This window comes from Centroberyx gerrardi, chromosome 18, assembly GCF_048128805.1.
Source record: "Centroberyx gerrardi isolate f3 chromosome 18, fCenGer3.hap1.cur.20231027, whole genome shotgun sequence".
Lineage (NCBI taxonomy): Eukaryota > Metazoa > Chordata > Actinopteri > Beryciformes > Berycidae > Centroberyx > Centroberyx gerrardi.
In genome coordinates, this window is record NC_136014.1 from 22,883,795 (window position 1) to 23,366,445 (window position 482,651).

Genomic DNA, 482,651 nt, shown 5'->3' on the forward strand with positions numbered 1-482,651 from the left:
TCATTTACATACACCTTTATACCTGCTCGATACAAGTGTTGGGAGTATTGCTTTGTCTCTAGACCGGAGGCGGTGCAGGCAGCATCTGTAGCATGTGGTCCAGTCATTCAGCTGGAGGGACTGATGGATGCTGGGAGTGTTAATGATCCCAATATTGTGGGTGACCGGGGCACAGCTGGGAGACTGAGCGCAGTGAGGAGGCTGGCCAAGCACAGGTGACGGCTCCAACACACACCTGCAAGTTCCCCACCTCATTCGGTCTCAGATTATAGCGCGAGCGACCTCCTTCTCTCGGGCCTCTTTTCAAAGTCCCCACCATAAAACAGACCCCGACATGTAATCATTTACATTAGGAGCACCAGCGTATAGAATAACCACAACAACTATGGAAATAGAGCAGGTCAGTTGGCTATTATGCATACCTGAAGAGAGAGAGAAAAAAAACACGTCATGACCCCCTCGGCCAGGAAGTTCACCCAGAGTCGCGGTGTGAGGTAAAGCGGGAGGAATTCTAATATGACATCTTGCGCAGGCCTGCCTTCAAAAGCCAGCGTTTGACCCTCTTGACCCCCCCCCCCACCAGATCACCCACTGGCCCCTGTCACAGCCAGCCGCCGTGATTTATGCAGCATCAAAATAATGTGGAGTGTGACGCCTCTGAGGGCCGGGGCTGAAGTGTGTAACGGATACCCCCCCCCCCCCCTCCTCAGAAGTTTCCCCCGGATCTCAGAGAGGCCATTAGTGTTGTTTTGAACTCTTACCCCAAACATGTTAAGCGATACAGGCTTTCAGGAGGATGGTTCGGCTACGGCGGAGGCAGCGGCAGGACATCCTTCCCCCCGGACGGCCCGGGCTGCGTGTCTGCACTCGCGCACAATCTTGACAGGTGGTGAAAGGAGCAATGGATATCCATTTTTAGTGGTTAAGCGGTACATTCATTTTGTTTGCCTCTGGCTGTTATTGGCTTGTGGACGTGTCAAATCTCCGAAGCTTTCAGTTTTTCGTGACCGTTTCACCTTGCACCTTAGTCCGGGAAAATCACGGGGCGCATTCATGACACATTATTACGATCTATATGGCTGCATGGCTGAGCTTTGGAGATTCACGGCGTGGATGCGGTGCGGGTTTGATATCCTTTAAGTTCCTCGTGCCAAACAATGTGTTGACGAGACACATACAGTGCCTGCTTACTGACGACCGTAAGTACCGAGGACCACAAGTTTTAGAAAACCTCTCAAAACCATGCAAAATTAATGAATAGCCCAGCAGAGATAACAGCGCTACATTTTTAATGCACCTTGTCACCAGTGGGGCTACCGCAGCATTCTCGAGAGACATCGATTAGCAGGAGATGGAGTGACAGATGACACCCCCAGGGAGCGGCGGAAAAAGAGAGAGCGCTGTCGCGGCTGTTGTCCACTGAACACACTCATCGATATGTCATTAAACAATGACAGCGCCTCAGGCTGTTTAATGAAGTGTTTGCAATGTGATTTGATTCTTAATAGCAGAGGCATTAAGGAGTATCAGGTTCTTGCTATAGCTTCTGTATACTAAACAGCAACCCGTGCCAAAGCCTTATAATGCACAATTACCAATACTGTCAGATTGGATGGGGAAGATGCAGCTGGCGAAAGCACTGAGTAGGCAAGGCTGAGTACTGTTCAGTGAGAAAAAGAGGACATTCTGCATAATTGATTCACTTTCAACTCCTGTGATATTAATAAACGTGAGGCAGCATGTATTAGATGCTTGCCTGTTGGAAATAGAGGAAATAAACAATGCAGTGCTCACACACAACAAGGCTTGACTTGGTGCCAAGATTTCAAGGTCCGGGAAAGGGCGCTATGAACAATGGCAAGGGGTTTTTTTTTGGAATGGGGATGTGTCAAGATAATGTTTGTGCTCCAGGAGCTAAAAGATTAGTTAGAAATTAATGTACAAAAAAGCTGGACACTATGTGCCAGGTAAAATAATGGCAAAGCAAAAACAAAGGAGTGGAATAAGGTGTTTCTTTGGAGATAAGAAACTGTTTAGCTAAAACTGCATGCGTGATTTTCTATGTTAATGAATGATGTGTGGTTTTCACGCTCCCTCATTAGCCCTTCTGCATGTGGCAGGAAAGACATTTGAACAATACGTTGGCCCAGATTCATTAAGGTGATGTAACGGAAGGCAAAACCACCATGTCCAATGTTGAAGAGTTTAAAAATAGGTTCAGACCAATATATTGGGCTAATATTGGCTAATATTTATTAAATATTCAATATCAGCCTGTCATCCACTGCAGATATGATGGAGGTTCCTCCCTGAGCACAGCTACATGAAAACCTGTAAAACCTACAATGAAATTCCTATTCTTTGCACATTTTACTTATTCATTTAATTGTTCAATTACATGTTTTGTAAATTAATTCTTCATTTAAGGGCCTAATGTATCCCACAGTTTATCCTACCATTGAATAGGTGCCTTAAAGAGCTGCTAACCCACTAAAAGAATCTCACTTTGAGTGGAGAGTTTTAGTGTCATATGATGATCTATATGCTGTTTCAGAGGCTTTTCCACCCTGACAAGAATAAAATTCTGGGGGAAACACTTGAATATTTGTAATTTTTGGCATTAAATGGTCAAATTTAAAGATATTGATTATCAATGCAAAATATCAGGTATCAGTGACCTCATTGGATCTCTGTGGATTTTCTGTTGGAACGTGAATTGAGATGACAATATAATGCTTATCTCCGGTTGAGGACACGCATGGCACGATCATACTTACTGTAAGCTGTATATTGGTTCATGTCACTAGAGATTGCAAGGCAGGCAGACGGACTGTGAACATGCCACTTGGTGTATGATTAACTGGGGTTTCATTTTTGAGCGCTTCATCAAGACATGGATGCAGTTCATCAATTTCTGTAGGAAGAAGCTGACAGCGTAATTAACCGCTTCCTCTTGCTCTGCAAATAAACAATCATTACTCATGTGTACGTCTGGATGTACACACAGTGTGCTTTGGCAAAAAAAAAGAAATAAAAAGAGAAAGTTTTATTTAAACTTAACTCCCTCTTGAAATTCACTGTTCACATGATACCAGAACTGTCCAAACCTACTAAGTCCGGCTTAGTAATTGGTGCCAGCGTGGAAAAGGTCTGCTTGTTTTCACTCCAGCCACACAATTGTGCAACCGCCTTGCCTTCTGCCAAGTTACACAAAAGGAAAACCTTAAGTAAGCATATTCTGTCTGGGTTGCCTGCATTCATTTTTTCCTGCGATAACTACACATGTTATCATCTGCAGTAGTAGCCGGGCATTTCTTTATAAAGCCCTTGTCTCTATTAGCAAACACTGACATGCTGCTCAACTCCGCGGCTCACCAACTGAATTATGTGGTTTTTCTCAGTTTAATGATATTTGAGACCTCGGTGTCATAAATTACAACAAAAGAGACACTTTGTTATGCCAAGGTGTGAAGAATGAAACACCTCCTGGGGATTTTTTCACATGCACAATATAGACACATAATATACTGTATGCAGCAGCCATATATATACAGTAAATGTCGCTAGTGGTGGAGCCTGTAGAAACGACAGAGGCATTAAGTTAAAAGCTGTCACCCAGTTGCTCCCATAACATTGTCCAGTACCCACCCACTTAAACACATGTGAGCGTGGAGTGGCTGATAAATTTAGTACAATCCCGACTGTGTGGTTTTATCTGGGTTCTCTGAAACCTCAAACTCGCATTTCCAAAGCAGTATGAGTTTGTGTAATGTAATTACGGCAGCTATTGGTTTAATGTAATGTGGCATTTGGTATAACAGACAGGAAATGGCCAGTACCACAAGACGAATAAAGGGATAATGGGAAAAAAGTATTATGAAAGCGTCCTACTGCAATTACAACGCATGCAAAAAATGTGATGGGAAATACAAGATGTTACTATTATGTACAGTGTTGTTTCTGATGTGCCGCTCTCAGTAGAGCAGACTGAGAATCATTTTTTTTATTCTTCAGGGTTCTAGATAGTTAAATTAAATTGTAACTTATTGTAAGTTTTGAAATAAATTAATTGGTTTCATCCTAAAGTATAAATAATTGTGTCTGTGTGATTAGGGTGTTGTGAAATGAAAATGTGAATAAGTGCTTCTTCCTCTGTTGGCTCTTTTGATTGGCTGTCATGCCCATTTGAACACATAAAAACATCTAGAGAGGCACTTTGATTAAACAGAGAGATTTTTTTTTTTTTGATCAGACAATATTTATGAAGCTGTTTGAATATTTTGAGTAGATTTTAGAGGCTATAGTTAACTGCTTACAGGAGGGAAGTTCAATTTGCATACCGTAAGAAATTAACTCAGTCTCTCCCCGTCTCCCTAACCTGAAAACTCATGTCTTCAAACAATCCTTCATGTCCCCCTCTTCACCATGATTGATATTCATTCACAAAAACTCTCCTTTTGTTTCTTTCTTGAGTAAAAAAAAAAAGTGACATCTATTTTCAGGATGCTGTGGTTCCGACTGGGACTGGGGGTAAAAAATGGCCCTGGACTTTAAACCTGCTGATACTCCTCCCCACAATATCGACATATGCAGGACAAAGTAAAGATATAGCCAACCCTAATAGAATCTGGGGTAATAAAATCTGGGGTAGAATCTAATAGAATCTGTAGTAGAATCTGTAATAAACAGAGATGGGATGATGCTGCCCTCAAGCGCTCTTCGTAAATTCCTATTTGTGAGTTTGGAAGTCGTAAAAAACAACTTGTCACACATTGAAGAGCTGTTGGTTGGAAATAATAACAAAATTAACTCATGTATGTAAGGCATGTAAGGCATGTAATCAATGTTTTAAGGAATTCACTAGCCAAGTTATTGTACAGTATATTCGTGGCAACTACAATTAATTATTGAGAATATAAACACAGAATGCCAAACAATAACATAAAAAATTAAAATACACCACTTTTACCATCAATTGTATTAACGTCTTCCATTCTCCAGGCCTCTTTTCTCTCAAGACAACTCGGATATCACAGAAAATAACTTTCCCAGTAGTATTTATCAGTTTATTGGGTCATTCGTGCGCACTAAACCAGTTATTACAGTATTTCCGACAGAACTTGAAGGCAGCACAATAGCTAACTGGACAGTGATGTTAGCATAACCGACACTTGTTATCTTATTAGCTCTCATGCTAGTAATAGTTAGTTCCCCATCCCCTCCATAGAGCCAGCTGGTATACTGGACTAGCCGAACAGCCAAGGATTTATTTTTTTTGTATCTTTTTTGTATCTTTTTGTATCAGTCTTGCTTGGCTCGCTGCCCGCCCACAGTCTCCTGGCCCGCTGGGAAAACTCCTGGTAGTCCAGATGGCCAATTCTGCCTATGGCTCTGACCTTTGCACTCCTTACTACTGGATGCTTGTAATGTAGAAATCTAGGAATTGAATCTTATTCTACTGTTACACCAATTAAGTCGCTCTGGATAAAAGTGTCCGCTAAATGCTTCAAATGTCAATATAGTATGGTATGAGTAGGAATGTGTAATTTCTCCTTTTTCTGAACACACCACATGCATGATTAAATGATATTTGAGACAGCCTTTGAAGGGCACTATCCATTTTCCAATATCCATTGCATCGAGCAGAGTACATCTGTTTGCTTTCAGCTACCACAAATTCCTGTTAAATCCCCATTTTTGGTTTGAGTTGAGAGGGTGTTCTTTTAATCTGTGCCAGTGTTTGACATGGAGCAAAATAAAAGGGTCTTTTCAGATGGTCCATCACTCATGACTCACTCATGACTCTCTTCTCTACAAAATATTTTGTAGAGAACTGTTTATTTTTGGAAATCGAAAGAGACATGTGTGGATGTTGTATGACTTAAATCGCCTCCTTTGAATAGTCAGTCTTCTATTCAGTCTTCCTCTTAGACAGACATGACCAAAGGCTCATCAGCCGGCACATTCATATCCTTCATGTCCTTTGACAAATAGCACTGATCACACTGCAAAAGGTCTCATTTGGCAATTTTGAGAATCTGGGTGATTGATTATAATGAGAGAGAAATTGCAAAACAAAGTTGCTACTCTTGATTGCAATCTCCCACACGCAATGAATTTTGATATAACCTTTGTACCAAATATAACTCGTGCCTTCCTTAGAGGTTGCCCATGGGAAAATAACACACGCAAATAAATAAAAAAAATCCTTTCACAAATGTTTTTCCAACTCCAGAGCCTTTCAAATGAAGTGAATGAATGCACTGTGCTGGCTACAGTGTATAGCATGGCAACAACATTTGGTGAATGCATCTCAGCTGAGTCAGTGTTTTCCATTAACAACTCTTAAGAGAAGAGCAGAAGTTTGGGGGATTCAGTCCGGGTCACTGGCTTTGCGTGCATTGTCTTCCATGCAGTTCGGCATAACATCGCTGATTGTTCGGAGTATCCTGACCAGTAACGCCTGCCTTCATTTTTTATAAGACTAATGGACTCCTACGCCGCCTCTCCCCTTGTCAATACTACCTTCCGTGCTTCCTGTCTTATTTATAGGCATGTATTGCCTGTGGTAATGCCCATTGTCTTCTCAGGAGAAGCACGCAAACAACATCACGTGAAAGTCAGCTCCAGGCCAATTACACTCCTCTGTTCTCTGCAGCACTGATTCAGCTTTTCCACAGCGGGCAGCAGATCCCAGCCAGCCCAGTCACAGCCGCACGGCTCTTGGCTCTTCCCAGCAAAAACACCCACATGTGACCCAAAATGTCACAGGCCTGGCTTTTCACCATGGCTGACCATATAAAAGCACATTCAAGACTTGTAGGCTGACCTCAGCGAAGCTTTTAAAACACATGCAATGCAGATTTGGCATTGTATTTTTACTCGCACTGGTCCAATACAAGCTGGTGGGTTTCACAGTTGTTTTTTGTACATTTGTATGTGTTTTTTTTATCAGCATTTTCTAAAACGAGCATGTTTTCCATCCATTTCAATCCAATTAATTTTTAGCAAGGAATATTCCTCACTGTCTTTACTTATGGGTATTGATTCTTTTCTTGATTTATTTTGTTTTTGACTATTACTTCAGAGTGTGTCTATGGACCAGCCAAGCAGTCTCCATTCTTCTTTTAAGCACTGTATGAAAGGCCTCGCCTATTTTCCACAACAAACAGCGGAAATGTTAATGCAGCTTTCTTTTCATTTCTTCTCCCTTGCCTTCTGTCAGCCTCCTACTTCCTCTCTTCCTTTTAAACCATCCTCGAAGATTTCCTTGGACATTATCGCTCTTTTTGCTGCCATCTATCTCATGGGCTGTTTTGATATATGTTTCTCTATTCTCCTCCCAGAACCTGAGTGGGCCGAGGCTGTCTGCAGCCTTCTCGGACCAGCCTTGGTCTTCCTTTGTACCGGCTCCATACCCCGCTCCTCCTCATCAGGCATTCTCTGTGCGTCCGGGCCTGCCCTTGCTCTCCCTCGTTCCTTTAACCCTTCTAGCTCAGGTTCAGCAGCTATAAAGGAGGCGCACTTCAGCATCGATCCGTATCACACAGGACGCGCTGCTCTCTCTCACTCAGCAGCGAGGGCTTTTAAAACAGTTTGTGTTGGGGAGCCGAACGCAGCAAGGTCATCAAAGCAGAATTGTCTAGGAAGGAGGCATGATATCTTGATTGTTGGGCGTAGCTGTATGCAGCTGTGTGCGTCTGTGTGTGTGCACGTGCATGTGTGCGAGTGTGTGCATGTGTGTCTGCCAATGCAAGAATGCCCACATGCGTGTTTTCGTGTGTATGTGCACGGTTAAGAGAAGAGGTGGGGGCAATCAATGCTCATGTTTTACAGCCTGGAAATGAGCATGATGTCTTAAAATGTAAACAAGGAGCTCCATGCATGAAAAGTGAGAGGGATACGTTTACCCACAGTGAGAGAGTAACATGGAGGAGACAAGACCAGAAACAGGCAGGAGTTTGACAAGTGAAAAGTGCTGTAAGGGTGAGGAGGTTTGGGAGGTCAGTGGGTGGATGGACGTGCATTTACCTTTCCAGAGTCATGCCAAGAAGTTTTCTGCTGTGAGTGAAGTTTGCATTTTCAGCTGAAGTCCAATTTTTTCCACAGTCACATAATCCTTTGCTGGTGGAGGAGCGTAATCTTCAAATTATTAACAACAACAACAACAACAGGTAATCTGTTTTTCAGACTTTGTGTGCATTCCACAAAATTTAGTGACGCTGTGTTGTGTTTTTACCAAACTGTGATTCTGATCGTCTCTCCCCTATTCTTTATGAGTGCCATGAACTCTAGTTCACCTTTGTCAGCGCAACTTTTAGTGCGATTCAAAGACGTGGGGATTGAGGACGCGGGGAAAATTGCTTTCCCCTTTATAGCAGCTGTTGCATGAGATACACATACAGTAGGTACAACAAGGAGAGGCGGCACTTAAAGACAACTATAAAACACGCCGCTCAATTCCAGACTCATTTTAACCAAATGGATTGACATGCATTGTTCAGAATTGTCCACATAGTTCAAAGAAACGGCGTTTGGCTTGCAAGTTCAATATCACTCTTGGCGAGCGAAGAAAAATAGGCCGGCACCTATAAGTGCCGCACGCTGTAGCGCCTATAGCTTTTGAGGGTGTAGCAATGTTGCACTTCCTGCAACATCTGCTAAATCCCATATTTTTTCTTGAGCCTGTGCAAAGTAATGACAGGGTTCTACCCAAGGTGAAGGACATACTAATTCACTCTGGCGTTGCATTGTTTTGATGTAGAGATACCGGCAGCCAGAGGTGAGTGATGGAGCTGTCCGTTGGGAATGAGAGGAGGCCGGGCCCTCTGTCACAGCGGGACAGACAGATGGGGCATCATGGGAAACATGCCTGAGATCATAAAGGACTCTACAGGGCATAATGAGAGACTTTAGGGGGGTGGCGAGGGGATTCACAGGAAGGCATCATTTAACGGCTGTTTAAAACACTCCCAGTGAGTGAGTGATTTGGTGACTTCACTCTATCTGTGATCTCTCTATCTGTTACCCTGTTGCTCACTTCATAGGTTTCTGACAGACGTGCACTCGCAAAGACCTTCAGGCTTTTTGTCTTTGATTTGGGTAAATGACATCTTTACGAGGTTGCATCACAGACGGATGGTCCAGCATGGCACATCCATCACCGCGAGAGCAAAGGGGGGATTGAGTTTCCAGACTTTCACAGCATGTCTTGCTCTCTATCTGTAACACCCCTTTATGAGTCACCTTGTCAAAGTCTCTGAAGCCAGACAACCTTATTTTACTGTATGGACATGTCTTTGTTTTCCGTACTCACTGGAGAGGAAGATTTTCAAGGTCTAAGGTGAAAAAAGATAACACCGTCGAAAAAAGCCGATGTCTGGCGTTCCAAGTCAGCGGAAAAGCAGAAAAAAGGCAAAACTAGACTGTATTTTTCTACAACAAAGTGTCATAATCTGACACATATAATGTGGCTCGCATGGGCTCTTATCTTGAATACACTTTTGACATTTTCATATAGACGTCCAGCATTTATCAAGATTAACACAGCATCCACTCCGAAGTCCCGCAGAGAAGCTTAACTTCTCCTCACCATTCAGATTCCCATCTAGCTCGGCTGCTCCAAACGATAGACCTTTTCAAAGAATTTTACTGCAGACTGGATTTCAGTGACAGGGCTCGCTGTCACATATTGATGTGATCATTATCAAATTAAGCACATCTCTCGTGATGTATTAAAAAGCCATTGGAAAGTCACACCGCCCTAACAGGAGCAGAAGCCACAGGGCATTGCTCACCGCCTTCTGAACCCCTATCATTCTCTCTTCCATCTGCCTTTCGCATTACTGCCTCTCATGCTGAAGACTGGAAAGGTCATCCATGAAATGCTTAGTGTAGGATTATTCAGCCCGCCGTGCCCTCGGCCGAAATTGGAATTTACAGTACTCAGTCACCGCTCCTCAGTAGAAAATAGAATACAGTATTGTGTTGTGAATTTTACAATCAAGACTTGCCATTTGTCTTTTGCGATTCAGCTACTGACACACAAGACGTTGCAGAAACCTTGTTTGGATGATATGCAGAGGGGTTGAAGAGTGTGAACATGTCACTGGGGTTATCAAGCGGGCACCTCACCTTACACAACACATTCTGAAAGTAAGGGGGAGCATGTACTGCTACAAGGCACTGTGTCACATTTTTACATTTTGCGTTTTAGATATTTAGAATAAGCTTAAATTCCTTGAAAGTAAACATGTCGTCCCCCATGAATGATGCAGGCATCTTTTGGGCCAATCAGTAACAAGATGCATCATCCTTCCAAGTCTGATCAACCAGTGTTGAAGTAGTTATGGTCTTTCAAACTCAAATATTATGTGTAAAGCCTGACATCTAATGGTAAAAAGCATGCTACTGAAATTGCCATCTGCTATTGGCTGATCTTTGGTGGCAGGTGATGTCGCCTTCTATAGAGTAAAACAGATCGTTTTTTAGTTTAATTATATACTATGAAAGGATTGCTGGATGCGTGGAGCAAGTTTCGTATCAATCAGACTTATGGTGTAGGAATTAAGGCCTTTCAAAGTTTAAAATTTTGAACGCCAGGTCAATTAGTGTAATTTTTGTAAACACTAAAACAGAGCCAACATGCTTCCTCTCTCCAAGTTTTGTCAATATTGAACCTGTGCTGTCTGCGATATCACATTTACATTTAAAATGTTGACCTTTAATTATAGTGCCCTCTTCGAGCCAATCAGTGTAATTCTTTAAACACCAGAACACTGTGCCAAAAAGCATTATCCCATCAAGTTTCATCGAAATCAGACCAGTAGTGTCTGAGATATTTTAAATTTTTGCATGCATTATTCCTCCAAGTTTCATCAAAAGCCAACCAGCAGTGTTTTAAATATCACCTGAGAGATATCACTGTTTGATAGACAGACGGACACGATTCGATCCACACAACCTCCACCCACCACCACCCATTTCATTGCATGGGCAACAACATGGCACCAGTAGCAAAGGGTGCAAGGGTCAGAGCTCTAATGCCATGACAATATTCCTGTTTCTCTAGAGTGAGAAGTGCTAGAAAAAGAGATAAGGGAATTGCGAGTGAAGGAGCGAGGTATACACAAGAAAGGTTTTCCTTACTTCAAGATAAGAGCGTACGAGTGAGTAGAGGTGGAAGGTATGGGAGAGGTGATATGATTCAGAGGGGAGAGGGTGATAAAAGCCGCCGGAGCAGTCTTAGGGGTCCGGTGCCTTGCCCAGGTGCACGCTGGGAAAGTTGTCATCATCACGGCAGCGATCGGGAACTGTTACGGCATCTCGTCTCGGTGATCACGGGGCATGCACTGCAAAAACTGACAAACTTGTTAAGTCATTTTATCTTGTATCCAGACTTTTTTTTTTTTTTTTGTGAAATCATCTTACTGCACTGGCAGATAACAAATTTGACCTTTTTTTTTCAAGATAACTTGTTTCAGGAAGTTAAATTGTCTTGGAGAAAGTTTCTTGTTTCAAGATTTTCTTCATTGTTTTATGATGATTTCTTGAAAGAAGTCATATTGGCATGAATCAAGTGAAATTTATTGAAACCAGCAAGATTATCTGCCAGTGCAGTGAGATAATTTGACTAAAAATATCATGAAATAAGCTTGATAGGTCTGGAAACAAAATAAAATCACTGGACAGCTTTCCATTTTTTGCAGTATGTCTCTGAAATACAACATTTTCCCCTCAGCGAATCCGGCAAACAGTTCATCAAAATGCCATGCCGCATCTTGCCACTTACCACTGTTGGACTCACTCGTCTCTGTGCAGGAGCTCGCTGCAGCTACAGGAGGCGTGACAAGGCTAATCTTTCATAAGTATTGATTCACTCTCAAAAATGCACTGTACTTGTGACACAGTGTATGCAAGATACTAAAGGGGGATCTTTATCCAATGAACAGCACTTTATTATTCCATAAAAAGTGAGATGTTGGCCTACCTGGCAGGGATGTTGTCAAGTCCACCGAGTCCAATTTAATTCCAAGAACAGGTCTAAAGGTATTCAAGACCAAGCCAAGACCGAAAATAGAGCAAATCAAGACCTATTAAAGGCCAAGACTTTCTAAAGGATCAACACAGATGTCGATATATCTGCAAATCCACTCTGTACTATTCCTTCAACATCCACCAATTGACTAATCAATGCACAGAAGTTAGAGGCTCATTACATACTCACATACATTCATTAGATACAAGTTTCTACAGGTGAAATCCCTTAAATCGTCCGGAGTGCTGCAGAGAAAAGAAACTAAACATCAATAAAATTACACATTTTTACCCTTTTTTTTTTTACATGGGGAAAGAAAAAATTGAGTCGACAACCATAAATGGCCGAGATCAAGAACGTCTGAGTCAAAATAGGAACGAGACCAAGACAAGGGCAAGACAATTTCACAAGTGTTGCAGTAGTTTCAGCGTCATTCTGGATTGATGTTTAACTGTTAAGCCATTGTCTCCACTGAAAAAGCACTTAATAAAGTAAAGTGAAGCAGCGAGACGAGAAGGGGCGTTCTCACGTGAAACAGCACAGTATCGCGTGCCGGAGTAATTACCGCCAAAGTGGGCACTCTACCTTCCAAGTGCAACACATTACCTCGCCTGTAAATGATTTATAAATATGCAACCCATTCGCCCCCCGTGATTACAGCACAATGATGAAAAAAGAAAAAAAAAAAACAGAAAAGTCGAGGTAGAAACGCACACCTCTCCGGCTTCTGCTTGTGTATTTTTCTGCCAAATGGAGTGAGATGGACATGTTTAGCTCTCCATCTTGACAGGTAGGATACAAGGCTGAACTCGGGGCTGTAAATGTACAAGAGAAGTCTGCACTGCAGGGATTTCTGCGATGATGGAGTAAGTGGCTTCTCTTGGCGGTAAAGCATACAGATCAGCCGTCCCTTAGACAATACTACCAGCTCTTGAGTGGAAAAGTTTTTGTTTTTTTCACTCCCTCCCTCCCTCCCCCCCACCACCACCCTCACCCCGACCCCCACGCCAGCCCTCCTCTCCGGATAAAAACCCGATAAAAATAGCCGCGTTTTACTCTTATTCATCCTAACAGGAGTGGGTTTTTTTTTTCTCTAACAACAACGAGGCCATTTCCCGCTACGGAATAATGCATTTCCTCTATATATTATTCTCGAAAATCTAAATGGGCGTAAATGACTTTCAACAAAACACATTTTTGTTTTAAACTTTAAATCATCCATTCCTTTTCCTTTTCCATACCACATACTGTATGGCTGCAAATTTAATACAGCACCTCTCTCGGTAATGGAGGCTTGAGGAAGAATGTAATGCTCCATAGTTCATCTGTCTGACTCAATATACAATATTTCACTCCCCACAGTGACAGAATATTTTAGTGTGTTTATAATAACATCAAACTATACAAGAAATCCATCTCTATAGTGGAGATCAGGCAAAATAAATGATGTGGATAAACATGGTGCTTTATGGGGAACGATGAATAGGGCTATAACTTGTTTCAGTGTATATATGGGTCACAATTTACTTCAGATATGTATCTACTGTATGTGACAGAGCCAATATCTATCTGCTATGACAATGAAGCACAGTAAGTGAGTAATCTCCTCTTGAGTGCCATAAATTACTGTTATTATTACGTTCAATTCAAACACTATTAAAAAATGATTTGAAACACAAACTGTGGTGGTAAATTAGCTGCAACAGAAGAGATACAAATCTTGAGTTACACACTGTATTGTAAACAGACAATACAGAATGTACTTGAACAGATTGTACATTTAGGCACTCAACATACAAACATTTTTAATTTTTATTTTTAATGTTATATTTGAGAACAACAAACAGAATACTTTAGAAAAATACTCCAGAAATCCATAACTCTTATATAAAATGTTGATATGTGCACACTAAATGGTGATTCAATTGAATCACCATTCAAATTCCAAATTGAATAGAAAAGTACTTTTTTTTATAGGCTATAGTTTTTTGGTTTTTTTTATGTTGTATCATGTTATTTTGATGATTGCTGGAGCAAATGTGTTGCAAGACAAATTTCTGTGAAAATTGACAATGAAGTATTACCTTATCTTATCTTATCTTATCTTATCTTATCTTATCTTAATACTGGATGCACACTTTCTTGTTCTCTCTTAAAGATTTGCAGTTGAGACAGTTTATTTGAGCACTAGGAGTTCAGATTTTTCAGAATCCGCTGTAGATGCCTCATGACCTGATCACATTCACTTTTAATACAAAGTAATCACAAGTCCCCCTATCTTTCCTCATTATTATGCATCTAATATAGCAATCCAGTGCAGAGCAAAGGCAAAATGACCCTGTCTGGAGCCCAAGAGGGTTAAACCAGAGGCCGCTGGATCGGTTTCATTTCAGTTTGCTTGGTTATGTGTCTGCCACATGTAAATCGCTCCACTGAACACCGCTCTCAGTCCTCGTTCCTCTCCCATCATCCTGGTAATGAAGACCCTGACTGCGCTCTCATAGGCCACCGCGTCTTTACCGAGCCTTTATCGAACAGCCTGACGCGGGGGACTGTGTTTGGTCCGAGCCGTGGCTGCGCTGCCCCCAGGAAAACCTGCGTGTCCTTGTTTCGCTGCACAAAAGAGCAACCTTGATACAATCGGGTTAAGGTGAAGAATGAGGACATGCAGGATCTCCTTTCCTGTCCAGGCACTCAGGTGCGGCCCGGCGATTTGTTTTTGCCTTCACGGTCATTGTCCATCCATCTGTGAAAGCTGGCTGCAGCCGAGTCTGCGGAGCGAAACAAGCCTTAGACCACTCAGCGAGGCCGCAACACACTCTCTGTCAGCCCGAGGCCTTTTCCAGCCACTTGTCTGGGAATGCCATCAAAACAATGGAAGGATTCCTGATTCCTAACCGGTGTGGAGAGAGCTATTTGACGAAACATTTGTGGAATTTTTTTTTTTTCTTCTTCAGGCATTTTTCCACATGTTTTTTCTTTCCCCAGGTGGATCAGGCACCAATAATGTCCAAGCCAACACCATAAAGACAGACAAATGCATATAGTCAGACTACATTTATTCTGAAATGCTAACAGTGTGGCACTTTCTGAACATTTGTACTGGAGGTTTTACCTCAAGGCCCAGAGAGAGCCCAGCTATCTGACATGTTATGTGTTCTTATTTCCACTATCTCACAAGAAACTGGCCGACCCAGGCAGGATCAACCCAGATTGTAGGACAGGCAGGGGGAATGAAGCAGAATTGACAGCAGAGACCCCGTTTTTACCTCTTGCAGAGAGAGCCGTATTGATTGGCAGCACTGCTCACGATAGTACATTTGGAGAAGCTTTTCTATCACAGCGCAGATGGGGAAAAAAAAAAAAAAAAGATAATCCTAACAGCAGCCTCACAAGCTGTGCTGAACACATCCTTCTTAAACCTGCAGGAGCTGCCCCCTTTAGTTCCAGTGGCAGCGCTGGGAGAATGGTAAAGTGCACCAGAATGTGACAGCCACTCACAATCGGACACGCTTAAGGACAGGTGCAATGCCGGCGACAAGGTTATCAACATCTCGCGCAGATTGCCGCCAGCACTTTGCCTCCCTAAAAGGCCGCCTCGCTGACCTTGCGCTGACCACAATCCGAGGGGGTTTTTACGCGATCAGAAACGAGGAAGCAGGCTAATGGGCGCTGCACAGTGGTGAGATGTCTCCCTGTCACACTTCATCTAGACTGATGCGTCAGGATTGTTTCACCGCTCAGGCCGGGCAATTACTGTCCAATTCCAATCTACTCCTCAGCGCCACTGTAATGAAAAATAATTAAGAGGCTGAAAATGAGTTTTCTCATGAAATGGTTTCGGTGGTTGGACACAATCGCACTTGGCAGATGGCTACGCGAGTGTGTTTTAATACAGCAAAGATAGTTAATCATGTACAAGGTGCATTCAGCAACAAACTTTTAATGCCACTCCTGTCAGCGAGAGAGAAAGCAAACAGTGGATGTATTGTTAGCCTGAATGTTTAATCGGCAAGCGTCCGTCTGTAATGCCGCGGTAAGAAAAGGCTAAGTCAGGATGCTGTCAAGTCAAGTCGGGTTTATTTATAGAGCGTTTTTAACAAGCGGGTTTGTCACAAAGTGCTTTACAGAAAACAAGGAGCCACAAAAACGGACAGACACAAGGCTGATAAAAACAAGACTCTTAACAAGTACAACACAAACTCAAAGAAATGGGGCCAGAACTTGTGTGTGTGTGTGTGTGTATGTGTGTGTAATATTTTTTCCATATTTCCATATTCATGTTCCCAGTCCTCACTTCTTTAATGGGCTTTTTCAGGGTTACGACTTGAGTTTAGGGTAAGATTAGAATTAGGACTAGGTTTAGGGTGAGGGTTAAAGTGATCGACATAAACAATAGTGAAACCATCATCCCTTCTCATCTTGGAGTGCTTTTCACCTTGGAAAGGCGACGCCGATGTTCTAGTTTTGGAGACGGTCGCTTTCCTTTTTAGCACGCTTGCCTTCCTCTGAGCGATTAATCTCTTTCTCCTTGGATTTGCTGTTGATGCAGTTTGAGTTTCTGTAGGTGGCGCTCTTTTCTTTGTCTGTTCAGCCATGGTGGCTATCATTGCTCATGCTCACTACCCAGTTCTTCTTCTGTTTATTCCAAGAGGTAAACGTAAGCGCTTTCATGAACTGGGTATAGGGCGAATCACTATTGTATGGTATTAATCAGCAGGAGAAAGAAGCAAAATGGACATTTATTTGTATGAAAAGTTGCATCTTATTCCTTTAATGTTAAGGTTGGTTTAGTGTTAGGACTTGGGTATAGGGTTATGATTAGATTAGGATTAGATACATGTAGTGGTGAGGGTTAAGGTTAGGGATAGAGGTGAGGGAGTGAATGTACTCAATGGAAGTTCCTCACAAGTATAGCAAGACCAATGTGTATGTGTGTGTGTGTGTGTGGGTGGGTGTGATTGTGCACGTCTTTCATAGAGTATCACCAATCACAGGCAGCTGTCATGTCATACACAGGGATGAAAGCCAAGGGAATTTCACAAAATCCTGTTTTAGCCGCCAGAGTGAAAAAAAAAAAAAAAATTTCATTGGCATGACTGATGGCTTAATGTGATTTTTTTGCCGTCATCATGGTTCAAATGTGTCATTATGATTTTCTGCACATTTGTTGGGGAGAATAAATTTGACTTTTGGGGCCGCATTTGCTGTACTTCATTTGTTGCGCGGTGATAAAACACAGAGGTAAAGTAATAAAACACAGTGATAAAAACCGAATGATGAAACAAAATGTGCAGGTGAGATTAACCAAAAAACAGGGGGGTTGTAAAAGGCATCTCACTTCGAAACAAACAAATCACTAACCACAAAAATTGCCCATATACATCTTTTTTTTTATCACTTTTAATGCTGTGAGACCGCATTACCTTTACTTTGCTATAAGTGATAGAAAGAGTTAAAGACTTAGATCTTTTGGCTGTACTGACAACCTTGCTAATAAGAAAGACACCAGACCCAGTGCCACAAAAAATACATCAATCAATAATAGTAATTATTTCATAGCTACAATTATGGACAATTATAGACAATTATTCAAAAGACTAAACTGAAAGGGAAGGAATTATTTGTGTTCCAACCACTGCAAGCACTTTGACTCACAATTTAATTATACAATGCAGCTGAATGGAGGCTCAAGCTATTGGGAAGACAGGCATGTTGACTGAAATATTTCCACTCAGTCTTACCGTCTAATCGCTGACAGACACTTCAGTGCTAAATCTGTAAGACCTGCAATGAAGGTTTTGATTCTTTGCATGTTTTAAACCTAAAAGAAGCTAAAATAATGTGGTTTCAGCTCACAGTTGCTGTTTCAGAGACTTCAGAGGGATAACTTTGGGTTTAAAGAAATTGCACTGGTCCTATTCATGGGATAGGCTCCATTATCATGAAGTATTCATCAAGTGTAAGCGTTGAGTCTGTAGTTCGTCTGGTTCCTTTCGCATCAAAAGGCCAGGTCAGAGGTTTCGATATCAAGTTTTCATGAAGTCTGAGGCTGTTTTGATTCCGATGGTCCTTCAAGTTTTTGACTTTGAAATAATACAATGCAAAACCAGACAGTCCATAATAAGTGTTGACTTCTGGTCATCATCCCACATCCACAGCTTTTCTCCTTAAACTTGGTCTACCAGAAACAACCTACAAGTGTCATTATTTTGTTCATAAGTCAGAGGTTTAACACAGAATTGAAAATAACTCACATTTCAGGTCTCAGGCATTTAGCTGCTGCAGTTACTCAGAGCGACTTACAATGAGTGCCATAGCAGAATAATCATCTCAGACAACCATCAAAGAAATAAAGATAAGAGTTAAGGAGAGCAGTAGAAGGCTTTTGTTAATGAGAGCAAAGAAGAGCGACTAAAAGAGACAAATGTGGGAATCGTACTTCTTGTAGAGATGAGTTTTCAGCCTACAAAGGAAGACAGAGAGTGTGCTGTTCTGACATCTGGGTAGGGCAGATGTGCGAGTTTCATTCTCACCTGTAGAATGATGTATTATGGGTATTTAAAGCTAGTACGGAATCTCAAAATTAGTTAATAGCTTTTCCAGCCATTCATTAAGAGATCTAGTTTTGTGTAGGCTAAATAGGCCATAGACTGAAGAAGACCTAATTGAGAAATTTCATCATTTTCGATCTAATGGCTTGACTCTGTCCCCATCCATCTTAATCTATCATGTATATCGGGGCACTGCAGCATTCCAGCGATACCCTTGCAAATGGCGAAGTGTAAGTACATGAGCCGTTCTATCGCAAAGAAAACAGTGGAAATCTGCATGTTCATCAATTACCATAAAACTGCAGCTTGGCAGCCTTTCAGAAAATGTTCAGACCTACTTCTTTGGAACATAAACACGTCTGAATAATGCCTCTGTTTTATGCTTTGGACACCAGAGCGAGAATGGATGAAGCTGCTGCTGCTCGCTGTATTAAAAGGGAATAAGACCAGTGAATTTGTAATATGTTCTAGGACAGTTCGGACCACATTAGGAAGTGTTCATCTCTGTCCCCGATCGCTAAAAACAAGAGCGAGGATTTGTCCTTTAATCGGTTATGTCACACAGATGGGCAGCTCCGTAGAGAACAAATTGGAAAGGATGGTAAAGGTGACTGGGACGTTACCAACGATAACTTTCCAAGGATACGAGTCATTTTGTGTTTTTTGAAAAATCAGTCTCCTATTCATGTCAGTGGAGCAGTTCCAAGCTGTGCATTAGTTCTGTATGAAATCACAGATTAAAGTCTTGCTTCTCTGGTTTCAGCCTTTTGGAGCGAGCTGTTCATGGTCATAAATATTGGCTGAGCTGTCCTGTGCCATAAGAAAAACATATGTGAACACTCAATTTGAACGGTATTCCCCCTGAAGTACACAGTGAGGGGATATGTTTTTGGCTGTAATTAAATATGGAGTCTTGTGCAAACACAAACAAAAATTTACTTATTTTCTATCTAGAGCATATGTGCTGGTTGGGAGAAGCATTTCATTTCATTTCTTTTTTCATCCGGTTTGGAGAGGCATTTCGTGTTTTTTTTATTTCATATCATCTGCTTTTTGCAGATCTGAGTTTTAGTTGCACAAATATTTCTTGGAATTAGAGTGGCTCTGGAGGCAGAAACAATCTCATTGGTTGAGTTTAATCTCAATGGGCGGAGCCAAAGAACCACAGTTTTTCAGAGCACAAGTTACTGGAAAATTTGAATAGCAAAGAAGGAACTCAAAATATAAATCAAAAATCAAAATAGGTCAAAAGTCAAAAATAAAATATTTTTCATTAATTTATGACCATGGCATTCATGATGTTGGAAGGTCAGCAGCTAGCTAACTATCTTACCTAGATAGCTATAGTCTAGTATGGCTAGTTTGAACTTGGAAGGTCAGCTAGGCTAACTGGACTAGATATGCTAGATTGCATTTTTTCAGTAAGTAGTGAGAGCGTAGTCTTCATAGTATCAGCTGTCTCTGACCCCTCGCCTTTTCCCCTGCGCTTTAGTATTGCCAACTATCTTCCAAGGAAAGTAGCTATTGGTTGCACAAAAAGTCACTAGGCGTTGCCAGATTATGCTAATTTGCATATGAATTAATTTGCATTGTGTATGGGAAGTGATGTGATCATTAATTAAGCAAGTGGCGCAAAAAAATGTAGCTAAATTTGTCGCTTTTGGGGTCTGAAAAGTCACCAATAGGGCTGAGCTTCTGTCTAACGTTACTTAGCCAGAAACACTGCTCTGCCCATCAAGGTTTAACTCAATAAGATTATTCTGCTTCCACAGCAGCTCTGCCTCTGAGAAATGCTTGTACAACTAAAATTCCAATCTGATTTATCTTTTGGTGTTTCAGTATTTGTGCTGGTTTCATAGCAATCAAATAATATTTAACCTCCTTTCTGGACAGTGAGAGGATTCATTCAGAATTACCTCTAACCAGTGAGCCTAAACTATCAATACAATTCAATCTTAAGGGGAATCAGTGTTGTGAATCATTTCCTCTATCTTTGTCTCTTAATCATTCTCTGTGCCAGAATGAGAACAAATAATGTTTGCTGTTGATATTTATGGGAAATAACATCAGTTAGTTGCATGTAAGATAAAAGCTGAATTTTCATCCAGTTAGTTGACTTCTTCTAATGATGTAAATAGCTTTCCTTGGTAATGAGAGTTTACCCTGATACAGCATTAGGGACGAGATGCTGCACTCTGAGCATCAGTAAGTGCTGATTGCTGATGTTGATTTTTGAAAAAAATAACTTGGCTTTATTGGCTCTGCAATGAAGTCTAAATTGCCTTTGAACTAATAACATTGGGCTTGAGTACCTCGTTCACACGCAGAAACTCACAAAAAAAGGCGGACACAAGCGCTGCGGGCAGAGCGATTAGTCTGCCGGCTGACTGGGCATCAGGCAAAGGAAATATTACGTCTTCTCCCCATCTGTCACCCCCTCGACATCTCTCCTTGAGATAAATGGACACCTCAACCTGAGAGAGAGTAAGTCGTCCGCGGCTCTCAGCGGACGGCGACCACGAGAGAAACAGGAAGCAGTCTGCTGACAGACAACGACAGCCCCATCACTTCTCATCCCCGCTCTCTCCCCGCTGCCCACAGGTGAAGATGTAATGGCCCCTTCCTTGAAATGGCACACAATAACCCGCCATTGAGGGAGCGAGCCTGTTTGTTGTAGCCACTTGCGGGACAGCCAGTGTTTGAAGTATTTTGTCATTTCATTGGCTCCGCGGCGGCTCGGCATGCCAGACGTAAATACTGTATCGGCCGAGAATTCAAGATAATGCTGTCTCCAAAACAGTTAAGCGGCAAAGAATGTGTGCCTTTATATGATACAAATCCGCACCATATGTGTTTACGTTTGAGAGAAAGGTTGGTCTGCTTTACTTCGGAAAGCAGTAATCAGTCAGGAAGCCGCGCTCGGCACAGAGAAGAAAATCCATCCCCGAGCTGCTGGGTCAATGTTTCCTCTGCTTCCACCAAATCAGCAGAATAGTGCTCGATGCCTCATTCTGGACATAATGCGGAGAGGTCAAGGTTCACCCAAACCTGTGTGTGGCCGCCTATCTGCTGTCTGGCCAGGAATTAACCCCGGTTGACTCTAACATACAAAACCTCCTGCTCCTCGTCAGGCTTTGTGCATTGACACGGTAGTCTAGTGCAGGGGTGTAGTGTAGCCAGAAGTTTTGAGGGGGCACACAAGTTCCCACAAACACACAAACACAATGCAAATCAGTAGAGAACATAGATATTAACACACAGATATTAACAAGTCCGTCTTAACAAGTCTCATTTCAGCCTTCCGATTTTATTTTTCTTAAACCAAGAGAAACATTCTGCCAGTGAGGTGAGATAACTCCACTTGTTTCCAATGCAGTTTCACTTCTTTCAGGTATTTTCTAGAAATGAGTCAGAATAAGGCAGATCATTGCTCTACTATCAGGAAAACTTGATTCTACAAAATTCTTGAAACGAGTTGATTTGTATTGGGAACAAGTGAACTTATCTAACCCTATTCGCAGATATGTTAACTTATTTTAAGAAAATTCAGATTTTAGGACCCAATAATTAGACTAAATGACGTGTTAAGATGAAGGTTTTTTGCAGTGAGTAGTTATCACCAGCTTGATAATCAATCTTGAGGAAAGGGAGGGGGGTATAAGCTATGATTTATGTATTTATTTTATGTCTGAGTGATGTACATAGATAACGGTATCAGATATCTCTAGGCAGAACATGCCACCTCCAGTTTGAATTTGCAGTCACCACAGCTCCACAGTCATTACTTTCGGTCTTATTAATTTGTCTGATTTCATTTGATGGATTTATTATGCAATGTAATTGAATGTAATGCCACTTGGGACAGTTGACCTAAAGCGGATGCATATCCACAGCACACATCAAGCTTGATTTGAATCATTTTAATTGAAAACACACCCGTCTCTTCTATTCTTTCCAACCTGAGTCACCACACACAGGTTGTACAACAGCATGTTGCTACATGTGAACTTAGTGGTGGATTCATGCTTCCCAGAAGGACAGATGTGATATTTCCATTTGTGTTACAGCAAGCGTTGTACTTCAAAGAGCTCACAAAGGGAAATTACTTTGACATTAGTTAGTTGTTTCCTTGTTTTATTGTCGGGTATTGTATTTATCCATCTGGAAAAAGGTTTCCTATGTGATTTCACAGCAAAATGAGCCAGCGTTCAACACATTTTTTGCTGCTGTTGTTTTACTTTGTGTTGTTGCTTCACAGTACAGATATTTCATAGAAGTCTACCTGTACTTAAACCACTGACTGTTCATTTTCAGTGTTGCAAATGTCCTAGTAGGAGCAATAAAGTCATAGCTGTTGCTCAATTCATTAATCGCGCCAACAGTGATTTTTAATTGATCACTGCAGGTGAAGATTTTAGAGCCACAGAGAAAAGCTCTTTGTATGATTTTGTTGTACAGATATCTCATCTCACGCTCACTAAGCCTTCAAATTGCTTGGGAGAGGATTGATCATTTGCAATGATGGACGCGTATAGTGTGCGCGGCACATGGAAATATGTCTTTAAACTTCCGTGGTATTTCATCATAACTAAAGTGCATTTTATAACTGTTATTCTCCCTCCTCTGCAGGGAGCGGGTTCTGCTTCATTAATTATTAAGCTAAAATTCCGTGCAGCTACAAGTCAAGCCACTATTTCTGCCTGGCTGAAGCCCACCTGCCCTGTAATTAATAAAGACCTGCCATTTAGTACAGCACTCCATCTTGATCTTTGATTTCCCTGTCAGAAACTATTAAAGCGCCCCCTGGTCTTCGCCACAGACTCGGCATGGGGCCGCGTCTGAATTGAATCAACCAGATTTCATTGGCATATTAAAAAGAAACCCAACGCGCGGCTCAGAACAATGGAGGAGACTGATGGAATTTTGAAGGCTTGGACAACCTCATGCAGCGCTCTAGTTCTTAAACATCAAGCTCAATTTTTCTCTCCCGATAAATATTATACAGTTAGACATATTTCATCCTGATAAGTTGAACCACTTCATTTCAATATTTGGCCGTCTGAAGGCAATGTTGAAATCCAGACAAAGAAACCTTGTACAATAGCTCCCCATTAGTAAATCCTGGGCATAAATTGATTTACTTTCATAGTAAAACAAAGTGCTGAACAAAGAAATTCTGAATCCATCCTATTGAAAGCCATTACTTTTCCAACTACCCATAATTCATTTATGCTATGATGAAAGGGTTGACTCTAAGTTATTGGCACCATAAGTGCATGTAATTAAAAAGCAACATGTAATACCGCTCTATACAGAACATCATTTAGAATATTGATTATATTATATAAATTATGTATACCGAACCGAACTATAAACGCAACATGCAACAATTTCAAAGATTTTACTTAGTTACAGTTCATTTAAGAAAATCGTTCCATTGAAAGAAATGCTTGGCAAATGAGAAATACTCACTAACAGGGATGTGTGCACAAGATTTGAGAGAAATAAGCTTTTCGTGGATGGGATTTTTTATTTTAGCTAATGAAACATGGGACCAAAACTTTTATTTTTTGGTTCAGTATAAATTTTCAGCCCATACTTATTATATCTTCAAATGATTTGGGAAGAAAATAACACTGATACAGCCTTGGCAGTGGATAATTCATGAATATCACAGCCCATGGCCCACCTGAAGTCAATTGGCATGCCATAAAGAATGCCTGTCCATCAGAAAATACCTGCCGATTTAGCACTAAAAGCTCCTCATGGGGTCTTTGTTGTTGACTTAGAGTGCATTTCAAAGCCGGCCTCCATACATCAATATTTTGCACCGTATATTTTGCTCTCCAGTGTGTGTGTGTGCTCGCTGGCGATTGGATGGATGACATCATTACCGCTGGCCTTCGGTGCCGCGCCGCAGCCTCTCCCCGCGTGTTTACCTTCACATCTTCACACCGACGGCCATCGCATTTCTCCTGCCTCTGATCCGCTAGCCAAGAGCCCTCACTTTGTTGCTACTCAAGTCTTTTTTCCTGCTTCTTTTTTTTCAGAGCAGTTACCGACTCTTTTGTTGGCCATTTTGATATGTTTATTTACTGTGCGGATGGCTTTGATCCACGCCGGGGCATGGAGAGTGCTGTCGGGGGGGGGAAATGTCCCCCTGGAGGAAAATGCTTGTGAACAGGCTGCCATGTCCACTAAGGGTGAGGAGAGACAGCTGAGGGGGCCGGGGCTGATGCAGAGCAGGTTGCGTCTCTCTCCGGGGCCGAACAGTGTGCCGCTGTAACACACTGAGGCTAAACCCTTGTCACCTACACACTGACTGACCACATCAGAGGCGGCTGTGTGAGGTCCAGGCTGCAGTGTTTACCCGCACCGAGCCTATATAGAAAAAACAGTCAAAATGCTGCAGTTAAAGTGATTCAGAATTTCTAGGGTTGGACTTTTTTTGGGGGGCTTTTATTAAATCTCGGCTGTTGTCCAGTAAATGTCGTCCACCTCCGATATGATGGAGGTTCCTCCGTGACCACAGGTACAAAACAACAGTCTGTAAAGCCTGCAATGAAACTTTATTTTCTTTGCACATTTTATTTTTTCATTTAATTGTTCATTTATGTTTGTTGTAAATGTTTTTAATTCTTCTTTTAAAGGCCCAATGTATCAGAGTTTTCCCCTACCATTGAACAGCTGCCTTAACTGCTAACCCTAAAATCATTTCATTATAGTCTGGGTTTCAGTGCAAAGTTTTAGTGTCCAGTGATGGTCTAAATGCTGATTCAGAGGCTTTTCCACCCTGACAAGAATATAATTCTGGCAGAAACACTGAGTACTTGTAATTCTTGGGCAGAAACATGATCAAATTTAAAGATACTGAGTATCGTCTCACAAAATCTCGCCTTCAAAAACACATATTGCTCAAATGATACAAATAATATTCATGAAGGGCAAAACAATATAGTGTTTATAGGGTTTGCAAGAGGACAGTGGTAACACATCCTTTCCCTGTATTCAACTTTTTTTAATTTGCTCTGGTGCACTTCCCAGAGATCACCTGTCAATCAAACTGTGTGGGCGGGACTGTGACGTCTTCTTCCTTGGATTTTCTGTTGATGCAGTTTGAGTTTCTGTACGTGGCGCTCTTTTCTTTGCCTGTTCAGCCATGGCGGCTATCACTGCTCATGCTAACTACCCAGTTCTTCTTCTATTCGTTCTAAACAAACCGCTGGAAATGTAAAGCGCATCACTTCCTATGCGGCGAGAAAGAAGTACCCATCACCAGGTGTTTAGAATGGCAAATGTAAAAGCTTTTATGAACTGTTTATGGGTTGAATCGCCATAGCGGAATATCAATCGGCAATAGAGCGTAGCAAAATGGACATTTATTTATTTGAAAATGTCACACATTATCACTTTAATTGCATTTGATTGGTAGAACAGTAATGATTCAGTGCAGGTTTTTGCAACACTGGCAGTCTGCGTGTTTGTTATTACTCTCACTAATGGCCTAATCTGGTTTATTTCAACAAAAGAGCTTCTGCACAGTGCAGCACAATACACGCACGCCGGTGCATTGCCTGTCCTGCCCTCATAGTAAACACATGTATACTGAGGAGGTGTTTAATGAATTTTTCATCCCAATCAGATGCTAATCTGTAAAGCTCTGCTGAACTGCTGAGACAAGCTTTGCCTTTATCAGTGATACACGCAGCATTCAGGCCGGTATATAAAAAAAACCCCTGATGGCATGTTGACCTGGAGGGAAACATGACACGCATCGACATGCAGTTGGTTAGCGACTGAGTCCAGCAATCAACTATGTGGCTTTGTAATTGCTATTGATTGAAGACCTGTGCACACACACACACACACATATATATACAGACATACACACACATGGCTTTGTGAGTCTGCCTCCGCCAATTAAGAGGTCATGGGAGGAAGCCGTAGTACAGAAGCCACTTTTATCAGTTAGTGGACCTTCTCTAAGTGCACATTCTAATCTTCAAAGTCTGCTCTAATGGGACGATCCTGAGCTTGGCTAATGTTAGGCAATACTTCATCAATTTCCAAAAGCTGTCTGACCAGTGCCTCCAGAGCTCAACTTTGATCATAAAAAATGCATATAAATCACACAGATTTCTCTTTTCATTTTTATTATCACAGCACAAGTTGTACGCTGACACCAATTCCAGATTAATCATCTTAAAAACTCATTTTCATCCAGGCTTTAATCCAAACAAATAAAAGCAGAACCAAGGGGATGATTTATTTCAAAAGATGCAGGAGGGGGGGGGAGGTGGGGGTGTTTGTTGAATTTAAAGTGTATTTCACACAATTATCAGGCCCAATACATAATACAATAGTTTCTGCAAACATAAAAGCTCATGTCTTGCTAAAAAGAAGTGGACATGGCAACATGGGTGCATGACGCAGGTTCTGAGAGAAACTCGGTTGCAATAAGGTTAGGCCGGGTTTTACACAGCGCCAGAGCCCAGATCAAAGGCAACTTGTATCATAAATAATAACAGTCAAACGCTGGTCCTGCCGCCTGGCTCGGTGATAAGCGTGTATACAAACTGAACCATCTTGTTAAAGCAGATTGCCTTTGGATGTTCCACAGCCCTATGTCTCCATCCCAGCAGACACAAAGGGCTAAACAGGGAGATAACACACTGAATAACACCATAGTCTGACTTCCGCTGTGCACAATATCATGCTGCTCTCCAGACAGTCTAGGTAGGACTCTTTAGTAGTCTGTTCAAAAGCCCCTTTACCACTCGAGTTCAACACACACGTTTCAGAACCACCTAATAATATCTTCATCATAGTTTGAGGCAGGGAGCTCAGTGTATTTTTCCTGTTGAAGAGGGTTTTTTTTTTTTTTCATTTATAACACTCCACAGCCAATCAGCCCGTTTCCTCTCTTGTGCGTTGAAATCACAAAGCTTCAGTGGATCACGCATCCTTTGACATTTACGTAACAATTTAGCGGATTCTTGTTATGCATTTATTCATCAATTCATTCATTTAACTGCTCATGAATACAAATGCGATGGGTGACCCGTCATATCAGACCTTAGTCCTTTATGGGTAATTTTGCCACTGAGGTTGATGCAACGCTTCCTCATGCATATACATCGCTCCGAGTAAGAAAATAAGAAGGAGGGACGCCACGGGAAAGCGGCGCCGTGGAATTAAAGAGACAGCTTTCTTCCACTTGTTAGGATTCAGACTGCAATGTCCAGTGTTTAGTGGCAGTTTAGGAGGTGGGCATGCCGCTGAGAGAAGGTGGATGTACTGTGACACCATCTTCCTGTGTAGTTCAGTGTTAATTAGGCTGATGGGTGGGTAGTGGGTGTAGTCTGAGTGGTCACAGAAAAAAAGGTGGATATACTTCTTAGCAGCGCCACACTTCTGCATCACAGGATGAACCAGTTCCTAAGCCGGCAGTGGTATTTAAAGCAACAATCCATGACATTTTTATATAAATGAATTTCAATTTTGCTGCTCTCTATCGCCCGTTTATATGGGGAATATCAGGACTTCTCCTTTAATATTTATTCATCCAGAGAAGAGGTTTTGCTGAGCTTGCATATTCTTTTCTGCTGGGCAGAAACGTTTAGCTGTGTTTCCACTGTTAGGTATGTTTCCAGCCAACTCCCAAGCTAATTTTTAAGTAATAATCAGTGACATTTTCATATAAATGAATGTCCATTTTGCTACCATTCATCGGCGATTGATATAACACTGATTCAACCTATAGCCTATATATATTGATTCGATGGATGGATGATTAAATGTGGTGGCATTTAGCCCCTGTATGGACATTGCCTGGCTTGTGTATAATCGGCTAGTGTTGCCAACTGCAGCTTTCCTCATCATCACCCCTGCTCTGCTTTTGTAGCATTAGTTTGAACAGTGTTTGCTTATACTGGCAGAGGAAGCCAAACACGACCCACTTGAGGCCTTTATATAGTTGCAAAGCATAAACAATTCATCCTCTTTTTGCTCAGCGGAGACACATATGTGGGGGATGCAAAGTTTTTAGGAAACTCATTTCATGCCTATTGTTTACCTAATCAGAAATTCGAATTGCTTAGGGGGGTAATTAATTTATGTAAAAGTAACGGGAGTATTGTGTACCCCATGCTGTTTGTATACCCCCATGAAATATTCATACTATGACAAGGCAGTTTGGCAACTACTACTTTGCTTGTTATGAATTTGTTTGGTCTCAAGTCTCTCGACGCTGTCACCATCAATTACCCAGACATGGAACGTGAAATAACGTCAAAGGCGCACGTCAACCTCTGCTAAACAACCCAGAGAGTTCATGCAACAGGAGACTCGTAGGAAATGCGGTGCTGAACTTTGATATAAACAAATGAGCGAGACAGACGGAACATCCTCCAGCCGCCTCCAGTGAGAGACTCTCTGTGCCACGTGGCAAACAGTCATATTCACCATATGCACAGTTTTATTCCAAGATGAGGCATTACCCTTTTGAAAAAATACGTGGAATTCTCTTCCAAAAGATTGCTGGCACTAAAGTAAACCACATTATGGGTTGCCAGTGAAATCATGAGTTATCTTAAGACATTTCCTCACAAAATAGTTTCATTTTGCAGGTAGAATTATCTGCATTTTTAAAGTTTTTACTTTAAGGTATCATTTTTTTCCCCCCACAATAGATATATAGCATTTTGGAACAAACTCATTATTTTCATTCACAGTTTATTCAGTTGTGGTAAATTGCTAAAATTGCCTTGTCCTTATCAAGAAGCTACAACCTCCATGTAAAATTTGCAGCCATTCAAGTTTCGTCAGCAATAAATTGGAATCAGATTAGAATAATGTAGTAGATTATACTGTTAATAAACATTCTATAATAAAGTAGCTACTTTCACTGATGTCATTATTTCAGTTGTATGTGAAACATGTTTTTCTTAGTGACTTCAGTTCCTGCAACAGTGCAGTTGCTTGTGTTTTGAGATATTATTCAAGGTTTTTGTTCAGCTCTAAAAGTTAAATTTGAATACTTTATGGGTACAGATAGTTATAATTCTCTGTTCAGTTTTTAACCCTGGATAAAGGCTGTAATTTCTCTGCGGGCATTACAATGATCTCTGGCAGCCAGCACTTACTGCATACAAAAGTTTCCATGAGTAACTAAATGGAAGGGAAAAAAGTAGATAATAAAAAGACAAAATAGGAATTAAATGGCAAAGTTAATCTTTTCCTAGTATCATAGTTGTTTGGGATAGGATGGTCGCTGTCCAGATGTGACCTCCCCGGACCCCCTGGCATCCTCCGACATGCGAGCCTCCCAGCAGGTGTGTGTTTTGCTTTGTGGCGTCATCGCCGCCGCTGACCAGCCTCCTCTATAAATAAAACCCGTCGAACCTCAGACCAAAGTGCCACGGCACCCGGAGCATGTGATCGCTGTTGTCGTCCGTCCCCCCCCCCATCCCGCAGGTCCAGTTTTCCACGTACCGTCCTCCTCCCTCCCTCCTCCTTTTCAGGCTATAAAACAAGGTACAGTTGAGAGCGCTATGCAAAAGATCTTTATTAATATGAAAATTAAATCTGTGATGACATTGCGTGTGACTTTAAATTCAACTCACAGCGCCTAGAGGAAGGGCAACGTTCTGCAGACTCAGGGAGATGAACCAAAAAAAAAAAAAGGTCATATAAATAATGGTAGAATCACACAGTGAAATGGGTATTATGCAAAACTGTCATGATTCATGCAACACATACGACTTAAAACACGGAATCCTCGCAGTCAGTTTTTGTTTTCAAGTCCTGATAAGACAAAATACCCTCTGAGCGAACTTAAAGCACCCATGCATTTGCTCTTGGGGTGTTTACTCACTTCCTATTTGAAGCCCGTCCCTCGTTGTTGGGAGACAAATGTCACCTCCCTCCCTCCTTGCCTGCAACGCTGTCTAGTTGCTGACAGATGTCTCGTATTCATGAATATTCTGTGCACCGCCAGGCCCGACGCTGCCGACGCAGCTTTGATCTTCATTTCAAAAGGAAGTTCTGTCTGTGCCACTGCCAGAGACTTTGTGTGACTCGCAGTGCATTTGCTGTTGTAACCTGTTTGTTTGAGAGCGGTAATAGAACAGCGGCTCGCGGCTCGTCAGGGTTGACAGTCCGAGGCGTTAAGGGCCGGTCTCCAAATCAGGACACGGTGAGAGGGACTTATTTGCCGATTACGATCCATTTAGCACGGCTGGCGGCGTCTCCCCAGATAAACACCGTGTCTTTGATTTCCAAAGGCGTCACTGCTGTATCAAGGATTCTGCTCAGGTGTAATCACGATATTGCATTTATGCAGCATACTAGGGTTTGACCTGTATGGGTTTTTGAAGGCCAATACCAATACTGATACAGTATTTTTAGACTAAAGTCACTGAAAGGCAATATTTTGTACTAATATTCAATATCCTTAAATTTGACCACTATTCAGTATCTTTAAATTTGACCTTGTTCATGCAAAAATCCTGTGGAAAATGCTCTGAAACAGCATTTAGATCATCACTGGACACTAAAACTCTCCACTGAAACCCATGCTGATGAAATTATTTTAGGGTTAGCAGCTCTTTAAGGCTGTAAATGAAGAATTAAAAACATTTACATCAAACATGACTGAACAATTAGATGAATAAATAAAATGTGCAAAGAAAATACAATTTCACTATGGGTTTTACAGACTTTTTTATATAGCTGTGGTCAGGAAGGAACCTCCATCATACCTGAGGTGGACGACACTGACTGGCCAATATTGGATCAAATATTTGATATTACATACTGGGCCAAAATCGGCCCGATATGTCAGCAAACCAATGTATCATCTGACCCTGGTGCATACTTTTCTGTATGCAGTGGTTCTTCATACAGTCGCATTTCATTGCTTAAAATCGAAAATATACTCAGCGTCCTCACTGCTGCGTTGTTCACTGGCATGCATAACACTACCGTGAGATACGATTTACTGTGAGAAAATAAGGATTGTAAGTACACTAGCCTCAAACAAGGCTCTCCACAGCAAGGTATTCATGCAGGTGAACGGTTGCCGTGAAGAAGAAAAAAAGAACCCTCATTCACACAATGTTATGAGAGTCTGGCTAAAACAAAGAGACGCCACCATCTGCAGTCTGCCAGCGTAGTTACAGCGCTGCCCCTCTTGACCTCGGTGAAAACCCATCGGGCTCCATTCACTGCCTGGCCTTTTCAGCGCCCATGCTCTTGCATTGCCAGTAATGATATTGGTTTCTCTCAACACGCCTTTTGAGTGGTGGCCGGGTCTCAGGACTCTTTTGTTGCATGGCCTGGATGGAGAAGTATCTCTTTTCCAGTCTCCAGCCATACAGAGAGAGAGAGAGCGAGAGAGAGAGAGAGAGAGCAGAGCCCCCTGTAGACTCGACCGTTCTCTTTATAGCCCACTGCAGCTCCTGTTCCTCCAGAGACGGGCGCAGTGGGCTTGCTCTTTCTACCAGATGATTAATCTTCTCATTATCTGACATCACACTTAAAGCAGCACTCTACTACCAAACAGGATGCTGCTGCTGCTGCTGCTGCTGCTGTGCTAAAAATCACGGATATCTGAGTGGAAGGAGCATCTGGGAATTTTGCGAACATGAACGTGTTTTGCTTAACTAAGCCCCAGTTGATTTAGAGAGCATTGTATTTCATCCATCCGCATATAATGGAAAAAAATAAATAATGAAAATCATATGCAGCCTTTCAGCACCAAGCAGGCAACGCTGAAATAAGATTTCTCCGCTCTTTCATTTGCTGCTGATATCCTATTGAGCGGTGCTGAGGTGTCATTTGACACAGATGCAAAATGGGAAGACATAACTGACAGAGGGCTTGTCTTAAACAGTTTTTTTTTTCTATTATCAGCTTTTACAGTATAGGGATTCCTTGGTCAAGTAGCCAGCAGATGTCCAAGTGGATTCAACGGATGTCTAAGCTGATGCTTCTTATCCCTTCCTCTGACTGGCAACCAGGAGTTTGGCTCAGCCTGTGTAAAGTGTGAGAGTACAGCGGTTCAGAAAGCACTGGAGAGAACTATGGACCGCCGTCTCCATGATCCAAATGTTGTTTTATGCATGGTTTATGTATTTATAGTTTAGTTTAAAATAAAACTGGTTAGCTTTTATGGTGTTGTGGTTGACTTTTGGCTTGATTTTGAGCCAGTCATGACACAATATTCAAACCTCCATCTACTTTTGCTGTACTCCAGGTACATGCACACACACACAGATTCTACAGTGTGTTTAGTGATTTTTTAATAACATTTTTTGTATAATATAACTTAATTGAAATAAGCAGGATATTCATGGTAAAAGTACCATGCTTCAGAAACGACAACCTGCCACCTAGCAACTGATAATTTAATCACTACTGGATTAGAAATGCAATAAAATGTGTTAATGCAATAAATTATGAGATAATCTAATAACATTGCATTATTACATGGACCAGCAATTTTTAGTCCCCTACAGTATGAGGGGACTTCATAACATGAAGCATGTAACATATTTTTAACTGGTGATGTAATCAATGTAATAATTTGCGTTGTTCTTGTTATTCTTTGTTACACTGTCAGTCAATATTATTTATTACATCATCAGATAAAAATATGTTACGCCCCTTATGAAGTCACCAGTTATTGTAATGATGTTATTCTATTACATTATCCAGAACAGGATGTAATGTAATAAATCTATTTATTACATGAACAGGTTTTATTAGCTCTTTAACCCATTTAGAGGGACATTTTATTACATTTTGACAAGTTATTACCTTATCTGACAGGTATGACATTATAAGTCGCTGCATGCCATATATCTTCTTGCATGCAACACCATAGAAAGGGAAACGGTCTGTGTCCACCATTCACATTCTTTCACTGTTAAATACCACATGTATGAGGTGTTGATAATGTGCAGACATTTGCTGGGAAGAACAGGAATTTTGGTTTGGAAGGTTTGGGTATGCTACTTAGTTTAAGAATTCACAATTCTTAATCCAGAGGAACAAAGATAGACCAAACAGTTTTCAGCTAGTGAACTTTTTTCATCATCATTTTTGGTTTATACAATTAGAAACCAGAATTTTGGTCTTCATATGAATACTGAATATAGATGCAAGAATAGAAAAAACAAATTTGCTAACTCTGAAGCCTAGTTCCAGAATTTAACCCTGTCTTCCACCCAGTGTATGCAGCGATAGGCTTCAGCCTTCTGTGACAACTGAAAAGAAATAAGCAGCTATAGAAAATTAATAGAGAGAATTTACAGAATCTGATGTCAGCATGGTTAACTGACATTCACTGGAATTTCAACAAGTCAGATTCAAATCAAGCTGTCATCCTTTTCATGTTTTCCCAATTGATTTTCTATGGAGCCGTCCGTGCAATAGCCCATATAGGAAGAACTGGGGCAAACTCCTCCCCCTTGTTCCTGGCAATGGGAGACAATGTTGGCAAATACAGACCAAACTGTCCTACGGCAAAAGAATAGCATATCTAAACACTGGAATTCAGTGGTACACCCATTTAATGAAATGCATATTATGCAGGTGATGTATATATAGAGATATACAGTATATAGAGAGAGAGTAAATGTATACATCCTCGGAGACAGAGAGAGCAAGAGAGAGAGAGAGAGAGAGAGAGAGAAAAAAAAAGAGCCTCCAGCCATCCTGCTGAGTTTGGATTAGAAAGATGTTTTCAGAGAATTGCAGCACCCGAGGGTAGATCAAGTGCTTTTAGCTAAAGAGATCCCCTCAACTTCTGTGTTTTAGAGAAGGCTATTTGTAAATCTCTACAAAAGTTTGTTTTTCAGAATATGACAATGTGTGATGCACATTGCCAGTTTATCTGCGACAGTGAACGCACAAAGAAACAGGCAGCAGGATCCAAGGCGTTCAGTCAACCTGTAGCTATTGTGCAAAGAGTGTGAGAAAGCTGCCTTTCTGAGGTGAAAGCCCTAAACACTGTGGTTTTCCACTGTTGTGTCATGTTTGAATTAATGGGTCGTAATTCTCTGGCTGTGCCGTGTCATTCACTGGCTCACGAGACGCACTCTGGGTCCAGCAGTCAGTGTTCTCACTTGGGAGCGACAGATTTTACCTCCTAAACCCAAACCTCACAGAATAAATCTCTACCAATAAAAAAGCATAAACCATTCTGTAAATATAGCAGCTTTATTTCCAATGCATAAACATGAGAATGTGGGTGAGGCGCACTAACAACCGGGTCCATAGAGTTCAAACACAGGAGCAAGAAGGAGGGGTGAATGGCAAAGAGGGAGGGCATTCCCATTAATGAAGCCAACTGCAGGAATATGGAAGAACCAGCTAAATTCCACACGGGAAACGCTGGACCGCATGAGCTAATACTAGAATTAAAGTTGAGTTATGAAGACTGATTATTGCATATGTTTTTAATAAAGGCCACGTCTTAAAGTTCATGATGAAAGTTCAGGAGGAGAGATTCTCTTATTCTATTAATCTACTTAGCTCACAGCGGAGCAAACTTTTATGCACAGCTCTCCAAACCACTTTTTCTCCACAGGAGGAATGTTGGTCACATCCAATCATCCACTTATCCAATCATTGTGCTTCCTGTTTGGGTACATCACCAACTGCGCACCTCTCCACCTCAGTTTGCTCGCTTTTCGCATCCCGCCACCTCCCCATTTTCCTCCCAAGGCACATCAATATCAGTCCCACTTTCTTCTCCAGGAATATAAACTCCAGTGGGTGTTTCAGCACAACCTTGAACCACATTCGAAGGCTGACTTCACTGTGCTGTGTCAGCATTACATTTCACAATACCTTACTGCCAGGGGTGGAAACAGTATGAAAATATCCTTCTCAAGTACTGTTACTTGGCTGTAATTTTTCTTAGGTAGACGTAAAAGGTAATGTCGTTTTACTTAAGTAGAAGAAAAATGACTGGTGTACTTTAATTACTTAATTACTATAATTACTTAAAGGGGAATGCCGCCCATTGTCAGGAGCAAAACATGGCTTCCTCCACGCTTTGGGGAGTACTGTGATCAAAGGCAACAAGTTTGAATCAGTTTTAGAGCCAGAATTTCCAGGCACTGCTGGGTCACATGACCAGCTTACATACTTCAGATGCTAATTTGGCACGCCACCTTTACAGTACAATACAATGTCAATGAGAGTACGGATCTAAGACCTGAATCCAGCAATCTGAAAGCAAAGTGAGAGCTTGAGTGTCTCCATATTCACTGTTTCTTTTGCTACTAGCTATATAGCCAACTAGCTAGCAACAACCACACAAACCAATAATACTGTAGCTGGATGGATGTTAACTAGTACGCCTATCATTAAATTTGAGCATTTAATGTTACAGTTAGTTAACTTAATGTTTCCTCCAAATACTTGTGCAGCCTTTATGTAACATTAGATGTAATTTACAATTGTCCTGTTTCTGGTGCAATGCGTATGGAGACTTCAAAAATGTGTACTTTGTAATGGTTGCCATTTAAAATGTAGTGCAAGTACAGTACCATGCTTAAGTCAAAATATCTTTTGTGTCTTTTGTGATTGTAATGATATGTTGAATGTATGTATCTTTGTGTCCTGTCTTAATTTTTGTCTTTTCTGTGATGTTGCAAATGGAGATACTGTGATGCAAGAAAAATTTCAGACTGGATCTGACAATAAAGTATTATCATCATCATCATATACTTAAGTAAAAGTTGTAGACTTAAAAAAAATACTCAGAAGAGTATAAGCACACAAACAGCTACTCAATTACAGTAACATGAATAAATGTAATTCATTACTTCCTCCCTTGCTTGCTGCATGTTGTTCTCACACTTACTCCAGTCGTTAACATGAGAATCTTGAACTAGATAATTGGAAGTTAAAAATGGATCAGTAATATTATAGGTGTCACTCATGCTAGCAGGCCTACAGTGTAGCTTAATATCGGGGTGTGTCTCCAGTCTGAAGCCCACAGGCTCTGTGTCTGCCAGCATGACAGACAGCCATGCCATGATCAAACCAATTCATAAGAGTGCTTGAATCAGACGGAGGATGGTGCTTCCTTCTTTCTACCAGAGTGTGTTCAACCGACTTCTTAAACTCTGTTACATAAGCGTTATCTATAAGCTGTCGTCTTGTAAGAGGGTGACAGGCAGGCACTTACATTTGCAGCTTGGGCATTTAGCTGATGCTTTTGCTCAGAGTGACTTACAATGAGTGCAGCAGTAAAATAACCTTGAATTACACCATGGACCATGAACCTGCCTAAATGTCAGCCATGTTTGTTCACTGGTGGAAAAAAAAACGTTAAAACGACACATCACATAATGAGGAATAATAGGAAGAAATTGGTGTACAGTTTGCTTGACCCTTCACCCTGTATTTAATAGCAGGCTATATGCAGTTTCCTCCCTGAAAGCATGATGAAATTGTTCCCAGAGTAAAGTACAAAAAAAGGACAAGCTCTTGGACATAAGCTTCAAATATGAAGCATTATATAATTAGGCTTGGCAGAACCCCAGCCGTCAGAGCGAAGGATGATGCTGACTAATTGAGCAGACAGATTAGCAGTGGTCTGACATGGCCAAAGAGAACTGAAGAAGGAATGAGGTGCCACCCGTTGGAAGACAGCTGCCTGGCAGAGACCATTAAAGGAAAAATCCACTCTGGGACACTATTACACTGTTGTATCATCAATCCGTGATGTCCATTGCATGCAGGAGTTATTTTGTGATGAAGTGTTGTAATTTACTTTTTTTTTTGGTGTACCCACTCTCCCTCAAACTGCCTGTTCATTGCCTTTCATGTCTGATGAAGAGCATGATGGCTTGAAACGTCACAATATAGCCGGTAATTGGTAAATACATGTGCAAATGGGAGTAGTACAGTGGGCGGACTCTACTTTTTATTTTTTATATTCTATAGGGAGCCATTGATTCCTATGGTTTCACTGTGTAGGCGGGATTTCCACCCATGTAGCCACATTTGAAGACAGGTAGGCTTCTTTACATATCACAAGAACAGATTTGGTGCTTTGAATATATTCCTTGTTTTCAATCCACTTTCCCGGGAAAATCTCTGTACATGAAACAATCCAACGCTTCCCCCGGAAATATTTTATTCAGCGAGTTCACATACCTGCACAGGACAGATCGCTTCCCTAAAACAATTTAAAAGCGGCAATTTCAGAAGCAGGGACTGCATGAATAATCGAGAATATGCTAATGTTGTGCCAGGGAATGAGGGGGGTTATGTTGTTTTTTATTCACACTGGTTTCCTTCGCTGTTGAAGTGCTTGTGCGACTGCTGCTGGCTGTTTGTGCTTTGCCAGAGGGGCTCGGCTTTGAAACTCCTAATGAAGATCTTCTACTGACAGGATGACTGGAAGAGCGACATCTGTTGCGCAGCACACATGACCATATTCATAGGCGTGTTAAAGGGAATACATTATGCAGCTTGCATGTCTAGGTTAGGGCCCCTTTACGAAATCCACCGTGACTCCCGCTCCCGCTCTCCTGTTCCTACTCATTAATCTAATGAATAGCAAGCAGCTACAATCAATGATGTGGTCGTTAGGGATGAGGAGAACAGGCATAGGCGCGCTGTGATATATCAACACCGAGACCTGATTGACAGCAGCACGGCCATCAATATCATGGGTAATAATGTTGATCGGCTCTTAATGAAGATATCCAGGGTGAGAAGAGCGCTTAATGCTGTGCAGCAGAGTCTTTTCAGACAGAATTACTAATATTGGAACAACTGGGGGGATTTATGATCTTTGTTCATGGATAAATAATTTGTCATGTAGGCCCATACTGTATGTGTTGGTAAGTCTCAAAATCACATTGGTCACACTCCGAGCATTTTCCATTTTCACCATCTATTATTAACCATTTTTCTGAATTGCTTTTCAAGTCCTGATTTACAGGCAGACAGTGTGAAAATAAATATCTGGGGCAATAAATATCTTAGGCATTTTTTTTTCTTCGCTTTCATCCCGGTGCACCCAGATGCCCCTATATAATGGTTTCAATGCAACACATTAAGGTAGTGAAGTTAGATCAGCCCACTTAGATGCCACATCACGTTCTGAATCATTTATAGATGAGCTGTTTGTCTCATCACAGACAGCAAACCATTTCAGTATGCCAGGATCTGCTGGGAGGAGAAATGTTTTGCAACAGAAAAGAATGACAGTTACACTATCGGAATATTTGAAGAGTTTCAATCCAAAAGGACATATCCTCCATTTAAAAAAACAAAACAAAAAAACATGAAGCCAACTCTGACAAAATAATTGCTGGCATCAAAGTAAAGCACATTATGAGTTACAGTTTAAGTTATTAGTCATCTTAAGACAAAATAGTTCTGCTTTTGATGATGTAATCTGTAGTTTTGAAATAGTTTGGAAAGATTTCAGGTAGCACATGTTTCCAAAGTGGATATGTAGCATTATGGAATTAAACCCTTCATTCATAGAGTTGAATGCTAATTTCAGACATGCAGTGTTAAGAGTTGATTTACAGTAGTTTCATTGATTCCTTTTACCTTTGAGATTGCCTGTAAAACTGAAAAAAGCTGAAACACAGCAGCAAGGCTGGTTTGTTCCTCCTCTCCTGTGAGATCATTTCACTTATTCCATTACAAATTAAATTGATTCAATAATTTTCTTGAATCGTGACATTTTCTTGATGGATTGGCTGAGTTGGTTTAGCTAAACTGTATTGGAAACTAGTGGATTTATGCCAGCCCACTGGCAGAATGTTTCACTTGGTTAAGATTTTAAGACTTAATATGAGACTAAATGACTTTCATTTCAGCCATTTAGCTGAAATGTAAGTAAATATTAAGATGGACCTTTTTTGCAGCTTTTTGTAGCTTTTTCTAATAATCTCTATTTAAGAATGAGAGTGTTTTGACAGTCCATGATTGTGTTGTGGTCTTTTAAGAAATAGCCCAGACTGAGCATTACACTTCATATTTTAAGTTTTACTTTGCTACAGCACATTAGGTACTGCTAAATTAGTTCTTTCACAAAAATCTATTTATACCAGAAATTCATCACTCTATATATATATATCTATATCTATATATAGATATAGATATATATTGTTCCCAAATGACTTCCAATAACCTGAATGGGTTTTAGTAAATTGCATGTTTTACAATTGATGGATATTTCATAGTGGATCTTAACTCTCCAACATGAAAAGAATGCCTCTGCATGGTGCCAGGCTGAGTGCTTATATACAGTGATTGTTAACATGCCTTATGCATAACATTTCACATTAATTAGGTCTGCTTTTGAAAGCCATAAACAAAGGAATATTTATCCACTGAACCGGCTGAATTCCCTTTCATAAAACCCTAATGGTACTTGTAGAGTATTATTACTTCACACCTATAGACTCTTACCACTCATACATGCAGAAAAATCCCTTATGCCTGTCCCTTACATATTCTCAGAAAATTATGTGCAGATGAAAACATTTCTTTATCTTATTAGAGCTGTCTGCATCATTCAAATTCAAAATCATTCCTGCATTAATTCATCAGGAATGTGGAGCCATCACTGAACCTGAGTGAGGATGAGGAATAGCAGTGGTTTAGTAATGAATAGAGCAATTGTGAGGATTTTAATGGCTGTCATGGCTTATGCAACTCATATTGAGGACAGGGGTGAGGAAAAGGTCAGACCTACTGAGTTGCCCAGGTGATCCAAAAATCTGTGCAGTGCAGATATGCCGTCTCCAGGTAATTATGAAGTCAGATGGAGCGAAAAATGGGAAACTTTTTTTTTTTTTTTTTTTTTCGTGGTGAAATATTTTTGAGCGTTTTTTTTTTGTTTTTTTTTTCTCGCGGCATGTTCCACCACAACAAGCATTCAGATAGTGTGGTTATCCAAAACCAGGTTGCAGGGTTGTCACTGGGATGGGAGGTGGAAAGACAGGAGCTACCTCTTATCCTGCACTTCTCTGCAGTCGGAGCTACCAGAGAGGCTTAATAATATCCCAGAGGCACAGATGAAACACTTTCTCCACAGTGGCTGTTTACTGAAGAGTGTGTTTGAAGTTGAGCTCAAGATGTCTTCATTTCTCTACCAGAGGAATGTTCCAAGGGGAAAAATTGTAATTCAGATAGGGAGCGAGGAGAAGAAAAAAAAAAAAAGGAGGGGGAACACAGACAAGACAGAATCCAAGCGGTGTTTTCTGCTCGTGTGCTACATATAATTCAAGACAGGATACTGCAAGTAGGCTCATCTGCCGCTTCAAAGTTGCTCTTTCATATTTTCATGGTGAGATATCTTAAAAATCTACTGAACTGCATTGAACATGGGCTTAGAAACTCTTCAAATTAAGAAATGCCTGCTGTTGGCACCAGCAGGACCATTATTTATTCATATCACTCAGCCTGCTCTTGCAGGACCGCAGTACAAAAATCCTACATTTTGGAAGTGAAATGAATGTCCAGTCCATTCTAGCAGTCTCTCTAGATGTTTGCTGTTGATGCCAAACAACAAAAGGATTATTGATCTGTGTTTGCACAGAAAGATACCATTTCAACTTTTCAGTTTCAAAAAAACGGAATAAAAACTGACGTGTGAACTAATCTCCCTGATCCTCTTTGGAAAACACACACCGACTGAAAAGTTTCAAGATAAAAACTAGGAAAACAATGCGTTCCTGAAGACTGTTTTTTATTGAATGTAACAGATCAAAAAGCGATGCTACACTATGTGAGCATCCGCACCTCATGCAGCTCCATCCTTTCATCTAGACATCATGTTTGTCTGTCTGAGCCACAGAAGGAGGTCATCTATAGGGGAAGTAGAGCTATATTCTAGGCAGCAAAATGTTGCTATGTAATACACATAATATGGACTGACCATTGGTGGACTGACCGCACCCACCGCCCCACTTCTCACAATACAGACACATGTATCACAAAGTGAGACATAGCCTGTTTTTTTAGAATCTTTAAAATGAAGTTGGCGTTTTATACGTGTGGTGATGCATATTAGTTGAAAATATCACTTTTACCATCAGTTGTTGACAAGGTTCCCATGCTCTCTATTCATAAACGTCACATCTCGGCAACTTGGGGATCACATAAGATCCCGACTTGTTTATATCGTTCATGCACGCTCAATTCGTAATTAATTCTGATGTTTCCGACAGTACTTGAAGGCAGCATAATGGCGAGAATACCAGCTATGCGGCAACATTACGCTGCTGCGTTGACGTTAGCAGAACTGACGCGTGTCGTACTGTCAGTTCTAGTGCGAACAAATAAATTAATCAGTTTGTGGCATTTGGCCACATCTGCCCCAAGTGACTGGTTTCACTTCGATTTTCAGCTCCACTTTTGCATTTCGGCTCTGCTGCTTTTCCATGCTCATTTGTGAGGTGGAGTCAGTCGCAATTTATGCACAACACAATCGGCCTGTCACTGTCAGCTCAGCGGATGAAAGGTAGAATGTATTAAAGTAAAGGCGGGGGAAAACGATGCACTCGTGAGATGTGATGAACTTATGACCCCCCCCGCCCCCACACACACACACACGCATACACACCTACATTCACACCTCTATGTAGCCAGCGGGCCGCTCTACAGCAGGACCACCAAACAGACTTTTGTATCTTGTTGTATCGGTGTTGCTGGACTGGCGGCCGACCCGCAGGTCGACCGGCCCACCGGGAAACCTCCCACCGCTCCAGATGGCCGGTCCGCCCCTGGGCCTGACTAATTACAGTATCTGTTGTTTGCACATACTTAAAAAGGGCATTGATTTTCATGGTAATCTATTACTGCTGGACATTCTGAACAGTTCAATTGAAATTACGCTGAGATGTTAAGGATGACGACATTGGCAAAATTAGAACCCTAAAATGTGCAACGGAGCATATTTTTATTCAAATCCTGGGCCAGATAGTAATTTGATTCATTTTAAAATAAATACTAGTTAGTAAAATATGCTATTTAATACAAGCAATTACCATGTTTATCATTAGGCCTTTAAGGTTTTTAGGAACATAATTTACAAAACAAGTATTTGACCAAATTTCAATTTTCAAGATTCTTTTCAAAAATAAGCTTTTGATTTAATAAATCGCTCCGTTGATTGATTATAAGTTTTCACTCAAATAACCATTAATTAAGATGGGCATCAAAGCGACAAAGCATGCTGCACTTGCTATCTCGCAAGGTATTGAATTTGATCAGGATTGTGCTGCAGCGAAGGGTGTTTTGTCAGCGTGTTGAGCGTTGTTAGCCATGTGGTGCTAACAAGCTCCGGGGCTGCGAGCGCTGAATAAAAGCCTGTGGTTTTTTAGTGAGGGGATGAGACAGAGGTCACTGCCAAGGATGCCCTCTGTACGGCTGCCGGGAGCGCGAGCCGTCCTGGCAGCCTCTCCAGCAGGACTGAGGGGCCTCTGATTAAAGACAACAAGAGAGGCTGGATACAGAAGGGGATGAAAGAAGCAGTCAAACTGTCAACCTGGTCGTAAAATAGCTCCCGCAATGGCAAAGGACACCACTCACTCCGGCTGACAGCTCTCTCTGTCTTTCTCCCCTTGAAGTGAGGTGAAGGAAGGCAGTGTCCTCCTCGCGACGCTTTGTTGTCGACGCCGACACACGCTAAATATTCCAGATTCTCATCTATTTCATCTCCTGGCTAAGCTTTCCATTTTCTGCTTTCCACTCCTCAAACAAAAAGAGCATCCCCTACGCCCCCTTTCTCATTCGGAGCGTTGTTTGTATGTATCTCCTGTCTGAAGCGGCAACGCTGTCATGCTAATGCTACTCTGTATGTTTCTGCTAACGCTGTGAAGCCTTTTTTATGCCTCCGCCGGCTCAGTAACCTGCAGCGTGCAACTGCTAAATCACACGTGAAGGATCAGATTGACAGCATTAGGTCATGCTACTGAAAGAGTACGCGAAGGCACGCATTAGAATGATGTCAAGAAAGAAGGAATAAAACCTCTTATGGCTCCTCTTGCGGCTTTGAAGCGGTTTTATCACACTCTGCAGTCCGCGCCCATTCTGCGGCCATAGACATGTTTTTCACTTTTGACAGCATCCGTTAAACCTCAGCAGCACCGGCATCTTTGCATTCTTTCTATATTCTGGTATATAAGGGATGCAAAAAACAGCAGAAACAGCCTTCCTACTTCCAGCGCCCTTTCCTCTAATTTCCTTATCTTATTCCCATCCAATTCATATATTCACACAATATCGTTTCTGAAAAGGAGAGGTGGGGTTTTCATGCAGGTTGAAGCTTTTGTCCATCACGGACGGGCACAAAATAGACGGTGAATTAGACATTTCACCATCAGGCTTTTTTTTTTGTTCTTTTAATATAAACCATGGCTCCACAGCAAGCTTTCTAATCATTATTATTAAATACAAACATCTGATATCCCTCTGCAGTAATGAGAGGCTGTCATATTGTTACAGCACGGATTGATCTTGAAACCGTTCCACGACACTTTCATCATTCATCTCACACCCTCCTCCTCCAGAAAGCTATCTCCAGCTATAGCAAGCACCTTAAAATCAACACGGCGCGCCTCTTCGATTACACAAGATATTATTTAATTACGAAAACGCAGATCTAAACTTTTAATTCTGTTCGAGTTGAGCCAGAAGTTTTCAAAGTGCCCCAGTTGCCGGATCCATTTTCTTCTAACAGCTTAATGTCATTCGATCTTAGGGGATTTATCGGCACTCCTCGCCTTTTGTTCTAAGACACGTCCCTTCAATACATATAGAGGGACTCAAGAAAGAGAATAGCTCCTTTTGAGCCTTAGCCAGTGTTAGATGAGATGATTGATGGATGCAGGTCTGTGCTGGGAATAAGAATGACAGGTTTTGATTCCCGCTCCCTTTGGGAAATAGGGGACTTTGGCTTTCATGACAGAGGACTTACAGAGGGAGCTCCGGGAAAAAAAAAGAGAGAGGGAAGGGATGGAGGATGTGTCCCTCGGTACAGCTCGCAGATGATAGCAGCTCAGCTTGCTGAACGAAGAGGAAAACTAAGAGATTGTGGCCAGACCCGAGGCCACACAGCGCACTGTATATACACACTGCAAAAATCTCCATCTTAACAAGCCATTTCGTCTATTATTCAGTCCTAAAATCATAATTTTCTTAAAACAAGTGAAGAAAACTGCCGATACGGTGAGGTAATTTCACTTGTTTCCAATGCAAATCAACTTGTTTCAAGAGTTTTGGAGAATCAAGTGTCATTTTCTTGATAGTAGTGCAGTGATTTTGCCTTATTCTGACTTGTTTCAAGATACTGACACTCATTTCTGGAAAATTCCTGGAACAAGTGAAACTGCATCGGAAGCAAGTGGAGTTATCTCATCTCATTGGCAGAATTCTTCTCTTGGTTTAAGAAAAATAAGATTTGAAGGCTGAATATGAGACTAAATGACTTGCTAAGATGGATGTTTTTCACAAGCGAGGACTCATGGTAGAAACGGTGTACACAATACAACTTCTTCCCAATAAAAAAACAGAGTATTGGTTAAATGCCTTGTGTGTCCTTTGTCCTTGCCGGCTATGGAGCCACACGCCAGTAGTATTGTGCGCTCTCCAAGAAATATTGAAGAGCGGACAGACATTTTCACACTGGTTCAATGCCTTGATAATTGACTCACGGACACACAAGGTGACAGCTATGTGTGCAAACACGTGTGTGTTACGTCCCTGTAAAACCATCGCCGGTGTCACGCTACGAGACGGAGCCCCACTTTCATCAGCGTCTCCCACAGTCTTTGTAATCACCAGCCTGCGAAAGGGGAAAAGAGAAAATATGATGGTCTGCTTCCCGCTCTGCCCACACTGCAAAAAATATCCATCTTAACAAGTCATTTTGTCTATTATTGAGTCCTAAAATCAGAATTTTCTTAAAATAAGTGAAAAAATCTGGCAATGGCGTTAGATAATTGCACTTGTTTCCAATGCAAATCAATTTGTTTCAACAATTTTGTAGAATCAACTATAATTTTCTTGATAGTAGTGCAGTGATCTGCCTTATTCTGACTTGCTTCAACATACTGACTCTCATTTCCAGAAAATTCCTGAAACAAGTGAAACTGCACTGGAAACAAGTGGAGTTATCTCACCCCATTGGCAGAATTTTTCTCTTGGTTTAAGAAAAAATAAGATTTGAAGGTTGAATATGAGACTAAATGACTTGTTGAGATGGACATTTTTTGCAGTGCAGCAAGGCCAGTGGAGAGACTTACGGGGCCAGTCAATACTGTGTAAAGGCTCCATTTAGCACTGACGTGCCTGTGAGACGGAGCCTCCAGAGTGGGGGAGGAGGGGTGGAGGCGGGGGGGGGGCTTGGTAGAGGAGGGGGTCCTGAGATGCATGCCTCTGACAGAGATGGATGGTCTAAGGCTCCACAGCCAGCAAGGACAAAGGGACACCCAGCCAGTTGGCCTCCTCCGTCCGCCCGCCCAGAACAACCAGCACTTCACTCACGGGGATCCTGGGCGGAGGTGAGAATGAAATTACTGCAGAGGGGAAGGCTGGTGGAGGAGGAGGAGGAGGAGGAGGGAAGGAGGAGGAGGGAAGGAGGAGGGGCGCGAAAGGAGCCGGAGCATTTTGCTGATGAAGTCGTGTCTGGTTTTCTGACACCGCGCGTTTTGTCACCACATTGGACGAGCTGAATAATTCATCGCGGGAGATCCAGCAGAGCAACTCTAGAGCTGTCCATTACACACACGTTATTCCCAATGGCTGATGAAAGTTACTGCTGAGGAACTGCTGAGTGACAGTACCCGCTTTCTTTGATCTCTAACCTATGGGAGGTTTCGCTATCAGGGAAGGAGGTGCGCCGGCAATTACACAACTCCATTCTTATGTAACACGCCTTATTCATCTTTATATAAGGAATAACCGCATGAAGAGTGTTATTCGAAGGTGTTATAGATCCATTTTGGAGGAAAAACAACATCACCTGATCATCATTCAATACCTTTTAAGTGCAGATGATCCTGTTTGTAAAAGTGCTATCATTTGATGAAATTAACCTCAATTCTTTAAAGTTTTGCAATCATTAATATTATAATATTTCATTTTGGAGTTAAACTGTTCACATATTGATGTAAGTTGAGACAGTTTGTTCTTCGTCTGAAGTGTCCTCCTTTAGCAGATTCTACTTTTTTCTGACACAAACTTGAGTCTCTTGGTACTGTACTCAACTTTTCCTTTGGAGACCCAGATTTGTAAGACTATGTAGGTTGGCTCTGGCTAATAATCACCATCACCTCCCACAAAAGTTGTGGCATGTTTCAAACTCCCAGTTTAAAGCACACAAACAACAATTTTTCAGAGGGAGGCAAACAACAGATTGGCACATTTTGGTTCACAGCATCCTACCAGTGTTAGATGGAGTAAATGTCATCAGACTTTTGCAAAGAAATCAGTTGTCTTCTCAAAGAAAGAATGCCAAGGCACTCCTCCTTTTCTTCTTGCAGTATGAGCAACACCAAAATGTCTTTATTGTCTTAATATAACAATGTGAGTATTTTAAAGACGTGCCACATTTATGTGTTGTTTTTGGTGTCATGGTTAACAGCCTTTTGAAGGCTTTTTAGCCAAAACACACAAGTGTGCTCTGTTTTGAAATATCCGCTTTGATATGCCACCTTAATAAAGGCATTTTAATGTATTATAAATTATGAAGAGCAGGTTGTTTTTTTTTTCATTATTATTTTCATTCTGTAGCCTCTAATGAGCGCCATCTAATTGCTTTTTACTCGTCTGGTCTCAAGCAGCACTACAGTCCAATTTCACAAATTAGTCTTTATTCTGTGAAATAATTCTTTACAGCTCCTGTATGCACATGATTGTCATAATGTAAACAGAATATTTTATTGGCATGAAGAATATAAGGTCACAAGTGTTCTCTAGGCCTGGGGCAAAACCTGAAGTTATGAGAATTACAGCAGCATTGAGTCCCAGCCACATTCCTCCATGTTCAGGATCTGGTCCAAACATCCTGCTTATCTCCCTTTGAGCATTGTCTTTTGTTTATAAACCCTGTTACATTTTCAGCGCTGGACCCACCTAGAATAAATGTAGCCTTATTAAAAAATACTGGTAGTCCTGTCATCTGGGGACACAAAAGGCTTGTGACCCCTTTTGCATCCGCACCCCATTGTTTTAGAAATGCTGCTCCATGGATTTCTTAATTAGCGGCTCTGGTTTGCCTTTAGAAAATATTACCGTGGTCCATATTCCTTAACTTGGGTACTATGATTCTCTCTAGTTTTTACACTTTGAAAGACAATTTTCCACATGGGTCTTGATGTAGTCTTGTAGTCTTCTGTATGAGGTCTTTATTTTGTAAAAGAGCGCAAGTAAAATAAGGCGAAAAAAAAAGCAGTGAAGTAATTTTAATGACCGCTCATGATTTAGTGTATTCACCTTTGAGAAAGCGTAATTTAAGCAAGCTTACATATCTGCTGTCTCAATTAAGGTGAAACAGAGCTCATATTTTCCAATGAGCACCCGATAATATATTTTACCGTGCCCGGCATATAATGGCTTCGAGAAAGAAAGTGAAGACTTGGCCTGGAAAGCAGAGCAGACATGGACTTTTATATCACCCTCCCATAATTTGGGAACGAGCGCACCCATAAAATTGTGAATAATGTGAGATGTGATTTTCCTCACTATTAGACATTTCACATTGCACGGCCTGTTAAAGCCAATGGCTTGTGGAGGAGTAAATGTACTGTACTCCACCATGTGTCATCAGTCTCCTCCAGGCTTTTGCAAGTTTGTATGCCAGCTGTCCACAAATCTACCCATATCACACTCCATCATTTGTCATTTCGCCCCACTAAAGGAAGTTGAATGGCATCACACAACCCACAATGTCAGCTGAGAACACACTGAATGAAGTGTCGCTGTTCACGTCGGGTCACCCACTGGAGGCATCTCATTTCCCGGCGGCGCGTTTCCGAGTTACGTGCGCGATGCCCGGCGTGGTTCTCCATCACCGGGAGCCATTTCACAGGGGGCAGACGGCGTGACCTCAAGGTGGACGGCTGGGCGTTTTGATAAAGCCCGCAGGGGATGAGAATCTTCCCCCCACGCCTCCGTTGTGGATATGGGTTTTGCCGAATGCTTTCCTCTCCCCGAGGCGAGTGCATTTCTCCTGCAGGTCACATGAGTGATCAAAGACACAGCGGGGCGGCCCAGAGCCACCGGTGTCTCCTGACTGCAGGCTGGGTGATGGAAAGCAGAGCCAACAGGTGGGCACCAGACAGAGCACGGATAAAAGGAGCTTTGTATGAAAAACAAGATGGAGGCACGCAAAGGGGCTCGAGGGAAAATAGAGAGAAAGAGAGGAAAGGAAAGGCGAGAGGCGGGGTGGAGAGAGAGAGAGAGAGAGAGAGAGAGGCAAATTTTTGAAGGTAAAGAAGCTCCAGAAATAGAGGGCTTTTATTGAGGAAAAGCACTTAGATGAAGAGCGTGCATCTTTGTAAATGATACAGTAAACAGCTGTGGAAGAGACATATGGCTAGAAAAAAAAAAAGATGAGAAAAGCCTTGACTGCCTTCTCTATCACAACAAAGCCGGTCCAAAAAGGGCAACTGTTAGTTCCCGGTAGAGCTTAGAGACCGAAACAAAACCCAGGTATTTCATGTTGAGAAATTCCATTGTGGGGAAAATTGGATAAGTAGGATAACAAGTTTAAATCGCCATACGTCTGTTGCATATCAGGAGGTTGGCGGAGACGGAAGTAGCCCATCAAAGAGTATGATGAGAATAATTTTGCTGCGATGCAAAGGTGAAATTATTTTATCTAATTGATCATATGGAAGAGATTAGCGTTTGCCTTTGATAACGGCTGCAGCGGCCCCTGAAGTGACGCATAGAGTAAAAACATTGAGACACAAAGAAGAAACGCTTCGCACAAATTATTCCAATTTTCCCCATTTGAGAAGTGTCGGCCGAGATTAAAGCAGAGTGCAGAAGGTGCCGAGGAAATCTAAATGAAAATTACACGTGTGAAGTTTGAGGCTTCTTGCGTGAATCTCTTTTCTTCGGCGTCGTGTTTTAAGAACTGATGAATCTATTTCCCCTAAGAGCCTACTGTTCTCCACAGCAGCGAATCAAGGGCGAGTAATGAAGAAGAAGAGTAAGACCTCGCTGATTATGACAAACCTGAAAATAAATCAGTCTGACGGTGAAGGGGAAAAAGGAGGACGTTTGAGCTCGCCGGAGTCAAAAATCATATGACTCCATTGCTCCGGCAGAGTTAAGGGGCAATTTATCTCTTTGTATTCATTATTTCTAAGGTCCCAGCACTGACAGTGACCCGGCAGATAAGGCCTGGTATTTGCTCTAAAATCAGTTACATTTTTCATTTATTTTGTTTGACATTTACTTAATTGAGGAGTCCCGTCGAGATTAACATTCGCCTTAACTTAAATGATACTGGAGAAATATTTAGAAGGGGGAATTTGCAGTCACATCGTATGCGGTCTCTCTATTTTTGATAGAAAAGTGCAGAATTATCCAAATGATATCCAAACACATGAAATCATTTATTTATATTATACTTTATACATGGTTATACATGGGCATGTTATATATGATAATTACATGGTACAGCTAACTCAAGTCTGTTTCCTGGTCTGCATTACAAAGTCTCTAATTCCATTTTGGAGTTTGTTGACAGCAGAGACCAAATATGTAAAAACCGACATGGCCAAAACCATGACAAACTAAAAAAAAAAGCAGAATAGATGTTGGTTCAACAATGATCTTTAAATGTACAATCTGGATGGGAATCTACCAGCAGGGAACTATAGTGCGCATTCCACTTTTTTTCCCATTTATTCTTGTCTCTCCGTGTGTATTTATATGTGACCCAAGATGTTTTTGTAAATTGATTATCGATCTGTGCACTCAGAGGTTTAAAATGGAACTACTGGGGTCAATAAAATCAAAAGGTGCACTTTGATCAATCGTTTTCTGATGTCAGATGGATCTCCTGTAGAGTTAAATGAGCCGGGGTTCATGTTGCTTGGTCACATACCTGGATGCAGGGTGAAGCACACCCAACACCCCTCACTGTGTGTTAGAGAGCCAGGCCTTTCAGTGCTGTATGGTACCTTCCCCAGTGCTCAGCCATGGAAACGAAGAGCTGGCTCCAGTTGTTGAGAGGGAAAAAAGGTCAGCCTTCCACGTGATTAATGGCTTATATCTGAGCAATCAATAAATGTAAATCAAACGTGTAAAACTCCCGCAGGGTGTCAGATTGTTCACCGCCCTGGTAGTGTAGGTATGCCACCGGCTCGACCTGGACAGACTGCCAGCCCTAATATATCCATTTCTATTTAGAGCTGAATAAAGCTGCTGTTGGGCGGGAGGAGTGGAGAGGAAGTACAACACTGCCTTTCATTAAAGCGCTGAAGTTATTGGACAGCTAAGGAGGCCTGCTTGCTGGAGCCGCTGCGTTAAAAAGCAAGGCAAGGGCTCACTGTTGTTGGGCAACAAAGTCTAAAATATTTTCATAACTGTTTAGAAAGATAAATAATTGAAATTGTAAAACAGATCGGTTTGCACAATTGTGTTCCAAATCATTATCTTGTTGGAAGTCATTAAAATCTTTAAAATCGGTAAATTGCTTTGTTTTTGCGCCAGCTGGAGTAGCGCGGCTCCATCTGACTGATGGCATTGCTAGAATTGAGAGGGACAATAGCCATGAAGAGACTAATGAACATCTCTGCACTCTCATCTCTTCAGTTCCCATTCCAGATTCCAGCAAAGTGATACTGCATAGCTCAATGTGTACAGCATGGCACTCACACCGTCAGGGTTAGGGGTTGAGTCCCTCTGGTCTAGGGCCATTGATACAGAAAAAAAAGGGATGCACTCATGGTACCATAACAAATCCTGTGTAACAGAAAAACACCCACTTGTCATAAATTATGTTGTATGTTAAAAAACGACCATAAGCCACTCAGGAGGGGACGTTCAGGCATGATATCTGCAGGCGACAAATGGATCACGAGGCTGTTGTGAGGCACATGCTGCTGAACGGGCGGGGTGTTGATGGATGGAGAGTCAGGTCTCTATGACACTGGCCCTGCTGGGGATCCTGAGCTCAGGGCATCTGCCGTGGCAAAAAGCAAGGCTGGCACGCAGCACTCGCCCCCCTCCGGCTCTCCGGGGGAGAGAGAGGGAAGAGGGAAGAGCCAGACTCTGCGTGGCTCATGATGAATGTGAGCCGCGGCTGAGCGGCGGAGTCAAACTGCATCTGCCCCCGAGTCGCGCTCTTCTTCAACCATCACAACAATACACCCACCTCCTCGCACTGCAGTCCTACGGGCTACAGTCTACAGTACAGGATGCTACTACTGGCAACCCCCTCCACACACACACACACACACACACACACACACCAAACTCTTTCAGCAAGCAAAACTCCTTCACCCAAAGTCGATTCCTCAAACTACCAGGATGATCACTGTTGATTTTTCTACTTAAAGAATTCCAGTTGGAATGTCCATTCAGTCTCATTAATACAGGTAAGATTAGGCTTCTCTGTATCTCATTTCACTGTTCATTACTAGAATATTCAGAAATACCCCCTCTTCGGCCCATTCATATCTATAGCAGGCACTTAAAATGGCTCATAAGATGCATTTGATTCATGAGAAGGCTCATGAGCTATAATGACTGTCTGATTGATCTATAATTGATGCTTCAAAACAACAAGAAAAGCTTTGTTCTTGGTTGAAATGAAAATCCATACTTTTGCTGGAAGCTTGATGCAGAAGACGTTGCTTTACAGGCTACTTCCATTTCATCGAGAGAGAGAGAGAGAGAGAGAGAGAGAGAGAGAGAGAGAGGTGGTGAACGGGCTTGAAAAAGACCCACAAGGAACATGTCGGGTGAGTTGATTTGTTCCCCGCATCTTCAAAACGACGCTGCTATAGATTCACCTCGCATGTACCGTGTTTTTTCCCCGAGCAACAGCTGTGTGTGGGAGTCAACCCTGTCCTATTTGCATTGTTTAGCTGTTCCTCCGGAGCGCCAAGGTCTACTATGTTGTCTCCTTAGCAACAACGCAAAGTGCAAAACAAAATCTATTGAATTCCTTCCAATGTAAGACAGATGGGGGGAGGGGGGTGGGGGGTGGGGGGGGGGCGGGTGTCCAAAGTGCATGGAACATGAAATCAATATTCTACTTGGCAGAGAACTTTAGACGCTGTGTTGTTTGCCCGTGGCTCATCGGTCGCGGGGTCAACTCTTTGAGCATCCATCACGGGCGTCCGCGTCCAGCCGTGAGCCAAGCCGTGCCCAAGACAAGCTCCAGCCGAGAGGGTCGGCCCGGGGAGATGGCGGTGGGGGGGGGGGCGGCGGCGGCGGCAAATGAGCTCACCGGAGGGATGGGTCGCCTATGTTAAATAATCACTCTTCTTCTGCTCAGCTGGGTGGGAGGAAAACTGTTTGAACGCCGTGTATCAAAGGCATCATTTCCATTCCAGTTGCAGAGGCATGGTTGTGTCATTTTTTTCATCCTCCCTCCTCGGGCCTCCGCTCTGAGCTCTAATTGCCTGGTCCTAAACATACACCTTTTGTTGTGCGCCGATGAAATTACCGCTCTCCATACAAATTGGCTGTAGGAGCAGTAACAACGCACTCCAAACCATCCTATTAATTGCCTCGTTCTTTAATGGACGTAATTGTTGTACGCAACAAACCCTTGGACATACATTAGATAATGAATTGTGTTATAATTCATTAATGGAAGGGAGGATAAGGGATAAGGAGGCTAACTTCATTAACGTTGTACTAACAGTGTACAGAATAATTTACCAAATCGGTTTCATTATGTATAGCTAATTGTGTCTTTCTCATAAACACAGCAACAATCAAAAAGGCAACAGAAGAAACAGCAGTGATAAGTGGCGCAAGTGTCTGCAAATGCTGCTGCTTCTGATGTCAGCGTCTTGCCACGCTCTCTCCCTTTCAAGCACTTGGGGTATTTTCTTCAAAATGGCATGGTATTGTGCAGCAATGTCAGAAGTGAGTGGGCTGAGAGTTAATCATTTAGAGATTGTGCGGAGATTGCTCTGAGGCTAATTTCTTTCTTTGCAGTTGGTGATTAATGCCTGGTCCGTGAGGTCATTGGAGATAAGGCCCGGCCGCTCCGTTGGCTCCCAGTGAAGATAATGCAGAGCAGACTTATCAAGGGCACGGAGGCAAGGAGAGCATGGAATACTGGGGGGACTCTCCATGCATATGGCCATAACGAGATATTATCGCCCATCAGCAGCACAATCAATTACCTCATCCCTGCAGGACTCCTCATGGTCGGAGCGGGACGACAGAGGGCATGATATGTCATAGGAAATCTTTCAGAATTTTCTCGTGCCGATGACCTGGTTTTCCTACCGGGCGTTTTTTGCACAAAGTCAGTAAATCAGCAAAACAACAACACGCGCTCTCCCCCGGCAAGGAATGCCTCGAACACCTCGTAGATGTATAATGAAGACGAATACTTAAATGAAGACGGATTGACACGACAGAAAAGCAACTCACTGACACATAATGTTTTGTCTTCCCTGTTTCTAGCTGTAAAAAATGACATCATTCCCGGCAAGCTCCGGGGTAGCGAATCGGCTGCGAGTGAAGTACCCTCTATTGAGTGCTGTAATGCCCCCCGAGCCCCTGCTTTCCCCACACACAAGGCACTGCCACACAATGCCTCTTTCTCTCTGTGCAGCCTGCCAGCTAGATGCTGACATCTGATGGTTAAATGGGGTAAATTAATTTACTAGGGCTCTCCTTACACAAATGCTATGGACTGATGCAGGGCCTCTCATTGAGTGGAGAAGAGAGCAATCAGTCCCTGTGCTCGGCTCTTTCAGGGTGAGCGATTGCCGCGGAGGAGGACACCCACCCCCCACCCAAAAACACTGAGGCGGAGGTTGTTTCAAGCCGGCGCACAGTTCAAGATAAGGCTTCCAGTGGCTGAAACAAAACATTGAGCTCCTCTGCAAATTCTTTCGCGCGTTGCATCTTAAAAGTATCGCACTATATTCAGAAAGAAAATTCAAGTTCATAAGATCATTTGGGATTTTTAACCATATCTTCTGCTTAAATTCCACATAACACATTCGAGTTCTGCAATCACGCCTGAGGTTAGCTGTTTGACGATGAAGTAATTCACAATGTTGTCAAAAAATCTTAGGAAATCTTGTGGATTTTACATCGCACAACCCCCGTCTTCCTATTTTCTTTATTATGACATCCAGAATGATTTGTGCATTTTCAGAAGCATGGGGCGGTAAGGAGGGCAGAGTGTTTGTGTTTTCTTTGGGGAATAGAGAATTGTCTTGCCCCAAAAAACATAACAAGAACTCCTGAGCATTATTGTTTCTCACAGTATGCACATGATTTAAAACACACTCCTCTCGAAATGATAAAGCTGCTCCAGCACATCATGCAAATTAGTTTTGATTGCGGCTGTAGATTTGCCATGGGGATGTCTCTAGCAAGCGTATATCATCGGAATCAAACTGGTGTTTGATATTTGTTAGAAACCGTCAGGAATTAAAGTGGCACCATATGAAGCAATTTTAATTACTTTACCCAAACACAAGGGCAACGGGACTCCCACAAACTCTTTGAATGGCAGCGCAGGCTGGAGATGATTTCAGGCCCACAGCACATCAAATTAATAACAATTATGAAGGATCTTGTGGTCTGCGCTTACACATCATGTCAGTGTCTCCTGGCTCTCTGAATGACCTGTGTGTGTGTGTGTGCGTGTGTTTGCTTATGTGTATATGACCGGAATGCACGGCAAGTCCCTTCAAGTATCTCCTAATTAGACCCAGCACGCCCTGCCCACTCTCACGCAGCGTACTGTTTCACTCCACACCCAATTATTTTAATCCTCTGATTGCTGGGAGAGCGCCCGGCCCGAGCGTCTACAGAGACAGATAATGCTGGGGAGATGACTGTGTCTGGAAATGTGGACGCATCAGCCGCCACTGGGGCCTCATCACCAGGCCCTCTGCCCCCAGGGCTCTGCAGCTCTGGCCTGCTGCGAGCTCCGCTGGGGTTACACCGCCTAAAATAAGATGTCAAGGGATTTTCTATGCTCTTGTCAGCATTCCTACCCGCCCGCCAGACTCCTTACTTGGACTCCTTGGTGGATTAGAAGAACAAGCTATCATCTATTTACCAAGACAGTCTGCTTTAAGTGTGGCAAACTTGAACACGAAACTGTGTGAAAATAAAGCCACCGCCGAAGTCAGATAAAAGGCCTTAATGAATTCTAATAGGAAAAACAAGTATTTCCTGATATTGTATGGCAATTACATCACCCGCTCATCAGGATATGCCTGTATAATGAAATACAATGGATAATTCCCCTTTGGTCAATTATCATGACTACACTGTATAATGTAGCAGGGGGAGCCACTTTAAAGGGCGAGTTTTGGGAATCTGATCCCTGTTTGAAGCTGTATATAGACACAATGAAAGACGTTTCACTTCTTCACTGTCACTCAACAGCCGGTCGGACTGGGCACGGCTGAAGTGTCTGTCCGCATTCCTTTGTTATTGTTTCTGGTGTGGACGTCTGCACAATGGCAACCATTTTTTTGCCGTCACATCGCGAAGGATAGTGTGTCATTTCCCACTGCTTTAAGTCTAAGTGTGAGTAATGTGATAGAGCATTGTTTTTTTCACAAATGTGACCAGAGTCTGTGGGATGCACGTAACGCGGATTTAAAATGCCCACAGCGGCTCATCTAATTGACATAATATAGCATTATGCCCTGAGGTTAAAAATCCATCTGCAATTGCAGTATAGGTTTCGCTATGTGTTTCTTCCTATATTCATCCAGACTTAGGGGGCCGCAGCCGCTACAAAATGTGTCATCATTGGTAGAGAAAAGCTGAAAATGAAATTACAGTTCATTATCATCAAACTTTCGCTCAGTTTCACCCAAGCCAAAAAGAATCACCCAGTCTATGTTTAGGATTAGCACTTCTGGCACCATAAAATATCCGAATAAGAACAGTTTTAGTCAGACGCTTGCATTAGAATCAAATACACTGTTACGAAAACATCAAAGGAAAACACTATTTCTGTTCACCCAAAAAGCCTCCAGAGCAAAGTGCTGTGGGTGAGTGTGTATAGTATGTTAACAGTAGAACATTGCAGTGAATGAGATGGAAACCATGTTGTCCATTATACCCTTTTAGAGACGTAATTATCCCCCGCTGATTTCTATCTGGTCGGTGTGCTATTGGCAGCATGTAATCTTTTCCCAGTGAAAAATACTGGCGTTTCTTTCACATATTTTTTTCATATAATCCTCAATGCCCCAGTAGTATCCAATCCCGGCGAAGCCTCTTAGAACAAAGCCGGTGACACAAATGGCACCCTTGACACGCACAAACTGAGCGTTGTCAATAAGGAAAGCTCTGGCACAATTGATCACTGGCTACACTGTAACTGTTTCAGGAGAGAAGGTGAGACAAATGAAAGATTTTTTTCTTAACCTCCCAGACAGAGTGAATAATGAGAGCGAGGGATTAAGGAGTTGTGAGAGTGAAGCCGGGCGGCTGCTCTCCGTCTGCACACACAGGGAATGCTCTGCTATTCCTCAAATATTATTACCCCTCTCTGTGGCTAAGCCATCACCAACAAATACAATGGAGATTATGCGATTATAAACAGCATCTTGACGGCAGCGGAGAGCGTTGCCAGGGTGTTCTGCCTCTCGCGGGGATAGTCACATTAATCTTAAAGTTTCAACAGTACGTGTGAATTCATGTGAGATCCCATTTCCCCATGGGAGATTGACTAAAGAAAAAAAAGGAAAGAGGGGGGGGCCGACAGCCCATCTGAATCACCTGGCCTCCTTTGTCTTACCTTATGTCAGATGAAGGGAAAAAAAACACCCGATCACGCAGTGCTGATTAGATCTGAATTGCTTTGCCGCATCTGATAACGTGTTGCTATGATTATCAGAGACATCTTGCCATCTTGTTGATTGAAAGAATAAGGGTGACCTTGAGCATCTTGCATCCTATGGAAGCACTCAAACAACTCTACTAGTAAATATTTCTGTGCTGAAGCTATCAAGTTCTGCTCATCACTTCAGAACTTGTAGTATATAGAGTTTTCTTAACGCCCTACGATTCGCCTCCGAGTGAATTTACGCACAACCTTTGATAAAGCCATTTTCATTTGCAAATTGAGGCAGCTTTTGGATTGAGAAGGCAATTCACGCAGCCTCTGTATCTGGTTCCAGCCATTTGTTTTACAAATTAAAACATTCTAATCCCTTAAGCTATTTGCCACTTCTCACAGACTAAATTTGTTTAGAATTATATTAATTTCAAAGGTTTTAAACCACTCAGCAAAATCATCCCACTGGCCTTGAGTGGAAGGGTAAGGAAGCTGTCAACATGGCATGTCTAATTGTCCTCTCTCTCTCTCTGTCTCTCTGTCTCTCTCTCTCTCTCTCTCTTACACCTTTCCAGCCCAAGGTAAAACTACTCTCAAAAGAAAAAAAATCACATCAAAGCAGCACAATATGTCTGTGCCTTTGAAGAGAGTGTAATGTTTTGTTTTGGTTTTTTTCCAGCAGACTGTGAAGTGTGCCTATGGGCCCTTGCTGGTAGAGTGGTGATTGCGGAGCAGGTAGCCACAGCCAGTCCCACTCAATAATTTAGTGTCAGTGCAGAGGACCGGGGCCCCTCACCGCTCTCCCTCCCCCCGGTGATGCGACCTTGCTTTGACTCAGGGGCCCGGGCCGACATCGGCTGATAAGCACCCAAGGTGGTGTCTGACCTCGTGGCACCGAGGATGTGGGGAGTCAAATAGCTGGGAACTCTCAGAAATAAGGTCCGAGAGCGCACAACCGACACAAAAAAAAACACACACACCCATGGCAGTCTATCATTATGAGCCTACAACAGCAGGAGTCTCAGTGGGAGCCAGAGGTTCCGGGGCATTTCTGTGTGAACGGACTCTTATTTGACCCCGGTGTCATGAACATTACCATTAAGGTGTTGCCTATGTGAACCTGAAATCATATAGGTGCAGCAGAGAGGGAGAGCTGTTTTCATAATGTGAACCGCTCTATGTTTATATGAATACATGAAATGCGGTAAAGCCATCAGACTGCGGAAATTATGCGCTGTATAGTGAGCGCAAATCTTTACAAATCGAGATTAAGAATGACTGACATCCAAAGATGTACAATCTTCCAAGTAGAGTGATAGGATTTCCCTTCAACAATATCCCAGAAATCCATTAGCTCACTTAACAAAATAATCAGCTTATCCGTGGAGAGCAATGAAATCCTGAGTTCGAAAATATGATAATGTGATGTTCAAGTGTGTGTGTGTGTGTGTGTGTGTGTGTGCCCACAGACAGGCATGTGTTCAGGCGTGTGTATGAGTACATGTAGTACGTGCACGTTTGAGCGTGTGTGTGTGTGTGTGTGTATGTGTGTGCACAGTATGAGGAAGAAGTAGTCCCACACTGCAAAAAATCTCCATCTTAATAAGTCATTTGGTCTCATTGGGTTTTAAAATCTTAAAACGAGTTAAAAATGCTGCCAATGGGGTGAAATAATTTCACTTGCTTCCAATGAATTTCAACAGTTGAAGGAATTGTTTTGCAGAATAAGGCAGATCACTCCTCTAGTACCGAGAAAATACACTTGATTCAAAAAAATTCTTGGAATAAGTTGAAGTTGCATTGGAAACAAGGGAAACTATTTCACCCCAATGACTCGTTTTAAGGAAAAATACGATTTTAAGATGCAATATTAGCATAAATAACATGTTAATATGGATATTTTGTGCAGTGTATTCACAGTTATAGGCGCTCTGTCTGGGCATAATCCCACCATTCTCATGTAGCGAGTGTAATTACCTCACGAGATAGGAGTGTGTAAAATCGTGATAGGCACCTTGGGGGAAATAAACGTGCTGACCTGAGGATTTAAGGTGACCCACGCCTGGGCAGATGATCCCACCTCCCCCTCCACACCCCCCACAGGCTTGGCTATTTCCCCTTAAGGTCATAAACTATACATTAGCTGGTGCCCCATAAGTTCAAACCCCAACGGGAACATAAAAGCAGAGATGCTATAGATTCCTCTCCAAAAAAAAACACTCTCTATGTATCAATACTGTCGAGGCAGAAATGGTATGTATTGAAGGTACACTGCTTATGAACTGGGTGTATTGTTTTGTTTGGTTTTATTTCATTTGGATTGGTTTTTGATCCAAACCAGGGGGGAGCGCCGCTATGGGAAAACACTGTTTGTTTCCCCGGCTGAGGCGAGACACTGCGGCAGCATCTGAAGAATCAGCCGTTAGGCACCAGATGGGGTCTGGATGTACAGCGTATTCACCGAGAGGGAGTGGGAGGAGGTGGTTCTGGGGAGTGTTCGGCGCACAGATAACCTGCGAGTGCAAGTGAAAGTTGATGGCTTATTTCCTCTCTATCCCCCTCGCCCAGCAGGCTTCTGAATGCAACGGCCTGTGCTCTCTCTCTCCCCCCCGTGAACATCTGTCTTTGGGGCTCGCCGCAGAAATCATCTCCCGGAGCCCCCGACATCAGGCCGCTTCCAAACTTTACATGTCGGTGATTTTTCCCTCAGCCGGTCGGTTTGTGTCAAAGGCAAGAAAATGATGGCCTTCAAGGGGGTGAGGATTAGTCCGGGGTGAACTGAATTCTGTAGTGAGTCTTAGCAATATATCAGTGAGTGCACCTGGCAGACACATGTAGCCTCGAGTTTTCCCTCCCTCTATTTAAAGTGAATGCCACGTCCCTGTTGAGTCTATTTTATCAACGTCTGTCCGTAAAGACTGTGTACACGGCGCAGAATTTGGATTTCACCAAAGGAGCCTCTGAGGACTGCGTTAACCAAATTGTTTGTAGTCCTGTGAACCTTATAAGACACGCCGGTATCCGAGACAATTAGGCCAATTTTCATAATCATTATTCACTGGTCCTCGGGGAGAGGTTAGATGCAGTAATCTTATGGCAGCAGCAGCAGTATAATGTGATTTGTCTGGGGTTCAGTAGGTGATTCTTCTATTTACAGATATAGCTTTGAGGATCATTAGGCTGCGAAAATCTCTCTTCATCGGGAACCCATCTACACCATGTCATTTCTTACTGTAAAATTAAAGCCGAAGTCCGGTTCAGTCTAATGTCCCGGCCACTTAAATGTCCATTATATTCTCTTAGTGTCATTACTTTTAGCGAGCTGGCTCTGAAATAGTAGTTCGAAAAACATACGGGACTTCATATACGGCTTTTCCCTGCTCAGATGTGAAAAGCAAATCTCTTATTAGGCAGTAGGCATAGTATATGGTATAGATTTCTTGTGTCCCGTATCTCACAACTTCCGTATTATTCAGACTAAAGCAATATCGGACTTCAATAGAACACTTTCACTTTCCAGAACACATTTCCATATGAGGTCATGATTAGAAAGGCAGCCAGCATCAGCAGGGCCAGATATTCAAAATCCCCACTGTCCTTCAGGTATTTTTCTATCCCCCATCTATTGATAATTGCACACAGGCCAAATTACTTTTAGGAAAACAAAGTACAAAGAGACAGAAAAAAGAAAAAGAAAAATATACATGGAGTGGGAGCGAGATCCTCCACACAACCTACTACATACACATATACAGTACGTACGCACACACACACACACACAAAACACACACACACACCACCTCGCCTCAGCACAAAGCCAAAAAATTTGAATTAGCATGTAGCCTACAGTCTTGGATGTTAGCTAGGTGGCTATAATGAAGTATTGAAAGGTGAAAACTGGAGCTGCTGAACCAATCATGACACAGCCACAAGACAAGTTTAAAAAAAAAAGCAATTATTTTAATATCTATTTTTAATTTATGTTTTTCTATGCACGTTTAAGGTTTGTTTTTTGTTTGTTTTTTAAGATAAATTTCAGCTGAGCAGTAGACAGGCTTGTAGCATGTAAGCTAGCCCGAAAGCTCTAGTGTAGATACCAACTTATCTTCAATTAAGAAGTCGAAAACGTCACAAAAACAGAATAAAAACGTTCATGATGACACGTATTTGTCTTAAGCTAACTTCTCCTCTTGTTCGTTTCTTTCCAAACTGCATATCTTTGACTTATTATGATGCTGTGAAGGCTTATCTGCAATACAATCTGTCTTTCTGTGTTGCGGTGTGTTTACTAGCGACCGCACATCCACCTATAAGTGGCACTCAAAGGGTCAAAGGGTCACATCCCAAAACTAAGTTCCATTTGCTTTATTGATTCACACATTTTTCCCTGCTTTTCATTAAAATTCACAGTTTTTCCACAATTGTTTCACTGCCCCATTCTTCCCTCGTCTGCTGTGTGTGTGTGTGTGTGTGTGTGTGTGTGTGACTGTGAGTTGTGGGGAGCAGAGTGTGTTCAGTTCAGCTCTCTTCACGGCAGCAGCAGTTTCCCTGTAGCTGAAGCGTACAGCAACACAGCGAGCATGGCAAATGGTGGAACGAAGACAGCGAAAGTGTGGCTACACTTTGATGAAGAGTCTAGTTTGTACTCCTCGTCGCTATGCTGCTGCTACACGCTGCAGCTACGAGGAAACTGCTGCCATCAGGAGAACTGACCATATGTGACTCTCTGAGCATCACCAGGTCATGTCACAACCTCACAGTCACACACACACACACACACACACACACACACTGTACAGTCGTGTCATACAGTTTTGAAGTCAACCGTACTGACTCCAAAACTCCACTAATATAACAGTATGGTATGAACACTTAATCATTTTTTTATTCATTCTAATTTGGGATTGATAACACAATTTCAATTAATTCAGGGGCAAACTATTTTTTGAGGAAGGAACCAATAAGAGAATCCTTAAGGAATCAGATTGTTAAGAAGGACTTATTAAGGAATTGACATTGATTAAATCTTATCAATTCATAACCCTAGTAACAACACTGTTATATAATGCTGCCTCTGTGCAAATTGAGCAATTTGCAGTTGTATTACCTTGCGTGGGGGGGGGCTTTAGTTGTGTTAAACTGTCAGTCCGCCTCTCCCCACCCCTTGATTGAGCTGTTGTGGGCAAAAAGATTGAGAGGTGGGGCAGTGCTGCTGAAGCCAATATAGACTATACAACACAGTCCCATAACATTTTGTGAAATTACACCATGAAAGGATTATGTGACAATAGCACGAATTTCGTTTGTCACATGAAAAGGTTTGCTAACAGTTAAGTTTAGGCTAGTCAAACAACTTTGGTTAAGGACAGAGTTAAGGTTAGGGTTAGGCAAATAAAACAATATTATTAAGGTTAAGGTAAGCTTTTGGTCGTGGTTCAATAAGAAAAAACTGGGGCGTCCTGGTGGCTCAGTGGTCTAATGCGTGTACCATGTACAAAAATGTGACCTTTGTTACATGTCATCCCCCTCTCTCTCTCTCTTTCTCCCAACATGCCCTGTCTCTCTCAACTTTAAATTATCTAATAAAGGCAAAAATGCCCCAAAAAATCTAGAAAGGAGTTGAGAATTGAACCTGGGGCGTTGGAGATGAAGGTGAATGTTTACACCCTTCCACCACCATGACCTCCACACCCTTACTTTCCACTGCACTATTTTAATATCAAACTAATGCCTGTTGCTAGTCATGTCTCCTTCACATAATCCTTTCATGGTGGGAAAACGTATATCTCTCACTTTTCATTACATATTTGCATTTTACGACATCGTGCTCATTTCATAAAATTCTTGGCTCAGCTATAGGATTATAGTTGAGGTCATGGGAGCTTATTTGAGGGAAAAAAGTTCCATGTTGCCGTTGGCTACAGAGCGCCCGAGGCGGCTGCCTATGTCGCCTATGCAACTGTCACTGATGTCACTGCAGCAGGTACAGTATATGCGTTTGAAGTAGGATTTCCAGACTAGGTCTTTCAAGTGGATGTTGTCAGTGGTTGACGAGTCAGCAAATCACATGAATAAATGATAAAAAAGTTAAAATACTCACCAAATACTAGAGCAAACTTTGCTTTATGTTTAAAATGTCATCGACTTAGGGATGCAAAATGCAAATGAATGCCAACAAAAGTGTAAAAGTCTCTCTAAAAACACAAAAGTGAAGTGTAAGCTGCCAAAAAATAGCAACGGGTAACACATAACAATCGGACTGACAAATGCACAAGCCTCTGCTAAAGGATAGGTCAAGAGGTCCAGCGCTCCAATTCACACAGGCTACAGTTGCTCTTGCTATTTTCTGAGATTTGACCTACAAGATGTGATGTTAAGAGACCACATCTCCTGGCATCCACACTCTGGTGTGTCTCCTGCAGTTTTTGACATCAGAGACTGCGTTATTTTTTACCATCCCTCCTCTCTTCCTATTTACACTGCTTACATGTGCATTGTGCCCAGACTACGTTATGTCCCAGTCACAATGTAAACCTGACTATTCTGAGATGCAATCTGGCTCATCGGATTACAATGTAAGCAAATGCCAAATAAATTCTTTGGAGCATCCAGACCTGCCAGTGTGTCCTGGAATGATCAAATGATAAAACTCACATTAAAACAACTAGTGTAACCATCGCCACAGAGTTGTCTCAAAACTCTGCAGCTTTGATTGCATTCAACTCATTAATGGTAAAAAAAAAAATAATTGTATGAAATATGCATCAAAGGAAAAACACATAGTTGGTTCAAAAGTTCAGTCCTGTCAGAATGTATTGCATTTTGCAACAGGATTCTGTTTGACAGTATAAATGCTGAAGTCCTATAACATTCAGATTGAAATCAAACACTGTTTTTGTATAATCCAAAACTCTCTAAGACTCTGCATTAATCTTAAAGGAATCTGGCAATCTTATTGGGCTGTCCAAATAGGATCCTAAAGCATCATTTCCAAAATATATATATATGCAATATATTTTGCATTGCATTCTATTGTAATTTGGAACATATCCTATGGAAATTGTCCTATTGGATTTCTGAAGGACACTGACTGGAGCGTGTCAAAATGTTCCCCTTTTACAAAGACGGTAAGAAATGTGGCTGGCAGTCAGTCAGCGGCTTCAGTGCATTATCTCAAATTCTCTGGTCCAACGCCCCTCTTGAAGGGTATTGATGTGACGCCGGAGTGTTATCTCACACTAAAGAGCCTCTATGTGTGTGTTTTACACTGGCAGCTGATAGAGGATGTGTGCAGAGCTGGCGGCTAAAAAAAAAAGGTCAAGTAATGAAAGATATTAGTTCAAAAATGCAACACTCAAAATCATAGGGACAAATTAATCTATTTTTGAATCCAGATAGCAAACAGCACAGCCTGGTGTTGCTAAAAAAATATGGTAATGACTTGTACCAGGGAAGAAAAGGAACACAATGCGTAGTCCAATGAAATCATTCACCGTAAACCTCCTAATAGTGTAAACACATACTGCTGCTTAGATCCTTTCACATGGGGAGAATGAGATTAAAATCATGCATCATAAAGGCCATATTGGCTTTAGATGGTGCAATGTGGCACAAACAACATTTTTTGGCCAGTGAGGACCTGCTTTGCACAAAATAACTAGACTGTAACAGCTTGCACACGCAAACAAGCATGCAAATTTCCCACACGCACACCACGCCCGCATACACACATGCACTCACATGCATGCACACGGAGTTAAAATCTGCGTAAGCACTCGCTGGGGCAGGTGCATTCTGGTGAGGCTCCCGTGTTGTCTCGAGGAAGCGTCGGCCCTCGTAGATGCCAGGCCAGAATTTATTGCTGCGCATGTTACCTTAAACGGATGGAGCTCTCTGCGCTTTCACTGGTGAGGAGCGAAATGAAAAGAGAAAAGCTGAAAGACCCACAGAGAGGCTGAATAAATTAGTCTCCGGTTCTAAATGAACAGGAGAGGCGAGGAGGAAGGAAACATGATTTAGTGTCTTTTCCCTCACCTCTTAGGGGCGGAGAAGCTGGTCGTAGCTATTACACTCTCTATCATGCCGAGTCCCTTTGGACAATGCGGGATGAGCTGCAGAGAGCTCCAGCGCTCCTGTAACTGATCATCAAGGTGTCGCGTCAGAGCTGCTCATGTATCAGAATTGGATAGCAATGATACAATCAGTTATCATTATTGTAGTACAAGCTTCAATGATCCTCTTCAATTATACTTTGTGAGGGAGGGAGCGGGAGCTGCACATGCAACCGTGGTTGAGCTATTTGTTTACATGCCTCTGTAAATTAAACTTAACACCTATATAATCACACAATCATGTCATGGAATCCATTTCATTTGTAACAGGGGTTTTTCGCAGCGGTAAAATACGGTAATCTATTGTTTCCAGCTGCCATGTGGCCTCGCTGTTGCCACATGAGATTTTTGTTGTCAAGCTCATGATGTTGTGCAAATTAAATGCCAAAACATGTGCACACATTCAGAAAACGTGTGCGCAATATACATCTTTCTTTCTGTCTACTTGCCAGAGATTTCATGATTTCATTAGCTACGCACTCATAGCTCATGGTCGCGGAGCGTGCGTGAGCGCTGCAGCAACATTCTGTGTATAGTTAAACGTAATGATTATAGGCTATCACTCATATTTATCACGTACTTCTGCAGCAAATCAACCTCAACATGAGTAGCCTGATCTGTCAAAATGACAGCCCATGACGACAGTGAATTAAAAATAAAGAAGGGAAAATAGAAGTTGAGTTTGTTTGCAGCAGACTCGGTGTGAAGTGTAGAAGAGGACAAAAGCACGCATCAGCTTTGATGGTTGTGAAACCCTCCTGGCAGCCATGACACAGAATTTGAAATTCTTCAATTGCTTGTGACTACTGTGACATGGTTATGTGAGAGCGCTGCAAGCCTATCTGGCAAATAGTCGGTTCAGGTCCAGTGGAATAAAATAAGTTGGCTTTTTTTTTTTTTTTTGCTTTTCACCAGTTAGGGGTACGGGGTTATGGGCGGATGCAGTCTACTGTATGATTTCCACTTTACTTCCCACAGAAACAGCGCAATGCTATTGCACATGACAGCGGAAAGAAATGTCAGAAGAGGTGACAGAACTGACCGCAACATCATTAGTGCCCGAGAATTTACTTTTCTTTTCACTCGTACATATTTACACTTTTTACTACATTGTTTTTTTTCTCTTCCAGGGAGGCTGCAAGCCTTCAGTGAGGATGAAAGCTACTGTATACAGTTTGTGCTGGTAAAGTTTGAGGTGGAGGGGGGCTGTCAGTTTGCTCTTCCCCGCAGTCTGCCCTCCAGATGTGAGATAGCATGTCACATTTCTGTCATCCAATCCCTCAGAGTTGATAAAGAGATCAATAGGAGCCCCAGTTGAAATGTGCTCCTGAATCTGGATCCAGGAATCTTTTATGGCAGACAGCTGTTTTTCACTCCACTATAGGAAGGAAAGGTACTTCAGGAGACCAAACAGGGGTTCTTTGGCTCTTAAAGATACGGGGCTTCTTTCGGTGGACCTCTTTTTAAGCCAGGGATTCAATAGCAGCTGATGTTTTAAGTGTTACATCTCACCAGAGTGTTTAAAAATCCATTCTAAAACACTTTAACAATGTTAAAAACCGCTATTAGTCACATTTCTGGGTCCATTTTGTTGTTTTGGTGGTATATTTTTCTCATTCCTGCGGATAACTGGTCAAACGTTGACAGCGTGACATCATGTCAAGATGTTTCCATCAGCTGCAATGGAGTTGGATGTCAGAAAATGTTTCAACGATCTAAAACATCAGCGGTAAGCGTCAGGTTTTGGTGTCAGTCCCTCAGAATCAAAGAGCGAGGGCTTCTTTCTAGAGCCGCCATTTTGCACCAAGAGACGTTCAACAATCATACAGGGAGAAATCCATCAGAGAAGAGGCAGAGAGACCTATTTCTCCATTGACAGTAGCATCAATAGACCAGAATTCAATGCAGCCACAGACATGCAGCCGACTGGAAAAACTCTAAAAACTCTAAAAACTATCGCTATTGCTCTCTCCACCTACACATACAGTATAACCCACAGCTGAATGCAAGAAGTTCACCTCCAGTCTCTGGGGGGTTGTCGAAAGTCATTCTGGGAAAGTGGCTACACCAAAAAAATAAATTACAACACTTCATCACAAAATGACTCCTTTTGAATATGTTGAACATCATAAATTGATGATATCTAACGGTGTGAAAGCATCTGAAGGTGGATTTTTTCTTTTAAACTTCAAGACTCCTCTTTTACAAAAAAAGGATCCAAAGGGATAAAATGTTCCACGCAGCATCATCTACCTACGAGAACCCTTTGGAACCCGTATTGTTTGTGTGAACTTACTTCAATTTGATCTGACGAATCAATTGCCGCTGACCCCGTTCACCTCAAAGCTATAGCGGACTACTTTACCTTGCTGCCCGGAGGGTTACAAACATGATGGAGCCGCTAAATTATTCATCGCAATCATTAAATATCTACGCACATCACATATTGGCTTCATGAAATCTTTATGTGAGGAACCTTGACACTGTTTTTCAAGCCCCCCTGCCATTGAAAGCAACACTACAAAAGCGACAGTATGTGTTGTTCTGCGGTTTCTGTGCGCCCCTCTTTTCTGTGCACCTGCTTACTAAAACATGAAAAACCCCGTATTCTGTCCACATTACAGCTCTAATCAATAAATGTGCTGGAGGTGTGACTTGCGCTAATCATAGGGTTGCGGAGGCGTGGGGCCGGAGCCGCAGCTGATTACCCCTAGGTTGAATGCGGCGGGGCTCGCACACTGCCAAAGACATGAGAGGTGCACCACTAATATCTCATTATCATGGATCTGCTGATTACTTTACCAGAGTCCCACCCTGCACCGGCCTTTCCTCCTCATTTGAATACATTTAAATACGGCGAGTGCAGGTTGAGGAAGGCAAAGTGCTAATTTGATAGCCGAGGAGACGGGTTAGAGATGCTCCCGCGAATCCTAGCACTTTTTTTTTTTTTTATGACATCGGGCTCTCACTTATTTCCTGGTTCAGTAAAAAGGGATGAGGTGTGACCTATCACACAGCCTAAGCCCCATCAGCCACTGCTGCTTTAATCTGCAATGTCATCTCTCCAATCAGTTCGCACACCAGAGTCTTCACCCGCACTGATGTTTTGCAAATTATCGAGCAAATATTTCCCCCATGGCATAAACTTTGGTTGTGCAGAGGAATAATTGATTACTGATTACAGCTGACCCGTTTTTTGCGGATGTAAGCTTTTTTTTGGTGTGCTGTTTTGCTTATGATCTAGTGTTCCTCTGTTTACATCGGCAGTGAAAAGACGGGCAACGTAGCACAGATGGTGCTTTATGCAGGATGATTCCTCAACAGACGTTATTTGAATGGTTATTCAATGTTAAATGCGATAAGTGCTTTGGGGGGGGAGCGCGTTAGAGGCGGAGAAAAGCAGGAGTTTGTTTCTGCTACATGTGCTTTGCATACTAATCGAGGAAAAGAGCGGCGTGGATGTCGCACACGTGCAGACACGCATAAGCACGCACGTACACACACTTGCACATAAGTATGCGCAAATATATACATACATACTGTACATATACACATAGGTATAGACACACACGCTCACATGCACCTACACGCACACATACCCACGCAAACACGCACAACCACCACACGCACACACGCACACAGGTGCAATAACATGCATGTAGAAAATGAAATGGTCAAGGGTGTTCTGATCGGGTTAGTGTCTGTTTTGTTCTTGTAAACGTGGCGAGGGATCTGAGCGTTCTTTCTTTGGCTGAGTGAGCAACCGCATTTAGCTTTATTAAATCTGTCCATGCCTCCGGAGAATGCCTAAATTAGATTGTATGTGCTAATACACCATATGATACAGCGGGCCACTAGGAGGGAGCCGTGTTATAGGTCACTGTGGCGCAGGCTGGCTGTGTTTTCTACAAGATGTGTACAGAAAAGGCTCTCTTTGAGGAGTCGTACGACCTTGGAAATGGGGCATTTTCATTCCGTATGCAACAATATTCTGCTCTAATACTCTGGGCGTTTTCTACTGTCATTATGGCTGCGTTGGTGATGCAATAGGTATAAGGTGCAGCTGAGGACAACTGGGAACTCCAAAGAGTAATCACAGATTACACTCATCAGTATTATGACTTTTATATAGTTTTTACAGTTATACCTACAGTTATACCTTTATACACATTTCTCCATAAACGTGCTTTTACTAGATTTTATTGATTTTATTTTGCTTCTTTTATTGTTCTTACAGTTGTCATTGCCTCTATTTACTGTTGTTTTATTGCCACTGTATCTTTCTGTCTTGTTTGATTTTATGCTGGTCTGTAAAGCGCTTTGTAAACCATTTTTAGAAAATTGCTTTATAAATATAAAGTTATTATTATTATTTGTACAGTTACCAATGCATGTGTACTCACTGAAAAGGAAAAAACAATTAAGTTTGCTAACTAGCTCCATGGCTATCCAATAAACCATGGGTAGCCATGCTATAGCGGGATTATGGTTGGAATTTGTCTTTAACAAATCAAATTGCTTGGTTGTATAATATAGACATTTAACACAGAAAATTCATAAGTATATTTAATTTGCTTTGGTTCTTGTGTGTTGGAACATGATGGAAACTCAAAGACTTAGACACAAAGTACTTAAATAAAATGCCAGTTATTCACTTTATTCAGTTTCTAAATAGCAAGTAAAAAGCTGAAGAAAGTGATATTTTTATTAAACTCATCTAGGAGGGTCCTGTGGTCTTGTCATGGTGAATCAGCCCATTGCCATGGCTCACCTTACTCCCCAAGCTTAACCGATTTGCATTTGGATTGGAGCATTTGCATGCCTATCATTATCCATTAACCCCACTCAAAACAGAGTTAAATATCACGCTTTATTGTGAGATGCTTATGAAATGTTTAATTGTGTCTGTTCTAATTTCAAGCTCGCACAAAACGTGATATGACAAGGATGCAAAAAATGATTATGCTAACTAAAAGACCATTTCATCCCTCATAAACAAACTAAATACCATAACCGGTAAACAACAAAACAACAAAAAAAAACTACCTTGTTGTTGACAGTTTCAGTTACAGAAATTAGTATGAATGATGTCAGTAATATCTGTCAGGGCTGTATTGGGTAGGCAGCAATTTTTTTATTTTATGAAAGAGCTTACTAATAAAGCTCTTTGGATTCACATTTATCCTATAAAGGATAAAATCCTGTTAATTAACATAAGAAATGTCACGCCGATCTGAAGAAGACAATGACTTTCTGTTTCTGTCAGCCTTCCTGTGTTTTAAAAAGTATATATATAAATGTATAATTGCTCCGTAAACAAAGACATGAATGTGATATTATTACTAAACAAAAAATAAGTACTACTTCACTTATTCTATATGAATAAGTTACAATTCTAAGTCATTCTTACATCTTTTAAGTATTCCTGTGTTCATTTTCTTGTATCTTGTTTTTGCTCCTCTTAATGAAACTCAGCAACGGAAATTCATGGTGGGCAATTCAAAGATGTTGCATCCCTTCACAGATGTTAAAACACCAGAAAGCACACGGATTCGCAACAGGAGTCTGTAGCATGATCATAGTTGTCACTCACAGATATTTGTTGCAACTGTGTCCCAACAGATTCCATGTTGTGTACCCAGGATGTTCCATTGGATGCCTCTTAGATGTTTCAAAAAGTGACATTTGTTTGTGATTTAGATCAAGAGGCGCCACTGGGATTGGTGAAATTATTTTCCTCTGAAAGCTGTGATGTTGTTCTCATCAGCGTATGTTGTATGCATGATGATGTATGATCATTTTGAAGTGGATGGCAAATAAGCTAATACATGGCCCCATTCAAAATGCATTGCGTGTCAAAGGGTAAAATTGGCTCAATAAGAGACATAGTATGTGTTTGAACTCTCTGAGGAATTCAAGCTCTCAGAGTTGAGACGTATAACATGTAGCACTATATGTGGCATAGGTAATTGACCACACCGACTACCATGATATCAATCATTTTGCATGCAGGAACACTAACCGTACAAATAACTGTGCCATGGGCATTCCCCACAGCGTTCAAGACACTCACCGGTTCACTTTCCCTGTGGTTCTAATCTGAGAATCAATCAAATGTCTGCAAGTCATAATGTTTGCAGTCAATTCAAATGGCAGGTGCTTGTATGCAAACAGAAACCAGGAGGACCTCACAGTTTCACATTCCTCCTAAGTCTCCTCTAGAGACGGAGGTTCAAAGAGTTTTTATGAACACTTCAGAGCAGAGAACAAAGAGCAGCGCAGTCAGAACAGGAGCAGGCATCTGCTGAATACTAATGTCTTACAGCGGTTTGTTGATACTGTATATAATGACATATTTCTAACTACATCCAATGTGCTGTAGATTTTGCCAATAACTTTGTTTTGTACACTTGCAAGATTTTTGCCTTTGGACATTCATATTAATAATGCATTGATGCAAGGGCTTGAACTGTGAATTTAAGCATTGGTTTTATAAATAGAAAAAAAAAATGTTGTTCAAGAATGATAAGAGCACCTTCCCATGCTGAAGGAACTGATCTCTGATGATGGCACTGGTCTTTCCCTTCGTCTCTAATTATCCATTTTCTGAGCCAATCATTTTAATGTAATAATTCTACTCACGCATAGAAGTGAGCCATGTCCTCTTTTCTAATGAATATTTATAGCGCAATGCAAAGCAGTCTACTCCCTTCTCCCTCCAGGCCAGACAATTTGGACTTCATCAATATGTATTTCCAAGGACTTCTGGAAAAGGCACTTCAAAGGAACTTCATCAAGGATTCCTTTTGTCTTTTCTGCTGGTCTCATAACTGAGCCCATATACCCCCTTCTCTCTCTTGGTTTGACGTATATCAATAAATTATTCCTCTCAGGGTTAGCATGATGTCTCACTCAAACAGTTTCCTCGCTCTGCCCTGGGAGAGACTGGCACCATGACAACCACAGCATTTCCGTATCAGTATATATGCATAAAGGTGTACAGATTCGTGAAAAAGAAAATGTGATGAAAACTGACCCAGAATATTTGAGCCCTACTCAAATAAAAAAACAATTTGTCTATTGTGAGGGATTCTAAGTAAAACGACTGATACATTTACTAACTTTACTAACTCAAGCTCTTGCAACAGCAACTTTTCTTAAACCCAGGAGGCGATGTGATGGGGGATGTAAGAGGACGGTATCTCATTGTTTGCACAAAAAATTCAATGCTTACCCATGTAAACAAAAAATTTTAGGGCAAAATATCGAGTCAAACCAACAATTTATCTCCCTATTGTCCCCCTTGTAATGTAAACAAATAATCCGCCAAATATCTGTAGAGCGAAGGTCTTGGAATCAGTATGAAGCTGGCTTGCTAGCTCCTTCGTGCTAGCAAATGCATCTAACCCACAGATACTTTTACTGGTTTTTTTATGACAGCAGTGGCCAGTTGCTGTTAAAAATCGAAAACCCTTCTCTCGAATATCATTGCAGTGGTTTCATTGAGGAATGCTAACAAAGCAGGGCTAGGAAAGGTTTGTGCTAATCGTCAAGGTTCCCCTCTCCTTTACATTATGCCTGCTTTGTCTGCACCCATTCAGCGTACTTGGAGATATCAGGACTCATTTTCCTTCAGAAGAAGCCATTTGCTGCCATTCATTCTTGTACAGTGTGAAGAACAACTTCCACAGACTTGAAAACTACCTGAGTTAAATAATCCATCACAGTAAACACAAAGCCTTAATTTGGGTTTGTCAAAGTTTCTGTTTTATCCTTATTTCACTGATCCCAAGTTGAGTGTTTTTACACACACATTATGTTATGTTCTGCTTGCTGTCAATCACCTGTCACCCACAGGAAGAAAATAAACACTCAAAAACAAACTTTGTCACATCCATGTCTTCTTATTTAGGGTGTCTTTGTTAGCTGGGACGGCAGTTAATTTCAAGCTAGGTTTGACACCATAAAGTTTGTATTTTAAAACAACAAAATACGAGTAAATGTTAAAAAATCGAAATAAAGATCGAACCAACACTGGCTACACCCCAATCAGTGATGTCAAAGCAGCTGGTATTTTGCCTTTGACAGCTGATGCAAAACACCTGCTTTGACATCACTGATTGGGGGCGTGGCCAGAAGTGCAACATGCTTTAAACATTCAACCCATAAAGAGCAGTGCAGCAGCAATTTTCTGCCTTATATGATTTACTGTTGATTTGCTCTTTAAATACAGCATGCATTGCAAAATGATTGGGGGAAATGTAAACTAGATGTAGACAGTAAATGGGCTATGACACCGGTGTTCTCCTTTAAACTGGATAACTTCACACATTGGCAGCCCCAAATGGCGAGAGGTAACAGTTTGACTTTTGAGGCTTCAGTACCCACAAATCATGTAACGTGACTTCAGAAGACTGCACACTCCTCAGACCTACATTTCTTCTTCTTTTCTTCAGAGTGGAGGCGGTGAAGATGGGTCAGCAATCATTGGTACATCCAGCTTTCTCGCTCACTGCTGTTAGTTTTGTATTTCACTTTAAGTTTCAATTCAACACTCCCTGTGCGTGGAGAATATTGCCCACCAGTGGCCACACCTGAGACCAGAGAGGGAGAATCTGCAATGTCTCAATTAGAGAGGATGAGACTCTCTTCTTCTGTATTGCAGCCCCAGCTCATCATTTAGGCTGATAAGACGGGTGTAATTTTACATAAAAATCTTGCCTAGTGCAACTTTAAGGTTTATATTCAAGAGACAGTTTCAGATAGAGCAATTTTTATAATTACTTCAATTTAATTTAATTACTTTACCCTTTGGGTTGATGAGTTATTAAAAAAACAAAATAAAGATCAGACCAAAAAAAAACTTTACTTTGAGTTTCATGTATTTGAGTTTTCTTTGAAGGCTTTTTTTTTGTGTGCTGCTATTTTATAGCAAAAACAGCCATGCAGACTTGAGAAGCGAGGGATGGCAGGATGCACGGAAGGTCATCTAACTTTACAGTACCCTGGAAACTTAATAATGCATCAGCCAGCGAAATGTCTGATTGATTACATAGCGAACTGGGAAGCTCTCCCACCCGGTATCTCCCTGGGCCGAAGCCTGAGGGAAGCTTCCCAACAGCACCTGCAACTCTGCCCTGGGCTGAGCAGGAGATGCATAATACAGTCATCTTTTTTTATTCTCTGCCATGGAACAGGAAGCTTGCTAGTCTACCTCCAAAGGCCATGGAGGGAACGTCGGGGTTTGCCACCGTCTTTCTATCTGGAGCACGACTCCAATAACCGCGACAACTCTGCTGTGGCTGTGTGGCGACATAAAGGCAAAGTCCATTACATTTTGCAGATGAGAAGGCAAGGACGGGCTTTTGTACTGCATGTGCTGTGTTGGATTGAAATATGTCCCTGAACGAGAATGTAACTTTGCAGCTGGCCACATGCTGACCAGATTGCTGATGTATGTCCCCCCCCCCAAAAAAAAGAAAAAATCATTCCAAGGTTATTTTTATTCAGTGGAGAGCATCAGAGCCATTTGACTGATGTCATTTGATGAGAGACTACAACCCCACACAGCAAACAGATAGGGAGTTAAGTAAGGTGATTTGACGTCTGGCTGAATAGATGAAAGATGTTGTTAGCTATGTAGACAGAAGCCTTTTTTTTTTCCAATTTCCCCACCACTGTGTCAGGCACATTACAACGTATTGCTTTCATTCCAACAATATATTAAAGTAAACAAACTGGTTCAAAACAAATGTTTATCGGCAGTGTGTTTCGCAGTGCAATGAAAAATGGTCAACTGAGGCGGATTGCATCTAGTTCTCAATACTATTTACTTTAGTGAAACAACATAAAATATATATATAAAAAATAAAAAAATGCACGTGTCATGGCATTATTTTGTCACTGACCTAAAATCCTTATAATATTTGACATATTACCTGTATCAGGGCCTCTTATGCTGCAGAATGGATGAATGTGGGATTTATGTGCATCAAAGCTCTCTGGTCATTAAGTCCAACAAAAGAGTCTCTGTTCCCCAAAAAAACAGTAATATACTCATTCATCATATATCGTAACATATGTTAACTATTAGTGAACAATTACTAAATAATTGGTAATCACAACATTATAATTAAACGTTGAATAATTAATTTGGTAGGTCTATTTATTACTGAAACTTGTTATAAAGTGTAAAGTGAAAACCTCAGGAACGGCTTGAAAAGCAGCACTAAGCCTTTGGACATACAGTATTTTTTTTCTTTATCATTCATCCATTCAAGGTGATGAAAAGCATACAGTTCGCCCATTGTATTTTTGAACTGACTTGAAGACGGATTACACCCCTGCTCTTATCAGTCCTGAAAGCCAAAGCATTCTTGATGTCAGAGCAAGTTTGACAAATGAGTAAGAGGCGCTCTCTTACAGCCTGTTTGTCATCACGACTGTGACAAGTACGGCTCCGATCTGAATAGAAGCAATCTGCCTTCTCTTTCGCCTTTCTCCCTACGAGGAGCGGCGCTTTCCTACAGTACATGTTCACGCTTCCTAAATCTGCCGATAAAATATCCACAGGAAAACTGCGAAAAAGCTTCTCACATCCCTAAACATTTCATTAGTAGCCTCGTTACGGCTCCGCACATCTGTACATTTTTTTTGTGATACCATCGGTTTCACTGCGCCGCCACAGTCATAAACACTCGGGTGGGAAAAAAAATCGATGCGGAGTACAGAACCAGAAACTTTTGTACTGCAGAGTCACATGTATCACAGCCAGTGAGTAAGAAGAGAGGCCTCGCTTGACAGAGAGCTGCGATTCTCCACCCAGTGGGAGCCGTTGTGTGGAACCCAACTGCTGGTACCGGCAAAGAGAGGCTCTGATCCCACAGAGTTTCCTGTAATGGCACGGAAGGAAATACTCTGGCCCTGAAGTGGGTCATTGAAAATGACATGCACAGATGTTCATGAGGCTCTGTTGCAGGAAACCAATATAATAGGCTGCCATCAATGAACCTGTCGCACCGTACATTCCCCACCAATTTTCCTGGCCAGATGATGCCGGACTCGGTCCCCGGTGAACGGAGAAGGCTCCCAGAAGCTCTATTACTCTTTAAGTTCCTCTCAAGAAGACACATGAGGACCGCGCCAGAAACGTGTTTGCCATCTTGCTGGCAAGAGCGTCTCTTTATGGATGTCCCATCAGCCCAGGTAATAAAAGTCCGAGCCATTAGAGGGCCGAGGGGAGGAGAGAGGCCTGGATTACACCACATGAAACACAGGGTGGAGAGTGTTTTCAAAGGGATGGGAGAGGCTCTACGATGGTAAGCAGTATTAATGAAAATCACACGCTGCTTTCTGATCTATTTCCCATTTGAAGGAAGGCTTTGTTTGAGGGATCAGCGGAATCCGGTAACCTACACATTATCCTTCATCACAACAATTTTTCAGACTTCCATCCAACTCCTATGTCATATATATGTCTTATATCCTATATTCAACTCCTCAGAGATTCTTTCCCTCCAGTTTGGGCTAACACAAATCAGTATTAAAAACACTGGCAAACGCATTAACCAAAAGGCGTAATTTTCATTCAGAAATTGCTTATTACAGCGAATGCTTTATTGAATCAAATCTGTGCAATAGTTCAGCGAGGTCTTGAGTATGTCATAACACATTTAGGGATATCGCTGACAGCTGTCATGAAAATGTGACTATTAATTGAAAGAACAATGGTGTTCAACTGGCTTGAAACACTTAAAAGCCAAGATAATACTGTGTGGATGTATTAGAGTGATAGTGTCCACACTTGACACTAATGGTGTGTAATTGCTGCCTCAAAACAAAGAAAGTTGTTATATATATTGGATACAGTTTATTTGGAAGAGAACATTCAGATGATTGCTCAGAGCAGCTTAGTTTCAACCATTGTTCGTTTTTTTTTCAAAGAGGCATCCTTTTTTTTACATTACACAATAGCTGCTGTCTGGAATTAAGTGATTCCCTGAACAAGTCCAGACCCACACAGGCGCCACGAGTACTTAAAGGCAATTGAAAAGGCGTAAGAGATAGGTTGAATCAATAGCCTGTTTTTTCACTTCCCTGTCAACTCCCATTGTTGATATCTCCAGAATACACACAAAAGGCTGGCAGGCTGCGGCATAAAAATAGCTGGCACCCTGTATGGCAAGTGGAGCATCCTGGGAATAATTGAGAGAAGTGGCAGTAGAAGTGACGCGAAGATTAAACGATTAACGTCCTCGAGCCGGCAGCCCAGAGCCCCGGCTTAAATAGGATAGGTGCCTGCAGAATATAGTGAATTATACACTCAGCGCAGTATTGTTTAGGTTTTCAGCTCGCCTGTTCAAACTCAAGTAAGACTTTCCTTTCTGAAGACGGCAGTGTGGGCATTGGGGCTGAGGGTGGAGATGGTGAAGCATAGAAACTCTTAGGAGCTGACGCAATCCCTTTCGTGTTTCTGCCCTGAGTGCTGCATTCACACTTCGACCTGAATCAATGAAATTTTGAAACCAGGCTATGTCTCGACTGGGGGTCCCTGGTGTGAGTGTGTGTGTGTGTGTAAGTGTGTGTGTGTGTGTGATTATTTACGGTGGTCATTGCTGCAGGGGCAGAATGAAGCTATCATCCAGGGGAGCGCTCGGTTCAAAAGTGCATCTTTTTAACAAAACCTTTAAAACTTCTGCACTCACTTGACTCACAAACAGCAGTTTGGACTCTTCCAATATAATATAATCTGGTTCTCAATATGTTAACTTTCCTTCTCTGTTCGCAGGAACCAAATGAAATGTGAGACGCAATTTAAGAATAAACCGAATAATCTATATAGGCGTGAAGTGTCACCGGGCTTTAGGCTCACAGGGCACATATATCTAAAAATTACCGTGACATATGCACACGCAAAGTAGGTAATGAATTCAAATTAAAATTGAGAATCTTACAGTATACTGATGCATGATTCTCAATGAGAGCCTGTCTCGGAGGAGTGTTGCTTTCACCGGTCCACGGTGGTGCGCCCAAGGCCATTACGTATGAATTATGACTGCAGAGCTTAGCAGCACAACAGAGCCACCGGGAGAAGCCTTCCGTGACGGCCCACCTGCAGTACTTCCCTGCACACCGCGGCCTTGTTAAACATTTAACACAAAGGCCGCTTAATTATACATCAAAGTAATTGTTCATCAGCAAACAGCGCATATACGGTATACTGTACATTGCGAAGAAAAAGGAACGTGAACTGTAAGCCCTGGACTTCAACTTCCTCTGCAACCTCCCAGGATGCCTTTTATCCCGCAGACTTCCAACAAGCAAATTTGAGCTGTAACACCTCTTTTTGTCACCTTTTTTCCTCAAGTGTTAGGAGATGCCCCACGGCTAGCTATTGAGCTGACACACAGAGTGGAGGTGGTTCCTAGTTGGTGGGTTATGCTGTTTTTACTGTATGATTTTTGGTGATGACAGAATTCTGTGCAGCTATGCAGGATGAAAACGAGCTGAAATGATACTGTGTGATGAAAAGCACATCAGTATATTTACTGACATACTGCTCATATGCCCTATGTACTATTATCTCTTTACTGTGTTTCCATTCACTTAATCATCTCTCCCTCCACCTGCTGCTATAGAGTTGTTACTGCTGCGTTCTGACATTTTCTAACACCTTTACAGTCCAGCAGTCCATATAATATCATAATCCCATACTGCAAATAATAGTTATGTTTCAAAATGGCCAGACATTTTTACATTCATTCAAAATTATATTTAGTACATATTCTGAAGCCTATTTTGTATTTTCATTTATCATAATCATCACATCACATTAGACACTTCAGATGCAGGTAAATGGATTCTTTGTTTTGACAGTGTTGGTTTAAAATCTTTCCTGCATTATTTCATGTTCAGGGCTTTCATACCAGCACCTTCAGATAAGGGTCTTCTAGAGAGATAGGATGAATTATGCTTGGTAATACCCAAGAGCAGGTGTAGTCCCAAAAACACACAGAGATTGTGTTAAGCAGGGAAGCGGTGTTACAAGCAACACGGTACAGAATTTCAGCACAGTCCTGAGCTGCTCTATGTGCTGATAGTGGATACATTCAGTAGTGCAGCATAGCCTCTGTAGTGAATTCACAATACAACGATAAATCCTCTTACCCACAAACCTGTCTTTGGTAACACTGAGTTCTTATTTTTCTCAACAGTTGAGGGCTTTCAGGTGATGTAACACACCCTCTGGCGGCCATATTGGATGTCCGCAGCTCTGGGGCAACAGTGGCTGAGAACAACCGATTGGGTTTCTAAACGTATGACGTGATCGTCTCAGCAGAATTCAGTGGACATGGTTAATTTCTGGGCTGTAATCATCACCGTCTTATAAACGCATCTGATTTGCGCACTAGCTAACAAATAAGCCAGCATTAGTAGCGGCTATTTTAACGGTTGCTTTGCTAATTTAGCTTGCTAGCTAGCTAGCTAACAAAGCCAAAAACCAGCCATTTGTTTGGATTAACTGAACTGACTCTTCTCAACCTACAAGTCATAGCGCTTTGAAGTAGAGTTTAAATTTAGAAACAAATCTACCTTATCAGACTATTCACTTTTACTCATAACATTACTGAATCGACCTACCACCACAACATGACCATCTTTTACGGGCATGTCTTTTTTTCTGTAGAGCCCTTATTTGCTCACAGCCAGTTCTCCGGCGGACCTCCGCGATGGCGCCAGCCGCGGTTGCTAGGAGACATGCGGCGCGACTGCAAAAAGCCTCTATAGGAAGTCTCCGGTCCTCTGCTCCTATATGCGGAGTTGCGGTGCCATGGAGGGGGTGGGCAGCGGGCTGGAGAGGAGCAGTTCTGCAGATGGCCGGAGCAGTGGGGCTCCTGGCAGCTGCCCCGTAAAAAAGTGCCCACAGCAGCTGCCTCGTCAACTATTCACACAATAAAAAGGGCAGCCTTCTGGAGGATTAACACTGTAAACTCTCATCTAATGAAACAGTCAGACGCTGTGATGAATGTGCTCCGCCTGATTTTTTCCAACGATTGCTCTGGATAATCATTTGCCAACCAACAGGTCCACGTCGCCATGCTGGTTCCCTAACAGATATCAACAGCCTGCTATTTCCACGATGGCTTTTACTCTGTGATTGTGCTGCGTTTATGTGTGGACCCCTGGAAGAATCGCTGTTACTTCCGTGCCAGCTAAAATTAAATAAGGAAGTAATTTTAACTTGATTTGCATGTTTGAATCGCAGCAATTGCTAGTAATATGGTAATGACTGCAGTGAAAATCAATGAGCTCATGCTATTTCTCTGACAGAATATTGTTTCCACTCATGTCGTGTCATTTTTTTAAAAGTTAAATAAAGATAAGATTCCGGGATCTGGATGTAAACGCATAAAATAAATGTCATTTTCTTTGAATTTCCTTTTTTGCACACTGATCCCTCTGAGAATTGTTAGTAATTTAGTTAATTGAAAGTCTAATATTGTGTGATATTTCTGTGTCGCAAAAACAATATCGTTTCCACTCATACTGTTTTGAAAGTTATCTAATCACATCACAGTAGTCCAGATTCTGTATTTAAATGCATAAAATGTGTCACAGATTTTATATAATTAAATTTGCACCTCTAGGAGATGCACACTGGTCCCACTGAGAATACTTCCTTACCACAATGTTTTATAAAAATCAATTTCCATTCACAGTTTCTCTCAATGTAATGAATAGAGAAAAAAAAAAAGCTGTTTGTAGATCATCAGTCATCACTATCCACCAGGAGAGAAGCAAAATATTGAAAGGAACACATGCTAATTAGAAACAAACACATTATGCCTTTTACTCTATTTCATCATAAACAAAACCGCCTGAAGATACGGGGGAAACAAGCATGGCGGCGCAGCTGGAAAATCAAACCGCTGCGTTATGACTGATCAGAGCTTTCCTCAGCCTAGGTGAGACAAAACGCCGGTGCTTTAAGATGCGTTTTCCCCTTGCTTTCGGTCCAGCGTTTGCGAGTCGAAGGAGCAGCGGCGTCTTTGAAGATGTTTCACAGGGAGCTATTCTCCAGCCCCGAGGGAGGAGGAGAAAGTGTTTCTGATCTCTTGTTACACTTCATTTGAGTCTTTGAATGCATTCAGTGGATATGTAATTGTTCTGAGGCTGAGGAATAATGGGATCACTTAGAAATGGAATACAATGGTAATTTAATATACCTGTGCGTGTGTGTGTGTGTGTGTGTGTGGGCTGCCTTGCATCAAGTTACGTCTTTAAAAGATCCTCCAGTTTCTCCAGGCTCGGTATTGATTTGTACGTCGATCCTCTTGCCTCCAGTCCTCTCAGCCTTTGCACACTGATGTACCGGCTGTTTGTCAATCAGGTCATTTGTTATTTTCCTTACTGACATGTTTGTCCAAAAGAATAGTGTCTGGGGGGCCATTATTATAAAAGAGCTACTGTTACACTCTGGGACGGGCGGCATTTAGCGTCAAAAATTACCCCCATCTGGAGAAAATCACCAACTCGATTGAAGCCTGGAAAATGAGCTTCTTCAGAGTGCTTTCTTGACTTATTTTGAACGAGGGGCAAAGGGCAAGCAAACAAGCATGGCTATCAATACTGATTTTTAGGGAGGTGAGTAATGACTAGAGAATATCGGTGGCATGTCTGCAAATGCAGAGATGGTAATGATGACTGACGATGACAATAATCGTGACGGCAACGTCAACGATGATCAAAATGAAAATTATGACAATGATGATGATGGAAATGGTAATAATGACTTCAGAAACGACAGCAATGACTGCAAAGACACCAATGGCAATGATGACAAAGGCAAAAAAAAAAAAAAAATAGCCTCTGTTGTAACAATCAAAAGCAGCTTTTGGCAGACATGGGACACCGTTGGAAGTATCAGTGACAGTCCTGACCACCAGCAGTTATTGTCTATCCAATGTAATCTCTCAATCGAATACTTTAGCCTTGGGACAGGAATCGAGGCCTAAACAGCCTAATCCAGCTATCAGTAGTCTCTGGATGGCAGATAATTCCTATCCACCGCAGAAATGGCTGGATAAAAATAAAGGATGAAAACTCAAAGAGTCGGTGTTGAGCCGGTCAAGTGGAACTCGGTCGACCGCGCTGTTTGGGATCTGTTATCCTGAGGTGTTTTCAGTCTGGCCTGTGCTGGCATTAGGAGCTGACAGGGGGAGACCTCCTCGGCAGACTGGAAGCCCACACAAACAAGAGAATTACAGGGGAGCTGTCTCCACCGCAAGCCGTGTCACTGCTCCTTAACATGCTAAGTGATTGGCTGCTCGCTGAACTGAAAACACGAACTCGGAGCTTTGAGGGTAAAAGTGTGGAAACTTAATGCCGCTCCTCTCAATGTTTTATGATGAATTTCAAACAAAGAAAGCTCTTAACTCCCTCCACAGCCACCACATACTAGGCATGATCTCCCAACATGCCTGCAGGTCTCCCAAAACTTTGTGTAATGGGCACGATATCTTAAAATGCAAATATGTATGAAATGCTCCATGCACGACAAGTGAGAGGAATATTTTACGACCACGAAAAGGAGACACAGCTAGAAACAGGCAGCAGTCTGACACTGAAATAGTTGAAACTATAGGTGTTGGATTGTGGATGGGAATACAGTATATTTGCCACCAACTCCAACGACCCGGGTTCAAATCCTGTCTCCTGACTATTTAACCATGACTAACATCTTACTCTAACTTGCCTAACGTTATAAGCAAAGGTTTTGTTGCCTAAACCTAGCTAAACCCTAACCTTAGCCAAAGTTGTTTTACTCACCTAAACTTAATCGTTAGTAATCTTTTCACGTGACAAACAGGTGAAAATGGTGTGTCCAGTTCTTTATAGAGGAACTTAATCTTCACATTATTAATCTCCGCAACACATATTCTGTTGTTTATGCTTGTAGTTTGCGCTCATGTCATAAAAATGTACGGGTGTGCTGTCCCAACACAAGATATTTCAATGAAAACAATATCATTGTGAGCATTACACTACGCACAATGGTCTGGTTCCTCTAAACCAGTGCATTTGTTTGTGAAACAGATGCCTATTTCCAGAGCAACTTATCTTTGATATTAGCATATGGCACTCATTAAACATGAAATGTTTTCACAGAGATCTTCTCGCACAGAACAACTCGTGTCTGTGTTTAGAGATTTTCTTCCCAGCTTGTTGTGCATCCTACGCATATATCCTACAGCAAAGCTGATTGTATCACAGCTTAGCTGACTTTTTCAACTTTCTGGCAACTCTGCTTCAGATAGGGGAAATTTGCATTAATTAGACAGGCTCTTTGAGTAGCAAGAATATGCTGCAGGATGAATATATTAAAAGGAATTTTGAGACATGCTATAAATACTAAACAACATTGTTTTTCACAGCTTGAGATAGACATATAGAGAAGGGGATGTGATGCTTGAGCTGTGGAGATTCTTACCCATCATGCTCATGTTTAAAAAAACGGCGACTCAGTGTGCAGTGAGTTCAAATAAAACGCCACACATACACAAGGAGCGGCTCTCTTTTTACATGAACGTACCTGTTGGAGCTGCGTCACTCTCACTGGCTGTTGTTCCCTCTCAGTTTCTAATACATTTAATTATGTATGTGCCTCCTGGCTCTAAGAGAACATACCTCCCAGCTACAAATTACACATGGCCGAAACAATTAGCTAGTTGACAGGCTGTTGAAGCACTTAATTACACATTTAGCATCTTACAGTGCTACAGTGGAGTCTGTTTTGGTTAAATATTCATTTTTCAATCTCTCATTGGTGTATCCCAGTCATCAGGCTGTTCATTTGGCACGAGCAACATTATGTGAATGGTAGTATCCTTTCTGAAAAATACTGTTTTCTTCTAATATCAGGAGCCTAAACTCAGGAATGCCATCGAATAAAGATAATAAATAGATAGTTACGGAGATAGATAGAGAGAGAGAAAGAGAGAGAATTCTAAAACCTTGAGGCTAGACTGAGACTTTTGAAGTCATTGATGTGAGGGTTATGGGATAATAATGATATAAGTGAGATGATAATGACTGCTATTATAGGCATGTAGCAACATTTCACAAAAAATATGTGTGAGACTTTACTGTATCTGAAAAATATTTCTACCGTAGGGCAATATATAGGGGTCATCGTAACATGTGTCATTAGAAAATTACAAGATCATTATCATTTGTCAATCTTGGATATTCATCGAGTCCTTGAATCGTGGCCGAACCGTTTGATATATTGCCCGCTGGCACAGTGTGTACTGTCCTTTGCCAGATTTTATGACCAAGCATTTTTCACAAGAGCCAACATCAGCAAACTAAAAGTATATGCAACACATTTAACATGCTTTTCCTGCAAAAGTCAATTTCTATCCGTCCCTCCAGCAAATCATGCAGTGTTACTACTGGGAATTAAATCTGGGCAGTTTTATGATTATTATATAGCCAGGTGTCATAAAAAGAGAATTCGCTTTCAATTGGTGATATAAACCCCTTAATTACATATGCTGTTTACAATGAAGCAATGCATCATAATACACACTTCAATGCTGCGGATGTTTGAGCTCAAACTTACTTTGAAAGCAGTTGAACACCTTAACGCAGAAGCTGTCCGAGGCGCATTAGCATCACACTGCCATGTGAATAGAAGTTAGAGCTATTCTCGGCTTTTGATGAGTCAGTGAGGTCACCCCACAATTACAATACACCTGAGACAAACAGCTGTGTTGGTGCTGGCAGGCCCTTTCTGCACCATGGAGCAAACAGCACAATTTGAAAAGAAAAGCCTCACTTTAATTATGCATGTGTTCAAATGAAGGGCTTGCAACGCTGGCTCCTTTGCTTGCATATGCATAGATGGCAAATTGTTTTGCGACACAATACATTTGCAAAGACCTTTCTGAAGTTCTCCCTTCACTTCACATTGAGGTAGACATGAAGATGATACTTCATCTTCACACTGGAAGCTGTTTTATTGTGTATTATGAGGGGCAGCAGTAGTCTAGTCTAGTGTTAGAGACGCAGGTTTATAGACTGTAAGGTCACCAGTTTGAATCCTGGATCGGCTTGAAAACTATTCCAGTTTGTCAAAGAATTGACTTTAAAATACTGTTGATCGTATACAAATCGCTCCATGATTTAGGACCTAAATACATCTCTGACTTACTCTTACCATATGAAACCTCTAGACCAGGGGTCTCAAACTCAATTTACCTGGGGGCCGCTGGAGGCAGAGTCTGGGTGAGGCTGGGCCGCATTAGGTATTCCACAAGAAAAGCTTTGTTAAAAAAAATCCAATCTTCTCAAATGTCTTTATTTTTATTTTTTAACACAAAATAAGATTTAAACGTCTTTATTAACAGTTCTTTAACCTCAATGGGTTCTTCTGAATATGAATTGTCCTGAACATGAATGGAACATTGAAGAACATGAACTGTTCTTCTGAACATGGCTTTTCCGCTTTTTGAACGTCATTTCCGCTTCTTTTTCCTGTGACAGCAGCACGGCGGACGGCGGATAATAGCCCGGTAGCAGTCTCCTTTGTTTTTGCGCTCGATGTTCATGTCTTTCATGATGACATGAACACCATGGCATTTGTAGATGGTAGAAAGTACCGGGATAGCGAGCACAAAAAGGCGACTGCTCCCGGAGTGTTATCCGCCGTGCTGTTGTTACAGGAAAAAGAAGCGGAAATGACACCGTGCTGTTGTTGTTGTTGTAAACGTAGTCATAGAAACAAAAAAAACAAATGACATCATATAGAAATATATGTAGTGTTCATCGTGTGAGGCAATGCAAATAGCGCGATGCAAATAAAAAATAATGACCCACAAATAACGGTGCGACCCTATAATTGGTCCAGGTTACCGGGGACTGTTATCGCCGACGGACAGGTGTCGCTATGTGACTGCAGACTACATTAGGCTACATTGAGTTCCTTACTTTTCTTTTATCCCGCCGCGTACGCATCACTTTGATTTATTTTGTCAAAGAGAGACATATATACGTATAATGTCCCGCTGGGCAGCAACTTAAAAAACTTTTTTTTGGAAGTGTTGTGAACGCAGCGCGCTGGGACGAATGTCCACGTGTGCCCAATAGAAACGAGGCAGCCAGTCAGGCACGAAAGAAAACTCTCCATGGCAACGCTGCTGTAACTTTCACTCATTGAGAAATGTTTCTCTGCTTGCATCAAGCCCGGTCGATGTCCCACCCCCGAGAGCCATATATCCCACCGTGATTGGTAGGTTCGTTCAGCTCCGCACACAATACTGTAAAGTGCCATCCATATAAAACTCGCGGGCTGCACTAACATTAAACTTTCATATTAAGGTGGGGGCCACAAAATATCGTCTCGCGGGCCGCAATTGGCCCGCGGGCCGCGAGTTTGAGACCCATGCTCTAGACCCCTTAGGTCACCTGGGACCGGTCTGCTAACGATTCCAGAGTTAAAACTAAGCCTGGTGAGGTAGCGTTTAGTTATTCAGCTACACAGAGCTGGAACAAACCTCTAGAATATCTCAGAATCGCCCCAACATTAACTGATTTAAAACTAGGCTCAAAACCTTTTTTTTTGTTCTGCACTGCCTATGCAACTTGATCTATATTCTCTTTTTATGCATTTTAATTCTTTATTTATTCTCTCTTCTTATACGCTTTATCTCTTTTTATTTGTTTTTTATTCATCTTATCCTGTATTTTTTTATCTAGTGTCTTATATACCTTGTGTAAAGCACTTTGAATCGCCTTTGTGTATGAAATGGGTTATATAAATAAACTTGCCTTGCCATCATCACCATCTACTGTCCAGGTGCCCTTGAGCACCCTCCCACCACCCCCCTCTACCCCCCCTACCCCCCTGTTGCAACTGGGCCAACATTAAAAGATTGTAGTTGCACTGTGCAGCTCCAAGGTGTGAATTTGGGTAAAGAACATACTGTATGTGCTTGAGTTTGAAAAAAAAGGTCTGAGAAAGTAAGGCACTTGGTTCAGCCCCAGAGGTCATGTCTTGTGTAAACACACCCGCAGTGTCCCTCAGCTCTTTATTTGACGATTGCCAGACATTTGATGTTAAAGTCACTCATGCTTGCTCACAGATATAGTCTGGAACTATGAAGTGAGTGCATCTTGACAGCCTCATAATATATCTCTCTGTTCTGTTCGGCAGCGACGATCAACAATAAACATGCCTGGGTGCCTGCTGTAAGCTATTTTACAGCTCTTGATTTCACTAATACATTTTCGAAGGAAAGACACTGCTTGCATGATGTTCAACACTTTGCAGTTCAGCAAGTCAAAATTGGACTATGTTAATGTTCCTTGGCTCGTCCTTTGCCGCGACCTTGCTGCGGCGGAGAGGCTTGTGTGTCTCAAGGATCCTGAGAGCGACGGTGTGGCAGCGGGGTGAAATCCCCCGACAGGCCGCTTTCAAGACAAGTCTAGACTAATGTAATAACTCCAGTTGTTACACTGTTAGCCAATAGTATTACATCATCAGTAAAAAATGTGTTACACCCCTAATAAAATAATAGTCACCGGTTGATGTAATAATGTAATGTTATTACATTTCCCAGCAATTTATTACATTAACAGGTTTTATTACAACCCATTTATAGGGACATTTTATTACATTTTGACAAGTTATTACACAGTTGCATGATTGACCTGATGCATGAAGAGAAGACTTGACTTGACTTGGGTTCTGGTGACTTGGGACTTGACTCTGTACTTTGATGACTTGAAAAGGTTTCTAAAGTCTTGACTTGAGATCTTGTGTTTGTGTAAATGACTTAGATTGAAAGTGATGAGATTTGTTCCAGCAGACGACTGAATTTAAATTCTGTTTTCTGAATTTGTATGGAATGATTGAATTTATTGAAGTTGAAACTGATTATAGAAATCAAACTCATGATGCTCTTACTAAGTTTTTATCCTATTAAAACAATATTGCATTGAGAAGTCCTAGATATTTAGTTTTCTTTAAGATAGAAACTGGACTCTTGATTTGTTCTGACTTGACTTGCTGTTCTACATTTATACTTGGGACTTGACATTAATGACATGGACTTGACTTGGACTTGACTTGGTAATCTACATTTAGATTTGGGACTTCACTTGAGACTTGTGGCTTAAGACTTGAGACTGACTTGGGACCTGAACAAAGTTGACTTGGTCACACCTCTGAAAGCGTTATGTGCCACTTGGTATGATGAGGGTGAAGTAAGTAGGTCGCTTGCATCCTAAATCATAGCTTATGAATTCTAATTTCAATTTCACCTAAGTAAGAACTCAAAAATGTCCTTTCTTTTGCCAAAGTTTGTCTGCAGGTAATGACAGAGCATTGAGTGTCAGCAGCGTCCTCTGCAACTAAAAATGATGAAATTTTAATTAATTATGTAATTTTATACCACGTTCACACAATGCATGATGAATCACTCTCCCCACAAGCGTGTCTGATGGTGTGGCACGAATCAGAGCCAAACTTAATTTCTGAAATCATATATTCATAGTAGGTTGCTGCTTGCCCTATTTTGACATGCAAAATTTCAGACCAGCTGGATTTGCATGCATCTGCGTGATGTGTGTGTCTGCATAAGTGTGTGTGTGTGTCTGTGTCTGTGTCTGTGTGTGCAGTGTCAAGGTTTCCCTTCCAATAAACCATCTGACATTGCTTGCAACTTTCAACTGTTGCAGATTTACACGGTCCCAAGGGAGGTCGAGAGGAAAAACGAAGAACCCAGATTATGATGCCATAAATCTGCTAAGTGCCTTTTTTTTTCCCAGGCAGCGAAAGGGTTGATTTATGCTGACATAATTGCCAACAGCGTAAACTACTTGAAGAACTTGAAGAACACTAAATCTTGCATGCATCCATTAACCATCTCTCACCATTCATGCCTCAGAACTAATTCTGCTTCTTAGTAACAGTAGATAAGAGGAACATGAGACTGCCTGCCGTTATTAGCTTTCAAACCCGGGGAGCTCCAGACACGAACCATGCACTCATCGTTCCATTCTATCATTAGGGTTTAAAATAAAGCACCTGGCCTTGGCTGTTGGCTTTGGATACAGTTCGAGACCCCTGAACATCATCATTAGCGATGGGAAAGCATTGCCAAGTCCAAATCTCTCTCTCTCCACTCCTCTGGTGAAATAAAAACCAGGGGATGAAGCAACTGACCTGCTTTCCAATTCAAAACAGTGAGTCAGTGCTTAAAGCTCTCCGCTGCAACTATTTATTGCACGTATGAGTGAGTTTCTCCTCTATCGCTCTTTAAGCTTCTAAGCCATTTAATTTTCCATGTGTCAGTGTTTGTCAATGTGCGCATACTATAAAAACGCCGTCGAATTAACGATGCCATTCAGCGCAAGTCGATCATACACTCTCCCATACAGCGGAGGGGAAGAGTACAGCGGCTCACAGCTTGATCAGCACCGGGGAAACACTAGGTTAGAGGCACCGTGCTGTAATCAAAAGGTCACGCGTTTGATCACTGTGTCAGCCTCTTCAGCAGAGGCGCGTCCTGCTGAAGTGCCCTTGAGCAAGACACCGAACCCCTACCTGCTCACTCGCTGAAAGTCACGGGGGGATAAGAGCGTCGGCTCGATGCTTGAAATGCAAATGACTTAGCGGCGGCAGATAAAGATCACTCATTTTCTAAAAAGCTATTAATTCTTTCACACAGTTATCACAAAATGAAGCTGAGCGTCGACTTCTTTCAAAATACCAATCAAACCGCTTCATTTGTTTCAAAGTCAGGAGTCTTTTTGGTGTATTCATGGCAATAAAAAGTTAAACAACTTCAAAAAATACTCGTAAAAAAGGTAGGGTACCTTGACATTCAGTCTCTTGGCACTTGTCATATAACGGGGGAAAGGTTTCTGTATTTGCCTCTAAGCTACCCTAAAAGCAGATTGTTAACATTGTTTGTATGCCTTATTCAGTAGGCAGACAAACTAGCTCGCGGCTAGCAGCAGCAGCCATGATAAACTGAAGTGCCACAGAAACATTTTCCCCACATTGTGACAAAAGCGAAGAAAACTAACAGGGAAAAAAAAAAAATTAAACATGTCAAGGTATCACTTTTGCAGAACAAACCCTTTGAGGAAACCTGATTCATCGTGCATCTAAAGCAGGCCAGCGCGTCTGCTTGCGCCTCCTCCCTCTGCAGCGGTAGACCTCTTTACGGGGAAGGCCACGTCGGGAGGCTGCTCTCAGCTCGCTGCTGCTCCGTAAATGTGGATCAGTGAGCTAAATATTTGGCTGATTGCTTTTATTTGGGGAAATAGGCCTGAAAACGGAGTGGTGTGCTTTTGCTCCTAGCACTTTACCTCCTACTTAAATCATGCCCATCCATTCCCATCTGCGAGACTCATATTATAGGACAACCTGTGTGACTGCTCCACATGGGTATTTATATACACAAGAGAGAACTGATGGATGAATTTCAGATGTGCTTCCCGGGAGTCTGTGGGGATGTTTCCATTTCTAGACTGGGGAAAAATGCTCCACGTCGCCCCTGGGAATACAGTATCTTAGGTGCCTGTGCTGCTGTTTTCCATTCGATTACCTCACCTCAAACTGGTGCTGTTATTTCAACAGCCTTCTGTTCGCATTTTGCATGAAACAGAGCAAATGCATTAAGATTATGCATAATATATACAAGTGAGTGCATGTTTAAAAACATACATGAGGGAGAGGCCTCATGCGATGAAAACAGCTGCGGACAATTATTTTCATATCACATGGGCAGACTGTAAAGTGCACTGCGGCCCCGGTCCAAAGAAGTAGGGGAAGAAATAGAGTGTGTGGTGTTTCAGCCACTTTGTTCTCCTTCTCCTTGATTTATCCATACAATATTGACTTTGATTTATCTCAGAGTCCTGTGCACTTTTACAGGGAAAAAGTGGACCTGAAAGGCTTTATCTGGTATTCCAACAGCAATATCATTTCACAACACAATTTATTCTGGATTTCGCTTCATCCTGCAAGCCTCTGTTCCAGTAATTTCCCAAATGGTCTCATTTTTAACTATGGGTTGCCAGAAATACATTATACATACGTAACGCATTCCCAGTCAAGAGAAATCACACAGCATGGCCATCTCTTGCTATATTGCCTGGAAGCCCAAGGGATATCAAATCTATAACGTGATCATCTACAAATGGACTATTAAAGGTGCAATCAAATTCCTGAAATTAATGCATTTCTGGCCGTGGAGCAGAGTATTCTTGGTTTATGTGCACTGCATTCTATAACTGTAATTGGAATGTTAATCCACTTGCATTATCTGTGTATCTTGGCTTGGCTGCATTCCCTGTTATTTTATCTAGGGAAAAAAAAAGACTCCATGTTAGTGTAATGAAAAAGAAGTTGAAATACAACATAAAACTAGCAAATAAACTGTGACCTTGGCTCACAGACAGTCACATTTTCCTCTTGTTTTGATAATGTTAGAGGCGTGGGCAGAGGTAGTAAGCAAAACATATAATTAGTCCACTGTGTCCTGTCCTCATTTTGTTCTACTAACCTGTCGGGACAGAGGGAGTAAGCACACAGGCTGCAATGAGAATGATATCAGTCCACATGTTTTCCACACATAACAGATTCACTAAAGGAGAGATAGATAGATAGATAGATAGATAGATAGATAGATAGATAGATAGATAGATAGATAGATAGAACGTACAGATCATACAGAGCAAAGTGCATTTACAATAAACACATTACCCCAATAATGACAGGGAAAAAAAGAGGTTGAGGACGACTCAGAGTTATGAGACACAGGCTAAAAATAAATACACATAAAAATACTACAAAGTATATATAAAGGACCAAAATGACCAAATCAGAATGCCTGGTTATAACTATACGCAATGAGTGAAAATGAGTGAAAAGTGAAAAGAGTGAAAAGTGAAAAGCAACAATCTCATTATTTTGCCCACATAATACTGAACTGTAGGTGAGGTCATGCAAATAGAGATTGCATGCAACATACCCGTAGTGAATCTGGACACTAGTCTTTGCAGTGATGTGCATGATCTGTAGGACAAAAGACCGAGCAGGGTGAGCAGTTCATCGGATGGATAAAGAGTAAATAGATGGATGCGTGGTGCGGTGTGGGCCGACCTGACACCACGGCTGTAAACAACAGCACCTCTCCTGTGCAGAGGAGTGATTTTCTGTGTCACACTCGGCTGAAGGGGACGTGAGCACCCTTCGCTGTCCGGATAATCAATTAGGTTCATTATCGGCTCCATTGACACACTCGTCTGTGCTGAACAATAATTGTGGCAGAGCTAAGCTTCAGTAGTGACAAATCACTTTTGAGTTGTTTCAGTGTTACCGATGGTCCTGATGCTCATCTTCCTTATTTGATATAAAAAGACACTTGTAAAAACTGCTAACCAGTAAATTACGGCCTATAACTTGCACTGGTAAAATGTGAAAATATAAGACGTAGAATATATTATTCTTATATAAAAACAACTCTCATGATTGACCATGCTGTGAAATTTTTGGGGCAGCAGTTTGTCAGACTGACCCTCAGTCTCATTACAAAGTATTTCCAGTTTTGCTACTTTGTTATGAATGCTGATTCAGATTAGCGTATTAATTGAATTACTTGTTCAGTGTCAGAATCCATTTGTCTCTTTCTCTACATCTAATCAAATTGTATTAGACAACCATTGCTTAGTCGCAGCCCTGTGTAATCGCATTACTGCAACTGACTGCTGGAGAGAAAGGTGCACTGCATAGAGATATGCTGATCTTATAGTTTAAGCCTCTGCGGCTACTTTTTTCTCGTACTTGTACTTTATACTTGTACTTTATATTCATGCAGTCTTTGACTTTCATTACAGACTGTACTTCAAGTTGAGAGTAAGTGCTGGTTCATGCTTTCCACACGTTCCATATGACCACAGATTTGCTATCTGGTTTGACATTCATGTTTCTCATACTTCTTATGACAAGTGCACACCTAAAAACTGAATCTCTCTATGTTCCCCAACAAGAAAAAAAACAATAACAAGCAAACACCGGAATAGGTCATTTCATTCAGTCAATCCATGATGAAGCGAGTTTATGTAACTGCGGCACATTATGCATTTTTTAAAATTTCCGGTGGCGCCCAACCTCATCTGCGACTCCCAAATGCCGCCAACGCACGCAGTCATTTTGGCCACAATTATGTCATTTTGATCATGTCATTATGTCATTTTGATTATGTCATTTTGATCGCAATTATGTCATTTTGATCATGTCATTATGTCATTTTGATTATGTCATTTTGATCGCAATTATGTCATTTTGATCATGTCATTATTTCATTTTGATGATGTCATTTTGATCGCAATTATGTCATTTTGATCATGTCATTATTTCATTTTGATTAGGTCATTTTTATCGCAATTATGTCATTTTGATCATGCAGCATGAAGCATGAATCCGCTATAAGTCAACTAAGTCGCGACTTCAAGAAGTTAGCATGAGAAAATACTGTTCACCTATACATTTCATACTGTAGATTCACAGCAGCTGCAGAAAATACAACTCACTAAGCTCATTCTCCAATATTCATCAATTTATTGCTCATCTAATCTCCCGGTAAATGAGATGAATGTCAATAATGCCCTTACAACATGAGTCCTCATCTGCGTCTTACTCTGCCTTTGCCTGGTTACACGATCTAAGAGCTTAGGAGCATCACTTTGCTGTCCATGGGTGATTACCTCTGCACGCTGACCAGCAGCAGCCTCACAGTGACAGGGCCAAGCACTCCAGTGAGGAGAGAAGGGGATAAGGGCTTGGAGGGAGGCTGCAATGCCCATAGCCTACAGTAATCCTGGATCACAGAGTTAGCTCCGTTAGCTTCTCCCACTCACTGCGGGGATTAGAGACACTGAGCCGACCGCTCTGATGAAACACTTGCAATATCTGGGGACTAAAAGAGACCTGGCGGGAGGATGGGTCACTCAGGAGGTGTGGGGGAGAGGGAGAGGGGGGGAGGGACCTGACAGCATCAACTTTCAGTGCTGTCAGCGCGGCTTTACAAATGGCATCACTGATGAAGACACCCGCTCTCAAATTCTAGGTGAAGCCGTTCGGAGGCGAGAGATCATGCCAGCCTGATTGCCATTATTTCCATGCATATCCATCATGTTGACATTACAGCCTTCTGTTGGAAATAGCATTCCCGCTGAGATTTTTGTTGTTGTTGTTTGTTTGGTTTTGTGATATTCAGAACGCTGAACTGAATGTGTCATCAGGACCATTCAAGGAGACTGTTTTCTGGACTTAATTGTGTTTACTGTGGAAGTGCATGCAAAGTATTTTCAGGGGAAGTGGATCGGCTCCAACTATTCATGCAACCAATAAACACTTTATGCTGATTAAAACATGAGCAAGTCTGTAATTTAGACTGCAATTTGCTGCTGTCAGTTCCTAAGTGCCACTCATTCCAGTTGTCTCCGTTACCTCTCTCAACTTGGCCAGCTGGTTGTGATTATGGACCAAGGGCCAGTCATATCATCCTCTATTCTTCTGTGAGACAATACATCTTGAGCTGAAAAGAAGGGAATAGATTAAAAAAATCAAGTGAATGTGAAAAAAGGTTATGAAAAAGGTTCATAACACCTTAAAATAGTCACACACCTGTTGTAATGCAAAATGTCATGTTCTGACTTTCATGTTCCGACTATAACACACCGATAATTTTGCTCAAGGTGCCTTCTAATGCCTTACAAGCAACATTTCAGGTAAAGTCTGGCCCAGGGTTTGTTCATTTGTTTATTTGTTTTACTTGAGTTGCATTGTTTTAGCATATATGCAGAATATGAGCATACAAGTCTTTAATTGTAAAGTTAGATAACAGCTGTTAGTCACAAAATCTGGCAGATGGAGGACAGCAGCCACCTTCTACAGTACATTGTAGGTACAGTAGGAGAGGGAATAGGCACTTATGGAAGCATAATATACACAATATACACATTTCAGCTGCAGTTAGACTCTACAACAAGCCTTTGAGAAATCAAATACACTGTTAAACGCCTATAACAGTATGGGGGTTCTCTTTGATTCAAGACTTTTAGGGTTTTTAGTATTTTTATTCCTTGTTTTTCTCTCTATGTCTCTTTTTTTTGTGTTTTAACACTTTTTTAATGTGGATGCTGCTGTCACCCAAATATGCCTCTTTGGGATAATAAAGAAAGACTTGAATTGACTTGAAATTACAATCGAGCCATAACAGCTCCGTATTTTAGATCTTAATTCCTCAGTGACCCTTCCTGGAGTCCTTTTTAAAAAACGCCCTCTCTGCGGACCTCATACACCACAATGCCACTGAGCCAAGCAATGGAGAATGCCAATGGCTTCTGAATGAGTTATGTCAGCACCGTTCTGTCACCGCCATGTCACTCTTGATAGGCCTCTTTGCTGGCCCAGCCAAAGATGCAAATATCTGTCACAGTGTTGACAACATGCAAAACTGCAGAAAGTGTCAGGAAGCAAATTCAATTTATGCATTTAGAGTTATCATTATGCATAAAGAGAGTTGCCGCCTTGGCTCGCTAAGAGCTTATGCAGCACTGAAACCAATTCAAGCAGGAAAAAGAGCAGCAAAGTTCCCGTACTGCTGCTGCATGACAACTATATCCCTTTAGGCAATATTCATATACGTTAACATGTCATCGCGAAGCGCTGCTGGGACGACACAGTTGGAAAGGTATACATATTTGATGCCCTCCAAGTGGGAGTTCAATAACCATAATGGACGATCAAAGTAAACAGATGGGATTTGCAAAACATTAAGGGAGGAAATATTGAAATACAGATGAGGTAACAGCTCTATGCTTAGTTTTAGTTTGGGCATATTTCATGAATATTTCTTAAAGTGAAATTGCTTTTGGATTTTCTTCAGCGCAACAAATATAGCAGTCAGTGGTTAAAAAAATAATACTCTTTTTGTTGTTTAGATTTGACAGTGCACTTTCCTGAGCCTCGGGGCCATCATGGTGTTATGACTGTTGCAAATACATTTGACATTTCCGCCAGTGCAATAAAAGTGTGTGAAGGATGAAGAGAACTACTGACATTTATGGTAATAAAAAGAGTGGTGGCAATGCACTGTATGTGTTTGACCTCATCTCAGGCAGTGAGTTGACTATGCATTGCTTTTTGAAGTGGTCAGATAAATGAAAGGCAACGGGTAAAATAATAAGGTAGAGAGGTGCTGTCAGACTTGGCAGCCTGTGTTTGAGGTTGGGGGGGGGGGGGGAAGAATGACATTCTGCTAGTCGTAAAGAAAAAAGACATTTGGTAATCCCTGCTATCACCAACAGGATGAAAAAGTATATCAGCGACCACGCATGACCTGCTTCACAAGGTGGAAGGCTTATACCATGTCCTTCAAGACTTCAAGGCACAAAAAGCCAAGCCGCTCATTTCAGCTCATTCGGATTTAGCAATGTCTTACATAGACACTGAGGAAAACTTGAATCCAGATACCAACAACAACATCACCCTGACTTCATCCTAGGATCACATTAAAAAATAAAAATTTTATCTGGGTAATATAAGTTCCTAATGAATGGGTTCGGTACATTTTTCTTGTAAAAATGTGTCATTTGCTTCAAAAAGATAAACAGATAAAATCATCAAAGCTTAAGCTTTCCGAGTCTCCTTGTGAATATTTGAGTATGAGCGGCTATTTATATTGTTTTGATGCACTAACATTTAGTATGCTGAAAGAATCGACTGATACTTCTTTCAGTGTTGTCACAGTATTGTCTAAGAAGACGGGAAGAAACGGCCAAAGCTGCAGAATTTACCTGTTGACTTTGAAGGTGAGCTGGCATAAAATGGGAATGAAGAGCCTGTTTGTTGTTCAGAAAAGGGGGCTCGTGTTGGCAAAGCTTCAAACTGATTTGAAATTACCTTCTTCTTCGCATTTGTAAACATTCACATGGCCCTTTCTTCTCCGTCAGTGGATGTAATTCAAAAGCCTAGTCGACAGCAACATCTAGCAAGAGATGGTAGACTACTGTCTGTCTCTGAACAATGTGCAGTAATAGGCAGGATTCTGCTCTAATCTTCAGCTCCATTAAAAAAAAATGTGTGTGGGTGGTGAAGCCCTGAAGTAATCTTTCATTTTTCTTTTTGTATTTAGACTAGAGCTCTCTCAGCTGCATCTTATATTAAAAAAATGCACTCAGGCCAAAAAAGTTGTGTTAGTGCACCAGCCGCTACTCAAGGTCCTTAAGGAGACATTGTTATTGCTATACGCACTATGGAATCATCTGATAGACTAGATAAAGAGTGATTTATCCCGTGGGCCCTCCCTCTTTTCCTTTGACTCCAGCAGAACAATCACAGTAATTCTTCTGGATGTCCAGACTGTCACTTCCGTAATCAGGGCCTGCCATGCTCCGCAGTGAGGAGCCCGCTCTTTTGGAACATTCCACATTCAAGGTCCATTAGCTCCAACCAGCGCCCCACTCCGCTCTGGTAAAACATGTCCTTGAAACAAAAAAAGGCTGGAGAACCGTGAAATGTTGGTCACATATTGGGAGTTCCAGATTCGGCCCTCCTTGAGACAGAGGTAGTTGTTACTGCATTATGACTGATGCCATTAATCTCGCCGAGCCCTGAAATGTGATACGCGGCCCTCATGAACGTTGAAGTGAAACATTCATTTGCTGTTTGAGTGGTAACTAGGTTAAATGGGCCCGGTGCCCGTTAATGGAGCCATCACCGCAGCAGCGAGGCATAACTGGGAGCTCTTGCAGCAATTATCTGCAAACCCTTGAAATAAAATGTGGTCTCTGGAGAACATGGTGAATCTCCACTTGTTGAAAAAAAAGTTAGGTCCAGGTGAGTGCCCATATGCATTACTGAATCTGAGGTTAAAGGGAAAAAAAATCCACCCTCAGATACTCTTACACTGGTAGATACCATCAATTTGTGATGTTCAGTGTGTTCCAGGAGTGTTATAATTTACCCTCAGCCGGCCTTGTCTACTTCTACTTCAAGTAGTGATTTCCTACATTTCCCAGAATGCATTTCAATGACCCCCAAAGAAAGAGGTTCTCTCTGCTGTATATGTGTAGGTGGAGAGAGAGATAACACTAGTGTAGCAAGTTTTTCCAGGCAAGAAAAAAGTGCGGAGAGTAGAGAGAGAACAATGCTGTGGTGTGCCATGCCCGGTAGCCAAAGTTAGATTTTACACGCTACCAGTGACAGATACGCAAAGGTGCAAGCTATGGCTGCATTGCATTCTGGTCTATTGATGCTACTGTCGGTGGAGAAATTGTATCTATGTATCTCTGCCTCTTCTACAATGCAAAATGGTGAGTCTAAAAAGAAGCCCTCATTCAAAATGGGCCCTGAAATGCAAGCCACACCAATATCTGTCCTGTAACAGTGTTGTAAAAGTGTTTTAGTGTGGATTTTTTTATTTAAAGTCACAATGAAATGGCATCTTGAGAGCATCTTGCTTCCCTAATTTGATGAATTTCCGAAACAGGATGTTCGGGCAGGACAAAACACAGGGAGGGATCATTCAAAAGTGACCAACGATGTAAACCAATGGAATGTCTGTTAGGGAGAGAAAGGCAGTTTTATTTGATGGGAGGGGCGGAGGGGCAGGATTGTTCAAAAATGTGTGATGATTTTATTGGTTGGGATTTTTATGTACGCCTCCTGGTACATGATGAAGTCTCTGCTAACAATACACTGGAAGTAAAAGTAATGAGATTTTGATATGAATGCTGAGAATTTATTTCCATGCATTTCATTGCACTCAGCATAGCAACAGTATTTCATGCTCCACTGTGCTGTTGGAGTCTCTCTGTCTCTCTATACAGCAGCAACCTTGTATGCCATATGCGAGTGCTGCACCCTGTATTTCAGCATGTGCTTCCTTGTTAGTTGTCCATATATCTCTGGACCAATGTCACCCAGACAAATTCCTGTGTTCATTTTATTGTTCCTGATTCTAAATGATTCTTATGATTCTTGAAAATGATTATTTTTCTTAATACTGATCCTGGTGGATTTTCATTTTATTTTACGTTGTCTTTATACACACTTACATATATACATACTAACAGTCTTGATTGCTTACTAAAATATGGACTACTAGGTATGAAATATGTTCTGTATATATAAATATAAGGAATATATGCGTATATATACATACACAAATATATGAATGAAATATGTTCTGTATATATAAATATAAGGAATATATGCATATATATACATACACATTTATATATACGCATATATTCCTTATATTTATATATACAGAACATATTTCATACCTAGTAATCCATATTTTAGTAAGCAATCAAGACTGTGAGAAACATCTGTAAGGAACTACTGTAAGAAAAATCCTTACATATAGCATGTTCTTTCCCATTTCCCATCTTTCCCATTCTTTCCCACTCTTACATGTGTTGAAATTGTCAGCAGCATGTGTTACCCCTCAGATCAACCCATATTTGTTAATATTTTATTGTATTGCTTTTATTGTTTTATCTATCTACTTTTATTATTCATTTTAAATTTTATTTGTGTGCGTATATTCTGTTTTCTTTTTCCCTGCTGAATCCTGTGCACCGCTGCTGCTGCTGCTGCAAAGACCTAATTTATACACTGGGATCAATGAAGTTTCAACATCATCATCATCATCAAGAATAAATGGAAAATGCATACATAGTCAAGGGAACAGTGGCATCCTTGCTAATTTGGTACTTTGGTATTAGAAAAACATTTGATCATTATAAGACTATGAGCCAAAACAAAATAACACAAAAAAAGTTACATCACTTTTGTTATTTGAGCAACAGAAAAATGATCAAATATATAGTATATTCATGTTGTACTTCCCAATGCTTCAGTACAGTACAAAATATACAGTTGATTAAATTCCTTGCATGCAGTCCAGGTAATATTAGAGATAGATCCCAAGAAAGTCTTTCCAGATAAAATCACAGCCATCTTCAATTCAATAGAGAATTTTCAGTAATACACACTCAACTAGGGCATTGCTATAGCATATTTAAAAGATTTGAAAAAAAAATTGAAATACGGCCGTATTCCGCTTTAAATAACACATAACTCAAGTATCATTCCACATTGAATTTTAAAATAAGGCATGCTGCTGTTCTTTCTGTAACAGTAGCTGTCACTTTTTTTTCAAGCGGTGTACATCTAGTTTCGGAACACAACTCGGTTTCTCCTCTGTAAGCCGGCGCTGCTCTTCTGCAGGAGAAAATCACTGACCACGTTAGAAGCCCCACAGCAAGTTGGGAGATACATTGCTTGGCTGGATTGGCCTGCTATACTGCACAGTGGCTGCAAGGTCGAGGTGAAAAGGGCAGGATTGTACTCAGGTCATGGATGAAGGGATGCCGGAGCCCAAAAGCCTGTGGTGTCTATAGTCCCATGACTGAGGAGATTGTGTATGTGAACCATGGGTAAAATTTGCCCTAAGCCTCCTCACATAAAAAACTGTATCTATTGTTCACACTTGACGCCTGGAAGTGAAACAAGTGATTCTGTGTCCAGCATCTAGACAGGGGGAAAAGATCTACAATAAGATAAATCATAAGACAAACCAATAACCCTATTTTCACCCACATGAAGGCGTACTGGAATGTGTTATAATGTGATGTATGAGTTGAGAAAGCGTCTCTCTTTGTCTGCTGCCTGTAGTCTATCATTTTGATGTGTGGTCAAATGCAGTTTATAGTTGATGTGAACAACAGTATATTGTGTCAATAACTGAGAAAGCACTGTGCTTTTCCCCATTAATCATCAACATTACCCATATAGTGAGTAGTCAGGTTTTGTGTAGAGCCCTTCCCTCGGGGGATTAGCAATCCAAGACATGATATCTATTTCTCAGGCAAACTCCGCTGAGCTTTGTCCCTTTTATGGCAACAGGAAAATGGAACGACCCAACAAACAGGAAGCGTGGAGTATGAATTATCTTGTCTCTAATGCGACTAAGTTTGCATCATTTATGGAATAATGTAATCACCTGCAAATACTCAACTGCAATAACGCCCTTCAAGTCCCGCCTCGCAAAACACCGCACTCATGAAGAGAGCAGCAAAGGTAGGCTAATCCAATTTAAATGTGTCACGGGGATGACTCAGCCTCCAGTTCTGCTGGTCAGGGGAAAACTTGTTCTCCTTGGCTCACTCCCTTGTGTTTGTTACTTTTGGAGCTTTGGCAACAGGGTGTGATCACACCTACGGTTTGTTTTCTTTGGTCCGGACTATAATGGAAAAGTTAACTTTGGTTCATTTTTGTATTTGGTTCGTTTAGGTTTGTACTGCCCAATTACAAATGATGTCACATGGACTCACAAGTAGCTCTTTTATTGGATAGAGGATTGTCCTTCTATCTTAAGCTAAGCATGATGGACTTACTCTTTGCCATTATTGGCCTTCTCTGGTGTTCATACCAGTTAAGAACACATGAAGTCGAGACAGCAGGTCGCCCTCGGTTCATTTTATTATGCTAGGCTTTCCAAGCTAGCAAGTAACTGCTAGCTTTCAGATGTCAAGTTCTATCTCCTTATACCCTTAAAACCTTGCATTTTGGAGTTGATTCCTGTAGTTGGTTCGGATTACGTTCTCACTCCTAACGAACCACACTGCACTTCGCTTGGAAGAGGACCGAGACTTGTATTTTCAGCCGTCTTGGTGCAGTTATTTGGTGCAACCCGAGTTTGTACGACATTGTTCTCACCTGCCGAAAAGAACCGAAAAAAACTACAGGAGTAAACTCTCCAGAGTTCGAATAAACCGCTCCGAAGCTTTGTGTGAACGCGCCCTCAGAGCTCTGTCTGTGCCAGGTGCAGGCGCCATCTCCACCCTCATCTTAAGCTCATAGCTGGGGAATATCCCCCTCATGCTAAACTTGGCTTTTGCAAGATGAGGTGAGGAATGACTCAGTGCAATCAAATCTCCCGTTGATCAGAGTGTGCGGAGTGAACGCCCTGACAGTCTTGTTGTGGCTGGTCTACTGCAGTAATGCTCAGGAGGTTCTTGCTGTGAGTTTGTTCCGCATGCTGACCCAACTCCCAGAAAGAAGATACCTCTCCTGTGGCACCATGTGGCCAGACAGAACACACTCGTCCTCTCTGACATTCTTGTGTGCCTGCAGCCTGGGGAGAGAGCTTTTCATGCTCCACTGTTTCCACAGAAGGCAGTGCCACTTCAACTCCCAACCACTGGGAAGCTGGGACCTTTTCTCTGTTACTGTATGGCAGAGAATACAGCCTGCTTTAACCTGTGTGAATTTGGTTAGGAAGAAAGATGAAGCAAAAAGACCGGGATCCATATGCATTAAAGGTCTTATTAATGGAAAATATTACTTTGGTCACATGAAATAAAGATTTTCCCATGACTTAAGAGGAAAAAATGTTCTGAAGTCAGCATTTGCATTCTATAATAAGATATTTTATAGAGGCTTTGCAGTTGCACCACAAATCTCCTAGGAACCACAGTTGGTGCCATCATGGAGGTCCATTGGAGAATTGGCTTTGCGCAAATAATGGCTATGTGACACCCAGGCTGGAAAAAGAGATGTGTGAAAAAGATTGTAATGTGGGTGAGGTCAATTCAGAAATGTAAAAAGTGACAGAGAAAAGTCTCTAGTCTCACAGCTGCTTTAGTCACTATTCCAACGCACCACGAGTTGTAGTTTGAAAAGTGTCAACTCGGTAACCTAAATAAATAGTTTGTTAGTTGGGTTTTGGCATATTTAGCAAAGCAACTGATGTTATATTAACATGCAAGTAACACTAGCTAGTACTAGATGTGTAGCACAGATTTTTGAAAGTCTATGGTGCAGATGTGTTAACAACAGAACAATATCCATCAGATTTATGAGTGGTGAAATGATCAGTTCCCAGTCAAAAGCAGAACAGAAATTAACTGTCCTTTCAATTCTGTTATGTTTAGAAATGCAAGAAGCTCTTATAGCCACTGTAGAGCTGAGGACCTCCAGATGTCTGCCACAGGGTGTGGATCATGTAAAACCTCCTTGTGTGTTACATCATGTGAAAACCCTCTATGCATATGGTCTATTAGGTATTTGTCTTTATAGTAGTCTTCATCAACTTTGCTCTTTAACATAATGTACCTGATTGGAAGAGGGTTTACTGTCGATGAATTTCATATTGTGCCTCTGTAGCACACACACTGAAACACTCATATAGTCTGAATCATGAGTGACAGTATTGTGGCTTAGAGTTGTATCCTCAGAAATAAAACATATTGGGAATTCATCCATCATTCTCGCTGTAATGATGTCATGCAAAATTATTGTTAAGTCTCAGTTTTTTCCACATTCAAGCCCTCAAATACAGCCTACTTTGCGGCTCCATATAGCAAATATATGGGACTAGCAGGAGCCTAAGCCTGCTTCCTCTATCCTGATCAAAGCTCGGAGCTTCGGGCCACCAGGGAGCGCGATGACTCAGGAGCTCATTCCTCGTGCTTAAATGCAGTGATCTCAGAAAACAAGTTAAAGTGGGAAAGGGTGAGAACTGAAAAGAAACTAGGAATATGTTGAGTTTTCTTACCAACTTGGACCTTGTCATTCAAGCGTAATTGCCATGAAATGAAGAGTTTCATTCCAAAATGAGATATCTGACATTTGAAAAAAAACATGTGTCATGTACTCTGAGAAAAAGATTGCTGGCATGAAATTAGAACTCATAATCGAATATTATTGATTTTTTTAAGACCTTTACCTATATAGCAGTTACATTTTAGATGACATAATCATCTTTGGTTGTATGAACATCAGGTAACAATGTTTTATCCAACATGGAGATGTAGCTTTTTGGAACAACATCTCATAAGAAGTCATGAAATGAGCACGATCTCTGAAACGCAGACTTACATGCTGTGGACACAAATTATGTGAAAATGACGTTCCTCCACCACAAATTGGATTCTGTGACAAAAACACAGATAGGATTCTGTGGCAACAGCATGAATTGGACATGTTATTTTCAGCTAACAGTTAAGTTTAGACAAGTAAAACAACTTTGGTTAAGGTTTGGGTTAAGGTTACGGTTAAAGGATAAAGCTGGTGTTTTTTAATGTATTTCTTACCCTCAACAAATCCTATGAAAATAACAAAATCAGCAATGAATTTGTTTTGCTAACAAGTCTCGTCCATGTAGCCGGTGCCCAGTAAAGCCATGTCCCAGCAGCCATAGAACTCCATTGTATTAAAAAAATGATTAAAAACACGTCACAGAGCCATGCCGTTGCTCTGGGCGACATATTTCATCATCACGATGCACCGGGCCAGCCGACTTTTTCCTCAAACAACTTAATAAGCCGACCGTAAACACGTTTGCGATCTCAGGAAAGTAGTTCCGTAGCACCGAAAATAGTCCCCGGCGTAATGAAGAATTTGTTCCCATTTGAATTTGATTTGGTAATAACTACAATAGCCTGACTTTTCGTGGTAACAGTTAGCGATTTTTAAAATTGAAACTATGTCTTTGTGAGCTGTATTTAAATGTTTTTAGCTTACAATTGGAGCCAATGACTTCCGGGTTGATGGCTAAAAACGGTACGTGGGAAGTCGGAAAGTAACGGGAGTAGAGCAAATGCATTGTTGATTTTGTTATTTTCATAGGATTTGTTGACGATAAGAAATGTATTTAAAAACACCAGCTGAATCCTTTAAGCAACTAAAACAACTTAGTTAAGTTTTGGGAAAGGGTTTGGTCATGGTTAACTAAGAAAAACTTTCGCTAAAAAGTTTAATTTGATTCCCAGTAGAAATTTCCTTCACACAAGCTGGGAATTGAACTCCGGTCGCCGGCATTGAAAGCAAACACATTCACCCATCCACCACCCTGACCACATCACCCTCACTTTCCACTGGGCTACTTCAATGTGGCACTACTTACTGTTTGTAGTCGTGTCTATTTCATGTAACCGTTTAATGCTAGGAACGCAGAATTTTAACACTTTACGTGCCACCAACATGTAATTTGGTGTTCATGTATTGGTGTGAGATCAGGTTGTTTTGGAATTAAACTCTCCGAATAGGCTATAGAGAGCATCGCATTATCAATAATACTTTAAATGCTATGGACAGGGGCTTAGCCACAGTCTGAAGCATGGCGTGATTTCAATAAAGTTTACTCACTGTAAACTACACTGGTGGTCCTCAACCTTTTCTGGCTTGCAACCCCTGCAAAGAGAGGGATGCTGCTTACTCATGAGTCACGACTTACTCACTGCCACCCCCCAATGCTTTCTCACAACTCCTCCAACGTGGGTGAAGACCGCTGAACTGTGACACCAAACAGTGATTTTTATTTTCCATTTTCAGGCTATTTAACTTGATTAATTATTCTAGGAAGCCTAGGGGTTCCAAATATTCAGAATTATATAGGGCGAAAACATTTATCAGAGAGACATTAAGATATGTAAATGTGTAATATATATCTATTCACTTTGCTTAAATAAGCTTACAATCTCCCAAAATCTTTGTGCCTGAGGTTGAGAACCGCTGCACTGCATCAACTTTATATATTGAAAGTCCATGCTTGAATTGAAAACCGTTGGAAAGAAAATGATAATTTGTTCAAATACAATCTGCTTTTGTCTTCTCCCAGTCTTTTATCTGCATGACATTTCAAATCAACAATTTGTCGCCTGTAACATTATTCGATTGACATGTTGCATTATGCTATATTTTAGCTGCAAAACATTTTGACAGAAACCAGATAAAGACTTGTCAGCTGGTACAGCCATATTGTTTTCTCACCTTGCTCATCGGGAACCATTTCCCCCCCAGACAAAAATGTTTTTGTGATTGAGCGAAACGAAGAAATAAGCCCTCTGTCTCAAATGCCACTTGTCAAATGGATTTGACTGACAGAGATTGCAGAGGATAAGGTTTCAGACCACAAATTTCCAGGCTGACATACTTGGCAAATCTGGCTTACCAGTGAGGCATAAAGAACTGTCGTGTTCCCTCGCAGGGGTTTACTTTGGAGAAAACTTTGTCTTTCAGACCTTTTGACAGCCTCTCCAACTCAGCTTCCTGCTAATTTGTGACCCTGAATGCGAACCATTGTTAGAACCTCTGGTCTGCAGTCTTTTAGTGGTAAATAAACTGTAGTCAAAATCAACAGCGCCGTGATAGAAGTCCTCTATTATCAATCTGTCCTGCATCTGCCCAGCATTAGTCCTGCAGAATCCATCTTTTTCTTTTTAAGATGTATTCAAGTAGAAATAAACCAACATTTTCTTGCCAGAAGACCCAAAAATTACCTGAAAAGTACACAGAAATTGAATTCCAGATTATTTCTCAACAACAAAAAAGCAATAGCGAGGCAAGCACTTGCCGTACTGCTGCAGGTTTGCAGTAAAAATTGCTGCTTTCAAAATGGCTAGAGTACATCTGTATTTCCAGACTGCCTCCTGGTTATAGGATTCAGCTGCTATTCTATGATTCCATCTGAGGGCCTTTATTTTGCAGACTGTCACTATAGAGCCTCAGGTAATTGTGCAATAGATCTCTGCCAGATGGTGACCCTCCGCCAGTGATGCAGTAATGGGGACTGGACTCGCGCAGGTTAATTTTCTCTGGCTCAGCAAGAGATTTTCCAGGAGTCCCCTGCTCTTTGATACAGTTTAAGATCCACATCCTCCGCCCTCGGGTCTGGACTGCTGCTTTTCCTGCCGTTCAGTCCGACCAATTTCGAGACTCAAAGGCTTCGCGGGATTTGTCATCCATTTTTGCCGTACGTGGTTTTCGAGCCGCGCTCAAATGATGACAAACTATCATTACAGAGAGATCCCACAAGCGTTTACTACCTCATCTATATTCTACAGCCTCATATCCTTCCTATATTTACAGCTCGTACCCCCACTTCCCCTCCCACCTCGCCCGTCGTTATCACCGTCATCACCGCAAAAAAAAAGGGCAGCAATTCCGACTTCCATATTGCAAGCAGAACATTCACATCTTCTCGGTATAAAGTATGGCAATTTTGTCGGGGGAAATATTTCACCTGAGATGTGTTTTTTTCCCGCAGCGCCGCAGCACATCTGCCGAGCGCCGTCCCTCCTCCTGAAGGAGTTAATAACATCTGTGTACTTTTCCGGTCAAGGTGAAGGTCAGCGCTGACATGATTTCAGTGCTGCTCTATTTCAAGTTATCTCTAATAAAGGGCAACAGCCGCGGCCGCTCACACTCTGCTGTCGGAGTGACACACCTGATCAGCCCCTCTGTTCTTCCGAGGGTCGCGTTTGTTCAACCCGCAAGGTTACATGTCTTCCACTCTGTCACAAGCCCACTGGAAAGGAAAATTGGTCATATCTAGGATGGATGACACGGCTACACCGCATGTTGTGCACAAATATTGTTTGCCTGCATGTAAAGCCCGGAGCGTGGTTTGTGACGCTTGACGTGTAATTGTGTCAAATAAAAACACTCGAACCACCCTGACGTGCTCCCTTCACGAGGCTGAAATATAAAATAAAATGCTCGGAGATTTCCTGGACATTTGACAAAATAAACAGGTTTTTTTCTGTTTTATCTGAAATGTACATATGCCTTTAAAGTTCCCACACGCTGCGGCTCCGGTGCCGAGGTTCCTTGACAAGGTAATCAGTAGCTGGCTCGGCCTCAAATAAGCCCAGTCCTGACTGAGCTGTATTAATAAAGTAGGAGATATGTTCAAGGTTATTACTCCTGATATAGACGGCGCGCTACTTTCTGCGACTGAGAGGGGAAAGTCAGTATAATATGTTGAGGGAGAGAAATATGAGATTCGCATATTACTTCTCTCTCATCACCCTCTGCTTAACCCAACAGTGTGATATCATGAAGCCGCGTGACACTAGAGCCGAATCTCTAAGTCTGAGGAATTCAAATTGAGGTTTCATCTATTGTGATTTATCGTAGGCTGTTATGGTTCGTTTTTTCACTCATTTTGTATGTGCACGTTAGAAAATAAATAAACAAATTTGATACATTTGAGATCGACCAAATGAATAGATCTAGTGTTGACAACATCATGCATCAACATCATCTTCTCATCAACACACTGTCCTAAATGGATGTATTTCAAAACCACAACATTGTGAGCTTTAATCTCATCAAACGGGAGTGTGTGTGAAATTTCAAACTCATATAGGTTACATATTTGATTCTCCATAATTATGCTGCAGCACATCAACCAAGGGGCCACAATGCATAACCTCACTTAAGCTAGTTATTGCTGGCTAGTGGCTATAATTGACCTGGATGGCTTTTCAAGGCATGAGATATACATGAATTAAGAGGTAGTTAATTGCATCATTCAAAACCTAGAACTGTAGCCTAGGGCTCTCTGCTCTCTTTTATAAGTCTCATCAAGAGTCTTATATAGCACTACGTATTCATCGCAAATCCCACTGTTTCTTTTCATGTACTAATCAACTTTGAAAGTTTATTTTACAGGAAATATGCAACGTCATCACTGCATAGGCTGGATACCAACATACTGCATCCATTAAATCCTCATACATTTTTTAACAAGCACCTTTCCCAAACAGTGTATTCTTGCGGATCCAAACAAAATACACCTTTCACCACAGATGTTGAGTGACTCCTGATATTAAGACTTTAATTAGTCGCCAGTTTGCTGAGAGCTTAGAAAAAGCTGAGCTGTGATGTGTTAAGCAGTATCCCCACTTTCCTCTCGCTAGGTCACTTACGGTATGTTTCAAAGAACATTTGCAATCCCTAGGGGCTGATATTGGTTTTCTTTTAAATTAGCCTAAGTTCTATTATCAATGTTTCCCCATCTCCAGCCCAGTGAAAAAAGCTGGTGTTGCAATAGGAGAATGCATGGATGTGCTAGCCAGACAGTCGGCTCCTGCTGGTGCTTCTGCGGATTAGCCTTAAGAGACGCTAGCTGCCTCCCTAAACAATGCTGCCCCTTGAGCCCTGAGTGGATTATAATGAAGACACAATATCCACATGGCCATGATCTGCTGCCCCTTTCTCTCATCAAGCCTTCTGGGTGATGTTCCAGCCTTCCAAAACACAGCCAGCTTGGAGGCTGTCCTAATCACCCTCTGTAGAGGGGCCACAGAAAGGTGAGAATGGGATTCGAAAGTCATTTTTTTTTTGTTGTTGTTTTTTCCACCGAGGTGCCGTGACACTGACAGCAGCGATGGTTATCCCTGCAGCTGGCTCCTCTCACGGACAGAACAGGAAAAACACAATACGTTAACGGATGGCTCCACTTGCGGTGATTCATGTTCCGAGCGAGAGGTTTTCCAAGGCTTCGGCAGTTAACCGGAGGTCATGCTTACCATTTGTGGTAGAGCGACATGCAGATGAGGTACGACACACACACACCCTTCTTGGGGGCTAATGCTCTGGACAGACTGTCGTGACCTCGCTGGGTTCAGCCATTTCTGTCAAGTTTGTGTTGGTGGCCACGTTCCAGGCCAGCGGAGGTGAACTGCTCTCCTCACTCAGTCACTCTTCCTGTGTTAACAAGCAGCCATTTAGAGGCAAAGGTTGCCAAAAAAGTTGCTCAACTACCCACTCAGGCGAACGCACAGTTGCACTCGTGCATCTGGGATTCGTGTGGGTGGAAACGAATATCTGTTGGATTAATTTTCTCCAACTTAGCGAAGTTAGAAAGAATGTCTAAATGAAACTACTTTGACCTTTAGGTAACGTGAAATACCACTGGCCTCATTATTCTGAAAGATAGTAAGAGGCAGGAGGTATATATAACCTGTTATGTTGGTCACTCTTTATAGAACACTGCACAGAGCTATTAGGCTTATGTGACATGCCTTTATCATGACACACACCATACGACTTCTATAAACCTTAAATGGCGAGATGCAGTGGGCTTTGCAAATGTATTCCTGGTATTAGCGGGCGGGTATGGAGTCATTCCAAGAACGTGGATGGATATGAAATAATGCAACCTCTTAAATCCCAGGTGCCATTTCATAATTTATGTTTTGAGGATTCAGAGCAAATATTACAGAGGACTTCTCCCATAGTAGGGCAGCCTGACATGTAAAATCAATTGAATGGCACCCGTACTGCGATCGCCTGGTCACCTTGGTCTACAAATATGTGATCCGGGTGGATTTTTCAATGACTTTCGCATTACAGTGACAGGATTAGCCTTTAATAAAAAAAAAATAATAATAATATGCAAGACAAAGAAAAGGAATGCTGCAGCTTTAACTTTGGTACAGGCACCGGAGCTGAGACAGCCAGCAGCGATTTGACAAAGATTTTCCTGTTATTATTCACCGGCATAAATATTCATTGACTACACACACAGGGGGCAGACGCATGGATCTACCATGGATGAGGTCATGTTATTGAAATAGGAAGATGTAGGACAGTATTGGGAAGCAAACAGTAGGGGGGCATTGGTTGGAAGTTGGGAGTTCCCAGTCTTCTGGCTGCAATATCTCCTCAGGGTGAAAGCGAATACTTTCACTCTGGGCCACTAGCCAGGAAGAAGGACCTTTGCAACAAAGTACAGGCAGACAAAACAAGACAGATGTGCTCCGATTATTCATGGCTGCAATGGCAGATTATTATCAATCATATCCCCTTGCAGATTTCAGCCTGTTGTGGTGAATAGCAACAGCATCAGCAGCTGGAGGGAAAAAAATGGCTTAGAAAAAAATGGCTTCGAAAAAAATTGACACGATTTCATTTAAGTCACGTTACCACAATTCCCTGCCAATTAATAAATTTTATAGAGAAATTATCTAAAGAAAAATGGGGACTATATGCACCTGAGATGTAGTGCATTCCATCACCGCACTGAATGGTAATGATGTATTTAAATGGATGAATTATGCCTATGAGTATTATAATGTAGCTGCATTACTGATTAATGCTTGCTCTGAAGTGCAATATTATTTTAGTAAAAAGCTCTGCGGCTCTTCATCACTGCTTTAGCTAATTGTGCTCCCCTTGTAACATGATTTCCTACAAATGAGAGTGTAAGGAAGAGTGGGGTTATGTGCCAGAAGATGCATTGTCTTCCTTTAAATGCCCCATTAGGCCTGAGCTAAAGGATTATGAGAGTCCTCATTAGTTAGCCTATTCCTCACCCTGACATGCCATCTCTTATGGGTATCCCTGCCGTCAAGGCTCTCCGAACTGTGTTTAAACAAGGGCCTTGTAAGGGCGAAAAAATGGAATTATGAATGATGTCTGAAAACTGTCTGGAACAGTTCAATGAACAAGTGCTACAGAATTTTGCAGGATGTCAAATACGTCCCTCGTCAAGCTGTACGCCTACCTGACTCATTTTTCTCTATTAATGCAAACCGGTTTTTGCGTCTGGATTTGTGACGTCATTTCTTTGCTGCGCCCAAAGCGGCTAAGTCTCTGTCTAAGAAGCTGACAGGGGATAGGATTTAAAAATGTGAATGAGTAATGCGCTCCAAGTAAAATAGATGCGTCTGCTTCTATTTTTACCCTCTTAATTGGAAACTGATTTGCACAATGGCAGTTTTCATGAAGATGTGCAAAAGAGGATTAGCTTTCAAACGGTACCAAAGGTCGTATGAGCTTAGCGGGATTCCATAAGTCATCCAGAGTGTGAACTTGTCGTCATCACACGCCGCCAAAATGTTTGGCTCAGACCGGCCAGGGGTTGGACAAGGTGGGAGCGGTAAAAGGGGCATTGTGGCTTCACTGTCCAAAGGGAAGGAGAGGCTAAAACGGTGCGCATTAGCTTACCGTCAAGGTTGAATAATTGGTACTTAGACCATGCTCTTTTACTTGAACATCAAAAGTGTGTCCCCGTAAAATAGCAGAACCAGCTCCGTTTTTTTATGACTTTATGAACCATTGCCACATATAATTTCCTGGCCAAAGACACACTGAATCTCCATTCCACCCTTCACAAGACTGACCCTATATTCTCCATTCACTGCGCTCACATTTATACACGGAAGAAATGTTTATCCTCATCTTTTCCAATCATCTTTTTGCACTGAGTTTTGGGGGAAAGTTGAAATGAGCAGTGTCTCTATTACACCTGTGTAATCTCTGCAACGACAGACATTGATCACTGTCTTTGAAGGAATCCAAGTAAATCAATCAGCCAGGCAGACTATAGATAGCATAGACCCCCTAGATCATCCTCTCATCAATAAAGGAGCAGAGCGATCGATGGGCCGAGGCCAAACTGCTGCTAACTACACTGTGGTGGCAACTTTGCCCGTGGAAGACTGGATACATAGGATGATGACTGCTGGTTTCTGTCTTTGGGGAAGCGCTGCTGCAATCAGTGAAGCAGCAATACTTAATGATATGGGATCGCTTTGACCCGACAGTATGTATTCCATCACTTTTTTTGTTTTTGGAAAGATGCAGTGTGATAAGTACCACAACCCCTCACCACATTTCATCTCCATTCATTCTTCAACATAGGCTGCAACTGCAAATCAGTATTAACTCTCATGAAAATAATTTAAAGAAGCCACATCTGCAGTACAGTATTTGTTTTCAACATTTAAACTGTGTAACTTTTGTCATAAATTTTGCTAGAAATTGACGGGTACTTATGAATATCAATTTAAAATCTTTGTAAATTCTTTAAAAATTTAAGTCAAATGTCAAGAGTCAGATGTTATTATCAACACTCACCTGAAGGACAAAGGTAATAGGATTAACAATGGTTAATGATGGGAAAGGATTGAAATAATCAGTTCTTCATAATAATCTATGTTGTTTTATCATGATGCGAAAAGTTTCTTATTACTCTGATTTGTAGATTGTAAACTAGTAATAACCTAGTAATATCAGGAAATAGACAGCAATCAATTAAAGTCATTTTATTCAATATAATGTTAATTCAAGTAAGCGGTATTCCCCATTTCAGTGAATTCACATGAACACACGCTATCTGTAAGGAAATCAATGGGGCGGCCATGACAGCGTGCCCTCCTGTCTGTGGGCCATGTAAAAGTTCAAACTCTATTGAAACCGGCCCATTCAAGCCCATCCGCTGCATTAAGCCACTGCATTCTTCTCATTATGATCATACTTGGAAACCAATTAATGGAAGTGATTAAAGTGTTTCCTAACTAGAGTGAAGTTAAGAAGATTGAGGTCAAATAGTGTTAATTTATTTTTGTGAATCTTCTACTGGTGCCCCTTCATACACAAATTATCAAAAGTACCCTGCTGCTCATACACTGATTAATTCCCAACCTTAATTGTTGTGTTTGGAATTGCTCGGGGTGGACGGACGAGGATATCTTTTTCTTCTCTCGAGTGTGTTGAAACGCCGCTGCTCTTAGTGGAACAATGTGACGAGAAAGGATCCCTCCGAGCAGAGATGAGATTGAGTCAAAGGCAGATGAGATTTCACATGCTAAATCAGATGTTAGCTTGGGAAAACCATGTGGTGCAGTATTGTCTTAACACGCAGCACTGGGCAGCAAGAAGGCCTGGGTTCAATCCCCCTTTTAAGCAAGCATCCGCCCTGCCGAAGGGTCCTTGAGCAAAACATTGAATGCTGCAGGGACGCTGTTTTGGAGCTTATAGCAAATGGAAGAACTGCTGGATAATGTAATAACTTGTGTAATAATGTGATAAAATGTCCCTCTAAACGGCTCAAAAACATAATAAAACCTGTTAATCTAATACATTCCTGGATAATGTAATAAATAATGTAATAACATCACATTATTACATTATTTGGCCATTATTTCTTCATAAGGAGAGTTACCTATTTTCGACTGATGATGCCATAATAATAGTGACAACAGTGTAATTAACTTGAGTTATTACATTCTTCTTATTCTAATGAGCTGTTACATCAGTAGTCAATGTTATTGTTACATCATCAGTTTGAAAATATGTTACACCACTTGTTACATAATAATGGCTGGTTAATGTAACAATGTGATGTTAACATCTGGGAATTAATTACATTCACATTTTAGACCCATATTGTTTTTACATTTTGACAAGTTCTTGCATAATGCGGCAGTTATTATATTATCAGTTATTACATGGCTGACCCTGTGTTTTGACTTCCATGTGGGGGAGCAAAGCAGAAAGAGAATTTCCCCCCTCTGGGATTAATAGGCTATCACAAAAAAAAAAATGTCTGACTGCAAGGCCAAGGCATAAACAGCTTGTCGAACACGGAGTGTGTTTGTTACTTGACAGTACATTCCCTTATCCACCACAACACTTGCATACATGAAAAACAACACTTTCCATGAACCCTGAGTGCTAATTATAACATAGCAAGGATTTTCTTTATTTGTTTTGCTCCTTTTGCTACCACACTTTTTGGCTGGTGTATAAGCTTCATTATCCCAATGCTTATGGAGTGGTTTTGGAATTGGGTTAGTTGTCAGGCAGCTCTGAAAATCCCCAGCTTTTGGCTGCTCTTGACACTCGAGTTGAACCCGTCCTATTAATGCTGGATTACTGTGGAGGGGCCATGTTTTCTTGACAAGGGAATAGAGCAGAACATTTGAGCGGGGATGATTTCATCTCCCAGTTTTTAATTGCTCTAGTATCTATTCATGCACTTTCAAGATGCGCCAAGCAGCTTTTTAGATTCCCAGGGAAAAGTCGGGTTCAGCATAAATTGCTGATACCAAACACTGCAGGTTTACAACTGCAACATGAAAGTTTTATGGTCTCAGAATCAATGAAACCCATTCCCACCATGAAAAGATGTTTTCTAAAAACCTCTACCTCTCTCACCGTTTCAAGGGGGCTTTTGTTGTCTCTGTACTCACTAAGGTTCAGCATGAGCATAACAGAATTTAATGCTGTAACTAAATTAGCTTTTGGAAAAGCATTGTGATCACTGAGCTGGAAGAATACAGTAAACATTAGCATCGCTGCTGGTGGCAACTTATGGAAAAAACCAGTAGTTAGACTTTCCAGACATTTCCTGCTAACAAGACTGCTTTCTTGGTGTGAAAATATTATTCATGACATGAGATCCCATGCTGAATCAGTAGCATGTATAGCAGTTGACATACAGAATCCCTATGTGTGTGTGTGTGTCTGTGTGTGCATCCATGCATTCTGTGGTACACGTGTGTGTGTGTGTGTGTGTGTGTGTGTGTGTGTGTGTATGTGGCGATGCAGAGTGATAATTCACCCCTCACACACTGAGTGACAGAAAATAAGCAGTACATTTTGTGAAATGCAAATTTTCCAATTTTCCTGTCTGAACTAATAACACAATCGTTAAGATTAATGGCCCACCAATGGGGATAACCACTACCGCGCCACAGATTGATTATAGCATATTGGCAATAACAATAATGACATCAAGTAGATACAAATAGGCTCCTCCTGATTTATTGGGAACTTAATGGTAAAGCCTGGTTTGAATACATAAAAATACACGCCGCTATCAATTATGACACTCCATGATTTACCTCTGACGATTGGCCAAACGATCATTTCAGTTCTGTTCTGCTGAACCCCATGCCAGCAATAATTGATATGAGCCTTGTTGACTCTTGTGTCCTCAGAGCAGCAATGATTATCTGATGTTTGTTTGCTCAGTCACGTTGTGTAATCGTGTATTCAATAATTTACCTTTTTATATCCCCAGGTGAGAGCTCCCTTTGCTTGTTAGCCCACCAGACAGAGGCATGCATCTTTTATTTCGTGCTTCACTCTCCTGCTATGACATTGCTGCAGTGCTTCACCTTTTTTTTTTTTAATCCTTATTGAGTGTTCCATGAAGCACAGAAGTCTGTCTGGTGGCTTCACGTACATCTGAGGACTCTGTGGTATTTTCTTTTTTCTTTTTTTTCTCCAGAAAGAGCCCCATATTCTGTATCATCTTAATTTAAAACAAAGTCCCTGTTTGCTGGAAGCGGGGAGCGGGAGTCACCCCTGGAGAGGTGAGGCTGAGAGCAGGCGAGCTATTTGTCATTCGACACCAGATATAGTGCAACCTTGGCAAAGTGCAGTACATGAGTTACAAGGTAGATCATCACGACTGGAGTGCTCAACTACAAATAAAGTTTCGCTGAATTCAGTGACATTGACCAGCGCTTTCGGCTGAGGTGTTCATTGAAGTGGAATGATGAGACAGTTTAGTCAAATAAGTGTTTTGTGCACCTAGACCGTGTAAACAGCGGTTGGACAAAAAGAATATTTTGATAAGGATGTATATGCTGATCGTGGGTTTCCGTGGCCTTGGGTGTGATATTTCAAAGCTGTGTTTATCACAGTGTTATGTTAGATTCCCTTTCTTGAGCGGTGTAACAAATTACTTTGGTACCACTGTGCCACAGTTCCCATGGTATTTTCAAAAGATTTTTTCTGATCAGTAAGGCACAACGCTTCACAAAAAAACATGACACAATATTAACACACCTGATTAACATTCATGCATAAAAATAAGGCAGAATGCCTACTGAACGAGACCTGAAAAGAGAAGCCTCTGGGAGAATTAAACGGGTATTAGAGATCGATAAAAGTCATCAATTACTTCATCAGCGACCAAGGAATTGCAACAACATTGACAGATCTAGCACAGCCTACGGTGGCCTGTAACTGACAGAAATAATAAAGTCTCCTTTCCACAATAGAGACGGTCAAGCTAGCTAATTAGAGCAGAGAATTAACCGACATGTCTAGTGAAAAGGTAATATATCAAGATGCAAAATACTGTAGTAACTAGAAGGCATTTGGAGAGCGCAACCTCCGCCAACGCTGAGCAGTTCTCCTACTTGCTGTTACACCCACAGACATCACTCCTATCACTTAGATTTTAAGATAAATTGATTTCTTGACTCAGCAAACATACAGTACCTTCAGGCTTCGGGGTTCTTTTTCCGTGAATCAATGGCGCACATGCAGAGCAAAGCGCAGTTAATGGGCGTGGGCGTGGCATCTGATGTTTGATCTTTCCGTGGCCAGAGGCGTGCAGCACACCTGCGGCGCAGTTTGAAACGAGGTGGGATTAGGAGGAATACATTAATACATGACCAATCAAATCACCTCTTTTCTTCCCCTTTAAAAGAAGTGCACACTCTGTGCATTTTGGATCCGCCACAAAAAGCTTCTCCTAAGAGGAAACTGTCCTTGTGTGGGAGGTCCAGAATTGCCACAAGCAAATATACGGCACCTTAATTTGAATTAGCTTGGGAGGAGAAAACACATTTGGTTACCGTGTTGCTCTGGTCCTCGGAGAACCGTTGCCCAGTGGAGGAAGCGGTTCAATGATATTAGGCCAAGAGCCAAAGAGAAGTTGGTGGAGAACTGCAAGGACAGTTTGGCTACAGGAGGAGTCCATCCACCAGCCAGCACATGACATCTATAGAGGATGTTCCACCTCCACAATCCCCACTCTGTGTGTCATGCCGCATGATGACAGTCATTCACACCACAGCCACAGGTGTATTAGTTAGTTACAATGAAAAATGTTATATGTTATTTTATCCAGATCTCCACCAAAATCGAATATATTTGTCCTTGGCCCAAGACCTGTCTGTCCACCAATTATTAAATTCTGGTCATTCTACGCTATAAAGGGACAGTAAAAATTGTGCTTAATTCACTTTTAATTAAAGCAGTTTGTTGATATAACAGTCCTGACATCAGCCTGGTTCTCACACACTGGAAACCAAACATAAGAGTCAACTAAAGGGTAAATTCCTGCTGACCGATGGATATTTAGGCTTACAGGCTACTTTGTGAAAACCTCCCACGTTTCACCACTCCCTTTGAAGAAACCCGTCCCAAGCTGAATAACAATGTAAAAGCCAGGTTCCTCTGCACTGGACCACAAACACCTTCACCAAAGCAAAACGTTCACTCAGGCCGCAAGAAATATTTCAGCTTACAAGATTCCAGACGGATATTTTCCGCTGCATCTATGCATACTAATAACACCGTAGATAAAATAGGATTTATTATAACCAAAGTGAGCAGGGAGTGCATGGCTCCGGCTGATTGGCACACCGTTATTGAACAACAGCTCAGCCGGCGATGCCGCCTGCCTGACACAGTATTGTCATCCTATGGGTGAAAAGTAAAGCAGCCGGCAGAGCACACAGTATCCCAGCTCTCCATGCTCTGACTGACAGCAAACAGTCTCCGTCCACTTCCTTGACACATTGACAGATGCTAACATTTAATGATTGTTTCATGTACTATAAACCATAATCCCCTAATCTCTGTTTGTCATATCTATGATCTCCTACTGGTCTTTGCAGAAGGGAGAGAGGCCACCTTCAGCTCAGAAACTATGGTAATCCGCTTACAATGAAATCTGAAATAGAAGAAACTGCCTTTTTTTTGTTGCAAAACGGACGGCATCGCGGGGAACTAAATGGAATGGCAGCAGGTCATTTTTGTTTATGAATCACACAGATTTTTCTAAATAGGCTTCATAGTGAAATTGATTTAGCAGCAAAAAGGAAGAGCTTAATTTGACTAAAGATTAATTTACTCGGGGCGTCCTGGAGGGCCAGCGGGTGCCGCGTCCTTCCAGCGTTGTGTGGGTTGGACTCCCATCTCACAACCTCTGGCACATGTCATCACTTCTCTCTCTCTTTCTCTCTCTTTCTCTCTCTCTCTCTCTCTCTCCCATCATTCCTGTCTCTCTCCACTGCATTCCAGCTAATATTGCAGAAATGGCATGAAAATGAAAAAAAAGATCATTCGTTCACTCAACAGTTTTCCCTTTGAAACGATTAGCGGTGTCTCTCTCAGTATTAGTGGAGAGATTTTAAGAAATGTAATAAGAATTGAAATTCCCAACTGGGTCCTGCAACTTCCCTTATGCTGCACTTATGATTATATGAAATGATCTGGATGGTTGATTATTTTTTATTAACTTTATTGGATGTCTGAGTGTCACACGCTCACAGTGGTGCAGCTGAATAAAATGTGCAATGACACAGTGTTTGAATCAAACAGTTGCGTGATCACACAGCTGGGGCAGAGCCAGGAAGTGAGACACACACACGCATGCACACACATTCACACACAACACACACACACACACACACACACACTCGGTCAGGGTCAAGGTCATCTCTTCTGCCTCACAAAGAGGAAATAGATGTGCAGCCAGACATAAACCGAATCATGCAAAACATATGGCATCAATATGATATACATGAATACAAATGCATTCAAATGCATGCATCACAAAATGCATAAAAAACAGAATAAATGTAAAGTGTGGAGGCGTTGAATAAGAAATGCCATTCCACTTCAAAGACAAAACCAGCTATTCAGGTTCTGAATCCAACAAAGAGATTACTATGAATACTTAGATTTATACCATATACTATTTCATTTCCATATTTGTAGATGAAAAAAAGTTATTATCTGCAATGTTTTATCATTGTAATCATTGTAATGAAATAGTTCTACTGAAGATGTAGTAGTCAGGGAGAGATCAGAGGAGTTAGGAGAGACGGCAACCACCTTAAAGTGAGGCGGACTCTATTGAAACAATGGTTTACATATTTATAGTAGATTTTTTGTATTCAATCTGCAGTTTATCATTTCAGCTTTGGGTTTAATTACTATCAGAATGTGACAGCTAACATGAGATTTTTTATGTATTTCGACACTGTAAAGTAAAATTTAGCAGCAGACATGTATTTTGAGTCATGATGGACTAGGAAAGTTGAAGAAAAGTTGATTTTCCATTTACAGGTTAAGATCTTCAAGAACATACCCAAATGTGTAAAGTGAATATGCCCAAAATTCATATAAATTCCAGATTTTATCTTTGGGGGGGGGAAATGAGGTAAAGAGATTGAAAAAGAAAAAATCTTTGCATACCGTCTAAGCTTGCAAATACAAATGTAATAGAAATTGGAAGTAATAAACCAATTTTAATAGATAACCAAGTACTGCATGGTGTCTGAAGACCCTCTAGAAATTCTATAAGCTGTACTTACAAGCTGTACTTATAAGCTGTACATTAGAGTCAATTAAGAACACATTTAGTACAATCCTGACAAACAGTATAGTAAAAACAAAGCAAAGAAGACATAAAACATTATGGACAAACAGAATCAGTCAGGATCTATAAAAGGGGAGGCAGGTGTAAAAAACATGCATGTCAGCCTGCAAGCAGCATCAGAATAGAAGAAAGCGTCCAGCTGAACAACCTGAGTCCCTCGGGTCAGATAATTAGAAGGCCATATTTCACAACTTGTGTATTGTTTTTTGTAATGGATGTGTTTTTGTAAGAGTCTCAGATCTCAGAGTTGTAGCCATGAACTCAGATTTCATCGCTGCTCGTTCCTGCCGCCGCGTTCCAATATATTTTGTTTTATGCTAATGATCAGATCTAATTGTTCACATAGGGGTTAGTGGACGTGACTTTGACACCGAGCTGACCTTTCAGTTAGCCAATAAGCCATTTCGCTCCACCGTATTAATATCCAAGATTTATATTCTCATAATAGAGGGCCTCCACAGTGGTATTACTCACAGTGATTAGTGACTAATGAATGACTGCCAACCTGTGTTGTGGTAATGCATTCGTCTGACTGATTGTGGTCAAACCCTGTTTGGGAAGGCAGCCAAAGAGAAAAGTTTATTAGTAAAGCCATATTAATTAACAAGTTACAGGAAATTAATCTGGGAAGGGAGTACATTACACTCCTTAGCATGATCTCATTTTTATCATATCAACTGCGATGACAAAAAGCAATATTGCACCGGGCCAGTTGTTGGATGTTTTACAACTACATGTGAGGGATTTTCAGATCCCCAAACAGATATTGCTCTAAAATGACATTGGTGAGCTATGGTGGGTTTGTAGAGTAAGTATGTGAGGTAGGAAGTTTCAGCTGGGGGGAGGAGGAAGTGGCTGTAACCGGTTTCTTCTCTCCCCTCGGACCGGCAGATATTATTACCTTTTTTTTCCGGGTGGATACGGTGAATGCGGGAGCTCTCAGGATGAAGGAAGTCTTCAATTTTGAAGAATAATTGCATGTCCACCTTGGTTTGAAGAAACCAGCCGGTCAGACATTGGACACTTGTAGATAGAGAGAGAGATCCCAGGTCAAGGGAAGCTGAGGATTATGTTTGTGAAAGCGCTGTAGGCCATCGCTTAACTAGGAGTGAATCTAGATGTTACCCTATCCAGACTAAAGGAGAACTGGAGGCTTACAGTAGGGTTTATATTAGGCTTTCTGCAGCCAGATGGATTTGTGTTACCTTCGCGTTAATAAAAATGTTCGTTCCTGGGGAGAGAAACATTAAGCATCTCTAGGCCACAGATGCTTCTGTCTCGTCTGTGACACTGTGTCCTCTGACTTGCCGTGTGTGTGAATCTGTCAGCCCCGGCTTTATAAACCTGACGCTACTCTGCTTTGTATAAATAATACAAACGCAGAGAGAGAGAGAGAGAAAAGATTTTGGAGCAGTCATAAGGCAGCGAATGACAAGTTACAAAGTCAGTGTGAAGACTTGTTCAGCCAACAGTAGGGACAATTTGCTCTGTCAGCCTGTTAAAAAATTGCTCTAATCATGACTTCCAGTACTTAAAGGGGCAATAAGGATGGTCTTTACTGTCCCATAGCACAGAATGACCATAATATATCTGTGGGGGGTTGATAGGGTTATAGATTAAAACCAATGACTCAACGATTACTTTGCCAGGTGCTGAGATTTCTGGCTTTGAAAACTCACTTTCCATCCCGTACTCTGTTTTGGAACAAAAACTCCCCATCCATTGCAATTTCGAGACGCCCCCGACCACCACAAGCAACAACTGCTTAACATGGAGGATGGTGCTGTGTTCTCAAGGCAAAAAAGCAAATGGAGAAGCAGTATTATTTCACACATGTCCCTCTTAACAAGTCAAAAGTCTCATATTCAGCCTTCTAATCTTAATTTTCTTAAAACAAGAGAACAATTCTGCCAATGGGGTGAGATAACTCCATCCTGCTTCTAATGCAGGTTCGCTTGTTTCAGGAATTTTCTAGAAATGAGTGTCAATATCTTGAAACAAGACAGAATAAGGCAGATCACTGCACTACTATCAAGAAAATGACACTTGATTCTACAAAATTCTTGAAACGAGTTGATTTGCATTGGAAACAAGTGAAATTATGTCACCACATTGGCAGTTTTCTTCACTTGTATTAAGAAAATTATGATTTTAGGACTGAATAATAGACTAAATGACTTAAGATGGAGATTTTTGTAGTGCAGTATGTTTTGCATGGTGATATACTGTATTACCTCTTCACTAGACATTTCTGTTGAATCTCTGATTTAATTAGCGTAATCATTTCTATTGTAAAAATGTGACTTTGTTGTCTCTATTGGGTGGGGGGAATTGGCTTGTGTAGGAGAATGTAGTTCTATCGATGTTGTTCCAATTCCTACTGGTTGCCAATAGAGATCGATAACGGTCACAGATTACTTAATGCCCCTTTAATGTTACCACATAATGTGCAGCAGTGAAACCCAATGCCAAATGTCAAAACAGAGCATTTTGGAGACAAAACAGCTTTCTTGAGAAACTTTCTCGGAACAGCTCTCCGGTTCAGTCCCAGGCATTATGCCACAGCAGGAAACAGGCCCTCTTGTCAACTTATTGACAGCTAATTTAATAAAGTGAGACAATAAAGACCTGGGCAGACACTGCATCAGCCGGAGCCATCCTATCCAAATGCATGAACGGTGTCCTCTCAAGGACAGAGGTGCTGCCTGTCAAGATGGCCGGCGCACTGTCAAAGTCTGCAAACTTTACTCTTGTTGAAAACCGCTCTGTCTCAGCAGCCTCCACACCCTGTCAGGGAGGAGACGCGGCTCCATTAGCACCTCAGGGAACCTCCGATTCTCACACAAAAACAACATCATTTGTGAGCTTTGGCTTCCAAATGTTCTGGTCCCACTCATGGCCCTCTAAACTGACGGGGACATGCCCTCCCACATATCTGATATCTGAGGGATGTAACAGTTATGATGAGTGGAAAAGTCTCACAGATTATACCAGTAAACAACTCTCCCCCTTCCTCAATGTTTTTAGCTCCTTGTGCTGGGAAGTCCCGATCATATGTGGCATTATTTATCTGTATTCTGCAGTGACTTGCATTGTGGACGTGTTTGTATCAATTTGTGCCCCCTCAAAAATTTTGGCTGCCCTACGCCCCTGTCAGCAACACTTTGTTGTGATGTGTTGGTTCATAGATCTCATACATCATCCTAGTCGCCAACAACCACAACAGTCTGTGTGTATGTCTGTGAATAAGTATGTGTGTGTGTGTGTGTGTGTGTGTGTCAGATTGGAGTTTTAGTTATACAACATTTCTTGGAAGCAGAGCTGCTCTGGAGGCAGAAATAATTTTATTAGGTGAGTTAAACCTCCGTGGCCGGAGCCAAAGAGACTGTTTTTCAGAGCGCAAATTAGCTAACTGGCAAACCTGAATGGCAAAGAAGGAACTCTGGTCAAAATATAAATAAAAAAATGTCTATAGCTTACCTAGATAGCTATAGGCTAGTATGGCTAGTTTGAACTTGGAGGTCAGCTAGGCTAATTAGCTAACCTAGATAATTTATGGCTAGATTGTGTTTTTCACGGTTAGTAGCAAGAACATTAGACCTCATAATATTAGCTTCCTCCTCTCTTACCTCTTGCCTTTCACTGGGCTTCAGTCTAATGTTACTCAGTCAGAAAAACCGTTTATTTGGCTCCGTGCACTAAAGTTTAACTCAACCAATGAGATTATTTCTGCCTCCGGAGCAGCTCTGTGTCTGAGAAATGTCTATATAACTAAAACTTCAATCTGCATAGAAGACCAGGTTGCTTCTTGGTTCTGTGTTTGTGAAATCCACAAGTGTCTGTCATCTTGTAAATTAGGTTTTACAAACTTATTCTGAATCATATCGTAATTAAACTTGGAAGCAGTGAAGCAAATTGAGAGCAGCCACCCCACTCACACACACACACACACACACACACACACTCCACCCCACCCTTTCCCCATAAGCCACAATTGTCTCTGCTGTTGACGGCATGTTGATTTGAGGTACACCTCCTCTGTCATCCAAATAAGCTCTGAGTGGACGGCCGATCGATAATCTCGCCCTAATACCTTTCTGAAAAGTACCTGTTTACCACAAGGACGGTCCAAATGAAAAGCTGTCAGTCCGTCACACTGATGGAAGATAAGGTTGTATTGTGTGTGTGCGCGTGTGTGTGGGTGCATGTGTGTGTAGGAGTGGAGGGGTTGAGGGGAAGGGGTGGATGTTCTCAGTTCCAGGTTTTATTGTTTTTTGATTGTTCACTGTAATATGAAGAGAGGAGAGAGCAGATGCTCTTGTAAACGATGACGGGCAATAACATACAGATTATTAGAAATGGCTAAGGTCGGCTTCTTCTTCCTTGTAGCATACCAACCATGTTGTTGGCCCGGTGACTCTATCGGCCCCGAGGAAAACAAACAGCCCAACGGAGAGGGCATGTCTATTTCCCGTCTTCTCCCCTGAGCTGCCTTTAATTTGCTCTGTGGCACTGCACCCACATCGAGGGCCAAGGGCCGGGACCCGCTCATTTACTAGAGTGGGAAATGTCAATATATACTCACAACAAAAGGTATGCCACCGCACGTCCGACTCTGCTGGGCGCACTTATTTGAACCTGAAGCCCTCGCTGCCCCAAACACATGGACGGCCCAAAGATTCACATTACCGCCACCAAATGTCCACTTATTCTGGGGTGAAAAGATAAAAAGCCTGCAAAGCCACAAGGTCCAGTATGCTGTTCATGTTGGATTACTCTCGTCCTGGTTCCTCTGCTAGTGTTCCAGAGGGATGACTTAATGATAAAAATATAGTAGGGTTTATTAAAGGAAAATGAATAGCCTGAAGCAGATTTTCTTTCACTACCTCTGCCAAGCATGTTAATCTCCCATAAAAATGGCAATTGATAATTGGTGATAATTTTAGCTGAGGGGTCACATTGTCTGTCCCTCGAGTCACAAAAGGTACCAATTAGCCATCGCAAGGAGAGACAACACTACCTGCGATTGCCTCTTTTAAATCCTGTATTGTTAATGTATTAGAGGCTTTATAGTATTTTAGTAGGGAAAGGTAGCGCGTAATCAGGCAATGCTCAAAGCCACGCTGGCAGCAAAGGTTGCGGCCATTAAGTGAACCGACTCGTGTGACGGCGATTGAAAATGAAAGTCAAAATAGAGGGTGTTTGAGAGCTGCTTTTATCTGTATGCAAAGTGCACCGTCATTCTATTTATTCATGCACACAGAGCGATGTTAAGTTCCCTATCCCCTTTGATGTTACTGGGTTGGCAAGGCACTATACCTCTTTTATGATTACTGCAATGGATCTGATTTAGTAATCTCTTCTGGGATTCTCCTCCAAACCTCTCCAAGCTAATAGGTTTGCCATGTTTAATGATGCACAAAATTTTCCTGAGTGGAAGTTATTTATCTTTATCAGCGTCGTCGGGAAGTGGTCCGTCAGTCGGCGGGCCATCGTGTCTGTCACAGAGGCGGTCGTCTATTACAGAAAGGTTTCCGCCAAGCGATTTGTTGTTAAATCATAATAAAATGTTGATTGCGGTGCAGATCTTCCAGTGGTCGTTCCGATGAGAGGCATGTCATCACTGCAATATACAGTGTTTTCAAATAATTTTTCTTTTTCCTCAGGCAATAATGCCATGGTACACCATGAGAGATGAAATAGTGACTCAACCCAAGCAACAGAATGAGAAATAACAGTCTTTTACTGGCTGAATGGCTGGATGGATGCCTTAGTAACACTGCAAAAAAAATGTTAAACGTCTAATCTTAAACATATTTATTTTTTTTCATAAAACAAGCGGGGGGGGGAAAAGATGATTTAAGTCTTTTTCTTTCACTCATTTCAAGAATTTCCTATTAAAAAATGTGAATATCTTAAAACAGAAAGCATGTTTTTTTCTTAGGGAGATTAAAAGATTTAAACTGAATGCAAGATGAAATGATGTTTTTGCACTGAAGGCACCAAAAAGCTTTGGAAATTTGAAGTAGCTGTCTGAAAAATGGCACTATTTCTATGCTGCGAGACAGACCACCCAGTAAGATGAGACGCTGGACTTCTAGCTGTTTATCATTTTATTAAACCACTATAGAATGAATGGCAAGATCCCCCCCAAACAAACTTCACTTTGAACCCAGGAACAAAAAGACTTGTTTTGCTTAAGTTGGCGCTAATATTGCCTTGAAGGAACATGGATACCAACAGAGGAAGTTATGTGGCAGGATGATACCAGAAGTTGTTCCAAGTTTTGGATTTGAACTTCGAACCTTGTTTTGCAGCCGGACTGTGAATCCCCCACAGCGTGAGGGTGTTTTGGATTATCCTCAAAACAAGGGAACTCATCAGAACAATACCAGCATGCAGGGGGAATATCAACTGTTCACATATTGTCTTCAACAAAACACCGGCAGTGAGCACAGGCTTGGGGGCCAGAGGGAGCAATCATCCATTTTCTATTTTGTTCAGCTAGAGCCCCCTTTTCTAATGCATGTCCAGGTTTTTTTTTCCAGGGCATCATTTGGTTATGGCGAGAGTTTCTCAGTCAAAATCTGAACTGTAAAATGTTACAGATGCAATAGAAAGTAACTAAAAATGTATATGTGGGAGCTTTTTTGTTTTCTTCCCAAAAAAACCTCCACTGCACATCACCATAATACACTGCCAGACCAGACTAGACCACTGTCTGTCACACACAGCGTAAATTATACAGGGGAAAAACTGTGAGACGCATTGTACATCGGAGATTACATCATGCCACTAACCAAAAAACAGTAAACTGCATGTTGTGATTGCTTGTGAAAAACAAAATCCGGGGGTTCCTCTGTGTGGTGGGATGTGATCCAATTGCATGACTAGATGGAGACAGTGAAAGCACTCCAGTGAATCTCTATAACTTTATGCTGGAGCTCTAAACTCTCCCCGGCCTTTCTTGTCTTTTTTGGAAGTGTTGCACCAGTGGCTGTGTCAGACAATATTTAAAAGTGAAGTCCAATTTGCCAATCATACGGTTCACTGCAGCTCAGAGTCCTTGTAGTGATGGGTACTGAGGAGGAAACGGCCGTTTGTACAGCATTTGAATCTTTGAAGATCAGCCTGCTTAACACATAGATGAGTGAGCCGACCGCGCTCTGTGAAGCGCGGACGAGGAGCCGCTCTAATTACGCTCAAGATACATGTGAAATGTCTTCAGAGCGCACGGTTTCATCCCATTTCTCCTCCTTTGTCCTACAGCTGAGCAACACGTATGGAACTGCGTTGCCTGCCCTTATAGCTCCAATGTTCAGTCTTTCAGAGTGTGAAGGAATGTAAAAAGCGTGTTACACGGCAGCGGGAACTTCTCCTGCTGGGTCATCCTCACACCCGCTTTATAACAAGTTGTTGGAGAAGGTGCTGTTGTTCACACTTGACGGAGCAGCGCGCACACTCAACCGACGAATTCCTCAGACTGCAGCTGCGTGCGGAAAAAAAAAAAAAGCCCACTTTCCTCCCCGTTCCCCCTGCAGCCCGTCGACACACTAGAAGAAATCGTATTCTTAGACGTTTATCTAGCATGTGTTACACGGGGAGACACATTGAGCTGCGGCTAAATATTCATTGTTCATCCTTCAGAATTCACGTCTGACTCTCAAATGAAACCTAGATATGCCATGAAGTTCTCATTTGTCACGCAAAAGATGTCATCTGTTGGAGGGAGGCGAGTCTGCAAGAGAAGACGGCTGTGTGATTAAAATTCTCGCACGCTCTCGCGGTCTAAAATACTTTGGGGCAGACGGCTTATTATGGCATTCCCTTTCATGTCTCTGGAATAAACTTATCACAGTAATACTCTTCCCCAGATCTCACATTGATTCACATCCCCTTCGGCATGTCAGGAAACTTCAGATGGAGATGAAACGAGAAGGAGAATAAATAGTCTTTCAGATATGCAAGTCTCTCTAATCAGCTGTAGACAAACAGCCAGAGTTCAGAGAAAGGTCGACCATCATCACAGCTGTTTTCGGAGACTTCTAGGCGATGTTTGTGAAGCCGCTTAACAGCAAAGGTGTTCATGAGATTATCCACTGTAGATCTTTGAACCTGGCTCGCATGCTTTGTGCGCTTCATATGCAAAAACGACATAAGTTCCCCTCATCCCTGGAAAGAGTGTAGGCCTATAATGGGAAGCGACAGGGGAAGGGTGATAAAAAGAATTCATCCATCACCTCCTTGGAAAAGTGCATTTGAATAGCTGGTGTCCATTTACTTGTCAGCATGCGGTTGGTTTCATGGTAAGAGCAGGTTTCTGTGAAGTCAAGTCTCCCACATAAGAGGCTGAGCATCAACCTCATACTTTGATCTATTTACCTGCTGTGTATATTTGATCTCATCCTTTCTTTGTTGGAGTCAAACTGCTGTCTGGCTCACAACACGGCAAACAATGGCTTCATGCTGAAATTAACATCAAGGATGATTGACATGGAAAACAGGATTTCCACACATTATCCAGGGTTTTCCGTCCACGCATCGTAACGTCATAAAGCGGAAGAATTCCAGCGTTAAGGCGATCTCTTGTGGGGCGTCGCGCACGTCTGATAGTTCCTGTTCTGGCACATCAAGGCCCAGAGCTGCCAATTCCCTCCCATACGGCTGGGGCTGGAATGCTAATTCCAGGTGAGAAACAGCATAGCGTTCCCATTAATCCTCACAATGGGGCTCACAGTGGTCTGCGAGGCCTCTAGTCGCCCCCTGATCAGCTCCTGACGCTGCATCAAGTCACCTCCACAGGCGCAGCTATGCTCCGGTTACCTCAGGACTGGGAATTAACAGGAACACCAACGCGTCCGGGGAAAAAAATGGGCCCAATTAGTCAACTGAGCCACCTCCACAATGTGAAAGAGAAGGTCTCTGTACTGGAGCAAGACACCGCACAAAAAAGTACACAGAAGTATGGCAACGACTCTGCAGAGCAGAAGTATAATCAAGGGCAGGTATACAGAGTATCCCCCAGCTCTTCTTTTGGGGTATCACTAAATATGAGTCAGCCTAATTACCGTTGGGGTCACTGTGCACGCACCACTCCTCGGCAGTAATGTTGCATTCCAGGCATGTCAGAAAGTTGGAAACTCTGGCTGCCTGCTAGGAAAAATGCAGCAGAACGGCCCTTCAAATTGGAATTCAGGCAAGATTTCTCGGCCCTGAGGTTTCTGGGATACAGTTGTCTGGCATCACGTCAACATGGCAGCAAACACTGTAAACGCTACCCAGCATCAGCTTTTAACATGTTTATAATCCTCAAAATTGCTCGATTTTCAGTATTGCATGACCTTAAACTTGGTAAAAACACCTGTATGGTAAACATTTGAAAGTTGCACTTACAGTTGCAAACATTCCCTGCTAACTAGATGGCTAATGTTACAAAGTGTCATTGACATACCATTAGCTGTTGCATGGGGAACAGTATTTTATGTTGCAAAATGAAGTCTAATGGATGGATATTCACCAACCAGCTGTGAATATCTGACTTCTGACTTCTGGCATTCATTGCGTGATATCTAGAATGAAAGTGTCCTTGAGGATTTAGGAGGGCTTATGCATGTGTACATTACAGGCTGTCGATGAAAACCTAACGGCGTTCGCAGACACAGAAAAGCCATATTATATTACGATAGATGAAATAGTGACTCAACCCAAGGAGTAGAATAAGAAATAACTGTTTTACTCGCCTTTTATGTAAAAAAATACACTGAACAACCAATTTATCTACTCTTGAATCTCTATGTTTAGATAACAGCAGTAGTCATGTTAAGTAGTAATTCTTTTAATATGACTTCTTCACCCCTAAGAATTCCGGCCAGAGGCAAATCAATGTTCCCGGCTTGTAAATTCAGCTGAAAATAAGGCGATCTGGTGCTTAGCGCTTGCTGGATTTATTCGTTCTCGTCAAATTCAGGGTTGAGGGCCGGTTTTGTCAGAAAAGCAATATTTACCTGCAAAGGAATGATTGTTTTCCATAATGGTCATCAATTTTAAGGGTTAGGTTAAAGTTTTAGACACATTTGTCTTAGTGATATTATTAATTTGTAGCTCAGGGCGAAGTCATGTCTAGAAAATCAATACAGCACACACAGGTTACAATTAGGTGGAAATTAATCAGAGCCACGGGCCTGTTCACCCGGTAAATAATCACGGGACAAATCCTGCTACCGCCTGGAAACCTGGAAACCAAACAGGGGTAAAATACCCAAGTCTGGCGCAATTCAAGGATCAATCAAAAGGCTTTTATGGAAATGGTTGGAAAAGGGAAAGATTCTGAAATCGACCTGTGATGAATACACTGGTGTAGGAGAGTGTGCTGAAATCAATAGCAGATGATTCATTTCTGGCATCGTAATGGCAGCAAGCTGAGTCCCCCAGGAAGTATAAGCCATTTGCAAGCAGTCATGTGTGTGTGTGTGTGTGTGTATGTATGTGTGTGTGTGTGTGGGTGTGTGTGTCGGTGTCCGAGTGGGTGAGAAGGAGGTGTGTACCTGCCTTTTTGCATGTACATGTGTATTCTGTGGGTGTTTGTGTGTGTATTTTGTGTATTTATGCATGTGTGTGCTTATGTGTGTGCATTTTTTAATCTCCCCCCACCCCCGCCCCCCCCCCCCCCTCCTTCCCGACAGTGACACGAAATGCATCCCGAAAACCGCCAAAGTCACCAATGTTGCCCAAAAAAATCCTTTTTTACTCGCTTTTATTTAATCAATAAGTTCAAAAGGTAAAGATATTATTCTAAAGTAAAAAAAAAAACAACATAAACAAAAAAACCTTTTCCCTTTCCAGGGAAACTGCTACATCATAGCTGAGGCGGGCGATGAGAGGTAATCTTTAGGTCAGGCTGCGGACCGGAGGGTTTCATAGGGGCAAAGACAAATAGAGGGGGGGGGGAATAGTAGATCTGTTCATTCTGGTGAGATTCATTGCTGCTGCCATGCCATAATTATCTCCACTCTGGGGCTTGTCGGCCTACCGTTCTGCAAAGCACTCATTATACACTGTATATTGTGGACGCTCTTTGTCTCTGTCGCTTTCTCTTTCACCCTTCCCGCTCTCTGTCTTGTCTCCGTTTCTGTCTCTCTCTCTCTCTCTCTCTCTCTCTCCCTCCTCCTCCCCCTCTCCCTCATCTCTGCGGGCTGTGTGAGTGTCGGATGCGGTGTCACTTCTCTCCTGGTGGGCCGGCGCTCCCCTGCAGCTCCGTCACTCCCAGGCCACGTAATTGAACGGCTCTGCTTCCCGACTCCATTTTATTCAAAGTGAAATGAGGCCGGCCTCCCGGGATATCTTCAAAAAAAAAGGAACAGGGGTGGGGATTGTGAAGGCCCGCTACAGTAGGGGTGCGGAGTGCTGTCGGAGCAGGAGGGCCGCGTTGCTAAAAAAAAAAAAAATCAGGTGAAATGCCCGTTGGGATTCTGTCTTTGAATTGCTTCTTTTTTTTTTTTTATCAAATACAGGCAAGTTTCTCCACCTCAGGGTGTTAGGTGTGAGCGTGGTTTGAGTTCACTCTCCTTTTTTTTCCTTTTTGAGCCTCTGCTTATAAAAATATTAGCCCTGAATAGGTGAGGCGGACTATTCACAAGCTAGTTCCCACAGGATCATTTCTAAAACATTTTCAAAAAGCAGAATTTCAAGAATGCAGATCAGTGATGGGAAGATTGCCCCTCTCGTCGCCTGTCATTCCCAGCAAAAGCTTCTGGATTCAGACGCAAGAGACGCGGCAGAAAAACCATTCTGCCATTCTCTGTTTTGTAATATCGCTGCGTTGAAATCTCATTCACTGTGCCAGATGCCTTCTGCCCTTGTTTGGGAGCGCTGAAATTGGAGTTTAAATGGCTTTCTGCGCCCAAGGAGGTCCGATGGAATTCTATATCCTGACAAAACATTTGTCCTTTCTCCACTGCCGAAGCTGATCTATTGGGCTTTACCGTAGCTCTCTGAACACCTGAGCTGGGGCCCCGTGAATACAAATACATCACTACACCTCGTCTGTTTCATCCCGGTTTAGCCTGTCTGCAAGCCGCACTATCCGCTTAATCTGGGGCGCCTGGAATCGTAAATTCAATAAAGTAACCTCTCCTCAAAATTCTTACGGCTGCCTGGTGTTATTATGAAATTTATACCTTGAATATCTGGCAGAGTCGGGGGAGGAAAAAAAAAAGTCGGCTTTTCTCGAAACTTTTTCAGCGAGAATTTGATTAGTCCAAAAAACAGAAGAATGAGCGCTGCCCTTCTTGTGTCTATAGAGTAAAAGCACAGTATGAATTCTGTGTAAGTATTGAATTTCGGCTCATTCAATTTGTACTCCATTTTCTCCCTTTGTCAAAAGGCAACCATGAGGATCCTGTTTTTGCTCTCCAGCCGTTTTCTGGCTCAATATCGTTCCTCCTTCATCTGGGTAATAACTGAAGCAGTAACTGTAAGATTACAACTGAGCGGAGCGTGTATATTTCTATTGCTTAATTCCCCGGTCTTTGGCGTCAAACCTCTGCTTAGCATTTGTCGCCGGCGTCTAGATTTGCAATCGGTATGAATGAGCGGGGGGGGAGCCTGGTGGCCATCGCTGGTGAGGTGAGGGCTTCTCTGCTGCCCCGCTCCCCCGCGGCTGCTCCCGGCTAGCAGCTTGTCCCCCCAAGCCACGTTTCAACAGCAGGAGGAGACCCGTCCCCGTCGAGGACACACGTTGCCACGAGCGACGGAGTGACAGCAGGTTCCCGTAGAGGTACAGCACCGGCAGCTTTGTTGAGCCGCTGAATCGCAATCCCTTGAAGTTTGGCTCGATTGGCGCGTCGCCACGAGCGAACACAGAGCGAGCGCAGATTCGTAAACCAGACAGATATTGTAGGAACAAAGCGGCGATGCGTTTGAGAGAGATGTTTACTCCGCACGCGTGAGCCGAGGGGGTTTATCTGGTGCCGGGGCAGGCTAATTGTGGAGGCAACACTTAAATCTGTGATAATTACAAGTGATCTGGGGTGAAATATAATAACTAGGAATCGTGCCCTGGAGGAAAATGGATGAAGCTGTATTTCAAAGCCAAACCCAATGTGGCTGTCAGCCGGGCCGCAGCAGCCCAGCATCACAACGGTGATCTTAATAAGGGAGCATTAAGCAAATTACCTGTGAAAATGGACAGTCATTTCCCGGCCCCAGGCAGCCCTTTTTTCATCTGATTAGATCATTGCAGTCATTAATCCGTACGGAGGCGATTCTTCACCGGCCAGAGAGATCAGTGTGGGTTCCTAGGAATTAGACTGTTTATTCATAATGTCATGTCGTAGAGTAACGGGGTTATGAGCCCGGGTCGGACCCACATGTATATCATAATCGACCTCAAGTGGCTCAGCGCTCCCCTCTATACCTCCCACCCACCTTTCAATAACACACACACACACACACACAAACATGCAAATGTCTATACATGCACAAATACTTATACACATATGAAAAAAAAAATGCACTGTACAAACAAACCTGCATGCACCCACACATACAGTACACACAGATGAATATAGACACAGACACACTCTCGCTCTCACACACAAATACACACATATGCACACACACACACACACACATGCAAGTGGACATATAAAAACACACATATATACTGTACAAACAAACCTGCACTCACTCATACATACAGTAGGCACATATACATAGATATATATACTGTATAAACACACACACACACACACACACACACACACACACACACACACACACACAGGTAAACACACACACACACACACACATGCAAATGGCCTGTGTAGACACACATATGTACTACATACTGTATATAAATGCAGCTATACTGTACAAACAAACCTGCGCTCATACATATATACATATACACATTAAGGTACGCACACAGGTATAACACACACACACACACACACACACGTGCAATTGCCTATACATGCACACATGACATATATACAGTACACACACATCCACAGATGTATACACCCACACAAGCACAGAGAGCACACACATATACACCCACATGAAGACAAGGACACGCACAGACAGAAACACACGCACACACACACACACAGAGGCTTCTCACACACACAAACAAACCAGCGCTGTCTCCCTCTGCTATAACAGAGCGCCATCATTAGCAGGTGCCCTTGCCATTCATTTGATCGGCTCTGACAAATCATTTAATGGTATGCGGCCCGGTCACGGACCCACAGACTGATACCTGCTACTTACTGTCAGCGCCACACACTCCACAGCTCCGCCCACAAATATAAATCAAAGACAGAGGTGAGTCTGAATAAACGGGAGCAGCGGGGGGGGGGGGGGGTGAGGTGAGCTGGATCTGTACGTAGTCCTCTTTCATCTTTCAGCTCTACTGTTTACTCTCCTCGTCTCTCTTGTTCACATTGTGCCCCCCATAGGGAAGCAACTGTACTGCACTTGTTCAATAATTCAGAATTCTATCATCATATTAAGATGAGGATGAAGGCTTATGATAAAGGTGTGAGGTATATCAAGAGACTGCACTGGAGGGGTTTTATATGTATTAAGGGTTTTATTCCAAAATGTTACATACCCACTTTGGTTAAAAAAAAAATGTGTGTTATTTTTCAATTCCAGATAATTCTAGCATCTAAACTCATTTTAACTTGAGATCACTAATTACTTAATATTTGACAGTGAGTGTCATGCCATCAATCATTTTCTCAGAGCAGGTATCACTTTTTTCTCATTATGGAATTAAAAACCTCATATATAGTACATGGTCATCAGTTTGAAATTAATGAGGCTTCTCTTGCTGTAATTCATGAAAAGTTGACTGAAGAAACAAGGCAGCAATGATTTCTTCAGGTTAAAAATACAGCGACAAGATGATAACTCTGTCTGATGAGGCTCCATTAAATTACCTGAGGGACAATTACTGGAAAAAAAAAAAAAAAAGTTTAAGCAGTAACCACACAATTGGTGCCAGAATATAAGTTTCACAACATAATACTATGGAAATTTGTACCTTTTTTCTACCAGTGTCTGAATAAAACATTTTTTGCATTAATCTCAGCATATGGGCTGGTTTATTGAGACTATTTTCCCCTGATTACATGGTGTGTGGGTTGTTTTACCTTAGTAGTCACATAATGATTTTATGAGCCAGTACCAATGCATGAATAAACCGCACACAAAATCCAGTTTCAGATTTTTGCGCGGGTGTCTTTTTGAATGAAAACTGAGGAGCTCTGCAGTCCCACTATAACTACAGAACTGCAAAGAATTTCTGCTTAGCTAGCAAGGACCGGCACCGTTGACAATATAATTCCTTTATTCATTATTTATTTATTTACCTTTTTGCCACGGTGGAAATAACGAGACATGCCCCGAGAGAAATGTCCCAGCTCTCCCCGGTGTAATTGGTGCTGCCTTCATTTTGATCTGTCAGTCACCCACTGCAGTGGATCTACATCTTCATCTGGTGCGGGTGAAACCCTGTAAGAGTCACTTCCCCTGACACCAGCCTCTGTTTCAGTACAGAACAGAGCTTCCTCCACTGTTCGATGAACTCGTCTCCGGAGCTGTTATCCGGCTGATTGTGTCAGCATGGCGGTTTGCACAGTTATGGAATGAAATCGTCAATAATTATCTAAATTGCAACCTATTAACCTGCTATGGCTGGCTGGACAACTGTATTTCCAGACTGTCATCAGATCAACGCTGTGAGCAGAATACTTAGATTTACAATGAAATGAAAGATGACTTTTTTTTTGTTTTACCTTGTTAGCTAATTCTGCATATCATAATATATACACCTATTTAAATATGAGTGTTTTTCCAACTAGCATCCTCCATATATACTGTCGGTGTACCTCTACATATTACTCTGCTGAGTTTATTGTGTTTATGGGTCATAGTGATTACACTTCTCATGCTCTCTATGCTCTCTACTAGCTGTTGGATCAGGACTTTTTAATATTACACCTTTTTTAGAATTTAGAGGTGCATCTAAATAGTTCGACACTTACCCTCTTCTTTTTTCCTCTTAATATGCCATGACATTATGACGGTTTTACTAACCTGATGTTTTCGTCATGTTATATTCCAGTGGTGCAGATTGTACTTGACAGGATATCGATATAATTGTGTCATTTATTGTCCAATTTACAATTGTTGGATTTGCTGGGTAACTTTTTGTGTATTGCTTTCTTTTTGTGCACTGCTTTTTCCTGCCATTTATATCTTGTGTGTATTGTCTTTGCACTGCTTGGGATTTGACATGAATTTCACTTTAGGTCTCTATCTTCCTATAGTATAAGGTGACAGGTGACCCCTTCTAATAGGTATTTGTAAGGTATCTGTATGCGTTCATATCTGAAGAAGAGCACAAAACGCTCAAAACGTCACATAATACCAATAAATGCCATGGGAGCCATCTCTAGTGTGCAGACTTTTAATATTCACCTATTTCAAAATAAATGCCACAAAATTTACTCATTTTTATATCAAAATCGCATCCCTTCCTGGAAAATTGGTGACCTCATGGTGACCTCATAGTGTACCAGTAGGGCTATATAGAAATTCCAACCAATAGCACAACGCTGTCCTGAGTGTTTTTCCGCACCACTCTCCCACATCCATACAGTTTAAAGCGTTCCCACCTTACAGCTGCCAGACACAACCACCTTGCTCTGCTGCTGACCGCTGGAACACTTTGAGGATTAAGTGCCTTGCTTGGAGGCACATTCACTTCCCCACCCAGATTTTCCTAGACAGGATTTGAATCGGCAACCTTCCAGTCACACACCCACCTCTCTAACCGCTAGCCCGCCGCCGCCCCATAGACTCCTCATGGAAGATTTTCTCCACGGTCTTTAGTTCGAGAGATTACTCACTTTATAAAGTGTATGAAACAAGTTGAAAACTCTGCGGGGCTTTAGGCCAGTGTATAAAATAGTATCAGTCTGTGAGCCGCTTGAAGCGCTAAGTGTCCTCCAGATGGCATCACTGTTACTGTGGGACAAATTCAAACTCATTAGATGTTGTCGTGTCGGATTACGTGCGTGAAAAACCAGCTTTGTTTTTTTGGGTGAAGTGCCTCGGTAACACGGCGTAACATAAGCAGTGGGAGTGGAAAAAGGAGAAATTTGATTGGAGAAATGATAAGTGATTAAACTACACTGTGAAAAATCTCCATCTTAACAAGTCATTCCGTCTATTATTGAGTCCTAAAATCTTAATTTTCTTCAAACAAGTGAAAAATTCTGCCAATGGGGTTAGATCATTTCACTTGTTTCCGATGCAGCTTCACTTGTTTCAGGAATTTTCTAGAAATTAGTGTAAATATCTTGAAACAAGTCAGAATAAGGCAGATCACTGCACTGCTATCAGGAAAATGACACTTGATTTTACAAAATTATTGAAACAAGTTGATTTGCATTGGAAACAAGTGAAATTATCTAACTCAGATAAGTAGATAAGTGCAGATTTTTTCACTTATTTTAAGAAAACGACGATTTTAGGACTCGATATAGACTAAATGACACGTTAAGATGGTGATTTTTTGCAGTGTAGAACAAATTAAAACTCATTAGATGTGTCAGATTACGTGCAGCAAAAACCAGCTTTGTTTTTAGGCGAAGTGCCTTGGTAACACAGCAGTGGAGTGTAAAAACGAGAAAGTTGATTGGATAAATGACAAGTGATAAAACTACTTTGAGGAGCCTCACTCTGAGCTTCTAACACAGTAAAGCCAATTCTACTTTTCGAGTGCATTCCTCTCAGAAAATTTGCCCATACGTGTTCGCAGAGAATAGCTAGCTCTCCTCAGTAATAGATACTCTGCTTCTTTGACCATATCTGTATGATGAAAAGCATCTGCAGGCCCTCTCCACCGCTGAACCCATCATTTAGTCCATTTAAACATACATGAGTTCGCAGAGAGTGTCCGCTGTCACACAGTGAGCCCGCAAAGTAAAAGAATACCCCCAGCATGACAGAAGCCTATGGTTTCACAAAGTAATAACTGTGGAGTGTATTGTGCAGGGAACATCCCAAATATTATACAATATAATGTCTTTTGGTGCTCCCAAAGTACTGCGGATTAAATTGAGTTCAGCAGCTTAAGGATCCTTGGCTGAGGCTCTTTGTTGTTCAGATAAAATAGGTAATATTATATATATAAGAGTAAATGCCACTACACAAGTTTCTCTCCCTTTTTTCTTTTTTTTTTCTTTTTTTTTTTTAGGAATAATCGCTTTTGTCAATTTCAGTTTCTGGGCGGCTAGTGCGCCCCGTGCAGTCGAGATTCCCCTTTCAATTATTTCCAGTGCAGAGAAACTACGGTTTGAATATCCTGAACTGTGCACAATAGAAGCAGCAGGCTCTCCAGTAATCTGGCTTCCAAATGAGAGCCACTTGTCAAGGTCACACTGCAATCCGTTATTAATTTGTCCCCCGACAACAACTTCCCGCGGTCCTCCCAGCCATCGTTCATTGGAACAACTCAATCTCTGGCCCTACGTGTTTACAGAAATCAGCAGCATCAGTCGCCCGCAGACAGCCAATTGAATCTTTCGCCCCCCCTGCATCTTTTCAAATGACCATGTAATGCCACTGCTGTTGCTTAGATCTGATCAGGCAGATATTTCTTAGAGACAGTTAATGGGGACGACACTGCCTGCGGATTAGATTACCTCATCACATTTTGTCCTGTACTCTGCAATACTTTGTATTAAGGAAAGGCCCGCAGAAGCTTTGCTGTCAGCGAGTGTGTGACGATACTGCCGAGCATAAAATGAAAGTGCGAAAATGTTTACTGTACAAGATGAGTGGATGTAAAAAGGGGGAAAGGGAGAGCTATGTCACAGGAATTGGAAGGGGAAGATGTACACTGCAAAAAATAGAAAGCTGTCCAGTGATTTTATCTTGTTTCCAGACCTATCGAGCTTATTTCATGATATTTTTAGTCAAATTATCTCACTGCACTGGCAGATAATCTTGCTGGTTTCAATACATTTCACTTGATACATGCCAAATCATCATAAAACAATGAAGAAAATCTTGAAACAAGAAACTTCCTCCAAGACAATTTCATTTTTACTAAGTGTAAATGTTCCAAAACAAGTTACATTATTCCTGGAAAAAAGTCAAATTTGTTGAAATTATCTGCCAGTGCAGTAAGATGATTTCAATAAAACATCCCAAATAAGTCCTTGATAAGTCTGAATACGAGATAAAATAACTTAACAAGTTTGCCAATTTCTGCAGGGAAACCCCCTCCATGTGTCTGAATATCTCTAGTAGTTTCGACATGGGACAAAAGGGGAAGAAGCATGCAGGATACAGCTGTGATTACTATGTGATAATCCTCATTTCTGTACAAGGACTGAAAGTAAACTTATGTAAGCTCTTGATTTTCCCAAATAAAGAACGAATTACAAAAAAAAACAGAAAATGTGTACTGCTTCTTTCAGTCTTTTCTATAAGACAACGCTGTGAAAAAACAAAAAGGCTGTGGGATTCAACCAAACCGCTGTGGCTGTCAACAAAACACACAAGGCTATCCTGCAGTCATTAGCGACATCATGATTTTGTCCTCCATTTGCGCGCTCCCCTTACAAACCCTGTACGAATCCCTGCTGTCTGTCACAACCGATACTGGCACTTTGCACATTTATGCGGCTTGACATCCTGGCGAACCCCACCATGAAATACTGAGGTCCAGCTTTGGCTGCTGGAGTACAGCCAGAGGCAAGAAGCGAGAGAGAGAGAGAGAGAGAGAGAGAGAGAGAGAGAGAGAGAGAGAGAGAGAGAGAGAGAGAGAGAGAGAGAGAGAGAGAGAGAGAGAGAGAGAGAGAGAGAGAGAGAGAGAGAGTGGTGGGAAGAGAAAGGGGGAAGTAGAAGTTCTTGTGTGTGTGTGTGTGTGTGTGTGTGTGAGATTTTCCCTTCACTTCAGAGAAGGCATATAAAGCTCTTTTGGGAAGCGAGTAAAGCCGCGGTGGGTTTGGGGATAAGAGGGTGGGGGACGGGGAGTTCATAAACTCGACGTAGCTCAGTTGTGATGTGAATTATGCAGGTAGCGCACAGGCATTAGGGCTGAAATATTCACCCTGGTCAAGGTAACACAGGAGACCCGCAGCAGACCAGCAGCAGACAGTCAAGGACAAAGGAGAGAGTGTTTTTCCTCCTCTCCTACAGAAGACTCATCTGATGGGAGATTGCTGAGTAGCTCCTTTTGTACGAATGTCTGTTTTGAGGTCTGACAGGTTGCCTATACTCAGAGGTGGAAAGTAACTAAGTACATTTACTCGAATACTGTACTTAAGTACAATTTTGAGGTACTTGTACTTGAGTATTACCATTTTATGCTACTTTATACTTCTACTCCACTACATTTCAGAGGGAAATATTGTACTTTTTACTCCACTACCTTTATTTGATAACTTAAGTCACTAGTTACTTTGCAGATTCAGATTATGAATACAAAATATAATCAACTAATAAATTGTGATGTATTATTATCGATTACTGTAAGCAGTATATAAAGTAGTGGAAATCAGCCCCACCTTTTCCAGCTGCAACATTAAAGTGATGTTTACACATTAATGCATCAGTAATTATAATTCAATAATATAATATATACTGTATTATTCTGAAATGGGCCATTCTGCATAATGAGTACTTTTACTTTTGTTGCTTTAAGTACATTTTGATGCTAATACTTTTGTACTTTTACTTAAGTAACAATTTGAAAGCAGGACTTTTACTTGTAACAGAGTATTTTTATACTGTGGTATTTCTACTTTTACTTAAGTAAAAGATCTGAGTACTTCTTCCACCACTGCCTATACTACTTCTAACCCTCGTATGAAGCGGCTCTCTCTGATGTCCAGAACCAGGAAATAACATTTTTCACCCACTAGTGAAGCTGCAATTGTTTTGTGTTTAAATCTGTAATGCTGGCCCAGACTAGTTCAGTTCTTCAGTTCTAGATGCAGCAATCATTTCAAATATTATGACCTTGTTTACTGTATGTGTTGCAGTAATAAGAAAAGTTTTAAACCATTGTTTTTGCTAAAATATGTTGATTGCTGTACAGAAGTGCCCCTTCATGCATCTGTCCTGCAGACAGTTTCGGAAAGGCCAATGCAGAGAAGGCCAACACGCTGTCAGCTGAAGGCGGTAAATATAATTAAAACTAATATTTCCTGCTGTGACTGTGAAAGTCTAACAGCACTGGTTTGGACAGAAAGATGGTTTGAGGAACAGCCGTGGAGGGACAGTTTGAAAGCTGCATGGGACATGAAACTCAAAACAGCAGTCAATTGACAGCTTGGCCTTTCTGTTGTCAATGTTAATCAGCAGAAATAAATTCATATATCGTTACGTAAAACTCAAGTCTGTCTCTCAACCTGCTACTTACCAGGCCATGGAATGTCCGATGGCTGCTGACCAGACAGCAAAACTTGATTTTTCCAAGTTTTCACTTTTAGAAATGGCACAAAAGCGTAGTAGTTCAGCAAGCACGCAGTAAAAAGTGGAACCTCTACACTCATTACATCTGTATATTACTGTACTTACACCAACATCTACTGTACTAATGGTTCAATAGCTGACAACACTTAACAATGGCTTTATTCCAGTGTATTGGCCTGTGTATGTTGGCGGCTTCAAATGGCAGCAAGCAATAACTGAAATATTTGAACTTCAGCAGTAAGACAGGTGTATTTTTACATAATAATCTCGCCTAGTGCAGCTTTAACCTGTGGAAAAATATTTTAAGTACATTGCAGTAACACGTTAGCACTTGAAATCTCCCTAATACATGATGTAATACATGATAACTGCATGCACATGTACAGCTTGCATGTACATTGTGTTGTTACACCTTTAAGTACATTTTCATTAAGTACTCACCCAGTGTTTTTGTGTGCTTACCAATACAGTGCAATAGTTTTCCATAAATTGTAATGAGTCCATTGGATTATAAAGTTTTGACATTCATTTTCATAACAGGCTGTTCTCGATAAAGAGACAAATAGAGTTTTAACTTTGAGAACTTTGAGGCAGTTAATTAATCTTAATAAATTGATCAGTGTTCCTGAAATGTACTATTGAAAGATTCACCCAGACGAGTGGGCAGTGTAAACACCAGTTCGTTTTGTTCATTGATTACCATTTGGACCCTCCAGCTGGAACCAACCTGATACAAATCTGCCACTTTGTTTGTCTCCTCCAATGTTTGCCTGTGCAAAATAAGACATTGCAACAGTGTCGAGGTGGCACCGAGCTAAATATCTGGATTCGTCCGTGTGTGTGATCACATGTCCCTGTTCTGTCACACACACACATAAAAAACTTGCTTTTTACTTCTTTTTTTTTAATGAGATGCAAATGTAATGGCTTTGTATTCATAGCAGCTGGGGGAAAATCATTGTGATTCAGCTGACAATGGAGAGGGAATGAAAGAGGAGCACAGCCAGAAAGTGACAACAAGAGTTTGAAATTAAAATTCAACATAGGCCTTGAATTAGGGTTTTAGGGAACATACTGTTGATGGATTAAAAAGATTAAACATCATAATACATCCTAAATAAAATCATAATACATGTCAACTGATCAATAGCATCCATAATCAGTATCAACTGTTTTTAGATTTTCAGTTTTCAGTGTCTGGGCATAGTTATCAGGTGAAGTGTGATCATTAAAGACACACAAGAGGAATTTGAGCTGATGAGTGCAACAGAGAAAACATACTTTCTCTTGTTACCTTGGGACCGGCCCTTGAATTGCTAACCACTTTTAAAATTAAAGCAAAGCAAAATGTAACTTCAGAAGGAGTTTCAGTTCATTTTATTTCAAACCCTGTATTCTGACAGCGTGACACAATGAGAGCAGGCTCTCTTTTACAGGAACGCACTGTTTGACAAGGGCAGATTAAAAGACAGATAAAGCGAACAGATACAGAACGAAAGATACAGAACAGTTGGAAATTAAACTTGGATTCGACAGGACGATACAAGAAGAACAACTGTACAAGAGGAGAAAAATGAGATGTATCAGATGGATATTTATGAATTGTGGTAATAAAAAGAGCTAGCTTCATTTCTTGGAATGTACTGTATTTAAAAGTTGCAAAAAAACTAAAAGGAGGATTTCTCAAATGTATTGTACTGTACTACTGTACTATACTGTATTACCAAATGACGTTTCATGTTATCCTTTCACACTGCAGCTGAAACTGTCCCAATTCTGTTTTTTTTTCCCTCACATGTGACACAGATCTGATGTTTTCTAATCAGTGTGAAGAACAAAAACCTGAATGGAGTTGTGGTTTTTCAATTCTGATCCGGACTACATGGATATGTGCTACAAAATCAGATTCCAAGGAATGCAACCTACATGCCACTTGTATTTGAACGCTCAATACGATAAGTAAGACAAGTAAATCTCGTCATTCACCTGAGACAATTTTCATAATTTTGGCACCATGGCAACTTGGCCCAAGCCAGCGTTAGCATGAAGGACACACTGATGGAAAGAAAGACAAACAGATGATTGATTGGTATTTGGGGAGGCGCCTCAGTTCAGTCAAAACTCGAAGGCGCATACCGTAACCGGAATGTGTGACGTCTACCGAACCAATCAACATGTATCCTGCTTGCCTCTTGATAGCTGTAGTGGTCCAACAGGTTCTCTGCAGCATATGGTACGATGCTGTTTGATTTCCAGCAGCTGGTAAAGCCTGTGGTGAGAAGATTTCCGCAGCGGCTGCAGACGTGAGAAATTCTTGGATGTTTCGCTTAAAAACTGTAGATATTTGTGACATTTTTCTTTTGGCAATAGGTGAGTGTTGTTGGCCAGACATGTTGGGAAGAAACCACTTCAGCAATTGACAAGATGCACTGAGAGATTGACTTGACAGTTAAATCCCCCCCTGTTATCATTGGAAATTTTACAAGTCGGCTAAAGTATGCTATCTTGACAAGTAAACAAAATACTTGAGATGACGAGGATTGCCGTTTGAAAAATTTGACTGACGTTTCTTTTCAGGCGCTTATCAACGGCTCGTAACCTGTGTCTGCAAAGAATGCCACAGTGAGAATGCCACATCATGTTGTCATCATTGTTCAATTCCTCACCAATCTGCAAACGCATAGAAATGAAAGCGCAGTTAGCTTTGTTATGATCCCTGCCACGTCTTCTTTGGAAGCCTCACATTTTACAGAGCATATTAAAGTCCAATCCATATATAAAGACCTGACAGTGGTAAAACTGCCCTCCAGAGAGAGACGCACTGCAGTGGTTGATGGCTCATTCTCTGCATAAGGCACTCCTTTTATTGGAGGTGACTACTGAATGACAGCCTGTCTTTTTCACAAGATGCAGAAAACTCAGTCTTACTGTCAGCAGGCGCTACAGGCTCTGCCTGCCCTTCTTACCAGCAACCTCCAATGCATTAGAACTCCAGTGAATTAATAGGCTCCCTGGCCAGACAAATGCATGTCCTATACGGATGTAGTTTAGTGATAAAACATAGAGGCGAAATGATAACGACACAACAATAAAACACAACGATAAAAGCACAAAAAGAGGAGAAACAAATACATTTGTGGAGGCGTGATAACATGTCCCAAGGGGCTTGTAAGAAACATCTCAACTCAAAACAAACAAAAGGAAGAAGCAGTCAAGTGAATATGATCGCACTTCTCTATGTATTATCTATCACTGTACTGAGCGGGGCATTGTTGGAAATACATTGAAATTTGGGTCACAGTTTGTTTGAATAGTCCAACGCTGATACTCAACTTCTTATCAAGTGACTGTAAAGTGTCATTGAAACGTTTTAGTTTCAGGTGATATTCACAAAACAGCAAAAAGTAGTCGATAGACATTCAGTGTGTGGGTTTGGGTTAATCTTAGGGTTAGGGTTAGGTTCACATAGGGTTAGGTTAGGCTAAGGCCAGGGTTAGCAGAGGGGTCGAGCCCATTCATTTCCAGAGTGTGGACTTTTTGGGATATAAAATGTAACTTTTCATTCTCCTAGTTTACAAGGTCAAAATGTAATTTAAAATTGAATGAGTGAAACACATATTAGGACGGGAACTGTTTCTGCATCATACCTCTGTAAACCAGCCTCCCCCCTTTCACAGTGTAGTTGGTTCCTTCCAAAATTAACGAGAGGAAACATGCTAGCTGGGCAAGTCGGCAAGTCAAGTAACCTGCTGCGACACACAGATGTTGCTTTGCTGAGGAGAAGAGGCTGGTGATGCCAAATGAGAGAAATTCAGTTTTTGAAAATCAGTATTTACTAAGCTGTTTGGCAGTATTAAGATCACCAGATCGCTTGCTACAAACTTATTATTTGTAGCTAAAAACTTTCTTACATTACCTAGCTGGTTGATGACTAGCTTAGGGGACAAACTTTACCACTTTTATAAAAACAGCAGTGATGAGCGCTGAGCAGCCCTTGATGTAACTTAGTGAAATTGCTCATTCCCTTACTGCTCTCAGTGCTCAATTATACAAACTGTTTCCTACAAGCACCACAGCCTGTACAGTACGATGCTGAAATACATCTGATGTTTCAGGTCATGATGCAAAAAAAAGGATTTCATCTTTTTTCTGCAAAAAGACCAATAGCAGTAGACCCCCCCCCCCTCCCCCCCCTTCCTAATAATCTGTAGAGATGCAGCAAATAGGCAAATGACACTTTGTCGAACATCTACCTTTTGTCACCTGATAGTTCATTGAGCATCAACATTGGGCAATCCAAATAAAGTGTTACCAAAATTTGTATCGCCCCCCTAATCACAGCATGATGTTAATTGAAGTTCTTAAGCCTGATAAGGAATTCATGTAAAAGCCAATATGGCATTAATGGGACCGGTGTTGCTCTTATTGGGTTTTGGTCTAATAAGGGAGTTGTGATGGTGATTGAGGTCATTTTCCTCATGTGCTTTTTCCCCCCAATGCTGTCTAACATCTGCGCTGATGAGACTCGCTGCACTTCCACATGCTTCCCGCTGACATCTTAATTTGCTTCTCCTGGGCAGGTTTACTCCTTTGCAATCCTTTTTGAGAGGATTATATGCCTACTTTATTCACCTTCGTTGGGGAGTTGGAATAGAAATATTCTAGCTCGTGGCAGGACAAAAAAAAAAAAGAAAAAGAAATCGTATTTGATTCAGTTTACCTGCTCTGTAAGGCTGTGTGCTCTTCCAAGAAAACAGTGCAACACCTACAGGTGAAAGTTGCTTGATAATTGCTATTCAGAGCTTCCACGCTCATTTTTTTCTCCCATATTTACACGCGGGGCCGCTGAAAACAGAAAAGCCTAAAGTTATTACACAGGGGTCACAGCCGCTGACTTTGAACCATGACAACACTCTGCCTCATCATTCCTTTTATACAGCTGCATGCGGTTCGGCCTTTCTGCAGACTCACTCAGGCGGCAAGTGACTGCTGCAGCCGCGCATTCATAGGGCGAAGTACCTGACTGCTTTCCCAGGAGTGGGCATGATTGAGCAACTTTCTGAGTTATACAGAAACAACAGCACTCTGCCACGGGAGCGTGGAGGGGCTGGACTCCTCTCCTGTCTAATCACAAAGAGAGGCTGCTCCTAAAGTGATGAGCGAGCATTCCTTTCCTCATTATTTTTTCAGCTAGACACAGGTTGTCACTTTGGCTCTGCAGAGTCAAAAATAAAATTCCAGACTTTTCCTCTAGACTCCCATAGTTTGGGCTCTCAGTAGACATCTTTATTACCTTGCCAGTGGATTGCTTTGCCGCACACAGTGTTCCTGTTTTTGACAGTAGAAAGACACTTTGTTCACAGAGTTCTTCCATGGATTTGAAATACAGAAGAGGAGGAATGAAACAGCCGGTAATCAGTGCCACTGCAAGTATTAAAATGAACAATTAGCTGCAGACTACACTTCATTACTCATTCTGCAACAGACTCCTATCTCGGGTCACGCTGTCCCTCTGTGTCTAAGCTCATCAGTGTCATTGCATTTCCCCTTTTATACATAAAGCCTGCTATTATCGGCTCAGGCTGTGGCAAAGCGCTGTTCAAGCTTCTGCATGTGACTCTTTTAATGTTTATCTCGTGGAATTAATGCTTTAGCAGGTGAGGAAGCTGAGGGAGGGTCTGCAGCAGCTCCCTTGACAGAAGTGAAATTTTAATTAGCATTGCTTGCAGTTTGGGTCACCAACATAGACATCCATCTGAGACTGTTCAATATTTAATTAAATGGCTCTTGCTTTACACCTTTGTTCACCTCAGAACACAATTCCCAGCAACACCTTTTATTCAGCATCCCAATTAATCAGTGCAAAACACTTAATGAGAAACAGCTGTCAAAGCAAATTCCCAATAAGTCCCAAGTGTATCACTTTGCTCCCTTCTTAAGTGATATCAGCCATCTGAAGCGTTACGTACAGGCTGTAGGAACAACATTAGCGATTTTAATCATGTAAAACAGAAGCGGTACCGTTGCCGAAAATAGCTGAAAATTACTTCGGCAATTTAGCGCAGAAGTTCAAACGGGGTGAAACTCCTCCCTACCACCCACACACTCATTGACTTCCACTTTCACCGAAGCGATTTGGCTTCCTTGGTCTACAAAAGAGATGCCAATTGTATCGCTTTCATTTTGCCCATCGATCCCGCGTTCATTCATGTGGGAAGAAGCAGAGGAACGGGGTGAGATCTCATTCCTAGAACTTGGAAGCATTTTTTACTTTATTTTTTATTATTAATTTATTTAAAAGGGACCTTGCGCAAAGCAGTAGTTGTGCCAGAGTTAGCTAGATGGCTAATTTACACCTGTGGTCCCTGGGCAGGAAAACATGAAAACAATACAATTAACAAATTGATCAACAATACATCACGTAGAATTATACAGGGAGAAATCTGTCGTAGGAGAGGCAGAGATACCAATTTACCAGAATGCAATGCGGCCACAAGACGTGTTGTGTTCACATGTTGAACTCGTGGGAACGGCCACGTTCAAAATAGTTTTTATTTCTGAATTTAAAATCAACCGTAAACGAGCTGGAGCAGATGTTGTTTGCTTTACGTAAGTGAAATAGACTGTATTAGAGTGAATAAAGCAGATTATATTTATTTTTATTACCTTAGACTGCCGACATCGATGGATTCACTGTGGTGTTTGTGGGAGATATTGGAGTCCGCAAAAAAAATCCCACATGTCCTACCTGTAGTTGCCACTAGGAGGCTGACTGAATGTTTTTTCCCAGTCGGCAGTTCGTATTTACGGCAAATCCGACGTGAAATGAACGCGGCATTAGCTGACGCTCTCCTCCAGAGCGAAAGTTCAGTGTCACATGACTGTCGACGGACATTCTTGGTGGATCAAATGTGTGACTTTTCCATTACGGGACAGAACCACTGTGACACATTGCTTTTCTGAATCAGAGCTGAAACAACCACTGTCAAAAACCGTCGGATGATGTGTGTCTAGACATCAGAATTTTTTGTGTTTGCCCCCTTTGTTTAGTGTGACTCTCTAGTGTGTCCTTTCTCCTGTTTGATCACAGGGATTATTTGGAGGTTTACTCTTTTAAGTCCTATTTCGTTTTCCCATCTAACTTGTTAGCATTTAAATGACTTTTTGTAATTGCCTAGGCGAATCTTGAAATAACACGAGGCGAATGGCTTTTTCGCTCCTTCTCTGCACTCCCCCGTGTTGTTAACCTCCCCATTCAGTCTCCGTAACAAACAAACACAAAATCCTCCAGAACCCCGTCAGGAATTTGGTTCACTTCAAAATGTTTCACGTTGCCGCTGGTAGTCTGGCTTTGATGCTTGTCTTTGCGACGCAGAACACTTGAAGTTTTGCTAGCCCCCTACATCGAGAAAATATTCACCAATTATTCGCACGACCCCCGGGAACGGGCCATGAGAGACACCAAGCGTTAGCATGCTGCTCATGAGCCCACAGAGCGCTTGCAAGTGCTTGTTTGAATGTGTGTGTGTTGTGTTGTGTGTGTGTGTGTGTGTGAGGACAGGAAGGATGCCACAGATGTCCTGCAGTCGAGGTCCTTATCTTGTATTTACACATAAGGACTTTGGCCAGAGCATGACTTCATATTTAATCTTTAAGCCTCCCCTCCAATACGATTTAAAGCTCAAATGGGAACCTATAGACGTTAAGTGTGGCCAGAACATCCAGCAGCACTAAACCCCGGCTGGCCATAGCTGCAGTACAGCCAGTGAAGACATCAAGAGTTAGTAATCAAAGCTAAAGGATGTTGCTTTTAATTGATGGTGAGTTTGATAGTCTAAGGAAAAATCCACCCTAAAATACATGAAAAGTGTTTTAAAAAGCAGCTATTGGCGATGTATCTTGCATTTGTGGGTCCATTTTGTTATTTGGTGATGCATTTTTTATTTCCATGGATAACTGGCCAAACGTAGACGATGTAACATCACGTTGAGAGCAGCTACGATGGAGTTTGATAGCAGAAAATGTTTCAGCGATCTAAAACATCAGCGGTAAACGTCAGGTTTTGGTGTCATTCCCTCAGAATCAAAGAGCGAGGGCTTCTTTCTAGAGCCGCCATTTTGCACCAAGAGACGTTCAACAATCATACAGGGAGAAATCCATCGTAGAAGAGGAGAGAGACCAATTTCTGCACCCAGAGTGGCAGGAAATAGACCAGAATGCAATGCAGCCATAAGACATTTAGGCGTTTTGAGAAAAGAGCAACTCTCACTTTTTCTCAGCTGGAAAAGTTCTCTTGTTGTTACTGTGCTATCAGCATCGCTATCGCTCTCTCCACCTACATGTGCTGAATGTAACAAGTTCAGGTCCGTTGTTGAAAGGCATTCTGGGAAATAGGAAATCACTAACTGAAGTAGAAGTAGCCTAGATGAGGCAGCTTGAGGAAAAGTGGATACACCAAAAAGTAAATTTATCACAAAATAATTCCTGGAATGCACTGAACATCACAGATGATATATAACAGTGTAATGGTTTCTGAGGGTGGATTTTCCCTTTAAAATATTTACACTCTTTAATTTTATCTATTATTTTTCAAAAGACCATTACAGTGTTATTTTAAAAAATAACGCATGTGCTGTAATACAGCATAAATCATACCCACATCTGAAGTATCACTGAATACAATAGGCAGCAGAAATAACTGGGACTTAAGACTTTTACATGCCCTCTGGGCACACTTTACCTTAAATAGGAACTTCCAGTTCAACACGAAAGATATTTTTATTACAATGTCCCACAGTCAAGATAAGCCAGTGGATTAATGTGGCATCAAGCACTTTTAAAAATTTGTCTGCATTCCAGTGATAAGCAGGCAGTGTATAAATAAAGTTAATATCAGGAATTTGGCGTACAGCAGCAGAGGGAAACAGAGCTTTGTGACGAAAATTATAAAACTGGGAGTGTGAGGAACTCTGACCTAACATCTGACTCAGACATGAAGAGACAGATTACATGGGATGGGATCTGTAATCTGATTACAATACTGCAGTTTGGTACAGCTGCTGTGAGAAAGAAAGTAATCGGATTACTGATGCTGTTGAAAAGACAGGTGAATACTTTTAGGATTGCTCAAGAACACGTTTCGACATGAAAACATAAGATGACGATAAGATGAAACTTTATTGATCCCTGTGGGGAAATTAGGTCGCTGCAGCAGCAGAAGTAATAACGGCAAAGAAAAGGAAATGAAAATAAGCACGCAACTTGAATATTAAAGTAACCAATAAAAACAGTAGAAATAATAAAACAATAAAAGCAATAAGTAATGATTTGGACTGTGCGAAAGCAAAGGAAATCTGTAATGGATTGGGAGGAGTCCAGGAGGTTTCAGCCTTCAGTATTCAGTGTCTTATTGTTTACTGGGGGTTTCAACACAATCAACAATGATTTTTGTCTAAAACATCTTTGTGTAATAAGGGAGAGATTCAAATACTTATGGCATACAATGATCTTAGTTCATTATCATCATCTGTACTGTGAGAGTTAATAAAAATGTGAGTCTCGCTGGTATCCATCAATCCAATGGCTACACCTTGTACAACTATTACCATCAAATTACTCCACCCTGTCCTCATTTGCTGATTCCCCCAGTGATTCATCGTCGCTTCACTGTGATGTTGGCTGTCTACAGTATTGTCTGTGTCTCCCACCGCCTTCCTTGTTCTCCCCGGCAGTTCACTCACTTCCCCGTGAATTAAATTGTTTCAAATGAAGAGCTGCCAACAGCTATTCACTGTGAGTGCCTCCTCCTCCCTTTTGAAAACCTCTCACAAAACACAAAGGTGACCTCAGAGACTTGTGTGTACCTCCACACAAAAAGAGCTGCAAGAAACAAAAACTGTCAAGGACTTCCTCAGATGTTTCAAGTGTCACGTGTTTGGCTAAAAAAAAAAAAAAACTTAGATGTATGCCGTGCTTTTTCTCTCTGGCTTTTTCTGATTCAATATCAGTGTGAGGAGTTGACTGTTCAATGCATATAAACTATGGTATATAGATATATACGTATATACATACATATATTTCTTATATATATGTAGATATATACAGTATATATATGGTATATATGGGTTTTGGAAGGCCAATATTTACCAATGCTTACGTTTTTAGGCAGTCTGCAATAGCCAATATTGATTATTTTTCTTTAAATTGGACCATTTCCATGCCAAAAATACAAGTTTTCAGTGTTTCCCCCTGAAATGTATGCTTGTCAGAGTGGAAAAGCCTCTGAAACAGCATTTACACCATCAGATAACCACTGCAGCTGCACACACGTACACTGTAACACCGGGCGAGCGAGCAGCGCTCAATATCAGGTGAGAGAGCGCCATTTCCTTAGCACCGGGCAAACTTAATAAATTCCACATCTATAATGCAAAACTGCTTTGCTATAGCTCAAGCTAGTTGTAAATGAAATAATCGCTGGAGAAATATATATTTTTTGGTCACACATACATTTGCCACTGCAGCTGCAAAGCTTACAGACCGCAGCACCGGGCGAGCGAGCATCACTCAATACAAGGTGAGAGAGCACCATTTGACTGACTGATTGACTGACTGACCTGAATTTGACTCCTGATGAACAGGTCTTGCTCCGTGGGAAAAGCAACTGGCATCCTTACACAAGTTTATTCCAGTCCCAGTTTGACAGTTTCACATCACCTCTTCTGTATACCTAACTGTATGTCCTCTCTCTGCAGAGGGGGGGTGGGGGTGGGTGGATTGGGGTCTTTGTGAGAGTGATATAAAGCACTACCATTAAGAGACTAGGGGGCGCCAAAGTCATCAAGTTTCAAATTCTACTGGTAGTAGCATTAAAGCCCCCATGAAATGAACTCCCATTACTTTTATTCCCTGGAAAACAGTGTATCTTTAATGGTGACTTCACGCTGCACCAGTAGGCGTAAATAAAAATTCCAACCGATAAACCCATCACAGATTTTTGAACAATCCCGCCCCTCCCATCAAATAAAACTGCCTTTCTCTCCCTGACTGATATTCCATTGGTTTAGACTTCTGAACGATCCCTCGCTGCGTTATGTCCCGCCCCAACATCCTGTCTCGACGGGAAATACATCAAATCAAGGAAGTAAAGATGCTGTTTCATGGGGTTTTTAAATAAAAGGGCAGCACTGGCTCGATATATCAACAAACCGATATACCAGTCTAATGCTAATGTCAAAATGCATCCATTTACAGAGAAGTGAGAGTTGAAAGTAGGCAGACAGCGCACCAGTCTGCTCTACAGTCTGCTGCGGAGGTCAAGTTTTGAGTGATGCAGCTGGACACGGAGGAGGGACAGGGCCCTTCAGCACGCGCCCCGGCTCTCTCTCCTGCCATGACGTGCTTTCAATATTCAGCCCGCGCCACCCGGGCCGAGCTGGATGGCGCTAGGTAGGGCAATAAGGAGTGACAGCGACAAGGAGAGGAGTGCCGTCGCCTCGTGCTCAATCACTGTGAATTCATTTGGGGGAGATGGAGGAAGTCTAATCAGTCTCGCAGGATCACCCGTGGATCCTGTTCTATTCACAACAGCAGCATCTGCTCCAGCTGCATGAAGCATGGCACTCTCTGCGGCGGCGCTCCCGCTCTCGCGGCGGAACGAGGAACGCTATCTGTGCCCTCTTTCCCTCTCGTTCCTGTCAAAACACTATGTAATTATGTTGAAAGTTCCAATTTGAGAGAAGAGGCCGATGTTTGTTTCTGTCTTTCAAGCCCCAGCTGCTCTCCTAATGCCTTGTAAAACTTCTGAATTGCCACCATAAATAATCCTTCAAATGATACTTATGTACACAAGACCAGACCTTAGAAAATAGTTGAATGTTTCACTCAAGTCCATTCTCCGTCTCGGATCTCAAGTCGACATTTTTAATTTGCACGTAATCTGTCTCGGCTTCAGTCCTTTCCAGTTTGCTTTGCTTCTCTTTTCGTGTTAGATCTCGTATTTCTTTGATGTCTGACACAATGTCAAAAAATGATGTGAAAAGCAAGCATTCTCTTCATTTTTTCTCTCTGGATAATATGATATATTCTGCAGAAAAGCACCACTGTGTAGCATTACCAAAGCAATTTTTGAAATATTTGCCCCCACATGTGGATTCTGGTCTTGCTCATGACCTGGACTTGACCCCGCTTTGTTCATGATTTAGTCTCGGACTCAAATAGGCCCGGTTGCCTTGGCTACAACTTCGGTCACAGTGTGGGCATTTTAACAAGGCTCCGTGATTTATAGGCAACTTGATGAAATAAATCTACGCACTCGACTGATATAAAAAGCTTTCCTTCTCTAGGTTTTGTACCGTAGCAGTGTAGCGTTCCCTCCGACTGTCTCTAGCATTTTTCTCATCTGAAACATCTTATTTTTTTTGCAGTTGTCTGTTGGAAAATGGATCGGCCAGAAACATTGTCAGTCTGTCAGTACCACCCGAGTTGGGTGAGTAGATTTCCACCAGAAAAAAAAAAGTGGGCAATCATCTGGTGTGTGTGCCCATGTTATTTTTCACAGAGATAGTGTTTTGATTGCCTGGGGGAGGAAATGGTATTATTTACTCCAAAATTGCTTGGCTTGATCCGCATTGGGTGAACAAGCAAGCTGAGCCTAAATATTTCTCCTCTCTTCTGCGTCTCATATCCTCGACACTGCATTCAACGCAGGCTCCCATTTCCTCCACACTGCAGCGCTCAGGAGTGGAGCGGCGGTCTTCACAGCTGAAGAACTGGAAGTCTACCACCTCTCAGCCAGATGGTTATGTCAAAGAGCTTAGTGGGAATACTCAAACACAGCAGGGGTTTAACAACATGTCTCCTCAAATGAGCTCTTCATATCGGGATGAACTGGATTTCGGTGGTTCAAGGCCTCTTAAGACTGACCACCGGCGAGGGGGGGAAAAAAAAAAAAAAGCGGAAAAGGAGGAACAAAATCTGTCTAGTGGAAAACCGGGCTTTGCTTTCATGTGTGTTATCGCTTCTCGTTCCTGTCCGTCAGAGGAACTTCTCCGGTCATCGCTGGCAGAAACGAGCGTCTACATCGCTGATTGCTCTTGGCGTGGGAGAGTGTGAAAGCGGCTCGGGTTTGATAGCAGGTGCGAGATGAATCACGCCGGCTTGCGAAGGCATTGAGGGACGATCGAAATTAACGTTTCACACGTTTCCTGGAATACATACTCGTGCATATGCATCAGTTTGGATGAATACCCGAACGCGGCGTAGGATCAGAAAAGAGCTTGAGGCGCTTTCTCGCATGTGCGGAGCAAACTCGTGATCGCGGCAAGCCGTGGCAAAAGCATCCCGAGAGCGGATTTGATGGTTTGCAAAACCTTCAAAATGAAATGCAAAGTGCCTCAAAACTAAACACGCCATATTGTGTTTGCATTTCAACTGCCGTTCGTTCTCAATTAGCTGAAATGTCAGGGATATTGAGCATTGCGGCGCAGTCTGGGAAAAATCACTATAATGAAACGGCAAAACATGCTCAGTAAAACCATGGAGTCAGAGGTTGAGCCATCTCCATCAGCTAAATCACTTTGGCAAATCAATGTCAATAAGCTGGGGGCATTATGGGAACATCCCTCCTTCTTAACATTCTACCCTTACACATCAAATAGCAATTAATTCCTAATATGTGCTAGAAATTGCCTAATTACCACATATGCCCACTACTCTCCGTCGCCATTTGGTTTTAACATGGGATGAGTGAGCTGTTAATGATGCTCAGTACAGTGCAGCACACTGCCACAATTTGGCGCGACCCAGACACTGTTCCTTAATTAAAACCCCTACATACTGTACGCCATCATCATTACTGCTGGGAGAGTGAGGACTTGTCTGCTCCCACTGCAGGCTGTGCGATCATCAGCGCCGGTTTGCCCTTCTGTCACTTTCAAAAGCCTATTTCAGGCATTTCAAGGAACAGAGGAAATCATCTGTCTTGCACCTAATTATTGCAATCCACTCTTTTAAATGTGTGTCATATTTGAAGAATGTCTCTACTGACCACTAAATGTAATGTATTATTCCATATGATAGGTTCATGCATGCATCATATGGATACATACATGTGGATACATGTAAATGATGTATCAGATAAATGATCGCCCTTGCCGCCATATTTGCCTTATCCTTTATTCCTTCATTGTTTGCTGAAGCCTATTACTGCTAAAGTAAAAATCCGCAATATTGTGATATAAATATCACAGATTGATACAACACAACAGTAATTCAACCTATAGGCAGGTCATGAAAGCTTTTACATTTGCTGCTCTAAACACCTGTGTCAGGTAGGTTTGGAATAAATAGAAGAAATAGAAAACCCCAATCGAAAAAGACGTCACAGTACCGCCCACATTGCTTGATTGACAGGTGACCTCTGGGTTTAGCACTGACAAGGTCACCAAAATTAACACAAAAAAACCACAAGAATATCATAGATTACCACTTTAAGATATCCCGGGATTCAATGTCAGGATCCAGAACCTCTTTATGAAATATTGTCCATCATCTAAGAATACAATATCAGTGACAATGGGCACTGATAAGAACTAAGACTGATATTATTCATGAGGATTTGCTGCCCTCTTAAATCATTTTCACTCATATCATTTATGAGTGAAAAGAGATGCTCGTTCTTGATGGCCCTCTACAATACATGAAAAGTCCTCAAGGAAGATTATCCTAGGAAAGGTTTCCATTGGAAGGCCTTAGAGCTGTCACTCACTGGTATTCTCATTAAGATTAAAATGGATTTCGAGCATGACATTGTGCGCAGGTCGCATCTTAGGGCTGTTCAAAGTGAATGTAAGGTCATGTTGTGCTCCTTTCATTTCCTGATACCAGAGGCCTGGGCAGGACACACCGGCTCCATCTCTGCTGCTCCCCTTTCAGTTCCCTTTGTAGCTGCATAATGAAAAGTCTCTTCACACTGTGAAATTTGAGACGTTACAAACAAAGTCGCTCGGTCTCCTTTCTTGGTGCCGTTTCTGCGAGTTGAAAAGGGAAAACAAAGGACGGATTACCTTTTTTTACGACAATTTAAACAGCAGTGCTCTCGGTCATATTTTATCTAATCCTGCATTTGAGTTTCAGTCTCAGCCACAGAAAGCGGTTTCTTTCATACAGAACAGAAGATGCTCAGATTTTTATCTCACCTCCTCGCTCATCTCTGTTGCCGCTAATGCATTCTCTCCTGCTCAAAAGCTGGTTAGGCTTGTCAGCGGTGTTTTTGATAGAATGTCAGACATGGTTAAAATCATAATAATAGCATATGTCATTTTGTGGCCGTTTTTTATTCAAAGCACCTCACAGCTACCGCGAGTGCTTACATTTTTAGTATGGGTGGCTTCAGTGACAATCAATTCCCCGAGCCGGGCGGCGTTTGTTCCACGCTCCGCGCGTTTAGCCACGCAGGACCACACAGTTAAACACAATTTGAATACATGGGAAATCACAAGGAGAGGCTTGATGTAGCTTAACTTGCAAGTGATGCATTCCCGGTCTGAAGCTGTTTAACTGTCTGGCAAGATAAATGAAGTGAATCTCGAGTTCAAAGATGTTGCCCGGGTTTGCGGCATGCAACACTAGCAGTAGGAGATCTCTGCTCCCGGTTATCAGTGAAGGAATCACAATTTCTTTCCAGTGATATGGTATTTATTTACAGCCATATACACAGCAGAGATACGAGTGACTCTTGGCGTAGCGCGTTTTCGCACAGAGATAAGCACTCGTTGGTCATACCCATCTGCACTCATGATCATGTTATCAAGCAAACGCACACGCACAGATTATATACTAACTTACATTCTTGGCAGTGGCAGCAGACAGGCCCATTGAGACCCTGTGTTTGCATCTTGAGAGGTGTCACTTTAATAGACAAATGGAGAGCCTCCGCGCACAGAGGAAATACATGCAGCGAGGCAACTGCACGTCAGCGTACACATATGTGGCGTTCAGGAAATTGCCAAGCGCTGATTTATGTGGTCTGCATTTCTCCACGTGGGCCCAGGAATAATTAGAGGAAATATTTCCTGTGCACGCCCACGCTGCGAGCCTGTTGTGTGTCTCCAGCCCAGTGACAGTGGAGAGCGGTCTATAGAAACACAAGCGGCCTGAGAGGGTGCTGTTTGCCTGCTGCACCCTGCAAACGCACAAGAGGGAATAATTGGACCCAGCTAGCTGTGAATTGGGCTCCAGCATATTATTTTGTGCAAATGTGTTGAATTTTGAGTGTCTGGTGATTGATAGCTATATGCCTTGGGCCCTTGAATATATTCTATAGCGTATGTTGGGCTCCAGTAGCTATGGATTCATGACAATATATAGAGATGTCATCCTGGAAACCCATATGCTGCTCCAGTCTCTGTCATCTTGCGTATAAAGGGAAATTTACATTGAGAGTCAGCAGTCATCACATCAATCACAACTGATGACTCTAGCTAACATTACTTTTCCTTCGTTTTTGTTGAAAATTATAGTTTTAACCTACAGTGAACCCGATTTTAACGCCTTCATGCCAGGAGTTGAAAACACACGCCGGGGGTGATGTTGGATGCTAACTGCTTCCCAAATTAGACCAAATGTTGCTCCAAAGTGAAGTGTCACCTTCACAAAGGCTTCACAAACTGAAATTTAGCATTTAAAGGGGTGATAACATCAGCTCAGATGTGGCATAATTAAAATTTCCAAGCGCCAGACAAATTGAGGAAGATAGAACTTGTAAAAGCATGCTACCAATCTCTTTGAGCCGTATCTCTGCATTTTTCATAGCGATAATTCAAATTATATTGTGAAGTAAAGATGACTGGGACAAAGAAGTCATGCTTTTGTCAGGGGTAGAAGTGAGAAGTGGCATCGCTGAAACGTTTCTGTTTGGGAGAGGTTCAGCACCATCATGTTCACAATGCAGAACAGGACATTTTGGTGTAGCATTCAGTGTCGGTCTAGTATAAAATCCCTGGGGGACAAAGCAACTTGACACTTGACGTCAATCACAAATGGCAGTCACAAATCCGAGTCTGCAGTGTGTCATGATGCATGGTTCACTAGGAAACTTAGCTCTGCAAACCCTGTTGTTCCAAATTAAATGAATGGCTCTAATAATACAGTAAATCAGCTTTTTGGGCAAGGTGCTCATAGCTCTTCTTCTGAAAACAACAAGTGAGGATTTCCTTGAGTTGCTGCAGTCGGCTGGCCATGCTCTCCAGATCAATTCAAAGTTGCCTACCAGCTTCAGTAATGTGATTGAATCTGATGAAATGAAAAATTCGATTAAACTTGTGCTGAATTCAGGAAAAGGGAGTGAAAAGTAAGGCAAAAGTTTTCATTTCGTTTCTCATATTACAGCAGGACATGCAGGAAATGAACAAGGAGAATGAAAATGCTGACTTTGACATCGGAGGGAAAATACAAAGGGAAAATGTAACTCGGTTATGTTCTTTCTGTGGAGTATAAAATATACATTTATTTTGGATAAAGAAGAGCTACATGTCAAATCCATGTAATCATGTGGGATTTATTGTGGCATCGAACTGAGAAGAGGAAATTAAGCGTTTTTCAGCTCATCAGGAAGGGAAGGATGCAGTGTCAGTGTTGGGAAATTACTCTAAAACTTCAGTTTACCAAACTACTAATAGTTAGTTAAAGTTAAATTGCATTTTAACTACTCTAAAATGAATATAGTTTGTCAAACTAACCCTGCTTTGAAAAGGTAATTCAGCTGCATCCAAAGTGCATTGCGTAAAAGTGTTGTTAATCAATTTGGTAGTGTGAGTGTTTAATATTCCCATGTCTTTATGCTTTATGTTTAGTGTGTTTTTATGTTTATTATGTTTGATTTTGTCATGATCTCCTGTAAGCCCCATACCTCATAGCCAAGGCTATTTGAATTTGCATAATCAGAAAAAATAAGTCAAATTTCTTCTCAATTGTATATAGCTGTGACTAGACAGCGCTGAAATAACTCCAACTTCAACTGAAAGTGATAAACAATGAGTGAAAAGAAAACAGCACACAGTAAATGTCCATTTAAAAAAAAGCTACGGCTATACAGCCAATAAATTACATATATGGATACTAGCCTATAATTTAACTGGAGAAACTGTAGCAAGTGTTGCTGCAGAGATGGGAAGAAAAATACAAAGTGCACCGCTTAGTTAATTTTAAAGGAAAAATGCTGTTTGTAGTTTACTGCTTCAAGACAGATCAAAATATAGTCTGTGGTTGAACTCTATTATGTCCCAACACTGGATTTTGGTAAAAAAAAAAAAAAAACAACATATTTCATCTTGCACAGCAAATTGATGTTTGATTGATGTCCTCTTTGCACTCTCACAGAGATGTTTCTATGTTTTGGCTGCAGCATATCAGCTCTTTCACAAAAACCCACAAGAGCAAACTCTGACAAGCTCTCTTAAAGCTGCTGATCTATTGCTTTTACATAGGAATAGATGTCTGCTCCTGGCCACAGAGAATACTACATCCTGTTGGAGTTGGAAAATAAGCAATTTTCTACTTGGCTTAGGGCCTCCTCCATAGGAAGCATGGATATATGTGACCTCTGCTTGACAGTTTTGCTGATGTGCCTGCTGAGGCTGGCATGTATAAATGAATCTCAATTTCCTTTATTAATTTCAAACGTCACTATAAATTTGCTTCTAAGTGGACCTGACCCAACATTTCAGCTTGCTACCGTACAAGAGGAGGTGACTCCATCTGATTTACTCTCACAACATTTTGTAGATGATACTGAAAGTACGGACTTTACCTTTGACTCCTGTTTACAATGGGTAAACACATGCAGATTGAACTGTACAGATAATGCTGCTGTCATATGCTGATTCTCTAAAATGCAGCTCAGAAACATAAAAATGTACTTATTTCCATAACACTTTAGAACACATAGCACTTACACACAGAAAAATAAAGGTGCGAACTGGAACCGAAAATGGTTCTTCGGAGTGATGCCATTTCTGGTTCCGCACACAGATGCCTGCAATGTGTTTTTGTTTATCTGCCCTTGTATAGCCTCATTTGCAATTGCACAATATATACTATGGAGGGGTTTGGTTATTTTCCACATTTATGCCATCACCCGCCATCCAATAACTAAGAATTTGGAAGAATAACTAAGAAAGGTTCTTTGTGGTTCTTCTATGGCACATATGTCAAACTCAAGGCCCGCGGGCCAGATCAGGCCCGTGGCACAATGCTATCCGGCCCGGGAGATGATTTTGATTTTCTATTAATATTGGCCCGTTTCTGTAATTCAAACGCTACACTCCAATCCCCAACATGCACTCCTCCTACTGACACATTTATTTTTTTTTATCAAATGCATGGCAACTCCCGACTTCCCAAAAAATAACTAACTACAACTCCTTCCCATGTGTGCACTTTGCCGACAAAACTGAGCACACTTCACACAGAGTTTACAAGACGATTTGCAGACTGAGGTTCAGAAATTCAATTTCGAACTGTTCAGTAATCCGTTTGCAGCTGATGTGGACAGCGCCCCAATGAACATGCAAATGGAGTTGATCGAACTCCAGTGTAACAGCACACTCAGGGCCAAGTACAATTCTGTCAGGGTAAGCGAGTTCCCCCGTTTTATCCCAGAAACAATGCCCGAACTCCGCCTGCATGCCGCCCGTACGCTGTGTATGTTTGGTAGCACGTACCTGTGTGAGCAGCTATTTTCTGTCATGAAGATAAATTGTTTGAGTTTTGAAATGGCCAGGCATATTTTGATGCAATTATTCATGTGGTTTAAGAAGTGTTAAGATAAATAAATATGGCTCTTATCTGGCCCGCGAATTTGTCATGAGTTTTCAATATGGCCCATTCATGGACTGAGTTTGACACCCCTGTTCTATGGCATCACTCCGAAGAACCATTTTCAGTTCCGGTTCGCACCTTTATTTTTCTGTATGTACATAACACAAAGTAAAGAAAAAAATAATAAAACCAAGGCATAATAGACGTAAATATTGATCAAGTGAAATAAATAAGGGATTTAAAGAGAAGGGCATAAAACATACATAAAGAGAAGTCGGCTTGGTGGAGGTGGAGGAGGATTTGAATCTCTGGACCGGCTGGGTGGAGAAAGGTAAAGAGTGACTTTCCCATTGACTACTGCCAGGACGCCCTTGAGCAAGGCACTCATGACCTAACTGCTCGGTGGCCAACAGGTGAAAACATTACAAGGCAAATATGTAAAAGTCTGTTTCAACAAGTTATTTAAAAAAAAAATAAGACTGACTTCTCCAGCTCAAGTTCCTCAGGCAGGTTGTTCTGCAGTCTGGGGCCCTGATGGCAAAAGCCTCCTCACCAAGGCTACACATCCACCAGTTATCTGTCTCTCTGTCTCTTTACACCACCGGCTTTGTCATTATTTTCAATGAAAAGCTATTGCAAATTCCCAACAGTGCCGGAAACTTGGCATTTTCTGCGCTCAGAATGCCAAAAGCTACATGTTAAACTGTATTTCAACTTCTGGCAAAACAGCGCTGCTCCTCAAATGGGTTTTCATTTGTCAGTTAGCAACATCAGTAGCCACAGCTACTGCCTCTCCAAGCATCTCAAGAGGTTCGACACAGGGGTTCAGACTGGAGTCTAGACCGCTGAACAACCTGGAGGGCTTGAGGATCCAGCTGATAGAGGATTCAAATGTCTGCAATGTAGCATGGAGCCAGAGCCAGCCAGCGATGGAAAGGTGATCAGTAAATTCTAAAATAGTTAATACTGGATGTGCTGTCTAACACAGCGGATTCTGTCAACTCTCTTGCTGCCTTCAGGCGCTCTTTGTAAGCTCCTGTTTCCGAGATCAGAACTCATAAATGCGACTCGCCACACATTCAAGTGCTTTTTGTTGGAAATAATAACAAAATGGACCCCATAACAAAAGCAGTTTTTCTGGTGGCAGATGTTTTACTTTGGGAATCAAGCAACACAGTGTTACTTTGTGCTGCAGTGTCAGAATGCAGAGGAGAAAATCCATGTCAGGCATGTAATTGATGTCTTAATTAATGTATTAAATATGAAAATGCACGACAATTACAAGTTAAACAAAGAGTGAAAATAGAAGCATACAACAATACTAGTTATTGGCATGAGATGCCAAACAATAACATATAGTAAATCATCGTTATCAGCTGTTATTTGCTCCCTAAACATCTCAGCAACTCAGGTCTTATAGGAAATTCAAACTTTCCCAGTCATGTTTACCACTTTGTTGGGAGGCTCAACTTGTAATTACGGTATTTCCAACAGCACCAGAAGGCAGAGACTGGACTCAGAAATGGAGCCTGCAAGCTTGGAGTCAATATTAGACTCGGAGTCTAATATTGCATGGCTGAAGCGCCTTTAAACCAGTGAAAAATGTGGCTTTTCAAATAGAGCTCCAAAGAAGGCTCCGGCCAAGACAGATTTCTATTGTTGTCTAAACCGGCAGAATCTGGCTTTGAATCTAGCTTTGGCCTGTTTCATCCACAGGCAGCTGGCCAAAGCTAGATTCGAAGCCAGATTCGATGTGTTTCTATGAAGCTAGATGTGTGGAGCCACATTTTTCACCTATGTAGGCAGGGCCAAGACATTCGCTCCCCCCCCCACCTGTTTACAAAACAAACAGAAAGTGATCTCAGAATAACCGGCCATGTGACAGCCACCGGCACAGTCAGCCTGCCAGAGCTGGTATGCCCCGGCGGAGCAGGGGAATAACTTTATCTGAAATATGATGGCATCTGTCTCTCAGGCAACAGACTCCTCATTACAGGCAGTTTCTTTGACTGGTTGTTCAGACATCAGCTGTCACAGTTCATCAGCCATGCCAAGGTAGGGGCAAAATAAGCAGCTGCCATAAGTCTCCTCAGCTGCAAAGGAGCCGTGTGGAGATAAATGCCGGGCCACAGTATTCTGGAAACACTCCAAACCCTCGGCTTCTCTGACGTCTGTGCACTGTAACCCCATATTTAAATTGAATTCAAGTCAACAAATTATATTCTAATTATTATTTGGGAGGTTCAGAGAGAACTGTTGTACATAAAGTGTTGTGTGTTAATATACAAATGGGCCGTTCTTATATTACCATTCGTACCCGTAACGTATAATTTGGGTAATGATTAAAAGCTGAGCCTTATTACAATGTGTCCTCTCAGAGAGAACTGCATTCTGAGGCTGGGAATGTGGCCCTTGTGAAACAGTTAAAGGGTTAGTTTGTATTTAGAGGCGCTGACTAAATCAAATAAGAGAATAGTTGCAGTTATAGCAATTCAAACTTCTCTCCTTTTATATACATATACACTCCCAGTCAAAAGTTTGGACACACCACATTTTTCTTTATTTTTACTATTTTCTCCATTGTAGAATAATAGTAAAGACATCAAAACTATGAAATAACACTAATGGAATTATGCAGTGACCAAAAAAACTAAAATAATATCAAAACTATCTTAGGGGCTTTGGAAAAGAAATTCATACATAGACATCAACTTCACTATTTATATTTGTCTAAGAAACAAATTTCAGGCATTTAAGCATAAGCCTTTAGATCAAAATACCTTTAATGAAAAACATAGTACATTACAGTACACAGTACATACAGATGTGACCAAACTTTTGACTGGTAGTGTACGATTAAAGATATTCAATGAAGGCATTGTTGGAATTTGACTGTTTCGGACTCACTCCAGTCAACACATCCCAACTGGACATGGACTTTATTGGCTCCCCTCACTAAAAAATGACTACAATCCTTGCTAATCAGGCAAGTTTACAGCATTTGAACTGGAAAGCCTCCAGTCAGCAGGTTTACCTCATGTGAATTAGAGGAGCTGCTGCTGCTGATTTAAAACGAAAATCATGAAAACTGAGTAACGTGGCACCTCTAACAGATCATCATGCTCCAGCCCGTCTTTGCCAGACTTCAGCCGGTGTGCGGCAGCCCCTGCAGGCCTCGTCACCATCTCCTCTAACATGGTGGGCTTTCTCCAGCCATACCTGCCCCATGAATGCTCCCCAGTGATCCCCGCAGCATATTCCAGGAGCAGTGAGAGGAAAAGCCGGGGCTTTGCACAGATGCTGGAGTGAAAGTCAGTGGTCAGGCAGAGAGACGGTGCTAAGGGGTGGTCATAATCCCCCTAAATCCCTGGAAGGTTGTACACCTGACCCAATGGCACTGAAAAGAAATTAGTTCCCTGCACTGTAACGATTTCTTATGGGGCTCCCAACTTGAGAGGGAGCGGCTCTAAGACTCCGGCTACTTTTTCTTGCTGTTTCTTATCACCTCCAAAAGGAGTCCTGCAGATACTAGGAGGAATAATCACAAATAACAAGAACGCCCTTGATCCCTGTCTGACCCCCCTCTGGAGACTGCCACACTCTGCTCCTCTGTATTCTCGCCTTGATACTGTCCGCCTGCTCAAGGGTATGGACATTACCTTATCCCACTCCTCCAGGCGTTTTGATGCACAACACAGAGGCGCTGCTGCATTGGTGAGTTCCTTGGCAAAGGCTCTGTCTTTATCACCGCTACAGCCTTTTGACTGACTGAGCGGTCAGGGTGCCAAAGGGGGGGGATGCCAGGAGGAACTGATTGTATTAATCAGTTTCTGATGTGGCATACAGCAGATCATGTGTGTAAAGTCTGAAAAACCTCAAAAATGCAAAAAAAAACCCTTATCTCTCAACACGCCCTCTTGGACGCACTGTCGAGGACGCGGACAGGTAAAATAGGTTTGATAAATGACTCTTTATCAGGAACTCTGTGGGAGCGGTCTTGACTTCATTTCAAGACTCGGCTACCAAAAGTTCTTTGAGATGATGTCACGGGCTATATGAGCCCTATGATAACCTCTTGTGTTTCCAATAAAAACATCAAGCTTTTAAAACGAGTGTAGACCACTTCAGTTTTGAACCAGTGTATACCAGTGATTTGTTTCCATAATAATATACTCTAAAGCCAAAACAAATCCGCAGACAGGCCTGTCAGGCGGGTGGCTCCGGATGAAATGTGGTGTTTACCAAGATGGATCCCATGGGAGCTTTTCAGAAAACTAATCTACAACTCTTGATACTATCCAAGAGTTTGGAATCAGTTTAAATATGATTGATTCCCCTGGAAAACATATACTGGGGCACTGAACTAAATGCAGGAAATAAGGAAGAAAACAAACAAAGTCTGTCATGGAAGAAATTGGCTGATAACGGTTATGCCCAGTCTGGTCACATATGGGGTTTTGTAGATGTTTAACAGACTATTCAAAGCCTTTCAAAGCTACATTCCTGTAACACTGCAACTAGTTTACTCGCATAAAAAAAAAAAGCTAAATGAAAAGACTCCCTTGATCTCTTGGGGAAGATAAAATCTCAACCAACTCAGAAATGCTGCAGCATTTAAAAAAAACAAAAAACAAACATGAAATATTACTTCCTACACCTGTGACACCTCAAATGAGAGCAACTTGCGTCAAGGCATTGAACTTTTTTTATTAAGTAAATTCCAAAGTAGAAAATAATGAATGTGGAGGGCAGCGGAGAGAGCATATTTTTACCTCATTAAACATGTATAAGCCCAACTTGTCAAAGGATAAACAACAAGCCAGCTGCCTTGCACCCCCACCCACCCAGCCCTTGAATCCTCACCCCCACCTGCTACCCGCCACCCGCCACCCCACCCACCCTCTTCGTGCAAAAAAAAAAAAAAAAAAAAAAAATTCTCCAAAAAAGGCAGTATTCGTGTTAAAAATGAAAAGGTCAACCACTCCCCTCAGTTATACCCTGTTTAGCCCTGAGTGGATAAATTATCCCAGATGAGAGACAATAGAGGCCTTATCACAGAGACCTGTGGGGGGGAAAGGAGAGGGGGGAGGATGGAGGGAGGGGGAGGGGGGGGGGGGGGGAGGGTTGCTGTGTGGGATGGCAGCGTGATGTGGAGGAGGGCTGCTGTGCGCCGGCCTCTGCGCTCTCACTCTCAGAGCCACTTATCAAGTCTGATGTATCCAAGCCTGCGTGGAACAATGCAGAAAGGTCACTCTCAGCTGGTCCCCCCCCCTACCCAGCAGTCAGCCGGTGCGCCGGAGCAGCAGCCACCAACTGTGCCGGGCTGGAGTAGCTTTGTCACCTGGTGGCCGGGGGGGTGGGAGGGTGGTGGTGGTGGTGGGGGGGGGGGGGGCGCAATCTGATTCAAATCAGCTCTGCAAGTCAGAACAGAGAGCAGGCAAAATAATGCATTCGATTCTACCTTTCTACCTGGGCTTTGAACATGGCTTTCTTTAATAGTCCCATTGCTGCAGACTTCAAGGAGTCCTCTACGGAGTTTAAGGCTCTCTTTTAGGCGTAGCTCTTTGATTCGCACTGCTATTCTATTGGGTGTTCAGCCGCTGCAAGCTGCAGAAAACAGTCCTCAGACTAATACTAATTAGCCTATGGGATTATATTTCAGGTGATGTATTTCATCTGTCAAATAAATTCAGCATAAGTGAATGGAGCATTTAGATAAAGTTAAAATGATTTAGCAAAATGACTGCGCAGCGGTCCCCAGTGTCTACAGTGTTTACTTGTCAGGGTGCAGCAGTGGGAGTTGCTCCACTTATAGAAAATGATTCGGGTGAATATTTGCAAACAGTGGTCTTTTTTTCCTCCACTCTAATTAAACAATGTAAGTCTTATCGGGGACAGAGATATCCATAATGCCAACCTGGAGAGCTTGTGGCACTTAAAAGCCATAAACACAAGACAAATGTTCATCAGCTGCACAAGTGCTCTATAATCAATCATATGACTTAGTGGAGGAAACAGATTATTTCCCGTGTAAGAGAGTGCTGATGCTGACATAAGAATATTAATGCAGGCATTCTAATTGTGAGAAATCTCTGCATATAGTGGCACACAAACAGCTGAAATATATACTGCTCTTATATAACTGTAGAAAAAGAGGTAACTGTGACAGATCACTATCAGACTGATCCAAGAGGGAAGCCTCCTGTGGGAAGAACAACAGCAGCACCCTGTGGCTGCATAAACACATAACACACCGACTCTCACAGTGCATCAGACATCAGACCAGCAGGATTTACAGTATAGTCCTTGTGCACCCATGTCAGGAGCCTCCAGACAGCATTGATGACAGCTGTATTTCGTCCCCTCAGAGGTCACATTACATTGTGTCCCCAGCTGGAAAATGACACTTTGGTATTGCAGGATATTGTTCAACTTCATCACTTCCATCAGGTGAATGCATGCTGCATGATGATGCCACATGGCTGCAAGGACACCGCTTTGCATGCAATGAAAGTCACCTGTACAGAAGGAGAGCGGTTTATCAGTGGTGACTCTTCAAAGATTTAGGCAGCTGAGAGTAAACAAACATGCAACCTCCTGTTGACCACAAGTCCCCAACCATATGCCAGAGCAGGTAGTCCCCAAAAAAAACAAAAAACTGCCAGGTGAGAGCATTTTAATCACCTTTGAAATGAGTGATTAGAATAATTATTTCAGGGGAGAGGGATGGCTTTTGCTATTAACAGCCCTCTGTTCAATATCACAACAAATTAGTTCATGCTCATTAGTATGAGTTGTGCTTGCCCGGTGGTTCGGAAAGCATCCATTGGGAACCTGCTTTATTACTCCCTATGAGCAGAGCATGTAATTAGCATTCATCAAATGCTGTGTTTATGTAACATCCCTCCTCAGAAATATAATTTTAACATTACATAAGTGTTACATGCCTGATTCTTATCAAGGAGGGTCTTGCTTTTGCAAGGCTAAGTTGTTTCATCAAAGGTCAGCACAACTTCCCCTGAATTGAGAAATCTATTGAGAAAGAAGGTAAAGAAGAAGCTCCAAACCAATATTTAGACAACGCAATCACAAACCTCAATGCTTGTGTGTGTGTGTGTGTGTGTGTGTGTGTGTGTGTGTGTGTGTGTGTGTGTGTGTGTCAGCCATAGCTGTTTAGCCAAGTCCAAAATAAAAGAAAACAAAACAAAGGAAAAGAAAAGATTAATGACAATTGTTAACTTTTTTTAATAATAATATTAGGGGTAGAGTGGGCTTTCTAACCCATGGTCGTAGGTCCCCTGTCTAAATTCCAAGAAAACTAGGAGTGAGAGTGGCGAAGGAAAAGTTGCTTTTACACTCATACAATATACATCAACAGTGTCATGAAAACAGCAGTTTAATATTTTGGGGTAAAAACCCCTTTTCCAATAGAGTTTGGAAAGCCCTGAGGTAGTGCAGAGGGACAGAATTGCAGTGAGCACACACTTCCTGATGGAGCTGCTCCTGCGAAGAATAAAAATACACACCTAGCAAGCTAGCTAGACGAGTTGTCAAAAAGTTATGTCTGTCTGTCAAGTGGGTAGAGAAAGACTCGTTTGGATAATGGACGTTGTTTTTAAATTTTCTGTACATGAATAGTAGAAAGTTGCTCCATGTCCAGAGAGCCGGCGCTGGTGATCAGTCAACTGCGAAGGGTTGGATTGATGAAGCTAGTAAGTCTCGGCTAGCTGACGTTAGCAACCAGGCCAGCCAGCTAACGTAAGCTGGCTAGCTACGTTAATATATTCTAGGCCTCGAGTAGATTTTTATTTGCGTTCGTGATATGGTAACGTTAGACTGCTTTAGAGTGTGGCCAATGCTGGTCCACAATGATGCTGTGTAACTTAGCTCGACTTATGTCACAAGCTAACTTTTAGCAGACATGTTTTTCTGTGACAAGCGCAACAACAGTAGCTACAGTTAGCTTAGCTACGCGGTTAGCCAGTTAGCTAACTTCACCATATCAGCTGAGTGAAGGCTATGCTAGCTTCTACGGTAGTTTGACAGTTCGTGACAAAATGGCACAACTAACCATACTGCTACGTTTTCAAAGTATTCGCATGTTGGTTAGCTATGTCATTGAGTAACGATAGTTGTGTGATTGTGCCACTAACTTACTTTAATGCAAGTCTTTACTAGCAAGTGGTGGTCTGCGCCTTGTTGTGCTAGCTGTGATTTGACGTGTCTGTTCTTTTTTTCGTCTGTACTTTAAATGTTTGCCTTTAGTAAGTTACTAGCTGACGTTAGCTAGTAATGTCTCTAACGTTACCATCCGCCGATATGCTCGAAACACCTCCTGGATATCCCTTTGAAGAAATCGATTATGTGGACATTGAAGTTGAGGAGGTAAGTTGTTTGTTATTGTACTCTCTCCATATCCTCAGACATTGACAGAAATCAGCAAATGATCTACAATCCATTACTTTTCAAAAGGTAAAAAGTTGTTGCAGTGTTGGGGGATGAAAGTCTTATATCTACAATCAACTTTAATGTTAACTTTTAATTTTCAGGTGGTGGGGAGAGGAGCTTTTGGGGTTGTTTGCAAAGCCAAATGGAAAGGCAAAGATGTTGCAATCAAGACCATTGAGAGTGAATCAGAAAGGAAAGCCTTCATTGTTGAGGTATTGTTGTTATTGTTGTCCTTAGAATGGGGCCAGTTAGTTGTTGCTACAAAATGTTTAGTTGGACATAGAAAATACCTTGTGTCACAGTTCTACATGTTTGTTTCATTCACATTAGTGCCATCTTCTCATTAGTAGTGCAAAGTATCTTGACTGAAGGAATTGTTCTTAATGTATCTTCTCTGTCTTTAGCTGCGGCAGCTTTCACGAGTGAATCACCCCAACATTGTGAAGTTGTATGGCTCTTGCAATAATCCAGTAAGTTAACAGCGCTGATATTATTGTGGCTGTTTGCCTAAACAATTCTGGTAATAGGTTGTTCTCTCTAACTACACTCTGCTACATTGATGATCTGATTTAGCAGTGATGATGTTTTATCTATTTGTTGCATCCTTTGGAAAGACTTTCTTCTTAATGTTTTTCTCCCCCCTCAGGTCTGCCTGGTGATGGAATATGCTGAAGGCGGTTCATTGTACAATGGTGGGTCTACATGTTGTTGTACCAAAGAACATGACTGTTGTACAGCATTTGTGCCTACAAAGCCATTTGTGAAACAAAAAACATAATCTTGCACAGACATGAGAATCAGCCCTGTTCAGTTGACTTTCCCCTGTTTGCATGTTCCTTCTTTTGTCCAATTCCTTTATTATCCTTGCACAGTGACATGCAGTAAAGCCTTGCTTGTCCCTGCCTTAGACATACAAATGGAACTGGTTACTCATGGGGTGTAATGAACAACAACAGCTCTGCAAAAATCTCATTTTATTAAAGATATGCACCAACTTTTTGGCAAAAACTCTCTTTGATCAGTTAACATTTGTGCAAGGAGAAGATTGGTATCAGTTTCACTTTTGCGTGTCTGGTAATTATCAATTTGCCATGATGCAACACTGTAGCACATTGTGTATATTTGGTGGATAGTACAAGCTAGTGTAGCATCATCCCAAAACTGTTATCATATGTACAGTAGCCTAAGTAGTGGATACACAGGTGAAAGTGATAAGTTTATCCAAGTTGAGCACAATTGCCACAAAGTTGGCATATTTATGGTTCGCAGTCCTTTAAATTTAGATTAAGTTGGCACTTAATCGTTCGCAGTGCTTTAAATTTTTTTGTTTATGCATGCAATTAGAGGCATTCCAACTGTAAATGAAGCCATGCAGGTAATTTTGGAGTATGTGTGTTTCATACTTTGAAGAGGCCTTGCATTGATATTTAAATATATCTCAGTTTTCTGAACACTTCGCTGGTTCAAACATCCTCTATTCCCACCCTGTTTGGATTGGCAAGTTTTTGCTGTACCTGCACATCATCCCAGAATAAGGAACATTGTGCTTTAGACTTCACAATTACCTTTTCTCCTTCCTTACTGAATCTCTATCAAAGTTACTCATGGGAGCTATGTTACCATGACTTTGATGTTATTCAGTTCAGCTGTGAATACTATTCTTGAACAATGTATTCTGAGATTGCCCCTAGAATTTATCTTGTTAAAGAATAGATAGCGAGAATGTAGTCAAAAGTAGATTTGTGTATGTGGGTGTTTTTGCGTGTACGTGTGACAGTAAAACACTACAGGGCCTAGGTTTCTGTTTGGTTCCTTTTGGAAGTTTGTAATTGTTGTGTGTTTCTGGCGATGTCTGTGGTTGTGGTCGTGACTGTGCTCTCTTGTCCACAGTGCTGCATGGTGCTGAACCCCTCCCCTATTACACTGCCTCCCATGCCATGAGCTGGTGTTTACAGTGTTCCCAGGGCGTGGCCTATCTCCATGGCATGAAACCAAAGGCTCTCATTCACAGGGACCTCAAGCCACCCAAGTATGCTCCTCCTCACCTCTCACTCTGTTGTCTCCTGTTCGACTGTGCCGACAAAGTGCCTTGTGCTGCCCTTTTTAATTTGTTTAAGTTGCCAATATGTGATTTAGCTTGTTGCACAGCACGTAACATACTTTTGATTTGGTCAGGCTATGTAATGTTGTGAACCAATACTGCACAGTTTTCTCTTGAGTCACACAGCAATCCTTTGGAGCGTGGTTTCTAGTCTACTGTGCCTCCTGTTCCATTTCTGTATGTTCCATGTTGACAAGTGAGGAAGGCTGTTTTACATAGTGGTACTGATGGATTCAGACCCCAGAGGTTGTTTATTGGGCTCTGGTGGAAAGAAAGCCCCTGGCAAGACTCTCTGTGAATAACCAGCTGGTCCATTTCCTAGGGAACTGTCGTGGAGTTTCTAGGAATAACCAGGTCATGCAATGTGACAAGTTGTCAGCTCTGGATTATTGTACTTATATTTTTTTGTATATTTGATTTTTTTTCTTTCCCAGAGTTGTTTTTCTAGCCTATGCTTTCACTACCATTGCTTGTGATGATATCCAATTTAAAGGCTGATACATAATGCTACTTGAGGTACATAGATACCATGAAATTTTAAGATTAAGTTAGATACCATGAAATTACAAGATTAAGTAAATATAGTCAATCAGAGAAGCTAATTAGGTTCCTATTCCTTTTCACATAAACTACAATTGCTAGTGGCTGAGGTTGGTGAGGGTTTGGGTATGCAAGATACATAAAGTCTACTTGTTAAATATGACAGTTGTGATAGTTTCCATAGCATAAAAAGAAAGGATAATCCTGGTGTCACTGGAGAACCCAAGGAAGGGCTTTTGTTTTGGGGTTTTTTTGTTTACTTGACATCAAAATTGTAGTATCAATTGCAAAGCTTCCAGTACATTTCTGTAAATTCATATTAAGTTCAAAGGTTTTGAAACATCAGCTTTTGTTTCTGGGATATCACTTAAACTTCAAACACACTAAAGTGATATGGAAGCCTATACCATGTACTTGTAGTTGTTAGCATAGTACTGTGTTTTTATTCCACAAGCAAGTCAGGGAGGTGCTATTGTTTTATTCACCCTTTCAAGTTCAAAGAGTTGTCAGCCTATAATGGGATTTATTTTTTTGCTTTCTTTGTTTCAGCCTACTTCTAGTGGCAGGCGGCACCGTGCTGAAGATATGTGACTTTGGAACAGCATGCGACATTCAGACCCACATGACCAACAACAAAGGAAGTGCAGCATGGATGGCCCCAGAGGTATTTGAAGGCAAGTATGAGTGGCATCTCAAGTATTTGCAATGCTTCGGTACCTGTCCCTGTCAGTTTTTATTTATTTATTAAACTGAAAAGCCAATATATGCATCCTATTATTGTTTCATTTACAGTAATTTTCATAGAACCACCTCAACCAATAAAACTTCTCACCCATATGTGCTCTTTCTAACACCCAACTTTGCTTTGTCACCTTTCACCTTAATTGCAGCTTAGCTCTCCCAGCATTGAGACATTAATTCTTGATTCATCATCCACCTTACTCTCCTGCCTTATTGATGGTACTCTCCCAAGCCTAGTGAGAAGATGAATGGAGTGATGCTAGTGGCTTTATTTCCCTCGAGAGACCACAGTGTTGAATTTGTGTTCTCATTCAGCCAGTAGCCTAATGTATTTATACATTATGAGACATGTTCTTGGCGAGGGGGATCAGGAGGAAACATGAATTAAGCGGTAGTCATTATCTTGTTTTTGGAGGGGAGTTACAAGACTCCTGTGCAATTAAACAACTCACATTTGCCCCTGCAATGAGCTCCTTACAACTAATTTGCATCAGTGTGAAATGCTATCAGAATGCCTCAGCGCAGCAACTTTAAAATAGATGTGTGATGTGCACTTTAATTTTGCAATAATAGGCACAGTAATTAAGCAACTCAGGAGCCGTTCCTTGGTAAAATTGCTCCCTTATTTTCATCCTCCTCCCCTCTGAAAGTGTAGATGAGATAAAAGCTCCTGTGCTTTCCCAGGCACATCCCCGCTCTCATCTTAAACGCGCTACAGAGAATTACTTTCATCAGTCAATCAGCTATGTCAAACTGAGCCTTTTTTTCTCTGTTTGAAAGGACCTAAGTGTTGCTATGGGTTCCTCTGTACTTCCAGGCAGCAATTACAGTGAGAAGTGTGATGTGTTCAGCTGGGGGATCATTCTCTGGGAGGTGATCACTCGCAGGAAGCCCTTTGATGAAATTGGAGGACCGGCCTTTCGCATTATGTGGGCTGTGCACAACGGTGAGTCTGGGACGGTGGGTGGTGGGGGGGCAAGGAGCAGAAGATTGGGTGGTGGGGACACGAATCCCGTGTCTATATGTCAATCACTATGGACCTTCAAAGCTGGCTGCCCAGCCAGGCCTGCTGGGAGACTAAATGAGTTAAGAGCCTGGAAGAAGAGAGCAACTAAAAGACATGTTCACCTGTGTAGCGCTCCCTGCAGTTTCTTCCAATACAGAGACGGATGGAGGAGAATACTAATGGGACACTAATAATACCTGGGGATATAGGTTTAATATGCTGCACTACTGAATCTGTCTCCCTGACTCATTACTGGTTCTAGCACCAGGAGACCTGGGATTTAGCATACATTAGCAATACTTTATTTCCTTGCAAGTCTGATGTGATGCCCAAAGTTATCAGTTCCACTTGCTGTGATTGTGCGTCATCGCTTGTGTGTTTATTTGTGCTAATGTTCAGGCACAAGACCACCTTTAATCAAAAACCTGCCCAAGCCCATTGAGAGCCTGATGACGCGCTGCTGGTCTAAAGACCCTTCTCAGCGGCCTTCCATGGAGGAGATAGTGAAGATCATGACTCATCTAATGAGGGTAATCCTTCCTCACACACACCATCTACCCTCTCAATAAGGGGTTCATTAAAATGGGGTGAATAAATAAAGCGGGCCAAATTGTTAAAGCCCAGAGAGTAAAATGTAAAGTGAATTGGAACTGAATGAAATCAGGAAAACGATAAAAGTCATAGTCATGTTTTAATGCAACATCATATAGTGATATTACCCTTAGAGTTGGGAACCAAGAACCAATTTGAATTTATAGGATTGATAAACATGATAGACTTATGATTCTGCTTATCAATACCTACTCAATGCGCTCATCATATAGCTGCTTTGAGCAGCATAAAGCCGGGTGCACACTTCACGACTTCAGCTGTCCCAGACAAGATTCTTTTTGAGGTCTGAGACAAAATCCCTGTGTCGGATTTAATTTGGTGCATGCGGCCGTCACCAAAGCTCATTAAGTTTGAGGTTAAAAGAGGCAGTCTGACCCAGTCTTTGAGCTGTCTTAGACATCCAGAGGTTTTGAAACACGTTTGATTTGTCTCCAATACTCTTCTAGTATGGGTTATGTAAAGACAATTTTTGAGTACGGTGAGCAGCTATAGCCAATGAGATCTTGTTCGGAAACCAGGACTTTATTATCTGGGTTTTATAATTTACCTCCAACTCTCTGCAGAACAGACAACCCATGCTGCCCACATCTCCCCAACCATTCTTTCCTCCAAATTTGGCATCTAGACCTCTTACTTTTTTCTTTTTGTACACACATAATGAGTGCTGTGAGCTGCTCTTCCTTCTCAAACTCCATTACAGCACAATCAGGTGGAAAACAAAGTCACCTTTTGCATTTGTTTTCACGAGGCAGCGGGGTATCGAGATCGCTCACAACAAAATCCTAGTGAAGAATCTTACTGTGTGACCCCCGTCTGTGCACACATTGTTTAGTGTGCCACCACTACATCAGTGAGACACGAAACTACAGGAAAGAAGCTCAATTAATGTGAGCAGTACAGAGATCATGTAGTATGTGCCCGGCTTAATGTAGCTCTCTAGGACTGTTTGATGAACTTGACTTGCATCGTTCGTTACACTGTGTTACAACTGATGATGATATAGCCTAGCTCCACCTTGCTCTACTTTACAAAGCTAGATGAAGGCATGGCTGACTGCAAATTAACTAATAAGCACTTAATTAAGCCAAGTTTGGCTTGGCTTAATGAGGGTGGAAGGTGACATTTTTCAGTGCACAAAATTGCTAGTTAAATATAATTTACTAATTAAAGTAATTATAATATTAATTCTAATGCTAATACAAACATGCTTGTTTTTTGTAGCAACATTTTATTTCTCACTATTTATTCCTGAACATTTTTTTTCCTTACAAAAATTACCATGATGAGAATTATTAAGGAATGAAAAGGATCAGCAAATTGGAAGTGGGGCTGATAAAATCCAAACACTTCCCAACCATACTTACCTTTCCTTTCAATCTGTTTTTCCAGTATTTCCCAGGATCTGATGAACCCTTGCAATATCCATACCAGTATTCAGATGAGGGACAGAGCAACTCTGCAACTAGTACAGGTACAGTGGTCTACTCTGAAATCTTGGGATGCACTGGTACTCATACCTGATATTGGACCAATACCAGGAAGGTTAGGGTATTGGCATCCGAGATCAGATGTCAAAGTAAAGTGACTATCAACACATAGAAGAATGTTAGAGCTCTCAAATTGAGAAAAATGCATTATATCTCAAATCCTTTTGTCCAGTGACCACATACTGGTACTAAAGCCCTGAGTCTAGTGACTGGTGTTTATTACCTCAGGACCCCAGGAATTTTATCCTGTCTGGAAACATGTCAATGATTTTCTCTGGCTGAAAGTATCTATGGTATTTTGACGCAGACGTCCTTATGCAGTTTTAATCCCACTGGGATCAACATCTGGTGTTTCACACAGTTACCGTCTTGTGCACCTGGCATCTGTATTACAAGACCCATATAACCAGTGGTGGGGCTTTACAACAATATGGAGCCACTTGAAGAGAGTTTTGCTGTACTGTGGCTGACACTGTGACACATTCGCACGGGTGTGTCTCTGAATTGCCACGGTCGGCCAGTAAATTATTTTACTGTCCAGATGACGGACTGAAATTACTGCTGTGTATGGGCAAAAATCAAATATATTACCTCTCCTGGTAATACTAATGCCGTCCAGAGAGGATATAAGTCTATATTGTTGAGTAAAAGTAAAGGTTTGGCACTGTACAGTATGAGCCAGTACTCTCTGAACCTGTATCAGGAGTGAAAAAGTGCTATCAGTGCATCCCCAATTTGAAGAGCATCTGTCGCTTTAATTATTTTCAGTGTGTTTTTCAAATATGTAACAGTTGTTGAGATAAACTGGAAAACTTGTCTCCCGGTCTCTCTCTCTTTTGGGGAATAACAGGTTCATATGTGGACTACACTTGCACCAGCACAAGCAACAAAAGCGACGCAAACATGGAGCACAGTGACTCTCAAGGGAGCAACGACACTATCAAGATAACGCCTCAGTTTGCACCGCACTTCAAGCCAAAGGCAAAACCACACTCCTACCTCCCCTCATTTCTGTCATTTTTTTTGTTGTAATAATAGAAACACTACCAGTCAAAAGTTTCGACACACCACATTCTTCTGTATTTTTACTATTTTCCACATTTTAGAATAATAGTAAAGACATCAAAACTACAAAATAACACAAATGGAATTATGCAGTGACCAAAAAAATGTTAAACAAATCAAAACTATCTTATATTTTAGATTCTTTAAAGTAGCCTTGATGCCTTGATGGAAAGGCAAAGGCTTTGGAAAGAAATTCATACACAGGCATCAACTTCACTATTTATATTTGTCTAAAAAACAAATTTCTAGCATTTAAGCATAAGCCTTTAGATCAAAATGGCTTTAAGATGATGAAAAACATAGTACATTCAATCAGGTATGTCCAAACTTTTGACTGATAATTTATAGATTAAGTTATGTGTAAAATCATAGATGCATTTATCAGAAAGAGTTGTGGTAGTGACAGATTTGGTTGTGTTTCTTGTGTTTGCTCTTGCAGGGAGACCCGTTGAGGACTCTGCCTCTCTCCAGAGGGGGCAGCGTTGAGAGCCTGTCTGCACGAACGCAGTGCCTGGCGTCCTCTGACAGCAAAAGAATGAGTGCTGACCTGTCAGAGTTGGAGCCCAAGATGCCATTTGCACCTGCAGGTAATGTCAGAAACTACACAGCACCAAGCCAAACGTGGAACCCGGCGAGATGAGCTTATCAAGGCACACTGGCATGACCTTTTGATTTTAAACCGTATGAATTCCCTGTTTTACATGAAACGTTACTTAGGAAAGGCATGTAGTAGCATCGTTTCAGTTAACGAGGTGGGTCTCGTTTGAATGAGGCCTTTCCAAGTCCACAAGAAGCTGCTCTCCTGGCTTCCCAAGTCAAGTTCCGTTTCATCTGCTTTCATCACATTGAGGTGAAGATTAATTTCTCATACAAACGCATCCATATGCCCCTGAGCGCTGAGGCCCCGTCAAACCCGGCTGTCAGTCATCTCCCCTCCGTCAAAGGCTCAAACAGAATGCAGCATACTCACCGGCCCTGTCATGTCTAAATTAAACCTTAGAAGCTCTCCACATACCGTTTTTGATTTGAAGAGCGAGTGTATGTCAGGGTTTTATCCTTGTTTGCTATGTTACACTACGTGGACTCCCTTTTATTTCTTCAAACTTTAATGAATAGAGTCATTCCAAAGGTTCATCCATCCTGAGTTCCTGTAATGTGAGCATCAATACCCCTGGGAGTTATGTCCTTAGTTTGCCTTGTTGAGGTTTTTGTCCAAACAGCATTCGAGCTGAATGGCCGCTACTGTCTGTGCTGAGAAATTCAATGCAGTGCCTGCCAGCAGCTGCCCTGCTCCACGGTGCCCCTCCACAGCCTCTGGAATGGACAGGGTGCATGCTGCCCTTGCATGTACAATGTACGCTCTGCATGTGTGTGTTGGCCCAGAGGGACACAAGGAAGTGACCCTTGGTACATTTCCAGTCCAGCTCTGGGCACCCGTCTTGTCTTAGTCTGCATGCTTGTGTACGCAGCTGTGTGTGTGTGTATGTGTATTTTTGCAGCACGCCCCCAGTATAAACGAGGCCACCGTAAAACGGCATCATTCGGCACCATTCTGGATGTCCCCAAGATCGTCGTCACAGGTATCAGTGGACCGCTGGGCCTCCTGGTGCCCGGGTGGCGCTGGCTTGGCTGAACCCACGGGTTGCTCTGCTCTGACATGGCCCTCTCCTGTTTGTCACTCCATGGGATACTCCACACAGTATAGCCCCGCTGAAGCACTTTTCAAATCAGTCCTCATTCCCATTAAGCTTGTTATTTTTCAAAAGTCTCAGGCCAATTTCCTGTCTGATCAACAAAATCCATAATTGAAAATTTAATTGAAATGAAATACACTGGAGTAATGATTATAATAACTGTGCTCGTCCTGGAGTAACACACATCAGAGTGTTCGTCTTATTTCTCTCTGTCTTTTGTATTTTGTTTGGACAGAAGCGGAACATGAGTTAACATGGGAGCTTTCTCATCTGCGGTCCCCTCTTACACCCAAAATGCTGGTCCCAAATATTCAGAAGGCATAGCTAAGCTTCCCCAGAGATTCATAAAGACTTTCTGTCACCAGTGTCAAAAAACAACAAACTGTTTGTCGGACTTCAGGAAATCCAATCAGCATATTGCATCAGATTGGGTGACACAGATGAGATAAGATTCATAACTCATGGCCCCGTTCTCTCAGTCATCTTTCTGGCTTGGCTGCAGATCACGGGAGCGGGAGTAAATCAGCACCCCAGCACTCTGCATTTGAGCTTGTCCTTGCCTTTCATGCATAGAGGACATTGTGAAAGCTTGGCTAATTTTTTTTTATTTTTTTGCCCCTCTCGCTCTCTTTACATCCATTAACTTTGAAAAAGTCATTTTGATTAATTTCTCTCACATTGAGGGTCAGAGCTATTATTACAAGCAGAGATAGGGATGAAAGAAATGGGGACAGTACTGGATGTCAAAAAAGGCTTCTATTTTGGAGCCGTGTGAGACATGTTGAATGAGTGGCTAATTAAATCCAGTGACTAAGGGAGTCAGCTGATGCACGTTGTTATTAAAGGTAGGACACTGTTATCACTGCATGTGCACACCTGTACGTCAGTCATTTCCCCCAGCACATGAATCCCCAGGCTCCATGCAGTTATGATTTAGAATTAATGGCTGGAAGTTCTGATTTGGCATTCAAATCGCATAATAGTTTTATGTAACAGTAGACTGACTTTATTCCAAGTGTGTGTGTGTGGGACAGCTACCAAAAATCTGTTTGTGACAAATGCTTGTTTTTAATAGTACCAATTGAAATTTAATTCAATACAGAAAATGACGTCAGTGTTACATGAGAAACAAATGATGGATGCAGCGTAGTGTTTCACTTGACAGATGCGGAGAGTGGAAATCCAACACTTGTTTGGTGATTTGTTTTGGAGTGCTTATTGTTTGCTTACATGTCCTTGTGTGTTGCCTCTCCATTGTGCCATGGATAGAGCCTGTAGTCAGCCTGCAGTTAGCTAGTATCAAGCAAAACCAGGGTTCCTTCTTTGGTTTAAAGTCTGAACAAGTGTGATAAATTAACTTGATCTATCCCAGGCCTTGCAAAGTTTGGGAATTGCACAAACAGTCTGGAATAGTGTGGAAAAACGTTGTGCAGTATATATGACTTCATGATGAACTCACTGTTATTTTGCATAATTGCACATCACTGCTGTCTTATGAAAGCATAGTAACTCCAATTTTAGTGATTTTCATGTTTTTGCTTTAATTGGTCTTCTATGGCTTGAAAAAAGTCTGCCATCCTTGGGCTTATAAAACCCTAAATGCGTGGTGGTCAAGCTGAAAACATGGCTGCTTTTCTTAGCTCCTGAACAGTGAATGTGTTGGAGATACCAGGTTTTCACCCGACAGCAGTGATAGGCCGTATGATTGCCACCATCAGTGAAGATCAAATTGAACACTGACCACAATCTAATCTTCAAACCCTGTAAAGAAATCAGGTTCTTGAAAACGTACAAAATTTTGAAATGTAAATTTTTGGAACCCAGTAAACTACATTGCTTTACGTTGAACCTGCTTGGAATATAATGGAGAGAAATCCTCATTCACTACCACTTTAGTTACACGCATTCATATGCTTTGGTGGTGGTCCGTGAAATAGACAGTAATAACTGTGTGGCAGTTATGAGGACCACAATGCTGTCATATCTGGATAATTCACAACAGCTGTCACGACTTTGTATTTGGATAGCAAGATGTGACCGCGAAGACACTGCTGCAGTTCTTTCAAAGGAGATAGAACTGGTAATATCTTTTGACTGCAGGATAGCTGGAATATATGCAGTTATTCCGCGGACGCCGGCGAGGCTAGCTTCACCTCGTGTTTACCTCCGCGGGAGATGATTGAGCGACGGCTAGGGAGGGTAGCGCCTGCCGCCGCCGCCGCCAGCGACCCCCTGCCCACCGGCCTTGTCTGAGGCCTTGCCCTGCGCTGCGTGAACCCTTAAATAGTTCCCAGCATCGCCACCTGCCCCCCCCCAACCCAAACAAGCCAGTCTGCGCAAACACATGTCACACAAGCAGGCTCAGCTATTCATGTGGTAGGACTGGTCTGCGGTGCTGTGTTTGTGTGTGTGTGTGTGAGGTTGTTGTGCAGTGTTAATGGGGTGGGAGTGGGAGGTGTTTGTGCTATGGTCACGTTACAACCGTGCCAGAGCGCATGTTGACAGGCCAGGGCGCAGGGGGTTAAATCTGTGCAGCTGTCCCTGTGTGGCTCTGCGGATCTGGATCTCCCTCGAGCCACAAGCAGACACAGACGCGACTCCCTCCCTCCCTCCCCCCCCCTCCCTGCAACCTCTTATGGGTCTCATGCTTTCTCCTCTCTTGTTTCTTGGTCTGTCTTTCTCCCTCCATCCCATCCACAGCCACCTGTGAGCCTCAGAGACGTCGATCTGTGCAGGACCTGCCAGGGATCGGCACAGAGTCCAGCCAGGTAAGACACAGTCACAGACAGAAGTAGTCGACAGCAGAAGTTTTGGTGAGCTTGATCTTGTTGAAGCTTAGAGTGAGTATTGGGACAGGGAGCTGAAATCGGTCTGTTTTGCTGGTATTATTGTTTCAACATCTTTAAACATGGAGGCTAATAAATACTTCCACTACCAGTCAAAAGTTTGGACACACGCATTTTTCTGTGTTTTTACTATTTTTCACATTTTAGAATAATAGTAAAGACATCAAAACTATGAAATAACACAAATGCAGTGACCAAAAAAGTGTTAAACAAATCAAAACTATCTTATATTTTAGATTCTTTAAAGTAGCCGCCCTTTGCCTTGATGGAAAGGCAAAGGCTTTGGAAAGAAATTCATACATAGGCATCAACTTCACTATTTATATTTGTCTAAGAAACAAATTTCTAGCATTTAAGCATAAGCCTTTACATCAGAATGGCTTTAAGATAATGAAAAACATAGTACATTCAATCAGATGTGTTCAAACTTTTGACTGGTAGTGTACATACTAAAAACCAAGCTAAAGGGAACTTGAATGTTATTGTCTGTCTGCCACTGATTCACACACACAGACACTAAATATTCTTAAAAGTCATATTACTCCAAACTTTTGACTAGTAGTGTATAATCTAAAGCTGACAGTCTATTTTGTATTTTCATGATAGATCCTTAAGGCACAGTTGATTAGTTTCCTCTCCCAATACCTACAATACTGTTTTAGATCATTGCTTAGCTTTCACTTTTATCTTTTAAAACTCACACAAAGAAGCAGGTTTTTTTTTCTTCTCTCTTAATGTATGCCGCTATCATCATCCATCTCCTTCTGTGAAGTGTTTTGGATGTTTTTACTGATGGCGTCTCTCAAAGGATTCGATGCCTTTGTCAAGAGAAAGAATTCCCTCGGGAGTATGAGATGCGTTTGATATGTCAACTCGAGGAAGATGAAGACATTATACGTGTAGGGACAGCTCCGCGTCATATGCAGCCTTCAAATAATCCCCTTGGCTAAGCGCTTTCCCGCCTGCCTTTCCGAAACATCGGTCTCTATATTTGTCTCACCTCAGCTCTGCGCAGTTAAAAGGTCACTCAGAGTTCACGAAAAAACTTGACTCTTTGTACAAAAATATTGTTGCTGAAGAAGATAGTTCGTTCTGTGCTGCCTGTGGGATCAACTTCCCACTCAAAGCGGCGTCACGGTGCAATTGATCATTTATTTTTGTTTCACACTAAGGATGTGCATTTCCTCTATTGGACTATTTTGATTGTACGCCCCCTACTGTATTTGATCTAGAGAGACACTCTGAAACATTACAAGTTGATAAAATTAGATTCGAGTCAGATTGATGTAATGTGTGTGTTGTGATGCCGTAGCCTACAAAATAATCCTGTTGCGTTTGGGATTACTTTTATTAGTTTTGACTCGCAATTTAATTCAACTTGAATCATTATTTTCATTTTAATTGCATTAAGATTTGGCCAGATCGAATTCATTATAAAGCATTGTAACTAATAGAGCCAATTAAATCCATCCTAGGTTGAAACAGATGTAAAATAACAGTTCTGCCACAACTTTGCAGATGCAGAAGGAAGGAAGGCAGAAGTGCATATATGCGTTAAATGGGAGTGTGTTATCTTTGACACCTAATCCATAGGTTATTCTGTGTATTTTCACCAGCTATCCCACTGCTTCCTGTGAGATTCTCCAGCTGTAGAAAGCTGTTCACGATAGAAAGTTTTGTTTATTAATTGAAATGGTTCGGGACCAGGTTGGCACTTTGAAAACCACATTAGACTTTGGTCCAAGCTTTTCATTTTTCAGTACACTTTTCTGGTGTGACACTGTTAGCTATCGATCTCCAACATTAAGATCAACATCCCTTTGAGTGTCTTCATCACTGGCATGTAGGCATTCTTTCCAACTCTCTGTTGATAATTACAAATGAGCAAAATAAAAAAAATTAAAATGAAAGGTCAGTAAGACTCATTTAGTGTATATATATGTCAGAATAAGCATGATTTACTTAACTGCTGCAGAACATGTATGAGGACATAAGTACATGTTATACAATATCACAAGGAGACTTAGAGATGTATATTTTGTTTTTTGTTTTTTTTCCATTTCAGTCGGACACTTTTTCTGCTTTCCCTGTATTATTTCCTGCGTTTTGTGTCCTCCTGACCACATGCTTGTAACTCCAAAACTCAGCAGCTCTGATTGGCTTCCCAGATGATTGACAGTGTTGCCGTCCACTTGCAGGGGAGCAGGAACAGCAGCAGGTCCTCCAGTCCCAGCGTGAGGATGATGCCGCCCGATAAGACGAGCAGCAGAGGGTACTTCTCCCCAGATGACCCCACAGGTAGACAGCCGCTTCACTCACATCACCGTCTTCGATAAATTCGACCATTACGACAAAATCACACTAGAGAGAATGTGGCGAGAAAACATAAAAATTGCACTTAAAGAATAATATTTTACCCACATTTCCGTAAAACTTGAAATGCATTAGTGGCAGATGTCTGCAATCAGCTTTTTCCCTCTTCCTCTTCATAAAATATTTAAATATGAAATTTGAATATGATTATGAAAACGGAGACAGACACAGAACCAAGAGGATATTCTAGAATGACTCATGGATTCACTTTTAATTTTACCATCTGTTGTTTGTTTTTTAGTACACCATTAAATCCATTTATTTGTTGTTTATTAGCATACACGTTGTTGGCTCTGTTTGCAAAGTGCTGCTAACAAGCTCCATGTCTTCCTCGGTCGAGAGGAAGGAAAAAGTGAAGGTTGAATTTTACAACTGGATTGATTGATTGAAATCGGCCTCTCCAATCAATTTTGTCACCCTTTTACCACTGTGGCTGTAATGGCAGCGGTGTCATTGTGCACGGTTGTGTAAATCTGTCAAGCAGCACTGCAGACATTACGTAATCCTGATCAGTGATTTAAGGCACCGGTCTGTGGTCAACCCAAGCTGACGAGGAGGAGGAGGAGGAGGAGGAGGGACGGGGGGGGGGGGCTATTTCTGATGAAAGACTTGTGGTTGCTATTGATAACTGCGGCCTGTGGACATAGCTCACACTGTTCCTGTGCAATCAGGGGGAAAAAAAACCAAACACAGCTCTTGCTCTCTCTCCTGCCCAGACACCAACGGCTCAGACAACTCCATTCCCATGGCGTATCTCACCCTGGATCACCAGCTGCAGGTAGGCGATCCATCCAGCTTCCAGTGCCCCCTCTCTCTCTCATGGTGGTGTTCCTACTGTTCCAGCCAGCCGTCCATATCTATCAATCAGAAGAGAATGCACAGCCCAGAAAAATAGGTTTCAATCGGTGCTGGTGTGAAGGAAATCAGCTTGAGGGGAAAAAAAGAAAAATGTATACCGCACACAATATAATGCAACTCCCGTGTTTTTTTTACCTTTACACTCTGCATAACAAGTCTGTACCTCGATTCAACTGTTGGTGTAGCAAACCAAGCACCATAACATGTTTGTGTGTTTCATTAAAAACATTTTCAGATATAAGCTGCACTGAATCAGTAAATAAGTATGTTTTGATTGTGTTGTAGCACATCGCTTTCCTCTCAAAGATGAATTGAAGGACGTTGTAAATTGCTAGTATCAACTCAATTATGTAGGGATTATCTCTCTACTCAGACTGAAAAAAAATGATGCCATCTAAAAAGTGGAATGTCAGTATAAATACACATAGGCCGCAGCAGTGAGATATTCGGTGTATTATTATCTGCTCAAACTACGCTTATGATTGATATAAATACATTTTGCAGCGAGGCCTGACTGGATGGCTTCTAAATCAATTAATGGCAACATGCATGGTTATTTCCAGCCCCTCGCTCCTTGTCCCAACTCCAAAGAGTCCATGGCTGTGTTTGAGCAGCACTGCAAAATGGCCCAGGAGTACCTGAAAGTGCAAACGGAGATCGCCTTGCTGATCCAGAGAAAGTAAGTCTGGCTGAACTTCTCACCTCCTACGCAGCACATGTGATGAAACAGACGTCCGACTAGTTGGACCGGTCTTCACCTCCTGTAGTTGGGCACTTTGTGCTTGGAAAAAAAGGTTTGGCTTGTGTGTGTGGAGCTAATTCAATATGCTTTAAAGCACACTGCGACCAAGGAAATGTTTCTCATTATGCATGTGCTGTCGTAAGGCCAGCAGAATAAACAGGGCCATACCGAGCCAACATCAGATGATAAATGTATTTTAATGTGGGCATGTGAGTGTGCAGAAAGCCACCCAAAGGCAATTACCAAATTTAGCAGACAAATCCAAGGCAACAGCCATTCTAAGCTGTAGAAGAAGAGCATGTTGGAACAACTGTGTTTGACTAAAGAGCTCATCTCATATTTATAGACCATGGGGAATCTACCACACAGAATCAGCATTTTCTCTCAAGCTATCCAGTGTTTACTTTTGCAGTGCCTTTTTTCTATATCAGGCTAATCTGGTCAAGTAGTGCTTGCTGTTCTAACATCCTATGAAAATGGCTTTTGAAAGACTATTTCCTTATTCATAATTAGGTGGGAAAATGTTAAATGGACACCCATTGAACCCATGGAGAAATTGGTATCTAAAACTGCTTGCAATGTTGTTTTCCCAATTCAAACAGGTTGAAATCTGTACAAAATAGCCCATTAGTTTGGTCCAGAGAAAATAAAATGTCATAGCTACTGTAACCTTATAATGGTAATTTTGGTTCAAATCACTGAGCTGCTGCGGTTTTGCATGCGTGCAGGAAGGAGCTCATCGCCGAACTGGACCAAGACGAGAAGGACCAGCAGAACACGTCCCGTCTGGTGCAGGAGCACAAAAAGCTGCTGGAGGAGAACAAGAGCCTGTCCACATACTACCAGAAGTGCAAAAAACAGCTGGAGCTGATCCGGGTCCAGCAACAGAAGAGACAGGGAACCTCGTGATCGGGCAAACACCTCTCCATCCCCCTCCAGAGTGCGTCGTCGTTCAGAGACTTATGAACCGGTCCCATGTCCTCTGTCCCGCTCCCGCCCCCCCTCCCCGCTGCCCCAGGTTAACTGTAGTAAGACTTCAAACCCCTCCACAGACACGACACTACCCCGCTCTCATGCTCTGACGCTCTCATGCACAGACGTATTGTTGTTTCCCGGTGCCCTGCGTTGTAAAGAGACCTGCATTATACTGTGTTCCTGCATGTTGCGTTGTAGACCCCTTCTGTTGATCAACGGGATAAAAGGACGGCGGGAGATGTGCGCTCAATCAGGCAACGATAGCAAGTCCCCCTCCTCCTCCTCCTCCTCCTCCTCCTCTTCTTCCTCCTCCTCTCCTGTACATACATTTGCACATCTTCACAGTATATTCTGTGATAGCAGACCAAACAATCACTGCATCCCATCCTTTTAGCCCCAAACTATGCTGGTGTGCTTTGTACCCTCACAGGGCAAAGGGATGGACTGTTTTTTTTTTTTTAATGTTTTATGTTTTTTTTTGCTGTCGGTGGACTCCTTGGGTCGGGACGTCTCTTGAGCTGTGAGGAACTGCTGTGGCCCGACGGCAGGCCAGTGAGGGAGGGTCGTGTGTTTTTACCTTTTTTGCTCTCAGGGCCTCTGGGCTGCCTGGTCAGTGTGTGTGTGTGTGTCCGCTCCTCACTGTCCTCCAGCGGATCGATCGGACCTTTTTAACGTGGCCGAGGGGTCACGAAAACGTCCTCGAGAATGTGAAAACCGAGATGGCTTTTTCGACAAAAAAAAAAAAGTGTGACTTATATGCAGAATTTGGTGTTTTTAAGAGTTCTGAGGGAGATTTTTTTTTTGTTTAAATCCATTCTACAGTATGCGCATTTTATCCCTTTTATGCAAAATACCCCTCCTTAAGTCAATGTATGTAGTTATCTCTAACCCTCTCCCTTTTCTAATCATGCGCATGAGACTTGACAGAGACCACCGTACCTGTTGACCTGTCTCGAGGTATTTGATGTACGCTTTATTCAGTTCAGTGAGGGATGTATGTCAGAGAACACCTTGAACATCGATTACGTGCAAAAAAGGAATGACTTGGGGTTTGTGTGCTGCAGGTACCTCTATAACAAAACAAAAAAACCACAAAAAAAACTTGGTTAGGCTTCAAAAACAGGGATGCAGTGTTAACGATTTGCTCTTAATGTTCTAAAAATGAGAACTAGTTTGCTTTTACTCGCAAAACCAGAGCAAATGAAGGGAACGGGTGATTTACTGAAAGTTAAAACGTTTTTATTATGACTTCAGTATTGTTTTGCGTGTTGATGTTTTTGTCTTTTCTATTCAGTAGTTCACTTGTAGTTCACCATGATAGCTATGGTGTCATTTTTGCATTAGAAAATATTCTTTTATCTGGTATGGGAAAGACAGAGCAGCCTGTACCTCCCTATACAGTATATTGTTTGTTTTTAGTTCACATGTTGCCTTAGAATTTGCCTGCATTTTAAGTGCTTGACTTGTTTTCTGCTATATATATATATAGGGGGGCGGGGTAAAAGTTAAAAAAAGGTTCGCCTTTTTTAACTTAATGGACACTTAATTGAAATGGGTCTTTCCGGAAGGGACATCACTGATCTCATGTATGTCCCAGTGAGAAGGATGTATGGTCAAATGAATTATGTCAATAAGCTGCAGAGGCGACCATGTAAATGTCTCCCAGTAGCTTTACATCCAAAAGATGAGATGTACTCAAAAGAAGGCTTGGATGTGATCTTACTCGTTTTCTTATATCCGTCAGATACTTTGCACAATCATTTTTTTGGTTTTCTGGTCATGTACAAACACTTACCATTATAATTGTCATTTAAGCAATTCTCTTTTAAAAGTGCAAGACTTGACGAGTCTTACTTTTAGAAACATGTTACTGTACAGGAGTGAATCTTACCTGTTTTCCCCTCATGAATTTTATGTTCACTAAGAATTCATTTACCATATGCTGTTTCTAAGTGTTTCCTAAGTTATTGGGAAATTAGGTATATGACAGTGAGCAAGGCATTAGAAAATAAACTGAATGATGAAAAGATGCAACAGGTTTCCATGCGTGAATGTTTGTGTTGGGTTTGTGTGCTGTATGCTCACTCCGATTTCCATTTCTACTTATTCAAATGGGTTATCAATGTTTTGTAATTTATCACAGTGCCAAGTCTAACAGCTCCTTGTAGCGCTGCATGTGACGATGAAAGAGGATGTCAGCTGCTGAGGTTTTGCTTAAACACAGGGCAAGGAAATGCTGACTTGCATGCCGTGCTCTACAGAAATGAGTAATATAAGATTCCAGCAGACACCGAGCAGTTGTGTAATAAGGCATTCTGCCATACACAGCAACAATACTGTGAAGCATTGAACTCGGCATTCTCCCGAAACATTGGTAATTACAAGCCGAAAACACAGTTAACGATTCATTACATGTTCTGGTTACTGCATGTTCTGTCCCATGAAAAAAAGGTTTCAAAAGGCTCAGAAAAACATTTTGGTTTTTCAAAATGCTATAATGTTTTGACAACTTTATTTTCAATATAGTATGATAAACATATTGGCAAAGCTAATTAAAGCCTTTAACTGTTCATTTGAATTCAATATAACGTCTTATTAAAGTCATGATAGTGGCACAATACCATCGAGTTTAACCACTAGCCTCACACTGTTCAGATATGAATCAAATTTATTTGCTGTGGTACAGTGCAGGCTTCCCTGTTGAGTCAGTAATGTGTTCAGTTGGTGGGGGAACATAAAGCTATAATTGGAACCATTGTGGGTTGTTTTTTATTATTATTGTTAATTATAAAGCACTTTTCAAAACAAAGTTTTGAAATGCTATTACTTTACTTACTTACTATTGGGAAACAAATCAAAACTTCAACAATACCAAAAAAAAAAGCCAAGATTACTCAAACTGATAAATTCCAAATGTATAGGTTCGGTCTAAAATTAATAATTAAGTAGAATATTATGATAATGAAGTTGGTTTATTTTAGACTTGGGGTTTCTCCCGCCTGTTTTTCTGCTGTCCCCTAGAGAGAGTCGGGACTGTAATGCATCATCTGTATCTTAATACACAGTGGCAATAAGCCAGATGGCTGCATGCAGTGTCTTCAGTATCAGGTAAGCAAGGTGGGAGTGGGAGTGTGTCGGGTTTTTTGCTGCCTGAGAACCGCAAAACATCGACATTTCAGGTTCATCTCAACCGTGTATTCTACACTTAAAGATGTTGGAAATAATTACGCTGCTTTCAAATGATATACGAGGTGCTGTATGTGTTCAAGAGGTTCTTCTAAATGCTCAACAGAACATCTAAAAGGAACATATCACATCTTATGATCAATATGGGTCATATTTAAATTGCTTATATTGAACATTCATGAAATTTAGGATTAAAGGTGGGTTTGGGTGTCATGGTTCCAATAATTATAACAACTGTCTTTCTTAAAATAAAAGAAGTAAATATTTTAAATAATTTCCTTTGAATAAAGAATTGAATAAAGATATCATTTCAACATTTTCTTTGCATAAAATATAGCTCATTACTTAACATTGACCTCTTGGGCTTATGAAAACCTTTCAAAATCAAATGGGATATGTTGGAGAATTTTCTCAAGTTGAAGTGAAAAACTGAAAATCATCAAAATCGGAGTTATAAAGTTTCCACATGACAACAGCGATGCATTTTTGACCCCAATGTGAATCAAATCACTAAACCTGACATTGTTACTGCCATGCTCTACCTGTTAAACTACACACAGCTATACTAAGCGTGTCAGTAAACGTGGATCTGGAGGATACTGTACAGTAGAGACGATAACTGGGTCTCTACTATAGTGTCCATATTCATCCAGGAGGTGGCGTAAAAGATCCAGTCATCGTGAGCGATAAGGAGCTGCCAGGCTGTTTTTTCCCCAGACAAAGAACCATAGATCTCCCAGTATATCACTGGTCGGGATCAAACCCGATCCTTATTATGTCATGCTGCAAGGCCCAGGCCGACCTACTTTATTGATCGTGTGAACGGCCGCTCTTTTGAATCGAACTGCTGATTTATCTAATGCAGAAATAGATTCAGTTACACAAACCCAGTCTGGTCAGCGCTGCCTTTGATACTGAGGGCTCAGACAGCGATCCGCTTCTCTTTTTAGCAGTAGAACAGCCCCATCTTATGGTTTACATTTCACGTTGAAATGATATGACCGTTCTGCTGACAAAGGACTCAGTCTTTGTTTTGTTTTTTTAGCCCCCACAATAGACGTTATCTGGTTGGTCTGTGTGTTTGAAGTTGACAGCTAAATGGGAACAATGAGTCATTTCATTGTGGAGAAATGATGTCATCTTCCTTCTCCAGCCAGGTATTGTGTGTGTGTGCTCCGGCTTGCCCTCGCTGAACTGGTGAGCACCGGTGGAAATAAGGAGCACAGCGTATTGTTGCCAGCTCTGTCCTGCGCTCTTTTGTTCTCAGAAGGACATTCTCATTTAGGGTTTGGCCTACTGTAGCGGGGAGGAAACAGAGGGTGATGGTGTGTGTGTGTGTGTGTGTGTGTGACCGAGGAAGGAAGACTACTGTCGTCTTGGCCTTGGTGACCTTATATGTGTGTGTGTGTGGTGGTTTGATGGTGTGTGTCAGGTTTTATTTTCACATGGACAGATGCAACCACAGTGCCATTTTGCAAGGATCAGCCTGTATCGCAGCGTCTAACGTTTTTCTAGTTTGCAGTAGGTGTGTGTAGAGCAGGCTGGTGCACGTGTATCCGGAGGTTAAGTGTGTTTGCTCAAAGGCGCTTCAGCAGCACCGGAGGATCAAACCTGCAACCCTTTAGCACGGCGGCTTCTGTAAAAATATCTCCTCGGCCGAAAGTCGTTGCCATGGTAGATTCGTAGATTCCCTGTGCTTTATTCCCTTTCTAGATGATCAGAAAAATGTGAATATGTGATGTTTTTCCTTTTTAATCTTCATGCAAATATTGAGATGTTGCACAGTAATATCCCCCTTTGTAGCTGCTGCATCTGTTGTCACTGCTAATAGGAGGAGATGACTGCCCGTGCTGAAGTACATTAACGACTGTAAGGCAATAGTGTCATCCCTCTTCTCTCCTTTGCAAGGGAAAGTTGATGCTGCACTTGAAACGTGTGCTTTAGATTTTATCTATGGCATGGTAGCCATGGCAACTGGATGACATAAATAGGCTAGCAATGGTAGAGAGATGTTGCAGTTTTTAATAATGGACAGAATTTGGGTCATAATATCTTGCATGTTGGTCTATAAATTGCACTGTGCCAGTTAGGATTCCATTAATCTGCATGAATCCCTGGTCGGCCTTCAAAGTGGCTGCAGGCTATTATTTAAGAACTTGATGAGTTCTCCTCTACAGAGTCAAAGATGTTAGGAGGAAAAAGCCTCACGTTCCAGCATGAAATTCTTTGTTTACTCTATACCCACTTCATGCATTATGTAATTACACATTGCATTTTAGCTACAGTAAGACCATAAGGATGCTAATTGGGATCATGAATTAATTTGTTTTTTGGAGTAGCACTCAACTCCGTTACTCCCCATTCATAATTCCAGCGTGGGCCTGTTCAGACGGGTGCTAATGAGGCAGCTGCTCCTTTTGGTAGCAACCGGTCTGACAAATGTAATTTTTTCCCTCCGAATGTTTTCATTTTTATTGACTTGGCATATCAATCCAGCGCTTATGATCAGTTAATTCTATGAGTCATGGTTATTTTCATGCTCTCACCAGTTGACAGTGACGCCGGCGAAAAAAAGGTCAAAGCTCTCTGCCGCAAGAGGCCAGGTACGATTCAACGATTCAATTTCCACTCCACACTGTGGAGAGTGACAAGTGGCGACCGCCCACCGAGAGAGAGGCACCGACTCGTAAAACCAGCTCTCCTAAGTGTTTGTCACATACCAGCAGTATGAATAGGAGCAGAATTCCCGGAAAAATGGCTTATATTTATATCTGCTTCTGATGTATTTGAATGGCAAACAGCTGAGTGACCCCATCAGAACAGCATGCCGCTGCGCTATGTTGTAAAGCGCGGCGTGAGTCAGAGGTGAGGCATCTCCCGCTTTGCATTACGGTAAATCGAGCATCTTCTGCCCAGATGCCATCAGGTTCAGGAGAGAGGGAGTGGGAGGGTGATGAGAGCAGGGCTGTAAAAGAAAACAAAATTTACACAATATCGACAAGTTCCTTAACACCTCTTTGTACCTACATTTTCCCTCAGAAGCTGTCATAGAAATCGAGGTTCAAGTGGTAAACAGTGGGGTTGGTAGGCTTTTGTAGGCTACTGGAGCTCCCAATAACCAATATTTTGCACTAATATTCAATATCTTAAAATCTGACCATTTTTATGCCCCAAAAATGACAAGTATTCAATGTGTCTCCGTGGTATTTTATTCTTGTCAGGGTGAAAAAGCGTCTGAAACAGCATTTAGAGCATCATGTGACTCTAAAACTCTGCATATGAAACCAGTACTAATGAAATCCTTTCAGGGTTAACAGCTCTTTAAGGCAGAGTGATCCACAGCATCTATTCAGCAGTAGGTGAATGTGGGGGCGGTGAGCCGGGGAGTTACAGAGTTCAAACTGATGGCAAGCCAATTTCTTGCCACATAAACACAAGCCTGAATCACCCTCGCAGTTTTCCACAAGCAAAGGCTTCGGGGAACCAGAACTCCAACAGCCGAATGTCAAGAGGGCTTTGTTTACCGGCCGGTTTGGCTACCAGGCTGCAGGTTTGGCAAGTGTAAATCTGAGTTTGAAACTTACGTAACAGTTTGAAATTTAGGATGGAATGTGATCATAATAATACAAATAATAATAACTATAACAATTAGCTATAAATGTGGATTATGTCACAACTAAGGTTCAACTGAAATGGGTTTTTGAAGGCTGATACGGACAAACTGAAGTCACAGATAGACGATATTTGGATATTTGGATATTCACCATCTTTAAATTTGACCATTTTCATACCAAAAAATTATAAATATTCACTGTTTCATCACAGAATTTTACTCTTATCAGGGTGGAAAAGCCTCTGAAACAGCATTTAGACCATCATGGGACACTAAAACTCAATAGTAGGTGAAACTCACTTACTGCCTTTTAAATGAAGAAGCAATGTACAAAAACATAACTGATAAAAAATAAATGAAAAAATAAAATGTGCAAAGAAAAAATAAAATTTCCATCATACCGGCAGTGGATGATATTCCTTGGCCAATATCTGATATTTACTAAATACACAAGACCGCAATATATCGATACATCAGTCTAAGTTCCCCTAGTAATCAGATTCATGATGTGCACAGTGGGCCTATTTGTGTACACGCTGTACTTGTGAGTGTGTGTGTGTGTGTGAGACAGAGCGAGAGCGAGAGAGAGAGAGAGAGAGAGAGAGAGAGGGTGAGCTGGAGAGTGCTGGCGAGTGAGTTTTGAGTGGGACAGTGCGACAGCCTGTTATTACCGGCCCATGTGACTGACAGCGTGTGGGCGAAAGGTAATTGCTGAAGTATGCCTGTGGTGACGAGGGCCTTCAGGGGAGCGGATGTTCAGCAGACTGAGGCACACACAGAGAGAGAGAGAGAGAGAGAGAGAGAGAGAGAGAGAGAGAGGGGCAGATCCAGCCCAGAAGTGATGACTCATCTCTCACACCCCATTCACTCATGTTTGTTTACTCCACTCATCGCTAGAGCCAGACCGGTGACAGGGAGCCGTCACCCACTGATGGGGCCGTCTTAAAGGATTTCACCTGTTTAGACTCAGGACAAGCAGCTTAGTTAGATCCAGGTCCACTTCCCATGTAAACAGCCTATACTGTTGGCAGACTGTAAGCCAAAGCTTCTGTTTACTGTGATGAAGACACAGGTCTAAATTTACAAACTGCACTCCTCAAGACTTGGACTTTATTAAATATATTCATTTAATTGTGTTCAGTTAAGTTTTTTTGCAAATGAATTATTCATTTAAAGGCTTAAATATATCCCAGAGTGCTTTAAGGATTCATTTCATTTTATTTTCTTTGCACATTTATTTTTTTTCATTTATTTGTTCAGTTATGCTTTTTGTAAATTGATTCTTCATTTAAAAGGCAGTTAGTCAGTTTCACCTACCACTGAATAGGTGTGGTGGGTCACCCTGCCTTAAGGAGCTACTAACACTAAAAGAATGTCATTAGTCTGGGTTTCAGTGGAGAGTTTTAGTGTCCCATGATGCTCTAAATGCTGTTTCAGAGGCTTTTCCACCCTGATAAGAGTAACATTCTAGGAGGAAATACTGATTACTTGTAATTTTTTTGGCAGGAAAATGATCAAATTTGAAGATATTGAATATCAGCACAAAATATCAGCTTTCGGAGACTTCCGTCTAAAAATATCAGTATCGGTACTGGCCTTCAAAACCCCATATCAGTTGAACCCCTAGTGCTATAATCCACACCTATAGCTATTATTTGCTCAGATTCCATCCTAAGGTCCGGGCTCAAGTTTACAATATCAGTTGCCAAACCTGCAGCCCGGTAGCCAAACCGGCCAGTAAACAAAGCCCTCTTGTCATCCGGCTGTTGTAGTTCTGGTTTCCCGAAGCCTTTGCTTGTGGAAAACTGTGTGGGTGATTCAGGCTTGTGTTTATGTGGCAAGAAATTTGGCTTGCCGTCGGTTTGAACTCTGCAACTCCCTGGCTCACCGCCCCCCCCAACACACACACACACACACATGACAAACATACAATAACAACTTGTCATCTGTGGATGTTCCGGCGTTTATCTTTCAATCTCGGAGGTATGGGGAGAGAGAGAGAGAGAGAGAGAGAGAGAGAGAGAGAGAGGTAGAATAGCTAAATCTGCCAGACAAGTCTTGTGCTAAGCCGGAGGCAGGGATTGACCTGAAGTTACTTCCAGTCACCCAGCCAAACAGTAGTTCTTTAGAGAGCAAACACAAGAAGGTGGGTTTCTGCACCTGTGCTGCTCTGCAACACTACACTTCTGGGTGTCAGCGAAACTATTTCCTGTCTGTTTGGTGTATACCTGACCGTCTGACTGCGTGAGCGTATGTGTATTTGTGTATTTTGGTTGGGAAATGGCACGTGTGGGTTTGAAACTGCTCAGCCTGTGTGTGTGTGTGTGTGTGTGTGTGTGTGTGTGTGTGTGTTTTCTTTTATGTATGACAATGTGTCTGTTTGCATCTTTTCCAAGGGAAGGAATGACGACCTGTCCCGAAGGTAACCCGAGCCGGATAGGTTCGTCTGTGGCAGGCATTGTTATGAATGGCGGTTAGATCGGTCCCCGAGGCACCGTCGAGCTGCAGTAATTGATGTAATCAAAGGCATTTGGCTTCGGGTCCCACGCCGGCTGCTGGCTGACAACGGAGCTGCATTTACGTCTTTGTGCCTCTGCCTGGGCTTGCCGCTCTCCTTAGCCAGCAAATTCGTGGAAGTTTTTTTGGCTCGGAGTCCTATCTCAGCCACCGCAAACCCGATGAATCACTTGGAAATGAGTCATCCTCGCTCTCGCGGCGGTGACTCTTTGACCGACGTGCCTCTCGTTTTGCGCAGGGCTTTTGCTTTTGGATTTGCTTTGAACACTTTTGGTGTGAGTCATCTATTTGAGCAGATGCAAGATTATACATGTGTCTGTTTTTGCTCATCCGGGCATACTGAGCTGCTCTGGATATAAACTGTGAGCTATATCACTGTTATTGGATGAAAACACTCATTAAACCCCCCCAAATAGTCACAAATAAAGAAAAACAACCTTATTTTCAGCTTTTCATACATTTTTGAAGATATACATTGGGTTGCAAATGGGCCCTATGCTCATGAGACTTGCTCTCTGCACACAGGGCCATGAAAAAGACAGAAATGACTAAAACTAGAGCAAGATTTCCACCCTCAACATAGTGTGTGTGTGTGTGTGTGTGTGTGTGTTTGTGTGCAAATGAATTTGAAGATGATGTTACAGAGATCATGTTTCATCTAATCTCACCTAAACACCAGCGTCAGTGTTCAGCGATCTGGCTCTTGTCAGTTGCTTGATGCCATGGGGTTTCCATCAAAGAGGAGAATATGTCAGCAGATTTAATGATACAGTAAATCCACATGTATCGGTGTAGACTGACTGCTGCTCGTCGGTAATGGATGCATGACAGAGTGCCTTTTTTTTTTTTTCTCCCGTGGCTATCAACCAACAAAAACACACAATAACATTCCACATCTGTTACGCAATCCACGCTATTGCCTTGTCCTCAAGCTGAGAGGTCAGAGTTTCACAGGCTCTTCCCTGTGCGGTGTGTTTACTCAGACCGAGCCTCGCGCCGCTTCCTCTTTCTGTCATGGAGGCATCGCAGACATTTCACATGCTGGTTTTATTAACCCTAATTAGACTTCCTGACATAAAACGCAGTGTTTGTCCGCAGTGTGGGCGGGAAGGCGAGGCCATGCCATCCCACCGTAGACTCCTTCGCCCCCCCCCCCCCCGCCCCCGGCCCCTCCTCCCCCTCCCCCTCCCCCTCCCCGCCACCCAGCCTCTCAGCCAGCCGCCTTTTTCAAAAAGGCCTCAGGGAGAGGTCATCGAGTCCAGGAATGCCACTGCACTGCTGTGTGTCTATGCGTGTGAGCGTGCGTGTGTGTGTGCGTGTGCGTGCTCTACACTCTGTAATTAAATTCTCCTCATGCGTTTAGTGCGTTCGGAGCATGAGCAAGACGTCGACGGCGTAAAGTGCGGCGCTGAGACAAAGGAGCCAGGCTCGTCTCCCGGGCCTTTCAGATGCGGGCATGCGCTCCTGCCGAAGGCCCCCGGCCCAGCTTTGGAGCCCCGCTACTTAGGTTTGGTATTAAAAAGCCTCAGATGTCCCGAAGGTTTCTGCGTGGATGAATATGAATATGAATACCTCCACTAATCTGGAGGATTAGCCGTGGATTGTCAAACTGTGTCTCTGGACCCCAAAAATCACCCCTTGACGGATTGCATTTCTCCTTTTACTGCTTTACTTTTTCATTTGGCATTTAGCTCCTTATTTCAAGGGACCTCAGATTTTTTTTTTTTTTTTTTGCTGTCACATTTGACTTTTAAATTATGAGTAATGCATATTAATTTTAAGTTATGAGCAGGCTGCACTGAAGTCAGAGCTGGAAGAAATCTGCGCCTGTCATCTGCCAGTTCTTAGAAGTAAGCTGACTTTGCACATAAAAAGTACCATTTGGATTAAAGCACTGGTATCACTGTCTCCTATAAAACATGTTTACAAAGCCTGTCAAGAAGCAGCATGTTTAAAATCAATACCTTCTTTCCATGAGGATACTCTATATGCGCGCTGTGCTATACAATGGTAATGAAACCGTTTCATGTTTCTTCAGGAATAGTTCTTGGCAGATAATGGGTTTCCTTCTTTGTGGCACTGTGCAGCTGGAAAGATTTTACATTTAGGGTTTACATAAGGTTGATTTTTAATCACCGGTGCATATTTAGATATCAGGAAATATTGTGTGTTGAATATAGTTTTCCCATTATATTCATATTTACAGATAAGGATGTAGGTTTCTTTTTCATTTTTTACATTTCATGGGGCAGATTTCAAATGTTGCAGTGTTCATCATCATAAAATAGCTCTCATGTCATCATCATCCTCTTTGCATAATGCACAACTCTCTCTCTCTCTCTCTCTCTCTCTCTCTCTCTCTCTCTCCTTGGCTGCTCAAATCTAGCTCACTTTGATGCTTTCTTATTGCATAAACAAATGCCTGTTGGTGACTGTGTTTTGATGTCAGCAACAGCACCATCTCAAATCACCGGTTAATACATGCAGCAGCAGAGGGAGCCGCTCTTTGAATGCCACTCATGGAAGATCCAGTGAGGAGTGAATGCTGGTATGAAGAAGAGGCCGTCTGCTGTAGTATGATAATTCATAATTACATGCAAACTCCCTGAGGGGGGAGAGTTTTACATTAGAAATTAAAACGTCTCCAATGAGGGTTCCCTTGTCCAAATGTGATGTGAGCTGATCCAGAACAAAAAGCCGCCTCCCTCACACGGCTCTCCCTCCTCCAGCTCTACCTCTTCCTCCACCGCCTCACTCCGCTCCGCAGCATCACGCATTTGCATTTTGATTTGTTTGCTTTGGTTTGGTTTGACTCATGGAAGTTGACAGTTAAAAAATAACCCTTTAACTTTGATCCTTCAGCCGCTGTATGTCTCATCAGGTAGGCTAGGCAGCTTAGGCCTAAAGTCTGAGCCTCCATACTGCAGGTTTAGGTTTATAATACATATTAATATGTAATATAGGGGCCTAGTCTATCTGTGGTACTTAGTACTGAGTTTATTGTGACTTTTGTCATATGCTATCACAATAATTTCTCATTCTTACAGGGACATAAAGTTTTGATCTGATATTTATATTGTATCCTTCCTAAATTTATTGTAGGCCAACTGAAGAATTACTCTATACTTTTTTCATTAATGAAACTTTATCAAGGTTCTCATTGTCAGAAGGTTAATTCTTTGAGTATATCTAAAGACATGTCAAAGATATAAAAGTTTTGCATTATTGGTAGGCCCTCTATATCCTTCTTAACAAGTCCTTTAGCATGGTACTGAGTCTTAATAAGAAGTGACCCCAGTGCCAGTGGGGTGAGAATTTCTGTTGCAAAATGCAAATCAACTTAACGTTACATTATTTGTGACTTCTAGTGGCCCGCCTTATTTCAAGATAACTTGTTTCAAGAGATTTCTCAAACTGCAGTGGAAACTGGTAAAAAAAAATATCCGAGCCGAGTTTTTCACGTTTTTTAACGCAAACATGATTTAAAGATCTTGGAGACTGGACACCTGACTCAATGGCTTCTTAAGATGGACAGATTTGCTTCGCACGGCTCTATCCTGGCTCCTGGAAATGCCTTGTGTCATCCTCCACAGTCATAACACCGCTATGTGCAGCGGCAGCGGGGTTAGGCCGCCGTACAGCGAGCAAAAAAAAAAAAAAAAAAAAAAGGGAGGGATATGAGCGAGCAAGTAGTGCGATTCTCCAAGCTCCGCTGCGCACGTTTTGGTGAGTACGCGCGCGCTGCCCGAGGGCGCCAACGCAAAGCCGCACCGCGTAAACGATGTTGTGAATGAGGGGATAGAGTGACGTCAGCGGCCGAATGTCAACAATGTAGCGACTAGTAGGCGTTCCAGTCGAGTGTAACAAACAGCGGAGACGGAGCGGCACGCCGCGCTGGATCATCACACGCACACACACACACGCATACACACACTGACAACAACAGACCGTAATCACAGACCGTTGTGTGTATTTTTTTTTTAGTGAGAGATAACCGAGTTGCAGTGACGGAAAAAGAAAAAAAAAGTCATCTCCCATCTGCAGCCGGGAGGCTTTGAGGAAACGACAAAGCGAGTCATCATGTGAAAGAACTTATTTGGGAAACGGACAAAAGGGCTGGAATACGAGCGGAATAGAAAGTAAAAGGTGAGCCTGCATGCATGTTGCCTGGCGTGTTTTCTCTCTCTGTCTCCGTCGAGTGACTTGATGTGTTGATTTGATTTATTCTATTTTTTTTTATTTCGTGTTTGTCAAATCCCTGCCCATTGTTGCTCTCATAACCGAGTGGAGTTGCAAACTTGCATAAGTGGTGCAGCGGTGGCCAGGACTCCACAGATATGGAAAAAAAACTCACTTAACACAAACCGCATGCATAAATCTTGAAAGCTTGGCGGTGTGTGAATATTGAAGGCTGTAATGCTTTGGGGTGTGAACTCGGGTTTAGGAGTGAAACACAACGCTACCACATCCTGTTATGCTTTGACTCAGTGTAAAGACTAAGCTCCGTGCGCTCCCTTTTCTCTGCCTTTTTTTTTTTTTTTTTTTTTTTTTTGCTAAAGTAGAAGCGGTGTGATCCCCGAGGAGGGTCAGGCATGCCGCTGCTTTCTTCTGGGAGGAAAAATGCTCAGATAAAAGAAGCTGTCACTTGCAGCGTCATTTGACCGGTTAAAGAGGCTTTTCTGGACGGAAAGACCCCCCATCCACTGCATGCACTTTGAGGAAATGGATTTGGATCTAAAGAGCTTCATAATTAGGCTTAGCATGCAATATAGGATACAGAGTATTATAAATAATCAACTAACACTGTATTATTATTATTATTATTGTTATCTTCCATTCTATTGTACTATTCCATTCCATTCTATTCTACATTCATTGTTGTAAAATATCACATTCTACGTGCATTACAACCAGCATTTCGATTCTGCTTTTCGTCGACCTGTAAATTAGACTTTGCATATTGCAACTTCATTAATCCACATAAAATCAGCAAAATATTTGCTGTGTAAGGACGAGCCTTATTTGGTGCGACAGCCAATGGAATCATCTCTACCGCTCGACGGTGCCGTTAAAGAACCAAAACGCATTTTTTTTTTCGTCGTTAACCCCTCATATTACATCGGAACGAGCAAGTTCGATCACTACCCCCTCTATAAATACCAATATTGCTGATTTATAATCAATAGAGTGTTGACTGTATCTGCTCGCAGCGAAACAAACAGCTGCGCCTTTACGCACGGTCCTGCATTGTCATGTGAATGGATGCTGCAGCAGTGGCTTAGTCAGTCCCTGTCAGTCTTATTATGGAGGAGTCAGTGATGTAGTGGCAAATAAAAGGTGGGTGCAAGTCGATGATCATCATGAGGTGTCACAGCCCCGATATAAACAAAAATCAATTACATTTGAAGGGATAAAAATAAGAATCTTTCATCAATATTTGTTAAAACCTCTATCCTCTTTTAATTTACACCGATTTGAAACCACCTACTATGATGTATAATATCAATTTACATCATTACATTTACATCAATTTGCTATCAGGTTAACTGAACTGACTTTAAGTGGGTTTATGTGTGTTTACCCTGCTCTACACCCCTGATAGTAGCCTATACTGATCGATTTATTTTACTATTATTCACTAATGCGCCGTTTTTGACCAGGTTTGTGTGAATGTACAACAGTGGGAAAGATTTGGTTGAAACAGCTGTACTCTTCCTCCAGTGTGTAGCGTGTAGAAAGGCGTCCACGTTGTGCTTTGCTCAGTCTCGTGGAATAAGAAGCATGTGTCCGAGCGATGAACTCATCCTGCATTTATCCTGCTTTGCGTTATTTCTTGGATAGAAGCGCATGTATTTATTTATTAATTTGTTTTTTTTATTTTGGCAACCCGTCAGTTGTTTGTCCGCCACGTGTTTGACTCGGTGATGAAATGCCTGCAATCATAAAGCGTCGATCCGAGTGATGCTGCCATTAATGCAGTGATACAGCATTTTGTGGAGCGGTGACATCCACGGCATCACAGCCCTTTGTCTAGTGCTGATGCAACGCGATGGCACCGGGGATCGCACCGCATCTCCACACCACCACCCTCCTCTCTTAATATCTCATGTTCTCTCACGATAACTCACATTTCTGCACGTTTTTTAAAAGTAATATTCCTGAATGATTGAAAGGGAATGATAAGGGAATTGCTGAAATTCACGCATCGATGTTGCAGATGTATTCAAGTAAAGGATGAGGACAGAATGTGCTTTGCGCCATAGTAAATCCTATTCAGTGTTATTTTGAAGGTATCCGAAACAAAAACACCTTTTCTTTCTGCTGCAAGCCTTAACACTGACATCAGCCTGGTTTCACAACACGTGCATAGCGGCAGCGCAGCACTCATGCGCAGTTTTACGCACGGAGCCTTTTGTTCTGTACAGTAGCGCGCTGCCGCCTCTCTTCCCATGGCAATCCCCTGCTTATTGTGAGGGGGGGTCCAAAACTGTAAAGCCACAGCGACTCAACCAGGCTTAAATGCCACTTCCAGATGAAACGGCTCATTCAATCTGTCATACAAATTGTATACTTCCTGCATATATGATATTGCATAACGTGTCATCTGAAACATCAAATGAGGTTATGCATGAAACGTGTATGCATCACTATTCATTATTGTCTTTGACCATCAGTTTAATTCATGTAATAAGAATGAAATGACATGAAATTTTCACCTTATCTAATTCCCCATGTCATAACACACTACTTAACAATAAATGCCCAAAAAAATACTACATTCAAATTTTCTCATATTTTTATATCTAAATCCCATCAGTTTTAAAAAACAATGTATAGTAGGTATTTGTAAATATACATTAAGATCCAGTCAAAACCAGTATAGATCCCAGGAAAACTAGATAGGCCATGACATGTTTGTGCAATGTTTTTCATTTATTCTTGTCATGTGAAATAAAGGCATTTTAATATCTGCAATGAGACAGAGAGCCTTGGACGTTTAGTTTGCTGCTGGGAACTGCTGGTTTTGACTGGATCTTAATGTATATTTAATTGCATGCATCGGCCTGTTCTGACTCAGCTGTTACCAACATGCAGAGAGCACCTGTCCATTCTACACTAAGGCCTCAATGCAGCGCTCTTTCCCCTCAGTTTTTGCCTCCCATTAGTTTTACTTCCTGGTAATTGGTGTATCTTTAGTGGTGACTTCATCTTGTGCCAGTAAACGCCCCCCCCCCCCCGCCCCCACCCCCCCACCCCCCCTCCCACCTCACCCCTCGCCCTTCCCATCATATAAAACCTCTAACTTTGTAACTTTCAAGTGACATGAGTGGTGACACGGTGTTTCTTTGTGTTCACCTCTGAGAAGTTTCATTTTCCTAACACACCGTGGTTGGGTCTTGGTGGCTGGCATTTATTTATTTTGAAGAATCTGAGATTTGTGACAGCTCAATATTATGCACAAAACATTTTTGAACTTTTGAGCCGTCCCTCCCCACGTTACGACCCGCCCCAACATCCTGTTTCACCCAGAAATACATCAAAATATGGAAGCAAGACACCATCGAAATGCTGTTTCCTTGTGACTTTAGAATGTCATCTTGGAGTTTAAAATAGAAAAACAAAACCATTATTTTTATTAGGTTTGGAGGCCTACATCTCCTCCATGTTGTGCTTGGCTTGGGAAGATTTCTCAGTTTGACCCAAGCTGTTTTGGGGACCCGCGCATAATGAGTCCCTGAGGGTTCCCATGCAGCCACAGCTGAAATCCCACACGGCAACAGGATCCCTTCATGTGACACTGCTTGTCCCCCCTGCAGGCTTTCCATTCTGAACTATACAGCAGCTAACCTCCGACGCTCCGCCGTGTTTCCATTGCACTGCTGCAGCCGGCGTGTCGAGCCCGTAGTCGTCGTGTTTTATGTTGCCGAAGTTAGCCGAGTGCCTATCAACATAATTAAAATGATGATCACAGAAGGAGCTTGTTGTCTCAAAAGTAACCGAGCACTTATGGGTTAATGATTCATGAAATCGCAGTTGCCAATCCTCTTGTTTGAGGAATAGGATGTGAGAGAATTATCACCACCGCTTGCTGTGATCGTAGTTGAATATCTCCCGAAGACAATCATAGCAATCCCTTAAGGCGCTAAAATTGCGATATTTTTGATTTGTACCGCACATAACAGAGCTGTCGGTTAGAAGATAAATGAGTGTTTTATGAAGTAATGAAAGAAAGGCTGCGATCTAACCAATGGTGTGCCACTTCTCTCGAGTCAAATTTTTTTTCTGCACCATTAAAGGATCGTTTGCATCACTGAGGACGTTTGAGTAACCCCCACCAGCACAGCTCAACATCTCAAGTCAGTGCCTTGGCTAGAAAAAAAACATGTTCCCATAGCTCTCCCACGTCAGCACAAAGGCATGTTTGACTGGGCTGCTGCCAGTGTGAGGCGTAGATGGAACAGCACTGCTGGGAGAAATCTAAGATCCTGCAGTTTAGACCAAGGGCTTTTGTTTTCTTCTCTCTGTCGCGATCCCCCTCTCTCTCTCTCTCTCTCTCTCTCTCTCTCTCTCTCTCTCTTCTTCTCTGTCATGGCTGTTCATTCTTCTCCCGCCGTTCACGGCAGTGATGCGCGCTGGCGTTATCACTCACCACGTGAAGTCAGATTGCATTATTGTGCCAGACCCGGCTCCGTCTGCGGTTGCAAAAGTCGTCCGTGAAAGAGCAATGCCTCTCAGTGTGTTTGCTGCTGAGCGGCGAGACTGCCAAGAAGCTATCAAACATAAAGCACCACAGGCAGATTTCTGATTGTTCTGTTTTGGTTTGATTTTTTATGTTGCCTGTAAGAGATTATCAAGACTCGTAAATCAACCCAGTAGTTGCGTCAGAGCCATTTGATGATCTCCTGAGCCTCCCCTACGCCTCGAGAGGGGCATCACCTTGTGAACTCTGGGACGGCCCGGAGAGTTAAAACTCGGCGAGTTAATACTCATTAGTAACCCATCCTGTGGTCATCTATTAGTTTTTAACCGTGCAAAACATATGAAGCAAATTAAATTACTCGCATCTGGTCCTAATAGGTTTGGAATTAAAACAACAGTGGATGGGGGGAAGGGGGAGAAGGGGGGGATTTAGTAGTTATTGAGGCAGTTTGGAAGAATGAGCCTTGTGTAAAGTGGCGTTCAGTGAATGAACAGAGAACATTTAGCGCGTTATAATGACCTGTTTTTATTGGATTAGTGCTGTACCACCACTACTACTGCTGGCAAGGGACGGCGAAGCATTGCCGAGGTCCGCTCAAACCTGCGGAACAGTTCCAACTGATGCACTTCGCTGTTGTTTTCCTTGTCTTGTGGCCGTTCAGCCGGAGTGGGCACTGCGCTGTGGAGGCGCCGTTACATTCAGTTCCCTTATATTCTCTCTGTGAAGCAGGAACTGGAGGTGCACACGGTTAAAGCCGGCACAGCTGCTATTTTGACACGGTTTAGCTCCTCTCTCTCAAAAGAATCCAGTCTAGGAGCACTCTGCAGGGAGAGGCGAACGGCTCGAAATGCTCTCCACTCCAAGGGCCGCTTTCAAGACACTCAGGAGTTTGTTCTTATCAAAGAGCCAATTCGCTGGGTTTTTGTGTGTGCGTTTGTGTGTGTTTTTTGGCCGCTCCGCGTGGAATACCGGCAATTCATACGTCTAATCGGCTGTTTTGTCACGTTATACTTAGTGACAGGATGACCCTCAGCACAATGAACAGAGAACCTTTTTCTGCTTTCAGTTGGATGACAGACATGGGCAGAGAGGCACGTAGCTTGATAGTAATAGCTATGAAACTTTAGCATGCGTTATGCTTGTTTTACAGCATGCTGTACATACAAGCGGTATCACGTGAAAGCACACGCCTCCAAATATAAACCGGTTCTTCTACGAAGCCTTTGCATTTTGTTTTTTAAATTCCAAAGCCTTGTGTGTGGTCTTTTTCTCCCGAGTGTCAGAGAGGACGTGAGTGACGTGTGTGTTGCAATTTTTTTTTTTTTTCTCCCTACTGAACCCACTGGGAAAATGGCGGCCAAAGTACCACATGAAGTGTTTTAGCAGCCTTGTCGTCTAGATATTGGACTGAGTAGCAGCAGCGTTCTCAGACGTCAGGCAGCCGTTATCACTGCATCAGTCAACTGGCTGCTGCTGACTCCATAAATTCATGTTGGATTTCGTAAGGGTTGCATAGGTTATTCATGGTAAAACAGTTGTGTTGCAAGCCTTGTCTGTGTGGTCCCTAGAGCTCCCCCCCCCCCCCCCACACCTCTCTCACCATAGCAATGATATGCATGCCATATCAAATTAGACCTGTTTGGCTGTGAAAATGAGGCGGAGTAAACAGAATATGTCTCTAGGGTTAGGCCTACTGTGTGTGTGTGTGTGTGTGTGTGTGTGTGTTTGTGTTTGCAGCTCCTCTGTGTGTCCTCCCAGGGAACACCGAAGCACATAGTAGGAGTCTGTCTACTACAGTTTAAATTTAGAGTCATCCTCTTGTCTGTCAGCAGTTTTGCCTCTGCAGCTGCTGAGTCACATGTGGAGTTGAGTCAAAAGCCCCCGCTGACCACCGACTGTCCGCTGTTGCGCAACTCCTTCGGACCGTCCACCTTCAACTCTGAATTTAAGCTGCATTCCTGTCTGTGCTCTCTTACTATTGTTGTATTACCAGTCCTTATGCTTACAGTGTCTGTTTTAAGTCTTAGCCTTTTGGTTTATACTTTGTGATCTACAATTCTTCCAGTCTTCTGTTTTCTGTCACATTAGAAGGCGGAGTAGTATGCAAAGACCAGATTGCAGTTTTAGTTATGTGAACATTTCTCAGAGGAAGAGCTGCTCTGGAGACAGGAGTCACCCTATTGGTTGAGTTAAATCCTCAGTGGGCGGAGCCAAAGAGGCAGTTTTGCAAGAGTGCAAGTTAGCTAATTAGCAAACTTGAATGTCAAAGAAGGAGCTTTGGTCAAAATATAAATAAAATATTATAATATTATAAAGTAATTCTTTTTCATTCATTCATGACCATGGCATTCACGATGTTGGAAGGTCAAGTTAGCTTACCTAGATAGCTAAAGGCTAGTATGGCTAGTTTGAACTTGGAAGGTCAGCTAGGCTAACTAGCTAACCTAGATAACTTAATATGACTAAATTGCATATTTTCAGTTCGGAGCAAGAGCACTTGGCTTAGTATTAGCTAAGTATACGCTTAATATTAGCTTCCTCCATTCTTACCTCTTGCTTTTTTCACTGGATTTCAGTCTAACGTTACTTAACTCTTTACTCTAAACTGATTCTTTGGCTCCGCCCATTGAGGTTAATCTCAACCAATGAGATGATTTCTGCCTCCAGAGCAGCTCTGCTCCTCAGAGAAATGTTTTAACTAAACTCCACTGTGCATGCAGCGAAGGCAGGAGGCTGTTGTGTTGTCTTCCTCTGTAGTCTGAGGTCATATCCTTATATGAGACTCTCTTTTGTTCTGCTCACTGACACTGCAGCGCACAATGAAACGCTAAGAGTGAAAAGCTAGTGTTGCTGTTGTCATAACTGTGTTTTCCCCTTCTCGCCGAGTTATTAATATAAAGCTCACTCCGCAGTCTGAATGTGAGAGTCACCAGCGTACGGTGCTGTTTATAGGCTGCCGGCCTGGCAAACTTTATAGAACAGAGAAGTCTTTGAGTGTTTATGGTTTCTGTTTTGTACCAATAACCCAGACAGACCTAATCCTGCATGTCAGTGTGCTGCTCACTGTCTGTTCATAACCTGCTCAGTCAGCAGGAGCAATAAAGGCTGGGTGGAAAAGACTCTACTGGGGTGAAAAGGATATCAAATTACATATGGAACAGGCCATTTGTCAGCTTGGGGTCCATAGATTATTCATATTATTGAAGTGATACACTGCTGTCAGGTGAAGGGAATCTGTGTTTTAATTTGATATCCTGTCCTGGGATCTCAAGTTCAACAGGTGCACTGTTAATATCTTTACAATCTCTGTTCTTCCAGGAACACAGATTAAGAGTACAGGTATTTTCTTTGCACTTTCTTTCTTCTTTTTTTTTTTTTTGCACCTTCAGCATCATGCCATCATCAGATTCCTCACCCCCCCCCCCCCACTGCCAAGAATAATTCTCTAACAGAAATGTGGATTTTTTTTCCCCCCTCCGTGTGTTTTTTCCGATGAGTCTGATTGAATTACAAGGGCTTTGTAATTTAAAACATTAAGTTGTAAGGTCTGAATGAAGCGAGTTCCCATCTTGCTAGTGGGCTTGACGTTTCCTGCCAAGGTCGTTTTGTTTTTCCCTCTCTCTCTCTCTCTCTCTCTCTCTCTCTCTCTCTCTCTCTCTCTCTCTCTCTCTCCTGGCTTTCCTTCCCAGCCGATGGGGGAAAAAGAAAAAGGAGCAGCGGTCAGTCAAGCATATGAGGGTGGAAGGTATTTAAAACAATCAGCGCATTCCTGGTACGGGGGAGTGAGATCATTGTTTTAGAGGGAGGGAGGGAGGGAGGGAGGGAGTGACGGAGCCGGGACGACCCTCGCGGCGGGACAGAGCCGTGAACTCTGAGGTAACGCGGCCACAACCCCTCCTGGACGCATGCATTTGCACTGCGTTGCACATCAGAGACGCTCGACTAAAACAAAACGCTCCCATTGTGTACGTGAGGCGTGTTAACATGGAGCCCTGACATCTGCGGCTGATGAACGGTGTATAAATAGAAATGACAAAATAACGAGCGCCTCTCCGGAGGGTCACAGTAAACAGAGTGTCTGGGAATAACTATTGATCATTAATTATCTACTTTACACAGCCATTTAGCTTTTTTTGTTTGTTTTCTGAGCTCATGTAATCAGAGTTGACCATGAGAAACGCTTTCGGTTCAAGTACATGATTATGAACTCGGTGATTACGCAGCGAACTGCACAATTCCCCTCTTTTAATTGCGTCACGAATTTTGCGAGGCAATTTCCAGTAAGCGCCCAAATAATATATTCATTCACGTATTATTGTCACCGTCGAAAGCAGCGGAGTGTAAAAGAACAAGGCATGTTCATGTGTGCGGTTTGGCGAAGTGCAGCTGTAAAGGAGTTTTGTGTTGGGGAAGAGGGGGGGGGGGGGGGGGCGGGGGTGGGGGTGGGCGGCATCCTGTGAGACCAGCACAGGTGGTTGGGAGGGGGAGGGGGCGGGGGGTGGGTGGCGGTGGAAGCGCAGGGGCGTAATGTGCCCACTTCCTGCACCGAGCACCCGTGATGTACTGTAAACCAGTGAGCTTACAACCAGATCAGCAGGATTTGCTGGCGGTGGCTTCTCGCCATCTCACAGCAGGCTGCCATTGGTGGAGAGATCCTGTGTGTGGCGTCGCGGCGGCCCATTATGCCTCCTTACTTTTCTTTATGTCTTTTTTTTATTTATTTATTTATTTATTTTAGCACGGTACAGAAAAGGAGTGAGGAAAGGAAGATTAATGCCACGGCATGAAAAAGCTGTGAAACTGAAAGGATAAAATATGAAAGCGTGAGGTTTTACAGCCATGGGTTTTCCATTTGTTGCACACACACACAGCGGTGGAACGGAAAACATGAATGTGTATGTGTGCGGTTAGATCCACGTTTGACACTGAAATACAGCTCTTCCTGTGGGGAGTAATGCTAACGTGGATACTTGTCAGCCAGGTTTTGTACTGACTTCATCCTGTAATTTAAACTGAATGAGCCCATAAAAACCCAGTGCTCAGAAGTCCTCTTTAGGGTGCGTTCACAACAAGCGTGTTTGGAGCGGTTTAATCAAACTCTGTGTTTACTCCTTTCGTCTGGGCAGGTCAGAACAATGTCATTGGAACTCGGGCGGTACCAAATGACCCACCTGAAAATGCGAGTCTTGGTCCTCTTCCAAGCGAACCGCAGAGTGAGAACGCAATCCGAACCAACAGACAGGAAACGACCCCAAAACGCAAGGTTTTATGGGTATAAGCAGAGGGATGTTGACATCTGATAGCCAGCTTGGAAAGCCTAGCTTAACAAAACGAAGCAAGGGCAAACCGCAGTCTGGACTGATGCTCATATTCAGCTATTTCTTCATGTGTTCTATAGAAAAGGAAAAAAAAAGCCATCTTGCTTAGTTAAAGTTACAGGGACTGGAGTCAGATTTGTTTTGAGAAACTTTTCATCTGTGGTTTGGACCAAAGAAAACAAACCGTAGCTGTGATCGTACCCTCCTCTCCTCTCTGGGTCAAGTGTCCAGTTGACGGTTCAGTTCAGTTCAGTTGGGTCTCGCTCAGTCGGTCTCAGCAGCGGTCTTCAGTAAGGTGCTGACCTCCCACCTGGCTGGAGTGGGGAGGCAGACCCGTGTCATGTACCTGCGGCGGTCACATGCCGTCCCGGTGTCATTAAGGACAGATGGTGAAAGGTCAACAAGGCAGAGTTGTGGACAGTCTACTGTTGATACTGCAGCCTGAGTCACAAGATCTCCGTCAGCCAAGCATGTCAAAACAGCACCGGCGTCAGCAGGAGACCTGCTACCTGGCTGGGACTTTTACAACATGGTGTTTCCCCTCAAGGTTTCATGTTTGATTTTAAAGGCGCCCTATTATAAGAATTCAACTTTTCATCAAATATGTTTAATGTCATTGCCTTTTTGTTTGAGTGGTTAAATTTAAAGTTATTTCATTTTCAAAAATCCATCCTTTTTTTCAAGCAGTTACAGACGAACTCCAGTCAACGCATCACAGCTAGACTTGGTCCTGATTGGTCCTCACTAAATAATTGCTAAACTCCCTCCAGTAAGGCAGGTTTACCTAATTTAAATTAGAGGAGCTGGTATTGTCGGCCAATCAGGATCCAGTATTAGATCAAATTAGTCAAATTCATTCAATAAATACCTTTTTCAACTAAACTAAACATTATTCTTATTCTTATTATTATTAAATTTGACAACAGAATCATGCAAACTGAATAATAAAACTGAATAATATGGGGTCTTTAAAAGGTACGAAATGCCAAAACTCACATTTCTTCATTTTTGCCAAATAAAGACAACACAGATGAACAAGAGCGTGACTTTTAGGTCTCTGGGGGAAAATGTTTTACATGTTTTATATAACAGTAAAGTCCAGTTGGGGAAGCTTTCCTATAAGAGAGAGAGAGAGAGAGAGAGAGAGAGAGAGAGAGAGAGAGAGAGAGAGAGAGAAGGAAAGAGTGACAGAGAGAAAAAAAGATTAAGAAACAAAGACATAAAGACAGATTGAGAGAGAGAGAGAGAGAGTACAGATCAATAGTAACGCCTGCATGAAAGGCCGCAGTGGCTGGCCATTTAGATGGATTACAGTAGCTGCATGCCTTTCATCTCACTCAGGGATTGTGTCTGGAGGGAAGGAAGCAAATTGGCTCTCATCATGCTTCGCAAGTGCTGCTCAGTCTGCGTGATTTTCATAGTTCATAGTCTGTTTGAACACCATAATGTATATTCCTTCAGGATGATATACAGTACAAAAGGAACATTTACGCCACGCTTTAACAGCATCTCCCTCAAAGCCCGGGATCGCAGCTATTCAGTTATCTTCCTCAGTTGCATTTTCGAGCCGATACCGGAAACATCATTTCAATTCTACAATGTAATCTGTCTTTCTTTGCGCTGTAGCTTTTCCAAAATGTGATTCATCAACGGATTCCTATCAACATAATGATATCCGAGCCCGAGAAAACTACGTCACATTTGCAGCTGTATGCGCATTTTTGGGTTGAGCGGTTTGATTATTATCAGTAGACACCGATGGCAGAATACGGAGGAGATTTCACAGCTGATTTTTATCTCGGAGAGTAAATGTCTTCTCTTTACCACAAGCGCACAAAGGAAGCTAGCGGCTTGGGATTCAACTTGTGTTTAATAGAGAAATGTTGTTTGCTGTCAGAGATGAATGATGGTTTAACAGAACACTCAGGACTAAATCATCTTAGACAAGTCATGGATTTGAATTGCTTTTGTTATATGGTGAGAATCCTTCGTTAGTCATTAGTCTATATCTGAGATGAAACAGATAATAACTGTAAGGTGAATTGATATGAAAGTGATATGTTTGGTTAAGTGAATGGCTGTAAATTAAGAGGAGAAAGTTGTGTTGCCAGGTTCCTACAGGTGGGAAAGTCTGGAAAAGAAGAAATTGAAAAATCAATTTGATAATTTTCAGCTCTTGACTTTGGGAATCATAAAAATGTATGGAAAATGTGTTCCTATGGCTGCAAATTAGGAGAGACTTGTGTTGCCAGTGATAAACAGGGTTCTGGAAAAGCATGAAAAATGAATTCGATCATTTTTAGGTCTTGAAAAGTTTGCGAATCATACAGTAAGTCTGGAAAAGTATGGAAGATATTATTGTCCCTATGCATATATGACTACCCTACAAACATGTCTATCTTAGCAAGTTATTTAATGTTGCATTGAGCCTTAAAATCACATTTTTCTTGAAACAAATGAAAAACAAATCTGCCAACTGGGTGAGATAATTCACTTGTTTCCAATGCAAATCATCTTGCTTTAACAATTTTCTTCAATCAAGTGTCAGTTTCTTGATAGTAGTGCAGTGATCTGCCTTATTCTTTAAGGATATCGACATTTGTTTCTAGAAAATTCCTGAAACAAGTGAAGCTGCATTGGAAACAAGTGAAATGATCTCACTCCTTTGGCAGAATCTTTCAATTGTTTTAGTAAAAATAAGATTTTAAGCCTGAATCTCAGACTAAATCACTTGTTAAGACGGACATTTTTTGCAGTGGGTGGACACATTTAATGTAGTCGTATTTCATATATTGTAATATTTGTGTTGTGAGGAATAATTTTCAGTTATAGAGTGATAGGGACTATATAACATATTATATCATCATAAACACCCACAAAAATCTTCACATCTAGTTAAAAAATAAGCATTTTAAATCTTGAAATGGGAAATATCCGACTGAGATAAGGTGCTATATAAATAAGGTTTATTATTATTATTATGTATTTAGCTTTACTGTAATAATAGGTGATTAACCCTGGATTTAGGAGGGTCTTGCAGCGCACCAGGGAAGCCCTCACAACGCACCACCAACCTGTCAATCATCTGTCTGACCTAGCATCTTTATTACTGGCAGTGATGTACAGTAGCTCTGTCAGAGAGTCACCGCTGCTCGAGGATTAATGATCACTCATCACAGTCAGAAGATGAAGGACAAGTCTGTAAGTACTGGACCCTCTTCACCTTCGGTTTTTCTGTCATTTGTTTAGATTTTTTCTAAATATCACGTATGTTGCCGGGGAGGCTGTTTTTATTTGTGTTTCTTCCTGTGGGTACAGTGTGTGAAACGAAAGCAAACTTTTGTGACACACACACACACTTCACAAATTCAAATGATGCAATTGTCGGATTCTTTTAATCCACGTGTATTATTGTGTAGTCAAGATATTATCACACAACACCATAGACACATTTTTCATTTTGCTGGAAATATATGGATATATATGGATTCTTTATTCTCGTAAAGCTGAAAGGAAAAATCTCAGTCTAGCAACAAAGATCCTTTATTAACGGTGATGATTTCACACTCTGGAAAAATGTTAATGTCGTTCGTACAATGTTTTCAAACAACAACAAGAAAAAGCCACACTGTTCGAAACTAATAACCTCTCGACAAAGTGTGCATTTCCATTTATAACAAGCTGTTGCGTAGGAAACAAAGCTTCCTTCTCTGACTTCCTCTGCAGGTGCTAGAACAGCGGCTGTAGTGGCCTTAATACTCAATAATAATAATTAATACAACCGTTTCTTTCTCTTCCATCCCATGCTGGAAGTGTAAATCTTTACTAAGGGCCGAAGCTGTTAACAACTCTTACTTTTAGGGGAAAAAAAAGTTGGGTTTTTTCCAACTACTCCCTTCAAATAATGTTTAAATCCAGACATAATATCCTGTTGAATGTATATTTTGCAAAATTATGACTCTCTAATGGGACATGCAGCTCCCAAATCTCTTTATGACGGCTCTCACATGCGTTGCGTATGTATGTATATATACATGTAAAGTCAAGACTCATATCCCCCCCCCGTTTATTAGCACACTATTAGCAGCACAATGGCGTCCTCTGTCCTGGTGCTGTTAGTCTCATAGTCGAGGTTTGTGGCTTAAGGTTAACACTGGAGTTAAAACCATCATAGTAGGAGTACGGGTGCTAAGAGTGCTTAGCCTGGACCACGTGGAGCGCTGGCATCTGTGTGCCACGCCTTAAGACCAGCTCAGAGTAAAGGCTGTTTCCTTCACTCCGCTGGCCTTGCAACAAGTCACCGAGTCTTGAGTATTGAGCCTTAAAATCATTGTTTTCCCTAAAATAAGTGTAAAAAAAAATGTGCAAACGGGATGAGGTCATTTCACTTTTTTCCCAATGTAGTCTCAGCTGTTTTGAGAAATTTCTTGAAACAAGTTCTTGAAATAAGGCAGATCACTCTCACGCTATGTAAAAATGTAAAAATGTAAAAAAAAAAAAAAAAGCAATCCATTCTTGAAACCGGTTTATTTGCATTGGAAACAAGTGAAATGATCCCGTCCCATTTGCACATTTTCTTCGCTTATTTAAATGTCAGCAGTTGTTAAGATGGATATTTTTTTTGCAGTGTTTTGTGTTGAGGCGTTCATGAACTGCCTGCCCTCATTTACTCAAATCAAAATTTTTTTTTTTTTTTTTCAGTGATGTCTGTTGTGCAAAAAGCAACTGTTCTGGAGGAATTGAAGCACATAATTCACATATGGCAGACGCCTGTAAGTTAAAGTGCCATTGCTTGTTGCCCGGGTTTGTTTGAGGCTCTCTGAAGTATCCACACGCACTGTACGAGCCTGTCTGCCTGTCTGGTTCCCATGATGCACCTCCCCATCTCCAGCCTGGGGAACGCAGTGAAAGAGGCCATTGTTCCTGTCACTCTGAGGCATGTTGCATGCACTTATGACACAGAGTGGGAGAAATTATGCCCATTATACCTCTGGAATGTCTTTGAATCAATCAATTCGATGTGAATACGCGCGGCTCTTTTGCCGACTTTAATTTACAGAGTATTTCAGTCACAAATGCATGCCTGTTAACATGTTTATATGTTAATGCTTGGCTTCAAAATCAGAAAATATAACTCAAACTATATTGTGGTACACCAATACCATGAATGGCTGTGAAGAAAGCATACATTTTTTTTTTGAGCAAGGAAAAATCACACGGCTCTTTAATAAATTTAAAGTAATGGAAACACTCCGTTCCCATTTAAAATCAAAAGCGAGACCTTATTATTTTTGAATTTCCTCACGCACCGAAGAAAATGGTGCAACCTGACTTGGAGCTCCCTGTTTATTGGAGAGTGAACCTGGAGAATAGGCCGCCTCCAGAGCCTGATTCAGATGTCTGATCCGCTGAATCAAGTGGTCTGTTAACACTTTGCAAGAAAACAAGTGGCTTTCAGGACTTCTCTCCCCCCTTAATTCTTTTCTTTTCTCTGCAAAGAGCTTTGATTGATGCGCAGTAAACCCCAGTTGGAAAGCTGCAGTTCTCTCATGGATTTTTCCGGCGTGATGTAATGTTTTGATGATCCTCAACATGGTATGCCGTGTGCAGTGACATCAAAACAAAAGAAATCTCCCCCCCCTGAAAAGGTGGACTCCTCTGTCTTCTCAGGCAGATCATTTATGCCTCACATACCATGAGACCCTTTGAATCCCAAAACAGGATGTTCTTTGGTTTGACGTGCGTGAGAAGGTTTGACTCTTTCTGTTCTCAAGTTCCGGGCCCATCAAATCCTAACAGAAGTAAAGCTCCGCGATTATGATTCTGATCGTATTTATCTTTCTGCCGCCGCAGTAACGGCTCTCTTTTATTTTTACCCCGAGTCGTAGGAGTCTTAGCCAGCGTGTAAACTAAGAGCGCCGTGCGGACGTCATAAAGCGCTGCCCTCTCTGTCAGCGGTAGGTCTATTTTTAACCCTGCTGTATCACATATCGCCTCTTGCCATTTTGTTCTTTTGTTCGGCGGGCAGGATATTTCGGGACACTCTCGGGTAGCCTGAGAGGCGAGCTGAGGTGGATCCTCTCCCCGACAATTGATCTTCCTTCTATTTAATGTGTGTGTGTGTTTGTGTGTGCGTGTGTGTGTGTGAGGTAAAGCCCACGCCTGGGACTGACCTGTTGCAGGGGTTGAAAATGTGCTCTTCCTATTCATTAGGCTGGGCGGCCTGCGCTGCTACCAGCGCTTTCACTACATCTGCATTTGTGGTCCCAGATAGGATCCAGATGGCAGTCTGGAACACCCGTGCAGACCTCGTACGAGCTAAACATATGGTAAACAGTAAAGAAATATTTAAAGGAGCCTCGCACCCACCAGGGTCACTGTGTAAACCAAGCTGAGGGGATGATGGGCCGTGTGCATTTGTAGTGTTTTCAGTTCAAGTCGTTAGAAATCTGCGGGGAATTTGGATCGTAGACAGGATGTAAGGGGAGGAAAACGCATAAAAAGCTGTCAAATTTTTATTCCGTGCACGCAAACATCAAGGAAGCGCTAGCTGATAGGTTGTGTCGGTGGCCGGGACAGGATTTCATCTCCTTCAGGGAAAGTCTGCGTGCTCGTCTGCTGGCGTGTTTGTTTGGGTCGGGTTATGATCCCTCCATCCAGTCTGCTGCTCTGTTTTGCTCCGATTTTGCTCCTATGAATGTGGAGGGGGGGGGGGGGGGAATGTGCGTGGGGCGGGGTAATGAGAGGGGTGGGGGGGGGAGCACAGGAATTCCCACTCACTTGGCTCATCTCGTATTCGCTCTACTCCTTCGCCTGAACCCCCTTCCCCTCCCCTCCCCTCCCTCCTCCCTCCTCCTCCTCTCCACATGGAGAAAGGGGCCGTTTTGTTTGTGAGATGTGGCGCTCTCCGGGACCGTGCGCGCGGGCATCCGAACACCGCCGGTTGTTTTTCCAGCGCCCGGGACCCGGGCGACGCTGCGTGATGTGGCGGCCGGTTAGCCGAGAGGACCGCTGGTGTTCATTCATCCGCCTGTCACGGGCCCCTTTTTCTTTTATTTTTAGCCAAAATCCGTCAGGCCTGACAGGCGGGTAATTTGAGCCGAGCCGAGGGGCAGAGCTCCAGGTCCCGTCCACAAAGTCATTCTTCTCCTCCCTCCTGGGAAAAGCTCCGGACAGCCTACTCCAGGCCCGGGGTTTTGTTGAGTCATGTGAGATCATGTACACAGAAACACCGAGATGAGGGAGGGGGGGGGGGGCGGGAAGTCTGTGTGGGGGAAGGGGGGCTGTGGGGTAAATGAGGCGGGTGGGGTTGAGGCCGGGGGCAGCAGGGGAGCTAAAATCTGCTCATAGGCCAGGAGACAGTGGAATGCGCTGGTGGTAGCCTTGTATAAGGTAATGTCTAGTGAGCATGCTGGGGTGGGACGTGTGCACAGATTTATTTTAATACACTGCCGGTCTTGCCAGTGGGGGGAGGGACGTCAAGCCCGCCAGCTCGTCCCAGGACCTACAGTCACACTTCGGACAAGACAGGACTTTTTAATAGACAAAACCACCACAGGCGAAAAAAAACACTCTAAAGAGGCAAGTTTCGGTCACAGTTTGACCTTTTAATCTGCATGATCAGATTGGATTGCTTTTACATCCCCTGAATGGAGTTTGCATTCTTTTTTTTTTTTTTTCCTATCCTGTCTTCATAAGGCTCGACTCGCTCTTCTGACACAAGCATGTTTTGAGTTCACTGCCCTGCAGGGAGATCTGGATTTGGCATGTCAGTCTGGTATTTAGCATTGGAGTGATACAATATGAGTAGCTGCCTTAAGATAGTATTGCTGTACTGAGGCGGTAGTGTGCTGCAGCCGCGAGGAATATTTCTTTATTGAACGCCGATGCTATGGAATTGCTTCTGTGATCAGGCATTAGATTGCAAAAAAAAAATTCAAATCAAATGTTAGTTGTAAAGTTGTTTGATGATCTAAAATTTGTCAAATAAAATGTTCTTACCCACCGAATTATATAATTAAACAGCTGCATCACTTACAAATGAATAAAACCAATCTGGTCCACTTCAGGATAAATACTAAAATGAATTGCAAGTGGGTGAGAAACATGCAGTACAACTCCAGTGATATGAGGTCCCAGCCCCAACTTTACCCCTGTGAGTGATCCTGTAGTATTTACACTGTTTTTGATGCAGACTGCAGTGCATCAAAGCATCTTCATTTTGGCCGTTGTTCTCAAATTTCCAAATTTAAAGAAAATGACATTTTACTTGGAGTTTGGATATTTGCATTCAGCATCAGCATAGAGAAAAGTGGTCAACAGGGGAAGCAGGTATGGTTTTGCAGTCCCAGTGTCATTTTATTGCAATGGAAGAGATAGAGAGAACTTGCCTATCAACTTTCAATAATTGAATCTTGATGTCAGACTTTCATTGGATGCTATTATCAGGATTTCTACTGTATCCTTCTCCTCCGACGCACCTGGTTGCATACGGTGGTGCAAAGATTACCTTTTTGTTGTGCAGCTTAGATGTAAAATTCACTCTCAGGAAAGAAAAATGAACAGCCTCATTCCAAAACACCATGCATCCATTTTGGATAAACACCCTTCTTTCACACCAATATTAGTTTTGTAGGAGTAGGTGTCGGTTTTTTCACATCTCATTTGCAGTGAAACTAATTTGTACTCGAGGACGTTCAGCGGGTCAGTAATTTTCATAGTCCATAAAAAGCCTGCGCCGCTCTCACAGGTCACAAATCACAGCAGTCCGGGTGTTTTCAGTATCAGCGTGTTCAAAACAAGAGGTGCGGCAGCGACCCCGTCCACCCCACCTTGAGCGATGAAGGTCACACAAGAGGAGAGTTAATGACCGAGCACCCAGGGCAACTTTAATGAGCCCTGCACAAGTGTTATTTAGATTCCATTATAGCCCGTCTTCCTGTCAAGAGGCTGTAGATCCTCCATCTGTGTGACTTTTGTCTCTGGGTGCTGAGTGCCTCTGTGCTGCAGTGGGGGGTGGGGGGGGGGATGAGATGCTCCATGTGAAGACTTCCAAGACACTTAGGGCTGGGCGATATATCGTATAATATCGATATCATGATATGAGTCTAAAAACTGTGTTACAGACAATTTTCTGAACTTATCAGCTTGTTCTGGCTGAGTAAAATGAACGACTGGCTTTACCTGCTCATCATATTACTTATTACTGATTACACATTACTGATTGCTAATGATCATTACTGATTTTCGAAATTTTCTTTTGTGTAAATATCTTATGAAAGCATGAATACTCATCCCTAAAATATCGTCACATTATCGATATCGAGGTATTCGGTTTAAAATATCGTGATATTTGATTTTGTCAGTATTGCCCAGCCCTATTATATATCCATTTTGGGGAAAAAATCATTACCCGAAGTTCATGATTCAATAGCTGTATTACATAGAGGATACCAACCCTTGTCAACCAAGGCAACTTCACACATTGGTGGCTTCAAATGGCAGTGAGACGTAACCGTTTGAAAAATATGAACTTTACTACCCATAAATCCTGTACTGCACACAGCACGCTTCTGTTTACCAAGCCGGCCGGTCTGTGATGCTTTATACCAAAGAAAACCAAAGAGACGAGAGAGGAAAAAGATCTAACATTGGTGAGTCCAGCTTTCTCTGGACGGAGCGCTGCTCACTGCTGTGTAGGAGACAGTTTGCGTTTCTCTTTTGAATTTATCCTGTGGTTAGAGAAGCGTCCATGCCCGACCCCGGAATTTCATTTGTCCGTCTCGACTAGGAGGGATGGGGCGCTCTTCTCTGTTGTAGCCTCACTTTGAGACTGATAAGATGGGTGTAATTTTGCATAAAAATCTTGCCTAGTACGGTTTTAAGACATACCTTTAATATGTTTTAATTTTGTGCCATTGGTCATTTTATAAGAGTAGGTGTCACTTTTTTTCAAATGGTGGATATCTCATTTCGGAACCAAATTCTTCATATATGGTTGACAAACATTGTTCGGACAGACAGTCTAGATTTGACTAGATTTATTCTCATCACAGTATTTCATGTTTTGTAGCATCTACCCCTTGTTGCCTGTGACCAGGGGTCTGTAATCCCTAAACGGGATGTCACCAAGCTGTCAGCATTGGTCAGAGAGCCTCTTGACAGTCCTGGTCCCAGGCAGGCATGGCCCGAGTGGCGTGGGTGCTAAAGCTATGCCTGTGGTCAACATGGCTCACCCAGCTCACCCATGTCGCACTCTTTCAGTGTGACATTATACACTCCAGCTTGCTGGGCAGCCAGCAGCCTCCAGCTATGTCGCTTTTCTCAAAAGACTGGAATTCTTTCCCTTCCTTTGTTCTCTTTCTCTTTCAGTGCATTGTGGATTGTTCCATTTAATGTTAATGAATTGTGAAAAATTCCAAAAAAAAAAATTGCTCCAAGGATTATTGATGAAATCAGCTTCGTAAACAGCTAGAATGAAGCCATGTACAAAGTGTGCTGCTTCTAATCAATGATGTAAAATTCCACCGATTTTACTCTTTTGGAAACGGTACAGACGTCGAAATGAAAAGAGACAACCAATTCCAAAGGGATGTGGTTCTCCGGACTTGTGGATTCTGTTAAGGATTTTGTTTTCTTATAAGCTATTGATGCATGCAAATTCCTACTGTGTTGTCAAGACCATAGGCTGAAAGGATGCCCTTGGAAAAAAGCTTTAGGAACTTTGGGGCTGTAGCCATGGACCATGGGAACAGGAGAGATGGAAATGGAACACGGACAAAAGCGGATTTTCTTTTCTGTAAATCAGAGTTTACTTACCTTCTGACACAGAACGGAAAAAGGAGCTCGCTGAAAAATGTTCCGTAACGTGGTGGAAGTTGGGGTCATTGTTCTGCCGGTTCATTTCTGTACAGCAGCCCTGGATCCTAGGACCCATCTCCATGGAAACCATTATGTGGGGCAATTGGCGGCGGAGCACTTTAGAAATCTCCTCGGAATATATTAGTAGCTGCAAAGGCCCCACTCTCCTCACCTTCAACCTCTCGCCATTGTCTTGGAGCTAGTTTACTTCAGGCGCTGTTCTCAGGATTTCAGGCCTTAGCTCAGGAATGTGCGACCTATCGCCTCGTCTCCTCGCCGTGAAGTAAAAACAACCCAGCTGCCGTCGGGCTGAGATTTTAAATCCCAAATAAACAGGCTGGAAAACCTCAAACCTGCCAAAATCACAGCTCCGGCGCCTCTTCGTTCTCACTATCGCCACCTCTACCTCTGTTTTTTTAATGCAGAAAGATTCAAATTAAGCTTGCGGGAGGCCCTTAATGGCAGCGAGGCAGCTTTCACCATTTACCTGAGCACTTCAATTTAGAGCTTCATCAGAGAAGTGAAACGGTTTGCGCAGCAGAGCTAAATAACCGCACGCCTTTTTCGCCTGATGTGGCAGAAACCCAAATAAGATGAGGACTTCATTCAGAACAGATGTGCTGATACTCACATTTCAGCGTGGAAGTGCTGCTGATTCAGAATGCCCACTCAGTGAATTGTCAAAGCAGCTTGTGTGTGTGTGTGTGCGTGTGCGTCTGTGCATGCATGTGTGTGTGTGGCCATTAACTCAGCCTTACCTACTGAACGGACTCTGAATATATATATAGATATTTCTTCTCTTTTTTTCTGTGGTGAAATTACATTGTTGCCCTTCACAGACATTTCCCTCTGGTATTTGCTCTGCAGTCGGTTCTCAAACCTGAAAGACTCAGCAATCTTACCGTCCGTCACCTGGGATGGCTCAAAGGCAGCGGGTATAATACCACTTTTTTTCCGTTTTAGATACAAAGCGTTGCCAATTTTCTGTCCGACGGCCCGTTTTTATTGTGCAGGAAAACGCGCTTCCTCAAAGATCTGCTAACCCATCTGGCTGAGGTGATTAGCAAAAGCCGAGGCAGATGGTGCCACGGCCAGATTCTGCATTGCTTCAGGGGCGTATTAATCTGCATACGCAACTGACAGCCATATTTGGCTCCGAGAAATATTTTCGTGTGGTACATGACTAACCGTGACTGAATGGGAAATTTCTGTTGAGTGTTAAAGGCGGTCTTTTCCAGCGGGGGGGGGGGGGGGTTAGGGTTTCTGGTGGGACCGTCCAACATGCGCACAGGGCTCGTTTTGCTGCGGCGAGCCGTTCCTGACCGGGACCCTCAGGATGTTTTTGTTAGGGACGAGGCGGAGGGCGGGAGGGAGGGCGGGAGGGAGGGCGGGCGGTATGTGGCCTTCCTCTCCTCTCAAGCCCCCTTTTTCGCTGGCGGCGGAGTCTGGAAATGTTGACACACCAGCGGAGAGCAGCCCCAGAAACCCCAGGAATCCCCCCGAGAAGAGGCAGGGCGGGAGGGTGAGGTGGAGCCTTGGAATGCACTCCGAGCAGTCAGTCACTTATTTACTAGCTGAACTCGGTGAACCCTGCCTGAGTCAGCCGCTTCCCAACCGGCCCGTCTGTCCCACCCCTCCCGCTCTCCCTCGCGCTCTTGTCTTTCTCATGTTTTTTTTTTTTTTACCTTCTATTGACAGAGACTCAAGTTCTCGGTCGCTCATTGGCTCGCCTCTTCGCCCATTTCCTAAACGACCCCATCTGACCCCATCCAACCCCCCCCCCTCTTGCCCTCTAGTCCCAATGTTGGGGTCAAGGGGAACGCACGTTCATGATGAGTGGTGAAATAAATGTCAGTGTGTACGTCCAGAGTGAAGGAAGTGCCAACAATCAGCTGACCACACACATTTTAACCTCTATAATAAATACTTTTATTTGTGCAGTTTGTGCAGTGAAAATGGCCTGACCCCCCCTCCCCCAAGCCCAGTTTAAACAGGTTAATCTGGTAGTTGACCTTTTCAGCTAAAACATCTCATTCCATATACTAAATCCTGTGTTTGTAATAAGATGCTGCACCTCCCAGCCTCATAATGTTTTGGAGCTTACACTGAAAACGTTTCTTGGGCTGAATGTTGTGCAATTGAATGTTTACACACTGAATGTACAAAATATTAGGGACACTTATTAGGTAAAAGCCATTATCCTTTATTGATTTTCCTTATTAAATCTATAGCAATCACAAAAGAGGAGATTGCGAGAAAGAGAACCAGACAAGTTAGAGAAGGATTTTTAAGCTTTGAGAGAATTGAGATGTGAATCGTGCAAAAGGGGCTGCAGCTCAATATCAGGAAGATGTCCCTAATGTTTTGTACATTCAGTGTAACACACCAAGTGCATTGCACAATGTATAAACAAATCTTTCCCATAAGATATTCTTGCTGCAGTTCACACAAGGTCTCACCCTGGACAGCCCTCGTGAATATGGCGCAGCTCGTTCGTGTTCAAATCTAGATAGGATCATGTGCGTTCTTCCTTTGTTTGCAGGAAGTAAGTTACTCCTCAGCCGGAGAGATAAGCAACGTGAGAACGGTGTAATGATTAATTGCTCTGTCTCTCCTTCTCTCTCTGACCGCCGATCTGATGGGAGAACAATAATCCATGACTCTGCAGGAATCTTAACGCTCTCCTGTCAGCGATGCTCTCTGAATGTCAATTACCTTCGCTGGGAAATGTCAGTGGGCTTCATCTGACTGCGGCACAGACACTTAAGCACTGCAAAAAAAAAAAATCATTTAGTCTAGTATTGAATCATAAAATCCTATTTTTCTTAACAAAAGTGGAAAAAAAATCTGTCAATAAATAGAAAATATGACTGGTTTCCAATGCGAATGAACTAATTTCAACAATTTCCTTGAATTAAATGGTCAAATCAAGTCCAGTTATCCAACTCAGAAGTACAAGATAAAAAGAAAAATCTCAAAACTGGTAAAACTGCTTTTGGAAATAAAAAATGTTTTCTGTCATATTTTAAGAAAAGACATTGTTTGCAGTGTGGGTGAAAGAGTCATGCAGTTTGCTCCGGCACATTATTTTGTGCTTTAGCAATTCTATTACAGTCTGTGTCAAAACATTTTTTCAAGGAGACTTTGGAGAAATTGAAACCACATTTTCGTTCACATTTTTTTTTTTTCTCCAGATTTTTCTTAAACGATGCTATTGGCCTGCTTTGTGTGCTCTAATGCTCTTGTGTGTGTGTGTGTGTGTGTGTGTGTGTGTGTGTGTGTGTGTGTGTGTGTGTGTGTGTGTGTGTGTGTGTGTGTGTGTGTGTGTGTGGTCTGTGGGAGGCTGACGTGACCGGGGATATTGAATGAACTGTCAGAAGACACTGGGGGACAAGCTGTTCTCACGCCGGCAGGAGGCAACGTAGATGTGTTCGGCAAACCAAACAGGCTTTGGGTGCCACTTCTGCTCCGTCCCGTCACCTTCGTCTGGCTGGCCGGTCTGATCCGCGTCTCTCCGGTCCCGGACCTTTATAGCGGGGGGTTTCTGTGGGGTTCCTCTCGGTCTGTCTGTGTTTTCCTTGGCTTGCTTGTCTAGACCCCGCTCGGTTGTTTACACACTGTATTATTTCCAGCTTGTGTAACAGTTTAGCCTCGTCTGTTCAACCCGACCGGGGCTAGACGTGGTTTGGTCTGCGATGGTTTGGCTTTTGTTTTCATTTTGTTTGTCATTGATGAGCCAGCTAGCCAAAGAACAGCTGCTTTTGAAAATAGCGAGCGTCTTGTACTCCCCTTGAACTGGCATTTAGGTTCAGCCAAAAAACAAACAGCAAACACCATACAGTTCAAATTGTTGTTCTTCTTGCAGTTGCTTATTTTATTCAACAGATTTACTGCTTGCGGTAATCTGCAACAGCTTCATTTTGGGGATTTTGGTGACATCTTTGGTGCTCAGCGCTCATCGCTGTGGTGTTTCTGCACTGCACTTCCCAGAGATCACCTGTCAATCAAACAGCGTGGGCGGGGACTGTGACGTCTTCTTCCTTGGGATTTTCTGTCGATGCAGTTTGAGTTTCCGTAGGTGGCGCTCTTTTCTTCGTCCGTTCAGCCATGGCGGCCATCGCTGCTCATGCTAACTACCCAGTTCTTCTTCTGTTGATTCCAAACAAACCGCTGTTGCTGCTGCAGGAAACGTAAAAACGCATCACTTCCTGTGTGCCAGCCAGAAGATTTTTTCCAAGGAAAGACCAGAGCAGCGAATGCAAAAGCTTTCATGAACTGGGTACAGGTTGTGAATCACGGTTGTGTTGTATCAGTCAGTGACAGAGCGTAGCAAAACGGACATTTATTTATATGAAAATGTTGTAGATTATGACTTTAGTTCTTTAGTTCTTTATGTCCAGCTGCCCAGGTGTGCCCAGGTTGTGTTCGTGGTCCAACCAGGTTTAGTTTAGGTCCAGGTCTTTGAGTCCGACGGGCCACAACGTCGCTAAACTCTGGCCGGCGGAGGATAGGTGCCAGTCTAAACAACCTGAGGCAGAGCCAGGGGCTGATGGGAACACACCAACACACACCGACACACACCGATACTCTCTGCTTACTGGACCTTTGCTCTAATTCTCAGATAAATAAAACAGGCAGAGCATCGATCTAGGCTTAAATTAGCTTGTTTGCTGCGAAGTTTCCTGATAAGATATAATAGAATGTGAATTTTTAATACGAATCACACTTTGCTTTATGTCTGAATCCTAATCTATGCCTAAATGGACACTGTGGCTGTGTCTTTACTGTTGTCTCGCTGTCTATCTAGCTTCATATGTATAAAAATACAGATGATGGGAAGCAGTTGCGCTTGGAAGCTGGAGCGAAGCCAGTTCCCACATCTTAAATTATCATTAGTGACCCGTTAAATCAAAAGTGCTCCATACATTGCTCTGTGTTCCTAATATTTTGACAATTTGTCATAATCGGAACTATTTTGGAAATATATAAGCATGCTTCTGTTTCACTTGTATGCTCAGAGGTGTTGCTGTTTGCGTTGGCTCAACGAGATTCACATATTTGCACAGTATTTCCACTACATTTTCCTTGAATCGCCTGTTCACTTGAACTTGAGTCTGTTTTATTTGCCCGTGGAGAACGAGCAGCTAGGAAAGACTGATGCCGTCCAAACAGAAATCCCTACAGCCGTCTTTCCGAATCGAGCGGCGAGTGAGGGGAATGTGTGGCTGTTGTCTTTTGTGTTTTTTTTTTTTTGTTTTGACTCTCCACATCCCCGGCAGAAAGTAGGTCACAGGCTGACCGAGGTAAAGTATGAGGCAGCAGTTTGCCGGCTAGGCCCCGCCGCCGAGGCAGATTGTGTCTCCAGGAAGCTCGTTGCAGAGGAGACGTTAAACACAGAGTTCCTGTTTGACATCTGTTTCCAGCGAGCCTCGCAGGCCGGCCTTTAGTTTTCCCCTGCCACTCAGACGGGGCCTTGTTGTGCGTCTCTCACCTAGCCGCTCGATCTGCCAGGTTTGTCGGTTTAACTGCTCTGTGACCCCTTCCTCCCCTCCCCTGCTGGAAACCAAAAAAATTTCTGATGACGTTCCTATCGCTTGACTCCGTGCCCAGAATAACGAAACCTTGAGAGATAAAATCAGGCAAGACAGGTTCTTACGCAGGCAGCTACCCTGGTAGACTGCAGACCCTCAGGGCTGTGAATAATTAACCAGGTGTATATTTAAGGAGACAAGGCACCGCAGTGTGTGTGTGTGTGGAGTACATCTGCTTGATGTACGCATCGTGCCATTTTACAGTTCAACACAGCCCTCCTCTGATGATTAAAGTCATAATCTGAAAGGTGCTGGCGAGAACTTCTCCAAGTGAGCTATCAGGCTTCTCTCTCAACGTGAGAGGTGTACTGGCAGACTTTCGGGGTTTGCTGTTTCCCCGGGCCACTCGGAGATGGATCTTATTTGTTTTTCCGTCATCAATAAACCCGCTGTAAACCTCTGCCTCGCACACACGGGCTTCCCTCCGCGCACACATGAACGAGGACACACGAGGGGTGTATTTTTAGCCACCGGCGATAGTGTGACCCGCCAGACATCAGAGGACCAATTATCCACGTACTACACCTTGCTTTACGTGAAACCCTAGATAGGGCGAGCTCGAGGTAGAGAGCGGCCCGGCCCCGCAGGCAGTAATGATGTCAGTGCCGGGGCTGAAAGGCAACACGAGTGAGTGACACAGTCCAGGCAGAGGGCCAGCCGGGCGGGGGAAGAGTCGGGGCATAATGTTCCCATGTCACACAGCGAAAGGTGTCACCGGCCGTCCCACCTGCACTCTGCGCCGTACACAAATAAAATGCGTCCAAAGAAACTACTTTTCTGGGACGCGGCCATGAGCAACGTGGAGGGTAATGCTTGTTTTACACGTTATTCCCGGTTGTGCAATGTTTGCTGCACTGCAAAAAATCTCAATCTTAACAGTCTGTTTTATCTGTTGTTGAATCTTAAAATCTTGTTTTTCTCAAAACAAGCAGGTACAGAGTGGTAAAATCATATTTATGTTTATTCAAATAAGTGAAGAATCTGCCAAAGGGGTGAGGTAATTTCACGTGTTTCCAATGCAAATGAGGTAATATTATCTTCATACCGGTTGAGTGATCTGCCTTATTTTATAAGATAATGTCTCTGTAAAGATCCTGAAACAAGTGAAACTGCACTGGAAACAAGTGAAATTATCTCACCGCATTGACATTTTTTACTTGTTTTGAGGAAAGCAAGATTTTACTGAATATGAGATGAAATGTCTCTTGTTTAATTGGACACTTTTTGCAGTGTGGAGCACTGAATTGAATCTCAATGTTTTCACAGCGCCACAGAGGCTTCTAATGCACTAATAGATGCATTTGTTAAATGCCAGGCAGTTACTCATCATCCATTAGATCAAATTGATGTTTTACCCACTTTCCTCGTCAGTGGAGGCAGATATCCTGCAGTGATATTATAGTCTGATTTTATGAATATGTTAAAAACCCTGTACATTTTTCCTGTGTGGAAACAATGAGGGGTAGGCACAGCCTACATTTCCACTGATTTTTGGGTTCAGTAAATGTTACAGTTAGTGATTCAGATTTTCCACTTACTGTAAAGCACTTGGCAGCTGAGCTCTTTGTCAGTGAGTAATTTGTTAGCAGCATGATGTGACAGCATCTTAGAGGTTGTTCTGCACCTACAGCCAACACAGTTTGCATCTAGGTAACAATTCATTATCACATCTGACACTTTTACTATAACATCTTACTGAAGTCAGCCCTGCTGTTATATAGTACTGGGTATATTTTGCTGAAATAGATTTCTTCTTGAACAGTTTGCCCTTGTTCAGTGACTGAATCATGCAGGCAATGCCATGTAGAATAAAAGCAACTGTGTTATGAATACAGAACTGTGTCCTCTTAATGACTGTTTTAGTGCAAACCAATTTAGCCATGAGGGATTAAAAGCTTCTTACTACTACTGCTCATTGTGTGTGAATGTGCAGTACCTCAGCAGTATTGACTTGCTCCTGATCGATAAACCATGAATTGAGGCACAGGAGATTCAGGAGGAGGATGGAAAAAAAAAAAAAAGGCTTGGTTTCTCACCAAGTATGTGGGAGTCAGTGGGATGGAGACAGGGGAAAAGCGAGAGAGTGCAAAAGAGAGAGAGCTCTGTCTGTTGTTGCTCCACAGTGCTCCAGGCTGAGATCAGCCTAATCAATAGCAGGGATAATGTGGAGATGAGTAGTATGACATCAATATTAGGCGCAGAGGCCCAGAAGCTCCATTGTGCCTCCCCCCCACCCGCCCTGTGCTGAGTAAACAGTGGCTCCCCAGGGAGAAAGGAGCTCATTGATGGGTGCCGCCGGTCCCTTCGGGCTCCCTGCCTCTGTGCATTGTTAGGCCTTTGAATACACAGTGACCTCATCGGCGGGGAGCCCTACCTGTCCCTCGCCGCTCGCGGGCCGACGGCGGACGAGGAAACGATCTGAGAGTCGATCGGCAGTTAAATATGACGACGGCTGGAGGTTTGCGACATTGACAGACCGCCCCGCGCCTCTCGGTGCCGAGCGCTTTTATTGAATTGTGAAATAAATCACTTAGGCTCTGTTGGGACAATTCAGGGGGCGATTGAGTGGCCTGATGATTTCACAATATCTTGTATTTTCCTCAGTGGGAGTGTGTGAAAGGGTTTGGCTCCAAAATGAGATATCCACCATTTGAAGAAAAAAAAAAAAAAGTGACACCTACACTTACAAACTGACTCACAGAACCAAATGAAAAGGAATTATTGTACTCTTTTAAAGATTGTAGGTGACTCAGATTAACAAAATGAAACCACATTTACATACTGGAATTTTACAAATATCAAGTCAGCAACAGGTAATGATTTTTCCCCTAAATGGATATATAGCATTTTATATAGGCTAACTGCATTTTCACTATTAGAAAACTGTGGCATTTATTGATGAAAAGGGATATTATGTAAGAAAAACAGAGCCAAATAAATGCCCTTTAAATTTAATTATATGTTGCAAGGTTTATGAAGGATCTTTAAGGAATTATAAGATTAGTACAATGTTTTTCTGACACACCTTGGCAAATATTGGGAATAGAGAAAACAGATGAGACATCGATCCTGCACCAGACCTCAGAAGACCCCGACATCTGGCTTTAAAAGCAGAGAAACCTATTCCAGCTATGCATTTGGTGTTTGGTTTGGATTATTTCAGGAATACCTGCCGTGTGAAGATGTATGCGAACGCCGAAGATCCCGCCTGTTTCCAAATAGCTGCTATCAAATCCCTGATACGTGGCCATACAAGGCCGACGGGCTTCCTCGACACAAAAGCCCCTTTTTGCTTCTCTCGGTATTATTCTTATTTTTCCCTGCGCTCCTCAGTCGGCCGTGGCTGAATAGCATGACTAAGTTGGCTGCACTTCAAACAGCGGCGCTTTTCTAGGAGCTGACCGGAGGTTTGATGAATGGGCGCAGTTCCCCCATGGCTAACGCAGCGGCAGAAAACATATAAATGACAGGAATCCTCATCTTTCTCTCTGCGAGGCGTGTGGTGAGGAAGGCCAGTGTCGGTCTTTCCCTGGTCGTCCCTTTAGAGCAGCGGCTCTCAAACAGGGGGGTCGCGAGATGATTTATGGGATAGGAAAAAAAACATATTCCTATAGACAAATGTGTTATTGTGTAATTTTTCAGGTTTTTCTCAGATTTTTTCTTTTTTTCTTGTGAAACACTGAATAGGTTTCAGCCTCTAGGTTTCCTCTGATAATCAAATGAAACAACCTGAAAAGGGGAATTTTTTTGGGGTCAACTTTTCACCATGACTGATTGACTCTCTCCTGTCTTATCACTTGGTGGTTTCTTGATGTTTATTTGGCTGGCATATGATGTGGTAATTTGTTATGCGTCGTCTGATAGTGGTAGTATCTGTTTACACCATGCACACATGCATATTATATACAGAGAATACTTACTTCTTTATCTGTGCATTTACAGTATAGCCCTCTATCTATATAGTTTTAGTTATACAAACATTTCTCAGAGGCAGAAATAATCTCATTGGTTGAGTTAAACCTCAGTGGGCGGAGCCAAAACCACATTTTAACGTTTTTTTCTGGCTAAGTAACTTTAGACTGCAGCCCAGTGAAAAAGGCAAGAGGTAAGAGGAGAAAGCTAATATTATGAAGCCTAGCACCCTTGATACCAATAGAAAAAAAATAAGTCTAGTCATGCTAAGTTATCTAGGTTAGCTAGTTAGCCTAGCTGACCGTCCAAGTTCAAACTAGTCATAGTAGCCTATAGCTATCTAAGCTAGCTGCTGACCTTCCAACATCATGAATGCCATGGTCATGAATTCATGAAAAAAAGAATTTCATTGCCATTCATATTTTTCATTTACACTTTGACCAGAGTTTAAAGTTTGACAGTTAGCTAACTTGCGCACCAAAGAAGCACAGGTGGAAAGATTGAGCAGAAAACTAGGTGTTAATTGTGTTATGCTTACTCTGATTATGACCTTACTCCAATAAAGACAATCAGATAAAGGTGTTTACATGGCAGTTTCTATAGTCTGAGTATTGCCTTAATCCGGTTAAAATGGAATTATTAGTGTGCATGTAAACATACTCATCACTGTGGCTGGCGGTTCTTTCCTGGCTTGATTTCTCATGATGTAAAGGTGGAAATCTCCTTCAGCGTGGCCCACCATTAGTGACAGTGGGATGGACAGACGGTCTTTTGACAGCTATCTGAAGAAGCTTGAATTGATAATTACACAGGATCCTCCACAGCCACGCCCCTCCTCCCCCCTCCTCATCTTGAGCCCGGCTCCTCTCAATGGAGAGGGGGGATACCCGACCTAATTGGAGGAGCTTTGATGTGATGCTGGTTCGCTAAGCCTCTCAATTCAGCACTTAGCACTTAACAATACATGTTTCTTTCATCTGCAAAGCCAATTAATTTGTGGCGTGGAGTAGAATTTCAAAGAGGGGGCAAGAAAAGGCGTATTTTTCAGATTTTTCTGTGGAGAATGGTGGTGCTGTATTACCATAGTACATACATTTGCTTAGTATTTGAAGTTTTGCACTAATGAATTACTTAGTCATCAGAGATGGCCACAGGCAGGGAAGCCAATTCATGCCTCAGTTTTATTTTTTCCCTCTATATATTGCTAGATCATTGTTTATCCATAGATGTTTATTGCAGAGAGGAAATACTAATACCATCAGATAAAAAGCACAGTCTTTTTATTGAAGTTATTTATTGTGATAAGAGAAAAAATAGTCCCTGAGAGTCATTCATGCAGTACTGAGAATGTACTATTAGACTTGTGGAACATTTTCTGACTCATTCCTGGCTTCCTCCTTCATATTATGACTCAGAGGCAGAGGGTGAAGAAAAGAAAAAAACAGTTTCAGACTTCAGAGCATTCTTGTGTGTGTGTGTGTGTGTGTGTGTGTGTGTGTGTGAGAGAGAGAGAGAGAGAGAGAGAGAGAGAGAGAGAGATCGCATGTAAGCAGTCTTTGGGAGTAACTGTATTTCTTGGATTATGTAATCGGATTACAAAGGTAAAGTAACTGGAATCGCCCCAAGATACATTTCTAAAAGTAGGTGATCCCATTACTGTTGCTGTTCCAAGAAATGTAGTTTATATGTACATCAGGTTTACTTTATGAATTATTCATTTGAACATTTAGAACTTGTAGATTTGTTTATGGATTTATATTAAGCCATACTCTTTTGAAAGTGTAAATCCTGTCACCAGCTCCTACTCGGCCTTTCGGGCTTCTACTGACACTTTTAGATGGGACTAAATAAGTGTAAAATGTATATAAATTCAAGAAGCCCATGACTGTATTTCACCTCTTTCATCTTTCACACCTGATGGGCATCTTTTCCGCACATTTTTGAATTCTTCTAAAAAGTATGTAAATGTCTATCTAAACTACCACTTAACCATTTCCATGTGGCATATAGATAACCCTTCGCCACAAACACCTTTCTTATGGTAATCTAATCAGCAATTGATTACTTTTCCATGACAGATTCCGTTTTTTGTAATCCGCCCAACACCATATGAGCATTTACATGAGTGAATGAACGTGTGTGGCCCTGTTGTGTTCTATTTTTGTGGAAATGGGGAAGTGAAATACAGTCCTATGCCCCCCCCCACCCCCCCCACCCCCACTCCCCACTCCCACCACACACACACACACGCGCACACCCACACACACCCACTCTCACCCACTCTGCACTGTGTGTGTGTGTGTGTTTATGGAAGAATGAGAGGGGATGCATGTCCTGCGGCTACCCCAGCGCTTTGCGAGCTGTTTACGAGTCTCCTTTAGCCTTGCCTACCGTCCCCAACACCCCCCCACCCCCACCCCTCACCCCATGCCCCCCTCGTCACTCCCTCCCCCCTCGCAAGTTTGTTGTGACGGGTCCGACAAGCTGCTCGAGACAAGATGACGACAGTGTTACAGGATGTGAAACGGCTCAGAATAAGTCATCGAATCATATTCAGACATTTACATGCACATGACTTAAAACGGAGTGGCTTAGAATGACTGTGATTGTAGGATAAGCTTGAATTCCTACATCGCCGACATGGCAAGGAAAAGAGGACTAAAAAGTCAAGGAAGAAAGTGTTTTCATAGCGAGTAGAGGAGGAAGATATGGCAGAAGGGAATTCGATTCAGGGGAGAGAGAGAGGGGGGGGGGACATGATGCATTTTTGGTGAAGATATGAGTTCTGAGGTGAAATCGCAGCAGTGTGGTTGACGTCAGCCCTTTCCCTCAAATAACCTTCAGTCGGTGGAGACTTGATGAATGTACCATGACTCATTCTTGGCTAGTGCCCTGACAGGTGAAGTCTGGGCTGGGCTTTTTTTACAAGTTCTCTGTGCTGCAGAGGTGAGAAAAGTTCACCAAATGAGGTGAGGGAGAGAGAGAGAGAGAGGGAGAGGGAGAGGGCCGAGGCGCTGCTGAGCCACACTACTGTTACTGTGCTGATGCCGAAGCTTGTGAGCAGATGTTGAGATACTGTCACACAACATGGTTTAGGTAGTATACGGAGTTGTGACAATAACCGAAATATCAAGACTGAAGAAAGACAGAAAAAGCCTAAATTTGATGTTGAATTTTATAAACATTCAATACTTTAACCCAATGTGTTCTGCAAGCTGAAATAGCATTTCAACGTCACCTCCCGAGGGCGTAAACATGCAGATTGGAACGGTTAAAAGAAGAAGTAGAAAACGAAGAGGATTGGAATAGACAGGGCCGCAGTCTGGCTCTTGACAGTGAACTGCAGCAGTCAGCACAAAATTCAACCAAGTCAAACAGCAGAAAATATGGCAACAACAGCGCAAATTTCAACCAAGTCAAACAACACAAAATATAGCAAAAACAGTGCAAAATTCAACCAAGTCAAACAACAGAAAATATGACAACCAAGTCACCGCCAGTCCACCGCGTCTTGAACTGAATCCCAGTCCACCTAAAACTGGTTGACCAAACTGGTGCCAGGAGCCAAATATGGAACTATTTCGCTTGCAGAGCCGACAAAAACAAACACCCAATCCGACATATCAAAACCCACAAATCAAAAAAAGTGTGGGGACATATTGCTTGATGATTTTTCCTGTTTGCCCTGATATCATACTAGTATATAATCAGAATTTTTAGATATTAAACTTAGCCGTAGTTTCAAAGTCATAATTCTGGTATCGTGACAACACTATGTAGGCCTATTTTCAGGCACAGGATTCTCACGGATCAGCCGTATAAATGTGAAGATCAATGCTGCTGTTGTGATTGGATTTAGAAAAAATTACATTCTCCACACAGGGGTTAAATATTAGACCGCTGGCAGCTGAGGCATGTGTGTCCACCGCCAGTCACGGAGCAAGTTATCGAGCCCATATAAGCTGCTGATCGATGACTGGCTTTACATTAGATCTGAGTACAGAACATATTGAGCACACAGAGAGAGCCGGGGCTGACTGAACCGTGCAGAGGGGAACTGGGGCATCAGCGGGGCTTCAGCACGGACAGAGAGCAGAGAGTACAGCTGGCTCAGGCCGGCTACCTGCTCCTGACATGTGGAACAGGACCCATTCATCAACCCCGAGCAAATAAATCACCTGCTCTCGTGTCATTTCCGAACGCGTGCTCTTATCTGGTTGTAGTGTGGAGAGTGTAGATACGCTCTGCATCAGGAGAAGATCTCTTTCCCTACTGCCTGTTCTTCTGCTGCAGGCCACTTGTCTGCTTGTTTACCTACTAGGACTTGGCATTTATTGTTGGTGTAGTACGGGGTCCAGCTCGAATCTAGTTTCACCTCATGTTAAAGCATAATTTCCCATCTATTTTCCCATCTTTTTCCATCATACTCTCCAATACAGTCCTAAAGGGCCAGTGGACACTTCAAAAATCAACCATAAAAGCACCTAAAGCATGTCTTTTTCAACACATTGATTGCTCCCTCTGTAATGAGACATGTTGGTATAAAGATGTCATTTTAAATTATCTCAAGTCAGGCCTTTCTCATACAGTTTTGATGCCACCTTGGCCACTGCTTTAGCATTTCCTTGCTTACTCTTTGCCGGCCGGCTGCCTGTCTACATGCTTTTCTGTGTCAAGTAGTGCAACATAAATAGTCAAAATTGTCAGGTCATGTTTCATTACAGAGTGAGTGTCAATATGTTGAAAAAGACATGCTTTTGGGGTTGTAGGACGGTGTTGGAGAGCTGCACTCGGGCAAGCAAGACATAAGCTGCTCTATAGTGAAGCAACTGACGAGATTTTGGTCAGAATCGATCAGCTTGATGGAACATGATGAGAGAATAGGGTCCAGGTCAAAAATGGCATGAGTTATGCTTTAAGGGCTTTAGGAGGCCGGGCAGAGCCACATTATGTTCATGTCTTCAGACCCAAGGCTCGATAGATTCATGCGTGGAGGGAGGAAGACGATTAGAACAGTTTGTTCCTAATAAAAGCCTGAGGAGGGAGTGCATGTAGTCTGTGTGTGGTCATCGTTATCCCCCCGCCCCAATAGAGAGACAGCAGATTAGCTGCATCATTAATGTTTAGTGGAGCAGAATGTCCAGGGTCTGGGGCACAACTACAGCAGTTATGAAAGAAATTAATCAGAGGCTCTCCACGAAAAACCTGTTGTTTTTTTACACTTGCTGCTGAAATCCCCCTCCTAGTTCTGATTCATCACACATAATCATCGTGGTAGCTGTCCCAGAAGTGGTCTCATGTTCGATAATAAGGCTGACAGAGTGTGTATATATAACATTGTTCATAAAAGCTGCATGGTGCAGGGCAGGCACCCAGGGGTCTTTTTGATGGAGGATATTTAAGTAACACAAATAATGACAGATCAGACAAAAACCCAGTATACTTTAACATGAACCTTTTTATGTTCAGTTTTTTTCATCTGTGAAGTCTGGGCCATTATAAATCCATTGAAGGATTAGGCAGCTAAAAATAGCCTCTTACGATGGGGGACTTAGTGCACAGCCTAAACCATAAACAAACAAATGGCAATTTCTCTGTGGCCCTGTCTGCCTGCGTTTCAGGGAGTAATTTGTGGTGTGCAAGAGGTTGACCTCGGTCAGGAAACAGCGGCAGGATAAAGAAGGGCCATTTAGCCCTGTTTGGAGCTTAAAGAGTGGCCTTCTCGCAGGCCGTGTCCACTGTGTGGCAGCTGTACGGCCACAGACATGGCTAAAACGCTTAGGATGCATGAGCATGGCTCAACCAGAAATGTGCATCAATCATGCCTTCCAAGAACTGTGTGCCACTAGAAAAGCAAATGTCCTCCGCAGACCATCATCCAACGTGTCATTTCAGCCAACGCTGTCTCTCGTCTGCAAATAGCAACAGCTTGCGTCTGCGTTTTTTTCCCCAGAGGTTCCTCGGGGCTGATCCAGGAGGAAGGCCGGCCTGCTCCATCAGTCATTGTAATGTTTGCTCTGCACTTGACTTCAAACAGCGCGAGAGCTGAAAAGGAGAGAGTGACCTTTGAGAAGCATGCCACTGCAGCAGGCGTTTCTGCTACCTGTTTGAAGAATTGAAAGTAATAACCCGCAATATTTTCATATAAATAAATGCCTATTTTTGCTACTCTCTCAGTTGATATAACACAGCTTTTACATCTGCTGTTCTGAACACCCGGTGTCTGGTAGGTCTTTCCTGGGAAAAAGAAAGAAAGAAAGAAGCGATGTGTTTTGGCAGCAGCAACATCAGTTTATTTGGAATAAGCAGAAGAAGAACTGGATAGTTAGCATGAGCAGTGATAGCCACCATGGCTGAACAGACAAAGAAAAGAGCGAAGAAGAAGAAGACGTCATTGATTGTCAAGTGATCTCTGGGAAGTGCGGTGCAACAGAAGGAGGAGAAGAAACAACTGCCTCTGACTTTCACCCTGACTGATGGGGAAATTGGTTTAAATTCTTAACCTCCACTAGCCGCCACCAGTCTGCCACACATAAAATACACGATTTGCATATGAGTAAGATTAATTCCCCTATGGTTGAATAGTGAATAAAACGGTGCTTAAAAAATTCCCTCACTCTCGCTTTTTCACGTTTGCTTTGAAAGGGAAATTCATGTGCAGGAAAGGGCATGCAACAGTTGAAAAATAAATGGCTGATGTCACAGCAAGATATTCTCCTTTGATGTATGTTTGTATATATGTCTTGATAAGGAGATGGATAGATATAGATATAGATGTGAATGTAGGAGCATTTAGTTATAAGGAATCCTGTTATCAGCCATAATGACAGTAATGAATGGGAGGTCACTGGTTTATCTGCATTCACTGAGCTGCAGAGTCATTGAAAAGATAATGAATGATGAATGAATGAATATTTTCAGATGCTTTCACAGGCTTTAATATACAGTATTTATACTGCATGTTAATATACAGTATTTATGCCGTATATTAAAGATTAAGCATTTAACAAATAAAGAAGTAATATCTTCACTGTTTGTGTTTTATTCTCTGCCAGGAGTATTTCCTTGATTCGAAGCTCCTTTTTTCAGTGTGAGGGGAAAAAAAAAAATCACATCACAAGCACAGAAGATCAATACGTGAAAACAAATTTTCCAGGCCTCTAACTTGCTGTGTGTTGCCTATAGATATGGTGCTTTCAACTGATTATTGGATTAGTCATTTCCAGCCATGATGGAAAAATCATTCCCTGCCACCACACACACACACACACACACAGAAAAATGTCACCCACCTATACCATCAGTATCTGTCCTGTACTGTACACATAGTTTATGGTATTGGTGTATCGGTATTGGCTCAGTTTTCCACTCCCGTTACTCGTCCAAAGACCTGGCCTGCGCTCAGTGCACTCTCTCCTTGAACTTGTTAAGATTCAGTGTTTTAATCAAGAAGAAATCAATAGCCCTAGAGATAAATATTGATCTCTCAGGAGCCAAGACTGTAACAGAGTTATTTGACCTGCTTCTATAGCCGCACAAGCCGACACGATGGCTGTTTTGAAATACAGCAGTGAGGGAAGGCTTTGGGTATTCATGCTGTCAGTGTATTTCCTCTGTGTGTTGTAATTTTCTGTGTTGTTCTGTGTGTATGTGCAGGGATGCTCCAATGAGGCTTTCCGGGGACGATTCCGCCAATTGAAATTATGCATTTCACCCAAACTTCCTACTAATAACGGCAGATCATGTACAGCAAACATAAATTCCACCAAGGCACTGTGTTTAACAGATTGTTCATGACATAGCTCTCCTATCCATGTGGAAATAAATCACAGGTTTTATCCAAACACAGTAATTACATGTTAGTGTGTGCTTGATGACCGAGGGCTCTGCCTTCCTTCCAATGCATCGTACTGGTTCTAATCTGTGATCATAGGCTGTGAAATCCAAAAAGCAACGTCAGAAATCAAGAGTCAAATGTTCTGCTGACTCACTTTCCTGATCCGGCATTTGAAACTTTCTGCTTTTTTGATCAGGTAGTTTAAACAGTGATACAGTGATCAACTAACCACCGATGACCTGTTTAGAACGTTTATCAGCCAATTATGATTGGTGTCCGATTGATCGGTGCACACCTATGCAAGCGTGCTAATCGCATTTACCTTCAGCCTGTGGCACCACATATCATATATCACATATTGACAGTAAGAAGGCATCCTATTTGTCCGTATCTCCATATCTCAAGCATGATATCAGCAAAAAAAAATTAACAAATGATTTCTAAAAGGGTGGTGATAGCCGCGTGACGCTCTCTGTGGTGTCGGAGTTACGAAAACGGGATAAAAACAATACTTATCAAGCAATTTTCCAACACTGACGCTGACATTATATATTTGACCTTGCTAATTATTCGTAATGCGGTTCCCCCGTGAATATTTCCACTGTGACTTGTGTTGCTTTGGCGTGCAAAGAGGCCTAATCAATAAGCATGGCTTTCTCTTCTCGGGTTGAGTCATCAAGAGTGCCGCCCTAAGCCACTAACCGCACTCTGTGTCACATCTGCGCACACTTGAAACCATAACCTTTCATTGTGTGCCCTTGCTCTTTATTTCTGACACTTTAAGGCTTGTACTGACGCAGTTTTATCTCTGACCCCGACTATGTGGGCCTGACAGGACTGGAAGGACCCGGGGTGGCTGACCTGTGTGACGAGTTTCCCCGCAGTGATCCAGTTCACCTTTACACAGGCCATATTGTGAATTGTGCCTATATTCTGAAACAGCGTTGAATGACGTTGCATTCATTCATGACAGAATGCTGTTTGTTCACTGTTTATTCCCCCTCCTCTCTGGTTGAAGGTATGCAAACCATACTCTCGGACCTCTGGCATATGATTCAGACGGCCTCGTCTCACGAAATCCTGTGAAATGAGCATGTCTAAAAATGCAAATATTGTTCAGAAAGTGAGAGAAATACGTTCCCCCCCACTACGAAAGCATTGCATGAGGGAGACACGACTAGAAACAGGGAGTAGTGCGATATTAAAATAGTGTGGTGGAAAGTAAGGGTGTGGAGATCGGGGCGGTGGAAGCCCTAACACGAGCATTTACTTTCAACACCTGGGTTCAATTCCCGACTCACGAAGAAGTTTTCTACTTTGAGTGAAGTTTTCATTGTCAGCAAAAGTTTTCCTTATTTAACCACGATGAAAACTATACTCTATAACTTTAACCAAATTGTTTTAGCTGCCTAACCTTAACCGTTAGCTAACCTTTTATGTGACGAACATGTGAAAATACCCGGTCCAATCTGTACTCTTGTCACATAATCCTTTCATGGTGGAAGAGCGTAATCTTCACATAATTTGTGTCCCTGTGTTGGATTCGGGACTATTGATTTGCCGGATTTCCGTTAATGTTGCAACATGGATGCAGCCGTACTCCTCTCTGTAATTGTCAGTGTATCTCTGTAGTACACTAACGCGGTCCAGTCCCCTCCCCCTTCACACACACATTTGTGTGTGTACATATATTTTCACCCTCACATCAGCTCCCAAATTAGCTCCCTCACACTCTGTCAGTGCCGCTGCCAGTGGGTCATCTAACCTGCTATGGCCATTCTCTGGCTGGGTAATGTGAGCAAGCTTAGCTCAGCCCGGGACGCCTGGTGTGTTGGAATGTGTGAACGTGTTGCAACCTCCCCTCCTCCCAGGGCTGCGCGGCAGCCGGAATAAACTGACAGCAGCGGGTGTTCAGTGCATCCCTAGACACGCTCTCCCTGAATGACATATATTTATGTGACCTGTCCAATTACCTCAGAGTAGTAGAGCCGGCGAGGCGCAAGTCGGCGAGATAGCGGCGCTCTGACAACTCCGGACACACAGAAACATTTCCCTTATCTTCTGGGCCTCCGAAGGGCCTCATCAACCGAGTGACACGCGTTCCCTAAATTAGACTTTGAAGAGGAAACGCTGGTGTCAATGTCAAACATATGAATGAGAGCTGTATGAATAGTCACAATTGTCGACTTTGTGGTCGGCGAAAACGAGAACTGCAAAGTGCGTCGATGAATGAGAGGAGTAAGCTCGTCTGTGCTTTATGAATGGTTGAAAGGACGATTCGGGAGGAACTGTCGGCTTTTCTGGTCTCGCGTGCGGTTTTTTTCCCGCCGCCGGAACCGTCGGACGAGGCGTGACGACCATATATACACAAATAAATAGGCAGGAATTTTCACCGGCTTGGTGTGAGATGTAAAAAGGCGTCCCCATGGCGTCCAGCTCGAGCCCTGATTTCTCAGAGGTGCTGCACGTTTCTTTGTGTTTGTCAAGGGTGCATTACAATCAGTCATATCAGTAGATGGTGTCTTTCATCTTTTCTCGCAGCCTGGCTCCGCAGCTCCTTTGATCTCTGCTGGATATTTAGAACATTGCTCCGGTTTGCACATTTAAGCGTGTTGCTACAACAGCAAGGGCACTCGTATGTATTCTTACAGCTCGAGATGTCGCACATGCAAGAGTGATGCGTGAAAAACTGCTTTTCTGCCATATCAACAGACTTGTACCCTCCAGCCCACACACACAGACACAAACACACACATGCTATCTCTCAGCGTTGCACACACACGCCCACACACACACACACACACACACACGTATACATACAGACGTGGCTTTTGAAGGTTTGACGTGGGCGATGCCTCAGTGTCAACTCTTTCCTGTGGGGAGACTTTCCATTTGCCTTTTTTCCATGAGTCGTTAGAAGCTTGATCTTTTTGTCAGAAAATTACCATCGATTTTTTTCGTACAGTTTGTGCAGCAAATTTATGTTATTGTTTTGAATAACGGCTTCCATCCTCGCGGTTCCTCCTCCACCCTGCCCCCACCCTTCCAGCCGCTTCCACTGGGCCCCATTAATAATGCAGCACATAATCCGGTCTTGGGCACACTCATCCTCGCAGCCCCTTGGCCTGCCAATCACTGGCCTAATTAGCACAAGATCTGCTGTTTCTCCGGCTCTGGTGGCGCTGCTGGAAAAAAACCTCCAGATATCTAAATCCAATTCCTCAAAGGCCACGATCCCCTTTTGGCAGTGATGGTTTTGGGTGTTTCACTTCTATAGAGAGTCGGTTTTTCTGTGGTCGCCGCCTATAATCGAGGTGTCTGCAGCTAAACATCGAACTTGTTTCCTTGTTGATTCAGTCAATCACACAGGAAGAGGTTTAGACAAACAGTTGAAGATTGAAAATAAATCTGCTTGTGCGTGCAGGTGTGCCTTGTCATTGTCAATACGAATGTCAAGCTTAAGGTAAGAAATGCACGAAGCATCTGGTTTTTTCTTTTTTCGGTTGTGTTAAAATGTCAGACGTAGGCCTGTGCTTTGTCATCTTTCCTCCGCGGCGACCTGTGTGCATGTTGTGCAATAATGTATGGTGTGTGATTGTGGTGTTTACACTCAAGCTGAAGCTGTGTCATGACTAAAACCGAAATGGGTCCGAGTCAGGATGATCAGAATAAGCCGTGACTCCGTTTGAAACCACGCAGACTGTTCAAAAACTGCAATGGAAATCAGATTAAGCAAAAAAAATATCCGAGACGAGACTAAGCAAAAAAGACAAATTGCTGACAAAATAGAGTCTGAAGAGCGAGACAGAGCTCAGACAGTGCAGCCCTGCCTCAGACATTTGGAACAGCAAGCCCAGTCTATAGATAACCTAGTGTTTCTATCACATGTGCAGTGTGTTACCATATAAGACAGCAATATGACTCACCCTGCTCACTGACCTACTATGTGGGAAGTCATGATTCATGCAAGCTGCATTTAAGCAGGCAGGGCCCAAAAATACTCTGGCATGCCGTCACACAAACACATACACAACCGACACACACACACACACACACACACACACACACTCATGCACACCTCACTTGCTCAGTCATACTCACCCACCCACAGACGCTGATAGGCTCAGATGCTCTCGGTAACATACAGTGAGAGACATTAGAAAGTTGCTACAGCAAAGACTGGATGATAACAAGATGACTGGATCTATTCTGATGCCTTTTTGAGGTAATGCCAATGTAAGCTAGCGACTAACTTTTTTTTACTCTTACTCTTTTACTCTTAGAATTACACTTAGAATTTGTTTGGTAAAGAAAAGTAAAGTATGCTACGGTGTTATGCAACAGGTAGTTTTACGCTAAACGATCTGATTGGTCAGAGATGCATTTCAACTATGCTGATAATTCCCCCGAAAGCGTGACTAGCCATTCTTTAGTGAGAGTCGAAGTTGTTGCTCTGCTAACCAGGGAGCCAGTTGGTGCTTTTTCTTGCTTTCTCTTGTTTTTGGTAATAGGGGGGGATTTCAAGAAGGATTAGTCAGCTAGATAACTCTAAAAATAAACATAAAATAGCTTCTCGGTGTTGCTTGTAGTGAGAAATCTTTGATAGGTATGGATGGAAGACATCCACAAGAACCAAGATCCAAGTTTAATTTCCACAAAGTGTTCAGAACTTTAAGAAATATCTGGCCAACTGGGTGAAGCCTCTTCTTGAGACAGACATCCTGCACTTTAGATTTTTTTTGCTCTTTATGTTGATCAAGTGAGGCGCTGATTTGGTGGATTTAACAAGCTTTTCACTTTCCTTGACGTGACATTTTCCCGTCTAAGGTATATAAGCCTTAATGCATTTGTAATAGAGATGGCGGCTGCACTGATAATGAGTTTCTTAGTATGTAATCCGGCTGTCTTTGATGGTTTCCATACAAACTGTGCTTCTCGCTAATTGTTTCTCTTAAAAGGTGGATCTCAGTGGTGGTTTGAGTATTGATCCACGTGGTTAAGGTTATGGCCCGCGCCCTTTCCATCGCTAAGAGATGAAGTAGCTCCGGTGTTAATTAGGGGGATTGCTGATATGCGGATGCAGTTTGAGCGGGAGTCTAAAGTGCTCTCTGGGCCGTGCGGACGAGAGCTCGGTCTCTCAAGCGGTCCCATTCATCACTGTCAGCGGCAGGAGCGCTACGGGCCGGTCCGCAGCTCGGCAGCACCCATGGGACTCATCCCAGCCCGGGCGTCTGTATCCCAGATCGCCTTGACCGTACCGGACCCGAGGGTTTGCTCAGGACACGCAGCTCAGACTCTACAGCGGGTTCCTCTATTCGTCTCCAGGTCACACATTTTAATTAGGACCGTGACACATTCCTGGAGCCCGGCGGAATCGTGTGTATGAATATCTCAGGTCTGGTCGGCCTTCTGTCGGTCAGAAATTGATGCGATGTTGTTTATGCTCAAGACCAGCGATCGAAACGCAGGGAGACAGTATTGATTTCCATCCGGGGCGAAAGGCACTCAATCCATTCGTAGATGGACTTGAGCTTAATGACTCCCGCTGTAGCCTGATTTGACTCGGTGTCTTCCATGTCAGGTTTTTACCTTTAACTTACATCCCCATCCATCTTCGTGGTTTACTCTTGCAAACACTCACTATGAAAGACTAGGATCCAGTCTTTTTGCATCACTACTTACAGTCATAAAATAGTCTTTTGTTGGAAAGTCATGATTTAAATGAACTTGAAATAGTCATGTATAATGGTGATGTGATGCATTATTTTCATGACAGTGGAATTGATGTCTAAGTGGTGTAGATATGCTGTAGTTGATCTTGTATTTCAGGAGAGAGCCTTCAGTGATTTTGAAGTAATTTCACATGAAACGTTATTGAAACGTTATTGAAACGTTATTGGCGGTGGGATCAAACGTGCCGATGAATTCGCCTCGCTGTGCTTGCACATTTCTCAGAAGAAGTCAGCAGAGCCTGGCAAGGATCAGTGGCACGTCTCAGTCTTGCATATATTATCTCAGAATCAATATCAGCAACCCAGTGACCTTATGAAAGTCTGCTTACCTTATCAGCCGCTTGGAGAGTAGGAGTCTCTCTGCCACTGATGTTACCGAACTCTCTGTGGTCAGAGTGGAAAGCCCCATACTGCAAAAAAAAATGTTCATGTAACAGCAGCTTTATTAATCTTGTGTTGCAATCATATCTTTTCATTAAAACAAGCGAAGGAATTTACCTAAGCAGTGACGTAATGTCGCTTGGTTTGATGCAAGTTAACATTTTTTTTTTTTCATACAAATGCTGTGAAATACGTCAGTTTATTCTTTTTTCAAGGTGTCAGATGTGTCAAGAAACTTCAAGTGAAGTGAACTCACCCCAGTGGCAGATTTCTTTCAAGCCACATCAGATTTTAACAGTGAATGCATTATTCAATTACTTAAGTGACACAGTTTTTGTTTTTGGTTGTTGCTTTTTTTGCAGTGCGCTGAACTGACAAGTCAGCCTTCCTTCCTCTTACTGGCGACGGCTTCTCTTCTCCTGCACAACTCATTCATTTGTCACGTAGTTGCTAGTTTACATGTCGGCAGGCTGGAAGAAATGTTTATGCTGACAGCTGGATTTATGGATTTAAGTGCATGTTAGAGCCTGACCAGCATGGTTTTTGCACCTGATACCAACATTTGGAGAAGAAAATCTAATATTTTGTCACTGTCGATTGAAAACCTGGTATTTCCAAAATGTCAATTTTTCAGGAACTAAGAAAAATTGTTTTTTTTAAGCTTGATGACAATGCATTTTTGACGTTATCCAATGGGTTTTGAAAGGGTTTCATAAGACAGAGGCCAGAGAATTTTCTCAACCCATAGATGAGCATGTAATCGTTCGATTGAAGTTAAAACATCAAAATAACCCAAATTGTTTCAGGTTTTTCCCATGATAGCAATGATATATGCCAATAATTATTTATTTCTGGATAGATTAATTCATTACAAGCATTGTAACCCTCTCTAGACCAACTCTAGACCACAGTTCTAAAATACTGTTATGTGTTGCCATTTTGTCAAAAATATCAATATAAAATATGTATTTTCCTTTAAAACTAAAAAGTCCTAACTGCTATCATTTGACAGCTTTGAATTTAAACATTTAAATATCTCAGCTTTCAAAATGTCCCTCCATGACTTTTCTTAGACCCAATTTCTGTACAACCCAGTGTTGTTCGATTTCCAAAATCAGACAAGGAAGCAGTAGTTATAATTATATTTACCGCCTTCAGTTGACAGCTTGTTGGCCTTCACTTAGACCCCCAAAATCCATTGGCCTTTGTAGTATTAAAGATCTAGTGTCAATTAAAAGAAAGAAAGGGGGAGGGAGACAGAGTGTTTGTATAACAGCTAGGGAGACATTTAAAGTGAGTTAGTAGCCATGGTTCTTAGTCCATCCTCATTAACATTTTCTATTACACCACAGATAGAGTGATCCCTGTTTAATCAATTCCTCTTCTCTGAGATCCCCATCTGATACTCTGTAATGAACCATTAACACGTTTCTGATGATCTGTGCAGTTTGTCCCAGAGAACCGTCGTCCTGGGTGTGATTAGCACCGCTTTTTGATAAATATTAAAACGGCTGCCTGTGGTCCGTCTACTGTATGATGTACATTTAGATATGCATACGTTTCAAGATCCCGCTGCCGTCTTGAGGGTGAAATGAAGCGATTTTCAAACACTGCGATAGGAAAGTTTCATTAATTTCAAATGTAGTGTCGGCACGTAACATATTCATCCACTTTATGGCAAGTAGAAACAACTCTGTGGAAATGATCGCTATTGGTGTCAAATCTAAAGATGCAGTTTAAAAAACATATTCTAGTATGATAATATTGGGATGAGGATATTGCTACATTAGAATGACAATAGAAAGAAAACCCAGAGAACATTTTCCATATCACATTCTTAGACAGCTACACTTAAAAAGCCTGATTACAGCTTAACTTGAGTTTTAAATGTATTTTGTGGTTGAAAACGTTCCTTTTGCTTTGAGATGAAGCAGTATCTGCATGTGATTTTTATCGAAACTTTATACTGGGGCTTAAATTTTGCGCTACATTTTGTGAGACTGACATCATCACCATGTATGTTGGCATTTGCCGCCTTGTACAACTCCGAGGGCATTTGTTGCTGTGGCCTAATTTGATAATTCCAATTAAAACCATGTTCATCCTTGGTGTAATTACAGTCATCTGGCTGGAGTCCTCCCTCCTAATTGTGCACAGTGACACAGTGTTCATGTTTGTCTCCCATTGACTGTACTGGCTCAGCGGATAATGTTATTAGACTGTAGCAGCAGCAGCAGTTGAGGCTAACCTTGTTTACTACGAGGAGCCACAGGGTGTGTTTCTATTTTTTCACGGCCCCGCTGTCTGGATGTTCCTCGGGATAGAAACATCCCAGCACCACAAGTTATTTTGAATGTTTTGGTTCCATAGAAAGCCATGTTTTAATATTCCAGTTGGTGACTTCCACCTTTTCCTGCGACAATGATCACTTGTGGCAGGTGCTCGTAAATGTTGGCTGAGCCCCGTGGGCCTCGTTCTGCTCCACAGCTCTTCGTTGTCTCCCTGTTTGATGCTCAGTTCTGTCAGTAAATGCTGAAGAGCATTATCTGATGTGTGGGGGGGAATTAATGAATGATGCTAGGAATGAAAATGCTAGAGGGAAAGCCTTGTGTCGAGTCGCTGGCAAAGCCTGGGAAAATGCGATCTGACCGTTAAAACAGCAGGATTTGTTAGAGACTTTACCTTAGACCCTGTGTGGAGCATAGGTCAGCCACAAAAGTTCACCACCTCACATGCCTCTGGACCAGTTTCTAGTGTCTGTTAGTGTTTCAGTGTGCGAGTGTCCTTCTCCTCCAGGTGATTCTGGGCATCCCCCCCACTTCCTCCTCTGTTCCTCCATGCTCTCCAGGATATAGGGCATTAATGAATGATGGTAGGAATGCAAATGCTTGAGGAAACTGCCTTGAAACCGCTCACTGGATCTGCCTCTGAAGTTGTCATCTGACCAGTGAGTCAGTAGAACAACAGGATTTGTCATCGTGATTAATGTCCAACTGGAGCTCGAGTGCAGCGAGCCTTTGAATCTGATTCTGTGTCAGTTGCAGTTGAAGGGAATGTTTTTCTGCGTGCCAGGCTGGCATTCCCAGCCAATCAAAGGAGCCCGTTATATTGTGAGAAATGCATATGGAAAATGCTCTGTGTTTGCATAGGACTTCAAAACATAGATGCCTGAAGCGCGAGGAAAGCAGCGAGCCTCGCATAGCTTTCAACGTCAGTTTCCCTCTGAAGGGAAAGTGAGCAATGTGAAAATGTTTCACATTCCTTTGTTTCGCCCACCTATGTGCTGCTGCGGATCATCTATTTACATGGAAAAGTGTAGAAAGGCATGTCTGAGGAATGTGTTGTCATGGCGGCCAGGATGTGTAGAGGGCGGGAGGGGGGTGGGGGTGGGTGGGGGGGCTTACTGCATGGCGGATGATGCCCTGTTTATGATACGAGCCATGTGACCTCACCCCTGTCATGAGTGTGGCACTCGGGGCTTTGTTCAGCCCCAGAAGTCGCCCTCCCCTCCCCTCCCCTCCCTCAGCCCCACTCTCCCTCCTTTCCATTTCATTCCATCACGACCCAGTTCCACCCCCACCTTCTCCCCCGCCACCACCCCCTCCCTCCTCCCCTCCACCCTCTCCACAGTCCCTGCACACATTACTCTGGCGAGACCCAGAGAGATAGGACACACATTACAGACACATCATGACGCTGTCACCCCCCACCCCCCCACCCCCACTTCTTAAAGCCTCCAGACCAAGACCTACGTCATACAGTTCAGTCAAGCCAAGGGTGACTCAAACAAGCTGCTGCTTGTCTTGTTGAAGCCACAGACTGATTATTGCCTTCGATAATTGTGAAACATCTGGTTGACTTTTCCATCCAAGCCCCTGTCCCCTTGTAAATGGTGACGTGTGGCTGTATAACACTAAGGGTGCGTTCACACCAAGCATTGTTTGGAGCAGTTTATTTAAACTCCTTCAGTTCAGTTTGTTTGGGCAGGTGAGAACAATGCCCTTCGACCTCCAAATGACACCAAATAACCGTTCGTTAGGATTGATAACATCATCCAAACCAACTACAGGAAACCACCCCAAAACAACTTTCTCAACTGTCTAGTGGATTTTTTTTCCCCCTTTTAAAATGTTTATTAGTCTATGCTTCTGTTCCCGTATCTGTCCCGTATTGTAGTATTGCAATCTGTGTGAAACTACTTGTTTTTATCTGTGCTGCTGCCAATCCTGGCCAGGTCTCCCTCGAAAAAGAGGTTATTAATCTCAGTGGGACTTCCTCGTTAAATAAAGGTTAAATAAAAAAATGCAAGAACTAACAATTTAGACACGGTCACAGTCTTTAAGTCTTTTAAAAAGTAATTGGGGAGTGTGAAGCTGAACAAACCACATACAAAAATGCAACAAAGTCAACTTTTCCACTATGGACCAAGAAAACAAGCTGTAAGTGTGATCCCACCCTAAGACCTTCCAGCAGGTGTGCTACAGCGGTCAAGCCATGAGCCAGTAAGTTAATTAATTCGACCAAGGAGAAGCAATTTTACTACACAGTCAGCAGCAGGTAGAGTCAATACACCTCCAGAGCCTCCATTCAGACATGAAGGCCACGCAATCGTAGGTGAATGCAATGAAAGCATTTATATAGAGCGCTACCTGCAGCTCCATTGCATGCAGCCACTGTACTACAGCGGTGTGAGGGCTGCTGTGCACAGATGCGTTAAAAAGATCTGACTTCCGTATCGTGACGTATTTCCGAGTGAAACAGGAAAGACAGGCGGGACATAACGTTGGGAGGAATTTGATTTGAACGTTGAAAAGTGGGCGTGTCATAACACCCGAAGACACACCGAAGTACCATGCTGTTGCTAGCTAGCTAACTAATGAATCTTAGCCTCTTAGCTCTGTGCGCTAAAAGTTGAAGATTGATTGATGGGTGGATGTCATGATATTATTGGTTGAAATTAGTTACGGGCATGCTTACGTAAGCACACGGCATATTTTGTTTTACAGGAAGAAAACATGATTGAATTTTGATATAAGAATACAATGAAATTGATTTTTGGTATTTTTTTGGGCATATATTGTTAAATAGGTGCACAGTATGACCGGGGATGTGATCTAAAAGGGTTAAAAAGGCATTTTTCATTTCATCTCGTCTTTAAAGCAGCGCACCATGGCTACTACAGCAGCATTATAATTGCTGTAACGGGGAGCGCAGAGCTAACCGATCTCCAGCCGCATTAGTCTCCATCAGCGTCCCCGTCACGTCAGCAGGCTCTCTCCAGGAGGAGCCGGAGGTGGGCAGCGCTGCAGCCGCTCTGTCCGCCGCCGGAGGAAGCTTATCATCACCCACACTGCGCTTTTTGATCAGCGCGGGAATGTTAGTCACAGAGCAGGTTAGCTGCATCGACGCTAGTGTGCCAGAGAGAGAAAACTGCCCCTGGAAAATGGAGAAAAAAAATCAGTTTTGCATCCATCAGCAGTTCTAATCAGAATGCAGCCGTAACCTGCTATTTTGTGGTGTGTGAGTCCGCATATGTGTCTGTTTGTATGACTGTCTGTCTGAGTGTGTGTGTGTGTATGTGTGTCTGTGTTTGTATCTGTGCACATGGATACGTGTGTGTGTGTGTGTGTGTGTGTGTGTGTGTGTGCCTTGTGTTTGTGTCATCCTTGCATTTTCCTTCCACTGCAACAAACCGTCTGAAGTCCAAGCGAAGCGAATGCACATTCCAGGGTAGAAATAGCATGTTTTGATTGCTATGAACCTTGCAGCCGCATCTGGAAACATTATTCTTGGAAGACAGGTCATTATCCCAGGAAGCCAACTGAGAAATGTTTGGTGGAAATAAGCAAACTATACAACAATTGGACCGGCCACTCAGACAACCACTGGAGATGTCTGGACAGGCGGAGCGGGTCCAAATCGGCCCCCGCACCAGACTGTGCACTGTAGCAGTCGGTCTGCAGTGATGACTGCTGCAGTGAGAGTCTCACTAACACTCAGGTGAAGAGTTGAGCCTATAGAGAGTGTCCAAAACAATAGTGCGAATGGGCTAATATTGAGTCTTTAACCCAGTCCATGTCTCAGCTGATTCAAGGCTTCAAAAATTCCCCTTCGTCGAGTCTCCTCCCCTTCATTTACATTTCCCCTTCACAATTTAGGTGGATTTAATTGGTGAAATCAATAATGGACAGGCCATTTCATTTTGTACACTCAAATGTACACTACCAGTCAAAAGTTTGGACACACCTGATTGAATGTTTTTCATCATCTTAAAGCCATTTTAATCTAAAGGCTTATGCTTAAATGCTTGAAATGTGTTTTCTTAGACAAATATAAATGAGTGAAGTTGATGCCTATGTATGAATTTCTTTCCAAAGCCTTTGCCTTTCCATCGAGGCAAAGGGCGGCTACTTTTAAAGAGTCTAAAATATAAGATAGTTTTGTTTAACACTTTTTTGGTCACTGCATAATTCCTTTTGTGTTATTTCATAGTTTCGATGTCTTTACTGTTATTCTAAAATGGGGAAAATAGTAAAAAATAAAGAAAAATGTGGTGTGTCCAAACTTTTGACTGGTAGTCTAGATTGTCAAGAAGAATCAAGACATTGAGGAAATGGTCCTGGATGAAATGTCCTCCCCAGTCCCTTAGCGCTTGTACAGCAGTCTGTTCTCATGGTGACCACCGATCTGACCCCGTCCATTTCCATTTACACGGAGAGGGGTTTCTATTTTCAAGATATATTTCCATTTGCGAGGAAGAAGAAGCCCCTCAGTCTCCATTTTCACGCTGGGAGTGGTAGCGACACCCGCACACACACACACACACACACCCCCCACCTCCCCTGAGGCCTTATGTGTGCGGATACAAGATCCACTGACTCTGAGTATCTTGGATGATGGAAAACTCATCTCAGAACTGGCACGGAGTCAGAAGTCACCGAAAGGGCAACACTATCACAAGGGAATGTTTTCTGTGCATGCTCTTTTTCAGCAACACTCGTCTTATTGCTGGAAACGTTTCACTGATTAAAGTAGTAATCTGTAATATCTTCGTTTTGGGGGATTTCGGTGTCGACTTTGCGGTTGAGCGCTCATTGCTGTGGTGTTTCTGCACTGCGCTTCCCAGAGTTCACCTGTCAATCAAGCAGTGTGGGCGGGACTGTGACGTGTTTTTCCTTGGATTTAAAACTGTAAAAGCAAATAAAACCATACAAACGAAGATAAAACACAGGTAAAGGAAGAATAAATCAATAAAACTATGAGAAGACCTTCGTATAAAAGTGAGTTTTAAGAAGTGATTTAAAGGAGGATACTGCCCAGGACAGCCAGTCATCTTCTGTTGCAACTCCATCAAAATTAGGAATTAATTGCCATGCTCCAGGATGCTTTGACAGTTGGGAGGGGAGACGGTTTCTTCCTCAATCTCCCACCTAGGATTCAAATTAGCGACCACAAGCCCACTTCTCTGGCCTCTAGGCTATTACCATCCCCCAGTGTTTAATATGAAGAGGAGGGAGTAAACGTATGGCAGAGACGTCTACAAGCGACATCTTTGGCATGGAGTAAGATCTAATATAAAGGCTCTTTGAGTGAGTGGTGTGTGCGGTGTTTTCTCCACCGGCTCCTCCGAGGGAAGATAGCTCTGCGTCTGTCATCACAGGCCCAGCAGAATGGAAAGCTTGGCAGGAGAATGGCGGGCACGTGCTGTTATTTCCCAGAGCCGCGGCTTCTTCTTGGGTATGTGTTTTGATGGAAGTGTGGAGTTACTTACTGAGAAACACGCCCGCGAATCTGAAAACTCACCCGGCCCGGGGGGAACAAAGCAGGGGCAGAAAGAGGTCACAGCGCTGTTTCGTTTCATTATATTTACACTGAGCAAAAATGTAAACGCATCATGCAGCAATTTTCAAGATTGTGGGTTACAGTTCATTTAAGAAAATCATTTCGGATGAATTGTGGGCAAAGGAGAAATGTTCGCTGACAGGGAGGTAAACACAGTTGTGCACAAGATTAGAGAGAAATAAGCCTTTCATGGAAGATTAATGGGATATTTTAACTCATGGGACCAAAACTTTGCATTCATATTTTTGTTCAGTATATTTTTGGATTACTTACAATTTCTTTGAACTTCTGAAATGGGGTTTCACATTGAATACAATGGTAGTTGTTCAGAGACTAAATTGAACAACAAGATTAACTTCACCTTAAGAACATTTTCTGAAATGATGCGTTCACTGTAAGGTTCAACCGATACGGGTTTTTGAAAGCGAATACTGAAACCGATGTTTTTGTTTCGAAGCTGCGGATAGCCGATATTTTGTGCTAATATTCTACGTCTTTAAGTTTTTTTCCATTTTCATGCGTGAAAATTACAGTTTCTACTGTCCATAGGGTAAGAAGCTGTTCTTGTACTTAAATTCTCAACCCGCCTCGGCCGATGTTACTCTTGCTGAGTGTGTCCAAGCCGCTCAGCATACCTTTACAGTGAGTCCCTCTTAGATTACAAACACATGTGGACTTCCTTTCCAGAGCAAAAGTACAGCACGCTTCACACTGGGCCCAGTTGAGTCCCTTATATCTCAGTCGGTGATGCAATTGTGTGTTTTTTTGCACGTGATTTGCTGTACAGTGTGCATACGTGTCTGCAACAACCGAAGTGGGAATGTGGTGAACGCTTGCAAGCTCTCATACATGCACACACTCATACATGTACACGTGTGCGTGCTCCGACGCATGTACGTACGTGTGTATATGCGTGTATATGTCTCTTCACTCGGCGTGGGGTGTGCACTGCATCACGGTTACTGGATTTTTTTTACAAGGGGAAAGGGGAAGTGAGCACGTGAAGTGGAGAGAGGAGGCAGCCGGCCAGTCAGGCTTGTATGTGTTGAATCATGGGGCTGGTGGGGCTGACTGGGGCTGATGTCAGCCCTGCGGTATGCGTTCGCCGGGCTCCGCTGTAAGCTGACCCCCCTCTGTTGTGCTTCTATTTCCAGGGCGTGAGCGGAATGTCCGTGGATGAGAAGCCTGAAGCCCCCATGTATGTGTATGAGTCGACGGTTCATTGTACCAATATCCTCCTCTGCCTCAACGACCAGCGGAAGCAGGATATCCTGTGCGATGTGACCGTCCTGGCGGAGGGCAAGGAGTTCCGCGGGCACAGGGCCGTGCTGGCTGCCTGCAGCGAGTATTTCCTCCAGGCGCTGGTGGGCCAGGCGGAGAATGGCTTGGTCGTTAGCCTTCCCGAAGAGGTACGTACAATCAATTTCCTGGGGATTTTGGTCTCGGTGGGGTGGAAATGCCATACTGAAACAGCTTTTTAGACAATGTAACACTAAAACGCCGCCGAAATACAAAAGAGAGAGAGGTCTTCTAGCCACTCCCCCCCCCCCCCCCCCCGTCCGGTGGGAGGGGGAAACATCGAGGGCCACACACCGTTTCCAACAATGTCACCTTCCTCTGCCCGTTTCTTGTTGTTTTATCACTTTTCCTCTTTGTTCACGATTGACTTTTTGATTATTTTTAGAGTCATTTTTGTTTTCTTTTCCATCAGCCATGTGATTTTCTTTTCTTTTTTTGCGTGAGAGAGGATGTAAGCAAAACAGTGTTTTAATTTGATCTGTTAAGCTGATCGCTGGAGGATAAAGACTCAGCGAAAGGTGCTAGAAAGTGCATTATTGAGACGGCAGGGCTGTGATTACCAATTAGCACCTGTCAACTGCTGTCGGCAGAAGGTAGCACTTCGCTGTGAGATTAACGCCATCTCAGGCTTCTCCTTACCAGGTTCAGCAACACTCTGCTCCTGCTCACCTCAGCTCCCGTGTGTCTTTAAACCGAGCCCCCTCCGAGCTGCTCCGCCGACGACTTGATGAAAGTTACCCCTCTGACGTATTGATGTCACACTCCCACACTCGTACTCACACACGCATGCATACATGTACTCCCGAAAACTGGGGCATACGCCGCGTGTGCCGCGCCGTCGAGGCTCCTCGCTGGGGCCGGCGCGCATTAATAAAGTAACGCCTGTCAAACGACTCTGTCACCGCGCTCATTGAAAACGAAGTCATCGTCACGTCGTCGTCTCATGTAAAATGAGCATTATGGGCTTTTTTTCCTCCTTAACTCAAAGAATGACTGCGGGGAACGGCTCCCGGATGTTCAAAGCCGAATACCTTTCATTCACTCGTTCTGCGCATGAATAATGCATGAGCCGCTGTGCATTTCAGGTGTGAGAGGGAGTGTGGAGAGTAACATCTTTCAGTGACTGTTTCTTTAATGTGGCAGGGAGAAAGTTACTCCTGTTGGTTTCAACCAAGCCTGCTTCCCTTTGTCCATTACTGTGAAATCTGACAACATTTCACAAAGCTGTATCGTTTAGTATAAAAACAGCATATAACGAATATCGCCTTTATTCTCGCACAAAGGGAAACTGCATATGGCCAAATCCTATTCTATAACACCCTGATAATATAAACGATACATAACAATGTAGAAATATAGTCTATCTATATTATAATAATTATTATAACGACAAAATGGACCCAGAAATGCAAAGTACATCGCCAGTAGCTGTTTTTTTAACAGTATTAATGTGTTTTTAGGGTGGATTTTCCCTTTAAATACCATTCTTCTGCCCTGTTTGGCAGGTAGTAGGTCTCTCTCTCTCTCTCTCTCTCTCTCTCTCTCTCTCTCTGACTGTCTAGACAAGTCGCTGTCACATCATTGAGGAATGTCATTTCCTTGATGTGGCCCGTCAACTTTTAAGGTCCCCTGTCGCCCTGCGCTTTACGGTCAGTGACTCAAGCGTGCTGACACATCTCTGCTTGTGTGTGTGTCTCTGTGGCGCTGTGCCACTCCGAAGACAGTCTCCCATCTGATGACGGGGGGGGGGGGGGGGGGGGGGTCAGGTCTGCTAGGCCCCCGCTGGTCCGTGTCAGCTCAGAGCAGCGGCCTGTAGGTCTGCTGGGTCTGCACACTTCACTGACACTAATGTGTCTGGCTGCAGCTACTGAAGACTGCCACCTATGTGTAACAAAGGCCAAGCTGGAAGGGCCTCGGTTGCCACTGGGGAGAGGAGGGGGGGCATCCAGTGTGGATGAAACATGAAACAAAGACCTCCTCCCCCCACCGCCACCCTCATCACTCGTCTCTGATGACCTTGCTGCCCCTGGAGTAGCCGGGGCCGCCGCGGGTGAGTGACATCATCTATATCTAATGTGATTGCGGGCTTGCAGAAGGAGGGGGAGCCGGTTTTTATCGAGGCTTTGTTGGGCATCAGATCATGGGAACAAAAACAATCCCGCTTTGTCTCGTTGCAGCGACGCCGTTCCCCCGGCCGGCCGGCAGGGGGAAGGAGCGGAGGAACGCTCGGGTTCGCGTCGGACACTCGCAGCGTTTCTCCACATCACATTTCTTGTGAGCTTCAGAACAAAGAGGGATTCATAAGAATCGGCGTGCCGTACATATGAGCGAGTGAGAGGGGGTTTCAAAGAGAGCCCTCCGCTGGAGAGGAGCAGTCATCACGACACTGGTGACAGACAGAGACGGCCCACTCCCAGCTGCTCTCTCTCTCTCTCTCTCTCTCTCTCTCTCTCTCTCTCTCTCTCTCTCTCTCTCTCTCTCACCTCCATATCATGAAACTGCGTGTAAATGTGCAGTGTGATTTAATCCCAGCTCCCATGATCACAGCAGACTGCTGTCACCTAGTTAGTAATTAGCATGTGGCCTTAGTCCTCCTATACGAGAGTCTGGCTCATGGGTTATCCCCATACCCACTACTGTACATTGGAATCTTATTCCTAAATTGCAGCGGAAATCTAATTTACCGAATAAATTAGATCAGTGAATTATTTAGCGGAACAAATGGAATCAAATAACCATTCACAGAGTCGTTCCAATGATCGGCTCCTGCGCTCTCCACTTGTTTGCACGTCTCACTTCAACCCCAGCTTGGGAATGCTCTGGCCGGCTGGAATGATTGATTCCAGACCACTAGAGGGGACGGCGAAGGACGCCAGAGGGCGGCGGACGTTCCCGGTAGCCATTTCTGTCCTCTCTGGTTTTCACTCGGGGGGAAACCGGAGAGGCCAGCGCTGTGATTCAGCAGAGAGGTCGGTTCACAGACCTCAAACCACCTCCTGTTTGTCAGCGCTTCCCTTAGTCATGGGCCAGGGAACGCTGCGCATTTTTCATCTCCGATGGAAAACACACATTTCCAAGCACGCAGGCGTATGCACCTGCACTGGCACACATGATTCGCTGTGATTTATCACAATGAAAAAGGCCTAAGCTTGCTGCACAGAGAGAGTTTGAGATAGTCCAGAGACGGGCAAACCTAATGCGCTTGTGGAGGTTTAGGGGGGTTGATGAGTGACGTTCCTGCACCCTTTGCAGACCAAACGCTCGACCTGCCTGACGCCGGCTAATCTGAGGGGCCTCACGCGGGCCGGCCCACACCTAGCGCCCAGCCAGGAGGAGACTATCGCACATATACAGCTTATTAGACAGATGGTGGGAGCCAGGAGCCAGGCACATAGCTCTGCCTCCTCTAAAGATGGGGGTTGGGTGGAAGAAGAAGAGGAGGGGGGGGGAGAAGAGCGATACGTTGCGGTGGGATTGCTGGCACTAATACCCGGGCCCCCCCTGGTCCAGTAGGGGGTCTCTCTTTTTCTGCCAGCACAAGGACACGTCTCATCCCATAAGCTGACAGGGGAGATGCGGGGTCTTTGTCTGAGTGTGAGCGGCTGGTTAGAGAAGCACCTTGAGCAGCCGGCCTGCCGGGCGACAGCCTGCAGAGTGATCCCCGTGTTTGTGCTCTTTGTATTTAACCTCCAGACCCCGGACAATTAAGCAGCGAACATCCTCCTTAATGAAAAGAATACGCAGACTTCGATCAGCCCGACTTATCGTGGATAAAATAAATGCTGGACACGGAGCTGAAAGCATCAATTTCCTTGCTGAATATGAGAAAGAAATTAAATCAAAGAAATTATTTGGTTTGGTGAATCTGGAACTCAATTTTCTTTGATTTTTTTCTACAAATAATCTGTTATTTCTACAGTAAATGTGTTTGTGTTCAGTCCTACATGGCACCAATCCTTTAGGACAACTCCCGGTACATGCAAATATACTACGCAAAATAAAAATACTGCGATACTAAGCTTCGATTTGGTGGGGAAACGACGGGTTAACGGTCTAAAGGCTTCACGTTCTCCTAATATACGCGTAGTCTTAAACAGTGAAGAGGTGGGGTCATGTCCTCCCCAGTGTCTGGCCATGTACTGTAAGCTGCACTAGCAGAGGATTAGGAAGTACACTATCTGATTTAATCCACTGTCAGGGGGGAGGTTTACTTACCGACAGCTCGTCTGAGCTTCTTCTGCTGTCACTGAGGAAGACACTTTCTTTCCCCTCTGCATTCTCTCCCTGTCACTATCAAACTGCACGTATTTGTTTTCGGAGCTAGCGGAAGCTCAATGCCTCTTTTTCACTGCCGACACTGAGCGCCGATCCATTACTTTTCCTCAGCCGCTGGGCTATAACCGTTAGTTTGAGATCATTGCACAAGAGATATAATAATTGTTTCTCCATTACAGATCCTTTCATGTATGAAGAAGGGGCAATTTCATGTCACGTTACTTTGATTTCCCGTATGTTACAAGCGGCTCTTCTTATCGGATTTTTGTTCTTCAGCACAATACCTTATTTCCGCCCGGTATCGGCCCGCTATTCCATCCATTTACCAGTATAATACAGCCTTAATGCAAGCTGTAGGACTAATGGAAGCTCTCTGTTGCGTTAATAACTTGAATGCCTGCCTCAATATTCTTACTAAATGGATTTAAAGTGGCTTTTCTCTTCTGCAGAAAGTCATTGTTCCTGTGCGCTTCCTGCCGTCTCCTCCAACACACCAGCTTATAGGCCACAATGGCGTCATGACAGCATACAGTATAGGGGCCTATTTAATTTCCATTAGCATGTGACTCAGGCTCCTTATTGTTTGTCTGTGAACGCAGAGGTTAATGTCAGGTTACTCAGCAGATCTGATGTTAAAGCGTCGGCCCTGCTCTCTCTCTCTCTCTCTCTCTCTCTCTCTCCAGTGGAGATGGAGTGTTTTTCTTGCGTGGGGAAGCACTCCATTGTCATCCATGCCATGTCCTCATTAGGATGCATGACATGCAGGAATTCGCTGGAGCACATTTGCATAAATTAGCCCTCTCTTCCACAGAGGCGAAAGGCCGATGTAAGAGAAGAGGGAGACGGAGGGAGGGAGGGAGGGAGGGAGGGAGGGCGGGCGGTATAGTATTGCTCAGCCTGTTTATGAAAGGATATTTGGCAGGGCTCCTAAAAATGTCATGTGAATTGTCCGGGTCTGTGATACGGCACTGCCTATAATTTCCTGCCCTGTAATGGTATCGCCTTGTCCAGCCCAGACGCAGTGCAGGGGCCACATTAGCCTAAAATGGCCCCAATCTGTCATGTTGATTAATACGTCTCTTTGTCTTAACTCATGCAATAAGCGCTACTAACAGCTGAAATGCTTCATACGTCATAGCCAGTCCGCTAACGACCAGGAAACACTGCTCATATCCTCCCCTCTCCTCCTCTTCCCTTTTCATTTTGTCTCCTCTTTGACTGCCTTCATATACTGGGACCGTCTTCCCTTCCTCATTTAGCTCAATCTCTCCTTCCCAGGTCTTTACCCCCCCCCCCACCCTTCATCTTCTGTCGCTCCCTTTACGCTTGCCTTCATTAGGCTGCTGTGCCGGTTGTAACAGTGGAGTAATCACATATGGTGCAGGGCACACATAAAGATGCGCTCCCGCAGGCAGCAGCTGCTGATACTAGCTGAAAATAGATCCCTGGTACGCTCAGCACTTTTCCTCCAGCAGCTTTACTGTTTATCAGCAGCCCTGGATGCAGCAGGCCCGGCCGCCCAGCCTCATTTAAGCTAGACCAGTTTCACCTTTACAGACGGCATGGCTGGATCTGCCGCTGTGTGTGTGTGTGTGTGTGTGTGTGTGTGTGTGTGTGTGTCTGCGTTGATGCGGCCTGAGCAATGCTGCAGCCGGAGTATAGTAGATGTGCTGTGCTCATCAGTAGAGCGGATAGTCCAGTCAAAGCCTCTCCCCTCCCCCAATCCGTCACACTCAGACACACACATACTCCCACCCACCCACTCACTCTGTGCACAGCCGCGCACACACACACACACACACACACCCCATCCCCCCGCATGGATATGGAGTCAGCAGCTTCCTCCTAACAATGACTGATAGGCGCGGTGCTGCTGGACTGTCTGTTGCCCAGAGCTCGCTGCAAGGTGCTTCAGGCCAGAGGCATGCTGGGAGGCTGCGGCCTGCTGGTTCACTGGGTAAACAGAGCAAGAACAGAGATTCATCAGCCAGGCCCACTCAGAGCGCACCTTCTAGATTAATCCACAGGACATATCCTATATAAAGTGTTTGTAGCAGTCATGTGTTTGTATGCAAACAGATGTGTATTTAGCATACCACACATCTGTGTAGACTGGCGGAGGTATGATGTTTTAGATCATAACAAACACTGAACATATGCCCCCCATGTGCCTGTCTCTAATGATATTGCAGCAACAAAGCAATTCATTTACATTTTTGCGGTTGGGTAGTTGAAATTCAAGTCTTAGGAATTCAGCCCAAAATTAGATATACCCAGAGGAAAAAATCCTAGTCACCAATGCTGGTGTAACTTTATTGCTTTTTGTAGCACTGTTGATTAAATGTGGTTACCACAGCAATAACAATATACTGTAGGTAATAAGGCCATAAGTTATAATTTTCAAGCCCAAATGGGAAGGTTTCTGCCAGCTTGTTGAAATGTTGAAAGGGCCAGATTGGACAGCTGTTGCTGTGAAGTGGTAGCACTTCATTTCACAGTGCTGCAATTATGAAATAAGAAACTGTAGCTTATCAAGAAAAGCTACCAGGTAATAGTGACTTAAGTATAGGCTGCATATAAATATATATAGTCCCAGTAAAATGAAACAATAAAAATCATTAATTTCAAAGGCAAAGAATGTGCACTGGTTGCTAATGGTGATGCAGTCATGATTCGGGGTAGTTAAAGAACAAATACCCAGTTTGAGCATTGTTTCCTAAAGCTAACTTTCACTATAATGGCTAGACGTTTAGAAGCAGAATACACAGTCACTTACTCACTCTGTGTTTCCATACAAATAAAAATAGGTCTCTCTACTCAGCAGCAACATGGATAAAATAAAACCCACACAAGGAAATTAAGGCAAGTCTACATAACCCACTCAAATGATCTTCCAGTCAATGAATCATAAGTTGTGGGAGTTAAAGGGTGGACAGCATACTATAATCATAATCAGTCACAATGTGAAACCAACATTAATATTATATAATACAGTTAATAAACAATAAGCTTTCGAAAGGACAAATACTCTACCACAGCATAGATCCAAAGATTCAGCTCCAAGCAGAGTAATGTTGCAGATCTGGTAGTTTTGCTGAGAATCCAGTTGGGTGGTTCACCATTAAAAACTTCCATTCTCAAATCTGACCTTTCGTTCTATTACTTCCATCTGCATTTAGGGGTCATATTGCATCCAAATTAGTGCGGTCACATCCTCTATTGGGTTGTAAAGCTTTGTGCCTCTAGCATGTAGCATCTAAATTTCACAAGCAACTTCTGAAAGAAAAACACACTAGGAAGAGGACAGTATGGTTTCGGGCTCTACAGGGTTTAAACCTCTAAAAGAAAAAAGAAAAGCGACAACTTAATGCAAATCTTTATCATTCTTCTAGAAGGATAAAAAAGCCCCTTCAATTCATTCTGAGACTTATTCAGATGACCTCAAGCTATTTTTTCCCTCACATATTTGTGTTTCCTCGTGCATACTGCTGGGTTGTTTTTCCAAACGGAAAAATCCGCAGAGCAAATTCTGTGGTTTTGGAAGCTTGATTATTTAGGAGGGAAAATCCTGTTTTACTAGTAGGGTGTCTGGCAGAGAGCGTTGGACCACTGGAAGCTGCTGCGGCGCTCGCACAGCGGATACCGTTCCACCTAGGGTAATTCATCTTGTGTTGTTTCCCCCCCAACAAAAGAAGCAAAACAATCAGTAAACAGTGGGCTCATTAAAACCACATTGTGCCGCTCGTTCCCTACATCTGCGAGCCTCTGTTAAGTCTTGTAAGGAAGACTTTACATCACTCAGCCGCTGAAAAGGTGCTTTGTGGAGCAAACAATGCCGTCTCCCAGATTCAAAGTGAATCCATTGTAATTGCGTTTGTGAGCGCACCTTTTCTCCGTGTGTGGTTTTGATCACATTCCCCGAGTGCCTAACAGGAAAGCATTTGTCACCGGAGAATGAGCCAGGATAAAGCAGCGGGATTGGGTGCTAGAGCTGTACGCCTGAGTAAGTGATGAACACAACCCAGTGTGAACTTCACGCTGATCTCCAAACAGCAGACGAGCCTGGTATTAAGCCAGCTCCTCTGGCTCCTTTCTCTCGTCTGTCTATTCAGTAACAACAGTAGCAGAGGGCGGCCCCGGACTTCTGCAGGCTCAGGAGTTTACCTAATTATCGAGCATTAAGTCTAAATGGAAGGCTTCCCTCTATCATCCCACACCACATGGCTACAATGAGGATAAGCCACGGTCTTACAAACCATTAGGCTTTACAGGCACTTGACCTGAGGACGCAGGCCACTAACACAGAAAGTGAGGCTGAGGCGCCGTGACCTGCTTGGTGCAGTTACAGTACACAGCACTACTAGACACGTGCACGTCAACGTAGAGAGGGAACTCCAAACGGTGAGCGCAGCATTTTGCTGATCTGAAAATCACAGATATATAAATCACTGAACCAATGAGGAAAAACAAGCTCTCTGCTTTCTTAAGAATTACAATCAAGTTGCCTTTCAGCAAGGCATTTAAAGCAGCTTCTCCAGTAGATATATAACGAGTGTGAAGCAGTGCTTAAAACGAGCGTTCGTGCTTAGACGACCTACCCCAGGTAAGTAAGGATTTACAAATACAAGGCAGTGATTGGAGCGGGTGTAGGAGAAGCCAATAATACAGTATGACATAGAGCAGACAGTGGCGGGCTGCTGGAATGTCACAAAGGTTGTTGTTATGAACGTGAGGCGGGACACACAACCTGCCAGCGGCCCACAGCACCAGTTTTTATTTACCGCTGTATAGAATGTTCAGTGCTGACCCGATAAAAGATTAACTGGTACTTTACAGTGTTTGTTTATGGTCATTAGAGCTGTCGGGTTGTCTCACCACACTCCAAGGGCTCTGAACAATGGCTGTGCTGATGGTAATGCTGGCAATTTCCCTGTTTTTTTGCAGGTCACTGCCAGGGGATTCGCCCCATTGTTGCAGTTTGCCTACACTGCTAAGCTGTTACTCAGCAGAGAAAACATCCAGGAGGTCATCCGCTGTGCCGAATTCCTGCGCATGCACAACCTGGAGGACTCATGCTTTCGCTTCCTGGAAGCCCAGCTGCGCAGCGAGGAGGACGGCCTGCTGCTCTGCCGCAAGGTGGCAGCGGAGCCGAACAACTCGGAGGACGAGAACATGCAGTCAGAGGTGGTGAGGCCCACTTCCCCCAGGGCGCGGCGGCGTGCTGATGCCCTCACCTCCTTGCGGCGCCCTGATGATGACCGGCTAGCCATGGCTATGTCCAGTAACTTCACGGATGGCCGGCTGGACTTTGACCGGCACGGAGCGTCAGACCTGCCCCGATGCCCCAAATACAGGAAATACCAGCGGGCTTGCAACAAGCACAATAACGACACCTCCTCACACACCAGTACCTCAGGTTTTCCAAGCACATTAACGGAGAGCAGCGTTAGCGAGGCAGTGCCGGGCCAGGGCAGGCTGCCAGTGGCCCAGATCAAAGTGGAACCACGGGCGGAGGAAGAGGCCATCTCATTGTGCCTGTCAGGGGACGAGCAGGATGCCAGGGATAAGGACAGTGTGACAGCCATGGAGATGGACAACCCCATGTCTGTGGAAAGAACCAAGAGAACCAACTCCCCTTCCTGCCTCCGAGCCTTCTTCAAGAAAGGGGTGGACCTCCCCAGTCTGCCCAATACATCACAGCAGCTATTCGCCAACAGACTCGTCTGCCCCCAGGACAAAGGAACCTCTCAGGGAGATCATAAAAAAGACTTCAGGCCTTTCACTGGGGAGCTGGGCCTGTCTGTTACATCCCCAAAGGACATGGACGGTTTCCCTGCAGGGTTGTCCCTCAAGTCCGCCTCCTGCGATGGGGTCTGCAAACAGGAAGTTGAGCTAGACCGCCGTAGTGTCATATTTTCCTCAGGGGCCTGCGACCGTCTGGGAACCCCGGCGCATTCCTACCCTGGTGGGAACTCTTTGGAGATGGAGCTCTCTGAGCACACGCCAAAGGGCCTGTGGGCCGGAGCCAGCCAGTCCCTCCCCACCTCCCAGACCTACTCTCCCAGCACCACCTCCACTGAGCCCCCACTCCTGGGCCGCTCACGGCCCAACACCAGCTGCCCAGTGCCAATCAAAGTGTGCCCACGCTCGCCGCCTTGTGAGACACGCACCAGGACTTCCAGCTCCTGCTCCTCCTACTCCTACGCGGAGGACGGCAGCGGCGGCTCCCCCTGCAGCCTGCCCCAGTTTGAGTTCTCCTCCTCACCATGCTCCACTGTGGCACGTTGCCTCAATGTGGACCAGCAGGAGCAAAGTGTGGGAGGGGATGCCCTTTTCAGCCAGGTGCGGCCCAAGATCAAATGTGAGCAGTCCTACGGCACCAACTCCAGCGACGAGTCAGGCTCCTTCTCCGAGGGAGACAGCGAGTCCTGCCATGTGCAGGAGCAGGGGCCAGAGGTGGGTGTAAAACATTGTCTTTTACGTGTAACACACAATGTAGCCATCACACTCAATTCCACCCAGGCTAATTATATCGCAGTGGCCTGCTCTCCAGGTCTGCATTAGCAGTCATTAAATCATCATGTAATTGAAGCAGGAGTGTTCAGTACAAGATTTACAGCACCACCAAAGGGCACAGATGTGCTTTGATATTATTAATCTGCTTTATGCACTGCTGGATATCTGTGTAATGAGTCTGAATATGAGAGTCCAAATGCACCAGATCAATCTGAGTGCAGGAGGAGGTGGTAGTGTTTTGAGGACTGTGATTGGTGGATTTTATGTGTTGTGTGTGTGCATGTGTGTCTGTGTCTGTGTGCATGTGTGTGTGTGTGAGAAACTGTAGGCGATTGAAGGGTCAGGATTCTCTTAGGGCACGACTGCCCTCTGAAGTGATTCCCTGTGGCTGGATCTGTCTCCCTGCCAATGCTAACTAGCCTAACTAGCTCATTTCATCCCCGCAGAAACACTGACATCTATAATCCGCCTCCATAAATATGCATATGCTAATTCTCTGGGTAGCTAGCAGAGATCTGACATTTCTGGTCTATCACCAATTAGCTGCGATGCTGTGCTGTGGTGAAGGTGTGTGGTGTGTGACAAAGGGAGTACAACCCATATATTACAGGAGTGATGTGCTGTGGCCATAAAGATTTAATGGGCGGTGGATGCAGTGAGTTGAATGTGAGTGGGTGGGAAGTTCAGCCTGGTCTCATGAAGGGGCTGCAGCGTGGCCCGACAGTGCTGACAAGGATGGATAGCCAATCCTCTAATCATCATCCCATAATCCACCTGGGCAGACGTCCTCCAGGCTGCAGACTAGACGACTGTTGTTGTTTACCGGGTAAAGATCAGTAAGGGAGCGTGTAAGTAGTGAATGGAGAACAGCTCTGGTTTAATAACGGCAGAATGAGCAGATTTGCAACCTGAGGGAAAATGAAAGACAATAAATTCAATTCACGAGAATAGCTCTGATGCATTCAATCACGTTCACAGTGAAATTTGCATTTACCTTTCAGGCCTTTAGCTGATGCTCATATTGTCGCTGTTAGATGAAAACCTTGTATCTCCAAAATGTCAGTTTTTCAGGAGCTAGCCTTGTTCTTAGCTTGACAACTATATACTTTGTAGTATTTTTATGTGCATTTATTTTTAGCCTGTGTCTCATAACTCTAAGTGAGTGGTCCTCAACCCCTTTTTTACCTGTCCTTAGTGGGGTAATGTGTTTATTGTAAACGCACTTTACTCTGTATGATCTGTACGCTGAGGGGTGACACATACATAAAAATTGTCTACAATTATCTTATCTACCATGCATTTTTTAGTTTATTCAATGGGGTTTGAAATGGTTTTATAAGCCAGAGGATGGTAGAATTTTCTCAACCCATAGAAGACCGCGTTGGGGTCTTCTATGGGTTAGGGTTAGGGTTAGGGTTAGGGTTTAGACCAGTTGAAGTGAAAAAATGTAAAACCGTTATAAAGAGTGAGCAGGCAGGAGTGCTGCCTTGCTCAAGCAGACTGTGACATCATACACTGGCTGTTGTGGAGTTCGAACCTGCGACCTTTTGGCTCCAGCAGGGTCTCTCTCTCTCTCTCTCTCTCTCTCTCTCTCTCTCTCTCTCTCTCTCTCTCCACCGGGCCTCCTTGACACTCATGATCACATCCAGTCAGTGATGTTTGTTTTAGGTGTAGGCAGAATTATTTTTGATGAGCTTGGTGGAGAGGGCTGGACTGAGTGTACAGAGGGAGCAGAGAGAGAGAGAGAGAGAGAAACTGGTGCGTTGCCATGGTGATCAGATTCACAGAGCAAGTCCGTGTTTCGCAAGGGTTGGAGCTACATGACAGGATTGTGCTTTCGGTGGAAAGAATTCAGTTCCGCTGCAAGATAAAGAGGCTCAGCAGTAATGTGTAATTATTACCTTCGTAGCATGGCACCCAACACCCACTGCCATCAGATTTATGGACCTTTGAAGGGCCTGCTGCTGAATGTGCTGCTGTAAATTATGTAGGATTGATTTACGGCGCTGAGCTGTCAACCAGGAGAGCAGCCCAAAAAATGACTCGGAGACATTGCAGTTCCCTTTGTCATTCCTTTGTGTGGGTACGAACCTGTGCGTGTGTGTGTGTGTGTGTGTGCGTGTGTGTGTCAGCCGTTGCAGGCACTCCATTACCACGCACAATATCCTCTGTCAAATCTCTATTGACTCACGCAGCGTTATCTGCCAGCTTTCCACTCGCTATCGCAGGCTGTTGATAAGATTTATTATGAATGAATGTTTCCCAGGTCTCCTTGCTCTACAGTTTATTGCACCGGCCTTATTGTGGAGGTCAAGGCGAGGTACTTACAAAATGAAGCCCAGTGTTAGGTTACACCCCCTTGGCCTTTCTCTGGTGAAAGAAATGCTACCTCATGCTTCCTGGGCCGCTCTTTTTCCTACCCCGCCGCCGCCACCCCTCACTGTAATTCGGGCTGTCCAAACAAGCGCAGCGTCCGGGGAGAAGGCTCGCCCTCGCTGTGTTTGCAGAGCAAACGGCAAGGCAGGGCCCGGCGAGAGAGGGCAGAGCGGCTCTGGTAAAAATAGCTGCAGCCCAGAACTGCGGACTGGACACAAAGAATCCCGATGAGGAAGGAAGTTGTTAAAGCGCAGGCTAGTCTGGCCGAGGCGGTAGTCATTCAAGGTAGCCCGTGTCACTTGAGGTCTCTGGGCAGCTCCCGCTCTGTGGTTATGGGCTGTTGCGTTCATATGAGCCACATCTGTGTTACACCAGCAACACCTTCACACAGCTGACAGCCCCGCTCCAGGGCTAACTTTTAATGGCCTTGATTTTACAACTTGGGCTCTGTTTGACCGGCTTCCCGGCGGTGCCACGTGACAGGTTTTAAAGTCAATGAGGTCAAGAGAGCAGAGCCTTCAATCGCTCGGGTCAGTGTCTCCACAAAGACCCAGTCAGTGCTTTGTATACCGCCGCAGCCCCACAGGGATTTCACAGCGCTAAAGGAGAATCTGAGCGCCGAGACCTTGTCATCGCAAAAGCACCAGCAACTCAACTCAGGATCCATTACGCGTTTCTACACAACACCCATTTATATCTCCCTCCGTCTCCGTCTCTTGTCTTTGTGCCTCTCGGTCTCTCTTCTCGCTGCTGCTCCTGCTGCAGTGTAGGCGTCAAGCGCGTTCTAGCGTATCGTCTGGCCACAGCGCTGCAAATATTGATCTCAGAGCGAGTGGGAGGAATGAGGAAGTAGTCCTGATACATCAGCACATTGTTCTTTATCGGGCGAAACGTGAAATAGAATGAACGTGTGACAGGAAGCGCACAGACCTTAATATCAGTTCCGCTACCCTTGTGCAGTGCCAGAGAACCTTTGCTCTACTCTTGAAATGATGTGGCTGTGGTCTGAGTCCGATTTGCCATTCATAACATTAGCAGTGTAGTGGCTGGTTACTTGTTTTAGTAATATGTGCTAGTAATAATAATGTAGGCATACGTTTGTTAGATGAAATCCTCGTATAACTCAGCCCAGTTTTGGTGTTTTTTCATTGTTCTGCTTGAACTGAAAGTTGCTGAGGACGTTTTGTCACCCCGGCAGCCATGAAACCCAACAAAAACACATTGGGTAGTTTATAAAACCTACATGAATACGACAGTGTCAACTGGAAAATAAGTACTCTTTGGAGATTTGAATCTGATGCAGTGATATATGACAATATATATCTTTAAGTTGATGAGAAGTGTTACAGCTGAACGGCTCATTTTGAGTGTAAACATAAAAGATGCAGTACTACTAATGACAAAAAATCCCCAGCAGAGATAACAAAGCCAGATATCGTCTGTGTTTTTCTTTCTCATCTGCAGAGGGAGTGTGTAGCTGGTATGATGAGCGGAGGGTGGCTTATTCAAATTTAATATGAGGAGCAGTGTTTGCTCATGCATTTTACTCTTAAATCTATATTTAACAAGGGCGCTGCATGTAAAAATTTGCTTCAACTAGGTAACAGAGAGTCTTATTTTGTAGCCTGCAGACTGAGCGGAGGGAGACTTGTTCAAATTTAACAGGAGGAGCGGTGTTTGCCCAAGCATTTTACTTTTAAATCTATATTTACCAAGGGTGATGCATGTAAAAAAAAAAAAGTAGTAACAAGGTAATGAGATACCGTCCCTCTTCATTACCCCTCAAATCGCCCCTGGAGTATATGCTGCACCGCTGTAGAGTGCTGAGCGGAGCGGGACAAATATAGAGCCCAAACACAGACAGATTTTCTGCGGCGTTATTTGTCATGTCTGCAGGAAAGAGGCGAGTGTGTAGTGTGTGATGAGGCTGTGGTGGAGCTGCCCGGTGGGGAGAAGGATGCCATGATGCCAGCTGAGTTCCTGCAAACTATACGTCAGGCCTCAGGGCCAGCTGGGGCGCAGAGACAACTCTGCTCCCCCCCCCCCCCCAGGACCTTCCATACTGTGGCAGCACTGAATGCACAGACACATCCAGTATCCAGCCTTCACCTGTCAATCAAACAGTGTGGGCGGGACTGTGGCGTCTTTTTCGTTGGATTTTCTGTCGATGAAGTTTGAGTTTCTGTAGGTGCCGTCTGTTCAGCCATGGCGGCTATCGCTGCTCATGCTAACTACCCAGTTCTTCTTCTGTTTATTCCAAACAAACCGCTGTTGCTGCTGCTGGAAATGTAAAACGCATCACTTCCTGCGCGCCATGGAAACCAGGTGTTTAAAACCAGGTGTCACAAACCTGGTATGTGTTATACCAATCGGTGATAGAGAGTAGCTTAATGGAAATATATTTATGTAAAAATGTTGCGGATTATTATTACTTTAACCCGCAGGATAGAGCAGTAATGAACTTCTGATGAACATTATCTTCATCAAGATCTGAGTCATGATGAATAATTGTGATGCTGCTTTATAATCCCATTTGGAAGCATGTGAGCTTTATCACAGGGTTAATTACAGAACTAGCATGCACAATAAACACAAATACGCCGAATTCCGGATCCTACACTACAAGATAAGGTCTCCTTTAAGATTGGATTAGATAAGGGAGTTGCGCAAGTGTTACAGAGTGTAAGTCAGAGACCTGGGCAATGGGTTGCAGCAGGGGGGGGGGGGACCATTTTAGAAAATTGCCTCACCTGTAAAAGCAAGCTGCCAGAGAAAAATTGGAGTGCTGATCGCCCCAGGGCTTTGTGTGAAGTGCTGCGAATGGAGAAAGTGCATTTGTGGGAATGAGGTGAGTGTTGAGGGTTCAGCGCAGGTCGACAGACTGCAGGTGAGCGCAGAGCCGGGTGACCCCGTCCCAGTCCGGGTCATCCGTCCAGCCGGCCCGCCCCGCCGCGGCCCGCCCCGGGTCTCCACCCGCTGCAGGCTGCCAGCTGCCCAGCCAGGCACACTGCAAAAATATACAACTTAACAAGATGTTAAATCTACTGTTGAGCCTTGAAATCTTATTTTAAATGGAAAAGTGAAAGAAATCTGCAAATGGCGTAAGATCATTTTAGTTGGTTGCACTTCAAATCAGCATGTTTCAAGAATTTTCTTGCATTATGTGTAGGGCTGGGCGATATATCGTATAATATCGATATCGTCTGGGATTTTGTTTATCGTAATATTGTGAAATAACTTCTCACTTCTTAACTTGATTTTCTGAACGCATTAGCCTGTTCTGGCTGAGTAAAGTGAACAATGATTGGCTTTACCTGCATCATTTCCATATTACTTATTACTGATTACACATTACTGATTACTAATGATCATCACTCATTTTCAAAATTTTCTTGTGTGTAAATATCTTATGAAAGCATGAATATTCATCCCCAAAATATTGTCACAATATCAATATCAAGGTATTCGGTCTAAAATATTGTGATATTTGATCTTATCAATATCTCCCAGCCCTAATTATGTGTCATTTTCATGATACTAGTGGAGTAATATTATTCTGCCTGGTTTTAAGATATTGAAACAGAAAATTCCTCAAGCAAGTGAAACCACTTTGACGGAATTGTTCACTTGTCCTACAAATGTATGATTTTAAGACTGAATATGAGAAAAAAAATGACATGTTAAGATGAACATTTTATACAGTGCACACTGTCAGAAAAGAGGCCCAGCACAGCGCTGGTCCTGGTAACAGATGAGCCCTACTTTTCACTCTGTACCCCATTTGCAGCATAATGACCCAGAGAAAGAGAATGAGTGAGCGAGGGAAGGAGGAATGGAGGAATAAAGCGAATAAAAAAGAGGGAGTGTAAATCCAGAACAGTTGGGTGTGAATTTATGACCACCGCTGAAGCGTACTCTGTCATCCCAGCCTTGTTGCTGAACTGGTTCTCCTGGTGGAGCGGCTAAATATAGCCATCCCCTGCGTACGACTGACTAGTGAATGAGGGGGAGAAAGAAACCATCACAAGGTCGCTGCGGAGAAGTGGCTGTCCCCCGTCTCCTGCCCCCCTTTTTTCCCAGCCCGGCTTGGTCAAAGAGCGCATCGCGGTACCTGCCTGGAAAGCCCGCACTTCTCTAACCGCCGTGCATTATGTGGCTCTCAGAGCAGCAATTTAATCACAAACAGAGTCATCTTCTCCGCTGCTTTAGATGAAGCTGGCAGCTCGTAGGGGTGTTTTATAGCTTCCCCGCGCCTCTCTTTGAGGCTTTGAGTTGTCATGCCCTGGCAAGTAGCGAGAGCCGAGCGTGGCCTTGAAAGCTCTGGCCATTATTTATTCATGTGTCTGCATGCAGATGTCGAGCTGAGATGAGAAATAGGGCTCCTAGCGGCTCAGAGGGCTGAGCTTCTAATGAGGAAACTCAAGCCATTTTCTCTCTCCGGGATAGATTGACATCTAGATTTGCTCTTCAGCCGAGAGTAATTTCGATTCTGTCATGAGTAGGCACCTTGCTCTATCCCCCCGAGTGCGGCGCTTACACCGGGTGACGCCTCAGCCGCCACTGTATACTGTCTGGTCGGAGAGAGAGAGCGTCTCCTGTGCTGTATTGTCCTCTACCGCAGCTGTGTTACTCGGGCTCTGCCTGCAGTCAGCTGAGGGGTTAGGAGTCTCCGGGGAGCATCTGGCCCTGCTTGAGCAGCCAGGTACGGGGGGAACGCGGAGCCGTATCGCTCGCTCGCCCTTTCTCCTCTCTCCTCTCTCTTTCCTCCTTCGTTTGACTTTGTTCTTCCTGCGCTCCGGAGAGGCAGCCACAGGGAGGGAAAGGGAAAGGGAGAGGAGAAAGGGAGAGCAGCAGCTCCTCTCATCTCTGCCAAGCTCTCCGGCTGTCTTCCTCTGGCTCTTTGTTATGCCTCCACTCTGCTATCCTGTTTCCCTCCCTGCCTAAAGCTACAGCTCCCTGGTGCATGCAGATACCGCTGGGGTGGATCTGCCTATGATGTGCTTATCAGAAGGTTTGCCATCACCTGAGGGAAAAGAGGCCAAGCTATTGTTGCTCTCCCAACTGAGAAAAAGAGAATCAACACATACAACCTTGATACTGTCATATCGGCTGAGAAATATCACATGGAAATGTCTATTTTGATTTTGTGTTTCAATAGGTTTGCACTGCCAGCGTTCCTGTGCCAAGTCAGTGTTGCATTTATTCCAGTAATTCTTTTGTTCTGCAGCCCTGAAGACTCTCGGTAGTTGCCGGTGCAGATATTCATGCCCCCAGAAATCACCTGACACTGATTTGGATCAGGTTGACAAGTCACTGCCCCCCTCAATCTGTCATGTTGGCCCCTTGCCAGGCGGTAAGGGACAGATGGAGAGGGACTCTTTTCTTGGATCACCTTTTCCCCTCTGCTTGAGAATGTGCTACATGTTAAATATGAGGTTGAGAGAGCTAAAAGCTCACTAAGTGTGTATGTGAGTCATACTCTCTCTGGCATAGGGGAGTGGTGCTCTTCTGCCATCTTGTGGTGAAATACAGGAACTGTCTTACAGCAAGAAGGGATCATTGATGTACAGTACAAGTACACTGGATGTACAAAATATTAGGGATGTTTACTCCTTTCATGAAGTACACTGATGAGGTGAATCCAGGTAAAAGCCATTATCCCTTATTGATTTCCCTTATTACAAAGGAGGAGATTGGGATAAAGAGAAGCAAATGAGTTAGAGAAGGATTTTTAAGCTTTGAGACAAATGAGATTGTGCAAAAAGGGCTGCAGCTCAATATGAGGAAGATGCTTCAGTTCACCTCAATTGATATTAACTGTTTCATTGACTGTTGTTTTTTTTCTTTTATAGGTAAAGCTCCCTTTCCCTGTAGATCAAATCACAAATCTTCCACGGAACGACTTCCAAATGATGGTAAAAATGCACAAACTGACCTCAGAGCAGCTTGAGTTCATCCACGACGTGAGGCGGCGAAGCAAGAATCGCATCGCAGCACAGCGCTGCCGCAAGAGGAAGCTTGACTGCATCCTGAACTTGGAGTGCGAGATAAGAAAACTGGTGAGTCGACCCGGACAAGAAGACCGCTTACACCGGCGGGCTGTCACCGACCGTCAACCACTGTTGCTCTCTCCCTCTTCGTTAGACGCACACTCAACACTTAACACGCAACACCTGCCGAGAACACAGCTCCTTCACAAACAAGGGGAGCGGTGTTGTAATTAAGTATTACCTCTCAAACGGAGTGACACTGTTTAAACTTTAGAGCAACACCATTCTGTCAGCATTTTTCACACCAGCCGAATGCCCTCTAGCTGACAATGTGTGGACTGGTGGGTGGAGGCAGGAGCTGTGTTCGAATCCACAGGCAGCTGTCAGGCTTTTTCTATGTTGGGGGGGGTGGGGGTGGGGGGGGGGGGGGGGGGGGGGGGGGAGCTGCAAGTCTTTGATTTGTTGTGTCAGCCTCACACAGCGGTCCGCTAGATGTTCCCTGGATATGATATCATCCTGTTAAACAGTTTTTACATTGCCCTAAAAGTGGAAAAGGGCAGCTATGATGCCTGAGATAGATGATAACCATGAGAGACGATATTAAAGGGGCACTATGAGCTTTGTCGACCTCTATTGGCGACGAGTAGGAATTGCACCAACATTGATAGAACTTATCTCCTCCCATCCCCGGTGGCTTGTAATTGACACAAATAATAAAGTACAATTTTTACATTTTTACAATAAAGCGTAAGCTAGCTAATTAGAGCAGAGATCCAACAGAAACATCTCATGAAGAGGTAATATGTCACGATGCAATATACTGTAATAATGATACTGCTTTATCACTTGCTTGAGAATGAGACGAGATGTTTTAGCCTTCGTAGCTGAAATGGAAATCAGGCACGTGAGGGACGAGATTGGCTTTAAACTCCAGTGGGTGGGGAGTTTTTGTTCCAGAACAGAGAGTACGGGCCAGAAAGTAGTAAAGATAAACCTGATGAAAGTCCTAGCACGGAAACGATGCTCTCAATAAATATGCTCTAATTGCAAAGTTCAGTAGCCAGTGTGCGGGAGCTTTTTCTTTCTTTAATTGTCAGCCTCCGGTCAAAAGCTCTACAGCTTGTTGTGCTATGGGACAATAAAAGTCTTATTTATTGCACCTTTAAGGCCAATCTTCCTTTGTGTGTGTGTGTGTGTGTGTGCACCTGCAGGTCTGTGAGAAGGAGAAGTTGCTGACGGAGAGAAACCAGCTGAAGGCTTGTATGGGCGAGCTGTGGGAGAACTTCTCCTGCCTGTCCCAGGAGGTGTGCCGGGACGTCCAGCTGAGCCCCGAGCAGGTCCAGTCTCTACACCACTACTGCCCCGTGCTGCGGCCCGCCAACTCCACTGCCAGCAACAACGCCGCCCCCGAGCCCGGCCTCCACCCCAACTCCAACCCCCGCCCCAACCCCAAGCCCATCCCCGCCACCACCACCACCACCAGCATCGACCTCACCACCCGCTCGGGCTCGGCCACCCCGGAGCCCGGCTTCCTCAGGTCGCCCGGCCCCTCGGAGAGCGAGCCCGACTCGGCCGTCAGGAACGGGGCGGACGGGCCGGTCAAAGATTTGGACGGCCAGGAAGCCGGCTTGTACATGGAGTCGGGGCTTTCCTTGGAAAAATCCAACCAGACAGTAACGGTCGATTTTTGCCAGGAGATGACTGACAAATGTACAACTGACGAGCAGCCAAGGAAGGACTGTACTAAGTAATGGTGGTTCTCTGTGTTGTTGTTCTTTTTGATGTTTTTTTTTTTTATTATTATTATTTAATTTGAGTTTTACTCTTCTGACAAACCCTTTCTTGGGGTTGTTGAGATGGTCAGCCTCTGCCAGTGTTCATTGAAAACAAGCTTTGTTTGTATTTATGTCTTTTTGTGCTGTCTTTTTTTAAAAAGGTTGACACTAAAGTTGTCTTAACAGCAGCAATACTGTTCTCCAGGTATTCTCCTCTTCCCATGACAGAGTGGGAGCTTCTCACCAAACCCTTACGATGGTGCTATACTCGCCCCGGCAGCAACCTCTACAGTGGAGACACTGTTCCTCATGTATGACAGTCTACTCACAACAGGGATGGGCAAAGATCACAACTCAAAGTCAAACCTCATCGGACCTAACAGCAGCTCTCTTTGTCTCTCTGTGTCTACCAATGGTATATAATCTCTTGTTTCTGCCTTTCTCTTCCACATTCTCTCATTTTCTCTTCTTTTTTCCCACTCTGTCTCTGTCTATCAAATCTTTTCTACCTCTTCCTCTCTCTCTCTCTCTCTCTCTCTCTCTGTCTTTCTCTTTCTCTCTGTGGTTTATCTCGCTATTTCTCAGTGGCCCTTGTCACAGCAATTCAAACTCAGGAAAATCTTCTGAATGTTCAACCTAATTCATGAAAATGAGAATACAGCTTCTGTACATGAGAAATTTTATGATGCAGCAAGACTGTAAAATGTTCATATGCAAAAATGTCTTCAGCGTCTCACATTTGTATTTCTGTACAGGAGAACTTTGTACAGGCTGTACCTAAACATTCCTCCTTTGCCTTCCTCAGCACTGAATTGAAAGTGAAAAAGAATGATTTTTTGCAGGCGGTTAAATGGCTATTTTCCCACTCATCAGCAATACCATTGTATTTGGATGTTGTAACGGTGACTTTCAAGTGCTTGTTTGGCAGAACGTAAAATGTATATAGTATGGAGCATGATGACTGTAACAGTGATATTGTACAGGTAGAGGCTTAGATGTTTCTTTTTCACCGGGGTTATGTCAAGCACCTTTTTGCTAAGGGAAAATATTTGCTTTGCTGTTTCCTGTCCTGCCTAACGGAATATTCCCCATCATGGTGGGTGTTCTTATACTCAGGAAATCAGCTCGATACACACGTAGACACACGCACACACATACAGACACACGCCTCAACATGTAAATGCACGCACATTCGGTAAAACACCTAAACATGATTTTTGAGCCCCATGCATGTAAAAAAAAAAAAAAAAAAGAAGAAATTTGACATTCATGAAGAGGACGTGTTTTTACCGTGCGGCTCCAGCCGCCGCCTCGCCACCTTTGACTCCTCTTTAAATGTGAAAAGAGTTCCGCCTTGTTGTTTTAGAGGAAATCTTATTTCTTATCAGTATTTAAAGATGCTAGTGTGTACACTCTCACAGACACGCTTTGAATTTCTTCAGTGTTGCTGTTTGATGTTCTTTTGACGTCTCATCGGAAAGCGTGGCCAACACCTCAAACCTGAGTGATAGATACTCCTGACTTTTTCAGATTCATCCTGAAAACAAAATCTATTGACAGAAAGATTTTAAGCAAATATTTGACCAGAATTTGAGCTTAATTCAGGCACTTTGTTTCTGGCTGCAGGCACCCAGAGCCAGTTAGCACTTCATCGAGGGTCTTCTTCTTAGTTTCAGAACCCTTAAAATCTGAGACTGGAGCACTTAATTTGGCACTACAGAAGAAAACATATTGTTGATGTAATTATATTGATAAACAGTAAAAAAAATATCTCTATGAAGAGCTTGTATCTGAAACATAAACAGGTCTTTTAACACAAAAAGGAAGCTAATGTTTTCGTATGAGAGTGTTCACATCTTATATTTGTATTTCTTTAGGAATTGAATAAGCTAATTCAGAATTCATTTGACGTGAAAGCAGTGTATGTGTTGTCAACATGATTGAGTAACAATCATATAAGATAGTAACATGTTTGCCCTAATTGTACATTTGTTTGGAACATCCTATTTTGTGATGTGCATGCATGCTGCCTATAGCTATAAGCCTAGTTAGTTTGTCTAGCTTATGTTTGCCTCGTAAGTTCTCTCTGGAACAGTCTGCTTTTAAAATGATATTTTAAATTTTCTATGTAAAAACAAATTGAATTATCTCCACCTTGATAGAGACGTGCTTCAGAGTACAAGCATATACGATAGAGAGCCATAATCAATGACAGAGTGAATTCAATTGGAATGTGAAGCTTTATTCATAGCTCTTTAAAGCCCCAATCCATAATTGTAGTCTGGCGCCCCCTGCTGAAACACTGTCACCTGGACACATTAGACTGAAGACTGGCTAACTGTGAGCTTTTGATACAGCGGTGACAGCTACACATAAGGGAATTTGTTCATACATTAATTTAAAACAAACATGAAAAAGTTTACCATGTACTTTAGAATTGTAAACCATGTATGTTGGATTGATAATGCTTGTAAAAATTGAGGTAAACAGACCTGTATTTTGACTTCTGATGAGTTCCACAAGCTTATTTTTACCCTCCTTTAAATCAGATTCCTGAAAAAATTATTTGAATATGTCTAAATTGTTTATGGCCAAATAAACCCTGGATTGGGGCTTTAAGGTTTGGATAAAATTGTGAAAAAAAACAACAACAACAACAGAAAACCCCATTGGATTTCCTCTTCCCCCCGATTGTTATCATTGTAAATTTTAGATCTAGTCCAAATGATGATCCGACATGTACAACTGTGTCTGTTATGAAGCTTAACACAGTAAGTTTAAGTGTATTTGATAATCCTGTCTTTAAAGTTTCTAAAGACTAGTCCCTCTTTCGTAGAACCTTACATAGTCTCACACACAAACCCAGACACCACACACACACACACACACACACACACACACACACACACACAAGTATACACACAGTGCATACCTTTTGGCACGGCCTGAGTACGGAGCAGTTGTGATTCTTTGTTAACTGGTGTGATTTCTTGTGTTTGTGAGGCCCTTTTTTTTCCCCCTATTTGCGCTCTTTTCATCCCTTGTATGCATTTTCACTTTCAAGTGGAGCAGTATTCACCGTTGTAGAGATTCGACCAGGTTCAAGCCAGGAAATTAAAGTGGAATGGTCTACATTACAGAAGTCTTTTTTTTTTTTTTTTTCTGCAAACATTATGCAACTCATAATCTATTGATGTACTTTTTTCTTATTTGCTTTGAAGTCAAATTTGGCAAGTCTGATGTTCCAGACTTATTAGGCTTTATTTTATCAAAGATTTTTTTGTCTGTTCAGTGGTTTGGGGGAAATATATGTGAATTCATTATGATCCCTGGGTATCTCTTTATCTCTTTTATCCCCTAATAATGCTACAATGATCGCAATCCAAGCTGTTCTCTGGATAGCGATGAGTGCATAGAATCATTTGTTTTGTGGGCCTACTGTATGCAACATTTTGTAATTATTCAACATTGTTAGTTCCACTTAACGAGCCCGTAGCTTCTTGTAAAGGCAAGACGAACAGATGAAGTGATGAAGCATATACCCTCCAGTCAAAACAAGCTTCTGTCCACACCTCTTAACCCTTCAACTCTCGCTGACTGTCGGGTCAGAGTCCAGTAACGGGCGTCCTCAGCAGCACCGGTCAGACGATTTCACGCCGTCTTCATCTCAATCACACCTAGAAAAAGTCTGGTTTACACCATGGAGACTATCATTTCCACACTCGTTCTCGTTCAACGTCTCAGGGTGCCAAGCATTTTACATTGCTCTCCATATCAGAGTCGGAAGCAGGTTTTTGTACACGTTGCTAGTTTGTTTGCTTACTAGTAAACTGTTTTTTTTTCTTGACTTGATTTGTTTGAGAGTCTGAAAAAAAGGTCACATAGACAACGATTTGTTAACATGGCTTACCTAAAAATCCTTGAACTGATAAACCAGTGATTATAAGCATTGAAAGCTCCTAAAATGAATTTGATTGATTTAATTGATCTTAGCATATGAGGAATCCTCCAGGTTACTTTGTTTTGTATAAGCCAAACACTTAAAAAGAAGGCCATATATTGGATTTTTGGTTATGGCCATTACAATGGATTGGTTTCAGTGAACAATTTTTGCTGTTGCTGTAACTCTGTGTAATTGAATGCTCTTACCTTTTTGCTGTGCATTTGTCTTGTTTAGTTTGACTGTTTTCTTTTTTGTTGCTGCTTCTCTGAAACAAACACTGGCTCTTCAACTCCAAAGGTTGTTCTAAAAGAATATGAACAAAACTTGCCTTTTTCACAGATTGCTCAACTTTATACTAATCTGGTATCCTGGTTGAATACGCAGGCTGAGATCATTGAGTAAAAGAATATGTTTACAAAAAGGTGTCATGTCGTGTTTGATCAATTTGCCATGTAAAATCGCTAGGTTCAATTGGACTGGTTATTGGTGTTTTGTAAAGAGACAAACGATGAGTTTCCTCACCTTGTCTTTAATCCAACTGTTGGGATGGTTCAGCATTACATGGATACAAGTGCACCTCCGATATTTGCCTTAGAACTTGCAGAGGCCATAGTTCACATTCAAGTGAAGTGAGTGTATGCAGGGGCCTGGCCCCCATCCCCGAGTCACCAGTGCGGACTTTCTCACACTTATCTACCTGTGAAATCCTTCATACCTCTCATAACTGGTCAATGACTGTATCAACAAACTGCATCAGGTGTTTTTCTACATGCTTTTTACACAGATTATATGGATTATTGTATTAGTAGATTTTGGTGCATCATTTTTAATGTAATAGCTCTTAAGCTTGTAGTCAAAGTTGTTTTTTTCTCTCATTTTTCTAGATGACTGTTTTGTGTTAATATTGTCAATTTGAAATAGCTGTTATTTGCTTATTCTCTACTAAGACTTCTTACCTTTATAATTTTTAAATGCTACATGACCCTAATGAATTAAAATGACTTAATAACCATTGTAAATACGGTATTGTGCAAACCCCATTTTCATTCATTTCAATTGCTAGTGTTATGTAAATGACTTTTTTGTCTAGACACCATTTCTGTTTATGAAATAAAGAAACATATCATGCATATCATGTTGTCATTTTGTGTGTTTTATGCAAAAATAATATCTCCTCTCATGACAAGATACTGATCATGAGTTTCCAGTTATAAAAACACAACTTTGTGCTTCATTAGTGTCAGTCCAGAATAAAACGTTGCCATATCTACTCAGTATATTCAAACAAAACAGTTCAGTCCCACTGAAGAGGGAAAAAAGTGTTTAATAGAAAAAGAAAAAACCTTCACATTCACAACAAAGCTAAAAATCTTCAAAGATATTCATAAACAGTGTCACTCTCAATGAAAAAAATAAACTTGAATTTAAAGAGCCCTTTTTTCTCCAGCTCGTTCTGTGATAAACTATCATCATTTGTCTAGAGAGCGCTCTGATCTTTTTTGTGGTTGCCCAGCCCACATTTTTTAATTATCATTTTTTTCTGTTAAATATCTTTTGCAACAGGCTTTTGGTCTCATTTTATGAGCAGTCCGACACGCTTTGAGCCGAATGGAATTTTGATTTATGTTCATTAACCCAACAACAACCCCTAACCCTATCCGGCAAGTAGCTTGCACACATTTAATATAAAAATAATTTGATGCTGCAGTTATTCTTTGAACAGAACATTAATAAAATTATAAAGAGCTTTTTGTGTCTGGATTTCACATCAACATAATTGTACTGAAGCTCTTCCTGCTTATGCCCAATACATTTGTCACTGTGAAAACAAACAATCGAGAGACAGGATGAAATTCGCTTTGCAATCAGGATCCCTGGGTCCCTTTACATTTCCCATAGCCTGCGGGTGTTTTCACACTTGGTCCGTTTCAGCCTCTCAAGTGGACCCAGTCCAATGACTCAGCAAGTTTTTGTGCATATGTGAACACCAATGAACTCAGACCCTCGTTTGTGGTCCGGTTTGTGGTCCGATTGATTCCCATTGAAAAGAGAGCCGAGTCCTCTTGTAAGTCCACATTATTGTGACCACAAAGAGGACTGAGTCAGCGAACAGTAAGCGAACCTGAAGAAGCAACAAGCGTAACGTGTTGTTCGCTCCTTTTCTAAACCTATTTTGCAAATGCTATGAGAAAAATAAAGATGTGAGTATATTGTCAGCAAAGTCTAACAGTGTGAGGTTGGATCATTTCTTTGCAAAGAGGACTGAGTTCATATGCAGCTGGTTCAATTTTGGTTCACTTAAAAAGGACTGAGCTGGGTTCCTTTAAAAAGAACTATATGTGAAAACACCCTATCTCTCTAGCTTGGTCCCAAAACTTTAGGTTTACTTTTTCATGATTGAAGACAGCTCCAGAATCATGCTCTGAAAGAGAGAAGAACGCAAAGCATCATGGTTACTGATCAAATCTTAAGACGCAAAGATATGATTCAAACGTGTCATTTTATGGGCCTGTTGCCCGTTCTCACCATGGACACTCTCCTCCCGCTGGCTGGAGGGGGCGGGGTCACGGGCGGGCTCTCCCCTTGGGCGAGCCGCTGGGCTTCGATGTCTAGTCCGCTCTGAGAACCGTCGCTGTCGGACAGACTGGCCAGCCTGCTCTCGGACAGCCCCCGGGACATGAAACTGGACTTTCTGGCTGTGGGATAGTGGCCACTCTCAGCAGAATCGCTCATGTCACTGAGCTCCTTACAGCCGCTGACTCTGCTCTGTTTCCTCTGCGGGTTCCTCAGGGCCGCCGGTAGCTCCGTGTGGCCGGTCATTAGCGGCGGCCGTGGCTGCGCCCCGCCGTACCGCGGCTGGCCGGAGCCGTGAGGGGCGTTGGACTCGTCGCTGCTGCATGAGTGCTTTCTGTTGTCCAGAGTGTAGCGCCGCTCCGCAGCCCCCAGCTGCGGCAGACCCGGCATGTCGCCTTGGCTCGGCAGGTACGTCTGCCTGGGCTGCTGCTCCGAGTTGTTGGGAGCATTGTTCTGATTCTGAGGGGCCGCCGGGGTCAAAGGGTACGCGTCCCCATGGCCGTCAGTCTGAGCTGAGCAGGCCACCTGTGTGAGCTGCATCATCCTCTGTGGCGATGAGTTGGTGAGCACACAAACCTGCTGCACCATCGAATTTTTCTTGGACCTGCACACGCTGTCGTCGTCTCCGTATATGTATCCGTACAAACTCTGCTTGATTTTCCTCACCCCCAGGTGGAATATCTCGAGGAGATTGAGGAACAAAGAAACCCCGGCGATAACCAGCATGAAAACCATGAAAATGTTCTTCTCCGTCGGCCTCGACACAAAGCAGTCGACACTGTTGGGGCACGGCAGCCTCTCACATTTGTACAAAGGAGACAGTCCAATGCCGTACAGAGCACACTGACCAATAATGAAACCCACCTCCACCACCGATCTGGTCAAGATATGGAACACATATGTACGCAGCAAGGAGCCTCTGAGCGGAGCTTTCCTTACCCGCCTCTGCTCATCTAGTTTCCTGAGCTCCCTCTCGATTCTCTTATGGTCCTCTTGGACGGGGTCGGTCCCCTCCAGCTCGGCTTTCAAAAAGGCTTTCTTCCGGTGCCTCTCCTTCTCGAGGGCCCTCAAACGGTACAACGCATGTCCCATATACACCAGAGACGGAGAAGACACGAAGATGATCTGTAAGACCCAGTAGCGGATGAGGGAGATGGGGAAAGCCTGGTCGTAGCAGACGTTCTTGCACCCAGGCTGCTCCGTGTTGCAAACGAACTCGCTCTGCTCGTCGTCCCACACGTCCTCCGCTGCCACGCCGAGAACAAGCATCCGGAAAATGAAGAGGATGGTGAGCCAGATCTTCCCCACGATGGTTGAATGAATGTGTACCTCTTCTAAGATACTCCCTAATAAATTCCAATCCCCCATCTTCTGTCACATAATTATTTGCTGTAAAATGAGAAGGAAAAACATGAGTAGTCAGTCATATCAGTTTGAAAAACAACAATGTGGTTGCTTTGATCAATGAGAAAGTCAAACATGCAGTAAAAAACAATCATTATTTGTCAAATACTTACATTTTTTCAGGATCTTTGTTCCTCTCGCCTCAGCTTAAAGCCATTATAAAAGAGCAGATTCACTTGTGGTGACATAGGGGCTCATTTGTCATCCATTACAGACAGATGAGACCCCAGTCTGTGCATTGCAACAGACACTATTTCAATGCTGCTGCAAACTAGGACTCAGAATGAACTGATTGATCTGTCACATGACACCACAATGCCCCGAGGTCAGTTTTACCCTGCAATTTTTAACAGGACACCACACTGGAAATGTTACCAATAGAGCCAACTGAGATGTCAATACACAGCCATGCACAATGTTTTGAACTTGCAAGTATTATTGCTTACAATATATTCTCCCCATGTTATCTCATGACAAACTTACACCGCAGATCTTCATGTGGAAGAACTGTGATTTTGTTGCTATGCCAATGACTGACAATTTAATCAAGTATCCATACTCTATTGCATGGTTATCTGAGTGTTGGGTGATCTTGGGCAGTGTATTTAATCTCTGACAATGAAATACCAGACATCCACCCCAAATCTGGTTCAGACTACACTCTTGTAACGCCTACAAGTTTGGTTTTGTCCTCCACCTCGTGTTGCAGAATGAAGGTCTGCTAGTTACAAATGTCACCCCTAGGCAGTGGCCTCAATTTCCATACTTTGTGCCCCACTTTATGAATATTTGTGTCATGGTGAATACAGTACACTGTACCACCTAACAAATGATCTTCCAGGGACAATTTGTACAGATATTATTTTGGGGCCCCGTCGTATCAAGTTTGTATTATACAAAACAACATTCAATAATCTTGCTACATTGTGAGTAATCAAGGATTAAGAACTAACACCAGAATAAATAAATAAAACTTTATTTTCAGTAAAGAAATATGTACAATATTCACAATGTTGAATTATTGCATTGCATTCTGTTTATAACCAGTGGGATAAGTAAACAGTCAAAAAAGGTGCCATTTAGGCCCGCAGATAAAATGTTTAATTTCTATTAACATATAGACATAAATGTATTATACATGAATTGGACATGTAAACATGTGGACACCACAACCTTCAAACACATCAGACCCCCCCTCCCCCCCAAGCCCCAACCCACCAGTAAAAAAAAAAGATCCAAATTATAGATTTCTCATAAAATGGTCAGTTTGTTATCTAGTCATAACTGTCAGTCCCACAGCTTTTACACTGCAAAAATGTCCCTCTAAACCAGTGATTCTCAACCTTTTTCATATCCAGGATCCTTAATTTAGTACACATATGAGCCGTGGACCCCCAGTTGATGAGATTTGGTCTCTCGAACCCAAATCTGAGAATATTTTTATTGTCAGATATGATTTTGTCCAGAATTCCATGACTGTCTGTATTGTAGGTAGAGAGATAACAGAGAAACTATGATCAAAATAGTCGTTCTTCTACATTCTCTAATTGTGCTAACTTCTTGTAAATGAAATTATGGTGTTTAACAAAGTTTAACAATTCGTCAATTTGCTGGGGACCCCCTCAAGGACCCCTGGTGGTCCCCGGACCCCACGTTGAGAACCACTGCTCTAAACAACTCATTTTGTCTTTCAGTCTTAAAATTGTTTTTTTTCTTAAAACAACAAACAATTCAGCAAATGGGGTGAAATACTTCAACTTGTTTCCAATGCAATGTTATTTTAGGAGATTTCTAGAAGCAAGTGTCAATATGTTAAAGCAAGGCAGAAAAAGGCACATCATTCCACTATCAAAAAAAAAAGTCACGTGCTTCATGGAAATTCTTGAAACAATGACAATTTTAAGACTAGATATAAAATTAAATGACTTGTTAAGATGGTCATATTTGCAGTGCATCATATTTGCGAAGGCCAAGAAAGGAAAACACGTACAGATTTTGCACAGAGAACAAGGACTTATGCATCATATGTGCAAAACAGCTGAAGACACAAATCCCCAGAAACTATACTGAATTTGTGATTGCAACAGTAATACTGATCTTGTATTAAAAAAAACACAAGTGCATCAAACATACACAACAATACTGGTAGGTGTTGATATGCTGTGTTGGATGTCGTTTTGCTTGTATTATTTAAAACTGTATTTAAAACACAAAGCCTTATGCAAATCATTAGCCCTTGGTGTGAGGTGAGTTCACCGCCCCATTACAACATAGTTCTGATCACAATTCACACATCATATTTGCTAAAAGCTAATGCATACTCCCAAAAAAAAAAAAAAATCAAAGTTTTTAGGGGGGAGGGGATAAGACCATTTGCAATTTCCGTCGAAGCAGTTTACTGTGTTGTTATCGTGGTGTGCTGCACACACACTTTTGTAATTTGTTTGCCTTCCTCCGGGCGAACACAACACCCATTACTTCTAGTAATTGGACATTTCACACCAACCATTCACATCCATGTCAGCCTGTCCTGTCAGCAGTGTTATGGGAGATCACTATTCTTGAAGTACGGCCATCTCAGTTGACTTTACAAATGTGTGACTGTTCAAACGGTACAAACAGAAGAACAGAATGACTATTTTTATTCTTCTGACAGATGACTTTCCTTAGAAGCACGAACCTTGCCTAAACCTGCTGTCCATCAGAAAAACATTTTCGCTGATGTCGGCAAGGGTTCAGTATCTTGCTGAAGGACACGTGGATCTCGATGGACACATTTGGCCATTGTGGGGGATCAAACCTGTCACTTTCTGTTTCTCTCTAATCACTAGGCCACCCTGCATCCAGATCTTCTTGCACCACCGAATGAATCACAGCCTACATACCTGTGTTGGTGCGATCTGTGTTTAAATGGCCTAATACAAGAACGCTAGCAGCAGCAGGGTCAGCTGTCCATCTTCTCCTGCTTCTTAAAAAGCTTCATGAGCTGGGTAAATCTGTCAGCAATCTGAAAAATGTGAAAATGGTTAATCGTCATTGTAAGCATATAACGCCCTGCCTGCCTGCATAGTCGGTAAGTAGTCTAATGCAAATCATGAGACAACAAAAACAAAAAGGTGATAGACATACCTGCGTTGATGGCTTGTTAAGCTTTTCTGACAAGGCAGAGAAAGTCTCACGCGAGGCACCTTTTGTTTTCAGGAAAAGAAGAATAGCTCGATCTTCATCTCTGAAAGAAGAAGCACAAAATAATCAATGATATGTTTCAGGGACCCCTTTTTTCCCCCATTTATTATTATACAATTGGCATTTGCACAGTCTTGTACTACTTACAATGTCTCGTTGTATTATTATCCTTTATCCTCTACAAATATGTACTTGAACCCGAGGCATTGAAACAGTGTGCATGTGTGTTGTAAATACTGGAATGTGAACTACTGACCTGGTCCATGCCATCACCACTTCGCCCTTTTTCCTGACGACATTCTTCGCAGACAGGCTGTTGGGGGACAGAGGTGCCACCGGGGATTTGGCTTTACTTTTCTCTTTCTTTGAGCTTCTTGTCCCTCTATCTTTAGGACTTTTTGAGACCGTCTCTTCCTTGCGTTTTTCTTCCTCCTTTCTGGACCGCTTTGTTTTGGATTTCTCTTGGTGCTTCTTCCGTTTTCTGCCCATCTTAGAATCCTTTTTGTTTTTCTCTGGTGTGCTGCTTACTTCCTCTGCAATGGTAAGACTTCTGTCAGATGCCGACAACTCCAGTTCATCTCCCGATGAGTCTGAAAGATGAGGCAACGGCACTTCACCGCTTTTCTTTGTTTCAGAGCTTTCAGCAAGGTTATGCAGACTGGTCTCTGAAGGAGGAGTTTTTGATGGACTGGTTTTTGAGGGACTGGTTATTTTCTGCGACTCGGAGATTTTCTGTGATGCATCAGACAAAAAAGGCTTTGAGGGACTTTCCCGGGATGACGCATCTTCTTCTCTGTGGCACTGGTCTTCTTCTGTTAGTGTTCGACTTAAGCTCTCATCAGCCGTGAGAGTGACATCTGCGCTGCTGGCTGCCTGGCGGATCTTCAGAATGAAATGATCATTGGACTTCTCCATCACCACTGCCTGCATGGGCAAGTGAGGCTTAAACTGAAATAACGGTGCGGCCGCTGCTTCCATGGTCACACTGCTGCTGGACCCACAGCTGGAGTTGTCGGTGTCGAGGGCGAGGTGAATGTCCTGCTCTGAAGCATCTTCCCCGTCTAGTAAAGCATCCTCACTGAAATGAGCACTAATGACACTGTCTGGAGTGGACATTATATCCATACTATGTGGCTGTAGGAAGCTGAGGTGACTGTCAGACTTGAGGGGTGACGGAATTGTGAGAGAAACAGCCAGATCCTCGGCAAGAATGGAATAGGATCTCTGTGAAACCAAACCGGACTGCAGCATTGTCCTAGTCTCAGATGGCACTTCTAATAAGCAACTTTCATCAAACAAGGCTGGATTCAGCGGGACCTGAACTTTGGACTGTGGAGAGGACATCTTGCGGGGTGAAATGCTAGACCATGTTGCGATAAGTTTTGAGGGAGAAGCAAATTTAGTTGGAGAAATAAATTTAGCCGGAGAAATAAATTTACTAGGAGTGGTAATGCTAATCAGACTTTCTCCAGTGAGAGCGTCCTTCCTTGGCGTGCTGATGGACCAGCCAGTGTTGTCTCCAGCAGTGGCACTGGTGTCTAGTAAGTCGGACCCTTGTAAGAGACACTTAAATATTTCTCCCATTTGGGAGTCTCTCACTAGGTTGAATGTTAAACTGGAAGCTTGCTGTTCTGTGAGTATTTCATAGTCAGCTCTGTCTTGAAATGAACCACCTTGAGAGAGAACCAAAGAAGCCTTATTACTTTTTTCTGGAGTTGATGGAATATTGTTGGGAGGAAAGACTTCGACCACAGTTTGTGTAATTGGGCAAACTGGTGGATTTGGCTCCAGATTCCCATCTTTTTCCATGTGGGTCATTCTGATATCTTTGCCTCTACTGCCAAGGCCCGTTTTGCAGGGAGCAACAAGACGAGGCTTGATTCTCTTCTGGCTGGTTTTAACAGGTTGCTTGTTCTTCTGTCGACACTGCAGCTTTGGGGAAATACTTATAGGAAGTGGCCTAGGTAATTTCTCATTTCCACTAGACATCTTGTCCCTAGCCTCTGTTCCTGCTAGTTTGCAAAAGCTTGTTAGCGTTGACTGAATGTCCTTGAACAAGAAGTCAAGTTGAACACCTACAAACTCCCACAATTTCTGCTTCAGATCAACTGCTTGCTGTTCAAAGATGCGGTTCACAATACCATTATTTGATACTTTGCTAAATACAGATTTTATCATTTTCTTGAGCTTGGCTTTCAGCTCTTCTATCTGATTGCATATTTGACCAAAACCAGCACCATCCACAAATGCCAAAAAAGACTCCTGGAAATTGTCCATCATGCCATAGAAGCTCTTCTTGGGGAAGCTTTTATGAAGCTTCATGTACTTTTTTCGGATCTGAGCGCGAACTGTGTTGAACGTTTCCATTACTTCTTCCATGGTGGAGAAAGAAGCTTTGGATGCTGTGGGGCAAACGGTTTTAAAACGATGTTTATTTGATGGACTTCCTGTAGATACAGCCACTGCTTCATTCATCTCTTTTGAAGCAACACACCTCTCTTCGGATATTCTTTTGGAAAACCTTGACGCCGACTTAGGACTTGGCTGATTTCTGACTGGTCTTGCTAATTTAGCCCTCTTGGCTGAAGGAATTGGAGAAACCGCGGTTGCTTCCTCACTTTCACTAAGAATTTCCCCTTCCTCCAGCTCATTGTCAGAGAGGCTTGAAGGAAGATCTGATGCCGTGTCCCCCATGTTTTGTGATTCATGTTTTACGGGAGAACCCGGATATTTGTTCTCTTTGTTCACATCCAACTTCATTGAATTGGCATCAACAGCTGTGCTGGAGAAATCTGCAAAGGGAGAGAATGTGTAATTTGAATAATAAATAAATAGTTTGGTGGCACACTTGAAATTGTACTGCTGAATTAATTTCATAATCCTTCAGCTGATTCAGTGAAGATATGGTAAGAAAAACATCTGTATAATATGCAAGATAAACATGACATAACGTAAATAGCTGGTACACCTTACCTTTTCGAAGGCTTTTGACATGAGTTGGCTTGTCATGACAATGCAGATGATTTCTCTTGATTAGCCGTATTGGGCTCCTAAGAGGGCTTATGGCATCAGGGATACTCTTCAGACTGCTCAGTGTGCGCATCATGGAGTCTTCATCATGAAGCAATGGCATGGAACTGGAAGGCTCAATATTACCCTCCTCTTTCTCTGTGTAGCACTTTCCAGGACTGAAGTTCTTCTTTGGTGTGAAAGAAAGAACACTTCTGTACTTGTCTGGCAGTGTCATTTCTTCTGTTGTACTGCTGACTTTGGACACCCCAATACAGCCAGTGGAAGAACTCGGCTCAGTTGCAACGCTGTTGACACCACTGACGTCTTCATTTGTCTGTGTTAAAACATAAATAGCTTCAGGCAAACTCAACCCTTCTTGTGGGAAAGCCTCCAGGCTTATTGTACTAGACACAGCTTCTGCATCTTTGGGACCATCTTGCATATTACAAGCATCTTTCTCGTGGGTGGAATCTGATGAAGCAGATGGACACAGCTGCTTCTGACAGCCCTCAGGTAGGTTGGAGGGTGAGATCTGCTGACTTTCTGGTTTGGCCTCTCCGGTAACATCTTCAGCAACAGGATTTCCCTGTGAAGCAACTGCATCTTCTTTGACTGCATCCACAGGGAGGCTTGTACGTACTGCAGTTCTAGGAGTTTCTACGCTTGAATCTAGCACACTGGGTTCAGGAATGGAAATAGATTCTTCAGTTTGATTTTCAGGGTTTGCTTTTTGTAAAGAATTTGAAGTGTCATTTTTTGAGATGCTTCCAGGCATGCCAGAGAGACAAGCTGTAGCCTCCAGATCTCCAGACTCAACTATTTTGCCGTCTGTATTGTCCACAGTATGTTTTGAAATGTCACTATCTGTTGCTGTGAGAAGAATACTCTCCGGTGATTTTGGTGTTAGATGCACAGTTACTTGATCATCTGTAGCCTCTGGGAGCTGACTACTTGCTGAGGTAGTTTGGACAGAATTGCCTTCAAGTTGCTCATCAGCCACAGTGGTTTCAGTATGGGTTTTGTCCTTTTCCTGGGCAACTTTTTCATCATCACATTTCCCATCTACAATTTCAGGACTTGGAGTTTTGGGGATATCAGAAGAGCACTTTACAACTTTGTCATCTGCAACATCATCCAACCTTATTTCTGATTGACTGCTGTCTATTTCATCTATGACGCACATATCTTCCATATCAGGCTGCTCACTGTCATCATTTGGTCCATTTTCAACTACCTTGTCCACTGGTGTGGATTCTTGTTGGCTAGCATCTATGGGCAACAGTGGCTTCTTAACTGGTGAAAGGGTCAGATTCAGTGTTTCCATGAAACACAGTTTCCTGTTTGGACTATTTTCCTCCACAGAGCTTTTCCCAGTAATATTTGGTTCTTCAGAGGATCTCTTTGAGGTCTCAATTGTCTTTTTCTCTCCATCTTTACTACTGACTTCCATTTTACCCTGGTTCCTTTCTTTTGATCTGTTTTTCTCACTTTCTCTGCTTCTGTCTGATGCGGTGCTTCCTTTATCTCCTCTCCTGGTCTCATCTTCACGTCTTCTCTCTTCTTTCCTCCGATGATCCCTTGAAGGACTACCCCCTCCCTTCCTTTTTGAGGACTCACTAGACTGCTCACTACGTTGATTTGAACAGGATTGTTTCCGGTCCTTTGAGTCCAAACTTTTTCTACAGTGTCCATCTCCAGTCTTGATTTTTCCAAGCTCTCGAGTTGTTTCTGAACTGTCTTTAGATGACTCTCTGGAGCCACGAACAGAAGTTGTACTATGTACAGAGTCCACTGCTGCAATTTTAGCTTTATCTTGCCTCCGCTCTCGACTTCTACCTTTTGTGTCATCAGAGAATCCTTTAGCACCACTACCAGAGGAAGCTGCACTATGTAAAAGCTCTGGTGGTGGGCTTTTAGCCCTCTCTGATCTGTGGTGCACCTCAACATTTGTGTAGTTTCTGCTTTTACATGACTTGTAGTCATATTTTCTTCCTGCTTCTTTCTCCGCTTTGTGAGACCTGTTTTTCTCAGACATTCCTTTCTCGTGATATTCTTTGTTGGGATCTGAACCAGATTTGTGTCTTCTATCTGTTGATTCAGATAGTTTTTGATATTTTTCGTCTCTGTGCTTGGATTGTTTGCATTTGTCCAACTCACTGTGTCCAGATGATGAATTGCTGCTGGATTTGATAACACATTTTGGGCGGACATTGGAGGTTGGTTTTGAAGCTTTTGTCTCAACACAAGAAGCATTGGGTTGATGGGTGGCACTATCGCTTTCTCTCCTGGAGGGCTGACGGGGATTCCTTTGAAGACGGTCCTCCCTGGGTGTTGAAGGCGGTAGAGGTTGTGCTGGAGAAGATGATGGTGGAGGAGGAGGAGGATCGGTTGGTGGTGGCGGTGGCGGAGGTGGCTTACTCGTGGAGCTACTTGAGGAGGTCCGCCTGGTTGAATCTGGATTCCGCAGACCATTTATCTGAGATCGATAATGAGGGTGACCTCTCCCTGACCTGAGGAGAACCATTTTAACAAGTGATTAATTAGTTAACATACACACAATCAGTACATGCAAGTCACTTTTCTACAGGTCACAGTAGCAAAGAAATCCCCAAATTAACTAGCCACTTATTAACCAGCTTTTTTCGAATACCTTCTTAAATTTTTTAGATTACCTGCCAATGTAGCTTGGAGAGACTCATTAGATGTAGCAAAAACTGGTTTTAAATTCACTCCCTGGATACAATTATTAACACAATGCAGATAAAAGTGCTGAAGATATAAGAGAAATGTCTTTCTGTTGCCATTATTAATCATGTACATGATTCTTTTTTTAAAACATTTCTACAACAAAATCTTACCCTTGGTTCAACCTCTGAATCTCCTCATCTTTGCGTATCACCTCCTGTCTAGCAGTTCTTAGAAGTGCAGAGATGTTCTTTTTGAGGCACTTGTTCTCAGTGTTCAACCCTGTGTTCTATAAAAGGAGAACAAACCATGTCAGTGTTTCCTGTAGAATTTTTGGTAGATGTGGGTTTGAGGGTAATTTTTGTTCTGATACCCAGGTTGGCTCCTTGGCCCATTCCAGGACCAGTTTCAGAGGGTGTCGCAGTTTAAGAGGTGTGTGAGTGCTTTATAGATGCTCAGGTGGAGGGGCAGAGTGAGCTATGTTGATGTTAAAAACTCCACCTTTTAACACCAATGTGCTGTGTTAACACAGTGTTACTGTAACAGAGAATCGCTGAACAAAATATTTAATTTATACCTATATTAACTTCGCCACTACAGTTAGGAAATCACCATCCTAGTTCCTGGTATGTGAATGTACCACGCACCAATGTAAAGCTGGCTTGTGAGACTACCGTACTGCCTGGTGTATGAGTGCACCCAGTATTTTCCTTATGCAGGGCTCTTAGGGCTCTGCATGGCTTAAAGAGCACATAGTGTAATTCCCCTAAGCACCACATTGCATAAAGTGTTATGCATGAACAAACAGATTAATAAACCAAAGAACACACAGAGCCTGGCCCTTATTAGGATATTTATATCATGGTATATGGACAATTGTGCTGTAATTGCAATTCTAATAGCTATTTTTTGGGTTGGCCGAGCCATAAGGCCAAACGAATGAAATTTCATTATATTTATATTTTTCTACCTGTGGGGGTCCACTGCAGCTAAATGAATCTGAAGGAAACATTGCATATAAAATCATGTCAATACTACATGGAGACAGAAATGATCTGCTTTCTCTGGTACTAAAAAAATTTCCCTAAGAGATTCTCAGAAAATATCAAACAAGTGCCAAAGGTCAACAAGTATTACAGTTAGATTAATTTCTAATGTGATTACAAATTCTGTTATTTTTAAGACACAGTTCCTACTCATTTTCCATTTCAACATTCTATACATTTTCCAGATCTTCATTTTTTGACCCAATTATTAGATTTTGGTTGTTAATTGCTGGCCAATATGACAATATGTCAGCTAAACGATATCACGCTACAGCTGAAGATAATTCCTCACAAAATAAACACGGGAAATGACAGTGGGTGTACAACTACTTAAAATGGGTCATCAGATGTGCATAAGGAGTGAAATACAATATATTTTCTGACTATTGTGCAATCCCCAACATTTCAAGACCTAGAAATGATCAACTTTATTTTCAATCCTTTTCCGGACCAGTGTAGAAACCCTATACATACCCTAGTTTAAATAAAATAAGCAAACCTGCGTCTCCATCTGCTGCAGTCTTCTGCGCAACTCTTCAATCTGATTTTGAGCTGCATGGAATCTTGTCTTCAACTGCAAACAAACAAAAAGAAAAAAAGGGAACGTGAGATTGACGTTGACGATTTTGGCAAAAGCCTCCATCAGATCATCTTGATTTGTGTATTATTAGTGTGAGGCAATTCACAGAGAAAGGAAGCACAGAGGACGTGACGACTGACCTCATTATAAGATGAATCTCTACTCTGCTGTTCCTCTGTGACAATTTCTTCATATAGATCCATTGATTCCGTGAGCCGAGGAGAAAGAAGGGCAGAGGGCTTCTCTACAATAAAACAAAATAAGACAATCAATAGAGATATGCTGATGACGGTGTCAGATATAAGGCCGAAAGAGGGAACACAATATGAAGAGCCCTGTGTAACATGTAAGAAATCAAAGCAGAGGGACTTCATCTTCTGCCCTTTTTCACACATAGAAAGAACTTAGAGCTCTATAATGGAGATAAACGGATTATCTCTGACATTTCATGTTCATGTTTTGTAAGTGGGATTTGAATTCTGAATTTATTAAAAGGACTTTTACCTGCAACATGGCTGGGACTGGTATCCAGCCCGGAATAGATATCCACAGAATCTTCATCGACAACAGGTGTCAACACTGTGGAAAGGCATATTAAAAATGTTAGACCTATATCATAACAACCTATATAGCCATAATCAACTTTTTCTTTACATTGTAAGAAAAGTTTAATTCTAAAATTATATATCCATTTTTAGAAGAAAATGAAATTATTCGTTCAGTACTTTATAAATATAATGATTCGAACCTCGAAAATGTCAGTAATTGGTAGGCAAATGTCTCCTCTTCAAATTTAATAATTTCAATGTTTTCAATGTTTAGTTTCATGTCAGCAGTCATTTTCTGAGAGTGGGAGATGTTTTTCCCCCGAATGATTCTCATTTTGGAATGAAACATTTCCTATAATCTTTCCTTGAAAACCATCACCACAGGAGTCATTGAAAGAGACATATACACTAAATATTAGACTGTATAATAGATTTATTACAAACCATAACAATTCCTTATGGGCCCACAAATAACACTAAACAAATGTAAATATAATAGCCTTATACTTACGACCATGAACATCATTGGTGTCATTGAACATCGTCTCCATTCTTCCAAATCTGTCTGTGGCTCAGGTTCTTTACAATGAGTACCTGATAACAACACCAAGAGCAAGTCGATAGTTATTGCCAGTCTATATATATATTTATAAACCAGATAATTTTTTACATGGGCTAAAGACTATCTTGAGGAAAAATACTTAGCTGACAGCTAGAAGGAAAACAAAATGACAGCTTAACCACATGATCACAATCAATCCTACAGTTAACAATCTATCTCTAAAAACTAGGTCAACATCAGAAACCAGCTGATATAATTAAGGTTGGTACAGCTAAGTGTTATTCTTTTTAGCAGGCAAACTGAAGCTAATCACTGCATTACACACCAAGGTTAATGTTGAGTGCCAGCTGGATTTTCCCCATTGTGATTCCCAAACAAAGAAGAAAGCAAAGAACAAAGCCATCAAGCAAAAGCAGAAAGAAAATGAAGCAGAAATGAAATGAAGCAGAAAGGAAAAAAAAAATCTTAAGTACATTGTTGTGTACTGTTGAATTTGAGTTTAATATTTCTGGCTGAATATTAGTTAAAATTGGAGTGAGTAGTAGTCCTTGCCCTATTATTTAACATGTATTTAACATTTACTGTGCTGACGTCCTATCCTACACTCTGTGGACCCTCACAGCTTTACTTTCTCCTAAAATGTGCACTTTAATCAAATGTTACCAAGGACATAGTGGAGGGTAAAACCAAATAAAGTCTGTTTACCCACATTTTTCAGGCGGACACACTCTATGGTGCAAATAGACAGATATACATCGCAGTAAGTAGTATCAAAATGACTTGAACTACAGAAGGATATGTTTTTTAAGGAGAAGAACATAAATAGATGTTTTTCTTAAAGTGTACTTGTTTCTACTTGCATTGGTGGTTGTCTGCCTTGATATAATCAGCTACCCGAGGTCATATTTACCCACCGTTATATTTGCCAGCAGCCTGTATCATGAAGCTAACCCAAGCCGAAAGAAAAGCTCGGGAAATTGGGATAAAAGCGTGATCTCTACGCATCGGTTAGCCGTCATTCATAAAAAGAAATTAGAGTTCACTTACCATCTGTTACTTGTTGTTTGTCCTCTCCTGGTGTTTACAACAGTAATGTCGCGCCAAGTCTTCATTGTACAGGAAGTAACGACATTTTCCCGCGGTCTGTCAGTGAAGAAAGCGTTGCAGCTGCCTGGTTTCCAAAAAAAAAAATACTCTTAAAAACAGTGCCAGAACCTAAAGGGAGTCAACAATCCCACGACTGGCTGACTTCTTCAACCCCTACTATTCACAAAAAATCTACTGACAACAACGAATGCGTGAAAAGCAGCAGTGTTTTAGTTTGCGAGAGCTAAAGTTGCTTCTTTCTCGGAGCGGTGCACTGTGCCACTGTCGCTGTTCGTTTGCGTCATCAGCGCGACGTCGGGAATCCAACCGACCCGGAAGGATTTGTGCTTTACTCACATGTGGACAGGATTTTAACACTACTGACGGGAACGTGCTTATGTGTTGTGATACAAACCAGACAGACAAGCAAGTGATGAACCCCACAATTTGGTTAACGAGCAGCAGATCATCATATTACTTTGCAGACCGCTCGAGCTTATTTTCGTGGTAGATCGCTCCTCCAGAAACGACAAATGATACGATGGAAAATTTAGAATTGAGCCTGTCATCATTGGGCACCATATCCAGACATATTGACAAAAGTCACAACGAACTAAGCCAATATTTGGCCAAACAGGTAAGATATATTTCTTTCTGACTTGTTAGGAACAGAATATTGTGTTTAGAGTTGTTTCTTTTCACACTGTGAATCAAACCGCGTCCTGTACTGAGTATGCAAATTCCTCCTCCTCAAATACTGATATTGTCTATATAGAAATTTAACTATAGAAGTATGCTAATGCATATTGTCTCATTAAATGCATATCGCAGTGTTGCTAACCTCTAGGGCGGGAATATTGTGAAGAAATTGCTTTGATTTATGTCTGGCTTCTATGTGAATCAATCAATATTTCAATTGGGACCTGTTTGACATGTGATCTCTCCTCAGATATGGAGCCAGCAGGACAGGCAGTGTATTCTGGGATGTTTAGCTCAGCTACTGTTGGAGAAGGATTATACTTTGTTGATTGCCCGACACCTCCGACCCCTCGTTCTGGACCTGCTGGAGAGGAATGCAGAGAGGGTCAAATCCGCTGCCAGGATCAACCATGATCTCCATGAGCGCTTGTGTGTGGCGCTCAGCAAACTGCTGGGCATCAGTCCTGATGCACAGGCGTAAGTGGACCCTCTCCTCCTCACACTGAACATGTGAAACACCCCTCCACTCTGCCCTGACCAATCTGACACTCCTCTCCTCTCCCTTCAGGTTTGCTGCGAGGTACTTCAACGATGCCCCGCCGGTGTTCCAGAGGCTCTTCTTCACCAGTGAAGAGTCCTCTTCAGTCCAGTACGGACCCAGGAGGATGAAGCTGCGCGACCTCATGGGTGCCACCCTGCGCTTCCTCCAGAGTGACTGTGCCAAGTTTCGGGTGCTGTGGGACTGGAGTCCCTGCGTGTCACAGCTGCTCACCAGTGACGTCATGGTTCGAGGGTGCGTATCTGCTTCCTGTTTAGAGCTGTAGAGGCGCTGCAGTCGTGCCACAAATCTCCTAGAAACCACATCATGGAGGTCCACTGGAGGACGGGCTGTGTGCAGTATAATCACTAAATATATAACAACCAAGCAAGAAAAAGAGATTTTTGATTGTAGTAGGTATAGATCAATTCAGTAGTTTTATAAGTTAAAGTGAACAGTCTCATAATGTGGATTTGTCTCTAAATTTCTAATTTGTCTTCTGGTCCTAGTTTTACTCCAAAGTTCGACTTTGACTTTTGAGAAGAATCAGCTCAGCTAACCTAAACAAACAGTTGGTTTTTAGTTTTGGTAGCTAGCTAACTAGCCAGCAGGCTAAATTTAGCAAAGCAACTTATATTAATGTTAACATGCGTCAACTAGCCACTAATAACATTAGCTTCTACTAGATATGTTAGCTAGTGCGCAAATCAGATGTGTTAACTACAACACAGTGATGTTAGCTAACCAGATACTATGGTTAGCTAGCTAACAAGCTGACATTATCTAAACACTAAATCAATCAGATGTATCAGTGGGGAAATGATCTTGGTGAGATTACACTGAGTTATTCATTTTGCTGTTACAACAGTGTAATTACTATTGTGTATCTTTGCTACAGCTTGTTATAAAAATAAGGGCTTGTGCTTTCTGCTTGTGCGGTCAACAGATGAAAACATTCTCCCACTGTGTCCAACAGGTACACTGCCCACTGCTTAGCGATGGTCTCTCACATGACTGATAATCAGAAAACCATCTTTCTGAGAAAGGTGCTGACAAGTGATGAGATCCTGCACATGAAAATAAAGTATGTATTCTTTTGATTATGCATTGTCATAGTTAGGGCTGAGTATTGTGGAAAATGTTCAATACCAATGCCACTTTCGACACTTGAGAGTCAACAATGGCTCTAAAACAATACTTTTTTCAGTACTGTTGTTTGTTTAATGAATGCACATTTCACTATGTGATTGAGTGCCTTTTTTGTTTGATATTTCTCAATGCCATCTTCTTTTTTTGAATCCATTTGGAGCATTGGATAACACTCAATTCATTTACTCAATTCCCATAAACTAGAAGATAATTGGAGTCCTCATTGTGGGAAAACAACATTTTGAAGACTTGTGATACCTTTTGATATATTTTGATACTTCCCAGGTTGCATGTCGTGACTTTTGCTTTGATGTGCATTCAGGGCTTTGGAAGAAACCCAGCAGCTGGAGGTAGAGAAGGCCCTGGTCTTAGCCAATCAGGGCTCTGTGATGTGGCGCCAGGAGAAAGCGAACAAGTTTACCAGGGGCCAGGTAGTTTCGGAGGACCTGTCCCAGAATGTGGTGGCAGTCTGCGGCGTGGTACTACCCAGGATAGTACCCAGACAGGCAGAACAGGTAAATACAGTTTCATTTGTCACATTGAATGGTGAATTGGACAGTCCCAGCATGATACAGATCTCCGCTTTTGTTTCTGATTTTTAGGTGTGGTCCTAACGTTGTATTTTCTCTGTAGGTGAACCAAAAGGATCTGGTGCTGGTGGACTCGACCTGCCGCAATCTGAGGAGACTGGCGCTGGCTGTGGCTTCCCAGAAGGCCGTTCTCATCGAGGGGCCAATTGGATGCGGCAAAACTGCCCTGGTTGAGTTCATGGCTGCTGTCACCGGACATACGAAAGCTACAGAGATTCTCAAGATCCAGCTTGGGGATCAAACTGACAGCAAGGTGAGAGAGCTTTGAATCAATCTGAACTACAGTATGTTAATGCAGACCGAATCAAGGGATGAAGATAAGATAACTAAGATGCAATGAATTCACTGATAATTTGTGATTTCACAGATGCTGCTAGGAATGTACCGCTGTACAGATATACCGGGGAAGTTTGTGTGGCAGCCAGGAACGCTGACACAAGCTGTTTCTACAGGCCAGTGGATCCTCTTGGAAGACATTGACCATGCACCTCTGGATGTGGTCAGTATTTACATTGTTGAATCAGTGTATTTCAGTCTCTTTACTATGTATAAACCCTAACCTGGACCTGTTCCATTAGAAACTTTGAATGGACTTTCACTAAACAATGTCATCTAATCTATAAATAAAACTAGGACTATCTCAATGTTAGACCTACTTCTTGTTATTACATTATTGCCACAACTAGATGAGTGTGTTCTTGTTTTTTTAGATTTCTGTACTCCTGCCTTTGATGGAGAATAAAAAGTTGATGATTCCAGGACGGGAGGATTGCATTGATGTCGCTCCTGGATTTCAGTTCTTTGCAACAAGAAGGTAAGAATATCATTAGACTCTGAATGTATCTCTGCCTGTATGTGTGTGTGTGTGTGTGTGACTGCAGCATGGCTTCCTCAGTTCTACACTGACAGTAAGTCATGTTTGTGTGTTGCAGGATGTACTACAGTGGTGGCAGCTGGTACAGGCCACAGAGCTCTCATGCCGCTCTGTTGGACAAATACTGGACCAAGCTGCAAATGGGCAACATGACACGAGAAGAGCTGAAGAAGGTGAGCGAGGAGGAATCGAAATGTGAAAACTTTTCCTGTTTAAATTTGGTCATGTTTGTGTTTTGTGACCTTATTTCTCTCTTGTTTTTTGAGCCTGGTCTTGCATATTGACCTGTCATGCATGAGTGTATGGGAAGGATGTGAGTGTATGGCGCTTAAAGTATGTATTTTTAGAAGTTCTCATATTCTTCCCCTTTGTTTTATATTGCATACACATTGATATTTTTTATAATGTCCTCTTATTTCATACTGCACGTATTCCACATTTGTGTTTTGTCCCAGTAAGTTCCACTCGTACTACTCCTGCTGTTTTGCACACCCTCTTGATACTTTCATCCACACTTTTTTCATACTTTCATCCACACTTTTATTCTATTTTTACTGTTTGCTGCTTCAGCGGTCCAATTTCCCCACAGGAATCATTAAAGGTTTATCTTATTATGTTGCTGCTGTAGCGTTTACATGCAGTGCACCCTTGCTGTTCTGCTAGCTGACCTTGTCCGTCTCCGTGTGTGCAGGTGCTGATCAGCAGGTATCCTAACCTGGCCGTGGTGGCAGATCGTCTCCTGGATATCTACTGCCAGCTGACGGGGGAGAGGCACCCCGACCAGGACACGAGCTGCCTGAAATCTGCTGACGAGACGCAGCAGCAGTCTGAAGACAAGACCTCATCGCTGGAGGGGAGAGCGCTGTCGCTGAGGTCAGGCTCGGTGCAACGCTTTTTACTTCCCTTCGCAAAGTGTTTTTAATGAGAGTTTCATTTCATTTGCTGTTTACATTGAGAACATCACAGGTTTTTTTTTTTTTTACACACAGTACGAAGTGGGGTCTTATCCTGAAAATGAGATTGTCTGTCCGTGTTCTCTGCTGAATTATGACACCGGCTGTCTTTCGGTTAGGGTTCGACTGATATGGGCTTTTAAACGCCGATACTGATATTTTTTAAACTGAAGCTGCTGATATGCCAATATTTTATTCCAATATTCAACATCTTCAAATTTGACCATTTTCATGCCTAAAATTACAAGTGTTTGCCTCTGAATTTTATTCTTGGTAAGATGGAAAAGCCTCATGTGTCAAGATATTGACATATCTTTCTGTTTTTGATGAAAAAAAGTTGCACAAATATAAAAGTGATTTGATTGAGGGTCACAAAATGCTAACAGCACAGAAATCGCCATTAGCCTTGATTAGCCAGTTAGCATTTTGTGGCCCTCGATCAAATCACTTTTTTTTGTTATAGTGGTGCAGTCGTTACATGCTATATCGAAACACAAAATAAGTGATCGCAGACAGAGTCGGAGGTGACAGAAAGTTCGCTTTTTAACATTGCGGGCGATGGTGAGAACTGATCCGTACTGTACAGCGATGAAGCGGAAGTACGTCAGCCATGTTTGTGAAAAGGGCCACACACCATTTACATGAACTTGATATGACAGCCCTACTTAAATGATTAACCCTCCAGACTTTCTGCCCCACAACGGCCTCACAGCAGCGCCTCGTCCGCACGGTCATCGTCAATAGAGGCAAACACAGAAAGTTAGACCTGCTGGCCCCGCATCTGTCAGATTTCCCCCCAGTGAAACTACCACCCAGTCTGGAGAGCCAGCCTCCATGACTTTAATTAGCTTTCCACTGGGCGCTGCTGCGTTCGATGGATCATTGATCGGACTGTCCTCTGGACGATGGGCCACACTCTCAACCACACACTCTACCCGTCACGCCGGGGTGTCCTCGTTAGATAACAACTTTATAATCACACTCTCACTTTGGAGACGCACGCCATTGCATATCAGCCCCGGCACCTTTTGAATCATCCGTATGCCTTCGCAAGTGTGATCCATAGAAGGCATCGGGTGTGTGGGGTGAGGATTCAGCCGCGGGATCGATGCGTCGGTAGTTTTCCATGCTCCCCGCTTCAATAGTGTATATGCTTTTCATGGATCAATGTAATTAACTTAGATGCTGTATTCGTTCTCTCTGAAGTATATAGCGTGGACCGCAATGTTCATATGTGCTGTAGGTCATTAGGGTTTGTGCTGTTGTTGATACATGCGAGATACATTTGATCTAGTTCCACATTCAGGCTTATTTATGTTTCGTTCTCGCATAAAAGCAACAAATTTTGGTTTCTGGCATTGAAAATTGCCCAATTGTCCCGCAAATTACATAAGCCTATATTAAGGATATGGATATTACCCACCGTCCCCACAGGGATCATTAAAGTTTCATCTGTTCTAACTATGGAGGGTCCATTTCTCATGCGTTCCTTCATGCAGAGCTTTTGTTTGATCGTTTCCAAACAAGTTTCCTTGAGATGTAATCTTCCTTACCGCTCTGCAGGGACTTACTGAAATGGTGTGAGAGGATCAGCAGCAACTTCGACAGCGCCTCCTCAGCCACAGCACAACATGTCTTCCAAGAGGTCAGTGACTGTCAATACAGTCTTATCAGTTTACCTGCCAGTAGCCATTGTTATTGGACTCTCACTAGTGTTGATCTGATTTATGAAAAAAGCAATTGAACAAAAAAACGGTCATGTTTAAGTTAAGGGTAGATTCAGGTTTGTACACTCTGGAAAGTCCTGTTGTTTAAATTTCACATAGATTTTTGAAGAAACAAGTATATTGAAAATAAACTTTTTACAGCTTTTACAACCCAACATACAGGCCTGTTAAACTTCCTTTCCAAACTGCCAATGTGAATAAAAGTGTTATATCATTCAAATACAACTCTCTCTCTCATGTTAAGCTATCAGATCTTGTATCAAAAGCTCAGTTAATCAATTTGAGAGTGAACATTTGTTTTTGATTCAAGCTTTACATACTGCACATACACAAAGCCAGTAGTGGGGTGATAGTGGCTCAACAGGCGACTGCAATTACAGATTAGGGCTGAAGTCTCAAGTGTATTATTATTATTATTATTATTATTATTAACTGAATGCCTTTTCTGTCATTTTACCTTGTCAGGCACTTGACTGCTTCACAGCAATGCTGTCTCGTCCTGAAAGTCGACTACGAATGGCTGAGGTCATTGGAAGCAAGCTCAACATCTCCAAAGAAAAGGTCATTTAATAATATATAGTAGACGGGCGTCTTGGCATGACGTTGTTAGGGCCAGACGAAACATTACATTTGTGGAAACTACATCCTCTGCAGAATTTATTTACAGCATATTAAAAAATATAATAGTAATTTGGACAAAAATGTGACGCTCATACTTAAGAGTTGCACTATTTGAATGCAATGAAAGTCTTTTTTCTAATGTGCCTCTTAACTTATAGGCCAGTGATTCTGCTGTACACTAAATACCTTATTTAAGAGGTGATCTAGAAATGATTTTCCCTTTTGATTAACATAAAAAAATGACAAAAGCATCTGCAGTTTGGATATTAATATTGAGATTATTTCCCCCCACTGATTATTGTGAAAACATGCATTTTATACAGCTAACTGCTTTATGATTTTAGTAGTGTTTACTGACTGCTGTTTGCCTCCAGGCGCAGCACTTCTGCCAGATGTACCAGCCTGGCATCTCTGTGACGGAGCTGGAGGCCTCGGTGGGCAGAGCGTCTCTGGGTCGAAAGCAGAGCGAAGTGGTGCGGCTGACTGTGTAAGTGGGACATCCCGCCCAGCCGCCCCCTTTCACCTCTCTTCACACAGTATATGCATCAGGCGGCTGCTGTGCCAACACTTGCCCTCTGATAGAGCCAAATAGACCCCCTGCTGGTAAATTGAATAAACATTGAATTGATTTTTAACTGCATTATGGTAAACAAAGCCATCTAATGGTTCGGCCATCAGCACATGCTCAAAAATACACATCGATTTGTTCCCAAAGCCAAACTGTGCGGGTGTCAAAACTTTGGACAGATGACAAAACGAGGGTGACATTTTGTGCTAGCATGCAAAAACTGACATGAATGTGTCACGTCAGCTGTTGAGAAGGGCATTGAAAGTAACCTGAAAGCCTAATATAAACACATATAAATAAACACATATAACACATATAAACACATATAAACACATAACACATACACATACAGATAAATCTATAAAAGAGACACTAAGATGCTAAATGACTAGCACATTTATTAAAGCTGCAATATGCAACTTTTCACCTAACACTGGTCAGTCATACAACACTCACAGCAAATGTTATACACCCCAAAACATCTTGAACATCTTTGAAAAGCCAATTTCAGGCAAACGGGGTCACAGACTGATAATGTATCATATATGCTATTTATTTATTGTTATTTTAATGTCAAAAAATGTGGCTTTCAGTTAGGCATACAACCCTATGTATAATCACAACAATGTATGTTTCATTCCCATGATTAGGGAAAACCAGACCTTTGCTGCTACACGTCCCTCTGCTGTGCTGCTGGAACAGCTGGCAGTGTGCATGACCAAAGGGGAGCCTGTTCTTCTGGTGGGAGAGACGGGAACGGGGAAGACCTCCACTGTGCAGTACCTGGCTGGACTCACAGGTGAGCTGAAGCTGGTTCCCGAAGAGACAGGGATGAGGTCTGGCCAGTCCCACCCACCTTCTAGTATTTGTGTTTATTCAGTTGGAAAGTACAGAGGAAGACGGAGTAGAGACAGAAGAAAAAAACACTGGTGGGAATTCAACCGGTTCCTTTAAATATCCCCAATTCTCTGTTCTTTCCAGGACACAGGTTGCGGGTTGTGAACATGAACCAGCAGAGCGACACTGCCGACCTGCTAGGAGGGTGAGTCCAACACAGTCAATTCAAAATAGAAACAGGAACTGCAATATATTAACTAATGACAGAGGGTTCATTCTAGGGCCGCAACTAACGATTATTTTCATTGTCGATTAATCTTTCGATTATTTTCTCGATGAATCGATTAGTTGTTTGGTCTATAAAATGTCAGAAAATGGTGAAAAATGTCGATCAGTGTTTCCCAAAGCCCAAGATGACGTCCTCAAATGTCTTGTTTTGTCCACAACCCAAAGATGTTCAGTTTACTGTCACAGAGGAGTAAAGAAACCAGAAAATATTCACATTTAAGAAGCTGGAATCAGAGAATTTTGACTTATTTTTCTTAAAAAATTACTCAAACCGATTAATCGATTATCAAATTGGTTGGCGATTAATTTAATAGTTGACAACTAATCGATTAATCGTTGCAGCTCTAGTTCATTCTCAGTCGATTTGCGTTTGATATGACAGCTTTACTGTGCCAAAAGTTCATCAAGTGATTCCTCTCAGTCTGTTCACTGTTTATCTGTCACACGTAATATCTCAGACACCAGTGATCTGATTTTGACGAACCTTGTGGAAATGATGCATCTCACCGCTGAATTCTAGCATTTTCAAAATCATTAAAAACAAGGTGACATATTTGTTACTGATTGGAGGTCTGCATTGGTGATGGGCAACATGTTTGATTTGTTTTGGAATGAAACTCCAGTTTGAAACTCCAGTTTGAAACCATTGTTATTCGCCGTCTTCTGCAGGTACAAACCGGTCGACCACAAGCTGATCTTGTTGCCTCTGCGGGAGGCCTTCGAGGACCTGTTCTCCCAGACGTACTCCAGGAAGCAGAACCTGACCTTCCTGGGCCACGTGCAGACCTGCTTCAGGGGGAAACGCTGGCAGGATCTGCTCAAACTCATGGACCACGTCTGCAAGTCTGCACTCACCAAGGAGCTGCAGGAGAAGTCCAACGGTATTGTAGCAGGAAAAAGTTGGTTCAGCAGTTGTAGGCCTCTACAGTACGACAGTTGCCCTTGCTTGTAGAGAAAATGAGATATTGAATGAATATTATTTTTTCTCCTAATACACCAACAGATATAGAGCTAATAGAAGAGAATAGGGATGGACATGAAACTGTAACCAAAATTGTTACTAAGGTTTTTTGCGAGGACGAGGACAACAATTACAATATTGGCTACTGAAGCCCATAATAGGACCATGTTTTTCTTTGTGTGTGTGTGTGTGTGTGTGTGTGTGTGTGTGTGTGTGTGTGTGTGTGTGTGTGTGTGTGTGTGTGTGTGTGTGTGTGTGTGTGTGTAGCTGCCTTGCTACAGGAGCAGTGGGAGGCGTTGGCCGTGAGACTGAGTCAGACCCAGCAGCAAATCAGAGCATGCGAGACGGCCATGGTCTTCGCCTTCGTGGAGGTAACGATTCCTAGAAATGTTTTCTTAAGCCCACTAACACACACACACACACACACACACAGTCACACACACACATTCACACCGACCCTTACCTCAACCATTAAATGATGAATCTCCCGTAATGTTAAAACAACATCTTTTCAAAGTACAGACCGACAACGCAGCCTCATTTTCGGAGGCTTCCCCTCATCTTCCTCTCCTGCTCTAACCCCCGTCTGCTCCTCTCCAGGGTACGTTAGCCCAGGCGGTGAAGAAAGGCGAGTGGATCCTGCTGGATGAGATCAACCTGGCGGCGGCAGAGACCCTGGAGTGTCTGAGCGGACTGCTGGAGGGCAGCGCCGGCTCCCTGGTGCTGCTGGACCGAGGAGACACCGGTAAGGACCGCTGTCTGCTGCAGTATCTCGGAAACAGCTAGCTTTTGACCGAACTATAGATAATAATTTGACGTGCCAAATCTTGGAATTTAAAAGATAACACTGATTGGACTACAGCAATCAACTGAAAACTTTAATCAACATATCTTCTGTCTCGGTTGAGCTTGGTTAAGTCGTCAAAATTTTCATCCCAGTGGATTAGTGAAGTTTTTCTCTCTCAACATTTTAATTTGCGACATTGGTCAGGTAATATTGTAATTACCTTTAATATCTATAGTGAGTCTATATCAATGTGAGTCTATATATAGGTCTATATGAGGATTACTTAATCATTTGTGCTACCAAGAGGTTGATTCAGCCTAATTGTATTAAATTACCATGTAATTTTTTGCCTCTTTTTCTTTTTCTTTTTTTTTTTTTTGGATTGTTGCTTATATTTTTATGCATTTCTCTGTGTAGAGCCCCTGGTTCGCCACCCAGACTTCCGCCTCTTTGCCTGCATGAATCCAGCTACTGATGTTGGGAAGAGGAATCTGCCTCTGGGCATCAGGAACAGGTGAGACGGTGGAGAGGTAGCAGCGTAGTGTTCGACTGAGAAGGCTTTGCATCACGTCAGACCGATATTTGGTAATGCTGTGTTAAAAAATGTCCAAATAGTTAGTTTACCTAGTGCAACAAACAATTACAGAAACACAGAGCACATTAAGAATGCAGGAGATGGGAAGAAATCCATAAACACAATAGTAATAAAACTATAATTCAAAATATGGCTGCTACAGTAACCCGTAACCCATAAACGAAAGCATAAATTTACTTGTCAAGGATATTGTTTGTAGCGGTGATATCTCTTAGTAATCACTTTAACGGTTATAAGCTGCCGTAGTTAATCTGACAGCGTTATGAGAAGAAAGAAATCCTACGTTCTCCATGTTTAAAGTGCTGTGTCTGCGTCTCTCCCAGGTTTACCGAGCTGTATGTGGAGGAGCTGGAGAACGAGGGAGACCTTCGGATTCTGGTTTCAGACTACCTCAGAGGCTTGAATCCACACAGAGGTGTCATCAGTGGCATCATAAGGTTAGTCACTGCACAACATTTCACCAGGTAGGGCCGGACGATACGGTTGAAATCAATATCACGATAATTTTCACATAATATTCCTATCATACTTTTCATACATTTTGTTTGAGTTTCTAAATAAAATTAGCTTGTTCTCATCAGTTCAGACAGCAGAATTGTGCGTCTCGATATCCCAAAATCACCATATCATCACAATATAATCCCACTGAAAGACGATAAACGATAATATTGAATTATCGTCCAGCCCTATCACCAGGTAAAGTGTTCAAAGTAACGCACAGCTCGAAGTTTCAAAGGGTGTAGTGTTTTTAATTCTTTGTAAGAAAATGCATTGAGAGAGCTTTTGATTTTGGAGGTCCAGCTGTTCTGTAGCAAATCCTTTAGAGGTCTTATTCTGCTCTAAAAATCTACTTGGCTCATAAAATAATTGAAGTGACTGGTGGACTTTGGGATTTTCCTTCCACTGTTGCCTATAGACAAATAAGAGGGTTTCCTTCTTTGACTGTAACCTCACTTTGTCCTGTTGTAGAAGTCATCCCTGTAGATTCAGAGGTATAATAAGTAAAGATTTTTTCTGCTTATTTGTGTCTATTGTGAAAATGTGACTTTTTTTTATTTATGTCAATTACAGGCCACCGTAAGCTGTGCCAGGAACTGTCAATGTTACATTTCCTTGGTGGATAAAAGTCTTAAATTACTTAAAGTCGAGATGAAACGGCTTTTCGAGAGTATCTAACTTCCGTATCGTGACGTATTTCCGAGTGAAACAGGAAAGACAGGCGGGACGTAACGTTGGGAGGAATTTGATTTGAACGTTGAAAAGTGGGCGTGTCATAACACCCGAAGACACACCGAAGTACCATGCTGTTGCTAGCTAGCTAACTAATGAATCTTAGCCTCTTAGCTCTGTGCGCTAAAAGTTGAAGATTGATTGATGGGTGGATGTCATGATATTATTGGTTGAAATTAGTTACGGGCATGCTTACGTAAGCACACGGCATATTTTGTTTTACAGGAAGAAAACATGATTGAATTTTGATATAAGAATACAATGAAATTGATTTTTGGTATTTTTTTTGGCATATATTGTTAAATAGGTGCACAGTATGACCGGGGATGTGATCTAAAAGGGTTAAAAAGGCATTTTTCATTTCATCTCGACTTTAACGCTTTCATGATTGTGTTTGTGTGCAGTTTTTACCTGGCGGTACGAAAGGAGGCCAACTCTCACCTGGTGGACGGGACGGGACACAGGCCGCATTACAGCCTGCGCACCCTCTGCAGGGCGCTGAAGTACGTGGCTGCGAACCCCTGCCACAGCGTGCAGCGCTCGCTCTATGAGGTAGGAAGTGTTACGCCGCTGGTCTAAGGGAGACCAGGACACAACACGTTCAGTGCCCCCCCCCCCCCCCCCCGTCTTCCCACTCCCAAGAATAGTCAGCCGCACCATAACCAGAGTTCACAATGTAGCGGTTTTATTTTTAAGGCTTCAGAGCTGAGCAGTGCCCAAAATAACAAACAAAACAATTCTAATTCCAAACCCTAAACTTCCCTAACAAAAGAAATAAAGTTGAAAGTAATAAATAAAGTTGAAGGCTTTAACCTAAAAACAGGAGAAAAATGATTTACAAAAAGAAAGGGCTTCTCCCTCCTACTAACTGCTACTTTAGTGCAGAATATTCACAGTGCATAGTAAATACAGATCTACAGGTTTACAAACTATATAAAAAAAAACTCTTTAAACCTTATCGGCTGAAGATGAGTTAAGGCCACAATGCACAGGCGACATATTGAATTTACTTGGTGCATTACAATATTGCCAAATTAATTTCTTTGTTTACATCTTCTGATAAAATATGGCTAACACAAAAGAACAAAAACAACACTAGTCAATTATTTGAAGGACTTCCCATTTTTCTTGTGGATTTTTTTTTTTTTGATGTTCAGGAAGACGATTTATTCACTTCAACCCAGCTGATGGAAACGCACCTAATTTGCATTTTATTTCTTGCGACATTTCACAGTTTGCTTGACAGACGGATGGATAAACAGCTATAGACTCAGCAGAGCCAGCTCACATAATGCCTGGCAGTCGTTCTGCTGTGTGTGTGTGTGTGTCAGCAGAAAAATCACAGTGCAGACAGAGGTGAAACGCTGCGGCCTTCACACTGAAAAGAACAGGAGAATAACTTAACACTAAACCCCTCTGGAATACAGGGCATGGTGACAAAAATTAAAAAAAACAAGGCAAGGCTTCAGCTCGGCTATAGCTTATTTTGATTGATGACCGAATCAGTGGTCAAGTCTTGCCTTCTTTACTTTCTTTCTTTCTTTTTTCTTTTTTTTTTTTTGGAGAGCTGCCATTCCCAAGATGGATTAGTTGTAAATGAGTCTGTAATTCTTGGTGAAACACTCAGCCAGAAGGTTTTACAAATCACACATATCAAGGTTTTGGTGTGAAAGTGACATTTTGGCCAAAAAATTTGTATTATACGTATCATTGGAAAGCTCTTGTTGAGCTCTGTCGATGGTCAAAAGAACACATTCGTGATCATAAACAAAAGTAAAATCAAGGGGAAAATTCAAAAGACTCAAGTGAAAACCCTAGATTAAATTTGATGCAGAAAGGGTATAACTGAACTAAATAGCTTTTTATGGAATATCAATTTTCTGAATCTTTATCTCTGTGAAAGTATGAATAGTTTACAAAATTAAGAAAATGTCACCCACAGCACTGCTTTAAACCCTTGATATTCTTCACAAAAAGTGGAGGATATTTGTCCCTGCCCAGTTTTAAATTCTAACCCTTTTTCATTCATCACTCTCCATCCCTGTTGATGACAATATTAAGTTGCTTACATCCCATTGCCTGTATAAATTCTGATTTCTCTTCCTGCTTCATGTCTTCAGGGCTTCTGCCTGAGCTTCCTGACCCAGCTGGACAGAAGCTCCCACCCTCTGGTGCAGAAACTGGTGTGTCAGCACATCCTGGGAGGGAACACCAAGTGTCTCAAACAGGTGAGACAGCAGCAGACAGAGCTTCGTCTTCTTCTTCATCTTCTTCAGAACGAGTTTCTGAAAGCTGGTTCATTTCAGATGGAGCGCTATCATGGTTTTTTATAATAAATGTGACACTGGATGTGTTTAAACGCACACCAGTGTTGCGTTATCCCCCAGGTTATTTTATGTTTGAGTTGCATATAAAAACATATCACTTTTTTACAATAATTCATAAGCCAGCTAGGATATACCGATAATACCGATACCGATAAGCCAGGATACTGAAGCATGTATACATGCTATCATATTTATTATTAGTTATGTTTTATGCGCAAGTCCTTTACCAACAGTTTTATTGATTGATTTTATTCATTGCTGCCAATACCTGATATTGTGTGCTGATATTCACTATCTTTAAATTTTAACATTTTCATGCCAAAAATACATACAAGTATTCAGTACTTTAATAATTTCCACTTGTCAGGGTGGAAAAGCCTCTGAAACAGCATTCAGACCATCATGGGACACTAAAACTCTCCAGTGAAACCCACATTAATGAAATTATTTCAGGGCTCGCAGCTCCTCAATTGCAGGGAAACTCTGGGATGCATTAAAACCTTTTTAAATGAAGAATCAATTCACAGAAAGCATTATGGAACAATTAAATGAATATGTAAAATGTGGCAAGAAAATAAAATTCCATTGCAGGTTTTTTAGACTTTTTATGTAGCTGTGGTCAGGGAGGAACCTCCATCATATGGCAGTGGACAATATGACTGTCCAATATTTAATGAAAGGCCAATATCGGCCCAATATATCACCAAACCATAGTAATATTCTCATCATTTATGTGTACAAGGATATTTGTGAACAGGTTATGAAGACATTTAAAAAACGACTTATCCTGAAGATCTCTAAAATGAGTGTTTAAATGTAAGTCGATGTAAGTACTTCATTCTCCCTCGTGTCCTGCAGTCCATCCCGGCGCCCTCGGGCCGGGCCTGCGTGGAGACGGAGGGCTACTGGGTGTCCCAGGGCGAGATGGAGCCGGCTCTAGACCCCAGCTACATCCTCACCGCCTCGGTCAAACTCAACCTCCGTGACCTAGCCAGAGTGGTGTCTGCCGGGTAGGAAAATGATTTGCTGGCCTGACCTCCGCCCACGATTTCCTCCAAAATCAATCAGTTTGTCTATAAATGTCCAGCCAGTGATTTTTGCCAGAGCCAATTCTGGCCCTTTGGGAAAGAATGCATCAGGGAAAAAAAATGTGGTTGGACTAAATTTGGCTGTAGTCAGGGGCCGGATGTTGGGGGGGGCAGCGTTCAGCTTTTATTCCCCCTGCCTTTGTTTGGTGCAGCCTACCAGCCAGTCTCCAAAATACTAATTCATTAGGGAGTTTTAACAGAAAACTATATATATACTACTATATAAACTGTATATAACTATATTTACTACTAGATATGGTTTAAAAAACATATTCAAAAGCAGCAGTAAAACGGTGTCTTTAAAGTTTTTATGTTACTTTTAATGTTCTTGAGTCCCTGTTTAATGTTGATTATCTTGTTTCTGTTATTGGCTTTGTTTTTCATAAACCATGTTTGTAAAGCACTTTGTATGAAATGTGCTTTATAAATAACATTTGATTTCATGTTATTGGAGGGAGGGTGATGGGGGTTGGATTGCTATTGATTTTTTTTTTCCCTAAGCATGAGTTTTTCAATTTAATTCTGTTGTCAACAATAGATTTTAGGCACAAACATGAAATGTGAACAGTTTACTTGCCCACTTTGGCCAATTTGAAGAGAGCTCCCTCCCACTGCCTGTCACATATCAGTGATGATGATACGGAGTAATAGCTGTCATGGTTTCATTATTGCGGACGGCGCCCCCGCTGCATGGGTCAGCGGCCCCTGCTAACCGCTCAATAGCCGTCCCTTTATGAGGTTAATCTGGTGCGCTCGGGACGCACAGCCGCTCCGTGTTGAGCTGATGAAAAATCAATCGCCCGCTCTCACAACAATCCAAACCGCGCATTTATCCGAGAATGTACAAATTCACCATCAACGCTTTGGCCTCGCAGGACCCATCCCGTGCTGATCCAGGGCGAGACGTCGGTGGGAAAGACCAGCCTGATCCGCTGGCTGGCGGCGGCGACAGGAAACCAGTGCGTGAGGATCAACAACCACGAGCACACCGACATCCAGGAGTACATCGGCTGCTACTCCTCCGACGACAGGGGCAAGCTGGTGTTCCAAGAGGGTGAGACCTTGAGGAACTTGTTGATAGATGCTTTCGTGGAATTGGGAAGGAGTGATATTGTGAAAAAGAAGTTCCACACACTTCGATCCATGCAGTTTACGTTTCTTATGACGAGGCTTCGGTGTAGAAGACCTTCAACAGAACATACATACCCAGTTGATGAGATTTTGTCTCTCGGACCTAAATCTGAGATTATTTTTATTGTTAAATATGATTTTGTCCAGAATTCCATGACTATCTGTATTGTAGGTAGAGAGATAACAGTCAAACTATGATCAAAATAGTAATTCTTCTGCATTCGACAAAATTCAATGTCGCGGGGGCTGTTAGACTCTTTGTCTTGTTTTAGATATCGATCTATATCACAGTAAGGCTCACATATGCAAAATCACATGTTAAATAATCAAATGAATGTTCATCCCACTGAATAGAATGGTAATATTAGGTGTGATGTCAAGCAAAGCTGAAATTTTCAAATAATATTTCTACCATATCGCATTTTGTCAGAGTTTTTAAATAAAATTTGCTTGTTATCATCGGTTTAGACAGCAGAATTGTGCGTCAAGATATCCCAAAATCACCATATGATCACGATAAGATTCCACTGAAAGATGATAAACGATAATATTGAATTATCGCCCAGCCCAAAAGTCTCAGTCTCTCACGCTGTTTGTTTGCAGGCGTTCTGATCGACGCCATGAGGAAAGGCTACTGGATCATCCTGGACGAGCTGAACCTCGCCCCGACCGACGTCCTGGAGGCCCTCAACCGGCTGCTGGATGACAACAGGGAGCTCTTCGTGGCCGAGACGCAGGAAGTTATCAAGGCTCACCCCAGATTCATGCTGTTCGCTACCCAGAATCCCCCGGGGCTCTACGGCGGTAGAAAGGTATGTGTTTGATGTCTAATGGCTTCCAGTTACTTGGGGCATTACTGTTTTTTTTAGATATTAGGCATTCAGCTGATGCTCTTGTCCAGAGCGACTTGTGAGTGTGCAACAGTAGAATAAGCTTGTGAATAAATCATTACCACATTCATTTTGGGCCATGAATGTAAACCAATGAAACTAATGAAAAGTGAGAGAGAAAACACGTGCACACAAGTAGCAAAAAAAAAAAAAAGAACCAAAAGGGTTTATGGGACATGGGTTATTAATCTTTAGGAACACTAGCACTAACAATACCACTGGTGTGAGATACAGGCTACCAGTCAAAGTGACCATGGTCTCATTTGCTTATGGTATTTATAGCCAAGTATTAAAGCAAAGTATCAAAATGAAACCCTAACCCTTTAAATTCTTAGATAACCAACATGGCTGCACCGGCTACGGTTCACACCTCATTTTGGTTTTGATACTGACTCTCATCCTTTCACTTCATCCCCTCTCTTCCTTTCAGCTTCCCTGTCTTTCTTCTCTTTCATTTGTCTCTCTCTCTCTGCTGTTCACTGTCAAACAGAGCAGAAAAGCATAACAGGTAATCTTTAAAAATTGATCTCCCTCCAATCCCCAGGTTCTGTCCAGGGCTTTCAGGAACCGCTTTGTGGAGCTGCACTTTGATGAGCTGCCCAGTGGGGAGCTGGAGACCATCCTGCACCAGAGGTGCAGCCTGCCGCCGTCCTACTGCACCAAGCTGGTCAAGGTCATGCAGGATCTTCAGGTAAATCACCATTGTTGCATGTTGTTCGTCTGAAACTTTTGTGTGTATTTTGATGTTGCTTTCATGCCCAGGTCTCCGCTGGAAAAATAGATTTGTACTCTTAATGGGGCCAACCTGGTTAAATAATTGTTATCCTGTTTTCCTCTCAATATTTCCGACCTTTGTGTTATCCTGACTGCATCCATGGACTGTGTGTGTTGGTTCCTCCAGTCTCTGCGCAGGGGATCTTCTGTGTTTGCTGGGAAACACGGCTTCATCACCCTCAGAGATCTGTTCCGCTGGGCAGACCGCTACAGGCTGGAGGAGCAGACGGAGGCCTCTCAGGACTGGCTGCAGCATTTAGCTGACGATGGTGAGGCTTGTTAGACCTTTCTGTTTTATCTGGATCATTGCTTAGTCTATCCTCCTCAGAACAGATTTACTCTGCTTCAGTCACTATATATGCCTTTCACTCTCTTTCTCTCTTTCAGTGCTTTCTTAAACAAGAAATGTATATAGTGTATAATCAAATCAATCACAATCATTTATACAGCAATTCAATGCAATACAATGCACTTCACAATAAAAGCAAAATTAAAATGAGACATTAATAAAATCAAGAGATACAAGTGAAAGAGGCATAACAATGTAACAACAATGAAAACAAGCATTCGGTCTTGATTGCCCCGCCTGGTTAAATAAACCGGTTGTCCCGTTCCTCAGGGTACATGCTGCTGGCGGGACGCGTGAGGAAACCGGAGGAAGTGTCTACCATCCAGTCTGTCCTGGAGAAACACTTCAAGAGGACGGTGAACCCAGAGAACCTGTTCTCCCAGACGCAGGTCACCAGCCAGTTCAGTGAGTACAGCAGAGCAACAGGGACACATACTGACCCGGGCCGGCCTTCTTCTTTCAACAGCTGGTGTACCACTGAAACATGTTATTGAATATTTCTCCAGATAGGGCTGCATGGTTTAAAAAAAAAAAAAAAATGAAATCATAATATTGACAGCTGCAGTTCCCAAATCCCCCTGGAGGCCGCAACTTTCCATCAGGGGCAAAGATGTTCGAGTCAAGGTGTTCGGGTGCTGTGCTTGAATCCCTGAACTGCAAATCAAGTTGCACACAAGTGAAAATGTTCAAATTGAGTTCATCCTAACAACGAACATCTCACGTTTTCCCCTGTGCATTTTTTTCAAGTGCTGGAAAAGAACTTACGACAAGATAGCCATGCCGACGTTATAATTCCTATCACAATCACAATATTAGCTTTTTGTATGGAGATTCCCTTTATTGTTGGTCTCTGTCTTTGCTTTACAGGATTCAATATAACCTTTACAAAAATATTTACAGCTTTAGAATTTAATACTGCATATATTAAGCTTACTGTAGGTAGTCTGTGGTTATTAGGTAGCCTGTTTGTTACTACATGCTCTTTTTGTTAGTTAGAGACTTTATTCAAGGTCCCCACAGGTCCTTGAAATCCTTGAAAGTTTGTGAATTTGAGAAAAACAAATCAAGGCCTTGAAAGTTTTTGAAAATAGACATAAATAGACATGGGTCATTGGAAGTGCTTGAATTTATATATTTTGTGCAAGAATAGAAATTGAAGTTCTTTTTAATTGTTGTCTGTGAGCTTCTGTAAAGCCTGCTAGTTCTCATTAGAAAAATTCTCAGTGTTGTAACAGTAATTAACCGTGATCCGTGTCTCAAACTATGCCGTGTTGGGTCCTTGAATTTGAGGGAATTGGGCCTGGAAAGTCCTTGAAAAGTCCTTGAATTTGATGTTTAAGAAGGTGTGGGAACCCTGTTTATTATTCATGAATGGGAATTTTTCCTGTGCAACTCAGCATAGAGAGACATAATAAGACAAACAACATAATAATCATTTAAAAACAGTAAAAAAACACAGTTAGAAAATGAAAAGTGAGTAGACCGTTGAACCTCTCTAATCAACACGGCGTCGTTCTGGTGTGATGCTCTGGTTGGCAGGTCCCTTCATTGACAGCATCGCGGGGGTTCCCGAGGAGTTTCGTCACGTGGTGTGGACTGACGGGATGAGGAGGCTGGCTGTGCTGGTGGGACGGGCGCTGCGGTTCGGCGAGTCGGTCCTGCTTGTCGGAGACACCGGGTAAGATTCAGATCCCAGCGGTAAAGCCGTTCCATCTTAAAGGGGAATCAAAGAAGAAAACTGGGTGGGGTAAAAAAAAAACTTCTGGACATCGTTTCTGTTATTTTCTTGTTCTAATTCTATATTTTTTAAATAAAGTTACAATGTTTTCTTTCCAATTCAATTGATGCCACTTAACGCTAGGGATGCACCGATGCCACTTTTTCAATGCCGATACCGATTACGAGTATGAAAGTTTAAGTATCGGCCGATACAGAGTACCGATCCGATCCATTACTTTTACTGAACAGTGCAGGCTTACTTCCTTAGTTTGGGGTCAATGGACAAAATTATTGAGATAAAATCCTTGTTTTTCCCACTGTTTGAGAAATACAGGCTTCTATGTGCCACAAATGCATAAAATCAAGACAGTTTGCTTTTATTTCTTACATGTTACTCATGGCTTTCGGTATCACATTTAGTCTTGGGTAAAATCTCCGATACCGATATTTCATTTTAGCCTGGTATCGGCACCGATACCGATACCAGTATCGGTGCATCCCTACTTAATGCTATCATAGATTAGCATTTTCCTTGATTGAAACTTGTAAAAAAAAGCCAAGGAAATTTTAGTAATATGTCTCCGCTAAGCCGAATAATAGCTTATGGGTCAAATTTGATGGAATTCCCTTTGTTTATTCAATTCAATCCCACATATTTTACAGATATTTTATAGATATTTGTTCCTGCAGTTTACTTTCAGGGTTTGAAGGACTGTTTATTACGTGTATATGTGTCTGGGTTTTTATCTTATTGCATGTGCAGTTATGCTAGCAAGTTAACATTTTTTTTCTGTTCCCTGACCAGATGTGGAAAGACAACCATCTGCCAGCTGTTTGCCGCTTTGGCCGGACAGAAGTTCTTCTCCCTGAACTGTCACCTTCACATGGAGACGTCCGACTTCCTGGGAGGCCTGCGGCCCGTCAGACACACACACCAGGTACTGACTGTCATATCTATAGCCAGGCCACTCAAAACAGGGACAGATTTGGTCTTCTGCAGCATTTTTACCCCTCCAAAGGTTTCCAGAGAGTGCAAAGCTATTGTATTTGGTCTATTTGGATGCAATTTAATGAGGAATGATTTTGAGGTATCTTGCTAATTGGATAAACACACATGCAGATGACATAAGACCCAAGAGGCTTAATGCCTAAAGGATACATGGTCATATATTTTGTTGCCCTAGTTTCCATTTTCCATTTTGATGCTCTCACTCCTTGTCTATACTATGATAAACTTTATTTATGTAGAACTTTTCCAAACTGTTACAAGTCCCTTTTACAATTAATAACACAAAGGGCCAAACCGAGAAAGCGGAATGTAGAATACAAAAGAATAATGTGAAAATTGTGCGATTATAACGAGAAGTCATTAAGGAAAAGCAAGCAAAATGACTCAAAAGAAGATACTGATTTTGATCTTCTAAGACCAGCTGTTCCAAAAACATTTTTATAATTCTCGTAGATTATAGTGTAGCATCGTGTAGTGAAAACTGACCCTGTCCTTGCTTGGTGTGGCTGCAGGGGGACGCGGAGGACGGCAGGCTGTTCCAGTGGCACGACGGCCCCTTGGTGCTGGCCATGAAGGAGGGAGGGGTGTTCCTCATGGACGAGATCTCCTTAGCGGACGACTCTGTACTGGAGAGACTCAACAGGTAGACACACACACACACACACACACACACCAGAGTTTTCCATACCACTGAATAGGTGGGATGGGTCACTCTGCCTTAAAGAGCTGCTAACCCACCTAAAAGAATTTCATGGGTGTGGATTTCAATGGCGAGTTTTAGTGTCCCATGATGGTCTAAATACTGTTTCAGAGGCTTTTCTACCCTGCTAAGAATAACAATCTGGGGGAAACACTGATACACACACACACACACACACACACACACACACAGTCTTACTTAAGTCACTTTTGGGGTATTTACATAGACTTACATTCATTTCCTGGAGACTTACCCTAACCCTAACCATAACCACTACTTGCCTAAACCTAACCCTTACCCTAACCTTAACCACTGACCCAAAAATCAGCTTTTTACCAATTGGGGACACGGCTTTTGTCCCCAATTGCACAAGCCGTCCCCAATCAACTGGTCTTAAGTCTGGTGTGTGTCCCTGAAAGTGACTTAAGTCATACCCACACACACACACACACACACAGGTGGTCAACTAATTAAGAACGGCCATTAACCCTTGACCCCCGTCTTGTCTTTGTCTCCAGTGTCCTGGAGACGGAGAAGTCCCTCGTTCTTGCAGAAAAGGGCAGCGGGGACAACGACGACGTGGAGCTGATCACAGCGGCAGCCACTTTCCGTCTGGTGGCCACCATGAACCCCGGTGGAGACTTTGGCAAGAAGGAGGTAAATAAAAAATGTTCTTGGATCCACAGTGTTGTCTTTAGAGCTTTGAGCCCCTTCCTGATTACTCATTGTAAGCTGCTGGGTGACAGTGTTAGGTAAATTCCCGAAAAGTAAAATGTAAATGCAAAAAAAACAGGGGAACAAAGGAAGGAAAGAGCTTTTGAAAGCACAACGTTGTATTCTCCTGGGACTGATTTTGAAAGGAAGTCATTTGTACCAGAGATTGAACAGGCCTCTCTTTTGAAGTTGTCTTTATGATGGGAATTTTAGAATAAAATGGGACAATTCGTTTTACATATCAGAATGACTTTTGTGCTCGTTTGTGTGTCTGGACAGCTCTCGCCCGCGCTCAGGAACCGCTTCACAGAGATCTGGTGTCCTCAGAGCAACAGCCGCAGTGACCTGGTGCAGATCGTCCAGCACAACCTGCGCTCCGGCCTCTCGCTGGACGGTAATTTGTTTTCAGATCAGAAGTGACGTATAGACCGAGGTCTCGTCCGCGCTGGCCAGGGTTTAGCCGAGCCGCGGCCCGTCCGGCTCAAAGCCGCCCCGGCCTGGACCACAAGCCGAGACGGGAACGTTTCACAAACTGGCCACAAGCTGCAAGGGATTCATGATTTTTAATTCTAAAAAAAAAAAAGACATTTCTTGTGAATCAGGGAAAGGTTTTGTGCAGAATAGATTTGGATCATTTGTAGTAAATGATTGGGAACCACAAGGAATCTGTCAACTGTTAGCCGGGCTTCACAGAGGCAGTGAAGATCAGGCAAGAGTCAAAAGTTTTTAAGTATTGGGGCAGTTAGTTCTTTTGTCCCATGCTCATCTGTAGATTTCAAATACATATGAGTAGGGCTGGACGATATGGTTGAAGTCAATATCATGATAATCATAAGGATTGTTCTCGATATCAATATATATCACGATATGGTTCATGTCTGCAAAATCACGTTAAATAATCAAATTAATGTTCATCTCATTGAACCGAATGGTGATGTTAGGTGTGATGTCAAACAAAACTGAAATTTTCAAATAATATTCCTACCATACCTCATTTTATCAGAGTTTTTAAGTAAAATTTGCTTGTCATCATCAATTTAGACAGCAGAAATGTGTGTCACGATATTAAAATATCGTCATATCATCACGATATGATTCCACTGAAAGACGATAAACGGTAATATTGAATTATCGTCCAGCCCTACATATGAGGCTTTAGATTAAACAACAGAAAAAAAGAAAACATTTTGCTCACTGTTCCAGTTCTTACACTTTTGACAATATGTACAAAATAATCATCTGAATCCTACATTTGTTATTGATATGATTTCTTAAGAATATAGTAATAATTTGATCCCCCATCGCAGGCGGAGACGTCGCGGAGCTGATGCTGGACTTCATCGACTGGCTGACGCAGCAGGACTTCGGCCGGCGCTGCATCCTGAGCGTCCGGGACATCCTGTCCTGGGTCAACTTCCTGAACGCCGTGTGCGAGCGCGACGAGGATGGCTTCATGACCATGGGAGCCATGGAGGACGAGGAGGAGGCGGAGTGGGACCTCCGACTGGACACGGTCACTGCCTTCATCCACGCCGCCTGCTTGGTCTACATCGACGGCATCGGCTCAGGTGAGCGGACGGGTTTCACCGGCGCTGTTTTGTGTTCCCAATTGAATTAAATCAAACAATTAACCAGGAGGGACTCAAATTGGCCACCCAGGGGCTCTGTGATATCACGTGAAAGCAATTTGTAGGTCTTCTAAAAGATGTATTTGTTGGAAAAAGTGTATCACATAGGGCTGCAACTAACGATTATTTTCATTGTCGATTAATCTGTCGATTATTTTCTCGATTAATCGATTAGTTGTTCGGTCTATAAAATGTCAGAAAATGTCGATCAGTGTTTCCCAAAGCCCAAGATGACGTCCTCAAATGTCTTGTTTTGTCGACAACCCAAAGATATTCAGTTTACTGTCACAGAGGAGTAAAGAAACCAGAAAATATTCACATTTAAGAAGCTGGAATCAGAGAATTTTGACTTATTTTTCTTAAAAAATTACTCAAACCGATTAATCGATTATCAAAATAGTTGGCGATTAATTTAATAGTTGACAACTAATCGATTAATCGTTGCAGCTCTAGTATCACAGCATTAGCAGAATGTCATGTAACATTTCCAGATTTATAATTTGCCATACAAAGCAGGGCAGTTTTTGCTGCTGGATGGAATTACTCACTCGGTTTTTGGAGTTTTTGGAGAGTACGATCTGATGAAGTGTCCCTCTCTCGCAGGAACCACTGTGTCCTGTGCAGACAACGCTCTCCTGGCTCGCCGGTTATGCCTGGGCTTCCTGCAGCAGCGGCTGAGCAAGATGACCAAGCTGGATCAGGAGATGCTGGACGCCCTGCGGGTCTACGACACCGGCCTGCCCAGGGAGCCGCAGTGGGGCGACGACTTCTTCGGCATCGACCCCTTCTACATCGCCTTAGGTTTGGACTCCGATACTTAGAAATGTCAATTCTTAATATTGTTGATAATGCACGTCACGTAACCCGTATCCAATACCGATATGAACTGACAGAAATGTCGAAAAGACACGTATACCTATGCTTCTCTCGCTTGTTTCAAACACGTTTTGGTTGTGTTCAAAGCAAGGTCCCCACGGGTCCTTGAAATCCTTGAAAGTTTGTGAATTTGAGAAAAAAAAACCAAGGCCTTGAAAGTTTTTGAAAATAGACATAAATAGACATGGGTCATTGAAAGTGCTTGAATTTATATATTTTGTGCAAGAATAGAAATTGAAGTTCTTTTAATTGTTGTCTGTGAGCTTCTGTAAAGCCTGCTAGTTCTCATTATAAAAATTCTCAGTGTTGTAACAGTAATTAACCGTGATCCGTGTCTCAAACTATGCCGTGTTGGGTCCTTGAATTTGAGGGAATTGGGCCTGGAAAGTCCTTGAAAAGTCCTTGAATTTGATGTTTAAGAAGGTGTGGGAACCCTGTCAAAGAATAAAAAAAAAAAAGGAAATCCACACTCTCAAAAAGATATCTTTATTGATTTATTTTACATGTTTCAAATAAGAAATATGCAGCTTGGCAAACTGACAATAAAAGACCTGAAAAGAAACAAACATGATGGAAAGGGTTGTGTTGGGTTTTATTCTCAGTTATCATACCTTTTCTTAGTAGTGTTTTCATAACGTTTTCCCTTCTTGCGCCTGAAGCAAATGCTGATATAATGGTGTATAATCGTGTGTATAAGTGGTGTATAATGCAGTATCACGATTTATTTATTTATCACGATTATTCTCTTTATTTCCCTCCAGGGCCTCAGAGTGAGAGCCGCAGCCTGTCGGACTACGCCATCGCGGCGGGCACCACAGCGGTGAACGCCCAGAGGCTTCTGCGGGCGTTGAAGCTGCAGAGGCCGGTGCTGCTGGAGGGCTCGCCCGGCGTGGGCAAGACCAGCCTGGTCGCCGCGCTGGCAAAGGCTTCTGGGAACCACCTGGTCCGAATCAACCTTTCAGAGCAAACGGTGAGCCGGCTCTTTTGATTACGCTGCGGACTGAGCTCCAAGGAAAAGGAAAGTTGGGAAAAGTTGGAAAGTTTTACTGAAAATAAGTTTACTCCCTGGCAGGATGTGACGGACTTGTTCGGGACAGACCTGCCGGTGGAGGGAGGGAAGGGGGGAGAGTTTGCGTGGCGCGATGGCCCCCTTTTGGCTGCTTTGAAGGCGGGACACTGGATCGTCCTAGATGAGGTATGGACCACTGTTACCATATATGATGTTTTGACGTTTTTGTACACCAGTTTTTAGGGCTTTGAACTAGGGCTGAACAATTAATCGAAATTTTATCGAAATCGCAATATGGCCTACTGCAATTTTCAAATCGCAGGAGGTGCAATATTTGTTAAAGGCGAAATGTGTCAAAATACCATTTTAAATGAAATATTGTCGTGCTGCAGAGATGTCCTGGCCTACACATCATATTCTACAGACTTAAGAAAACATCTTTGTTTGGTACAGATCCCCGCAAAAATCACACCATAATCATTTTAATACGTTTTTCAATGAAAATGAGAATAATGATGTAAAAATTATCATTCCCTCTAATATCGCAAATCATATCGCAATTGCAATATCAGTCAAAATAATCACAATTAGATATTTTTTCAGAATCGTCCAGCCCTACTTTGAACCTTGTTCTTTTTTAGTGCGCAACCCCTAAAACCCCCTAAAACAAAACGCCCAGATCACAAACCGACTCATGCCTGTGTTTCTCGCGCCGACAGCTGAACCTGGCCTCCCAGTCGGTCCTGGAGGGCCTGAACGCCTGCTTCGACCACCGAGCGGAGATCTACATCCCGGAGCTCGGCATGAGCTTCCAGGTTCAGCACGAGAAGACCAAGATCTTCGGCTGCCAGAACCCCTTCACACAAGGCGGCGGGCGCAAGGGGCTGCCCAAATCCTTCCTCAACAGATTCACTCAGGTCAATAACAGTCAGATGTTATATAAAAAAAGAAAAAAAAACCTGCTTGAGATTTTTGTGAAAAAGATGTATGTTTATTCTAAAAAAATGAAAAAAATATGTATGTTTTTTGTAGTTTTATTATGTGCCTATTTATTTATTTCCCTGCTTACTTGCTTATTTATTTACTCACTTAATTATGTATTCATTTATTTGGTTCATCGATCTCTCAGGTTTGGTGAAATCTAATTTGCCCCCTCTGTGCTTCCAGGTTTTCGTGGACCAGCTCACCAGGAAAGACTTGGAGTTCATCGGAGACTCCATCTTCCCCAACATCGATAAGGAAATCATCGCTAAAATGGTGGAGTTTAGTAATAAGGTGCGTTCCTCTTCCCCCTCTGTTTCAGTGTCCCGAGCTTCTCTGTGGGACTGTGCGCTGGACTGGAGTGTTTATGTTGAACTGGAAACTGACTCTGCTGTGCCAACTAACAACAATGCCCACTGGCAAGTTCAGCAGCTGGCAGTGTTACACACATTTAAAGCCATTAGTGAGTGCACAAGAGACCTAATGCACTGTTCGTTTTATTAAGGTTATATACTGTAGGTCATAGTTTTGATGTTTTTGCAGGGCCTCTGCATGTCTAGAGTCCTGAAAAGAAATATATATTCTATACAAGTATTGACAGAACTCTTTAGTTGTCATATGGCAATGACCAGACATTTTGTATAGATGTATCATTGCTGTCATTTCACATTTTGTGGTATCTGTTGTTAAGAATAATCTTCAGCTAAAGTGTTGAAAATGTTCAAATCCAGTCAAGAAATTAGAAAATGTCCTAGAAAAAGAATGGGATTTGGAAATGGAAAACATGGGAATCATCTTGGAATCAGTAATGTTTCATCTTCTCCACCTCAGATTTATTGCTAGTTCTAGTTTCCCCACAATGTGTTTCATACTGTTAACTTCCATTGTTACCTTCCTTTCAGTCTTAGATTTATCTCAGCTCATTTTTGAGTTTTTTGTCTTCACATCCTGCCCCCCTCTGTCAGCTTGTCCATGAGGTGTCTGTGGAGAGGCGGTGGGGTCAGAGGGGAAGCCCCTGGGAGTTCAACCTGCGCGACATGTTCCGCTGGTGTCAGCTGATGCAGGCCGACCAGTCGCCAGGGTTCTTCAACCCAGGCCAGCATGTGGCCTTGGTGTATGCTGACAGGATGAGGACAGAGGCAGACAAGGCCCAGGTGTGCTGTTTTAACCCTTTGCTTTCTCTTGAGTGTCCCATCTGCAGCACGTTTTGCGGTGGCGATTTTGCATCCCTCATACTCTGCATTCTGTTGAATTTTGGAACACAAAATGGCACAAGTGAAACCCAGAAAATAAGCAGTGATACTTATGAATCCATCAGATAATCAATGATACTAATGAAGCCAAATGATAATCATTGATATTAGGGCTGAAAGATATTGACAACAAATCTAATTGCAATGTCGTCCTCTCTCTATTAAGCAATTAATTGCAGCCTCTGCGATTTGGAAATTACAGTAGTTCATGTTGCGATTTCGATTTTTTTGTTTTTATTTTTGCGATTTTTTAAAGATGTTTTTGTTCAGCTCTAATTGATCGTAATATAGCGTAATTTGTGCCACTTCTCACCACTGAGCGTGTGTCAAAATTGCTACTGTAAACACAAAGGGTGACCAATGACACAGATTAACTCATAGGATAATCAATATAATATTGGAATAAAATATAATTTGCACCACTTCTCACTAGAGGATTTGTTGACTTCTCTGTCCTGTCCCACAGGTGTTGTCAGTGTTCAGGAAGGTGTTTGGAGAGGACTTCGAGCCGTACACAGGCTCAAGACAGTTCCACATCACTCCGCTCAATCTGCAGGTTCGTCGAAATCCCCGAAACTTCATCTCGTTCTTCAGCGGCAAATGTTTTGACTCTGCAGGACCCGTCCTCAGCCTCGTTTGCCTCTTGTTTGTCCTCCCAGGTGGGCTTCTCAGTGCTCCAGCGCAGCGGCGGGGCCCCCGTGGCTCTGGACCCTCCGCTGTCCATCACACACCAGGCCCTGCGGCCGCTGGAGTCCCTGATGAAGTGCGTGGAGATGGGCTGGATGTCCATCCTGGTCGGCCCCACGGCCAGCGGGAAGACGAGCCTGGTGAGGCTGCTGGCTCTGCTGACGGGCCACCGCCTCAGGGTCATGGCCATGAACAGTGCCATGGACACCACCGAGCTGCTGGGAGGCTTCGAACAGGTAAACACAGAGGTTTTTGAATTTTAGTCCGTTGTTTTCTCTTGCCAGGCACTTGTCACACTGTCACCTCTTTTAAAAAGCAGGCTAAAAACATTCCTTTTCTCTGTGGCCTTTTGCTAAATCATCTGTATGTAGATGTAACAGGTGTCATTATTATCCTTAACTATTTTATTTTTACTCCTCTCTTGTATGGAGGTTTGCTAGCTTGTTAGTATTTTGAGACTTCCAGATAATTAAATTATAATGATCATGCAGTTGTTTGAAAAGGTTATGGGCAAATAGCAACACCATATACATTTCACATAAATTAACACAGAAAAAACACTGAAGAGAATTTATCCTATTTATCCTATTTATCCTATTTATCCTATCCTTTATCCTATCCTATCCTAGCTTCATTTTTCACAGAAATGTATAAAAAAAAGTGTTGTTTTGAATTTAAAGCATTGGAACGTCTCTTAAACATCACGCCGCGCTCTCTCTCACCTCTCCTCCAGGTGGACATCATGCGGCCCTGGCAGCAAGTGCTGGAGAGCGTGGACTACATCGTCGCCATGGTAACGCGGCGCGGCCTGATGTCGCTGGACGTCGGCGTCCAGGACACGGAGTTCCTGCTGAAGACGTGGGGCCTGTTCTGCCGCTGGCTGAAGGAGGAAGGGCTGGAACGGACCGGGGGGACGGTGAACTCCGAAGCCCTGAACAAACTGGAGGTCATCATCCTCCTGCTGCAGAAACTCAACACCAAGCTGAAGGTGTTCACAGGTAAGGTCCGATAAAAGAGGAGATACTTTAAAAAAAAAATCAATTAAGAGCTGGAATTAAGATGAAATGAAATAAGATGAAACTTTAATCGTCCCCGTGAGGAAATTGGCCTTTTTGTTTTCCTCTTAAATGTGGAAAAATATTTGTCATATTCTTTTTTTTTTTCATACTTTTATTGCAATTAATTCATAAATCAATACAACCACAAAATGTCTAGTATATTTTCATGTCCTTGCAATTTTTTATTTTTTCCATTTTTTGTATTTTATACACCCGGTGATACACACAGAAGAAAAGAAAGAGGAGAAAAAAAAATCAAAATAAAAAAAGGAAAGAGAAAAAAAAAAAACCCAAAAAACAAGAGTAATTACATATTCATCCATATATACACATACATACCTATACACACGTGTGCACACAAATATTTATATGTACATAAATAGCTTCATACATGCATACGGATATATCTACACTCACATATATAAATTAACTAAAAAAAGTTGTTAATTATACTAACTAAAAATAACCAGGACAAACAAACGAGAAGAAAAAGGTATATGTGTGTATGTATCTACTCCTCCTCTAAGATGTGTTCACTGAGTATGTCTATGATTATTTGTTTTCCCAAGATCTGCCTCTGTCATATTCTTGATATTTTTAATTTGTCAGTCGATATATAGCGAGGGGAATGACAGATTGTCTCATAGTTTAGTTAGTTTAGTTTAGAGTTTTTACTTACACAACACATACACACACCCAAGCTTATCTCATATCTTAAAATTGCCGTTCTTTCTTGTTTTCATTTGTATTTGTCTCCTTTTTGTTCTGTAAAGCACTGGGTTCTTAAATAAAATGTATTTTACCTACTGTCTGTCTATCATTTTTTTTTTGGTAAGCATAACAATCTCATTCCAGTACTGTAATTTGTGTTTGTCCCGCAGACATGTCCAAGCTGCAGATGGACTTCACGCTGCTGAAGGAGCGCCTGGCCCAGCTGGAGGACGGCTGGACCAACGGGGGCTTCGAGTGGCTGGACGGGATGCTGGTCCAGGCCCTGCAGGCTGGAGACTGGCTGCTCATGGACAACGTCAACTTCTGCAGGTGAGGAAAAGGCAGTGCTTGTTACCTATTTATTTGTCTGCCTTGTTGATCTGTCTGTAAAAACTATTTTCCTTGGGATTTAGTAGGAATTGGATGGTAAACATCACTGTTCGGTTGGGTTTCACAAGGGGATAATAGTTTGAAAGCCACTCAGATCTACTCAGAAATCTACTTAATCTGCTCAGAAATCTACTTAATCTGCTCAGAAATCTTAAGGAAGGAAAGGAAAAGGGTGTGAAATATCTTGAATATTAGAAACTGCCTTAAGCTGGTCAGAGAAGGAATTACAAGGTTCCTGACTGTGCAGTTCTGGAAAATGTATGGAAAATGTATTTAATAATTTCCAGGTCTAGAAAAGTTTGGAATTGCATGAAGTCTGGAAAAGTATGAAAAAGCTGTTGTTCAGTCCTAATACACCTATGAGTACACATATGGGAAATTATGGTCTGGAAACTGTTTTAGAATTGGATTTTGAAATGGAAAATGTCAGGAACCCTTTATAGATAGACCTCAAGAGATAAGTAAGCAAAGACAAGCCTGGAAAACTACTTTGGCGCTTTTTTGGGGGGTTTGAAGTAATCAAGTGTTGTATGCTCGTGTTCAGCGCCTCTGTACTGGATCGCCTAAACGCCCTGCTGGAGCCCGGCGGATGTCTGACCATCAACGAACGCGGCGTCATCGACGGAACGACCCCCAAAATCAACCCACATCCCAACTTCAGGTACTATGCAAAATCATAGAGCTCACTTTTTGCGCATCAGGCCATGGAAAGCGGTCCAGGCTCAACCGCTGTGTGTGTGACTCTGCAGGTTGTTCCTGACCATGGACCCTCTGCACGGAGAGATCTCCAGAGCCATGAGGAACAGAGGGGTGGAGGTTTACATCCCAGGGGAACACGAGGGGGTCTGCTGGGACGCGCTGGACCTGAAGACGGTGCTTCACACTGCGGGGGTGACCGGGGATTGCGTGTGTGATCTGCTGATCGAAATACATAAAAGCATCAAATCCGCTATCTGGGGTAAGCACAGAGATGTTTGTGTCTGTAGAGAATGTTTCTTAAGTGTTATTTGTCTCTTATTGTTACCAGACCAGTGGCATTATATGCTATGCTCAGATAGGCAGTTTTTTCACATATCTGATACAAGTCGCATGTTTTTGCTCAATCTGAACAGCAAAAACCACATGGAGTCGCATCGTTTCTGATCAGATTTAAACCAAGTTCTTTGGGAGCAATTCAAACCACATCTCTGAAAATATGACTCACTCTGACCACTCAGATCAGATTTCAAGTTTTTTTATTCCGTCACTTCCCACACGACACATATTTGACATCACATGTTGCGAAAATAAGAGCAGAGAACAACAAACAATAGGATACCGCTGCCTGGGCAAATGAAGAGGTTTCCTGCCTCCTCTTATTGCAACTTAACAAGAAAATGTCATCATAAAAACAGTCAGAATAGGCAATGGTAATGCTTCTATCTTACTAGGTAAAAAAAAAACAACCCACGCCCTTAGTCAGCCTGTTGGAGTGACAGCAAATGATGATACTGTCTAAACACACAAATGCAATTTCCTCACTTGTAAATTACAACATGGACTCTCCACCTTTTATAGATCAGATTTGGAAAAATATATCGGATTGACCTTCTGTCTGAACATAGCTGTAGTGCGTCTGTTCGATCAGTCTGCAGAGCCAGTAAAATCCTCCTCCTCCTCCTCCTCCTCCTCCTCCTCCTCCTGTGTCTCAGACTCCCCTGCCTCCTCTGTGGCCTCCCTGCTCCACGCTGCCGCCCTGCTGTCCTGTCAGCTGCAGAGAGGCGTGGACCTGCCCAGCGCCCTGCAGCATGCCTGTGGAGAGGCTTACTCCCTCTGCCAGCGCACCACCGCCAGCCAGAGGGTAACGACACCCCCCTTAACACTGTTTCCCCTTCTGTTCTGCTTGTCTTCTCTCCACTGTCAACTTAACACACCATAGTGCCTGAACAATAAACATCTTAAAGGTGCTACATCTAGCATTTGTACACATCAGTATTATCGTCAAATTAATTGTGATACCTTGGTATAATTACTGTAAACAAATGAAGCAATGGTCAAGAGGATTGGTAGCCTTGATCTCACACCAGTGGTCTTGTCAGTGCAAGTTTTCTCAAATTTGAGGCTACATTTCCCACAAACCCTGTTACTTCTTGTCACAAACAGGATGTTGTTACTTGTCTATGTAGCGCAGTGTGCTTTTGCTTTCTCTTTTGGCTTCACTGAAGAATGTTTGAAGTGATTTTTCCATCGGCCTTTCCCTCATTCCACCATCTGCCGTTGCCAGAAACTCTGAAAGCTTTAGCTCTGTTTGCTCTGGGGGAACAGCGCCCTCTTCCTGTTTTGTGCCATAAAGCAATCCAGCAGATTTCCTGCCATATCTGACCAGGTGGTACACAATGTAAAATGCGGCGTAGAGGTTGCCAATGTTCTCGATTGTTATGGATATTATACTAATGTCTCAAAATGAATGTGGTGATGATTTATTGATTTTAGGATAGGTATTAATAAATACTGCATTCTGTCCCTCCAGCAAGCCCAGCAGGTGATTGAGCAGCACTTGGCCATCCTGGACACGGAGGACTGGGGCAGCGGGCTGCTGTGCGCCGGAGTCTGGCCCGACGGCTTCCCCTCCGCCCTGCTCTCCACAGAGGACTCCTGCTTCTCCTCAGTCCTGCGGGACGGGCAGGTCCTCTCCTTCTGCCTCAACACCCTCAGCCTGCAGGGCAAAAGGTCAGACTGCAGTATAGTGGTTAAGATACAGTAGCATACCATGTAGCATCTGTGGACAAGTCTGACTCACGCCTGTGTCGTATTTCACTCCCTCTCTCTGTCACTCATCTCTGCTGTCACTCTTGACTGAATAGTGTCTAATAAAGCAGAAAATTTCATTGAAGACGTCCCGGGAAAGGCCTGCCCACACTTATATGAAATGGTCACAAATCATTATTTTAAGGCATTATAGATAAATAACATTGATTGTGTTCGCACAGGAATCGCCCCCTCAGTCTGAGTGACCTGCAGAGGGCGTTGCAGAGCAGCGGTGTGCATGAAGGCTTGCTGTTCTCTGGAGGAGTGGTGGATCTGGAGGACGGAGACGCTCTGCGGCTGATCCCCACGGCGGTCCGACTGCTCACAGAGAGAGCCACTCACGGAGACTGGATCCTCCGCAGCAACTGGCTCTCTCACCTGGGGAAGAGCTACAAATACGCCCCCGGTTGGTTAATTTATTAAAGACTATTGACATACCACTTTGTTTATTGAAATGAATGAGTCTGGATTTATGGCTGCACTATAAACAGAAAAAATATAAAAATTGCAATACTGACACCTGCCATTTTTTCCAAATTACAAAATACCCAAACATTTTAGAATTAGAAACGTTTTTTCAGACTGCCTCCTAAACAAGGTATTCTTGTTTCTGGCCTACAAATCAAGTTGTATGAAATCAGTGAAAATCTTGCCTTTTAGTCAAACTTGCCCTACTCCCGTAACCACATTTTGTACATTTTTTTTTTTTTTTTTGGATAGGAATATCATATCAATATGTATATAAATATGTTGTAAGATTTCACTTTGTATGTATATTCAGTGCTTAGGAATTTAGTGCATATCAATATATATATAAGTGTATATAAAGAAGAATATGTATAGTAATATGTTTGTGAGAAAGGATATTGTTGGTTATATTTTCTGATTTTAATATCATTTGGTTGTTTTGTCTGTAAGTGTCTTATCTGTTGTCATGCTTTTATGTTTTGTGTGGACCCCAGGAAGAGTAGCTGATGTTCTGCATTAGCTAATGGGGATCCTAATAAAATCCTAAATCCTAAACTGGTAAAATCCTACACATTCCAACCTCCAAAGCTGTCCACATGTATTGCAGTTTATATCGCAATCGCATTAGACAGCAAAAATAGCAGTGGAACTTTTTTAGTCGATATTGTGCTGCCCTATCCAGAACTACTACTGCGTTTTGACCCTAAAACAAGGTGACTCTGCACTCTTTCAGATCCAGCGCTGGTCCAGGTGGAGGCAGGAAACCGCGCCCTGAAGGCCGTGTTCAGCAGCAAACTGGCTGTTAAGGGCAAATCCCTCACAGAGCTGCTCCAGCCACACAGCACAGGTAAACTAGCTTTGGTTTCCTTGTTCTGCCATAAGAAATTTCCCTCTTTTTGTATGCATGAGTTTTTATTGCATAGTTGATGATATTGCTAGTTGTGAGGAATACGCAGGGGGAAGTATCTCCATAGTGAGTCATTAGGGCTGCAACTAATGATTATTTTCATTGTCAATTAATCTCTCAATTATTTTTTGTATTAATCATTTAGTCTATAAAATGTCAAAAATAATGACAAATGCCCATCACAAGTTCAAATGTCTTACTTAGTCTGACCAGCAGACAAAAACAACAATAAGTGTTCATTTTATAATGATATGAAACTGAGAAAAGCAGCAAATCTTAGAATTTGTGAAGCTGTAACCAGCAAATGTTTGGTATTTAAAATGACTAAAACGATTAATCAATTCTCAATATTATATCGACTAATTGATTCATCAACCAATCGTTTCAGCCCTATGAGTCACCTCACTCATGTTACTGGAGAATCAGGGTTACAGTCATACATTTCCACAGAAGGAGAGATTGAAGTTGTGCACACAGTAACATTATAATAATAATCATACAGTAGAGGGCCCGATTTGCTGAAAAAACACATATATGCTCTGGATAAATGTTAAAAGATGTTCAGGATTCCACCTCTAGTTAATAGCCATCCTCTGTTCTGTTGTCAGATGAATACAGGATTCTGGTGGACATGCGCTGGAACAAGCAGTACCTGGATATTCTAGCCAACAAGTGCAACTTTGAGGATGAGGAAAGATACATGGAGTTTCTGGAGGCACTGAACGCCGTCGCCAACAGGTAGGAGGACGACTGTTAACTTTACGTTAGTGTTTGTTACTCAAACGCTTGCAAGTAGACTAGAGTCAAATGCAAGAGACAGTATGATGGAAAGATCTGGAATTTCTGGAAGATATGGAAAATTATCTTGATTATTTCCAGTTTTTGAAAGGTTGGTAATTGAACAAATACTCTGGAAAAGTTTAGAGAACTGTTAAGTTAACTGCACATTTTATGTAGCTGTAGATGCACTGTCATTTCAACAATTATGATATTTGTTGGGAAGAATTGTCTAACTGTAGAGTGATGTAGTTTGAGTGATCTTGTTTACAGACATTCAAATCCAGTTAAAAAATGATGGTGTGTAAAGGTATGCAATTTTGAAATGGAAAATGTTTATGAACCGTATTGAAAAAGATGGAGGATTTCTTTCAACCGTCAGCCAGCTAAAACCAGTTCCCTTTATGTGTAGATTGATAATGATTTGTTTGTTTCTCAGGATTGTTCTGATGATGGACAGAGAGGAGAGATCTGTCATCTGCACCTGTGCCATCAATCTGTCTGCACAAAACTGTGCCCTGAGACTAGCCACCGCCTTCAGCAAAGGTATGCAGAGACACAAGTAGAAACATTATACTTAAAGATAGGAGAAATCTGACTCAATGTTGATTAGTTGAGATTTTGTGCTTTTTTTTGGCCTGGATCCAACCCTCTAAATGTCTAGTTAGTTAGTAATGCCTACTTTTTTGAGCGCATACATTTTGAGCATGGGTGGCTAAAGTGGTATTGTATAATTCAGAATGAGTATGAGGCAGCTTGTTTCCTCCTCCCTCGCAGGCACTGTGGACATCGGCCACCTGCCCCACCCGGTGCTGATGCACCTCCGGACCTTCTTCGACCTGTGGGACTCGTTCACCCTGCAGGCGGTGCAGAGCGGACAGCCGTACATCTCAGACCACATCATGTTCGAGGTGAGCGCTCGGCCCTTCTCAGGGAGTCACTTCACATGCAGGCTTTTCTTTCTCTGGGTCATCCTTTAGGGAAATACTACTACTTACTGCTTACTTAGTTCTAGTACCACTATAACTACTGCCTCTATTACTAACACTATTGCTAATACTAATACCTGATATACTGATTCCTCCAATGTACTACTACTAATTTTTTATTTTTTATTTTTTTTATTAGTAATTTAAAAGCACAACAACTCAAAGGAGTATCATGACACAATCCCAGAGGATAGCACTTAAAAGCATTACTAAAAATACTTATTTCCAAAGTGGTCCTCGATGGAAACAAACAAACACAATACATGGAAACAAACAATTTGATGGAAACAAACAAAATTACAGGATAAACCTACTAGCCCCCCTTGCAACCCCTACTACTACACTACTACTTATAGTAATTTTATTACAGTACTGAAACTAATACTGTTATATCAATACTACCTCTAATACTAGTAGTAGTAGTACAAGGTGTTTTACACTGAAAAAAATAGAACCACCTAGTCAATACAGAGAGAGGAGAATGAAATCAAATGAAAGAAAATAATGCAACAACAAAAATATGTTTGGGTAAAATAACTAGAAAATCATTAAGATGAAGCAAATCCTTAGAAGTATTAATAGGATCTTACAAAACAATACTGAGTTGCCACTTGCCGTGATCTCCTCACTCATGTTTCCTCTGTGTGTGTGTGTGTGTGTGTGTGTGTGTGTGTGTCTGCAGATCCTGCAGCTGCTACAGTGGCGGGATCGTTTCTGGGACGTTTGCAACACGCTGCCGGCCGACTCCCAGGGCGTCTCTGTCCTCTCGCTGCACTGGCAGTGGGTCCAGAAACACCTCATCCTCCGGCTGCCGCAGCTCCTCCTGGGAGACGCCGCCGCCACCTTCGAGTAAAGACTTCTCCCTCAACTACATAATTGTTATATTCTAATGAAGTTAGGCAATTTAACATTAAATTTTAAATGTTAACTCTGCCAGCCACTTTGGCAGGTAAACAGCCATCAAGTGGAGGTTCCTTTATATTCTAAAAATTAGCTAGGATGCCAAAATATTGATGGTGGCTGCTGAATTTCAGAATCAACCACTCACTGTGGCTAGTAGACCAAAATGTTGATTTCCTGGCCTTGTTTACAACATTAACAATTACAAATATAACATTGCAGGTGTAGTATGCGACCGTAATTATGACTACAGTATAGTATTTTCATTTTACAACTACTTTTACCATCAGTATTGGTATTTAGTATGTCAACTATTTTATTTTACGATGTCTACCACTCTAAAAATATCATTGCTGTGATATCACTGTACTCCAGAGGACAGCAGGAGCTCCAGACGGTGTCTGCAGCGATCCAGACTGTACTGTCCACCCCGGTCTCTGTGGCCACGGCTCTGAAAGGCATCCAGAAAACCCTGGGAAAAGCTCTCCCATTCAAGGTGGGCAGAAACTTGATCAGTTCCACTATTTGCAGGTACTCGTTTTTAGTGTTAATAAAAGTGTCTGTCTATTGGTCTTATCTAAAATAGTCAAGTCAATTTAATATACATGTCTGGGGTTGACAGCTTACCTGACAATATCTTCATTGCTCTTATGCCGTAAACCCTGTCCATCTGGTACATTAAGCAGGTTAAAAAAACGTTGAAAAAATATTTGCACCAGGTCTGAGTACTATGAAATAAGTACTATGAAACATCTGTGATTGGATTTACCCACTTGAAAACCCTTATAGTTTACCTACAGTCACTCCTTTCCCTTTAACACCTGAACATGGTTTATAAGTAAGCTCTTATGCGTGGCTATAGCAGAAAGGATTTCCTGAAAACTGAAAATTGTGTTGCTCATTAACACCATTCCTCCCGTCGCTCTTCTCCAGTTGGAGTCAGTTGCTGAGTGTGCTTCTCGGCTGAGGGTGCTGAGCAAAGCGCTGGACGTCAGCGACCTGCGGCTGGACAGCGGCACCGGCCCGTGGAGGCAGGAGCTCGTCCGCCTGCAGGGCGCCGGACTGGGCCTGGACACCAAGGAAAGCCTCCTGGAAGCCTGGGGCCTCGTTCTGCTAGCAAACAACCAGCTGGATCCCCAGAAGTCTGGTAAGCTCGTGCCACAGAGAGATCATTTGACCGGTTTTATTCCTTTTAGGAGGAGATCAGATCTATCCAATGTTTTTGTGATTCCTACTGGTCACAGATAGTGGTCAATAAAGATCATAGATTACTTAAAGAGTAACTGAACACCAAACCCAATTCTGTGTAAAGCCTGCCATCTAATGGTAAAAATCATGCTTCCGGTTACAGGACTGTCTCTCTCTATTAACCAGGTTAGGGTTAGCCTGCCGCCTCAATACATTCCTCATTGCCGTTTTACATTTTCTCTCCACCTCAGGAGTCTTGGAGAGGTTGGTGTCGTGCGTGGAGCAGCAGCAGAGTCAGATGACGTCCAGCGGGATGCTGGAGGTGCGCGCCATGTCCGGGCAGGAGGAGCCGGGAGACGGCATCCACCTGGCCAGGGAGGAGCTGCAGCAGCTCAGCCGCCGGGCCCAGCTGTGGCCCCTGATGGAGGAACTGGCTGTACTCAACCAGCTCCGGCTCAGCACAGACCTGCTGCAGCTGGCCCTCACACAGGGGTAAAGCCTAAAGTCCCAGCGAAACTGCATTTTGAGAGCGTCAGGCTTCCTTAATTTGATGTTGAAAGAGGATATGGGGGCGGGACATAACGCGAGGTGGGATCATTCAAAAGTGTAAACCAATGGGATATCAGTAGAGAGGCTTTTTTATTTGATGGAAGGGGTGGGCATGTTAAAAAATCTGTGATGGTTCTATTGGTTGAAATTTTTATTTACGCCTACTGGTACGGCATGAGGTCACCATTAATGATACACTGTTTTTCAGCAAGTAAAAGTAATGGTATTTTGATAGTAAATAAAAATAGTGTATTTTTGGGGGCATTTATTGTTAAATAGGTGTATATTATGGCATGGAAAATTGGTTAACAAGGTGAAAAAGTCATTTATTGTGACTTTAAAAACAGCAGGGAACATACTTTTTTTTCTTGTGTGTGTTTAGCTCCTTATCCATCTACCCATCAATCTATTGATCTTTCTACCTGTCTATCTAATGTAATCAACTATTTCTATATATTTCTATTTATATATTTCTACTATTTCTATGTTCTTATTTTTCTGAATACAATCCCATTCATGCAACAAACAAAACTGCATACAACTGAAATCCTTCCCTCACTAACCCACCTCTTGCCACCCCCCCGCCCCCACACCTCTCAAACAACATTTGAACACATTTTTGGAGCCCTATCTGAAACATCTGACATCAATAGACCGTTTTGTGAACTATTCCTGTTACTCCACAGCGACCAGGAGGCCGAGGACAGCCTGCGTCGGGAGCTGTCCAGACATCTCCGCTTCTGCCTTCAGTCCACACCGATGAACGTCAGTCAGCTGCAGCCGCTCTGGTTCCTGCTCAGCAGTGAGAGGGTCAGTAGGGACAGTCTTGGATTTCCTGCACTGTTTGGGTTTGATAGTATGCGATATGTCATGAAATATAAGATCTTGTTTTGTCATGTACTAATAATAATAATAATAACAGTCTCTATTTCAGCCCCACCTCACGATTTAGGCTAATAAGACAGGTGTATCTTGGGTTGAAAGTAATTCTTTAAAACCACAAATGTACTAAGTGATGCCTTTCCTCTCCTAGCCAACGGAGGAGCTGCAGTTTGTGTGGTGTGAGCTGGTGTCGGAGGCCCTGGCTGCCCTGTGGACCAGCAGCGTGACCTCTGACCCCGACCGCTGGCTGAAGTGGGACCCCCTGTGTCCTGAAACCCAAATGGCTTCCAAGTCGCACCACGGAGCAGATAACATGGTATAGGCCATAAATATATCTTATTTTAAATAAGATTAGCCTAGGATTCGCTGTGTATGAAATTTTATGCCATTTTTACTTTGCAAGTAATACAAAATTTTATTTCAGTTAGCTTACCTCCTTAGCACATATTGGCTGTTATGCAGTCTTTTTATTGGGTCTTATTCTTCTTCTTGCTCTTCCAAACAAGTAGTAACATTCTCTTTGAGACAGGAAGCAAAATGCTATATGTAGCATCTTTTACTTAGGATTATTGACAGTCTGCAGAGGATTTGATGTGTATCCTTTTGATGTCACTGTATTATAAAGAAAAAAGATTTTTTGCACGCCTAAAAGTCTTTGAGTGACAAGTGCGTTGGACAAAAACCAAAAAGGTAGATACTGAGAAAGATACTGATACTGAGAAAGAAATATAATCCTGCACACCATCTACAGTTGCATTCATCAGGTTTCTCCTATGACCGAAACGTCGCAATAAAGTGTCATGCAAGTGTAGACAGTGTGCGGGATTATATTTCTTTCTCTGATGTCACTGTATTGAAGTCAGTCCCCTGATTCTCCCCCCTTGAGACACACAACCAAGTTCCTGGCGATTTTAATAAATTGTGAACGAAGACCTGTGAACACTGTCCACGTCCTCTTCAGGGTCCCGCCTTGCTGAGTAAAGCAGTGTGGTCGCGGTGCATGCTGGGAGTGCTGAGCAGCGGTGACACCGGAGGTCGATGGGATCCCTCGGGGACGGCGCTCCTCTCCTCCTCCCATGTCACCCTGGGGGAGTGGAGGGAGAGGATACAGCAGCTGCAGGACATTACTGCGGTGCTGTGGGACAATATGGCCATCCCTGCCCTGGCTGAATTCAGGTAGATTACAAAGAGGAAGTCATACTCCCCTAGTTTAGCAGCCAGAGATCTTTAGACTATAGCAGGACTCCTACAGAAGTCTGGAAAGTCTGAAACAAGTGTGGAGTAGTTCAGTCCAAATACACGTCTACACATTTTATGTAACTGCACACCGTAATTTCAAATATTTTATATATTCTTCAACTTGAAAATGTGCTGAGCTGTTCGTCATATTGCTCAGGCACTATTCAGCTTTCAACATAATATTCAAATTTAGGCCTTTTTTTTTTAAATCCATTAATAAATCTATAGTCATTTATTAAATGCAGACCTGAGTGGAATTCTATTGGCAGTCATCCTAGTGTTTCAGAAGAAGTATTTCATAGCCACATCAGAATTATGTATAGGAGAGGTATAGGAAATATGAATATAGGAAATAGGAAATATGAACAGACCTTCTGATCAAGGCATATTGATTGATTGATTGATTGTTTACCTTAATAATTGGCTGTTTTGAAATTCAATTCAGTTACAGAAAAGTACACTAAATTTACTTTCAAATACTTCCTGTGATTCTCAAAACGTTCTGCTACTCTTGCTAATTTTGGATTTGAATCTCCCCATGTCTTCCATCCTCGGCCTCTCAGGGGGACAGACTTCCGGCTCCAGGGCATGGTGCTGCGCAGGCAGCTTCAGAGCATGGCCGACCTGCTGCCTCCCAGCCTGCAGGAGGGCTACATGGAGAGCTGCGAGAGCCTGGTGGAGGACCAGGACCCTCTGATAGCTGCCCAGGAGATCCAGACGGCCCTCAGAGACTTCCTGCCTCCCAACCTGCTCCCCGAGGGCCTCGTGGAGGCCTGCGTCACCTGCCTGCAGCAGTACGTCCAGAACAAGGTCCAGGGCGCCAACCAGCTGGCCCGCTCCGGAGTGTTTTGGGTCAACATGGGCTTGCTGCAGATCAAAGTGTGGACACCGCAGACTATCTTTGACCCGGCTGTGAAGAGGGCCTACAAGCTCAACTACGCTCAGGAGGAGGTGAGCAGCTCTTTTTGCTGTTTTTTTCCCCACTGTGCTGTTGTAAAAATTTTATCTTAACTATCAATCTTCACACTATAGGTGCCATTTTTCACACAACTTGCACAATCCCTTTCTCGTATTCAGAAAGAACTATGTCTAACGTCTACCACTCTTCTGAGGAAAAATCTCCTTTGTTTTTTATTTTATTTAATTTTTTTTATGTATATTGGCAAAGCATATCTAGCAGAAGGTAGTACATTTGGTCTTAATTCACAACTTTGACTGACATGGATATTGGCTGATATCTTATAACATCTGTCATTTAACCAGGCAGGTTTGCAGGATGTAACTTGAGAGAAATGTGCAACAAATCTCCCTCTCTGTCTCTTCCCAGCTGGCTTTGCTGCAGGAGGAGTGGCGAGGACGCAGCCTGTCGTCTCAGCTGATGACCGGAGCGGCGCTGGAGGAGAGCAGCACCACTGATGGCTTCCAGCACCCTCGAATCAGGTGACAACCGGCCGCCAAGAAACCCATTTGACCGAGCCTCAGTTGAGAGCCATTGGCACCATGTAATTCAAAAATGACCTGAAGTCCTCTCTGGACAGAATTAGTATGACCAGAGGAGGTCGGTAATTTGATTTTGCCCTTGCACATTAGTAATCAAGTAATTCAGTCAGTCAGCCAGACATCCAGAAGCTAAAATAGTTTCCTTGGCGACGGCGGTAATCCAGGAACACACCCATGCGAATGTGTCACACAATGTCACCCACAGTACAGCAAAAAGTGGTGTTGCTTTACCCCAACACTGCTTCACCTTTGATGCTATAACTGTTACTTTCCATTGTTTGTGATTGTTATTTTCATCTTAATAGACCTAATCATTCTTATTCTTACTTGTTACACTGTTATTGACCTTAGGAATGTGTTTTGGCAGTACTGTACTTTATATGATCATGCCAGTAAAGCCTCATTGAATTGAAAAAAATTGAATTAAAATTCCTGTGGTCCTGAGCTAATGATTACCAATCACCAGACCTCCCCTGGTAATACTGATTCTGTCTGGAGACATTGCTGTTGATGTTGTTGTTCAGCTGACCGGATGAGTGTCTTCAACTCTTGTCTGCGTTGTGGCTGCAGGTACCTCTGGATCCGTATGCAGCAGGTGAAGGAGCAGATAGCCGAGCTCTCCAGGAAGCAAGCCTGTCGCCCCCATGAGCCCCAGTACGGCCGGCTGTTCCAGGAGCTGCAGCACTACCTGTGCAGCATCGGCCAGGCGTCCGCCGTGGAAGACCTGCTGTCCCACCTGCTGAAGGCCCTGCAGGGGTCCTCCTCCAAATCACGCTCTGCGATCCAGGGCCTGCTGAAGGAGGAGGCCGTGTGGCAGACCTCGCAGCACCGCTTCTCCCTGAGGCTCCTGGACGATTACCCCTTGTACCCGGACGTGGTCGGGCCGCTGCGGACCGGCATCCTGCAGCTCCGGCACGGCATGCGGCTGGTGGCGTCCCAGGTGGCGGCCTCGCTCGCGCCCGTGCCCGGCCTGCCCGAGCTGGTGTCCTGCCTGCTGGCCTTCCCCTCCCTGACGCCCAGCCTGCCCTCCTACCTGGCCCGCGCCGACTTCTTGTGCTCCAGGACGTGCATGGACGTCCTGCGGGGCCTGGTGAAGCTGCTGCCCCAGCAGGATCCTGAGCACGTCGTCCCGCAGTCTTCCACTCTGCTCCTGAACGCTCTGCTCTATGTGCAGTGCCATTCTCTGTCCACAGGCGAGTTCAGCGAGGAGACACGCAACCTCTTCAGGCACATCTGTCAGGTAAGAGGTTTTGTTTAGTTTAGTTTAGTTTAGTTTATTGAGTTTATTTAAATCAGGGACCATGTACAAAATACATTAATCTCAAACAAAGAGAGAAGATGCTTTGTACCAGATTTAGCTGCTAGCTAATTTCCATCTGTAGTCCCTGGGCAGGTGAACAGAAACAATAAACCTATCATCTCCACTACAAATGGACTAACAACCTATTGACATCCACACAGGCATATGCGCACACACACACACACACACACACACACACACACACACACAATAGCACATTTCATAGGAAAAAATACAAAGCAGAATACAAATATCAAAATATTACATGCATATATCCAAAGATATAAAAACAGGTCGTCAAAATGTCAAATTAATGCTGACAAGGCTGGTTACTTAAAATCCATTTTTTAACTTCACAGGAGAAAATATGGAAATTGTTAACAGCTAGAGTAATGGATTTATGTGACAGATGTGTGACATCTTGCTGATTTACCATTATCTACCCCCAATGTCATTTTGTGTGTCCCGTTTTATTGTGTTTATGCAGTACAATAATAATAATAATATAACTTTATTTATAGAGCACTTTTAACACAGTTACAAAGTGCTTTACAATTAAAAGAACACAAGAATAAAATTAATTGATAAACGCATACAAGGTAAGACAACAGTAGGGTAAGATACGTTTAAGATTCTTCAAGATACAATCTGAAAATGAGTATAATAGAACAATAGATTTTCCAAAGTGAATGAATGAATGAATGTTGCTGTGTCTGACTGTACTGTGATGCCTTGTTCAGGCTCTGGTGAACGAGTGGGACGAGCAGGAGAGGCGTAGGAGAGAGAAAGAGCAGCTGGAGGCCAGTCTGTACCGCAACCGCAGCCGGCTGCACGGGTCCGGCCTGACCGAGGACGAGGAGGAGGAGAGGGACTTCAGACGCCACTTCCCTCAGTTCAACAAGGTATGAAGTCCCAAGTCCTTATTGTCGAACCAGGGGAAATTTGGTTGCAGCCAGGAGAAACATACAAGAATCATTATAAATACTTTTTTTTCTCTTTTCTTTTTTTTGAGGTATTCAACTAGAGCTATAAGATAAGATAAGATAACTATGGATTGGGCTGTGTCCCTCCATCCGTCAAACATGATATTTCTGGTGATATCTCAGACACCACCAGTCTGATTTTGGCGAAACTTGGGGGGGATTATGCATCTTGGCACTGGGTTCCAGTGTTTAAAAAAAACTGCACTGATCAGCCTAATAAAGGCGCTATAATTAAAGGTCAAAATTTGTAACTCAAATGTGATACTGTATCTCAGACACCACCAGTCCAATTTTGACAAAACTTGTAGGGATGATGCATTTTGGCACCAAACTCCCCAACGCCACAATTTTTAACATTGGAAGCTGGGAAGGATTCTAGCTTCCTATCTGTTTTCCTTAATTTAGTTTTGTTTATTTGCACACAAATTAAATGCTAAAAAATACTAAAATTAAAAAGTTATTAAAATCCAATGATTAAAAAAAAAACAGAGAAAGAAGAGAAAAAATTACACATTTTTGCAGATGAGACAAAAAAAACATTACAAGGGGCTTCTAAAATCTTCTCACCTCACCTTGCATTTACTTTTTCTCCACGCAGGACTTTGCAGACATCACCTCCCAGCCGAGCCTGGAGGGCCCGGCAGACGCAGAGCTGGAGGAGGAGGAGCTGCACGAGGAGTCCAGTGAGAGCAGCTTCCTGTCCGCAGCCGGCATGAACACGGTGGTCCAGGTCCATCAGCTCCTCTGTCTGGGATACGCCCAGTCCCTCTGGTACCAAAGCACAGCTCCGGCCAATCACAGCAAAGAGCACATCAAAGCCCTGGTCTCCTCCTATCAGATCGCCGCCCCTGTGATGTCACGCTTCTATCACCTGATGGGTCAGTATCGTTGTGCTTTCACCTATTTATTTACATAAGATGCAAAAGTGACCAAAAAAGTGCAAAAACTAAAAAAGTGTTTCCGTCAGTAGATCAAATGTAATAGAATGGAAATTTGTCTCGGAGGGACAGGTAACATAATGATGATAATAAACATTCATATGAGATTCTTCCAAAATAAATGTTTGCAAAGGTTTTAATTAACTCTACGCTTGCATCAGAAAAATAGAACACAAGTGACATAGTTTCTCACTTCAACAGAAAATGCTATTTATTGCCAGAGATCAGCTGTCAATCAAACAATGTGGGCGGAGCTTGGATTTTCTGTTGATGAACTTTGAGTTTCTGTAGGTGGCGCTCTTTTCTTTGTTAACTACCCAGTTCTACTATTTATTACAAATAAATCGCTGTTGGCCAGAGGATTTTACGCAGAAAAGGAAAGACCTGCCTGACACCGGGTGTTTAGAACAGCGAATGTAAAGCTTCCATGAACTGGGTATAGCTTGTACCAGCTTGTACTGTATTGTATCAATTGGTGATAGAGAGTAGCAAAACAGACAATGCATTATTGCTTTAAAATGTAGATGGAAGGTGGATTTATTCCTTTGAAAAATTAGGCATTGTATGGTGATATTTAATCAACACCAACTGCTCTTCCATCCCTCCCTCAGATTCAGACCTGGACCAGCAGCTCACCGGCTGCCAGCTGCTCCTCGCTGCCCTCCTGCAGAACACCGTCCAGGGGTCGGCCGGTCCGGACGGCCTGGCTGTCCGGGCAGAAGGGCCTTACGACTTCTACCAGCAGCACAACATGAGCGAGGCCCGGCTCTGTCTTCCTGTCCTGGAGCAGCTGAGTGTAGCGGTCAAGCAGAGGCTGGACGAGTGGCCAGAGCACCCAGCTCTAGTACAGGTGAATTATTTTTTTTTATATATATATTTTAGCAGCGTTTCCACGTTTGCGGATTTGAGAAAAATAAAACCGGGCACTTTTAAGAATAGGTGCCCTGATTACATCTATTCCCATCCTGAGCAGTGAGTACTGTTGAAATTGGGTTATGAAATTTTGGGCTTTTACCTGAGAAGAGGACGTTTAACATGTGTTGCTGCAATCTGAAATCTCTGCTTGTTCTTTCCCAGCTGACTGTGGTGATGGAGAGGATCATGGCCTTCAGTCTGGCCAGCCCACTGGCCAAGTTCCTTAACGGCATGGAGATCCTGCTCAGTAAAGCTCAGGTGAGGTCTACTGCAAGATGCAACATGTGCCATGCATGATGACAGCAGTGTATTTCACATCTGCATGTTACTGACAAAGAGACATTATGATTTTTATTGTTTGTTTTGTTTTCCAGCTATTGCATTAATTGCGTTACATGTGGATACAACATTTTGTACCTAATTTAGTAAATGTTATGGGGTTGAGGATGCTAATGTTTAGAATTTACTCAGTTTGAATAATAGGAAACTGTTTCTCTGAATGTCAACTGGATTTGTAGGAATCTCACCCTCCAAAATTGATGTGGTTTTTTTTTTCAATTAACTATGCAGCCTTGGTTTATATGTGTTTTATGTCCTTAGTGTTTCCTGTTAGAATATTTATTACAAGGCTTTGCAAGGCAACAAACAATTCCCGCAGAGATTGGGAATATATTGTTTACCAGAAAGTTTTGTTCTAGTTAATCAAAACTGAATCACTGGAGGCCTAGAGAGAAAGTCTCAGTCCTCTCAATGCAGCATCATTTTAGACACAAATCTATTGGTGTTAACCCTCCTCCTCCTCTGCTCTGGTCAGGACTGGGAGAATAACGCCAGCCGCTCAGTCTCTCTGCGGAAGGAACTGGAACCAGTCACCCAGCTCATTATCCAATGGCGCAAACTGGAGCTCAGGTAAGAAACAGTGGAGCTTAAAATCCAGCCGGTATCGTATATTGCCTTTTTAAGATACTTTAAAAGATATTGAACATAGGACAGTCATCCTATCATTGAGTTGTGCTGTCTGCACAAGCTCAGTTTCCATGATAATAATCAAAATGTTCTTTTTGTGCATGTATGCAGGAATATCTGCTTGATGTAAAGATGCATAGTAAACTTATTGTGAAGACCTTAACCTTAACCCTAACCAGGATATGAGCTATTACCTGTTCCTCTGTGTGTAATGTAAATGCTGTGTTTCTCTCCTGTTTGTATGGTAGCTGTTGGTCCAGCAGTCTGGACAACGCCATGAAGCGGCACACTGAGAAATCAACCAAACACTGGTTCTCTGTCTACCAGCTGATTGAGAGATATCTGGAGGAACACAGGATGGACGCCAATGCGGGTAACTACCTTAGTGCTAGTTAATGTTACCTACTATGCTAACATTACATCCTCAACAAAGGAATAAGCCCGCTTACAGCCAAGAAGTGCAACAAACAATATGCATAACCTAAATCCAACAATTTAATGTTGTAAAATGACATGGCTTACCTTATTAGGAACTTGAAATCAATCTTTTACTAGTTAGCTAAACACTTCCGTTGGTATTTTGAATTGTAGATAAATGTGAAATGGGAAAAGCAAGGGCACGTTTAAACTTAATCCGCACAATTAAACGAGTGTCTGACAAAACAAAACTCAAAACGTCCAGGATCGCCCCTTTAACCCCGCCTCCCTGTTGCTGTTTTGCACGTGTTCCCCAGACGAGGAGGAGGGGGAGCGCCTCTCCCTGTCCTCGGTGTCCTCCACCCTGCAGGCCTTCATGGAGGGCTCCACCCTGGGAGAGTTCCACACCCGGCTGGCCATGCTGCTCAGCTTCCACTGCCACCTCCTGCTGGTCCCCAGCCAGCCGGGACAAGGTCTGCCTTCACCCTCCTCATTTAACCCATTTTACATCAGGAAAAGTTTGATCAAAATGCACTTTTTAAGTCAAGAATGAATAATTCATACAACATCATTTACTGATCCCTTTTATGCAATATGCCATTTTAAAGTTCTGATTATTAATCTTGGTAAAACAAAACAAAAATCCCATAATATGCATGTTTTCCCATGTTGGGTCACATTTACATTTACATTTTAGGCATTTAGCTGATATTCTTATCCTTGCAGTGATTAGTAAGGATGGCAAGCATCAGACTCACAGCATCCTAACAATAGATGTTACAAAATAATCCTGTGACTCCAGAATGATTTTGTATAATAGATAATAAAAGTTGCCAAGAGCCTGTTAAAGCAAGTAGAGGAGGAAGATGGCAAGCGAGGGATGTGATTCAGGGGGAAGAGCGGGACGTAAAGTATTTCGTAAAGATGTGCTTTACGATGGAAAACAGGGACGACGCTAGTATGTTCTACAAAGCTCAAGTTCTAAAGTGTTAATAAATGTACATACTATAATTACAGGTCAAAACAAGGTGACATTTGTTATTTATTGGCCATGAGGGGCGCTGCATCCTCCTCCTTAGGACTTTGCGTAAATCTCCTGGTGGAATGATGTCAGTTTCTGGTCTATCAAACGTTTTCAGTTATGTTGTTTTCATAATGAAGCCGTTTTAGCCTCGACTTGCATCATTCATGCGGGGGATAACATGCTCACTGTTGTCTCTTTTTTTACAGAGCCTTTGTCCAGTCTCCTGTGGAACCTGCACACATACTACACCCAGTTCTCTGAATGCATCCAGACCAAAGTCAGTCAGCTCAGAAAGCCCATTGAGAAGGAGCTCAAGGTGAATAAGCAGTTTTTTTTTTTAATCCTCCTTTTTCAATACATTCCACTAGTTATTCCAATGCTTATTCATAAATTCTACTGTAATGTGAATTGGTGCGATGCTTCTGCTCCTCCTTCAGGACTTTGTGAAGATCTCCAGGTGGAACGATGTCAGTTTCTGGTCCATCAAACAGTCGGTGGAGAAGACGCATCGGTAAGATATAAAGGATCGTGTCTGCGAAAGCCTGTAGCAGCGTTATACCTTACATTTTACGTTTACCCTGTTGGCTTTTAGCTGATGTTAATAAAAAAAAAATTCTGCCTATGTTTTTCTCGTAGGACTCTGTTCAAGTTTGTGAGGAAGTTTGAGGCGGCGCTGAGCGGTCCCAGTGCGCCCGCTCTGGTGGAGCAGGGCAGTGCCGCCAACCTGGACAGCGTGGACGCCAACCCAGAGGAAACCCCCATCCACCGGGTCCACCAGGCTCTGAAGAACACCCTGCCTGGGAAGGGCAGAGATTTACAGGTACAACTACTATGAAACACACAAAAATCACACAGCACAGAGCAGTGAAAAAAGGAAAAGATCTGTGTGCATGATGTCATTTTCTTGATTTTTTGTTGTTGTTTTGTTTGTTTTTTTACATTTGCGAAGTGTTTTCTAAGCCTCTTGGTGTTTATCTCACCTACACAAATCTCCTCTTTCTGGGTTTTTATCACCATATGTGATCGCTTCTTCTCTATGTTTTATCATGGTGCAAATAAACTAAACTAAATTGTGTATTTTCAGACTGAGGTCCCCGAGGAGGACACTGAGGCTTCATCTCTTCAGGGTCGCCTGCCTGTTCTGACCAGGAAGATGAAGAAAATGTGTGTCCAGCTGGTGAAGAAAAACCCCGTGCCCGAGCTGGCCGAAGACCTGGACATCTTCACCGGTAAGAAAGCTGACCAGTAAAGTAAAAAACATTCAAATACAACTAAATATATGCCCTTTGACTTTGCTCTAAGAGCTTAATGGACTGATTTTTGAGTAAACATGAAAAACTGGTAGATTAGGGCTGTGCGTTTAGTAAAAAAAAAAACAATGTGTTTTCAGGTGAGATCATCAGCAACCTGCGGGACCTGCAGAGCCTCACCATCGACATGTCGGCGGAGAAGGAGAAGCAGAAGGCCGAGGTCAAACACATCCTGCAGCAGAAGCAGAGAGCCCTGTCTGACCTGTTCAAGATGCTCACAGAGATCGGTGAGTATTTGGAGTGCCAGTGGTTTAAAAGGACATGCCGTCGTTTTCAAGTTACAAGAAATGGAAAGAATATTATTATAGTTATTGATCTATCTATCTATCTGTCTGTTTGTTATTAAAATCCCTTCAGGTCTGTCGTACCGTAAAGGCCTGGCGTGGAACAGGACGGCGGACCCGGAGACGACCCTCTGCATGCAGCCGCTGGAGATGACCACCGCCCTCTCTGCCGTCGGGACCCAGGAGAAGGCCGAGAACACGTAAATACAACCACAAATAGGAGTTGATCAGGGCCTAAAGAATGCCCGTTTTGTAGAATAAACGACTTTTCTGATACGCTACAGAAGCTGCACTCGGTAACTTTACACGTCGGCAGGCCCCAAATGGCAGCGAGAGGCAACCGTTTGAATTTGGCAGATTTCAAAAGCAGTCATGTAGCGTGACGTCAGTAAACTGCACACAGCACACTCATGTTTCCCAACCCAGCCGGTCTGTGATTGTTTCTACCAAAGGAAACCAAAGGGACAAGAAAGCCAAAATATCTAACGTTGTTGAGTCCGGCTTTCTTTGGACGCCGCACTGCTCACTGCTGTTTGGGAGACAATTTAAATTTGTCACTTCCTGTGGGTGCAGCAGATTTCCTGCCAGGGAGCAAAGCTGACACTAAAAATTCATTTGGGCAAACATGAATGTACAGTGTCTCAGTTAAGGGAGATGAGATGCTCTCCTCTCTACTGGAGCCCCTCTTTGTAATTTAGGCTGATAAGAGTGTATTTTTACATAAAACTCTTGCCTAGTGCAACTTTAAGGTACAAAAGAAGAGATTTAAAATCATGAGATACCATATTGCATTTCATTTGATGATTGATTTTGCCTGACAAATCGGATTCTGCCAGGCAAATTATTAGTAACGGACGCCCTAGAGTGCGTATTCTATATGATTTTGCACTGAAACACAATTTTTTCCGGTATTCTTTATTCTAGGTTGTTTACGGAGTTGATGACAGCATGGGACGGGTGTCAGAAGTACTTCTACCGCTCGTGGGCCCGGAGAACCGCCTTGCAGACCGCTCTCCAGAGCGCTGCCAAGGTGAGACACACACACTGTCTGTCTGGTGAATAATATAAAGGGGACAAACCTTGACAGCTCTGTGTGTAAAGGTTATGATACAGACAGACTGACTGGGGACTGACCAGCGGGACAAGACTGGATAACAAAATAGACAACAAAGAATGGACATATCATAAAAATGTTGTTTACAAATACTATTACTGTTGGAAGAAATGTCAACAAGAGTGTCATATGTGCGGTTTAGGATAAACACCTACATAGAAACATGGCATTGTTTTTAGAGGGAGTGGGTGGGAAGGGTGGGTTTATCATTGGGGTTATTAAGTGGCATTGCTCACTGTTTGTGTGTGTGTGTGTGTGTGTGTGTGTGTGTGTTCTGTAGGAGCTGGGTCTGGGCAACATTGAGCGCTGCAGAGGTTTCTCCTCTCACCTCTTCAAGCTGCTCCTCAGACAGAGGCGGCGGCTGGCCAGGCTCACCGAACAGTGGGTCCACCTCAGGTCAGTCTGCTGTTTCCAACGCTGTGACTTTCTGAACAGCGTGATAACAGGAGAAATGCTTCTGCTGTCTTCATTACATCCAATAGTAAAAAGTAGGGAGGGATGATACGCTTATCTCACAATACGATTTGATACGCGATATGAAGCTCACGATTTGATACAGCCACGATACGATGTAATAAATAAAAGTTCAATGACAACAAAGTCTGACTGTGCAGAATTATGTTTATTTCTGAGCCATAAATCTTTCTAGTAATGGCATTGTCTTGCTAGAAAGGGTGTGTAAACAACAATTTAAAAATGTAATTATAAAGTGCAAATAATGTAATTTCAATGTGAAATTGTGATGGCCGATTCATTTTCTGCCCCACGATATGTATTGTCACATTTTTATATTGTGATATGTTGTGATGTATCGTCCCATCCCTAGTAAATAGTAATGCGATACTTTATTGATCCCCTTATGGAAATTCTCTTTACACCACCCTGTTTCCCTAATAATAACGCTAATACTTATAAAACCTTTTGTCTTTTCTACTCTCATCACCACATCCAGGAGGCTCACAGTCACTGTCCAGGGTGTGAAGGCCCACCTCCAAAGCCAGAGTGAGGACCCAGGCAGCACCCTGCCGCCCCAGGCCTCTCTCCAGGTCTGGGTGAGCCGGGGCCAGGCGCTGGCCGCCCAGTGCGCCACCCTCCTCCAGCAGCTGTCCTGGCTGCTGCGGTGCTGCCCCGAGGACCTGCGGCAGAACGAGGAGCCGGGCGGCCGCAGGCAGCACACCCTGAGGTGCCCGTCCCCGCTGGCGGTGCAGCGGCAGCCCCCCGGGTGTCTGATGCGGAGGGGAGACGCCGCCTGGTGCGAGCTGAACCGCCGCGTGGACGACATGATGGGGCGGAGCCGGAGCCTGAAGGCAGAGCTGGACGCTGTGGCGCGGCAGGCCTCACAGGGGGCGCTGCACACATGGTAACACCCTGAAAACAATCGATAAGAAACACTGTACTCATGGAAAGAGATTAATGCCACCAGATTGATTTGAATCACATAAATTTGAATTTGTCATGCTCATATTGAACTGTGGAATTAAAAAAAAGAGTGATTTGTAAGGCACAATTAGAGTTGAATGCAATGGCTTGAAATGTGATTATTATTGAATTTAACTATAAAAATTCAGTTTTTTCAATTCAAATTGACTTTCCTGATACACAAATGCAAGGATTTAGGAAATGTAAACATGTTTTTGTCCTTGTTTCTGCACTTTCACCAGCTACCTTTCAGTCTTTTCTTTGTGCCACAAAACCAGAAACCACGTCAGAGAGCGTATGTCTGGAAATGGCTACAGTGGCGAGTGAAAACTGGTAGTAGTAGTGACAAAAGACAAAGCCAGTGCCAACTACACTGTGTGTTTTCTCCACAGGAACCACTTCACCATGTGCTGCTCTGGCTTCGACCAGCTGGGTGCCGTGGCGGCGCAGATGCCCGGCGTGGAGCAGCTCTTCAGCCCGGCGCTGTGCGTCGGCGGTGCGGACAGCCAGCCGGCCATCAAGCAGAGCCTGCAGTACGTCAGAGGAGAGGTGGAGGCAAACGTCACCGAATTCACCACCTGGAAGACCCAGCTGCTCTCCCTGGGACACCAGCACACAGGTAACAGCAGAGACTAGTTAAAAAGCAGTTAAAAAATATACAGAATAAGAGCAGATGCATACAGAAAACTAAAGATCATAAGGTACATATACTGGCTACATGCATGCTTACAGAACCACATGAGCCTACCAACACACACATACGAAGTACAAGCACAGATAAGCTCTAAACACCAGATTTATACATTTAACAACTAGAAGGTTTTGGAATCAAGTCTCTTTCTCTGTTAGTTTCATAGTTACGGCTAAACCATAATTGTCAAATGGTAGAAATCTCAGATCTACCACCAAAATGTAACCAATTGTTCCTTGGTCCAAGTCATTTTATAAGCTTTTGAGATATCCTGCTGACAGACAAACAGACAAACTGACAAACTAAGAGGGGTGAAAACGTAATGTCCTTGGCAGAGGTAAAAAAAAAAAAAAAAAAAAGCAGCACTTGGGCTGCTTATCAAGACAGAAACACATAAAGAATACATGGTTCTATAGTTTGCCATCTCCTCGTTTTCCTAACAGGCCGCCAGCAAGCCTTCTGCTCAGAGTTTTCTGCTGAGCTGGAGAAAACCATCAACACAGTGCTGTGTGCCGTCCAGACGCTCGTGAAGAGAAGGGAGCAAGAGCATCGACGAGACCAGCATGGAGACGCCAAGAGAGGTGAGAACCCGCGATGAAAATGTACGGCAACTTCTTGAAGCAATGAAGGCGGGTGATGCAGCACGGAATAGAAAATGGAGAGAAAATGGATAGAAAGTCAAGCTCCAGCTAGATCCAGCTAGTTTTACTTCAAATTGAAATGTTTGTTCATTCCCATGGAGAAAATGACAAGTAGTCCAACTTGAAGAAAGTGTTTCATGACTCTGAGACCCAGTCAAAACATTTATAATTCATCATAGATTGTCCAAAATGCATTGGGCATCCACAGCAAAGTCACCCAGCTTTTATAACTTCCTGAAAGGCTGACATTCGGACAATGACAGGTTTTTGTAGGACTCTGACAATGTGCAGTATTGATGGCTGTCTTTCATTCCAGAGAGTGATGAAGAGGAGGAGGACGAAGAGGAGGAGGAGCCTGTGGAGGACCTGCTGAAGCCCGGTCACCTGAGCCGCCTGCTGGAGGAGGAGCTGGAGGCCGAGGTGGAGAGTCTGTGTCTGGGTGAGGTGAGCGCTGAGCTGGAGAGGCTGCTGGGCCGCCTGGGGAGCCACAGAGACGCCTGTCCGCCACAGCAGCTCCAGGTACGGACAGCTGCACCTTCTGAAGTATATAGCTTAGAATTGATTTGATTCATTAATTTTAAAGGGGCAATAAGTAAGATTTTTACTGATCCATAGCTCAATATAATGACCATAATATATCTGCAGTTTGATAGGGTTTTTGATCAAAACTCACAAAAATTCTCCATCCACTGGAATTTAAGACACTCAATTTGTCAATTTGTTTGTGGGAGTTCAGAATAGTTTCTGTATTTTTTTGAGTATTAATGAACATTCATTTGGCATTAATGAACTATACGTGTAAATGGAGTCAGCGGTACAACGCTTTTTCTCATTGTTGATTGTTGATATTTTGTTTTGCTTGTTTTATTGTACAGCACTGTGAGAAAAAGTGCTATATTATTTTGTAAAATGTATTTTTTTATTATTATAGCTGTTAATGTGTTATTGTAACTCAAAGGCTACTGCAGCACAGTAATAATAATATACATTCAATATACAATATGCATATGCACTAAATAGTAAACTCAAGTTTTCTACATTGTTATTGTTAATACATATGACTAATTCAGCATATTCCAGACCTGTGACAAGTGGGCTTTTCCTTCCTGGTTTTGTCCTAATGCTTTGTTTCAAAATCTGTCCATATTTCATTGTGGCTGTGACATCATGTTTCTCCCCTGGGTGCTCAGGAGCTGAGCGAGGCCTGCAGGATGCTGGTGCGTCTGGAGCCCATGCTGGGAGTTTACTCCGACCTGGTGCGCTACTACCTGTCTGTGTCCCTGGGAGCCCACAGGAGCACTGGGAAGCTGCTGTCTGTCCTGGCCAGCATCTTCACCGAGCTCGCTCAGAAGGTACTGCGACATAACCGGGCCAAGAAATGTGCATCCCAAAATTCACCATCCATTTTACCAACCAGTTTGATTTTTAGGATGGAATAGGACGTCCAAATGATGCTTGTTTACATGCCAAAGCAACTGGTAGAGAAGTGAAACTAGAAAAACTACTAGTGGCACACTCCTTACATTTACTTTGACATGCACTTTGCGCACCAACATTTCAGCTATAGAACTTTAATCAGGGTGTGTTCTTTTATAGGAAAAGATCTAGTGCGACTATTTTTCCATAGTTTATAATTGCCAATTGTCTGCACCTCTTTTATTGTGGGTTCTACTATTTTTTGACAGAGAAAAGAAACTTATCAGCCACAGCAATTTACCATAATTCATCTGCTGGCTGATGTTCATTTCCCACCCTCTTCTTGTATTCTAAAGCAAAAACACAACAAAAAAACAACTCAAATGGGGCAGTTTGATTGCTAAAGGGCTTTATCATGTGTTTAAAATGTTGTGGATTTGAACCTGGCTCTCACATGTCATATCCTGTCACTCTGTCTACCATCTATGCTATCATTCTCCATTATATACTAGTTTACTAAAATTTCCAAATGCAGACATGTCTTACAAATAATTGAAATGCCTTTTAGAATGATTTTGAATACTTAAAAAATGTCTGTCTTTCTCCTCAGGGTTTCTGCCTGCCACAGGAGCTGATGGCCGGTGGAGACGGGGAAGGAGCCACAGAGTTTCACGACTACGAGGGCGGAGGCATAGGAGAGGGAGAGGGCACCAAAGACGTCAGTGACAAGATAGAGAATGAAGATCAGGTGATGAATCAACTTGAATTTTACCGATAACTTCTTTCTGCTCATTGTGCTGTATCATTATCGTTGAATCGATTGTAAATATCACAGAGGAAGAACGTTGCCTCGGCTTCAGATGTCTTTTATTTTATATTTTTCCAAAAGAGAGTGCCTTGGATTTCTTTCCAATTTGAACGAGTCCTGCTGATAGGCTAACGGAGTCAGCATATCAAGAGTGTAAGATATTTGAACAGCATTTGTCATGAAGGTTTCCCGGCTGTCTTCCTGTAGGTGGAGGACACCTTCCAGGAGGGCCAGGAGAAGGAGGAGCAGCAGGAGAAGGGGGACATCAAGGCGGAAGAAAACGCCGTCGAGATGTCAGAGGACTTTGACGGCCAGATGCATGATGGGGATGAGCAGGAGCCAGGTGGGTTGAACTGGGGGGTGGGGGGGGGGGGTGGCGGGGGACGTATCCATGACGTATTGCATGTTCTCTCTGTGTTTGCGTGGGTTTCCTCCGGGTGCTCCGGTTTCCTCCCACAGTCCAAAGACATGCTGTGTTTGTGTAGTATCGTATATAATGTATATAATCTAGTAAAATGATGTGTAGTATGTATATGAAGTATGTAACCTATATGATGTGTGTAGATATATATATATATATATATATGATGTAGTATGTATATGACATATACTGTATATGATGCTATGTAAAGCCCTTTGAGACATGCTTGTGATAAGGGGCTATACAAATGAACAAGACTAAACATCAGCTACAGTAAAAGCCTAAAACATGATATAAATTTAACTAGAAACCACTCCTGGGATTACTCATCAAAGCAGTTGATTTTTCCTTCCTTCATCATTTGTAGGTGACGATGATGAGTCGGATAAGGAGGATGAGGAGGAGCTGGATAAGAAGATGGGCGACCTGGGCGAAGGCCAGACGGACACTCTGGATGAGAGAATGTGGGGAGACGATGAGGATGATGATGACCAGGAAGGAAGCGACAAGGAGGAGGAGTCCGGCCAGGGCATGGACCAGGTACAGACAGGGTTCCTGTGTGGGTCTGGAAACGTGTGGAAAAGGCTTTGGTCATTTCCAGGTCTTAAAAGATTGGGGAATTGCGCAAAAAGTCTGGAAAACCCTGGAAAAAAGATAGCTTTTTCATTGCAATTTATATGACTACATATGTTATATAATTGTAAACCCACTGTCGTTTCATATATTGTGATATTAGTTACTTTAAAGAATAATCTTTAGCCATACAGCCTGGTAGATAGTCATATTTCCTTGCCACCATCAGTATAACTAAAAAAAAAAGTCAAAAAACACCTTACATCTTTATAAATCTGCCCATCAAATATTTCTTGTTTGCTGCTTTAAAGATCATCACTGTTTAGACCTGTCATTGGTTTAAATGTGCCTTTAATTTCCTGTTCTCTTAGGGTGAATCTGAATTGGTTGCCAAAGATGACAACTTGGACGCTGCAGACCCGAATAAAGATGACAAGAAAAATCAAGACAAAGACGAACAAATGGATGATGAGGAGAAAGAAAAGATCCATGAACAAGGGGATGAGGTAATTTTTTACTTTGGGGGGAAAAAAATCACAGATATCGTTACCTCCGTCCATCCATCCTTCTTTTCTTCCTTTACATTTTTACTTTCTTTCAAATTTCTAAATGTCGTTGAGCAGGAGTATCAGGGAACAGATTTATTTTATGGCTTTGCCGTGTCTGAACCGCGCTAATTCCTGTTTCCCAGAGGGAGTTTGATGAGAATGAAGTGGACCCCTACCACGGGAAGCAGGAGCAGAGAGCCGAGCCCGAGGCCATGGAGCTTCCTGAGGATCTCAACCTGGACCAGGAGGAGGACCAGGCTGGAGACGAAGGGGAGGGAGACGACGGTGAGAGCCGGAGCTGAAAGCACAGGGCCGCCGCAAGGGCTGCACAATACTGACAAACATGTTATCGGTATTTTTGTTTGTGGAATATCGTGATTAGAGTGTAAATTGTGCTAAATGTGGGCACAGCTTTTACCGTCCTTTTCAACACTTATCCAAAAATAAAGTGTAAGAAATCTCTGATATGCTGCTTGATTTGTCGAGCAGGGAGTGTGAATATACAGTATTTCTTTATCTTGCGAGTTTAAAATCTCTTGTTGCGTTTTTTCCCCCTCTTCAGAAGAGAATCCATTCGACATAGATGAGAAGCCCATGGCCCTGGATGAGAAGGAGGGTGGAGAGAAAGACGGAGAGGAGGAGGAGGGAGCGGAGGGGATGGAGGAGGACCAACCCGACCAACCGGGAGAGGAGAACGGCCTGGAGCCCAAGACTGAAGAGGAAGAGGAGGAGGAGGGAGGAGGAGAGAAAGCAGAGGGAGACGAGGAGTCTGCCGAGAAAGATGAGGGGGAGGAAGAGGAGGAGGAGGAGAAGGAGGATAGAGGACAAGAGGCAGGAAAAGAGGAGGATCTGGTTATTCCAAACGATAAAGGCCAGAAACCCAAGGTATGGAAGTGTTCGTCAATACAGAGTAACGATCCAGTTCATTGTTTTCACTTATCAAACAATTAGTGACTTTTGGATCTAATCATTTTTCTCCGTACCTAAATTGTTCAAACTGTTTTTGTTCTTTGCGTGTTGTTTCACTCTTGTGATGTCCCGTGCTTCCAGGAGGAGGAGGAGGAGGAGGAAGGGGCGGGTGAGGATGAGGAGCAGCCGGAGTCAGCGGAGAGGAAGGAGCACAACACCGACGGTCAGACCGGAGAGGAGAACGTCCAGAGCGACACCGCTGTCGAGCTGGCAGGGGAAGCGTCAGAGAGAGACCAGGCTAAAGAGGTATCAGCTCCACCAGCAGAGCTTCTTTCTGCCCCCAAAAAATGCCAAAAAATCCTGTGTTATTAATATTTTATCATTAGAAAATTATGTGCAACTTTCGATGAGTTTGGGCTCACGAAAAGTGCCACCTCAAGGACTTGGTTTGGATTTAGACAGATATTTTGGGGAGGTTTGGTTAGCTTCATGTTTCTAATTCTACTCCACATTCACACTCTCTGTCATATGTACACATTCACACACACATTCACACACACGTTCACAGTGCAATTAGTTCAAATTCAGCAAGGATGATGGGAGATACTGTTACTGTCTCTGCACTGTTCTCATTTAAAGTGGCTTAGAACCAAAGGGATTCTTTATGTTTCCATTTTCGTTCTGTGTCATCCACCCCCAAATTGCCCCCTAAACACAGAGAAATTCTAATATCTTCCCATTTTTTCTGCCAGGAGCATGGGAGCGGAGCAGCTGACGCCAGCCAGTCAGAGGGCCACCAGTCGAAGCTGATGGCAAGAATGGCTTCGCAGAAACAGACTCAGAGCAAGACTCAGGTGCGTTTGGCCTCTTTGGGATGAGCGCTGAAAATAATACATTCATGATTTATTTCCAGTCCTGGTGCCTTATCGTTTTTTCTCAGGTTTGAATCTAAACGTATCGCTTTGTTCGTCCTTTTTTTCCCCAGAGCTTCAAGAGGAAACCTGGTCAAGCGGACAATGAGCGTTCGACGGGCGACTACAACGAACGCATCAACAAGCGTCTGCGTACGGTCGAGAGCAGCAGGGATCAGACGCCGGACAGCAGGCAGAGCGACGGCCAGCAGGAGGCGGACCTGTACGAACACATCAAACAGGGAGAGGCGGCCTACGACGCGCAGACTTACGGTCAGTGAACGCACCGTGGGAATTCGGCTGTTTCGTTTTGAATGATGATTCTAAAGCGAGATTTGAGATTATACACACGAGCAGCTTCTCCTCTTCTCCAGTTCCCTCTTATAAGGCCCAGAAAACTGACCTGATTTCAGGATTCAATGGATTTGTTTCCGTTTTTAAAAATGGATTGAATACATTTTTGGTGCTAAGCGCTCGTTTCTGTGGCGTTTCTGCACTGCGCTTCCTAGAGATCACCTGTCAATCAAACAGTGCGGGTGTTCAGAACGGCAAATGAAAACGTATATAAAATGATAGAGAGCAGCGAAAGAGACATTTATTTATATCAAAATTATTACTTGAACTTTTGTATTCTAACTGCATTGCTATTCACAGATTCATTGAAGCAGTGCTGTAATTGAGCTTTTAGATGGATGGATGGATGTGATATTTACCGGTCTTGCTGTTTTACAGATGTTGCCAGTGCAGACCAGCAGAAACCAGCGGGGCCTCAACAGGACCAGGACCAAGACGATGAGGATGTTGCCATGGAAACAGAAGACCAGGAAGAGGACCTCCAGGCCGTGGAGGGCCAGGAGCTGAAGCCAGAGCAGCTGGACTCGACTAAGGCCTCCCACAAAGGTGTGCCCTTATGAATGAAAACTGTTTCCAGAGTATCCACAGATCGTTAAACCTTGAAAAAAATAAAGTAAAATAGCCAAATTTAAGTGAAATAGCCAAATAGTCATAAATGTGGCTTTCTGAAGCCTGCAGACACGCTGACTTGTTATCCCGGTGCAGGTCTGGACAGTGGAGAGATGGAGGCCCAGAGGCAGGGAGAGGAGGAGGAGGAGGAGAGGTCGAAGGACCGGCAGCGTCCCAAAGATGAAGAGCGACCGGAGAGAAGCACGGAGTCCACGGTTCACACTGTTCCAGAGCTGCTGCTGAACACACTGCAGGTACACAACCACTAACAACACTACCAACAAACAGAGAGACAGAATAAAGACCATTATTTCCGTAGTGCTTCTCTGTCTTACACAATAGGGCTGAACAATTAATCGAAATTTTATCGAAATCGCAATATGGCCTACTGCAATTTTCAAATCGCAGGAGGCGCAATATTTGTTAAAGGCGAAATGTGTGTCAAAATACCATTTTAAATTAAATATTGTCGTGCTGCAGAGATGTCCTGGCCTACACATCATATTCTACAGACTTAAGAAAACATCTTTGTTTGGTACAGATCCCCGCAAAAATCACACCATAATCATTTTAATACGTTTTTCAATGAAAATGAAAATAATGATGTAAAAATTATCATTCCCTCTAATATCGCAAATCATATCGCAATTGCAATATCAGTCAAAATAATCGCAATTAGATATTTTTTCAAAATCGTTCAGCCCTATTACACAGTCATTCTTGGGTCACAGGAATATTAAGTTACAGCTACTGGCAGGAACTGTGGCTCTGACTCTTATACTCAGTTTAGTATAGTTTAGGTTGCTTGTATTGTTGGAAATCCAAGACTTCAGGCTCATTCTACTGTTGTAATGTTACTGTTGTAGTTTGGCCTACGTAAGAGTGCCAGCTAAATGTCTATAATGTAAATAAATCTGAACCTGATGTGCAGAAAACAGCATGCATACTGCAGTCAGGGCGGCAATACTCAGACAATTATTTGAGGCTTTGTAAATCTGTAATTTGTGATTCATTTTTATCCCCTAAGATTTTTGTTACTCATGTTGCATTTTGTTATCCACACCGGTTTTGTCCCAGTTGCTAAACCTTATCCCTGCTGTAGACAGTACTAACATGTGTGTGTGTGTGTGTGTGTGTGTGTGTGTGTGTGTGTGTGTCTGCAGAAACCAGTGCAGGACCCAGAGGAGATCAGAAGGGAGATGGAGCTCCAGCTGGAAGCCTGGCAGAAACAGGCTCCAGGGGCTAAAGAGGAGGTGAGGCTGCTGATCCGTGCAGATCTGTGAATCCACATGAGTTAAAGGGTTATATATATATATATATATATATATATATATATATATATATATATATATATATATATATATATATATATATATATTATATATAAGATGAGTTTTGTTCCATCATTTGGGAAAAGTGACATCTACTCTAACAAAATGATTTCTGGCATGAATGCAAAACTCATTAAAGAAACATATTTACTAGCTACTTCTTTGCCAGCAAAATATTAACATTTTTGAGTAGGCAGTTTTAGGCGATATTGTTGAAATATTCAGTGATTTATTTATGGAAATGGATATATAGCATTTTGGAATGAAGCCCATTGTGTCTTGTGAAATATAGGTCCTCATCCAGAATTACATCAAATAAGTGTTTTCTAAAATCTTCCACTTCCCTTTCAGTTTACTTTGTGGATGTGTAACTTGTGTTTGTGGTCTTGCCCGCGCTGCAGGAGAGTGCAGCAGCAGCCATGTGGCTCCAGTACCAGACCCTGACCTCGGCTCTGTCCCAGCAGCTGTGTGAGCAGCTCCGCCTCATCCTGGAGCCGACTCAGGCCGCCAAACTCAAGTCAGTACCGCCTCACTGTAAAACCCGATAGCCGCTGTGAAGTGTGCTGTGTGAGGTCGGAAGCTGTGTATCGTACAATCTGATCGGTCAAAAGATGTTCGAGTCACACTGATAATTCCCGTAAAGCGGGGATAGCTGGGATTTATTGGTTGCTATGCGGAGTGGGAGCGAATTTGTGATCCTTCCTGCTTTCTCCTGTTTTTGTTTTGTTTGTTTGTTTGTTCACTCATTTGTTTATCCGTCCCTTTGTTCGTTCATTCGTCTGTTTGTCCGCTGATCAGATTTCGGCCAAATTTGTGAAAATTTTGCATCTCACTTCTCCAGTCTCGTGTTTTCAAAATTACACAGATTAGACCAAGGTGCTACATTGTTTGTTCATTTGTCCATTTATACAGAAATTATACGCACAATATCGACAAAACCTGGGAAGATTATTTATCAGACAACTCTGTTCTGGCATTTTCAAAATTACACCGATTTGCCCAAGGGTGGCGCTATAATTACAGGTCGAAACAAGATGACATTTTTGTTTCTGATTGGCCCAGAGTGGGATTTAGGGCTGAACGATTTTGAAAAAATATCTAATTGCGATTATTTTGACTGATATTGCAATTGCGATATGATTTGCGATATTAGAGGGAATGATCATTTTTACATCATTATTCTCATTTTCATTGAAAAACGTGTTAAAATGATTATGGTGTGATTTTTGCGGGGATCTGTACCAAACAAAGATGTTTTCTTAAGTCTGTAGAATATGATGTGTAGGCCAGGACATCTCTGCAGCACGACAATATTTCATTTAAAATGCTATTTTGACACACATTTCGCCTTTAACAAATATTGCACCTCCTGCGATTTGAAAATTGCAGTAGGCCATATTACGATTTCGATAAAATTTCGATTAATTGTTCAGCCCTAGTGGGATTGCATCATTAGTGGGGGATGCCATGTTTACAGTTGCCTTGCCTATTCTTATGTATGTGCACTACTTAGGAGAAAGCTGTACACATTTCATCGTAACTGTTGTGTAAAAGGAATATTGCCTTTTAGGATGTTCTTTACTGTGATTATTGTTATTTCAGTATTGCCAGTTGCACTCAGCTGTACCTCATACTTGCCGTACACATAATCACAGTAAAGAACCTCCAGGATTCTACTGCTGTACTGTAACACAGTCAGCATCAGAAGATAAATGAGTTACATTAGTGGTTAATTGAGCTTGTGATTTGTGACCTTCCCCCGCTCCACAGAGGTGATTACCGCACAGGGAAGCGTCTCAACATGAGGAAGGTCATCCCATACATCGCCAGCCAGTTCCGCAAAGACAAGATCTGGCTGAGGAGAACCAAGCCCAGCAAGAGAGACTACCAGATCTGTCTGGCCGTCGATGACTCCTCCAGCATGGTGGACAACCACTCCAAACAGGTCAGTTAGCCTCGTCTGAACCGGGATGTCCCGTAGACCCGGAGCTTATGTCCCGTTTCTGTTAGATGAAGTGCCACAGGCCAGAGTTTCCCAGCCTTTTTGTGCAGGTCAGAGAATTCCCATGACCCCAATAATTGAAATAGATGGAGATCATGTGTTCACATTGTCCGTATGTGTAAGGTAGTGTTTATAGAGTCAGTACAATGATTCATTTCTCAGGAAGACAGAAATCAAGTTGCTTTTCTAAGCTGGCAAGTGAACAAATTGGCAAGCGGCACGGCTCTTTCTGTGGCTTGACTACAGTCCAGAAACAGTTGGCTGCAGTTTCTTTCTTTCCAAATAAGAATCAAATGGTGTTATTGTCATTTTAGTTATGAATTCCTTCGAGGGAGCCATTAAGCATGACTTACACATGAGGTTTTGTATTTCCACACTCCAGGATGTATAATGGTGATCGAGGCAGAAAACTATGATTTCAGTCAGGCTGGTAAACACAAAACCAGCATCTTCCACTATTTTACCTGCTAACTAGATTTATGAATGGAATAGAATATCCAAATGATGGTTGGTTGTAGAAGTTATCCAAAGTGGCTGGTGGAGTGGATATTTTTGCTAGCCATAGTCAAATTTTGGGTGGTGGGTTTAATTTCCCACATCGGTGCAAATGGGGAGATGTTGATGCTGCTTGCAGAGAGGAACTCCATAATAAAAACTTGAATATATACAAACCAGGGTTCAGTGAATGTCTCACTAATGAAGTCATTGTGTCTCCTGTGTGGTGCAGCTGGCGTTTGAGTCCCTGTCTGTTATCGTCAACGCTCTCACTCTGCTGGAGGTCGGCCAGGTGTCTGTGTGCAGGTAAGACCATTCACTGACAGAAAAACTATGCTTTTACACTAGACCATGCTTTTTTGATAAAGCACAGATGCAATAACAATGCAAAGAAGGGATAAAATGCAGATTTAAACAGAAAGACGAGAGAAACAAATTAAAATGTAAGAAGAGAGATAAGAAGGACCCAAGGAGCTGGTAAAAAAATCTCACATTAAAACAAAAAGAAACTAACTAAAAACAAGCTGACAAGCAAAGACAACAGAATTTGATAACAGAAATTAAATGACAACAAAGCACAAGCTGATAGACAACGGTATGCAAACAACAAACTGCATACATACGAAGTAAGGGGAAAAAAAGTGAAAATAGCCCGGTGTGTGTGTGTCTTTGCAAATGTGCATTTGCATCTACTGTTGTACTATCTGTATAACATGTCCTTGATGAAAAGCTAACATGTATGTAACATCTGGTCACTTCATCAGTTTCGGCGAGACGGTGCAGCTGCTCCACCCCTTCCAGCAGCAGTTCAACGACGAGTCGGGCGCCCGGATCCTGAGGCTCTGCCAGTTCCAGCAGAAGAAGACCAGAATAGCACAGGTGGGAATCCTCATCCTACAGAACTCTGCTTTCCACTGCTCCTCCATCCAAAGTCCAAAACTACTCCCTTTGTCCGCTGTCCTTCACTTTCACCTGATGCCCCAGCTCCCATCTGTGGCCGTAATGCAGTTAACATTGAGCTGAAACTTCGGGTTCCAGAAATAAATTTCCCATTCATTTTTTCCATCCGTTTTAATGATGTAAGGTAGACTTTCCATAAGCTATCAGATTGTGATCGCTGCTGAAAATGAGGGAAAGGTATTGATGTCATCACTCGCAATGCTGTATGGAATGAGTTCCCTCTTAAAAATGTTGTATGCTTTCTTGTATAAGCTCATGATTCAACTGGTTGCAGGTTGATTTGTTTCAAAGCTTTAAAGTTTTATATCAAGAGTCTGCTGGGAAAATGAATGGGAAATTTTCTTCCGGGACCCAGGCCTCTGAAAGAGGGGGGCGGGTACGTTTCCACTCCACTTTGCTTCTTGTCTAGTAACCGCTCAGTTCAGTTCAGCTGGAGCTGCAGCATGGCCGAGTTACAGTGCACCTGTTCTTGTCGGAGGCTGACGCTCCCGTTTTGCTTCTCTCCTGCAGTTCTTGGAAACGTCGGCCAAAATGTTTGTAGCGGCGCGACAGCAGATGCCAGGATCCACAAACTCAGGTAAAGTGTCACGCTGCACGATGTGTTCTGCTCACACACTGCTGTACCTGTCCACCGGCCACTGGGGGAAAAAGATTGGAACATGGCCACAAAATCAGCATCTTTTTAAGAGATTTGGAGATTGTCCGTAAAATAGAATAGGTGTTCATCACCTTTGCTACTATGCAAATTTTTGGTTTGGGCAACGTAGTTCTGCAAAGGCTCTGAAAACAACACTGCATGTCACAAACTCTGCATTAACGCCTCCTTACATGTTACACCACCCCTGAAACACTAAATCCACCACACCACAACATTAACTAAGTGCTGCCAAGACACACACACACACACACACACACACACACACAAGTGCTAAAAAACATGGCTTCTTTGGATAATACATATTCCTACATGGTTGCCTCCAGTTTCTGTTGGAGAGATTCCAACAGAAACTGACAAGGAGACAATAAACTGGCCTAAAGTCAAATGGCATTTTTTCCCACTTATTCTATATATTACACTTAAACACACATATGGTGGCATCATACTGTCAGCTGCAGGACAGGCACCAGTGGCGCTCATTAGGCTGAAATACGCTGTGTCACCTGTCAGATGCACACGCCTTGAACAAGTCAGTGAATACAGCAGAGACAGGGTGGGAAATTCAGAGTGCTGGTGAGTTTTGTCTGTAGCTGGTAGGATTGTCTACCAGACACTCTGGCAGATATCCACCCAGCGTCTGGAGGGCCTCTTTTACTCTAAACATCTAGCAGGCTGGTAAAATGGTGAAAGCAGCTGGTGGGTTTTGGGACTCGCCAGCCACTGTGGCCGCTTGAAAAATAAAGTTAGCTCCCACTTTGGCGACAGATGCTTTCGTGAATGCCTGCTGATTGCATTCACCTCTGTGCCATTGAGTAAATGGAGTCCATGCCCAGATTGTATCTGATGTCCAACAAACAAGCCTTTAGTGTGGCACCAGGAGACTAGGGAGTCCCAGGATCAGAGCCAAGGCTTCTGAGTCTAAAGCAAGTCATTGTCACGGCTGCAAAGCCCCGGGTGCAGCTAACATTTCCTCTTCACGGAGCCGGGATACAAAGCCTCCCTCTGAGGCTGCTGAGCCACCGGGCTGCCTGTAAACACTGACCCAGAAGCACTGGAGCAGCCCAGTGGAGGCTGATCTCCGCACAGATTTAAAGGTGAAGTGATAAGATGGAAAACTACCGCCTCAGTTAATGGAAGCGCTTGCTAGTATTGATCAGATGGGAACTTCTGGTCCATTCAGTAGTGAGTTGTGAGAGTGCCAGACATCCAGTAAACATGGAAACATTCATATTGGAATTCTTTTAGCTTGTGGATGCTTTTCAACACTGAAAACAAGCCTGCTGGAACCATATAACCGGTTTCATGTTATCGTAACTTCCCGCTCATACCAGTATTAACCTCCACTCCTTCCTCCCTGACCTCTGACCTCTGACCTCTTCCCTCCACAGAGACGGCCCAGCTGCTGCTCATCGTGTCCGACGGCCGGGGGCTCTTCCTGGAGGGGAAGGAGAGGGTGACGGCAGCCGTGCAGGCGGCCCGCACTGCCAACGTGTTCGTCATCTTCGTGGTGCTAGACAACCCCAACTCACGGGTAAGGGAAGACAAAAATCTGACCATTTTTTCCAATTTCTGCTACGGCAAAAATCTCACTGAGCTTGTCGACCCGCCGCAGGACTCCATCCTGGACATCAAGGTGCCCATATTCAAAGGGCCCGGGGAGCTGCCGGAGATCCGCTCGTACATGGAGGAGTTCCCCTTCCCCTTCTACGTCATCCTGCGGGACGTCAACGCCTTGCCGGAGACCCTGAGCGACGCCCTGAGGCAGTGGTTTGAACTTGTCACGGCAGCCGACCAGTAGACCAATGAGAAGCCATTTTTTAAAAAATAAAAGGGAGGAGGGAGGGGCAGCAACCAACTGCACAACGCCACTCTGCTGCTAGCCTCTCAGCCAGGACTCAAATAAAAAAAAAAAACATGGACTCAAAAAAGACGGATTTGCCGCTGTACATGTGCCTTTATTTTCTTATTTTTACTCTAATTTTAGTAGACTCTGTAGAGTTTGATAGCAACCTTTGCTGTTTTGTCTTTGTCATCAGGGGAATTCTCGAAGTTTCTTTTGTAATGTAACAAGGATTGCTTTAACTTGCACGTCTCTGAGAAATGATAGAAACAAAAATGTGATTCCCTTGCGTGTGAAACACCTCAGTGAAGAGTCAGTAAATACCTCTTGTCCCCCTTGTACTATAACCCCCCTCTCACGTTTGTGTGGATGTTTTAGTCAGTGTTACGAAGATCATCAAATCATCCATCTTCAATGTGAACACAACAACCGATGTACGGAGCTGGCGGGACAGAGTTGTGGCATTGTGTTTGTGTAAAAGAACCCTTCATAATGTCACGGCATAACAGTAGCATGTTGGTATGGTCTTGATCGACATTTAGAGGAACTCAAAAAAAATGTGCCTTGGAGAGGAAAACGGTATTGCATCTCACTTCACACCTAAATCAGCCGTTGCGATGAGCGGTTAGAGGCGCGGTCCCAGCTCTGTAAAGGTCAGGATTTTTAGAAATTCAGTTCTTATGCACTTTGAAGCACAGGGACTACGGATTCCAATTTTGATATATGCTCCAATAACCAATTTTTGTGGTTTAAAGACACATATCTGCTGTGTTCATTTTACAACCATACTGTGTGTGACTTACACATCTGCAGAAAGAGAGCTAGGAGCTCATCACTGTGTCCGTTAGGAGTAGACTCAAGGTGTTTATGATTGTGCATTGAAATGTTAATCACCTATGTGTTTTGTAATGTGGACATAAATGTAAGCAGGCATCGGTTATATTTAAGAGGTTGTTTCTTCATGCCACCCATCTATTAAACCATACCATGACACGAATGATCCTGACAATAAACAGTTTCAAAGGTCTTCCTCTGTTTGTGCAGAAATGATATAAGCTGGTTGTGGTCATTGTCCTCCAGTCCACCAGGGGGCGGAAAATACTCAATATTTACCATGGTATTTACCCGGTGTTGTCAGCTGGCAACAAGCTTCCATCACAACATCCGCTTTGGAAGTTGTGTCAGTCAGAATGATGGCAATTTCAAGGTTACCACCGGGAGCATTTTCCTTAAAACAGGTAAATATATCGCTGGATAAGGCGAACAATGGGAGGAAAACAGTCTGCCGGTTACAGGTGACAGTTGCTGGAATCGCTCTTGTAGTGAACATTAATGTAGCTGCAACTGTGTAGCATTAGCTATGTATGCTAATTTAACCAATAAGCCACGAGGGGTTTTATAAGCACGTCAAGTGGCTTATTGCCGTTGTAAAACGGCGGTAACACCAATGTATTCAAAACGAAAGACCATAAATTATAGATATTTTATTGTCAGTCGATGATTTTAATAATTTTTAATCCCTATTTTTCCGCCAAGCGATACAGTTCTTGTTAACCAAAGCGGTTGCTATGCGACACATAATGTAATAGTGGTATGAGTGGTGATTTTCGGTTAGCGTATTAATTCAGCAGTGATGCGGTCATCGCTGGGTCATCGACGTGTGATTATCGGTGTTTTTTACAACGACTTCGAACTTGTCTCAGCCAATCAGAATTGAGGACCAGGACTAGCTGTCTGTTTTAGATTTTGAAATCATCCACCGTCAGAAATGCAGTCTGTCCCTAGCTTCACAGTGCAGCCCATTCAGGTATACAAGGATTGAGGTTACATCGTTGGTAACTAGTTGACTGAACTAGAATGGGGTTAGCTTTCTTAGCTAACCTCCATCCTAAGCTGTCACAACTATTTAGCTATGTCTAGGGCAAAGATGGCTGCAGAGCTGTCATGTTATCAAGCCATTTATCCAGAATATGATCTGTAGCTAGCTAGGTAAAAGTGTGATGGAGATGAGTGAGTTCTAGCTAACTGTAGTATTATAACTTGAGAATTTCAGTTCAATTTCAGGTCACTTCAAACCCTTTTGGGGGAATATTCTACAAATTCAGTGTCTTCTTACATGTTTACCCACTGTGTCATGAGATAACACATTTGTGACTTCAAATATTCTGTGAGCCTTCAGCACACAAACTATTTCTCATTTAAATTTTTTGAAAATTGAGTTTTCGGCTGTCAGTGGATCTACAAAGCTCGCCTCCCCCCTTGCTGCTACATTGCCATGACATACTGTATATCTTCAGTCTGACTTGCTGATTTTCTTCATCAGTTCCTACAGAGGCAGAGGGTTTTGGGAATTTACAGAAATATGCTGAGGGCCATTCGACAGGTACCAGAGGAGGGAGACAGGAAGTACCTCAGGGACTGGGCAAGGGACGAGTTCAAGAGGAATAAGAACGCCACAGACCAGGTAAATATTGTATATTAATATGTGTGTTTCCCTCCCCATTGAATAGCCAGTGGGTGGCCCTGCTCACCTAGAACTGCCCCTCATCAATATTAATTCCAATGAAGAGTTTTTGTTTAACACAGTAGAAACTGAGTTTACAAGGTCTTTCCTTGCTCAGAGTTCCTACCCAGGTCTGGAAAGTCTTAAAGTAAAGTTTGGAAAATAAACTTGATCATTTCCAGGTCTTGAAAAAGTTGGGAATCGCTTAAAAAGTGTGGAGAAATAGTTTGTTGTTGTTGTTGTAATGACTAATCTTAATTCATATTGCCCAGCCACAATCAGCATATTGAAAACTTCACAAAATCTTGCATGTGGAATTTTGTGTAGGGAATTTGTCTATAGACCCTGTTTGCAATTTCAGTGACTGTGTATTTTCCCAGCATCCTTTCTGCTCACTACTGACATTTACTCTCAACTATCCCCCAGGATGCCATCCGCATGATGATCACACAAGCAAACAACCATCTGGAGGAGCTTCAGAAGTCTCTCGCATTGGCCAAGAGTTAAAGCCTCTCAGCTGCTGGGAGTCAGGAGGACTGTGTGATCTTACATTGACTTTACACTGCTAACAGCCTGTGGATTGTTCTGGATTGCTTCCCAGTGAGGACTTCACATGGCTGCTGGACGGGGCTTGTGCTTTATAAAGACCTCTTAAGGTAGTAATGTGCATGGCAATTTTTTGGGGAAACATTGAAGAGCAATACACCCGGCAACAAAGTGTCATAAATGTATTGTTTGCTGCCTGGCCATGAGATGTGCCTGTGTGATTCTGTGTGAACTCTTATGCTTAACTCGGAACGCCCACATCCAAATTCATTCTTATTTATGACTTTAAAATCAACAGATAAAACTAACTGCAGCAGATACTGCTCGCTTTTCGTAAGCAGAGTTCACTGTATTAGTGTGAATATAACTGATAATTTAGATTTTTTTAGTATCTTCAACTGCCAATATCGGATGATTTGCTGCCTGTGTTGACACATTTCTACAATTCGTGACACCAAGTTTGAGATATCAGAGTCGACAAAAAATTCACACGTCCTACTTTCCTACTACGACTAGGAGGCTAATGTAAACGGGTTTCTCTGTCATCAGCTGGTATTTACGGTAAATCTGACATGATGTGAACGTGGCATTAGGGCAGGGCTTCCCAAACATTTTCATGTCAAGGACCCCAAATCGATTCACTTTAGACCACAGACCATTTGATAAATGTTTGTCCAAAGGAGCCCCATCTGAGATGTTTTTTGATGTTTATCGACAGTGTAAGTGTTGAATTAACTGTGGAGAGAGGGAAACCTCTGATCAAAATAGTTCTTATACATTCACTCATTGTGCTAATTTCTAGTTAATGAAGTAATGGTGCAGTTGAATTAGTCCTCATTTGGCTGGGGACCCTGAGGCTTTCACAACACGTCTTGATCCCATTTCATTATAATGGAAAACTGTGCTGTTCTATGAATAAATTACTGCGTCAACTTAATTGTGAGGGTAAATGTGCCCATTTGCCACTAACAATTGTTTGTATATTAATTTATCTATTAAATGCGAAGTAATGATTACAAAACACAGACATGTTTAGGATCTTTTTTTTTTTTTTTTTACAAAATACATTGTCTGGCATCATTACACAGAGTGCATTATTCATATCAACAGAGTCATCCATACACAACTAACCTCCAACATGAACAGAGCAGGCAGTCGCTACATAACATGTACACTGGATAGTAATACTGCGACACACAGCTCTGCCTTTTCTTCATGCAAAATGTCTTGACAGTTGATTTTTCTGACTTGGGAACAGGCGTCACGATTGTCTTCCCACAGCTGAAGTGAAGAAGATGGTGGCGGGGGAGAGGGGGGGAATTCTGGGAAACTAGATTATTTGTCAAATGACCTTAAAATAATCATGGAATGGCTCGTTTAGTGTTTGTTTGTAGTGAAAGATCATCACTTTAGACGCACATCAAGACGTATATAGAGGGAATCTGTTTCAGTTATCTGTTTGGAAAGTATGGAATATAAAATTGCTTATTTCCATGTCTTGAAGAATTTCAGAATTGGAAAAAAATGCGATTTAGACCCAGTACACAGACACATTTTACATAGTTACAGACCCCACTGTCATTACACATATTGTGATATTCGCACTTGATGCAAATAATGTTCAGCTATTAAGTGATATGGTTTAAATAGACGGTTGTCTGGGCCGTATCGCCCTGCCACTGTCAGCACACACACACACACTGAACGTCAAATCCGGTTAAGTCATTAAGGTCTCATTACCTGGCTAACTGGGTAATGCTGCTTCTTGAAGTGTGCACATGCTTAACATTATAGAATTTGTTTATTTTTGACTTTTTCTGTCAAAAGCCCAATCTATAAGCAGAGTGGAGTTGCCTTTTACTGCCGTTTATTTCAGTGGAATGTTAACATTTTATTCCACTCACATTTACCAACAATACACAGGAGCTGATGTAACTATCCACTGGGATATTAAACTACTGTTAGCACCTGTAGAAAACCTGGCTTGGATGTCAGAGGAAGGATGGATGGGTGAGATCAGATGAGCTCTTGATGTAACTGTGACTGAAAAATATGACAGCGGAATTAAAAATGTATTCTGAGGCTGTGAAGGGATTTGCTTGCGCTTGTATTATTGATTCCTACCCTCCGAGGAAAATAAAAAATTGATACACAAAAAAAAAAAACATCAATATGGGGGCTTAAATACAGTGTCAGTTTGGCCACATTCACATAAGGTTGCCCTTTTAAGTCACAAGGCTGAATTCCAGCATGCAGATAACAATAAAAAAGCTTATTATGCTGTTATATTCTCCAACATGGCTGACTTCAAAATATTTTTTTTGCAGTTACTGTGCCCGATATATGTAAATGTTTCACATGGAAGTTTCTGTGTTCATTCTTGGTAGCACATAAAATGCACATTGAGAGATTACATAACGCATATATCCATATTTAGAGTATGGTTGGGTGAATTTGTGTGTGTGTATCTTGGTATTTGTATGTGTACACCAGTGTTAATGCCCTTTCCTGTGACATACTGCTCCTATCCTACTGTAAATGGCACAATAGATCCATTTTAAACATCTAGCTTTACATCTACTGGTTTATTTACAACACAGTGCACAAGAGCTGCCCTTACCACTATTGTATTTACACATCTAGAATTAACATGCCAGTGCTAACATGACGATTAACAGGTCAGTGATTTATTACTCATGTCAGAGATAAGTTTTTAATGTTGAGCTTAGCTGAAAAGGTGGATTTCTTTTTGTTAAGTGTCGATCAGAAAAGCCGGGTTTTAAGCAGCTGTAATAATGGAATACCTACAGTTTTGTGCATGATTCAGTAGATCCAAGGCCTATAGGACTGAAAATAATGAATTCAGTAGCCTATATGTATGAATGCATTCACCTAAGAAGAAGAAAATCTGACGTTTACACCTTTATGGCACAGATCCAGATGTTCTCATGGCTGTTTAAAGAGGGTAAAATCAAGTTCTGTGTGGATTCTGGCTGTTCATCCAGTCTAGGTCTGAAACTACGACTATGGCGTGTGACCGAGTGTTAGCAGTGATCGTGTCTGCTAGTCCTCAGCATGCGTAGCTCGTCCTCCAGGTAGGTGATCCTCTCCATCAGGGCGGCCCGGTCTGCCTGGGCCCTCTGGTCGGCCTGCCAGCGAGCCTCCTGGATCTTCCTCTCGTACCAGCGCTCCATCTGCGTCGACACCGCCTCGAAGAAATACTGGGTCACCTCCAGAGCGTGCATGTTGTCCCTCTCCTGCGCGAAGGAGGGCTCGTTGGGCTGGTCCCCGAACACCTCCAGAGTCTGAGTCCTACCCCCCGCCTGCCCCGCGGCCCCTGCGGCCCCTCTGGACTTAGTCCTGCCCTGGGAGTGCCTCTTGTGGTGCTTCCCCCTGTCCCGGCCGCGCTCTCGCTCTCGGTCCCGGTCCCTGTGATCGTTCCTGCTGCTGCAGCGGCGCTCGGTCGCAGGGGAGAGGCTGCTGGCCCTGTGGCATCCGCTCCTGCTCGGCCCGCACTCTATGATGTCCATGTCCGGCAGTTCCAGGTTCTTCCTCCGGGTGTCGGTAGAGATCAGCGAGCGCTCCTTGGGCCGCACCACTTGGGTAGACGATAAGGGGCACTTGGCTATAGCCGGAGATGTGATTTCTGCGTTATGAGGCTTATCACCATCTGTTGAATGTGCAAGAGGGATTTATTGAGCACATATAATTACACAGTAATCACTAAACAGAAGAGCTCACACTTAATTATTCTCGATTATTCAAGCCACCCTGCTAATTGATATGCAATATAAACTCTGCAATCATGAATAATAGAAAGCACACCGCAGGCAACTTGTGTAAACATTTCACTGATAATGTTTGGCTCCGGCAGTCTGTTATTTACTTCCTAAAAGGTCACGACAGAAGCATAATATACTTAAGATTATGCAATGTTTAGTTACATAAGCCTGTATATGCCCAGAATGAGTCCATTCTCGCTGTGAGCGTGTGTCTGGCTGTGCGTGAGGAGCGTCTGAAATGTAGATCCCTGCCGGTTTACTGAGCCGTTTCTCATACCCGGAGAGCTTTCAACATGAACCACGAAGTAGTGGTTGGCGGAGCCGCCCTCTGCCGGGCCGGGCTCCGCCTGGGCGCGGTCCGGCGGAGCGGGGCTGTCGCGGAGCTCCAGGCACCGGGAGCCGCCCCCCTCGCCGGCGGGCAGCGCGGCGAGCCCGGCCTCGTCGGCTTCGTCCAGCCCCTCCGTCGCCGAGGACGAGCGCTGCAGCTTGGCGCCGCGCGGCTCCCCCGCGAAGCGAACCTCGATGTTCTGCAGCTTGGCCAGGCACCAGCTCTTCAGCTCGTTGACCATGGACGCCTGCTTAAAGGACAGGAAAACACAGAGGGGTTTAGTGCCATGAGAAAAGTTAATGGAACTGCCCCATTATCTGTTCTTTGTTTATTAGTATCTGTTAGTTAAATGAGTTCATGTCACATTTATTGTGCATCCACAATCAGTGACTAAACTTAAAGGGATACCTTGACATTTTGAATTTATTTGCCTATTTTTCTTCAAACTTCACACAATATGGTAAAAAAGTTTGCATATTTCTCATGGCATTTTTCTCTAAAATGTCTCGTTAGTATTCCTCACATAAAACAATGAACTGAGCTGTAACCCTGCAGTGTGAAAAAGTTTGGTGAAGAAAAACTTCCAAGTTAAATTTATGTCAGGACATGTTTTCAAAGGTGCAATAAATAAGATTTGTACTGTCCCATAGCACAAAATGACCAGAGGTTGATAGGGTTGTTGATCAATACCAATAATACCAATGAGTGACTCAACTATTACTTTAGTTTAGTTTAGTTTATTAAGATCCCCATTAGCTACAACATTGCAGCAGCTATTCTTCCTGGGGTCCACAAAACAGACTTTATATAGTGACAATGCAACCATTACACTTACATCATAACACATAACATTACAAAATAGACAGGACAAAGACTAAAACACACACACAGACAAGACAAGCTCCTGACAATCAGAATATATGAAATAGTCCGTTTCACTCCAGTGTCCCCAACACATTTCAACTCATAATACGGTCCATTTCACACTAGTATTCAATACAACAATCAATATACATGAAATTAGTCCGTTTCACTCCAGTTTCCCTTTGCCAGACGCTGAGATTTCTGGCTTATGAAAATAACCATTTCCAGGCTCAGTCTCTGTCTTGGAACAAACCTTAATGCGTGTCAAATGTTCAAATCCCTGAGCCTTTTCTAAACCGGGTTAAGTGCACCTCACCTGGTGTGGAGCCTGGTGCAGAGTTAGTATTACCTGTCTCTTCTCCCCTTCCAGTCGCTCCTGCACGGCCCGCTGGTCGATCCTGTGCAGACACTCGGTCCTCTCCGCCGAAACTCTCTCCACTGTCATCTTGTCAAGAGCCCGGATCTGACGGCAGAACCACAAGTCGGTTCAACAGTAACCAAAGAAGCTCAGTTTTATTTTGCTGTTTACTGCAACATTTCCTACAATTTCATTTTATTATTATTATGTATATTTATACACACTCAATTGAAGGGTTTCTCATTTTCTCATCCGTTATGCAACTAGATGCAAGAGGAGCTCACACTCACCGAAGGAAGAAAAAAACTCTTCAACCTGCATTATTGGAATACAAAAATGTTTGTTCCAACAGCTGTTTGTATTGATGTTATATGCAGCTTTATGATAGTATTTGTATGTGTGTGTATGTAAATATTTGTGTGTAGCACAATCACATCTATTTTCAGGTCTCCTATAATGCTTTATAAGCATTCTGCTGTGAAGCCGAGCATGTTCAGTCTGTGTAGTGAGGATTCAGAAGTGTTCTCTAATATTACAGCTAACACCCCCGATGTTGTTGTTGTCAATGAAAATCTTAGAGAGGTGTTCGTTCTAGAGGTCGGCTGTACTTTTGACTACAGCCTAGAGGAAGCCTTTCTAACTAAGATGCTGAAATATCAACAGCTGGAGCAGACCATTTCACAGCTAGGCTACAAGTGTAAACTTTTAGTTTTCATATTTGGCAGCCTGGGTCATGTGCACAAGCTAGTTGTGAGGGGCCTTCAGATGGCTGGTCTCCCTAAGAGAAGGGCCAAGCAGTTAGCGAGGTATTGTTCAGTATCTGCTATCATTGGTAGCCGCTCAATATGGAGAAGGCGTTGCTTTTTATACCCTTGAAGTGGATTCTGTCTATTATCCCTCGACCTGCCACTGTTTTCATCCTGTGTGTCTGCAACAATGTGGCTGCCAATCAGGCACTTATGTAACTGACTGACTCAATATCTGACTGCATTAATAGTGTTTATGTCCTTTGTATGCTTGTATTTATGTGGACATAAATAAATATTTTAAATGTGTGTATGTATGTATATATGTGTAGACAGATTTAAAAGGCTGCTCATCCATGCATGGTTATTTGATTATCCATGTCTTACAGTGATTGTCTACAGTTGTTGTGACCTATCTGACGTCTCTGTTCTCTATATATAGGTGCAAGTCTTTATAATGGGTCTTTTGCACTGATGATGGAGTAACTGGAAAACACGTTTTGCACGTTTTTCACTGTTTTCACCCCAGCACATCACATGGCATTTTGTTGTTCGGATGTAGAATAAACGTGATCTTTTTGTATTCTGATGTCTCGGATTGAAGAGTTTTTTTTCCTCCACCGGTGAGTATGAGCTCCTCTTGCATTTAGCTGCTGTTGGACTCTTTTGGGCTTGCGCACCCCCCGTTTCTGTATGTCCTGCAGGTGTGGGAGGCCCAGATTCAGTTTGCGCTGTTTTGATCTCATCGATTACGCATTCATGCCCATATCCAGCGTTCCATCTTCCCAGGCGGGGAGTAATACATCAGAGTGTCTGCGTGAACGTGTGCGTGCAATCTGATAAGACGCTTTTACCCAAAGCGCCTTACAGTACCATGAGCGCATGTATTATTCATGCGGGGTGGCTCCAGTGGGAGTGGAACCCAAAGCCTAGGCGCTGCTGGTGTAACGCTCCACCCACTGAACTACACAGAGACTAGAACCCCTAACCTCTGCTGTTGTGTTAGAGCCTCTGCTGTTGTGTTAGAGCCTCTGCTGCTGTGTTAGAGCCTCTGCTGCTGTGTTAGAGCCTCTGCTGCTGTGTTAGAGCCGTGTTGTTCCCACTCGGCTACACAGCGCCACAATGAGAAGGCTTTTGTGGACGCCGTCTGCACTTGATGTGAGGCTCAGAGATTAAGGGTGCGTTCACAGCGAGCATGTTTGGAGCGGTTTAATCAAACTCTGGAGAATTTACTCCTTCAGTTTGGTTTGCTTGGCCGGGTGAGAACGATTCAAGTCTAGTCTCACAAGTGAACTGCAGTATGGGTCGTTAGGAGTGAGAACATAATCCAAACCAGCTACAGGAAACGACTGCAAAATGCAAGGCATTATGGGTATAAGGAGACGGATGTTGACATCTGATAGCCAGCAGCCTAGCATAACAAACTGAACCGAGGGCAAACCGCAGTCTGGACTGATGCTCATATTCAGCTATTTCTCCATGTGTTCTTAAATGGTATGAACACCAGAGAAGGTGGATTATGTGAAAAAAGCGCAGTCAAGTCCTTCATGCTTGGCTGAAGTTAGAGGGACTGGAATCAGATTTGTTTCAACTCCTTCTTGCCGCCAAAATCTCCAACCTGGCAGGATGACAGGTCACCAAAACTCTGTCCAATAAACAAGCTACTTGTGAGTCCATGTGACTTTTGTTTACAAGCCCTGGTTCATTTGTAATTGAGCTGTGTGAACGAACAAACGCAAGAATGCAACAAAGCAAACTGTTCCACTACGGTTGGGATCAAAGAAACCAAACTGTAGATGTGATCGCAGTCCAAGATGCTCAACTGAGCTTGTATCTGTGTGTGTGTGTGTGTGTGTGTGTGTGTGTGGTACCTGATGTTTGTTCTTGCGGTCCAGCTGGCCCATCTTGTTGTTCATCAGGTCTTGGACAGTGTGGATCTCGGTCTTCATCTCCTCCTTGGTGGCCTCCAGCTGGTTCTCCAGTTTGCTGATGAGCGGCTCACAGCGGCAGCCGTTCAGAGGAGCCTGCAGCGCCGACAGGAAAGACGGCAAAGATCAACTCACGATCGGGTCAAACTGGAACTTCAGGTACAGTTTGTTTTTTTTCTAGTACTGTGCTGCAGCCATAAGGGGCATCCAACAGGTATGGGACAGTATCCACACCTTGCAGTGACAGTGAATGTAAAGCAATTTGTCTTGGTGACACTGGTTGAGGAACATAATCATAATAACATAGTAACACAGTGTATACTGACACACCTGATTCAGGACCTCGCATTCAGTGTAAGATATACAATAGACAATAGACTATATGTATGTTAGGGTTTGACTGATATTTTTGGACTGTAGTTGCCGATAGACGATATTTTGTGCCAATATTTTGTGCTGATATTCTGAACTGATATTCAATATCTTAAAATTTGACCATTTTCTTCCATTGCACCTTTTCAACTGTAGGGGAAACTCTGGGATACATCAGGCCTTTACATGAAGAATTAATTTACAAAAAACAGAATTGAACACCTAAATGAATAAATAAAACAGGCAAAGAAAAATTAAATTCTGTCGCAGGTTTTACAGATTTTTATATCGCTGTAGTCGGGGAGGAACCCGCGTCATATCGGCAGTGGACGACACTTGACTCCAACATGCTGTTTTCCTTTAGCTGGTCTGAAACAATACTGACTCAGGCGGGCTGCCTAACAGTCTCACACGCAGGAAAACCCCTGGCCCAACAGGCAGCCAGCGAGCGCACCCACCTGCATGATCTTCCCATCCTTGCCGCGGTACAGCGTGTAGAGCTGGTAGGCTTTGTAGTTGTGCGGAGGGATGGGCTTGTGAGGGGAGGAGCCTCGCAGTTTGCCTTTCCTCTTGTGAGCCGCTTCGCTGTGCTTGGTCTCTCTGCGGCGAAGGGGGTCGGACAAAGACGGCTGCAACAGCAAGACCAGATCTCTTTTGTACTATACATGTGACTGTTCAGTACTTTTTTTTAACCTTATTTATCTAGAGAATGTTTGCTGAGCACATATGTTTTGGAAATTTTATATATATACACATTCACAACTGAACTGCAGAGTAGCTCCTTTTGAGCAGCTTTGGGGCTTAAGTGCCTTGCTCAAAGACACCTCAATAATAGTTATAGGTGGAGGGACTGTCACTTACTCCCTTCTCCTGTACCAGATCTTCAGCCACCTCCCTTCTCTCTCCTTAAGTTAACGCCCAGCCCTACAGTATGTTGTTGTAAGCGAGGCGGACTTCAGGAACTTACCTTTTCCTTCTGCTTCCGGTTCTTTCCCCTCCTGGTGTTCGACTCGGTCAGCTCCGTGTGTTTGCAGGCGACTCGGTCACTGCTGTGGGTGTCATCCGCAGCGGACGCACTGTCCTGCAGGAAAGGAAGAGGAGAGGACAGAGCGGTCAGCCCACAGAGCTCAATATTCAAACTTTTGTCAAAAGAGCACCACGCTACAAGCAGGTTTTCAAGTCGCTTAGCAACAACAGAAGCCACGTCTTACGCTTCCCACAAACATCTATTTAGTGCTGCTGGCTGAAAAGAGGAGTCCGGTGGACACAGGGGCTATTGTGGCTTATTTCTAAAGGTTTCCAATAGCCACTCAGATACCAGTAGACATGTCCAACATGCTTCTACTCTTTTATACATTCAGATTTACGCACAGTTTAATGATTCCTGTTGGACTCAAAGGCAGTAGGCAGTGTATTGCACGGGAATAGATGAAAATGGGGAATTATGAATCTTAAAACTAATGTGCTGTTTTGATTTTTTTTTGAAGTTCAAATAAAACAAAAGATGCCTTTGAATAAATCAAAGGATCAAGGAAAATTCCATTAGAACAATCAAAACCAAAGTAAAGAAATGATACAAAAATGACAAGCAAAACAAACGACTGAAAACTATTTCTGCTTCAGCGTCTCTAACTGGATCAAAGATGCCAAGAACTTAACCCATTATTATCTCCTGCTATACATCTGGTAGGAGTTCACATGGTCACTACGTGCTGCCATCACTCAAACTATTTACACTATTATTGACAGTATCATCAGAACAAAAGAGAAGTGTCTGTAACGGGTTTCTGCAGTCGTCCAGTCCTGTACCTTACAGGGCAGCATCTCATCCCTGGGCACCGACTGCGCTCTGCCCTCCGCCTTCAGCTTGTCTCTTCTCTTCCTCACACTCCGGCCACGCGAGAAGCTCTGCACCTAAATATTCAAAAAATAATAATACTATTCAAACATTCAGACAAAGAAACAGATCAAACAGGAAAACTACAATCGGGATACACGATTCCGTTAAATTAGACCGCAGATTATTGATCCCCGAAGTTAAATTCAGTTCATGTATGCAGCACAAAAACAGGTCGCAGTCAATGCAAATGCACGCCGACTGCACACACACATGCACATACACACACACAATACAGACATATACTGTTTGTATATGCACATGTACACATGGAACTGACTTCCTTCTCTTACCTTACCAATATAACACTGCCTTGCACCTGCATAGCTGACATGCAAAACACCTGAAGTACCAGCCTGAGCATTTGAGATGACAAAACTCACACGTTTGGCGTCCATTTTCACTCCAGGAATAAAGCAAAACTAAGCCGGTAACTTTTAATCAACCCCCACCCCAAGAATTTGGACAAAATACCGGGACGTCCTGGTGTTAGCCATGATTTTATGAGTTCATATCATCTACCTTCTACCATAAAACCTCTAATAATAACAACCTCCTTGTCTCAAATAGTAACCTGTTTTCTTATTGTAGCCTGGGAGATCTTTACACTTCAATAAATAAATGCTTGTGTCTAATAAAAAAATCTCTTCATTATACAGCCAATCTAATTTTACTGAACCCTGCTTTCTGTTACCAAAGGTTTCTAGGTCTTAACGTTGAAACATGTGACTTTGCCCAGATATAAATACAACCTTCTACCATATGTTTGTGAATTTAACGTGTAGATAAATGAAAAGCCCGTGTCCTGTAACGACCTGTCTGTGACCGCCTCCCCGTTCCCACAAGTATTTATTCTGGGAAATCCATTACATGTTCTGTTACTGTCCTATGATTGTAGTTAGCATTCCCGCTACTTGTTTGTTATGTATTATGCACTAGTGTGCTGTGACATTTCATTAAAAATGAGTTATAAGTCAGTTTAATTTGATTTAAAGTGCGGCCTTTACTTTCCCTTCCCATTCTCAAGTGTCTACTTCTTGGAAGAGCTTTCTGTCTGTACTTGTTCTATTCTAGTAAAGCAGCAGAAACACTTTTACTGCCAGACTAAAGGAATGATGTCAGATTAGCATTGTGATGATCGCTTGATCTTTAGATCAAGCGATCATCACAACCTCTTTAGATTAGAGGTATAAAAGACAGTCTGTCCCTGTAGTGTAATGTAGAGTTATGTAACCGGGTGAATGAGGTGGTCAAATTTTAAACAGGATTTATGATTTATAATTTACATTTTAGGAATTTATCATTTAGCTGAGTTTCTTACAATAAATACAATAAAAAAACATAAATCAACATTTGAGTTTGAGTTCTGTTCCAAAACACTATGCATGTTTTCTGAAGCAAAAAAATTACCTGATCATCCAATATCTTTGAAATATAGATAACAGAAATGTGATCATTTCGCCAATCAATTACTTGAATTACCTGCAGTTCTTTAAAAAATACCATAATTTGTTTTAAAATGTTTGCTATCAATCATTTGGCAAGACTGGGTGTTCACTTTTTTTTTATGGCATGTATCTCAATTTGGAACAAAACTATTCAATGACATTTTAGATATTTTAGCGTAACTAGAGCTACTTAGAATAAACGCAACACAGGAATAAATCAACATTTGCAAATCCCATTATCACAAGCAGCCTTGTAACTATCAAGTGCAACACAACGCTATGAGCTACAGTATAAGAACTGTATATAGTTCAGTGCTGCCTGTTCTGGTCAGGCTGGGGGTTTCTGGTCTCACCTGGGGGGCTTTGGTCAGGAGCAGAGCCACATCTGGGTTGTTGTGATCTCTGGCCTGGTCCAACGCTGTCTGGCCTGCCTGCAGAGACAGACAGACAGACAGGCGGTCAGACAGACAGACAGACAGACAGACGGACAGACAGGCGGTCAGACAGACAGACAGGCGGTCAGACAGACAGACAGGCGGTCAGACAGACAGACAGGCGGTCAGACAGACAGACAGGCGGTCAGACAGACAGACAGACAGACAGACAGACAGGCGGTCAGACAGACAGACAGACAGACAGACAGACAGGCGGTCAGACAGACAGACAGACAGACAGGCAGACAGGCGGTCAGACAGACAGATAGTCACTCAGACAGACAGACAGACAGACAGACAGGCAGACAGGCGGTCAGACAGACAGATAGTCACTCAGACAGACAGACAGACAGACAGACAGGCGGTCAGACAGACAGATAGTCACTCAGACAGACAGACAAAGAGATTAAAGCTGCGCTAGGCAAGATTTTTATGTAAAAATGCAGCCATCCTATCTGTCACTGTCCCACCCTCTTAATTGAGTGTCCCACCCCCTTAATTGAGACACTTGAGATTTGTCTTTCCTCTTCGGCGCTGTCCTACTACGTCATACGGTTCGTTGATCTGATTGGTTGAAGTTAGCCCGTGACAGACGGTGATAGACAGATGGTTCATCCAATCACCTGCCAAGTATGTTTTGAAAGTGCCTGCCCTTTTCCAAACAGTTTCCAAGGACGACTTCCCAGATGGTTCTGTGTAACAAACCATCTGGCGCGTCAGGTTATCAGGTATGGACACTGGCGGGAAATCTTCAGGACGTTTCAATGAATTGAAACTTAAGAGCGAAATACAAATTGTCTCCTAAACAGCAGCGAGTTTAGACATTAGATCTTTTCCTCTCTCATCTCTTTAGTCTCCTTTAGTGTAAAGCATCGCAAGACCGGCCAGGTCGCTAAACATGAGCTTGCTGTGTGCAGTTTACTGACATCACGTTGCATCATTTCTGGTATTGAAGTTCAATTTTCAACCAGTTACCTCTTGCTGCCATTTGGAGCCTAGTGCAGCTTTAAACAGAGAGAAGAAAGTAGGGATGGTATGTTGTTATGAAAATCCCCGGAGAGGAGATTGGTCACAGAACAGAAAATGTGTGCCGACTTTGTGATGAAGAGGAGCTGCGGGAGCGCACGACCGCTCCTGAGCATTAATGATGTAGAAAGAAGCCCGGGGCGCTCACATTGTTGCAGATGCGGCTGTCTGCCCCCGCCTCCAGCAGCAGACGCACTGTTTTCTTGTGATTCAGAGCGGCTGCCACATGTAGCGGTGTGTCTCCAGCCTGGCCGAGACGCGGGAGGAACAGGAGAGGGAGATGGAGATGGAGAGAGAGAAAGAGGGCGGTGAGAGCGGACTCCGAACGCCCTCCAAAGTCCGAGACGGTGTTGTGCTTGTACGAACATTTCCGTTCTATGTGTTTAGCGGATGCTCTAATAATGCAGACTGAGTTACTGCAAAAGTAATGCCAAAACAAACACAAATGAATTATAGATAGTTGATATTAATAAAATATACATCATGAAAACACAAGAGCCAACAAAACAAATTAGAGCCGTGTAAAAACATGACCCTTTGGATAAGATGTGTCACATTTACAATTGAAATTTTACATCAATATGTGTCAATTATATCCATTGGCTGATGGATTCCAAAAATTCACATGTCTCTTTAACCATTTTACTAGCCAGATATGATATTTTAACATTGACAAGAACTTCCAGATGATGGCCCATCACATGCCAGAGTCGCTCTAGTAGCCACAGACAGACATCCAGTATGCGGCGCGTGTCCAGAGACTCACCAGGTTCTTCTCCGACACGGAGCAGAAGGCTCCCAGCAGCGTGCGGATCATAGCCACATGGTTGTAGCGGGCCGCCACATGCAGACACGTGTCCCCTACCTGGAAACAACATTATATTCAACATTCTACATACAAAATGAGGCATTCACCATTTTAAACATGTGACACCTAAACTTAGAAAATGCCCGACAGCACAAAATGAAAACAAATGACGGTACTTTTTAAAAGATAGGAGGAAACTTAAATCACTGGCTAACAAACAGTTTTACAGGCTGGATATTTTATATGCTACTGAATGAGGAATGATTTTTTTCCAAAATGAACTCATGGTAAAATGGTGAAAAACTCAACATTTCAATGAAAATTTAAACCCAACACCTAAATAAAGAATTACATTTTAGGCATTTAGCTGATGCTCTTACAGTATCTAGCGCACTGAGAGCATTATTCACTACGGGATTTCAGCCTGAAATCGCCCCGAAGTCTCAAATACCCCGGCTGGTGCAAACAGCTGTGAAGGCGAAGGGTGTGAGGCGTCACCCTACAGTCTTCAAAACAGAGCATCATATTAAACAGGCTTGGAAAATAATCTCAGACTGCTCTCATGCACTCTGCTCCCTTCAGGAAGATGCTGCAGAATTCCACAATGTAAATTAAACCGTTATGAAAACTCACTTTCTTCCCCTATCAGTGAAACTCTTGAATCTCTTGATCTCTTGAACTCTTGACTCTTGTTTTGTCTATTGCCGTCTCTTTATGTAGCAGCTATGCATGTCAAAGGCCCTTGGGGACAATAAAGTTTATCTTGATCTTGATCTAACAGTAAATGAGCGGTTGGGGTTTCAGTGTCTTGCTCAAGGACACAAGACACACGGCTGTTGACAGACAAATTGGCTGCTGCAGACAACTAATCTGTAAACTGCTGGTTACAGGACAGTGCCTCTAACCAGTGATCTTCCTGCCACACCTATCGTCACACTCAAATAGTGAAGGGTCCTCGGTGAGAGCCAGTACATGGGCGAAGCACCTGACACTCAAAGTTCATTCGAGGACAGCGGCGACCTCCTGCTGCGTTTGTGCTGTGCTGAGTAACAACAGTTTCCCTATGAGAGTAGAGATTATCTTTGAAGTGCAGATGTAGCATGCAGTGTTTCATAATTAAGCGACTCCTTCACCATGTAAACAGCGCTGTAGCAGCATTACACTGCAGACAGGAGGCTGTCATCCCGGATTTCAAAGCCGCCGGATAATGGCAGCCAGGTGAGTGTGTGAGTGTGTGTGGATGAGCAGGAAGAGAAGTTTGTTTGTTTGTTTTCAAAGTGCATTTTACATGAAGTTATGGCAACTTTCAGAAGGTACAAAGGCAAAGAAAATAATAAAAGCAAAGAAAAATACGACATGAAATATTAAAAAAATGAAAAAATCTGCAAAGGCCTTAGGTTTTAGTTTGAAAAATAACTATCTATAGAAAAATATGCTTGACAAGTGATATAAATTATTAAATATATCCAGGAGGAGCCATCACCACTTCAAAAAAATGTCCAATTTAACAAATAATTTAGTCTCATGTTCTGTCATGAGATTCTGCCAGTGCAATTTCACTTGTTATTTTCTAGAAATACGTGTTAATATCTTGAAACAAGGCAGAATAAGGCAGATCACTCTACTAGGATCCAGAAAATGTCAAGACAAGAGAATTTATTGGAAGCCAGTCTCACCCCACTGGGCATTTTTTCACTTGTTTTAAGAAAAATACAACTTTAAAACTGAATACTGAGACGATTGCGGCCTCTACTCTGCATTTTACATTGTGTGAGGGGTCGGATTTTGCGGGAAATCTGCTGGATCGCTTTACGGCACAAAACAGGAAGAGGTCTGTTCTTCCAGAGCAAACAGAGCTAAAGCTTTCAGAGTTTTTTTTCGCAACGGTTGATGGTGGAAGGAGGGAAAGGACGATGGAAAAATGACTTCCAGCATGTTGATCCTTTCTTCAGAAAAGCAAAAGAGAAAACAAACATGAACGGAGCGACGCCAGGGAGGGGGAGGGGGAGGGGGAGGGGGAGGGGGAGGGGGACAAACAGCAGCATCCTCTTTGGAAGCAACTGGGTTTATGGGAAATGTACAATTAATTTGACAAGGATATATTGATGTTTAAAGCTGCAATAAGCGAAATTTTCGGACCACTAGCGGGTGACAGAAACCACAACACATTCGTAAATAAAGCACAGCAAAGCCGCTGCACTACGGCGGCCTACTAAGGACAAACCTAGGAAAGCATTGTGCATAAAGGCTAATAGCTAAGTAAACGCACCTACAGAGAAGTGTCGCCGGTTACTAGTCTTGCTTTGACATATTTTTCTCCTGCTGAAGGTTACATGTCCCACAATGACAAGTGAAGAGGCAGGTAGCAAGTTTACTACTGTACTAGTTTACTGAGTTTACTCGCTCGCTTCATCGAGGAGCCAAGCTAGTTTTAAAAGAATGAAAAGCTACTGAATGGAGCGGGAGGAGTTTCATTCAGGAGCAGAATTTGACAACAAGCTTTAGAAAAGAGGTGAAGACAGCAACACAGCTGCTGCTGTGTGGATATTGGTTTATATCATTATGTCTCAATGAAATCTCCACATAGCACACATTAGTTTCAGGGTTGGTTATAAGGTCTGATATCGCTTACTGCAGGTTTAAAAAATGCCACACGAGGCACCTTTAAGACCATCAAGAAAAAAAATATGTGTTGTGTCTGCATTTAAAAAAAAAAAAACTGCACTGTGTCTGCGTCCATCTGATGAGTTCTGGCCCTGTTGGAGACTTACATGGTTCTTGCTGTCGGGCCTGGAGCCTCCCAGCAGCAAAACCTTGGAGCTCTGAGCGTGACCGTTCTGACACGCAAGGTGGAGGGCCGTGTTCCCTGCCTAGAGAGAGAGAGAGAGAGAGAGAGAGAGAGAGAGAGAGAGAGAGAGAGAGAGAGAGAGAGAGAGAGAGAGAGAGAGAGAGAGAGAGAGAGAGAGAGAGAGAGAGAGAGGGAGGGAGAGAGAGAGAGAGAGGGAGAGGGAGAGAGAGAGAGAGAGGGAGAGAGGGAGGGCGAGAGAGAGAGAGAGAGGTGAGAGAGAGAGAGAGAGGGGGGAGAGGGAGAGAGAGGGAGAGGGGAGAGAGAGAGAGGGAGGGAGGGAGAGAGAGTCATCTCATTTAATGTTGTTTATGAGGATTCATGTTTTTTTGTTTTGAGAGAGAGAGAGAGGGAGGGAGAAAGAGAGAGAGAGGGAGGGAGAGAGAGAGAGAGGGAGAGGGAGGGAGAGAGAGAGAGAGAGAGAGAGAGGGAGGGAGAGAGAAAGAGAGAGGGAGAGACAGAGAGAGGGGGAGGGAGGGAGAGAGAGAGAGAGAGAGAGGGGGGAGAGAGAGGGGGAGAGACAGAGAGAGAGAGAGAGAGACCTCATTTAATGTTGTTTATGAGGATTCATGTTTTTTTACTGTTAGATGTTTACTGTTATGTAGTTATTTGTATTATTTTATTCAATTATATTTAGATGCTTTGACAACACTGTTCCTCTGACATTCATGCCAATAAAGCAAATTGAATTAAATAGAGAGACAGAGCAGAGGGAGAAGGGAGAGAGACAAGAAGACAAAAGAGAGAGAGAGAGAGAGAGAGAGAGAGAGAGAGAGAGAGAGAAGGGACAGAGACAGAGATAAGAAGAAAGAGATGAGAGAGATGAGTGAGACATAAAAAGAAACAAAGGAGAGAGACAAAAAGGGGTGAGATGGGAGAGAAAAGAACAAGAAGGAAGGAAGAGAGACAAGGACAGAGAGAGGAGACGAGGAGAGAGAGAGAGAGAGAGTGTCATCTCATTTAATTTTGTTTGAGGATTCTTGTTTTTTTACTGTTAGATATTGTTATGTACTTGTTATTTGTATTATTTTATTCAATTATATTTAGATGCTTTGAGCTTTGACAACACTGTTCCTCTGACATTCATGCCAATAAAGCAAATTGAATTGAATAGAGAGAGAGAGCAGAGGGAGAAGTTAGAGAGACAAGACGAGAGAGAGAGAGAGAGAGAGAAGGGACAAAGAGAAGACAGAGATAAGAAGAAAGAGATAAGAGAGATGAGAGAGACATAAAAAGAAAGAAAGGAGAGAGACAAAAAGGGGTGAGATGGGAGAGAAAAGAACAAGAAAGAAGGAAGAGAGACAAGGACAGAGAGAGAAGGAGACGAGGAGAGAGATACAAGAAGAGAGAGAAAGCAGAGAGACGAGGAGGAGGGAACTGAATTTAAAAACTCCTTTAACCTCTTCAGCTAACAAATCCATTCAGAAACCAGTAAATAAATCAGGATAACTGGCCAATTAGTTTCCACCGCCTCCACCCATGAACAGAAAACAAAAAAACAAACACAAAACCAAAGAAGAGAGACAAAACGAAGAGAGGAGAGAGGCAAGCAGAAGAGAGCGAAGGGAGAGAGACACAAAAAAGGGAGAGAGGGAGAAGAAAGATCGAGGGAGACAGGACTGAGAGAGAAGAAGAGAGAAAAGAGACAGACATAAAGAAGACAGAAGGAGAATGAGAGGGAGCGAGAAAGAAAAAGGGGAACAGAGAGAGAGAGAGAGAGTAGGATAGCTGCTCTCTCTCTCATAATGCTGCTGCTGACACATAAACCATTTGATTTATTACTTTTCGAACTGAAGATGGCGTCTTGAATGTGCTCAACACTTTGGAAGGGTCAGAAATACCTTACTTTCTCAAAACAACTGGGAAAAACAAAAGAGATAATTTAACTTGTTTCCAATGCAAATCAGCATGTTTCAAGCATTTTCTCCCATCAAGATTCCTAATGGAGTGATCACCTTATTTCAAAAGTATTAAAAGTATTACTACATTTCAAGAAAATTCATGAAACAAGTGAAACTGTTATTATCTCACCCTAAGGGCTGATTTTTTCCACTTGTTTTAAGGAAAGCAACATTTTACGACTCAATATCGTACTTAATGATCTGTTAATATGGATATTTCTTGCTGTGCAGTACAGTTGTCTGGTTTCTGATTAATTGCTCCTACTGGGACGGGAGACACAAACAAACAGGCTGAATGAGACCTTAGAGGCTGCTACCCAGAATGCAGCGTACACGCAGGAGCAAACACGCTAATTGAATCACCGCTGCAGTACAAAGTCGTGCACAAAGCTGCAGAATTACCTTGTTTTTGGCATGAACGTTGGCGCCGGCCTTCACCAGCAGCTTGACGGACTGGCTGAAGCCGTGCCAGGACACCTCATGGAGAGCAGTGTTGCCGTCCTGGGACGACAAACAACAACATCAACACTAACATCGACCGCAACTGATCGGCTGGACTTTCTGCCACCGCAAAAAACTTAAAAATAATTAAAAAACTAAAAATATGCTGTTTTCCAGGAAGTAAAAGTAATGGGATTTTGATATAAAAATACAAGAAAATTATTAAATTAAATTATTGTTAAATATATGTATATTATGGCATGGAAAACTAGCTAACAAGGTAAAAAAAAAGAGAGAATTTTTCATTTCACTGTGACTTTAAAAACACACTACTCCATTTTTCCTGTGGAATGAGGCTAAGCAGATTAGAGCCGCATTGTTTTCCCTGCTGATCGTCAAATGGCTTTAATGCAGGCTGCCGTTATGATGGCTTTGAAATTCACTCTGCTCCTGTGATTGACTGTAACAGAGCTGCCATTAGCCTGTGTGTGTGTGTGTGTGTGTGTGTGTGTGAGGATGTGTGTGTGAATGTAATGGAACTGTTGCTGTTAGGCTCTGTGTACATGCGTGCTTGTGTGTGTCTCTGTGTGTGTATGTGTGTGTGTGATTGCATGTGTGACTGCAGGTGTGTGTCTATGTGTTTTAATGTGTGTGTTTTCATGTCTTTTGATACACACCTTGTCCTGTCTGTCCAGTGCACACCCTTCCTGGATGAGAGCGGCGATAACGTCACCGTTTCCCACCACAGCGGCCCGCTGCAGCGCCGTCTGCTCGCCCTGCCAACAGCAACACACACACACACACACAGAAAACACTGATCATACTATACACAACCACAACCACTCTTCAACAGGACGAGACACGGATGGCACCAAAGTTTAAATCAACAACAATCCATAACATCAATTCTGTCGCGGGAAAATCTTGGAACCCCAAATTTGGTGTTTTTCATAATTTTTGTACTGAGATTGAAAATTTTCTTGCCCTTCCTGGTTAATTTTTATGACCTTAGAGTCCATGAAACACATTCAACACCCACTGTATAATTTCCAAAATACATGGGCAAGGAAAGGCAAACTTTATTTATATAGCACATTTCACACATGAGGCAAATTCAATGTGCTTAAATACAGTGTCACTAGTCAGAAAAAACTTCATCTCAATTCTTGAAAAGTTGCTATGGAGATGCAAGATTTTCACCCAACGTTAGCAGCAAAATGGAAACGACAAAACAGACTTAAATGTTGACAGTCAAGGTTTTAGTAAGCTCTTTTTTTTTTGTTAAGCACAGCGCGCATCCCAACGCTCAAGGTTATTACTGACTCAAGTGGCAATAATGTTATTGTGGGAACTCAACGTAGCAGTTAAATGAACCACAGCAGTCGAAACCCAAATGGCTTTTTCTCTACTATCAAGAGTCCGCTGTGGTTTTTATAAAGGGTGCAAAGCAGTGAGCATACATTCCCAGGCAACAAGGCACTCAGTCCAGCTCACATTTATGCTCGGCCATAAATGGAATTCCTGCGGACAGATTAGACAGCAGATTAGTGGTGAGTGACATTTAGCAGGCCAGGTCGGACATGAGAACGCTAGAAGAAAGAGTAACGAGCGGCGATTTCCACGAGCGAACTGAGAGAGAGGAGAAGCAGGAGGAGGAGGAGGAGGAGAGGAGAGGTCATTCCATGCTAGATAAGAGTTTCGCCGAGGCAGGAGGAGTGGGAGTTTGGTCGGGGGAAGGAAGATGAGAAGGAAGGAAGGAAGGATGGAAGGAGAAGGGGGGTTGGGGGCGTTTCCACCGGCTCAGTAGGAGCAGGGTTTCTCTAACCTCCTTCACTCTCCCTGATCCTCCAGGCTTTTTCCCAGCCCTCCTCTTCCTCTGTCTTCTCCCCTCCTCCTCCTCCTCCTCCTCCTCCTCCTCCTCCTCCTCCTCCTCCTGCCTCAGTCTGCACCTCCCGCTCCCCCCGGTCGCGGAGGACGCACCGCAGCCTGCTATGGAGCTCACTGACCACAGCGAGTCAATTTGGGAGCGCCAGAGATCCGGGCCACTATCTGTCGGGGACTCGCACCCCGAGGGCGAGCCCACTAGCTGGCAGTCAAAAGAGTCCCACTCGAGCCCACTGGAAGTCATTATATTACTTTTTTTTTGTGGACAGAAACTCAGGAAAATACAAAAACTCCTCGAGCAAATGTCCCGCTGCTGTGTGTAAAACAAAGAAGAAAGCTGAAGTCTAATGTTGCGGGCTTGAAAAATGACTCCAATGAAACGGGAACGAAGGCAAAAAGAGCAGCGGTCGACTCACAACTGCAGAAGCTGGAAGAAGAAGAAAAGGTTGACGCAGCTGACAGAGGGATGAGTCTACTCACGTCATCTTGGATGTCCAGGTCGCAGCCGGCTTTGAGCAGGATGCGCACCACCTCAATGTGGCCCTTGTAGGCGGCCAAGTGCAGGGGGCTTCTGCCATACTGCGGACAAACAAAAACACACACACACACTCAACCGGCCGAACGAGGCGGATCAACCCCCGGAGTCCCCCAAAAGTGAAACCCACCTCCGCTGTAGCACAACAGACAGAATCACGACGTTCGAGCGAGTCAGACACACAAGTCCCGGTCTGCATCGCTCGCCGCGGCACGACCGAGCGCAATCTGGCCCGGGCGTACAATCCATCTCGATAATGAGTCGGCCGTAAACAAACAAACTCTTAATCTGTGATTTAAAAGAATGTCACGCAGCTGTTCGCGTCAGCCGGGGCGGAGGATAAACTCCGCAGCCTCCGGGTCTCAAGCTGACACATGGATCAGCGGGGCGGGCCAAAGAGCAAAACCTTAAAGGGATGTTGAACTTTGGTAGTTCCTTGGGTTGTGCAGCTTCCTGGTCATGATGTGATAAAACCCCAAAATAGGTGACTCTCTGTTTTCTGTTGCTCCGGTAGAGGAGATTGGAGAATTGTGTTGTTTTCCTCTTTCCATTCACTGCCATTGTGTGGAGGAACAGGTCTGAAAATCACACTTGTAGCACATGAACAAACCTGAACAAAGCAAATTCTGACAATATATAAAAAAACGAATCATTCTGTTGATTTTTTTTTAAGTGAATCGCTTTCTTTTTGTTATTAAACCAACAAGTGTAACACCAAAATCCAGTTGGAAGAATTTCAATGTTACACTCCAGCTCAAACTGAAAGCTTTAATAACATAAAGAAAGCAGAATGATTACTTTTTTTTATGTATTGTCAGAATCTGCTTTGTTCCCATTCGTTTACGTGCTAGAAGTGTGATTTTCAGATCTGTATGGCAGTGAATGGAGACAGAAAAAAAACACAATTCTCCAATCTCCTCTAGCGGAGCAACAGATAACAGAGAATTGCTGATTTTGGGGTTTTATCATGGAGGAAGCTACACAACCCAAGGCACTACCAAAGCTCACTTAACTTTGGCAAAGTTTAGTCTCCTGTAGTGATGGAAAGTAAGGGTGAAAAAACGATGATGAATGTAAACAACGGGACATTCCTTCTTCCAGCAACCAGGAGAAATTAGAATAGTTGTTGACAGGATCTGGTGAAGTGCTCTCAACACATCCTGACATCCTGAACATTATATCCAACATAATGAACTCCGCTTAACTAAATAAAGGAGGAACGACAAAACCAGGATGTCGGCGTGAACACGATCATCACGACTTCAAACAGAAAGTTCTCGCCCGGCAATCTCTGTTAATCTGTAATTATACTGTGTAAATACAGTTTAATTACAGATCAAGTGTGTATTCCCACACAGCAGCGCAAGCCGCATTACACCCGGGGTATTATCTCGACGAGGGGGGCGTTCGGTCTTCGTTTTGGGCGCGGCTCCGCTCCGCTCGGCATTCATGCGGGCCGCGGGTTGGGTTACACAGGACCCGGCGGCTTGGAGGGACGCCACCAGCCAGGCTCAGGTAAACAGCAGCCAGCCGGGACAGTCTGTTGTCTGGCGAGGGAGGGGGGGGGCTAGGGGAGGGACTTGATACCTGATGCATAGCAGCTTTTTCAGTGTTAAGTGGTAAATCTGATAAGTGATAAGTGTTGATTTTTCAGTGGCAGTTATCTTGAGTCGACAAGTGTTGATTGAAGAGTTGTTTGTCCACTCAGAGAGCTGATATGGCTCTGAGGCGGCTGCTCAAAACTATCTGAAAGTGTTGAATTCACTTTGATGGATGAATGAACTCGTCAATTCCAATTCAGCTGAGGAATTGGAATTAGAATTTGAAAAAACCAACAGCAAACAGAATTGGACCTGAATTGGAATTTCAGGAAGTTGAAATTAATTCAATGAAATTCTGTGAAATTCTATGTTTTTTTTGTTCTTTCTTACCAAAAATCAAAATGTTAAAGGTTCCTTTCAGGTGGTATTTGATGCATAACATGTAATCGTAATACATACATTATGAGTGAATGTATTTGATTTGTTTAACTGTCTTTTATTGGATTCATAATATTTGATTTATAATATTACGCACAGGAGGAGCATCAAACTGCCTTGATGCATCGCTCTGAACTTGGTTACATTTTGGGAGCATCAAAAGAAGAGCAACACGGCTGTGTTGTGGTTTCAGGAGCCGCAGTGCAAAAGGAAAAAGGTAAAATAATGATTTTTTTCCCCCATGAGGCATTATTCTTGTCTCTGTAAATATCTATGTCTGTGTTATGATGCATGTTTTTTGATTATTTTCTAATTTGCAGACATATACTATTACTTTTTGTATTTCGTTAATTAGTACCCTTAGGCAGCTAGTTGTAAAGTTTTATAGACTAGAGAGACTACAGTATACAGCTGGTTATAGAATTTATGTCACAGTAAAATATATTAGCAGTGCCTTGATGTTGACACTTAACATCTCCCGCCTGCAGAGCCGTACAAGCATCAAACAAGGTCTTGAATTGTCTTGAAACTCCTGTGGGCAGGGAGTTTTTGTTCCAAACTTATCAACCCCAAGCAGATTATGATAATTTTGTGCTATGGGGCAGTAAAATCTTTCTTATTGCCCCTTTAATCATTATTAAATGTCTCAATATATGATAAGTTTTGTATCTGACCTCTCCTCCTCCTCTTCAGTTCTCTCCCTCATCTTCCTCCCACTCTAGTCTTTATTACAAACCCCATCTTCCCCCCTCCCCACCCACCTTTATCTTTATTGCTCTTTTTTCCTCTCTCTCAGCCTCAACCCATTCAACACTTGACCCTTTCATATTAGCCTTCCAAAAAACTATCCAAAGCAGAGGAATTTCTCTTCTGATCCTGGATTATTAAACTTTCACGGTGGCAAAAAAATACAACCGGAAACAAAATCATCACAGCGAACAGCAGCAGATGTAATATTGCTCTAGCTGTTACAATATGATACCATATGTATTATTGTCCCTGCGGAAAAACCCGGAGCACATCACACGCAACAGTGAGTAACATATAAGGCATTCACCCGTTAACTGCATTCAGCATTGGCATTCGCATTTCACATACCTGACTCAGAGTGACATATTTCAAAAACAATATGCCAATGTTTTCGTACACAGCTGGGAATTTAGCTTCCTGAACATCAAAGGTTAAACGAATTCCCCTAACCCCATAAAGCACGCGGCACAAAGGTCTCTTGTTATTGCGTTAGGGAAAATAAATTCACGACGGACAGAGAAAAATGCCAATAACTCATCGGTACGCTTCATATCGCCGCCCGTAAAGATAAACAATGTGAAGATCTGCGGGCTTGACCTACATTCTGCCACGATTACCTCAGGTTCATCTTCACTAGAGCGACCGCTTTCACACAGAAGCAGAGGCAGGCTGTTCACACACAGCTGCTGCAGCACATGACTGAGCTGTGAGGGTCTCCCAACACACACACCTCTGACAGAGCAGATACAGTATCATGACATCACACCTGTCCCGTTGTAACGCTGCCTTGGCAATTAGTCCAAACAGGTAAGCGTATTGGTTGAACTCTAAATTTACTTTTTTCTTACTTCCCAACCTCAAAAAATGCAGGAAAAAGTTCGAAGCACCCAATGTGGAAAATAGAAACACAGATCAATAGTAATCATTTATAACTTTTGACTTCCATTAATTTTTCAACCCTGTTGCCACCCTCGCCTGTTATTTTATTCCATTTGTTGTTGGATCTGTTTACCTTACCTTTTTGTTTTTTAGTGTTTTATTTTTTATTATTATATATTTTTTATTACTTTTACCTCACTGATCTATTGTTCTGTCCTTTGTTCTTTTATCTCTCTTGATAGTGAAGCAGTTTGTAACTTTATTTTGTTTGTGAAGCGCTTTGTAACTTTGTTTTGAAAAGTGCATGACGTGACGATGATGATAATGATGATGATTATTATAACATATAATATTATAACATATAATGATAAAATAAATCATAATTTGTTGACACAGCTTCCATGCTCTCTGCCCTCTGAAAGTCAAATCTTAGCAATTGGCATTTGCAACTAAATTGATCGCACTTTAGCTCCCTGCTGACTCTTTTCACACTGCTGGACTGTATGTTGTGACATTTGGCTTTCAATTCATTCTCAGTTCAATCAATTTAGGCAGCACATTCTCCTAAAAAATCGAAACACACTTTTCAGTATGAAAATGTCATATCAAACCTATGAAGAATTAGCTGAGAATGAATGAAAGTTGCATTTGATTCAACTGAGTGTGAATTAAACCAATCATTTCAGCTTTGTGCTGTGTGTAGCCCTGAACAGAAGCTGGCACAGCGTGGTGTGTGCGTGTGTGTGTGTGTGTGTGTGTGTGTGTGTGTACCCAGATGTTTAACAGTATCACAGCTGAGCCAGATGGATCGCACTGACAGAGCTTTCTCTCCAAGAGCCACACACACACACACACACACACACATCCACACACACACGGTCAGAGTGGCCCGCAGAGTCCCTGGTGGCCTCGCTTTAGCCCTTTCCGTCCGCTCTCACATCTCCCACAAACACACCGAGGCTGAAAGGTCAGTCGCCAATACACAGGATGTGATGTAACGCTGCCTTGTGCTATTTAGGCTGAGCGCTCATGTAGAACCGTGACTTGATGTTAGAGGAGGACGGGTGAGAATAGGGATGGGACAATAACCGGTATTAACAGTTATGACACCGCCCTGAATTTTTATTACCGTGACGACCGCGATCACCGGGAACTTGTTGGGAGGCTGAATAACAAACGCAAAAAGTCTCTATTTTACATAAATATTTTACATAAGTTCTAGAGTCTTACATTAAAACATGTTTTAGAGAAATGTCTTGCGATTGATGTGATAACTTAGCTTTTAAGTAACTTGAAGCATATTACAGTACTAGTTTTAATCGTATTAATAAGTATTGGGATAATATTGTATATCGAGATAATTTTGGCCAAGATAATCGTACTATGACATTTTCATATCGGCATATCATATAGGTGAGAACAGACACTACGAGTCGATTAAACACTTTTTGTCTATTTGTCACGTAAGTATTCTGATTTCCTTTATTAGGTGAAATGAGGCAGGCCAAATTGTATGACATCTGACGTGAAACGAACGCCAAACAATAACATATAATGCTAAAATAAATCATCATTTGTCGACACAGCTGAACATGTCCTCTGCCCCCTGAAAATCAAATCTTAGCAACTCGCATTTGCAACTAAATTGATCGCACTTTCTGACGTGAAATCAGCCACCGAGGAATTGCAGCAACATCGACAGTGGCAGGAACGAGTAAGCCAGCTAATTACAGCAGCCATCCAGCAGAAACGTCTAGTGAAGAGGTAAAAATACTGAAAAAACATTCAAGAATATATTTCACCAAAGGGATCAGAGCCTGGAGCAGGTAGAGGGATAAATACATTGGCTGTGATTTACTCCTCTGACTGGAGCTTTGTTGGAATTGTTTCCCATGATATAGTTTTGAAACATGCTGGGAATTATGTTCAGCTCCCTTTGATGCTCTGTTTTCTGTCTAATCTGTGTATGAGATGCAGATGGTTCAGTGTTAGCCGACTCTCTTATCCAGATCAATTTCCAGTGACTAAACAGGTTCAGCGTCTTGCTCAAGAACACTTCAGCAGGACAAAAACGGCCTCCTGGGGATCAAACCCGTGACGCTGCGGTTAAAGGATGGTCTCTCTGGCCAGCAGGCCATTCTGCCGCCTGAACAAACACAAACTGAAGGCTAACTGTCCCTGTTGTTTTCATCAGACCACATCCATGAGTCACGCAGACCAGTGACACAATGGAAGTAAAACGACACCGACAACACAGACACGAAACAAGAGAACATACTATAATCCAGGCCAGAGCCGGGGGAAAATAAAGCCTGTGAGCCGAATTGGGCCAAGCAGTTGGTTCTGGCTCTGCGTTCTCACTGTGAGCAACACCATCAACGAGGTACAGGAAGTCCATTCATCTCCTATAGAGCTGATCGACCAGGAAACTTGACCAACATGTGGACGCTCAACAAGCTTGTCAGCAGAACTTTTCTCGATCATCGGCTGTCAATAGTCAATCAGATTTCCGCGCTTCTTCCGCTTTTGTTTCATGAATATCTCCACCTAACGAGTACAAAATGGACGAGAAGTCGATTCCAGCCATTCAAAGCTTCCCAGTTCTCTTAATTTGAAATAAACGTCTCAAAAACGGTACTTGGACAACAGTTGCGTCTATCAACGGTAAGCGCTGAAGTAATTTTTCTGTTTATTTTGGATTAATGCTACCTAATTAGTGCTTGCGAGTTGCAGTTATCAAAATGATGTAACGTTATGAGAGGTAACACCAAAGCAGCAAAAATGTGACTGTTCAAAACTTTGTAGCTGCAGACCACAACAGGTCAGAATAGAGCGACCCATCAACCAAGTGGTTCATAGTGAGAAAACATGACAGGCAACATTTCCAGCTTCCAGATACTCAAAACAAAAGTGCTGTATGAATTGTCAATAGATAGAAATGCTGATAGAAATGCTTTCAGAGAGAATTTCTTTGATTGCTTTGATAAGTGATTATAAATTATATATACAGTGATAAAGATCATTTGACTACACAGCAGAAAGATTCAGAAAAATGCAGACCAAACACAAACGTAACTATTGACATCACCTCTCAGCGACTACAGGCCTGACGGTTTCACTCACCTTGGTGACGGCTACTTTGGCGCCCTTGTTGATCAGCTGGACCACATTGTCGGCCTGGCCCTTGTGCGCGGCTATGAGCAGGCGCTCGGAGAGTGCGAGGACCGCAGCCGCATCCTGCTGGCTCATGAAGCAGGGCGAGTGATGCTGCCGTCTCCAGACACGGTGCTCCAGGTGGTGGAGGGGTGGGGGGGGGGGGAGGGGAAGGGCAGCTGTGGGGGGTGGGGGGTCTCCGATGCCCACTAACTCATGGTGAGCTGTGCTGCGGACGGAGGGGCCTGGCAGGAGCGAGAGGGGCTGCTGCTGCTGCTGCTTCTGCTGCTGCAAACTCCGTTAACTGCCAGGATTCCTGCCCTTCATCCTCTCAGCTGCCGGGAAGAGAACAGGAAACACATGGAAGGATAACAAGTCAGCACGTGCTCTGCTCATAGTAGCCTGGCAAACAGGAAAACAGCAGGGGGACGGGCAGTGTGTGGACTGACATTTCAATAGCGATTGCATCAGCACCACACCACTAGTGTCCAGCCCCGCTAAATCCATGTACAGTCCTCTTGGGATCATGTGAACTGTACAGAAATAATCTGCGATGAGAGCCGGGGAGAGGTCAAGTTTGGTCAGAGATTGACAGCCTGCCGCACAACGGAGTGTACCGCTCGCACACGGTGAAACATAAATACCTCGTGGGCCCAGTCATAAACCACCAGGTACAACAGACACACTTCTGCGGTTTGACGACAGAGGCGAGGTGTAACCGCAGGGCAGGAGAGTGAGTAACAGGAAAAGGCTGCCACACCGCAAGAGTCTCATCTGATTCCTCATCATCATTAAAATCCAACAGCACACGTCAAGCTGTCGTATATATCTCAGTGTTTCTACAAGCTCAGTGGAACACATTCCTTCCCAATTATACATGTTGTCCGTCTCCTGCAGGGACCCCAAATCTCACATTTTGCTTTTTTTTGTACCGTAAATGACTGCTGGCATTGTCTCCAAACTTCACAAAATGACCCGGGGCCCAAGCCAAACCACTGAAAATGTGTTACAACGTTCAGTGGGAAAAATCAACCAGCTTTTTATTTTTTTTTGCTCTCTTCATGAAAAGGCTTTATGCAAATATGAGGTTTCCATGGGACGATCTGGTCTCCATTTCACTTACATTCTTGGCATTTAGCTCAAGACACTCTCATCTAGAGAGACTTCCAAAGAGTGCAACAGTAGTATTGTTTGATGCTTCTGTGTCAAAACCAAGGCTGTTTATCAAGCCAGTGCAATATCGATCACTAGTGCCAAAAAATGATGTGAGGAGAATCCTAATGTTGTGCCTGATGGCCAGCTGAGGCTAACTTTACAGACAAATTCTCCATTCTTCCATCAGTTTTAGACTAGCTTGATATAACTTTACAAACTAGCCAACTTGACGAGCTGCCAAAGGGTGCAAATTAACAAAATCCCCAAAAACCCAGGAGCTGCAAATTAGAAATTTATCAAAATCACCATCTGGAAAAATGCCATTATTTAACATTTTTCCTTTTGCACTGAGTCTCCAGAAACCTTATGAAAACCAACCATGCTGGTCCTCTGATGATGCTCCCAAAATCGGACCAAGTTCAGGAAAGATGCGTCAAGGCATTTGACACTAAACTGGAGTGGCCAAACTGGTGTGTGTTTGGCCATTGAAAACAAAAGATATACTGTATAATGTTAGCATACAGAGCACCAGAGTGAATTATTATATTATTCTGGTGTCTATGTTCTCATCACTTAGCAGAGAAGTTAACCAGCGGGCAAATCTCCCAAAAACTTGGTGTATTCCTTTAATGCAGTACAGTATCAGGTTGGAATTGTGTTCACTTGCATAGATAAAGTTAGGTGTTGGGTGACAGTTAAGAGACAAAGTAGCTCGGCAGGTTAAGGTGCAGATTGTCAACTCATGATGTAATCCACCTTTGTAAATCATCCCCCATCTCTGCTATATTTCATGTCACTCTACTCTACTGTATACTGTCTAAAAAAGCAGAAATGCCTTAAACAATCTAAAAAATGAAACCCTCTCTCCTCAAGTTTCAAACATCTATAAAAACAGAGTGTAACAGCTGATAATGTGACCGGGCAGGTGGAGGAGGGTGTCAACTATGCAATATCATAAATATTTTCAGTCTGAGTAGGTAGGCTTCTTTCTCATCCGATTTTTTTTTTATCACCGGTATCAACTCAGAGGCATATGATGAGCAGTTTATGATTTGTGGGTGAAAACAGACGCTCCAAGCAAGTCTTGACACGAGTTACTACCTGATTAAAGAGGCTCCATTACATGTTATTTGTGCTGTCAGTATACTCCATTACACTGGCACATAGGGGTAAACTATGTATACTGCTAGAAAATTACATTTTATGATCCATGAAGTGTTTATTGGCTGTTAAGTCTAAGCCACCTCTAGGATAATCCTGCACACTAAGCTCCGCACAGGCAAAACACGGCCTTCAGTACACAGCAGAACAAAGTGAGTCTCTTCAAAATTGTTGAGTTAGGGGTTAAGCTTTCTGACTCGCCTATCATCATATACAGAGCGTCCTGGTTCTTTGAAGAGCCGAATATACACCAAAACAGCCAGGGCCTATCCAGCAGCTACAGATCAAAAGTCTGCTGATAAGACTTCAAAACATCTGTTTCATCGGGGATATACTCCGCATACCTACATAATTCCCCTCATGGCTGTACAGGGAGCAGGCTGGTGCTGTCTGCATAAATTTGGCGTCATAACGGGGCGGTTCTCCGGATCCTGGGAGGGGGAAAGAAATGGGCGACTGCTGGCACTCAAGGGGCTGCAAAGATATTTTCAGCTGGTGGTTAAAAAGCAACTAGAGGGGAGGCTCTGTTCTCTGCTCAGCGGAGGCTTACGGGGCCACGGGGCCTTTCATCACGGCTAGTAGCGGGGGGGAAAGCAAACTCCCCCTCTCTCTCTCTCTCTCCCCCAGTGTAGCTTTAATCAAGGTTCTCACAGCCTCCCGCATATGCAATAGTTGGCCCCAATTAACTGGATTAATGTTGGTGTATAATGCCAGGCTCAGATTATTAAGAGATCCCTGCAGGTGCCTCTAATCCTGAGGCCATCTGATCCACTCTGAACCTGGCTGGATCACCTAATCTCTCAACCAAAACTGAAGGCAGTAACTTAACCTCTTCACTGTCAACTCCCCTCTGCACTTTTAACAATTAAGGAAGTTTGCATGGCAAGTGATGCTAATACTGTATAAGCAGTATGACCCGTGAAAAGGATTAGCACGTTGTGAATGTGGTTATTCTCTTGTATAGGGACATTACGAAGCCAAATGTACAAACTGGTAACCTGAGACAAAGGGAGGATGTGAGAAACAGTGAAAACAGTTTTTTCGACTGAAGAGGAAGAGGCATGTCCGATCTGATCCCTCGAGGCTAATCTATGATGACAGCGACTCTAATGACTGTGTGTTTCATTTCTGGAAATACAGCAGAGACCAGAGAGAGGGGGAGAGACAGAATGAGATAATATACAGATGAGAGAATGAGAGGATGAGATAATAATATACAGATGATATCAACAGGACAGATTCACAGTGCCGCAGGCCTACATTACTAACTCCAGATAGAGAAATGGATTTTTTCAAGACATTAACCTTTTAACTCAAGCTGAAATAAGCTACAAATGAATCATGGCAACACTGTATTTTCAGTAGTTCAATGAAGTGCTTCATATCAATGATACAATACAATTTCTCAGCCAAATCCTTTTCACTGAACACAAGAAGTGTTAGTTTACATTTCAAAATAAAGGACTTATCACACCTATAACACTCACTTCCATCAAAACATTGACATCTATTCTAACTTTTGTGTTACTGATCACCACAACATAAGTCAATATCAACAAATTATTGACACAAACTATGTTTGTTGCATGGAAAAGTATCCCAAATGTGTGACTGAAAAAGCCAAGCGCTCCCTCATTTCTTTGGTGAAATCAACAGATAAAGATGGCCCGAAGTGGAGGAGAGAAAAGCAGAGTGTTGTATTCATGCAATCTGCAGAAGGCCATCGCAAAAGCATAGGAGAAGTTGACTGGACGGTTTGCAACAGACAAGCTGAACAGTCCTAGAAATAAAAAAAAATGAGACCACACAAATTGAAGAAGAATGTGCTAGAAACCGCGCAGGCTTTATGTCCTTGAGGTCATTTCACTTGAGCTGAAAAGGGTGCTAATGCACTATGGTAACATTTGAATGACTCCCTCCTGCCGGCTGAAAATTGAATAAGATTAAGCGGGAGGGGGAGGGGGAGTGGGGAGGAAGGGGGTGGGGGGGTGGGGGGGGATTCTCTCTCCCCCGCTGCATTCCTGTTGAATCTCCAGAAGAGTCCTGTTCAGTCGGAGACACAGACCCGCAGCTAGGCAACGGGGCTTTTGTGCGAACCTTCGGGAACTCAGGACTCGGTTCAAAAACAAGAAATGCCAAGCCCTCGCTGTTTTCACATGGCTCAGAGAGGAGGAGGCCTCAGGGACGGACTTATTAACGAGCCCGGCGCTGGAAAACAGCTCGCTTCTCATGCAAGCGCACGGGTTCATATCTGTGTTATTTCCTACCTGGCACTATCTGAGAGTGTGTGAGTGTGTGTGTGTGTGTGTGTGTGTGTGTGTGGCGGAGGGGGGAGATACCTCTTGATATGAGTTACACTGTACAAATAACTGTAAAAAATAACAGATGATATGTCAATTTTCTTACTTTTTTCCTCCCCCCAATTATAAAACTGCATTACAATTACAGTTATTATCCATTATTTTTTCATAGATCATATAATTTGTTGAAAAATACTGATATTCTCTGTTTTGAAAAGGATAACAGTACTACTTTTACATGTAGAACTGTAATTTTACTCGTACATGTCAATACAAACACAACCAACATTACAACTCAGATCTTTTTCCTGTCATTTTACGAATTGTTTATTATTAAAAAGTACAGATAAAATGTTTTTGTAGGGGTCGTTCCACTGTAACAAAACCCGCAAAAACAGTCAAATATGTAGCATGACATGTACCATTACTTCTCCAGTAAGATCTATGTAATATAGATCTTTATGGAGAACTGAGGACATCCAATATTTTACCACACCACCATCCTCCATGAAAAATCTGAATAAGTCACTCCCAGTAGGAATGTATGGTTTCTCTGTGTAGTTTTACTGTTGCCTGAGCTGAGCTTGGACTGGCATCGGGACGTCCACTAAAGCCTTGAGGGGTAACCAGGTGTCACAGGGAGTTTACACACAAGTATAGTAGGATGGGATGGCTCGACCACACCCAGGTCCTTATGTCTCCCTTCACCCCCCCCCCTGGAGGAAGAGGCCCGGGTCAGACTGGGGTCAGCAGCCTGGACAGACAGGTCCGACCTCACTGGAATGCATCCACACACTCGCTGTTGTTTATTCCTTCGGCTTTTTTCAAATCACATCAGCTCTTTATTACATTTCGTTCTGTATTGGATCTTGAAAAAGAACATCATAGCCTTTCAGACCCACTATAAGAAGTGACATCACTACTTAAAAATATGAAACTGCTATTCCAGACTCTCAATTTTGGCTCATTTGTAAAACTAAACTAAACTAAACTAAACATATTCCAGATTCTCAATTCCCATTTATGGGGAACCTGAATAAGATACCAGGATTATACGGATATTAGCAAAGACAGAGAAGTCAGTATGCATCCTATCTATTTTACTGGTTGTTTTGTCTGTCTGCCTAAACTCGGTTTCCATGGTAATATCCAGAATATTTCGTTTCTTCATGCATAAAAACCAGTTTATTCTGCGGCCCGGATGCAATGTCCTGATGTAGAGCCTACTGGAGGTGTCATCAGCCAAACTCAACCTAATATCTGTGATTGGAAATGCCCAATTGATACCCGCAATGATGTACCTGCTCTCACCCACACTCCCGCCACCCCACTTCCCTCTCACAACCAGGCCACATTTCTGCACAGCCACTCACCCTAGTTTAAGAGCATAAGAAGCGGCAATCATATCATGTCCATAATAATGTTACATAATGCATACTGTATGCATGTAAGCTCATTCATTTGTTCAGATGTTGGTATGGTGCCAGGGCTTCAGTGACACTGGGAAATATGCAGCTAATGCTCCCTCACGTTTGGGTCAGAGCAATCTCTCTAACAGCCGACATGTTTCATCTTGCTGTGGAGCCTACAGGTGTGATGGGCTTAATTCAGAAAAACATCTGTGATGGGAGGCGCTCACTTGATGACCCTGATGACATACTACTGTGACCCCCAAACACTTTACACTCACATCCAAGCAGATTGGAGTTTTAGGATACAAACAGTTCTCAGAGGCAGAGCTGCTCTGGAGGCAGAAATAATCTCATTGGTTAAGTTAAACCTCACTGGGCGGAGCCAAAGAATAGCAGTTTCTCAAAGCGCAACGCAGCTAACTGACAAACTTGAATTAAAAAAGGAACTCTGGTCAAAATATGAGTGAAAAATATGAATGGCAATGACTTTTCTTCATTAATTCATGATGTTGGAAGATCAGCAGCTAGCTAACTAGCTTACCTAGATAGATATAGGGTAGTATGGCTAGTTTGAACTGAAGGTCAGCTAGGCTAATTAGCTAACCGACAAAAGTTAATATGGCTAGATTGCATTTTTCAGTTAGTAGGCTTCTTAATCTACCTTCTCTCGTACCTTTACCTTTTTAACGGGGCTAGAAAAACTGTGGCTATTTGGCTCCACCCATTTAACTCAACCAATGAGATTATTTCTGCCTCAAAAGCAGTTCTGCCTCTGAGAAAAGTTTGTATAACTAAAACTACGACACATGTAAACCAGGTTTCTACGTAGGTGTTCACTTTAATTTCATAGCACATGGGATAGTTAAGCTACATCAGAATCTGTGTATTGGTAAACTTTATTACAAGTACAACTACTTTAATATTTGATGCGTCCCTAAGCCTGCAGTATATAATCACACGCACGCAAAGCCGTACCTCAACAGAGATGATGAGGTATCTATCCATTTTAACCCACCAAATGACCCCACTCTAAATCCTGGTATTACCAATACTGCAACAATAAACCCTTGCATGTGCCTATGCATACCAATTCTGTATTAACGTTATTGCACATTATGTATGATCAGGCCTAATACTAGCACACCATTAGACACTCTCACTCTCTGGTAAGATGAAGTTTCAACAGAGGGGATTTTCCATAGCGAATGTGCCAGCTAAGCAGAACTACCATAAGACTAAGATAGCCATGAATTACTCCTTTCAAAACACTATTTAAGTGATGCGTAATATATCTTGAGCAGATGCTGAGTCGATGACACACAGAAAGTGTTCTGTTCAACACTTTCACAATGTAGTGCTGAGGTCAGTGTCGCTCGGTAGCTGTCGAGCCCGTCGCCATGACTGATAAGTGAGGAGACAACTGCACATCTTTTAAGACACCACACAACACTTGATATCCAAAGTATGCCAGGAATTTAGCCGCCAGTGCCCCCCCCCCTGTCAATATATACCACAGAGGCCCATTCAAGAATCCAGCCAGCAAAGACTTCATTAAAGTGTTTGTGGGTGTGAGAATTTCAGATCTGAAAAAGAGGGAAGTGATGTGGCCCCATTCACTGACCCCAAAAAATACCCCAAAAAGTGTAGAAAATGGATGTCAGGAATGGAATGCTGTCGACTCAGTTGCCTTTTTTTGGCGGTGGGGGGGGAGTTACACCCAAAAAATCTGGCCCGTGACGACAAGTTTTCACTTATTAACCCAGTCTAATAATGATTAGTTGTGGAACAGAGGAGAGTGTGGGAAATTAACATCTGCCACCAGCCAAATGCTGTCAAAGTTTGACTCTACCACCCACTTTGGCAGGTTAACCAGCCAGGGAGGTTCTATTCTGTTTTAAAAAAAAACCTAGTTGGCTGGTAAAATAGAAAGTATGAAAGTAGCTGGTGACTTTTGGGGACAGAAAGTTAGTTTCCTGATCTGATAGGATACTTAAGCACCCCCCGCCTAGGGTTGCTAAAGTATCTATTCATTCAGAAATACTATGCATGGAGCTGAATAATACACCTTGATTTACGTTAAGACTTGTAACTTCTCCCCCTCCCGGAAACGAAATTTCACATCTTATATTGCGTCATATGTTTTCCCCTAATCGTGAAAAATAAAGCCCTGTGCACACTTGCACACTTCAAAAGGTAGCTTTGAAATAGTCCTTATTTACACAAATGAAAAAATTCCCCCCGAGGAGGTCATTAAATGCGTTCAGACACCTGGCAGCACAGACTGTGTGTGAAGCCGACTGAAACTGCGAGAGGTCACACAGCCTGCGTATCCAGCTTCATAGAGCAACTTCCACAGCAATGCTCACCTCCACCTGAGACTAACATGCAGGATGGAGGCATTAAAAACAAAACCTACAGCATTACCTCTGTGCAACGAGGCAGGACATGAATGCGCTAAAATTAACTTGAGTGCTCTGAGCTACAACGCTGCCTGCTGTACATTCCCTATTATGTGGGTCATCCTTTCCCTCTGTTTGTATGAGCCTGTCTTACTATACAGTACCATGCTGCTCTGGGGCTTTTAACACACAAGTAACTTCCTCTGGTCCACCCGCAACTCTAGAGGAGAGCTCATACCTTATATATGAAGCTTTAGATACAGGCAATGCATTACATAAGACCCCAGCTATGTTAAATGAAAAATCCAACCTAAAACACTAACTTTGCATTTCTGGGTCAATTTTGTTGCATGGTGGTGTTGGTGTTGTGTTGTGTAACTGGCCAAACCTAAACAACGTGACGTCACGCTGAGATAATTCTCAGCTACAATGGAGTTTAATAGCAGAAAATGTTTCAGCGATCTAAAGCATCAAAGGTAAACGTCAGGTTTTGGTATCAGTCCCTCAGAGTTATTTTTCCTCATTAACACAGCAGTGAAGAGATCATCTGGGCTGGTAGTTATCAAGCATCTTAGAGTAGGAGTGCTGATCTAGGGTCAGTTTATCTTTCAAGATAATACTGAATAGTGATCAGTGGTTTCAGATCAGTACACACACTTTAAGAGGCTTTGTAACTACGGGCCCGGGGCCACAAAGAGTTAAAAATCAGATTTTCTGTTCTTGCGCAAATCCAGCCTTACAATAGAGTACCATGCTGTTTGGAGTCTGTTGCTGCTGGGCCTGCAGTATTGTTTTCTCTAATCAAATTACCAAAAACAAAACTGATTCTGACCCCAGAGGGACCAGCAGCACAGACAAGACGTACGAACAGCAGCTTTGACCCGACTTCTCCTAACAATGTGGCCATCTTCCCTGCAGGAGGGCTCTTCCCCTGTCCGCTTGGTGTGGGATCAGTGATGCGACTGGATGATGTGTGACACAAGCGGTTAGGACAGAGGGGATTGCCCCCCCCATCCCTCCCTCCAACCCGGGATTTCACTCAAACTCAGCCATCTGTCTTTCCCTTCACCAGCTCCGTCAGGGAGCGAGAGCCAAAACCAGATTAAAACAATACTTTGACCCACTCACTAATCCCAAGATCTGTTTCAGCGCTAGCTAGCTAGCTCACTGCAGCAGCATATCTGATGCAGACTGAAGCAGAAAAGATCCACTTAACTGTTGACAAACCTGGCTGTAAATATACTGGAAACAATGTCATACAAGCATTTACTACAGTATAATCAGCTGTTTTCAACAATCACTATCAAGCATCTGTGTATTCTGGACAAAGATGCAGAAGTTTGACAAGCTGTTGGCTAATCCTGAGGGTGAATGCAGGTAATGAATATTTTCTGTGGTCCATGTAATGGATGAACCAGATGTGAAAAAGGGTAATACAGAGGTCATGCTAAGGATATAAGTAACCATAACAGCCTTTCAGTATAACTTTCAGTATAACAAGGAAAACAGGAAAACAGATTTCAGCAAACCAACCACAAAAGAAGAAAAAAATTCCTGCACACTGTCCTACTTGCACAGGATACTTGATTAATAAAACCTTTGTCAGGTTATTTAACAAAAGGAGAGACCATCATAAATAGACACACCATCACCACAACTTCCAGTCAGGTTGGGACACACCCCAGTTATCAATTAGGCACACTTTAGGTCAATATACTACATCATATAACACTCAGGTCTTAAGGCAAATTACATAACACAGTATAAGAATTACTATAATATCAAAATTACTATAATAACATGTAAACCTACCCGGTTTGTTAATAATGCTGCCATACCAAGACTAAAAAATATATAATAATTCCAAAAAGTTGGTAGGAGAATAATTGTTTTTAACAAACCAAATATAAAATCTAAAATGAATAATAAGTGAAAAATGGACTTTGGTGAACTCTTGCCAGGATATGGCAACATATTTTCCCCTGAAAGTTCAGGATAACCTAACCATGCTGCTGCTTATCAGTGAAGCAATGCTTTGTGAACCGCATCATCAGTCAGGCAGCAGAGCCTCCATGTCGAGGCTGAGCTTTCAAGAGATACAGTATGTTTTACAACTTATTCCTCTCACAGGTGGCATGCGTGTTTACTTGGGATTGTAAATCTCCTGTGTGCTATCAGAGAGGCCTGGCTGTAGGTCTGGCTCTCTTATCAATGTCTGTAAAAGGACTACACCAACTTTTTGGGAGTTTGACCCATTGCTCACCTAACCTAATATGGGACCAGAGGATTGACACCAAAATCATCTCTGTGCCTCCAGTACATAGCTCTGTCCGGTGCGCATGCTAACACGTTAGCATACAGTGTGTTAAGTAATCTTAAGTGTAAGTGTTATCTTAAAAGTATGAAGATAGACCTTTTAGTAATGCAAAATTGGTATTGTTGACCTGTAGATTCACAACTTCTGAAAACAAAATCTCAATCTTCATCATTAATTAAGTCTGTTATGAATCAACAGCGCAAAAAACATTGCTCACTTTGCTAAACAAAAGTTGCGCTCAAAGTCTCGCGAAAAAAGAGATCTTCTGCCACTGAATTTCTTGTCTATTTTACCAATCCACTGAACAAGCCTGGCAGGTTTAGATGTGGCATTAAAATTAACTAATCATCAAGATTTAGAGCTGCTACAAGTTCTCATTTTCTCACTTTTAGGATAACGCTAGTCGCCTACTTAACATGCTGTATGCTAAAGCGTTAGCATGCACACTGGACAGAGCTTTCTATCAGAGACACAGAGATGATTTTGGTGTCAATCCTTGTGTCACATACTAGGCAAGGTCACCAACGGGCCAAACTCCCAAAAAGTAGTCCTTTAATACTCTAAAACACCGGCTTCCTGGTGGCTATAAGGTACCGGTTTGAAACTCACTCACAACTTCTGTCACAAGTAATCCTCTTTCCCTGTCCTGTCTCTTGTGTCACTCTTGATTGTATACTATCTAAAGTAGAAACGCTGTAAAATAGCCTTGTATAAAATGTTCCCAGGACCACCTGCAGTATATTGTGGTTCAGAGTCTCATGGTCAGGGTGATGATGTCTGACGTCTGGAGGACAAATGGTGTTTAGGTACATGATGAGAACGTCTTATCACATGTTATACCAGCCATAAAACAGACAGAGCCGAGCCACAGCTGCCAGAGAGGACTTGGTAAAGATGATGTGAGTATGTATGTCTTACATCTTTCTATTTTCTATTTCATCTCTTTCCTATCTTCTCTGCTACCCTCTGTCTTTCTTGAGTCGACTCTCGCAGGTTGTATTTTTGAGTCTCACATTGTAGGTATACCACCTGAATCCAGAAATTTCAGAACAAAGCCACATACTATGAATAACCTAACTGGGGTTGTGACACCTTCTTTGCTTACACTGCAAAAAAATACCAGTCTTAACAAGTTATTTTCAAAGCATAACTCTGTCCATTTTTGACCTGGACCCTAAATTTCCCATCATTTTCCATCATACTAAGTCATTCTGACCAAAATCTCATCAATTGCTTCATAAGATTTTGGTCAGAATCGATCGGTATGATGAAAAAAACATGGGAAAATAGGTTGACTAGGTTGAAAATTGCTGAGTTATGCTTCTTCTCTATCATCTTGATACGAGAGGAATGATCTTTCTTTGGTATTTCAAGATTGCGGCACTTGAAACTCATCAAAGTGCATTGAAGACAAAAATATCTCAACCCATTCGCAGATTTTTTCGCAAGTTAATATTTTAAGTCTCAGTAAATCACTTGTTCAAATGGCCATTTTTCACAGTGAAAAGTTAGTCTCAGTCTATTATGTGAATACTTATTATTTTTTAGTTTTTACCATGATGTGTGACCTTTTAAACTAAATACCATTGTGATGCTCACGTATTTCAGATGACTTGTCAGCTGCCATGTGAACTTAAACTTAAGAGAATCCAGCTGTACAGCGAAGGAGGAGACCCTCCTCAATGCTGCTGCGTTTGAAGACCTTCGCCAAACTAGTAATCATAATCATCTGCCCGGTCCGGGTTCATTGTCCAGGAGCGCTGGGCAGAAAAGGCTCCTTGTGTTCCTCAAAGAGAGGCCTACCCTTTTAGTGCTGTCTCACAATGAGCTTCACCACCCGTGGGCTGTGTTAAGCACACACTCACATTCAGCCAGTCGTAGGCATACAACCTTTTCAGAGTGCACTCACCATAATACCACATGCGGTTATTAAATAAAGTGTACAAACTCACACATTTCCTCTCACTTTTCTGACACACATCCAGTGGTATTTGTGGTCAGACAGAGACGCAGGTGGGCAGGTAGACAGTTATTCTTAGCAGTCTCTTTCTGTGTTTGTCTCCCACACACAGCAATAATGCAAATGAATTCACCTAAAACGCACATACACACACTTGGGAATGTATACAGAGCACATACACACACACACACACAGACGCACTAAAATTAGAGCAAGGAGGAGGGGAAGCTGCTTGTCTTGCCACAGTCTCCAGCTGGAGAGGACTAACCAAGTGAGAGTGTCAGCTGAGGGGCAGAGCATCCTGCCCCGCCCCCCCCCTCCCCCCCCGCCACACACACACACACACACACACACACACACTGTAGCCCCCTTTGTCTCTTTTCACATTGCCCCTGAAAGAAACAACCAAACACCAATATTTTTCCCACTTCTTTAATCCTTCGAGAAAACTTAATGATAGCAGATGCAGTCTCTGTGAAAGAGCGAGGGGCCGCGCACCACCACAAGAGTTCATTGTTTCAAGCTACCAATAAAGGGGTTTCAGAGCCCCCGCAAGGCAAAAGACTAAAGAAAGCTCCTTTTCTTATGCCACCAAGCCATTCACTTGCACCTCCAATGCCTCACTAGGCTTCAACACTATGACAAATAGCCCACTAATCCATGGATTTGTCCAATTATATCGCCTCCCGAGGCTGGTTTTAAAATTTAAATGTGCAAATCTGATTCCAAAGTGATATCATCTCTTGAAAATTCGTCGGAGCATTAATATCATAGATTTAATACATGCTAAAGTGGCACATAGCACCGTAATAGCTTTAACAGCATTGATTTTGACTCACAGAGCATCCTGGGAATTAGCCATTATCAGCATCTGTACTTGCACCTGACTGCTAACGCTCATAATGGGAACCATCTCACCATCTGACAGACTAATCTAATAATCAGTTTTCCTACAGTGTCTAGTTTCCGGAGCCTTTAAAACGGGCCCCCGCTGCCCCGGAGCCCATTAAGGCTCATTATGTGCCCATTATACACCTGGTGACCTCTGACCTCGGCAGCATAGTGCTCCGCTAATCAGCTCCCCAGGGACCGCAGCAGAAGGACAGACGGGCGAGCTTGGCGTTCGTACAGAAATCGCATGGATGCATTCATCAGCCTCACACAGAGCACAGAGTCCAGATTACATGTGGTGAGATTAGGAATTAGGAAAAATGGTTATTCCCAGACAGCAAACTGACACTGAATCAACCCAGAATCAACTGAATCAACATTGAAATCTGACATGTTTCAAGTTTCAATTAAAATTCAATCAATGAATGACACCTTGATAAATGGGTGGTAATCTGTCAGTTACTGGAAAAAAAAAACACACTTGTCACATCATGTCAAACATGTTTAAAAGACAAAAAATTGTATCCTCATTCTGAGATTAATGCTAAAAATATTTCACATGGATTTAAATAACAGCACTGTTCAAATTGCAGTTTCTAAAATGGAATAAACTGTCATTTTAATTTATCTTTACTGCACTTCTGGCCAATTCTATCTTTTGAAGTTAAAGTAATAAAGTAACTAATCAAATAGCATGCTATGGTACAATCTTAACCAGGTTATCAATGATCTGTAACAGATTACTTTGGAGAAAGTGAAACCTCTGATCAAAATATTCAAATTCTAGTGAATGAAGTAACAGTGAAATTAAACTAATCCTCATTTAGCTGGGGGACCCCTGGGGGCCCCTGGACCCCAGTTTGGGAACCACTGGATTACAGTCTAACTTTCTCAATCCCAAAGAATCTGCCTGCTGTTTTATAAACAATTTTTTTACCAAGGCTAGTAGTTCATACCCAAACAAGTTCCTTCTGCATGGCTGTTGCTATATTGTGGTGATGTATTATCATTATAACACATTACTGTCCTGCCTGTATTGCTATTAATTAACTCACACTTTCTCACCAGTCTTAACAGAGTTAAATAGCCTCGATTTGAACCCTTGTAGTCTTAAATATTTAGGTTAAGCCTTAGGGTAAGCTGCATGCTGCTGAGAGGATTTCACTTAGGCTTGCTTTATTTCCATTTCCTTAGTATTTTTGAGTATCTGTACCCTAATTTGCATCAGATATAAGGCCAATTTGCACCGGATTTCCGATTTGCATTTTCCTTAGAGTTCCTTTAATGTTTCTGGTTTTCAGGATTATGTGCCAACATCTCTCACATTCACTAAGGTGGTTACAGAAACTTTTCTGGGAGCAGGTCAAGAGGTCAGCCGTTAAAAACATAAATAGTAATCCTATAATACATTTTAGGAGACTATTATGCTCATATCACAGCTGTAAGTCCTTATAGGAATATTATCATGCTAAGGTCACAGTGAACTCACTATTGACCACCACAGACATACTATAAGTTTCTACAGGAATATTCTAGAAATATTACAGTGATGTATTATTTGGGAGAGGCACTTCAACTAAATAGAAACACAGGTTTAGTTTGGGTTCAAAAAAATACCTAAAAGTACAATAAAATCATTATAAAACACACTATTGAGCACCAAAGGCACACTATAACACTGTAGTGATTTTCTATTAGGGAAATCAGAGATACCAACATATCAAAAAGTATGATAAGATCACTTATTCACTATTGAGTACCACAGACACATTATAGGAATACTAAGGGAATTTTATAGTGATTTTTCATTAAGGAGATCAAAGAGAGAGACACTTCAGCTAGATAGGCAGTTTTAGTGTTAAAAAATAAATAAATACCAACAAGTAGGCTATGATAAAATCACAATAACCTCACAGCTGAGTGGCACAGACACACTAGAGAAATACTACAGTGATTTTTCATTAGGGAGGTCAGAGAGAAAGGCATTTCAACTGAAAAGAAACACAGTTTTAGTGATTAAAAATAGCCAAAATAGCCAAAAATCACTATTTAACTCGCTATTAAGTATCATAGACACACTATAAGTCGCTATGGTAATACTATAGGAATATTATAGTGATTTATTTCCATTAGGGAGAACAGACTGAGTCACTTCAACTCAATAGAAACCCAGATTTAGTGCACATGCTTTGCGTTTTACACAGACCTCGTCGCCTCCAATACGCAGTAAAGAAACCGACCGTGTAGACCCAGCTGTATTCCAGAAAACCAACCAAAGAAACAGAATTTTAAAAAACTGACAAACCTCGAAGAGAAACGGCCACAAGTGTCGACTCCAGACGAAAGGAGGTGTTTAGTCCGAGTTAGGTCCCATGTAATGTTCGGCTGGGGAAACAACAAAAGTGGAAGAAAAACAGTCGCTTCTGTCGTCGGTCTCTCCTACTGCCGCCGCCTCCCTCTCTGTCCAATTTGCATGTCAATAGAGCCAGTGACAGACTCTGTCAATACGGCGAACCGAGAGGAAGACCACAGTCCAACTACAGACCAACCACAGTCCAGCTACAGACCAACTACAGTCCAACTACAGTCCAACTACAGTCCAACTACAGTCCAAGTTTTTCCCAGATGAAACGCATTTCGGTCCAGCTTCCCTCCTCCTCCTGGGTCCTGGCTGCCGCTGCCACTCTCTGCCTCTGTCCCTTTCCTTTTCACTGTCATGAACTAAACACCCAACAAACACAGTCAGGTGGTCTGTAGTAGATTAACGTTACAGTCATTTCATGTCAGTGTTGTCTGCACATACACAATGTAGGCAATTATATGAGTTATATAAATATATATTTTTTGGACTTGGCTGAGAAGCAGCACTTTTGTTGCCCAAGACAAATTTCTTATCTAATCTTATCTTATCTTATCTTATCTTATCTAATACTAGTTGTTGTTTTGTTTGTTTGTTTTTTGTTTTTGATTGCACTTGTTTTCTCTCATCTGATCTTGAAATTAGCAAATTATAAGGTTATATTAATTGCATCCAGATCCCTGGCATATTTATTTGTCTTTTCTACTTTCAAGCCCCCCTTCAGTGGGTTCCTGGTAGGCTAAAATTTGGATTAGTTCAATTTCACTGTTAGTTCACTCACTAGTCAGTTAATTAGCCAAATATGAGAATGAAAAAATGACTATTCTTTTTCTGGCATTTCCACCTTTTATTAGATTGTTCAAAGTAGAGAAACAGGAAAGACTAAGAGGTAGAGGGGGGTGATATGCGACGAAGGTCCTGGTCCGGACTCTAACCCAGGACATCGGGTTTACATGGTATACGCCACACTTAGACCACACTGAGCCACCAGGACGCCCCAGAAAATGATGATTCTGACAGGTTTCTATCAACCCTCCTACAGTACAGACAGGCCACAAAACTCTTCTCAGATGGGAGAAAAAAAGGTGCTACTGTCAATCAAGGACTTAAGTTACCTATACTGTCCTTCAACAAATACCATAATTTGTTTTAACTTGCTGCTGCCAATCATTTTGTGAGAGTGCCCCCTTTTTTCAAATGATGGATATCTCACTTTGGGACAAAACTCCTCAGCTAAATATTAGCCATTATTAGGCATTAGGTGACCATAATGGTGACATCTGAGCAAGTCCCTTCTCTCTGGATCTTCCTCACTATCTCGGCATCATACCAGCCCCCGAGCTACGGAGACCAGAGTGGGGCCCGTCCCGGGGAAGCAGGGTGTGTCTGCAGCAACCTGGACGTCTCATTCCTCTTCTCATTGTGCTCTTCTTCATCTGCTGTCAGGTTAAGACAATAGCTTCCCCGAGAACGGCATTTGATATTGGAGCGTATACTGTATGTGCCATGAGACTTTCAACTAATAAGCCTGTGGTAAATTCCCTCCACAAAAACACCAGCGTAGACCTACTTTCTCAAACCTGTGGAGAAGTCATTGTCTCATCCAATGAGTCAGAGGAATGGGACCCTCTCCAAATTGTGTTGGGTTAACCTAAGGGCTTGTCCTGATCCAGACACAATGCAAAGACCCACAGCTGAACACACATCAGGTGTAGATTTCACAGTGTGAGGATAGAGCGATGAAAGATTGGGGAAAAAAAAAAAAAAATGATATGTAAGGATGAAAAATGAAGATCCTGGAAATAGAGATTCAGAAAACTTTATTGTCTGCCACTTTTCCATTTAAGACAATCCTCCTAGACATGGGCAAGGTAACAGAGACACAAACATAAAAACATAAAACATAAAAAAACCAATAGCATATACCAAAATGCACATATAACTTTGCTAGGATTATAAAATACAAGTTTCTGTATAAAAGAGAAAGGCTGTTGTACCTGACCCTCCGCATTCCTTACGTTCCTCTCACCCTATAAATTCAATACCTGTCAGATTTATTCTCTTCTTTAGTTTTAATTTACAGAGTGTTTGTTGGTTTAGTAAATCCCAACGGCTTTGGAAAATCTCCCTTCCGAAGTTTCTAATGTAGAATCCTACGACTCCACTGACTAAATCCATCAGAATAAATTGAACGCAGTCACAACAGACATATCCAGTGACTTCCTGCACTGCAACCCCAGCATTCCAGTTGGGTGGTGTGTGTGTGTGTGTGTGTGTGGGGGGGGGGGGGGGGGGGGGGGGTCGAGGGGGTCAGAGGTGAGAGATGAAGTCTGTCATTACTGCTGCACTGGACATGGTCACAACAGGGAAGAGGAGGGACTTGAGTATTACCTGGATGTGACGAACGAGCCGGTGGCTTTGGCGAGACAGTGGCAAAAACAAAATGGACCTTTTCTATCGGAGACCATGATTAGTCTACTATAAAAAATAAAAAAAACTTGCAAAAGAGATGGACAAGATTGCTCTGGAGCCTTTTGATCCCAAAAACCAAAGTGTGGAAGGAAGGTGTGGGGAAAAAGAAACTCCTCAAACGCAATTTGAAAGGAGGAGCGCATGCTAAAGGAGCGGAGTGCCTTTGTGATTTCGTCCTGGAGATTTGGGAGTAAAGATCATTGAAACCTGATCTCTCTCTCCCTACAAACTCTGATGCACAAGTCTTTATGGGAGCCAAACTATAATCTGTTGACCTGGAACTGAGACTCTAACCCCCAAGTGATTTGTCAGGTCATGTCAGCAGCTTTACTGCAGTCATAGTAACCTTGCTGAGGTAAACTTTACTCGCCCACTTCTGTGGTTTTGACCTTTGATGTTCAAGAGAGGGCTCCTTAACAAAAGTGGTAAAAGCCATTTGCCTGAAGTACATTTCTCTAGTCTTGTCTCAAATGCCAGAGCAGAAATCTGATTCCGCATTACCGCATAACCTTCTGGCTCTCCTCCTGAGTTTTGCCAGAGGAAACGTCTGCGGTGAATCTCTGTGAATTGCCACTAAGTATAAATAACCTCAACCTTGTGGAATGTGATACTTCATGCTGTCTATACTGTTGGTCAACACTCTTTCACACGTTTAGAGAAAGCTTGAAACTTGAGGAGGGCAAACAGCCGCATGTCGTTATTCCATATTCAGGGTTTATGCCACTGAAAACAAGACTGATGGAACTGTAAGAAGTGTCTTGAGGGCTTTTACACTCTTAAAATGACAGGATCCATTCGTCTAGTTTGACATACTACACTCATTTATGTTACTTTTTAATGCAACAAATTAATAAGTTGTAATATGTTGTGTCAGTATATAATCAAATTTAATTTAATCTCACAAACAAAGGTCCCATAAATCGGAGTCGCATCTAACCAATATTTGTCTTTGGGCAGCCAACAAGAGTTTGTTAAAACAACATGTTAAAAAAAGACATTTGTGTCATTTTACCAACATTGACTCCTGTCCATTATGTTCTGAACAAGCCTGTTTTGTTTATTTCTCACCTGCACACTGAGGAATGCTTCACTTTTTATTGTTGTTTTATCATGTGTACATATTCCTGTGCAAATAAAGAAATACTAAACTAAACTTCGAAACTAAGTCTCTTTCAACAGATTAATGTCCTTATTAATAATATGAGAAATGACTGAGAGCATAAAATATAATTCACAAAGCTAGAGTTAACCATACCAGAGAATATACCATAATGTAATCAGCCTTCAAGAGTTTGGTGACCATATGGTGCCATCATGTGGTGAGTTCACTGAATAACACCAGTAATATATTCTGATACAGTGATATCTTGACTGTCTTGCCTGTAGCAACTAAGCACTCACTTCTCATATTATGCAAGAATAAATTGAAGACTTTCATTCCAAAACAAGATATGCACCATTTAAAGAGAGTGACACATTCTTACAAAATGATTGATAGTGCAAAGATGAAAAGTTGTTCTGGTACATTTCAAAGGATAGTAGGTAGCATAACTCACTCACTGATAATGCGATAACACTTTGACAGACTGGATCTTCTAGATTTTAGAGACTATAAATGGTGAGCACCAGGTACATTTCCTTTTAAATTTGAATGCACTTTCACTTTTATCTTTTTAATCTTTTTGCACTGTCTTTATACCTATGTCTTTATTTTTCTTTTATTTATGTAAAGCACTTTGAATGGAAGTGTTGAAAATCCAAAATTTAATAGTGTGAATCCTGGAATTGCTTAGGTTGTAGCTTATTGTATCTGGCCCTGAAAACACAGGCTTATTACTTTATAGAAGAAGTTTTCTGATATTTTTCTAACATCTCTGACATCCCTCTTTCATAACTGGCTGATGAGCAGCAGATAAACATGTTCAAATTCTCAAACTGTCCAGGGAGTGGCGATGGAAGCCTGCCTATAGCTGTGATGAATCCTAGCTTGAGATTGCTTCACAGTCATGTTTAACTCGGAGCGCCCGAGGATTCAAACTCAAAATGAAAAAGGAATCACCAGACCTGCCAAGTTAGCCTCCCTCGGCATTTTCATTTTGTCATTCCACTTTTGTTTGGTTTTGAAGCTTCCCTTTATTTATCCGGGGGAAAGTCTGCTAATCGCACTTGCTCTTGTTCAGGTGCGGAGGAGAAGTGAACTGTAGTCCAGAAAAGAAGAAGAAACACCACATTTGCATAGGATACTTTATTAATAGAGCAATGTTTCAGTCTACAAGTGCAAATTATATTAATTATAGAACCTGAAAATGGTCTTGTGGACCGAAACGTTGTTTTATTCATAAGGAGTTTTTTCTTCTTTTCAGGCTATAAAACCTGAAAATAGTAATCCCAATCTGACTAAAGTAGATGAGTTTCAGCGAAGGAACATAATGATATACTGGGTTATTTTATAGCACCTATGGAGCTCGTGCAGTGTCACTGTCACTGAATGTTATGCCTGTTTCCACTGCATCACTCCACTGCATCCTTCCTTCCTTGCCGTTGTTTTTCAGCACATGCAGCACTAACACAGCCGGAGTATCCTGCACAGTAAATGATTGGATGCTTGATGCAGAGTGACAGCATTTTCCCATTATGCTTTCTATGTGACAGATACATGCGCTGGGGCAGCGAGGCTGTCAGCATAATGTTGGTGAAATGTATCTCTATCCCCCTCCAGTCAGCTGTGGTGTTCCACAAAAAGGAAATGTTTCACCCTCTCTCTTTGGATTTCCTTTCCACAGACCTCCATCCTACTTTTCTTAAATTATTAACTTAGCTCAAGGAAATGCTGTTTGGGGACGATAACATAACATGCATGTTAAAGGGGCCCTATTATAGGAATTCAGATTTTCCTCTATTTATATGTGTATATGATCAAATATGTTTTACATAGACATTGTTCAAATTAGATTTTGTTTGAGTGGTTAAATTTAAAGTTGTTGCATTTTCAAACACCCATCCTTTTTAACAGTAACTCCAGTCAACGCATCACAACGGGACTTGCTCCTGATTGGCTCCCCTCACTAAATAATTGCCCAAATCCTTCCAAACAAGCAAGTTTGCAACATCCGAACTGACACACCCACTGGAAAGCCCCCAGTCAGCAGGTTTATTCATATGAATTAGAGGAGCAGAGTGCTGTCGGCCAATCAGAGTCCAGTATTGTGACTGTTCTGCCTCCGAGGACTTAAGGCCCGGTCACAGTGCGTAGTCTGACCGATTTTGGGCGGGGTGAGAGGCTCCAATCTGCCGTTACAAAGTTTTGAACAGGCAGATCATGTATTTTTTCACTGCTTTGGTATTGCATTTCATAATGTTACATCATTTTAACCAGTTGGCAATTGCTATTAGATAGTATCAATCGAAAAGAAACAGAAAAACAAATCAATATAATGATTTCAGAGCTTACCATCGACCCCAGCGATAGATGCAACCGTTCTCAAAGCATCATTTTTGAGATGTTTATTCTTGTAGTCTTTCAAATAGATGTTGTAGTGAACTGGGAAGCTTTGAATGGCTGGAATCAACTTACCGTCCATTTTGCACTTACCAGGCAGAACTATTGCTCATGAAATGAAATCACGTCAGCAGGGAAACAAAGAAGTGCAGAAATCTGATTCGCTGTTGCTTTTCTGCTAACAAGCTTGTTGACCATCCACACAACATTCATTCAATACATTTTGACAATGTTACCCTTTTAACTGAACTACATTTATTTGCAAAACATCATTAAGAACATTATTTGTATCCTGAGTCATAGTGTAGTTAAAAAAAACATGAAAACTGAATAATATAGGACATTTAAGACCAGATATACAGGTTTGGAGAGTATGCTGAGAATTTACAGTAATACATATATAGACAAACCAGCAGATGTCAGCAGAAAGCTACATGGCATTTAACAATCTGTGAAGCAGCATAAGGTTCCTCTCAGTGAACTGCCAATTCATTTATTTAATTTCATGCATTTAGCTGATGCTCTTATCCGGAGTGACTTACAGTGGCTGAGCAGACAGGGGTTCAGTGTCTTGCTCAAGGACAGGACACACACAGTTGTTGATGGAGACACATTGGCTGGGAATCAAACCTGTGACCTTTCAGTTCTGGAACGGTCTCTCAAAGCGCTAGGCCGTCACCATCTGCGCACCAACTGTAGTTTCCAGGAGACACATCTGCTGCGTTTGCCACTAAACAGGATGTGGTGGAAACATCCTTTGCGCCATTACATTCATAATTATTTTGCATAATTATTTTGCCAACATGAAAGTCTACACGCTCACAAACTGACTGCTACCAGTTGTTGAACAACAATCTCCTATCCAATCCATCTCGCCAATTTCTCTTCTCTCTTTGATGCCAGCATCTAATTTTGTGCACAATACTGATGAGATGTGTGAAGTCCTCAGGTTGTGTTTGTGCGTGCCTGCATGCCTGCGACATGGCTGTCTGCACATTTCACACCTTTTACAAAATGATGAGCGACTGTACCGGGGTGACCCGGGGCTCAGCAGGCTGATGTGCTTACCATGTGTTTCCAGTCTGATAAGTTTATTGTCAGTGCTTTCTATCCAGTGTTACCTTTGAAGCATGTCATCCCTTCTTTCTCCCCACATTTCTTGTCACTCTCCACTGTATATTCTCTATGGAAGCAGAAACACTATAAAAAATAAAGTTAACAAACAACAACTGTTGACGATGGGTGCAAATTCCCCAAGGATTTAGTAGTTTACTTGTTCATGTTGCCATTTGACAGCCATAATGTGATGTTAATTTGCCTTGAAATTATGGAAATGATGCGCAACTAAGAAGCCACTATAAAACGTAGGGTCAAAAGAAGAAAGGTTACGCACTCAGCTCAGCAAAGATTTTCTCATGAGTGTGTCAGAGGCGTCCATTCAAATCATTAGCATGAGATGGATTTGGAGTGAGTGATCGCTTTAACCGTGCTTAACAAGCATACGTGTTTGGTAGTGACACTGAGATGAGTCACTTTCCTCTGCGGCAGGGTGTCACAGGTCAACGCAGAAGCACAAGTCAGCTAAAAATCAGAGGGTTGCTGGTTCGATTCCCACCACCGATGACAAGATCTATTCCAGCTGTGAACTGGAGACTGGAAAGTGGCTGGTAATACACTGAAACACTGAAACTGCCTTTCAACTGGAAGACTTGGGTTCCAGACCTCGTGTCGGCAATCATCCACCCTGCTGAAGTGTCCTTGAGCAAGACACTGAATCCCTACCAGCTCCAGGCTGCTGCTCTATAGCTGACCCTGACCTTTGACCTCTCTGGAGGGAGGGGGGGACAAGAGAAAAGAGAATTTCCCTACAGGGATTAATAAAGAATCACACCACCAACAAGGGAAGGAGCGGCCACATGTTGACTCTGGTCCAAGTAGGTTTATGTAGTATGTTACTGACAAGAGAAACGTTGAATAAGTAAAACTTATTTTAGTTATTTATTTAGATATTTAGGGTGTGGGGATTCAATTACATTTACATTACATTACACCTGCTCCAGGGGCGGAGCTTGTCTTTCATGCATATGGGTGCAAGCTATAGTTAGTGATAGTGATCTCTGTCTACTCAACCATGTTATAAGTCTAACAGGGCAAATTATAATTAAAATTGTATTATTTATTATGCCACAGAAAATCCAGCGCTAAATCCCAGTGAGCTGTCAAAACAACATATAAGTGCCTCAATATCACAGCAAAATCAACATTTTTTTTTCCAAGTCTGCCATATTACACAAACCCTACAAATTGATTGTTCTAGATTTTGTCTTCGCAAATTTGTAAATAACTGTGTTGATAAAGGTTATAAGAGTGAATTAGTGATGGAAAATAGTCATTATATGCTCATTCAATATTACTATATTCCAAGGGACTCTCTACTTTGTTGACCTTGACAGCACCCATTCAAATTCTGCTTATGACCTGCTCTATCAGGCAGGATGCTACAGAGCAGCAGAGAGGAAGCAGGTTTTTACACCACAGTTTCTCCAGCCTCGGCTCTATGGATACAGAACATGCAGCAAAAGGGCACCCGTGCTGATAGAGGTCAAAGGTCACTTGTCTACATGGAATGCCCCGGCTCCTATGGGCTTTGACATTGCAGCAGAGTGCTTCACTATGCCCTCGGTGTCTGTATATGACTAAAGCAACCGACTGCATGGGGGGAAATGTGCGGGCGCACATGCAGAATAACTAGATTGCACTTGATGTGGTAAGACATGAGTCAGTCTTTGACCGTCCCTTTGTTTTGCAAAATCTGGAGAATTGAAGTTGATTGGATTTGACTTTACACAGTTGCTGGTTCAAGATGATGATGTCAGCTGTTTTGCATTCAAGGAATCAACCATCTATGGTTAATGTTTCATAACGATGATGATATGTTATTCTACTGTTTCAGCACACTTCTTATTTGTATATCTCTCAACTCTCTTTATTTCTGAACACAAGGAAATATAGACACAGAAAAGGCAAAACCAGCCAAAGGTATAATTTCCTTTTCTTTATCATCTTTTTGCAGAACGAAAACATTTGCCTTTTACGATGTAGGCCTAATACCTTGATTGAACCATTTCTTCTGACAGCTACAGGCTAAAAAGCAGTTATTAATTTTATTCATTATCATAGTTTTGCCTACTGGCCACCCTACTGTCAATATTATTTTTGTGTTTTATAGTCTCACAGCAAAACAAAATCTGCCAAAAGAGCTATAAAAATATGATCAAGCCTCTGGGTGTTTGGCAAGGAAAAGTTCCAAATAATTTAAGTACCCTGTGATGGGGCAAATGGAGGGAAAACAAGAAGCAGTCACATCCAAAATTGGGATTAAATTGTCTCAGCATGTTCTTATTCTGTGTCTTGATACAGGATATCCACTTGTATGCCTGTCCAATTGTCTGTCAACGCTGCCAACGTGAATTCTGGGGAATAGTCAAACTGGCAGGATTATTAGTGAGCTGCTTTTCATTCATACATTTGGATAGAATTTGGATATTGGGTGAAAATTTCATTAACATTTGCAATATGAAATCATGAATAGGTCAAGACCAAGGTAACCTCTGTAAAACATCTGTAAAACATCTATGAAATCTCTGTAAAATCTCAGAAAAAAAGAAAAGCAAGCAATTCAAAAGCCTAAACTGGTCTATAGTAGTGCAGATTGCGATATATTGCTTCATTTACTCAGCATTTCACCTTTTGAATTTGCTTTGCATTCATATCAGGAGATAAAGAGAGAGAGAGAGAGAGTGAGACATGCAGACAGACGTAGAGTTTTTTTTTTCATATTCAAAACTTCACTGTTGGAACATTTGGTGGCAGAAGGAGGAATGGAAGAGGAAGACTTGGCAGGAATGAAGAAGACAGGTGGTCTAAACACACAAGGAACAGAGAGATCAAAGGAGGCAAATCATATATACGTGTGTCATATCCAGTGGGATTGACAGCAGTGGAGAAAAATGTCAGCAGTGTTATCTTGTCTCCTCACAAGGTGTTGGAGCGGTTGAAAAACAAACTTGGGAGATGTCAAGTCTGCGAAAGTCACATGAAGTGGAACGGCTGTGACTGACTGCACTTTGAATCGGTAAAAAAATAACATGTGGGGACATTAAAGAGCTGATGGGACACGGAATATGCTTTCTTCCACTTCACCTGACAGCAGCTGAAAAAGGACTGGCTGGTGGGACACCGAAGTCACTCAGCGCTCAGAAACCTGAAGAGGCAGCAAGTGTTTAAATATTGAAAAACATGATATAAGATATGAGTAAAACATGTCGTGTGTAGAGCACAGGGAGCCAGGCCCTGCATCATAAAAATGTATACACAATCTATACATATCATGATATTGTAAGATGCCATTTGCTCTATCCTTTATTTATATTTTCTGTTGCTGTATCCTGCTACTGTTTGCTGCTGCAATAATACTTATATTTCCACATGGGGATTATTCAAATTTCATTTTATCTCAAATACAATTCTCAGTTTTTTCATTACTTTTTTTTGCATTTAAAGATATTGAATTTCAGCACATAATATCAGCTATTGGCAGCTTCAATCCAAAGAAATAATAATAACAGCCTTAAAAAAGCAGATCCCTAATCAAGAGGGCTCACTGAAAGGATGGTTGCTCTGTGCAAGACAGGACATTAAAGGATTCAGCAAAATGTTTTTTTTTAATGTGAAGAGACTCATTATGCACTATATTACCTAAAGTTCAGTACAGAATGCCTTTTCATCACCTGTGTCTGTGTGTGGGGAAGCAATGCGCCTGGCCCGCCCCAAATCTCCCGAGAAGAGGAGGACGAAGAAGAAGAAATCAGCCCGTCAGTCAACTTCCTGTTTACGTTTCCACAGCTGACGTCACACGGCTGACATTTAACTAACAGTTTCAAACAGAACACCAGATAACTTGTGAAACAACTCTCAACATATTTTTGCCACGCAGGCATTTGAATATCTTCTCTCTTACCAACATACTGGATTACCGAGGAGACTGAACGACACCCAGTTTTGACTGTCTTGGTCAGATTTGAGGAGCGAAACCAGCTAGCTAGGTTGCTAAGTCTAGCTAACATTAGGTAGCTTGTTAGCTAGCTAAGTTAGCCGCAGAAACTCAACAAGACTTTCATCGCTAAATAGACTGCATAACGTCTCTCATTATGGAGAATAAGTATAACCTCAAGAGTCCAGGTAAGCGTCCAAGCAAACATTATTGTTCTCTCATTCTGGAAGATAGCAGGTATCAAAGCGAGTTTGCTAATGTGACTGAACCAGCTGAAATCCACTAGTTCCGTATTGACCTAAATAGCTAACAGTTGGCTAAAATATCCCCTTATTACATTGTCTGATAGCGTCCATCCTCTGTCAAAATTAAAGCATTACAGTGACATGAGCTACATACTAAATATTTGTGCTAACTTGGCTCTTAGTTTTTTGTTTTTTTTTTAGATGTGCGAGTTACTGTCTACTTGTCTCTTTGTAGTTTTGTACTGTTCAGTATTCAGAAATCATTCAACTTCCTAAAGAATGGCAGTGATGCATTCCCCTCCACAGCTTTCTTCCTGAGCTCCAAAAGGCATTTACTATGAATATGTGATGCTGAGTATACCTTGTTTGGGTCTACGTGGTTAGACGTTTGTTTGTGAACAATGTGAGGGTGTGAGCAGTGAGTGTTTTGTACAGGGAAGTCAGGTGGGGTATCGGAGTGACAATAGTGGTGATATTCAAGGTGTATTGGGTTATGTAGATGGGCAGCGATCCCAGCAACAAGTAACAAAGCTCCACAGTATCAAATCTCCAGATCTTTTGTGGCAACAAGCTGTTCCTGTGTAATTAGATCAACAATGGTGAGGCAACTGGTTATCCTGTTTAGCTTAAAAAGTAGAGCATGGCACTAACACTGCCAGGGTCTGGGGTTTGAATTCCCCTGGAGCAACTCATGCTAAAATGCACTCATGGTCCTGTAAGCCATTATGGATAAAAGCAACCACCAAATGGCATGTGCTATGTTATGCGACTTCTTGGACATTGTTGTCTTAACAGAGTTGCCCAAAAGGTTGCCCTGTCATCACCTTAAGAGCTCATATCAGAGCACATTTATTCGCAAATGATAATGACACCTATGCAGGACACCCATTCAAGTAAATGACAATAATGAAATCAGAAGTAAGTCAGGAAATGTTTTTCTCTAAGGCCACAATAGTTAATAAATTCTTATATAAGCCACCCACTTTTACTATTTAATAAGCCATTTAGTTTTTAGAGTAAAATAGGATCTCTAGCCTAAATGATGCAGCCAAGGTTTACCAGAATTTGGCTGGTGGTAATTTACCACCCTGCTCAGAAGCTTTAGACTTATACAATATAATACAATATAATATAAGTAAATAGAAATGCAAATTAATAAAATTTTTATTTGTTGGCATTTTTAAGATTTATGGATATCATCTTTATATTTGAGGGCTTTCAGTGTGTAACTGGCCTGGCAGGCCATCTGGGTGAATTTGTCTTCCCACCTGGCTTGGAAATTGGAAAAATTAGTAGAAAGTATAATATCACTAACATGGCTTGAGCATTTCATATATAGAAATGTGATTATACAGTCAAATGTACAAGTCCCCTACCAGATTTCAGCATTATATTGATTTAGGGCCCAGTGGAGTATTTCACAATTCTGTCATCATGCTTGCATAGCTAAGTTTGCCGCTGGGCTTACAGCGGCCCTCCTTCACAAGCAGGTGTTACCAGGCATAACAACTTTTCTGGGGAAAATGGAAACTCAGAATTTATTAGGTCAGAAAAAAAAAACCTTTGGGCTGGCTGCCTAAGAGTACAGAAGGCAGGGAAAACGGCACAAAAGCTAAAACAAGATAACACAGAATCTTAGCACTGAGTTAATGCCACGTATCACCAAGTGTAAGTGTGTCATGGAAACTTGATGTTTGATCTGCACTCCACATCTGTCTTGCTCCAAGGACACACACACACACACACACACACACACACACACAAACACACACACACACAGGTGCTCAGTAGACCCCTGCCACACTAGATTTGTTTAGACTCAGTGGTTTGGAATGGGTGATTTCAGTTTTCGGTTTTCAGTTTTTAGATTACAAGTTTCAGAATTGCTCAAATTGTATCTTAGGCCTAAATCTGCTGGGGTTTTTGTTTCCTGCAAATGTTAAATCGCTTTGAACCAGTTCTTCTCTTGTCATATTCTGTTAATTGTGTAATAGCAAGTAGTAAGGTAAGGCTAATCACTGCAGTGTTGTATATTAAAAGGATTCCTTGACAACATCCAACATCAGATCCTATGTATATCCTATTTTATTCACTGGGCTCTTGTCACATTGTGGTAAGAGGGTTTCTCTTCCATTGGCACCTTCAATTACCTGAAAACCTTGTTAGCATTCCTCATTCAAACCTTGGATATGGTTGTCACAAATGTAGCTTGAAACTAGCAGCAGCACCCACTAGGTTCTGAGAGAAATGCTAAGAATGTTAACAAGCTGATTTTGAGGAAGTAGGAGAATGAATGTGGAAATTTTTACCCTATAATATGACAGGACTTGAATATGAATATGAAGAAAAGTAAGACTCCGTTTCAAAATGTCAAGGTATTGCTTTAATTCTAACACTGAATTGAATTTATGCAAAACATAGAGGAATGAGGTTGCAAAATCATAGCATACTTCTCAAAATAAAACGTGAATTTCTATAACTCTTGAAAATTTTAAAAGCTGATCTTATCAGTGTCAATGGCCCATCTCTGCTTGTACGCTTGAACGAAAGTAAAAGTAGAAACTATCCTAACACCAGGTTTATCTTTGGGTGTGATGAAAATAAAATTTCCCCAACAGGGTGAGGAAATACACTATCAGCTACATTTTTAAACAAACGTGTATGCTGATTACGGTCTATGGCTGATGTTCTGCCCTTGACAGTAGACCTTGAGTGCGCCAGCTGTTGCAGCATTGACTCAGCCTGGCCTCTTGTTTTTCTGTTCATTTCTCTGATTGGCCACATTGACAGTGTTGTTGTTACCATCACCAACAGAATTGGACAGGGGTTAGCCTATGTTTTTGCCCCATTCCTTCTGTTTGTCTGTTAGCAGGATATCTCAAAATTGATTTGCACAAAACTCTGTGGAAAGATTGGTCATGGGGCAAGGAAGAACTGATTAACTTGTGATACCAATTGGGCAAAGGGGGGCGTGGTGGTGGGTGTGGCTTCTTACAAAAAGGCATATAATGTACAAACATATTCACGTAACAACATCAAACTTTGTGGCCTATCAGCAGACATAAGAAGAGGCAAACCCTCCATTATTGGCTCAATCAAACAACATCGGGGCACTGGAGAGCTCATTTCCAGTTTAGACTAGCCTGGTTCCAGACTCCTGAATCACGCCCCGCCCACTTTTCAGATTTTGTCGTGTGAGTCAGAGAGTCCGGTGTTTCCCTAGTCAACGGCTTGTTCTCACATGCAGAAACAATCGAGCCAATCAGCACCTCGTGCAACGGTTGCAAAAGACTTTTGCAAAAGACTTTTGCAACCCCTTAACCAAAAAGCTGCGTAACTGCTGCTTAACTTCTTAAAAGTGGCAAGAATTTGAACAGGCATATCTCATGTCCCATTTCAGGTACAGTCATGAAAATGTGTGCATCTCCTCTGACATGTGGAACTGGTAGGCTGTAGCTTGACAGTTGCATAGTGTTGGCGAAGGTATGTGCTCTACTGAGTGCCATCTAGTTTGCCGTTGTTTTGATGTAGCTAGGCTATATGTTTGCTTTTACCAAATACAAGTCATGCCCCTCAGGAATATCAAAGATTTACTTAACTGTACCCTACCATACCTTATCCTACCCCACCTTATCCAAAGTAGCGTGCTATTTTCACCATATTCAGGAGCCGAATGAAAGAGTGGGATTATCTCTCTTTTGTACTCCTGGCTTTACCTTGCAGCTGAGTGGGCTGAAAGAAGCAGTAGCAGGAGAAGAGCAGTGAAAAGTACTCAGACTTTGGAGGAGGTGGCAATGAGCGCCAAGGATCTTTTCCTCCGTCTACCACGCTCTGTGCATTTTGTATCGTTGGAGTTAGCTCGTTATTATGCAATGGTGTCTCCCCGCTCCCCTCTGGACCAACTGTGAATCATCCCTGGCAGCAAACACTCAAAATGTGTGTTACGTAAGATGATTTTGCGTACAGGGATTATCACCCTATCGCCTTGGGCCAGTGACCGGACCTCTGCGAATCACTGGGGGCCGGAGGCACTTCTGTGGGAAAGGGCTTTTCCTTGTCACTCCCGCTTATTGTTATCGGAAGGAAAAGCCAAAAATGGGCATGGGATGTGAAACTCAACGGGGGATGCTGAGCGCTGGAGTGCTTGTCACAGTGCATCCAGGCATCTGAGGTGACAGCGGCGTTAAGAACACGTTGCGCTGAGATCTGGGATGCACCCTAACCCCCCCCACCCTCCATCCCCCATTGCCACTGGCCTTCAAGTCCAACTCTGCTGCCTTGGACTCTTGTCAGGCTCCATCGAGTTTCACATGTGCTCCAATCCTACTGTACGCTCAGCGAGGCCATTAAGGCCAGTGCTTCCCCTATATGCACCTAGCAGCAGCGTTATGCCGCTGCTGAAATATGACCGCCGCTGCTGAATTATTTTTTTTTTACGAGAGGAGAGGAGAGGAGAGGAGAGGAGAGGGCTCCGTCTTATCTCTTTAGAAACTAACATTATATTATTTTGCGCTACGGACGCTTCATATCCAGGTCAGTTCACACACTTGTGAGTAAAGCATATAAACGAGAAACTTTGCGCTTACCTGATAATGTCAGCACAAAGATTATAACAACAAGCACTGGGTAGATGTCAACAACGAAGCAAGCAATGCTGATCACGGATTCAGGATTATCATTCGCCCAAGGGAAAACAGTCCTGCAACTTAACGTGAGTATCGCACAGTAACGTTACAGCAAATGCAATCATTTGATAGGAATACGCAAGGAAAGACATATCTGTTAAATAAACAACATTTGGAAGAGCCATCTTGATACAAAGATAGTAGGTATTCCACATGCACCGATTGTTTTCTTCTTCCTGGAGGCGGGCCTTACTATGCGCGAGGGCCACCGTGACGCGCGAAAGCTGTCAATCTCAAAGACAACTGACAGATTCCCTCACAGAGATATTAACGTTACATATTATTTGGATAGGATTCCCTTAAAGAAACGTCATAAATGTAAGTTATTTTATCATTGAAAATGTCATTACATTTAAGTAAATTAACACTGTTTGATAATACAACAGTGTGGTGATGCAAGTTGATTCTGGAAAAAAGGACAGTTAAGAATGAATAATTGGAAGAATGAATGACAGCTAGCTAGCCGCTAGCTAACACCCAGTGGATGTAAACGGTCACCCAGTGGGTGATATGGGTCACACATAAACTAATAGCTTGTTTGTCAAATCACGTTTGAATTTTCAGATGAGTTTAAAAGACTGGCTGATCAAAAGAAGAAAGAATTAATAATTGACAATAAATGTCAATAATTGTTTTAAAGATTATACTTTTATTATGTTCAATAAAAGTGTATTTTCCTAAATCTTGAGACACCTCATATGTAAGCTAGACAGACATTTCTCCTGCTCATTACTGTGCACAAATGTACTGTATGTACTTAGGCCTCAAGAGCCCTCCTGGTGCCGGCAGACACATAGAAACCTCCCGGCAGGGCGCGCTTTGCGAGCGCACAAAAAAACTTTTGTGCAAAAAAAAAATGTTCACCTTCACCTCCGCTGCTACAACTCCATCCTAGGGGAAACACTGAAGGCAATACGAACTTCATTGTGCATGCTAGAGCAAACGACAGGGCCTCATCTATCTAAGAATTCTCTCTGCAAAGCTGGACGATGCGATAATTAGCTAGTATTGACAACAAAGGATGTGTCCAAATGATTGATTATTCAATCAAGAGCTTCATAACCTCGTTCCCTTACTTCTACAATTACGCCGACCCTGGCTACCTGACCAGATTACTGGTACACTGCAGCAAACTTAGTAATGCCCCATGAAGTTTAGACATGGCTGCTTTGTGTAGAGCTGACAGCCAATCAGTCTGATTGATACAGAGACATTGTTTTTCTTTGATTTGATTGGCTCACAGTCAGAGGGCGTGTACGGTGGCCAGCAGGGACAAAGTTTGAGAACAGGCAAAGATTAAAACTGAACAGTACATTATGGAGACATTCAAATGTTATCGTCTCAAAAATTACTGGCCAGTATAGCGGGTGGCACTTATTCATTTATCCACCAAAGACAAATTTTACTGGCATTTGATGCTTGGCGGGTATTTATTTTGGACGCTGGGTGTTTTTTTTCCCAGGATAAGTTTAAAGATGGAAGTTTTGTGGATGGATGGATGGATGGCTGGGTAGATGGATGGATGGATGGATGAGTAGATGGATGCTCGACAGAGGAGACCCTAACTTTGCCCAGTGAGATCTGGGCCAGGCTCCCGTCGGCACTTGCAGTGGCCAGGATATCATGTCCATGACCCGAGGAGCTTAGAGTCCCGGGCTGAGTCTGAGCTGTTGGCCCTGCCATCAAAGCTGGAGCCGCCAGCCACCGTCCCAGAAGATCTGGGTGGATGAGGCACTGAGCTGACACTCCCGAGTGGCTTTTCTCTCATCCTGGTGTGCCTGTCCAACCCTGATAGTCTGTCGCACCTCCGTTGCACCCCTGAGTCCAAACTGCACGGCGCTGATGGATTCCCCAAGTGGGAAATCATGACTGGTGCACAGAAAGATAGATGAGGAAGTTTTTTTTTTTTTTTTTAAGATTTATTTTTGGCATTTTTTTATGCTTTATTGACAGATAGTGAGAGAGAGAGACAGGAAGGTATGGGAGAGAGAGGGGAGGACATGCAGCAAATTCTCTCTGTCTCTCCATTCCTCTTTATCGCTCGCTCTGTCTGTCTCTGGGTGGGAAGGGTGGGATCTTTAAAACTCTCAGATTCTGTAACAACCTTTACATGTAAAAATAAGATTATTGGAAGCAGAGGCTAAATAAAAAATATTTTTGATTTAGGAGGTCAGAAGAAAGACAGAGGTGGGTCATCTAAGAAAGCCTTGCACTTTCTCCATATAGACAAGGGATTATACAGTATATATGCATGTAGATAGATAGCTGTGGGTGGGAACAAACTGTTTTTTGCTCATAATCACTCTCTGGAGTCTTTTCTGCACACTCAGCCCTCCTCCACACAGCCTTAATGTTTTAGCTAAATGCCTCATTTGCTGCTGCTATGGGGATAAGACCTGGCACTGCTGGCTTGTGCCAAGGCCTGCTGGGTAGTCATGTCCCAGTTTGGAGAAGGCTGCTAACTCACAGAGGCTGTCAGGACAACTTACGCCACACATCAGCCTCACTGTCACCTCCAGCGTCAGGCATAATGTCCCATACATTAAGGTTGAAGTTGTGTATACGTGGGCGCCATACAAACAATATAGTCTAGTAGTAGGCCTACCTCTGAATCATTTATGTTCCAAGGTTCCTACGCAGGTTTGGAAAGTCTAGAAAAGTAGGGAGAATTACTTTGCCAAGCTGAAAAGTTTTGGATATTGTACAAAGTCTATAAAATCATGAAGAAATGTTGCTTTTCTGTTGCAATACACATGGAACTACCAACTTTTTTGTACACCCAATGCCCTTCACATAATTGAGATATTCGTTGTTTTGAAGAATAGTCTTCATCCGCTGTGTGATATGGCCTAGTTATAAGCCATAATACCCACCTACCATCAGCACAGAACATTGAATACAAACTAAAATCTTCAAATGCTGTCAAGGATTTTAGGTCTTGGACAAAAGCGTGGAATTATGAAATGGAAAATGTGTAGGAACCCAACAATAAAAGAAACACCTACAAAGACAAACTAAAGCAGACAGACACACACACACAGGGATTAGACCTACATAGCGATCACTCTCCCTCTCTCACTCTCATCAATGCAGTGCATGTCCTCCAATCCCCTTCTCCATGATGTAGCTTACTTTGCATTGGCAGCACAGGCAAACGTTATCCAGAATAGAAATATAGACTAGCATATTAATAAACTTTTCAAAGTTTCCCTCCTGGCTCCCCAATGGTGGAATGACATTCCCACTCCAGTCACAACAGCACAGTAACACTCCCCATCTTCGGTTGTAGGTTAAAAACACCTTTTCAAGAAGTAGCTCACGTCACCTTCTCCCCACTGAATCCTCTCCTCTCTCCTCTACTCTACTCTAATTGCGCTCAAAAATATTTCTCTCTCCATAGCTCTTGTTTTGTTTTTTCCTAGCTCTTCTCTCTTGCATGATGATTCTGTGGTCACAGGAATTTTGTCAGGACACTATGGCCCTGATCCTTGCATTCATTACTATTGGTTGCTTACAATTTTGGTGATGTAGGACTTCAAGGATAATACTAGTGTTTGTACCAGTCATCTAGGTTGGCCCCTCTCCTTCACATTATCCCTGCTTTGTCTCCACACAATCAGCGTAGTTGGAGATATCAGAGCTCGTTTTCATCCCTTCAGAAGAAGCCATTTGCTGCCATTCATTTTTCTCCAGTATGAAAAACATCTTTCACACTCTCGAAAATTGCCCAAGCTAGATAATCCATCAAGGTATACATGAAGCCTTGATTTGGTTTTGTCAAAGTTTTTCTGTTTTATTGTTTTTTTATCGTTCATTATACCCAAGTTTATGCCTGAGCGCATTCAGAAACCTTTCATTGGACCACAGAATACTTCTGCATCTTCGATTGGATGAGTGATGCCGCAGGGCGGGCCTGTCACAATGTAAACAAAGGATGTTGACAAAACTTTTCAGCAATTGCTGACATCCGTTGTGATTATGTTACACTCTGCTTACTGTCAATCACCTGACACCCGCAGGAGGAAATGGAAGTCTCTGCCAGGAAATAATCCCTCAAAAACGTGTCGCCTTGCAAATTTTGTCACATCCGTGCCTCATTAGCTGGAATAGCAGTCAGTTTCAAGCTAGGTTTGACACTGTAAAGTTTGCATTTTCACAACAACGAAAAACAAGTAAATGTTAAAAAAAAAAATTAATGACATACAGCATGCATTGCAAAATGGTTGGGGGAAATGTCAACTAGACATAGACAGTAGTAAATGGGCTATAACTCTAAATGATATTCTCCCTTAAAGCTCATTCTGCTGTTGCACTCTGTCATCTGAAAGCTTAAAATGATTATTTCATAATTTGAAAGGTCTACATGGCATATACATAACAACAACACACATCATTTACATTTTAGGCATGTAGCTCATTGCAGTGAGTGACCAGGTAGATGGTTCAGCATCTTGCTCAAGGAAACTTTGACAGGCTGTTGCTGGACTGTTCTGATCATACTTCCTGACCTTCCAGTTACAGGAGTCTCTCTAACTACTAGGCCGCCCCACCTGGTGTTGGCTCAGCATTTGGGAGTTTGAAATGTTACGTGGCTTCTCGTGACTGAGGGAGCTCAAGCTGTGGAGTGCTGCAGTCCCATGTTTAGCTGTTAACAGATCACTGCTCAGTTAAGCTTCCTGCCTGTTATTTAATTGTTGGCTCCTGTTGGCGGCACCACATGGCAAACAGCTTTGTCGCATTTTGGGTTTCTGTTGAAGCTTAGCATTTTCAGAAAATCCAACTAAAAGATTTCCAAAATATGCAAAGTATCCTCTTTATTGTTGTCACTGTCATCGGATCAAGAGTAGAATCAGGAAGGACAGGGGAAAAGTAAATTAAAGAAAAACATATGGGTTCACTCACAATGTGCATCTAAAAGTGGGAGTATTTGTTGTGTTCTTCTATCTTTCTATTTTACTTGATTTGATTCTTTTAATGCAATGCATCTTGCTTGTTCTTTTATATGAATTTTATCTTTTTATCTGTCTTTTATCTGCCTTTTATTGATGTAAAGCACTTTGAGCTGCATGTTATGTATGGTTATTATTGTCTTTGATGATGTTGGTTATAATGACCTTAGTGTTGTTTTGATTGGCCTCATAATTTCCTTCATCATTTTTTATGCATCTCTGCTTCTTTGCATTCTGAAATGTAGTTCAGGCTCGGTCTCTTCTGACAAGAGGATACGGTTGGCCCAGTTGTAGAGTACTTATTCAGTGAAATGGACTGCTTTGTTTAAGATTGAAGGCAGATTGGCTCCATTCCTGTTGCAAAAGTTAGAAAACATCGCTGAGTTTGGTTACCCTGGGATACATTCCCCTGGAAGGCTTTTGCAATGCAAAACTGCCAAACCATGAGGTGGTTTGTTGATTGTTTTTGGGCCAAGATGCTCCGGGCAGCCTAATACGTGGAGCTTGAATTTCTCTTTGTATGGGATCAGTTTCTCATCTGCCCCCCATTTTTTTTTAAAGAAGTATAAGCTTTATTAGGAGTGTAAGCGCTCTGTGACCTTGTACCCTTGTAAACAGGGAGAGGCGGGGGGAAGCAGTGAAAGCACAGACACACACAGCCTGTCCCCCATTCTCCTTGTGCATCCAATGAGGGATTACTGTGGTGGTTCACGTCTTCAGTGAAGAGTGTCTGGCCTCGGGCTGAATCAGACGGAACACGTGCCCTGAAAGCCGCGTGGTGTCAGGCCATCTCTCTGCTCCACTGCTTCACTCCCCCAGCCTGCAGATACTCACAGCTTGCCTTGCCTTCCATCCCTGTTATTTGCCCCCCCCACCCCCTTGCTCCTGCCCCTCCTCTTCTCCTGTGTTCATTTCACAGCCTCCATTTCTATCTCAACACCCTAGCAGTCCGCACTCGATTGGATTCCAAACCAATTTTGCCTCCCTGAATACCTCTTAGTTCCGCTTTCCTTTTCACAATTACTTTCCAATTTTCAGCTCTGTACTGCTTCCTCTTCCAGTGGACTGCTAGCTTATAGCAGCAGTATAGCAGCCCATAAGAGCATGGTTAGAGAAAGCTAATTGACCTTGCTGTCCGACAGCTCAACCGCTCCTTTGACCTTGCAATGAGCAGTTTGTTAACATGCGGCTGAGGCTGTGATATCAGCACCTGTTGATGTGGCTTGTGACCTTGTGTTAAAGGATGATGGGTTGGAGTTGATAGGATTTAACCCCAGGCGAAGCCCTGGACCGGCTCTGATGTGGCCACCCAGTGAAGCCTTGCCTACCGGAGTAGCCGGCAGCAAATGCCAGAAGGCTGCAGCCTGGTAGTCAGCATTACATCAAGGAGCGTCCTTGTGTCCTTTCCTGCCAGGGCAGTGAGTAAACACCCCCATCCCGACCCCACCCCCTCCCCTCCCCTCCCCTCCCACCCATCATTATCGTCACCACCATCATCAGCCATACTTGTGTAACCACCCATCCCAGAGTGATGAGGTTGTCTGTATTCAGATTAACACAGCAGGCCTGAATGTGTTGTGGGCTGGGCCGTGTCACAAGGGTTAATGCCAGCAGATGTTTCTGTGGCGCCTGATTCTCAGAACACGTTGTGTCTGCACGTCAACTTCCAAAACCCCGCCATGGGCAGTAATTGACCCCTTAAACACAACTGAAAACTTGTTTACTTCTGTCCCGCCTTGAGCCTGAGTTACAAGTTCAGCTGTGTTTGTTTTGTGCAGTGGCAGCAGCAGCTTGCCTCCTGCTCCCCAGCATGGCTCCTGCTGTCAAAAATCATATGCTAATCATCTGCCCATCCTTTGGCAACTAAGTTTCAGCAGTCTTTTAACTTGACCAGATCTTAACAGCGGGTGCTGCGTTGGCATGTATCCATACATTTGCGAAATGTTTGAAGTCCCAATTAGGATTTTATTTCATTGGGCATATATTAATTCTGCATAGAAAATCTTTTAACTTTCAGTTCCCACTGTAACTCAGTATAGATGTCCTTTTTTCTCTCTGCTAAATAAACCATTTATTGCATCTAAAACTCATGATCAGCTACCATAGTCCACACATCAAGGGCTTACTGGGAGAAGAGATGAATAGTTGTGGAGCAACAGCAGTGCCATAGGTGGTGTTTTATCCAGATTCTGGATTGCACATTTGAAGGAGCATTCTTGTTGCAGCCTTTACTGTGGCAGCTTGAATCAGTGTGACAGTCAGTGTGATTTTTAGCAGAGACTTTGTGCACTGCAAAGTACGCGGAGCCCCGTCCCTTTGCATGCTCTTGTCTGTCTGTGTTAGCGCCCCCCCTTACCGAGGGCAGCAGCACATTTCCAGCCCTCTGCGGCTCAGATCAGGAATCTTGGCCACTGAAACTGCTGCAGATGGGAATCCATCGAGACATTTGGGTGGAAGCAGGGGGTCTCGCACGTGGTTCCTCTGGGGGGGGGGGGGGGGGGGACTTCAAACACTGAGGATGTCAGCTGTAATGACCATGAAGAGGCTGTCGACTGTTTTACCTTGCAGGCACTAACCTCTGTGTTTGTTTGTGTGTTTCTTTGTTTACTCCCAGCGGTAAAGAGGCTGATGAAAGAGGCAGCTGAACTGAGGGACCCCACAGAGCATTACCATGCCCAGCCGCTGGAAGTAAGTTCACCACTGTACACTACAGTACAGTAACAGTAGTTCTGCTATATTCCTCCAGCAATCGAGGACAAAGAAGAACATTTCCACCGCTGCTAGGTAAAATGTGAAATGAAACGAGTACACATTCTGTACAGTCCCACAGACCGTTTGCGGCGATGATGTACAGTTCATTTTGAATACAGGAAGAAGAAGAAGAGGATTGTGGGAGTTGTGTGAAAACTTATCAGTAGTTTTGTTCCAAAAAGAGATATCCACCACTTAATCTAGCTCTTAGAAAATTATTGAATAAAACAATATTAATAGAAATTGGTGCACTGTTTGAAAGATAAGGTAGGTGACTCGGGTAGCTTAAATTGCTGGTTGACAAAATGGTAATACTTTTACAGATTTCATCCCCTATATTTTACGGGTATTGAATAATGCACTTGAGGCAATGTTTTATTTTTTTTGCCAAAATGGACATATATCATTTGGGAAATGAAGTCCTATAAATGAACCCACTCTCCAGCTCCCAAAGTTTAAGCTCAGTGTTTACAACTGCAGCTTTAATCACAATGTAGTGTGCAAATGAGAACAGTTTTAGGACTATAACCTTTATTTTTTTTTAAACAATATATATATTGACATTTTCAATTTCAGTTTACAGCATTTGTGACAGGGAAAATACAGTGATTACCAAAATCCTCCCTCCCAAACCAATCCTCGCCGGTCACTTCCCTCCCAGCCCCCTTCCCAGCCAACCCAACACATACCCATGAAAAAATAAAATTAAATAAATGAATGCGAATAAAAATGGCCGGTTACAGTGTACTCAGTAAAGCACAAGCAATAAAAGGCAAGACATCAACAGTGGAGAAGTAGAGCGAGTACAACCATTTTATCAAGTGTGTTATACCAAGAAGAAAAAAAAAAAAGATACCTGTTGTTACACCATTAGTAGTCTTTAACCAAGTGACTGTAAGATGTTTTCTAGATACCACCTAAAGTCACTCCAACATTTGTCAAAAAGACAAGGTTTTTTTTTTGGACTATAACCTTTAGAACCAAAACTGGGACCAAAACAGGGATGTGCAAAACCAAAATAAGACAGACTTTGAGACAGATCTAAATCAGAATTACCACCAAACACCACTGCAAACAGAAAAACTGTAGGGGGGGGAATCACTCCACAGGACACATCACCGTCTGTCACCGTCTGTCACCTCAGAGAGACACGACAAGTTACCGGGTTCAGTGTTTTCCTGATGAACGTGTTGGTAGTTTTCGCTCAATGTGACATTTCCCCCACTCCGCAGGATAATCTCTTTGAGTGGCACTTCTCCGTTCGCGGGCCCCCAGACTCCGACTTCGACGGCGGGGTTTACCACGGCAGGATCGTGCTTCCCCCGGAGTACCCCATGAAGCCCCCGAGCATCATCCTCCTCACAGTAAGGCGCCGCCGTCGCTGACGAAAGCCACGTCTCAATCACATCCGATTAGTCGCCCGCTGAGGCGACGCAGAAAGGCATCAAGTCAGATGATCAAAGAGTGGAAAATGGACAGCATGTCATTTAACCCTCAGCCATTTCTGGTTGCATCACACATAGTGACAATTGCCAGAACAAAGTCAGGGCTGTCACCACGCTGTCAGACAGAATTGCAATGGTTTTGTGAGAATATGAGATTGTCTTATTATATTCAGGCAGCCGTATGAGACCTGCACTAACGACAGCCTGATAAAAGACAGTCTATTCTGAATTGTTGTGACAGATGCTTTTATTATATGTCCAGCTACCTTTTTGTTGTTTTTTGTGTTGTTTTTTTGACTCTCTCATTTGTTCTTTGAAGGCTCTTACTTTCTTTCTTTGCTGACTAGCAGCCAACATTGCCTTCTTTTCTCACTCAACTTCAGTCTGCTTGTTATAACTTTTGAAGATGTATCTTTTATATATTTATCTCCACCCACGTACCCACCCACACCCTCTTTTTCTAGCCGAATGGAAGATTCGAAGTCGGGAAAAAGATTTGTCTGAGCATCTCTGGCCACCATCCGGAGACCTGGCAGCCTTCTTGGAGCAGTATGTATCCTCAAAAAACACGTAGACAGCTCCCTGCATGCACCTCATTCCCCAACCTCCTCCAACTAGTCCTTCTTTCAGTTAAACATCAGGGTTCCTACATAGTCTGGAGAGTCTGGAAAAGTATGAAAAATGAATTTGATCACTTTTTTAGGGCTGGGAAAATTGGGGAATCACACAAACTGTCTAGGAAAAGTATGGAAAAATATTGACATTCAGTTCTGATGTACGCAGGTTTGCACATTTTATGTAGCTGTAGGCCCACTGTCATTTCACCTATTGTGTTGCGAAGAGTAATCTTCAGTGACAGAGGCCTGGTTTACAGTGATATTGCCCATCCACTATTAGCTTACATCTAAATGAAGCAAGTAAAAATTTGAAATCCAGCTACAAAATGGTTAAGGTTAGGAAAAAGTATGGAATTTTGTAGTGGAAAATGTACAGAAACCCCCGAAACGCAGCCCTCCAACCAACAGCGCACTACTTTTGTACCTCCAGAGGTCAAGACTGATAATTCGTATAGACTGGTCAAGACGTTCTACCAAGAACTCATTTCAGTTTTCTATTGGTAATCCATCCTATTGCTGAGTAGTCCTTTCATGTTACTTCCCAGCATGGGATTTTAATCACAGGGAACTCAGTGGGAGACGGTGCATCTTCCTCAAAGCATTTTTCTATTCCTACCGTTTTCCTTCTGTGACAAAAAAAAAAAAAAAAAAATGCTTAGTCCATATTAAGGGTTTAAGTCAATAACAGAATTTAATCAGAGACAAAGGTTGTGCTAAACCTCTTTTTGCCCCTATATGTCACATGGCCCGCCACGGTGCAGAGATTTGAGATCCCCTGCTGGGTTCTTGATGTCTCAGTACAAGTTGTCTCCCAGCCTGTTTAGAATGACTCGCAGGAGGCCGGGCGGGATAATAAGTTTCAGCGAGAAAAATGTGACAAGCAGGCCAGCTGTATTGATTCCAGGGTTACACTTGCTAGCGTTTGCGAGGTGGTTTGGTTTGTACGCTACGCCTACATATTTAATAAAGTGTGGCGAAGTAATTCAAGCATTCCCTCTGATGTCACTTTGGAGAAGATGTATATTTTTCTTGGGATGTAACGCTCGCTCTAGCCCCTTTTCCCTCAAGCTGTTTTTACAGTAGCTGTATTTCTGTCTGCAGTTGCCACCGTTTCTATCTGCAAATAAGTGCTATTTTAAGGTCTAGTCCAGAATACATTTGGCTATACAAATTTTAGGTACATTCACATAGATTTTTGAAGAGTTGGAATTGTACATAAAAACTTTCATAACCCATTGTGACGCTAAAGTTGGTAAGTTAGTAGACTTATCCAAACAGACTTACTGCTGTTATCAAAGCAAAATGTGCTTCTACTTCTAGTATTATTCAAGCCGGCACCCACTTAATGCAGCCAAGGTGTTTCAGTTCCATTTTTTTATGGTAGTAATGAGTTGCTTTTTGCTTTTACTTTGATTTTGCTCATTGCTAAATCCAAATGAAAGTAAGAAAAGTCTGATTTAATGGGTTTTTGTCTCAGGCTTCTGTGCAACTGCATAATTTGACAAGGTGTCGAGGCTACTGACAGCCACTGTACTGTCAGCCGTATCAAGAGCTCAGTCACTCTGTTTAAGAGTGGAAAAAATGTCTTCAATCCAGTAACTCCAGTGTTAAAGCAGTGGTGTTTCAACAGTGGGAGTCTGACTGGGGGTATAAAGATGCTACGTGTTTAAGTTAGTCAGTATTTCACTGTGAAAGGAGTTGTAAAATTAGCCGTGAAGTAAGTTGTAATTAGCAAGAATGCATTCAAACGCTGGTATGCTGGTAAAATAACACTAGTATTGCTGTTGGCAAAAGTATCCTTCTTGTTTTCATTTGGCCCAATTTTGGAATCCTTGCCTTGATTTCATATGAAATTTAGGAAATCCATTCCAGTAGACTTACAGTAGGGAAATAACGAAATATGCCGACTGAAAGCAGCTCACGATGATGATAAAACACAGTTTTGATGGCCATTATCATAAAACGTTTGACAATTATAAAGAGAAAATCCACCATGGACAACCCTCAAAGTAGGCTTATCCTGCAAAGACGGCGACACATAATGGGGGATCCAGATGTTTTATTTAGTGTAGATTGGATCGACCGGAGAACAGGCGAAACACAGCCACACAGTCATAACATCTAAACAAACAACCCCCTGACCCCGACCATATTGTGAAACGTGTCCCGTGCCAGCTGGAGAATACGTGAGCGGAGGCGCGTGGTGGATGTCCTCACCGAGGCCCGGGGTAAATCCAGGCTTACGCACAGAAAACAAAGCATTACTCCTGCTTATGTAACAGGGGTGCTGAACCTGACAGAATGTACCGTCATGTGATTTAACCTTCTCCATTTAACAGGTATTTTTTTCTAATTTTTTTTGTTTTTTTTTTGTTTTCTCTCCTCTTGTCTGTTTCTCTTTCAGTTCGGACTGCCCTAATAGCTATTATCGGATTCATGCCAACCAAAGGAGAAGGTGCCATAGGATCCCTTGATTATACCCCAGAAGAGAGGAGAGCCCTTGCCAAAAAGTAAGATTTGGTAGATGAAAACCTTTCCAGTGTTTACTCTCTGCGGAGCGTGTGTTGTGTACACAGTTGATTGGATGGAGAATGATAATGAAGTGAGTGTGGGACACAGTGCGGAACAAACCGTATCGTATAGATGATATGCATGCATCATTACCACCTACACACAGGTTGAGAATATGATCAGTACCGGCTTTACAGGCACAACAACAACACAACAGCAAACTCGAGCACAGGACAATGCCCATACAAGGCAAGTGTGTAAAGAAATTAGCACCTGAGCCACAGCGGACGTGCCTCCTACAAATAATTTTCTGGTCACAAAGGGAAAGAGCGAGCGCCCGAGCCGGTCCTGAATTTGCAATATGACAAATTCATTATCGCCAAAATACTCTCTGTCTCTGGCTGTGGCATGTGTGGGCATGTTGCTCTTTATTTAACACTGCATTCCCCTCAGAGAAAATGGTACAAAGCCAGGAAAAGGAGAGAGCGAGGATCCAGCTAAGTCGCCGTTCTATTAGCAGATGAGGCGGGGGTCTTGATCAGCCGGCTGTTTCATTAGCACATGGAGATGAGATAGACGGGAACACGCTCTCTTCTATAAATACCCGGCTGCTTATCTCCCTGATGGAAAGCCTTTTTTTTCCACCCAGGCTACAGCTGAGGCAGCACTTCACTTTGGTTCTCATCTCCTGTTTTTGTGCCCCTGGTGATTGTGAGAGCTGTCAGTCAGCGATGGGCCCCAGCACACCAGGAAACGACTCCCATCCAATATTTTCAGAGTTTGCTGTGTGTTTATGACTGACAAGTAAACTGCCAAAGAAGTTGGCCAGCTTGTGATGTGGCAAAACAAACATAAGGTCCCTACACAGGTCTGGAAAGTGTGGGAAAATATGGATAACAAAAATGTCGTTCAGTCCTGATACACATGACAGCTCATTGCTGTAGCTGCAGACCTGCTGTCATTTAACATATTGCGATATTTGTTGTTCAGAATAATCTTCAGTTAAAGAGTGTAGAGGCCTGACAGCCATATTGCCTACCCTTTATCAGTATAAATCATGTTGATTACAGACCAGCATCTTCAAATAGAGTCAAGAAACTAAGGAAAAACTACAGAATTTTGAAATGTCTGTAGGAATAAATTTACTTTTTTCATTTATTGCCCCCTTAATCTATTTTTTTAAGGGGCATTTTGGTCCTTTTCTGGTGCAATATTGTTAAACTATGAAATAAAACATTTGCATTGCATATTGGCAAGCAAAACTTAATATGTACCAATATGCCCTACAGAAGAGGATGAAGCTGTTTTCCTCACTCTCTGTCTCCAACCAGTCCATCTTCCACCCCTCGATTGCTGAGTTTTTTTTTACAATATTGGTTGTTTTATTTTCTGTTGGCGCAGTGGCCTGCGTGGGGTCGGCATTTTCTACTGCTGCAGGCTGCGTACTCACTTGTTTTCTGATTTAAAAAAAAAAAAAAAAAAAAGCTCAGTTTTTCTCGCTCACAACACACTGGAAAGAATCATCCTGTCATAGGCTCTCGTGAATCGGCATGAATATTTGACAACTTGACAAATAAAATGTGGGTGAAACAGGGTCAAATGCAAAAACAAGGGTACTCCTAGTTATCAGGGGCATTTTTTGCTCCCTCGCTTTGAATGAATTTTAAAAGGCTTTTTTGCCTCGAGCCCTCATTAAATTCTGACCCTGGTAGGAACACTGTGCAACATTTTTGTAATTTCTGACATTCAATATATTTCATGTTTTGCATGTCGCAGAATCTTAATGAGATTTTAGCGTTGTACCTTTCTGCCAGAGGATGATATTGAAATCAAATTGCAGGAACAGTACATCTCAAGTCACGACTGACTTGAACAAATTCAAGTTGAATGTTGTTTGTATCAGTAAGTCAAATGATAACTCTGTTCTCTCAGTATGCAGTCTCCAGTTAAGTTTTACAAACCAAATCCAAAGTTTTTGAATTTCTTTTTGAGTGCAAATGTGTTCTTTATGATCAGTGCTTAATGCCCAAGTCATGTGAGCAGCCGTCAACCAACCATGGCGCCTTTCTGCGTGGTTCCCACTTCTGAACATATAGATTGGCTGTGTAAGCCGTCATAGTCCAGTGACTTGCTGTCTGGAGGCTTAAGAGAACATCAATCATGCATCACAATATGCCTGGTGCCTGATAAGCCCGGCCTCTGCCCCATCTCCATCTAACTTCACTTGAATGGGAAACCAACCGCCATACTATCACTATAGAGGAAGACGCTGATTTGGATTGCTTAATACCCCCTAATGTATCCAAATCTATCCATGCCTCCTTTAGCCTCAGGAGCCTCACGGTGATGATCTGGTATTCCTCAGAGTGTGATTCATCCCTTTTCAACGCAGCTTTAACATCAATCCATTAGCCGCTGCAAGGAATGATTATGTTTTCTGAGACAAATCCACAGAAGCCTCTTTTTATTTGTTACATTTTCACGTTTTTTTTTTTTTTTTATACCATCACTGCGCTCTGCGGCTGTGTTGATCCTACTCTCAGCGATGTTAGAGGGTGACAGATTTGGACTGAGGCCTGCTGTGAGGACAGACATGCAGGACTGAGGGGCACATGACAGTCTGGGCAGTTCGCGGCGAGCTGGCATGTAAATGTGCCACAGGTGGTGAAGGCAAAGCAAACCTGTCATCTGACTATACACAGTGAGGCAGCCAGCTAAGTACAAATAGACAGGCAAGGCCATAAACACAGATGTACACAAACACACTCAGACACAGATGCACGCAGCGTTTGAAGCTGGGGATTCTGCCAGTTTGTTTACAGGCTTCATACGCAGGTCTGGAAAGTCGAAGTATGGGAATTGAATTTGAAATTTTCAAGCCCTTGAAAACTTGATAATCAGGGTCTGACATTCACACCCGCCCAATGGTAAAATTTGTCCTTGGCGGATAAATCAATGAGAGCCGATGAGACGTGAACATTTGAAAGTTACATACAGTGTTTTTACAGTGTGCCTTTTCTCAAACTTTGTCTTTGTTGGCCACCGTACACACTCTATCTGACTGAGCAAAGCAATGGCTCTGATTGGCTGCCTGTTACTCCTGGATGGTTAATTAGCCTAACGTTTCTTAAGGATATATGTATATCAGAATGTGACATATGACAAAATGGGGGTGGGGTGTGTGTGTATGTGTTTTGGGGGGTTTGTCAAAATGCATGTAATGTATTTTGAATTCTGTCGCACTTCATGATGAATTACAGAATTGATCCGTTGTGTATGTTAGTGAGCAACTTTTAAATTAACACACAGTACCTGATTCTGAATACAAAATAGCATTGAGGTGAATGGGTAGGGTGAAATATTTTGATGAAAATTTGGAAATTATTTGATGATTTTGGCTTGTAAAAATTTATCTTGGCAGGTAATTTTTTTTCAGTTTGTAATTTTTTTGATTATTTTTTTTGAAAATGTAATTTCGGGCACTGTTTATAAGTTTTGTGTGTTTTAATTGTTGTGAAGCATAATCTTCACATCATATCGCCCACACACTATCACTGGGCACAGACTAAAATTGTAAAATCCAGTCAAGAAAAGAAGGTGCAAAACAAAAAGTGTGGAAATCTGAAGTGTATAATCTGCTGCCCGTGCTCTCACAGGTCCCAGGACTTCTGCTGTGAGGCGTGCGGCTGCTCGATGCGTTCAGCCCTCCTGGCTCTCTCCCCCAACAGCAACCCCAGCCCCGAGGACCACAAGGCCAAAGAACTAGCCCAGCAGATCAACTTCAAGGTACAAACACTCGTCACGGTCGATTCACAGTTGGGTCAGTGATTTAACCCTGAGAGCCACTGAGCTGCTGACAGCACAGGATAAAAAGGAATGTCTTAAGCTATTTTCTTTCTCTCTCTGAGCAGTCAGGGCCACAAAAGGCAGACATTTCAGCAAGCGTTTGCTCAGCGTTGTGACAAAGGGCCGAGGTACATTGTGGATGACGGTAGTTTCTCGTGTCAACGCAGGCAGAGTCCAGCTCGTCCAGACAGGCCAGTGAGAGCGGAGGGGCGGAGAGCGAGCCGTCCACGCTCGCCCAGGAAGAAAGCTCCACCTCTGGGGAACAGGAGGACGCTGACGAGCCCCAGGCTGAACAGGTAGGCAGGACAGGAGGGCGCATAGCTGTGTAGCAAACCCGCCTGCAGCCCGTCCATCACCTACTTAAAGGAAAAGTCCACCCTTGGATCCTCAATACGCTGTTGTATATCAGATATTTGTGATGTTCAGAGCATTCCAGGAGTTTGGTGAAGAGTTGTAATTTACTTTTTTGGTGGACCACTTTCCCTAAATCTGTGTCGTCTACTTCTTCAGTTAGTAATTTCCTCCATTTTTTAGAATGACTTTATAAATAAACATGACTAGACTTGACTAGACCCCAGAGAACGGGCGTGAACTTGTTGCATTAAGCTGCAGGTTAAATGTGTAGGAGAGAGCAATATTGATAACATAGTACGAATTTTTCCAGTTGAGAATTGCACCTCTTACTGGAACAGGGCTTAAAGACCTCCGGCCAGGTGCTGGATTTCCGGCATATGGACGTTTTAGATTCAAACTATTTTCAACAAAAAAAAAAAAAAACTCACTCCACGTGGGTTTTTGTTTTTGATGCGTTTTATCCAATCATATTCAGCGAAGCAAAGCAATATTTTACATTTACCAATGGAATGCGAGCAAGTTTTTTTTTTTATCCAGTGAACAGCAAGCTACTTTCTATCACAATCCAGCTGTAGCACAGCTGAAATATGGAAACGAAGTTTATGAAAGCTGGTGAAGATACACACGTCACTGAGAGAGCAGTAAAAAACAAACGGCGATAGGTATGGATTGAATAAACAGGTGGAGACGGGAAACCGTTTGACACTTGGTGCGACAAATTAAGGGAACCGGGTGTTTGTTCTGCACTGTGAGCTCAACCAGCAGAAAGAAAGTGCTCTTTCCACATGAGGTAAATCCCAGACACAACGCCGCTATGCGCGCGCTCCGATATCTGAGCACACCGGGAGCGACAGCAGCAATGACAGACCGGAACATGATCTCTCTTTCACAATTTACAGTCGTCATGCAGCATAAAAATGTGGCATTGCTTTGGCTGTTCTCTACAGAGCTGCCCAGGAGTCACCTGGTAAGAAAAAAATAATAGATGTGGAAATCCATACGGGCACCGACTGGTAAACCGCGCACGGCTCCATGCGCACGGAATAGTAAACCGTGCCCTCGAATTAGTGATCAGTGCGCACGGAGTCCTAACCCATGCCCGCGGATTAGTAGACCGCGCACACGGATTTGTAATATGTATATTGATAACGTCAAACAGGGACACAGCGGCCCACAGAGTTGCATATACAATTTAATTAACATGCTTTTTCTACAAGCATGATTTATAGGGAGTAAATGGGTTTCATATTGTCACCAAAACACACATCGGATCATAAATTAGACCTACTGATGTGATTAATCAATGGTTATGGTTCACATATGGTCTAGGTGCCTAATGGCTATTACAGCTCACTATATGTATGCCAAGCTGTGTGTAATGGCTCTGTCTCACTGTATATAGGCCTAAAAGTCCCTCTTTGATGTTATCAACGTAGATATTACAAATCTGTGCGCATGGTTTACTAATCCATGGGCACGGTTTCCACATCATTTTTTTGTTGTACCAGGTGACCCCTGGGGGCCTCCACAGTTATCCTTATTGCACTAGGTTTATAGATTAATAATGATGTGTGTTGAATATTCATTCATTCAGCACAGAAATGTGTCAATTGTTTTCGTTGTTTTGTTATCGGACTAGTTTTATAGAGAAATAGAGAAATAAGTGTAGTGTGCTGACTACACCCCCCCCCCCCCCCCCACCCTCATCAGTCAGGAACATTTCAGGCTCAGAATGTTTTTTTTGCTTTAAGCCCTGCTGAAAACTTAACAGGTCTCGGGGCTGCATTCTGGTCTATTGAGGCTGCTGTCGGTGGAGAAATTGGTCTCTCTGCCTCTTCTGCGATGGATTTCTCCTTGTTTGATTGTTTAACGTCGGTGCAAAATGGCGGCTCTAGGGAGAAGCCCTCGCTCTTTGATTCCGAGGAACTGACATGAAAACCTGACGTGTACCGTTGATGGTTTAGATAGATGAAAAAAAATATTGTAGCTGTGCTGGAACTATCTCAACATGATATCACAGCGGCCACATTTGGCCCGTTATCCGTGAGAATAAGAAAAACACACCTTTAAACAACAAAGTGGACCCAGGAATGAATGATACATCACCAACAGCAGTTTTTTAACAGTGTTAGAGGTGTTTTAGGGTGGATTTTTCCTCCTTCCTCCCTTTAATGAGCTGTCTCTGTCACCGACATGGGACATTATTCATGCTAAGCATTATTTACGCTTTGCTATACCGGAGCGTTAATTCTTCTGCCTGGTTGGAATGTCTTCGCATAATTCTTCTCAGGTCTGTTTTTTCGATGCGGGTTAAATGTTCCCCCATTATGAGAGGTACTGGGCCGAGCGGCGGGCGTCCCCGAACTCCGCAACACAGAATCAAAAGGATTATTATATACGGTGCTGTCGTTATCCGGCTAATTATCCGTCTTTCATGGCGTTCTTTTTTAATTGGTGGCACGCTTCATCACCTGCTGACATCCCACTGTGCCGTTAAATAATTTTTAATAGGTACGGGAGGAAAATCGTTCTGCATGCTGACTGCACAGGCAGCACCGTGCCAGCCAGCTATTGGTCGCGCCAAGTTAAATGTGTGAAATCAAGCAGCCAGACATCGGCGCTCTCTGTTGAGATCGTAGCGGGATGTTTCCACGGGTTATTTTCACCGCTTTTGATGATACGGGCGAGAGCCGTTGCCTAAGAGGATTGATTTTTGGCGCCAGCTGCTCCCCGCAGAGTCAAAGCGACCGACTGAAGGAGCAGAGAGGAGGGTCAACTTAGATTAGAGTTGAGTCCCTCTGAATTTGGATGAACTGAGGAGGGCGACGTCAAATTGGACTCGCCATCTGCCGTGGAAGTCGCAAGGAAGAGATTTAAAACTCGTCCCGGACGAGACGGGGCGGCCCACGCCGTCCCGCCGTGGCCGCCGTGCTGCCGGACTCAGAGGAGTGCACAGAGGAATGCAGAATGACTTCTTATTGTTTACTGCTTCCTGCTCACTCCTCGGTTTCTCTTACCTCGACAGGCCTCCCTCCTCCAGCCTCCAGCCATTCTCTAATTGGGTGAAGCGTGTGCTTTCTTTGTAAAGCCCGAGCCCAACAGCATCGCTCGCTGGTTAGCCGTCCCCCCTGATAGCCTCCTGTCCTCTAGAGAGCGGGCTAATTTTATCTGCTTGGGCTACTATAAATGAACAGGATCATCATAACTTTGTTTCTTATCCTTAACTAACTTCAACAGAAAGTTTTTAAAGGATGAAGTTGAAAAATTGGAGTACTTTTTAATATGCTGATCTAAGACGTTCATGAATTGCGCATAGTTATTGCTGTGAACTACCATAAAAGCAAAAGCAGGTCTCTGATGGTGGGCAAACAGATGGGCTGTTGGGAAAATCGCTCACAGCATTCATTTTGTCTGTGCATGTTTGCAACTATTTGTGTGTGTGTGTGTGTAGGTGTGTGCATGCATTAATGAGTCGGTGCATCTGTTTGCACAAAACACAATATCTAACATATTTAGGGATGTCTCAATTTTGATTGATCAGTATTGGCTACATGACACCAGACCAAATCCCGATCCATTTATGTATTTAATTTCTCCCTCTCTGCTCCGTTTACGCCAATTGTTTACGCCAATACTTTAGTTTGTATTCTATAGAGAGATCCCCACACACAGGCCAAAACAAATCAAAGTACAAGAAAAAAATAAAGTATAAACAAAACTTCTGCACTCTTTGGTCCATGCGAGTCTCTCTAATTCACCGAGCTTTCGGTCTAGACAACCCCGTTTTCCCTGATGAAGGCCAATTAGACCAAAAGCTTGGTGAAATAAGTAAAACTCACATGGGCCTTTTGTTCTTATACTTTACTTTTTTTGAACATGGCAACAATATTAAATATAAAAGACATGCAGGCAGGCTATTTATTTTTAATGCTGTTGTTTGAGTGCTAAGCTTATCTTTCCTTGCTTGGTTTGGTTTTACTGATTTTAGATCGATAAGAGTGATGTTTGTAGTACGCAGCTGTTTGTAAAAAAAAAAAAATATAAAAATATAAAAAAAATATCGGATGGGGACTTTGTATCGGCAGATACTCGGTATTAATTGACTCGGATCAGATTGTCTCGGCTCCTATTGCACGCTCAGCCGTCCCAGTGGGGGATCCCTCTGTGACTCGGCCCGCCCGAGGTTTCCTCCATTTTTTTTTTTTCCTAACAAGGTTTTCTTGGAAGTTTTTCCTTGTATGCTTCGAGGGTCAGGACAACATATTCACTGTATCCATTCTCTGTCCTCTCCTGCAGGCAGAGGCGTCTCCAGCTGATGAGGAGGAGGAGGGACCCCGCCCCTCCCCGACCCCCGGCAGCGGTCGCCCCCTCAGCCCCCGGCAGCGTCGCGCCCAGCAGCACAGCCAGCAGCAGGGCCAGAGGGACGTCCGGGAGCCCGCCAGCCGGCCCACCTTCCCCGTCTTCGCCGCCGCCCCCCGCCCGCCTCAGGACGCCGGCCGCGCCGGCTCGGCCGTGCTCATCGTGGTGCTCACTCTGGCCTTGGCGGCGCTCATCTTCCGCAGGATCTACCTGGCCAACGAGTACAAGTTCGACTACGAGCTGTGACGGCGCCGGGCCCGCTCCGCCTTCCCCCGACGCGCTCCCCTCCCCGCCGCCGAGCGCCGAGTCAACCGCCGCTCCTCCCGCCGCCCGCCGCCCCGGCCGGACTACGAACAGCCTCGTTTTCCCCCGCAGCCCGGCACGCCGAGCGAGGCAGTAGCTGACACTGTTGACACTCTCCCCCTCCCGCCTGTGTGCAGAGGGCTTAGTTTACAGCGAGGGGTAACTTTCATTCCTGCGGAGGAGGCGGTTGACTCACCACAGCGCCTCGGGGCGTCTTTTAATCGATGTGAATTTTGCTCTCTAGGGTGTAACCGCATTTTTAAGAACGGGAAGCTTTGTTGTGTTTGTGATCGTTCACCAAACACATACACTGCGCTTCCCTTTTTTTTTTTCTTTTAATTTTTTAGACTGTTGTCTATCCTAGGGCTGCCGCTTGCACATTATTTAATTAAAACTGTAATATAACATGTAAAGTACATGGAATTTTAGGGGATTTTTGTTTCAAAGTGATTATTTAATTGTGGAAGCATCCGCACATGCTGTATGTGCAGGTTACCTGCTGCTCCTCATGCGCTCTACCTTGCTGATGTGTTGGGTCAGCTCACTTCACAACAGTTGGGTGTCACAGTAAAGATGTTCCCACCAATCCTGTGAAGGGAAAGAGCCCGCCTGACTGATTCAGCGGCCGCTAAATATGCTTACTGAAGTACAACAAGGAGGGCGGTGTGCTTTGAACTGTTATCGACACAGCGGCGCTTAATAGTGTGGCGATCTGAGGGATTATTTGCGCTCGTAAAAAAAAAAAAATAATGTGGCGTTTCACATCGGTCTTCAAAAAGCGCTCAAGCCAAACAGAGATTTCTTTTGTAGTGTAAACCGGCAGATTCAGCCAGTTGTCCGGCTCCTCGCCACACAAGCATGACTCATTAGATTCTCAGTCGGATTCTGCTTTTACTACTATTTTTCTGAATTTTTTTTTTCCATATTCTGTCCCATTTATTTACAGTTTTCCTCCTTCTCCCGAGCATTAATCTCTTGTTTGGCTTGCATTCTCTGAAGCCGGATACAAACAGCCACGTTTTTTTTTTTCCCTACCAGTGTAAAGAGACCCAAACACTGTCTAACATTTGCCCCCTTTTTTTTTTTTTTTTTACACTTTGAGTTGGGTTTATCATTCCGATGAGACTCCGCTCGAGAGGAACTGGGAATTTAAATTAGTTTCTTTGCAGCCAGCGGCTCTCACTTCAGTTAGACATGTGCAACAACTTGGCAGCATACAAATAGCCTAGAGGTAGTCATAGCACTCTACCTGTTGAGGGGAACAAATCTGCCTGCAACCGACCCACACTTGGTAGTTTTTTATTTTTTTTTCATATTTGAGCCACGTCTAATACCTGTATGTTTCCAGGTGTTACTTCAGGTCAGGAGAAATCCTCTGCGAACATCCGTATTCTCTGAAGATCTTCATAATATCTGCCTCTTCAGTTGTTGTGCCCAAGGCCTATATAATGGGATATAAACAGAAAATAAATCACTTGAATAAAAAAAATAAAACACACTTTTAATGTGTCACATTTTATAGTGTCTTGAGGGTGTTTCAGATTATTAGACTTTGGGATCCTACAGGGAACAGACAGTCACTATTAAAAATAATACTGAGGAAGAATTTGGTACTTCCAGGTATTGATAAGTTTGATTTTTGGTGATTTTAGACCCCCGTCATCACATATGTTCTGATATTTGTCACTGTGAAGAATAACTTTCATCCATAGAGTGATATGGCAGAGTTAAGAGGCAAGAGGACTATGCGTAAATCATATGAAGCACCGAAATCTTCAAATCAAGAAATCAAAGTTTGGAAAAAGTATGGGATTTTGAAATTGAATCTGCTTCAATTTCAAATGGTTGTATGGTTGTTTATCAAAATGATCGGCTTGTTTCACCAATAGGAAATACAGGATTCTCACATCTGGTTCTACAGACACACAGTCAGTAGAATTTGGATTTGAATTTAGCTTTAGCTCAATCTGGCTATGCTGGACCAAATCTATTAGTAGTTGATTTTGAAAAATCCCAGGTTGAGCACTTAAACACCTCCATCTTCACTTTAACTATAGGTAACCAAATGAGGAAACTTTTCTCTTCTCCTGACTTGGACTTTCAGTCGGTGACAGTGTGATTTTATTAATGAGGAAAAGGTCTGCATGTTTAAACCGGAGATGGGGAAACCTTTTGTCATTGCTGTAACTCCACAGTCTTTGAAGCCTCATTTTTTTTTATACTTTGTCAGCTCTTCTTTCAAATGACATTTATCACACTAGACTCAATAGTCTAGAAAACATGATTTTGACCGGATAATACCTTTTAATCCCCTCGAGATCAAATATACTGTTTCGTGTTGGGGAGAACTGAAATGGCATTTGGGAGGAAAGTAGGCCTAAAGCCTAATGGTAATGTTCCTCAGCTCTCCGCAGAAGCCTCTGCTCTAACAACACACTTTCACCGACTGGGGCAAAGTGCATTTTAACCTCCTAAAACCAAGATTCACATGAGAACTGAGAGCCGGCTCATCCACCGTGGGCATTGTAGTTATCAGTATAATGGAGGGCAAAGATCAAGCAGAAATCACCAGAAATCTATTTGAAAGCCATATCTAAAAATAAAAAAAATCATATCAGGAGAGCGTTCAGGAGGAATGTTCCCTCTAAACTGTGTGTGGTTGCGTAATAGTTTGGTGATCTAATAATTTATGACAAATAATATCCTGTCTCACGTTGTCCCCAGAAATCGAATTGATAAAAACAGGTTTGGCATGTTTTCTTGGCAAATGATATATGAGATACACTGCAAAAAAAATGTCCATCTTAACAAGTCATTTAGTCTCATATTCCGTCTTAAAATGGTATTTCTTTTAACAAGTGAGAAATTCTGGCAGTAGGGAGAGACAATTCCACAGTTTCACTTCTTTCAGGAATGTTTCCAGAACCAAGCATCGGTATCTTGAAGCAAAGCAGAATAAGTTATAAGTAAAAGACAATTGATCAAAGAATATTCTCTAAAGGCAAGTCGATTTTGCTTTGGAAACAAATGAAATTAAGTCTGGATATATTTTGCCGTACTTAAAGAGTCTGAGTGAGCTGAAGCCGCCGGGCGAGACAGATGTGCACATCCAAGTGTTACGTCAGTTCGAGAGGATGCCCTTGTCCCGCACTGCAAAAAATACCCATCTTAACAAGTCATGTAACTAGTGTTGAGCCTTTACTTCTTATTTTTTATTAAAACTAAAACTGCCAATGGGATGAGATAATTCCACTCGTATCCAATGCGAATCAGCTTTTTTTCAGGAATATTGTTGAATCAAGCGATATTCCTATTTTGATACCAGTGGAGCGATCTGCCTAATTTCACTGAATTATCATCTATTTGTAAAAACCAAAATCCTCAAATAAGCAAAGTTGCATCAGAAATAAGTTAAATCATCTCCCTCCATTCCCCCATTGACAACATTTTTATTTATTTGGTGGAAAAAAAACACCATTTTAACACTGAATGGCTTGTCAGGACGGACATTTTTTGCAGTGTGCTGGATGTGGTCCTGATGCTGCGGTCCCGAGCCAGAGAAAAGCCCGTTAGAGCCTGAAGACCAATCAGAGCGCTTATCAGAGTTATCACCCCGCTTCTCCGCGAGCAGCCCCGGCGCACTTGTTCACCACATCCCGCGATTATCACACCTTCCCCAGCCTCTGACCGGAGGATGGTACCATGCTCAAGCCGTCCTGGACACGGACCGAAGGGGTTACTGGACTTTTGAGTGCGCGCCCATAATGCCACATTACACCAGGTTTCTGTTTTTACTTTTTTGTTTGGTCCTCATCGGGGAGTGCAGGAAACACAAAAGTCGGAAAAAGCGCTGGTCTGCGCCGGCGGATTCCCACAAACAAGGCTCGTAAGTGTGGAAACCTTTTGATTTTCTTTTTTTTTAGCCTCATCTGTACCAAGCGATGTGGTGACAGCCTAAATTAAAAGAAACTATATGAGCTCCAGTCGGGTGATGATCATATGGCAAACATCCACCAGCATATAACGAAAAATCAGTCGTGATATTTCAGAAAAGCATTTATATTTTTCCTTATAGAGCATAAACCTCAAAGAACGCACCTTTTCGATAACTTGCATCAGTTTGAGGCTACTCAGCATGCGCTATACGATTCATTTACCTCATACAGATTTATGTCAGCCTTAAAAAAAACTCTATTCTGCAGACAGAGGTGAGGTGAGGTGAGTTTAGCTGGTTTTCCCTCTACTAAACCTCCGAGAAGGTCATCTTAACGTTACTGTCGTGCGTTCCTTTTGATACAAACTGTCACGGATCACGGTGGATTCCCGGTCCAAAACATTATTTTATAAGGTTGCAGTTAGGAATGTCACCCGTCACGCCGCTATTTTTGTCGGGGTTGCCCAAATCTGTCTCGGAACCAAGCCGTGCGTAAAAAGTGGCGAACCCAGAGCGCAGCGCTGCTCGCCCTCCACTGCGCACGTAGCCTACAATCTTTTCCATTTACAGCAGCAGCAAAGATGTGCGAAAGTAAATGCAAAATCAATCTCTCGAGGGTTTCATGGCATCGTAGAGATATCTTGGATTTTTTTTTTTTTTTCGGTTAAAGACAGATTCATTATTAGGATTGGGTTGTGGGTGAGAGGCGTGACTCAGAAGAGAGAGGTTACAAAGTAGATGAATTTCAGGAAACCTCAAGATTGGAAAGTATATTGTATTACTGGATGGTATTTTCTCTGTATCCCTATTCTAATATCTCCATCTTCTGCAGCCAATATCGAGTACAATGCATCTCCTGCGTCAGTATGACAATGATATGAAATCATAGCACCAAACAACACAGCATATATCCATGGAGTTTTGTGCATGTAATCAAGATCTTCCAATGCATCACTTTAAATATTCATGTTTGCTTCATTTTTCAAGAAGATTACACCACAGCTAATTATACCACAATTCACTGAAAAAAAAAAAAAAAAAAAAAAAAAAAGGATTTAACTCCCTTCCCCTAATCTCCTTCCCCTCCCTCCACCCTCTAAGACACAAAAGTCAAATAGCTGCATCGCTCAAGCGAAAGAAAAACATGTCTGGTTTTGCTTGTTGTCGCCAGTCCGCTGGCCAAGAAGGTGGCGGATGGAACCAAAACTCGCAAGGTGAAGACCGACCACCTGCTGCGCGTCGATGACCACGACTTCACCATGAGGCCCGCCTTCGCAGGTAAAGAAAGAACCCACACTCGGCTGTAAATCCACCTTCAGAGCCTAAATCCCCGCATGGAGTCGATGCACAGATAATCTTGTTGATGGCGATGTGGGCATCTGGGCGCAATATCGCTCATTTGTCCAATCTTCTTAGGTCTGTAAGCATATGCATGGACTCTAAGTCGGCGTCATTACGGAGTATCATTCTAATCTGTGCTATTTGAATAGAAATTTGACATAGAAGCCTTTATTGAGTGATTTAACTCTTGAAAGGCCGGTGGATTTGGGGGGTCTAAGAGAAGGCCAACAAGCCGTCAGATGAAGGAAGTAAATATAATTCTAACTACTATTTACTTGCCTGATTTTTTAAAAATCACAACACTGGTTTGTGCAGAATGTTGATCCAAGAAGTCCTGCTGGGAGATTTTGAATGCCGAGATATTTCGGTTCAGCAGTCGGTTGACATTGGCTTGGCCTTTTCCAGAGTTAAGAGCTCAACTCATGCGTCCAGATTCACTCTGCGCTGAGTGTGAAGTGAGTGATGATACCATGACAGCTGGATAGAGCAGAGGCAGGTTTATTTTTTTCCCCAACCTTTTTCACTTGACTGCAAAAAAAAAAAAACACACAGAGAGGACAGAAATAGGGGAGACGGGAGAGCTTGCAGCCCCGAGCAGAAGACAGTACGAAACACAAGATACGACGAGCTCAGAGAAATAGTCAGCAAGTTTCATTAGACTATAAATAAATACAGAAATAGAGTGGAGAGGAAGTAATCCTGCAGCACCCAAAAGTAAACACAAAAACCCAGATGCCACCTCCAGAAGTGAAAAATCCCCACTTGCCCCCTCTGTAGCTCCAGAATTAAACAGGCGGAGGCAAGTTTATTTCTCTAACAGCTTTTTCTGCTTGAGTGCAAAAAGCCATTGTCACCTCTGATTGGCCACTTAGATTTCTCTGCACCGACTCTGATCAATCAAGTGTCGGGCCCGAGCCCACATCAGCTTGACTGCTGCCCTTATTAGCGAGCATTGTGCATCCTTGCTTTACACCTTGAATGACACTGCTGCTGGGATTTAGAAAGGCAATTAAAAATAAGAAGCTTATTTGTGGAACTAAAGCATCTCATACTCTCATATTTTGCATAAATGGGCGCTCTTTAAGCACAGGAGGAGGTGGTGAACTAAATGAAACGCCCCACAGTGAATTTCATGCTGCTGTGGGACTACAGATGGGGGTGCGGATCCCACTGAGAATCACTTTTTGTGTTGTGTTTGTCAGCGAAGCACGCGGCTTTGTTTCTCCACGCAGGGAGCTCCGCAGAATGTGATTGTCTTATTCAAACATTATGAAAAGCTGACTTGTGTGAGCACCCCGCTGCCTGCGAGACTGTCTGCGTTCATTTGGCTGAGGAAAGTGTGTGTGTGTGTGTGTGTGTGTGTGTGTGCATCCGTTGCTGTGGTTCCTTCTGGCTTCAAAAGGAACGGCCGCAGTGTTACTAATGAAAGCCTCTTACACGGCCACTTCCTGTTCGCTGGAGGAACGATATCAAGGACGACATTGTTACGTGCCAATGGGGGTCTCAGTGTAGGAGTGTAAAAAAACACACAAATCCCGACGGTGCAGAATGTTATTGTCCAAATGCACACAATAAACAGCTTTGTAGTGATTCCTTATCGCGAAGAACATAAATTTAGAAGAGAAAAAAAAAAGTTTACTTTTTGGTTAAGATTCTTCGGCTTCTGCAGTTTCCCTCCGAGAGCGACTAACAGTAGATGAGGTTTGCATTATCAATTGTGTGCAGGTGGAGCTGTGAATGTTGATAAGGTTTCGGTTCCCCCAATTAGAGTGGTTTCACAATTCCCAGTAGGCGCGCCACAGTGGCAAGACAATTTTAGCATGTGCAGGATGCTAAAAGCCACAGGACATTTGTTTGGGCTGAATATTTGTCATGAAGTTCTGATTTCCTTGGTGCAACTATGTCTGGAGGCCCGTCTCAGACCCTCCCTGCCTCCCTCAGGTTTAAGAAACATCTGACAGAGAGGATAGACCTGTCATGCATTAGTCATATTTGCATTTTCCTTTCATTTCACCCCATGTGAGTCTGAAGAACCCTCCACCAAATGCATCCTTTCAGTGGGATTTCTTCCTGGCCTCAGCGGTGGAGTCTAATGCATCGGGCCTAGCTGTCTCATCTAGCCGCAGCTAACCAACAGTGGATTTACAGCTGCTAATCCATGAAAAGACGAGCAGTCCGGCGTCATTAGCTGAAAGGGATACGGGCTTTTCCCCCCCTCTGTTCTCCACACATCTTTAGACCCTGCATGATCATGACTCAATCCTCGGCAGCCGAGTACATGAATAAGTGAGCATCCTTGCAAAGTGCCATTCTAACCTGAGATATTTGAATTGGCATTTCTGTAAAAGATTTTAATGAGTGATGAGGCAAGTGGAGGCAAAGGTGGAGGCGTTCTCCTTGCAGCACAAGTCCCCCTTAAACTACTTTCTATCTCACGCAAGGTGCTAGCTTAGAAAAATGGCCACCATGTTCCATTAGACTACAGATGAACACAGAGAGGGAGAACTCGTACATTTTAGAAAGCACCTGCGAAAAACAAAGACGCCTCCTCCAGAAGTGAATTATTCCCCCATTGCCCTGCTGGCACACGTCAAAATAAAAGTCCCTCTTCACACCCATGTGCTGCATTTCCTAGAATAATGATCATTCTGTAGCCTACAAGCATAACTATCTTAATTAGAGATAATTACAGACATAATGAATTTTCAACCATGGGGAGTAATGAAAGGGTATGCATAGTGACTCAAATATTTAACCTGATAAAAGATTCAGTAGCTGGATAAATCCCCACAACGCAGCTAATATAAAGTTTGTTTTTGTGTCATATAGATTGCGCTTTTGTTTTTCGCTCTCATGCTTTGATGATAATTCTATTTGAAAGAGCAACAGTTTGTGTGAAATTAAGCCGCTGGGGTTCATTGGCCCTCTGAAGAAAGCAGAACCAATGAAACAATTACTATGCCGGTTCTGCAGGCTATCTACGTGGCTGTGATGTCTTCACAGTGCATTTGGGCTGATATGTAAATGGATGACTTACTGACTTATTGTGTTTGCTCTCTCTCCTCTGTGATTGCAGTGTTGACTCCTCTATGTTGTGATGTTTAGTATTCATTGGTTTGCAGGGGGAACGGGGAAAACACAAGGTGACGCAGCCCCGCTTCATGCCCCATTTGAAACAGCCCACACGGAAGTGCCGGCGAGGGCCACGGGGGGGCTGACAGGGCTAACGCAGCGGAGCATTGATATGACACATCCGTGGGTCGCATCTGATAATCAGTGACGTAGAATAATATGCTGATGCTGTCAGATGAAAATAGCAAAAGGGAATCTTCTGGCAAAACGGCACGCAGTACATTTCATCTGATAGTCTCCTCTGAGTGTGGTTTACAAACACAGCCTGACTCTTTTAGCCCAGGTTTCTGGCCCAGCACTGAAACAGAAGCAACAGGATCCCGTCCCCTGTAATTTGAGGGTAAATGCACAGCTGTCTGTCCTCTGGATAGGCCTTTTTGCCCCTCCGTCTCCTCACAGTAGTGCAGCTCGTAATGGATTCTCACTGCACTGCAAAAACTGACAGACTTGTTCAGTGATTTTATCTTCTGTCCAGACTTATCAAGCTTATTTTAGGATTTTTTTTTTTTTGTGAAATCATCTTGCACTGGCAGATCATTTTACCGATTTCAACAAATGTGACTGTTCTTCAGTATAATGGAACTTGTTTCAGGACATTTACTTGGTAAAAGTGAAATTGTCTTGGAGAAAGTTTCAGGATTACCTTCATTGTTTTATGATGAGTCATATTGTCATGTATCAAGTGAAATTTATCGAAACCAGCAAGATTATCTGCCAGTGCAGTGAGGTAATTTGACTAAAAATATCCTAAAATAAGCTTGATAGGTCTGGAAACAAGATAAAATCACGGGACAGCTTGTCATTTCTTGCAGCGTGTGGCCTCCTTTGACCCGACCGCGGAGAGAGCTGACAGACTGAGACCCGAACGAAAGAGAAAACGCTTCGTAAATAACGGGGCAGATCTGGCTCTGTGCCCTCAGACGCCGCTGGGGCACAAGCTTTCTTCTCAGCAGGTGCCCGGTGCGCTGTCCCCAGATGCGGCGGCGGGCGGGCGGCGGCGGCCCAGGAGGAGCTCAGGCTGTACCGAGTCTGGCATGTGATAGGTGGCATATGGTGTGAGTAAGTGAAGGGAGGGCACACCGCCGACAGCTGGCACTTGGCATGAGTTAATATCCCCTCTTCCAGGTAGCAGCTTTGCCACCGATTACGTAAGTCTGGCATCACTACCGCTGCGCAGATTAAACAATACTATAGCAGGTGATGTGGTGACTTTATGCCTAATGCACAAATGAAAAAAAAAAAAGGGTGTGTGAATTTATTTTGGTATCGACGATTAGATGCTATTCCATATCCTTCCTAAATCCCAAACTGAGCTTAAATTTAATCCTCTCAATCAGCTGAATAATGCATACCAGCAAATATGAGAATGCTGTGTTACGTTCAACTCCAGTTGTCATCCTAAATGACTTCAGATATTAGTCATGGATTAGCAGGCTACCTCATCTTGTGTTTTTTTTTTCTTTTTGTTTTGTTTTTGTTGTGGGGGTTGAGGGTGGGGGGGGTGGGGGTGGAGAATTGGAGCTGATGAAAGGAAAATAGATCACAAAGGAAAGGAGTGAATGACTCACACTCACATCTCTACTGAAAGGGACACCTTTTGAATTTTAGTTGCTTGACATTGTTCTTCATCAGGAAGCTCTGCCACTGCCAAATACACGCTAGTAAACCATTTGAGAGAAACTTGAAGGACAAAATGTAGAAGGATCCTTTCCCACTCATGGAGGAGAGAAGAATAACCAACTGCTCATCCCGTTTATCCATTAAGCTCGAGGATAAGTCTACCGAGACAAAATTGTATTAATTGACCTTCCCACTGCAGCTATTTTGAACTTCCGTCACACTAGGGTTTGGGAAACTCCAGATTCATGGCATCCATATAAAGCTAGCGTTACTTCAAGGCATAACTGAGGACTTCAGATAGACCTAACAGTTATCAAATTAGCTAGAAATCTCTGGAACAACTTGAATTTAAATTTAATGAGGTAAAGTGAGGTAAACTGTGAACCTATATCCCTCCAGATTCTTAAGATCCATTTGTTTCCAATACATTTTCTAATGCATTTTTCAATCTTGGTATACAACAGCAGCACATTTCTGTACTTGTTCTTCCAGAAAGAGTTTCCCACCCTGAGTGTGACGTACGTATGTTCAAAATGGCCGCCGTACGAATAAGGTGTATGGGTCTGACATAGGATGGGGTCTGTCCACTTGAACCATAAGTCTATTGGTGAAGCCTCGACCTACACTGAGACACTGAAACCCTTTACATGCAGCTTCTCAGTGAAGATATGAATGCAAACTCTTAATATATTTGACTGATATGAATCTGCAGGTCCAGCCGTCCCTGTTGGAGTAGACGTGCAGGTGGAGAGCCTGGACAGCATATCAGAGGTAGACATGGTAAGTGGCTCCAACGTCTCAAACTCCACACAGTAGACACAGCAAGGTTGGGGAAAAATTCATTACATATAATGGCATAACGGTAATCTGACTGCAAAAATAGTAACTGAAATCGGTTTCAGTTACTGAAAAACCTAATTAAAATGGCCTTACTTTGGAAAAAAAAAAAATAGGGGATTACTCGGATTATGCTGCCTCTTTAACTTCATATTCCATCAAAGGCATCCGAAAATAACTTAAAGTAATGAGATTATACAACTAGGAGTAATATAATCTCAGTAGTAATGACACTATTCCAGTGGATTATGTTACCGGTTAGAAAATTTCAGACGGAATACATTTTGAAGCGCTCGAGCCTTTGGAAATTGATGACTGCGAACTCCTACTGCTCTAACTAACACATGGGGAAGCAGCTTTTTACAGACCGGGCAGCTAATGAGGCGGCACATGAACATTCTTCATTAACAGCATGAAAGTGGACACCGCACGAGTTTCGAAATGACTAACACTCCCTCCGCCCGCCATTTTCATGGTACCCGGGGCAAGCAGTCAATTTGCACTTAACCAGATATCAGCAGAAGTGTGTTTTTGCCAGTGGCATCACAGAGACGCTTCACTTTTCTAGGAGGTCCCCAGCAAAGACGAATGCATCTTTTTAGTTGTAGACATTTACCCATTGTATCCAGTTGGATAAGCAGAATAAGATGATGGAAGCTCAGTGGTAGGACTGATTTATTTTGCTCAAACTCCGACTGTATTCATGTTGTGTAGTAATGTAATTAAATGAGCCTTCTGTTCTGAGCCATAAATTGGATTCAAAACTGCCATCCTGATGTTGTGTAAGCTCTGTGTGCGAGGACAACCACGGATTACATTTCATTTGGATCGCAGGGTTTTGTATTTAATTGTATTGGAACAGAGGGGGCAAAATAAATGATTCCAGATGATGGCTGTTCTTAATGACATTATGTCATATCACAGGGCTGCAGGATGATCGAAGGGCATACAGCAAATGGTCTTCGCTATACCATTTAGAAGTTGTCAAGATCACCGAAAAGGAGCTTATGACGAAGCCTTAAGGACTATATAAGTCCATTTGGTACATTTTTAAGCAGCCAATGTGTTTGGAGTTACCGAAACCCAAAAGTAAACAACCACTAAAGTCTTTAAAAATGAGCGTACACGACGCTCAAGCATACAGACTTTTGATCGCAAGATTTGAAAACATCTCTCATTAGTAAACTTACAAGAGATTAAAGTAGCTACTCATCTGAGGGATTCGAATATTTTTCCCCTGAACTCATCTTACGCAACATCAAAGGTGCTTTTATGGTGGGTGCCAAGAGTACAATGTGTTGTTGCCGCCGCCATTATTTCCAAACTGATCTGGTCTTATGTAATACCAGGAGGAGAGTGGGTTAGAGGCTGATCTCCTGTGGCGAGGGGAAGGAGTGCAGCCGGAGGACCGCTCTGTTTGCATAGCAACGGGGGGAAAAGAAACGGGAAGAAGCGGGTAATCTAGGACCAATACAAGCTCTGGACTGTACTTAGTAAACATATGTTCCGCGCCTCTGTTGGCAGCGTACGCTTGATCATAAACAATCCATATAATCCATCGACTATGGGTCAAAGCGGCGTAATCCCAGCAGCATTCAATGAACCAGCGGCCAAGTAGAGGCCCTCTCTCCAAGTAAGACTTAATCCAGAGGCTGTTTCTGTTCATCATCACCCCTCCCCCTGCTCCCTGCTCCCTCAGGACTTCACCATGACCCTGTATCTGAGGCACTACTGGAAGGACGAGAGGCTGGCCTTCCCGAGCTCCACCAACAAGAGCATGACCTTTGACGGGCGGCTGGTGAAGAAGATCTGGGTGCCCGACGTGTTCTTCGTCCACTCCAAGAGGTCCTTCATCCACGACACCACCACCGACAACATCATGCTGCGGGTGTACCCCGACGGCCACGTCCTCTACAGCCTGAGGTGAGGAGATAACGCTTTTTTTACTGTTTCCCCCCGCTGACGCACAACGAAGATTTTGCCCGACAGACATTCGGGCAACGGAGAAACCATCATGCCCTCACAGGGTTTTCCCATAAAGTCCGTCCTGCGGTAGATCACAGCGAGATGAGACTTGGCAGGTCCTGGTGTAGCATATTAGAGCTGGCACGGTTCACACTGTTTTTATTTCCCCAGGGTTACAGTCACTGCTGCCTGCAACATGGATTTCAGTCGTTTCCCTTTGGATTCGCAGACGTGCACGTTGGAGCTGGAGAGCTGTAAGTTTCCCCACATTCCCTACTTTTGCTATAGAGAGAATAAAAGTATGAAAAATCTGTGCGACAAAACGTTAATAACGCATTATTGCAGTATTCCCCCCTTTGAAACACTGCTGCTCCTATAATGTCTTGTTTATACTGTGATTTATCTGATTCAAGACTTTTTTCACTGAAATTTATTGGCCAGCTCGCCACAAAACACTGCTGTGAAACAGACTTATATTTTTACTTCAGATGAGTATGTACTCCTACTAATATACTGCAAATATACTAATGTAGTACTACTAACTACTAGTACTGCCACTGCTACTACTGCTACAGTATAGTAGTGATGCTGTCACTGTCTGATGATGATACTGCCTCTACTAAGACAATCTTCATTCTGTAAATTCATGCTTTCTGTCCTTTAGATGCTTACACAGATGAGGACCTGATGCTGTATTGGAAAAGTGGAGATGAGTCCCTGAGCACCGACGACAGGATTTCTCTGTCTCAGTTCCTCATCCAGAAGTTCCACACTACCTCCAGACTGGCTTTCTACAGCAGCACAGGTACACTGGCAAGACAGAGGCTGAATGGGGTTTTAGCTATACAACCATTTCTTCTCATTGATTGAGTTAAATCTCAATGGGCGGAGCCAAAGAACCATCCATTGAGGGTTTAACTCAACCAATGAGGTTATTTCTGCTTCTGAAAAAAGTTTGTATAACTAAAACTTAAGTCATTTGTCCACTCATTCGTTTGGATAAATGACAACACAGAACTAGAGGGATTAGTATAAATGTTCATGTTTTCAACGTGGCCACAAGGTCTTTCCAGTCAAGACGATTCTCATCACTTTGAAACATGTTTAGGAGGGAAAAGAAGCATTGTTCTATTTATTAACACACACACACACACACACGCTCCCAACCATGAACACACTCATTTCCCCTACAATTTCATTTCCAGCGTGAGGTTTTTTTAAATATATTTTTTTTATTTCTCTTTTCATTTTAGACACCTTGTTGCTTTCCATTTTGAGTGTTTGTTGTTTTGTTCATTCATTGGTTTGCGTTGAGGTGAGATGGTTTTTTAAGCCTCTTGGGCTTGTTTTTATTTCCCCTGCACAGATTAGTAATTTCCATCTCTTCTTTCTGTTTACCATTGCCATTTAGCGCTTCTTCATCACATCGCTTCTGTGTCTTATCATTGCACAAATAAACTAAACTACTTGCAAATATCCCTTGTGTTTTATTTCTTCTCGTCTTTCCAGGCTGGTACAACCGTCTGTACATCAACTTCACCCTGCGGCGTCACATCTTCTTTTTCCTGCTGCAGACCTACTTCCCTGCTACTCTGATGGTCATGCTGTCCTGGGTGTCCTTCTGGATCGACCGCAGGGCCGTCCCTGCCAGAGTCTCATTAGGTAAGAGGACGTACGACATATTGACTGCTCTGCCTGTCTGCCAACATTTCATTTGGTGGACACTTGTATCAAAGCAAAGTATAACAGCATATGATTTTAGCATGGGTGACAACCAGAAGGAATCAAAGCAGCATTGTTGTGTATTTACTTTATTTTCCCATGGGTTAATACAAACAGTAATACACTCAAACAGGTCATTAAAGGCCCCATGACTGCCATGGTTACTCATGGTTGTGTGTTTTCTGTGCTTCAGGTATAACCACGGTGCTCACCATGTCCACCATCATCACCGGAGTCAACGCCTCCATGCCCAGGGTCTCCTACATCAAAGCTGTGGACATTTACCTCTGGGTCAGTTTCGTCTTTGTGTTCCTGTCGGTGCTTGAATACGCCGCCGTCAACTACCTGACGACCGTGAGGGACGGTAAAGACCGGAAGCTCCGAGAAAAAGTCAGGGAACAGGTATGGGGAACCCTTCCAGAACTTACACACACACACACTATTCTTTCAACTTTTTACTCGATCTTGATTCGTTTTCTTGATCCGTTTTCCTCCAGTCCCAGACGCTCCCCTGCACCTGCGGCATGTCCCACGCCAGGACCATGATGCTGGACGGGACGTACAGCGAGGCGGACGCCAACAGCCTGGCGGGGTACACCAGGGCCCCCATGGTGGCCGAGGACTCGTCGGAGAAACAGGAGCGAATGGTGGTGCACCTCTCCCTGGACAACGAGTCCACGGGAACCAAGAAGAAGGGCATCCGCGGCTTCCGGATCATCCAGAACACCCACGCCATCGACACCTACTCCCGCATGATCTTCCCCGGCGCCTACATCTTCTTTAACCTGATCTACTGGTCTGTGTACTGCTGAGCGTCTCCGTTTTCGCGACGAAGGGACAAACTTATGGAACCTGAGCCGAGAGACAATCGTTTCCGTCCTGCACGCCAAGGTGAAGTTACACCAGACGGCCGAGCCAACAGAAGATATCACGGGCTTCTGATGTGTGAATATCTGCATCTCCGGCTCACATCTCACCGCCGAACTCGACCCGCTTGTACAGCTTTCCTCCCTTCTGTCATTTTATCACACAAGCTCAATATTTCCCCCCGAATCCAACAACCGTCCTGACTTGATTTCCCTTAAGTAACGTAGTCGCTGAAGCTTTTTATCATCACGAACAAACTGTCGAATGGGGGGGACATGAGCTTTGTTGCTATTGCCGTTGTAAACTTTGGAACTGACTGAGTCACACAAATGAATGTTGTCCTGAGCAGATGGCTAATGAGGCAACATGTGAACTAAATACCAGGCTTCCTTCCCTTAACAACACGTCGGCGATACTGGCAAGGTTTCAATTAATGTGACAGTAAATGCCGCCCCTCGCTACTCATGGACTAGCGTTGGCATCGATCCGAATCAAGCAACACTCAAAAGCGGGACTACACAGTAAAAAATTACCATGATTTTATGCTTTAAAGCATAATACATCACTGTTACTGAGCAAACAATTGATTTATTTATGTATGTACTGGCTTGTTCATTCATTAAATCTATTTTATTTAGTATTTATTTACTTTTTTTTTGGTGCACCAATAGATCCATAATGCCATTACACCTTAAGTTGGCAATGTTGAAAGGACAGGGCTTGTATAAAATTGCTTGACATTGGGTAACATTTCTATTGGATGACACAGACAGCATGGTGTGTGTGTGAACAGTGAAGAACACTTGTGTGTGCTGCTGACGCACACAGCAAGACAGATGTGTTTCCAGTTGTATATTTCTTAGAAGGGATTTAAAAAAAACAACATCTAAAGCTTTATCAGTGATGTAATGAACTTGAACCGCCTTAAGTGAACATTCTTTTTTTTATATATATATACCACCATGGTTTCATGGCTGTATTTTTAATTTTTTTTTTTTTGTTTGCTTGGATACCATGAGTGACTGCATAGTTCTGTTGGGATTTTCTATGCAGTATTCAATCCAGCTTGCATTAAATCATATAAGTTAAGTAATGGGAACTGAAGAGTGCCAGAAGCTAGACTTGGACTGACCAGGCTGTGATGTGGTTTCTCCATCACAAGCATTACTGTTGACATTTGGACAGTTTCATTCCATAATACTGGATATCCATTTAGGAAAAAAACCTAAAAACCTGAAATTTACAAGTCAATATTTCGAAAACAAAGGCAATTTTACCCTCAAAAGCAGAACCATTTTGCTGGCTAATGTCTCCAGCTGACTCATAATCTTTTCAGCAACCAATAATGTGCTTTAGTTTCATGCCAGCAATCAATTGCTGGCGTGAAATGAATGAAATGATGAATTGCAAGAGTAGGTGTCAATTTTTTCAAATGGTGCATATCTCATTTTGGAATGAAACTCATATATCAGCAAGTCAGAGGAAAACAAAAACAAAAACAAAAACAAACATGCAGATGTTGGTCCACCAGCTTCCAAGCCAATATCGGTTGTAACTGCATCTTCACAAAATGTTCAGAATGTATGCTTTCGGAGCAGATTTAATAAATAAAGTCTTTCTTTCACACATTTAAAGGAGTCCTGATTTATGCCCTTTGAAGATTTTACATTTCTGAAAACCAGTTAAAGCGGCGAGGATTCCCACAATGCAGCTGAGTTCTTCCACTCAGCGTTTTCGTGACAGCAAAGGCTGAGGAACAACTTTACTGAAAACGCAGCCGCAACTTCCAAGAATTATCTATCAGACACAATCTTCCTGTGTGACGCACATACGTCTCTAATCCAGATTTTAGAGAGCACTCTGGGCACATCTAATCCCCAAATAAACAAATCATGTCAGATTTGCCTATGCTACCACTACTTAGGATATACAGCAATAAGGCAACTGATCCCATACTTTCATCTATGTTGTTTATTAATGCATCCACTGATTTAAAGTAATGCAATGACTCATGCCGTATAAAATTGCATCTGGCTATTAATTTATACCCCCTGGCATATCCTTCAGTATTTATTGTCCAAAAAAGGACGTCTGTGGCTTGCTGTGCCTTGGATAATGATAGAAAAGTTGATAACATTTAGGGTTCTTTGAAAGCTCAGTATGGTGAAAGAAAAATAGTTCTAAAAAAATGTGTGCAAAGCCGATGATAGTGGGCAGTTTGGCTGGATTTGAACAGGAAGGAAAGGATCTGATTTGAACCGCATTTGACCCAGATCTAGGCTTTTGAGTCCGTTTTTTTTTTTTATATCACTGCTCAGTAGACATCAAAAAAGCATCGGATCTGGGCTGCAGAGGTAAAAATCCTTTTTGATGCCCCCCGTACAAATACAGCCCTCGACAACTGGGAAATTCAACTGGAATATTAAGCCGTCAGCAAGGTGTCAGTGAGAGACGGCCTTCAACTTCACGTCTGTCAACAAAATAATTTTAATATGCTTTGGCAAAAATCCCTGTCATTCCCTGCCTGATAACTGGCTCTGGTAACTAGTTTACAAAGGCCTTATTCCTGTGTATTAAATAGGGCTGGGCGATAATTCAATGTTATCGTTTACTGTCTTTCAGTGCAATCATATGGTGATGATATGATGACATTGTGATATCGCGATACACAATTCTGTTGCCTAAATTGATGATAACAAGCAAATTTTATTTAAAAACTATGGAAGGTATGGAACCTAACATTACCATGCAGTTCAAGGCAATGAACATCAATTTGATTATTTAACGTGAGCATACGTGAGCCATATCGTGATATATATATCGATATTGTTATATGATTATCGTGATATCGATTTCAACCATATCACTCAGCCCTAGTATTAACCTATGGAAAAGTATTGTAAGTACACAATATTATAGTGTAGGTACTTGATGAAAATCTCCCTAATACATACAACATTTTAATGAAGCCATTTGAATGGTGTGTTACACTGTTGGAAGTACATTATGTATTAAATTATTATTATTACAAGATCTCATTATTATGAGCCTACACTGTAATATTGTGTACTTACAATACTTTTCAGTAGGTTAATACACTGCAATAAGGCCACTGTAAAGTCAAGTGTTACCCTGTCTTTTTCATGCAATATGCTCAGCTCTGTAGCTCTGTAGCTCTGTAGCAGTATAGCAGTGTAGCAGTGTAACAGTGTAGCAGTGTAGCAGTATAGCAGTGTAGCAGTGTAACAGTGTAGCAGTGTAGCAGTGTAGCTCTGTAGCAGTGTAGCAGTGTAGCAGTGTAACAGTGTAGCAGTGTAGCAGTATAGCAGTGTAGCAGTGTAACAGTGTAGCAGTGTAGCTCTGTAGCAGTATAGCAGTGTAGCAGTGTAACAGTGTAACAGTGTAGCAGTGTAGCAGTGTAGCTCTGTAGCAGTGTAGCAGTGTAGCAGTGTAACAGTGTAGCAGTGTAGCAGTGTAACAGTGTAGCAGTGTAACAGTGTAGCAGTGTAGCAGTGTAACAGTATAGCAGTGTAGCAGTGTAACAGTGTAGCAGTGTAACAGTGTAACAGTGTAGCAGTGTAACAGTGTAGCAGTGTAGCAGTGTAACAGTGTAGCAGTGTAACAGTGTAACAGTGTAGCAGTGTAACAGTATAGCAGTGTAGCAGTGTAACAGTGTAGCAGTGTAGCTCTGTAGCAGTATAGCAGTGTAACAGTGTAACAGTGTAGCAGTGTAGCAGTGTAACAGTGTAACAGTGTAGCAGTGTAGCAGTGTAACAGTGTAGCAGTGTAACAGTGTAACAGTGTAGCAGTGTAGCAGTGTAGCTCTGTAGCAGTGTAGCAGTGTAACAGTGTAGCAGTGTAACAGTGTAGCAGTGTAGCAGTGTAACAGTGTAGCAGTGTAGCAGTGTAACAGTGTAGCAGTGTAGCAGTGTAACAGTATAGCAGTGTAGCAGTGTAACAGTGTAGCAGTGTAGCAGTGTAGCAGTGTAACAGTGTAGCAGTGTAGCAGTGTAACAGTGTAGCAGTGTAACAGTGTAGCAGTGTAGCAGTGTAACAGTGTAGCAGTGTAGCAGTGTAGCAGTGTAGCAGTGTAACAGTGTAACAGTGTAGCAGTGTAGCAGTGTAGCAGTGTAACAGTATAACAGTGTAGCAGTGTAGCAGTGTAGCAGTGTAGCAGTGTAACAGTGTAGCAGTGTAGCAGTGTAGCAGTGTAACAGTGTAGCAGTGTAGCAGTGTAACAGTGTAGCAGTGTAGCAGTGTAGCAGTGTAGCAGTGTAACAGTGTAGCAGTGTAGCAGTGTAGCAGTGTAGCAGTGTAACAGTGTAACAGTGTATAATCTGTCTGCAGATGGGCAGGTTGATGTTCACCACAGCCAGACTGCTGTGTCACCTATAGGGCAGAGAGGCGAGGGACACCCGGGGCAATCCTCACTATAAATACACCCAAAAGCCTCCCGTGAGCCCGCTTCTCGGAAATTGAAGAGTTTTTTAATTCCAAAAATGAGATATCCACCATTTGGAACAATTCACGCCAACTGTTACAAAATTATTACTGGCATCAAAGTGAAGCACATTGTCGTTTCGGAATGAGATACTTCAATTAGCCCAGGAGGTACGATAGAAGCACTCATTTCTTCTTTTGATGGTGTGTGTGTGTGTGTGTGTGTGTGGGTTGGTGTGTGGGTGCTTTGGGGAGTAAACGTGATTTGACTACTACTTGAATGAGTTTGAATATTCAACAGTAATAATTAAAGGGTAATTGATGGGGATAGCACACTCTTCTCGGCACAAAGTATAAGTCAAATCTATATTTCCCCATGGTAAATATACAGAAGATTTGACTGATAATGTGAGGGATATAATCAATTTACCTGCCCACTGTCATCATTGATAAATGTGAGCTGATCACCCACAGCTCCTGATGTAGCGTAGAGTTAGACTGATCTATCGATTTTCCAATATATTGAGCTTTTATTAAAAATCGTATAACGGCCAGTGTTGTCCACTGCTGATATGATTTTTGCACATTTTACTTATTCATTTGATTGTTCAAATATTGTTTTGGTAAGTTAGGTCTTCATTTAAATGCCTAATGTATCCTAGACTTTCACCTGCCATTGAATATGTGGTGGGCGACCTTAAAGAATTTCATTAACTTGTGTTTTAATGAAGAGTTTTAGTGTCCCATGATGGTCTACACTTTCCACCCTCATAAGAATAAAAATCTGCTGAAAACACTGAATACTTCAAATTTAAAATTAAAAACCTATTAGTCGAGCCATAATGTAGCGACAAGAGTGTTGTTTTTGCACAAAGCTTTCAGTCAAAATAATAAACAAAAGACAAAGAAAGACAAATTCCCTCTACTTCTACAATTATCAAAATTAGTTTTTTCAGTGACTCGGCTCAACCTCCCAGTCCCATTAATTAGGCTTTCACAGTGAAGATCGCTCTCTCTATGGTGCTCTATAGTTCATTTAATTAATAAATCTACAGAAGTTATGAAAATCAACTTAATGAACTTCAACGGCTCCTCACATACCGGAACAGTCTGCGAGCGCATGATTTAAATATCTCCGTTAACACCTTTGCAGCATCGTTTTAAGGGACTTTGGTATTTCATTTTCACACGTCTACATAGGCCATATCATCAGCTGACAGTTGGTTTGTGCAGATTAACCTCTAATGAAGGGAGATTGAAAAAAAAAAAAAAAAAGCTTTATGTAATGTCATGAGGTTGGCTCTCCATCAAGTGCTGCAATCTTCCACCCACCAAATCCAGATTAATTCTGGTTGTGTGTGTGCATGTGCGTGGGTGGCAGGGTGGGGTGGGGTGGGGGGGGGTGGGGGGGGGGCAACTGGGGACGAGGAGGGCTGGATCTGTCATTTGTAAAGAAAAACTGCCAGACGTTTTATGCAAATTATTAGTCAATACTGTGGGATTTAAGTCTTGACTTGAAGCTGACAACCAAACCATATTTCTGTCATACAAATATTTATCAGTGATGAGTATTTGTTATCACTCTGTGTTTGATGATAATAAATGAATAAATTCACAACACTACACATCTGGCTCTGGTTTTTTTTTTGTTTTTTTTTTATGTGGTAGATCATCATCACCTAATATTATGCCTGAGTTACTTCATATCATATCACAGTTTAGTCTTTGCTGCCCTCTACTGGTTGGAGGGATAAAATACAAAAAGAGAGGGACAATATTCAGTAACAGGTCGACTCTCAGCCAGACAAGACAATAAGAAAGCTATGAAATTGATAAATATGCCTTTGGAATTTTCTTGTAATTATGTTATGTACTAGTACTCCTAGCTATTTTGTATGCATTTCATACACGATTTATGTGTTTTTATGAATATAAAAAAGTCTAAAACAGGCATTACTCTCCTCCTGTGAGCCTGTCTACAACTTTTGGGAAAAAAAATCAATCTCAGTGTTTAGTCATATATATTTCTTACTGAAAGTTGTCATCTGGTATTATTGAAAGTAAGTCCATTGAAATGTGAAAGTTTTATTATTCTTGGTGCTAAAATGATTGTTCAAAGGCAGAAGATTTAAAGAAGTTACCAAAATTAGCTTTTTCAATAGAATTGCACATCTTAATTTCTTTACAAACGGTTAACAATTAGAAAATGTTAACTTTTAAACTATACTTACACTAGGAATTATTCAGTGAGAGAAATTGAAAGTATACTTTTTTCTTTTGTGTAATTTATGTATTTTACTTTCCTGACACCCTTTTTCTTTAGTACTGTGGTAAACACTTGCGTATGCATTTTAATGTTGACTTGATTACACCTCTAATGCACTTATTTTTCTCAATAAATAAACTAAAGCTATACTGCCGGATTGCACTTCAGATTTGGTTTTACCACTCACACAACCTCACACCATGTCTCTTCCCTGGTTTTTCCCAGCTGGACCCATGGAAGTATTGCTGTATATCGGACCACTGGAACAGCCGTGTGGTTGTTGAGACACTAAAACCCTCCCTGAAGTCACTCTGGGTAAGAGGGTCTGTTAAAAAACACTCAAAATGTAAAATGTATGGAGTGATGAGAAATCACAAATGCCCCTTTCTCACTGTGACACTGTAAGCAGCTTCACGGAGATGAGATTAAAGGTTAAAAACACAAATTGCCGTTTCCATGGAGGAAAACACTGCTGAAGTGTCCTTGAGCAACACACTGAACCCCTACCAGCTGTTCTGTAGCTCCCCCTACAGGATAAATCAAGTATTACACCATATCATCAAGTGGTATCTTCATTTATACAGCTTCATTTACCTTTGAGATACTGACAACCAATCAACAAAACCTGTTTTTTTGATTCGCCTTTTAGTGGCAGGATCTCATACAACATGTAATCTGTCAATTCAGTCTGGAATAGAGGATTATGGACCCTGAGCTTTAGCCATTTGGTGACCATTGATCCTTTTTGTAGATAGGGAGGCTGATAACACTGTACAGTCAAAGGTGTAGGCTTCTATATGTTGTGTTGGTATAAATAGAGATCTACAGTGGGTCTTTGTAGATTGTCAGTATAGTGCTGATGGACAGATGTAGGCCTCAATAGGCTGTCAGCCCTGATGAAGGTATAGGCAATCTGATAAAAAGCAGCACAATCCTGGCTATGGATTAATGGCATAGGTCATGCTATATTCTAATATAAGTTTTTTAATATCAGAAATGGACGTCTGATGGTATCAGACCTGAATACAGTGACAGGATTCAAACCTTTCACAACAGAGATGAACCCATAATACCCAGTCATGACCAGTCACAACAGCATGCAGCTGTTTTACAATCTCTTACAAAGAAAACAAGAGGTTTATATGCACAGTAAAATATTTGTGGCTCGTGTTAAGGGAGGGATAATAAACAGTGAGCTGGTTATAATTGCAAAGCAAGCCCCAACAGGCTGATTCAAGACAGTTTTATTCTTTTGTTTTATTAAGTAATGATGTCACTACTGTTTTATTTATTTATTACTGCTACTATTGTTTTTATTTTCTTTTATCTTATGGTTTCATTATTGCTTTGCTTCCTGTGATGTCGACTGTCTGTTGGGAAACACTTTGAGTTGCTTCTCTGCATGAAAGGTGCTATACAAATAAAGTTACTATTATTATTATTACAATGACCGGCTGCCTGTACATTGTCCCACTTATTACACAGCTACTCACCAAAGACATTAATCTTTTATTTAGATACTTTTTTTTTGGGAGGGGGGGGCCTTTATTTTTTGCCTTTTTGCCTTTATTTGACAGATACGGTAGAAAAAGAGAAGAACGAAAAATCATTATTCTACTCCTGTGAGCCTGTCTACAACTGTTGGGAAAAACTCAATCTCAGTGTTTTGTCTTATATATACTGTATGTATTTTACACGGCTACTTATCAAAGACATTAATCGACATTAATTTTTTGGGCATTTTTGCCTTTATTTACAGCAGAAAAAGAGAGGAAAGGCTCCTGGCTAATGGTTGGATACACAGCTACAGCTACACAGGGCAGAAGTCATGTCAAGGCGGTGTGATCTCCTCATACCTACTCTTCCTTCATATATCTGCTCGAAAAAACAGCTTTCGATGACACTCTGGACATATGGTACGCTGATGACGTGGGCTGTCCCGGGCCATCACACTGACAGATAGGGAAGGGACGATATGCTTATCTCTTGATACGATTCGATACGCAATATGCAGTTCACGATTCAATACAACCGCGATACGATGAAATAAATAAAAGTTCAATAACAACAAAGTCTGACTGTGCAGAATTATGTTCATTTCTCAGCCACAAATCTTTCTAGCAATGGCATTGGCTTGCTAGAATGTAAACAATTTAAAAATGTCATTACAAAGTGCAAATAATATAATTTGGATGGAGAGCTTCGTCGTCACCATCATCCAGACTCAGTCTACAAATGGTCCAGAACGCTGCTGCAAGGCTTTTGACCAGAACATCTCATATCACACCCATTTTCTCTACACTGGCTTCCCATCAAATTTAGGATTCAATTTAAAGTTCTTGTAATCACATATAGAGTCCTGCATGGTCAGTCACCTGTGTACATCCCTACATTACAAGCAGGTCACTCAGGTCTTCTGACCAGGCTTACTGGTTGTGCCTCACTTCAGACTTAAAACTAAAGGTGATGGAGCCTCTGAAACTGTGGCTCCTAAACTGTGGAGCGCTCTTTCTTCCATTAGACTTGAGATCTGCGGACTCTGTTGACACTCTGTTGAGCAGCTCAAGACTCATCTGTTCAGACTGGCCTTTGTTTAGCCTCTGTGTGTTTTTTTTTTTTTTTTTACTATTTTCTGGTCTTATTAGCTATTTTTCTCTTGTGAAGCACTGTGTGACTTTGCTCTGTGAAAGGTGCTAAATAAATAAACTTTACTTACTCACTTACTCACTTACTCTGACCTCAGCGGCCTCTAAAAGACCGCACTTCCTGCCTGTTCTAACCCTGACCCTGCGAGGACCTGGTACCCGTCAACACCTCCCTGGTCACACCGTGTCTGGAATACAGTGGAGTCCTGCCGGTGGGATGCAATAAGAGGCAGGGGGAGATGCTGGAACGGGTACAAAAAAAAAAGAAAGAGCCAGAGGCGGCACAGCACAGCCACAACACTCATCCCCGCAGGGTGGCAGAGGAGAGGCAGCGGTACAGCAGGTCAAGGGTGTGACCTGCTCACGACACCCGCTGCATGACTAAACACAGCTCGCTGCACAAACTGCACGCTGCGGAATAGCAAAAAGCTGACATGCCTCCAGGCCAGGAGAGACCGCTTTAAAGCAGCAGCCCTGCCAGCGGGGTCAGGCTGTATAACGCTCAACTCAAAAAAAAAAAATCAACAAAAACGACAAAAATGGTCACTATTTCTTGATGTGTATAATGTGTTTTTAAGTTTTACATGTTTATCTGCATGTATTTTATATAGGGTATTTTTATGTTAATTCTGCTTTTACCCAGTTTTTAACTGTGAGCAAGAATATAGTAAACTCAACTCGACTCAAAGATTAAGGGAAAGAGAGGGGGATGACATCGACAGGTCGGAGGCTGGATTCCGACCCACAACGCTGTTGTTACACACACAAAGACAACCATTTGACATGTAATATTGATCTAAAATGACTTTATTACAAGCTAAAGTAATTTACTTCCACCAAAAGAAAAACGGTTCAGCAGAGCTAAAACCATAGAAACGTCTGTAGCTAGCATCCAAGGGGGTCATCCAAGGGTTAGGGTTAGGGTTGCTTGCGGTCGAGTGGTTCCAGGGCAGATGAGGTGGTTGGGTTGAGGCATGAGGTCACTGAGGTTAAGGTTAGAGCAAGCTTCCGGTCAAGGCTGTCAGAAGGTAAGTTGGGATAGGGTTGAGGGAACATAGACACGCTCCCCATCCAAGCTAACATCCATGGGCTACACTGTAGCAGAACTGTTACCATAGCAACAAATCCAGTAAGATTCCCGTTCAGCCTGTAAGCAGCAATTGAAAGTTTTGTGCTGTCGAATAAATTAAAAGTAATAATTGAATATTTTTGCATGTTTCTAACCTGGTCAGCTGAGTGTTCGTCTGCAGTAACCAAGGAGTAGCCTTGCTAGTTAATTTGATTAGAAATCAACAAAGATCTATAGAACTTCGTGACTGTGGAGTGATATGATTAGATGTGAAACAGCGGTCTGTTATTCAGACATAACAGACAGAATGCGACCAATCAGAAGTGAGTATTCAACAAAGCTGTGAAATTATTGTTAATTACCATTACGTACTGTGACTTATTGTTTAATTGTCAGCCATGAGGATGGAGAAGACACTTGTGTATCCTTAGTGGACAGGCGTGTCTGAGCTCTCTGTGGACATCGTCCTGTTTGTTTGTCAGGTAGGTGTCTATACTGCTGATCTGAGGACAGATGTAGGCCACATGCTGTCAGTCAGATATAGGCTACACCTCATGAAGCTTCGACTGGACAGATTGCCTCGGAAACAAACAGGATCGCCACGCTGTCCTGCATTCACTGCTGTCACGCTTATATTTACTAATCTATCAAAACAGTATAAAGGATCAAGAAATAATCTTAGGCAGGAAAGGAAAATGAAAATCCTACTGAAATCAGATCTGACAACAAAGCGGAGCAGGCCAAGGCCCACTGCCCCACGGACACAATGGCACCCGAGCAGCAGCTTAACAGGCTCATAGGAGAAAACGGGCTGAGATGATTGACTGGTAGACACAGATACTGCAGCCTAAATGTTCAAACCCCAATAAGTGATGAGGTGTGAGGGTTGACAGCCTGGGTGTGGACCACAGAGGTTGGATGTACAGTTTGATTGATATGGGTTTTTGAAAGCCGATATTTTTGTGTTGAAGGTACCCAGTCGAGAGCTGATATTTTATGCCGATATTCAACATCTTTCCTCTGAAGCAGCATTTAGACCGTCATGGGACACTAAAACTCTCCACTGAAACCCAGACTAATGAATTTCTTTTAGTGTTAGCAGCTCTTTAAGGCAGAGTGGCCCATCTCACCCTTTCAATGGAAGGGGGAAACTCTGTTTTCATGTAGCAGTGGTCAGGGAGGAACCTAGATAATATCGGTGGTGAATGACACTGACTGGCCTATATCCAATATTTAGTAAAAGGCCAATATCGATCGGATTTATTGGTTAACCAATATATCGGTCAAACCAAGCAGATTTGTGGCAAAATCAATAAGGGTTGTGTTATAAAGTCAGCTTCACAGCTCAGGTGGAAAAGAAATGATAACAACTGTTGGACCAAAGAAGGGAATCAATGTCACTGATAAGCAAGCGGATGTCACTTAGAGAGCTATTACAGGACATTGGGCCTCACTGTTGATCAATAATACAGTGTTATGGGACTATAAAAAAAAAAAAAAAAAAAATTTAAAAAAAAGAATTTGGTGATGGGAGTTTATAACCCCAATGCCCTGCCTGCACTCAGCCTCTCCCTCTAACACCCAACACGGTTTACACGTGGGTGCTCACCCTGGATTATGGTAAGAGGGACAGTTACATAAGTTCCTATGCATATTGGTAATTGGGAAGGTGTTGGCTATTATTTATATATACTATATTAAAATGTATTTTAGAAACAAAAATCAACGTGTAATAACGTTATTCAAATTCATTAACCAAACATCACTCTTAATATAAAATTTTAAAAATCAACTCCTATAATAATCGCAAACTCCCCAGATTCAAAAGCGCGCAAAATTATTTATGAACTTAATACACAGGTGAGAAAACTATTGATGTACTGACTGATGTAATGCCTAATTTCTCATCCACTTTTAGAAAGGCCACGATTCAACATTACAGACCTAGATATAGGCTATAAAAAAAAATAAAACATTATAAGTGGGCATGCGGATTTCTCATTTGTCCGACCTGCAGGCTGCTTGCTGTCACCTTTAACCTGTGCATGTGGCGAGTGAATGAATCCGCTCTCCCCGGCCGGAAAAACGTGCCCCGTGTTCATGATCATACTCCACCGAGCGGCCGGAGAGCAAATCCGAGCCATCTGACGTGGAGGATTTATAGGTTTAGGCGAAATTGCTTTCCCCCCTCTGTGAGATTAACTACCGTGGGATGCGGGCTAAATGTATAGTATCTGACAATGTTTGGCACGAATCATGTCGGGAATGTGGCTATTGTGCGCAAAAAGGTCTGGGAGTTTTAGCCTGCAGTTTTGAGACTTTTGGAGAATCGCTGAGACTTCGGGCACCATGCACACGGATGTCGTGTTGCTCGCGCTGCTGCTTTGGATGGTCGGTGCGTCCGGGAAAACACCTCCGAGAGGACAAATGCTCCAGCCATACAGACACATCAGGTCAGTTTATAAAATACAAAATGTGTGAAATGAAATATGATGTTCACAGTGTTAGAGCCTTGGTTGACTTCTAATTGCGCCATGCGTAATTGCGCGCTATACACTGCAAAAAAAGGGCATCTTAACAAGTCATTTAATCTTGTATGGAGTTTTAAAATCCTATTTTTCTCAAAACGACTAACAAATCCTGCCAATGGGGTGAGATAATGCAATTTCTTTCCAATATGGTTTCACTTAATTGTTTAAGGGATTCTAGAAACAAGCGTCAATATGTCGAAACAAGGCAGAAAAGCGCAGATCACTCCGCTAGTATCAAGAGAATTCTTCAAAATCGGGAAAAACTGAAATTATCTCGCCGCACTGACAGATTGTTTCACTTGTTTTACGAAAAATAGTATTTTAAGATTCACTACACTGAAATGACTTGTTAAGATGCATGTTTTTTCTTTTGCTGTGTAATGGAGATACGGTTTGCTGGAAGCTCTAGTATTTACATATGAAGTATGCCAAACACCAATTGTTTAATTTTCATCTTGATCCTCCTGAGTCCCCTGGCATGTGTTCATGATATGGATTATAAAAGACTCTAGAGGAGAGAGAAGTCTGTTGGCTGTATGCCATGTGTAACTACAGTCCAATTTGATCTATATGTTTAATCAGTGTTGCACAAAATACAAGATGCTGCTATAATGTCTGTTGTTCTGTGAGCTGCCACTATCACAAACATGGCTCCACCTCAGTACCTTATCTTTTTACAGGTTATGCTAAAATAACCCAGTAGGGCATCTCAGATATCCATTAACATTTAGTTGGTAATTGAACATATTCTTGCATGTCTGCCCAAATTTAACATCAACATGTTGTTGTTTCCATTTTCCCATTAAAAAGTAATCCTGTTAATTGGTTCAGCAGTGTCTTTCACTGAAAAGTTGTCAGCCACACAAAATTTAGAAAAAACAAAAACAAATCCAGAAATACCTTTTGTCAGCTCATGGACTGGATATGAAATTAGCACATTGTCAGTGTAAGTAGAAGGATTTTACCACTTGTGTCGCACTAGCCAATTTCATGATGATGTAACGCTATTTATTCTGATTTGGGGATTGCATCAGAATGAAACTGTGATGGTGGTTGTGGTGGATTCTCTTTTAACAGCCCAAAAGGCTCCATCAGGAACTCTGTACAGTGAAAAAAAGAGCGAATGACTAGCAAAATGTAGACTAAACAAGGCAGAAGATATCAGAACATATTAACAATAAATGTTTTATATAGAGAATCAGAGCAAGCACTGCAAATTTATAATTGAACAGCTTCAGTGCAATACTTGAAAGCGTTATTGTTACTTATGATACTTTCAATTAGTGCTGAAATGATTAGTTGATTAATCGAGTAGTCGATCGACAGAAAAGTGATTCGAATTTTCATAATCGATTAATCGTTTTAGTCATTTATCAAGTAAAAATACCGAACATTTGCTGGTTACAGCTTCACAAATGCTAATATTTGCTGCTTTTCACCGTTACATATCATTATAAAATGAATAGTTCGGGGGTTTTGGCTGCTTGTCAGACTGAGTAAGCAATTTTAAAAATCACTTTGGGCTCTGGTAACTCGGCATTTGTCATTATTTTTGACGTTTTATAGACTAAATGATTAATCGATTAATCGAAAAAATAGTCGATGGATTAATCGATAATGAAAACAATTGTTAGTTGCCGCCCTACTTTTGATCCCAGTCAGACTAAAATTTCCTCCCAAGATAAATAAAATGAACAACAAATGATTTGTTTGGGACACTGTTGGTGTACAGTCAGACCACAGCATGTGTCTACAATTTGAATAGAAAGGAGATGTACACAATTTAAGATGTGTATGCAATTTAAATATATTGCCAATATTACACTTTTACAACACTTAAGCGCACACCAACAACTTCCAGTACAAGAACAATGACACAACAAATTACATCAATTAACAAATGACACTAACAAACACATTATTGTAAATTTCAAGTCTCAGAGAAGACTTCACTTGTTCCTAGTGTTGGTCTCCATTATACTTGTTTTATTCTTAGTCTTAACTACAAACCTGAAATCAGGACACACCCTGCCTCTGCTTACATGCTTGGTAATAAAGGCTTTGTTTAGCTGACAGCAACAAAAGGTGACATGTGCTTGGTTAGAAAAATCACATTACGTAACCTGTAATCTGAGTGTGTTAATGTGCTTTCTGAATTATTGCTATTGTTGTGGCTTTGGGAAAGGTTATCCGGGCGGAAAACAGGCTGGCAAAATCACAATATGATTAAATGTAATTTTTTATACACCTGAACTTACAATATTATCCGTTCAGATATACAGTATTTTGGTGACATAGAGAGGTAATGTTGAATTACATTTGAAGTTGATTTTTTGGGGGTTTTTTTTGCCTCAGAACAACTGAGATCAATGCTGACTCCAACTTCTTTCAACATTCAGACCAAAGGGTTCTGTCTGTGTGTCTCTGTGTGCCTTTCTAAATGTAAAATTTGGGATTTGAGAAGCTTAGCCTATCTGATTGGTCATTGCTCAAGACTTTTTTTTAAGTCACATCCAAAAGCCCTGTCACCTCTCATTTCCTGGCAAGTTGTTGTTAGGTTTCATAATTTTGGCACAGACTTCCCTGTTCTTAGCAAATCTAATGCAATTTAAAGTAATAATCAGTGACATTTTCATGACACTGTATCGTTGAATAATACACAATAGTGGTTCAACCTATATGCAGTTCATGAAAGCGTTTACATTTGCTGTTCTAAACACCTGGTTTCTGGTCGCTCTTTCATGGGAAAAATCCTCTACTGCACAGGAAGTGACGAATTTTATGTTTCCTGTCTGTTTGAAATTAACAGAAGAAGAACTGGGTAGTTAGCATGAGCAGTGATAGCCACCATGGCTGAACAGACAAAGAAAAGAGAAACTCAAACTGCATCAACAGAAAATATAAGCTCCGCCCACACTGTTTGACTGACAGATGATCTCTGGGAAGTGCAGTGCAGAAACACCACAGCAAGGAGCGCTGAGCACCAAAGATGGAGACAAAATAAAAATAAAAAACAGGACTGCACAGATTACCACGTTAATCAAACTAACCCTAATCTTAATGCTCCACCACCCCGACCTCCTCCTGTCTACTTCCTTATTAATCAAAATATACTCACGATGGTATGTTTCTCCAGGCTTGTCTCTTGAAATGATGTATATTCCATATCTCAGTGGTATCTGCCTGCTGGGTTCTGCTCTGTTTACACCTGGGGGGGTTGATGGCGCTCCCTGCTGAATCTTTAGCATGCTAAACAGGCAGTAGAACCTGTACTGCCAAATATAACTGTATAACTTTTCAATTTTTAAATTCATGACGAGTGTTCATGACTAGTGTTTGCAAAAAAAATGGGTTGGATTTGGAAAGTATTTTATTCCTGAGATGAGCATTGGTTTCTACAGTACAACACTATTGACGGACACTCAGAAATATCTGACACTTGCACACAAGGACAAAACTTCCAGAGGACTGGAATGCAGAAATGACCAAGATGTTATACCACTACTTAAAGTCGAGATGAAATGAAAAATGCCTTTTTAACCCTTTTAGATCACATCCCCGGTCATATTGTGCACCTATTTAACAATATATGCCAAAAAAAATGCAAAAAATCTATTTCTTTGTATTCTTATATCAAAATTCAATCATGTTTTCTTCCTGTAAAACAAAATATGCCGTGTGCTTACGTAAGCATGCCTCAACTGATTTCAACCAATAATATCATGACATCCACCCATCAATCAATCTTCAACTTTTAGCGCACAGAGCTAAGATTCATTAGTTAGCTAGCTAGCAACAGCACGGTACTTCGGTGTGTCTTCGGGTGTTATGACACGCCCACTTTTCAACGTTCAAATCAAATTCCTCCCAACGTTACGTCCCGCCTGTCTTTCCTGTTTCACTCGGAAATACGTCACGATACGGAAGTTAGATACTCTCGAAATGCCGTTTCATCTCCACTTTAAGTGTGCTTGAACAGTTCATTTGCAGATTGACGCTGTGCTGTTGACAACTTCACACTTTGGTGGGCTCAAGTAGCAGCAGGAGATAACTGTTAGAATTTTGGAATTTCCCAGAATTCATGTAACGTGGCATCAGTAAACTGAATTTCTACTTCTTATTGTCTGGTGGAGGTGGT

At 42.6% G+C, this 482,651-nt stretch overlaps 10 protein-coding genes across 12 annotated transcripts; 6 read left to right on the forward strand and 4 right to left on the reverse strand.

Moving 5' to 3' along the window:
* The first annotated feature begins 169,627 nt into the window (after positions 1-169,627).
* On the forward strand, positions 169,628-190,183 carry map3k7 (mitogen-activated protein kinase kinase kinase 7). 2 transcript variants are annotated; one of them, XM_071899211.2, is made up of 18 exons: positions 169,628-169,837; positions 170,391-170,510; positions 170,675-170,785; positions 170,978-171,043; positions 171,220-171,265; positions 172,464-172,602; positions 173,764-173,892; positions 174,777-174,901; positions 175,361-175,491; positions 176,963-177,044; positions 177,911-178,041; positions 178,565-178,712; positions 179,625-179,705; positions 182,520-182,587; positions 184,864-184,963; positions 185,755-185,816; positions 186,460-186,575; positions 187,367-190,183. In XM_071899211.2, the coding sequence occupies exons 2-18, from the start codon at positions 170,418-170,420 to the stop codon at positions 187,545-187,547; spliced, it is 1,809 nt and encodes a 602-aa protein (XP_071755312.1). In that variant the 5' UTR covers positions 169,628-169,837; positions 170,391-170,417; the 3' UTR covers positions 187,548-190,183. The 2 variants fall into 2 exon arrangements, with proteins under 2 accessions (XP_071755312.1, XP_071755313.1); XM_071899212.2 differs by lacking the exon at positions 179,625-179,705.
* A 10,691-nt stretch (positions 190,184-200,874) lies between these two features.
* Positions 200,875-280,357, forward strand: bach2b (BACH transcriptional regulator 2b). The gene is made up of 5 exons (XM_071899251.2): positions 200,875-201,075; positions 254,258-254,512; positions 263,622-265,133; positions 273,422-273,628; positions 274,771-280,357. Exons 2-5 carry the CDS (start codon positions 254,270-254,272, stop codon positions 275,308-275,310), a joined length of 2,502 nt encoding a protein of 833 aa, XP_071755352.1. The 5' UTR covers positions 200,875-201,075; positions 254,258-254,269; the 3' UTR covers positions 275,311-280,357.
* A 1,303-nt stretch (positions 280,358-281,660) lies between these two features.
* Positions 281,661-283,219, reverse strand: gja10b (gap junction protein alpha 10 b). The gene is made up of 2 exons (XM_071899193.2): positions 281,804-283,219; positions 281,661-281,699 (listed from the first exon to the last, which is right to left on the reverse strand). Exons 1-2 carry the CDS (start codon positions 283,217-283,219, stop codon positions 281,661-281,663), a joined length of 1,455 nt encoding a protein of 484 aa, XP_071755294.1.
* Positions 283,220-284,295: 1,076 nt separating this feature from the next.
* On the reverse strand, positions 284,296-291,613 carry casp8ap2 (caspase 8 associated protein 2). The gene is made up of 4 exons (XM_071899230.2): positions 289,415-291,613; positions 286,698-289,233; positions 286,385-286,484; positions 284,296-286,262 (listed from the first exon to the last, which is right to left on the reverse strand). The coding sequence occupies exons 1-4, from the start codon at positions 291,486-291,488 to the stop codon at positions 286,200-286,202; spliced, it is 4,773 nt and encodes a 1,590-aa protein (XP_071755331.2). The 5' UTR covers positions 291,489-291,613; the 3' UTR covers positions 284,296-286,199.
* Positions 291,614-293,452: 1,839 nt separating this feature from the next.
* Positions 293,453-295,991, reverse strand: LOC139911645 (CASP8-associated protein 2-like). Its single transcript, XM_078289771.1, has 6 exons — positions 295,922-295,991; positions 294,824-294,906; positions 294,269-294,343; positions 293,905-294,008; positions 293,684-293,758; positions 293,453-293,458 (listed from the first exon to the last, which is right to left on the reverse strand). The coding sequence occupies exons 2-6, from the start codon at positions 294,861-294,863 to the stop codon at positions 293,453-293,455; spliced, it is 300 nt and encodes a 99-aa protein (XP_078145897.1). The 5' UTR covers positions 294,864-294,906; positions 295,922-295,991.
* Positions 295,992-296,348: 357 nt separating this feature from the next.
* mdn1 (midasin AAA ATPase 1) lies at positions 296,349-366,721 on the forward strand. Its single transcript, XM_078289809.1, has 102 exons — positions 296,349-296,597; positions 296,910-297,136; positions 297,228-297,452; positions 298,174-298,281; positions 298,669-298,861; positions 298,980-299,189; positions 299,304-299,435; positions 299,647-299,750; positions 299,869-299,983; positions 300,502-300,683; positions 302,327-302,408; positions 302,956-303,051; positions 303,486-303,598; positions 304,330-304,478; positions 304,661-304,721; positions 305,474-305,685; positions 306,033-306,136; positions 306,366-306,510; positions 306,970-307,066; positions 307,471-307,584; positions 308,782-308,929; positions 310,498-310,605; positions 311,563-311,714; positions 312,668-312,846; positions 313,527-313,735; positions 314,358-314,504; positions 314,715-314,856; positions 315,207-315,341; positions 316,476-316,614; positions 317,461-317,593; positions 318,177-318,307; positions 318,883-319,021; positions 319,358-319,472; positions 320,386-320,646; positions 321,310-321,507; positions 322,344-322,552; positions 322,655-322,777; positions 323,311-323,508; positions 323,759-323,866; positions 324,538-324,726; positions 325,292-325,381; positions 325,485-325,748; positions 326,246-326,510; positions 327,452-327,611; positions 328,216-328,332; positions 328,421-328,629; positions 329,363-329,511; positions 330,181-330,380; positions 330,641-330,864; positions 331,660-331,773; positions 332,442-332,571; positions 333,050-333,156; positions 333,388-333,521; positions 334,282-334,448; positions 334,875-334,995; positions 335,433-335,646; positions 335,939-336,179; positions 336,923-337,046; positions 337,270-337,434; positions 338,080-338,294; positions 338,921-339,308; positions 339,685-339,797; positions 340,428-341,097; positions 341,898-342,059; positions 342,739-343,018; positions 343,690-343,928; positions 344,156-344,251; positions 344,808-344,902; positions 345,208-345,332; positions 345,694-345,849; positions 346,607-346,716; positions 346,838-346,911; positions 347,037-347,220; positions 347,485-347,629; positions 347,791-347,937; positions 348,068-348,194; positions 348,919-349,024; positions 349,389-349,504; positions 350,061-350,468; positions 350,920-351,146; positions 351,662-351,799; positions 352,176-352,378; positions 353,050-353,211; positions 353,886-354,023; positions 354,291-354,426; positions 354,872-355,044; positions 355,449-355,583; positions 355,769-355,910; positions 356,188-356,510; positions 356,682-356,840; positions 357,287-357,388; positions 357,520-357,718; positions 358,178-358,345; positions 358,505-358,662; positions 359,572-359,661; positions 360,141-360,256; positions 361,510-361,684; positions 362,469-362,542; positions 363,001-363,115; positions 363,707-363,773; positions 365,243-365,385; positions 365,467-366,721. The coding sequence occupies exons 1-102, from the start codon at positions 296,502-296,504 to the stop codon at positions 365,650-365,652; spliced, it is 16,608 nt and encodes a 5,535-aa protein (XP_078145935.1). The 5' UTR covers positions 296,349-296,501; the 3' UTR covers positions 365,653-366,721.
* A 134-nt stretch (positions 366,722-366,855) lies between these two features.
* Positions 366,856-369,621, forward strand: lyrm2 (LYR motif containing 2). The gene is made up of 3 exons (XM_071899293.2): positions 366,856-366,932; positions 368,018-368,158; positions 368,624-369,621. The coding sequence occupies exons 1-3, from the start codon at positions 366,885-366,887 to the stop codon at positions 368,702-368,704; spliced, it is 270 nt and encodes an 89-aa protein (XP_071755394.2). The 5' UTR covers positions 366,856-366,884; the 3' UTR covers positions 368,705-369,621.
* Positions 369,622-371,186: 1,565 nt separating this feature from the next.
* ankrd6b (ankyrin repeat domain 6b) lies at positions 371,187-397,197 on the reverse strand. Of its 2 annotated transcripts, none has more exons than XM_078289879.1 (15): positions 397,072-397,197; positions 390,286-390,384; positions 388,599-388,697; positions 387,883-387,981; positions 385,506-385,604; positions 382,693-382,791; positions 382,075-382,173; positions 380,820-380,897; positions 378,931-379,035; positions 378,089-378,202; positions 377,580-377,750; positions 376,693-376,845; positions 374,067-374,180; positions 372,803-373,100; positions 371,187-372,413 (listed from the first exon to the last, which is right to left on the reverse strand). In XM_078289879.1, the coding sequence occupies exons 1-15, from the start codon at positions 397,195-397,197 to the stop codon at positions 371,788-371,790; spliced, it is 2,379 nt and encodes a 792-aa protein (XP_078146005.1). In that variant the 3' UTR covers positions 371,187-371,787. The 2 variants fall into 2 exon arrangements, with proteins under 2 accessions (XP_078146005.1, XP_078146004.1); XM_078289878.1 differs by having other exon boundaries at positions 372,803-373,103.
* Positions 397,198-423,901: 26,704 nt separating this feature from the next.
* On the forward strand, positions 423,902-451,633 carry ube2j1 (ubiquitin-conjugating enzyme E2, J1). The gene is made up of 8 exons (XM_071899279.2): positions 423,902-424,267; positions 436,573-436,646; positions 437,942-438,073; positions 438,619-438,703; positions 441,176-441,281; positions 444,939-445,068; positions 445,296-445,424; positions 449,779-451,633. Exons 1-8 carry the CDS (start codon positions 424,237-424,239, stop codon positions 450,085-450,087), a joined length of 996 nt encoding a protein of 331 aa, XP_071755380.1. The 5' UTR covers positions 423,902-424,236; the 3' UTR covers positions 450,088-451,633.
* A 2,275-nt stretch (positions 451,634-453,908) lies between these two features.
* Positions 453,909-465,507, forward strand: LOC139911654 (gamma-aminobutyric acid receptor subunit rho-2-like). The gene is made up of 9 exons (XM_071899216.2): positions 453,909-454,030; positions 455,250-455,356; positions 460,884-460,951; positions 462,708-462,931; positions 463,145-463,227; positions 463,638-463,778; positions 464,483-464,635; positions 464,889-465,097; positions 465,193-465,507. The coding sequence occupies exons 1-9, from the start codon at positions 453,909-453,911 to the stop codon at positions 465,505-465,507; spliced, it is 1,422 nt and encodes a 473-aa protein (XP_071755317.1).
* The last annotated feature ends 17,144 nt before the right edge of the window (positions 465,508-482,651 follow it).

Excerpts from the sequence above, each read along its gene's own strand:
- casp8ap2 (XM_071899230.2), bottom strand. The coding sequence starts at position 291,488 with ATGTCTGAGAAAAACAGGTCTCACAAAGCGGAGAAAGAAGCAGGAAGA. Across the intron at positions 286,485-286,697 it reads GTGGTGATGGCATGGACCAG|AGATGAAGATCGAGCTATTC; the intron begins GTCAGTAGTTCA and ends TTCTTCTTTCAG. Across the intron at positions 286,263-286,384 it reads TTAACAAGCCATCAACGCAG|ATTGCTGACAGATTTACCCA; the intron begins GTATGTCTATCA and ends CACATTTTTCAG.
- gja10b (XM_071899193.2), bottom strand. The coding sequence starts at position 283,219 with ATGGGGGATTGGAATTTATTAGGGAGTATCTTAGAAGAGGTACACATT. Across the intron at positions 281,700-281,803 it reads GCGGGAGGAGAGTGTCCATG|AGCATGATTCTGGAGCTGTC; the intron begins GTGAGAACGGGC and ends TCTCTCTTTCAG.
- mdn1 (XM_078289809.1), top strand. The coding sequence starts at position 296,502 with ATGGAAAATTTAGAATTGAGCCTGTCATCATTGGGCACCATATCCAGA. Across the intron at positions 342,060-342,738 it reads ACTTCCCTCAGTTCAACAAG|GACTTTGCAGACATCACCTC; the intron begins GTATGAAGTCCC and ends TTCTCCACGCAG. Across the intron at positions 355,584-355,768 it reads TCCATGAACAAGGGGATGAG|AGGGAGTTTGATGAGAATGA; the intron begins GTAATTTTTTAC and ends CCTGTTTCCCAG.
- LOC139911645 (XM_078289771.1), bottom strand. The coding sequence starts at position 294,863 with ATGGAGACGATGTTCAATGACACCAATGATGTTCATGGTC. Across the intron at positions 294,009-294,268 it reads CAGTCCCAGCCATGTTGCAG|AGAAGCCCTCTGCCCTTCTT; the intron begins GTAAAAGTCCTT and ends GTTTTATTGTAG. Across the intron at positions 293,759-293,904 it reads GAGATTCATCTTATAATGAG|TTGAAGACAAGATTCCATGC; the intron begins GTCAGTCGTCAC and ends GTTTGTTTGCAG.
- lyrm2 (XM_071899293.2), top strand. The coding sequence starts at position 366,885 with ATGATGGCAATTTCAAGGTTACCACCGGGAGCATTTTCCTTAAAACAG. Across the intron at positions 366,933-368,017 it reads GAGCATTTTCCTTAAAACAG|TTCCTACAGAGGCAGAGGGT; the intron begins GTAAATATATCG and ends TTTCTTCATCAG. Across the intron at positions 368,159-368,623 it reads ATAAGAACGCCACAGACCAG|GATGCCATCCGCATGATGAT; the intron begins GTAAATATTGTA and ends ACTATCCCCCAG.
- ube2j1 (XM_071899279.2), top strand. The coding sequence starts at position 424,237 with ATGGAGAATAAGTATAACCTCAAGAGTCCAG. Across the intron at positions 424,268-436,572 it reads GTATAACCTCAAGAGTCCAG|CGGTAAAGAGGCTGATGAAA; the intron begins GTAAGCGTCCAA and ends GTTTACTCCCAG. Across the intron at positions 441,282-444,938 it reads AGGAGAGCCCTTGCCAAAAA|GTCCCAGGACTTCTGCTGTG; the intron begins GTAAGATTTGGT and ends GTGCTCTCACAG.
- map3k7 (XM_071899211.2), top strand. The coding sequence starts at position 170,418 with ATGTCTCTAACGTTACCATCCGCCGATATGCTCGAAACACCTCCTGGA. Across the intron at positions 178,042-178,564 it reads CACCGCACTTCAAGCCAAAG|GGAGACCCGTTGAGGACTCT; the intron begins GCAAAACCACAC and ends TTGCTCTTGCAG. Across the intron at positions 184,964-185,754 it reads CTCCCCAGATGACCCCACAG|ACACCAACGGCTCAGACAAC; the intron begins GTAGACAGCCGC and ends TCTCCTGCCCAG.
- ankrd6b (XM_078289878.1), bottom strand. The coding sequence starts at position 397,197 with ATGAGCCAGCAGGATGCGGCTGCGGTCCTCGCACTCTCCGAGCGCCTG. Across the intron at positions 388,698-390,285 it reads ACCTGGACATCCAAGATGAC|GGCGAGCAGACGGCGCTGCA; the intron begins GTGAGTAGACTC and ends TGCTGTTGGCAG. Across the intron at positions 374,181-376,692 it reads ACCGCAAGAACAAACATCAG|ATCCGGGCTCTTGACAAGAT; the intron begins GTACCACACACA and ends TTCTGCCGTCAG.
- bach2b (XM_071899251.2), top strand. The coding sequence starts at position 254,270 with ATGTCCGTGGATGAGAAGCCTGAAGCCCCCATGTATGTGTATGAGTCG. Across the intron at positions 254,513-263,621 it reads TCGTTAGCCTTCCCGAAGAG|GTCACTGCCAGGGGATTCGC; the intron begins GTACGTACAATC and ends GTTTTTTTGCAG. Across the intron at positions 273,629-274,770 it reads AGTGCGAGATAAGAAAACTG|GTCTGTGAGAAGGAGAAGTT; the intron begins GTGAGTCGACCC and ends GTGCACCTGCAG.
- LOC139911654 (XM_071899216.2), top strand. The coding sequence starts at position 453,909 with ATGCCACATTACACCAGGTTTCTGTTTTTACTTTTTTGTTTGGTCCTC. Across the intron at positions 454,031-455,249 it reads GATTCCCACAAACAAGGCTC|TCCGCTGGCCAAGAAGGTGG; the intron begins GTAAGTGTGGAA and ends TGTTGTCGCCAG. Across the intron at positions 462,932-463,144 it reads CACGTCCTCTACAGCCTGAG|GGTTACAGTCACTGCTGCCT; the intron begins GTGAGGAGATAA and ends TTATTTCCCCAG.